At 49.7% G+C, this 569082-nt stretch overlaps 4 protein-coding genes and 2 long non-coding RNA genes across 16 annotated transcripts; 4 read left to right on the top strand and 2 right to left on the bottom strand.

The window, feature by feature from the left end:
* Positions 1–6332: 6332 nt before the first annotated feature.
* ILVBL (ilvB acetolactate synthase like) lies at positions 6333–37542 on the bottom strand. Of its 4 annotated transcripts, none has more exons than XM_044994732.1 (17): positions 37341–37542; positions 23486–23631; positions 22336–22496; positions 20134–20335; positions 17785–17912; positions 17196–17334; positions 15642–15753; positions 15468–15567; positions 14627–14724; positions 13674–13810; positions 12800–12934; positions 12199–12313; positions 11460–11629; positions 10941–11011; positions 10409–10480; positions 9868–9973; positions 6333–9323 (listed from the first exon to the last, which is right to left on the bottom strand). In XM_044994732.1, exons 2-17 carry the CDS (start codon positions 23517–23519, stop codon positions 9145–9147), a joined length of 1959 nt encoding a protein of 652 aa, XP_044850667.1. In that variant the 5' UTR covers positions 23520–23631; positions 37341–37542; the 3' UTR covers positions 6333–9144. The 4 variants fall into 4 exon arrangements, with proteins under 4 accessions (XP_044850667.1, XP_044850668.1, XP_044850670.1 ...); XM_044994733.1 differs by lacking the exon at positions 37341–37542 and adding an exon at positions 24581–24679; XM_044994735.1 differs by lacking the exon at positions 23486–23631.
* LOC123353555 lies at positions 37407–48224 on the top strand. The gene is made up of 4 exons (XR_006574532.1): positions 37407–37722; positions 41901–42036; positions 42245–42356; positions 48019–48224. It is a non-coding gene; the product is annotated as an uncharacterized LOC123353555 (long non-coding RNA).
* A 217-nt stretch (positions 48225–48441) lies between these two features.
* LOC123353797 (protein maestro-like) lies at positions 48442–51200 on the top strand. Its single transcript, XM_044995207.1, has 4 exons — positions 48442–49050; positions 49479–49753; positions 49883–49895; positions 50559–51200. Exons 1-4 carry the CDS (start codon positions 49027–49029, stop codon positions 50901–50903), a joined length of 657 nt encoding a protein of 218 aa, XP_044851142.1. The 5' UTR covers positions 48442–49026; the 3' UTR covers positions 50904–51200.
* A 120928-nt stretch (positions 51201–172128) lies between these two features.
* Positions 172129–432004, top strand: HDAC7 (histone deacetylase 7). Of its 8 annotated transcripts, none has more exons than XM_044994608.1 (26): positions 172129–172266; positions 287627–287689; positions 380875–381071; positions 383495–383585; positions 394927–395038; positions 397008–397123; positions 397425–397547; positions 398477–398586; positions 399096–399212; positions 399533–399731; positions 401370–401578; positions 406731–406940; positions 408717–408945; positions 410739–410872; positions 413974–414094; positions 415327–415376; positions 416751–416858; positions 417635–417690; positions 418224–418311; positions 420426–420545; positions 423124–423221; positions 425957–426075; positions 426701–426834; positions 427945–428029; positions 428553–428691; positions 429305–432000. In XM_044994608.1, exons 1-26 carry the CDS (start codon positions 172248–172250, stop codon positions 429348–429350), a joined length of 3093 nt encoding a protein of 1030 aa, XP_044850543.1. In that variant the 5' UTR covers positions 172129–172247; the 3' UTR covers positions 429351–432000. The 8 variants fall into 8 exon arrangements, with proteins under 8 accessions (XP_044850543.1, XP_044850546.1, XP_044850547.1 ...); XM_044994611.1 differs by lacking the exon at positions 172129–172266 and adding an exon at positions 253040–253057 and having other exon boundaries at positions 429305–431996; XM_044994612.1 differs by lacking the exon at positions 172129–172266 and adding an exon at positions 278755–278771 and having other exon boundaries at positions 429305–431996.
* Positions 432005–475514: 43510 nt separating this feature from the next.
* On the bottom strand, positions 475515–476000 carry LOC123353893 (twist-related protein 2-like). The gene has a single exon (XM_044995354.1). The coding sequence runs from the start codon at positions 475998–476000 to the stop codon at positions 475515–475517; it is 486 nt and encodes a 161-aa protein (XP_044851289.1).
* Positions 476001–490478: 14478 nt separating this feature from the next.
* On the top strand, positions 490479–546308 carry LOC123353894. The gene is made up of 3 exons (XR_006574586.1): positions 490479–490601; positions 543194–543297; positions 546031–546308. It is a non-coding gene; the product is annotated as an uncharacterized LOC123353894 (long non-coding RNA).
* The last annotated feature ends 22774 nt before the right edge of the window (positions 546309–569082 follow it).

Raw genomic sequence — 569082 nt, 5'->3', positions numbered from 1 at the left:
GTGAGGGGCACAAGGGCTCCTCTGCTCAATGTGCTGAGAAAGGCATGGAAAGGAGGGTGGGGGACTGTGGCTCCAGTTGTGTACAGCCCTTGGCCCAATTCTCCGCCTGCCCATGCTGGCAAGGCACTCCAGCAGGAGTGGCAGGTTAGGCCTGAGGCAGGGGCTGGAAGCCACGGCTCAGCTCTCGCTTGCTGACAGTAGGGACACCTGTACCAATACCACAGAATCACAGAAATGTAGGGCTGGATCTCAAGAGGTCACCACGTCCAGGCCCCTGCGCTGTGGCAGGACCATGTAAACGTAGACCATCCCTGACAGCTGTTTGTCCAACTTGTCCTTAAAAACTTCCAATGATGGGGATTCCACAATCTCCCTTGGAAGCCTGTTCCAGAGCTTAACTAATGTCAGCATGAGAAAGTTTGCTCCTAAGCGACCAGAGGAGCTAGCGAACAGGAGTTTTGCGAGGGAGTTCTCCAGCTGAAGGAAGAGCGATTACATGACCCTTTGGGTAAGTTTGTTGTGTGTGTGTTTGTGGTGTCCTTGCTGCTTGACTGAAATATACCATGTGGTCTGTTTGGGGAAACCATGTGCTGACCGGGTGTGTGCTAAGCCTAGGAGCTTGCTAGGCAAGGCTGAGAGTTTCTTAATGAGGCTTTGATTCCTAAGCCCTTTAGCACCCATCAACCCTCAACCTTTAAAAAGCCCGAAATGACCAGAGAAACTAGCAGGAGCAGCTAACGGGAGTTTTGCAAGGGAGTTCACCAGGGGAGTATGTGTGTGGGGGAGGGAGGGTGCTAGATACACCATTCTTTAAACGTAAACCCCCCTGATAAAAACAACCCTTAACAGGGGGAGAGGGATAGCTCAGTGGTTTGAGCATTGGCCTGCTAAACCCAGGATGGTGAGTTCAATCCTTGAGGGGGGCCACTTAGGAATCTGGGGCAAAAATCAGTACTTGGTCCTGCTAGTGAAGGCAGAGGGCTGGACTTGATGACCTTTCAGCTCCAGGAGATAGGTATATCTCCAATACATTTAACCCCCCTGTGGATCCCCTGGTCAAAACAAAGGAAGGAACTTCAGGAGTAAAAAAGAGAATGCAGGCAGAAGTCCAGCAACACAGTGGGAACTATACAGTTTATTGCACCCAATGCAGCATAAATTATTACCTGCCCTATGGGCAGGTGGCATATGTACACATTCAGTGCAAGGAGCTCCTGGTCCTCAGAGACCATGTGTGGGCATTGGAGACCAGAAAAGTTGAGCTGGAGGAGCTAAGAGAGACAGAGAGGTTCACAGATGAGACTTTTTGGGACACAGTACAATGGTCCCACCCCCAGGCTGAGAGCCTCTGTGCTGTTGAGGAGGATGGAAAGTATCAGGGAAGGAGAACACCCAACTGGAGTAGAAGGAAATGATCCCATAGTTGGGACCTTCCTTCCAGCTGATGTTGTGGTTTCCTCTCGCACTGAGGATACCTCTCCAGGGGAGGGAACTCCAATTAGGAAGAGATAGGAATTAGTAATGGGCAATCAATGGGACACAGTAATACCAGGGTACAAAATATATAGGAAGGACAGAACAGGTCGTGCTGGTTGGGGGAGTGGCACTATATGTGTAAAAAAGCATAGAATCAAATGAAGTAAAAAATCTTAAATGAATTGAATCACTCCGTACCATAGAATCTCTATGGATATTTCCATGCTCTAATAGTAATATAGCAGTAGGGAAACATTACTGACTAGCATGGTGATATGACTGTGAAATACTCAGGGAGATTAGAAAGACTATTAAAATAAAAAACTCAGTAATAATGGGGGATTTCAACTATCCCCATATTGACTGAGTACATGCCACCTCAGGATGGGCTGCAGAGATAAAGTTTCTTGACACATTAAATGACACCTCAATGTGCAGAAAAATTAGCAAATATGGCAGGCAACCAGCTTGACTCAACAGTGAAACCTTTGATGAACTTAAACACAAAAAAGAAGCTTACAAGTGGAAATTTGGACAGATGACTAGAGAAGAGTATAAAAATATTGCTCGAGCATGCAGGGGTGTAATCAGGAAGGCCAAAACACAATTGGAGTTGCAGCTAGCAAGGGATGTGAAGGGTAACAAGAAGGGTTTCTACAGGTATGTTAGCAACTAGAAAAAGGTCAGGGAAAGTGTGGGACACTTAGTGAATGGGGGAGGCAACCTAGTGACAGATGATGTGGAAAAAGCTGAAGTACTCTATGCTTTTTTTGCCTCAGTCTTCAGACAAGGTCAGCTCCCAGACTGCTGTCCTGGGCAACACAGTATGGGGAGGAGGTGAGTAGCCCTCAGTGGTGAAAGAACAGGTTAAGGACTATTTAGAAAAGCTGGACATGCACAACTCCATGGGTTCAGATCTAATGATTCCGAGGGTGCTGAGGGAATTGGCTGGTGTGATTGCAGAACCATTGGCACTATCTCTGAAAACTCATGGTGACTGGGGGAGGTCCCAGATGACTAGAAAAAGGCAAATATCGTGCCCATCTTTAAAAAAGGGAAGGAGAACCCAGGAAACTACAAACCCATCAGCCTCACCTCACTCCCTGGATAAATCGTGAAGCAGGTCCTCAAGTAAACCATTTTAATAGAATCATAGAATATTAGGGTTGGAAGAGACCTCAGGAGGTCATCTAGTCCAATCCTCTGCTCAAAGCAGGACGACCACCAATTAAATCATCCCAGCCAAGGCTTTGTCAAGCCGGCCTTAAAAACCTCTAGGGATGGAGATTCCACCACCTTCCCAGGTAACCCATTTCACTGCTTCACCACCCTCCTAGTGAAATAGTGTTTCCCAATATCCAATAATATCCTAATATTTTGAAGCACTTGGAGGAGAGGAAGGTGATCAGGAGCAAGTCAATATGGCTTCACCAAGAGAAAGTCATGCTTCACCAACCTGATTGCCTTCTATGATGAGGTAACTGGCTCTGTGGATATGGGGAAAGCAGTGGATGTGATATATCTTGACTTTAGCAAAGCTTTTGATACAGTCTCCCACAGTATTCCTGCCAGCAAGTTAAAGAAGTATGGGCTGGATGAATGGACGGTAAGGTGGATAGAAAGCTGGCTAGATTGTTGGGCTCAATGGGTAGTGATCAATGGCTCAATGTCTAGTTGGCAGCCAGTATCAAGTGGAGTGCCCCAGGGGTCGGTCCTGGTTTTGTTCAACATCTTTATTAATGATCTGGATGATGGGATGGATTGCAGCCTCAGCAAGTTCCCAGACGACACTAAGCTGGGGGGAGAGGTAGATATGCTGGAGGGTAGGGATAGGGTCCAGAGTGACCTAGACAAATTGGAGGATTGGGCCAAAAGAAACTGGAAGAGGTTCAACAAGGACAAGTGCAGAGTCCTGCACTTAGGACGGAAGAATCCCATGCCCCGCTACAGGGGACTGACTGGCTAAGTAGCAGTTCCACAGAAAAGGACCTGGGGATTACAGTGGATGAGAAGCTGGATATGAGTCAGCAGTGTGCCCTTGTTGCCAAAAAGGCTAACGGCATATTGGGCTGCATTAATAGAAGCACTGCCAGCAGATCGAGGGAAGTGATTATTCCCCTCTATTCGGCACTGGTGAGGCCACATCTAGAGTATTGTGTCCAGTTTTGGGACCCCCACTACAGGAAGGATGTGGACAAATTGGAGAGAGTCCAGTGGAGGGCAACAAAAATGATCAGGGGGCTGGGGCACATGACTTACAAGGAGAGGCTGAGGGAACTGGGCTTGTTTAGTCTGCAGAAGAGCGAGGGGATATTTGATAACAGTCTTCAATGACCTAAAAAGGGGTTCCAAAGGGGATGGATCTAGATTGTTCTCAGTGGTACCATATGACAGAACAAGGAGTAATGGTCTCAAGTTGCAGTGGGGGAGGTCTAGGTTGGATATTAAGAAACACTATTTCACTAGGAGGGTGGTGAAGCAGTGAAATGGGTTACCTGGGAAGGTAGTGGAATCTCCATCCCTAGAGGTTTTTAAGCCCATCTTGACAAAGCCCTGGCTGGGATGATTTAGTTGGTGTTGGTCCTGCTTTGAGCAGGGGATTGGACTAGATGACGTCCTTAGATCTATTCCAACCCTAATCTTCTATGATTGCTTCTTGGAGCAGCTAGTCCTGCAGTCCACAAGAGGAGAGGCAATTCTTGATTTAGTCTGAAGTGGAACACAGCATCTGGTCCAAGAGGTGAAGATAGCTGGAGCTCTTGGTAACAATGATCATTATATAATTAAATTTAACATCCCTGTGGCGAGGAAAACACCACAGCAGCCCAACACTGTAGCATTTAAATTCAGAAAGGGGGACTACCCAGAAATGAGGAAGTTAGTGAAACAGAATTAAAAGGTACAGTGCCAAAAGTGAAATCCCTGCAAGCTGCATGGAAACTTTTTAAAGACATAATAATTGAGGTTCATCATATATATATATATATATCCCAAATTAAAGAAACACAGAAAGAGAACCAAAAAAGTGCCACTGTGGCTAAACAACAAAGTAAAAGAAGCGGTCAGAGGCAAAAAGTCATCCTTTAAATGGATGTACAAAAGTATTATTAGGAAAGCCAAAAAAGAAAGCAAAGAACAGCTAGCCAAAGACTCAAAAAGTAATAGCAAAAAATGTTTTCAGTACATCAGAAGCAGGAAGCCTGCTAAACAACTAGTGGGGCTACTGGATGATCAAGATGCTAAAGGAGCACTCAAAGAGGATAAGGCCATTGTGGAGAAACTAAATGAATTATTTGCATCGATCTTCATGACTGAGGATGTGAGGGAGATTCCCAAACCTGAGCCATTCTTTTTAGGTGACAAATCTGAGGAACTGTCCCAGATTGAGGTGTCATTAGAGGAGGTTTTGGAACAAATTGATAAACTAAACAGGAATAAGTCACCAGGACCAGATGGTATCACCCAAGAGTTCTGAAGGAACTCAGATATGAAATTGCAGAACTATTAACTGTAGTCTGTAACCTATCATTTAGATCAGCTTCTGTACCAAATGACGAGAGGATAGCTAATGTGATACCAATTTTTAAAAAGGGCTTCAGCGGTCATCCCGGCAATTACAGGCTGACTTCAGTACCAGGCAAACTCTAGTAAAAAATCCAAATTGTCAGACACATAGATGAACATAACTTGTTGGGGAAGTCATAGTTTTTGTAAAGGGAAATCATGCCTCATCAATTTACTAGAATTCTTTGAGGGGGTCAACATGTGGACAAGGGAGATCCAGTGGATATAATGTACTTAGATTTTCAGAAAGCCTTTGACAAGGTCTCTCACCAAAGGCTCTTAAGTAAGCTGTCATGGGATAAGAGGGATGGGCCTCTCATGGATTGGTAACTGGTTAAAAGATAGGAAACAAAGTGTAGGAATAAATGGTCAGTTTTCAAAATGGAGAGAGTGGTGTTCCCCAGGGATCTGTACTAGGCCCAGTCCTATTCAACATAGTCATAAATGATATGAAAAAGGGGTAAACAGCGAGGTGCAAAATTTTCAGATGATACAAAACTACTCAAGATAGTTAAGTCCCAGGCAGACTGCAAAGAACTACAAAAGGATCTCTCAAAACCAGGTGACTGGGCAATAAAATGACAAATGAAATTTAATGTTGATAAATGCAAAGTAATGCACACTGGAAAACATAATCCCAACTATACATATAAAATGATGGGGTTTAAATTAGCTGTTACCATTCAAGAAAGAGAGTCACTGTGGATAGTTCTCTGAAAACATATACTCAATGTGCAGCGGCAGTCAAAAAGTGAGCAGAATGGACTCATTAGGAAAGGGATAGATAATAAGACAGAAAATATCATATTGCCTCCATATAAATCCATGGAATGCCCACATTTTGAATACTGTGTGCAGATGTGATTGCCGCATCTCAAACAAGATATATTGGATTGGAAAAAGTTCAGGAAAGGGCAACAAAAATGATTAAGGGTATGGAACGGCTTCCGTATGAGGGGAGATTAATAAGACTGGGACTTTTCAGCTTGGGGGAATATGACTGAGGTCTATAAAATCATGACTGGTGTGGAGAAAGTAAATAAGGAAGTGTTATTTACTCTCACAACACAAGAACTAGGGGTCACCAAATGAAATTCATAGTCAGCAGGTTTAAAACAAACAAAAGGAAGTATTTCTTCACACAACACAGTCAACCTGTGGCACTCTTTGCCAGAGGATGTTGTGAAGGCCAAACTATAACAGGGTTCAGAAAAGAACTAGATAAATTCATGGAGGATAGGTCCATCAATGGCTATTAGCCAGGATGGACAGGGATGGTGTTTGCCAAAAGCTGGGAATGAGCGACAGGGAATGGATCACTTGATTACCTGTTCTGTTCATTCCCTCTGGGGCACCTGGCACTGGCCACTGTCAGAAGATAGGATACTGGGCTAGACAGACCTTTGGTCTGACCCATCATGGCCGTTCTAATGTTCTAACATCCCTTGGTGCAGATTAAGCCCATTACTACTTCTCCTGCCTTCAATGGTCATGGAGAACCATTGATCACAGGCATTTTTAAAAACAGCTCTTAACACGTTTGAAGACTGGTAACAGGTTCCCCCTCAGTCTTCTTTTCCCAAGACTCAATATGCTCAGTTTTTTAATCTTTCCTCACAGGTCCGGTTTTCTAAACCTTTTATCATCTGTTTATCTCTGGACTCTCTCCAGTTTGTCCACATCTTCCCTAACGTGTGTCAGCCTGAATTGCATATAGTACTCCAGCTGAGGCCTCACCAGTGCTGAGTAGAGCAGGACAATGACCTCCCATGTCTTACATATGACATTCCTCTTCATACACCTCAGAATGATATTAGACTTTTTCCACAGTTGCACCACATTGTTGGCTCATATTCAGTTTGTGATACATTATAACCTCCCAGGTCCTTTGCAGCAGTATTATCTCTAGCTAGTCATCCCCATTTTGTAGGTTTGTATTTGATTTTTACTTCCTTAATGAACTACTTGGCACTGGTCTTTATTTAATCTCATCTTGCTAATTTCAGACCAATTCTCCAAATTGTTTTGAATTCTAATCCTGTCCTGCAACGTGCTTGCAACCCCTTCCAGCTTGGTGTCAGCTGCAAATTTTATAAGCATGCTCTCCTCTCTATTATCCAAGTCAAATACTGAATAGTACCACACGCAGGACTGACCCTGCAGGACCCCACTTATTATGCCCTCCGAGTTTAACAGCAAACCATTGATAACTACTCTTTGAGGTACTGTCTTTCAGTCAGTTGTGAACCCAACTTACAGTAAGTTCAGCTAGATGACATTTCCCCAGTTTTTGTATGAGACTGTCCTGTGGGACAGTATCAAAAGACACATCACATCTACAGCTTCCCCTTTATCCTCTAGACCAGAGATGGGCAAACTACAGCCCGTGGGTCATATCTGGCTTGCGGGACCATCCTACCTGGCCCCTGAGCTCCCAGCTGGGAAGGCTAGCCCCTAGCCTGTCCCCTTCTGTCCCCCCTCCCCCACAGCCTCAGCTCACCGTGCTGCCAGTGCTCTGGGTGGCAGGGCTACAAGCTCCTGCCAGGCTGCACAACTGCATGGGCCACCGGGTGTACTGTATTAAATTGCTCCCCATAAGAATGTGCTACTTACAGAGCACCAGAACTTGCAGCTGTACGTAGAACACTGTAAGTAGCACATTCTTACGGGGAGCAATTTAATACACTACACCAAGGTAGGGAACCCTGTGCCACCCCAAACAGCCTGGCCCCTGCCTTCATCCACCGCCTCCCACTTCCCGCTCCCTAACTGCCACCCCGGGACCCCACCTCCTATCCAACCCCCCCACTCCCCGCCCCATGCGGCTTAGAGCACCAGGACTGGCAGCCTAAGTAGCACATTCCTATGGGGAGCAATTTAATACACTGCACCAAGCACTCCACAGTTTCAGAACTGTATGTGGCCCTCAGGCCAAAAACTTTGCCCACCCCTGCTCTAGGCCACCAATCCTATCAAATCACCATGTTAATCATTAGATGGTGCCCTTCCCACAGAGCAGCTATAGAGCCACATTTGGCCTGGTGCCATCATTCTCTTTATTGTTGGGGGAAACCCCGTGGGTGGAGTGCATGTGCTTGGAGAGAGAGAGGGAACCAGTCTGTTAACATCCCCGTTAACCGCGTACCACCTCACACTATGGCAATGGAGAGCTTGGCACCTGGGGCTGGGAGCAGCAGCACGCATGGCCCTGCCTGTGCCCTTTGAACATGCAGGCCCTCCCTAGGCTCCTAGGTGTGGCAGTGGCTGTAGCCCGTCAGGGAAGTGGCAGTGCAATGGCAGCTCCTGGTGCTGGCTATGGGACTGGAGAGCATGGCGGTGACGGGCCTTGCCCAAAGCTATTCAGGAAATGCATTTCTGCATGACGGGGCTCTGGGGCAGCAGGGTCCCTGGGCTAGTCAGCCAGGGAGATGCCCTCATAGCACATTGTAGGGTGTTGGGGGAATCACAGCCCTGGTGGATCTTGAGTGAATCCTGCCAGATTTCCCTCAACCAAGTTTCTCAGCAGGGCTCAGCAGCTCCACTTCGTCCAAACGTTAGGCCTAGGCCAAGCTCCTGCCCCAGAGAGAGTCACCAGCCAACGGCCCTGGCTTGCAGAGCTGGGCAATGAGCCCCCCGACTCCCACCCCTCAGTGCCGAGCCCCTCAGAAATCCAGCCCCAGTGCCCAGCCCTAGGCTGCTCAGTTGGAAAGCAAGACCCCCTCCTGTCACCAGAACAAGATCCCTGCAGCTGCTCTCACTACTGGCAGGAGCTTGCCAAAGCACAATGCCCATCTGCCACAGAAGTAGGTACCTGCCCAGTGTTGAACTGAGAGAAGCTTCCTTGTCCCTGCTGCCCTGGGGCTCTCTTCAGGTTGACCCCTACTGGCCAGTGTCCTGGCACTGGTTACCCATTGAGGGGCTTGGGTTAGGACCCCAGTCCCTGGTAGGGGTGGCTGTGTCAGTCTGCAGCAGCTCTGGGGCCAGAACGAGGAGGAGGATCAACTAAACGCCGAAGGGGGTACTGTGCGGGTGTCTGTAGGGGGCCCAAGGCAGGCTGCTGCACCCTGGCATGGGCAGGGAGCACTGCCAGGCCTGGCCCCAGCCCTACACAGAGATGGATCCCTCCCGGAAGCTGGTTCTGCCGATCAGGGCATTGATCAGGGTGGGGTGTCCCTCCCTGCAGGCCTCCTGCGCCGCCTGGATGATGTTGTCCATGCAGGCTTCGTCCTGGCGGCTGAGTAGGAAACCTTTCCCTCCCAAGCCTTCTGCCACCAGGTGGTAATCTGCGCAGGGAGGAGACCGGCTGTTAGCAAAGCTGCTGCAGCGGGGCCTGGGCATGGCAGTGACAGCCCACATAGGCCACTAAGCAGGCAGAGCTGGTTCCAGGAAGGTGGCCGCAACGGGCACACCAGGTGTGAGTGGCAGGCAGCAGGGAGGGATGGCAGGCATGCTGGGGTCTGCAGCTTCCAGGAATGCAGAGGAGAACACTGGCAGGGAAGGAATCCCCCAGCTCATAGGGACCAACCGCAAAAGTTCCCTTCCTCCGGGGAGCCCTGCTTGAGTGGGCAGAGCAGGCATCAGTTCTGGGCTATGAACCCAGAGGTGTGATGGGACTTGCACCAATTTTGGAAACTTCCCGCTTTCCGTCCCTCAATGGGAGTAACCTGCAGGAAGCAGCACACAATGTCTGCCCGCCTGGGGACAGGCTGCACAGGCAACACGATCCGGAGGTACCCAGGGCCCATGCTGAGCATGCTGCTGCCATCACTGCACAGCATCTTGGAGTAATGTTCCCAGGGCAGCCAGCTAATGGGGACCAAGACTCACCCACATAGGCCAGGCCGCAGGCCACATTGCTGCCCAGCAAGGGGACCTGCTCACGGGAGATCTGACTCCAGCAGGCGTCGTTCCCCACCAGCGCGATGATGGGCGTCTGAAAAAGCAAGGAAAGTGCTGCTCCTCAGGCACCAGAAGGGAGGGGCGAAGTCCCAGTGCCCCTCCACCTCCAGTGTCCTGTCCTCTCTGCCCTAGGGCCCTGCCCTGCCCCCTCCCACTACATTGAGTCCATGCCAGCTCCTGTTGCCTTGGAAAAGGAACAGCAATGAAGGGGAGGCTGTGAAGGGGCCTGGTCACAGGTGCTGCCTGGACTAACTACAGGACCCCAAAATCATTTGCAGCGCCTCCAGGGCTGTGGCCACTCCCACATGTGTAGGCCCCTTCAGTCCTCACTTTGTGTATGAATTTGGGGCAATGTGGGGTAGCTGGGCCCGGCCCCCAGGGGTCACTGCAAGCAGGGACTCCATGGGCACGGTGTAGCTGAGACCGGCCCCCCAGGGTCCCCATTGGCACAGGGGGAGGGGGAGGTTACCTTGTGACGGACGAAGGTGTCAAACTCCATGATGCTGTAGCCAAGGGAGCCGTCTCCGTAGAGGATCCAGACCTGAGGGCAGGGGAGGGAAGTGAGGTTCCCCTGGCAGAGCCCTTGGAGGGGTGAACACTTCCCCCCACATTAACTGGCACAGAAGGTGTGAGTGCTGGCGCCTGCCTCCCAAAGGGCTGGGTATTAGTGTGGGCAGGCAGGCAGTGTCGGGGGTCCCAGCGGCTCAGAGAGAGGCCTCTGGAAGTAAGCAGGCAAAGTGAGGAAAGCAGGAGGGAGTCTGGGGCCAGAAGAGCCAATGGGGGATTCAGGAGACAGATCAGAAAGCCTGAGAATGTGGCATCCCCTATACCGGAGACCCTCACCAGAGCCTTGGGATACCTTGCCTCCATGGCAAGCCTGGTTAAAGCCCCCCATCAGGGTGAGGGGGGTACTTGCCCTGCCCACGGCACCTGTTAGAGCCCCCCCGGCAGGCCATGGGGGCACCCCATTAGAGCCCTCCTCTGGCTGGCTGGTTACTGACCTCAGAATCCGGCCGGCAGAGTTTGGCGCCGAGAGCAAATCCTCCCCCGACACCCAGTGTCCCGAAAGCTCCTGGGGAGAGAGGACAATGCAGAGGGGATGCTTGGCCCCGCCTGGGCATGCCAGGGAAAGCAAGGGCATGAAACCAACCCCTGTCCCTTCCTGAACCCAGCCCTCACTGAGCAGAGGGACTGCTGAGTGGATCAGTGTCTCCTCACCTGCTCCCATGGGCTCCCGTCACCAGCGGGGAAAAACAGGGTCAGCTCAGGGCAGCCTCAGGCTTTGCCCTCCAGTGAGGCCGCCCAACTGCCCCCTCAGGCATTGTCCTTCTTGGCCCAGGGCTGCAGGCTCCACATCCATGGGGCAGGAGACCACCTCTGGGGACTGCCAGCCCCAGCTCAGAGCTGTGGGAGTGGGGCTCTGGGCTCAGCTGCGCTGCAGAAGCCTTACAAGAGATCTGCCACCGTCAGCCCCCATGACAGATGGTGAGCAGTGCCAGCTCCAGAGACCCCCCCAGTACCTGGGTCCAGCCAGTGCAGGGGCCCCCGGGGCCGCACAATGTAGGCAGCGCTCCCCACAAAGTCGCCCCCGTCTGACACCAGCAGGCAGTTCTCGGGCAGCAAGTTGTCCACATGGTGTAGGAGCTTGAGTGGGTTCAGGTGCTGCTCCGTGGGCTCTTCTGACTTCTCTCTGTGCACATAGGAGGGCAGTCACTGGCATGCTCAGGAGCCCGGCCAGCCCCTCACAGCATGACCAGGACAGCGAGTGCCTGGGAGTACACACAGGTTCAGCTCCCCAGATAAACCCATGCACCACACTTCTGCGGCCCAGCATGGGGCTAAGCCTCCAGACCCTTGCTAGGTGACACTGCCCCCTGCCGACCAGTACAGGCCTGATCCCTACGGCCCTTCCCTCGGTGACACTGCCCACTGCCGCCCGGCAGAGGCCTGAGCCCTACGGCCCTTCCCTGGGCCACCCGGTACAGGCCTGATCCCTATGGCCCTTCCCTGGGCGACACTGCCCCCTGCTGCCCGGCACAGGCCTGAGCCCTACAGCCCTTCCCTGGGTGACACTGCCCCCTGCCGCCCGGCAGAAGCCTGAGCCCTACGGCCCTTCCCTGGGCCACCCGGTACAGGCCTGATCCCTATGGCCCTTCCCTGGGCAACACTGCCCCCTCCTGCCTGGCACAGGGCTGAGCCTATGGCCCCTCCTGGGGTGGCACTATAGGAACAGTGCCACCCTATCAGCTCTACACCTACCGGTTTGCTTTCTCCTTCCTTTGGTCGCCATCCTTCAGACTTGTTCCCCAGTCCTGAGGTGGTGAGTAACTCTTGAGGCCTTGGGAAAGGCTCAGGAGGAAGGAGCCAGCATCTCCTGTGGAGAGAGTGGGCAGCATGAGATTTTGACAGGCCAACCTGAGCAGGAGCTGGTCCCATGGGCCCCAAGTAGCACCAGTATCGGAGCAGAGCCAGCCTGTGGAGGCACAGCTGAAGAGCTGGGTTACGTACCCCAACCTATTGCCAACAGCATGGTGGGCTGGCTCAGACGACAGGAGGGTGCTGGGAGGAGCAGGGCAGGGCGTGGCTGAAGCACGCACCTACTTTCCAACGTGGGTCTGCTGCCCATATGAACCACTTACTCAGCAGGGTCTGTTCCCATCATCTCTAGTTGTGATTCTGTCATTCCATCTCCTGTGCCTGCTCTGCTCCCAGCAGGAGGGTGCGCAGGCTGATCTCTGAGCCTGGGCAGCAGTCTAGGCACTCGCTGAGACATGGTGTGGGCAGGAGCAGGGGAAGGCCACCAGTGGCAGGATGGGAGCCGATTCTGAGGCAAAGTGCCGAGCGCCCGCCTGCCCCTCACCTTGGATGGCCATGCGGGGCTTCCAGAAGATGTCCGAATTGCGCAGCATCTGGGCACGGTCCCGGTTGATGGCAATGACTGTGCTGCGCCGGCTCAGCACGCGGCCATAGGACAAACGGAAATCACACACCGTGCCTGCCGGGGGCAACACAGGGGTGAGGGTTAGGTCAGCTCCCCCACCCCAGAAGCTACCCCCAGCCCCATAATGCCTTGAGCTTGACCCCCCTCCCATTGCCCAGTCTATCACACCCAACATCAGGCTCCTGCACCCCACCCCACAACCCCCCAGCATTAGTCCCCCCAACTGCCACTGCCCAGCCCCACCACACCCCAACATCAGGCTCCCCCATCCCACACCCTCTACACAACCCCCCAGCATTACCTGCCCAGCCCCACCAAACTCCCACATGAGGCCGTCCCCCCACACAACGCCACTGCTCAGCACTACCACACCCAACATCAGGCTCCCCCACCCCACAACCCCTCAAGCATTACCCACCCCCCACTACTGCCGAGCCACAACACACCCAGACTCCCCCACCCCACAACCCCTGCAGCCCCATAACCCCTTGAGCCTTATCTCCCCGCCACTGCCCAACCCCCCCAGCATTACCTCCCCCAACTGCCACTGCCCAGCCTCACCACACCCCCACAAAAGGCTCCTCCACCCCACAACTCCCCAGCCCCACAACCCTTTGAGCATTACCCCATGTCACTGATAACCCTCAGCCCCACAACACCCCATCACTCACCCCCAGCCCTGCCCCACAACCCACTCCACTGATGTGCCATCCCAGCTCCCTGTCACTCCCAAGTCCAATGGCCCCAAGGTGCGACACCCTCCAGACCAGTTCCCATGCTGCATTCCACAGACCTGCCAGAATGACCAGGTCAGCCTCCTTCAGCACCTCTCGGCGGTTTTGGCGGATATGTAGTGGGCTGTCCCTTCCCAGCATGCCCCGGGCCATCCCACCCAGGAAGCAAGGGATGCCGAGAGCCTCCAGGGCTTCCCTGCAGGGCACAGGGAAGGGTTAGCTCTTAGCAGCTGAGTCACCTCATGGCAAAGGGACACTTCACATTACTATGAACATGGGCGCTACCAGCGCAGCTCGCATGTGCGCTCAGACAGCTGAGCAAGTGGAAGAGTGCGTGAGAAGGGTGCGCGCGGCAGGGTGCAGCAGCATGCCTGAGGAGGGAATGCACGGCAGTGGAGGGCATGCATGGCAGGGTGCGTCAGTGCATGAGTAGGGTGCATGGCAGCCAATGAGCAAGGTTGTGTGTGTGTGTGTGTGTGTGTGTGTGTGTGTGTGTGTGTGTGTTTGTGAGAAAGAGTGTGCGTGAGAGAGAGAGCGCGCACGAGTGTGTGAGAGTGCGGGGAGCATGCATGGCGGGAGGACATGCCACATGCTTGTTTCTTGGACGGGAAGACACACTTTTGGTTAATTAAAGGACAGCCCCTTGATACCACAGGAAGCAGGTGCCAAAGATGGCTCTGCCAGTGAGCCTTACCCTTGCCGTGCAGACCCTGTGCCATCTGGCTCTGCTGATGCCCCTCAATCCCAACCTGCAGCCCTCTACTATTCTAGCTCTGCCGATGTCCCTCTGTCCGGTCTGACAGCCTCAGGTCTCTTTCGGTCAGGCCAGGACAGATAGTGGCTCTCACCCTGTGTACACATGGCCACTGGGGGAAGCCACGGCCACCAGCCTGCAGATGGGCAGAGCTGAAAAAGCTGGGTAAGAGCCCCGAGGGCTGGCCAGCAGCGCCCCTGCCCCCACAGAACCGAGGGCAGGGCAGAGAGTGGACTCTGCATGGAGCCAACTCTTCACCTGAGCTTCTCCACAGGCGTCGGGGGCAGGGTCACCTGGCTGCCCAGGAGTATAACAGGCTTCTTGGCACGGCTGACCAGCTCCACACACTGCTGCACCTGCACGCAAATGGGAAGCACCATCAGAGCCTGGCAGGGTCAGCAGTCACTGGGGCCAGTGCAGTTGTTGGGTGCACCCTGGCGAGACCAGGAGTTATTGGGGTCAATGCAGCAGTTGGGCAGAGCCTGGCAGGGTTGGGGGCAGTGCAGTGGCTAGGTGGCGCCTGGCAGAGCCGGGGGGCACTGCTAGTGACTGGGCAGGGTGGTCAGTGGTTGGGCGGGGCCAGGCGGTCAGCGGGGTCAATGCCAGTGGCTGAGCAGCTGTCACATGGCCCCTGGAGCTGCTCCTGGGCAGAGTTTAGCCAGTGGCATGAGGATGAGGAAGGAATTGGCAGGGAAGCTAGAATTGGGGATCTAGCAGGAACCACAGAGGGATGAGGCAGGGGAGGGCAGGAAAGAGGCTGTGCCCGGCTCTGAGGACATGACAGCACCAGCGCCAAGGGAGGTGGCAGGCAGAGAGAGGTGAAGGGCTGGCGGAAGGGGCTGGGGCTGGCACCAAAAGGTTGTAGGGTGACGAGGACCCCAGGTACCCCCTGCCCTGCCACAGTGCAGCAATGCTCCTCCCCGCCTCCCTTCTCCTTCTGAGGGCAGGGTCCAACAGGGCACAGGCTTGCCGTGTGGGGGAGGGCAGTGTGCTAATGAGGAGCTCTGGGGGGGAAGCTCCCCGGGGGGGAAGGGGGGGGCGTAGATGTGCTCCCTGAAGGGAGGGAGCACCAGGCCCCAGGCAATCCAGGGGCTCTCACCTGCTCTGCTGTGGCCTGTGGCACCTGCACCGGAAGGGGGGAAAAGTCCCTTGTCTCCCAGGCCCCTGCATACAGGTTCCTGAGGTGGTTGCCCAGGTACCTGCGGGCGAGGTGGAGGGACAGCTGTTAGCTCTCAGCTCAGCACTGCCCTTGGCAGGACAGGGCTGTACTCACCAGTTGATGACTCCACCCAGCAGCCCCCGCGGGGTCTCTTTGAAGCCCAGCTCCTTCTCCACCAAGTAGTATGGGTAGAGCACATCGATTGGGAACTCCACAAACACAGGGCCTGTAGCACAAAGAGCTATGGTCAGCCAGCCATGGCCCCACAGGACACAGGCAGTTCAGGCTCTGGCCTTGCCCAGTACCAATGCCCCGCAGGGCATGGACAACCCAGGCTCCTGCCCTGCCCAATGCCACCGCCCCACAGGGCATGGACAATCCAGGTACCATCCCTGCCCTGCAGGACACGGGCAACAGAGGCTCCCACCCTCTCCAATGCCAATGCCCCAAATTATCACCCTGCAGTACATGGGCGGGGCTGGATCCTGGTTTGCCTAACACTGATATCCCAAATTGTCACCCCATAAGGCATGGGCAACCCTGCCCCTGCTCAACGCTAACGCCCCACAGAACTTGGGCCCTGCCCAATGCTGATGCCAATGCCCTACACCATCGCCCAGCAGGGTCAGGGCAGCCCAGACACAAGCTATTGCAATACAGAGGAAAGATACAAAGAGCCACAGGAGAGGGATCAGGGAAGAGCCCCGCGAATGATAAAAGGTTTGGAAAACATGCCTTATAGTGTTAGACAAAAGGAGCTGAATTTAATTAGCTTAACAAAAAGATTAAAGGATGACTTGATTGCAGTTCTTAAGTACCTACTGAGGAACACAAAATTGATACTGGTCTCTTCAGCAGAGAAAGGTATAAAACGATCGAAGGGCTGGAAGTTGGAGCTAGGCAAATTCAGACTAGAAATAAGGTGCAATATTTTAAATAGTGAGAGTAATTATCCACTGGAACAATTTACCAAGGGTGGATTCTCCATCACTGTCAGTTTTACAATCAAGATGGGAAGTATTTCTGAGAGAAGTGCTCTAGTTCTAACACAACTACTGGACTGGGAGCAGGAATTGTTTCGGTGAAGTTCTCTGGCCTGTGCTATGCAGGGATCAGATGAAATGATTACAATGGTCCCTTCTGTGAATATATGCAGGGCAAGGTAACTCACAGTGTGGACAGGGAGCTGTGCAGCCTGCAAAACCCCAGTCAGGTGGCAAAGAGAAGTGGGTCTCCGTCCAAGAGAGGTGATAGCTGGGAAGGGGTTGGAATGGGGGCAGGGAAGGGGTGGGAAGAGGCGGGGCAGGGGCGGAGCCTCATGGAAGAGGTGCAGTGGGGCCAGGGCAGCGGGGTGGGATGGGGTGTCAGTGATGCAGCCCTTGGGCCAATGTGCTAGTCCTCATGTGGCCCTTGTGGTCATTTGAGTTTGAGACCCCTGATTTAGTTTGTGTTGGCCCTGCTTTGAGTATGGGATTGAACTAGATGACCTCCTGAGGTCTCTTCCAACCCTGATATTTTATGATTCTATGACCTACATTCAAGAGAGTTTGATCTGACAGCAGGAGTAAGAGTAGTGGGACGGGCCTAGTGAGACCTGGGTAGGAAAACCTCCCAGCCCATTAATCCTTTGCTGCATAGAAGGATAAGCCCCAGGAGAAAGGCTTTTACCTGGGGTGCCAGACTGTGCTGCTGCGATGGCCCTTCGCAGTGTGGGGACGATATCCCGCACAGTCCTCACTGACGCACAAAACTTGCAGAGTGGCTTGAAAAGGCACAGCTGGTCAATGTCCTGGAGAGCACCCCGGCCCTGCGCAGATAGACAGAACTGCAATCCATGCACCGATGGCCATGTAAAACCCACCGCCTGAGGATGCCCCCAGCCAGGCTGCTTCCTCCCCAGTGACCAAGCACAATGGGTGATAGGGACATGCCCCTTGGAGTGTCTGTCTGGCAATGGGGCAGCAGAGATCATTGGGCTGGGAGGAATGAGACCTCACAGCCAACAGGGACGTGGTATGGACCCTGGGTAGGGGTGAGGAATGCAAGTGGGGCTGGCTGTCCCTCTTCCCCAGCAGCATGGTCTAAGTTAGACTACTCCTGCTCCACACACTGGCGCCAATTGGCCCTTCTGTTTGGACAGCTCCAGCTGCCTGAGACTGGGGCAGGAAAAGTTTTCCTGCTGTGGTGTGGCAGCACTGGGCACCCGCCTGCCACGACATGGCAGCAACCTCTGCTATCGGCAGCACCACAGACTCACCTTCTGCAGTGTGGCAGCTGCCCCTCCAATCAGCAGCACCGGGGATTCGGCCATCTGGGCATTCTTTACAGCCGTCACGGTGTTGGTTACCCCAGGTCCCGCTGTTACTGCGGCAACTCCGACTGTCCCTGCAATGCAGAGCAGCCAGCCCACAGCAGGGCAGATGTGATGAACTGCACCCTTAGCACAGACAGATGGGCAGGCCAGGCAGCGGGGGGACAGGAAACAGTTTAGGGCAGGTGGCGGGAAGCCAGATTGCATGCACCAGCAAGCCTGTGCCTTGTTCCCCAAGCCAGAACAAGAACTCAGGCAATGATCTGCCCATTGCTTGGCTGAGCTGGTCACTGCCCCCGTTGCGCATGGCCGTTGCTGGGGAGAGCTGGTTACTGTCTCATTGCCCATGGCCACGCCCCTGCCCATGACAGGGGTGACCTGGTCACTGCCCCCTGCTACCCATGGCCATGCCCCTCCCACTTCTGGGGTGACCTGGTCACTGCCCCATTGCCCATGGCCATGGTCCGCTCATTGCTGGGGTGAGCTGGTCACTGCCCCTTTGCCCATAGCCATGCCCCTGCCTACAGTAGTATGGCAGACACAGCCTTAGGAGGAAGGTCCCACAGTGAGTCCCACTGCACCCAGCTGAGGACAGAGCATGGAGTCAGTCAGTCTGCCTCCCCAGCTCCCTTTTCCCTCTGTGCCTCCCTGTAGTGAGGTGGATTGACCGCCCACAGCCCCAGAGCAGGGGTGGGGCAAGTGGGGCAATTTGCCCCAGGCCCCGCAGGGGCCCCCAGAGAATGTCGGAGGCTCCCCCCCACCTCCGCCTTCCCCCGGCGCCTCAGTGTGCCGCATCCAGGAGCGGCCCTGGACAGAGTTAAAAGGGCACGGCTTGGTCGGGGCCTGAGCGCCTCCCGCTCGGAGCCACATGGTAAGGGGGCAGGGCTGCGAGCTCAGGTCCCGACGAAGCCAGGCTGCTGCAGCGCTGTCCAAGGGGCAGGGCAGCTCCTGGACGCGGCACGCGCTGAGGCTCCAGGAGAGGGGAGAGGCAGGAGTAAGCAGCATGGTAAGCCCCTCTGAGCTGGACGCTCTCCTGACCCCCCCAGCCCTGACCCCCAGCTCCGAGCCCAGCCCCTTTGAGCCGGACACCCTCCTGACTCCCCCAGCCCTGACCCCCAGCTCCGAGCCCAGCCCCTCTGAGCCGGACACCCTCCTGACTCCCCCAGCCCTGACCCCCAGCTCCGAGCCCAGCCCCTCTGAGCTGGGCAACCCCCGACCACATCCCCTCCTGACACCCCTCAGGCCTGACCCCCAACTCTGAGCCCAGCCCCTCTGAGCCGGACACCCTCCTGACCCCTCGCCAGCCCTGACCCCCAGCTCTGAGCCCAGCCCCTCTGAGCCAGACACCTCCCAACCCCATTCCCCCACAGCCTGACCTCCAGCTCTGAGCACAGTCCCTCTGAGCCAGGCACCCCCCAACCCAGAGCCCAGCTCCCCACCCAGCCCTGGGCAACAGCAGTGCCACCCCCAGGCAGCGACAGCCCATTGGCACTAACCATCACCAAGCGACAGCCCATTATGTAATTGCAAATGTATACATACCACTAAAGCATTTAATGTTTTAAAATCGTGTATTTCGTGTACACCTCTATCCTGATATAATGCGACCCAATAGAACACAAATTCGGATATAACACAGTAAAGCAGTGCTCGGGGGGGGGGGGGGGGGGGTGTGCACTCCGGTGGATCAAAGAAAGTTCAGTATAATGTGGTTTCACCTATAATGTGGTAAGACTTTTTGGCTCCTGAGGACAGCATTATATCGAGGTAGAGGTGTATTTTCAAATTATTAAAAATTAATTTTTAAATGTATTTCACTGGTTATTTTTTACATTTCCAAATACATGATACTATAGTATTGCAACTTTTTTTTTTTTTTTTTTTTTTAAATGGAAGGGGCCCCCGAAATTGCTTTGCCCCAGGCCTCCTAAATCCTCTGGGCAGCCCTGACCCAGAGAGGGAGGAGCCTCTCATTGAACCCTGGTGGGCGGAGCCACGCCATGCTCAACCCTCGGACCAGAAGTTAGTGGATGGTACCGGAGGGGGAAGGTGCCACTCCCCTCAAACAGACTTCACTCCCACATGGGGGCCAGCCTGTCACAGTATGTTCCTGCCAGCAGAGAATGACAGGTGAGCTGGGCACAGATGAACTGGGTGTGGGGAGGGCAGAGCCCATGCCCCTGGGAGACATGACTCTGCTGAGGACCTGCCTGCAGGGGGCACCCCAGGCAATGTTCTTGTGCTCAGGGAGCCCCCAACCCAGACCCTGGGCAGGTCTCCTTGTGTGGTGGGTACCTGAGAGCCTGGCGACTGCATCGGCAGCAAACACAGCTGTGGCCTCGTGTCTTGTGTCCACCACGCGGATGCCCAACTTCTCGCTGGCCACCAGGATGGGCGAGATGTGGCCTCCTACCAGCGTGAACAAATAACGCACCCCATGGGCTTTCAAGACCTCTGCAACAAGCTCCCCACCATGCCGGGTACTCTTCGGCTCTGCCTGAGAAGGATAGGGACCATCAGAGCCCTGGCCCATCAGCACAGAATGTGTGGGCGGGGCAGGATACAGACCAGCAGAGCACTGGCCTGGCAGAGCAGGAGGCAGGGGCCAGGTCAGAATGCAGACCAGCAGAGTGTCAGCCTGACAGGGCAGGAGCTGGGTCAGGACGCAGACAGGCAGAGTGCTGGCCCGGCAGGGCAGGGCAGGGCAGGACGCAGACCATCAGAGTGCCAGCCTGGCAAGGCAGAAGGTAGGGGATGGGTCAGGATGCAGACTGGCAGAGTGCTGTCCTGGCAGAGCAGGGCACTGGGTCTGGGTCAGGATGCCGGGCCTGGGTCAGGACGCTGACTGGCAGAGTATCGGCCCAGCAGGGCAGGACGCAGACCGGCACAGCACCAGTCTGACACGCCAAGAGGTGGGGTCAGACGCAGACCAGCAGAGTGCCAGCCCAGCGGGGCAGTGTCTGGATGGCTCCCCATGGATGCTGTGAGGGGACATTAGCACCATCCCTGCTCTGCTCAATGGCCAGAGGCGTGCAGCTCCAGCACACACTGGGACCCAGGGATAACCAGCTAGTGACCTGGTTGGCTCTGAACATGCTGTGTGCCCATCCCCCATCTGATTAGGAACCCTGGCAGCTCATGGTGAGTTGTCATGCCAGGAGTCTAGGTTGGCACTATATCCAATCTGGCACCATGTGACTCTGCAGGGCAAATGGGACCCCCAGACATGCCTGTGTAAGCAGATTGGCTGGCTCCTCCTTCCAGCCAGCTCTATGGGCAGTAGGGTACCCCAGAGAGCTGCTGGGGCAGCTCAGAGTGCCCAGAGCACGTGTAGACATGCTCTGATTAAGAGAGGATTGAACAGCAGCCTAGACTTCCCCAGAACGAATTGCCACAAGGCATGGACATGCCCCAGCTGTGATTGCAGGGACCAGTGAGGTAGGAGCATCCTAGGTCCCTATTGTGTGGGCAGCGTGTGATGCTTCCTAGGGCTCTTCTCACGGGTAGGGCCATAGCACATTCTCTGCCATGAAAAACGCATCACAGATGGTGAAATATGATCTCCCCTGTGAAATCTGGCACCCAGCTGGGGACTCCTTGGGATTGAGACTTTCTCTTCCCCTGCAGGGGCTGCTCCCTGGGCCAGTCAGACCCACCTCTGGGATCTTTCTTGGTTGCTGGAAGCTCCACAGCTCCAGCTGTCACATCCTTACGCTGGGGTGGGAGACTGCTGGAAAACCAAACCTATGGTAATCTACCCTCCATACCCTGTGACCCTCACTTCGGCACTGCTGCTGCTGGCAGCAGCATTGGCTTTAGAGCTGGATGTCCAGCCAGCTGCGTTCCGCTCTGGCTGCTGAGCTCTGAAGGCAGTGCCTCTGCCAGCAGCAGGGCAGAAGTAAAGGTGGCGATCCCATGACCCCCGCCCCCCCCACAATAGCCTTGTGACCTGTGTTTTGGGTCAGGTCCCTGATGTTTATTTGTAAATATCTGAAAATATGAAATTGACTAATTTAAAAAAACCCTGGCCGTGAAATTAACCAAAATGGACCGTGAATTTGGTAGGGCCCTACTCAAGGGACTTGAACGCAGAGAAACCCTTTGATATCCCTCTCCCCTGGGAGGTAACCAGTGCAGGTGCCAGGTTGCCTGAGAACCAGCATGTGAATATTGGGACATCTCGAGCACAAACACCCCCTGGACAGGGAGGCTTTTCCACCAAACCCACAGGAACTCCCATCACCTTAGCTATGGAATCAGGACAGCAGCCCAGGGCCCTGAGAGCTCGTGCTGGGGGGCAGCCCCACCATGTGCACTTTTGCCCTTAGCGGCCTCATCAGCACATAGTTCTGGGTAGCCAACAGTGCAGTGAATCTGTCTCAGGATTTCAGTGCAGATGCTACCCAAGCTCCCCTCATGCACCTGCATCCCTTGCCATTCTTTCTAAGCCTTGTATGGCAGGAGTCTATATGAAACGGGGAGCTGTCTCAGCTTTACCTTATGCCAGAGCTGGTAGATCAGCCCCAGTCTGTGAGCTGCCCCAAGCAGAGCTGTCCCCAGCAGCACAAGAAGCCAGGCACTGGAGCAGCTGCTGCTGGGTGAGACAGAAGCAGGATCCATGGAGGCAACTTCAGTGGCAGAGTCACCAACACACACTCCTGTTGCAAAAGGCAAGCACAAAACATAACCAGTCCCTCCCCCATGTGCTGCCAGCCACTCCCGCTTGCCACAGTGGCCAGCCTCTGCCCTCCACCAGAATGGCTGGCTCCTTCCCCTGCTGCCAGAGTGGCAAGATCCTTTCCTGCTGTTAGAGTGGCCGGCCCTTCTTCCCACTTGCCAGAGCGGCCGCCTACTCTCCCCGCTGCCAGAGCGGCCAGCCCCTCTTCTCCCTCCCACCAGAACAGCCAGCTTCTCTTCTACTCCCTGCCCCTGGCCAGAACAGCCAGTCCCTCTTCCCCCACCACCAAAGCGGCTGGCCCTTCTTCTGCCCCTGGCCAGAACAGCCAGTCCCTCTTCCCTCCCCCTGCTGCCAGGGTGGCCAGACCCTTCCCCACCACCATCAGTGGCTGGCGAGTTCCTCTTCTGGTGCCAACTAAACCCTTCTGCTGCCTCTCGTGCCATATTTTTTACAGCCCGTGCATAACCCAGATGGTGCTGTGATGGAGACATGGCAACCAACTAGAGGTCAGAGCTATCTAGCAAGATCATCAGTCACCACCACAGGTGTCTAACCCTGATGTTAGGTGGGACATGGTGCTGTCACTGGCTCTTACATCTGCTGTTCTAGAGTGCCAGGACAGTGCCACACATGCCAGCAAAGCCCTTAGGCTCCACAGACTAGAGACCTGTGGATATGGGGTGCCCCCTTTACTAGGCTGTTCCACGGTGCTCCCAACTGTAGTGTGCCTCCCAGCCAGACATGAATTCACCTTCCCAACCCTATGGGAGGAGGTAAGGCACATCATCCCATATTAAAGATGGGGAATTAAGGCACAGCAGGATGAAATGACTTGTCCAAGGGCACCCACAGAGACAGTGGCAGAGAACAGTACCCAGAAGTCCTGGATCCCAGACCTTTTGGCCTAGATCCCCTCCTCCCACACTACAGTTAAAGTGCAGGCAGCATTTGGAAATGCAGGTTCCTGACCTGTAAGGAGTTCTTGGAGATGGACTGTGCACATTCACCCCTTCTGGAATGCGCCAGCTCCGCAAGCTAGTCTCTTCTCACAGTGGTGCTCATTGGAGTTCTCTTGTACCCCTCACATCACCGGCCCTGACCCTTAAGAGGTGAGGCTATAAAAGAAGGGGTTTGGTGTGCTGGTTGGCTCAGTTCCTTCACCACTTCCTCAAGTCTGACTGTAAGTAGGACTCTGAGCAAGAGGGAAGGTGGCCAGGGAGCATGGATGTGCAGGGTCTATCTTGGAGAACCATGGGTAGCAACCTTCATTTGTTCTGCCAGTGGCCTCTACACATACCCACTCCTGGGAGACTGGCAAGCAGCGCTCCTCCTGCAGTGGAGTGGGATGAGGAGACCTAGCTAGATAAGAACTGCATTGCTGCCTCACCAAACTCAGCAGCCAACGTAGCTGTAAAATCTAGGGAAAGCATAAGCTGAGCACTAGGTGGCAGTGCTGAAGCTCTCCAATACAGAAATATGCATAAGGCAGGCCATGGAAGCAGCCTTTGCAATAGTCAAGTGTGCCCTTGTGGAAGCGGAACACAGGTGTGTTTATAATGCTCCTCATTACAGTGTCTAAGCTATTTGGAAAGCCATTAGGATGTGAGTACCTGATTGTTTCTCTTTTCCCCCATGTGAGCTGCCTTCCCTGCCAGCTCGGGACCCCAGCACCCTGTCCCGCTGAGCCAGACATGCCCATCTGCTCCAACAAAGACCCAGGGTCTGAATTACTTGCCCCAAAAGCTGCAGGTTTACTTGAAAGCAGCTAACAGAAGTGTTCTTGTCTTTAACACCCAGATGCCCTACTTCCCAATGGGGTCTAAACACAAATAAATCCGTTGTTCACCCTCTATAACACTGATAGAGAGGTATGCATGGCTATTTGCTCCCCCAAGTATTAATTAACTTGGGTAATTAATAAGTAAAAAGTGATTTTATTAAATACAGAAAGTAGGATTTTAAGTGGTTTCAAGTAGTAACAGACAGAACAAAGTAAGTCACCAACTAAAATAAAATAAAACATGCAAGTCTATGTCTAATCAAACTGAATACAGATAATCTCACCCTTAATGATGTTTCAGTAAGTTTTTTCCTCAGACTGGACACCTTCCAGGCCTAGGCACAATTCCTTCCCCTGGTCCAGCTCAGGTAGTAGCTAGGGGATTCTTCATGATGGCTCCTTTCCTCCCTTCATTCTGTTCCACCCCTTTATATATCTTTTGCATAAGGTGGGAATCCTTTGTCCCTCTCTGGGTTCCCACCCCCTCCTTCTCAATGGAAAGACACCAGGTTAAAGATGGATTCCAGTTCAGGTGACATGATCACATGTCACTGCAAGACATCATTGCCCACTTGCCAGCACACAGGTATACAGGAAGACTTACAGGTAAAACACAGCCAGCTGCAAACAATTATCCTGGTTAATGGGAGTCATCAAGATTCCAAATCACCATTAATGGCCCACGCATAATTACAAATAATTATAATGGCCCTCAGAGTTATATTTCATATTTCTAGTTTCAGATACATTTATACAAATAGGATGATCACACTCAGTAGATTATAAACTTTGTAATGATACCTTACAAGAGACCTTTTGCATGAAGCATATTCCAGTTACATTATATTCACTCATTAGCATATTTTTATAAAATTATATAGACTGCAATGTCACAGGGGTGCCTGCCCCCCACTGGCCCTGAGAGGGTTAAAACCTGCCTAGGGAGGCTGATGGGCAAGCAGCCAAAGGAGGGGCTGCAGGGGAAACAGCCAATTAGGGCGGAGGCTGCAGACAATTAGGGCAGCAGCTGGCCCAGCCAATAAGGGCCCAGCTGGCCCATATAAAAAGAAGTTGCAGACCATCATGAGTGAGTCTGCTGCAGGGAGTCCTAAGGAGAAAATGGGCTTCCTAGAGGGTTCCTGGTGGTTTGCTAGGACTTACAGGCTTGAGGCCCTGTGAAGAGGGCAAAGGAGATGGAGCCAGAACCAGAGGCGGGAACAGAAGGAACTGAGGCTGTGGGGAAGTGGCCCAGGGAACAGAGACAGTGAGCTGAAAGGCAGAGGCAGCAGGAAGCTGCTGTTTGCAGGGTCCCAGGACCTGGAGTAGTGGGTGGGCCTGTCTCCCTCCCTCCCCTGCCAGCCACTGAACGAGTGGCCTGGCTGTGGACTGCCAAGCCACTGAGAGGAGTGGCTGAACTCTTAGATATTCATAGAATATCAGGGTTGGATGGGACCTCAGGAGGTCATCTAGTCCAACCCCCTGTTCAAAGCAGGGCCAATCTCCAGACAGATTTTTTGCCCCAGATCCCTAAATGGCCCCCTCAAGGATTGAACTGACTTCCCCAAAAGGGGGGAACTGGATGGTGATATGGCCAGAGGGCTGTGCCATGAAGCAGATGCCGAGAGGAAAGGAGCCATAACAGGTCTGCAGGTGTAAGCGAAGATGGGAGAGCCACCCCCCCCCCCCACGGTGCACCTACTGGGACTGAGCTAATTCCCAAAATGCCCAACAGGAGGCATCAGTGTGGTGAGTGACCCCATAAGAGACAGAGTATAGATCCTTAGACCTATTCTAATAGAAAGCTAAATGACTTCTTAGCATCCAAGGTGAGCAGCTCAGCTGAGGGAAAGCAAGGTCTAGGGGAAAATATTGGCAAGTTGGACTGGTTAAGATGGAATTTTGTGCCCAGCTTGGGGAACAATGCTGGATGTGGCTGGAGAACAGACACTCTATTTTTGTGAATGACCATATAAGGCAACTATGAGAGCCTGCACCTCACTCAGTCTTCATAGGGCTGGTCTACACTGGGGTGGGGTGGGGTGGGGTGGGGGGGGGGGGGAATCGATCTAAGATACGCAACTTCAGCTACGTGAATAGCGTAGCTGAAGTCGAAGTATCTTAGATCGATTTACCTCTTGTCCTCACGGCACAGAATCGATGTCCGCAGCTCCTCTTGTCGACTCCGCTACCGCCGTTCACACTGGTGGAGTTCCGGAGTCGATGGGAGCGCTTTCGGGAATCGCTATATCGCGTCTAGATGAGACGCGATATTGAACCCCGAGAAATCGATCACTACCTGCCGATACGGCAGGTAGTCTAGACATACCCATAGTTTCTTAACTGAAAAATGAAAGACTCAGGAGAGCACCAGGGGCTGTATGTCTCTGGCAGGAACTGAGTCAGTACTAGACTGAGGTCCCACATCAGTGTGGGCTCTCTAATCAGAGGGCAGACATTCATTAACCTCTTCAGAAACCTCTTAACTAAATTGTGGCTGAACAGTCCTTTGTCCAACCAATGCACAATGAGCAGCAAGGGCTCCAAGATGCTACTAACTGTAGGGAGAGATTTCAAATGGTGCAAGCACTCCAACGTGGATTGAAGAGAAGCTGAATCTGGGTTTGTTATTGCTAGTTGCCCACAAGGAGACTTTTTTCTACTTATGATCCCAACACCATCAAGCTGAATGTTTCCTGGAGTTCAGTGGAACCTCCTGCGCCTCTTGAAGTATGGATTGGATGAATGGAATATAAGGTGGATAGAAAGGTCGGTCCTGGGGCTGGTTTTGTTCAACATCTTCATTAACAATCTGGATGATGGGATGGTTTGCACCCTCACCAAGTTCGTGGATGACATTAAGCTGGGGGGAGAGGTCGATATGCTGCAGGGTAGGGATAGGGTCCAGAGTGACCTAGACAAATCGGATGAGGTTCAACAAGGACCAAAGAAGCTCAGGCACTGCTACAGGCTGGGGACACACTGGCTAAGTGGCAATTCTGCAGAAAAGGACCTGGGGATTAAAGTGGATGAGAAGCTGGATATGAGTCAACAGTGTGTCCTTGTTGCCAAGAAGGCTAATGGCATATTGCAAGGGTCTCAAATACGTGGGACACATGTGGCCTGCGGGGCTATTTCCTGCGGCCCACGCCTGGCCTACCTCCAGGCCAGGGGTGGACAAACTACAGCCGCAGGACTACCCCCCTCGAGCCCCACGCCGCTCCCTGAAGCGGGGAACCGTGGCCAATGGGAGCTTTGGGGGAGGTACCTGGAGGCCCAGCAAGCAATGCGCGGAGCCCTGCGTCTCCCCTCCCCCAGGGGCCGCAGGGACATGGTTCCAGCTACTTCCTGGAGCGGGGCTGGGGCAGGCAGCCTGCCCTGGCCCCGGTGTGCACCCTGCACCTCGACCCCCAGTGGAGGGCAATGAAAACAATTAGGAAGGCTGGGGGCACATGACTTATGAAGAGAGGCTGAGGGAACTGGACTTATTTAGTCCATGGAAGAGAAAAGTGAGGGGGGATTTGATAACAGGCTTCAACTACGTGAAGGGGGCGGGCATGATGTTGCACTCCATATGATTTTATAAAAATATGCTAATGTGTGAATATAATGTAACTGGAATATACTTCATGCAAAGTCTCTTATAAGGTATCATTACAAAGCTTATAATCTGAGTGTGATCATCCTATTTGTACAAATGTATCACTCTCGTATCTGAAACTAGAAATATGAAATAACTCTGAGCTCCTATTTTAATTATGCAAAGTGGGGGCCATTAATGGTGGTTTGGAATCTTGATGGCCCCCATCAGCTAGGACAATTGGTTGTAAATGGCTCTGTTTACTTGCAAGCCTTCCTGTCAGTCAGGCCAGGAAGAATGAAGGCTTGGGGTCCCACAGGACATGTGAGCATGTTACCTGGTACTGGAATCCATCTTAAACCTGGTGCTTTTCCATTGAGAAGGAGGGGTGGGAACCCAGAGACACAAATGATTCCCGCCTTGTGCCAAAGCTATAACGGGGTGGAACAGAACAAAGGAGGTTCCAGTCATGAGACACCCCTAGTTATCACCTGAGCTGGAGCTAACAAGAACTGTACTGGGGAAAGGATTGGGTCCAGTCTGTGAAAGAAGCTTATTGGAACATCTGAGGGTGAGATTTTATCTAATCTGTTGCCTAATGTATTAGGCTTAGACTGGCGTGCTTTTTTTTATTTTGCTCGGTAACGTACTTTGTTCTGTCATTACTTGGAACAACTTAAATCCTAATTTTTGTACTTAATAAAATCACTTTTGCTTATTAATTAACCCAGAGTAAGTAAATTGTGGCCCCCCCCCCCCAGGTATATTTTTTATCACCGTATTAGAGGATGGACAATTTATGATCTTACCCTGAATAAGCTTTATACAGAGTAAAACTGATTCATTTGGGGTTTGGATCCCATTGGGAGCTGGGTGCTGGAGACAGGAGCACTTCTTAAGACGTTTTCAGTTAAGTCTGCAGCTTTGGGGCATGTGGTTCAGACTCTGGGTCTGTGTTAGACCAGACTGGTGTGTCTGGCTCAACAAGGCAGGGTTCTGGAGGCCCAAACTGGCAGAGAAAACTGGCTCAGAGGTAGTCTCAGCACATCAGGTGACAGTCTCAAAGGGGTTTCTGTGATCAAACCCGTCACAGGGGGTTCCAAAGAGGATGGAGCTGGGCTGTTCTCAGTGATGGCAGATGACAGAACAAGAAGCAATGGTCTCAAGTTGCAGTGGTGGAGGTGTAGGATGGATATTAGGAAAAACTATTTCTCTAGGAGGATAGTGAAATCTCCATCCTTAGGGGTTTAAGGCCCAGCTTGACAAAGCCCTGGCTGGGATGATGTAGTTGGGGTTGGTCCTACTTTGAGCAGGGGATTGGACTAGATGGCCTCCTGAGGCCCCTTCCAATCCTAATCTGCTATGATTCTTATGAACAGGAGAGTTCCAGATGTGTCAAAGTCCAATGAGCCATGCTGTCAAGAGGAGAAAATATGAATCTAGATGGCAAATCCAACCTCTCTGCTGGGTCAATAAGTCTGGAATTACTGGGAGAGACCAGTCCTGGGTTTACAGTGGCTCCATGGAGCCGGGCCCATGATCAGAAGGGGCCCCGACCTGCTCTACTTGCATTGTGCCCTGAGACCCCTCTGGCTCCCACCACTTGCTCCTCTTGGCCGGCCAGCCTGATGAGGCAGGGGGATGCCTCATCAGCCCCATCCCCCTGCTCCTCTCTGCCCCCTGGCCAGACCCCAGCACAGCTCTGGCTTTGGGCAGTCTCTGCTTCCCACCACCTGTGGGGCCCCACCTGTCTCCCTGGAGCTGAGCCACCTGGGACTGGTGCAGAAGCCTGGCCATTCTCGGCCAGGGTTGGGAGGGTGGGGGAAGGGGACAGTGTGGGAAGCTTGGCTGGGCCCCTCCAGGGGAAGAGAGTCTTAAGGGAGCTGGGCCGGGGCAGGCCCTGGCCTAGCTGATCACACCACTCCCAAGGGACTGGAGTGATTTCCCCGCCCCAGGACCAGCTCTCACTGCACTGCTGTCTCAGCCTGGCAGACACAGCTGCCTCCCAGCAGGGCCAGTGAGTATGGCCGGGAGGCAGAGCTTGAAGAAGTGGGTTTCTTGCAGGGGGTGGAGGGTGCTGGGCTATGAGGGGGGGCAGGGAAGATGTGTATGTTGAGGCACTAAGGGGTAGGGGTTCTGTGGAGGGTGCTGGGCAGTTGTGGTGGGGCTGTGGGCAGGGGGCCGCTGGGCAGGGATGGTGTTGTGCAGGGTGCTGTGCATTTGTGTGGAGGGGGCTGGGGGGACACTGGGCATAGTGGGTTGGGGGGGGGCTCTGGCCATAGGGAGTCAGGAGGATGTTGGATGGGGGGGCTGTGTGGCACATCATAGGCCTGACCGCCGAGGAGAAGGGGCATGCTGGCAGCATAGGGCCAGGTGGGACCGTGTGTGTCTGGCAACTGCAGGTTTGTAAATAGTGCCTTCGCGCTGGGCTGGGCGGAGCTGGGCTGCCCCTGCCATGCCATGCCCCATTGCCCCTGGCTGGCCCCTTGCTCTGGGGACTGACCTCCATGGGGGCCCACAAAAGGTTAATTACCAGCCTCTCCCAGGGCCGAAACTGCTGCAGTTGATCTGAAAACCACTGTTATCTTGCCAGGGCAATCAGAATAATTATGGCTTTGTCTTGTGTGTGGGGGGGTTCCCCCTCAAGAACTCTCGACTGGAGGAACTGGGAGTGGGAAATGCACAGAGGAGACCTACTGTCCAGTCTAGAAGGAATGCATCCAAGACAAACTGACCGTCTGCTCCTGAGCTGGAGCAAAACCGAGATTTGGAGTTGTCTTGTTGCAAATAGGTACATGTTTGGATACCTCCAGCAGAAGATATTGCTTGCTGTTGAGTCCTTGAGAGGCCACTCAGGCTAATCATGTAAGTGTCCACTCAGCTGATCTGCAACATGGAGTCGTGTAGGACAAATTTGGTCTACTAAGCACCTCTCCCACAGAGCCACAGCCTCCTTTGCACAGATGGCTGACACTGGTTCCTCTTTGCTTGGTCACATGAAACATCACTGCAACATTGCTGGTAACTACTCTGTCCCTGAACTGAGTTAGTGCTTCAGGAACCTTTGCAATCCTTGAATGCTATAATCCTAATTGTGTAAATACAAAGTGTCTCTCTAATCTGTAAACATGGCACTTTAACTATCATCTCCCACTGACTTCAGAGCAAGGTTGCTCACCTCACAAGTAAAAAAATTGTTTTCTGACCTGCTGCCCCCAGAGGTTGGAGAATCAAACTGAGCTTTTTCTTTTTCATGTACCATCACTAGTAACAGGCTGGGCAGGCAAAATTCAGCCCTCACAGACACCTGTGCAGCCTATTCACCTTCAGTGGGTTTGCACAGTTACCACAGAGGGCTACAAAAGTGAAGAGAGAACTTGGCCTGTGGGGCCTTTATGACTAAGGCTGATTCATGTGAAGGAAAGAAGGTCCTAAGGAATGGAAGGTGACGGGTGGTCAAATGAACCCAGTAGACCACCAGGAAGCCTTGGTAGTTTGTGAGACATTAAACCTGAAAGTTATTCTGGCTACATTCATGCCTTTCCCTACCACTGCAGTTCCCCCTTCACTCTGGTAACTAGTATCAGGAGGACTGAGAAAGCTAAAGCAAGTGCTGTATTTTGGGGGGGGGGGGGGAAATGGAATCCTAGCCTTGAAATGGGACTCTACATTCATCTCTAACTTAGATTCATAGAGTTTAAGGCCAGAAGGGACATTAGATCAGCTAGTCTGACCTTCTGATAGCACAGGACAGAGAATTCAACCCAGTAACCCAAGTGTAAGCCTAGTAACTAGTGTTGGGCATCAAGACTTGGAGAATCCACCACTTCCTGTGATAGTTTGTTCTAATGCTTAATCACCTGCACTGTGAAAAATTTCTTCCTCATTTCTAATTTGAACTTGTCTGGCTTTACCTTCCGGCCACTAGATCAGTGGTGGACAACCTGTGGCCCGTCAAGGTAATCTGCTGGTGGGCCATGAGACAGTTTGTTTATATCAACCATCTGCAGCTCCCAGTGGCCGTGGTTCACCATTCCTGGCCACTGGGAGCTGTGGCAACTGTGCCTGCAGACTGTCAATGTAAACAAACTGTCTCGCGGCCTGCCAGCGGATTATCCTGACTGGCTGCAGGCTGCCCACCACTTGTTCTGCCTTTCTCTGCTAGATTAAAGTGACCTTTAGTATATGGTATTTTTTCCTCATGCAGGTACTTGTACAATGTCATCAAGTAACCTCTTGATCCTCTCTTTTGATCAGTTAAACAGATCGAGCTCTTAAAGTCTCACACCATAAAGGAATTTCCTTCAGTCTTTTGAATCACTTTTGTGGCTCTTTTCGGTATCCTCTCCAATTTTTTTAAACATCCTTTTTAAAAATGAAAATACAGAATTGGACACAATATTCCACTATCAGTCTCACCAGTGCCTATGCAGAAGGCAAATCACCTCCCTGCTCCTACCCACTGTTCTCCTGATTATACATCCAAAGACTGCACTAACTCTTTTGGCACTGGGAGCTCACATTCAGATGCTTGTCCACTGGGATCCCTACACTCTTTTCAGAATCCCTGCTTTCCAGGATAATGTAAGTATGGCCTACATTCTATGTTCTTCCGTGTATGACCTTGCATTTTGTTGCATTAAAATATGTTTTGTTTGACTGCGCCCAGCTTTCCAAGCAACCCAAATTACTCTGTAAGAGTATCCTATCCTCACTGTTATTTACCACTCTGCCAATCTTTGGGTCATCTACAAATTTTATCAGCAGTGATTTACTTTCAGCTCATTGATTAAAAATATTGAATAGTGTCAGGCCTAGAACCAATCCTTGTGGAATTCCCTGAAAAGACTCCCATTCAGTGATTTCCCCATTGACAACTACTTTTTGAGAACTGTCAGGCTGTTCCCGAATCCAATGAATGTGTGCTCTATTGATATTAGTGTGGATTTTTTATTCTGAATGCTTTATAGTATTAAGTTAAATGACTTACAAAAGTCTAAGTATGTTACAACTATGTGGTTACCTTTATGAACCACACTTGTAATCTCAAAAAAAAAAAATCAGGTTTGTTTGACAAGACCTATTTTCTTTATTAAAAAAAAAAAGCATGTTGACAGGCATTAATGATGTTCCTGTCCTTTAAAAGTCTGACTGAATTCTATATCAGCTTGTTCATTATTTTGCCTGGGGCTGATGTTCAACTAGCCAGACTATATTTACTTGGACAATTATGCTCACCCTCTGTGAATGTTGGCACACTGACACTCTTCCAGCCTTCTGGAATTTCCCCAGTATTTCAAGATTTATTAAAAATTAATATCAGTGGGCCATCATCCTTGGCCAAATCTTTTAGGACTCTTGGGTGTAAGTTATCCAGACCTATTGATTTAAAAATGATTATTCCTAGCAGATGCTATTTAACATTGTCCTTACTAATGGACAGGAAAGTACTTCATCATCCTTTTGTGATATTAGTACATCATCCTGCTTCTCTTCAAATACAGAACATATTTATTGAACACTTCTGCCTTTTCTGCATCATTATTAATTTTATCATATCCATCTAGTAATAGGCCTATACCATTGTTAGGATTTCTTTTGTTCCTTATATACTTAGAATACCTTCTTGTTGACCTCAGCCCTACCAAGCCATGGAACTTTCCCTGATGTCTTTAGCTTTCCTTATTAATTTTCTACACTTCATAATTTCTACTTTATATTGTTTGCTATCTATTACCTTTTTTCCCATTTGTTAATGTACATAAATTACTGCCTGCACTTTCCCTCTTAACCAAGGTGATCTTTTAACCAAAATTACCCTCTCTCTGTTATGCAATTGTGCCTTTTGAGCCATCTTGTAAATTCTCCTTAAACAAACCCAAATTTTCATTCAGTTTTCTGTCCAAATTTTTCCTCTCAGTTAATTTTGCTTGTCATATTCCTCTGCTGTAGGAATCAGCTCTTCTGAAGCAACAACTATATATTATTGATTTGGACTCTCTTCTCTTTGCCCATAATGAACGATCACTTGTCCCTATAGCCTAGTATGGAAGACAGTATGGGTTACAGTCTCAAAGTTACTGCCTCTTTAGGTGCTTAAGTCCACCATGTAGGCACCAATGACATTCTCAAAGCCAACACTCAGCTGCCACCTAACCCTATAGGCCTCTAAATTTCCACCAGTAGGCAGGTGCAAAGCGGCCTACACCCTGATGCCACCCCACAGCTAATAAGCTGCTCAGAGCCCTCACTGAAACCAAAGCCCTGGTGACCTCTTTGACAGCAGGGCCAAATCCCAAAGGTGTTCACAGAGCGTGCCTAAGACCTGTTATGTTACAAAAGACAGATAGGGACAAACATGATTTGGAGCAGAGACTTAAACCCAGGTCTCCCACAACCCAGTTAGGTGCCCTAGTCACCATGGTATTTGGAGCCAGAGGGCTCAATCTCTCCTGTTGAAGCTGTTCCTCTTTGTATAAATAAATAAATATTCAGTGGGCCTGAAACAGAGACTGACTCTACAGCTCAGTGGGTCAAGGTGTTCACTGGGGATGTGGGAGGCCCAGGGTCAAGTCCTCACTCCAATGAATATTTAATTAGTTGTACCAAGCGTAAGAGCTCCAGTACGCGAGACTGAAAGAGACCACCCCAGCCTGGTGGTGAGGGCACTCACCTCTGTCAAATGAGGCAGAGCAGGATCCTGAAAACAGGTCTCCCATGTTCCAGGTGAGTACCCTAACACAAGGCTATTATCTATGATGGGTTAGCTCTCTCTACTAACCCTAAGGAGAAAGGCCTAGGATTTGACTGCCAAGGCGGAGACTACTAAAGCAGATGACCTTGTGTAGGTACCATGTAACTTCAGGAGAGGGCTTATGGCTGAGACTGAGTGGAGGGAGGCATGTCCCTCCAGCCTGTCAGTCAGGCCCCTAGAGACCCAGACCAACAGGAGATGGGTGAGGGCCTAAATCCTTTCTTCTGCATTTCACTCTGGTCTAACTTACGCAGCTCCCCACTCAGCTTGCTGGCTTCTGTGAAGCCCTTCCTTAGGTGCCCAACTCTCCCCATGCATTGTATGGAGAGCCTGGCCACCTAATTTAGGACTCCATTCCACAAGGTGGCAGGGGTGCCTAGGGATTAAGCATTGCAAGGCCTAGGTACCTGTTGGATTTAGTCCTGTTGGATTTTACCTGGTTTCATATTATGCTGTCATGCAGTTCCAGGGGCCTAGGCCGGGCCAAGGGAGGGGCTTCTCTCCCGCCGTTGCAGCAAGTCCAGGGCAGGTCCACGCTGCTAGGATGACCAGATGTCCCAATTTTATAGGGACAATCCTAATTTTTGGGTATTTTTCTTAAATAGGCTCCTATTACCCCCCACTCCCGTCCCCATTTTTCACACTTTCTGTCTGGTCACTCTAGGCCCGGCGGAGATAGCCACCTCTCCCCCTGGCCATGGAAAGTCCGGGGCAGGTCCACGCTGGGGGAGAGGCATCTCTCCCCATCACAGCCCTGAGCCCCTGTGCGGGGCTTAATAGGCAGCTGCGTGGCCATGCAGCTTAGAGGGAATTTAGGCTGTGGGGGCTGTGGCTGGGCTCTGAGGGGGAGGGGTTGTGGGTATATGGCCTGCCAGCTGGGCTTGAGGGGTAAGGGGCAGAGAAACAGGAACTGGGTTGTCATAGGGGTTTCTTTAACACTCTACTCCTGGGGGAGTGTGTGTGTCTGTCTGTTTGTATTGTTACAGACATACTTGCAGACAGGTATTTTGAAGAAATTACAAAATTAATTGAAACTGGCATGATTATATAGTGATATTAAAAAATAAAATTTGCAGATTTAAAAAATATTGTGTGCAGAATTTTTAATGTTTTGGCACAGCATACCCCGAGGAGTATTATATGCATTAATGCTCAGCAACTTGAGATTTAAGGTCCAACACTAAATGCCTTGCCAGAGCGGGCATTTAGGTAATTGGGCCAGACTGGTAATTGGAGAGGAATACTTACAATCACTCAGTTCAAGCACCCTAGTATCACTGTCCACCCATCGACTTTCACCATGGCTGCCCAGTCACAGCACGCACCCACCTCCAATACCAGCATTACCAACCATCCCCTAACTCCCAGCACACACCCACCTATGATGCCAGCACCCCAGCCTGCATGCCTACCTGTTTGCACTCCCAGCATCCCCTCCTGCACTCCCACGTACACTAGACACATTCACCCAACTTTCTCCTTTAACCAAGCCAGTGGGGTGGGGGATGGTGTGCAGTAGGGACCAGAGCTGTCCACTGTGGCCTGCACTGGCATCTTGGACTGTGACCCTTATCAGCCTGCCCCAGCAAGCAGCAACATTCTGGCATCACTGAGACAGACAGTGGATGGGAGAGGCCCCATTGCTTGTGCTGTTTAGCTGGGCATAGTTTACTTGAATGTAAAGCTGGGCACTGCCATTGGCCCTCAACCCAGTGCTTGCCTCTCCTATCCCTGTCCCCTCCATCCTGGCCACAACCATTCCTCCTCACCCCCTGCCACTCTGCTTCTTGTCCCTTCCCATCCCCAACTGATTATTTCTTTCCTTCCCCACCCAGTGATGGATGCCACAGGCCACACTCCCTCCTCCTCTTGGCTCCCTTTCTAGGTACATACCCATCCCTGGCAGGTGTTTGTCTAACCTGCTCTTAAAAATCTCCAGTGATGGAGATTCCACAACCTCCCTATGCAATTTATTCCAGCGCTTAACCACCCTGACAAGAAGTCCAGCTCAAACTGTCATTGCTGCAATTTAAGCCTATTGCTTCTTGTTCTCCTTAACTTCTGAGGATAGGACAACTTTTCTCCCTACTCCTTGTAACAACCTTTTTAAATATGACCTCCTCCCATATGGGCCCACTCTGCATTGCTGCCCTGCACCCTCATTCTAGGTTGTAACCCAGCAGTCCCCAAACTTTTGAGGGTCACACCGCTTACCCCTGTCCAGGTCCCCGCAGTTCCAGGGGGGGGGGAATGGACAGAGGTAAGGGGGCCGAGGCTTGGGCCGGGTCTGAGGTCAGGAGCGGGGCCGAGGCTGGGAGCAGAGTCACGGCTGGGATGCAGTGGGGGCCGGCAGTCAGGCCTGCGGCCAGGCGCGGCTCTGCTCCTGTCCTCCCCCCACCGGCCTCGGCCCCGGGCTGAGAACAGAGCCGCGGACCAGGCCGCGGGCTGGCACGGGGCCGTGAGGCAGGGACTGGACCGAAGCAGAGCTAGGGGTCTCTCCCTCCTTCCCTTCCGCCCCCGCGGGGGCTGGCCCAGGCTCGCCACACCTCCCCAGCCGTTCCCTTTGGGGCGCCTCTGCTCTGGCCCTAGACCCTCCTGCTCCCATTTCCCCTAAGGCCGTTGGGGAAGTTAGTACCCAGCCCTCAGCCTTTGGTGTTCTGGCCCCGCCCCCGCGAGCTGGCGACCCCCGCCCCTCACCGGCCGCTACACATACCGGGCCCGCAGCTAACGGAAATGGGAGGATCTCGGCTCCCGGCGACGCCGGAACGCCTCTTCTCACGTGACCTCCGCTTCCGACCCTCCGGGGCTAAGGTCCTGGGGTCACGTGGCTAAGATGCGTGGGTGCCTAGGGCAGCGGCCCTGCGCAAGCACGGTGGAAACGCGTGGAGTCCGACTGCGCGTGGTAGACCCAGGGGCGGAGTCAGTGACCCGTTACCAGTCCCAGGGCGTTGCCTTGGCGACAGTGTCAGTTACTGGGTGCTCCCCTCCCCTTCCCCGGCAATGAGGTCGGTGACTGGGTCCCTCTCTCCTCCTCTGCCCCACCGACGGGGTCAGTGACTGGGGCCCTCTCTGCCCCTCCCCCACAGACGTGGCAGGTTTGTATAATTTTTGACGATGCCCAGAATGGGTCCAAGTCCCGCCCCCTCTCCCCCCTTCCTAAGGCTCCGGGAGGGAGTTTGGGTGCGGTCTCTGGGCTGGGGCAGGGGGTTGGGGTGCAGGAGGGGGTGTGGGTGCTGGGAGGGGAGTTGGGGTCAGGGCTTGGGGGTGCAGGCTTTGGACTGTGGCTGGGGATGAAGGGTTTGGGATGCAGGAAGGGGTTCCCGGTTTGGCGGGACTCAGGGCTGGGGCAGGGGGTGTGGGTGCTGGGAGGGGAGTTGGGGGTCAGGGCTCTGGGCTGGGGGTGCAGGCTTTGGGATGCAGGAAGGGGTTCCTGGTTTGGCTGGGGCAGGGAATTGGGGTGCAGACTTACCTCCAGCGGTTCCTGGTCAGCAGCACAGCCAGGGTGCAGAGGCAGGCTTCCTGCCTGTCCTGGCACCGCGGACCTCGCTGAGCCCTGGAAGTGGCCAGCAGCAGGTCTGGATCCTAGGCAGAGGTGTGCAAGCCTTACCTGACTTTTGCTCTCAGGCACCACCCCCTCGCAGTTCACATTGGCTGGGATTGCAGAGCCAGTGCTTGGGGTGGTAGCAGCATGCAGAGCTCCATGGCCCCCCTGCCTAGAAGCCAGACCCACTGCTGGCCACTTCCAGGGCGCAGCGTCGAAACAGGTAGGCACTAGCTTGCATTAGTTGAGCAGCACCACTGATGGGACTTTTAATATCCCGGTCAGTGGTGCTGACCAGAGTGACCCAGTGCCTGACATGCCACGACCCAGTACTGGATTGCAACCCGAACTTTGAAAAATGCTGAGTTACAGGGTCCCTCTCTCCTCCCCACCCAGCCGATAGTGTCAGTTACTGGGTGCCTCCCTTCCGCCCCACCGAGGGTGTGAGTTACTGGGTCCTCCTCCCGGCAATGGGGTCAGTGACTGGGTGCTCCTTTTCTCCCTGCCCTGCGGGAGCTGTCCCAGCAATGAGGTCGGTGACTGGGTGGCTCCTGCCTCATGGGTGCCACCCTGGCAACCAGGTCGGTGACTGGGTGCCCCCTCCAGGCGCCACCCTGACACTACTGCTCGGTGTTCTGGAGGTTTTGCACCTCTCATCAGAGCCAGTGTTAACACACACTCCACCTGGCACTCATGCCAGCCTCCTTAGGGGCCCCTGCAGGCAGTACTAAGCAGATGGGAAGCGCACTGATGAGCAGCTCCGGGTGTCACAGACAGGCCCCACCAGGTGCCTAAGTTTTGTCCACAAAACTTGAATTTGTTCCCATGGATGGGTACTTAGCTATGTGATTGCTGGCACTGCAGACACAAGTGTATATTCTGCTCATGCGGTTGGCCATTGTGCAGGCCCATTTTAGGTACCTATATGTGAGGGGTGGTATGCTGTGCCCTGGCTTCTTCCATGAACACAGACTGCTCTTAGTCCCTCCAAAGTGTTCTAGGGATGCCTGCTCCTGAGATCCTGGTGGTAAGGGCTCTGATGACTGTTTGGCCCCAATGGATGATCTTAAGTCACCTTTACTCTTGACCTTTGTTTTCTTTCTCCTCCCTCTTGTCTCTCAGGGGACTTCTCCATCCTCACCTTCTCTGTGGCTTGTACTTTCGTGTCTAGGTTCCTCCAGCCCCTTTACATATATTTCCTCTTTACCTGGCCCTGCAGGTTTTATTTCCACCCTCCTGGGCCTCCATACATGCCTTGGTGTCCCTGTTAGAAAGGGATCCCAGTCCATGCCCGGTAGAAGGCAGTGGGGGAATCCATCACTACCCCTACATGTTTCTGCCTAAACTTCCCCTTTATTTCCAGAGTCACCTCTGCCATTGGGCAGAATTTATTGTCCCCATGTATATATTCAGTTTTGATCCTACCTCTGGGAAGTATCCAGTGGGGTTTCACTAACTTCTGCCTGATTAGCAAACAGAATGAAGCTGTGTCCATTAGTCCCTTTGGTGGCTCCTCCCTACCCATACCAATATGGTAGGTACTTTCTTTTTTCTTCCCTGCCTGGGAGTCTTGTCCCAAACACACAACTGTGCAAACCCACAGTCCATTTTTAGCTGTCCTTCACGTCCATGTCAGAAGCACACTGTAGGACAAGCTCCCACTACAGTTCCTTGAGGCTCCTCCCTCTTCTTGCTGCCCTTCCCAGCTGGAGGCACTCTGGTCCTTCTCAAATCTAGTCCCTTAAACCACTGACTCACTCTGGGAATGTCCGCCTCTGCAAATTCCTCTGTAACTTTAACTGTGGGGTCCAGATTAACTGGCTGACACCACGTAACCCATACTCCAGTATGCTCAGGGTGACTCTGAAGAAACTTCCGGAATCATGCAGTCCACAGTTTGAGTATCTGGCCTTACCAGTGAGTGGCCCAATCTTTTAATTTCTGTCCAAATGCACAGAGGCCTAATCCCTCAATCCATCTTTCAACTCTCCATTTCTGGCAGTACTTTTCTGTGGACAGGCCCCACCTAGTCCAGCATGGCTGCCTTAATCACGTCCTAATCTCTTGCCCGCTAATCACTAAGAGCTATATATGTGCTTCCCTGGTTAAATAGGGTGTCAGTTGAAGGGCCCACATTGTTCTGTCCCTATGAGGTCTCACTGCTGCTCCTTTAACAGTAACCAAAAATACATCAGGGTTGTTCGCAGGTCCCATTTTACAGAGTCTGATCTCCTGTGCCTGGTTTCCATTTCCTGTCACAGGACTCGCCAGACTTTGGAGGAGTTGTTGTCAGACCTGGGCTTGCTCCCGTATAAATTCCTGAAGGCTCTTTTGCTGTTTAACCTACCAGGCAAGCAAAGGCTGTTTTTCTGCCTGGTGGGGTCTTCTACACCAGCAGTTCTCAACCGGGCCGGTTTTAGAGGGTCTGCCAAGCAGGGCTGGCATTAGACTAGCTGGGGCTCAGGGCAGAAAGCTGAAGCTCTGAGCCCAGCTGGGCTGGAGCCCTGAGGCCCAGCACCTGCACTAAAGCCCCAAGCCCCTGCACCCCATGAGGTTAAAAACCAGAGCCAGGAGCCCCAAACTCTGATGCCTGGCAGGGCAGAGGCCTGGAACTGGGCCATGGAGTTTTTATAGCATGTTGGGGGTGGGGGGACGCTCAGAAACAGAAAGGTTGAGAACCCCTGTTCTACACTTCTCTTTGCTGCTTCACCACCCGTTTCAGTGTGTTCCCTCCATCACCTGGACTGCCAAACCTCTACACCAGCTTCTCCAGCAGGCTCTCCATTTGCACAGATAACAAGGAAATCCCTGATGAGCCCCCAGCTGTGACAGAGAGGGGTGTTGCACTCCCACATCTTCCACAAACACAGACCAAGTTGAGACTTTCTTGCTTGTAAGCACCAACATGTAGTCTATTTAATCCCCCTACCAATACATAGTACCATTATATCATATTTCAACTTTCTAAACTCGTCTCCAAAAGTGGGGGGTAAGGTGTTTCCACTCAGAGACCTCACTTTGTCAGGCTCACCTAGCTTTTTATCTTTCTGTTTCTCTTAGGGTGACAAGACAGCAAGTGTGGAAAATCAGGACAGGGGGTGGGGGGTAATAGGAACCTGTATAAGATAAAGCCCCAAATATTGGGACATCTGGTCACCCAAGTTTCTTTCTCTGTTTGTTCTCCTCAAAGGGCTCCTGCCCATGTCCTTTTATACAGTTTCCCTGTTAATGGAATGATTGGTTCCTTGACTCACTAGCCCCAATCTGACCTTGTAATCAGGTACACCTCTATCCGATTAGGCCTTCTGTGAGGAACCAAATTAGTACTAATAGTGACCGGAGTGCTGACTCAAGTGCAAACCCTCAGCACTCTGTCACATCATATCTGGAGATATGACCCCAAAATATCCACTAGTGATCACCACACTCTATGCCCCCAGTTTTTGGGTCCTGATCATGTATCTTTTCTATATCCTTGTACTCTGCTAGTGCCCATACTCCTTGCGGAATGACTGCAAAATTTTGTCCCTAGGAAAACTAATCATATGAGATGTATGAGACTGAAACTTATCTCCCAGCATGAAGTCCTGCCAGGGACACTGGTGTCCAGGATATTGCCAATGGATGAACTGTCAATGAACAGCAGACCTAACAAGTAACGGGGGCTTCCTGATTCAATTCAGGCTGCACCTTCCTACTGATTGCTGCAGTTCTGTGCCTCTCTTTCCCCAGGCTTTCCATCGAAGCATTAGAGTCTGTGCTTTTCAAGGGTGGGAATGAGACTGGTGAGAGTGCTCAGGTAGCAGAGAACATGGAGTCTTTTTGAAAACCCCCAGACTCACCACGAGGGAGTGTGTCTGCTGGTGAGGTAAGAGATCTAGGAGGTATCATTTTATCCTTGGGAATCAGTAGCAAATAGAGTCGCTGAGAGGGAACCTCCAATTTATAGCTTTGTGGGAGGTACCCTGGGTGGAAACACATAGCGCTCACTCAGAGATATCAGAGCTGTATGCTCAGAGCAGCTGAGTTTTTGAAGTGTGCAATCGACCCCATAAGCGGTTTCTTTTGCCTTCCAGTGTTCTGCTAAGATCTGGACTAATAACACCTGAGATCATACAGCGCCTCCTCCCCTGGGTGAATTCCCCAACAGAAAACCGCTGAGTCACTAGCACAGCTTTCCTTGTCCAGGTAAGACACAGGGCTCTGAAGAGCAGTTTCACCATTAGACTGTTGTCTGCCTTTCGTTCGGGAGTTGTACAGTTCAGTTCATAGGAGTAATTGTCATTTTAGATAGTAGAATGGGTCCTCCTTTACATGGAAACCTGACAAGGAACTTCATTATACCTTTCTGAGTCATTCTCTCTCTGATATTTTTATTGCTGTCATTGCCTATACTAGCTACACAACCACTGGTGCTGGCTGATAGAGATACAGACAGAGTTTGAATTCCTGGACCTCTTCTGCCAAGTCCTAGTGCTGATACTAACCAACAGCTCCTGATTTTGGTTTAGCTCAGCAGATCTTCTGAATGAACCTAGTGTCCTAATACTATAAAACAGGGGTCTCAAACTCAAATGACCCCGAGGGCCGCATGAGGACTAATGCATTGGCCCGAGGGCCGCATCACTGACACGCCCCCTTGCTGCCCCTGGCCCCACCCCCAATCCACCCCTTCCATGAGACCCCGCCCCTGCCCTGTCTCTTCTCCACCTCCTCCCCTAAGCGCGCGGCTCCCTGCTCCTCCCCCCTCCCTCCTGGAAAGTGCTAAGCGCCACCAACAGCTGTTTGGTGGCTTGGCGGCGGGAAGCGCCTGGAGGTAGGCAGAAAAAAAAAAGAAGAGTAATATAGTAGTATAGTATTAAAATATAGTATGCTATTAAAAGTCAATTTATTAACTTTTTTATTAACTTCTTTAACTGTAATGTGAAACGTCAGTGCTAATTTTGACAGTCATTTCATTTTTGGCCACTTAGCTGGCAGCGTTTTGCATCAACCAGAGCATCAATATTAGGTTTGATATCCTGAGACGAAACCAATCTCAGTGTTGCTTGCAAATGTTCATCAGTGAGCCTTGACCTTAACACAGATTTGTTAATCTTCATGGAAGAGAAAAACTGTTCACATATATATGTACTTCCAAACATTGCCATTATCCTTGCAGAAGCAGAGAATAACATGGGAAATCTTTCTTGTGAAAGAAACCTGTAGAATTCTGGAATTCCAACATCTGTATACTTCTGCTTCAAAATCGTGTCACACTGAAGCTCCACTAACTCCATCTGCATTTCCTCTGCAACATTGTCAATTTCAACAGCAAATGGTGTGGAAAAAAGTTGAAAATGTGGTTCAAGTGCCTTGAAATCTTTAAACCGCACATCAAACTGTTGGTGTAAGTTAGAAATGATCTCTGCATATTCTTTCAAGGATTTGGGTTCAACTTTTCCTAAGGAATTCAGAGTTGAGAAATGGACCAAATTGCCAGCAGTCAGCTGTTTCCCCCATAAAGTAAGCTTGACTTTGAATGACTTAATACTGTCATACATCTGTGTTATCACCTGTTTTCTACCCTGAAGTTTCAAGTTCAGTGCATTCAGGTGATCAGTTACATCTGTTAGAAAAGCAAGGTTGCAGATAAAAGTGGAATCAGCAAGCTGTGGAACCTCCTTGTTTTTCATTTTCATGAAGGAATCAATCTCCTCTTTAAGTGCAAAAAAACGCTTCAAAACATTTCCACGACTCAGCCATCTAACTTGAGTGTGATACAGAAGTTCCCCATATTCACTGTCCATACTTGCTAGAAAAGAAGTGAACTGTCTGTGATTCAGCCCTCGTGCACGTATAAAATTAACAGTTTTAACAACTACATCCATAACTTCTTTCATTTGTAGACTTTTACTACACAGGGCTTCTTGGTGCAAAATACAATGTATACTGGTGAAGCTAATTCCTGGTATATTGAGGCTGTTCAGTTTGGTCTTCAGTAATCCAACCACACCAATGTTTTCAGAGCACATTGATGGCGCACCGTCCGTAGCCAAAGATACGAGTTTGTTCCATGGCAGCGCAGCTTTTTCAATGCACTCTTCCAGTCCTTGAAATATGTCACGTCCCGTTGTGGTACCCTTCAGTGGCATTAAGTCTAGCAATTCTTCAGTTATATTCAAATTGCAGTCCACACCTCTAATGAACACTGCACACTGTGCGGTATCTGATATATCTGTACTCTCATCAAGAGCAATTGAAAATGCTTCAAAGTCTTTTGCCATTTGAATCAATTGTTTTTCCACATTATCAGCTAAATCCGTTATCCTGCAGGCAACTGTATTTGCAGACAAGCTTATGCCTTCAAAAACTTTCTTCCTATCAGGACATAAAATTTCACTGGCCTTCATAAGACATTCTTTTATGAATAAGCCTTCTGTAAAAGGTCGCGATGATTTAGCTATCATTTCGCTTATCACAAAACTTGCTCTTACTGAATCTTCGCTAGACTTGTTAATCCCTGAAAATAAATTTCTTTGCTTGGCAAATGCTGCTTTAAGTTGCTGAACTTTTTCCTCTCGGATTTTTCCGGTGAATGCATCATATTTTTCACGGTGCATCGTGTCATAGTGCCGACGCACGTTATACTCCTTGGGAACAGCAATCGTTTGCTGACAAATAAGGCATTGAATTTTATCTTTTACCTCTGTGAAAAAATATAAATTCTCCCATTTGTCTTGGAAAACTCTCTTTTCTTCCATGAGTGTTCTTTTTTTTGACGAAGTCATTTCCAAGCTGTTTTAATAAATATATACACTCAGTAATGCACCTCACTCAAAGGACAAAACACGCACTTAGATTTACTGCCTAAGGCTCTGGGAGGGAGTTTGGGTGGGGGAGGGGGTTTGGAGTACAGGCCCTGGGCTGGAGTTTGGGTGGGGGAGGGGGTCTGGAGTGCAGGCTCTGTGCTCGGTGCAGGCTCCAGGCTGCGGCAGGGGATGGGGATGCAGGCTTTGGGACGGAGTTTGGGGATAGGAGGGGGTGCAGGGGTGAGGGCTGTGGGGCTGAGGGTGAGGGGTTTGAGGCATTGGAGAGGCTCGGGGCATTGGAGAGTCTCAGGACTAGGGGAAGGGCAGCCTGCCCTGGCCCTAGTGCAGGGGGGCGCTAGCCCCCCCTAGGGCGCTAGACAGCAGGTGATGCCGGAAGCCGGCATAGCAGAGGAGTGGAGTCAGCGTGAGCTCCCGGGCAGGCTACCGGGCGGTGAGGGGGCAGCAAGTGGGGGCTGGTAGACACTGGGGGGAGGCGCGTGGGGGCGGCAGGTGGGGCCAGGGGAGAGACCCGGCCCCAAACATTGGGGAGCAGCGCGCGGGGAGCTTAGGCACAGAAAATAACTCGGGGAGGGGGGCGGGGGTGAGGGGAGTTTGGCGGTGACAGGAAGTAACTGGGGGAGCTCCAGGGCCACCCAGAGGATTCCGGGGGCCCGGGGTCTTCGGCGGCGGGGGGCCCTTCCGTTCCGGGACCCGCCGCCAAAGTGCCCCGAAGACCTGTGGCGGGGGGGGTCCCCGCCGCGGGTCTTTGGGGCACTTAGGCGGCGGGTCCCGGAACGGAAGGGGCCCCCCGCCGCCGAAGACCGGGCTGCGCTTCGGCGGCGGCGGTCCCTCTTTTCCCCACCCCGGCCGGTCCCGCTTCCCACCCCGGCCCCGGCCGGGCTCGCTTCCCCCCCCCCCCCCCCGCCCGGCCCGGCCCCGGCGGGTCTCACTTCCCTTCACCCGCCCCCCCCGGCCCGGCCCGGCCCGGCCCTGGCGGGTCCCGCTTCCCTTCCCCCGGCCCGGCCCCGGCGGGTCCCGCTTCCCTCCCCCACCCCCCGGCCCGGCCCCGGCCCCGGTGGCTCCCGCTTCCCACCCAGGCCCCGGCCCGGCCCCGGCGGCTCCCGCTTTCCCGAGCGCGTCTCCGTCCGAGCGCCTGAGCTTCGTCCCGCTCAGAGCCGCGTGGTGAGGGGGCGGGGCTGTGAGCTCCACGCCAAGCGCAGCGCTCAGCCCAGAGCTCCCAGCCCCGCCCCCTCCCCACGCGGCTCGGATCGGGGCGGGGCTCAGGCGCTCAGACGGAGACGCGCTCGGGTAAGGGGGGGGGAGAAGCGGGAGCCGCCGGGGCCGGCTCGGACGGAGACGCGCTCGCGGGGGGGGGGGAGAAGCGGGAGCCGCCGGGGGCGGCTCGGACGGAGACACGCTCGGGTGGGGGGGGGGAGAAGCGGGAGCCGCCGGGGGCGGCTCGGACGGAGACGCGCTCGGGTGGGGGGGGGGAGAAGCGGGAGCCGCCGGGGCCGGCTCGGACGGAGACGCGCTCGGGTAAGGGGGGGGGGGGGGAGAGAGAAGCGGGAGCCGCCGGGGCCGGCTCAGGCGCTCGGACGGAGCTCCAGGAGAGGGGCGGAGGCGGGAGCCTCCGCTTTTCTCTTGGAGGCCCGGGGCAAATTGCCCCCCCCTCTGGGCGGCCCTGGGGAGCTCCGCGGGCCGCAGGGAAGAGCTCCGCGGGCCGCATGTTTGAGACCCCTGCTATAAAACAAGCAACATACAAATACATTCACATCTATCTTAGGTTCTCATGACTGTAGTATCTGAGTACCTCAAAACTCATTTATGTATGTATGTATCCCCACAACACTCCTGGGAGGTAGGGAAGCACTGTTATTCCTATTTTACAGGCAGGGAACTGATGCACAGAAGGGCTAAGTGACTTGCCCAAGGTCACACAGGAGGTCTTTGAAGGAGCAGGAAATCGAACCTGGGTCTCCTAAGTCCTAGGCTACTGTGATAACTGCTGAACCATCCTCCCTTTCCACTTCCTTCCTCTAACATCTGCATCATATTTCCCACTTAACGCTAAGGAACTATCTATGGGGTTCATCTAGTTCTAAGAAAAGCAATCGATCTGTGCCTGTGATGGGCTGTACCTGGGCTTTGAGGCTCCTTACTATACTCTGCCCCAGGAAAAGAGCCACAAATCTGGGTCTGTCTAGAGAGGCCTCATGAAAGCATCCAATCAGAGCCCATCAGGCTCAGCTAAAAGGAGCTGCAGGGCCTTAGCAGGTCAGTTCGTGGCAGGAACTGGAGGGGCAAGAAAGAGTGCTGCTGTCTGGCCACAGACATTCAGGGGATTGCCAGAGTTTGATTCTGGCAGCATTTGCTTAAGTTGGGTTTGCAGGAAGAGAGTCCCTAAGAACTGTAACCCTGAGATGAGGGTGAAGCTAAAAGTGGCCGGTAGGAAGAAGCCCAGAGAAGAAGCAACAATGAACTGAAATCAAGCAGTACCTAGCTACTGTTTGCAGGGTCCATGGTTTGGAACCCAGAGTTATGGGCAGGCCCAGGTTCCCCTACCATCTACAGTTGCATAAGCCCCACAAAGGGGACAATGCTTATGGAGAGCTTGAACAAAGGGCAGAATTTAAAGGACCCAGAGTTGGGGCTGGAGACCCTAGTGAGGGCAATGGGACTGTTCTTGACTACCCCAGAAGGGGTTCATTTAGACTTTAGGACTCAGGCAGAGACCTGCGCCACAGAAGACTCACTGAGGTTGGCTGGCAGGGTGTACTGGGGTGAGAAAAGGACTAAGGACTAAGAGGCTCTCAAGAGGTGTGTGGATCCCTATTATAGTGCCCAAAAGTTTTTAAGACATTTCTCATTTGTGTGGAATAATAAAGTTACAGTGTATTATGTGCCAAGTATCAGAGGGGTAGCCATATTAGTCTGTATCCACAAGACTGTGGCTGTAGGAGGACTCCTTGTTGTTTTTAGTGTATTACATGTCTGCTCAAATTATATTCACAATCTTAATGATCATATTGGGGCTAATGGACATGTTGATTTTATTTCAGCTAATGAGTGATCCCATGCTCAGGGAGAAGAAGTTCCTTAAGTCTGTCTTACACATCTTGGAAGGAAGGTCACATGATAGGAACAGCATTATAGACTCATAGACTTTAAGGTCAGAAGGGACCATTATGGTCATCTAGTCTGACCTCCTGCAATGCAGGCCACAGAATCTCACCCACCCACTCCTGTAACAAACCCCTAACCTATGTCTGAGTTATTGAAATCCTCAAATTGTGGTTTGAAGACCTCAAGCTGCAGAGAATCCTCCAGCAAGTGACCCGTGCCCCATGCTGCAGAGGAAGGTGAAAAACCTCCAAGGCCTCTGCCAATCTGCCCTGGAGGAAAATTCCTTCCTGACCCCAAATACGGCGATCAGTTAAACCCTGATCATGTGGGCAAGACTCACCAGCCAGCACCCAGGAAAGAATTCTCTGTAGTAACTCAGATCCCACCCCCATCTAACATCTCATCACAGACCACTGGGCATACCTGCTGATAATCAAATGTATACATCTGGGAACAAAAAATGCAGCCCATACTTGCAGGATGGGAGAGACTATCCCAGGAAGCAATGATGCTGAAAAAAACTTGAGTCATGGCAGATAATCAGTTGAACATAAGCTCTCAATGCGAAGTTGTGCCCAAAAGGGCTGAAATGATCCTTGGAGGCATAAACAGAGGAATCTTGAATAAGAGTAAAGAAGTTATTTTTCCTCTGAATATGGCACTCATGTGAGCACTCCTGGAATACTGTGTCCAGATCAGGTGTCCACAATTCAAGAAGGATGCTGATAAACTAGAGAGGATTCAGAGAAGAGTCACAAGAATTATCAAAGGATTGGAACATATACCTTTAGTGATAGACTCAAGGAGCTCAATCTATTTAGCTTTACAAAGAAGGTTAAGGAATGACTTGAGGACAGTCTATAACTACTCACATGGGGAACAAATTTTGATAATGGGTTCTTCACATTAGCAAACAAAGGTATAACAAGATTCAATGAGGAAAAATGAAGCTAGACTCATTCAGACTGGTAAGAAGGCATCCATTTTTAATGGTAATTTTAATTAACCATTGGAACAATTTACCAAGGGTTGTGGTGGATTCTCTGTCACTAGCAATTTTAAAATCAAGATTGGATGTTTTTCTAAAAGATACACTCTAGTTCAAACAGAGACTGTTTCGGGGAAGTTCTATGTTATGCAGGAGGTCAGACCGGATAATCACAATGGTCCCTTTTGGCCTTGGAATCTAAGTAAGTAGGAATCTAACAATAGGATTACACAGGTGTATTATGGCACCGAGTTTGGCTCATTGTAACTAGCACCTGGTCTGAAATATAGCTACAGGTCTCTAGGGGGAGAGGGGGTTGATGAAATTCCCACAGCTTCATAACTGCTAAAGAAAACTTATTAGAAGTGTGATCAGTGATAAGTGTTCTTTAATGTTATGTTTGTACAGGTGAAAAAGCACAAGAAATTTCTTCTGGACATACTGATCAGGGCCTTAAATGACACTTCCAGTTCTGAAGTCATTGGCGAGAGCATGAAAGCACTGGCCAAAGTCCTGAAGGAGCTGAAAGAGAAGGACATCGGTTCTTCCTTCAGAGACCTTACCCAACAGATCTGGACCTACTTTGACAGTGTATATGAACAGAACTCTCCAACCCCAGTTCAACCAATCTTGATTAGACTCCATTTACAATGCATGATGTGGACTCCCTGGGCATTGCTCATGTCAGAGTGAAGAGATTTTAGGCCCCAGGGAAGAGAGGTGTTTTATGGAGGAGGAGAACATTAGGAGGATGGGGATGACATCCCTGCTCCCACAGTCTCACCCTTCTGTTCTTCTTTATTGCCACTGAGAACCTCAAAGAAAGTCTGATTAGTTAGCTAGATAACCATGAAAAGGGGGTTACAGAGTACAATAGAGAGTGTTGGGCCTGCTCTATACCATTTTTATGTGAGAGGGTTGGGATGATAATTTCATTTTGCAGAGAATTTTGAATTTCAAATTTTGGTTTGGTTCCTATTTGTGGGAATCCCCTCCCCAGACTTCAAAACTCTTTGTGAAACAGAATTACTATTCTCAACCTAGCTCTGTTGGAAGCCTTGGCCCAGCGCAGTCTGCTCTGACTATCCTGGAGCTCGGAACCCAGGAAACTCTGGGCACTAGAGGTGCCAGGGAGTTGCAAATTTGAGAGCCAGGACTTCCAGGGTCCCAGAAGCTGGAGGCCTAGAAGCTCACGATCCCAGTCAGCCTGCTAGATCAGCTGCCAAGGAGCTGGATGAGTGCACTGGCAAGACACCAGGCAGGTTTCTAAGGACCCCTGTCTGGCTTCTGGAAGAATTTCATCAAAATTGAACTGTCTCTAAAATATTTTGATGAATCAGCAAATTCAAACAAAAAATTGGTTAATTTAGGTTTTTCTGAGTAGCTGTAGTTGGAATCACTCTACTTTAGCATAGAAGAGACAGCTGTGTGAGGTGCATGATGTGATTGTCTCTTAGTTACCAACTTGCGGGGCTTTCTTGGCTGTAGAAGGATGATGCTCTTTGTTCATTGGCCTTTGTCCTATTTGGCATCCTGGCCCGCTTGACAAAGAGAAAATGGAAGGCCTATTTCGCCGACCAGGTTAGACAGAGCTGGGTCACACTTCTGCTGCACCTGCAAGACCCAAACCCCGAGGTTTCAATGGTAAGACCAACAGTGACTTATTTACTAAGCAAAAGGAATCTTCCTCCCAATGCCAGGGGAGCTCTGCTATTCCTGCCTGCTGTGGAGGCCCAAATTCTCCCCTCAGTTCATTGCCCTCCTGCCGAGTCAGTTCCAGCCAGGTTGGTTCATGGCTGCCTCACCAGAATCCAGGATAGGTTATGGGTCTGACCCCGACAGGTCTCTATTCCTGACTGTCTCTACACCCCAGGCCCCTGCCTCCCCAGAACAGAGGAGAGACCACAGCTATGTCTGGTGAAGCAGCTTTCATAGGTATATCTGTTCCAAAAAGACATTGATGCTACCTCCAGGTTTCAGTGGAAGCTCTCCCCTCTATTAGTCATTCCTGCATGCAGGGCCGGTGCAACCATTTAGACGACCTAGGCGGTTGCCTAGGGCACTAGGATTTGGGGGGCACCATTTTCTTCGGCAGCGACCGCGGCCCAGTCGCCGCCGGCATTTAGGCGGAGGGAGCTGGAGCAGGGGGGGCACGGGGAGGGCCGCCTGCAGGAAGTGGGGGAGGGGTGGCACACAGGGGAACTCCCTGCCCCAGCTCACCCCTGCCCCGCCTCCTCCCCGAGCACGTCATGGCTGCTTCACTTCTCCTGCCTCCCAGGCTTGTGGCGCCAATCAGCTTAGGTGCCGCAAGCCAGGGAAGCGGTAGAATTGAAGCAGTGACGGAGTGCTCGTGGTGCTCGTGTGCGGAGCAGGGGTGAGCTGGGGCGAGGGGGGGTGCCTCAGGGCGGAGTGTGGGGGATGGGGAGCTGCCACAGGGGGGGCGCCTCAGGGCAGGGGCTCGGGGACGGGAGAGGGTGCAAGGTGGAAGTTTTGCCTAGGGCGCGAAACATCTTTGCACTGGCCCTGCCTGCATGGTTTCTGCCAATTACATCCAGATGAATCCCTTTTTATCCTGGAATAGATGAGAAGTCAAGCAGATGAGTTCCCTTTGAATGAATATAGCACTCGATAGGGAACAATTAAATGGTGTGACGCTCTTTTTCAGGAATGCAGAGCTACGTTTCACCTCTGTGCCCCGCTTACTTATCCACTTTCTCAACATCACTCATGATTGTATATACCTCTATCATATCCCCCCTTAGTCTCCTCTTTTCCAAGCTGAAGAGTCCTAGCCTCTTTAATCTTTCCTCGTATGGGACCCGCTCCAAACCCCTAATAATTTTAGTTGCCCTTTTCTGAACCTTTTCTAGTGCCAGAATATCTTTTTTGAGGTGAGGAGACCACATCTGTACACAGTATTCGAGATGTGGGCGTACCATGGATTTATATAAGGTCAATAATATATTCTCAGTCTTATTCTCTATCCCCTTTTTAATGATTCCTAACATCCTGTTTGCTTTTTTGACCACCTCTGCACACTGCATGGACATCTTCAGAGAACTATCCACGATGACTCCAAGATCTTTTTCCTGACTCGTTGTAGCTAAATTAGCCCCCATCATATTGTATGTATAGTTGGGGTTATTTTTTCCAATGTGCATTACTTTACATTTATCCACATTAAATTTCATTTGCCATTTTGTTGCCCAATCACTTAGTTTTGTGAGATCTTTTTGAAGTTCTTCACAATCTGCTTTGGTCTTAACTATCTTGAGCAGTTTAGTATCATCTGCAAACTTTGCCACCTCACTGTTTACCCCTTTCTCCAGATCATTTATGAATAAATTGAATAGGATTTTATTTACTTATTCCCATAATACAAGAACTAGGGGTCACCAAATGAAATTGATAGGCAGCAGGTTTAAAACAAATAAAAGGAAGTTCTTCTTCACGCAGCGCACAGTCAACTTGTGGAACTCCTTACCTGAGGAGGTTGTGAAGGCTAGGACTATAACAATGTTTAAAAGGGAACTGGATAAATTCATGGTGGCTAAGTCCATAAATGGCTATTAGCCAGGATGGGTAAAGAATGGTGTCCCTAGCCTCTGTTCGGCAGAGGATGGAGATGGATGGCAGGAGAGAGATCACTTGATCATTGCCTGTTAGGTTCACTCCCTCTGGGGCACCTGGCATTGGCCACTGTCGGTAGACAGATACTGGGCTAGGTGGACCTTTGGTCTGACCCGGTACGGCCATTCTTATGTTGTTATGTTCTTAACATGCAATTGCTTTGGAAGATATCCATGTAGCAATAGCTTTACTGATACCTGCAACATGCTCTATTTGACTTGTTGAATCCAAATCTGTTGGAAATTAAGTGCTATAGAAACAGCGTCCTCATCACTTTAATACCATACAATTTTCTTTCTACTAAATTCCTGGTTGGTGAATGCCCCTTCTGAATGCCCCTTAGGTTTTTTGGCTATAAACATTACTTGTTGGGCTGGTTAGAAAATGGGAAATTTTTTTTGACAAAGTATTTAATTTTCATCAACATTTTCCAACCAAAAATGATTATCTCAATTCTCTGGGCTTGTGATAGATCTGTTATAACAATTATCAAAAAGTTTAATGTTTTCTCTAGTGACTTGGTAACATATTTTGCCACCAATATAAATATAGAATAATTCTAATGAATTACCACAGATTTACATTGGTGTGTGATGGGGCAGACTGACCCCGCACTAAGGCCTGGTCTACACTACAAGTTTATATCGAATTTAGCATCGTTAAATCGCATTAACCCTGCACCCGTCCACACAATGAAGCCCTTTATATCGATATAAAGGGATCTTAATACCAATATCTGTACTCCTCCCCGACGAGGGGAGTAGCGCTGAAATCGGTATTGCCATTTCGGATTAGGGTTAGTGTGGCCGCAATTCGACGGTATTGGCCTCCGGGCGCTATCCCACAGTGCACCATTGTGACCGCTCTGGACAGCAATCTGCACTCGGATGCACTGGCCAGGTAGATAGGAAAAGCCCCACAAACTTTTGAATTTCATTTCCTGTTTGCCCAGTGTGGAGAGCTCATCAGCACAGGTAACCATGCAGTCTGAGAATCGAAAAAGAGCTCCAGCATGGACCATACGGGAGGTACTGGATCTGATCGCTATATGGGGAGATGATTGCATGCTAGCAGAACTCCGTTCCAAAAGACGAAATGAAAAAACATTTGAAAAAGTCTCCAAGGCCATGATGGAGAGAGGCCACACTAGGGACTCAGTACAGTGCCATGTGAAAGTTAAGGAGCTCAGACAAGTCTACCATAAAACCAAAGAAGCAAACGGAAGGTCCGGGGCAGGGCTGCAAACATGCCGCTTCTACACTGAGCTGGAATTCTAGGGGGCTCCGCCACCACTACCTCACCCCTGACCGTGGATTCCAAGGAAGGGGTAATCTCAGCCATGCCTGAGGATTCTGCGGACAGGGAAGATGAGGAGGACGAGCTTGCGGAGAGCACCCAGCACTCCATTCTCCCCAACAGCCAGGACCTTTTTCTCAGCCTGACAGAAGTACCCTCCCAGCCCTCCCAAGGCGGTATCCCAGACAATAAAGCCATGGAAGGGACCTCTGGTGAGTGTACCTTTGTAAATATAAAACATGGTTTCAAAGCAAGCGTTTTTTAATGATTAATTTGCCCTGAGGACTTGGGATGCATTCGCGGCCAGTACAGCTACTGGAAAAGTCTGTTAACGTGTCTGGGGATGGAGCGGAAATCCTCCAGGGACATCTCCATGAAGCTCTCCTGGAGGTACTCCAAAAGCCTTTGCAGAAGGTTTCTGGACAGTGCAGCCTTATTCCGTCCTCCATGGTAGGACACTTGACCACGCCATGCTAGTAGCAAGTAATCTGGTATCATTGCATGACAAAGCCTGGCAGCGTATGGTCCCGGTGTTTGCTGGCATTCAACCAACATCCGTTCTTTATCTCACTGTGTTATCCTCAGGAGAGTGATATCGTTCATGGTAACCTGGTTGAAATACGGGAATTTAATTAAGGGGACAGAGGTGGCCATTCCTACTGGGCTGTTTGCCTGTGGCTGAAAAGAAATCCTTCCCTGCAGTTAGCCGAGTGGGGGGAGGAAGGGGGGTGATTGGCGCTGAGCTTTTTCACGTTTGACTAGCAGGGATCTTCCCTGATACCAGCCATGCGGTGTGTGGGGTGGCTAGCAGGGATCTTCCATGATACCAGCCACGCGGTAGGGGGAGGGGTAAAGTGATCATCCCAGAGAATTGGATGGGGGGGGAGTTTGGTTTCTGCTGCTGCATGTTAACAGGAAAGCCACAGAACTCAATGGGCTTTGCTTGGCATGTGGGAAAGGAGGGCGCTGGATATATGAAGGCTGCAGAAGCCAAAAGACAATGGCTTACCATGGCCGCATGCAAGCCGAATTCTGTTGTCCGGACTTGCATCTGTGATCTCTAACACCAAAGCCTCAATATTAAGATGCAAAATGCAACCTTGTACTGAAATCACATGTGCTGTGTAATGTGAATAGTGTTGTTCACCGTGAAAGAGTATAAGCATTGTTCTGTACAATGTATCTTTTAAAATACTTCTCTCCCTTTTTTTCCCTCCCTCCCTCCCTCCCTCAGCTGTAAATTTTTCAAGCCTCCCTCCTCCGTCCTGAAGGCTATCTCAGATAAGGCGGCGGAAAAAAAGGACACAAGACGAAATGTTCACTGAAATCATGGAATCGTCCCGCAATGAAAGAGCTCATCTGACTGAGTGGAAGGACGCGGTATCAAAGTACAGGAAAGATGCCAGTGAACGTGAGGACAGGAAGGACCAACGTGAGGACAGACACTCGAGATGAGAAGTGTTGGCAGGAAGATCAGCAGTGGCGGGATACAACGCTGGGGCTGCTGCGTGATCAAACTGACATGCTCCGGTGTCTGGTGGAGCTTCAGGAAAGGCAGCATGTTCCATAGCCTCCTCACCCAAACATGTAAGAACGTGTGGGGGGAGGCTCTGTGCACCTGCCCACTCCACCCCAGTGGACAGCCCAAGCAAAAAGATGTCATTATTTTTAACTTTTTTAGTGGCCTTTTCCTTCCCTCCTATCCTCCTCCCAAACCCCACCTGGGCTACCTTGTTAGTTCTCTCCCTCTTTTTATAATCAATTAATAAAGAATACATGATATAAATGATAGTGACTTTATTTCCTTAGAAAGCAAGCTGTGATCGAAGGGGGAGGGTGGGTTGCTCACAGGGAATGAGTCAATCAAGGGGGCGGGTTTTCATCAAGGAGAAACAAACACAACAGTCACACCGTACCCTGGCCAGTGATGAAACTCGTTTTCAAAGCTTCTCTGATGCGCACCGCTTCCTGGTGTGCTCTTCTAATCGCCCTGGTGTCTGGCTGCGCGTAATCAGCGGCCAGGTGATTTGTCTCAGCCTCCCACCCTGCCATAAAGGTCTCCCCTTTACTCTCACAGAGATTGTGGAGCACACAGCAAGCAGCAATAACAATGGGGATATTGGTTTGTCTGAGGTCTGAGCGAGTCAGTAATGTGCGCCAGCGTCCCTTTAAACGACCAAATGCACATTCTACCACCATTCTGCACTTGCTCAGCCTATAGTTGAACAGCTCCTGACTACTGTCCAGGCTGCCTGTGTATGGCTTCATGAGCCATGGCATTAAGGGGTAGACTGGGTCCCCAAGGATAACTATAGGCATTTCAATATCCCCAACTGTTGTTTTCTGGTCTGGGAAGTAATTCCCTTGCGGCAGCCATTTAAACAGATTCGTGTTCCTGAAGACGCGAGCATCATGAACCCTTCCCGGCCATCCCACGCTGATGTTGGTGAAACATCCCTTGTGATCCACCAGTGCTTGCAGCACCATTGAAAAGTACCCCTTGCGGTTTACGTACTGGGTGCTCTGGTGCTCCAGTGCCAAGATAGGGATATGGGTTCCATCTATCGCCCCACCACAGTTAGGGAATCCCATTGCAGCAAAGCCATCCACTATGACCTGCACATTTCCCAGAGTCACTACCTTTCGTAGCAGCAGCTTAGTGATTGCTTTGGCTACTTGCATCACAGCAGCCCCCATAGTAGATTTGCCCACTCCAAATTGATTCCTGACTGACCGGTAGCTGTCTGGCATTGCAAGCTTCCAGAGGGCTATCGCCACTCGCTTCTCAACTGTGAGGGCTGCTCTCATCTTGGTATTCTGGCGTTTCAGGGCAGGGGAAAGCAAGACAAAGTTCCATGAAAGTGCCCTTACGCATGCGAAAGTTTCGCAGCCACTGGGAATCATCCCACACCTGCAACACTATGCGGTCCCACCAGTCTGTGCTTGTTTCCTGGGCCCCAAATCGGTGTTCAGTGGCTAGAACCTGCCCCATTACCAGCATGATCTCCAAAGCGCTGGGGCCCGTGGTTTGAGAGAATTCTGTGTCCATGTCCTCATCACTCTTGTCGCCGCGCTGCCGTAGCTGCCTCCTCCTCGCCTGGTTTTTCAGGTCCTGGTTCAGCTTAAACTTCACGAGAATGCGCGAGGTGTTTACAATGTCCATGACTGCTGTCTTGAGCTGAGCAGGCTCCATGCTTGCTGTGGTATGGCGTCTGCACAGTTCACCCAGGAAAAAAGGCGTGAAACAGTTGTCTGCCATTGCTTTCATGGAGGGAGGGGTGAGGCTGTACCCAGAACCACCAGCGACAATGTTTTTTGCCCCATCAGGCACTGGGATCTCAACCCAGAATTCCAATGGGTGGGGGAGACTGCGGGAACTATGGGATAGCTAAGGGATAGCTACCCACATTGCAACGCTCCGGAAATCGACGCTAGCCTCGGTACATGGACGCACACCGCTGAATTAATGTGCTTAGTGTGGTCGCGTGCACTCGACTTTATACAATCTGTTTCCAAATATCGGTTTCTTTAAAATTGGAATAATCCCATAGTGTAGACATACCTTAAGACTGAGAGGGTTAACCCTTCCTTCCTAGCAGAGCAAAGCCCGCCCCTGCAGCTCTGCTGGGCATGCTCCAACTGGAAGTCAGGTATAAAAGCCTGCAGAGCTGCTCCGTCAGGGCTTGTGGCCAAGGAGGAAGGATGCTCAGTGGAGGCTCCGGCCCAGGAGCTGTTACAGCCCTTACCAGGGAGAACTGAAGAACCAGGACCCTGGACCGGAGGCCCGCAGCTATCGGAACCCCAGGAAGCATCTGGTGCTGAGAGCCCTGGAGACCCTGACACCACAGAGACTACGGCGACTGGAGAACTGGTAGGAAGAGACCCAGGGAAGGTAAGGGAGTGGTACCTCCCGCCACTATGAGGTCAGCATGTTTCGGTTGGATGCCCTGCTGACCCCTGGGAGGATCACTCCACCCCTGACAGGGCCCTGGGTCAGAGCCTACTCGTGGTCACTGCCCCCCCCCCTTTATGGAAACGACACAATTCCCCGACCCCTCACTTGCCTCAGAGGATTTAAAGGGACTCTGGCCATTGGGCCACACTGCTCTAGGAGTGTACCATATGCGGGACTCTGGCTATTGGGCCACACTGCCCTAGGAGCGTGCTATATGCGGGACTCTGGCCATTGGGCTGAACTGCTCTAGGAGCATACTATATAGACTCTGGCCACTGGGCCGCCCAATCCCACTAGGGAGAGAGAGTTTAGGGGGACTCTGGCCATTGGGCCATACTGCTCTAGGAGTGTACTATATGGACTCTGGTCACTGGGCTGCGTTATCCCACCAAGGGGAGAGAGTTTAGAGGGACTCTTGCCATTGAGACACACTGTACGGACTACTGGAAGGGTAGCAGAACAGACGTAGGCGCAAAAAGGCAGGGTTACCCCTTGCCCCCACCACCTTGAACAAAGGGGTGGACAAGGTACCAACCCTGCCACATGGTGTATCTGAAATTATGCATTCAGTATCCTGTTTCAGGTTCGTAAAAATAAAAGAATGCTGTAGGTTTTGTGGAAGTGTTCAAGATACAGATTTATAAAAACAACATGAAAATAGGTAGTTATGCTGGGGAAAGGGGAAGCCTTATTGAAGCTGGTGGGTGTACTAGTTGTCCTTTATTCAGGATAAATGTAAAAACAATCAAGCTCTTTTGTGGAATAGATGGCTGACATCATAGAAGCCACCATCAAGTAAAGCTGGAATAGGAGTTGAGCCATACAGTCAAAGAGGCTTTCACTGGGATCTGAATGCAAATGCAGGGGGATAGGGATGGAGATGGGGTTGGGGTTGGGGGGGGGAGAGGGAGTGTGACACCACAGAAGCACAAAGGATCCCCAGAGAAGTATTTGTAGTGTGATCTCAGAAAAAGCTGAGAGAGAGCGAGAGAGCGAGAGAGAGAGCGCTTTTGGATAGACTGCTGGATAGAAAGAGGCTAGGAATTGTGAGCCAAGAAACTATTCCTGCTGTTGTTACGGAAATAGAACCTTGTGTACATTCTTTGTAAACAGGATTGCATCAAAAAAAACCTGACTCCATCATCCATTTCTCCCCCTAGTGGAAACAATTCACAAGACCCAAAATATTCACTAATTGCTCAGGTCAAAGGGATAACAATATTATGACTTCTTTTGTTTTCATGTTCTTGGATAAAGAACAGACCTGCTTCAGTAAAGAACCATAAACGCTGAAAATACTGTTTTGTTGGCTCAGGCTAGCTATCAGTAGCTCTAGAAAATAAGAGTGTTTGTTGTTACACAATACTTAAATTCAATTATTTGCACAAATCATTTAAATTTTTCTCTGATTAGGAATTAAAAATAAGCAATTAGATATTCTGTAAAGTGCTTAGGAAACCTGTATGATTAAAATCAGCATGTACTCTGTATATACGGCTTCATCATATATGCAACCTCACATCTACACTTGTAAGAGGACCCCATTTCCTGAAGCAGTTTCAAACCACTTCAAGCTAGGACAGTTTTAAGCTACTCTGTGTTTCAAATGTGAATGGTGTCCAGCTGTGTCAATTAATTTTTTTAAATTATGACCATGATCTAAGATCCAAATTTTAAGAACTTGCTTACATCATTCTTATGCTATGATGAATAGGGCTGCTTTCCTGAATTGTGGTCCATATTTGGAACTATATAGTTTTGACTCAACCACCCTTCTTAAACAGTTTTAACATATCTGGGCCTGCAAGTACGTTAACTTGAACCAGTTAATCTTTGTTAAACACATTTAAACTTGAAATGATTTGACATCAGATTTTAAACCATTTGAGGAAACATGATTCCCTATAAATATAGAAGAGGATTAATTAGTATTAAACTGCAACGATCAGATTCTCGGGTGGGGTAAATTGGCAAAGTTTCCTTGACTTTAATGAAATGATATAACTTACATTAGCTGAGGGTTTGGCCCTGATAACAAATATAAAATTATCATAGAGCAAGCCAAAGTCAAGGATGAACAATACTATTGACTTGTACCACCATCTGCTGGAAGACACAGAAAATAAAAACAATTGGAAGTTGTTCTATACTCCCTCGGGACCAGATTTACTCTTCTTTACACAGATTTGGGCCCTAGTCAGGGGCCGACATACTCATGTAACCGAGGAGCAGAATTTGACCCTAATATGTGCACGTGCATTTTGACACAGTCTTTAGTTACACAATTGTACTATTTTTTTCCACAGGCCCCCTCATTCAGTGGTAATTGAAGTTTTGTTTGTTGTTTGCCTTCAGACACTGTGCACCTGTGTACATACTTCTGTAATATGAACGTATCAAGTCAGGTTCCAGGTCTCAGTCCTTCTCTTCAAGGTGCTCAATGGCCAGGGCGCAGTATATCTAAAATATCTGGTAAATCCCTGGGATTAGGCCTGTGGCTGAGAGGTCCTATTTCTCAGGCACCAGGGAGTTTTCTACTATAAGGATGAGGTTTGTCTGTGCAGGAGATAGAGCTTTCTCAGGGGACAGTCTGTGACAGTGGAACAAACTCCCAAAGGAACTAAAGGACCATCACAAACCTTCCCACCTTTCCCAGTGCAATGTGCGTATCTTCAACTTGGCTTCTCTAATATAAATACAGAGCAATGTGTACACATAACCTCACCCCCAAACAAACCAAAAATCAAAGCCTTACCAAAACAAAACTGCACACACAATTCTCCCCATGAGAAGAGGATGAGAGAGAATGAACTGGACATGACAAATGTTATTTGCAACCGTGTTATAGCCATGTCATTCCCAGGATATTAGAAAAACAAGGTGGATGAGGTATAGGGTGACTAGATAGTAAGTATGAAAAATCGTGATGGGGGTGGGGTGGGGTTGATAGGCACCTAAACCCTGAATATCTGGACTGTCCCTATAAAATTAGGACATCTGGTCACCATAGCTCTTCTGTTGGACCAACTTCTGTTGGTGAAAGAAATAATCTTTGAAGGACCTGAAGAAGAAAGAACTCTGTGCAGTTCTTTCACCAACAGAAGTTAGTCCAATAAAAGTTATTACCATGACAGATGTTAGTCATGTTATTAAGGTACTATGGGAAGCTGCTCAGATACTGCATTGGTGAGAACAAGTTAAAAACCTATATAGATTAAAGTGAAGGAGAAAGAGAGAGCCTCTTTCTGAGATTATCCTTTTCCTTCTCCCTAGTGATCCTATTTGCTAACAAATATATACATTCTTAGTGCTGTTGTGGCTTTGTGCAGAAGTGTGAATTGTCTCAGTAGATTCTGATATATTTTATCCTTTAGGCAAAGATATCTAAAAAAGGGAATATAAATAACACGTTATGCAGACCCGCACCACTAGGTGGAAGCAGATATTTTGAGTTGTCATTTATTGAGAAACTATTTCAAAAAGCGCAGTAATGTTCTTGGAATTCTGCTTTAAGCCATAAGGCACACAGCTAAGCAGAGTCATTTATAGAGTGCTGGATCTTTAATTTTTTTTTCTATTCAAGAACCTGCTTAAAATCCCTTTAATAAATTGTAAAAGCAGCAAAGAGTCCTGTGGCACCTTATAGACTAACAGACATATTGGAGCATGAGCTTTCGTGGGTGAATACATGCATCCGACGAAGTGGGTATTCACCCACAAAAGCTCATGCTCCAATACGTCTGTTAGTCTATAAGGTGCCACAAGACTCTTTGCTGCTTTTACAGATCCAGACTAACACGGCTACCCCTCTGATACTTAATACATTGTGTTATCTTCACTCTCCTATTTGTCTGTGCTGTGATGGAAAAATATAATTGTCTGTTAATAATGGCTTTTATTTGAAGCAGAGAGTTAGAAAACATGTTTGTAAAATGCTTTGAAGAAGAAACTCTCTCTAGAAATGCAAATAATTACTATGGTTGTTACAGGGTCAAATTCTACAGTCCTTGCTCAGATCCTAAGAGGTATTTAGGCTCCTAGCTCCCATTGATTTCAGTGGAAGTTAGGAGTCTAAATACCTTTGAGGATCTGGGCCTCATACCCTACTCAGACAAAACTTTGACTTTAATTCAACCTAGCACTGAGTTGGGTTAAGCCCGGTATCTTATTGTACATTGTACAGAAGCTTCTTGCTAGCAGGAGTCAATCTGCTTGTATTTTTGCAGTAATGCATTTTCTGTATTTACCACCTTTGTTTTCTTGCATCCTCAGACATTTTGGGCCTTGTACATAATGTGTATAAATGGAATATTTATCATCCTCTCTGACTGTAATGTGTTTTAAGTGATGGTGTCTTGAAAAGCTGCATTCAGTATGGGTTGATCTGTTGATCCACATTAGTGAGAGAAGTGTATGAATTACAAGCCAAGACCTGCTATGGGCAGGATCCCACTGCTCATTGCTGCAGCTCAACTTGCACTGCTGCAGCTCAACTTGCACTGCTGCAGAACACTATTTGTGTGTGTGTACTAGGCTTGTGTTGTGAAAACCTTGTCCCCTGTAAATACACTCAATGTCAGCCTATGATCCAGCTCTTGTAAAATGCAGCCAATTACCACCACAGTGACCATGGGTGAAAAGCTGTGGCCTCCTTTTGAGGGTCTACTATTGCCCAAGATCTAAGTCAAGCGGAGGCAGTGTTTGGGTGATGATGTGCTAATTTATGAGCTCCTTGATGCCTGCACAGTGTTTGTCATGGCTTTGCCACACATAATGTTGTTCTGTTATTGATCTTAATTTGTTCTGCGGCATTACATAGTTCACAGTGTTACTTGTCACATGCACAAACACTCTTCCTATCACTGATCCATCCGTAGTGGACCTATATGTGGATGCCTTGCCCTGATGTTAACAGCTGCAATGGACAAGCATTATTACAATTACCTGTGCTCCTACATGATGCTGCATTTTTGAAAGGCCCGACTTTATGGATCCAGGTGTAGACAGTGAGGGGTGCATAACACCAGCACAGAGACAGGCAAACTGTGTGTGCGCTGACCATGCCCGTAGCTTCTTGCAGAGTGGCCTCCTGTTTGTGTACTAAAAATGGAGTAGGCCTCAACTGTGTGCCGCTGTATACTTTCCATCTTGTGCAATTATACAAGTCCCCAGTTTACACAGTGGTATGGAACAGGGGCTTAGTCACATCAGACCCTGAATCAGGGAGAAAGTTCCCTAAATATGTAGCATTCTATTAGTTATATGCTGGTACCTGATCAAAGGGGGCTTTTTTGCTTGCTTTATTATCCTCTTGTCTGTTTGTTGTGCTGTTAATATGTGTTAATTAATGACAGTTAAGGACCATCTTGTTCTTTGTTTGTACAGGTCCTAGCACAATGGGATCCTGGTCTGTGACTGGGACGATGAGGCAGTACTGCAATACAAATAATCAGATGCTGATCTAAAGAAATACTTTTCTACCGTGGCCATCCCCACTGGCTTAAGAGATTAGTCCCTGAAAATGGAAGTATGTGAACTTGACATCTGCAGTTTAACTCAGTCCCCTCGTCTCCTGCACTGAGTGTTCTTTCTGCTCAATACACCCTGTCTGAACGCACAAGAGAACCATGATGGATGATGACAAAGGTAAGTGTTGTTTCTTCTCCTTCTCTTTACAGATGAGGCTGCAGATAAGACCTGTGACCCATGACCATCCCTGGCTGCCACTCAGATGGCCAGCCCCGAGCAGTGCTTCTGTATCATGATGCCAACTTTTCCCAACCTAGTGCTAAAAATTCCCCAAATCTGGTGAAAAATTTGCAATAAAGTTTTTTATTTCAAAATCTCAAGGGAATGTAATATGTGTGTTTTTAATAACTATATAATATATATTATCCAAATTATTCTTACTCGTTTGAGATATTTCACATTTATTATAATTTTATACATATAGACATGTTTTTCAATTTTAAATTTGTTACTAATACAATAAATAAAATATTTAACACAAGGAGTAGGATTGAAATTATAGAAAAACAAACAATGTATTGCACACAAATTTCACTAAAGTATTACAATACAAAAGTATTAATAAGTACAGCATGTGCCTTGCAGTGTACTATGTATTGTACATCAAAGTTACTTGGAAAAAATAAAAAGTAAACATATGATTATAAAAAAAGCGAACAAAGAACAAAGAACACTCTTATATAATTTTCCTTATTATTATAATTTGAGTTTTACTCTGTCGGGGGTGCTATCCCATTGTTTTTTTTCGACATGGACCGATCTTTGTCTACTCCTGCAGTCCTCTTCTCACCAGCCTTACCTGTCTTGTTGTTCATTTTTTACATCAGATTGTAGACGGGCCGGACTCACCCCTGCGGTGCCTCCTGCTGGTGACTTCCGGGAATTAGCTTGATTCAGCTCTGGAGCGCCCTCTGCAGGCTGGTGATCTGCCTGTCCTCTGGCCCCCGTGTCCCTCCCTGGACCCGGTGCCCTTTTACATGGGGTGCTGCCCCCTGGCAGTAACCCCTTTCTCTCAGGGTCTCCCCTCCCCAGGGAACCCCCACCCTCTATCCCCACCTTGCCTCAGTATATGGCTACTGTCAGTCATTGTCTAGCCCCACACCCTGGGGCAGACTGCAATATCAGCCTACTCATCACTGGCAAGGAGGGTTTGGACCGGCTGCCTTGGCCTACCCCTGGGCTGCCCTCTGCAACCCCCAGTACCTATTAGCCCAATGCTAGGCCGCAGCCTGGGGCTTTCCAGGCTAGAGCTCCCCAGCTCCTCTGCCTTTCCCCAGCCCTGCTTCACTCAGGTACCTTATGTCCAGCTCCCTGCAGCCAGACCCATCTCCCTCTATAGCTAGAGAGAGACTGTTTTGGGCTTCTGGCTCACAGCCTCTTATAGGGGCCAGCTAGGCCTGATTGGAGCATGGCCACAGCTGAGCCTACTTTCCCCAATCAGCCCAGGTTTCTTGCCCCAGCCTAAAGGCTGCTTTCTCCAGCCACAGCCCCTTCCCAGGGCTGTTTTTAACCCCTTCAGGGCAGGAGCAGGGGTCCACCCTGCTACACAGATAAAAAATGGAAAGAGATCTCTGAAATAATTGAATCGATAATTCGTATAATGCATATTTCAATTTATATTTAAATCAAAGAAGGGAACATATTATATATTATTACCTAATACAGTAGGTGAAGATATTTAATATTTGCCTGGAGGAAGGTGCTGTTACAAATTTATGAACAGCCGAATGCTCTGGTCCACATTCTCTGTGGAACTGCAAGCACGAAAGACAAAATTTTAGAGATTTAATGATAGATCAAGAAACTAATCATAATCAGTAAGTATTGCAATATATTTAATTATTGGAAGAAACCCTACCTAGAAGATAAATTTGATAACCATCTTCTCATTACCCGCCAGCCAGCTGTTGCTGAGGTTGGTTTGTTGTGAGTGCATGTGCGCACTTGTCACTTCACTTGTGCCGTCATGATATAGTACGTTGAAGCACCACCAATAGGAGAGCAGCACAGCCCAATTATGAAAATCACATGACAAATATTCACCAATGGAAGAACGCATTTCAAGGGAAATTTAAAAGAAGCGCAAATATTTTACTTTTTATGAAAACTTCCCAGGATTTTTTATATTTGGAATGTCTTTTACTTTTTATGAAATTTTCCCAGGATTATTTAGGTTTTGAATGAAAATTCCCAATTTCCCAAGTTGAAACATTTTATTCAAAAATGCCCAGATTTTGGGAAATTTCCCAGGATATAGAAGCACTGGCCCCAAGGCTGTGTCCAGGGCAGCCTTTTATACGCTTGCCCAGGAAACCCCTTAGAAAAGGCGGGAAGCCCTTCTGGGAAACCTCTTAGGAAAACTGGTTCTGACTGGAACTTGTTTACAACTTCCAGGAGATCTGTTCAATGTGAGTGAGAGCAGAGGGACCCAGTCCTATGAACTAATGTCTGCAGTCCTTAGTTAAGCAGAATAGAAGTCAGAAGGAATTTACCTGAATGAGGATTGAAGGGTCTGTCCTGCATTCATAGATTCATAGACTCTAGGACTGGAAGGGACCTTGAGAAGTCATTGAGTCCAGTCCCCTGCCCTCATGGCAGGACCAAATACTGTCTAGACCATCCCTGATAGACATTTATCTAACCTACTCTTAAATATCTCCAGAGATGGAGATTCCACAACCTCCCTAGGCAGTTTATTCCAATGTTTAACCACCCGGACAGTTACGAACTTTTTCCTAATGTCCAACCTAAACCTCCCTTGCTGCAGTTTAAGCCCATTGCTTCTTGTTCTATCCTTAGAGGCTAAGATGAACAAGTTTTCTCCCACCTCCTTATGAAACCCTTTTAGATACCTGAAAACTGCTATCATGTCCCCTCTCAGTCTTCTCTTTTCCAAACTAAACAAACCCAATTCTTTCAGCCTTCCTTCATAGGTCATGTTCTCAAGACCTTTAATCATTCTTGTTGCTCTTCTCTGGACCCTCTCCAATTTCTCCACATCTTTCCTGAAATGCGGTGCCCAGAACTGGACACAATACTCCAGCTGAGGCCTGACCAGCGCAGAGTAGAGCGGAAGAATGACTTCTCGTATCTTGCTCACAACACACCTGTTAATGCATCTCAGAATCACGTTTGCTTTTTTTGCAACAGCATCACACTGGTGGCTCATATTTAGCTTGTGGTCCACTATAACCCCTAGATCCCTTTCTGCCATACTCCTTCCTAGACAGTCTCTTCCCATTCTGTATGTGTGAAACTGATTGTTCCTTCCTAAGTGGAGCACTTTGCATTTGTCTTTATTAAACTTCATCCTCAGACCATTTCTCTAATTTGTCCAGATCATTTTGAATTTTGACCCTATCCTCTAAAGCAGTTGCAATCCCTCCCAGTTTGGTATCATCTGCAAACTTAATAAGCATACTTTCTATGCCAATATCTAAGTCGTTTATGAAGATATTGAACAGAGCCGGTCCCAAAACAGACCTCTGCGGAACCCCACTCGTTATACCTTTCCAGCAGGATTGGGAACCATTAATAACTACTCTGAGTATGGTTATCCAGCCAGTTATGCACCTACCTTATAGTAGCCCCATCTAAGTTGTATTTGCCTAGTTTATCGATAAGAATATCATGCGAGACCGTATCAAATGCCTTACTAAAGTCTTAGGTATACCACATCCACCGCTTCTCCCTTATCCACAAGACTCGTTATCCTATCAAAGAAAGCTATCAGATTAGTTTGACATGATTTGTTCTTTACAAATCCATGCTGGCTATTCCCTACCACCTTTCCACCTTCCAAGTGTTTGCAGATGATTTCCTTAATTACTTGCTCCATTATCTTCCCTGGCACGGAAGTTCAACTAACTGGTCTGTAGTTTACTGGGTTGTTTTTATTTCCCTTTTTGTAGATAGTCACTATGTTTGCCCTTTTCCAGTCTTCTGGAATCTCTCCTGTCTCCCATGATTTCCCAAAGATAATAGCTAGAGGCTCAGATACCTCCTCTGTTAGCTCCTTGTACCCTTTGGTATCTTCAAAACTTGCTCCGCTCCAGTTGGCATTTGGTTGTGTCAGAACACAGCCTGAGCCCAGAGAGAGAGCTGCAGTATGTGGCTTTGTGAAGAAAAAGGAGAGTAAGTCACAGTAGTAATAAATCTCTGAGGGCTGGTCTTGTGTTGAGGGTGGCATGCACTTGACAATGTCTACTGACGTGATCATGAAATGCCATATTTCATCAGAGACGTTATTAAATTAAATCCCAAATCTAACCTCACTGGGGCAAGATGTTGATTGATGTTACAGATAGAGATTGGCTGCTGCACATCACAGAAGTGCTAATAACTATTTTATGCCTCCCAGATGGACTTTTTAGAGTGTTGTTTACAATAAAGGTTCTCAATCTTTTTCTTTTGAAGCCCCCCGCCCCCAACATGCTATAGAAACTCCATGACCCAGCGAGGGAGGGCCCTCCAGGATTCAGATTGGGTGGGGAGGGCTCTGGGCTTCAGCCGTGGGCAGGATTCTGCCCTATGGGGCTGGGAGTGGGGGGCTCGGGAGCTCCACGGGATGTGGGGGGCTCAAGACTTGCCCCGCAGAGCAGGGGGATCGGGGTCCAGTGGGCTGTGGGCCTGCAGTTGAGAACGGTTGATTTACAACACAGCACTAAAATAACGAGAGAGAGCGATTAATCCAAAGAGACAGATAGTTTGTTTGAACGTGGGTGTAACTAGCTGCAATTTACATATAAAACAATGTCGATTACAACAGTGTTCCAGCATCTACACTGGCATGGGAGGCAGCTATACTGCCATCACCAGCCATATACCTGTGGTGATTCCCTTATACAGGAGGAATTCTCTAACATCAAGCTGCAGCTGGTTTAAGTTCACTGAGTGCTACTTACATGGTGCAAAATGAACTTGGTGGGCCAGAGAATACAGCCCTCTGAGCTCACAAGCCACAACTCTGAGTAGCTGTCTATTAACATTTATTAAAGAGACAATGTGGGTGAGATCATCGCTTTTATTGGACCAACTTGGAAGTGGGAAGTTTGGAAGTAACTTGAAAGTTAGTCAAATAAAAAAATATTACCTTACGCACCTTATCTTTCTAATCTCCTGGGTTCAACTCAGCTATGACAACACTGCATATTAACATTTATGTCCTGCACTTTCCTTGCATGTAGGATGGTGAATTATGCCAACAAACTGAGGCATGAGGAAGTGGACCAAGCAGTAGAGATGACTGTAAATGTCTGGAGTGATATCACACCGCTAAATTTTGTGACAGTAGACAATGGCAATGCTAATACCATGATTACATTTGCTTCTAAAAGCTGCCTGGTTTCTTTGATGGTGCTTCCTTAAAGAGTATTTCCAAAAGACATTTTGAAGTGCTAAGGAAAGTAAACAACATGAATTTCAGTGCTGCCTATCTTCTCATATCAAGTCCCAGGCTACTCCTCCTATTGATGTGCAGTATCTGGCCCCCATTCCCATAATATCTGAGCAGCTTACAGTCAGAAATGGACTTTGTCCTCACAGGGCCCCACGAGGTAGAGAAACATTATTCCTATTTTATAGAGCGGGAACTGAGGCCCGGGGTAGATTAAATGATTAATTCAAGGTCACACACTGGAAGTCCCGGAGTTAAGCCAGGAATTGATCCCAGATTCCATCTATCCTAGGGTTTTATACAGCTGACCATTACTGTAGTGTTGGAGCACAACTGAATCTCAGTCTAGTGCATCAGCCACTAGACCATCCTTCCTATTTGGTGACTATTACAAGCCAGGGTAAGCTGAGCTGCCTTAAGGCTGCTCTATTTTATGGCAGCCCAGGAGATGGGGAGAATATAAAGGTGGTGTACAGATACTTTTCTCTGTTCCTGTCATGTCCGGCACAGAGTGCAGCTCAGCAGAAAGCACAGATTGGAGACTCTGAGTATAAGGCCTGATTCTTCCCTCAGATACACATTAAACTTCCATTGAATGCAATGGGAATAGCATGGCTGTAACTAAGGGCAGAATTTAGGCTTTAAAAGGAATTACTGCTCAAAAGATTTCAGGATTGGGGCCATAGTGCAAATCTACCCTGTACGGAAGATATCAGTCTCTTCATAAAATTGATTACTTTAATAGGGATCATTTAAATTTGTTAAGAAAAATCTGGGAACTCACACAGAAACAGTTTTTAATATTTAGAAATACATGTGTGCAGGACAGATCTGAAAGAAATATTCACAATGTTGAAATTGGATGGCCCAGATCCTTACTTCCTTGTATGTCCCCTTTGAGCCACTGCATTGGCTCAGAGGGCAAAAAGGGAACTAAATGTTGCTTTAAAGTGGCAGCTGAAGATTCCCCTGTAAATACTAGGAGGCATCCTGGGGCAGGCTAAGGACCAGGAGGGGGCATGGCAAAGGTATGAGAGGTGGGACTGGAGCATGATGCGCTCTTGCAATCTTGGCCAGCAGCATCTTGGGAGTAGCTACCTGGCACAGAAAGTTAGAACTTGGCCCCTGGCAGCTGAAGAGATTGGCTGGGTCAGTAGAAAGGTGTCTTGAACCTACCTGTGATCCTCTATTTCCCCAGAACGTGAAGCAGAGCTCTTGAAAATCTGGGGGTCTAGCTCTATGAGTTGTTGACCTAACACATGCCTGTGTGGTTTGAAACATTAGCAACAAAGAGAAGTTAAGTGAGATGGAAAGTTTGAGGACCATGTTTTTATCTTTGCTCAAATTATGGTTGTTTGAAGTTGAGTTGATTATTTGGTTCCATCAACTGTCAGCTAAAACCTTTATGTACTTTGCCAGAGCCTGGAGACTTTTTCCCCATTTGAGGGTCTTGTGGTGTGCTGGGTCATGTATATGGACCTGGAGAAGGAAGAGGAGGTGACATTCATTTTGATGAAGAGGAATTTTGGACAATGGATTATGTCTGGAAAGGCAGGTGTTCTGTTTCACTGATCAGCTCTCCCCCCCAAAGTGCAGTGAAGCAACAAGCATTAGCTTCAGACTCTTGCGGCAACTTTATGTATAGTGAATTTCATTGCATATGTCCCGCTTGCTGATGCCACCATGGAAATAGGTAACACATGAATACAAGCCAAGTTTGATTAAAATAAAAAAAAGATTGCCTCAGGTTAGGCTGTTGAGTTCATATCTAGGTCCCCAAATAAATGGCTTGACTTGTACTAGCACTGAGTGCTAAGAAATTCCCAATAGGTACTCATTTTTAAAAACAATATTGGGCAAAGTCCACTGGGAATGTGAAGCAGTTTTGCTCCAGCAAACAGGCTGCTTTCAATTATCTTTGCACTATACCCATTACTGGAGCATGACTTTAGTCTAAGTCTAACTTTTCTATCCTATTTCAATGATCCTTAGATAGTGTTCCAGCTGTGCGGGTATTGTATTTCCACTAACCCTACTTCCCAGGCACCCAATAGATCCAAGGGCTTAATTAGCTGTATTGTAAAGTTTGAGCTGACATTTTGGGGGAAAAAACCCACAGCTGGCGTTGCTGGGCAAAGTAATGTAAAACCTGCTGTCGCTCATTTCTCTCTCTCTTCCTCTCTCTCTTTGCAGGAGGAATCGTTTTCATTCGCCTCTAAATGTCACAGAGTTGAGAAGATTTGACCCAGCTGTTAAACTTATCGGCCCTTTCAACTACCTGCTTTCAACTACCTGAAAGGGGGTTCCAAAGAGGATGGATCTAGACTGTTCTCAGTGGTAGAAGATGACAGAACAAGGAGTAATGGTCTCAAGTTGCAGAGGGGGAGGTTTAGGTTGGATATTAGGAAAAACTTTTTCACTAGTAGGGTGGTGAAGAACTGGAATGGGTTACCTAGGGAGGTGGTGGAATCTCCTTCCTTAGAGGTTTTTAAGGTCAGGCTTGACAAAGCCCTGGCTGGGATGATTTAGTTGGGTTTGGTCCTGCTTTGAGCAGGGGGTTGGACTAGATGACCTCCTGAGGTCCCTTCCAACCCTGAGATTCTATGATTCTATGGCCCACCCTGACCATTTCACCAGTAGCTGCTTTTTTCTCCCTTTTCCTTTCTCGACTGGAACTTTTTCAATCCTGTCTTGTTTGAGGTTTAAACAAAGTCCTAAGTTCTCACAGAGGTGGTGAAGGACTCCATCTTTCCTCTCAGTGTTTCCATGATTTCTAAAACATGCATTCTTGGAACAAAATGGCTTCTTCCACATGGTGCTGGGACTTCTGGGGGTGATGCTGCACTTCAATGTGTAGAGGGCGATGGAGGAGCTCTTAGAGGGGTCACACGACCCTCTTCTATGTGGGTCATCCTGCCCCAGAACTCCCTTCCCCCCCGTTTGGTCAAATCCACTCTTGAGAAGGTCCTCTGTGGCTGAAACCCATCCTGATTGGCAGAGGACGATGGGAGGAGGTCTTAGAGGGGTCACATGACCCTCTTCTGGCCCAATCACTCCACCCCGGAACACCCCCCAGATTGGTCAAATCTCCTCTCCGGGTGGTCCTATGGGGGGGGGTAAAACTCATCCTGATTGGTAGAGGGTGGTCGGAGGAGTTCTTAGAGGGGTCATATGACACCCTTTACTTCTGGTCATGTGTCCGTCTTGACCCTGAAAATAGTACCCCTGGGTCAGAGATGTCAGGTTGGAACTGGCCAACCCACTGGGTAGAATGTGCATCTAGGGCTGCATTTGGTGAAGAGAGCCCCCACTTGCTGCTGTGCAGTGGGAATCCACATGAAGTTTCCTTAGGATCATTTTCCTAGCCAACAAAGGAGGAATTGTGAGCTGTGTCAGGTCAGCTAATCAAGTGGGAAGGAGCTGGTACAGTCCAGAAAGTGAATCAGTCCTGTCTGGGAAATCAGACCCATGTTGATAAACACTGTGGTTGGAGGTTTTTCCCTGGGAGACTATGAGTATTCAGTTAATCTCTTTCCTTCTTAGCCAGCATGAACACAGAGCTATAAATAGAAATGCAAAGGAGTGAAGTGATCTACCTGCTGAATACATGCATTCCAGTGATAGCCCTGGTTGGGGGGAGCTCTTACTGGGGCCAGTGATACCATCTCCTAGGGTCTGTGCTGGCTGGAGGAGATTATGGACAAGGACCACTGCCATTGTCCAGACAGGTGCTCAGACACCATGATGATACATGCAGTGTAAACCCCAGACAGACATTAAATAGACAGAAATTGTGGCTCACATGCTGCCAACCACTCGTTCTTTGCCCTTTCAGAGTGTGTTCCTCAGTTATCAGCATCCTTTCAGCCTAAGGTTGTGTAACGTTTGCCTAGATTAAGAAAGAAGTTGAGGTCCCATGCTAATACTAACCTTGTTTCCTAATCTAGACAAACCTAAAACTAGAACAGGTGGAGTTGGCAGAGTCCAATAAGTGTATGTCATGGGGTATTGGGGTGATAGCAACGCAGCCTGGGAAAGGCTTGTAAATACCCTAGGCAGACCAGCAGGTTCAGGATATGCATAGAAAGTATATTGTTTGTTTTCATCCTCTGAGTACTGTCACGGATCCACAGGGTTTGGTCTATGCCCCAGCAGCAGGGCCGGCTCTAGGTTTTTTGCTGCCGCAAGCAAAAAAAATTTTGGCTGGCCCCCCCGCCAGCTTTTTTTTTGCTTTTACACGTTTGAACTTTGCAGTTTTGTTTTGACTGTTTAAAATTTAAAAAAAAATGAAAACAGAGAATTTGTAGTTAGTGAAATAAAACCATTTCCTACTAGTGTAATTTTAACATTTAATTTTAACAACACCCTCCCGCCTGGCCCAGCTCTTACCGTGCTGTGGATCTGGCCCGAGGCGGATTCAGCTCCCATCACCACCGCTCCCAGGGCCAGGGGTTGGGGCTGCTGCTGGATCCCAACCCCTCTCATCCTTGGTCTTCGCCTTGGCCCTGGCACGAGCTGGGCTCAGCCCGGGCGGTCGCTCTGCTCTCCTCTCCCCTCCCCTCGCAGGAGGCGGCGCAGAGGGGAGGAGGAGTAAGAGTCAGAGGCAGGGACAAGCCAAGGAGGAGCGGCCCGCCTGGGCACCATGTCCCCCCCGTCCTCTACAGCCGGAGCAGGGCCGCGCTACCAGCTCCCGCCTGGGGGATGGGGGTGGTCGCTGACCGCGGGAGAGCGGCGGGGACAAGCCGAGGAGGAGTGGCCTGTCCTCTGCTGCCGGGGAAGGGCCACGCTACCAGCTCCCACCGCTCTTCCGCGGTCAGGGGCCACCCCCATCCCCCAGGTGGAGCCGGCTGCAGAGGATGGGCTGCTCCTCAGCTTGTTTGTGCCGCTCTCCCGCGGTCAGCAGCCACCCCTCACCCCCCAGCGGGAGCCAGTAGCGCAGCCCTGCCTGGCTGCAGAGGACAGGCCACTCCTCAGCTTGCAGCGGCGTGAACAAGCCGAGGAGGAGCAGCCTGTCCTCTGCAGCTGGGCAGGGCCGCGCTACCGGCTCCCGCCGCTCTTCCACGGTCAGGGGCCACCCCTCTCCCCCAAGCGGAGCTGGTAGCGCAGCCCTGCCCCAGCTGCAGAGGATGGGCTGCTCCTCCTCGGCTTGTTCGCGTGGTCAGTGGCCACCCCCCACCCTCCTAAGCGGGAGCCAGTAGCGTGGCCCTGCCCCGGCTGCAGAGGACGGGCTGCTCCTTGGCTTGCAGCGGCGGGGACAAGCCGAGGAGGAGCGGCCTGTCCTCTGCAGCCAGGGAAGGGCTGTGCTACCGAGTCCTGCCTTAGGGGTCGGGGGTGGCCACTGCCTGCGGGAGAGCGGCACACGTTCCCCACTTAGCCGGCTCCCTGCCCTGCTGCACCCGGCAGCAGAACAACAGGCTGGTTACCGCCCGTTGGGGCGGTCAGGATCCAGCCCGGGATGCCGCTTCAGGTATGAGCTGGGGCCCCAGCATTATGCCGCCCCATATATTTTGCCGCCCTAGGCATCTGCTTGTTTAGCTGGTGCCTAGAGCCGCCCCTGCCCAGCAGTCCCTTGGGAGTGACCCCTTCAGTGTAACAGTCCCCAAAGACCCTCACAGTTACACAAGGGCAGGTCTGCAGCCTCCAAGACTCTGAAACTGGGCCTTCAGGCCCCAGCAAACCCTGTCTCTCTCCATTGCTCCCCACAGTGAACACAGCCAGTCAGACTCCTGTGGCAGGTTTGTTCTACAGCCCTTCAGGGAGGGCGCAATGCTCTCAGAGAGTATTTGCAGTGACACAGGCAGTCTTTCCAAAACAAGGTAACAATTTATTAGTCACCTGGCCTAAAGAATCTGAAAGTCTTTAGGTTAACAAAGAAAAGCAAAGGTTAAGATAGAGTTCAGCCTGGCAACCCTAGGCCTGGGCTCCCTAGTGCTAAGTGTGTGTGAGTGTCTCTCCAAAGGCCAGCTCTTAACCCCGCCACCTTACACCTTTCCTCTTGTTCTCTAGCTGGAGCCTTTGTTCTGAGTACCTGTAGGGAGGTGGGGGAAATCTCCTTGTTGTTGGTTGCTAGATGGGAACGTCCCACCCACTGTGGTTCCCGTTGTCTTTCCAGATGCTCCATTGATACGGGGCAGTTTCAGCCAATGCTTAACTACCTCTACCACCCCAGACAGATATGTGACACAATGCCTCAAGTCCCCTCCTGCCTCAGGAGCAGATTTTTAACCCTTTATGTTCCATGCATAGCAATTCAAAGCACAGAGGGAAAATGAGGCATGCGTAAGAATCATAAACATATTACCAAAATTCCCACTTTGTCATATTTACAACCTCAGGGAGGCAAACTGAGACCCTGTGAGGGGAGAGCCCACACCTCACTGGGCTGATACAGGGGATGGATTCAGTCCTTCTCTTGTTTTTTGCCTTCAGACAGTTCATCGTTTGGCCAATTTAGCCCAGGTGCTTCCTTCTGGAAAAACCTAGAGATATTTTACTTTTCCTTGTATTAAGCTTATTTATTACCATGGGCCAGAAACTGCATGCAACTCCAAGGGGGGAGATTATCACAGCTCCTCCAAGAAGCAAAAATAGGGGGGGCATTTAAGGTGAATCACTCAGTTTGTCAACATCTCCAAAGAGGTGCCACCCCGGGGGCGGTTGTATATACTGGCTTGAACTTGGTTTCCCAGAAACCAACAGACAAAGAAAAAGATTTTTATATAAAAAAGCTGGGTTTAAACTGACTCAGGGCTGTCTTCTGCCCACGAGGGGCCTCAGCCCTTGTGGAAAGTTTGGAAAGACTTTGGCCCATAAGACTAATTGGTGATTTCTGTGAGTTTCTAGTGTTTAAATCTGTTTATTATTTTTATTATGGTTTCTCTGTAATGCTTTTATCTTAAAAATAAATGTGCTTGCTTAGAAGGAGCTTTGTGATAATGTGTAACTGCTGGCAGTACACAGTTCCTAGCCCTTGGAGAGAAAGCAAAGCACGGGGGGCCGCTAGGCAGATTGGTTTGCTGGGAATATCACAGTGCAGGAAGCTGTGCAGCCTTAAATTCCCTGGTGAAAAGGAAGTTGGACAAGGGTCCTTGCCAAGAGGCAAGTGACTGCAGGAGAGCTGAAACCTGACTGAGCATTCCTGGAGTGTACCACAAAGGGGGCAGACAGAAACAGGTGCAGTTACCCTGAAACTGTGACAACCATGCACCTGGGGATGGGTTAGATAGGACAACAGAGTTTTTTCCCCAGGTGATGTCCCACTGTTGTGGTGTCCCACTGTTCCATGTATACATCCTTCCTGGGCACAACTGGTCTTCCTGGGGATCCTTTGGCAAGACATATCTAACCCTTAGATTTTTGGCTAATGTTGGCTTTTTGTATTCATCCCATTTTGTTGTCTGAGTTTCACTACATAAAAGAACGGTTCATCTGAAAAGTAATCTTGTTCTTCAGAGACAAAACCAAGCAGGTGCAGAACTAGCAATATAAGGCTGAGTTGCTGCTTTCACAGGTTAGACAAGGTGGGGTGAACAATTTAGCCACAAGCTCACCACGCAGGCTGCACCTTGGTTGGAAGCTCTTTTCTTTACAGATGAATACCTTGATCGTAGCTCTCTCCCTTGTCTCTTCATCACCTCAGCAGCCCTGTGTGGTCTCTCAAGAACTGCACACCTGACTCTGGGGTGCTGAGTGCTATCAGCTGCTGAAACCACAGCTTGAACCAAGAAAGCCTTTGCTCTCACTCACTCAAGATAGATTTGTATCTAATGAAAAGAAAAATGAACCAGACTGTTCTCAGTCTTTCTCTTTAAAATGAATGTTTAGCTCAGTAGGCAGGAAGTTATAGGCATGACTGTGACAACCAATTCACTGGCCAGACTGTAACACCGACAGACTCCAGTCATCAGTGGGTGGGATTGAACCTGGGACCTCTGGAGCTAAATGCATGAGCCTCTACTGCATGAACTAAAAGCAACATAGCACTAAGCTGAGGCTGTAACACACTCATTAATTGCTAAGTCAGGGGTTCTTAAACTGGGGGTTGAGACTCCCTCAGGGAGTTATTAGGTTATTATGTGGGGGGTTGTGAGCTGTTAGCCTCCACCCCAAACCCCGCTTTGCCGCCAGCATTTATAATGGTGTTAAATATATAAATAGGTGTTTTTAATTTATTAGAGGCACTAATAAAAGTGAATTTATTAATTCACTTAGAGGCTTGCTACGTGAAAGGGGTCACCCGTACACAATTCTCATAACTTCACATGCATTAATGATATACATATATGGATAGAGAAATGACTTTCAGCAGATTGTAACCTCTCCTCCATTACCTTACAAAGTGTGCTTTATATGTAAGACCACGATCATATACAAATGAGGAATATGGAGGTTCCAGGATGCTCTCCCAAGGTATAGAATGGGATACATACCTATATTTAAGAAAAGGGGGAAATGTGATTTGGGCAGTTACAGACCTTTTAGTGTGACCTCAGTAGCATGCAAGGTTTTAGAACAAATTGTGAAGGAAAGACTAATTAAATTAATAGAGGTACATGGTAAAGGGGATGTATTTCAGCATGGGTTTACCAAAGGTAGATCATGCCACATACCCTAACCTGATTTCCTTCTTTGAGAAAATACCTGATTTTTTAGATAAGGGAAGTGCAGTAGAGAAAGGAAGGCCACAGGTTGTGCTGAAAGTTGAATTACTAGACTGGCGAGAGGTTACTAGTGGAATTCCTCAAGGACCAGTCTTGGTACCAATCTTATTCAATATTTTTATTTATGACCTTGGCTCAAAAAGCAGGAATGTGCTAATGAAATTTGCTGATGGCACAAGGTTGCGATGCATCATCAATATGGAGGAGGATCAGAATATTATACAGGAAGACCTGGATGACTTTAAAGACTGGAGTGACAGAAACTGGATGAAATTCAATAATACAAAGTACATTTAGAGTCTAATAAGGAGAATTTCTGCTACCAGTTGGAGGTTCATCAGCTGGAAGTGCTACAGGAGGAGAGAAACCTGGGTGTGTGGGTCGATCATAGGATGACTATGAGTCATCGTTTGTGATGCAGCTGTGAGAAAGGCAAATGTGATCCTAGGATGGGTCAGGCGAGGCATTTCCAGTAGAGATAAAGTATTAATGCCATTGTACAAGGCACTGGTAAAACCTCATTTGGAATAGTGTGTACAATTCTGGTGACCCATATTCAAGAAAGATTATTTTAAACTGGAACAGATACAAAGAACAGCTACTAGGCTGAGCAGCAGAATGGAGGGCCTGTCTTATGAGAGGAGACTGGAAGAGTTTGGCTTGTTTAGTCTCGCAAAAAAGAAGGCTGAGAGGGGATATGATTGCTCTCTGTAAATACATTAGGGGGATAAACACCAGGGAGAGTGAAGAGCAACTTAAGCTAAAAGACAATCTTGGTACAAGAACAAATGGCTATAAACTGGCCATGAATAAATTCAGGCTGGAAATTAGAAGAAAGTTTCTAACCATCAGGTGGATAAGGTTCCGGAACAACCTCCCAATAGGAGTTGTAGGGACAAAAAACTTCATTAGTTTTTAGAGAGAGCTGGATACATGTATGAGTGCAATTGAATGATGAGGTTGCTTGTGATGGAAGGGGGAAGGGCTCAACAGCTTCTTCTTCGAGTGCTGTCCCTGTGGGTGCTCCACTGTAGGTGATGGTGCATCCTGGCGCCGTTGATCAGAGATTTTCGGTAGCAGTGCCTGGTCGGGACGCACGCACTCAGTTGGTATCTCCCGTCTTGTTGGAATCTTCCTGAGCGCGTGCATCCCGCACCCTCCTCAGTTCCTTCTCAACCGCCCTCGGCCGAAGACGGGACTCGGAGCAGTGCTGATCCTCTTCCCTGGTTTTTGAATGAAACAATTACATAGAAATAGTTAGTTAGTAATATCCTAGTTGTTTCCCTTCCTTTAGAATAGTTACTTAGTTTAAAAAAAAAAAATTTCCCTCAGGTTTGTCTCTCACTGAGACTCTCTCCCCTGGCATTACTAGTTCAATAATGCCAGGGGCTTCAGGATTCAAGGAATGTGCTTCCTGTCAGGACTTTATGTCAATGTCCAATGGGCACTCACGATGTGTGAAGTGCCTTGGCGAGACACATGTCCCTGCCAAGTGTGTCCACTGCACGAGCCTCAAAACCAGGGCTCGTCCTGACAGGAACCTGCCGATGAAACTGCTTCTCATGCAGAAATCCCTGCAGCCGCCTCTGGAGACAGGTAATGGCAAACCCTCTCCCTCACGCTCCCCTGCCAAGGCGGAACCGACTGGGAGCATGGTTTCACCCTCTCTGGAGCAGAGTCAAGAAGCATTGCAGCTGCCTATGGAGCAGGGAAGTAAACCCTCTCCCTCACGCTCCCCTGCCAAGGCAGAACTGACCGGGAACCCGGCTTCACCCTCTCTGGAGCAGAGGCAAGAAGCATTGCAGCTGCCTATGGAGCAGGGAAGTAAACCCTCTCCCTCACGCTCCCCTGCCAGGTCAGAACCGACCGGGAGCCCGGCTTCACCCTCTCATGTGAGGAGGCAGGAAGCCCTAATGTCTCCTCTCAGAGACACTCAAGAGGGTAACTGATCTCCTGCAGAGTCTTTACCCTTGGTGCTGTGAGCGCCGAGAGCAGGCAACTCTGACCACCCCTGCACTTTACAAGCAACTCTCAAGGGGCTCTAAAGCAGGGACCCAACTTCCCGCAGCAGGAAGCTCTCCTCAGCACCGGTTTCTCCGGCACCGACAATGGACCCGGTGCCAACAACGAGTTCCACTTCCGGCACCGAGCCTGCCTGCTACCCCCAGCAGATTCAGACCCTCTGCGAGGCTCTCACAAACAGCTCTCGGCTCCTGCCAAAGTGAAACTAAAAGCACTCCGGGCTGCCGCTCAGACTTCATGCTCTGCAGCACACCAGCCTATGGAGCAGCAATAATTCCTGCATCAGCAGGATATCTCTGTGGCCCCTAGGCCTGACTCTCCGCTCCGGGACAGGGATCACTCATTGTTTGAACAGCAGCTCTCCCCATGTGACCTGGATACTTTCACTGATAGTGAGAACGGCACACAGCAGCAGGCAGGGTTCTCCCTACCTGAGTCTTCCCCCCCCCCACCGGAGCCATATATACCCCAAGACATGGGGCATCATAAGAATCAGCCTCAGTTTCCCTACTTTGTCCCCCAGTGGCTGGGACCCATTTTTTTTCCTACCCGATGCCCTAGCCTCAGTGGTACCCGTGGTCGGCTCCTGCCACTGCTTCTCCTTGCGCTCCTTCTACCAGACCGCAAGCTCATCCTATGCCTATATCCCCAGCTCTATCAACATCTAGAGCTCTTGAACCCCCTCCTGAAGATGTGGGCTATGACCCATTCCCTGTTTTACTGGCTCCTGCCTCGCCATCAGCTGCAGAAGTCGCCCTTATGCCTCCACAAAACATGGACGGCTTTATGCAATTCCACGAACTTAGGACATCCCTTTGGAGGAAGTCCAGGAGACACAACATAGGCTTCTCAAAATCCTCCAACCCTCTGCACCTTCAAAGATAGCACTACCCATAGAGAAAGCTCTCCTAGAACCAGCTGGTACTCTCTCGCAGACCCCGCCTCCATTCACCAACATGCAAGAAAGCTCAACATAAATACTACATGCCTGTGAGGGACATTGATTTCTTATTTTCCCACCCACAACCCAATTCTATTGTGGTTGATGCAGCAACACACAGAACAAAGCAGCCACGCTACTGGCCCACTCTGCAGGACAAGGACCTCAAACGTCTTGACCTCCTGGACTGCAAGGTTTATACTCTTCTACTTTGCAATTTAGAATTGCAAATTTATTCTACGCTCCTTGTAAGCTATGACCATGACAACTACAACAAGTTCTTTGATTTGCCTCCCATATACTGAAGGACAGGAGAGCAGACTTCCAGTTAGTTCTCGTCGAAGGTCAATTGGTGTCTAGCATGGCACTATAAGCATCCCTGGATGTGTCTGATCCAGCAGCCTGCACCCCTGCAGTGGTGATGTGCTGGTCTTCTTGGCTCTCGGCATCCGATATCCCCAAAGATTTGCAGTCCAAAGTGGAGAGTCTCTCCTTTGACAAAGATAACCTCTTTTCCCACAAACAAACAAACACAAACAAACAAACTCAATATGAAATCTTTCACACTATGAAAGACTCTAGAGCCACTTTCTGCACATTGGGCACTTACCCGTCCCTTCCCAGGAGACAAGGGTATCAACCTTACCAAACGCCTAGCGCAGAACAATATCACCAACCCCAATCTACACCGTATGACACTGGTAAAAACCGCAACAGACCTCTTAGGTGCAGGCAAACCCAGGCACAACCAACTACTTCCCACCATTGGGTAACAAACAATTTTGAAGTGATGGTTGGGGGTACATGCAACCACCCCTTGACTCCACCGCCTATTTGCCCATTTGGCTACCGCCTCCAGACTTTCCACCATGTCTGGCAACAGATCACGCAGGACCGCTGGGTCCTGGAAATAGCTCAGTCAGGTTACTCCATCCCTTTCCTATTTTCCCTGCCTATCCTTTCTCCTTCTCTGTCCCTCTTAGGGACCCCTCTCACGAGCACCTTCTCTGTGTGGAAGTGGCTCATCTTCTCCACCTAGATGCAGTCAAACATGTGCTGATGCAACGTCGAGTCCTCCTGCACAGTAGAAGGGACTCCACTCCTAAGACTTACCTGCAAAAGTGGAAATGCTTCTCCATCTGGTGCTTCCACAGATGCTTAATACCCCAAACTGCAACCCTCCCTGACATCTTAGACCATCTTTTCAAACTTAAACAGGACACGTTTTCACTCAGTTTTATCACAGTACGTCTCGCGGCCCTTACCACCTTCCATGACACTCTGGACGGCTATTCACTTTCACATGCCCCACCATGAAACGCTTCCTCACGGGCCTGCAAAACCTCTACCCTGAGATTCATTCACTAGTAGTCTCCTAGAGTCTCAACCTAGTTCTCTGCGCTCTTATGAAACCTCTTTTCAAGCCCCTGGCCACTTCATCCCTGCTCCACATGTCCAGGAAAGTGGCTTTCTTGGTTGCCATAATGTCAACAAGAAGGGTTGGTGAAATAAGCGCCCTGATGGCCTACCCTCCCTACACCATTTTCTCTAAACACAAGCTTACCATACAAACCTGGCCCAAATTCCTCTCCAAGGTGGTGTCTACCTTCCACCTTAACCAGTCAATACACTTGCATGTATTCTATCCCAACCCTCACATGACTCCACACAAAGCTGCATCACATACCCTCGATGTCCGACGGGCTCGTGCATTCTGTCTTGACAGAACTGAACCATTTCATGAATCCCCTAGGCTTTTGTTTCTACTACCAAGAGATCAAAGGGTGATGCTATCTTTAAGCAAAGACTCTCCAAGTGGATCTCCACCTGCATCAGATCTTGCTATCAGACCCAGAATATTCAATCACCAGAGGGTGTTAGGACTCATTTTACTAGAGCAATGTCAACATCCATTGCCTTCCTCCACAGCGTACCTGTTACAGATGTATGCAAGGTGGCCATGTGGACATTTGACCACACATTTGCCAAACATTATGCTATCGCATGGGATACTACAGCAGACACCATAGTCGGCCATATGGTACTTTCTACCTTTGTTCCTCACACAACTCCAAAATCCCACCAACCATAGTGGGTACTGCTTTACATTCACCTACAGTGGAGCACCCACAGGGACAGCACTCGAAGAAGAAGAGAAAGTTACTCACCTTGCAGTAACTGAGGTTCTTCGAGATGCGTGTCCCTGTGGGTGCTCCACTCCCTACCCTCCTCTCTACTTTGGAGTATTAATATGATTTCTCCATGGTAGAGAAGGAACTGAGGAGGGTGCGGGACGCACGCGCTCAGGAAGATTCCAACGAGACGGGAGATACCAACTGAGTGCGTGCGTCCCGACCAGGCACTGCTACCGAAAATCTCTGATCAACGGCGCCAGGACGCACCGTCACCTACAGTGGAGCACCCACAGGGACACACATCTCGAAGAACCTCAGTTACTGCAAGGTGAGTAACTTTCTCTTGCTTCTGGTTTATGTCTTCTGTTCCTAAAGCTCATGTTCCATTTTCAGCTGGCCACCAGCAGGGACCAGGAAGGGATTATTTCCCCACCAGTGTATTCTGGTTTTTTTTTATCTCCTTCCTCTGAAGCTTATGGGATGGCCACAGTTGGAGATGGGACATTGGACGGAGCAGGTCAGGACTCTGAGTTGGCACTGAACATTCTCTCTCAGGTACTTGGCTGGCTGGTTCTTGCTCACATGCTCAGGGTCTAAGTGATCGCCAGTATGGGGTTGGGAAGAATTTTTCCCCAGGTCAGATTGGCGGTGACTTTGGGACTTTTTCACCTTCCTCTCCAGTGTGTGGGTATAGGTCACTTGCAAAGATTAGCTGAGTGTATCTCACTTAATTATTCTCCTGCCACTTCAGGGGCCTCAGGCATGGGTGCACTTCACTCCCTCCTGTTTTCTGCCTGTTGCACATAATAAGCTAGTCTCCTGAGGGTCTCATTTACTTTGGTCTTATTTCTGTTGTTGTGTTTAATGTATTGTGCCGGGTGGTGTTGGTGGCCTGTAATATACTGGAGGTCAGACTAGATGATGTAGGGGTCTCCTCTGGCCTTAACCTCTGTGACTCTTTTCCTCATCTGGACCCTGGAGAAGAATTTGGTGTTTGCTTTTCCCTCTCTGTACTTTCCACCTTAGTGATCTGTCAGATGAGACGTTAAACTGACATGCCACCTGCTGCAGCAGTGGTTGCTCAGGTGCAGTTACAATTTCCCTCAGCTGCTGTTAGAGCCATGGAGAAAAAGAAGACGAAGGGCTGAGAGGTATGGCACTGAGATTAGAGGCCAAGCCAGCACCTTCTCTAAAACAAAAAAGGGCAGGTTGGTGGGAAATGGCTGGTATAGATATTAGTCAAGTCTCCTAGACATGGAAGTGGACAAGGCAGAAAATATGAAGCCTCCTACTTCCTCCAGTAGGTCCTGTTTCCTATTTACCCTGGTTTTGACCAAGATCATTTGTCTCTGGATACTTTCCCTGCAGCCCCACAAAGGTGCCTTGCAACAACACACATAGTACAGGAAATATCAACTCCGGTATCTTGGCCTCCTGCTGGAGTGGTAAGGGCTGGGCCTTAAAGGAGCACTCCACCTTTGGCCCTGACAATAAGAGTTACTAGGTATCTGTCTCCAAGTATCACAAGAGTGTAAATATCCCATGGGGGCGGGGAGTGCTATAAGGGACAGTGTAACTAGGGGGAATAAAATTGGGATAAAATTGTGTTTTGAAAAAATTGGCTGAAAATGAAGGGAAACTGCACTTCAGTGAGCTGCATTTGGTTATGAAATGATCTCCTCAAGGGAAGGGGTTGGAGAAAAATTATACCAGCTTCAATAAATCTGTTTTAAACCACTCCAGTTAAACTGGTGCAAATCCCTAAATAATACACATTTAAACCAGCTTACCACTTACTTAATTCACTTTAGTTTTTGTTGGTAAATTACCTACAGCCACTGTCTAGTGGGAACAACCCCTCACTGACAACTCCTTGGACCCTGATTCTGAAGGTTCAGGCTGAGAGATGATGCTGGACAACAGCAGAAGCTTCCCACAGTTCATTCCCGACAGCGCACAAAAACATTTCTTTTTAGTTGTTGGGTAATTGTTCAGGGCTCATTGGCTGGTTAAAGACAGGCTTTGGGTGTGCACTTCTGTGCAATCTCTGCTCATGCAACGTACTCCTGAGCAGTATCGCCACCTGCCCAGCACCACTCCTGCCAGTTTTGCCAATGGATCGCAATCATGAATGGTAGTATTCTCTGCTAGTCCAGCTCAGTGAGGAGCAATGGTTATGCATCAGTGCAGTAAAATGCTACCAAATGAGAACACTCCAGTTGCTCACACTGGCAGCAGCATTTTACCTCCTCTTTGCCCTCACTTTGTATTACTGAGTATTCAGGGTGTAGGGCAACAATGAATCAGTCTCTCGCTCTGTAAAATACTCTTTTTGCAGCACGTTCCCACTTTTTGCCTAGAAAGTAGGTGCTGGAACAAGGGGTGCTGGAGGTGCTGCCGCACCCTCTGGCTTGAAGTGGTTTCCATCACATACAGAGTTTACAGTTTGGTTCAATGGCTCTCAGCACCCCCACTATACAAATTGTTCCAGCACCCCTAACCTAGGGTCATTACAATTAAAGGTGTGCACAGAAAACAAGCAGGGAGAACTAGAAGTCCTGGCACAGTCAAGGAATTATGATGTAATTGGAATAACAGAGACTTGGTGGGATAACTCACATGATTGGAGTACTGTCATGGATGGATATAAACTGTTCAGGAAGGACAGGCAGGGCAGAAAAGGTGGGGGAGTTGCGTTGTATGTAAGAGAGCAGTATGACTGCTCAGAGCTCCAGTATGAAACTGCAGAAAAACCTGAGAGTCTCTGGATTAAATTTAGAAGTATGAACAACAAGGGTGATGTCGTGGTGGGAGTCTGCTACAGACCACCAGACCAGGGGGATGAGGTGGACGAGGCTTTCTTCCAGCAACTAACAGAAGTTGCTAGATCACAGGCCCTGGTTCTCATGGGTGACTTTAATCACCCCGATATCTGCTGGGAGAGCAATACAGCAGTGCACAGACAATCCAGGAAGTTTCTGGAAAGTGTAGGGAACAATTTCCTGTTGCAAGTGCTGGAGGAACCAACTAGGGGAAAAGCTCTTCTTGACCTGCTGCTCACAAACAGGGAAGAAATAGTAAAGGAAGCAATAGTGGATGGGAACCTGGGAGGCAGTGACCATAAGATGGTCGAGTTCAGGATCCTGATACAAGGAAGAAAGGAGAGAAGTAGAACAGAGACCCTGGACTTCAGAAAAGCAGACTTTGACTCCCTCAATGAACTGATGGGCAAGGTCCCCTGGGAGAATAACATGACGGGGAAAGGAGTCGAGGAAAGCTGGCTGTATTTTAAAGAATCCTTATTGAGGTTGCAGGAACAAACCATCCCGATGTGTAGGAAGAAAAGTAAATATGGCAGGCGACCAGCTTGGCTTAACAGTGAAATCCTTGCTCGTCTTAAACACAAAAAAACAGCTTACAAGAAGTGGAAGACTGGACAAATAACCAGGGAGGAGTATAAAAGTATTGCTCAGGCATGCAGGAGTGCAATTAGGAAGGCCAAATCACACTTGGAGTTGCAGCTAGCCGGAGATGTTAGAGGAGTAACAAGAAGGGTTTCTTCAGGTATGTTAGCAACAAGAAGAAAGTCAAGGAAAGTGTGGGCCCCTTGCTGAATGAGGGAGGGAACCTAGTGACAGAGGATGTGGAGAAAGCTAGTGTACTCAATGCTTTTTTTGCCTCTGTCTTCACAGACAAGGTCAGCTCCCAGACAGTTGCACTCTGCAGCATGGTATGGGGAGTTGGTGACCAGCTCTCTGTAGAGAAAGAAGTAGTTCAGGACTATTTAGAAAAGCTGGATGAGCACAAGTCCATGGGGCCGGATGCACTGCATCCAAGGGTGCTAAAGGAGTTGGCCGATGAGATTGCAGAGCCATTGGCCATTATCTTTGAAAAATCATGGCGATCGGGGGAGGTCCCGGATGACTGGAAAAAAGCTAATGTAGTGCCCATCTTTAAAAAAGGGAAGAAGGAAGATCCAGGGAACTACAGGCCAGTCAGTCTCACCTCAGTCCCTGGAAAAATCATGGAACAGGTCCTCAAGGAATCAATTCTGAACCACTTAAAGGAGGGGAAAGTGATCAGGAACAGTCAGCATGGATTCACCAAGGGCAAGTCATGCCTGACTAACCTAATTGCCTTCTATGATGAGATAACCTGCTCTGTGGATGAGGGGAAAGCAGTGGATGTGCTATTTCTGGACTTTAGCAAAGCTTTTGATACAGTCTCCCACCGTATTCTTGCCAGCAAGTTAAAGAAGTATGGGCTGGATGAATGGACGGTAAGGTGGATAGAAAACTGGCTAGATGGTCGGGCTCAATGGGTAGTGATCAATGGTTCCATGTCTAGTTGGCAGCCGGTATCAAGTGGAGTGCCCCAAGGGTCGGTGCTGGGGCCGGTTTTGTTCAATATCTTCATTAACGATCTGGAGGATGGTGTGGACTGCACCCTTAGCAAGTTTGCAGATGACACTAAACTGGGAGGAGTGGTTGATACGCTGGAGGGTAGGGCTAGGATACAGAGGGACCTAGACAAATTAGAGGATTGGGCCAAAAGAAATATGATGAGGTTCAACAAGGACAAGTGCAGAGTCCTGCATTTAGGACGGAAGAATCCCATGCACTGCTATAGACTAGGGACCGAATGGCTGGGCAGCAGTTCTGCAGAAAGGGACCTAGGGGTTACGGTGGACGAAAAGCTGAATATGAGTCAACAGTGTGCCCTTGTTGCCAAGAAGGCTAATGGCATTTTGGGTTGTATAAGTAGGGGCATTTCCAGCAGATCGAGGCATGTGATCATTCCCCTCTATTCAGCACTGATGAGGCCTCATTTGGAGTACTGTGTCCAGTTTTGGGCCCCACACTACAAGAAGGATGTGGATAAATTGGAGAGAGTCCAGCGGAGGGCAACAAAAATGATTAGGGGGCTGGAGCACATGACCTACAAGGAGAGGCTGAGGGAACTGAGATTGTTTAGCCTGCAGAAGAGAAGAATGAGGGGGGATTTGATAGCTGATTTCAACTACCTGAAAGGGGGTTCCAAAGAGGATGGATCTAGACTGTTCTCAGTGGTAGAAGATGACAGAACAAGGAGTAATGGTCTCAAGTTGCAGAGGGGGAGGTTTAGGTTGGACATTAGGAAAAACTTTTTCACTAGTAGGGTGGTGAAGCACTGGAATGGGTTACCTAGGGAGGTAGTGGAATTTCCTTCCTTAGAGGTTTTTAAGGTCAGGTTTGACAAAGCCCTGGCTGGGATGATTTAGTTGGGTTTGATCCTGCTTTGAGCAAGGGGTTGGACTAGATGACCTCCTGAGGTCCCTTCCAACCCTGAGATTCTATGATTCTATGAGTCTATGAAAACAGAGTCATAGCCACATAGACTGGATTTTGCACCAGCACCTGACTGGTATCTCATCTAGTTAGGCACCTAGCACCAGGGCCGAGTGTTAAAGTTTGGGTTCCAATATATGAGGGCATCTAACCAGTGACCTGAGAGACCTTGCCATGCCATAAGCCAACTCTCAGCCCATCCTGTGGAAGCGACTCAGGAATGGGCTCAGAGAGCATCATCCTGACTCTCTGGTTTTGGCTGCTGTTAGCTTTCAGTTCCCTCTGAGTCCTGCCCTGAGCAGATGGGGGGCACTAGAACAGTTTGGGTTTTGGGGTCTTTGCACCTGCAGAGAGAGGAAATGTGGTTTCTTTAATGATCTGATAGATGCCATCCCATGAGCACAGAACGGAAGGGAAGGTGTGTTCAGCCCTTCGTGCTTTCTTGCACGTTATATTTCCTGCTTTGTTTTTTTTCCTTTAACCCCCAGGACTCTGAGACCACAAAGGCTCAGCCACCTCTCCCTCTCCCTCTCCCAGTCATGCCCAATGGACACCCCACCTTCCACTTTCCCCAAGTCCCTCACACCTTCTTAACTTTCCTAGCCCAGTTCCAGTCTCATCTCATTTATATAGGCCCCATTACCATTGTGTCAGGGCACCTCTCAGGTACTGTGGATTTATTCTCAGAACACCTCTGGGAGCTAGGTCAGTATTAATGGATGAGGAAACTGAAGCACAGAGAAGTGATCAGCACCCAGACACTCTGATTGTGAACCCCCACACTCATGGGCGATGGGTATTATAAGCTGGGGAAGGCTGTGCCTCCCCAAACAGCCAGACCCTGCCCATGCTCCACCCCCAGGTCCCCTCCTGCTTCCCACCGTGGCCCATTCTTCCTAGTTCACCCATGCAATGGCTTGGGCTTGGGCTGGGGCTCTGGGTGCAGCCCACCTGCCTGGTGCTCCAGGGCTGGTGAGGATGTGGCCATACCACCCACCCCCCTGGCACTTCAGGGCTGAGGGGGCTAGGACTGCTCTGGGGATAGGGGCGCAAGCCTGAGATGGGGGTCAGCAGCCATGGTGGGGGGCACAGGATTGTGGTGGGTGGGGGGTGTGGAAGGTGTTAGGATATAGATATTCAGGCCTGTCTGTAAAAGCCTATACTTTAAGAATTTAGGTATATGCTTATTATTTAGCTAGTTATAGAGATATAAAAGAAAGACTCCGTGTAAGGGTCTTCTCTCACAGTGACAGTCTGATGCCCGGTTCTTAGGCCAATGCCTTTGGCTAAGCAGCAGAGGCAGCCATAAGCTGGGAAGCCTACGGTCACATCCTCCCATTCCAAAACAGTCATATTGAAATAAGGCAATCTGGGGCTGTTAGAAAGGGGATCTGATCTATCACCTCCAGAGAAAGGGAAGAGCCTAGAAGATGTAAAAGGAAATTTAGTTTGATAGTTTTCTGTTTGGTAAGAACTCACTTATCAATAGACACAGCTGGGAAACCCTTATGTCTTTATAGATGTAGTTGTGAAACCCTCGCTTCTGCATTGTTTTGTCATTATAGGTCCCACTTTGCTATTGTTTATTGCATGGTCTCTGTCTGGTTCTGTGATTGTTTCTGTCTGCTGTACAATTAATTTTGCTGGGTATAAACTAATTAAGGTGGTGGGATACAATTGGTTAGCTAATCATGTTACAATATGTTAGGGTTGGTTAGGTAAATTTCAGTAGAATGATTGGTTAGCTAAGAATATTATTATATAAATTAGGGGCAAACAGGAAGTAAGTTGGGATTCGAAAATAAGGAAAAAGGAACTTGGATTTAAGCTTGCTGGAAGTTCACCCCAATAAACATTGAATTGTTTGCGCCTTCAGACTTTGGGTATTGTTGCTCTCTGTTCATGTGAGAAGGACCATGGAAGTGGGAGAGTGAAGGAATAAGCTCTCTAACATCTTGGTGCCATGACTCAGAAGGGGCGAGGCCTTGGCCAGAAGGGGCAGGGCTGGGGGGAGCCTCCCCCAGCTTGCGGTCCATTTGCCTCTGATGCTCACACTCCCCTCATGGAGGCTGCTTAGTGCTGAATACTTTTGAGAATTTGGTCCCACATGATTTGCCCAGTATCACAGATGGAGTTTGTGGCAGAGCCAGGAACAGACCCCAGACTTCCTGAGTCTCAGTCCTGAGCTGTCAGCACAAGAGCAATCCTCTTGGAGGCAGCTCCTTGTTTCCCTTCTGACAGAGCGGGGTCACACTGCCCAACCTCTCTCCAAGTCTGTTAGCAGCAAATGAAGTTTCATTTTTTAGTTACACATTGACTCCTTGACTTGAAGTAAATACCAAAAAGGATAAGCGACTGTACAGACAAGCTGATCACAAAATGAGGGTATGTCTGCACTACAAACCTATATTAGGTCAACTTACAGCCACCGCAGTAATTACTGTGGTGGTGCATGTCCACACTACCCTCCTTGGGGTGGGGTGTGCATCCTTGCCAGGAGCGCTTCCACCAACTTAAGAGGGGCAGTGTGAGGAACTGAGATCCTGGTATTTCAGCTCTGCTGGCAACTCCCTGACCAGAGCCTGGCTACCCCACATGCTCCTGGGCTCCCAGATGGATGCCCCCCACTTCCCATTCCCTTCAGGGAGTGGGGGGAAGCAAGCTGCCCCAGGCTTCTACCCCCCCATTCACCACCGTGAGTAGGGGAAGCCACCTCTGTTCCCAACTGGGAGCAGGGGGAAGCTGCCCCAGGCTTCCCACCCCCCTGTCCCCTGCCAGGAGTGGGGGGAAGCTGCCCAGGGCTTCTTGTGCCGAAGGAGCAGGGTCCAGTTGCACCAGCTTCTTGAGGCACCCCTTGGCTGCTCCCACCAGGAACTGAGCAGCCTTGTCAATTTACACAGCTCACTGAGCTGTGAAATTGACACGGCTGACTGGCTCCCAGCAGGGAGTGGGCGGAGGGTCACCTTGGCTTCTTGCCCCAGCTCTCAGATGGGAGCAGGAGGAAGCCCCTTGGGGCTTCTCACCCTGGCTACTAGCCGGGAGCAGGATCCAGCTGCCCAACTCTCCAAAGGACAGACACTGTGCCACCCTAACTACACCAACATAAGCCTTACGCCTCTCGTGGAGGTGGAGTTATGATGTCACTGTAGTAGAGCACTTACATCAGCAGGAGGAAGACTGTAGTGTAGACACTGGTATAATTAGGATGACATAAGCTGCCTTATGTTGACCTAGCTGTGTAGTTTAGATCAGCCCTGCCCTTTGCAGGGGCCAGTCAGAGACAGCTGAGTCCATGAAGTGGAGAGAAGGTAGTGTAGTGCACACGTGGAAGGGGCATAAACCTGGAGTCCAGCCTGGAGGTGCAGCACAGAAAGTGCAGCCATGGGGAAGGAGATGTCACCTTTGTGTCCTCCATGTTATGGGCTGTTCCAAGTCCATTCTGAGCTGCAGCACAGCACAGAATCCCTGAAGCACCATGTGCTACTGTACCCATCTGCCCCAGAACTCCTACACAAGGGCTTGTGATGGTGGCTGCTTAGGGCCACTATTTGCACTGGAGGAATTCTCCCTTGGCTGCTGTGACACATTAACAGCCCCTGTGTGCCACTGGAATGGGGATTAGAATCTGTCCCCTGCTTTCCTGCATCCTGCTACTCTCTGAGGCCTGGAAAGGAGTGAGCCTATTTCAGCCTTTCACTGCAGGGATTTCTGCTCATCCTAGTCAGGATTTGTTGACAACTAAGTTCCCTGTAAGCTGCGTGGCCATGCAGCCATGCGGCAGACTATTTATCACCACACAGGAGACCAGGGAACCTGATCAGGGAATTACTGTGGCTGGGGGAGGGCTGTCCTCCCCCAGCCCCCAACCTGCGACAGCCGGGGCATCCAGACCCAGCCGTGGCCAGGGCGCTGGAGCCAGAGTGGTCTGGTCCCAGCCACAGCTGGGGCAGCCCGGGCCAGCCCCAAGCACGGCCAGAGCAGCTTGGGTAGTACAGCCCAGCCCGGCCCCAGGGGCGGCACTCCCCCCGCCTGGATATGCTGGGGCTGGGGGAGGGGCACCTATCCTGCAGCCTCAACCTCAGAGCTACCACCTCTTCCCCCAAGTCCAGGTGCTGCTGTAGGGAGAGAGAGCTGGGGGAGTCCTCTCTCCCTGCCGTAGCCCCAGAACCCCCTCCTGCACCCCAAACACCTCATCCCCTGCACCCAATCCTCTGCCCCAGCCCTGAGCCCCTCATCCCCAGCCCCACCCCAGAGCTCACACCACAAGCCGGAGCCCTCACCCCCTGCATCCAACCCTCTGCCTCAGCCCGGAGTGCCTCATCTGTAGCTCCATTCCACAGCCCACACCTGCAGCTGGAGCCCTCCCACCCCTGCACCCCAACCCTTTGTCTCAGCCCTGAGCCCCCTCCCACACTCCAAACCCCTCAGCCCCACCCCCGCACACAGGTGGGAAAAATGAGAGGGAACAGTGGTTGACCGCATGAAATACCTTAAGAAGGAATGTTCCGGCAGTGTTTTTAAGTGACAGTGGCTCCCCCTCCACACTCACCATGTGACTGTCATCTCTTTGGACCCATTACTAATGAAAACATGAGCCTGGCTACAAAGGGCACAGATCAGAGAGAACTAGTTATGAAACACTCCATTCCAGTGGAGTTTGTGGAGCTAAGCTTATCCCCTTGCAGGGGCTTCAACTGAAACCACTCAGCTGCCTCATAAACTCTTTGTCTTCTCATCTTTCTTTCTTTAAGGCAGCAAATCCATGCTGTCCACTTACTGCTGAGCCCCTGTTCCATTCATTGGTGCTGGCCTATAGCCTTTGATGAGCAGTTTGGTGTAACAGCTCAGGAGTCGGTGGGGGTTGTAATATGGGTGGAATAATAAAAAAGCGTATTGGAAAAGTGGTTGTGAAATCTCTCATACATTTCCTGTGAGTTTGAAGTCAGGTCTCCCTGTATGACATTTCATTCCTTCTCTCCTGCAGCTGTTCCTCATTTCCCAGCCATAGAGTCTTCCTATTTTGCTGGAACATTTGAATGTACCCTTGGGGTTTGGGGGAGGGGGACATCTGCACATGCTTCTCCCCAGTACAATCCCACCCTCTCCCATCCCCTTTGCTGTTTGGTGCAGCTATATATAGCTTCAGACAGACCAGAACAATGGAGCAGGTCTGGAGTTAGTAATAAGAAAATGGAGATCAGCTGTGGCTGCCTCTGAGTTGCGCTGTGATTTGATGGGACTGAGGCCAGATGGGTTCCTCATCACACCCCAGCAGCACAGCAGCCCACAGAGGACAGGACTTTGCAGGAGAAAAATTATTTGAAATACAAACACAGAAACAACTGAAACAATTCAAACAGGTCCCTATCCATACTGTCAGACAGGCTTTCAGTTTGGGCGATGGGATGATATAGGGTGATGCCGTAGACAGGGAGATTGTAACAATGACTAGAATCTTGAACCCTGTCCCAGCATTCACTGGACACATGTGTAGTGGGGCAGTTGCCCCGCTCCTGTAAAAAGGTAAGTTTATTGGGTGTGGCTGCAGCTGTGGCCACTTTGCCAATCAGGCCACAGCTGGCCCTGATAAAAGGGCTGAGCTGGGTCAGGTCTCTCTCTCCCTCGCCTGCCTGCCTGTCTGAAGGAGGTACAGCCTGGGAATAGGCAGAGGTAGCTAGTCCTGACCCCTTGCCAATGATGAATGGCCATTATGGACTGCAGTCTGGCTCTGGATAAAGGGGCTAGAGGATGCTTGGCAGTAAACACTGAGGCAAGCTGGGGATAGAAGGTTGGAGGGTTCCCTGGGGAGGGGAGACTCAGAGCAGGGGTACTGTGGAGGGCAGAACTCTGAGGTAAATGGCACTGGGGTCCAGGAGGGACATGGGGGCCCTAAGGCAGGCTGGACAAGAGCTAATTCCCAAGACAACCAGCAGGAGGTGCCACACCAGTGAGTCTCACTCTGCTACAACAGGTACAACATCTGGGATGGATTCTGGCTTCATAGAGCCAGATTTTCAAATATTCAGCACCCATGCTTAGGGGTACAGCTTCAAAAGATCTCCTGATTTTCAGAATTTAAGATTTTACATAGCAGGTTTTTCTCCTACAGAGTCTTGCACTTCAGATGTTCATCTGTGCCAAAACAGATCAGTGCTAGGAGCTACCAACCTTTACTGTGAGAACAGAACAAACCCTGGAACACACAAGTGTGACACAAATAGCTTGTGACATATGCCCTATTGGCACCATAGAATCATAGAATCTCAGGGTTGGAAGGGACCTCAGGAGGTCATCTAGTCCAACCCCCTGCTCAAAGCAGGACCAAACCCAACTAAATCATCCCAGCCAGGGCTTTGTCAAGCCTGACCTTAAAAACCTCTAAGGAAGGAGATTCCACTACCTCCCTAGGTAACCCATTCCAGTTCTTCACCACCCTACTAGTGAAATTTTTTTTCCTAATATCCAACCTAAACCTCCCCCTCTGCAACTTGAGACCATTACTCCTTGTTCTGTCATCTTCTACCACTGAGAACAGTCTAGATCCATCCTCTTTGGAACCCCCTTTCAGGTAGTTGAAAGCAGCTATCAAATCTCCCCTCATTCTTCTCTTCTGCAGACTAAACAATCCCAGTTCCCTCAGCCTCTCCTCATAAGTCATGTGCTCCAGCCCCCTAATCATTTTTGTTGCCCTCCGCTGGACTCTCTCCAATTTATCCACATCCTTCTTGTAGTGTGGGGCCCAAAACTGGACACAGTACTCCAAATGAGGCCTCACCAGTGCTGAGTAGAGGGGAATGATCACATCCCTCGATCTGCTGGAAATGCCCCTACTTATACAACCCAAAATGCCATTAGCCTTCTTGGCAACAAGGGCACACTGTTGACTCATATTGAGCTTTTCGTCCACCGTAACCCCTAGGTCCTTTTCTGCAGAACTGCTGCCCAGCCATTCGGTCCCTAGTCTGTAGCAGTGCATGGGATTCTTCCGTCCTAAATGCAGGACTCTGCACTTGTCCTTGTTGAACCTCATCATATTTCTTTTGGCCCAATCCTCTAAATTGTCTAGATCCCTCTGTATCCTAGCCCTACCCTCCAGCGTATCAACCACTCCTCCCAGTTTAGTGTCATCTGCAAACTTGCTAAGGGTGCAGTCCACACCATCCTCCAGATCGTTAATGAAGATATTGAATAAAACCGGCCCCAGCACCGACCCTTGGGGCACTCCACTTGATACCGGCTGCCAACTAGACATGGAACCATTGATCACTACCCGTTGAGCCCGACCATATAGCCAGTTTTCTATCCACCTTACCGTCCATTCATCCAGCCCATACTTCTTTAACTTGCTGGCAAGAATACGGTGGGAGACTGTATCAAAAGCTTTGCTAAAGTCCAGAAATAGTACATCCACTGCTTTCCCCTCATCCACAGAGCCGGTTATCTCGTCATAGAAGGCAATTAGGTTAGTCAGGCATGACTTGCCCTTGGTGAATCCATGCTGACTGTTCCTGATCACTTTCCCCTCCTTTAAGTGGTTCAGGATTGATTCCTTGAGGACCTGTTCCATGATTTTTCCAGGGACTGAGGTGAGACTGACTGGCCTGTAGTTCCCTGGATCTTCCTTCTTCTCTTTTTTAAAGATGGACACTACATTAGCTTTTTTCCAGTCATCCAGGACCTCCCCCGATCACCATGATTTTTCAGAGATAATGGCCAATGGCTCTGCAATCTCATCGGCCAACTCCTTTAGCACCCTCGGATGCAGCGCATCCGGCCCCATGGACTTGTGCTCGTCCAGCTTTCCTAAATAGCCCCAAACTACTTCTTTCTCCACAGAGAGCTGGTCACCTCCTCCCCATACCGTGCTGCAGAGTGCAGCTGTCTGGGAGCTGACCTTGTCTGTGAAGACAGAGGCAAAAAAAGCATTGAGTACACTAGCTTTCTCCACATCCTCTGTCACTAGGTTCCCTCCCTCATTCAGCAAGGGGCACACACTTTCCTTGACTTTCTTCCTGTTGCTAACATACCTAAAGAAACCCTTCTTGTTACTCCTAACATCTCCGGCTAGCTGCAACTCCAAGTGTGATTTGGCCTTCCTGATTTCACACCTGCATGCCTGAGCAATACTTTTATACTCCTCCCCGGTTATTTGTCCAATCTTCCACTTCTTGTAAGCTGTTCTTTTGTGTTTAAGACGAGCAAGGATTTCACTGTTAAGCCAAGCTGGTTGCCTGCCATATTTACTTTTCTTCCTACACATCGGGATGGTTTGTTCCTGCAACCTCAATAAGGATTCTTTGAAATACAGCCAGCTTTCCTCGACTCCTTTCCCCATCATGTTATTCTCCCAGGGGACCTTGCCCATCAGTTCCCTGATGGAGTCGAAGTCTGCTTTTCTGAAGTCCAGGGTCTCTGTTCTACTGCTTTCTTTTTTCCCTTGTGTCAGGATCCTGAACTAGACCATCTCATGCTCACTGCCTCCCAGGTTCCATCCACTATTGCTTCCTCTACTATTTCTTCCCTGTTTGTGAGCAGCAGGTCAAGAAGAGCTTTTCCCCTAGTTGGTTCCTCCAGCACTTGCACCAGGAAATTGTCCCCTACACTTTCCAGAAACTTCCTAGGATTGTCTGTGCACTGCTGTATTGCTCTCCCAGCAGATATCGGGGTGATTAAAGTCACCCATGAGAACCAGGGCCTGTGATCTAGCAACTTCTGTTAGTTGCTGGAAGAAAGCCTCGTCCACCTCATCCCCCTGGTCTGGTGGTCTGTAGCAGACTCCCACCACGACATTACCCTTGTTGTTCATACTTCTAAATTTAATCCAGAGACACTCAGGTTTTTCTGCAGTTTCATACTGGAGCTCTGAGCAGTCATACTGCTCTCTTACGTACAACGCAACTCCCCCACCTTTTCTGCCCTGCCTGTCCTTCCTGAACAGTTTATATCCATCCATGACAGTACTCCAATCATGTGAGTTATCCCACCAAGTCTCTGTTATTCCAATTACATCATAATTCCCTGACTGTGCCAGGACTTCTAGTTCTCCCTGCTTGTTCCCCAGGCTTCTTGCATTTGTGAATAAGCACTTAACATAACTCGCTGATTGTCCCGCTTTCTCGGTCTGAGACAGGAGTCCTCCCCTCTTGCAGTCTCCTGCTTGTGCTTCCTCCCGGTATCCCACTTCCCCACTTACCTCGGGGCTTTGGTCTCCTTCCCCCGGTGAACCTAGTTTAAAGCCCTCCTCACTAGGTTAGCCAGCCTGCTTGCAAAGATGCTCTTCCCTCTCTTCGTGAGGTGGAGCCCATCTCTGCCTAGCAATCCTTCTTCTTGGAAGACCATCCCATTGTCAAAGAATCCAAACCCTTCTCTCCGACACCATCTGTGTAGCCATTAGTTGATTTCCACGATTCGACGGTCTCTACCCTGGCCTTTTCCTGCCACAGGGAGGATAGACGAACACCACTTGCGCCTCAAACTCCTTTATCCTTCTTCCCAGAGCCACGTAGTCTGCAGTGATACGCTCAAGGTCATTCTTGGCAGTATCATTGGTGCCCACGTGGAGAAGCAGGAAGGGGTAGCGATCCGAGGGCTTGATGAGTCTCGGCAGTCTCTCCATCACATCGTGAATCCTAGCCCCTGGCAAGCAGCACACCTCTCGGTTTTCCCGGTCAGGGCGGCAGATAGATGACTCAGTCCCCCTGAGGAGAGAGTCCCCGACCACCACCACCCTCCTCCTCCACCCTCGTGGAACCTCCATCCCTAGGACAGTGCATCTCATGCCTTCCAATCAGTGGAGTCTCCTTCTGCTCTGTTCCCTCAGATATATCATCCACTCCACTCTCTGCGCTAGTACCTGCGGGGAGAACATGAAAACGGTTGCTCACCTGTATCTGTGTTACTGGTACATGGACATTTCTGGTACTCTTTCCTCTTCTGGAAGTCACATGCCGCCAATTATCCTCGCTGGCCTTCTGTCCCCGCTGCATAGCCTGCTCTGAATCTTCAGAACATTGTGGCCGCTGAAGCTGATCCTGACGTCTATCCAGGAAATCCTCATTTTCTTTTATGGTTGTTATTCGTTTCTCCAGACCTTGAATCTTCTCTTCCAAGATGGAGATAAGCTTGCTCTTTGTACAGACAAAGTCGCTTCTATCCTGTGGAAGGAAGACAAACATGGCGCATCCTGTGCAGGTCACAACGGCGGATTGCTCAGCATCCATGGTCTCTTCCTTCTAAGAGCTCTCTCCGGGTGAACTCCCAGGCAAACTCCTTCTGTTTGCCTCTCTGCTGTTCGCTGCTCAGCTGGTTCGCAGCTGACTGCCTTTTTATAACAGTCAGGCCCAGCTGGAACAAAGCATTCCCAAATCAAACTGGTCAAACAAGCAATCAAACAATCAAGCACACAGTCAAACTGCCCCCCCAACAGACACTCAGATACTCACCATCTTCCAATGCACTCAGAATCCAAAGTCAGGCCAAGCCAAAATACCTCAATGTGGCTCCATTTCCCTGGCAGAGTTTGCAGTCTTCTGTACAAAATGTTTTAAGAGGAGACTATGAATGAGTTTAAAGCCAGCCAAAGAGAGTGGTCCCCAGTGTTAGGGAGGACTTGGTCCAAGATTATTGATTCCTAAGGCCGAAAGGGACCAGTGTGATCATCAACCAGCTGAGCGGCGAACAGCAGAGGCTAACAGAGGGAGTTTGCCTGGGATCTGTCTGAGATGAGGTACGCTAAGTGCTGCATTATGGGGGCTGTGTTGGTGAGTATCTGAGTGTCTGTTGCAGGGGACAGTTTGTCAGTTGGACGGTGTGGCTGATTGTTTGAACAGTGTGAATTGGGAGTGCTTTGTTCCAGGTGGGCCTTGAGTGGGCCTGACTGCTATAAAAGGGCAGTCAGCAGCGAACCAGCTGAGTGGCGAAGAGCAGAGGCTAACAGAGGGAGTTTGCCTGGGGAGAGCCCACTGAGGCTTTCATCTCACGGACTTCTGGGAGTTGCTGCAACAGCTGAGGAAGCTTTTAGAAGGAAGAGATTATGGAAGGTGAGCATTCAGCTGTTGTAACCTGCACAGATTGTGCCACGTTTGTCTTTCTTCCACAGGACAGAAGTGACTTTGTCTGTACAAAGTGCAAGCTGGTCTCCATATTGGAAGAGAAGGTTTGAGGTCTGGAGCAACAAGTATCGACCCTGCATTGCATAAGAGAAAATGAAGATTTCCTGGACAGACGTCAGGATATGCTTCTACCGGCACAACGTCCTGAAGAATTGGAGCAGGCTGTGCATGGGGGAGAGAGGGATGGTGAAGAAATTTGGCAGCATGGACGCTCCTCTTTCTTCTTCTGGAGGTCACATGTACCAGCAACGGAGATACAGATGAGCAACCATTTTCATGTTCTTTCCACAGGTACTAATGCGGAGAGTGGACTTGATGGTACATCTGAGAGAAAGGAGAGCAGAAGGAGACTCCACTGATTAGAAGGCATGAGATGCACTGTCCTAGGGATGGGGGTTCCACAACCACCACTCCCAAGAGAAGGAGGGTGGTGGTGATGGTTGGGGACTCCCTCCTCACGGGGACTGAGTCATCTATCTGCCGCCCCGACCGAGAAAACTGAGAGGTCTGCTGCTTGCCAGGAGCTAGGATTCACGATGTGATGGAGAGACTGCTGAGACTCATCAAGCCCTCAGATCGCTACCCCTTCCTGCTTCTCCACGTGAGCACCAATGATACTGCCAAGAATGATCTTGAGCGTATCACTACAGACTACGTGGCTCTGGGAAGAAGGATAAAGGAATTTGAGGCGCAAGTGGCGTTCTCGTCCATCCTCCCTGTGCAGGGAAAAGGCCTGGGTAGGGAGTGTCGAATTGTGGAAGTCAACGAATGGCTACGCAGGTGGTGTCGGAGAGAAGGCTTTGGATTCTTCGACCATGGGATGGTATTTCAAGAAGGAGGAGTGCTAGGCAGAGACGGGGTCCACCTAACGAAGAGAGGGAAGAACATCTTTGCAAGCAGGCTGGCTAACCTAGTGAGGAGGGCTTTAAACTAGGTTCACCGGGGGAAGGAGACCAAAGCCCTGAGGTAAGTGGGGAAATGGGATACCCGGAGGAAGCACGAGCAGGAGAGTGCAAGAGGGGAGGACTCCTGTCTCAGACTGAGAAAGCGGGACAATCAGCGAGTTATCTTAAGAGCCTATACACAAATGCAAGAAGCATGGGAAACAAGCAGGGAGAACTAGAAGTCCTGGCACAGTCAAGGAATTATGATGTAATTGGAATAACAGAGACTTGGTGGGATAACTCACATGATTGGAGTACTGTCATGGATGGATATAAACTGTTCAGGAAGGATAGGCAGGGCAGAAAAGGTGGGGGAGTTGCCTTGTATGTAAGGGAGCAGTATGACTGCTCAGAGCTCTGGTATGAAACTGCAGAAAAACCTGAGTGTCTCTGGATTAAATTTAGAAGTATGAACAACAAGGGTGATGTCGTCGTGGGAGTCTGCTACAGACCACCAGACCAGGGAGATGAAGTGGACGAGGCTTTCTTCCAGCAACTAACAGAAGTTGCTAGATCACAGGCCCTGGTTCTCATGGGTGACTTTAATCACCCCGATATCTGCTGGGAGAGCAATACAGCAGTGCACAGACAATCCAGGAAGTTTCTGGAAAGTGTAGGGGACAATTTCCTGGTGCAAGTGCTGGAGGAACCAACTAGGGGAAAAGCTCTTCTTGACCTGCTGCTCACAAACAGGGAAGAAATAGTAGAGGAAGCAATAGTGGATTGGAACCTGGGAGTTAGTGACCATGAGATGGTCGAGTTCAGGATCCTGATACAAGGAAGAAAGGAGAACAGTAGAACAGAGACCCTGGACTTCAGAAAAGCAGACTTCGACTCCCTCAGGGAACTGATGGGCAAGGTCCCCTGGGAGAATAACATAACGGGGAAAGGAGTCGAGGAAGTTGGCTGTATTTTAAAGAATCCTTATTGAGGTTGCAGGAACAAACCATCCCGATGTGTAGGAAGAAAAGTAAATATGGCAGGCGACCAGCTTGGCTTTACAATGAAATCCTTGCTGATCTTAAATGCAAAAAAGAAGCTTACAAGAAGTGGAAGATTGGACAAATGACCAGGGAGGAGTATAAAAATATTGCTCAGGCATTCAGGAGTGAAATCAGAAAGGCCAAATCACACTTGTAGTTGCAGCTAGCAAGAGATGTTAAGAGTAACAAGAAGGGTTTCTACGGGTATGCTAGTAACAAGAAGAAAGTCAAGGAAAGTGTGGGCCCCTTACTGAATGGGGGAGGCAACCTAGTGACAGAGGATGTGGAAAAAGCTAATGTACTCAATGATTTTTTTGCCTCTGTCTTCACAAACAAGGTCAGCTCCCAAACTGGGCAGCACAGTATGGGGAGGTGACCAGCCCTCTGTGGAGAAAGAAGTGGTTCGGGACTATTTAGAAAAATTGGATGAGCAGAAGTCCATGGGGCCGGATTTGGTGCATCCGAGGGTGCTAAAGGAGTTGGCGGATGTGATTGCAGAGCCATTGGCCATTATCTTTGAAAACTCATGGCAAACCGGGGAGGTCCCGGATGACTGGAAAAAAGGTTAATGTAGTGCCCATCTTTAAAAAAGGGAAGAAGGAGGATCCGGGGAACTACAGGCCAGTCAGCCTCACCTCAGTCCCTGGAAAAATCATGGAGCAGGTCCTCTAGAAATCAATTCTGAAGCACTTAGAGGCAGGGCTGGCTCTGGCTTTTTTGCCACCCCAAGCAAAAAAAACAAAAAACCTGTGCGCCCTAAGCACCAGCTTGCTCGGCTGTGCCTGCAGCCGGCCCTGCTTAGAGGAGAGGAAAGTGATCAGGAACAGTCAGCATGGATTCACCAAGGGCAAGTCATGCCTGACTAACCTAATTGCCTTCTGTGAGGAGATAACTGGCTCTGTGGGTGAGGGGAAAGCAGCGGATGTGTTATTCCTTGACTTTAGCAAAGCTTTTGTCTCCCACAGTATTCTTGCCAGCAAGTTAAAGACGTATGGGTTGGATGATTGGACTATAAAGTGGATAGAAAGCTGGCTAGATTGTCAGGCTCAACGGGTAGTGATCAACGTCTCCATGTCTAGTTGGCAGCCAGTTTCAAGCAGAGTGCCCCAAGGGTCGGTCCTGGGGCCGGTTTTGTTCAATATCTTCATTAATGATCTGGAGGATGGCGTGGACTGCACTCTCAGCAAGTTTGCAGATGACACTAAACTGGGAGGAGTAGTAGATACGCTGGAGGGTAGGGATAGGATACAGAGGGACCTAGACAAATTAGAGGACTGGGCCAAAAGAAACCTGATGAGGTTCAACAAGGACAAGTGCAGAGTCCTGCACTTAGGACGGAAGAATCCCATTCACTGCTACAGACTAGGGACCGAATGGCTAGGAAGCAGTTCTGCAGAAAGGGACCTAGGGGTTATGGTGGATGAAAAGCTGGATATGAGTCAATAGTGTGCCCTTGTTGCCAAGCAGATCGAGGGATGTGATCATTCCCCTGTATTTGACATTGGTGAGGCCTCATCTGGAGTACTGTGTCCAGTTTTGGGCCCCACACTACAAGAAGGATGTGGAAAAATTGGAAAGAGTCCAGCGGAGGGCAACAAAAATGATTAGGGGGCTGGAGCACATGACTTATGAGGAGAGGCTGAGGGAACTGGGATTGTTTAGTCTGCAGAAGAGAAGAATGAGGGGGGATTTGATAGCTGCTTTCAACTACCTGAAAGGGGGTTCCAAAGAGGATGGATCTAGACTGTTCTCAGTGGTAGCAGATGACAGAACAAGGAGTAGTGGTCTCAAGTTGCAGTGGGGGAGGTTTAGGTTGGATATTAGGAAAAACGTTTTCACTCAGAGAGTGGTGAAGTACTGAAATGGGTTACCTAGGGAGGTGGTGGAATCTCCTTCCTTAGAGGTTTTTAAGGTCAGGCTTACCAAAGCCCTGGCTGAGGTGATTTAGTTGGGAATTGGTCCTGCTTTGAGCAGGGGGTTGGACTAGATGACCTCCTGAGGTCCCTTCCAACCCTGATATTCTATGATTCTATGATCTAGTCTGACCTCCTGTATAGTACAGTCCCCCTCCCCGAAATAGAGAACTTCCCCCCAAATAATTCCTTTTGAACTAGAGCATGTCTTGATTTTAAAATTTCCAATGTTGGAGAATCCACCACAATCTTGGCAAATTGTTCCAAATGGCTAATGGTTAAACATTTGTCTCTGAATTTCTTTCATTTCAATTCCCAGCCATGGGCTATTGTTACACCTTTGTCTTCTCCCATTCAGGACCGGCTCCAGACCCAGCGCACCAAGCGCGCGCTTGGGGCGGCGTGCCGCGGGGGAGGGGCGGCAGGCGGCTCCGGTGGACCTCCCGCAGGCATGCCTGCGGGAGGTCCACCGGAGCCGCGGGACCAGCGGACCCTCCGCAGGCACATCTGCGGTAGGTCCACCACAGCCGCGGGACCAGCGACCGCCAGAGCGCCCCCCGTGGCGTGTCGCCGTGCTTGGGGCAGCGGAAATCCTAGAGCCGCCCCTGCTCCCATTGTCAAATATTTGTTCCCCATGGAAGTACAGACTGTAATGAAGTCACTCCTTAACTTTCTCTTTGTTAAGCTAAGCCCATGTTTACATGTACAGTGCTGCAGCTGTATCGATATAGCTGTACTGCTGCAGCGCATGTGGTGAAGACGCTCTATGCCTACGAGAGAGAGCTCTCCAGTCAGCATAAAAAACCACCCCTGTGAGCGGCATAAGCTATGTTGATGGGAGAAGGTCTCCTGCCAACATAGTGCTGTGCACTCTAGCACTTTTGTTGGTGAAACTTATGTTGCTCAGGGAGGTGGAATAGTCACACCCTTGAGTGACTTAAGTTTTCCTGGCATAAGTGGTAGTGTAGACATAGCCTAAATAGGCTGAGTTCCTTGAGTCTAGCCATACAAGGCATCTTTTATCATTCTCATGGCTCTTCTCTGAACCCTCTCCAATTTATCAACATCCTTCTTGAATTGTGGACACCAGAACTGGATGAACCAGTGCCAAATACAGAGGTACAATAACCTCTCTACCCCTACTCAATATTCCCCTGTTTATGCAGCCCCTCTTTATGAAGCACCCATGTATGCATTCAGAAGTCTACCCAGGGATTTCTGAGGCCACTGGTGTGGGGTGGGCCTGTCTGCCCAATCACAGAATTTTATTGACCTGAAAAAAACATTTTAATAAGATTCCTCTAGAACTTCTCTTGGGAGAATTTTCATACTATATGCAAAGAGGCAGGACATTGTCTCCCCCACAGGGTAATTTCAACGTGCACTGCCTCCCCCACCAGGTACACTGAATGGGTATTGCTTCCCATATAGGGAACTGTGAATGGATGCAGCCTCCCACACTCAGTACCCTGCATGAATTCTTCCTCCCCCACCAGTTACTCTGAATGGGCACTGCCTCTCCAGCTGGGTGTCCTGATCCAGCACTGTCTTCTCCACTGTGAGTCCTTATTTGTTGCAGCCTTCCTTACCATGAGCCCTGAATTGTTGCTGCCTTCTTATGTTCTTCCTCACTGGGCACCCTGAATGGGTGCTGCCTCTCTCACCTTGAACCCTAAATTGGTGCTGCCAGTGCCTCCCTCACTGGGCATCCTGAATGGGTACTGCCTCCCCCACTGGGAAACCAGAATGGGTACTCCCCTGCCCCCTGCGAGTAACCTGCATGGGCAATGCCTCCCATCCCCGCCTCACCAGGTACATGAATCAGCATTGACTCCCCTACTGGGAATTGTGAAGCAATGCTATCTCCTCTACTGGGTTTCCTGATTGGTGCTGCCTCCACCACTGGGTACTCTAAATAGGCAATGCATCCCAACTGGGATCCCAGAATGGGCACTGACTCCCTTACTAAGAACTCCCCATCTCACCTCAATAGCCCTTAACCTCAGGTACTGGAGTGGAGCCACCTCCCCTTTCCACCTAGGGGTGCTCTGAGTGCAGAGGTGACATGTGAGGGACATAATTCTAGTTTCTCAATCAAAATGTTGTGTGGCACCAAGTCAAATGCCTTACAGAAGAAATAGTGTCATAGAGTTGTATATTAATGTCATGCTGTTGGGAGTGTCTCACAAACAGGGCCGGTGCAAGGATGTTTCGCGCCCTAGGTGAAACTTCCACCTTGCGCCCTCCCCCGTCCCCGAGCCCCTGCCTTGAGGCGCCCCCCCCACAGCAGCTCCCCCCACGGCAGCTCCCCATCCTCCACCCTGAGGTGCCCCCCACCCCAACTCACCCCTGCTCCGTTCACGAGCACCCCAAGTACGCCGTGGCTGCTTCACTTCTCCCGCCTCCCAGGCTTGCGGCGCCAATCAGCTTAGGCGCCGCAAGCCTGGGAGGCGGGAGATGTGAAGCAGCCACGGTATGCTCGGGGAGGAGGCGGGGCGGGGGTGAGCTGGGGCGGGGAGTTCCCCTGTGTGCCGCCCCCCCCCCACTTACTGCAGGAGGCCCTCCCCGTGTCCCCCTGCCCCAGCTCCCTCCGCCTAAATGTCGGCGGCGACTGGGCCGTGGTCGCTGCCAAAGAAAATGGTGCCCCCCAAATCCTAGCGCCCTAGGCAACCGCCTAGTTTGCCTAAATGGTTGCACCGGCCGTGCTCACAACTGATTGCCTACCTCAGGGCAGACTGTTAGAAGCAGGCCAGATACCCCAAGCTGGTGGTGTGGTAATTAGATTTCACCAAGCCAGTAATAAATATGAACTTCTGGATTGCTGTAACAGCCTTTCCATGGAGTCCCAGAAAATCCAGCCAAAGTGAAAATATTTAGACTTCTTCCAGGAAATCTGTCCTCTTCCCTTACCAAACTTATCTTAACCAAAGTGATTTGTGATGCAGTGTCTCTCCACCCTGTACATTCAATGAAATTCACTCTCGCACTCTTAATAAACTCTTCAGTACCTGACCAAGACTCAGTCCTAATATAGTGTATGGGCCATTCTCCTCCACAATTTCCTCTGGAATAAAGGTGGTAGCATCAGCATGCAAAGTAGTAGAATGGGCACTCACTGTGGGGGTTGTGAGTGCAGATTGTGGGGTGACCTTAATGTTTGGGCAATTTGGTTTTATATGGCCAGGAGCCCCACAGTGATGACAGACTGTCTCCTTTCCCTTAGGGTAAGAAGTTTTAAAATCTGGCTTCCCTTGAAGTTTTTTAAATAAAGTTGGGGTTAGATTTATTCTTGGACACCACATCCCTTTTAACCTGGGGAGCAGAGGGATTACCCTTCCCCTGGGATTTAGGTCCCTCACGAGACCTTGACTCAATATATTCATCAGCAATTTCTGCTGCCTCCAAAACTGTGGAAGTTTTTTTTGTCACAGATGGTAGCTTTTACCTTATCAGTGACTGTCCGCAATAGTTACTCTTGTGCCACCAAATCAAACAGCTTCACCCCCTGCCTATTTTTTCATGTAATGACACATCTTATGCAAATATTCCACATGAATGATATTGTCAAACATTTCACGATTTTTATACTTCAATTGATAGGCCTCAGAAGTGATCTTAAATCATTTCAATACATTTTCTTTACATTTCTTATACACCATAACATCACACACCTCCATATCATTAAAAACTTTTGTGGCTTTCCCAGTCATCCTGGTTAAGAGGATGGGCACTCATTTATCCTCTGGAATCATATGGATCCCACATAATCTCTCAAAGGTGGATAGGAACCCTTCAATGCAATCAGTCTCTTGATAAATTGGGCAGGCTTTCTCCCACTCCCTGCTGTTGAGAGGTGATGTACTCACAGGCTGTGGCAGATCCTTTTGCTGTTCCAGGACTTTGAGCTGAAGTGCATGAACTCTCTCCTCAGCTGATAGCTTCTCCATGTGTCTTTGGTGATGTAATTAACTCTGCGGGCCATAGAGGGCTCCTGGTGTCCTTTTGCTTCCCTTATCAATTTACCATAATTCCCAGCTGCTTATATTACTATTAACTTCCCCTTTTTGGGGGATGTGATGCAGCATTGGGGTAAGGGGATGCAGCACAGAGGGAAATGTTGCAGTACTGAGGGGGAGAGGATACTGCATTGAGTGGGAAGGGATGCAACATTGAGGGGGAGAGGTGCTGCACTGGGGGAAGGGGATGCAGCATTGGGAGAATAGGATGCAGCATTAGGGGGTGGGGGATGCATCATTGGGGCAAAGGACGCATGTAACTGAGGGAGACGGATGCAGCATTGAGAAAGAAAGGGGATGCAGCATTGGAGGGGATGCAACATGGACCCTGGGTATTTATAACGGCATTAGGCAGCTTCCCACAGTGATCACTCTGGCCACCTCTCCCTTGTGCTGATTGGCTGTCCATTCCAATCCTCTCCTGCACAGTATTTTCACCTCATCCTAGATCCATCTGCCATGCATACCTTCCTCCTTCCCCTTCTTACTCCCCTCCCACCTTCTCCTGCACTATCCCACATTGTCCTTTCACAGCTCCTCTCCCTTCCCTTGTTTCTCCATTTAACAATTCCCCAACCAGCAAAGCCCCACCCAAACTTGATGGCATTAAGGTACCCATGCAGAGTGAGCAAGGGCATCCTAGCCCTCTCTCCAGCCTGCATCTGCCTGTCTATTAGACTGTAAGCTCTTTGGGGCAGGGGCTGTCTCCAACTCTGGTTACATGCAACTTCTGGCACAAGGGGGCCACCAGAGCCACAGGACCAGCGAGCGGCAGAGCACCCCCCGAGGCATGACGCCATGCTTGGGGCGGCGAAATGTCTACAGCCGCCCCTGGGCACAGGGTCATGTTTACTCCTCCTGGTCATTCACTTCCCCCTCCCCTCCTGGTCTGTTAGTTGGGCTAAGGCTGCTTACAAAGGCCTTACAGTTGCTTTCAGCACTCTGCTAAATAATTTGTATTGCAGCTGTGGGCAGTGATTTAGGCATGTTACTAGGTTAACAATTTTTTTCCTTACGATTATATCCCCCCCTTTAAGTTCTATATTACTATCATATACAAGTTTTACACTATCATGCTATCTTTGAAGTTCAGTACATGTCAGTCTAAGTGTCTCTGAATTGTACTGTATTTCTAATTACATGACCCGAACACATAGCATTAATTGCAATGACTAACTGTGGTTTGTTTGGAATCCTTGAGGAGTCGTCTTCTTGTTCTGCATCTGTCATCTGTAGAGTTTGCTCTATCGATCGTTCTTTCTGAGGCCTGGTCTACACTAGGAGGTTATGTCGAATTTAGCAGCGTTAAATCGAATTAACCATGCACCCGTCCACACAACGAAGCTATTTAGTTCGACATACAGGTCTCTTTAGTTCGATTTCTGTACTCCTCCCCGACGAGGGGAGTAGCGCTAAATTCGACATGGCCATGTCGAATTAGGGTAGGTGTGGATGGAATTTGACGGTAATAGCTCCGGGAGCTATCCCACTGTGCATCACTCTGTTGACGCTCTGGACAGCAGTCCGAGCTCGGATGCTCTGACCAGCCACACAGGAAAAGCCCTGGGAAAATTTGAATTCCTTTTCCTGTCTGGCCAGTTTGAATCTCATTTCCTGTTTGGACATTGTGGCGAGCTCAGCAGCACTGGCAGCGATGCAGAGCTCTCCAGCAGAGGTGTCCATGCAATCTCAGAATAGAAAGAGGGCCCCAGCATGGACTGACCGGGAAGTCTTGGATCTGATCGGTGTGTGGGGCGATGAGTCTGTGCTTTCGGAGCTGCGCTCCAAAAAACGGAATGCGAAGATCTACGAGAAGATCTCCAAAGCCATGACAGAGAGAGGATACAGCCGGGATGCAACGCAGTGCCGCATGAAAATCAAGGAGCTGAGACAAGGCTACCAGAAGACCAAAGCGGCAAACGGACGCTCCGGAGCCCAGCCCCAGACATGCCGCTTCTACGAGGCACTGCATGCCATTCTAGGTGCGGCCACCACCACTACCCCACCACTGACCGTGGACTCTGAGGATGGGATAGTGTCGACGGACGGTTCGTCGGAGATGTTCGTGGATGGGGAAGATGAGGAAGGAGATGAGGAGGGCGAGGCAGTCGACAGCGCTTACAACGCTGATTTCCCCGACAGCCAGGATCTCTTCATCACCCTCACAGAGATCCCCTACCAACCCTCCCCGGCCGTTAACCCGGACCCTGAATCAGGGGAAAGATCAGTCGGTAAGTGCTTTAAACGTGTAAACATTTATTTTTAACAGAACAGGAATATTAACTATCTGAAAAGACGGTCAATATGAACGGGGATAAAACAGAAAGCCTCTTGAGAGATCTCCACGAAGGTCTCCTGGAGGTAATCGAAAAGCCTCCGCACAAGGTTCCTGGGGAGAGCGGCCTTATTGTGCTACCACGGAGGACGCACTTTTCCGCGCCAGGCTATCCTCAGGTACTGTGGTATCATTGCCTCGCAGAGCATGGCGGCATAGGGCCCTGGTTTTTGCTGGCTTTCACGCAGCATGCAGTCTTTATCTGTGTCACTGATCCTCAGCAGGGTGATCTCGCTCATGGTGATCTGCTTTGAATTAGGGGAATGTTAGTATTGGGACTGCTTGCCTGTTCCTTTACATAACTGTAACCGGCGGTTTACAGCCACGTGGTGGAGGCGGGACAGGGGTAGCATACAGGGATCTTTCCCGGGGACAGCCGCGAGGGGGTGGGACAGGGGCAGAGTTCATGCTTTCCGGATTGCCGGCAGCAGGAACTGGCCAACGCTAGGAGCATTGCTTTGACCGTGAAAGGAGGGCACTGCTATAAATTAAGTTTTAAGCAGCCAAAAGTCTACGGCTTACCATGTCTGCCTGCTACACGAATTCTGCTGTCCTGCCCCGCTTGTCTGATCTCCACTGCAAGACCCCAGGCACTGAATGCGAAGGCCGAAAATTCAAACTTGTCCTGAGTGCGCATGAGATAGGTGCTGTGCATGGTCTTGTTCACAGAGACAGACTAGACTATGTTCATTGTTCGCAAAAATGTATCTTTGTAAGGAATTCACTCCCTTTTTCCCATTACACAGCTGCGACTGTCTCCCGACCTACCCCGGCATCCCCCTCACAGAGGCTGGCGCAGATTAGGCGGCGAAAGAAAAGGACATGGGACGAGATGTTCTCGGAACTTATGGGCTGCTCCTGAGCCAAGGCAGCCCAGCAGACCCAGTGGAGGGAGAACATGTCGCAGTACCAGCGCTCACACAGCGAACGGGAGGACAGGTGGCGGCAGGAAGACCAGCAGGCCACTCAAACGCTGCTTGGACTAATGAGGGAGCAAACGGACACGCTCCGGCGCCTTGTGGATGTTCTGCAGGACCGGAGGCAGGAGGACAGAGCCCCACTGCAGTCTATGTCTAACCGCCCTCCCCCGCCACAAAGTCCCATACCCCCCTCACCCAAAGTACCAAGAAGGAGGGGCGGCAGGGGCCGTGAAAACTGTCACTCCACCCCTGCACAGTGCTCAATTACAGGAAGGCTGTCATTCCCAAAATTTTGATAAGTCCTTTCCTTCCCGCCTCACCCAAGCCCCCATCCCAGTTTCATCCCCTAACTGTCTAGTTGATAATAAAAAATACTTTTCTGTTAATTACTGTTTCCGTCATGTTCTTTTAGAGGAGACTGTGTTTGAAGGGGGGGAAGGGGGTTGGTAATTGGACAGGACAGTCACCTTTACCAGGGTACAGACACGGGGGCAGGTTCAGCAGCAGGTCACACACAGTGCAGTCACTAGGCACCCTGGTCAGTCTGGGAGGTGGTTTTCATGTTCTGTGGGGGGGGGGGAGCTATGTGACTTTGTGGCGGGGGAAGGCGGTTAGAGATCTTATGCAGCGGTCCTTATCCTGGATCACAGAGCCACGCAGCAGGGGATCTGTAACCGGCCTCCCCCGCCACAAAGTCACATAGCCCCCACACACAGAGTCCCGAAAAGGAGGGGTGGCAGGCTCCGTTGAAACAACCAGTCCGCCTCTGCGGACCGCTCTAGGAGCAGGAGCCTGTCATTCCTCGAGTTTAGAAGCGGTCTTTACATCACTACACACCCTACCCACCACAGTCTGCGTCCCAGTTTCAACCCTTTACCGCGAAATCAGTAATAAAGAAAACGGTGTTAATTAACAAAGTTCCATGTATTTTATTTTTAAGCATGCGTTGGAAGGGGGGTGAACGGGGTGAACAGGGTATGTAACTGCAGAGGATAGTCAACATTAGCTGGGTAAAGAAACGGGGGCAGGTTCAGCTTCTCTGTAAACAAACTTAATAGTCACAGGTTACCCTGCTCCCTGAGGAACCTAGCTTTCAAAGCCTCCTGGATGCACAGCGCTTCCCGCTGGGCTCTTCTAATCGCACGGCTGTCTGGCTGGGCGTAATCTCTCTGACTTCATGTCCTCACCGCGCTGCCATAGCCTCCACGCCCGATTTCTCAGCATCTGACTGTGAAAAAGGTGGACGATAAGGTGCGAGGAGTTGACAACGGCCATAACTGCAGCGATGATCGCAGCGGGCTCCATGCTCGCAGTGCTGTGGTGTCTGCGCTGTCACTCACCAGAAAAGTGCGTGAACTGATTGCCCGCCGGCGGGAGTGATGGTTGAATGACGACAGTTACCCAAAACCACCCTCGACACATTTTTTCCCCCAGCAGGCATTGGGGGCTCTACCCAGAATTCCAATGCGGGAACTGTGGGATAGCTGCCCATAGTGCACCGCTTCCAATGTCGACGCTTGCCCCGTTAGTGTGGACTCACAAAGTCGAATTACTGTCCTTAGTGTGGATATACACGTTCGACTTTGTAATATCAGTTCCACAAATTCGATTTAAGTAGAATTGAACTACTCTGGTAGTGTAGACATACCCTGAGGAACAAACTGTAGATGTTGACTGTTTCTATTGGACTCTCCACTGTCTGTCTTGATCACATATGATCTGGGTGCTGAATTCTTTTCCTTTATGACAGCTGGAGTTGTCCATCCTTTTTCTTCATCCAGTTTGACACAAACATGGTTACCAGCTTCTAGACTTGGCAGTTCTCTAACCGAGTGACTGTTGTAAAAGTATTCATAAGCCCATTTAACCATTTTATCTGATTTGGCTATTCTCTTCATGTTTGGCCACTTTGGAGATAGATTATTCTCCAGATTTGGAGCAGTAGTTCTGACTTGTCTTTCCATCAGGAGTTGTGCTTGACTATATCCAGAATATATAACTATTGGTGTTGATCTGTAACTCAAAAGACCAAGGAGTGAATCATCCTGCTGTAGGATTTTCTTGGCTATCGGTACAGCAATCATAGAACTAGAAGGGACCTTGAAAGGTCATCTAGTCCAGTCCCCTGCACTCATTGCAGGACTAATTATCTAGACCATTCCTCATAGGTGTTTGTCTAACCTGCTCTTAAAAATCTCCAATGATGGAGATTCCACAACCTCCCTAGGTAATTTATTCCAGTGCTTAACCACCCTGACAGTTAGGAAGTTTTTCCTAATGTCCAACCTAAACTGCCCTTGCTGCAATTTAAGTCCTTTGCTTATTGTCCTATCCTCAGAGATTAAGAAAAACAATTTTTCTTCCTCCTCCTTGTAACAACCTTTTACATACTTGAAAACTGTTATCATGTCCCCTCTCAGTCTTCTCTTTTTCAGACTAAACAAACCCAATTTTTTCAATCTTTCCTCATAGCTCATGTTTTCTAGACCTTTAATCATTTTTGTCGCCCTTCTCTGGACTCTCTCAAATTTGTCCACATCCTTCCTGAAATGTGGCGCCCCGAAGTGGACACAATACTCCAGATGAGGCCTAATCAGAGCAGATTAGAGCGGAAGAATTACTTCTTGTGTCTTGCTTCAACACTCCTGCTCATACATCCCAGAATGATGTTTGCTTTTTTTGCAACAGTGTTACACCGTTGACTCATATTTAACTTGTGGTCCACTATGACCTCCAGATCCCTTTCCGCAGTACTCCTTCCTAGGTAGTCATTTCCCATTTTGTATGTGCGCAACTGATTGTTCCTTCCTAAAGGGAGTACTTTCAGGGCCGGTGCAACCATTTAGGTGACCTAGGCGGTCGCCTAGGGCTCTGGGATTTGGGAGGTGCTATTTTCTTCGGCAGCGACCGCGGCGGCCGGATCTTCGGCCGCCCTGGTCACCGCTGGCATTTAGGCAGAGGGAGCTGGGAAGGGGAGCACTGGGAGGGCCGCCTGCAGCAAGTAAGGCGGGGGGGGGTGCCACGCAGGGGAACTCCCCACCCAGCTCACCCTTGCCCCGCCTCCTCCCCAAGCACACCATGGCCGCTTCACTTCTCCCGCCTCCTAGGCTTGCAGCGCCTAAGCTGATTGGCGCCGCAAGCCTGGGAGGCAGGAGAAGTAAAGCGGCCACGACATGCTCGGGGTGCTCGTGCCCGTGTGCAGAGCAGGGGTGAGCTGGGGCGGGGGGGGGGTGCTGACAGTGCCCCTTTATAGTAGTACTGTTCTCTTAGCACCTCGAGGTCCCAGCCCAGACTGCTGCCCAGGTATGCAGGGCACTGTAGAAATAGTAAGAGACATTCCCTGCCCCAAAGAGCTACATTCTACATAGACCAGGTAGACAAGAGGAGCGGGAGGGGAGGAAGGATTGTCATCCCCATGTTACAGACGGGGACCTGAGTCCAGAGAGATGAAATGACTTGCCCAAAGTCAGGGCCCGAAATTAAATCCAAATTACTGAGTCTCATTCTAGTCCTTAATCATGCAATCATTCTTCCTCTCTCTATGATGCCTCTATCTCTAAGGCAATGTATTCTATCCTGCTGAGCACTAATGCAAACATATTGCACAATATAATCACAATAGAACATATGGATTTCTTTGGAAAATATTTATTTTTACTAGAAACTAAGTAAAACTGTGAGGAAAGTCAATGCTTTGAACATGTTGCTCTGTTATTTCTCAGCTGTTCTTGTTAAGCTCTTCCTTTATCTCCTGTTTGCTTTGAGATATAACACTTAGGCCTTGTCTACACTGCATAGTTTTGTTGACAAAAGTCTCATCGACTCATAGACTTTAAGATCAGAAGGGACCATTATGATCATCTAGTCTGACCTCCTGCACAATGCAGGCCATACAATCTCACCCATCCACTTCTATAACAAACCCTTAACCTATGTCTGAGTTATTGAAGTCCTCAAATTGTGGTTTGAAGACCTCAAGCTGCAGAGGATCCTCCAGCAAGTGACCCGTGCCCCATGCTGCAAAGGAAGGCGAAAAACCTCCAGGGCCTCTGCCAATCTGCCCTGGAGGAAAATTCCTTCCCGACCCCAAATATGGCGATCAGTTAAACCCTGAGCATGTGGGCAAGACTCACCAGCCAGCACCCAGGAAAGAATTCTCTGTAGTAACTCAGATCCCACCCCATCTAACATCCCATCACAGACCACTGGGCATACTTACCTGCTGATAATTTGGCAATTGATCTTAGCCTAATTTTGGCAATTAATCAATCTCATCATACCATCCCCTCCATAAATTTATCAAGCTTAGTCTTAAAGCCAGATATATCTTTTGCCCCCACTACTCCCCTTGGAAGGCTGTTCCAGAACTTCACTCCTCTGATGGTTAGAAACCTTTGTCTAATTTCAAGTCTAAACTTCCTAGTGTCCAGTTTATATCCATTTGTTCTTGTGTCCACATTGGTACTAAGCTTAAATAATTCCTCTCCCTCCCTAATATTAATCCCTCTGATATATTTATAAAGAGCCATCATATCCCCCCTCAGCCTTCTTTTGGTTAGGCTAAACAAGCCAAGCTCTTTGAGTCTCCTTTCATAAGACAGGTTTTCCATTCCTCGGATCATCCTAGTAGCCCTTCTCTGAACCTGTTCCACTTTGAATTCATCCTTCTTAAACATGGGAGACCAGAACTGCACACAGTATTCCAGATGAGGTCTCACCAGTGCCTTGTATAATGGTACTAACACCTCCTTATCTTTGCTGGAAATACCTCGCCTGATGCATCCTAAAACTACATTAGCTTTTTTAACGGCCATATCATATTGGCGGCTCATAGTTATCCTGTGATCAACCAATACTCCGAGGTCCTTCTCATCCTCTGTTACTTCCAACTAATGTGTCCCCAATTTATAACTAAAATTCTTGTTATTAATCCCTAAATGCATGACCTTGCACTTTTCACTATTAAATTTCATCCTATTACTATTACTCCAGTTTACAGGGTCATCCAGATCTTCCTGTATGATATCCTGGTCCTTCTCTGTGTTAGCAATACCTCCCAGCTTTGTATCATCCACAAACTTTATTAGCACATTCCCACTTTTTGTGCCAAGGTCAGTAATAAAAAGGTTAAATAAGATTGGCCCCAAAACCGATCACTGAGGAACTCCACTAGTAACCTCCTTCCAGCCTGACAGTTCACCTTTCAGTACAACCCGTTGTAGTCTCCCCTTTAACCAGTTCCTTATCCACCTTTCAATTTTCATATTGATCCCCGTCTTTTCCAATTTAACTAATAATTCCCCATGTGGAACTGTGTCAAATGCCTTACTGAAACTGAGGTAAATTAGATCCACTGCGTTTCCTTTGTCTAGAAAATCTGTTACCTTCTCAAAGAAGGAGATCAGGTTGGTTTGGCACGATCTACCTTTTGTAAAACCATGTATTTTGTCCCAATTACCATTGACCTCAATGTCCTTAACTACTTTCTCCTTCAAAATTTTTTCCAAGACCTTACATACTACAGATGTCAAACTAACAGGCCTATAGTTACTCGGATTACCTTTTTTCCCTTTCTTAAAAATAGGAACTATGTTAGCAATTCTCCAGTTGTATGGTACAACCCCTGAGTTTACTGATTCATTAAAAATTCTTGCTAATGGGCTTGCAATTTCATGTGCCAGTTCCTTAATATTCTTGGATGAAGATTATCTGGGCCCTCCGATTTTGTCCCATTAAACTGTTCGAGTTTGGCTTCTACCTCGGATGTGGTAATATCTACCCACATATCCTCATTCCCATTTGTCATCCTACCATTATCCCTAAGCTCCTCATTAGCCTTATTAAAGACTGAGGCAAAGTATTTATTTAGATATTGGGCCATGCCTAGATTATCCTTAACCTCCATTCCATCCTCAGTGTTTAGCGGTCCCACTTCTTCTTTCTTTGTTTTCTCCTTATTTATATGGCTATAGAACCTTTTACTATTGGTTTTAATTCCCTTTGCAAGGTCCAACTCTACATGGCTTTTAGCCCTTCTCACTTCATCTCTACATGTTCTGACCTCAATAAGGTAGCTTTCCTTGCTAATTCCGCCCATCTTCCACTCCTTGTAGGCTTTCTGCTTTTTCTTAATCACCTCTCTGAGATGCTTGCTCATCCAGCTTGGTCTACAATTCCTGCCTATGATTTTTTTCCCTTTTCTTGGGATGCAGGCTTCTGAAAGTTTCTGCAGCTTTGACCTGAAGTAATTCCAGGCCTCCTCTGCCTTTAGATCCATGAGTTCTTCAGTCCAAAGTCAGCTTCTCCCACTGATTTAACTCCCCTGCTATGGCAACATAATAAAACCACCTCTACGAGCAGCATAGAGATTTTTGTGACGTAGTTAGAGCAATGCAGCATCAGTATAGACACCTCGTTTGGTTATCTTGCCCTAATTGGCCTCCAGGAGGTGTCCCACAGTGCACATCATGACCACTCTGGTCAGCAGTTTGAACTCTGCTGCCCTGAAGGTACACTGATATTTGCCCCTCCCCCATTTAAAGGCCCTGGAATTTTGGAAATTTCTTTTCCTGTTTGCTCAGTGTGCACAGTTCACACAGCATCTTCCCAGCTGACCATACCAGATTCCCACATGGAGCACACCAGAACTCTTAGATAAGCTGAACATGTTGGGAGAGAAGGTTGTGCAGTCACAGCTTCACACCAGCCATAGGAATTTCTGTCCCTATGGGTTGATTGTTAGTGGCGTGTATGAGAAGGGGCATGAGAGGGACATGCAACAGTGTCATGCTAAATCAAGAAGCTGAGGCAGGTGTACAAGAAGTCAAGAGCGCACAAACATCATTCTGGTGAGCAGGGCCGGCTCTAGACCCCAGCGCGCCATGCGCGCGCTTGGGGCGGCATGCTGCTGAGAGGGCGGCAGGCGGCTCCGGTGGACCTCCCGCAGGCGTGCCTGCGGATGCTCCACCGGAGCCGCGGGACCAGCGGACCCTCCACAGGCACGTCTGCAGAAGGTCCACCGGAGCCGCGGGACTGGCGACCGCCAGAGTGCCCCCCGCGGCGTGCCGCCCTGCTTGGGGTGGCGCAATTGCTAGAGCCACCCCTGCCGGTGAGGCATGAAAGACATGCCTCTTTTATAAGGAGCTGCACACCATCCTTGGCACCGACCCCACCTCCACTGCCAAAAACCCTGTGGATACTGGGGGAGTGGCATGAGGAAGTAGTGGATGAGGAAGTGGAGCTGGAGAATGATGTGGAGCACACAGTAGGGTCATCAGGTGGCATGGCAAGTCAGGACCTCTTTTCCACTTTGGAGGGGTCTAGCCAGTCCCAGTCCCCTGTTGTGCAGGATACAGGAGAGAGGAGTTCTGATAAGTGCTTATTTTGCTTTGATACTGCACGGTAAGAGGAGATTGAGCTCTCACGTACTTTGTTATATGGTAGAAGAGGAATAAGGGACAGAAATTAACAACAGAGCCTGTCCATCTACGTGGTAGGGCCATGGTGGAAAAGTTTGTTAATGTACACAGTGATGTCCCGGGAATCCTCCATAGTGATCTCTAGGAAACTTTCCTGTAGGTATTCTGCAATACTCTGCTGAAGATTCCTTGGGAGAGTTGCCTTGTTTCTCCCCCTGCTGTAGGCGAGCAGCATACAGATCCAGTCTGAAGTCACACTCATGCAGGAGATGCACTCTTGCATCCTGGGTTACTCTTAGGAGTGAGATATTGGGTTCAATTACACTAGCCTGTGGAAAAGGTTCAGAATAGGCTCCATAGCCGCTTATGGTAACCCCCTTTGCAAGCCACCCTTTGTCTCTTCTTGCCCATTTCCCCTTGCCCATCACTCCTCCCTGCAAACTCATCATATGTGCCAGCCTGTGTGCTAGCCAAGGGACAGTGAGAAAGAAGTATGTGTAACTTTTGTGATTCACAGCTGTGAGTGCAGTCTCAATACTGTCTCTGTTCATTGTTTCTTTGGCTTCTGCAGATGTGCCCTTGAGAACCACTCCTCCATATCGGTGAAACGCCTCCATCAGATAAGGCAGCAGTCCAGGAAGAGTAAGCATGATGTTTCCTGAAGTGATGCAGTCAACAGATGCATCACATGATGAAACAAGAGCATGGATGGAGAAAAGCAACGAAAGACTCAGGTTGGATAACCAGGAAAGGATACAGGCAGGAGCTCATGATAAAGCTTGTGGAGGGCCAGACAGAGATGTTGAAGTCCCTCATTACTCTGCAATCTGAGCACATCCATGCCCCCTCCAGCCACTACAGAACTGCAGTCCCTACCCTACCTAAACTCCCCACCACATTCCTCACGTATTCCTGCTCCCTCACAGTACACCGTGCACTCCACGCCGAGGAACTGTAGTGAGGCGGCATGGCTTCCCTCAGAGAGTGAGAGGGAGGAACCACAACACATTCCCTGGTGGGAAGAACCAGGATAGCATATCTGCCCTACTGGAAGCGGAAGGGTGGGACAGGAAGTACAAATGGTGGGCCCTGCAGCTCAGTTAGGTGAGTGCCCCCATGGGAGACAGACGCATCCCACTTGCTGCTGGAACATGCAGAGGAGCTGCCGGCGTTGCCTCCTGAGGACTGGCCACAGCTCTCAGGGCTGCTGGCCAACCGAGACATCAATGAGCTGCTGGGGCTGCCACTGGCCACCTACCCTGGGGGAGATGGAGGACAACTACATTGTAGAGGTACCAAACCCTGCGGATTTAGGAAGTAGCTCAGGGAAACTAGACAACATTCTGGTTGAGTGTTGGCCTGATCCGAGGTCAGTGTGTTGCTCACGGATCCTCGCTGACTCAGTGGCGGAGTGGTCCGCCACTGTCAGGGCCTGGAGCTGGGACACAGTAGAGTCAGGAGGGCCCGCATCCCCCTAACACCACACTCTTGGGGTGGCAGCACCCCCATCTTAGGCTAGGCGGTCTGTGGTACCCTACTGTCCACCAAGCTAGGATGCTAGGGTGCTCATCCCTGCCTGAGCCCCTAGACTGTGCTGGTGCTCACCCTTACCTGGGACTCAGACTGCTTAACCGTTCTGCCCTGATTGCAGGTCAGCGCCTACTAAGTGTTTGCTGCCCTGCCCTGACCAAGGGTTGGAGCTCATAGTCTGCTGTATTGTTTTGCCTGGCTGTAGAGCTGGAGCACTAAATGCAGCTAATTCCGCCCTTTGAGCTCACCTTTACAGGCAGGGCCGGCTTTAGGAAGTGCGGGGCCCAATTCGAACATTTTTGGCGGGGCCCTGGCAGGGATGACTAAAAAAAAAAAGCCTTTCATTTCTTCCTTGTATTATTTACTTTCCATAACTATATAAATAATAAAATTATATATTATGTACATTGATTCATATATGCTGTTGATTGGTGGAGGAGGGATAGCTCAGTGGTTTGAGCACTGGCCTGCTGAACCCAGGGTTGTGAGTTCAATCCTTGAGGAGGCCACTTAGGGATCTGGGGCAAAAAATTGGTCCTGCTAGTGAAGGCAGGGGGCTGGACTCAATGACCTTTCAAGGTCCCTTCCAGTTCTAGGAGATTGGTATATCTCCAATTATTACCTTTTATTACCTGGTTATTAATGACCGCCGTTTCACATGTGTGGGTCACCGCCAATCCCTGGGGGTGTGCACATGTCTGGGTCCCAGCTGCTGCCTGCCCTCCCTCATTGAAGCAGGTGTGCAGGGTTACTGCCCTGGGAACTGCAGGGCAGCAGTGGACATGGGGCTGGTTGGAGGCAGGGCAGGGGCTGACTGGAGGTAGGGTCTGGCTGCAGGCAAGGCAAGGGGTGTGGGGCTGGCTGGAGACGGGGGTGTGGGGTGGGCTGGCTGGCTTCAGGCAGGGCCACAGGGGAGTGCAGCAGGGGTTGGCAGGGCTGGAGACAGAGGATTGTGGGACTGGCTGGCTTCAGGCAGGGGGGGTGCAGCAGGGGTTGGCTGGAGACAAAGCAGGGGATGCAGGGCTGGGTGCGGGCAGGGCCACAGGGGTGTGTGGCAGGGGTTGGCTGGAGACAGGGCAGGGGGTTTGGCAGGGGCTGGCTGTGGGCACGGGGTGCAGAGCTGGCTGCAGGCATGGGGGGGCAGAGCTGGTGCAGGCAGGGCAAGGCAAGGGCTGCAGCAGAGGCAGCTGGAGCCCTGGCCCTTTAAATAGCCCCCAAGACCCCCGCTATCCCAGGCCTCTGGGGGCTATTTAAAGGGCCCAGGGCTCCCCTGCTTCTACCCTGCCTCAGACCTTTTAAATAGCCGCGGGAGCCCTGATGAATGCATAGGGGGGCAACGGGGCTCTGGCAGCTATTTAAAGGACCAGGGTGGCAGAGGCAGCTGGAGCCCCAGCCCTTTAAATAGTCCCCGGAGCCCCCCGCTACCCCAGGGCGCCAACTGGGAGAGCGGGACTGCAGGGTAGGGCTTGCCGCACTCTGTCCGGAGCTCCAGCTGGGGCCGTGGGGCTTGCCGCACTCCGGCCGGAGCTGCAGCCGGGGCCGCAGGGCTTGCCGCGCTCCGGCCGGAGCTGCAGCTGGGAGAGCGGGGCCGCGGGGCTTGCCGCACTCCAGACGGAGCTCCAGCCGGGGCCGTGGGGCTTGCCGCGCTCCGGCCGGAGCTGCAGCTGGGAGAGCGGGGCCGCGGGGCTTGCCGTGCTCCGGCCGGAGCTGCAGCCAGGGCCGCGGGGCTTGCCGCGCTCCGGCTGGAGCTGCAGCTGGGAGAGCGGGGCCGCGGGGCTTGCCGCGCTCCGGCCGGAGCTCCAGCTGGGAGAGCGGGGCTGTGGGGCAGCCGCGCTCCTGCCTGCGCTTTGGTCAGGGGAGCGGGGCCACAGAAGACCCCGGAGCAGGGAGACGGCAGCCGAAGTAAGTAAAAAAAATAAATTAAAAAGGCGCCAAAGGTGCGGGGCCCTCTTAGGCGTGGGGCCCGATTCCCAGGAATCGGGCGAATCGGCCTAAAGCCGGCCCTGTTTACAGGTACACAACAGTGAGAAGGTGTGGCCTCCCTTAGAGAGTGACAGGGAGGGATGGCCACTCAGCCTACAATGACATACATACATACATGACTCAGTGCTAACATTCAAACACAGTGGCTATAGGTAGGAATAGTTGCTCCTTGAAATTAACCCTCAGGAAACAAGCACTACAGAGGTAATTCAAGGTGGCAAGTAAACATTGCCTGGCTGAATGCATCACATAAAGATACATTACTAGGAATAATTGTCAAAATGCCCCTTCAAAACCTCTCTGATTCTAATAGCCTCCTGGTGTGCCCTTCTAATTGTCCTTGTATCTGGCTGTTCAAAATAACAAGCTAGTCAATCAGCCTCAGCAGCCCATCCCTGGGGAAACTTGTCCCTCTTCAATTCGCAAATATTATGCGGAGTTTGCAGGCCGCAATGACCATTGGAATATTTTCCTCACTGAGGCCTAACTGGCCAAAAAGACAGCACCAGCAACCTTTTAATCAGCCAAAGGCACATTCCACAGTAATTCAGCACCTACCAAGCCCGTTGTTGAAGTGCTCCTTTCTGCTCTCTAGGTTCCTGGTGTAAGGCTTCATGAGCCACAGGACCTAGAGGTAGGCAGGGTCTCCCAGAATCACTATGGGCATTCGCACATCCTCTAATGGAATCTTCTGGTCTGGAGAGAGAGTCCCAGCATGCAGCTTTCTATACAGTCCAGTGTTCTATTGATGCATGCATTATGAACTGCCCCTGACTACCCCTCATTCATGTCAGTGAAACGGCCCTAGTGATCCACCAGCACCTTCAAGATCATGGAGAAGTAGCCATTTCAGTTGACGTACTCCACTGCAAGATGGTCAGGGGCCAAAATTGAGATATGTGTTCCATCTATCACCCTGACGCAGTTAGGGAATCCCATTGCTGCAGAGCCATCTATTATTTCCTGCACATTCACAGTCCTTTGTAGCAGGAGGCACTTAATGGCTCTGAACACTTGCATCACCGCAGTCCCCACTGTAGACTTTCCAACCTCAAACTGATTCATGACTCGCTGTTCCACTGTGAGGGAAGCTCTCATTCTGGTGTCCTTCTGCTGCAGGGCAGGGATGAAATCCTCTCACTGTTCCAGGAAGGTGGCTTTGCATATCCAAAAGTTTTGCAGCCACTGCTCATCATCCCATACATGCATTACTATGTGATCCCACCATTCAGTGCTTGTTTCTCGAGCCCAATACCGACCGTCCACCATGTGCAGCTGCTCCATGAATGCCAGCAACAATCTCAAATTGTTTCCTTCCATTGCAAACAGCAGGGCAGGCACCACAGATTCACGTCTGTTTCCCAGCTCATGAAATACTGCAGGACAAGCCGCAATATGTTCATAACGCTCATCACCAGAATGATCAGCAGCTCAGGATCCATGCTTTGAGGCAGAGATGGGCAAACAGTTGCAAAACAGCATAAAATGAAGTAGGAAGCATCATGGGATGGTGAGCATTTCCCCATGATGCACTGTGATCTGTTCCCAGTGGCAGTGGGTGACAGAGGATGGTGAGTTGCACAGTGGGATAGCTACCCATGATGCAATGCTCTCTCTGATGCAAGAGCAACAACTCTGGATGTGCTTAGCCGACACAAGGAGTGTTGTGTGGACATGTTCAACCAAAGTTATTAAAGTGACTTATGATCATTGACATAACTTAAGTTGACTTAAATGTGTAGTGTAGACATGGCCTTAATTGTAAAAAAACCATGACCTTGTCAGGGCTTTGTCTGAACCCCTGCTCTCTCTTCATCCTTTCTTAGGCACCCTCAGATCACTGAAGAGCTCCTCATCCCTATGTAAACTTGGCATGGTCAGGGCTCAGAGTGGGCTGCCGGTACATGGTGGTCCAGCACACCAGTGTCTCTTTCTTGCTGTCTTCTTGTTCTCCAGAATCAAAGCTTTCATTTGAAAAAAGAAATTGGTGGCCGAGAAACACTCAGTTCGTGTTTTTGAGGCTAACTGATGCAATGTGGTCTGGCTATTCTTTACAGATCCCAGTGCAAGAGCTCTGTGACCTGCCCTGTTCTTTTCAATAGAAGCTAACCTGGGCCTTGCCTACACAAAGTTTATACCAATCAGTAGAAAAAACTATGCAGGTAAATCAGCAAAAGTCTCTAGTGTGCATGCAATTATACCAATGTAAAGGCATCCATATTCAAATAGCTTGTTTTGACAAATGTACTGAAACAATAGAGACCATCACACTAATATAACTGCATCCCCTCTAGGGCTTAAATCAATTTAACTAAATACTTTTTATTCCCTACCATTTTAGTTAAATCATTGCAAAAACTATGTGTATCAACAAGGCTTCAGATACCAATAATTAAATGTTAAATGACAGGGGGTAAGACTAGCTCAGTGGTTTGTGCATTAGCCTGCTTAAACCCAGGGTTGTGAGTTCAATCCTTGAGGGGGCCATTTAGGGATCTGGGGCAAAAATCAGTACTTGGTCCTGCTAGTGAAGGCAGGGGGCTGGACTTGATGACCTTGCAAGGTCCCTTCCAGTTGTAGGAGATAAGTATATCTCTAATAATTAAAATTAAATTAACTGTGACAGGGTCAGACCAGATGACTACAAGAGAGTGGTCAAAGGTAGATACATTAGCTCCAGGTTAAGCAGGTCCCTTTTCCCTGGGTAAGAAAACAGAGACTATTCCAGAACACTCAGGAAGTTACTAGAATTAATTAAGGCTAATCAGGACACCTAGTATAAAAAGTATCAGAGGGGTAGCCGTGTTAGTCTGGTTCTGTAGAAGCAGCAAAGAATCCTGTGGCACCTTATAGACTAACAGACGTTTTGCAGCATGAGCTTTCGTGGGTGAATACCCACTTCTTCAGATGCATCTGAAGAAGTGGGTATTCACCCACGAAAGCTCATGCTGCAAAACGTCTGTTAGTCTATAAGGTGCCACAGGATTCTTTGCTGCTAGTATAAAAAGGCTCTCACTGCAGTTAGTTGTGTGTGCGTAAGGAGCTGGGAGTGAGAGGATGTGCTGCTGCAGGAGTATAAGTGTTAACAGACATCAGGAGGAAGGTCCTGTGGTGAGGACAAAGAAGGTGGTGGGAGGCCATGGGGAAGTAGCCCAGGGAATTGTAGCTGTTCCAGAAGGCACTCTAGACAGCTGTGATCCACAGGGCCCTGGGCTGGAACCCGGGGTAGAGGGCGGGTCCAGCTTCCTCCCAACTCCTGATCCAACACAGGAAGATCTCTGAAGCTAGCAAATCTGCCAATAAGCACTGGACCCACCAAGGTAGAGGAGGAACTTTATCACACAACACAGTTATCTGTTTCACTGCTCAACAAAGTGAGTGGGAAAGATTAATAAATTAATAAGATTAATAAATTCTAAGGCCAGAATTGTGATCATCCAGTATGACCTCCTGTATAATACCGGTAAGAGATTTTCTCCAAAATAATTCCTAGGGCAGATCTTTTAGAAAAAAACCCACAATCTTGATTTAACAATTGTAAGTGATGAAGAATCTGCCATGACACTTAGTGATTTGTTCTCATGGTTAATTACTCTCACTATTAAAAATGTATGCCTTATTTCTGGTCTGAATGTCTAGCTTCAGCTTCCAGACATTGGATCGTATTATACCTATCTCTGCTAGATTGAAGAGCCCATTATCAAATATTTGTTTCCCATGCAGGCATGTATACACTGTAATCAAGCCACCCCTTAACCTTCTCTTTGTTAAACCAATTGATTGTGCTCTTTGAGTATATTACTAGAAGGCATGTTCACTATTTGTTTTATTGTTGTTGTGGCTCTTCTCTGAACCCTATCAGGAATGAGGGCCTGCAGCTGGGCCTGTGATCAGCTAGCTAACTGTAGCTGAACCGCATAATCAGCCAGATTGCCTGACTGGCTGAGCGGCATCGTCAAGACAGACTTTAAGCCCAGCAGTAGCACTTGGCCAGTGGCTGCTCAGTGCTTATGCTGGCAGCTGTGATCACTCTGTGTCTGCCTTGCTCCTGCCCTGAGCCAGTCCTCTCCAGCCCTGCTCCTCTGCTTGGTTTCTGACTCCTTTTTCCTGACCCTGGCTCTGATCCTTTGCTCTGGCTCCAGACCCTGACTTTGACCACTAGTCTTGACCATCTACATACCAATACACAACAACCCTTTCTAATCCACATGTTTCTTGAACTGTGGGCACTAGCACTGTAGTCCAGTAGGGATCGCACCAGTGCCAAGCACAGAGGTAAAATAACTGCTCTACTCCTACTTGAGATTCCCCTCTTTATGCATCTCAAGATCACATTAGCCCTTTTGGCCACAGTGTCACAGTGGGAGCTCATGTTCAGCTGATTACCCACTGCAACCCCCAAGACTTTTTCAGAGTCACTGCTTTCCATGATAGAATTCCCCCCCATCCTCTAAGTATGTCCTACAGTCCTTGTTCCTGGATGTATACATCTACATTTAGCCATGTTAAAACACATATTGTTTGCTTGAGCCCAGCTTACCAAACGATTCAGATCATTTTGTATCAATGACCAGTCCTCTTCATTATTTACCACTTCCTAATTTTGGGTAATCTGCAAACTTTATCAGTGATGATTATATGTTTTCTTCTAGGTTATTAATAAAAAATGTTAACTAGTTAACTGGCCAAGAACCAGTCCCTTGCAGGACTCTACAAGAAACACACCCTTTCCATGATGATTCCCCATATACAATTACATTTTGAGACCTATCGGTTAGCCACCTTATAATCCATTCAATGTGTGCCACCTTAATTTTATATTTTTCTATTTAAATCAAAATGTTATGCAGTACCTAGTGAAATGCCTTACAAAAGTCTGTCTGTTACATCAACACTATTACCTTTATCAAACAACTTATCAAGTTAGTTTGATAGGATCTGTTTTCAATAAACTCATGTAGATTTACATTAATTATGTTACTCTCTTTCATTCCTTATTAATCAAGTCCTGTATCAGCCATTCCATTATTTTAGCCCAGATTGATGGCAGACTGACAGACTTATAATTACCCAGATCATCTTATTTACTTTTTAAAATATTGGCACAACATTAGCTTTCTTTGGAATTTCCCTGGTGTTCCGTGGCATTGGAAATCAACATTACTGATTCCACAAACTCCTCAGCCAGCTCTTTTAAAACTCTTGGATGCAAATTATGCTGACCTGCTAATTTAAAAATGTCTTACTGTAGCAGAGCGAAGACTCACTGGCGTGGCGCCTCCTGCTGGTTGTCTTGGAAATTAGCTCAACTCCAGCTCTGGAGCATCCTCTGCTGGCTGGTGTCTTGCCTGCCTCAGGCCCCGTGTCCCTCCTGGACCCCGGTGCCCCCTTACCCAAGTAGTACCCCCACTCTCTGGGTCTCCCCTCCCAAGGGAACCCCCACCCCTGTATCCCCATCTTGCCTCAGTGGCTACTGCCAGTCATCATCCAGCCCCCTTTCACTGGGGCAGACTGCAGTCTGTAATGGCCACTCATCATTGGCAAGGGGGTTGGACCAGCTGCCTCTGCTAACCCTGGGCTACACCTCTTTAGCCATAGTATCTGCCTTTGGGCCTTTAAGAAGGCCTGCAGCCTGAGGACTTGCCAGGCTGAAGCTCCCCAGCTCCTGTTGCCTTTCCCAGGGCTAAAGTGAGACTCCTCCCAGCTCCTGGCTCCCAACCCTCTTATCGGGGCCAGCTGGTCCCTGATTGAGCAGGCCATACCTGTGGTCAGCCACTCCCTGAGCTGCTTTCACTCCTTTTCCCAGCCGCAACCCTCCTCTGAGTGGCATGGAGTTCATTTGGCAGGGGAGGAGAAAATGGCAGAACTATCCCAAGCCCAACTCTTGGTGCCAAAATGAGCTGTCAGTTACAGTGGAATGTGCAGATCTTCAAATATTGCTCTACCGTCCCCTTTCCTCTGCCAGCCAAATCATCAGGGAGGAAGAATTTGATCAGAAAAATGTGAATGATAATTTGAAATTATTTACGAAAACTTTACTAGATGCTCCAAAAGCCACAATCCCACAATTATGGAAGAAGGCTGTTTTGGTTAACAAAACAGTCTAGTTTAGAGGGAAATTGAAGGCAGCTATAAAAAAATTAAATATTAATTGGAGTTGTGTGTGCTTGTGTGTGAGAGAGAAGCTGCAAGAAACCACAGTAGCAGAGAGAAAAAGATCAGAAAGCCAAAGAGACGGAAAGGGGAAGTGATCATAATACTTATAGCACTTTGGATCCTAGCTTGGTTCTTATTATTTCATCCTCCTGGTCCAATAAAGGAGCTCAATTGCTTTTTACATTTTTCCTGCATGAAAGGAGGCTGGTACATCCACCAGTTTCAGGAGGGTTTAACCCAGCCCAGCCCATTACTATACGGAGTCCAGGCTTTTGGAACCCTTCTGACTTTCAGAGTGACCAAACGGTGCAGATACAGAAGGCTTCAAAGCCCACCCAGACCAAGGGGATAATTACCTGTAGAAAACCCTGTGAACACACCCTGGAGCCATACTTGAGAATGGTCCCTGCCAATTGGAATTGTGTCGGAATGTAGCCTATTAACTTCTCAGGCCCAATGGCCCTGTGAGGTAGGAAGAATTATTGTTCCAACAGACTGCAGAGGTCTGCTTATGCTCCCACACTGCATCCTGGATATGAGTCAGCAATGTGCTCTTGTTGCCAAGAAGGCTAACGGCATTTTGGGCTGTATAAGTAGGGGCATTGCCAGCAGATCGAGGGAGAACAGCCTACCTCCATCCTCTTTGGAACCCCCTTTCAGATAGTTGAAAGCAGCTATCAAATCCCCCCTCATTCGTCTCTTCTGCAGACTAAACAATCCCAGTTCCCTCAGCCTCTCCTCATAAGTCATGTGCTCCAGCCCCCTAATAATTTTTGTTGCCCTCTGCTGGACTCTTTCCAATTTTTCCACATTCTTCTTGTAGTGTGTGGCCCAAAACTGGACACAGTACTCCAGATGAGGTCTCACCAATGTCGAATAGAGGGGAATGATCACATCCCTCGATCTGCTGGCTATGCTCCTACTTAAACAGCCCAAAATGTTATTAGCCTTCTTGACAACAAGGGCACACTGTCAACTCATATCCAGCTTCTGGTCCACTGTAACCCCTAGGTCCTTTTCTGCAGAACTGCTGCCTAGCCATTCAGTCCCTAGTCTGTAGCAGTGCATGGGATTCTTCTGTCCTAAGTGCAGGACTCTGCACTTCAGCAGTGGCTCCAGGCACCAGCACAGCAAGCACATGCCTGGGGCGGCAAGCCGCGGAGGGCAGCCTGCGAGGGCAGCAGTCAGGCAGCCTTTGGCAGCTTGCCTGGGGGAGATCCGCTGGTCCCGCGGATTTGGTGGCAATTCAGAGGCGGGTATGCTGAAGCTGCAGGACCGGCGGACCTCCTGCAGGCAAGCCGCCGAATCCATTGGACCGAGGACCTCCTGCAGGCAAGCTGCCGAAGGCTGCCTCACTGCCGTGCTTGGGGTGGTAAAAAAGCTAGAGCTGCCCCTGCTGCACTTGTCCCTGTTGAACCTCATCAGGTTTCTTTTGGCCCAATCCTCTAATTTGTCTAGGTCCCTCTGTATCCTATCGCTACCCTCCAGTGTATCTACCACTCCTCCCAGTTTAGTGTCATCTGCAAACTTGCTGAGAATGCAGTCCACACCATCCTCCAGATCATTAATGAAGATATTGAAGAAAACCAGCCCCAGGACCGACCCTTTGGGCACTCCGCTTGATACCGTCTGCCAACTAGACATGGAGCCATTGATCACTACCCATTGAGCCTGACGATCTAGCCAGCTTTCTATCCACCTTATAGTCCAATCATCCAGCCCATACTTCTTTAACTTGCTAGCAAGAATACTGTGGGAGACTGTATCAAAAGCTTTGCTAAAGTAAAGGAATAACAGGTCCACTGCTTTCCCCTCATCCACAGACCCAGTTATCTTCTCATAGAAGGCAATTAGGTTAGTCAGGCATGACTTGCCCTTGGTGAATCCATGCTGACTGTTCCCGATCACTTTCCTCTCCTCTAAGTGCTTCAGAATTGATTCCTTGAGAACCAGCTCCATGATTTTTCCAGGGACTGAGGTGAGGATGACTGGCCTGTAGTTCCTGGGATGCTCCTTCTCCCCTTTTTTAAAGATGGGCACTACATTAGCCTTTTTCCAGTCATCTGGTTCCTCCCCCAATCGCCATGAGTTTTCAAAGATAAAGGACAATGGCTCTGCAATCACATCCGCCAATTCCTTTAGCGCCCTTGGATGCAGCGCATCCGGCCCCATGGATTTGTGCTCATCCAGCTTTTCTAAATAGTCCCAAACCACTTCTTTCTCCACAGAGAGCTGGTCACCTCCTCCCATGTTGTGCTTCGCAGTGCAGTAGTCTGGGAGCTGACCTTGTTCGTGAAGACAGAGGCAAAAAAAGCACTGAGTACATTATCTTTTTCCACATGCCTCCCTCATTCAGTAAGGGGCCCACACTTTCCTTGACTTTCTTCTTGTTGCTAACATACCTGAAGAAACCCTTCTTGTTACTCTTAACATCTCTTGCTAGCTGCAACTTCAAGTGCAATTTGTCCTGCCTGATTTCACTCCTGCATGCCTGAGCAATATTTTTATACTCGTCCCTGATCATTTGTCCAATCTTCCACTTCTTGTAAGCTTCTTTTTTTGTGTTTAAGATCAGCAAGGATTTCACTGTTAAGCCAAGTTGATTGCCTGCCATATTTACTATTCTTTCTATTCCTGCAACCTCAATAAGGATTCTTTAAAATACAGCCAGCTCTTCTGGACTCCTTTGCCCCTCATGTTATTCTCCCAGTGGATCCTGCCCATCAGTTCCCTGAGGGAGTCAAAGTCTGCTTTTCTGAAGTCCAGGGTCCATATTCTGCTGCTCTCCTTTCTTCCTGATAAGTCTTGCCCCAGGAAGCCTCCGTCATCCATTGATGGATGTGATTGATGACACTTGGATAAATGCTGCATTCATTGCTCCATGAGTATTTGGGACATTGGTGACCTCGCCACTTCTGCCTACTGTCTCATGGGGCAAATCCTAGCCATATTACAGTTAAAACTGAACAAAGCTTTCTGTCTAGATATGATTTTTCAAGGGCTCTAAAACCACATGCATAGTCACCTTGAACTGAAAATTGCTATACCAATTGAGGGTCTCAGTGGTGCAAATCTGAGGTTCTTTGGTGAAGGGGTCCCAAGGTACAGTCCCACTCAAACAACCTGCTTTTAAAAAGTTCAGATTCTTGTAACTTTATTTGTGCAAAGCTAGGGAAAATCTCTGGCCCTGATTCACTTCAAATCTATATAATCTGACTGTCCTTGAGCTCGTATAGTTAATAGTACAAAGAACCAGTTTGGAAACCCAATATTTCAAAAGTGATTGAACTTTCATACTGGTTCTATGGAATGGTACTTTGGACTGATGTGACAGCAGCTGCCTTAGAGAGGAAGCACCTTTGTTTACAGACAGTTCACCTTCTGTGAACTATTAATTCCTTACCATTGCCTCTGTGACTAAGGCTTGCTCTACACTACAGTTAGGTTGACATAAAAACTGCTTTGCATCGACCTAGCTGTGCAAGTGTCTTCACTTAAATTTGGCTCCCATTGACATAAGTGCCTGTCTACACCAATTTATTAACACCATCTACCTGAGTGGCGTAGAGTCATGGTCTATGCAATTAGGCTGATGCAGTGTCAGTGTAGACACTGCATTGCTTACATTGACTGTTACAGGCTTTCAGAAGCCATCCCACAATGCCCACTTGACAATATATAATTGATACATGTGCTCCTGTTGAGGATTCACACCACCAACACAAGGATCCAAGAGTGCACACACACAAGCAATTTAATAACTGGTGACTGTATGCCAATATAAATTAGGTCAACATAATTTGTAGTGTAGACATGTCCTTACACTCTGAGGCCTGGTATACACACATCAGTGTGTCTAAAGGTGTGATGATGCACTGATTTAGTTAAACCAGTGCAACTTTGTGTGTGGACACTCTATCACTCATATCAGTTTAAACATGGCCAGAGCTTGCAATAGTTAGTGCAGTCACAGGATATGCTATGCCCATTCTATGCACAGTAAACCTTTCAAAGTGGGTTTCTTTTCTATGTGCTGTAAAATTCATATATAGAGTCATATCCACCTAAAAACTGGTATGTCCCATGAAGGCCCAGGATTGAGTATGTGGTACACATTTGAGGTCATGTAGTCAAGGGGGACCCAAGATACTACCCCCCCACCACACACACACAAGTATGACCTGCTTTTAATTTTCCCAGTGCTATAAACTAGACCTACAAAGTCAGTTGTCTTGAGAGTTGGAATGCCAGTTGAGGCCTGTGTCACAATGTGAGGGGAAATATGGGCTCCCAGGTTCCTTCCTCCTGCAGCTCCTTCTGAGTAAACACATGACATTGGAACAGCTCCAAGGAATGAGGAAGGCCACTCTTTGGAGAGGTTCAATATTGATTTCCGGGGTAAACATCCAGGACACTGCATCCTGGCCTTTTCAAAGTGGTCAAACTGCACACTTGGAGAAATGCCCCATATCCTGGTGCCATTGCCCCCTATTCCCCACCCTCTTAGAAAGTGCAGATCAGGGCACTGAGTCCTTAGCAGGGTGACCAGATGTCCCGATTTTATAGGGACAGTCACGATTTTTGGGTCTTTTTCTTATATGGGCTCCTATTACTCCCCACCCCCGTCCCAATTTTTCACATTTGCAGTCTGGTCACCCTAGTCCTTAGACAGCTTTCTGTCCTCAGCTTATGTTTTTGCTGTGACAGAGATGAAATGGGCCTTTGTTTCCCCTCCTTGATGTCAGACTACACAGGACATTGGCACATGGTTTAAAAAGAAATTCCTCCCCAGTAGTGAAGAACACATTTCTCTGAAGGCTTCTGTACCTCATCTTCCTCTCTCTGACACTGTTGACCACAGTGGAGTTATTTCTGAATTTCCTTGATATAAGTGAGAGGAGAATCAGGACTTCTAAGTTGTCTACAAGTTTCTCTTTTGTAACGGTGTCCTTTACCTGGGAGGAGAACATTGGCTACTTACTGATTCCCAGCTGTTGCTGTGTATGAGGCAGAGAGAGCAATCCCAGTCCAACAGTGAGGACAGTCTGCACTCTGCTGAAACTTGCTAAGAAGTCCTTAGCTGCTCTCATCTCCAAGTATCCAGTTCAGCAGAGCAGGAGCCTGTAGGATCTCTTAATTCCAAAAAAGACACCCAGAGGAAAGCAGTACATACTGACTTTCATGGATTATGCCACCCGATAGATGGAAGCAGTAGCTCTAAGCAACACCAGAGCTAAAAGTGTGTGTTAGGCATTAACACACATTTTTCCCAGGGTAGGTTGGCCCTCCGACATCCTTAAGTATTTGGGAACTAATTTCCTGGCAGGGACCATGAAAAGCCTTTGGGAAGTTCATGGGGTGAACCACTTGGTTGCCACCCTTTACCACCATCAAACAAATGGCCTTGTGGAGAAATTTAATGGAACTTTGGGGACCATTGTGATGGGTTGGATCACAGAACCCCCCCGGGATCTGCCAACTGATGTGCCAAGACTACCTCTGCTTGACCTCCCCCCCTTCCCTTACAGTGGAAAGTTACAAGAAGTCCCAGGTAATGTTTTAGTATCAGGTGATAAGACCACCTGACTCTGTAGGATTACAGTGTCCATGAGTCAGGGACAGTATGGAGCATCCACAGGAAGGCCAAGCTTTTCACAGTCCATTTTCCTTGCTGATGGGCCATCCGCCCTGTCTGGCTTTTCCATTGTTGTACCTAAAGTGTTCGCAGTGGGCGTCACCCAAAGTGGCATAGTTGAAATACAGATACATAGTCAATATTCCTAATTTCAGTTACAGAAATGATACATGCATACAAATAGGATAATCACATTCAGTAAATCATAACCTTTCCAGTGATACCTTACATGAGTCATCTTGCATAAAGTATGTCTCAGTTATGTCATATTCTTATCATAAGAATATTTTCATAAAGAACATGGAATGACATGTCACAGAGTCATCTCCTTATAATCCATTTTTTCCTTCCTTGAGCAATCCAGATTCTAAAGCTGCCCCTATGGTGCCTGTCCCTGTGGAGCCTATTGTGACATTGTGCAGTCTATATGGTTTTATAAAAATATGATAATGAGTGAATATAACGTAACTGGAATATGCTTCATGCAAAAGGTCTCTTGTAAGGTATCATTACAAAGCTTATAATCTACTGAGTATGATCATCCTATTTGTATAAATGTAACACTCTTGTATCTGAAACTAGAAATATGAAATATAACTCTGAGGGCCTATTGTAATTATGCAAAGTGTAGGCCATTAACGGTGGTTTGGAATCTTGATGACTCCCATTAACCAAGACCATTGTCTGCAGATGTGTTTTACCTGTGAGTCTTCCTGTATATGTGTGTGCTGGCAAGTGGGTAATGAAGTCTTGCAGTGACATGTGATCATGTCACCTGAACTGGAATCCATCTTTAACCTGGTGCTTTTCCAGTGAGGTGGGGGTGAAAACCCAGAGGGACAAAGGGTTCCCGCCTTATGCAAAAGATATATAAAGGAGTGGAAACAGAAGAAAGTGGAGAGGGAGAGGAGCCATCATGAAGAATCCCCTAGCTACCACCTAAGCTGGAATAAGAGCTGTACCAGGGGAAAGAATTGTGCCCAGGCCTGGAAGGTGTCCGGTCTGAGGAAAAAACTTACTGAAGCATCTCTGACGGTGGGACTATCTGTATTCAGTTTGATTAGACATAGATTTGCGCATTTCTGTCTCTGCAAAACTTGTTCTGTCTGTTACTACTTGGAACCACCTTTTCATGTTCTCTGTATGTATAAATATCTCCTGTCTGTGTGTTCCATTCTATGCATCCAAAGAAGTGGGATGTAGCTCATGAAAGCTCATGCTGAAATAAATTTGTTAGTCTCTAAGGTGCCACAAGTACTCCTGTTCTTTTTGCGGATACAGACTAACACAGCTGCTACTTAAACTTAAATCCTACTTTCTGTATTTAATAAAATCACTTTTTACTTATTAATTAACTCAGAGTATGTATTAATACCTGGGGGAGCAAACAACTGTGCATATCTCTCTATCAGTGTTATAGAGGGCGAACAATTTATGCTTTATACAGGGTAAAACGGATTTATTTGGGTTTAGACTCCATTGAGAGTTGGGCATCTGAGTGCTAAAGACAAGCACACTTCTGTGAGTTGTTTTCAGGTAAACCTGCAGTTTTGGGGCAAGTAATTCAGACCCAGGGAAAACAGGAGCAGAGGTAGTCCTGGCACATCAGTTGGCAGCTCCCAAGGGTGTTTCTGTGATCCAACCCGTCACACCTATAATCAAGTCCACAGCCCAAAACAATCAGTGTAGTACACTTAGAGCAGTAGGGTGACCATACCTCCTGTTTTGGTCAGGACAGTCTCTGTTTTAGGCAAAACTGGGCATTTGTCCCATTTGCTTTTACCCTGGGGGGGAGGGGGGAAGGAGGCATGGAGCAAGAGGAAATGGGACAAATGCCCAGTTTTGCCAAAAAGGTTGTGACATCTGTGATGACGACACCAGGCAGCTTGGGCTAGCCCCACACGGCAGGTCTCAGGCAAGCGGCAATGCCAGGCAGTTCAGGTCAGCGCTGCACTTGGTGTCACTGCTTACTGTGTGTCCCATTTTCACTTTAGGGAAATATGATCACCCTGTACATAGGTGAAGGTTAAAGATCTTTCACCAGAGGAGATATCACACATAATGAAAGAAATGGGTCTTTGTCCCAGAAGCAGGGGCATAGAGGAAGTGTTAAAGTGGCTTATAAAAACTAAAGAGCAGGTTGAATTTTGTGATCTGACTAGAAAAGAATTTTGAAGAAGGGAGTCAGCTTTGGAGACTGGCTACATATTCCACAGGGCTATAGAGGTCAGGGACAGTGGCAGTTCCTGTGTTCAGAGATTATCCAAATTTATTTGAGTCTGATGAAGTAATCACCATTGTCAATGCTGTTAAGCAGAAACCTAAGCCCCCTGCAGAATATGAAGAGTAACTTTTTTTTTGCTTATTCTCTGGTTATGAATAATCCAGCCCATGATGATCCAGGTTACCCACAACTTGTTATAGAAGTGTTACTTCCAGAGGTGAGAGAGGCAGGCAAAATGGTGTTGGATAGGGGTCACACTAATGTTCAGAATTTGATTGAAAAAGCAGTCTGTACTTTTCTCTATGTCCTGGAGGGTAAGAACAGAGACCCATTGGATGAGGCCAGAACATAGAGGGTTGAAAGTGCCCAAGAACCCAATTCTCAAAGTAGTACAGGCACCCCTGGGTATTGCAGTGGGTGTGGCCAAAGGCAAGGGAGAAAGAGAAGCATAATGAGGAACTGGAGGGGGTGGTGCAGAGGCTTGAAAAGCTGACCTTGGGGATAAGGAGTGGTCCACCAGCTGCATCCGCTTCCTTCACTCCCAATAGGGATACTGAGCCTCATCCTACTCACCCAAGATTCTTACCCACATTACCTTGGATGAGTGGGGACATCCCATTTTCTCATCAGTTATAGGAGGCATTTGTAAGCAAGCTTTGCTTGTTAGTGGGGCATCTGTTTCTGTAACATCTAGAATTCAGGCAGGGGATGTCACTGTGACACTGGTAGACCAGGTGCCAGCTCTTGTCAAGGCTGTAGGTGTCAGCTGAGCATTGACAAATTGATACCTGGAAACCAGACCAGCTCACATGTATGTTCAACATAGGTGTTAGACTTGTAAAGGTGTGATTAGTGTTTAGACTCTATGGAATTCTTATAAATTGCTGCATACATAAATTTTACTTGTAATGTCTGTATCCCATGCTATAAAGTAATATGTAAGTTGCTTTATAACTGTAAAAATTCCTGCTCTGAATTTGTGAACCCATTTGGGAGGAGTGGTTTCCCCTGTCCCTCAAGTAGAATTATCAAAAGTGGGCCATTGTGGAACATCACAATACAAAGATTGAGCTAATGATGCTGTCACATCTGTAAAGATGCTGCATACAAGGATGCTTGTCCCATCAGCTTGAATTCTGGAAGAAGGAAATAAAGACAGTTGACATGAAAATTCTTCATCTCTTTGCTGTTTGAATTCTTACGGGGCTGGAGCTAGGAAACAAAAGCAGTGACCTGGTCAACCTGGGTTAGCCCTAAAAGACATTCAGTGGACAGATAACTACAACTCTTTTCACCTTTTGGAACCATAGACTGTAACTCATTTGTGTATATATGGTACCTGCTTTAACCTGTAAATAACTCTCTCATTTCTTTTTCCTAGTTAATAAACCCTAAGTTAGTTTACTACAGGATTGGCTACAAGCATTGTCTTTGGTGTAAGAACCGAGGTACAAATTGACTGGGGGTAAGTGACTGGTTTCTTGGGACTGGAAGCAACCTGAATCTTTTATGATCTTTGGTATATGACAACCAGCTATCACGAATCCAGTTTGCCTATGTGGCGAGATAGACTGGAATGTGCGGGAGTACTGTATGTGACTCCCTGGTAAGACTGCTATAGTGCTTCAGGAGTTTACATTTGTTACTGGCATGGGCAGCGGGTGAAGCTTCCCCTTGGGGAGGCTAGCCCCCTGCCCTGCCTCTTCGGGCCAATTCCACGTCCCCGCTCGGTGCTCTCAGCCCCCTGTGGCCCTAGCTGGGGTGGGGAGGGGCTGGGAGCTCGGTCGGGGCCACAGGTGGAGGGGCTGAGAGCTCGGACTGCCCCCACTCGCTCTTTTCCCCCTCACCTCCACTGCAGCCCCAAGACCAGAAAAGCTCTGTGCCCCCCGCCCCATGGGGGCTCCTCCAGTGGGGAGAGATTTTTCCAGGGGCCCCAAATCCACCACTGCCCCCTGCTCCTCAGTGGCATGAAGAGGCTTAGCCTCCCCCAGCCTCCATTACACACTGCCCATGGTTACTGGGTTGGTGAAATCTAATAATAGAACATACAACCAGTTTGGGGTGTCTACCTTGCTTTTTGACAGCTGCCCTGAGATTGTCGCTTAGAGTCGTGAACCACTGCAGTCAGTATGACAGGCACACAGTGTATTACCATGAGTGGAGTGACAGGGTAAGGTGCCACACTTGCTGACTTACTAATGCCTTAGATGTCACTGTAGGCAGCTTTTCTGTTACTCATGTTTTCGTGGCCCATGATTCTTGGGATATTGCAGACACAGCTACAAAGTATGCTAAGCTGAAAAAATGAGCATAGAAGGTAAGATGATAAGTTTAAAGCTTCTGAGTACATTGGCTGAAAACTGTGACACGCTGGGTGAAAAACCCAGTAAGGTCTTGGGCAATGTCCTATTTCGCAATGAAAGGTTGAAGCTGAGTGATTTAAGGAAAAGGAATGTGAAGTTAAAAGGAGTTTTGCACAGATTCTAAGAACACTGCAGAGCTTGGAAGGGATAGTGCAAGTGTTAAAAAGTGTAAGTGCTAAAGAGAATGTTAAAGAGTTGAAAAAAAGGGTGGGGGAGGAAATACCTAGGAAGCTGAAGAAGAAAAAATTGACTAGTACTATAGCTAACACTGCCTGTCAGAAGAACAGTTTAACTGTAACAGCAGAGGTACTAATATCTAATTTGGCTCAGACTCAGAAAAGTATAAAGAAATCAAAGCAGCAGTAAAATAGAACTTTGCTAAAATACAGAGGTTAACAGAGCCCAAATCAGAAAAAATATACTCACCTGTGAAAAACATGTTCAAAGCTGAAATATATACCAAAAAAATGGCAGTTTAGAAATGTGAACTGCTTAATTTAGGGGATGTGCAATGGAAAAAATATTTTGATAGCCAAAAAAACAATGCAGAGTCCGGTGGCACCTTAAAGATTAACAGATTTATTTGGGCATAAGCTTTCATGGGTAAAAAACCCCACTTCTTCAGATGCATGGAGTGAAAATTACAGATACGGACATAAATATATATTTATAAATACATATAAATACGGTTTGATAGCCAAGTTTCTGGCAAGGCATATGAAGTGGAAGATTAGGTACTTGTGCAGTATGTTTCAGATAAAAAGCCCTTTCCAAAAGTCAGTGGAGAGGATCCTTACTATGTAACGGGCAAGGCTAATATCTGGTTCAGCTAAAAAATGAAAAAGTGAATCGATGGTGCATGCTATGCAGCTGAAACCATATAGAGAACAGGACAGAGGGAAATCTACTGGTGTAAAAAAGAGGGAAGTAAGAACAACTGTTTTCTTTTTTAGGTGTTGATCACCAGGGAGACATAAAATGCATTGTGCTGGGGTCCGTGGAATTCAGGAGATAGCAGAGGAACAAGATGGTGACATTGCACAAGGGGGAGAATGCTCCCTATGGCTCCCAGGTAATCATGCAGGAAAGTCTTCAGTGTTCTGGTCATTGTTGTTGGCTATCCCTTGATATGAGGATGGTGTCTGCCACGGGGGAAAGTCATTGATGAGACTTTAGATGGCTGAGGAGTCCAATTCATGCTCTACAGGTTTTTCCACATATGTGACAGGTGGCTATTTGGAGAGAGCACAACTGCTGATCGGGATGCTGTACCTTTCCTTCCTCCTCTGCCATTTCTCAGTCATAGAATCACAGAATCATAGAAGATTAGGGTTGGAAGAGACCTCAGGAGGTCATCTAGTCCAACCCTCTGCTCAAATCAGAGCAAGGCAATTTTCTTCAAAACGGGCTGAGGCGTATGTATGATGTATGATGTGACTCCATTGCAGTCTATTGCCATCCAGGTCTTCCCAATTAGTGGGGTCAATGCCTCCATACTTAAGATAAACTTTCAGGGTGTCCTTGTAGAGTTTCCTCTGTCCCACACTGGTCCTCTTCCCATGACTAAGTTCAGAAAAGAGGACTTCTCTTTGGAAAAGAAGTATCAGCCATCCACAGACAATGACCAGCCCAGAAAATTTGATCTTTCATAATCTTCGCCTCAACGCTGGTGATGTTAGCTGCAGAGAGAACACTGGTATTGGTGCGATGTCCTCCCATCTGATATGGAGAATCTTCCTAAGGCAGTGCTCTTGTTACCACTCCAGATGCTTAAGAAGGCTTCAATATGTCACTCATGTCTCACATCCATAAAAAAGAGTGTGGATGACTACTGCATTGTAGACCAAGATCTTAGTTTCCATCCACACACCTCTGTCAATAAAGACACAATGGAACAACTTTCTGAAGGATATGCTGGCACAACAGATCCTATGTTCGATCTCCACATCAAGATTGGCTGTCTGGAAGAGATGATTAGCAACATAGGGAAACGCTCAACGTTGTCCAGGAGTTCATCACTGATGACAATTTGTGGGAAAAGTGGTGGCAACTTGTCCTGGGGCAGGCTGGTGGAGGACCTTAGTCTTCCCAATGCTAAGGAAAAGTCCCAGGTTATGATAGACGTCTGAGAAATGATCTAGGGTTGCCAGTTAGTCTCAGTGTGCACAAAGATAGCACAGTCGTCATCATACTGAAGGACATAGAATCATAGAATATTAGGGTTGGAAGACACCTCAGGAAGTCATCTAGTCCAATCCTCTGCTCAAAGCAGGACCAACACCAACTAAATCATCCCAGCCAGGGCTTTGTCAAGCTGGGCGTTAAAAACCTCTAAGGGTGGAGATTCCACCATCTCCCTAGGTAACCCATTCCAGTGCTTCACCACCTTCCTAGTGAAATAGTGTTTCCCAATATCCAACCTAGACCTCCCCCACTGCAACTTGAGACCACTGCTTCTTGTTCTGTCATCTGCCACCACTGATAACAGCCCAGCTCCATCCTCTTTGGAACCCCACTTCAGGTAGTTGAAGGCTGCTATCAAATCCCGCCCCACTCTTCTCTTCAACAGACTAAATAAGCCCAGTTCCCTCAGCCTCTCCTCTCAATGTGCCCCAGCCCCCTAATCATTTTCATTGCCTTCCGCTGGACTCTCTCCAATCTGTCCACATCCCTTCTGTAGTGGGGGGACCAAAACTGGACACAACACTCCAGGTGTGGCCTCACCAGTGCCAAATAGAGGGAAATAATCACTTCCCTCGATCTGCTGGCAATGCTCCTACTAACACAACCCAATATGCCATTGGCCTTCTTGGCAACAAGGGCACACTGCTGACTCATATCCAGCTTCTCGTTGGTAATAATAGTCCTGGCGTTTAGTTTTAGAATGAAGATACCACATTTTGAAGAGCTGGCCATTCATGCGATACTCAGTCCATATTACAGAAGAAAGGTGGTCACAAATAAGAATGAAGATTACAGCAAGATAGATGGAAAAAATGATTGGGACAATAATACAGCCCTGCTTAACACCAGTACAAATGGTGGAACAGGTCCATCTCCAACGCATAACAGAGGATGGTGGTGGTCATCCCATCTTTAAGTAGCCCGAAAACACAAATGAACTTCAATGAACGACCAAACCTAGACAGCATCTTCCACAATGCTTCACATCCAATAGAATCAAAGGCCTTAGTTAGGTCAATAAATGCCATAAATAAGGCTGCAAGTCTTTCATGGAGGTCACAGAAATCATGGATTCTGTGACTTTCCAGGATCTCCGTGACTTCTGCAGTGGCCAGTGTGGCTGACCCCAGGGCCAGCCGCACCGGCTGCTGCTCGGGCAGCCCCAGGCAGCTGGTCTCAGGCGCCTCTCCCCAGCAGCAGCAGTGGGGCCTTGGGCCTCCCCTCACCTGGAGAAGCAGCAGCGGTGGGGCCCTGGGCTTCCCCCCCTCCAGCAGCAGCAGTGGTGAGGCCCCAGGTCACATGCACTTTGAGTGGCAGCATCAGCAGGGCCCTGGGCCTCCCCCCCACCCACAGCAGCAGAATCGGTGGGGCCTCGGGTCACCCCACCCCCAGCAGCAGCATTGGTGGGGTTCTGGAGTGCTACCCCCACCAAGAGCAGCAGTGTTCCTCAGAGCAGCGCCCCCCACAGCAGTAGCATCCCCCAGAGCACCCCACTAAACACCTAAGATTTAGTTAGGGGATTTTTAGTAAAAGTCACGGACAGGTCATGGGTCGTGACTTTTTGTTTATTGCCTATGCCCTGTCCATGACTTTTACTAAAAATACCTGTGACTAAATCATTACCACAGCCATAACAATGGCTGGTATTGTTCTCTACACTTCTCTTGGATCTGTCATGCAACAAAAATGGAGGTGACTATACCTTCTTTTGAAAAGGAAAGCCGTCAGAAGAGAGGTTTATTCATGGGCTTGATTTGCCCTCAAGAACAAGATTGCTAGCCAGGTTTTAGAACTCCCTAAGAGCATTAACAAATGTCTCATGATTCTTCGTTTTAAGATTAGTAATGATGAGTATGCCACGGTCATCAGTGCATATGCTCCCATACTTGACAATGACAAAGACAATAAGGAGCAGTTCTACTGTGCTTTTGATGCAGTTCTCTTTGCCACAGCCAAGGAAGACAAGCTTATTGTCATAAACAGTTAGTTAAGGGTTAAGGTTTGTTTTTTACCTGTAAAGGGTTAACAAGCAGTACCTGTGAACACCTGACCAGAGGACCAATCAGGGACAAGATAATTTAAAATCCCTGTGGAGGGAAGTTTTTTTTCCTGTATCCTTTGTTTGAGTGACTCGCTAGTTGGAATTAAAGGAGTCCAGACGTCTTAATCAAGTCCTCTCAGAGTTCTGCAATAATTTCTTCTATTCAAGCTAGTGAGTATTAGAAAGGGAACTAGTATTTTTATATTGTTATTTCTGTATTTGCAATTGTGTGTTTTGCTATAGAATTTCTTTAATTCTGTACTGTTATTGCTTTTACTGAGAAAGAAAGGAGGGGGGATTCTCTCCAGAGATTGATAAGTTTAGACCCTGTGTATTGTTCCATCTTGGTATTACAGAGACAGTTTACTTTCTTTTTATTCTTTAATAAATCTTTTCTGTTAAGGACTTGGTTGATCTTTCCTTGGGTGAATTCTCAGGGAAAGGGGAGGAGGGAGGAGGAAGGCATCCCTCTGTAGTTGAATCCCAGTATCTCTCCTAGGAGAAGGGAGGGGGGAGGAAGCAGGGGAGAATGGTTTACTTCTCCTAGGTGTAAGAACTCCATGGATTTGGGGCTCTTGGGATCCCCAAGGATTTTGGGGAAGGACTGTGTCCCAATACACGTACATTATTGGGTGGTGGCAGCTTTTACCAGATCTAAACTAGGATTTTAGTTTAGGGGAGTCCATGCAGGTCCCCATCTTGGAACCCAACAGCTCTAAGTGGGGGTGAAACCTATGACACTTATCCTCGTGGGTGACTTCAGTGCCAGGGTTGGGCGACATCCCAAACTCTGGAGAGGCACCACTGGGAAAGAAGGGGTGGGGAAAGTTAACTCTAACAGCATTTTTCTTCTCAGCAAATGTGTGGAGGTTGCTTTTCTTATAACAAATACGATATTGAGACAGAGGGACAAATATAAGACCACTTGGAAACACCCATGTTCCAAACTCTGGCATCTTCCTGACTATGTCATCGTCAGAGCCCGTGATCATACTGATGGCCATATTACATGCGGCTTGCAACACAACACCTTAAACAACTGAAATGAATGCACTTCAAAATCACTATAGTCATGAGATTCTTCAGCAACGCTTCATTGAGAGGCTCTCTGACCTACCTGATAACATCAATGACATCCAAATACACTGGGAGGAGTTCAAGACCACTGTTCACAAGGCATGTGTTGAATCGACTGGATATTCCACTCACCACCATCAGGATTGGTTTGATGAGAACAACAAGGAAAACCTAGCACTTATTCATCAGAAGAGAAGCACATTTTGCACTTGGCAGAATGAACCCTCTAACCAGCAAAACCAAGATACTTATCACTGTCTTAAAGCTGTAGTTCAAAGGACGTTGCATGACATTAAGAATCAGTGGTGGCAAGCAAAGGCCATGGAGATCCAGAGCTTCGCTAATCAACATGACATGAGAAGCTTTTTTCAAGCAATGAAAGCCATCTATGGGCCAAGTTCAAACAGCACAAGCCCTCTGTGATTTCAGGACAGTTCCACCCTTCTTACGGACAATGTAACCCTCAAGCAACATTGGAAGGATAATGTCAAGACTCTATTGAACTGCAAATCTGAAGTCTCAGCTGCCACCATCGAGTCCATTCCTCAATATCCAGTAATAGAACCTCTTGATGATCCCTCCTCTTCTGAGAAGTTTGGCATGCCATCACTCAGACTAGAAACAACAAGGCACCAGGCCCAGATGGCATCCCATTGAGGTCTTCAAAGCTGGTGGAATAGCACTTGTGCAAAAACTTCATCAGCTTCTTGTTAGAATTTGGGTTAATGAGGAAATTCCACCAAACCTAAAGAATGCCAATATTATGACCATTTTTAAGAAACGGGACAAGTCAATGTGCGGGAATTACCGAGGTATTGACCTCCTCTCCATTGCCGGGAAGATCCTTGCTTGCATCCTTTTGAACTGTCTCCTCCTTCTTGCCGAAGACGTCCTTAAGGAATCCCATGTGATTTAAGACCATCTTGGGGCACCACCAACAGTGTTCTGGTTGTTGTTGTTCGTCCTTTGGATTCAAAGATGACCACGACATCACTGATTGGTTTGATTTCTGTGAACAAGTAAGTGACTGATGAGGCCAGTTTAAGCTTTGAACTGTCTGTGGCATACTGAACAAGAAATGCCGCTATGAGATACTTGATTAACAGCAGACATGTTGCTGTTGCGAGATTTACGCTGCTAGCATTTCTGCTCTGCCTCAGTAGTTCTCCTCTGTTCATAGACTGTAGCTCTGGTATGGATAAGACTTCACCAGGTAGAAGAATCATAAGAGAGATCTTCCAAAAACTCTTAGTGTTGAAATGCCTCAAGGAAAACTTGAGGGAGTCCCTGAAACATTTCTTCTGGTCTTCCTGAGAGCGCTTTCCCTCCTTTAGCTCACCATAAAAGATCTTTGGCAGTCACTCATCTGACATTCTGGTGACATGGCCTGGCCATCTCATCTGTGATTTCATCAACAAAATATGGATGCTTGGAATACGTTCCATAAGTGCCGTCTCCGTGGGTGCTCTGGGTCTGGCTCACCCACGGTAAAAAATAGTGGGTTCTCCACACCCACCGGTGGCCCTGCCAATCAGCTCCTCCCCCTTCCTCACAGCACCTCCCTCCTACTGTGATCAGCTGTTCAGCGGTGGACAGGAGGTGCTGGGGTGAGGGGGCGGAGTGAGGGCGGGGTGTGCTCAGGGGAGGGGGCTGAATGGGGCAGGAAAAGGCAGGGTGGGAGTGGACCGGGGATGGGAAGAGATGGGGTGGAGATGGGGTGGGGCCTTGGGGAAAGGGGTGGAGTGGGGGCAGGGCCTGAGATGGAGCGGGGGTCTCACCCCCTGTGCCCATATGAGAACCTCAGTATCTGAAACCTTGTCTTGCCATCTTATCCCCATCAGTTTCCTCAGACAGCCCATATGAAAGTGATTCAGCTTCATAACATGGCATCTATACTCCATCCAGGTTTCGCATGCAAACATCAAAGTTGGTAACACAATGGTTTTGTAGACAATCAGTTTTGTTTGTTGACTAATGCCACTGTGTTCCCACACATTTGCACATAGTCTGCAAGGGCCACACTTGCTTTAGCAATTCTAGCATTGGTTTCATCATCAATATGAATGGCATGTGACGGTGTACTGCTGAGGTAGTTAAACTTCTCCACTGCCTGGAGGGTTTGGCCATTCACTGTGACACTAGGGTCTATGGAGGGCTTTCCAGGTGCAGGCTAGTACATCATTTCTGACTTCTTGATGTTGATTTTGAGACCAAAATTGTCACAAGCTGAAGAGAAATAGTCCATACTGCACTGCATGTGAGACTCAAATTTAGCATTCAGGGAACAGTCATCAGCAAACAGAAGATCATGAACAAGCACTTCCTGGACCTTCATCTTTGCCTGTAGTCTCCTCAGATTGAAATGCGTGCCATCAATCTCGGTGTCAGTCATGAAAGGCATCTGTAAGCATGGCATCATACTGAAGAGGGTTGGAGCCAACACACAGGCCTACTTGACTCCATTGGTGACTGGGAATGGTTCAGATGACTCACTGTCATCCCTAACACGAATGAACATGCCATCATGGAATTGCTGAACCATTGCTATGAATTTCTCTGGGCAACTGAATTTTGCCATGATCTTCCAAAGGCCCTCCCAATTGACTGTATCAAATACTTTTGTCAGATCAATGAAAGTCATATAAAGGTTGGAGTTCTGTTCCTGTCATTTGTCCTGAAGTTGACAAGCTGCAAACACCATGTCTATGGTCCTGCGTGCCTTCCTGAAGCAACACTGACTGTCAGGTAGGAGCCCTTGTTCAGTATTTTGCATAAGGCAATTCAGCAGAATTCTGGTGAGACAACAAGGAGATGCCTGGATAGTTGTTGCAGGATTCATAGAATCATAGAATATCAGGGTTGGAAAGGACCTCAGGAGGTCATCTAGTCCAACCCCCTGCTCAAAGCAGGACCAATTCCCAACTAAATCATCCGAGCCAGGGCTTTGTCAAGCCTGACCTTAAAAACCTCTAAGGAAGGAGATTCCACCACCTCCTAGGTAACCCATTCCAGTACTTCACCACTCTCTGAGTGAAAAAGTTTTTCCTAATATCCAACCTAAACCTCCCCCACTGCAACTTGAGACCATTACTCCTTGTTCTGTCATCAGGTATCCACCCTCTTTGGAACCCCTTTCAGGTAGTTGAAAGCAGCTATCAAATCCTCCCTCATTCTTCTCTTCTGCAGACTAAACAATCCCAGTTCCCTCAGCCTCTCCTCATAAGTCATGTGCTCCAGCCCCCTAATCATTTTTGTTGCCCTTCGCTAGACTCTTTCCAATTTTTCCACATCCTTCTTGTAGTGTGGGGCCCAAAACTGGACACAGTACTCCAGATGAGGCCTCACCAATGTCGAATAGAGGGGAATGATCACATCCCTTGATCTGCTGGCAATGCTGTTAGCCTTCTTGGCAACAAGGGCACACTCATATCCAGCTTCTTGTCCACTGTAACCGCTAGGTCCTTTTCTGCAGAACTGCTTCCTAGCCATTCAGTCCCTAGTCTGTAACAGTGAATGGGATTCTTCCGTCCTAAGTGCAGGACTCTGCACTTGTCCTTGTTGAACTTCATCAGGTTTCTTTTGGCCCAGTCCTCTAATTCGTCTAGGTCCCTCTGTATCCTATCCCTACTCTCCAGTGTATCTACCACTCCTTCCAGTTTAGTGTCATCTACAAACTTGCTGAGAGTGCAGTCCACGTCATCCTCCAAATCATTAATGAAGGTATTTAACAAAACCGGCCCCAGGACCGACCCTTGGGGCACTCCACTTGAAACCGGCTGCCAACTAGACATGGAGCCGTTGATCACTACCTGTTGAGCCCGACGATCTAGCCAGCTTTTTATCCACCTTATAGTCCAATCATCCAGCCCATACTTCTTTAACTTGCTGGCAAGAATACAAGTCAGAAATACAATTAGGATAGTCAGGCATGACTTGCCCTTGGTGAATCCATGCTGACTGTTCCTGATCACTTTCCTCTCCTCTAAGTGCTTCAAAATTGATTTCTAGAGGACCTGCTCCATGATTTTTCCAGGGACTGAGGTGAGGCTGATTGGCCTGTAGTTCCCTGGATCCTCCTTCTTCCCTTTTTTAAAGATGGGCACTACAGTAGCCTTTTTCCAGTCATCTGGGACCTCCCCCAATCACCATGATTTTTCAAAGATAATGGCCAATGGCTCTGCAATCACATCTGCTAACTCCTTTAGCACCCTTGGATGCAGCACATCTGGCCCCATGGACTTGTGCTCGTCCAGTTTTTCTAAATAGTCCCGAACCACTTATTTCTCCACAGATGGCTGGTCACTTCCTCCCCATACTGTGCTGGATGTTAATACATGACTGGCAGGTGTCACACCCGTTTATCAAGGAGAAGAATTACACATTCATTCCTGGCCAATAAGCACACTCTCGAGCTCATCTAAGACAGTTGTCAATGCCCAGATGTGAGGTATGTATTTTTTGCATGATATTCTTATGTAATGAAATGGGGACAAGAGCTCTTTGTCCTAGAAATATAAATCCATCCTGCACATTCAGATCATCTTTAATTTAAAATATGGTTCTACTCCTACTGGCTTTTGTCTTCTGGCCACAATGCTAGAATCACTTTAAGAATCATAGAATCATAGAATCATAGAATTCAAGATCAGAAGGGACCATTATGATCATCTAGTCTGACCTCCTGCAAGATGCAGGCCACATTAGCCGATCTACCCACTCTTTTAGCAAGCGACCCCTGCCCCATGCTTCGGAGGAAGGCGAAAAACCTCCAGGGACACTGCCAATCTGCCCTGGAGGAAAATTCCTTCCCGACCCCAAATATGGCGGTCAGCTGAACCCCGAGCATGCGGGCAAGACTCTCCAGCCATACCCTCTGAAAGAGGTTAAGAATATCATATCATTGACCCATTTTGACCCAATTAAGTACCAGTTTGGCACTTAATTGACCTATTGACTAAGCCCATTATCCTATTATACCATCTCCTCCATAAACTTATCTAGCTTGATCTTAAAGTCATGGAGGTCCTTCGCCCCTACTGTTTCCCTCGGTAGGCTGTTCCAGTATTGCACTCCCCTGATGGTTAGAAACCTTCGTCTAATTTCAAGCCTAAATTTCCTGACTGACAATTTATATCCGTTTGTCCTCGTGTCTACATTAGCACTGAGCTGAAATAATTCCTCTCCTTCCCTGGTATTTATCCCTCTGATATATTTAAAGAGTGCAATCATATCTCCCCTTATCCTTCTTTTGGTTAAGGAAAACAAACCGAGCTCCTCAAGTCTCCTGTCATACGACAGGCCTTCCATTCCTCGGATCATTCTAGTGGCCCTTCTTTGTACCCGTTCCAGTTTTAACTCATCCTTCTTAAACATGGGAGACCAAAACTGCACACAATACTCCAAATGAGGTCTCACCAACGCCTTATATAACGGGACTAGCACTTCCTTATCCCTACTAGAAATACCCCGCCTAATGCAACCCAAGACCGCATTAGCTTTTTTAACGGCCACATCACATTGCCTACTCATAGTCATCCTACGATCAACCAGGACTCCCAGGTCCTTCTCCTCCTCCGTTACTTCCAACTGGTGCGTCCCTAGCTTATAACTAAAATTCTTGTTAGTCATCCCTAAATGCATAACCTTACACTTCTCACTATTGAATTTCATCCTGTTACTAATACTCCAGTTTACAAGGTCATCCAAATCTCCCTGGAGGATATCCCGATCCTTCTCCGAATTGGCAATACCTCCCAACTTGGTGTCGTCCGCAAACTTTATCAGCCCACTCCTACTCTTGGTTCCCAGGTCAGCAATAAATAGATTGAATAAAATAGGACCCAAAACCGAACCTTGAGGAACTCCACTGGTAACCCCCCTCCAACCCGACAGTTCCCCTTTCAGTACTACCCTCTGCAGTCTCCCCTTTAACCAACTCCTTATCCACCTCTGGATTTTCATTTCGATCCCCATCTTTTCCAATTTAACCAATAATTCCTCATGCGGTACCGTATCAAACGCCTTACTGAAATCCAGATATATTAGATCCACCGCATTTCCCTTGTCTAAAAAATCTGTTACTTTCTCAAAGAAGGAGATCAGATTGGTTTGGCACGATCTACCTTTCGTAAATCCATGCTGTAATCTATCCCAGTTGTCATCGGCCTCCTGCTCCTTAACCACTCTCTCTTTCAAAATTTTTTCCATTACTTTGCATACTACAGATGTTAAACTAACAGGCCTGTAGTTACCCGGGTCACGTTTTTTCCCCTTCTTGAATATAGGAACTACATTAGCTAATCTCCAGTCCAACGGTACAATCCCCGAATTTAGAGATTTATTAAAAATCATCGCTAACGGGCTAGCAATATCACTCGCCAATTCCCTTAATATTCTAGGATGAAGATTATCCGGGCCCCCCGATTTACTTCCGTTAAGATGTTCAAGTTTGGCCTCCACCTCAGATACCGTAATGTCTACCCCCATATCTTCATTCCCATCGGTCCCTCTATCACTATTCCTTAGCCCTTCATTAGCCTCATTAAAGACCGTGGCAAAATATTCATTCAGATATTGTGCCATTCCAAGATTATCCCTAATCTCCACTCCGTTTAAAGTTTTAAGCGGTCCCACTTCTTCCTTCTTGGTTTTCTTCCTATTTATATGGCTAAAAAACCTTTTGCTATTGGTTTTAATCCCCTTCGCTAGGTCCATCTCCACCCGTCGCTTTGCCTTTCTCACTGCATCCCTACACCCTCTGACCTCAATAAGGTAGGTTTCTTTGCTGATCCCTCCCATTTTCCACTCCCGGTACGCTTTCTGTTTTTTCTTAATGACCCCTCTAAGACGCTTGGTCATCCAGCTCGGTCTAAAACTGCTACCTACGAGCCGTTTTCCCTTTCTCGGGATACATGCCTCTGACAACTCCTGCAATTTCATCCTGAAGTAACCCCAGGCGTCATCTACCTTTAGATTCCTAAATATGTTGGTCCAGTCCACTTCCCTAACTAGTCGTCTTAATTTAGTAAAGTTAGCCCTTTTGAAATCGTAAACCCTAGTCTCAGATGCAATATTGATTATTCTCTCATTAATTTTGAAACGAATTAGCTCGTGATCACTCGAGCCAAGGTTGTCCCCTACAACTATTTCCTCAACAAGGTCCTCATTACTCACCAAAATCAGATCTAAAATGGCATCCCCCCTCGTCGGTTCAGCAACCACTTGATGGAGGAATTCATCAGCTATCACGTCTAGGAAAAGCTGAGCCCTATTGGAAAAGCTGAGCCCTATTGCCCTTTCTTGACTTCCTGTAGTTGGATGTCTTTTTGTGTAACCTCTTTGATTTCTATCAGCTTCGCTGTTGAAACTGGAAGATAGTACAGCATGTTAATGGATTCAATGTCCTGATCCCCTTCCCACAAATTGCTTATGCTAGGTATATATGCCTTGCTCAGGATGTCAGCCATGGGCATAGGTGGCGAGTTATATGGGCCCGTGGTGCCCATGCTCCATCAATATTCAGGAATGTGGGCCCAGCTTCACCAATGTTTGGGCTTATATTTTCAGAGCCATCTCGTCCATAGGACTGACCGGGGCAACCACCCTGGGCCCCATGCTTAGGGGGTCCCTGTGCTTGAGGAGTATGTGGAGCCCTGCCCCTGCCTCATTCTCATTCCACCCCTGCCCAGCCCCCACTCCATCCCAAGCCCCTTTCCCACCTCTTTCCGGCTTCTGCCCCCTCCCCCGAGCGACGTTGGGCGAGGGGGGCAGGCTGGGGCTGGGTCGCTCGCTGCTGCTGGCGCCAGGCCCCCCGCTAGCCTCCCAGGCCACCCTGGACCCCGCATCCCCCTGAAGCACAGGGCCCCCCAAAACGCGGGGTCTGGGGTGGTTGCCCTGGTCTGTCCTGTGGATGGGACGGCTCTGCTTGGACCCGTTCTGGGCACCACCAAAAATTATACAAACCTGGCGTCCATAGGCAGTGGGTGAAGCCTCACTCTGGGGAGGCTAGCCCCCAGCTCCGCCCCTTCCGCCCATGCCCTCCCCACAGCCATAACCCCGAGACCCCCTGTGCCCTCCCACGGTCAGAGCCACAAGTTCCCCCTGCTGCCCAGAGGAGCCCCAGCCAGGCTGACCGAAGCCCTGAGCCGAGCCTCCCCCCGGCCCGGAGGAGCCCAGGGCTGGCCACAGCTGCACCGTGCTTCCCCTCCCCAGACCCAACCAGCCCACTGCCCAGGGGAAAAGCTTCTGTTAGAAGATGCTTTTGATATGCCCGATGCAGGTTCCAGGGCAGCTGAGGAGGCGGTTTGTGCCTCCTCAGCCACCCTGGAACCAGCATGGGGCATAATAAAAGCAAAAACTTCGCCGCCAAACCCCGCAACTGGGGTTCCGGCATCCGCAGCAGCACCAGGGGAGGCAGAGCCTCCCCAGGCCTATTATTCCCAGTGCCCAGGGTGTCGGCTAACACCAGTAATCATCCTGGACAATATCTGACCTCCACCTGGTAGTGTTTGAGTTGTATCAGCATAGACTGCAATCTTTTTGGAGCACTAAAAAGGGCCTTTGCTATGATTTTCTCTATGAATTTGTGATCTGATTGCAGTATTACTGCGTAGCCATAGATGTACTGATGGAATCACTTCACTCCAAATACCGCAGACAGAAACTCTTTCTATTTGTGCATACTCCTGTTCAGTCTCTGACAGGGCTCTGCAATCATAAGTAATCAGTTGCTCCTGCAAAAGAGCCACCCCAATCCTTTCTTCATTACATCACACTGGTGTGTCAGTGTCTCTCCTGGCCGGTAGTACTTCAGGACAGGGGTACTCAGTACTATTTTTTTCAGCATGTCAAATACTTCCTGTTGGTAACTTGCCCAGTCCCACTGAACATCCTTCCTTGTGAGCTGATGTGTGGTTCTGCTACTGTAGCCAAGTGTGGACAAAATTTGGACAGAAAATTTATCATTCCTTTATCCCTTTCACATCCGCTGGAGCTGGCATGTCTCTGACTACTTTGATCTCACTGGGACCTGCATTCAGGCCCTCTGCTGTGAACAGATATGCAATGTATATCACCTCATGCTGTTTGCATCACATTTTTTCTGGGTTGAGTTTTATGTTCTTGTCTCTGCATTGCTGTAGAAATCTTGTAGATCTTCGAGTGATTGTTCACGTCCATTACACATTAGGTGTGCGCGCGCCGTGTGCACGGACGTTGGAAACTTTTCCCCTTAGCGGCTACCATCGGGCTGGCAGGGGGGCCTCGCCAGAGCGGCGTCCCGCTCTGGTGCATATATACCCCTGCCGGCCCGACCCTCCCTCAGTTTCTTCTTAACGTCCGTGGCGGCGTTGGAACAACTCCTGTCTCTCGACTGAGAGTGTGTCCCTTAGCATTGTTAGCAGTTATCAGTGTTGGTTGTTAGTAGTTAACAGTTTCTTAGTAGATAGTTAAGCTTCCTTTGTTCTGGGTGTGGATAAATTCTGGCACTGGCCCTGGGCGGTGGGGCATGCCGCACACCCAAGGCTTCAAGGCTTGTGCCACGTGCCACAAGCCTATGCCGATTAGCGATCCCCACGACTCGTGTCTCCATTGCCTGGGGGAATTGCATCAGACAGAGCTCTGCAAAAATCTGTAAGGCCTTCAAGCCAAGAACTAAAAAAGAAAGAGACTTTCGACTGAAGCAGCTGCTCATGGAGGCTGCGTTACAGTCCTCAACTTCGGACCGTCCCACGGCTCCGGCGGCCTCGGTGCGGAGTGCCCCGGCATTGGTTTGTGACCCGGCCCTGGGGGGCACCCTAAGCCTATGGAACCGAGACAACACGACCAGCTCTGGCACCGGTCGACCTCACTGACCGGTTCGAAGGGCCTACCCAAGGCCCGAGGGCGCTTCCCACATAAGAGAGCAGCGCCCATGAAGGACTCGAGTGCGCAAAAAGGTAGTGCTGCCCCAGGACAGACCCCGGTACCGATGGCTCTGGCACCGAAAGGTCCGTCGAGCCCCGGGGTAAGCGCCTCGAGTGAGGAGGAAGGGCTCGAGGAGCTCCCAGAACAACCCTCCACGCTGGACACATTTGAAGAGGCAAAGGACCTCATTGAATTGTCCGTGACGAGCCCCCTCCTGACCAAGGAGAAGCCTTTGGCACCGAGACTGGCCTCCAGAGGCAAACCGGCACTGGTGCACCCACTGAGGTCACCATCCTGGCACCGCTCCTGGCGTTGGTCCCGGTCAAGCTCTGCCTCAGTAGACTCCCGGCTGCCCTTGACTCAGTGGGCCTCGAAGGCGTCTGGTCCCAGCCCACGCTTGGCACCAGCCCCACCACCCCAGCATTCCCCGGCTCCTTCTCCAAGCGGACACCGGGACATTTCAAGTCCAGGCCAGACCGCTGGCCGTCATTCCCGGTCTCCAGGGTATCGGTACCGATCCCGGTCCCGGTCGGCAAGGCGCCACTCCCGATCCTGGTCCCGGTCAATACGATATCACTCTCCAGTCCCTGACTGGCACTGTTCCTCAGCACCGCCATGGCCCTTGAGGTCACCGTCCGTGGACTCCGAGGGAGACTCAGGCCGCTCTCCCTATGCCCGCAGGGTACCAGCCAGCAGAGAACAGCAACCCTCATGATACCTGCAGTGGGGCCTGCCATCATGGGCCTACCACCAGCAACAAGGGCCCCTCCAGAACCTCGAGGTCCGGCTTCTCAGGACATCGATCCCGCTCCCCACATTGGGGCCTCTCCTCTCACAAGGAGGCCACGGTTTCCAGACTGCCGGATGCATCACAGCACGGAAGGGCCGGGACGGCACTGAGCCTGGTGCCGTCTCAAACACGCTCAGTTGGGCAAACCCTGGAGGAGCCCCTAGCCTGTGAAGAGTCACAGGAAGGGCTGTAGGATGAAGTGCAAAAGGCTTTAACTTCTTTGTCCTCCCCAGATGAAGCCATGGCGGGTACAGCGGTTTCAGGGCCTCCCCCAATTGATCACAGGGCACACCAAGAGCTGCTCCACAGGGTAGCCCAAAATTTGGGCTTACAGGAGGAGGAGACGGTAGAGCAGGAGGATCCCATGGTGACCATCCTAAGCCCTGAAGGCCCATCCAGAATCGCGCTCCCACTCATAAAATCAAAACAGTTCAATTATGAGACAGTATGGCAAATACCAGCCTCCAGTGCGCCAACAGCAAAGGACATAGAGAGGAAGTACTTCTCTCCTTCCAGGGGGTTTGATTTCCTCTTCTGTCACCCACCACCCTGTTCACCACCCTGACTGTCGTATCTGCAGTCAACGAATGGGAACGGCGTGGACAACAAGCCCTGGCCCCTAAGGCCAAGGAGGCGAAGCGGTTGGACTTATTTGGTAGAAAGAGCTATTCATCTGGGGGCCTACAGTTGAGGATCGCAAATCAGCAGGTGATCCTAAACAGACACAATTTTAATTCATGGGCAGCAGTTTCCAAGTTCAAGGACTCTTTGGCCCATGGCTCACAGCCCGAGTTCATGGCCATCGTGGACAAAGGGAAGGCAGTAGCCAAAACCTCCCTGCAGGCCTCGCTTGATTTGGCAGATGCAGCTGCTAGGACAATAGCGTCGAGTGGTGATGAGACGCTTGGCGTGGCTGCAGCCTTCAGGCCTTCCAGCAGAGGTCCAAAACACCCTCCAAGTCCTCCCGTTTGAAGGGTCCGGCATCCTCGCCCCAGGCAGGAACCTTACCGCAGAAGGGGCAGAGATAATAGGTGTAGCCGGAACAACACGCCTAGCCAAGGCCAGGGCCAGGGCAAGCCACAACCTGGCAACAAGCAGGGATTTTGAAGGTGCGCTCAAGGACAGCACACCAAGCCTCTCACCGGATCCTCCCCTTCAGCCTGGCGACAGCCCCATGGGTGTTCACGAAATGTATGTCAGTGGCAGCATTTCTTCAAAAAAGGAAAATGCGGGTGTATCCGTATATGGACGATTGGCTTCTCGCAGGCCGGTCCGAGGACGAGGTCTGTTCCCACGTGACGTTGGCACTAGACTTGTTCCACAAGCTAGGTCTCCTAGTCAATGTCCTTGCTGATACCTACACAAAGACTGGACTTCATAGGGGCACTCCTGGACTCAGTACAGGCACGAGCAAGCCTACTGGTTCCCAGGTTCCTAGCCATCCAGCGAACTGTAATCTCTATGCAACGGTTCCCCACAACTACAGTCAGATGCTGCATGCAGCTTCTGGGGCACATGGCAGCGTGCACCCATGTAGTCAAACATGCCTGGCTGAGACACAGACCTATGCAACTGTGGCTAGCCCAAATGTATCGCCCTGGCAGAGACCCCTTGGACCTTGTAGTGACAATCCTAGCTCGAGTCTCGGACTCCTTCCGCTGGTGGCTCGATCAGCAGCTAGTTTGTGAAGGAGTCCCCTTCGCTACACCGTAACCCAACTTGATGCTGGTAATAGACGCATCAGACTTAGGCTGGAAAGCACACCTGGGGGAGCTGCAAATGCAGGGGTTGTGGTCCAGGAAGGAAATGTCGCTCCACATCAATGTGAAGTAGCTATGGGCGGTTCGCCTTGCCTGCCAGACCGTTCACGCTACCATAGTAGGCCACAGCATGACAGTTCTGACTGACAACACTACCGCCATGTTCTACATAAACAAGCAAGGTAGTGCCTGTTCCTCTCCCCTCTGCCATGAGGTACTTTTGTATAGCCCACTTTTGTATAGCCCACTCAGTCCAATTAGTGGCATCATACCTTCTGGGGATGCAAAACAAGCTGGCAGACCGCCTCAGCAGATTGTATCAAGTGCACAAATGGACGTTAAGAGCGGACATCCTGAGATCAATCTTCCAGAGTTGGTGATTTCCCCAAATAGATCTCTTTGCCACCAAGGACAACAGCCAATGCCCTTGGTTTTGTTCCTTCCCGAACCTCAGCCCAGGCTCGGTGGCAGATGCCTTTGTGATTCTGTGGGGCAGGAGTCTGAAGTATGCCTTCTCGCCACTCTCACTCATCCACAGGGTCCTGCTCAAGGTCCGCAGGGACAAAGCGGTGATGATTCTCATCGCACCGGCCTGGTTTACGACCCTGCTGGAACTGTCAGTGACTTCCCCGATTACCCTGTCCCTGCACCGAGATCTCATCACGCAGGACAAAGGTCACCTGCTCCATCCGAACCTGCAGTCTCTACATCTCACGGTGTGGAATCTCTGTGGCTAAACGCTGTGGAGAGTAGGTGCTCCAGCCAGGTCCAACAAATTCTCCTTGGTAGCAGAAAACCTTCCACAAGGGCGGCATACTTCGCCAAACGGAAGAGGTTCTCCTACTGGTGTGAACCTAAGCTCATACAGCCTCTTCGGGCCTCCGTCCCATCTATACTAGAATACCTTCTGCACCTCAAACATCAGGGTCTCGCTTCCTCCTCAATCAGAGTACATCTGGCCGCCATATCAGCGTTCCACCCTGGGGAGTCTGGGCATTCCGTGTTTTCCAACCCCACAGTAGTCTGATTTCTCAGGGGGCTGGAGAGGGTGTTTCCCTACTCACGCCCACCGGTTCCCCCATGGAATCTTAACCTGGTCTTAACTAAGCTCAAAACCCCTAGCCTCTTGCTCTCTCACGCACCTCTCATGGAAGGTGGCTTTTTTGGTGGCCATTATGTCAACTGAGCTGAGTGCCCTCACTTTGGAACCCCCATATACAGTTTTTTATAAGGACAAGGTGCAGCTGAGGCCACACCCTAAATTCCTCCCTAAAGTGCTCTCACAGTTTCACATGGGTCAGGTCATTTGTTTACCAGTATTCTTTCCCAAACCACACATGGACCCGAGTCACCTCAGCCTGCATACCCTAGATGTCCGTAGGGCCCTGGCGTTCTACCCAGAACGAACCGGGCCTTTCTGCAGGTCGACACAGTTGTTCATCGCCATTGTGGAGAGAATGAAGGGCCTCCCTATCTCGGTGCAACGGATATCATTGTGCAGCATGGACTGCATCTGCGCATGCTATGAGCTCGCCAAAGTGCCAGCCCTGATGATCACGGCTCAGTCGACTAGGGCTCAAGCGTCCTCGACGGCTTTCCTGGCACAGGTTCCACTCCAGGAGATCTGTAAAGCATCCACCTGGTCATCGGTACACACATTCACAGCCCACTACGCAGTCCACCATCAGGCCAGAGAGGATGCGGCAGTCGGCAGGGCTGTGCTTCAATCAATTGTTCTTTGACTCCTACCCTCCTCCTATGGTAAGCTTGTGAGTCACCTAATGTGTAATGGACGTGAACAACCACTCAAAGAAGAAAAAACAGTTACCTACCTTTTCGTAACTGTTGTTCTTCGAGCTGTGTTGTTCACGTCCATTACACTTCCCACTCTCCTTCCCCTCTGTTGGAGTCTCCAGCAAGAAGGAACTGAGGGAGGGTTGGGCCGGCAGGGGTATATATGCACCAGAGTGGGATGCCGCTCTAGCGGGGTCTCCCTGCCGGCCCGACGGGAGCCGCTAAGGGAAAAAGTTTCCAACGTCCGTGCATGTGGTGCGCACACACCTAATGTGTAATGGACATGAACAACACATCTCGAAGAACAACAGTTACAAAAAGGTAACTAAAGTGCTCTCACAGTTTCACAGGCCCGTTTTTTTTCTGTCATGGTCTCATTCACCTTCTGTATTATTGCTCCTTTCATCTATCATGAGGATATCATCTGCAATTATTTCCTTCAAGAATTTGGGGGAGTCATCTCTGGAATATGTCTGGTGCTGGGCTTATGCCTATCAATATGAGCAAACGTATGTAATGATGAAATGGTGTTGCAAAGTTTTCAGCGGGCTGGACTCTTTATGCAGGCTTATGTGCCAAAACCCGTTCCACACATCACAAACTATCAAGATTCTGGCTTTGGAAATTTCTGGCAAGAGGTCATCAACTGTGGACACTGGATGGTCATCATCATCATCACTCCCATAACCACATTGGTCGTTGGGGCACAATAATTGATGAGCAATCAACCAATTGTCTCCACCCCTGACGATTGTGTGTCAGTGCTTGAGTCTCCGCGAAGTCCATTCCTGTCCACTCTTTTATGTTGTCAATCCATCTCTTCTTCTGTCTACCTCTTCTTCTCTTCCCCTGTACTATCCCTTGGAGGATGATCTTGGATAGGCCAGATGATCTTGTTACATGGCCGTACCACTTCAGCTTGTGCTTCTTCACGGTCATCAGGAGATTTTCATATGACCCAGCGCATTGGGTGATAATGTTGCAGACCTCTTCATTAGTGACGTAGTCAAAGTAGGAGATACCCAGGATTTTATGGAAGCATCTCATCTCTACTACCTGTATTTTCCTTTCAAGTTCTGCCGTAAGGGTCCATATCTCGCACGCATACAAAAAATGTGGCTTGTGGCTTCAATCTGTTCAATATGACTTTCAACATCACTTTGCTGGGATGGCTAATTAAGCAGGTTGCCTTTCTTTGGCAGAGTGATGATTAGTGACTGTGTCCACGTGGAGGGCCACTCACCGGTCTGCCAGATTTTGTTGCATATCTTAATGAGTACATCTATTACTATTTCTCTTCTGAATTTCCATCAGTTCGGCTGGGATGTTGTCAATACCTGTAGTCTTTCTGTTCTTGAGTGATTTCACAGTTGTCTCCACTTCTTCACGTAGTATTGGAAAGTCATCCTCCTCTGTTGAATCTGGGCTGTCTAAGACACTAGGATCTCCATTTGTCTGGTGGTTGTACAGATCAGAGCAGTAGTTTGTCCACCTATTGATGATGTCCCTTTCTTCTGTAAGACTGTTCCCTTTTTGTCTTGAATTATGTTCACTTTGGTCCATCTTTCCTTTGTCAGATCTTTTACAACCTGGAAAGCTCGTTTGCTATTTTTATTATTGATACACTCTTCAATTTTAGAGCTTTGTTTTTCAGTCCACATCTCCTTGGTCACCTTCATTCCTTTCTTGATCTTTCTGCCAATCGCTCTCTATTTATCAGCTCCCTCAGTGTTGTTCTTGTCTCTCTTAAGTTCTCTTCTAATGTCACACATTTGTAGTATTTAATTTGTGACCCATGGTTTTGTCTTCTTATGATGCTTCCCAAGGATGTCCACTGCAGCCTCATTCATTACAGTGTTGAAATTGTTGGTCATTGTTTCTAAGTCTTCCTCTAGAGCAAGCAGCGGGACAAATTTTCCGCTGATCATTGCTTGAAATGACTCTGCAATGTTTCGGTCTCTGAGTCTTCCTAAGTCAAACTTGGTTCTGATGAACTTTGGCCTGATGATTTTTCTTAGCTGCAGCCAAAAATTTAGCATCACAAGGTCATGATCACTTCCAATATCAGCACTGGGGAAGCTCCTTGTTTTAGCTCTGTTAATCCCAGAATGAACTTGGTTTTGCACCATGATGTAGTTGATCTGGCTGTGATGTAGACCATTAGGTGTGTGCCATGTTGATCGTCTGGATGCTTTATGTGCTCCTAATGTGTTGCAAGAACTCATTGTGGGTCTGGGGAGAGAATAGGCCCACTGCTCTTCCTGCATGTCATAAGAGGTGATTAATGAGGGGGGATTTGAGGTGAGAAGAATGAGGGGGGATTTGATAGCTGGTTAATGAGGTGAGAAGAATGAGGGGGGATTTGATAGCTGCTTTCAACTACCTGAAAGGGGGTTCCAAAGAGGATGGATCTAGACTGTTCTCAGTGGTAGAAGATGACAGAACAAAGAGTAATGGTCTCAAGTTGCAGAGGGGGAAGTTTAGGTTGGACATTAGGAAAAACTTTTTCACTAGTAGGGTGGTGAAGAACTGGAATGGGTTACCTAGGGAGGTGGTGGAATCGCCTTCCTTAGAGGTTTTTAAGGTCAGGCTTGACAAAGCCCTGGCTGGGATGATTTAGTTGGGTTTGGTCCTGCTTTGAGCAGGGGGTTGGACTAGATGACCTCCTGAGGTCCCTTCCAACCCTGAGATTCTATGATTCTATGAAAAGGGGCTGCCTGGAGAGAGATGGGCTCTGCCAGGTTAGAAATCTGCCCAAGACACACCATGCGATGAGCAAGTCAACGATGTCCATACTGGATTGATCACAGCCCAGGTTAATAATGACCGCTCCATCCATCTCCCACCAGGGCAGACACAACAAGCATATTACTGGTGTAACACCAACAAAGAGGATCCGTGGAAGAGATAACATCACCATAGCCACAGTGGCATAGCCAGGTTCTAACATCCGGGGGAGCGAACATATAAAAAAAGGTGCCATTCCAACGCCTTCCCCAAATCCCCAGCCTCACCTCCTCCCTGGGCGTGCTGCATTTCCCCTTCACCCCCCCTCCCTCCCTCCCTCCCAGGCTTTCATGCAGCAAGCCTGCGGGGGAGGAGGGAGTGGCAGCACACTCAGGGGTGGACGAGATGGTCATAGATGCTGACTTTTGGTTTTGCTGGTGGGTGCCCCACCTGGCCCTGCCCCTTCCCTGAGGCCCCACCCCACCCTGCCCAAGGCCCCATCCCTACTCTGCCTCTCTCTGCTCCCCCTCCTGGTGGCTCAGTCTAGCACCTGACTCCACCCACTCACTCAAAGTGACACAGGAGGTTCCCCTCCTCAGGGTAGGAAAGGTTGCATACTGGTTAAAGCACAGGCCTGGGACTCAGGTGTTCTGAGTTTGATTCTCTGCTCTGCTACAGACTCCCTGCTTAGTTTCAGGAAAGTCACTTGTGGGGAGGGATAGCTAAGTGGTTTGAGCATTGGCCTGCTAAACCCAGGGTTGTGAGTTCAATCCTTGAGGAGGCCACTTAAGGATCTGGGGCAAAAATTGGTCCTGCTAGTGAAGGCAGGGAGCTGGATTCAATGACCTTTTGAGGTCCCTTCCAGTTCTAGAAGATTGGTATGTCTCTAATTATTACCTTATTTCTCAGTGCCCTTCCAAATGGGGCTAATGATTCCCTGCCTCCTAGGCTAAATCCATTCATGCCTGTGTGATGATGGGGGCAATGGAGGTATCAAGGTTTTGACATTCACAGCATCTCTTGGCAATGAGTTCCACGGGTTGACTATGTATTGTGGGAAGAAATACTTCCTTTTGTTTGTTTCCTACCAGCTTTAAGACGCCTGAGGGTGTATTTCCAGTAGATACAAATGTTATCATCTTTTTCCAATGGCAGTGTGCTTTCTTTTCCTATTAAGTTACTCAGCAATTAGAAATAAAGTCTTAAGACCATTGTAATCTATTTATACAATGCATTTGATATTTCTCCAGCACAAATGAAAACACACTCCAGTTCAAGATATTAAAAGGTATAAAGATTCAAAACATAAAAACAAATTTAAAAATTGAACTTGCATTTACAAATGACTGATCTAAAAGCCTGTTTTAGCTCTGGAAACAGTTCAGTTTTACAATGTAATAAGAAATCCTGGGTATGTATCTACAGTGACTGAACTGGATGATTCTTAACTGTGTCTAAATGAAAATACAATATGACACTATATGTCTTAAATGTTAAGAAAATTTGCCCTCTAAATAAGGGATAATCAAGGGATAATCAAATGTTAAGGAAGTTACTAAAGAGACCTGTTCAAAGGCTGTAACAACCAGATAAAATTAAGAGCACTCCAGGAGGGGTTTTTATTATTATTATTATTTTATTATTTATTAACAAAAGTCCCCAGGACCATTGACTATTTCAAGAAAAAAGATTGAGAAGCAGAGGTATGTACAATAATACTTCCTCTAATTTCCATCAAGAGCAATTGAAATGTCTCAGGGAAGCACTGACTGTGACACTGAAAATAAAACCGATCAGCTTTGTAGGAGAGACTTGAGATCAGCGCTCACCAGGTCCCTTCTCTTGGCCAAGGCTAGCCAGACACTGCTGTCTCCTGGGTCTCATCCTATCAGCTGGGGGAACTATTTACCCACATGAAGTGCTTTGAGTGCAGCTCTGGCCCAGGGGCTCCTAGCACTGGTGCTGGCTGGGGTGGGGTGGGGTGGGGTGGGGTGGGGTGGGGGGGTGATGGTTTTCTAACTTGCACAGGCTTTCAGCAGCTCAGCCTGAGGGGGCATTTGAGAAACTCATTAAAGAGTGCGACTGGGATGGGGCAGACAAAAGCAATCCAGACAGCTCTCCTGCTCCCAGCCTCGGATCAGCAGCAGCCCACACAATGGGGAATTTACATTGCCCACAGCCCAGAGCCCAGAGGAGAGAGGAGCTGCTGATCCAGCTCCTCCGGGACAGCCGTATCAACTTCTTGCTCAGGGAGAAGTAAAAGCCTGCTCTGCCTTGGAAACGGACCACTTTTACCTGCCGGGGGAGCCGGTTAGAAACTGCAGCCACACGCTCCTCATCTCAGCCCCGGAGCCAGCGAGCGAGCAGGGCTGGGGAGGGCGGTGCGGAGCTGAGAGCAAGTTGGTGGCCGCATGCAAAACCCGGCTCCGGACTCCGAGTCCGGAGCCCAGTGATGGCTGCGCAGAAAGGTGCCACTTTCGGAAAATGTGCTGAGGGGAAGCGGCTGCTTCCCCTGCACCCCCCTAGCTACGCTGCTGCATAGCCACATGGAATGTAAGGACATTGAGACAAATAGGGAGGTTGAAAGAATTCACATACAAAATGGAACAATACATCTGGCACCTCATAGGAATCTCTGAGGTCAGATGGAAGAACTTTGGAGATGTACGAACAGAAGAGGGCCATGTGCTCTATTACAGTGGAGAGTACAAACATGTCAATGGCGTAGGATTTCTTGTGCCTAAAGATATCAAGAATTCATTATTAGAATGCCACTCAATGTCCAGCAGGCTTATTTCCATACGTCTAAAGGCAGTACCATTTAATATCACAGTGGTACAAGTCTACGCCCCTACAACAGACTCTGATGATGAGCAAATTGAGACTTTTACAATCAGCTCCAAGACATCATCAATAAGGTACACAAGAAAGATATCCAGATTGTACAAGAGATTGGAATGCTAAAGTGGGTACTGATGCATAGGCAGATTGGTGAGACTATTGTGGCCCTTTCTGTAATGCGGTAAACAATGAGAGAGGATTGAGACTTTTGAAGTTTGCCAGCTATAACAATCTGGTTCTTGCAAACATTGGATGGTAGCATCTTTTTAATGCCAGGTTTAATGGCTTTGGGTCTATGGAGATATGTAATTTTCCTGATTGCTTCCTTTTTACCACCACGTTGCTTACCTAACTTGTAGTGGCCTCTGCAGGTGCTATGAACACCCCTGTTCTGAAAACTTTGAGCTACTTGTATGCTGGATTATGTAGTGCCACTGGAATTTTTCTTCCTGGTAAATACACAGGTTCCACTGTGGGGGTCTACTTCCAGTTGCAGCTTTCTTTCAAGGCACTCATCACCTTTGAAAACATCCCTATATACTTTTAAAATTGTCTCCACTGTCCATAGGATTCCCCCTTGTGCTTCTTGCACTGCACTACAAAATTCTGGTGCTGCCCAGCGATCAGTTCCATGGTTTGTATGGCTGTATTCCCCAAGAGGGATCTGTTGTGTTTACCATCCACCATCACAATCTTCAGTTGATACTGTCTGTTGTTTTTTGAGCTAGTTAATATGAGCTCACATTTTCCTAACATTGTATTATCCTCTCATTGTACATTATTAGATCGTGCCTGCTTTTTGTAATGGTTGTGTTCGAATATAATTCACCCCAAGGTATCACATCGCAGTAGGCCCAGCTATCCATCTGAAATTGCACAGGGCATATCCCTATTAACCTTGTTGCATGCACAGAGGTTAAGAACATAAGACCATAGAATGGCCCTATCCATCTATCCCAGTATACTGTCTTCCGACAGTGGCCAGTGCCAGGTGCCCCAGAGGGAATGAACAGAACAGGTAATCATCAACTGATCCATCCTCTGTTGCTCAGTCCCAGCTTCTGGCAAACAGAGGCTATGGACACCATTCCTGCCCATCCTGGCTAATAGCCATTGATGGACCTATCCTCCATGAATTTATCTAGTTCTTTTTTTAACCCTGTTATGGTCTTGGGTTTCACAACATCCTCTGGCAAGGAGTTCTACAGGTTGACTGTGCATTGGGTGAAGAAATACTTCCTTTTATTTGTTTTAAACCTGCTACCTATTAATTTCATTTGGTGACCCTAGTTCTTGTGTTATGAGAAGTAGTAAACAACACTTCCGTATCTACTTTGTCTACACCAATCATGATTTTATAGACCTCAATCATATTTCCCCTTAGCTGTCACTTTTCCAAGCTGAAAAGTCCCAGTCTTATTAATCTCTTCTCATATAGAAGCCGTTCCATACCCCTAATCATTTTTGTTGCCCTTTTCTGAACCTTTCCCAATTCCAATATCTTTTTTGAGATGGGGTGACCACATCTGCACACAGTATTCAAGATGTGGGAGTACCATGGATTTATATAAAGGCAACATGATATTTTCTGTCCTATTATCTATCCCTTTCTTAATTATTCCCAGCATTCTGTTTGCTTTTTTGACTGTCACTGCACATTAAGTGGATGTTTTCAGAGAACTAATCCACAATGACTCCAAGATCTCTTTCTTGAGTGGTAACAGCTAATTTAGACCCCATCATTTTATATGTATAGTTGTGATTATGCTTTCCAATGTGCATTACTTTGCATTTATCAATATTAAATTTCATCTGACATTTTGTTGCTCAGTCACCCAGTTCTGAGAGATCCTTTTGTAGCTCTTCGCAGTCTGCCTGGGTCTTAACTATCTTTAGTAATTTTGTATCATCTGCAAATTTTGCCACCTCACTGTTTACCCCTTTTTCCAGATTATTTATGAATATATTGAGTAGGACTGGTCCCAGAACAGACCCCTGGGGGGCACCACTATTTACCTCTCTCCATTCTGAAAACTGACCATTTATACCTACCCTTTGTTTCCTATCTTTTAACCAGTTACCAATCCACAAGAGCACCTTCTCTCTTATCCCATGGCAGCTTACCTTGCATAAGAGCCTTTGGGATCTTGTCAAAGGCTTTCTGAAAATCTAAGTACACTATATCCACTGGATCCCCTTGGTCCACATGCTTGTTGACCCCCTCAAAGAATTCTAGTAGATTGGTGAGGCATGATTTCCCTTTACAAAAACCATGTTGACTCTTCCTCAACAAATTATGTTTATCTATATGTCTGACAATATTGTTCTTTATTATAGTTTCAACCAGTCTGCCCAGTACTGAAGTCAGATTTACAGGCCTGTAATTGCCAGGATCACCTCTAGAGCCCTTTTAAAAAATTGGCATCATTTGATTTCCTTCAGAACTCTTGGGTGAATACCATCTGGTCCTGGTGACTTATTGCTGTTTAATTTATCAATTTGTTCCAAAACTTCCTCTAATGATACCTCAATCTGGGACAGTTCCTCAGATCTGTCACCTAAAAAGAATGGCTCAGGTTTGGGAATCTCCCTCACATCCTCAGCCGTGAAGTGTTCGTTATTGTCCTTGAGTGCTCCTTTAGCACCTTGATTGTCCAGTGACCCCACTGGTTGTTTGGCAGGCTTCCTGCTTCTGATGACTTAAAAAAAATTGCTATTACTTTTGAGTCTTGGCTAATTGTTCCTCAAATTCTTTTTTGGCCTTCCTAATTGTATTTTTACACTTCATTTGCCAGTGTTTATGCTCCTCTCTATTTTCCTCACTAGGATTTAACTTCCACTTTTTAAAGTATGCCTTTTTGCCATTCACTGCTTCCTTTACTTTGTTGTTTAGCCACGGTGGCTCTTTTCTGGTTCTCTTACTATGTTTTTTAATGTGGGGTATACATTTAAGTTGAGCCTCTATAATGATGTCTTTAAAAAGTATTGTTTCTTGTTGCATTCCTGTCCCAACAGCCTGAACCTGATATGCTCTCATACTCAAGGAGAGAATTATGAAGTGTGATGTGCCATCCCCATCTTGTACAAGTCTAAATGAATCTTTCTGAGACCTTCCTCTGGTCTTGCATACACTGTTCAAATGGTTTAACCTGTCAGATTCATTGCAATGCTGTCCTATTGTGGGACACTACTCCCACTCTTTACCCTACCATGCTGTCTTCTACAGTAAATGCAATTCACTATCGGTATGGAACCTGGCCACCTATTCTCCTTTGCCGTTGTCTCACTGCACTTAAGGCTTTCATCCTTTCCCTTAAGGCTTTTGCTGCACACCGATGTCTAAGCATCAGCTCATACAAGTGCCACATCACCTTCCCGGAGCAGCCGCTCCCACAGGTGGTCATCCCTGATGACACAGACTATCCTGTCCCTAATCAGGGAGTCTAACAAATCTGTCAAAAATTGCATGTAACAGCCAGTGTGTGTAAGACAATAGCATAGGGGTCTATCCCTTTCTATTAAAAAGTATCTTCTTTCCCTCTCAGTCCTTCTGGTTAGGTGCCAACCAGGTTATCTGAGCTTCTTAACCCTTTACAGGTAAGGAGGGATTTTATGCTACCCTTAGCTGTATGTTTATGACAATGAGTGAAGCTGAATACAGGTTAATCTGAACAAGTGGAACTTTATTAAAACTGTGCCCTGCTCTGCCCATGTGGCTGAGTCTCTTCCAGCCTGACTCCACCTGTTCCCTATTCACCTGGTGTCCGCTGAAAAACAGCCCCTCAAGGGAACATGGGCCTTCAGACTCCATTTCCACTGACCATGATACACATACCTTTGTCCATCAGAAGAACACTGCTGAAGAAACCTCCAACAGGTGACTGTGGCCCATCCCCAGAGAAGTGGGGGTGGGCAAAAAAGGAATGAGGATAATCTAACTATGGGGAAACTGCTTAAGAAGGGCAGGATGGGAGCAAGGTCAAAGATTTAGTAAAAGGGCACCAGAAGGAAACACTAAGCAGAAAACTCCAGATAGCATGCATCCAATGTACACCACCCAGTGAACTCTGCCTGAATTGAGGAGGCTAAGGAGAGCAACCCCATAGCCACAGACAGCCTCTCTGGGGACAAAAGGCATCAGCTTGAAAATCCTGGAAAATGAAGCCATCTGTTTATTTACAGGGCAACAGCAGGGCAAGTTTCACACACACACACTGCCCTGCCAGCCTGATCTGTGACAGGGGACTTCTTCTAGGGGCCATGCTATTTAGTGCAAAGGCTGTTGTTGGGTTTGTTATAAGTGAGCTGGAACCGAGACCCACCAAACTCAGCTCATACAAGTGCCACTAAACTTACATTTGATGGGAGTAACTTTCAATCCCCTCTGAGCTGAGATGGATTCAAACTAGTGACCTGCAGCGGAAAGGTTCATTAACAGTGATCTGTGGCATGTGCTCCCCATATGTGCTAACATTCCACCCGACTTTCTGGAAAGATCAACTTGTTATATCAATTTCTGACCTTTTAGGTGCTGACACAGGCAGGGTCTCCCATCCTCTGGACACACAGGCAATATCTCCCACACATTGAGGTCAGATTCTTTCAGATACACTCTGCAATCAAGTTAAAAGAGCAATTTTCATTATCAAATTTCAAATAATAAAAATATAACACCCAAATTCACTTTGCAATATAAACTCATTTTAACAATTACAGTTATCTCAGGGTCCTGCCTTAGAGGAGGTCCTAGAGATATATTACTGGTATTATTATTGTTATTTATTTATTTATTTTTGTATTCCAGTAGCATGTCGGGGTATTAGCCCATGTTTAGGGCCCCATTGTACAGGGCACACTACAAACACAGAACAATGAGACAGCTCTGGCCCTGAAAAGCTGATAATCTACGTAAAGGAAGAGAGGCGACAGACAGATGGAGGGAGAACAAGATAAAAAGGAAAAAATATTTTAATAAGCTATATTAAAAGACTACTAAAGACAGAAAGTCAAACACCCAACAGTTTGGGAGCACAGTAAGGGTTAATAACTAGACATGGCATAGGTTAATTCTGAGCTGGTTGGGAATTTTTTGATAGAATGTTTTTTTCGCTGGAAAATGACTTCATCAGAACTAAAACTTTGTGCAGGAAAGGTTCAGAGTCAAGATATATTGCAACTTGAACATTTTTGAAAAAATGTTTTGAGATTGTTGAAATGTTTCATTTTATTACATGCAATTGTCTGATTGTTGATATAACAATAAGCTAATGATAGGAATAAAGTAATTATAGTTTAAAAAACAAAAGAATATTTAAAAAGGTTAACATCAATTGACCTGAACCAAAAAAAAAAAGAAAAAAAAGGGAGTGGGGGTTGGTTCTTGAAAATGTTCAGTGGTTTTTTTTTTTTTAATCCCAGTTTAGATAATTTTGTCTGAAATCCCAAATTGTTTTATGGGATGGAAAAACTGTTTCCTCTTCCAGCTCTGCCTAATATATAATATATATGCAGTGTTGTTGTGGCGCTGTCAGTCCCAGGGTACCAGAGAGACAAGGTGGGTGAGGTAATATCTTTAATTGGAACAACTTCGGTTGGTGAGAGAGACAAGGTAGAGCTCTGTGTAAGCTCAGAAGCTGGTCTTTCTCACCAACAGAAGTTGCTCCAAGAAAAGATATTACCTCACCCACCTTGTCTCTCTAATATATAATTTAACACATCCCTTCTGAAAGGCAGTGTGGCAAATTGAAAGAGACTCAAGAGAATTTGTAACATTTCAAAAGCTCCTAACTAATTTAGGAGCCTAAAGCCTACTGTCAAAATTGATTTAGGCACTTGGGGACAGATTTTTAAAGGTATTTAGGTGCCTAAAGAGGCAGTTAGTTCCTTAATGGGATTCTTAAAAGCACTTAAGTGCCTAATTCACAGTTAAATCAATGTCTATTTGTTACTAGCAGTTTTGGGAAGGCTCCCGGGCTATTTATTTTCATTGCTGCCAAACGTCACCAACAAGCAAGTTCTCTACATGTCTCTGGGAATGCTGTTTGCATGTAAGCATATAGTTTTGATGCATGAATGGATGTAAATTAACTGGTTAAAATGTTCTGATGTAACAATTTCCATCAGAAGATGCTGATTTGACTAACTTGAAATGTTTCACAGGAACATATCAATTTAATCAAAATGTTCATAGAGAAATTATTAAAATATTTAATTAAGATAAAAAATATTTAGTTTTGACTTTATTGTTTATAATATAATAAGTCAAAATCTTATTATATTACACTAAACAATAAAGCTGAAACAAAATATTTCAATATGGTTGAAATTACATATTTCAAAATACTTTTTTTTGTGAAAAATTCCAAGACTTCAGCTTTTTGTCTTGCTTTGGGGGGGTATTATAAAGCTCTTTTCCAGAGAAAGGCAGAACAAGATTCAGTGTCTGGAAGTTAAACCCAGACAAATTCAAATCAGAAGTAAGGCACAATTTTTTTAACAGTAGGAGTGATTAACCATTGGAACTACCTGCTAAGGAAAGCTGTGGATACTTTGTCCCCTGGTGGCATTATAGTCAGATTGGATGCCTTTCTGTTAGATATTCTTTAGCAAACACAATTTATCAGGCTCAATACAGGGGTAAATGGGCAAGATTGTCTGGCCTGTGTTATACAGGTCAGACTAGATGATCATAGAATATCAGGGTTGGAAGGGACCTCAGGAGGTCATCTAGTCCAACCCCCTGCTCAAAGCAGGACTCATTCCCAGACAGATTTTCACCCCAGTTCCCTAAATGGCCCCCTCAAGGATTGAACTAGCAGGCCAATGCTCAAACCACTGAGTTATCCCTCCCTCACAATCACCCTTTCTGGCTCTACAGTCTTTGAATCTTGTGAATCATAGAATCATAGGAGATTAGGGTTGGAAGAGACCTCAGGGGGTCATCTAGTCCAACCCCCTGCTCAAAGCAGGACCAACCCCAACTAAATCATCCCAGCCAGGGCTTTGTCAAGCCGGGCCTTAAAAACATCTAAGGATAGAGATTCTACCACCTCCCTAGGGAACCCATTCCAGTGCTTCACCATCGTCCTAGTGAAATAGTTGTGATGTTGCACCCCATAATGTTTTATAGAAATATGCTTATGAATGTACATATGACATAACTGGAATACGTTTTATGCTACATTACATATGCCATGTAACATATCTTTGCAAAGGTTATGTTCTACTGAATGTATTCATCCTATTTGTATGCATGTATCATTTTTATATCTGAAGTTATGAGTGTTGGCTTTATGCTTATATTTAAAGTGTTTGCTGTAGGAAGCACATAAGACAGATTTGGTCAACATAGCGTGAAGGGGTTATTCAAGTAATTGGGAGTACTTAACTAACAATGAACATTGAAAGACGCCAATCCACATCTGAGCTTTCCTGGGAATGTTCAAACTAACATGTAACAATGGCATCAGCCTGTAAAGAACTGAGTCATGCATGGACATGTGACTTGCCCATGTGACTCCAAAACGCCATCTTGTAGCTATGATTCTGCACAGGAGAAAGACTATATAAGGCCCTGGGAAACCCCTCCATTTTGTCTTCAGCTGACTTAAGAGATAGCCTCTCCACCCCCAAGAGATGCCTGAAAGAAACTGGAACAAAGGACAGTAACTACGGTGGTGTGAGTGATTGCTGGACCCAGACTAGGAAGGAGAAAGACTAGTCTGTCAAAGAAGCTTATTGGAACACCTCTGAGTGTGAGATTTACCTGCATTTAGTTTTCTGCTGTATTAGGCTTAGACTTGCGTATTTTTGTTTTATTTTGCTTGGTAATTCACTTTTTTCTGCCTGTTATTACTTGGAACCACTTTAATCCTACTTTTTATATTTAATAAAATCACTTTTTACTCATTAATTAACCCAGAGCAAGTATTAATACCTGGGGGAGCAAACAGCTGTGCATATCTCTCTATCGGTGTTATAGAGGGCGAACAACTTATGAATTTACCCTGTATAAGCTTTATACAGAGTAAAACGGATTTATTTGGGGTTTGGATCCCATTGAGAATGGGGTGTTGGAGACAGGAGCATTTAAGCTGTTTTCAATTAGCCTGCAGCTTTTGTTGGACGTGGTTCAGATCTGGGTCTGTGTTTGTAGCAGGCTAGTGTGTCTGGCACAACCAGACCAAGTACTGAAGTCCCAAGCTGCCAGGGGAAATAGGCTTAGAGGTAGTCTCAGCACATCAGGTGGCAGTCCCAAGGGGATTTCTGTGACCCAACCCGTCACAATAGTTTTTCCTAATATCCAACCTAGACCTCCCCCACTGCAACTTGAGATCATTAATCCTTGTTCTGTCATCTGCCACCATGAGAACAGCCTAGCTCCATCCTCTTTGGAACCCTCCTTCAGGTAGTTGAAGGCTGCTATCAAATCTCCCCCTCACTCTTCTCTTCTGCAGATTAAATAAGCCCAGTTCCCTCAGCCTCTCCTCATAAGTCATGTGCCCCAGCCCCCTCATCATTTTCATTGCCCTCCACTGGACTCTCTCCAATTTGTCCACATCCTTTCTGTAGTGGGAGGCCAAAAACTGGATGCAATACTTCAGATGTGGCCTCACCACTGCTGAATAGAAGGGAATAATCACTTCCCTCGATCTGCTGGCAATGCTCCTACTAATGCAGCCCAATATACCGTTAGCCTTCTTGGCACCAAGGGCACACTGCTGACTCATATCTAGCTTCTCGATCACTATGAAGGCCTGGATCTCACAAGCTCTGGGTTCAAACCTGGCTGAGCTCTGGATTTCCTGTATCATCTTGGGCAAGTCACTTGAGCTCTCTGGGCCTCAGTTTCCCCCATCTGTAATATAAGGATAATAACCCTTCCTCTCTGTCTTAATAATAATAAAAAATTATGTGACCTCCCCTTGTGTTTCATGCAGAGAATGGTGGGTTAACTCCAAATCAGTATAATGTCAGCTTTACATGTTAGTTAACCCTACCCAAAGAAGATATTGGACTCTTCCTTCCCCCCCTTCAAAAAAGAGAGAAAATGCTCTCTGATGACAACTTTCCCCCAGCCCACAAACACAAATTTTATTAGCTAAACCCTCTCAGATGCTGCATACCAGATTAGTAACATTTCGGTAACACATTGCTAACATTTGACTCATAGAAACTTGGAAGGCTGGAGTCGGGGGAGGAGGGGAGCACTTTGGATTCCAATTCCTTTTTGTTTTTTAAATGCCAAAACTTCTCTTTGCTTAATCAAAAAATGCTTTGCCTCTGACAGTTTCCATCATCTTGCATTGTGCCTGTGTTATGAGGGGTTGGTGGGGAGTGGGGCTATGTGTGGCCAAGAGAGGCACCCAGAACAGCTTAGCTAACTTTTCTTCTTCAAGCCTTTTTTTTTCTGCGTTCCCAGGGCCCGGTTGGCCAGGCTTTCTAGGTTTGATAAAGCATTTCCTTCCATTGTCATTCTATACGGCCTCTGGGCCCTTCTCTCAGTCCCTCCCCTTCTGCCTTCCTCTCTCTCTCTCTTACTGAACCTCAGTGAATCTTGTGATATAAAGAAAGCAACTGCCTCCCTTAAGAAACAGCTTGAACAATGAGACCTCATCTTCAAGGGCTTTAATTCCTTTGGATGCAAGGACTAAATCAGGGTGAGTAGTCTCCCTATTGTCCTGTTGGTTGCTGGATCTTCTGCAATTATGACTGTGTTTCTGCCTGCAGTGAAGTAACTGTGAACATGGTAGGTGTTTTTTCCCCACTGTGGGTAGGTCCTGGGCTCCTCTCCTATTTCTCTTGTGTGGAGGAAGGGCAGAAGCTAAAGTTTCTAAGCATGTGAAAAACACTGAGCACTGTTTGTGATTGTGTTGAACTTTGGATGTATGTGAAAGAGTAAAATGTCCCTGTCAGATACAGTGGACAAGATTCTGCTCTCAGTTACACCTCTGTAAATTCGGAGTCACTCCATTGGCTTGCTGAACAGGCCCACCTGTGCAACTGAGCAGACTCTGGATTTTCAGCAGGGCAGGAGGGATTCTTACCTCCTCAAAGTCTCAGAAAAGAAAAACAAATATTGTGCAATACAGCTCGGAGTGTGCTCCTGAGCTGGGCTCTGGAAGGAAATCTTTCTCATTAGTATTGACAAGGTGTAATCCCAGATGCAGTGTTTTAAAGGACCCCAAAAAGAGATGCACCTGCGATGGAAACCCCAGGATCATGTCTGACAGAAAGACCTGGTAATCTGTGGAACTTAATATTCTGATTTTAAGAGACAAGAAGTTCAAGGGGAAGATGAGTTGTCTGGGCACAGCAGCCTTCTTCTGCTGACACGCATATCATGTCTGTTACCTGCCTTTAACAAACTATTTTCCATTCTGGCTTCATGTAAATTTGACCTATTTTGTATGTAACCTATTATGACTGATTTTGTATGTGAGATAGAATGAAAGGGAAGTATAAGGGAGGCAGACTGAGACGCAGGGGAGGTTTTCAGTGACCTGAAGCTTAGCTGTGTTAGTATGGAAAGAAGACATGGTTTGCTATCAATGTTTGGGGAATGATCAACTTCACCCATTGCCACAAGAAACACTAGGGCTCAACATCTGTGGCATCTCATGGTGCTAAATACTATTTCATGTGGCTCATAATCCACCAAACAGCAGATTTTGGAGACAGCTAGGTCAGCTGGGGGATATGGAGGGCAAATTCAAGGAGGATTCATAGACATTAGGGGCCATTATAGATAATATAGGTCAGCCCAGCTCCCCCAGATGTATTTTAGCTGCAGACTGCCATTGCTGCCTTCTAAGATGCCTGTTGTTGCTTTTGCCACATCTCTTGTTCGGAGTAAGGGACTGCGGAGTTCATCATCCTACTGGAGTGGAGCTTGTTGAACCAGCAAGATAGGGGAAGGGAGGAGTTGGAAAGTTTACAAAATATGATTTTCCGCAATGTGATGACTTGTAAAGACCCCACAATTTTCTCTGGAAACTTCCTTTATGTCCCTGGCTTTCTACCACCTAAACCGGGCCCATTTCTAGGGAAGAGAAGAATGGGATGGGATACAGGAAGTTATGAGTCAAACACCAGCTCCTTCAGTTGTCCAAAATTCCCATCATTGCTCCTGGAGGCTAATCCTTATCCTGCCTGCAATGTCTGAAGGATGGTGAACACAGACAGAAAAGTGTGTGCTGGGAGGTTCCCCTCTTAGACATAACGGCATGTCTTTTGATCTTTACAGAAGAAACCACACAGGCAGAGTTGAGTCCCAAATGATTGTGTTTACTAAATACACACACAACATGCTGCCCTAGCTATATACACACACTGCTGCTCTGACTGATTTCTGGTGATTTGTAACACAGAGAACACAGTGAGCACCACTAGAGGGCTCACAAACTATTTAATGGGATACTACCCAAATCCTGTACACTACCCATCTATTGTCCCAGATTCCTGTCCCCTTGCCTTGGGGTGGTGAACCCTTCTATTATTTAGGGAGGCAGGAGTCACTACAGCACGCAGAGATCTAACATTTTTATTGGCCTCCTCTGTGGTATGGATAGACTCTTAGTGTCATTGAAAGGAACAATCAGTGACTTGCATGTGAGATTAAGTCCCCACAGCAAATCTACAGTGAGAGCACAAAACCATAAACTGGTCATGGATTAAAAACTGGCTAACTGATAAGTCTCAAAATGTAATTATAAACAGAGACACATCATTGAGAGGGTGTGTATCAATGGGTGTCCTGCAGGGATCAGTTTTTGGCTCTACAGTGTTTAACATTTTTATCAATCACTAGGAAAAAAACATAAAATCATCATTGATAAAGTTTGCAGATGACACAAAGTTTGAATGAGCAATACATAAGGTAGAGGACAGGACACTGATATAGAGCAATCTGGATTGCTTGGTAAACTGGGCACAAACATGCATTTCAATGTGGCCAAATGTAAACTCATATATCTAGGAACAAAGATGCAATTGCCACTGACAGTAATAGTCAGATATGAGATACTGACAATAAAATGGCTGCACCTAATTGGGTGAGGAATCTGGGCAAAGCCAAGCAGAAACAACTAACATGTCTGAACACCAATGCAAGGAGCCTGAGTAACAAAATAGAGGAACTAGAACTACCGGTGCAGGAAGTGAAACCAGATATTATAAGGATAACAGAAACATGGGGGGAATAGTAGCCATGACTGAAATACAGGTACTGAAGAGTATGTAGTATTAAAGATAAAGGTGGTGGAGTAGCACTGTATATTAATGATGAAGTAGATTGTAAAGAAGTTAGAAGTGATGGAATGGATAAAATGGAATCCATTGGAGAAGAAAGGTAACAGAGGTTCCAGTAGGATAGTACTTGGTGACTGTAACAGACCCCCCCAGGATTCAATTTGGATATGGATAGAGACCTCGTTAATGTTTTTAAGGACATGAATACTACTGGGAATTGTGTGATTATGGGATACTTTAATTTCCTGGATAAATATGCTACTAATAGCTGACAGATTTCTTCACCAAACTGACAAGAGATGTTGCCACTTTAGATTTAATATTGGACCTCAGAGAAGAACTGGTTATGGAGGACAACTTTTGAGTGATCATGAGTTTATTTAATTTAAACTAAATAAAAAAATAAACAAAACCAGTCTGCAACTAGGGTCCTTGATTACAAAAGGGCAAACTTTAAAACAGGGCCGCCCAGAGGATTCCGGGGGTCCGGGGTCTTCGGCGGCGGGGGGGCCCTTCCGTTCCGGGACCCGCCGCCAAAGTGCCCCGAAGACCCGCGGCGGGAGCCCCCCGCCGCCGAATTACCGCCGAAGCGGGACCGCCGCCGAAGCGCAGCCCGGTCTTCGGCGGTAATTCGGTGGCGGGGGGGGTGTCCCCGCCGCGGGCCTTCCGGGCACTTAGGCGGTGGGTCCCGGAACAGAAGGGGCCCCCCGCCGCCGAAGACCGGGCTGCGCTTCAGCGGCGGCGGCGCCGGGTCCCGCTTCCCTGCCCCCGGTCCCGACGGTCCTGCTCCTCCCCCCCGCCCCCGGCCCCGGCCCCAGCCCCAGCCCCAGCCTCTTACCGAGCGCGTCCCCGGCGGGGCCTGAGCTCCGTCCCGCTCAGAGCCGCGTGGTGAGGGGGCGGGGCTGGGAGCTCCACGCCCAGCGGAGGCAGCTGCCCCGCCCCCTCCCCACGCCGCTCTGAGCGGGGCGGGGCTCAGGCCCCGTTGGAGCTCCCGGCCCCGCCCCCTCACCACGCGGCTCTGAGCGGGACGGAGCTCAGGCCCCGCCAGAGACGTGCTCGGTAAGAGGCTGGGGCCGGGGGCGGGGCCGGGGGCGGGGGCGGGACCGTCTCTGAGCGGGGCGGGGCTCAAGGGCCCCGCCGGAGACGCTGAGGCTCCAGGAGAGGGGCGGAGGCGGGAGCCTCCGCTCTTCTCTTGGGGGCCCCTGCGGAGCCAGGGGCCCGGGGCAAATTGCCCCCTTTGCCCCCCCCTCTGGGCGGCCCTGCTTTAAAAAATGAAGGGAAGTAGTCAGGGAAGTGGACTGATGAACTCAAGGATCTGAATGTGGAAGAGGCTTGGAATTACCTTAAGTTAAAGTTGCAGAAACTGTCTAAAGCCTGCATCCCACGCAAAGAGACAAAAAATCATTGGGAAGGATTGCAGACCAAACTGGATGAACAAACAACTCAAACGGTGATTAAGAGAAAGGAGAAAGCCTACAAGGAATGGAAGATGGGATAGATTAGCAAGAAAAGCTACCTCTTGGAGGTCAAAATGTGTAAAGAAAAAGTGAGAACTGACAAAAGCCAAGCACAGTTGGACCTTACAAAGTACACTAAAATCAATTAGTAAATGGTTCTTCAGCTATATAAATAAAAATAAAACAAGGAAAGAAGAAGTGGGACTGCTAAACAGTAAGGATGGTGGTAGAGATTAAAAATAATCTAGGCATGGCTCAACACCTAAATGAATATTTTGCCTTTGTTATTAATAAGGATAATGAAGAGCTTGGGAGCAGTGTCAGGGAGGCTACTGGGAACGATGATATGGAAATAGAAATTACCATACCCAATGTGGAAGCCAAACTCAAACAGTCAAACTGAGGGGCCCAGATAATCTCCATCCAAGAATATTAAAGAAACTGGCACATGAAATTGCAAACCCAATAGCTAGGATTTTTAATGAAGCTGTAAACTCGGGGGTTGTACCTTATGAGTGGAGAATTGCTAATATAGTTCCCTGTATTTAATAAAGGGGGGAAAAGTGATCTGGATAATTACAGGCCCGTTAGTTTGACCTCACTTGTATGCAAGGTTTTAGAACAAATTTTGAAAGAGGAAGTAGTTAAGCACATAGAGGTAAATGGTAATTGGGATAAAATATAACACAGTTTTACAAAAGGTAGATTGTGTCAGACTAACCTGATCTCTTTCTTTGAGAAGAGACCTGATTTTCTAGACAAAAGAAATGCAGTAGATCTAATCAAGGTGGATTTCAGTAAAGCAGTGGTCGCCAATCTTTTTATGCAAAAGATCACTTTTTGAATTTAATATCAACCCAGGATCTACCCCACCCCTTCCCTGAGGCTCCATCCCTTCCATGAGGCCCTGCCCCACTCACTCCATTCCCCCCCTCCCTCTGTCGCTCACCCTCACTCACTTTCACCGGACTAGGGTGGGGAGCTGGGGAGCAGGACTGAGGGGTGCAAGCTCCGGGAGGGAGTTTGGGTGCCAGAGTCTTATGGTCACACTGCATCTAATCTCATAGAATCCACTGGACATTTCATGAGTTTTACTTTTTATTAATGTCATTTGTGGTTTATAGATCCAAAATCCTTCAGGGATTGTCACTAATCAATGTAACATTCTTAACTGTGGGGGGTTGTCACGAGTTACCAGGATGATGCTATGGAACTACTCCCTACAAAGCCAGTCAGGACTCTGGGGGAGCCTCCTCTCTCTGAGCATAGAGTCTCCAGGGCAACAAACTTACACAGCTTCGACCTTCTTGGGTCTGACCTCAGAGCATTCAGCATCCCCTTCCACACCATGCGCTTCCTGCAGCGAGTCCGCCCAGGGGAAGCCAGAGGGCCCTGTACCCCAACTCTGCAGTCAGACGTGACTCTCAGCCAGCTGATAAAACAGAAGGTTTATTAGTCAACAGGATCACAGCGTAGGACAGAACTTATTAGCACAGAAATCAGTGACTTTCAGCCAAGCCCACCTTGTGGGGAGGGAAGCCAGGGCTCTGGTCCTCCCCCTGGGCCCCAAGCCAGCTGAGACTGACTTGCTTCCAGCTGCCTGGCCTCTGCCCTGCCCGTTGCTCCTCCTCCAGCCTTTGTCTCGCTTCCCAGGCCAAGAGTCACCTGGTTGCATCCCACTCCTGGGTCTCAGGTTACGAAGGGGTGACCATAGCATTGGTGCAGGCAGCTGGAGCAACCCCCACAAAAGTCACACATGCTTAGTCCCACCACTTACGTATTGGTGCAATACACAGGGAAACTGAGTCATACACAGCATTCATGCAAAACAGTAAGACTCACATAGGCTCACGTACAATATAACAAGAGAAAATCCCCAATTCATCACAGGTGTGCAGGAATGAGGGGTGCAGGCTCTGGGAGGGAGTTGGAGTGCAGGAGGGGGCTCCAGACTGGGGCAGCGTGTTGGGGTGCAAGAGAGAGTGAGGGATGCGGGCTCTGGGAGGGAGTTTTGTGCAGGAGCGGGCTCCAGGCTGGTGCAGGGGGTTGGGGTGCAGTAGAGGGTGAGGGGTGCAGGCTCTGGGAGGGAGTTTGGGTGCAGGAGGAGGCTCCGGGCTGGACAGAGTGTTGGGGTGCAGTAGAGGGTGAGGGGTGCAGGCTCTGGGAGAGAGTTTGGGTGCAGGAGGTAGCTCCGGGCTGGGACAGCGGGTTGGGATGCAGGAGGGAGTGCGAGGTGCAGGCTCCAGCTGGGAGGTGCTTACCACAGGTGGCTCCTGGTCAGCGGTACAGCGGGGTTCAGGCAGGCTGCTTGCCTGCTGTGGCCCAACGCCGCTCCCGGAAGCAGCTGACTGCTGGCATGTATCTGCAGCCCCTACGGGGGAGGCGAGCAGTGGGTCTCCGTGTGCTGCCCGCCCCCGCAAGCATCGTCCCCGCAGCTTCCACTGAGGATGGTGCTGGGAGTGGGAGGCAGCACACGGAGCCGCCTTCCTCCCCCCACCCCGGGGCCGCAGAGACATGCCAGCAGCCAGCTGCTTCCAAGAGCGGCATGGGGACACAGCAAGCTGCGCCGCCAGACTTTTAGCGGCCCAGAGATCAAAATTGACTGGCAGAAACTCCAGGATGGACCAATTGATCATGACTGATGGGTTGGTGACCACTGCAGTAAAGCATTTGATACATTTCTACATGGAAAAAGACCAGGAGTACTTGTGGCACCTTGGAGACTAACAAATTGATTAGAGCATAAGCTTTCGTGGGCTACAGCTCACTTCTTCGGATGCATAGAATGGAACACACAGAAAGAAGATATTTATACATACAGAGAACATGAAAAGGTGGAAGTAGCCATACCAACTGTAAGAGGCCAATCAACTGAGATGAGTTATCATCAGCAGGAGAAAAAAAAAACCTTTGAAGTGATAATCGAGATGACCCATAGAAGGTGTGAGGAGAACTTAACATAGGGACATAGATTCAATTAGTGTAATGACCCAACCATTCCCAGTCTCTGTTTAAACCTACGTTAATTGTATCTAATTTGCATATTAATTCAAGTTCAGCAGTCTCTCTTTGGAGTCTGTTTTTGAAGTTTTTTTGTTGCAAAATTGCCACCTTCAAGTCTGTCACTGAGTGGTTAGAGAGGTTGAAGTGTTCTCCCACTGGTTTTTGAATGTTATGATTCCTGATGTCAGATTTGTGTCCATTTATTCTTTTGCGTAGAGATTGTCCGGTTTGGCCAATGTACATGGCAGAGGGGCATTGCTGGCACATGATGGCATATATCACGTTGGTAGATGTGCAGGTGAATGAGCCCCTGATGACGTGGCTGATGTGATTAGGTCCTATGATGGTGTCACTTGAATAGATATGTGGACAGAGTTGGCATCAGGCTTTGTTGCAAGGATAGGTTCCTGGGTTAGTGTTTATGTTGTATGGTGTGAGGTTGCTGGTGAGTATTTGCTTCAGGTTGGGAGGCTGTCTGTAAGCGAGGACTGGCCTGTCTCCCAAGATCTGTGAGAGTGAGGGATCATCTTTCAGGATAGGTTGTAGATCTTTGATGATGCGTTGGAGAGGTTTTAGTTGGGGGCTGAAGGTGATGGCTAGTGGCGTTCTGTTATTTTCTACATGGGAAATTATTAGTTAAATTGGAGAAAATGGGGGTTAATATGAGTCAATACTGCGATGCTGTTGCAAAAAAAGTAAATGCAGTTTTGGTTTAGCTTATCAGAGGCATAGCATGCAAGTCACGGGAGGTGATAGTACTGCTCTGTTTAGCCCTGGCTAGTCCTCAGCTGGAGTGCTGTGTTCAATTTTGGCCACCGCTGTATAGAAAGGATGTAGAGAAACTGGAAAGGAGAGCGACAAAGATGATCAAATGCAAGCCATCTGAGCAAAAGGCTGAAGGAACTGGGTATATTTAGTTTGGAAAAGAGAAGATTAAGCGGGGACATGATAGCAGTTGTCAAATACTTGAAAGGCTGCCATAAAAAGATGGAGAAAATTGTTCTCTCTTGCCACAGAGGACAGGACAAGAGGCAATAGGTTCATACTACAGCATAGCAGCTTTAGAGTAAATCTCAGGAAAAACTTCCTAACTGTAAGAACAGAAGGACAATGGAACAAACTACCTAGGGAAGTCACGGAAGCTCCTTCACTGGAGGTTTTCAAACAGAGGCTGGATAGCCATCTGTCTGAGATGGTTTAGACACAACAAATCCTGCATCTTGATAGGGGGTTAGACTAGATGACACTTGTCGTCCCATCTAACCCTATGGTTCTATGATTCTATGAGTCTATGAGAATTGAAAGGTGAGTAAGAAACTAGTTAAAAAGGGGAGACTACAACAGTCCATGCTGAATAGTGAACTATCAGGCTGGAGGAAGGTTACTAGTGAAGTTCCTAAAGGATCAGTCTTGGGACAAATCTTATTAAACATTTTCATTAATGACCTTGGCACAAAACATGGGTGTGCACTAATAAAATTTGATGATGACACAAATTTGGGAGGTACTGCCAATAGAGAGAGAACGACCAGAACAGCACACAAGAAGATTTGGATGACCTTGAAAACTGGAGTAATTGAAATGGAAGGAAATTTAATAGTGCAAAGTGCAAGGTCCTGCACTTAAGGACTAACAACAAATGTTTTTGCTATAAACTGGGGACGTATCAGCTGGAAGCAACAGATGAAGAGAAAGGCCTGGGTGTATAAGTCTATCTCAGGATTACTATGCGCTGCCAATGTGATGATGCTGTGAAAAAGGCTAATGCAGTCCTAGGATACATCAGGCAAGGTATTTCCAGTAGAGATAGGGAAGTGTTATTACAAGGTACTTGTGAGACCTCACCTGGAACACTGTGAGCAATTCTGGTCTCCCATGTTTAACAAAGATGAATTCAGACTGGAACAGGTGCAGAGAAGAGCAACTAGGATCATCTGAGGAATGAAGAACCGACCTTATGGGAGGAGACTTCAGGAGTTTGGCTCGTTTAGCCTAACAAAAGGAAGACTGAGGGGAGATACGATTGCGCTCTATAAATACACCAGAGGAATAAACACCAGGGAGGGAGAGGAGTTATTTAAGTTAAAGGCCAATGCTGGCACAAGAACAAATGGATCTAAAGTTGAGGCTTGAAATTAGGTGAAGGTTTCTAACCATTAGAGGAGTGAAGTTCTGGAACAGCCTCCCAAGGGAGCAGTGGGGCAAAAAAACCAAACTTGTTTTAAAACTGAGCTTGATAAGTTTACACAGGGGATATATTGATACCCTACACACTGTTGTAACAATTTTTGTACAAAATATGCTTGTGTGGTAGCATTTGAAAACTAATGATTATTCCTATTCCTTAATAGTCATCAACACTAATTGATCATTAATAATGATCGTCACTGATGATTAATATTCTTGTGTGGTGTATGCATATGATGTGTATTAAGAGTTGTGAATATATGCTGGAATTATGACTAAAGGGTATGTAACCCAGGTATGTCAAGGGGAGTTATTTAACAGGTCTATTCTAAACAAAGGAATGTGTGTTTACCTCAATTTACATATACATTGTAAATAGGACCATCAAAACAGCAGGGATGGCAGGAAACAGAACAATTTGCTTTTCAGCAAACACAAGTTGGGAAAGAAAGAGCAGGGAGTGTCCTTCACCATCTAACTCCATGTCACCTTCTTCACAGCATGAATAAACTTTCCTTTGAGAGGTAACCCTCAGAAGAATCCATTTCAAAGGTTTACGGGTCTATAAAGAGGGACTGAACCTCAAGTGAGAAACAATTGAATCAACTGATTGTATACAATATGACTGTATTATAAAAGTATATAGTGAGGTCTTTTATGAAAGCCTATGACACAGTAGTGATTCATATCACTGTAAAATATATGTATTAACACTGTATAAAGAATTATGGGTACTTAATAATATTATGCTTTACAGCCTGTGTCCAAACAAAGGGACAGACAGGTTCCCCTCCAGACAGGAGAGAAGGCAGATATCTCTTGTGTCCAGTGAAATTAAGCAAGGTGTGACCAGAAACAATGGAAGCTCCATTTACATAGAAATCAGCAGGGGAATGGGAAGCCCTCAGGAAGGGAAGAGCAGCATGAGGTCATTCTGCCCACTGAAACAATGTCTTTGAACTTTGGGAGATATAAGCAAAGACAGAAGTCATCTTTGGTATCCATCACTAAACAGGCACAAGAGGCCAGAGCTTTTGCAAGCTGAGAAAGATATGTCATGTGACCAAAGGAGTGAGGGGGAAGCTTGAAGTCTGAGGAAACTGAATATAGGTGAGAACCCATCTTGAGCCAAGCTTGTATAATCTTCCTAGATTAAGTTTTAGACTTTTACATGTGTGTTTTCACTTTTATGTCCTTTCAAACTTTATTCCTTTTACTTGGCATCACTTAACCTATGTTCTATTATCAATAAAATTGTTTTACTATTAATCTAAACCTCAGTGCTGTGTTTGAACTAAACTCCAGTTAATGTGGCAAGCTGGTGGGTTTTTGTGTCTTTAGAGGAACAAATGAACCTTATTGTTTCTTTGAACTGTCCAGGAGGGGGCTGGACATTGCAGAGCACATAGTTTTGGGGAAATTCAGGACTTGCAGTGTGTTGGAGTCACCCTCCTGTTTGTAACCAAGGCTGGTGGAAGCCAGAGAGAGGGTGTGGGGCCATAGACAGGCTGCTGGGGTCAGAGTTGCTGAACCAAGTCTGTCTAGCGGCAGGACCGGCTCTACTGTTTTTGCCGCCCTAAGCAGCACGCCGAATTGCCGCCGCAGACGGTGGGGGCAGTCCGTGTGCCGTAGGGCGGCATGCGTGTTTCCGCAGCAGCGGCAATTTGGTGGCAGCTTCTGTCTTCAGCCGGAAGACAGAAGCTGCGCTGCCACGGACAGCTGAACATAGAAGCTGCCACCGAATTGCCACCGCCGAAACGCACATGCCGTCCTAACGGCACATGGACTGCCACCACCGTCTGCTGGGGCAATTCGGCATGCTGCTTGGGGGCAAAAACACACAGACTGCTGCCCCTTGTAGAGTGCCGCCCCAAGCACCTGCTTGGAATGCTGGTGCCTGGAGCCGGCCCAGTCTAGCAGACAGATGCTCAGGGTGTGACGTACATGCTTGTTGCTGACTCTAAGCATTCCAGGCAGACAGGTACAGAGGCAAAGCATTATGAGTAAGGCTACATTTTATTCATGGGTATTTTTAGTAAAAGTCATGGACAGGTCACAGGCAGTAAATAAAAATTCAGGGCCCGTGACCTGTCCATGACTTCTACTATATACCCCTGACTAAATCTTGGGGGGAGGGGTCTGCCCAGGGGCACTGCGGGTGCTGGGGGTGTGGTGGGCAGCAGTGCATGGCCTGGGACCCCCACTGGTGCTGGGGGGAAGGGGATTGGCAGGGCTGTCAGGCCTACCTGGCTCCGCGCCTCCCCCTCAGCAGCAGCAGAATTTGGATGTGGGAGGGGCCAGGGGGTTGGGGCATGGGACGGGAGGCTGTGTGTGGAGGCTGTGCTGAAGGCCAAACTTTCCACTGTAAGGCATGCAAAGCACAAGGCAGCCATTGTCAATGCATAGCCTGGCTCTAGGACAAAGTAGCTATTTAAAAATCATTCCCCTTATTACACTGAAGTGCAAGCCAGAACATAATCAGTATCCCTAGCTAGTCAATGAGCCAGTTTGCTGTTCCTGCCATGGTGAGTGTGGCCCAGCTGCATGAGCAATTTGTGGGCAACCCACTTTGGGAGCACAGGTGGGCGGGTGGACAATGCCCCACCCCAGCAACATGGACAGTGTTTGGAGACCAGGGACCAGCATTAAGCCTCCTTAAATCTGGTCTTTGTCTAAGGTGGCTCTGGGGAGAGGTGTGTGTTGCGGCCATGAGAGACCACAGGAAACCCAGCTCTCCACCCTCACCCCCGTCCCTTAACTCTGCTGATAGCAGTTGTCCTGGGCTTGCAGATTCTGAGTTCAATGCCAATTCCTGCACCCAAACCACTGGCATGTTAGGGACACCTTGGTTGAGAGACCCGGAAATCACCATGGGTGGGAGATCATATGCTCTATTGTTTGCGGTACAAGTACTTGTAATGAAAACTTCCACCGTCTCCTCTAGGCGACCCTATGTGATATGAGTCTGTTGAGGGTAACGGAGGCAGCAAGAGAGCCAATGCTGCAAGCATCTGGGTACGGACCTCGTCCATATGCTGCTATGCTGCATACCACAATGGTACTAGCAGAGTTAATGCTGGAGTGGGATGAGAAAATGTCCTACCATGGTGGAAGAAATAAGGCAGTCCTCCCCAGAAATCTTCTGCAAAGGATTGCAGAGTATCTCCATGAAAGTTTCCTGGAGATCTCCATGGAGGAATCCTGAGCCATCACTGTGCACATAAACAGTCTTTTCTAGGGGACACCCTCTGCACCTCATTGTTTTCTCATATTAAACATAAACTATAAGAGCATGTAACCCCTATAGTGTGCTTGCAATGCTGTACTCACCAGAGGTGCCTTCCCCAGCATCACACTCAGATACGATGCTGTCCTGCATCTGGCTGGACTGCTCTGGGGTTAAAAATAGCTCCTGGCTCTCAGGGAGCATGGATCCCCTACTTGCCTGTCTCCCACTTTCCTCCTCCTCCAGAATATCCTCCTCGATGTTGCCTGAGGTAGACAAGGACTCAGACTCCTGTGAGGTACCCATGCTGCATTTGGGGTAGTGGTGGGGTCACTGCTGAGAATCAAATGGAGCTCATTGTAGAAGCAGCATGTTTGCGGTGCAGAACCAGAATGACGGTTCGCCTCCCTTGTCTTCTGGTACGCCTGCTGCAGTTCTGTGATTTTCACATGGCACTGCTGCGTGTCCCTGGTGTAGCCCTTCTCCTCCAAACCCCGCAAGGCCGTCCTTACCCATATGCAAAGCACGCAGCTGCGTAGGGTGCCCTGCACAGCTGCATGCTGCTCCAGTCCCTGCTCCGTCTCTTCCCCAGGGCCCTCATCCCTGCTCCACCCTGCCCTTCCCACCCCTTCCCCAGCCCCGCCCCCATTCCCCTGAGCTCACCAGCGATGGGAAGTGCAGAGACCTGGCCCCAGCCACGCTGCCAGTGAGTGCTGGGAGGTGGTTTCCCCCCTGCCCCCCCAAGCCAGCACTGCCCCTCCCGTGGAGGCCTGGGGCCTGCCCCCCCATCTGGGGGGCTCTGTAGGGCCCCAGAATAGCTAGGGATGGCCCTGAAACCCTGTGTGATTTTTTCGTAGATGTTAGCGTTTCTATGTCTGGATAGGAGCTGTGCCTGCACAGACTCTTCTCCCCACAGACAGACCAATAAGATTCTCCACCTCCTAAGGTGGCGGGATAGCTCAGGGGGGGAGGGATAGCTCAGTGGTTTGAGCATTGGCCTGCTAAACCCAGGGTTGTGAGTTCAGTCCTTGAGGAGGCCACTTAGGGATCTGGGGCAAAAATTGGTCCTGCTAGTGAAGGCAGGGGGCTGGACTCAATGACCTTTCAAGGTCCCTTCCAGTTCTAGGAGATTGGTATATCTCCAATTATTACCATTATTTTATTACCATTACGGCAGCCTGGAGTGCATTTGGGGCATTGAGTCACCATGATCAACTGGGCTGCCGAGCTCGCCACGCTGATCAAACAGTAAATGGGAAGTCAAAAGTTCCTGGGGCTGTAAGAAGGGAGGGGATGTTTCCTGTGTACCTGGCTGCTGTGCAGTGGAGTTGAAAACAATCTCCAGAGCGGTCACAGTGGGACACTTTCTGGAAGCTAATTGTGTCAATTTACACAATGGTGCATCTACATTGCCTCTCTGTCGACCCAGCAAGATTGAATTAAGCACTACACCGCTCATGGAGGTAGAGTAATTAACTTGATGTAACAGGCAACTTACATCAGCGGAAGGGACCTGGTCTGTCGACCTAAGTTTGTAGCATAGACTGCTTCAATTGCCCCTTCAACTTCACTCTTTTAGTCTTTATGCGTCCATCTATCCAGTGTCCTCCCCTGAGGTTGGATCTCTGCCAGACTGGCTGTAGCTGTGCTCTTTGACTGCTCCCTGGACAGGTCCCTCCACCCAGACTTGAGTCAGAGCCTGCAGTGGCACTTCCTTGCAGCCCAGCTCTGCACTCACCTTCCATCAAACCAATCACCTGTTCATTAAGGAGACACTTGCCCCCCTCTGAACAGAGTTCAGCTTCCCTTTTGAGCAGGTTATTATGCCAGCTCTGTAGACAGTTGGGACTCTTGGGGCAGAGAGGACAGTTTCTCCTGCCTGCCTGCATCCTAATCTATCAGGGCTGTGGGGGCGTGGGAATCAGGACTACCCCCTCAGAGCACTGACGCTAGCGTGTGGAATGAGGCGCCATAGAAAGCAGGACTGTGGACTAGAAGCAGCACAGTCTTCAGCCAGAGCACTAACTCAGAGTCAGGAAACTTGGGCAATATTCCCAACTGTTCTTCCTTTGTACAGTGCTTCAATACAGGTTCAGTATATAGGGCTTTCGTTTCAACAATACAACACAAAACCATCTCAAGCCCCCACCCAGTGACCTGGGACAATTGCACACCACCCTCTGGGTGCCTCTAAGAGGCAATACTTCTCCTCTCGCAAGCACAGAATCTGAACGTAGCAAAAAAAGTTTAATAAAAGGATTAAATTGGGAAAACACTGCAAACAGGGTTCATAAACAAACCATGAGCAAAAGACCCACTTCCAAGTAAGTTGGGCAGTGTCCTTTTCCCTCAGGTTCTTATGTCCAGCAACCAAAAGTCCCTTTAACGTGTCCGTCCCTTCTCTGTACCTCACTAACAGTTGTTGTCCTTGGTCAGGGCAGACCCAGAGTTCAGAGGTGCATCTGCAGAGTTCACCTCCCACCCTGTGTGGAGGGTAAGAAGGCACCTTATTCACTCCACTGCCCTGGCACTTACTCACCATTCCTTTTTGCCGGCTGCCCTGCCGACCAATCACCACACTTCTCTGCAGGGCTCCTCTCCTCCCCTTACCAACCAATCACCACGCCTCTCTACTGGCCACTCTGCCAGCCGATCACTGGGATGTGTTCAGGTCTCAACACCTAACAAAGCTCTCAATGATTTCAGCTGTTAGTGAGGGGAGCATCAATGCTGGTAAACCCTGGGCAGTCTCTTGCATCAGAGACACTGTCCCAAGCAATGTTTAACACTTAGACCTAGATATCTGTGGTGTGTAACAAGACTCTCAATTGAGTCTTAATCAGCTGTTATTACACAGAAGCAAGAGGAAGGGTCAAATAGTATCTAGGACTCACCCCCACCATCCCAAGCTTTGGAACCCATGTCCCCTGCCTAGCGAGTGCCGTTTGGTTGAGGGTAAGTCCCTCAATCAGGGTATGCCAAGCACAGTTCTGCTGCCTTTGATTACCACAACAAGGATAACAACCCTTAATTACTCCTGCCCCAATAACAAGGGGACTGGGGATCCAACACCAGCCAAAAGTGATCATTTGGACAAGCAATCCCATTATGCTGAGCACCTAGGCAGGGTTGGTGTGCCCATGCAAATGAGGTCGGCGCCTTAAGTCCTCTTCCACAGATCATCATTGTATGTCAATGGAGGGGGGGGAGCATTGGCCTGCTAAACCCAGGGTTGTGAGTTCAATCCTTGAGGGGGCCATTTAGGGAACTAGGGTAAAAATCTGTCTGGGGATTGGTCTTGCTTTGAGCAGAGGGGTGGAGTAGATGACCTCCTGAGGTCTCTTCCAACCCTGATATTCTATGATTCAGACTCTGCTTACAATTAGATGGGCTAGTAGGCAATCAATGTAGTTAGATTAATGCAGTGAGAGTTCAGGCACTGCATTACTTAAGCCAACCGTTTCTGCCTCCATCATCTGTCCCAAAATGCCCCACTCTGGTCACTGCTGTGAACTCTGCTGCCTAGGGATCAGGTAGACAGGAAACCCCCCCAACTCCTTGAAAGCCTTGGGAATTTTTAAAATTCATTTCCTGGCTGCCTGGCTTGGTGAGCACACCTAGCAGCTCTCCATTGTTGAGTGTAACTGCACCAGCTGATCATGCTGGCTACATGGTCTAAATGTGCTCCTGCCTGGAATAGAAAGGAGATATTAGATCTTGTGTGCTTTTGGGAAGAAGAGGCTGTGCAGGCACAGCTCCAATCCAGCTGTAAAAACATTGACATCTACAAGCAGATTGCATGGGGGATGCAGGAGAAGGGCTATGACAGGGACCAACAGCAGTGCCATGTGAAAGCCAAGAAGCTGCAGCAGGTGTACCAGAAGGCCAAGGAGGCCAACAATCAGTCCAGTGCCAAGCCACAGATCTGCCAAGAGCTGCATGCCATCCTCAGTCAGTGGAGACCTCACTTCCACCCCCCAAGAGCCCCATGGATGCTTCCAAGGAGCCCAAGTGACAGGCCCCTGTCATGAACAGGGAGGAGGAGGACAAGAAAGAGGAGGAGGAGTATGGGGGCAGGAGATTGGGGCATCCTGCTGTGCAGCAAGCCAGGACCTGTTTTTGACTCCACTGCAATCCAACCAGTCCCACCAGTCAAGCATGGGTGAGCCCAATGCAGGGGTTGGAACCTCAGGTAAGTGTGCAATTTACTTTGATATTACAGGGATGGCACCTCCAGAGTAGCAGGACACATCTTTTGATTTACTCATTTTTACGTGTGCTAGAAAAGCTAGTGGAACAACCAAAAGAGAGAGAGTTGCTATTTGCTTTTCATTTCCCTCTAGAATTAGGCAGTGGGGGCTATGTGGAACAGTCTGTTTAAATGCAACAGGATGGCCTGTGAATCCTCCATAAAGATCTCAATGACATTTTCATGGAGGGACTCTGCAATCCTTGGCCGAAGGGGAACTTCTCCCATTGGCATAGGTACTCCACGTCCCTGAGAGGCAGTAGCTATGTTGATAGGAGAAGCCCTTCCATTGACATAGTGCTGCCTACACTGTGGGTTAGGTCGGCATAACTGCATTTTTCACACCCCTGAGAGACGTAGTCACACCGACATAAGTTGCCAGTGTAGACCAGTCTATTCCTTTGGCTATGTCTACATTACCATTTAAAGCGCAAAAAGTCCCTTTTTTGCGCTAAAACCGTGGGAGCGTCTACACTTGTTAATGACTTTTTGCAGTGAAACTCAGAAGTTTCACCGCAAAAAGAAAACCACCTTCATGAGAGGAATATAGCTCTTACCACTGTTCTTTTTGCACTGTTGTGAAAGTGAAGACATGTTCTACCAGCGTAAACACCTTTTGGCCTCCAAAGGATATCCCACAGTTCCAAAAGTGACCATTCTGGCCAGCATCTCCGCTGCTCTGATGCCAAATAAATGGATGTCCACCCCTCCCTCTGTAAGCCCCGGAAAGTTTGAAACTCCCTTTCCCTTAGCTTATAGATATGGCAGGGAAAGCAGCCAGACAGCCGGGGGGGGGGGGGGCATTAAAAAATACCACGAAAGAAACAAGGAAGTAATGGGGCTGCTGGGACATGAAGCAGGGCAGCACAGAGCACTGAGCAGGGACCCAGAATGCCTTCCGCTCACCTCCCGCTTTCCACAAGACCTATCGAGAGAGCGGTACCATGGGATAGCTGCTCTACAGCGCTGCTCTCATCAGTGATGGTGATGGAAGTGCTGGTAGTGTAAACACTTTCTGACACCTGAGGAATTGAGTGAGTACACAAACCAGTGCTTTACTTTCACCAATTCCCTATCACTGGTGAAATTTACAGTGCAAAAACTCTGTAAGTGTAGACATACCCTTAGAAATATCAGGAATATGAAGTCTTGTCTTCTCTGCTTTTTTTGGTCAGTCACTTTGGAAGATTTGACAACTGAATTGTGAGTTTATTGTCAACCCTTAACTGATGGGATGGGTGTGTTGTTTTTTTAACAAGGAAAGCGCGCTCCATCTCTTTGTCAGGTGCTTCAGTTTGTTATTTATAACAACAAAGGTTTTTAAACAGACTGACTAAAAATCACTCTTCTCAAGTATTCAGGTTTCACTTCCGTGATTCCAGTGGTGTCATAATCCCAGTAGTCCTCCAGTCACCCATAGTCTTCCAGGAAAAACAAGTTAGACAAGACAGAGCTAAATTTCTAAGGTAAAAAATAATCAGGAACAAGAAAAATATTAAAGACCACATAGTAATATTCTTTCTCACATGGAGTCTCAGAGTCTTACTGCATAAATAGTCCCACTGAACATATGATGCAGGAATCAGCATCTTATTCAGCATCTACAAGGGGATAACAGTCTGGCCCTTAACTAAACACTTTCAGGCCTTCTGCATAAATCATAATGGAAGGGGTGGGAGGAGGAAAGGGGAGAGGCATAAATCCCAATAAAGTTTCCCCTGCAGCTCATTTTTAATTCATTTTGCCTTCCTGTGGTTTTGGCTGGGACCACAGCAGGTATGGAAAAAAAGGTGGTGGGGGTAAAAAAAATCAACATTTCAAATTTTTGAAAAATTTTGATCAGCTCTGATTTCAAATCCTATGAGGAAGTTAATCTTCCTAGATTTCCAGCCCAATTCAAAGCAAAGAGAACCAAACCCTCCTCCATCCCAGTGCTTCTGAATTTGTACATTTCACCCATCGCTAGCAGTCCTTACACATGAGACATGCGACTGCTCCTGAATCCAGCAGCAACAAACTGCCTCTGGCTTAGCTGAAAATGTACATGCAGGCTTATGGACGTTAGCAATGGACACTAGACCAGGTAGAGGTCAATATGAGCCATGGCTGCTCCATACCACAGGGTTCTAATAAAATACGAGGAGCTGGTACATTCTCACATTAACAATCTCACAATCACATTAACTAGACAAAGGGGTTTAGATAAAAAATGTGCATCCGTGACATGTTATTACACAAATGACCCTATAATTTGAGTGGACAATCCAATGGAGCATTGTCCTGCTGTCCTTGTCAGACTTTTCTTGGGCAGCAGCTGGGGTGATGGTGGTGGGGAAGGCAGTTCAACAAATGCAGAGAAAACCTTCAGACCTGGGGGAAAGATTTCCAAAGGCACAGGCAGGCCTCCAGGTCCCATTGACTTTCAATGGGAATTTGGCACTTAACTTCCATTTGTGCCTTGGAAAATCTTCCTCCAGAACCTTTGTGGATCCACGTGTGTGAAAAAGCCCTGTTTTCCCTTTGTATCAGCCCCCTGCATTCTAGAAGCCCATGCCTTCTCTTGGCATTTACCCAATGTGGACATTGGCCAGGTTTTCAATGGATAGATTTTTTCAGGGACATTGCATGCATCCTCCTGGAGAATGACACAGCAGCAGCAGGCACTGTCTATCTGCCAGGCCAGGGCTGTGATCAGGGCCGGTGCAAGGATGTTTTGCGCACTAGGCGAAACTTCCACCTTGCGCCCGCCCCCCCCCCGCCCCCCCGCCCTGAGGCGCCCCCCCACGGCAGCTCCCCCCCTCCGCCCTGAGGCCCCCCCCACGGCAGCTCACCACCCTCCGCCCTGAGGTCCCCCCCCGCAGCAGTTTCCCATCCCCCACCCTCTGCCCTGAGGCACCCCCCCCCGCTCCAGCTCACCCCTGCTCCGCGCACGAGCATGAGCACCCCGAGCACGCCGTCATTGCTTCACTTCTCCCGCCTCCCAGGCTTGCGGTGCCTAAGCTGATTGGCGCCGCAAGCCTGGGAGGCGGGAGAAGTAAAACAGCCACGGTATGCTCGGGGAAGAGGTGGGGCAGGGGTGAGCTGGGGCAGGGAGTTCCCCTGCGTGCCACCCCCCCCCTTACTTGCTGCAGGCGGCCCTCCCCGTGCTCCCCTGCCCAGCTCCCTCTGCCTAAATGCCGGCGGTGACCGGGGCGGCCGAAGATCCGGCCGCCACGGTTGCTGCCGAAGAAAATGGCACCCCCCAAATCCTAGTGCCCTAGGCGACCCCCTAGGTCACCTAAATGGTTGCACCGGCCCTGGCTGTGACTCTACTTTGGGAGGGACAAGTGGTCAGTCCATGACTAGACTGGGCGCTCTCAAAGCTATAATGGCCAGAGTGAACCATTACTTCAGAAAGGGAGCATCACCGGTATCCCTCAGCATTTGCCTCGAGCATTGGCTGGGGGAGAGGAATCCTCGCCAACAGGTGATGGAAAGGCACAGAGTCTGCTATGTGGATCCTAGTCCAGCGTGAAGTAGCCTCCATATCTCTCACCATCTTTTTGTGGTGGGAAGTTCAGGATGATCATAGCAACTTCCTCCTCACCCTCCAAGTAGCTGACTCCACCACTATCTCTGCCCTCTGTGAACCTGTGCTCTGTGGCACTCAGGTAGGAGGTTATACCCCTAGCATCCTGAACATACATACCCCCCTTCACTCTAAAGACAGAGGTTTCCCTGTGTTGGGACCCCACTCACTACTAGTGGGAGAAGGGAAATTTGGACCTATGTGACTAGAAATAGCAGCTGGTAGAGGGGGGCGCACTACAGGGACTCTAAAAAACAAAAAAGAAGGTTCAGCTAATTTTTCACTGGGGCCTTTAATTTTTCCTTGCAGGGGAAACTGATTCTGTTTATTTCCCTTTCTAGCAGAGGAAACCCTACTCAGCTATTTCAGTGCATTCTGCCTCCCTTCACCCACGCCATCTAATTATTGATTTAACCATCTGTCAGAAATATTACAAGGAGAAACCTAAGATGCTCTTGGTAAGGATGAGGTTACACAACAATAAAGGCCAGTGGCCTTAGGCCTTTTCACTGTCAGAGCTGCATCCATTAATATCTTAATATCCCCAAGGTCCTGATGGGCTCATCTCTCCTGATGGTGCCATCATCTCTGTGCACGTAGGCATTTTGGAAGGAATTGTAATAGTAGAATATCTGCTTCTGCAAGAAACCAGCTGGGTCTCTCATGTATCTGGCATGGATCTCCCATTCTTATCAGATTTGTATTACAGTGATGGTTGTCATCAGGGTTTCTCTGCTGTTCTTAGAGCTCTGTCAGGATCTTGGGGTATTTTTCACAAGGGAATGTGCAGTTATCACTGAAAATGTAGTTCCCTGGTACAACTGCACTGATTTCAGTGGAGTCACTCCAGAGACTGATTTGGGCATTGATTCTAAAGCCTATTGGGATCTGGGATCTACATTTTTCTCACATAATTTATTGCTGTAAATAACCTCTTTCCCCTCTCCCAGCATCCCCAATGTAGTGTATTGAAAACTGTTAAAATTACAAGCTATCACTTTAAGTTTGTAAGATGTTTCCTGGGCCTTCTTGCAATCTGTAGAGGGCACTGTAGGGAAACGTGCTCAGCAGTCAGTCTGCTGAGAGCCAGCCTCTAGCAAGGAGGGTGGGTGAATTGTTCTTCTCTGTTTTAGAGAGCAGCCTGCTTTGTCTCTGTGTTTTTAGCTCTTTCTGTGTTAAGGTTCTGGACTTTAAAAAATACCGTAGTGTTACATTGCAACCTTCCAGCAAGAATCTTTATGCTTTTTATCTAACTTCTCTGTGGCTACACTGTGAACATCAGCTGAAACCTCTTGGGGCTTGTCTTCGTTACAAACACAGATGTGTTTTTAACATGTTACCTAACAAATGTTAAAATCCTAGTGTAGACAAGGCAAGTTGTAGTTTTGACATATGTTAGCTGGTCATGTTGTAGCCTTCCCCTGGGGCTGATCTTGAGTAGCTCACATGGGTTAAAACAACAAGTGTCTTGTCTACACTAGGGTTTCACACGTGTTTGCTAGCAGGTGTTAAAATACACTCCCCATCACCATCAACATGGATATGGAATTAGAGATATAATTTTGCCTGTTTAGACCAGAGCAGGATTTGGCTGTGGCTTGGCAAGTATGCAGGCAGTTGTAAAGCATAAGAGGCAAGCCCAGCAAGCAAAGGTGGAGGAAGGAAGGTGTGAAATGTGAGGTATCTGGTTGAGGACAAGGTGATCATGTCAACTGGAGTCCACCATTTCTCTGCCTTTCACTAGCCACTGCCCCCAGCAGCTCTTTGCAGTCTCCCTGAGGAGGGACCCTGTGCTCTGCAGTGTGGATATGGGCAGGAGGCCAGGTGATGCGGAATGACAATACTTAGCATTTGTAGAGCACTTGTCAATCTGAAACATTAACTAAAGACTCCGCTGTTATCAATCAGCTCCTGAGAGGTGCTGATCCCTCACAGATCCCATTCAAGTCACCGTTGGTACAACTACACTGCAAAAAAATATGCACGGCAGTGAGCTTCAGAGTCCACATCTACAGACTCAGCTTGTGGTGCTCATGCTATGGCACTAAAAATATCAGTGTAGACATTCCCACGTGGGCTGGAGCTCGGCTCCGAGACCCTCCCCCGTCACCGGGTTTCAGAGCTTGAGGCTTGGAGGTTGGGACCTGGGGACTCCAGTGGCCTAACCTCAGCTTCTCTGGGAATGGAGAATGGAGAAGCTTGATCCCTCACCCCACTGGGGTGGCCTTTTGCTCTCCCCACACTGAGTCAAGGTGAGCAGCAGTTCTTCCCCTACCCAGCTCAGGGTCCTGTACATTTTCACAGACCATCAGGCCGTTGCTGCTGGGGGGAGAAGTTCCCCTCTCCTTCCTGTCTGCAGTTACCTTAGTCATCTCCCAAGCAGCTGTTGTGCACTTTACTTGAGCATTTCCCACCTGTGGGTGAGTGTCATAGATTGGGCTGTGCCCTGCAGCTGCCTCAGTGTCCCCACTTTTGTCTGGAGACAGCGCCATCACCATGCTGCTTCCTGCCTCTGGTTCCTTGGTAAGGAGAGGCCAAGAGCTTATTTCTCTGGCCTGGGCTTCAGGACTTGGAATTTCCCTTCAAGTCAGTAGGTCTAGTCACTTCCCTAGAAAAGGAGGTGATCTCCCCTCCACTCCCCAGGCATCTGTCTGCATACACTGCAAAGGTAATTTGATTCCTCTTGGATATTGGCAGGGGAAATTCTGACACTTTTCAGGGTTACCCAGGTTTCTGAGGTGAATTACTACCATCTTCTTGCAGTGTGAGAGAGCCTGGTCTGCACAAGGGGATACCGCCAGCCCCCACAACTCCCAGCTGCTGGCAACAGAAGTGCTCCACTCCGGGCTCCACAAGCCCCATTCTTTCCTTATGCAGGCTATCAGTTTACACATCCGACCTTGTTACACTCAAGCACCCAGTCCCTTATCCTCTGGACACCCACAAGGTACTCCAATCCACTGCCTCCATGAAAGGAGTGCACCCTGGTTCACCAGTTTCACCTCAGTTCAACACTCTTCTTAGCACAAGGTACTTAGATTTATCTATAGTAAAACCAAACTGAAGTTGATTTAATATAATTTGAGACACAGATTCAAATAAAAGCAAGTACATGGGTTTGGAAACATAAGTTTACACCTAAAAGAAAAACAAAACATAATTGATAGCCTATACTTATTAACAAGTTACTTTCTCTTGTCCAGGAAGGTATTTCTCACCCAATGGTCAGTTCTTACAGTGCTTGTCCAGACTGGAAAGCTGAGATTCACCTTTCAACAGATACCCCCACAGGCAGCATGTCTCCTCTGTAATCTGGTGCCATCTCCTCTTATACAGTTATAGACTAGTGTCTCTTACCAGAAGAGGTCCCCTATTCAGAGAATTTCCTTTGGGTTTTTTTGTCTTTGTAAATCCTCAGGCCTGCACTTGGTCTCCACAGTAAACACAGGGCTGGCTCTGGATGTCCATTGTTCTCAGTGTTGATTGAGTTAGTCCTGAGACTCACTTCACCTCAGGTGACAAGTTTCACTTCAACAGTTTTAAAGCCTAATATTCTATATTGTATATCTCTCTCAAACTGTTTTCCATATAATCATATTGCAATAACCAAGACCGTCAGCTTGACCTTAGTTTTCATCAGAGACCACACACAAGCTCCTTTGGTGAAATATTGGGTAGGTGGCCAGACACACAGGCAGTACACTTGTCTGAGCATGTCTGTGCCCATCTCCCTGAAACATTGATGCAGTAGGATTGTCATAGATTCATAGATTCCAATGCCAGAAGGCGCCATTGTGATCATCTAATCAATATGTCATGTGTTTCCAAATCAAATGCCTTACAGAAGTGTATTTTATGTCAATACTATTTCCTTTATCAACCAAACTCGTAATCTCATTTTAAAAAGGGGTAGTGCTACAACACAACACAATGGAGCTGATAAAAAAAATTCCTGGGATTGTTTTTTAATCTTTGCTGAGAACTTTTGAAATGAAATAAAACAAAAATTTTCCCATAGGGTACAATTTGGTTTTCAAGTCCTTTCCCCCATTTCCCCTTCTTTTTCAATCCCCCCTCCCCGTCCTTTTTTCTACTATTAAAAGGTGGGAAAGGGGATAAAAACCTGAGGAAATGGGGGAAAACCCATTTTCTCTCACTTTTTTTATTTTTTCAACAGGAAAAGTGTAGAAAAAGTACAAAAATGTTTTAAAAGTGAGAAGAAATATCTATTTAATTTTTAAAAAACTATTTCCATGCTTTTCTAGGTGAAAAAAAGTTTTTAAATGTGCTAGAAAGCATTTTTCCTTAGTTTAGCATACCGTACTTTTAAAAAAAAATTCCCATCTTTTTCTAATGGGGAAAGTAACCAAAAATGGAGAAAAAGCCAATAAAAAACAAAAAATAAAAATCAAAATGTTTCAATTTTGGAAAACTGAATCTAACCAATGAATGTAGCTGAAAACAAAATGAAACAATTTTTTTTGTTTCATCTCAAAATTTCCCATTGAAAATTTTTTAAAAAATGGAATCTAAAAATGACATTTTCCACCAAAAAAAGTTTTTTGGGCTTTTTTTTTTGGTGAAAAATGTTTTTAGTTGAAAATTTTTGACCATCTCTACTGCAAACTGAAGAAGAAGAAGAAGAAGAAATGGAGGGTTAAAGTCCTGGTTCACACACAACACCTTAATTGTGCTCTTGGGGCAATGGCATTAGGAAATGATAATATAACAGAATCTTGCCCCTCCCTAACCAAGCCTGCCATTTTTCTCTGTGCCCAACACAAGTCAAAGCCAACTATCCTATTCATACAGTTCAACAGACCTTTCTGCTTTTTACAGCCCCATTGATCTGAGACGTACTGGCTGCTGGTTGGCAGAAAACACCTGTGCTTCACAGGAAAGCTGAGTGAGGGTGAAGGTTGCTGGGATTTCCCTGAATGTTTCCTTTAGGAAGGGATCAGAGGGGCCAGAGTTAAGGTTGTGAGTCTGTGTTATGTGAGAAGCTTCACCTTAAGTCTGCATTTCTCGCTTTTCTTCAGTTTTTTAGTTTTTGGATTGTTTTTTCTTGTAACCCTAACAATCTTTTTCCATGGCTCAGACAGGTAACAGCTTCATTTTTCTCATGACAACCTTGCAACAGCACCAATGCTCTCATGAGGTTGTTGCAGTTCCCTCCCAGCAGGGTTTTCTGGTCACGTGGGGTTAGGGTGACCACATAGCAAGCGTGACAAATCAGAACACTTTTTTCGGGGAAGGGGGAATGGGGGGAGAAATAGTTGTGTATTTAAGACAAAGCCTTGGTCTCGCGAAGGTCCTGATAATATCAAGACATCTGGTCACCCTATTTGGGGTATGTCTATAATGCAATGTAAGCCCTGGGTTAGTAGAACTTGAATTAACAGACCCAGGGTTTATTAATTTAGGATTTGAGCATCTAGACTCATTTGTAAGCCTAGGTTAGGAATTGTTTAACCCTGGGTCCCAACCTGGCAGGCTCCAGCATCTACAGTGTGTGATGTTGGCCTGAGTCCAACCACGCATATCTCAAACTTCCTACCATCTTCCCAAAATGTGACTGGTCTAGCCCTTTGTTTTGTGGTGCAGTGTGGGAAAACTTGACTAACCACCAAACTTGACTATCCAAAGGACAAAGCAAGTCGGCCCATGAGATTATGGGATACTTTTGGTGGACTCCCAGAGCATGAGTCCGGTGGGGATGCATCTACACTGCAAAGCAATAGGGCTTTAACCTGGGTCCTGGCTTGACTCAGACTCGGACCCATTGGCCCGTGGGGTCCTGGGACCCTGTGTCTGAGCTCTCAGTTAGCATAATCTGTGTGTAGACAGAATGGTGGTTAGGCATGAGCCTGACTTCAAGCCCTGGACTTACGTTGCAGTATAGACATGGGAGCTTTGTCAGAACACAGCAGCACAACTATTCACTGATTCAAGCAAGCACAATCATAACTCTCTTCTCCCCTGTATCCTAGAGGCTGATAAATAAACTTGATTTTAAACAGGCCTTATTGATGGGTAGAATCCTAGTGATGTAGCCTCTAGCTAAAAGCATAAGTGCAGGAACTAGGGGTGCTGGGGGTGCAGCCACACTCCCTACCTTGAAGTGGTTTCCATCATATACAGGGTTTACATTTTGATTCAATGTCTCTCAGCACCCACACTATAAAAATTGTTCCAGGGCCACTGGCTATAAGGAGCTCCTTTGTCAGCCTCATCCAGCCTAGGGTGACCAGATGTCCCAATTTTATAGGGACAGTCTCAATTTTGAGGGCTGTCTCTTATATAGGCACCTATTACCTCTCATCCCCTGCCCTGATTTTTTACACATGCTATCTGGTCACCCTACATCCAGCCTCATCTGTTCTCTGACACAGGCCAACTAATAATTTTCACACATCTCATCTTAGGTCAGCAGGAGAATACTTTGTGCCTCTGGTTTTATATCAAACTGTTTGTAGCATGTGTTTATTCAATGATTGGATCATGGCAAATTCTCTGCCCAAACTATGGAATGATCACCCATGCCACATGGTATTGTTTCTGTTCCCTGATTGAATGTCTCAACCTTTTCTAAACTAATTCAACCCAAAACAATTTCAATTTGTTCACAAAGCAAATTTTGATTCTTGATTAAACAAATCATGTCCATGGGCCTGAACAATGGTTTGTTCAAACATTCATGCAAACAAAACTGTAGTGTGAGAACATGAAGAGCCACACCACAAAAACTTCACCTGCACAAATGTTCAGGAAATTAAACAAATTAAAAAAAGATGAATCAAAATACAATTCAGAAATGACAAAAAGTCTGAATTTTTGCACAGTGGTCACCTGGCTCTCACCGTGTCACCCGAGGTTTGGAACCTCACAGCCTCCCTTTTTTCATGGTTAGGATTCCCAGGTGTGTGTTTTGTAGTTTTATGGTGATGTGTTTGAAATATGTATTAGTAGCCAAAAGCCTGTACTGTCGCACTGGTGTAATTAGTAAAATCGTGGGTGTAAAACAGCCAAAAATGGAGGCTTCTGTTTCCATGTGCAATGGAGCTGTTGTACATGTTCCCCCAAGCCATGTGTGTAAAAAGTTGCACACAGGTAGGGGACAATCTTGGCTTTTGATTATATAGATTTATTGGAGTATGTCTGTGTAGCACTATGACTGTGGGTTAGAGGATTAATGCTTTATACAATTTTCAGTGTTGGTGCTTTTTAAAAAAGAACCATCTTCTAACGCCAGGGTCCAGGTCTGCATTTCCTCTTTCAGTAGAACAGGTCTAATATCCTAGGCTGTGTGTAAGCTATTGCTTTGTGTCTCATAAACTCATAGACTTAAGGTCAGAAGGGAGGTGGAGTACGGACAGCGCTGGGAGAGCTCTCTCCCAGCGCTGGCGCTTTGACTACACTTAGCGCTTCAAAGCGCTGCCGCGGCAGCGCTTTGAAGTGCAAGTGTAGCCATAGCCTCTGTCTTATCCATTCCATCACTTCTTATTTCTTTACAGTTAACCTCATCATTGATATACAACGCTACTCCACCACCTTTGCCTTTATTTCTGTCTTTCCTAAACAGCACATAGCATTCAATACCTGTACTCCAGTCATGACTACTATTCCACCATGTTTCTGTTATCCCTATAATATCTGGTTTCACTTCCTGCACCAGTAGCTCTAGTTCCTCCATTTTGTTACCTAGGCTCCTCGCATTAGTGTACAAACATCTTAATTTTTGCCATTTGGCTTCACTGACATTTTTTACCCAATTAGGCACAGACATTCTACCACCAGTATCACCTATTAGATCGGTATCTACACTATCCTTCCTCCTTATGTCCATTCTCCTACCCACGGCTGTATCCTTTCTTACTTTGTTTTCTTCCCTCTCAATATTAAATTCCAGCGTGGAGATTACCTGGACATCTCTCAACCATCTCCCCCAAATTCGTAGTTTAAAGCTCTCTTAATCAGTTGTGCCAGCCTTCATCCTAGAAGTCTATTTCCCTCCTTACTCAGGTGAAGTCCATCCCGAGAGAACAGTCCTCTGTCCACGAATGCTTCCCAGTGGCCGTACATCCCAAAGCCCTCCTTATAGCACCAGTGCCTGAGCCATTTGTTGATCGCCATAATCTTGTCACACCTTTGTTGCCCTTCTCTAGGAACAGGCAGAATCCCACTGAAGATCACCTGAGCTTCGATTTCCTTAAGCGTCTTCCCCAGTCTGGCATAGTCTCCCTTGATACGTTCCAGCGAGAATCTAGCAGTATTATTCGTTCCCACAGGAAGGACAATCAGTGGATTCTTTCCCGTTCCTGTTAGGGATTGTTGGTCCATTTGCCTGCACTGGTCTCTAAATCACTGCTGCTTAAAGGGCTTTGGCATCTTCCAAATGCAAAATGAACTAGAGAAGAAGCCATTCTATTCTCCTGTGTGCAATATTGGGCAGATATGTGTGAGCATGTGTAAAACCCATTTGGAACTACATAGCACTGGAATAAACCTACAGCACAGCCTCCATGTCAAAAATGCAGGGAAGCTTACAGCTCAATAGCAGAAACACATCTTCAGTATTTTGGTTAAGATCTGATGCAAAGGGCAGACTGAGGAAGCTATTTGCCATGCACAAGTTTTATTGGTCCTGCAAAACCCAGGAATATGCTACATATTTTGAGTGCCATCTCTGGCACTTTATCTATTCACTAATTATTTACATATATGCAGAGAGAGCATTCCTGTCACCATTTCTCTTGGACTCCAGCTACACTTGGACCTAGGTGTGGGTGTGACTCCCAGCTCAAGTAGATACTCACACTAGCTCTCATTGAGTAGTGTAGCAGTGGTAGCATGGTCAGTGGCACATGGTGGCATGGGCTAGCTGCCCCAAGAACAAACCTGCCTGAACCCCGTGGGTACATATTTGAGGTGGCTAGCCCATGCCACTGCTCACTGCTGCCCATGCTACCACAGTTACACGACTATTTTTAGTGCATTGACTCAATGAAAGCTAGCACAAGTATTTGTATGTGAGATGGGAATCACACCCCCAGTTCCAAGTGTAGACACAGCCTTAATCACTGAATCTTGCCATTCACCATATATCACCTCCTATAAATCCATCACAGCCCCTGAGTGGCAGTAGATGGTACCTGCAAAACTTTACAAACAGTGAAAGCATCAGCAAAGAAGCTGCTTTTGCACATATGTTTCTCCTGCCCTTGCCCCATGGGGGATGTTCTGGGCCTGGTCATGTTCCTCTGCAGGGACTATTTTGGGTAGCTGTGGTTTGATGCATGGTATTGTGAAGCCCTGGGTACAGTGACAACAAAACTGACAAGCTAGCTGCTTCTTGTCCTTCAATCAGCTCTCTTTGCATTTTCAGTTTGGTTTTCATTGCGGAAAACAGCATTTTTAATGGTTAGAGCACAGGACTCCTAGCTCTGCTGTTGACGCAGGTTCTGACTCAGACATACTTAAGCATGTGCGTACCTTCTAGCACATGAGTAACCCCATTGACTTCAATGAGGGTAATTAACCACTGGAACAATTTAGCAAGAGCTGTGGTACATTCTCCATCACCAGTACTTTTAAAATCAAGATTGGATGTTCTCCTAAAACAGCTGCTGTAGTTCAAACAAACCTTCAGGACAGTTCTGTGGCTTGTGTTATGCAGGAGGTCAGAAAGGGGTCAATTATTTTTTGTCAAGATCAAAATTTCTTGGTCAAGGTACAGTCAAGGTCCAGAGAAAATAATAGAAAAATAACAGTAATGGTAATAATAAGTAAAAAAAAAGATTTTGGGGGTCCGTTCAAAAGCATCTGGTGGTCTGGATTTGGCCCACAATCTGCCTATTGACTACTCCTGGATGATCACAATAATCTTTTCTGACCTTGGAATCTATTAATCTACTTGCAAAACTTCAGTTATGCACATACGTAAGCACCTTGCAAAACTAGACCTCAGGCAAATCATGTGACTTCTGTGCCTCCATTTCCTCTTCTGTAATATGGGGGCAATGATAACTTCTCAGAAGGTGATTGTGAGGCCTTCAATTAATAAATTAATGTTCTTAATGTCTGTGACCCTCTCAAACAAAAGGTGCTGCCAAAGTCATTATTATATTGTAAGGTATTTGGGTCCAGGACCATCTTTGAGTTTTGTGTTAATACAGCACATTACAGTGCTGGTCCATGACTAGGGTACTAGGTGCTACTACAATACAATGGTTGTTATTATTATTAATTATTATTATTGTTATTGTTGTTGTTAACCTTTCCCCAAGTTGGCCACAGGAGAAGCAATGATCTGGATTTTCCTTTTTGGGACATTTTAAAAAGATTTATTTTTTATTAATGCAACATGTCGTAAACCAGCAGCATAAACCACCCATCTGCTTCTCTCCAGGCAAGAGAAATATTAATACTAACACCTGACATTTATCAGGTGGCTATTTTCCACAAAGCAATAGGGTTGCCACTGATGCATACCCAGAATACCTGACATTCCGGTACTTCTAAAACAGCCTGGGCCCCATCCCCACCTGCATGACCCTGGCCCCAGAAGTGTGAACTCGCTCACATGGTGGATGTGAGGTCAAGCCACATGGAGGACACCATTTTGCAGAGCATGCTGCCCCACCTCCACCAGCATGACTTTGCATGCACATAGGGAGAGGCAATGATACCAGATAAAACCAGGTCTGATACTGGACAGGGCCAAACCATTCCAAAAACAGGACTGTCCAGCTTACCACTGGACAAATGGCCTGCCTGCAATAAATGAATAAAAGAAGTCTAAGCCCACTGACCAATTAACATAAGAACATAAGAACGGCCGTACCGGGTCAGACCAAAGGTCCATCTAGCCCAGTATCTGTCTACCGACAGTGGCCAATGCCAGGTGCCCCAGAGGGAGTGAACCTAACAGGCAATGATCAAGTGATCTCTCTCCTGCCATCCATCTCCATCCTCTGACGAACAGAGGCTAGGGACACCATTCTTACCCATCCTGGCTAATAGCCATTTATGGACTTAGCCACCATGAATTTATCCAGTCCCCTTTTAAACATTGTTATAGTCCTAGCCTTCACAACCTCCTCAGGTAAGGAGTTCCACAAGTTGACTGTGCGCTGTGTGAAGAAGAACTTCCTTTTATTTGTTTTAAACCTGCTGCCTATTAATTTCATTTGGTGACCCCTAGTTCTTGTATTATGGGAATAAGTAAATAACTTTTCCTTATCCACTTTCTCAACATCACTCATGATTTTATATACCTCTATCATGTCCCCCCTTAGTCTTCTCTTTTCCAAGCTGAAGAGTCCTAGCCTCTTTAATCTTTCCTCGTATGGGACCCGCTCCAAACCCCTAATCATTTTAGTTGCCCTTTTCTGAACCTTTTTTAGTGCTAGAATATCTTTTTTGAGGTGAGGAGACCACATCTGTACACAGTATTCGAGATGTGGGCGTACCATGGATTTATATAAGGGCAATAATATATTCTCAGTCTTATTCTCTATCCCCTTTTTAATGATTCCTAACATCCTGTTTGCTTTTTTGACCGCCTCTGCACACTGCGTGGACATCTTCAGAGAACTATCCACGATGACGCCAAGATCTTTTTCCTGACTCGTTGTAGCTAAATTAGCCCCCATCATGTTGTATGTATAGTTGGGGTTATTTTTTCCAATGTGCATTACTTTACATTTATCCACATTAAATTTCATTTGCCATTTTGTTGCCCAATCACTTAGTTTTGTGAGATCTTTTTGAAGTTCTTCACAATCTGCTTTGGTCTTAACTATCTTGAGCAGTTTAGTATCATCTGCAAACTTTGCCACCTCACTGTTTACTCATTTCTCCAGATCATTTATGAATAAATTGAATAGGATTGGTCCGAGGACTGACCCTTGGGGAACACCACTAGTTACCCCTCTCCATTCTGAGAATTTACCATTAATTCCTACCCTTTGTTCCCTGTCCTTTAACCAGTTCTCAGTCCATGAAAGGACCTTCCCTTTTATCCCATGACAGCTTAATTTACGTAAGAGCCTTTGGTGAGGGACCTTATCAAATGCTTTCTGGAAATCTAAGTACACTATGTCCACCGGATCCCCCTTGTCCACATGTTTGTTGACCCCTTCAAAGAATTCTAATAGATTAGTAAGACACGATTTCCCTTTACAGAAACCATGTTGACTATTGCTCAAGAGTTTATGTTTTTCTATGTGTCTGACAATTTTATTCTTTACTATTGTTTCAACTAATTTGCCCGGTACCGACGTTAGACTTACCGGTCTGTAATTGCCGGGATCACCCCTAGAGCCCTTTTTAAATATTGGCGTTACATTAGCTAACTTCCAGTCATTGGGTACCGAAGCCGATTTAAAGGACAGGTTACAAACCTTAGTTAATAGTTCCGCAACTTCACATTTGAGTTCTTTCAGAACTCTTGGGTGAATGCCATCTGGTCCCGGTGACTTGTTAATGTTGAGTTTATCAATTAATTCCAAAACCTCCTCTAGTGACACTTCAATCTGTGACAGTTCCTCAGATTTGTCACCTACAAAAGCCAGCTCAGGTTTGGGAATCTCCCTAACATCCTCAGCCGTGAAGACTGAAGCAAAGAATCCATTTAGTTTCTCCGCAATGACTTTATCGTCTTTAAGCGCTCCTTTTGTATTTTGATCATCAAGGGGCCCCACTGGTTGTTTAGCAGGCTTCCTGCTTCTGATGTACTTAAAAAACATTTTGTTATTACCTTTGGAGTTTTTGGCTAGCCGTTCTTCAAACTCCTCTTTGGCTTTTCTTATTACACTCTTGCACTTAAGTTGGCAGTGTTTGTGCTCCTTTCTATTTGCCTCACTAGGATTTGACTTCCACTTCTTAAAGGAAGTCTTTTTATCTCTCACTGCTTCTTTTACATGGTTGTTAAGCCACGGTGGCTCTTTTTTAGTTCTTTTCCTGTTTTTCTTAATTTGGGGTATACATTGAAGTTGGGCCTCTATTATGGTGTCTTTAAAAAGGGCCCATGCAACTTGCAGGGATTTCACTTTAGTCACTGTACCTTTTAACTTTTGTCTAACTAACCCCCTCATTTTTGTATAGTTCCCCCTTGTGAAATTAAATGCCACAGTGTTGGGCAGTTGAGGTGTTCTTCCCACCACAGGGATGTTGAATGCTATTGTATTATGGTCACTATTTCCAAGCGGTCCTGCTATAGTTACCTCTTGGACCAGCTCCTGTGCTCCACTCAGGATTAAATCTAGAGTTGCCTCTCCCCTTGTGGGTTCCCGTACCAGCTGCTCCATAAAGCAGTCATTTAAAGTATCGAGAAATTTTATCTCTGCATTTCGTCCTGAAGTGAAATGTTCCCAGTCAATATGGGGATAATTGAAATCCCCCACTATTATTGGGTTCTTAATTTCGATAGCCTCTCTAATTTCCCTTAGCATTTCATCATCACTATTACTGTCCTGGTCAGGTGGTCGATAATAGATCCCTAATGTTATATTTTTACTAGAGCATGAAATTTCTATCCATAGAGACTCTATGGAACATGTGGATTCGCTTAAGAGTTTTACTTCATTTGAATCTACACTTTCTTTAACATATAGTGCCACTCCTCCCCCTGCACGACCTGTTCTGTCCTTCCGATATATTTTGTACCCCGGAATGATTGTGTCCCATTGATTGGTGTCAGTCCACCAGGTTTCTGTGATGCCTATTATATCTATATCCTCCTTTATCACAAGGCACTCTAGTTCACCCATCTTATTATTTAGACTTCTAGCATTTGTGTACAAGCACTTTAAAAACTTGTCCCTGTTTATTAGCCTGCCTTTTTCTGATGTGCCAGATTCTTTTTTATGTGACTGTTTATCATCTGATCTGGCCCTTACATTATACTTTTCAGTCCTCTGCTCCTGACTATAACCTGGAGATTCTCTATCATCAGACTCTCTCCTAAGAGAAGTCTGTGTCCGATCCACATGCTCCTCTGCAGCAGTCGGCTTTCTCCCATCTCCTAGTTTAAAAACTGCTCTACAACCTTTTTAATGTTTAGTGCCAGCAGTCTGGTTCCACTTTGGTTTAGGTGGAGCCCATCTCTCCTGTATAGGCTCCTCCCATCCCAGAAGTTTCCCCAGTTCCTAATGAACGTGAACCCCTCCTCTCTACACCATCGTCTCATCCACGCATTGAGACTCTGAAGCTCTGCCTGCTTACCTGGCCCTGCGCGTGGAACTGGGAGCATTTCTGAAAATGCCACCATAGAGGTCCTGGATTTCAGTTTCTTCCCTAGCAGCCTAAATTTGGCTTCCAGGACATCTCTCCTACCCTTCCCTATGTCATTGGTACCTACATGTACCACGACCACCGGCTCCTCCCCAGCACTACACATAAGTCTATCTAGGTGCCTCGAGAGATCCGCAACCTTCGCACCAGGCAGGCAAGTCACCATACGGTTCTCCCGGTCATCACAGACCCAGCTATCTACATTTCTAATAATTGAATCTCCCATTACTAACACCTGCCTTTTCCTAGAAACTGGAGTTCCCTCCCCTGGAGAGGCAACCTCAGTGCGAGAGGCAACCCCAGCACCATCTGGAAGGAGGGTCCCAACTATGGGAAGGTTTCCCTCTGCTCCCATTGACTGCTCTACTTCCCTGGGCCGTTCTTCCTCCTCAACAGCGCAGGGGCTGTCTGAGCGGAGGTGGGACAATTCTACAGTGTCCCGGAAAGCCTCATCAACATACCTCTCTGCCTCTCTTAGCTCCTCCAGTTCCGCCACCCTGGCCTCCAAAGTCCGTACATGGTCTCTGACGGCCAGGAGCTCCTTGCACCGACTGCACACATACGCCACCCGCCCACAGGGCAGGTAATCATACATGCTACACTCAGTACAATTCCATTTCCTTCCCAGGGATCTCTATTCTAGGAACAGGAAAAGGAGACAAACTTTGAGTTAGATCTTTGGCCCCCATCGTGGCCAAAGTGTACTGCGCTCTGGTGATCCTGGGCTGAGGCGGTAGCCCCTAGGGCAGGGATCGGCAACCTATGGCATGCGTGCCAAAGACAGCATGCAAGCCAATTTTTAATGGCACGCTGCTGCCTGCCAGAGTCCCAGCCGCAGGCCCTTCTCAGCCTGCTGGTGGCCGAGGTGAACAGAACCCCAGACCAGCAGCGGGCTGAGCAGGCTGGCGGCGTAAGATCAACATTTTAATTTAATTTTAAATGAAGCGTCTTAAACATTTTGAAAACCTTGTTTATTTTACAATACAACAATAGTTTAGTTATATAATATATAGACTTATAGAGAGAGACCTTCTAAAAAACATTAAAATGTATTGTGAAGCCCTGGGTACAGTGACAACAAAACTGACAAAACCTTATGCGAAACCTTAAATTAAAGTGAATAAATGAAGACTTGGCACACCAGTTCTGAAAGGTTGCTGACCTCTGCTGTATATATTCTGTGGCTAAAGGCATTCAGTCTCCGGGGCTGGGCAGCGGGGCAGTGCCCTTCCCCAGTATGAAACCAACTGCAATAAAAAGGAAATGAAAAGGCAGAGCAGTCCTGGGCCTGTGTTTGAAATGAGCTAACTTTCTCCATCTCTCTGCACTGATGCTTTAATTCCTGTTAAAGAGAATGAATTCCAGACATGTACATTCCATTGAGCAGGTCCCAGGGCCTGTCAACACACTCTATAAATGCTGCAGCAGGCTGCCTCTTTGTTCACTTGTTTTCTAGCTCCAATTACTGACCTGGGCTTTGACGATACACCCAGTAAAGGAAAACCTTTTATTTGCACCTGGGGTACCTGCCTCTCAAGTCCTGCTGATTGCTTGGTAATTAAAATCAATTTTAAGGTCAGGCTTGACGAAGCCCTGGCTGGGATGGTTTAGGGCTTGGCTACACTTACAAATTTGCAGCGCTGCAGCAGGGTGTGAAAACACACCCTCTGCAGCGCTGCAAATTGCGGCGCTACAAAGCGCCAGTGTAGTCAAAGCCCCAGCGCTGGGAGCCGCGCTCCCAGCGCTGTCCGTTATTCCCCACAGGGAAGTGGAGTACGGACAGCGCTGGGAGAGTTTTCTCCCAGCGCTGGTGCTTTGATTACACTTAGCGCTTCAAAGCACTGCCGCGGCAGCGCTGCCGCGGCAGCGCTTTGAAATGCAAGTGTAGCCAAAGCCTTAGTTGGGGTTGGTCCTGCTTTGAGCAGGGGTTTGGACTAGATGACCTCCTGAGGTGCCTTGCAATTTATGATTCTATGAATTTGCTTTCTTCTGTTTTACTAGAGAAAGGATTGTCTCCAGTTCTGCTGGAGAAACATTGTGAGGAATATCACAGCTCCCAGCATCTTATGAAAATTCAGCGGAGGCTCTGAAAGGCTCTGAAAGGCTCAAGATCAAACTCAGATTAGGAGACTCTCAGCAGAGATGCACTCACTACAGGTGCTAACAGTTCTGTCTGAGAGCTCCTCCTTCACTTAGAGGCAGAAACTCTGGCCCAGCTTCCCAGAAGGCAGACTCCCTTTGTTCAAGATATGATCTCTGTTTGTGTTTCCTAAAATCTGTTTTATAACTGAGACAGGTCAATCTGCTTTAGAAATAAGCTACTTGCAGACAGATGGGGGACAGATAACACAGAATACGATCCTGAATCCCAGAGCAAAACTTGGAGGGGGTGGGGAGACACTCTAGACAGCATGGTTGCTGAGAGTTGGGGCAAAATTTGCTTTCAAGAAAATGTAACCACTTTTCTTTTCTGTATCTGAGACTGAGAGGCCTTGTCTACTTTATAAATCTGGGTATTTACAACCATTTATTTCAGTTTAAATCCTTTCTCTCCACTGTTTAATAAAATTTATTTTATCGTAAGAGCTGCTGTGTGCGTGGAACTTTCACATTGCTCTATTATTGGGGAGAAAAGCAGCAAGACAACTTTGTTGAGCAGGGCCTACAGGTGAAAGAATTTCTGGAACCCATGGTATGTCTACACTGCAGCTGCAAGGTGTAATTCCCCAGTGCAGGTAGACAGACTTGTTCTAGCCCAGCTCAAGGGACATGTTAGAAATAGCATTGTGGGCTTTTCAGTACAGGCAGAAGCTCAGACTAGCCAACCGAGCTTGGACCCGGGGGTCAGGCAGGGTTGAATGTGGATGTGAATGGCTAGCTCATGCTGCCACCAGTGCCACAATAGCCACACTGCTATTTTTAGCATGCTAGCTCAAGCTGAGCAAGTGCAAGTCTATCCATGTGGAGAATCATTCCCCCTCCCCACCCTGTTGCATTCTAGACATACCCCTGGAGAATGATTAAAGGTCTAGACAACATGACCTATGAAGGAAGGCTGAAAGAATTGGGTTTGTTTAGTTTGGAAAAGAGAAGACTGAGAGGGGACATGATAGCAGTTTTCAGGTATCTAAAAGGGTGTCATAAGGAGGTGGGAAAAAACTTGTTCACCTTAGCCTCTAAGGCCTGGTCTACACTAGGACTTTAATTCGAATTTAGCAGCGTTAATTCGAACTAACCGCTCAACCGTCCACACCAGGAAGCCATTTAATTCGAACTAGAGGGCTCTTTAGTTCGAATTTGGTACTCCGCCCCGACAGGTGGAGTAACACTAAATTCGACATGGCTAGCTCGAATTAGGCTAGGTGTGGATGCAAATCGAACTTAGTAGCTCTGGGAGCTATCCCACAGTGCACCACTCTGTTGACGCTCTGGACAGCAGTCGGAGCTTGGATTCTCTGACCAGCCACACAGGAAATGACCCGGGAAAATTTGAATTCATTTTCCTGTCTGGGCACTTTGAATCTGACGTCCTGGCTGGACATCGGGGCGAGCTCCGCAGCACCTGCAACGATGCAGAGCTCTCCAGCAGAGGAGTCCGGCCAATCCAAGAATAGAAAGAGGTCCCCAGCATGGACTGACCGGGAAGTCATGGATCTGATCGATGTGTGGGGCGAGGAGTCTGTGCTGTCGGAGCTGCGCTCCAGCAAGCGGAATGCAAAGACCTTCGAGAAGGTCTCCAAAGCAATGATAGAGAAAGGATACAGCCGGGATGCAATGCAGTGCCGCGTGAAAATCAAGGACCTGAGACAAGGCTACCAAAAAGTCAGAGCGGCAAACGGACGCTCCGGAGCCCTGCCGCAGACATGCCGCTTCTACGAGGCACTGCATGCCATTCTAGGTGGGTCTGCCACCACTGCCCCACCAGTGACCGTGGACTCAGTGGATGGCATAGTGAACCTGGACAGTTCCTCCTCGATGTTCGCCGATGTGGAAGATGAGGAACGATCTGTGGAGGACGGCGCAGGCGACAGCGAACACAATACCGCTTTCCCTGACAGCCAGGATCTCTTCATCACCCTCACAGAGATCCCCTACCAACCCTCCCCGGCCGTTAACCTGGACTCTGAATCAGGGGAAGGATCAGGCGGTAAGTGCTATAAACATGTAAACATTTATTTTTTATAAAACAGGTATAAAAAAATAGAAATACTATATATAAAATTTTCAATGAAAAACTATATGAAAAGTAGGTCCACACATATAGGGATTGAACAATAATCCTCCAGGGACAATTCAAGAAAGGTCTCATTTAGGTCCTCGAAAAGCTGAAACCTCCGCAGGAGGTTCCTGGGGAGAGGTGCCTTGTTGGGTGCTCCATGGAAGCACACTCTTCCGCGCCAGGACATCCTTATGTAGATGGGAATCATCGCCTCCACAAGCATGGCCGCATATGGTCCTGGTCTCTGCAGGGCTTCCCTTAGCATCCGCTCTTTGTGACTCCGAGGGACCCGCATCAGGGTGATCTCGTTCATGAAATGCTGCATCTAATTAGGGCAATTAGTGTATTGTTACTGTTGTGAATGGTTGACTTTTACTTTGCATAACAATGACCGTCGCTTAACAGCCACGTGTTGTAGGCCACATAGGAAAAGCATACATTGATCTTTCCCGTGCACTGGCGGGAGTGGCTGGAAAAGGGTCAGAGTATATGATTTCCAGATTGCCTTTAGCGGGAGGGCACAGCTATCCATTAACTGATAAGCAGAATGTACTGTAAGGCTTACCAGGACTGTCTGCTAGATGGATTCAGCTGTCTCTCCCCACTTGTCCGCTCTCCTGTGCAATGCCGCAGCCAATGAGACCGTATTCCGAAATCTCGAACTTGTCCTGAGATCTCGTGAGACTTGTTGCCCTGTATGGTCTTGTTCAGAGAAACTGACTAGACTGTGTTCACTGTTCGCAAACATGTATCTGTTCAAGGAAATCAGTTACTTTTCCCATCACACAGCTTCGGCTCTTTCCCGGACTGCCCCGGCATCCCCCTCGCAGAGGCTGGCGCAGATTAGGCGGCGAAAGAAAAAGACTAGGGACGAGATGTTCGCGGAACTGATGGCTTGCTCCAGAGCCGAGGCGGCAGAGCAGAGACAGTGGAGGGAGACCCTATGTCAACAGCATCGCACACACATCGAACGGGAGGACAGGTGGTGGCAGGAAGACCAGCAGGCGACTCAAACGCTGCTTGGGCTAATGAGGGAGCAAACGGACACGCTCCGGCGCCTTGTTGATGTTATGCAGGACCGCAGGCAGGAGGACAGAGCCCCCCTGCAGTGTATCTGCAACCGCCCTCCCCCGCCAAGAAGTCCTGCCCCCCCCACCCAAAAGTACAAGACGGCGGGGCAGTAGGGGCCGTGAGAACTGTCACTGCACCACTGCATAGCGCTAATGTACCACACACCTCTCACGCTATAAATTTGTAGAAGTGCTTCCCTTACAGGCTCACCCAGTCCCAAATCCAAGTTTCATCCCCCCAGTGTGTATTAGATTATTAAAAGCTGTTTGCTGTTATTCACTGTTTCGGTCACGTCTTTCGTGTCAGAGGATTTTTTTGTGTATGGGGGGGGAGGGGATTTATAATTGCACGGTATAGCCTACATTACCAGGGTACAGACTTGGGGCCATGATCAATTGCAGGGCACACACACACTGCAGTCAGTAGGCACCAGGGTCACTCTGTGTGGTGTATGCTGCCCCGGGTCATTCTGTGATGTGTATGCTTGTCCAGGGTCCTAGCGCCTGCCACCCCCTTAATGTTAAGGCACGCTGCCCTTACCATGCACTTCCACCGTAGCAACGAGCCTCTCCGCTGCCCTGAGCCCCAACAAGAGCCCTCATCCACGGACAGATACTCACCCTTCCCCCACACCCCTCACCCCTTCCTACGCCCAAACCCGCAGCCCACTGCCGTCATCCAAACCCCTATCCAAAGAAGGCACCACTCACCCCTTCCTGCAAACCCACCCCTTCCTGCAATCCCTCCCCTTCATGCACAACCACTTGCAACTGTCCCCCACCCCAGAGACCTATGTAGGAGCAGGAGGATGTCATTCCTCTATGGAACAAGCGGTCTGTACATCAGTGCACACCGTGCCCAGCACAGTATGCGTCCATGTTTCAACACCTGAACAGAAATGCAAAGTAAAACAAAGATTTATTAATAATGAGTCTTACAATTAATTTGCTTTAAAACGTGCTTTGGAAGTGGGGGAAACTTGGAGAACGGGGTATGTAACCGCAGATCGAAATCGACACATACAGACACAGGCCCAGGGTCAGTTTCTCTTGAAAGCAAGTGGAGAGTCATAGGTTACCCCGTTCTCTGAGGAAACTTGCTTTCAAAGCCTCCCGGATACACAGCGCTTCCCGCTGGGATATTCTCTCGGCACGGGTGTCTGGCTGAGCGTAAACTGCAGCCAGGCGATTTGCCTCAACCTCCCATCCGGACAAAAAGGTCTCGCCCTTGCTCTCACAGAGATTGTGTAGCACACAGCAAGCAGCAATAACTACGGGGATATTCTTTTCGCTGATGTCCAAGCGAGTCAGTAAGCTCCGCCATCTCCCCTTGAGACGTCCGAAAGCACACTCCACCACCATTCTGCACTTGCTTAGCCGGTAGTTGAAGAGTTCCTTCTCTCTGTCCAAGGCGCCTGTATAGGGCTTCATGAGCCAGGGCATTAGCGGGTAGGCTGGGTCCCCGAGGATCACTGTAGGCATCTGCACATCCCCAACCGTTATTTTGTGGTCCGGGAAGAAAGTACCTGCCTGGAGGCGTTTAAACAGACCAGAGTTCCTGAACACACGCGCGTCATGAACCTTGCCCGCCCACCCAACGAAGATGTTGGTAAAACGTCCCCTATGGTCTACCAGTGCTTGCAGCACCATTGAAAAGTAGCCCTTTCGGTTAATGTACTCGCTGGCCTGGTGGGCTGGTGCCAGGATAGGGATGTGAGTCCCATCTATAGCCCCACCGCAGTTTGGGAATCCCATCGCGGCGAAGCCATCTATGATGTCCTGGACGTTTCCGAGAGTCACTACCTTTGAGAGAAGTTGCTCAACGATTGCGTGGGCTACTTCAATCACAGCAACCCCCACGGTAGATTTGCCCACGCCAAAGTGGTTCGCTACTGACCGGTAGCTGTCTGGCGTTGCAAGTTTCCAGAGGGCTATGGCCGCTCGCTTCTGCACACTCAGGGCTGCTCGCATCCGGGTGTCCTGGCGCTTCAGGGCAGGGGACAGCAAGTCACAGAGTTCAAGGAAAGTGCCCTTACGCATCCTGAAGTTTCGCAGCCACTGTGATTCATCCCAGACCTGCAGCACTATGCGGTCCCACCAGTCCGTGCTTGTTTCCCGGGCCCAGAATCGCCGTTCCACACCATGAACTTGACCCATTGCCACCATGATCTCCACTGCGCGGCGTAACCTGCTTTGTGAGAGGTCTGCGCCACTCTGTGAATTCCTGTCCTCACCGCGCTGCCGGAGCCTCCTCGCCCGATTTCTCAGCAGCTGACTGTGGAAGAGGTGGACGATAAGGTGCGAGGAGTTGACAACGGCCATAAGTGCAGCGATGATCGCAGCGGGCTCCATGCTCGCAGTGCTGTGGCGTATGCGCTGTAACCGACAAGAGAAGGGCGCGAACAGATTTCCCGCTGGAGCTTTCAGGGAGGGAGGGCGTGATTGACGGTTCAATGACAACAGTTACCCAAAAGCACCCTCGACACATTTTTCCCCCAGGAGGCATTGGGAGCTCTACCCAGCATTCCAATGGGCAGCGGGGACTGCGGGAACTGTGGGATAGCTTCCCACAGTGCACCGCTTCCAAAGTCGACGCCAGCCCCGTTACTGTGGACTCAGAAATTCGAATTAGTGTATTTACTGTGGATACACAAATTCGACTTCATAAGGTCGAATCCACAAATTCGACTTAAGTAGATTCGAAATAGTCTTGTAGTGTAGACAAGGCCTAAGGATAGAACAAGAAGCAATGGGCTTAAACTGCAGCAAGGGAGGTTTAGGCTGGACATTAGGAAAAAGTTCCTAACTGTCAGGGTGGTTAAACACTGGAATAAATTGCCTAGGGAGGTTGTGGAATCTCTATCTCTGGAGATATTTAAGAGTAGGCTAGATAAATGTCTACCAGGGATGGTCTAGACAGTATTTGGTCCTGCCATGAGGGCAGGGGACTGGACTCGATGACCTCTCGAGGTCCCTTCCAGTCCTAGAGTCTATGAATCTATGAATCTCCCAGGGAAGTGAGTTGCAAAAGGTGAAAGTCGGTAACTTATAAGTGGAGATGGTGAGGCCAAACAGGCTAGAGAGGTGAAGGTGGCTTATTGGCAAGAGCAGGCCAATGCATTCATTTTATGTTCTACCTTTGTCGCAAGATTAAAGGGTATTCTAGTATCAGAAACCTTCTCAGCATGTAGATACTTATAGCCCCTTTTCAAATCACCTCTTAAACTTATTTCAGATAAACAATATACCTGAGCTTCTTTAGTATCTGCCAGTCATGCAGATTTTCTAGACCAAGAATCATTCTTGTAGCTCTTCACGGACCCTTTACCAGTTAGTCAACATCCTTCTTAAAGTCTGAACATCAGAACTGGCCATAGAATCCAGTAATAGTCTCACTAATGCTGTATAGACCGGTAATAACACTTCCTTACTGCTGTTTGGTATTACCCTGTTTATATATTCAAGGCTCATGCTGCCCTCTTAGCCACCACAGCATGGCAGTGGGAGCACATGTTCAGCTGGGTTTTCATCCAGGGCTTTGGAGCAGAGCCCGGAGCTGGAGTGCGGAGCAGCTCCGGAGCAGTGGAGCTGCCGATTTTTGCCTGGAGCTGGATCAGACCCGGAGCGCAGCTCCAAAGCCCTGTTTTCACCATGACCTCTAATCCCTCTTCAGAGCCACTGTTTCCAGGATATAGTTCCCCATCCTATAATTATGACCTACATTCTTTGTTCCCAGCTCTATGACCTTGCATTTGGAAGCTGTTCAACTAAATCCAGTTTACAAGGTAATCCTGATCTCTCTGTAGAATTAACTTCTCCTTATCATTATTTTCTACTCCATCAGTTTTTATGTCACCTGCAAGCTTTACCAGCAGTGAATTTCTGTTTTATTCCAGATCATTGGTAAAGATGTTGAATAGCGATGGGCCAAAAACAGATCCCTGTGGGACCCCATTGGATTATGATTCCCCATTTACAAGTACTTCAGTTAACAAGTTTTTATCTACTTAATATGTTCTGCATTGATTTTTGTGTACTGATACCTTGTTTTTATCTAAATGTCATGCAGGACTAAGTCAGAAGTCTAAGTATATTCTGCCAGCACAGTTACCTCAATCAACCATCCATGTAATCTCATCAAAATACATTGAGGTTATTTGACAAGACCTTTTGTCCTATAAAATCATGATTGGCATTAATTATGCTTCCATCCATTAACTCTTTTCTGATTGCATCCTGAAACCGCCTTTCGATGATTTTACCTGTGATCAATGTCAGGCTAACCAGCCCATAGTTACCCAGGTCATCCCATTTACTCTTTTTTTTAAATATTGGCAAGACATTCATTTTTCTCCGGTGTTCCGAGATTTGTTAAATATCAATGGATCCGACTGCTCCTTGATTAACTCCTGGGTGCAAGTTATCCAGTGCTACAGAGTGGAAGGGGCAGTTGCATTGGTTGGGGTGGCAGTAAGGGATTTCCCAGTGGCTGAGGTATACCAGGCAGCTTCAGGGGGTTGGAGGTGGCAGCAGACGGGCCAGCTGCAGCCTTCTGCTTCTGATACACACAGAGACCTCTGCTGGGCTGGTGTGGCAGGGGCTGGGCACAGAGCAGTGAGTCTTGGAATTAATATCCCATTGAGATTCAGAGGGCAGGTCACACCTCATAGAGCTACTTCTCCTTCAGGCTGTTTGCACTCAGTCTGGCAGACCTCCCTGCATTAGTTATGCTCATCATGTTTTCAAGCTTTTCTTCACAGCCAGAGCCACGAGGGCTAGAATAGAAACTGACTTTTTTAAAAATGAAAGCTGAGATTCTGGCCTCATCAGGTGACTCCAGAAGCTGTGGCCCATGGGTAGTCAATAGGCGGACCATGGGCCAAATCCAGATTGCCAGATTCTTTTGAACAGACCCCCGAAATCTTTTTATTTACTTATTATTACCGTTAGTGTGTTTTTTATTAGTAGTATTTTTCTCTGGACCCTGACCAAAAAAATGTAACCTTGACAAAAAATAATTGACTAGCTCTGCCCTATAGGGCTGATACCTAAATCCAGCTCTGATTGCAAGCAGTGGGGTTTTCCCCCACCTCCATGCGCCTTCTATTGTTTAAATCGGGAATAACACTGTGGGTCAGTGCTCCAGCCAGTGTGAATTGGTGTATTTAGCTTCAGTGTTGTCCTGGAGACAGAGCACTGACCTCATGAACGTGAAAAACAAGGCTGCCCTGACTCCTCTTGGTTTTGGGCATTTGCAGTGGAAGGAATAGCAGTGTGAAGGGAACAGGATAAGGGCCTTTTACAAGGTTACAAGCTTTTTATTTTTGGACTCATTTCCCTAACACTGGAGCTGACCCAAGCCTTAGTGCTGTTAAAGATTTGGGCCCTCTGTTTGTTTAATTGAAGTGCTGTTTGTTTTTTATCAGAGGCACTAGATAGGGCACTTCCTCTGCAGGCAGGAAGCAGTGATTTCCTGTTAACTCGCAGGCCAACTCTCACTATGCAGGAAGCTCAGCTCTGCTGAGTGTTCACTTTTCATGAAACATTTTTGGAAAGATTTTTCTGGTAGTGTTTTGTTTTCTCTTTTGTCCCCTGCTAATGGGGTTTGTATTGTTGGGATCCCCATGGGATATTTAGTGACCGCACTGAATCAACATTAGGAAATGTGCTGCCATTCCCACGACTTCCAAACCTGCCTCTACCCAGTGAGTGTGCCATTCACAGTTAAATGAGAATTTCTCTCTGTTAAAACAATCTAAAATCTGTCATTAAGGTTGCAAAGTTGAGCATTCAAGAATTAGGAAATGTCGGAATTAAGCATGCAAACTTAATTAGGATTGCCAACTTTCTGACTGCAGAAAATCAAACACATTTGTCCGCCTGCCCTGCCCTGCCCTGAGGTCCCACCCTTGCCCCGCCTCTTCTCCAAGTCCCAGCGCCCACTCACGCCATCCCCCACTCTCGCTCACTTGTGCATTTTCACCGGGCTGGGGAAGTGGGTTTGGGTGCAGGATGAGGTGAGAGTGAGATCTCTGGCTGGGAGTTTGGGCTTTGGGGTGTGGACAGGGTTTTGGGGTGTGGGAGGGGTTGAGGGCTCCAGCTGGGGGTGTAGGCTCTGAAGTGAGGCAAGAAATGAGGGGTTCAGGGTGCAGGAGGGGGCTCTGTGCTGGGGCAAGGGATTGGGGTGTGGGATGGGGTGAGGACTCAGACTGGTAGTGCAGACTCGGGGGGGAGCCAGGGATGAGAGGTTTCGGGTGCAGGCGGGGGCTCCGGGCTGGCGCCAAGGGGTTCGGAGTGTGGGAGAGGTCTCAGGGCTGGTGCAGGCTCTGGGTGGGGGGGGGACTCTGGGCTGGGGCAGAGGGTTGGGGTGCAGGAGGGGGATCTAGGCTGGGGGTTTGGAGTGCAGGAGGGGGCTTAGGGCTGGTGCAGGTTCTGGGAAGGAGTTTGGGTGAGGGAGGGATCAGGGCTCGGGCAGGAGGTTGGGGTATGGGAGGAGGTGTGGGGTGTGGGCTCGGATGCCGTTTACTTCCCAGCCAATGGAAGCTGCAGAGCTGGCGCTCAGCGCACAGGCAGCGCACAGAGCCCCCATGGCTGCCCCTGCACCTAGGAGCCAGAGAGACATGCCTGCCACTTCCGGGACAGATGCGGAGCCGAGCAGGCAGCCTTCCTGCCCTGCTGTGGGCAGCCAATCAGACTTTTAATGGCCCGGTCAGCAGTGCAAACCAGAGCCACCAGGGTCCTTTTTTGACTAGGCAGTCTGATCGAAAACCAGATCCCTGGCAACCCCCTTATGTGTGTGGATTATTATTGTGTACAATTTTCAAAAGCTCCTAAGTGACATAGGCTCCTCAGTTCCTAAGTCTCTTTGGCTTTTAGTTAGACTTGTGCTCCTCAGGGCCAGACATATTATACAAAGGTATTTAGCAGGGGCGGCTCCAGGCCTCAGCATGCCAAGTGCGTGCTTGGGGCGGCAAGCCACTGGAGGCGCTCTGCCGGTCGCCGCGAGGGTCCGCTGGTCCCGTGGCTTCGGAGGACCTCCCGCAGGCTTCAGAGGCTCGCAGGACCAGCGGACCCTCCGCAGGCAAGCCGCCGAAGGCAGCCTGCCTGCCGTGCTTGGGGCGGCAAAATGCCTAGAGCCGCCCCTGGTATTTAGGTGTCTAAAGATCCAGCTAGGTGCCTAATGGGATTTTCAAAAGCACCTAGCTGGATCTTTAGGCACCTAAATACCTTTCTAAGTCTGGACCACAGTATTCCATGATCATGTAATATTCCCTTCCCCCTCAAGAGTCCTGCCTCAGTTGGTGCACAGCATGAATTCCCTGTGCTCATGGAATGAATTAGAATTGTGTAGTGAGTGAGGTTGTTGCCTGCAGGACACCAGCCGCTTTGCTGTAGGGCCTACCAGTTGGAAGGTATGTACAGAATGAGGTAAAGGACTGTGAGAAGTAAGAGGATAGTAAAAACAATTGAATGCTTTCTGGGAGAACTTGGTTTCGTCCCTGGGTCTCATGCTGATTTCCTGTGTGATTCTGGGCATATCACTTAAATCAGATCTTTCAACAGGGACCCTAACTGTGTGTTTCTCTTTTTCTGGGTGCCCAGAATTAGATATCTGGGGCCTGAGTTTCAGGATTGCTGAGCAGTAACAACTACAAACAAAGTCAATGGGAGCTTCTGACAGTGTGGTCTGGTGGAGTAAGCACAGGTTTGGGTATCTAAAGTTCCTGAGTCCTCATCTTGGCTCTGCCACTGACTCAGTTGTAACCTTGGTCAAGTCACTTTCTCGGAGTGTTTCCTATTGCAAAATGAGAATGATAATATGAATCTATTTATCTCACAGGGGTGTTGTGAGGACAAATTACTTAACATCTGTACAATGCTTTGAACTTATAAAGTGCTGCAAACAGCTAAATACTCTGAAAAAAGGAGACCCTAGGTCTCTCAAATTGGGTTCCCGGGAGTGGAGGATCCTAAAATTATGGGACATTTTGCAAATGTTGGTCTTAACTTCTCTGTGTTTTAGTTCCTCATTGTGAAATGTGGATAATGGTACTTTCCTATTTCACAAGGAATTTGTGAGAATAAACTTGTTAATATTTGAAAGATGGTCAAATATTAATGGCGTGTGCCATAGCAAATCCCATAAGGCAATTAATAACCCTGTATTCAGTGCAGGGTTTGCATGGTGCCTAAACAAAACAACAGGCCATACAATGACTGATGAGGACAGAAAGAATTATTGAACAGCTACCCCATTTCCTGTGCTCCAGCCATCCTATGCACCAGATGAGGAAGGGGTTGTAACAGGTCATCCCTTTAAGGGCTGGAGGTAGCCAACCCTGATTACAGAATGAGACACACCTGGGAGAGATCCGGATGATCCCCTTATAAAGGCTGCAATGAAGAGGGTAGCTCTTACTGCCATAACAGTGGGAGTTGGATTTTAAAGAAGTCCTGTGCAGGGTTCTAGGGTGGGGGCAAGGTGAGTCTGGTCTGCCCTGCTGGGCTGAGAGTGTGAGTGAAAGGTCCCTTCAGGGAAGACTTAGGGTATGTCTACACTACCCGCCGGATCGGCATGTAGTGATTGATCTATCGGGGATCAATTTATCGTGTCTAGTGTAGATGCGATAAAATTGATCCCCGATCGTTCTGCCGTCGACTCTGGAACTCCACCACAGCAAGAGGCAGAAGTGGCGTTGACGGGGGAGCGGCAGCAGTCGACTCACTGCCGTCCTCATGGCCAGGTAAATCGACCTAAGATACGCCGACTTCAGCTACCGTATTTGCGTAGCTGAAGTTGCGTATCTTAGGTCAACCCCCCCAGTGTAGACCTAGCCCCAGAGATGTGCCAAAGAGGAGCTGCAGTGAGCAGGAGGCTCCTGCCAGAGACCCTGACTGGCCTAGAAGCCAGAATGAGAGGCAGGCTGAGCCCAGCTCCTGCTAGAGACCTGACTGGGAGAAGGGCCTGGAAGCCAGAGGACTGAAAGCCTGAGCTCCAGCCAGGTAAAGCCTGAAACTTTGAACTAGGACCTAGCTCTGGGAAGAAGGGCTTGGAACTCCCTACCTACTGGTGGGGGCTGGGGGAGATGACTGAACTGGGGTTGAGCCCTGGAGGGCCTGTCTGTAGGACTCAATAAGTGGGAGCCCAGGAGGGGAATGGTCTAATTCCTGTGGACTGTGAGTTATGGGGCTTTAGAGATGGATAAACTGGTAGCAGGGAACCTCAGACTGACCACGATGGGTGCTTAGTAAGTGGCCACCTGTAATTAAAGACCATCATAATGCATATGCACACAAGAGGACTAAATTAATGTGGTCTGTGCAACCTTAAATCTTGCATCCCCCACTTATGAGTGTTTAACTTTGCAACCTTAACATTATTTCACTGTCCTATTAATACAAGAACAAGGGACACAAAATTGAACGATAAGGTGGCAAATGCATAGCTAATCACTTTTTCCACACATTGACAATTAGCCTGTAGAACTCACTGCTACAAGGTGACACTGAGGAAAAGAGCTTAGCAAAGTTCAATAGAATTCATCATTTACATGGACAATGAGGCTATCCAGTATTAGAACAGGAAATATTAAAATAAATAGAGCATTACAAAGGATAGATAACCTCTATTTTGTGGCATGAGCTGACCTCTAGCTAATGAATTTTGTCAACTGTTGGGAATGGGCCACATCCACCCTAATTGAATTGGTCTCGTTAGCACTGACCCCCAAGCTTGGTAAGGCAACACCCATCTTTTCATGTGCTGTATATTTATACCTGCCTACTGAATTTTTCACTCCCTGCATCTGATGAAGTGGGTTATAGCCCATGAAAGCTTATGCCCAAATAAATTTGTTAGTCTCTAAGATGCCACAAGGACTCCTCGTTGTTTTTGCCAGAGACAGAATACTAGCCTAGATGGACCCTGGTCTGATCTAGGTTGGCAGTTCTCATTGTCCTATGCTTTTCTGATGGTATATCATGAACTCAGTGTTTTTATAGCAAGCGAATTTTAGCACTGCTTGGATACATTTGTCAGCTTCTGTTGCTAGTGGTTATTATCGGATGGCTAATTGCTTGCAGTATTCAGCCAGCTCAGGGGAAAGTGATTGTGTTGTTTCCTAGCCAGTTTGCATAACACAGTCTGGCAGCTTTGAGTCAGAGCTGACTAAATAATATATAATAGATCACTTTATTTGGCAGCCATCACCTTTGTTTCTGTTTTTGATTTGCCAGCAGGTGGATCACAAGTTCCTCTGACTGGTTCATTATCCAAGATGATTTGATGAATCACTAAATAATCCGTGGTGCAAGGATTGGATATTTTAAATCTAAGTTGTTCTGACTAAACATGCATGTCACAGGGTACCATACTGTAGAACACAAGCTAGTCATCTCTGGTCTCCCCCATGCTCTTCCTGCTCCTGTGTTCCCTCCTTGACACAAAACTATGTCCAATCCTGTTTTTTGTGAAGCATTAGAAAGCAGTTAGGATCTGGTTTTGTTCTGATGATCCAGCACTGAGTGTAACCTTTGTTCTTGGAAGCAGAAAGCTGCCTGCATCATACAAAGTACAAATAATTTGTAGGAGATTTGACATCTCCAAACACAGCTAGGTTTATTTCTTTGTATTTACTTGTTTAGTTCAGTAGAGCCTAGGGGCCAACTGAGACCAGGGCCACATTGTTCTAGGTGCTGTACAAACACAGCACCTGTCCTAAAGAGCTCACAGTCTAACAGGCAGGACATCCTGGGAGAGGGATAGGACACACACCCAGAGAGAACAGCATTGTACTGCCAATATGGATTTTTGGTTGTGTTTGGGGCGGGGCTCTGTTGGGAGAGGATTTGCTAAATAGCAAGATGAGGGAAGGGAGAGAGGCTACAATTCTGAGTTCAGGGGGTGAAGGAAAGGAAAATTGTGTGTGGGGGGGGGGTTTACAACATATTTTGACCCAGTGTCATGGTGGTGAATGGTGCTGGATTGAGGCTTTGCAGGGTATCACAGTGGTGGGTAAAGTAGGAAGGACTAAGCAAGTGGCATGAATAGAGGGAGAGGTGGAAGATAGGTGAATAGGTGCAGCTCAGGTAGCACCAGCACAGACTCCCACACTGCTAATATGCCACACCACTGACCTGATGGGACCTCACCTCGAAGGGCAAGAAGGCAGCCCATTCAGTCCCTGACCCTCTCCTGGAGCAGCCAGCAGGGGAGATCAGTTGGTTCTGAATGTCCTGGGAGTCTCTGCAAGCTGAACCTTCCTCCCTGGGAGGAGAGAGTTTGAGCCACATTCTCAGAAGCTGGGCACTGAAGTTACCAGCTGAGGATCTGCCCCCTGGGGTTATACATCCTGTAGAACTTATTTCCAGAGCCCACAGTAGTGGGTTCCCGACAGAGCCAGCACTAAGTAGGATTTTATCTCCCCTGTATGGCTCAGCTGAGGTTCACATCCAGGCTGTCCAAGGAAAACATTCCCTGTGCTGTTTTCACACGCGCACTGGCCTTAGAAAAACACGGCCAATGCTGTTGCACAGCCTTCTTTCCCTGCCTTGTTCCTGAACATCTTTCTGTTTCCCAGGCCCCTTCCGATCATTTCACTTTGGTGACATCACCGCTGGTTGCTATGGAGAAGCCAGGTTGTCAAAAACATGAACCCGTGGCCTCATCCCATGAGTGTCAGGAAATGAAGGTTTTATAGGAGATCTTTGGAATGGAGCCGAAACAGCCGGAGCAGGAAATGGAGCCCAGGGACACACAAACAACTCGCCCTCCATCTCTGGCCTTCTCAAGGCCTCCTGGCATGTGGCCTCTCTGACAGGGGAAGTGGGGAGAAGGGGGTGGCTAGGGACTGATTTATGTCTCCTGAGCTATTTCTGGGCTGCTGAGCCTGCAGTTTTTTGGCCTTTGGAGAACCTTAGACTGTGGAGCCTGGGGAAAGGCAGATTGAGGGTTGAACTTGTTCCTTAGTGACCAGTCAGTAAAACTAGCCACTTAAAGCAAATGTGACAGAGACTCTGCTAACTGGAGCAGGGGTACGTTGTAATCCACTCCCTGTACCTCAGGAGGGGAGTAGGTCTGACAGATGGGGTTGGCTGGACCCAGCTGGTTTGGAGAAAGGCCTGCCACTTTCCCAGTAAGCTTGCTCTGTAGCTGACTCTGCCAATGTAATTAGTCCCCACAAAAGAGGTCGTCATGTAATTAGCCCCCCACAAGGGGTTGTTCACTAAACCTAGCCTGAGCCAACTGCTGAACTTCCCCCCAAACCCAGCCCAAATCTGAACCCCAAAGCTTTCCCAAAGACCTCAATTTGAACCTGAAGCGTCTTTGTGTTTGAAAGTGCTCCCACACACCTGCTCTTTCTGCTTTTAGTCAGGCCAGGAAATGGAAATGCTGCTTCTCTTGGTATTTCCAACCCAGAAGGACTGAAAGTCTCATGAGAGACAGTTTGAGATTCCCAGAGCCAACTGGTCTAGAGATGCTTGGTCTGATGTTTCACCATTTCATGCTGGTACGGCGCACAAGTGTCTTAGTGGTGCCAGTGTCTGAGCTCAGAGAATGCATTGAGAGGGTCAGGCACATGCATGTGTGCAAGTGTATTTTGGAGTGTCTGTCTGCATGTGTATGTTTGGGTGTCTGTCTGTGCATGTGAATACTTGTTAGTAGGACAGCAGATACCTTCACCAGACAATTCATCTAGAGTCCTGAGTCATGGTGGATGTAAATGACTAGGCTCTGGAGCAAACTTGCAGACCTGGGGAAGGTTTGGATCTGGTTTGCTCTATACAGATTGGGCCAATCTGTAGATTGGAGACTTCTTCCTTTGGATCCCAGTCTTTCCTTCCAAGAAGGAAGCCTCTCTGAGAACTAGCTACTCAATCCCCTTATGGTGCAAAGGGTGTAGTGGATGTAAGAGGGGGGCACCTAGTTCAGGGATGTGCAGGAACATTGAAATGCAGGAGCCTCATACACCATCTGGTGGCACAATGCAAAGTCAGAGCATGCAAAGTGCAAGTGTGCAGATATCAACAGTCTTGTTTTGGTCTCACTTTGCTTGAGAGGTTGCCAATCCCATCGTCAGATTACCCTGGTAACTAGCAGTTTAGCCGGCTCAGACTCAAAACTGGCCTTTGCAATGACACACACTCAAGATAACAGCAAGATAGACAGCCCACTGTGCTGTGTCTCTTGGAGTGGGTGTGGAAGGGTTAAAAATAGACTCCAGATTTCAGTTAGTAAATGCGGAGGCAGGGAGGAGAGAACTGTTTATCATCCCTAGTGTTTCCCCTGAGACACAGAAATGAGTCAGATAAGATACCCGCACAATGTGCACATGCCCTAGTTCACTAGCAACTGCAACGCTGCTCCCAGCATGACTCATTTCGGGTAACATTTGAAGATGTCTAGGTGACTTAGGAGCCAAAGTCTTATTGACTTTCAGTGTTTTCCTAAATGTATTGGAGCAGGTCCTCAGCTCATTTAATTGGAGGAGTGATACTGTTTTACACTAGCTGCACTAGTTATGTAAACAGAAAATCCCGAAACCTGTGTATGCAGCAGGGACAGTGGTGTTACCTTTAGTGACAAGAACTTTAATAATCCAATGGAGTGAGGTGCGAGTATAAAGATTGACATCTATTTATTCCAGAGGTGGAAAATGCCTAGGGCGCTTCAGAGTTTGAAGACAAATAGTGAAAAACAATTGCTGAAGGATTTGATTGTCACCATTTGCCTCTTTCGGCTGATTTCTTCAGGGAACACAAAGGCCCACATCCACAAAGGAACTCCTGAGCCTAAAAAACGTCTGGAACACTTGTGTGTTGCACAAAGCCTGAGTAAGATTTATAAAAGTAGTTAGGTGCCTTGTGGGATTTTCAAAAGCTTATATGTGTCCAACACCCAGTGAAATCAGTGAGTTGTGGGCACCCAGGTGCTTCTGAAAATCTCACTAGGCACCTACATACCTTTAAAAATCTGGCCCTAGCTCTGTATATTATGCATGAGGAGAGAGAGGCACCTAAGAATGCAGTCCAGCAAAGCCAGCAGTCTAAGTGGCTCCCTGACTAAACTAGCTAATAGAAGATGACTACAAGAGGAGTGTGTCCTAAGCCAGCTACCTTTCACGGAGGTAGGCTCCTAAGTCTGGGCTACAGGGAGTCACCTGTCTCTGTTAGTGATACACAACTGGGAACCCCTCTCCTGGAATCAGGTAGCTTAAATGCCTAACTAGTTTCTTATTGGATCTGTTCCACTATGTATAAATACTTGTGGAGTCATTCAGCCAGAGAGACAGTGAGTGTAAGAATGACTCTACAGCCTGGTGGTTAGGGCATATGCTGTCCGCAGGGTCCAGTCACCCTGCTACAGTGATTGTTTGTTTATTTATCCAAAGTGAAGCAGTTTCACCAGGAGGGTGTGTCCCACATCAGAATATCCCATAGCTAAGGCTACGATTATGTTACGGAAGTCATGGAATCCGTGACTTCCTTTGACCTCTGTGACATTTTCTGTCCGGGAGCTCCCAGCCAGCCCCCCTCCAGCTCTCAGCCCCTACCCTGGTGGGGCCCCCTGCAGCTGTGCAGCAGGGGAACCCCTGCAGCTGCCCAGCTGCAGCGACTGGCTGGCAGACCCTGAAGCTGCTGCCCAGCCACGATGGGGGGATCCCCTGCAGCTGCCTGTCAGGTGGTGGGGGAGCCACCCAGCTGCGGCAGGTGGCTGGGGGACCCTGCAGCTCCCAGCCATGCTGGGGGACCCCCCTGAGTTCCCAGCCTCCCCAAGGAGCAGGGGGACCATGCAGCAGCCCAGCCCCTGTGAACAGGAGGACCGTGGAGCTCCCACTCCCTGCAGCAGCGGGGAACCTAGGAGCCCCAGCAAGAGTGGGTGCTAAACTCGCCTCCCCATTTTGTCAGGGATATTTTTAGTGAAAATCCAGGACCGGTCACGGGCTTCTGTGAATTTTTGTTTATTGCCTGTGACCTGTCCATGACTTTTACTAAAAATATCTGTGACAAAAGCTTAGCCTTACCCATAGCTCCGCGGATAGAGCACTTGCCTGAGCAATGGGAAAGCCTTGTCAAATTCTTTCTCTCCATCAAGCAGAGGAGGGAATTGAACCTCGCTCTCCTACATCCCAAGTAAGTGCACTAACCCTTGGGCTAAAAGTTATAAGTTTGGCAGCAGCAGCACCTCCTCCTGGTTACCTTGAGACACCATGCTCTCCCTGTGACACAGCTGAGATCAGACAGGCCTTCTCTCTGGAGCTCTCTCAATGTGAATGAGAGGGAGCTGCTGGCAGGGCACTCTCTGGGGGCTGCCCAGCTTCCCTGAGCCCAGGATTATCACTTTCCAGGCACATCAAAAAGTCTGTCTTTCTTGCTCTTGGGCAAGGCTGTTGAGGAGCATGTTGCTGAAGGGAGGCGTTGCTTTGGTGGTCAGTCCTTTGTTTGGGTTTACTGTGTGATCTGTAGTTGATGGGACTGATGCCCAGATATTGGTTGGCACTTAGTGATGAGTTTTAAAATGCAAAGAAATAACTAACTAATAATAGAGATCAGAGCCAGCGCTAGGCATAAGCAGACTAAGCAATTGCTTAGGGCCCTGAGCAGCTCAAGGGGGCCCATTATTCAATTTTTATTATGAGAACTTGCCTGATTTAGTATTGGGAGGGGGCAAAATTATTCCTGTTGAGGGCCCCCAATGGGTTAGCATGGCCTCCGATAGAGATTGATGAAAAGTATTGAAATCTGAGAAGAGCCCAGGCAGGAGGGAGAAGCAGAGGCAACAGAATCTCCTCTAGGGAAAGGCAGGCTCAGTGGCAGGCTCTGTGGAAGGTCGGCATGTCCGCCTGGAGGTGCGGAGGGTGTTAAGAGAGCTCAGCAGGATTTAGTGAAGAAGCCATGGGCTGCACTCCCTGCTTCGAGCACAGGGTGTTATGAAGACACCTCTAGGCAGTGAGCATTGAACTGTTCATGCACACTGCCCTGAAAACTAACCCTGAGAAGTAGCCATGTCCAGCCAGATGGATGGGACTCTACCCAGGTTTAGAGAGGCAAGGTGGGTGAGGTAATAGCTTTTATTGGACCAACTTCTGTCAGGGAGAGAGACAAGCTTTCATGCTTACAGAGGGCTTTTCTTCAGGTCTGAGAATCTACCCAGGTTTGTCCATCCTCCAGCATAGAATATCAGGGTTGGAAGGGACCTCAGGAGGTCATCTAGTCCAACCCCCTGCTCAAAGCAGGACCAATCCCCAACTAAATCATCCCAGCCAGGGCTTTGTCAAGCCTGACCTTAAAAACCTCTAAGGAAGGAGATTCCACCACCTCCCTAGGTAACCCATTCCAGTTCTTCACCACCCTCCTAGTGAAATAGTTTTTCCTAATATCCAACCTAAATCTCCCCCACTGCAACTTGAGACCATAACTCTTTGTTCTGTCATCAGGTACCACTGAGAACAGTCTAGATCCATCCTCTTTGAAACCCCCTTTCAGGTAGTTAAAAGCAGCTGTCAAATCCCCCTTCATTCTTCTCTTCTGCAGACTAAACAATCCCAGTTCCCTCAGTCTCTCCTCATAAGTCACGTGCTCCAGCCCCCAATCATTTTTGTTGCCCTCCGCTGGACTCTTTCCAGTTTTTCCACATCCTTCTTGTAGTGTGGGGCCCAAAGCTGGACACAGTATTCCAGATGAGGCCTCACCAATGTTGAATAGAGGGGAATGATCACGTCTCTCGATCTGCTGGCAAGGCCCCTACTTATACAGCCCAAAATACCGTTAGCCTTCTTGGCAACAAGGGCATACTGTCAACTCATATCCAGCTTCTCGTCCACTGTAACCCCTAGGTCCTTTTCTATAGAACTGCTGCTTAGCCATTCAGTTCCTAGTCTGTAGCAGTGCATGGGATTCTTCTGTCCTAAGTGCAGGACTCTGCACTTGTCCTTGTTGAACCTCATCAGATTTCTTTTGGCCCAATCCTCTAATTGTCTAGGTCGCTCTGTATCCTATTCCTACCCTCTAGGGTATCTACCACTCCTCCCATTTTAATATCATCTGCAAACTTGCTGAGGGTGCAGTCCATGCCATCCTCCAGATCATTAATGAAGTTGTTGGGGGAAAAAAACAGCCCCAGGACCTACCTTTGGGGCACTCCGCTTGAAACCGGCTGCCAAGTAGACATGGAACCATTGATCACTACCTATTGAGCCCGAAGATCTAGCCAGCTTTCTAGCCACCTTAGAGTCCATTCATCCAACTCATACTTCTTTAACTTGCTGGCAAGAATACTGTGGGAGACCATATAAAAAACTTTGCTAAAGTCAAGGAATAACACATCCACTGCTTTCCCCTCATCCACAGAGCCAGTTATCTCCTTATAGAAAGCAATTAGGTTAGTCAGGCATGATTTGCCCTTGGTGAATCCATGCTGACTGTTCCTGATCACTTTCCTCTCCTCAAAGTGCTTCAAAATTGATTCCTTAAGGACCTGCTCCATGATTTTTCCAGGAACTGAGGTGAGGCTGACTAGCCTGTACTTCCCCAGATCCTCCTTCTTCCCTCTTTTAAAGATGGGCACTACATTAGCCTTTTTCCAGTCATCTGGTTCTAACATACCCAGGCTCCCTATATGCATCTGCCTCAAGATTTGCAAATCATGATGTGTTCCTGTGAGGATTTTTCTAGGCACCCAAAATTTAGACATTGCAACATTCAGCATCAAAACAGTCCCCTTGTGAATCCAGGCCAAAGTTAATTTCTTCCAGAATAGGTTTCAGAGTGGTAGCCCTGTTAGTCTGTATCAGTAAAAATAACGAGGAGTCCTTGTGACACCTTAGAGGCTAACAAATTTAAGGTGCTACAAGGACTCCTCGCTGTTTTTTCTTCCAGAATAATTACTCCACTCACAAAGCAAAGTAATTAGTCTGGTACAAAAGTGACTTCTATCCTGAATAGTGTTCACACAGAGAGCTGTTCCGCACTAGCTGTTCCACAATAACTATGTGGGTCCATTTCACTATGTACACAAGGCTTATGGGGTGACTTGATCCTGGTCTGTAAGTACCTACACGGGGAAAAGATTTCTGATATTAGAGGGCTCTTTAACATAGCAGACAGAGGACAGAATTTTCAAAACCACCTAAGTCCCATTCCAAAGTGAGTGACTTTGAATGAGATTTAGGCTCTTAAGGGCCAGATTTAGAAAGGTATTTAGGTGCCTAAAGATGCAGATAAGTGCCTAGTGGGATTTTCAAAAGTGCCTAAGCAGGTTAGATGCCTACCTTCCATTGAAATCAACAGCCATGAATGCCCTGTAACAAATCATTTGTGAGCATTGTTTGCTTTAACTCAGCTTTGTTTAGCGGTGAGAGCTGCTGGATTTGTTTTACTGAATTAAGTGAGACCATTTTTTCCTCTGATAATACCAGCTTAAGGAAGCCTGTCTCTGCTGCCGCAAGTGGCTTCCTGTTTGACTCACACCTGATAACCCTGCTGAATAAAACAGGCCTTGCACTCTCACAGCAACTGAATGGGCTGTTTACAATTAGAGCGCATGGGATTCCCAGAAAGAGGCTCAGACCGGACATCCTGAAGCGAAATACCCTGGGTGTCACTGGCTAAAAATAACTGTAGCAGAACAGTCACCAAACAAACAGCAAGAGCAAGCTGCCAGCCTGCTGCTTACAGCTCACAGAACTCCTGGTGCACACAGGGTGACAAACAAGAGGCCCACAAGTGACCGCTCTTTATGTCTCTGCTCCAGTCATTGGATGTGGTTCAGAGTTATAGCCTGGTGCATGGCAGAGGCCAGTGGTCCCTGTTTCACCTTCCCCTACTTTTTTAGAATCAAAGCAAATAAAACATAAAATCAGCGAAAACCAAGAGCCACAAGCCAATCCAGTTAATGAAACACACCACAGGAGATGTCTAAAATGGGAGGCAGTGTAAGCGACTGGACCCCATTGAGAGGTGAGGACTGTTCTATCAGCCATCTGCCCATAGCTACTATCTATGGAGGGAGGGATAGCTCAGTGGTTTGAGCATTGGCTTGCTAAACTCAGGGTTGTGAGCTCAGTCCTTGAGGGGGCCATTTAGGGAACTGGGGTAAAAAAAATCTGTTGGGGGATTGGTCCTGCTTTGAGCAGGAGGTTGGACTAGATGAGGTCCCTTCTAACCCTGATATTCTATGATCTCTCAACTCCAAGGGCTTTCTGATTACAGATGTTGCTTGCTCTCAAAACTGCTCCTTCACCAGGGCCTATTTGGCCCTTGAAGTGAAGGAGCCAGCTGCAGCTAGTGTTTGCCACTCCTTATGGGTCCAAAAGTGGCCACACGATGAAGTGAAAGCCAGAGGTGAACAACAGGTGAGGAGAGCATGTGATGTGGAAAAGCCTTATCCTGATCACTTAGCTGATGGGTCTTGTTCCAGCATGTACAAGAAAGTAATATAGACATCTGATAGCCCTGAGATGCAGGAACCTCCCCAACCCCATTAGCTTAATTAGCAGAGGAGCTGGCTGAATGTGACTAATATAAACAATTTATGGTGCCATAAAATGGAACCTAATATCAAGTTCTTTGTCAGCCTCAGTGATGCCCAGGAATACCCTGAGCAGGGAGAGAGAGCCAGTGACCAGCAGCTGGATGGACAGATCCCAACAGACAAAGGCCCATGATTCCCCTTTTATTTAAAAGCAGTGCGGTCACTAATGGATGCACTCTCTGGTGCCAGCAGCATTGCATGCTGTAATGTTATCTGGTGTCTATGATAGATGGGGGCTCCACTGCTCATTCATCTCAGGCTGGAGCAACTTGTGGACTCATGTGTTTGAGCAGTTTGAGCTAGAGATGAGAGCTAGTCACAGAATTCACATCCAGATCCAATTTCCCAAAGTTCAGAGGTGGTTGGCTTTAAGTCCCCTGCACTTTATACAATGGGCTGGGCAGTGTCTTTATGTTAACTTCAGCTGGAGTTTGCCTGGCAGATACTGTATTTGCAATGGAGTGCTATGTAATTGTATAATGCAGAAGAGAGGAAGTGCTGAATGAGGACTGGGATAGTAGGAAAAGTGGGGTACTGCTACACAACTGTTATGCCCTGCACTCTTAAATTTCAAAGGAATCTATGCCCTGGTCTACACTACACACCTAAGTCAGTATAACTATTTGTTCAGGGGCATAGTAAATTCACACTGCTGCGAGACGTAGTTATAGTGACCTACCCCCTGTGTAGACAGCACTATGTCAGCAGGAGACCGTCTCCCATTGACATAGCTACAGCCTCTTGAGAAGGTGGAGTATCTGTGCTGCTGCAGCACTGTAAGTACCTAGCTACAGGGGCAGCTGCCATTTTGTGAGGCAGAGTTGACACAGACTGTTACAGAGAAGATGCACACAGTGCTCTCTCATGGAAACTTTACTGGTTCTTTCTTGTTTTGTTGTTTTCCCTTAACCTAAAATAAAATTTCCTCTGACTGAAAGCACACAGTAGCTCTTTGTGTATAGTGAGCCAATTATAAGGAGCCAATTATTTTTGCAAGCACATTGGGCAAAATACTTTTCATTGAATTGTTTGAACAGTGCTGCCTCTTTGAGCAGTAAGAGCTGATCCAAATTCCCCACATTTAGATATTTCAAATGAAATGTATGTGAATTTTCTTGTTTCTTACCCAGCTCACAGAGCCCTGACAGGCTGTTTCAATGCTATGGCTGGAAGAATACCTCAACAGTTTTCTCTTTCAGCAGCCACTCAAGTAAAGAGATGCATTTGCTCTGTGGGGGTTCAGCCTTCTTATGGGGCTGCTTTCTATTGACTGACATACTGGTGGAGAAATGTACTGGCAGGAATGTTCATGGAAAGTCAATTTGAAGCATATATTAGAGAATATTACACAAATGCAGAAAGCTACCAACTGAAAGGAAGGGTGGGCTCACAGTCAAAGGTGCTGAGTTCAGACTCAGGCGAGCTGGGTTCAATTCCTGGCTCTGCTGCAGCATTCCTGTATGAGTGTGAGCAAGTCACTGAATGCATCTGAGCCTCAGCTCCTGTTTGTGAAATGTGAATAATAATGTTTCCTTCCTCAGTCTTGGTAACTGGGACTTAAAGGAATTGGGTGCCATTGACTTGTGTAGATGCTTTAGAAATCTCAGCTCTAGACTGTTAGCTTGTTAGAGCAGAGGCTCTTTTTCACTGTGTGTACATGAAGCAGCCAGCACAATACACTCCAAGTGCTGCTATAATACATATTATAAAAGCACCTTCATTACCCCCCATAAAAACAGTCACTTGGCTAAAAAAGCTAAATCCGCTTTGGCTGTGTCTGGTCACCTTGAATTCACACTCCTTGAATATTCTAGTGACCAAAAGTGCTGGCAGGAACGTTATGGAACGAGGCCATTCTCAGTGACTCTGAGAATATCTGCAGAAAGACAGTGCAGACCCAGCATTCTCTGGCAGTTTTGTTTTATTTTTGAAACCTGTTGGTCCCCAGCCGGGTGAGAGCATAAAACAAAAGGATGCGAGATAAACCCACTCGTGCTAGAGAGCGAGCCAGTGACTGAGGCGGCACAGGGTCAGGTGCCGTCATTCTGAAACCGATCATGGAAATTACACGAGAAGAAAAAAGGTAGAGAGCAGGGCTCAGGCTCCTCGCAGCTCAGCGTGCAGACCACACTAAAGGGCTGCCGTAACTGAGCAGTGTGAGATGCACACAGGGGAGAGAGAGACAGAAAGTCAAAGGGGGACAAGCCGGCACAGTCTTCCGCTCTAGCCGGACAGATGAGCACGGGCAACAAAGGTAATGGCAAAATACTCTTCTCAACTCACCTTCTGTGTATAATTGTACCAAGGTGACTGCTTCCCTCCCCCAACACTTTCCCAACTGTCTCTCTCTTAGATGTGTTTCTATAGTGACTGTCACTGTGGTATCTAAGCATGGAGGCCTTTAGCAATAACCTGATGCAAGTTGTTAGGAAGCACCAGGTGAACTGGCTGTGATGTGGTATGGATGGTGGTCTTCATGCTGTTTCTTTGGGTTTAAAACATTTAATTTGCATCCTTCTTTCTTATTATTGATCCAGACCCTGATGTGTGAGAGGCTGCTCATAAACTCTACAAAAAAGCTATGGCGTAGTGTCCTGGAGTGGGTAGGGCTCTGGGATGAAGCTAGGTTCAGCGCATATTGCATAGTCTGCTTATATCTCTGTCATCTTAGAAGTGCATTAACAGCCTCAGTCAATGGTTATTGACTACTGTGAGTTATGGATCTGTCCTTGAGCCAAAGAGACTTAAGGGCCTATGCTGGCAGATAAGCTGATCCCTCCTCCTGACAGCATTAAACTCAGAGCTCGGAGCACTAAGCCGGTAGCTGGGGTACTTGATTAGCTGTCTCAGGGGACCTGAATTCTCTGAGCCTCAGTTTTCCCATCTATAAAATAGGGATAATGACCCTCCTTGGAGAGGAAAAGGACTAAGTACCATTTTTATCCTGGTGTCCTCCCCTGTCCCTCCTCCCCAGTGGTTATAAAGAACAGTGATAGATCTGGCAGCACACCAGGGTTCATGTTACTTTGCATCACATATTCAGGGCAAGGCTGGGCTTTTCACCCCCAGAATCAGGAAATTGAGAGGCATGGTTGCTCTGACAACTTTTACTCTGCCCCCTTGTGTGCTGGCATTTCAATGCCACCTGAGCCCATAGCACTGTTGGGCAAATAATGTCTGGACAAACACAGATTAACTCCAGGACAAAAACCAGGACCTGTGCTGACTGCAGCACAATATCAGGTTTCACGGGTTCCTAGAACAGTGAGTATTAACCTTTTGCAACCCTGGCCTATATCAGGTGGTTTGGCCAGGAAATTAAGACCATTTCCCCACTACTCCTCCAGTGAGTCTATCATTCCATTTCAGATGTGCCTGCTCTCTTCCCCACTTTCTTCACATCCCCTAGTACTGTCTCACTCCTCCAGCTTCCTCCTAAGATCCCCTTACCCTCAAAGCCCCCTCTTCCAATTCCCTCTCCCACTCCTTCCCCATGATTTCTTCACTGGGTAGCATGCTGATTTCCTCCCACAGCCCAGGCTCCAGGCTGTGCTCTGGACTCCTTCACCCTGAGACTACTTCCCTCCTGGGACCACCCAGGCAATGAGTGAGCAAAGGGAGCCTGAGGAACCTCCATGTCTTGTATACGTGGGATTGTAGGCTAGCTAAGATTGTCAGCTGTACCAGTACAGTTCTATCACCATTAATATTCATAGGAATATAGGACTTGCTAGACTAGAAGCCATGAATAATCTAGCCCAATATTCAGTTTCAAACCGTGGCCAGTACCATCTGCTTCAGATGAAGGTGCAGAAAAACCCACAGCAGGCAAAACCATCTTGCAACCCTTATAAAAAATACTCCACTGTTCTTCAAACCTCAGCAGTATCATTAGAGTATTTGTTAGATTTTTACTGTAGGATACTGCAGTACATTTTCTACAAGAAGAACCATCTAAGGCTGTGTCTACACTGCAGTTTCATCAGTGAAGCTTTTATTGGTCAGGGGTGTGAAAAAACACACTCTGACCAACAAAAGGTTTACTGAAGAAAAGCGCCGGTGTGGACAGCACTTTGTTAGTGGGAGATGCTTTCCCACTGACAAAACTATTACCCCGTGTTAGGGGTGGTTTTATTTTGTCAGCAGAAGAGCTCTCCTGCCAATAAAGAGCAGCTACACTGCATACCTTACAACAACACTGCTGTAGTACAGCTATGCCGCTGTAAGATACGCAGTGTAGACATAGCCTAAGATCCATGTTCTCACTCAATGTGGCATCCATGACTTCTGAGTAAGGAACACAGGCTAGCAGCTATCTCAATGTAATAACATGCAGTGTGAGAAAGAAAAGCAGCTGTTTTCACAAGCTAACTCCAAAGACACTGCCAGTTTCTTCCAAACTTCCCGAAAAACAGCCCTTTGGGCTGATCCTACCTAGGGGTTGAAAACATGGTTGTAGCAGCTCCTGTATCCTTAACTATGGAGTGCAAGCAAAGCCTAAAACCCAAAGTAACTCCATCTGCACATTAGAACCAGGAGCGGTAAGGTCCAGATTTTTAAAGGTATTTAGGCGTTGCAGCACTTGATGTTGCAAAGCCTAACTAATTTAGGAGACTAAATATTATTTTTAAAGGGATTTAGGTGCTTAGGAGCACGTGGGCATTGTGGTGTTCAGCACTGCAACACATAAATACCTCTAGAAATCTGGCCATAACTGCACTGTTATGGTCTGAGCCGGCAATCCTTTACTCACAGGCTTAGACCCACCTTACAAAGCAGTCGTCTTGCTTTTGATGGGATTCCCTGCATGAATCAGAATTACACATCAGCAATCTTTGGTTACTAGTGTATGTATTAGTGCAGTGAATGTGTAGGTATCTGTTCGTATGTGTGTATCTGCATAGACATGGACATGCAGGAGAAGTCCACCTGCTTGGATTTGCATGCATGCGGGATTCTGTGTGCACACGTTTGTGTGTCAGAGCTCAAAGGCTGTGTGGATGAGTGATTAGCCATACCTATTCTGCCTTATTAACAATGAACTAACAATCTCTGTTTGTGCAGTGTTGTCAATTTGCATATTCTTGGCTTTTCTTAAAGCTTCAGCTCTTGGAGTCATGGGATTTTGTGAGAATTTCAACTTTTGTGAAAAAATTAACTTCTAGTTCTTTGGACTTCAGAGAACAGCTTGAAAACATGACCCAGGTACCCCCTCAGTACTCAGGAACCAGAAGGCAAATGGAAAGAGCCCAACATATTTGGAGTCTCATGATTTTTAAGCTAGTTTTGGAGGCCTAAGTGTTTTGGGTGCTTGGTGTTGTCAATACAGTGGGTGAACATACGTCCTGAGCATCCCCATTCTGGGGGGAGGGGTGCTCCTCTATGCAGAGGCTGCCCTTAGGGTTTGAGCCCCAAGTCCTTTCCCTCTAGCATGTGCCTTTTGTATCCGCTCAGTCAGTCACTGCTCATTGCCGGGCCTGGAGGGCTCTGCAGTCCATTCCATTAGCTCACCAAGAGAGTATGTTTCACTGAGGATTGATTTATACAAAAAGAACACAGACCCTAGCAGGAGATGAGTGACTCAGTAGCTGGGACTGCCAACAAAGCAGAGGGTGCCCTAGGACAGACACAGCTCACTGAGCAGGGAGTTGGACTAGATGACCTCCTGAGGTCTCTTCCAACCCTGATCTTCTATGATTCTATGAGTGGAGATCAGGGTGAAGTTGGGAAGGAGCTCAGCCCAGAGTGGTAGATGCAAGTGCTGCCATGCAGGAGCTCAGGACCACTGGATTTCTACACCTGACTTCAGACCAAGCAAATGACTATCCCACCTGTGAGAGATGCTCTCTGCAGCCTAGGGATCCAGCGGGACTGGACAAACAGCATCCCACATAGGAGCTGCTGTGACGTACACAGCTGCAGCTGAGCCACCGAATTGCTAAACTCTCCCAGAAATGTGAAGCCAGCAAACCAAGTTCAGAGAGGAGGGAAGCCTAGGGAATTCTGCCAGCTGTGTGGTAAATGGAGCTGAGTGAATAATTGATTTTTCAGTTTGATGACTGAACTAAACTATCCCCCCCCCCCCCCGCTCCCTGCCCCACAAAATCATTCAGTGTTGAACAAAATGTTTCATTTGACGCAAAACATTTTCTGTTGTGTTTTCACATGGTTTATACCCTTTTAAGTGTTTAAATAAATCTAGCCAAATTTTGAAATGAAACGTTTCAAAACAAAAAGTTGAATTTTTTTCAGTTAGTTTGGCTGGAACTATTCGCTGTCTTCTACCCAATTTCACAAATAAACTATTTGTCAAAAAAAAATTCACTCAGCTGCAGTGATAGCACAATCTCCACCCCCATCTAGGCCCTGGCCCATCCACAGCCCCCAGCCACAGCATGCTCACATCTCATCTTGTTCCCTTGTCTGATTCACCTCTTGGCCTGGTCCCAGTTCTCTTTTCCTTGTTGTTTTACATGGTTTCCTTTGTTTCATGAAAAGCCTGTTTTAAAACCAGACTAGAGTCTAAGGGCTGGTCTCCGCCAGTGGTTCTCAACCAGGGGTATGTGTATCCCCAGGGGGTATATCAACTCATCTAAATATTTGTCTAGTTTTACAATGGGCTACATAAAAAGCGCTAGCGAAGTCAGTACATACTAAATTTCATACAAACAATGGATTGTTTATACACAAGTACAATATTTATGTTCCAATTTATTTATTTTATAATTATATGATAAAAATGAGAACGTAAGCAATTTTTCAGTACTAGTGTGCTGTGACACTTTTGTATTTTTATGTCTGATTTTGTAAGCAAGTAAATTTGAAGTGAAGTGAAACTTGGGGGTACGCAAGACAAATCAGATTCCTGAAAGGGTACAGTAGTCTGGAAAGGTTGAGAGCCACTGGTCTACACTATATAGTTAGGTCAACATAAGGCAGCTTATGTCGACCTAATTATGTCAGTGTCTACACAACAGCCTTCCTCCCACCAATGTAAGTGCTTCCTGCTGATGTAAGTGCCCTTCTATGCCAACATAATAATGCCACCTCCATGAGAGGTGTAAGACTTACGTCAGTATATCTAGGGCGATGCAATGTCTGTGTAGACAATGTGACCCTTACATCACCTGTCTTGTCAATTTCATGGCAGGAGCTGTGAAATTGACAAGAAAGCCAGGCAGCTAGATTCCAGCTGCCTGCTGCTCCCTGGAGAGCTGCTCCCGGCTGGGAGTCAGGTCGAGAAACCTGAATGGGAGCCTCCCTGCCCACTCCCCATCAGGAGCCAGGCAGCCTTGTCAATTAGGGGCGAGAGGCTGAGCCCAGCTTGGAATCCATGACCTAAGGGGCTATTAAAGAGCTGGAGGTGTCATCAGGGATCTGCCACAAACCATGTCACTGGGTGAGAAACTCCCTGGCACACTGTAAAATGGCTAGTAGGTTTTCAAAAGCTGAGAATTGTGATCACTGGCTCAAGAGCACTTTATGTAACCAGAATGTCATGCTTCTCTGTACTAGATGTGAACTGGTGACAAAGCTTGCTTATACACCCCAGATGTGTTGATCACAGTATCCTTCAGTGGTCTGCCAGGTATGGCTGAAGTCTATTTATATACGGTATTTTACACACAGTGCCATCTAATGGCTGAGTAATATAATACAATTTAGCATTCTATTACATCTCCCACTTTATGTCCTACATTCCTGCCTTTTACAATATTTACACTATCACAGCTGTGTAAAGTTCAGTATGTATCACTCTGTTAAGTGTCTCTGGATTGTACTGGTTTTCTACTTACACAACCCAAACACATAACAACTTGCTTATCTGGCTGTCCATTAGTTGCAATGACTGACTGTGGTTAGTTTGGAATCCTTGAGTCTACTTCTTGTTCTGCATCTGCCATCTATAGCATTTAATCTGTTAATTGTTTTTTCTGAGGAACAAACTGTAGATTTCAATGGTTTCTGTTGAACTCTCCACCATCGGTCTCAACCACATATGATCTGGATGCTGAATTCCTTTTCCTTACAACAGCTGGGGTTGTCCATCCTTTTTCTCCATCCAATTTGACATGAACATGGTCACCAGGTTCTAGACTTGGCAGTTCTCTACATGACAGCTGTTGTAAAAGTGTGCATAAGCTCTTTTAGCCTTTTTTTCAGATTTGGCTACTCTCTTCATGTCTGGCCACTTTGGAGATAGTATCTGTTCCAAAGATGGAACAATAGTTCTGAGTTTTCTTCTCCATATGGAGTTGTGCTGGGACGTATCCAATACTTGCTATTGGTGTTGATCTGTAACTCAGAAGAGCAAGGAATGGATCTTCTTGCAGTAGGACTTTCTTGTCTGTCTGTACAGCTCTCTCAGCCTCTCCATTCATTTGTGGGTAATGTGGGTTGCTAATAATATGATCAAAATCATATTTTGTTTGGAATGACTTAAATTCTGCTACCATGAATTATGGTCTACTGTCCGTGACTAGTTGTTCTAGAATACCAAAATAAGTGAAATGCAGTTCAGTTTCTTGGTAACACTGCAACATGTTATGTCTTTCAAATTCATTGTTTCTGTATACCTGGGAAAATAGTCCATAATGATTAGGTAGTGATGTTCTCTGAATTTGCATAAATCTGCACCTAGTCTCTTCCAAGGTCTATCTGGTAGGGGTGTTTTTATACTCTATGGTTCAGTATTGTCGCTTACGTTGATTTCTACTGAATCTCTTTTCAAAAGTCCAATATCATCAAACCCTTCATTAAGCTCTTCAACTTTTCTCCTTAGGCTGCCACATTGCAGCGGAAAAGGGTCTTGGTCTTTGATCCTTTGATCACATGCATTCTGAATGCAAAGCTGTAGTTTTTGTAATTTGTTTCTCTGGTGAACAGGCCCATGCAGTTCAGTATACCTCCAGGTCTAGTCAGAGCTGGGTCAGGTAACTTCAGCTCCAGGAGGGGTTGAAAGTTACTTTAAGTCCCTTCTGAGATGACTGTGATGTCATCTCCAGAGTCAAGTTTCAAGGCCATGGTCTTGCCATGAATATTGAGTTTCACACTCCAGGCAGGTTCTACGTCATCACAAGTGATCAATCCCAGAAACAATGGCTCTTGATTGTTTGTAATATGAGTCTACTCCCTGAGTGCTTTGGTGCAGCAAACTGATACAAAATGTCCATATTTCATGCAATTATTATACTATGCACCTCTAGCTGGACATACATCATCTCTTGGGATATGACTTTTTTCCACACTTTGTGTGTCTAGGCTGGAATTTGTCCCTCTTAGTCTGGGAGTTCTCTTTCCTTGCCTAGGGGGTTTTATGATGACTTTTAACAATCAATGTCTGTTTATAGCTTCTACGCTAGTTTCAGGTTTCTCAAGTTGCTCCTGCCTGCTGTTTGACTAATTCTAACTGCTTTGCTATCTGTTTAGCTGTAAATAGCTTAAATAGTAGCCACAGTGAAAAGTTTTTATCTGTTAACCCAATAACCAGCCTGTCTCTGATATTTTAATGTTTTGCATTCCCCAAATCAGTTTTCAGCCAATGTAGTCAGAGCTCTTATATAACACTTAATATTTTCCCCTGGTTCTTGAATTCTCTGGTGAAAATATGCTCTTTCATAAACCACATTTCTCTGAGGTGTAAAGTATGCATCAACATAGTCAGAACCCTTTTATAGTCATCTTTGTGACTGTCCTCAGTAAAATCAAAGAATTTAAAGATATGCTCTGCCTGCTTCTGCATAGTATAAATTAAAGAAGATACCTCTGTATCTTCAGTTTCTTAATGAAGTTTGTTTGCAATGCAAAATTTTGCAAAATATTCTCTGTCCATTTTGAAAGTTTGTCAAAGCTAAAGTTTTCTGGTCACTGAATGGCATGCAAATGAGATCCTACAACCTTTATAGTTTTGTTCTTTCTGTCTGCAACCTTTTGCTGTTTATTCTGTTTCTCTTAGTTTACTCCTGACACCATGTCATGCTCCTTTGTACCAGATATGGACTGGTTATAGAATTTGCTTACACTCAGCAGATGTATTCATCATATGATCCTTTAATGCTCTGCCAGCTATGGCTGAGGTTAATTTACATTACATATTTTACACACAGTACCACCTAGTGGCTGAACAGTATAGTACAGTTCAGCATGCCATTAGCCAGAGATCACCAAGCTACCCACTCAACCCTCTGGGCTTCAGAGTAGGGTGACCAGACGTCCTGATAAAATCAGGACCATCCCCCATCCCGATATTTAGGCATTTGTCTCGATATTTCGTGGTACTCCTTTTTTTTTTTTTTTTGCTCCGCTGGCAGCACTTGGCACTTTTTTTTTCTCCACCGGCGACCCCCCCCTTCCCCCACATGTGTCCCAATATTTTCTTCCTCTCGTCTGGTCACCCTACTTCAGAGCCAGAACTCCAGCATGACCCACAATGTTCACACTGCTATTTTTAGCATGCTACCTTGAACTCTGCTAGTGCAAGTCTGTCTACCTGTGCTGAGAAGTTCGCGCCAAGCTGCAATGTCGACATCACCCTAGAGACCCCAGAGCTTGTGTCTCAGCTCAAAATTGTTACCTCAAACTGCAGCTGCTCCTCCAGCTCTAACCCTTGCACCTGAAGCTCTGCTCTCTGTGAACCACTTTGAGTGGCACCATGACAGGAGAGTAACATTTGGGGGGCATGACCCCACATCCTGCCCAGTGGTTGCACTGAGGAGGACCAATCTCGGGAGGGAAGTGGGGCAAACAGGGTCAGTGCTGAATCTTGGGGGCTGAGATCTAGAAGAGGAAGTGAGGATTTCATTCCCATTCTGAGCAGCAGTGACATTAGCCCTGGAGCAGGATATCTTGTTTCCAATCTGCTTGTACTGGACTCTTATAGGAGTGAAGTCAGGCCTGGCACAGGGTGGTATGTCACTTCCAAAGTTTCCTTCTCTTGCGTGGGGGCTAGAAACTGAAGCCATCAGAGCTTTCAAGTGTGAAATGGAAAAACTAGATCAGTTTGACAAAGAGCAAAACCCCCCTCCTCTTTGAGCACTAGCCACAAGCCCTCCCTGCTACAGGGCAGCTGCTGCTTTTACTTCTCTGTGTTGGAGGCTGATCATGGAAATCATAGAATCATAGAATCTCAGGGTTGGAAGGGACCTCAAGAGGTCATCTAGTCCAACCCCCTGCTCAAAGCAGGGCCAATCCCCAACTAAATCATCCCAGCCAGGGCTTTGTCAAGCCTAACCTTAAAAACCTCTAAGGAAGAAGATTCCACCACCTCCCTAGGTAACCCAAATAGGCCATTCGTTTGCACTCAAAGGTGCAGCAAGAGTGTTTGACCAAGGCGGGTATTTGTTCCAACCAGTTACGTGCAGGGGAGCCTGTTACATGATGGGCTGTGTTGGAGCTGGCATCTTTAGTAGGCTAAGGAGATACATGTTTTGCCAAAGACTAAATTAATGCTGAGGAGGCTAGTTCATGCAGAAAGCTGCTCTCCTTATTCAAAATCACACCCAGTAGGTCTATAGCACTTTGCAGCCCTTTAACATGTGTGGGCAGTGGGAGAATATATCAGCCGTTTTTCCAGATATGGAAAGTGAGACACAGAGTGATTTTTCCCAAGCAGCAGAACTGAGATTTGAACTCAGGAGTTCCAGGTGTGTACATCTTCTCCCCATAGCTGTCTTATAGGGGTAGGGACAAGCTTGCAACAACAAACTGATTCTTAGCCTATCCCTGAGCTTGTTTGGGAAGCTTGGAACAGGACCATTGCAAGCTTTGTCATGGGGAGATCTGAGCAGAAAAAAAAAAGGGCCTCTGGAGCTGACCTGCTTGCTGAGGACTGTTTCTTTATGGGTGGGGTATGTCAGTCCAATGGCACTTGGGCTTGTCCTTGGGCAGGTTGTGTGATCATCTCTCCTGCTGTCCTTTGGATTTGACTGATTGGCTCTTTTCCTTAGGCCCAACTTTTCCAAGTGTCCACTAATAATGGGTGTCACAGTCTTTGGGAGCCCAACCTGGGATACCGTGGGCCTGTTTTCCAGAGATGCTGAATTCCCCTAGCTCCCACTAACTTCAATTGGAGTTATGGCTATTCAGCACTGGACCTAAAAATGAAAATGAAGCCCCAAAGTCAGCAGCCACTTGTTGGCATTGGAGCCCCTAGTGTTCTGTATTTGGGTTTATAGTAAGATGCATCCTGAAGTCCCTAGGAATACCTTTGGGATGGATTCCATTACAAGTGCATATAAAAGAAATGGAATGTTTCAAAGATAGCCATGGATGTTACAAGCGAGCCAGGAATTCCACAGTCCTTCCCCCTGAGCAGCTCTGAGGAGGAGATGGAGACACCGGTGACCTTGGGTATCTTTCTCTCTGTGGCCATGGACACTGCCAGTGTCCCTCCATCCATGATGGCACCTTGAGTCTTGTCTGCCACTGCAATTTCACCCCAGTTCTGCTTCTGAAATGTAGAGTTTCTGAGAGTCATGTGAGACAAGCTCAGCCAATCGACAGTCCAGTGCTGTGATGTCATTCTGAGCTTGGGTTATTTGTGAGAGGAGGAGTTGGTGCCCAAACTGACCTCATTTGGAGGATTAGGCATGCGAGTGTAACCTATCTGGTCAGTGGGTTATATGTCCCTCTTTAGCAGCTGGACACTGAGACGATGAGTCTGCTACTGCCCCAGTTACTGGGACAACTCTTTTAACTCAAGCAATAGCAACACCTGCTGCTTGTGCTGAAGGTCTCAGTGAGTTCAGACTACTGACAACTTTGCAGAGGCTAGCTGCACCAGGACTGGCAAATCAGGACCCTCTGTTGTTTCTCTCTCCCATGCTCATTTTAAAGTAAACGCTGTGGGCTGATCTGTACATACAGGCCCTGGACACCCTCCCTGGTATTTGTTTAGTGCCTCTGGGCAGAAGCTGGCATCTGAGACTTCCTGATGCTTTCATCAAGTTGCATAGGGTGTTTCTGCTAACTGCTGCTGTGGCCAAGGCTGTTCTGCTTAGCCACATGTTTTCTTTCAGGTCTCCAGATACAGATTTCCAACCATGTTGCCAGTTACATAGGTCTCTGATGACTGGTTTTTAAGGCAAGTCTAAGCAGATTGGAAGCTATAATATTGGTAAATGCAGATCTACAAGCAACTGCGTGCAGCCCAGTAAGCTCGAGAAAAGCTTAGTAAGAAGCATCCTGGAGGTAATGGATCCGGATTTATGGCAGGTTTCTCTTGCTGTCAGCCAAAGAGTTGTGTTAGGGGCAGCAACTGCTAACAACATTAGCATTAGGTGCATTTTAGCAGGTAGATCCTACTCCAGAATACTTTGTCCTGGACTAGGATGGGAAGAATTTACTAGGGTGTGGGAGGGTAAACCATCCTTTGTTGTGGGTGTGGGAGAGCACATGGTGTGAAAGATCTGGCCTGGGAGTCAGGACTCCTGGGTTCATTTTGCATATCTGGGAACTGAGTGATGGTGATCCAGGACAAGTCGTTTCCCACTTGGTGACACACCCACTTTTGGGTGATAGTTGTCTGAATGTGTGTCCATGTATGCAACTCTGGGGAGCGGGTGTCTACATTGGGGTGTATATCTCTGAGTTTGTGTCTGTTGTGCATGTGTGCTCTTGTTAGGGTGATGATCCTGACCCATTCTATGTAATATTGTAACTGGGTCACACTCACCTCTTGCGAGCTCCCCCTGGCCCAGTGTGTGTGCCTGCACTCTCTTTCAGTTTGTGGTGGGTCTTCGGTGACTCCGCCCTCCAGCCAAGTCATACACAATCTGCCTGATTGGTGGGGTGGGATAGCTCAGTGGGTTGAGCATTAGCCTGCTAAACCTAGGGTTGTGAGTTCAATCCTGGAGGGGGTCATTTGGGGATTGGTCCTGCTTCAAGCAGGGGGTTAGATTAGATGATCTCCTGAGGTCCCTTCCAACCCTAATAATCTATGATAAAAGCAATGCAAACCCCTTTTGGGGTACAAGTCCAACAGGGGCCTCTCTTGGTGCCCTCTGTGATGCCTCTCTCAGTTTGTCCCTGCTCCAGAATAGAGCAGTGCCTTTCTGGCCCCAGCTCTTCAGCTGGGCCACTATAGTTTAGTTCCCCTTCTGAGGTGCCTTAAAGTCCAGGCCACTTTCCCAGTGGCTGGTGGGGGGAACTTGGGCCCACTCTCTACTCCGGGTCCCAGCCCAGGGACCTTATAGATAGCAGACATCCACAATGTCCCTTTAAATAAACTGTGGTGCTGCTATAATTGCCTGGCCACTGGCCCATGGCTCCCACAAATTTTTCACTCTTACCTCAGGGCCTTGTCCTTGTGGAGTCCCAGCAGCCAGCCTGGAGCACCATCCACTCTCCTTCAGCTCTAGCAAGCAACTGAGTTCACTCTGGCCCTGCAGCTCTTCTTATACTGACCTGCTGGGTCCTGATTAGCTGCTTCCCACACAGCCACTCTAGGCAGCTTGGGGACCTCTCTACTGCCCTTTTCTGGGGCAGGGTGTGGCAGGACCAGAAGGCCTCCAGCAGGGGATCTCAGGGCCTAGTCCACCCTGTCACAAATATATAACAAATGGAAGAATGGGGAGCGTGGTAATAATGAATATAAATCAGAAGTTAGGAACTGTAGTAAATTGATAAAGGAATCAAAAGGACACAAGACAACATCTATGATCAGCAGAGCTAAGGACAATAAGAAGGAGTTTTAATGGTATTCATATATTATTAGATGAAAATGGTAGAATTTTCAGTAATAATGCAGAAAAGGCAGAAATGTTCAATAAATATTTCTGTTCTGTACTTGGGGGAAAAACACATGATGCAGTCTCATCATATGGGAATCACAAAACTCTTTCCATTTCACTAGCATCTCTGAAGGATACTGAACAGAATCTACTACAGTTAGACATTTTTGAATCAGCAGGTCCAGATAACTTGCATCCAAGAGTTTTTAAAAAGCTGGCTGAGGGGCTCACTGGACCATTACTGTAGGACTAGTCTACACTACTGCAGTAAATCGATCTAACTTATGCAACTGTGAATAACATAACTGAAGTTGACGTAGTTAGATCCACTTGCCACAGTGGCTACACTGCGCTCTGTCAATGGGAGAATGTCTCCTATCGACTTCCCTTACACTTCTCTGGGAGTTGGAGTACACAAATTGATGGGAGAGTGCTCTCCCATTGATTTAGCATGTCTTCACCAGACCCGCTAAATCGACACTCGCTGCATCGATTGCAGCACTGTTGATCTACCGGTAAGTATAGACATGCCCTAAGTCTTGAAAGTCTAGGGAAGCTCCAGAAGACTGGAAGAAAGCTAATATTCCAGTTTTTTAAAAGGGTAAATGGGATGACTCAGATAATTAGAGGCTTGCCATCCTGCCATCGATCCAGGACAAGATAATGGAGCTGCTGATACGGGACTCTATTGATAAGAATTAAAGGAAGGTAATGTAATTAATGCAAATCAACATGGATTTATAGAAAATAGATCTCATCTTTATTTTTATGAGATTATAAATTTGGTTGATAGCATAATAGTGTTGACATAATAGACAGACTTCTGTGAGGCATTTGACTCAGTATTGAACAACATATTGATTTAAAAAACTATAAAAAGATATATATTTAACATGGCACACATTAATGGATTAAGAACTAGCTAACTGTTAGGTCTCAAAAAGTAATTGTAAATGGGGAATCATCATGCAGCGGGTGAGTTTCTAGTGGGATTCACAGGGATGGTTCTTGCCGCTACATATTTTGCATTTTTATCACAGATCTGGAAGAAGACATAAAATCATCACTGATAAAGTTTGCAGATAACACAGAAATTGGGAAAGTGGTAAATAATGAAGAAGACAGATCACTAATTCAGAATGATCTGGATCGTTTGGTAAGCTGGGCTCAGGGCCAGCTCCAGGCACCAGCTGAGCAAGCTCCTGCTTGGGGTGGCAGATTCTACAAGGCGGCATTGTGCCCAAACCTAGGGCGGCACAGACGCTTTTTTTTTTTGCTTCTCCAGCCGCCCTGTAGGGGTTTTTTGTTTTGTTTTTCCCCTGCTTTGCCGGCTGCGCTGTTGTTCCCCCCCCCGCACACACGTTGCTGCTCCTTGCGGTTTTTGTGTTGTCCTCCCCCCCCTTTGCCACTCAAGCCGCGCCGTGTGTTCCCCCCCCCCCCCCCGCTTTTCTGCTCCGGTGGACCCGCCCCTTTTGCTTGGGGCGGCAAAAAAGCCAGAGCCGGCCCTGGCTGGGCTCAAGCAAACAATATGCATTTTAATATGGCTAAATGTAAATGTATACGGCTAAGAACAAAGAATGTATGTCCTGTACTGCCCAGCCCTCTCTTGGACAATACAAGTTATATTAAGTCTGTTATTTCTTTAAAAGGAACACTATGAACACAACTTGTCACCCAAAATGGAGTTTCCTAGATACTTCAGTTTAAACACGCTGAATTAGATAAAACATTAAAACAAGCTTATTAACTAGAAAGAGAGAGATTTTAAGCAAATACAGAAATGATTACAAGAAAAATAAGGCTAAAATGCAACTGGTGCCTAACTTAAACTGTTAAATTCAAAGCAAAGTTTTCTCACCATGTGCTTTCAGCAGCCTTACTGACCAAACTTCTTAGGTCAGCACCCCTTCTCCCACAATCCCATTAATGCTTCCTTTATCTCTTCAGGTGCCAGGAGAGAGAGGGTTGCTGTGGTGTGTTTGCCTCTCCTTTTTATAGTTTTAGTCCCCCTCTCGAAAAACATTTGCAGCTGGGTACCAGGAGACAAAATGTCTATGTGGAAGGATGTTCTCTGATGCTTTTTCCGCACCTATTTGAACTTCCTTTGTTTCCCTTCCTGCTTGATGACTCTGTTTACTGCTTATATGCAAATTAAGTGGAGCAAACATTCCTTTGTTTGAGACAGACCTGTTTGCTAACTTTTCTTTGGGCAGGGCTGTGGGATTTGGGACATGTGTCAATAACATACAGAGGTATCTTATCATTTCATATACAATGTGGCCACACACATTTTATTAGGGCAATGGCGACTAGCAAATGATGAGTTTTCAAATGATACCTCACAAGGCATACTTTGAACAAACTAATAATTTTTGTAGAGTATGAATACTGGGTGCAATCTGTCACAGGAACAAATATTTAATAATGGGCTCTTCAGTTTAACAGAGAAAGTTCTAACTATCCAAGGGCTGGAAGCCAAAGCTAGAAAAATTTAGCCTGGAAGGTTTGAGCATTGCGCCTGCTAAACCCAGGGTTGTGAGTTCAATCCTTGAAGCGGCCACTTAGGGATCCGGGGCAAAAATTGGTCCTGCCTAGTGAAGGCAGGGGGCTGGACTCAATGACCTTTTGAGGTCCCTTCCAGTTCTAGGAGATTGGTATATCTCCAATTATTACCTTTTAACTACTGAAACAATTTACCAAGGGTTCTGGTGGATTCTCCATCACTGACCCTTTTTAAATCCAGTTTGGAGTTTCCCTAAAAGATCTGCTCTAGGGATTATTTTGGGGAAGTTCTCTGGCTTGTATTATATAGGAGGTCCAACTAGATTATCACAATTGTCCCTTTTGTCCCTGAACTCTATAAATTGTACAGTACTGTGAGATCCCCAGGTGAAATAATACTATGTAATGCTATGGTAGCAGCAACCATAGGCGCCGACTTATATGGGGCTCTGGGGCTTTAGCCCCATGAATAAATCCCAAGCAGGGGCTCTGCCCCACCAATGTTTTTTCTCCCCTGCTTGGAGCGCCGCCCCCCCCCGCCGCTGCCGCCGCCGCCGCCAGGGCTGCCCAGAGCCCTTTAAATCCCAGCCGCCGCCGGGAATCAGAGGGCTCTGGGCTGCCTGCAACCGCGGGGAGCACAGAGCTTTTAAAATCCCAGCCGCGGCCGGGAATCAGAGGGCTCTGGGCTTCCCGCTGCAGCAGGCAGCCCAGAGCCCTCTGATTCCCGGCCGCGGCTGGGATTTAAAGGGCTCTGGGCTGCCTGCAACCGCGGGGAGCCCAGAGCCTTTTAAATCCGAGCCGCGGCCGGGAATCAGAGGGCTCTGGGCTCCCCGCCGCGGCGGGCAGCCCAGAGCCTTTTAAATCCCAGCCGTGGCCGGGAATCAGAGGGCTCTGGGCTGCCTGCTGCGGCGGGGAGCCCAGAGCCCTCTGATTCCCGGCCGCGGCTGGGATTTTAAAAGCTCTGTGCTCCCCGCGGGTGCAGGCAGCCCAGAGCCCTTTAAATCCCAGCCGCGGCTGAGATTTAAAGGGCTCTGGGCTCCCCGCCGCAGCGGGCAGCGCAGAGCCCTCTGATTCCCGGCTGCGGCTGGGATTTAAAAGGGTCTCAGCTCCCCCCGGTTGCAGGCAGCCCAGAGCCCTTTAAATCCCAGCAGCGGCTGAGATTTAAAGGGTTCTGGGCTCCCCGCCGCAGCGGGCAGCCCAGAGCCCTCTGATTCCCGGCCCCGGCTGGGATTTAAAAGGCTCTGGGCTCCCTGCGGTTGCAGGCAGCCCAGAGTCCTCTGACTCCCAGCCGGGGCTGGGATTCAAAGGGCTCTGGGATCCCCGCGGCTGCCAGCAGCCCAGAGCCCTTTGAATCCCAGCCTCTGTCCGCTGATTGCCCCCTCCCCAGACCCCTGCCCCAACTGCCCCCCAGAACCTCCACCCCCTATATAAGCCCCACTGGTCCTTGTTCCCCAATTACCCCCTCCCGAGACCCCTGCCCCTAACTGCCCCTTGGGACCTCAGCCCCTATCTAAGCCTCCCTTCTCCTTTTCCCCAACTGCCCCCTCCTGAGACCCCACCCAACTTCCCCCCCCCAGGACCGCACCCCCTACCTGTCCCCTGATAAACCTCTTAGACTCCCATGCCTATCCAATTGCTGCCTGTCCCCTGACTGCCCCTTCGAACCTCTGCCCCATCCAACTCCCCCTGCTCCTTGTCCCTTGACTGCCCCCCGGAACTCCCTACCTCTTCTCCAACCCCCAAACTGCTTACTGTGCCACTCAGACCAGCGTATCTGGCTCCATGCAGCTCCAGACAGTTGCTGCCATGCTCCCCCATGGAGCCCACAGCCCTCTCCCACCCCCAGCACCTGCCTTCCAGATTTGAACACCTCAAAATTCAGGAGTGCTCAAGCTCGGTTTGGGCAGCTTTTACTTCATTTCTCCCAAATCAGTTTCCCCTGCAAGGTGCCAACTGAAGGTGTTGGAGAACAGAGAGATCAGGTGGCCTCCTAATGCCTGGAAAAGAGACAAAGGCCGGAGGAGGGAGTGTCAGTGCCTGTGCGGACTTCTGGGAAGTGCACGGTGTGGAAGGGGATGCTGTGATGCTTTGGAACATCTCCATACAAAGCCAGTCAGGACTCTGGGGGAGCCTCCTCTCTCGGAGCATACTGTCTCCAGGGCAAGAAGCTTACACCTTCCTGGGTCTGACCTCGGAGCATTCAGCATGCCCTTCCACGTCATGCACTTTCCAAAGTGAGTCTGCCCAGGCTGGTCCTGGGGCAACCAGAGGTCGCTGCACCCCAACTCTGCAGTCAGATGTGACTCTCAGCCAGACAGTAAAACAGAAGGTTTATTAGATGACGGGAACACAGTTTAAACAGAGCTTGTTGGTACAGAAAACAGAACCCCTCTGTCAGGTCCATCTTTGGGGGTGGGGAGCCCAGAACCAAGTTCTGGGTCTCTCCCAATTTCTCCAGCCAGCTCCAAACTGACACTCCCTCCTCTGGCCTCTGTGTCTCTTCTGGACAAGGAGGCCACCTGATCTCTTTGTCCCCAACACCTTCAGTTGGCATCTTGCAGGGGAAACTGAGGCACCCACACAGTATTCAGAGAAAATATTAAGAACATTCCCACTTCATCACAACAGATGCAACAAAATATAATACCGTATATTGAAGTAGGCAAGTGCTGCTTCTGACTTTCCACTTTTAATTGACCCTTGTAATCTTGTGGCGCTGACGCGTTGTAGCTTCATTTTATATCGGCTTACAGGGCGGGAGCGGGGGGGCACCACCATTTTGGGCCCCACCAAAAATTATACAAACCTGCCGCCTATGGCAGCAACTGATATCTGGCAGCACCCTGGTTGTGCCACAAGCTCACAGGAAGTGATTTCAGGCTTCCAGTGCTGGTCTCTGCAGGCTCTAGCCCCCAGACAGTCACACACTGTGTAAACCTGAGGATTCCTTCATGGGGTCTCACCATAAAAGTGTGAGGGACTGGTGAGTGTATTTTATAGGGGCCCCCTCTGTGCTGACATATAGATTATGAGTCTGTTACAGCCCCAGCTTGCGAGCCTGGTTCTTTAGTTCATGTTGTAGCAGCTCATGCTTTTAACTCTGGAGATTCCTGGTTCAATCCAGGCTGTCAGCCATCACACAGATAGGCACATGTGCTGTAACTGCTACAGCCAAATAAGAGACAACGTGCAGTTCCCAGCCCAGCCCCAGGCTGTGAAGGTACCGGAGACCCAATATAGCCCTATTATCCTTCCGGGATGCTACACCTCTGTGCCGTCTTGCTGCAGCTACTGCTGGCCCCTGCCAGTAGCAGGGCAACTTTCTCTCAGGCTCTCCAGCTGGAGATCCAGGCTGTGGCCTCTGGCCTGCAGCTCCTGCCACTGAGAGGCCTCTGGCCTCAGTAAGTACTTCCCTTTCTTGTGCTGGAGGCATTATGGAGCCCTGTACCAGCAAGATGCTGAAGCGGGTGGTAGCAGTGATAATCATTGTCAGTGTTTTATAGAAGACAATCATCCTCAAACTCCAAGAGATTGCTGATGGTATCAGTGAGCCAGCAGGTTCCCTACAGCATGGCTGAGGGATCTCTCAAAATGCCTCTCCCAGAGGGCAAGGCCCCAATGGGCAGCAGCATCACTACAATGGTGGCTGCAGTTTTCTGGAGTCTGCCAGGCTGAGAACAGCAGAGAGCCGGAGAAAGGCATTAAGCCTCTCCAGGCTTCCAGGCCTACTTTGGTGCCTCTCCTAAGAGCAGCTGTAACTGAAAATGAAGCGTCTGGGACTGAGGTGTCCATTTTCCAAGTCTGTCTCAGTGAGTTCTTGACATAACATAATTCCTTCCGCACCACCAGCCTTCGCTGGTGATTGTCACTGGGAGCTGAGTGTTAACACACAGGCCTTGGCCCTAGCCCCAGTCTGCTGGGATGGGGTGGGGACTGACATCCGAGCTGTCTTGGTGGAAAGATTTACCAACGCAATAATTTCTGATGTGTTTTCTGTGTCTCTTTTAAAGAGAAGGGAAAGAATCCAGCTTTTGTCAGGGCAGCCTGGCTCTTCTGGGGGATGGTGCTCCTGGAGCCAGACAGGCAGGCTGGCACCCCACCCAGGTGCACCCACTCGGCACAGGGAGTACTTTGCTTTGCTGAGCTGAGTGTATATACTATGAAGGTGAGAACCAGCGCGTGGGTTTTCCCAGCACAGAGGGAGCCTCTAGAGCTGGAAAATTATCTCTTGGGAACACATCTTGTGGGTGTATTTTTGTGTGTGTGTGTTGGGTCCTTTTTGTGTGCATGGACCTCTCTGAGCAGGTGTACACTGCTCTGTGTATTTCTGCTTCTATGTGCATGCATCCACACGTACCTGTCCATGTGTGTGGTTAACATGTTGGTCCATGTGGCTGCATATGTGTCAGTGTGAGGTGTCTCTGAGTGTGTGCATCTGTGTTCTTGAGGAGGGGCTATCTGTGTCATTGTATGTTCATCCATAGGTTCAAACCCCACAACTGGAGCAGGGTTGGGGCATGACAGCTGTATACTGACGTTGTTTTGGAACGCAAAGTTTTGTGTGGATAAAGGGTATGTCTGCCCTGCATGTGCAGGTGTGATTGTAATGAGGGTAGCTGTACTAACTTTAATCTAGCTCGCATGGGTAAAAAGTGGTGAAGACGTGGCAGTGTGGGCTTCAGTGCAGGCCAGCCACCTCAGTACAAGTTCACTAGGGACCCTGTGTAGCTACTGGGGCAGCTGGCCTGTGCTGAAGTTCATGCCACCACATCTTCACTACTCTTGATACCAGTGCTAGCTAGATTAAAGTTAGCGTGGATATGTCTACCCCCGCTACAATCACACCTTCACTCGCAGTGTAGACATACCCAAAGGAAGCATAGTGCATCTGCCTGTGTACACACGTGTGTGCATGACTGTGCCTGTGCATGCCAGAACTTATGTATAGTGCTTTGTGTTCTTCCTATGGTAGCCCACAGCTTTGTCCACATGTTGTAATCTGTATTCAGTACGCTGTGTCCAGCCATCTCCCCAATACTCCCTGTCCCTCTGCCCCAATCTATGTCTGTCTATTCCAGGCTCTGTGTCCCCCTTTACGTTCCTTTTGGTTTGTTTGTTTTCTATCTATCTGTCTATCTAGAGATGTGTTAAAAGACCATTGTTTGCAAAATCAAGCATTCCAAAATTAGGAAATGCCAGAATTAATCAAAGATTTACAGATTTAAGGCCACAAGGGACCATTATGAACTTCTTATCTGACCTCTTGCACAATCCAGGCTAGAGAACCTCACCCACTAATTTCTGCATCAAAACCATGACATCTGATTGAGCTAGAGCATAGCTTTTAAAAAGACATCCACTCTTGATTCAAAGACACCAAGAGATGGAGAATCCACCACACTCCTAGATAAGTTGTTCCAATGGTCAGTTACCCATATTGTTAAAAACAGGTGTCCTATTTCTCGTCTGAATTTGTCTGGAAGTTGAAGCCAGACATTGAGCCCTCTGCAGTCAGAAATCTTCTCCCTGTGTAGGTATTTATAGACCACGATCAAATCTATCCTGCTCTTGGATAAACTACATAGACTGAGCTATTTTAATCCCTCTCTGGGAGGCAGGTTTTCTAGACTTTGACTTGTTCTTGTAGCCCTTCTCGGATCCCTTTCCAGTTTGTCAACACACCAGACCTGGATGCAGTATACCGGCTGTCAAGCTGTCTGGAGTGGCTCACGACTGTGAGTGCTAACCTCAAGGCAGACTGTCTAGGAACAGGGCACAAACTCCAAACTGGTTGTATGTTCTATAATTAGATTTCACCAACCAAGTAACAAGTATGAACTCCTAAAACTCTGTAACAGCCTTAACATGGTATCACAGACAGTTCCCTTGGTCACTCCGATCTATCTTGCCACCTAAGCAAGGTTATCTTTATGATAGATGGTCCCTTACACCAAAAATCTCAACAATATTTTGTTTACTCTCAGTCCCAAAGGACCAGTCACTTACCCCAGGTCAACTACTTCAGATCTCAAACCAAAGACAATGTTTGTAGCCAATCCTATAATAAACTATCTAAAGATTTATTAACTAGGAAAAAGAAGTGAGTTACGGTAGAAGAACAGAGTTATAAATACCAGAGTTACGAACTGACCAGTCAACCACACACCTCATTTGGAACTGGAAGTATTCAATCAGGCAGCAGCAGAGAGAGAGAGAAAAAAGCAAATACAGTACAATACTGTGATAAATATAAACTATTTAAAAAAAAGGGAAAGCAGCATTTGTCTTCTGCATAGTAAAGTTTCAAAGCTGTCTTAAGTCAATGTTCAGTTGTAAACTTTTTAAAGAACAGCCATCACGTTTTGTTCAGTGTTACGAACATTTCAGAGTTATGAACAACCTCCGTTCCTGAGGTGTTTGTAACTCTGAGGTTCTACTGTGTTTACAAGGTTAAACCAGGTAAACATACACACACAAATGAGATACAGCCTTAGGTTTCAAAAAGTGATAGAAACTTCTATAGTAAGCAAAATTCCATATGTTCTTTAGGGATAACCTAGGCAAAACAGCAGGGGGTGAGGGGGGTGTCTTTTGATTATGCTTAGTGATTCTTGCCCCTTTAGAGTCCAAGCAGCAAAAAGAATCTAGTTTGTCCTTGTCGTGGATTTTCATACCCTTCTCCCCAGAGTCCAAGCTGATGGGACAAGTTCATGCACAGGTCTCCTCTTCCTGGACAGGAAGAGGAATGCAATTAACAAAGTCTTTGTTCTTTGATGTCTCTCAATGACTTATTTGGTTTCAAAGGCCTTCTCTTTGGCCAGGACCTAACATCTTCTGTAGGAAGCCAGTATTTGTATTAGAGAAGGCATCGCTCCTGTTTGATTTGTTGCACAGGTTTACACTGCAAACACTCAATATAACTTTATACAATGGGCTACAGAGGTTTATAAGTGAGATCAATACATTCATAGAATCATAGAATCTCAGGGTTGGAAGGGACCTCAGGAGGTCATTTAGTCCAACCTCCTGCTCAAAGCAGGACCAAACCCAACTAAATCATCCCAGCCAGGGCTTTGTCAAGCCTGACCTTAAAAACCTCTAAGGAAGGAGATTCCACCACCTCCCTAGGTAACCCATTCCAGTTCTTAACCCATTCAGTGTCCTACAAGTATTTCATCAATCTAAATACTAAAAAAACTTCTCAACTTAACATCTATTCTAATAATGCTAACACACATGTAAGCCTGCCTGGTTTCCAGCTATGCATTTGTCAGTGTTCAGTGAGGTCTGGGCCTTGGCATGAGCTGGTACCGTGTCTGCCAGCATCACAAATGCATGGTCTCGCTAGTACTATATGCAGAAGTAATACCCATGCTATGCTTGATATTCCTGTTTATACATCCAAGTATTGCATTTGCTCTCCTAGGCACATCATTGCACTAGGAGCATATGTTATCCACCATGATACTTTACTGCAGCCACCTTCTGTGGATGCATTGTGATGTAGCTTTTAATTACATGATCACAGACTATTTTACTCCTGCAAGGATCATCATCATCAGGATCTGAACCCATATCCATAGTACAAACCTCAACCACGTGAGACAAAGACATAAGTAGGCTGTTAGCCTCTCTGTGCCCAACCCACTGGAATGGGACATGATACACACTTTGCCAGCAGCAGAGTGTTGGGTGTCAGGAGTCCTGGGTTCTATTCCCAGTTCTGCAATAGGACTATGGTTAAGGATTTGACTGCGCTATAAAGTTGTACTGTGTTACCCATTTCAGTATAACCACTTGAGAGTGGATGCAGTTATATCAGTATGAAGGTGTTTTATATTGAGATAGCTGTTCCTATACAGAAAGGGGAATAACATATCAGTATAAGGCATATTTGTCTTGGTATAACTGCGTCTGCACAAGGGTTGTACCACTATAACTATTCTGGTAAAAAAGCTATGCCCCTAACCAACATAATTTTACCACTAAACATTTTACATGTAGGCCTTAGTGTTGACAGCAGTGACTATAGACAGGACAAGCAAGTTTTTGGAGTTTTGGAGAACTAGGTGTGATTTTTATACCAATTAAATTGAATTGGAACTGGTGCAACCTCATGTGTGGACATACATTGCTTTAAGCATGGCTCATCTTGGCTTAGCTTGTGCCAATTTAAGCTAAACCGATACCATTAATTTTAAATTGATATAAGAGAGTCCATGCACAAAAGTTGCATCAGTTTAACTAAACTGATATGTTAAAACAGAGCAACTTCTGTGTGCAGACACGCCCCGAAGGGCTGAGGAGGTGCATTTGCCATATTAAAGTTCCGAGTTCTAGTGTCTGCTCTGCCTTACCTGTAAAAGAGGGGATTAATGCTTGCCCATCTCATAGGGAGGGATATGAAGTCCTGTTCAGTAAGAAGGGTTGGCATGTGTGCAGAAATATCAATGGTAGAAGAGGTGAGAATCAAATTCATGGTTTCATATATCTCACCTCAGTGTACTATTCCCCCAGGACATTCTGTGGGTCTCTCTCTTGCAGACCTTTTGCCCAACAGACTCTTGAAAAATTAGGACTTTTGCTGCCCCAGAGATCAGCAGGCTAGGACCATCTGAGTGTAGGGACTGCAGGACAACTGTAATGTCAGCACTGGGCTTTCTGTGCCCTCCCAGTTCTCTTACCCTTCTCTGCCTCCCACCAGGAGGAGGAAGCACTTGGCTTCCCCTTCTTCTGCAGGACCCATAGGGACAGCAATCCAGGAGCAGGAACAGAGAAGGGTTTGCTCCAGGAGGCAGTTTCTGAATTGTTTTCATGCCAGTGTGACAGCACAAGGAGAGAGTGCTGAAGGCAAAACAATCCCCACAGTTTGGCCCCTGGAGTGTGGTGGGTTCGAGTGGCACCCGTACCCACATGGTAGATGTTAATAGGAGAAATACCTTAAGCAGCTAACCTCTGATGTCCTGCCCAATCCGACTTTTTTTAAAGGAATTATTTACAGAAGTTGCTTAAAGCTGAGCAGCATGTTGCTGATCTTCTTAGCGTATTGACAATGTGCCTCAGGTGGCACATGACCAGGATTCATCACCGAATTTGGTCTGCTGGTTGGATCATTAGCTTTCCTGGCTTGGGCCAGTACTGATGGGGAGTGCGACATGAACGAGAGCTGTTTTATTTGCTGCAGAGAATGACAGCTCCTCTGGGATGATTCCACTGCAGCTTGGGCTCAGGACCCAGTTGTAGACATTGGAATGTTGCAGGCCAGAGGAATCAGCCTGTGAGGGGAGGATTTATAGCACTGCAGACGCCACGCTGCCTGGCAGTTCCCAGTGGTAGGAGCACACAATCCCCAGCGGCTGCCAGAGGCTTTTGTTCCTCTCAGGTTTGTTTTTGTTTATGAAAAAAATTGCCGGCAATTATTTCTTTATCTGGACGCAAACCCTGTTGGTATTTTCAAAGGAAATAAACAATTTCCAGTCACTCAGGTGGTGACATTTGCAAAATATCCTGTGGTCCTGCACAGAGTCTTTCCAGGAAGTCATTCCATCTGAGTTTCTGTGATTAGAGTAGCAAGCAGCGGGTTTGTGGAGGACAATAGGCATGTGTGTCATTGAAGGCTTTCAGCACAGATTCTCCATGTCAGAGCTGCTATTCTGAGTGTACAGTGTTCATTATTAAATGGCTTTTGATGATAAATGCTCAAGAATCCACAGAAATGCCCCATTTAAAATGATTTATGGCCTGATGAGAAAATCATATTGGTAAGGAGCTCACTCCATAGTCACTGAAATCACAAATCTCGCTGTTACTTGTGGCTTCAGGCAGTCCAGAGGGTTTGCTAGTGGCAACTGGGGCTGTAGGTTCAGGATGCAGAACCCAGCTAAGCATTGGAGATGGTGGTTTCTACAACTGCTTCTGCAGTCAGCAGGGGGAGCTCAGCTTAGGCATCTAGAGATGGCCTATTAAAGAGGCAAGCAGCCAATTTTCAACTTGCAGCCAAGTCAGTTTCAAAAGCTGAGCTCAGCCTCAGAGCAGCTCCATGTCTTTCCCCAGCCCATTGTTGTGGTTTTACAATCACATTTTCCTGTTTTTAAAACAAATGTTTTTCTCTCCCTTGTGGCTGTGTGAAAGACCCACACAAGCTAGACGGGAAGCTGTCTCTAGAAGGGAAAGAGTGAGACTGACTCCGCCCAGGGGCTGCCAAGCATGCAGTAAACAGACTGACAAAAATATTCCTTTCCTCTAATTGGTTTTGGGGTTGTGCAGTCTGAGGGCTTGCTTCTAAGAATAATAGGTTAAAATATTTCAGACAGAAGTGTGATTTTTTTTTAACTTGATGGTTCCTCTTTAATGTAACCACAGCTGCAGGGTGAGCAAAGGGACTGACAGGTATTTTTGTAGGTCCTATTAAAATACTGGTTATTTAAAAAATATTCTGTGCTCTTGAGTGGCATTTAATTTAAAAAAACACAACCACAAGTAATTTGGGCTCTTGGGAAAATACTCTGGCTGATCCTAGTTAATGTTGCTGACATTTTGGAGCTATGAATCTTAAGCTCCAGTGTTGCAGTTGAATCCACACAGAGGATTGTGCCCACACACAGTGCAGGATCAAGGTCCTGGGAAGATGAGATAGAAAGTTCTATTATGAGAGAATCCATCTAGCTCATCTGTGCAAGATTGGTCCTTATATTCTGTTGCCTAGTGTAGTTCCAAGGGTCTCAGTCTGAATTCTGAATGGCTTTTACTTAAGTGTTTAATTTTACGTGTGTGTGTGTGTGTGTGTGTTTTAGTGTTTTAACAGACAACAGTTGGCTGGAGGTGCTTTCACAGCTCTGGGGCCATACCCTTAACTCTACCACTAACACATCACAGTTCACCATCATTGTTTTTTTTGTTCTAATAAATCAAAGAGACTGGTTCCTATTTTGATACATTTTTATGCTTTATAACTGAAAAATAAATGTGGCAATATTTTGGTCCACAATGACCAAAAATCTGCTGCTCTGATGTTTGCTGTTCAGTAAAAACCAGCCTCTGGCTGCTACTCCACCAAACAGGATCATCTAGCATCTACCTTGTTTCCTATCTCAACAGTTACATGGACCCCAATGGCTGCACTATCTGAGCCTGGTGAGTTTATTAAAAGAAAAGTCACAATGGACCTTGCTCCCATTTAACTTGGACGTCAGCCACATAGTGATAAGTAGAATGGAAGCCTCTACTTGTTCCAACTGAATTTAGCTATTGCTGTGGCTGGATGGCACCATCTGCTGAGCTGACATTAGCTCTCCCAGATTATGGAGAGTCAGACTGGTTAACCTGCCAAGAAGAATTCTGAGTGCTGCAGGAATTAGCCTGAGGATCTCAGTAGGGGGTGGGTTCTCTTCTAAGTCAGTGCTGGCCCTAGTGCTCCAACATGTCTCTAGGGGGCACTGTGCTGCAGGAACTGGTGGGAATCTTCTGTAAAGCACTGGTTCTCAACCTGTGGTCCCTGGACCCACTATGTCTAAGGCAGTGGTTCTCAATCAGAGACACGTACCTCTGGGGGTACACAGAAGTCTTCCAAGGGGTACATCAACTCATCTAGATATTTGCCTTGTTTTACAACAGTCTACATGAAAAACACTAGCGAAGCTAGGACAAACGAAAAGTTTATACTGATCTATATACCAAAATGTAAGTACAATATTTATATTCCAGTTTATTTATTTTATAATTATATGGTAAAAATGAGAAAGCAAGCAATTTTTCAGTACTAGTGTGCTGTGACACTTTGGTATTTTTATGTCTGATTTTGTAAGCAAGCAGTTTTTAAGTGAGGTGAAACTTGGGGTACGCAAGACAAATCAGTAGTCTGGAAAGGTTCAGAGCCATTGGTCTAAGGGGTCTGAAAAAGACTAGACTGAAAACTGAGTGAACAGGATTCCACTATATATACACAGTCGATTTCCAAAGGTTCTGCACCTCCATTTGAAAGTGTTTAGGGGTCCGCAAATGAAAAAAGGTTGAGAACCACTGCTGCAGAGAGTGCTTTCCCTTCAGACTCAGTGCTAGCCCTAATGCCCAGGGCCGGCTCCAGGCACCAGCTCAGCAATCAGGTGCTTGGGGCAGCCAAGGAGAAGGGGCAGCACGTCGGGCTCTTCGGCAGCAATTCGGTGGCAGCTCCCTTGGCCCCTCTCGGAGGGAAGAGCCTGCCGCCGAATTGCCGCTGAAAAAGAAAGTGGCGCGGTGGAGCAGCCGCTGATCGCAATTGTGGCCTTTTTTCTTTTTCTTTTTTTTTGCTGCTTGGGGTGGCAAAACCCCTGGAGCCGGCCCTGCTAATGCCCCAATATGATGCTAGAGGAGCTGTGCTGAAGGTAGGGGGCTGGGGCTCAGTGGAGAGCACGGTCTTCTCACAGTCAGTGCTGATCCCAGTACTCCAGCGCAATGCTAGGAGAGCTGGTATAATCTGTGGAATGAGATTAAAAACGTGAAAGCCTGGACTGGGCTTCTGTAGCCTCTAGAGCTGCCTGTTCCCATGGTCCCCTAATGCCCATTAACTCTGTGTGCCAGGGGTAGTTGTCTCCATTGTCCGAATGCTGCTGTCACAGAGAGTGCTGCCCTGAATCCCTGCTCTGAGGCAAGAGAGCAACTTTCCCAGCCCAGCTGGCTGAGCATTGCCCAATGCAGGGTGTGATTCGCTGCTCCGGATTTTCCCATATCACACATCAGCAATAAAATGCATAAAACACTTCTGTGCCCATGTCACAACTCACCCTGCCGCCCACCTGTCTGGTAGATGAGCCAGCCCAGCCGCTGCCTGGGAAAAGTAACCATGTCTTGGGAATGGATCGTAGGCCACCCCAGAAACCTGACCCGAATGTGGGCTGCACCATCCAAAACATCCAATCCTATCTACAGAGAAAAAGGGGAGCCCTCTGCTCCCTAAGAGAAAAGGGGGCCGTCTTCCCCTTGCAATAGGGGGAGCTCTCTGACCCCCAAGAGAAAGGGGGCCCTCTTCCCCTGGGGAAAAGGGGGAGCTCTCTGGCTCCCAAGAGAAAGAGGGAGATGACTCCTGAGGGAATTATATGAACTGAGTTAACTTCTCCAATTCCTGACTGTGCTCCCTGCTGCCACCCTGGGTGACAACTGTGCTGTATCTCACTGTGTGTGTAATGGCCCTGCCTGCCACAAGGGGTAGGGTGCTGTGCATGCCTCCTTGTCAGGGGATGGGAACAGATTTGGTTCCCGAACAGTCCAAATTACAGCCTGTTTTGTGAAAATAATTTACAAAAGCACATACTGAGGAGGAGATCGTGCATGTCTCCTCTGAGCCCAGTTGCACTGGCTTGTGGTCTTCCAAGGCTCCAGGCCTCTCAGACCTAGCAGGGATCAAACATGGGGGTGCACACGATTTTCCTTCTCTTACAAATAACTGACTGAGTGGCCAGCAGCAAACATTGAGTGGGCCCCCAGGTATCTCTATCACATCCTGTTGAGTTCAGTGACTCCCATAGACATGATGCTAGAGTTTGGGGCAGACAAAAGCCACAGATACTGAACAAGAGCAGATCATTCTGACAGGAGCAGAGGACATGAATCAGGATCCCCTCTTGATTGCAGTGCCTCAAATGTCCATCAGAAGAGAGACTTGCCATCTTGGTTATTTTCACGTGTCTGGTTCCACTGTGCTGTGATTTTATATTGCAGTCTAACAGCTGCTGTGAGGAGCAGCATTCTTCTCCCTTGTGGCCAAGTCTTGTCCAGATGTTAAGTTGTGTGTGCATGATGCAGGGTGCTAATGGGGGCATGCTCAGTCCAGAGGGAATGTTCAGCTTTAGTCACAAGCCTCTAGCAAGCTATGCTGAACAGAAGCAAAAAATGGTTTTCAGCAGTTCGTAATACAGCCAAATCTGAACAGATTTCCATGAGGACAATAAAAGGACAATCCCTCTGACCTCAGAACTATCCCACTGGCAGATTTAAAGTTCTTGCTGCAAACCATGGAGGGGCTAGAGCACCTCAAAAACTGCCAGGCCATATTTTAGAATAAGAAATGAGACAACTTGAATATTTGTATTATTTATTGTTTGCGTTACAGTAGCACCTAGAGATCCCAATTGAGATTAGGACCCTGTTATGCCGAGCACCACACAGATCCTCCCACAGGGTACGGCTACGCTGCAGTTGGGAGGTGAATTCCCAGCTCAGGTAGATACACGCGCCAGCTCTGCTCCAGCTAGTGTGCTAAAAATAGCCGTGTAGTACGGCATGGGCTAGCCGCCCCCGCTCCATACCTAGGCTCTCCACTGGGGTAGCACTAAGGGCATCTAGCCCAAGCTGTAGTCAGTGCTGCCGCGGCCACAGTGTTCTGTTCAGCCTGCCTGCTGAAGCAGAGCTAGGTGTGTTCATCTGCCCGAGCTGGTAACTACATCTCTCAGCTGTAGTGAAGACATGACCACAGAGTGAGGGTTTGTCTGCACTTGAAATGCTACAGCTGCACCGTTGTAGCGCTTCAGCGCAGATCCAACCTATGCCAATGGGAGGGGTTCGCTAGTTGGTGTAAGTAACCCACCTCCTCATGAGGCAGTAGCTAGATTGATGGAAGAATTCTTCTACACTGGGGGTTAGGTCAACTTAACTATGCTGCTCAGGGGTGTGTATTTTTCACACCACTGAGCAATGTAGTAAAGCCAACTTAATTTTCTAATGTAGACCAGGCCTGAGAGAGATACTCCCAGTCTGGAAGAGTTTACAGTCTAAGAGGCCATCTACACTGCAGCTGGAGGTGGGATTGCAGCTGTAATCTACCTGGGCCTGGCCTACCCTCGGAAATTAGGTTGGTGTATATGTCGCTTAGGGGTGTGAAAAATCCACACCTCTGAGCAACACAGTTAAACCAACCTAATCCTCGGTGTTGACAGTGCTAAGTTGATGGGAGAATTCTCCTCTCAACACAGCCACTGCCTCTCAGGGAGGTGGAGTACCTAAACCGATCGGAGAACCCTTCCCCTCGGCGTAGGTACTGTCTTCACTGGAGTGCTACCGCAGTGCCATTGCAGCATTGTAAGTGCAGACAAGCCCCTGAGGTGTCTAAAACTGGAGTAAAGGAGCAGCATGGACCCTGGCTGGTACAGGTCCAGGGTTCCAAGCAGCTTGTACAGCCATGCTGATGTCCGTGCCATGGCATCTTCATTGCGATTTTTACCTACACTAGCTAGATTAAAGCTACCGTGGATATCTCTATCAGAGCTGCAATCCTATCTCTGAGTGCAGTGCAGACATCCCCTAAAACCACCCAGACTGAGGCTGGGAGGGAGGGATAAGACCCCCACCCAGAGTGAGCGAACATTGTCTTCATGTCACCATGTTTCTCAGAATGTCTTTGTTGTTTGTTTGTGAGGTTTATGGAAGGGGATTGCAAACCAGGCAGGAGGGAGCAGTGACACTTAAGGGAGGAAGCAAAGGGGAGAGGGGACAGGGAGGAGTAGGGCAGTGGAGTGAGGTTGCAATGAAGACCGACGGGGGCTGGAGTGAACAGCCAGTCAGCACAAGGAAGAGCATGATCAGCGTGAACAGGAGTCAGTACAGAATCATCACTGTAGAAGGTCCCTGCTACTGCTGCATATGCTCTGCCCGCTGTAGTGTGCGCTCTTGCTCACTGGCTCTCACTCGCTCTCTGTGTTGCACACTCCTGCAGTGCCTAAGCACCATCTATTATAGATGCTGTGTGCCAGGACATTGCCATTGTGGGTGCCGCTTGCCTGATGCTCCCAACGTGGTGCTAGCCCCTTACTCAGAGCACCCAGTTCTTGCTGTGTGGGTCACAGAGTCCCAGGTATGAGACCAGACACTGTGATGGGGCCCAGGTTGCCTGGCTCCCTGGTGCACCAAGTAGAACACAGCTCTCAGTTGTGCCCCAGGGCACCCCATGCCCAGCAGCAGCACTGAGGCTGCTCAGACCTTCTAGGCACAGTGCCATGAACGATGCTGGGGATATTTCCCTTCCCAAGGCATTGCCACTGAGTACAGATTAGGAAAGGCCTGTCGTGGGAAGGCTGGCAGAGCCCCAGCGGCAGAGGCCCCTGCCAAGTGCAGCTCTATAAAACAGGGTGGGCGCAGGTGTCATGAGATGCTGTCCCCTGGGGAACAGCTCTCCTCTGACTGAATCTGCCCCTGGGGAGCAGGGGAAACACCCCACGCCCTTGCTGTACAGTCACCTCCCATTCTGGGCTTTGCCTTTCCTGCCTCTCACACTGGCAAGTGGGTGAGGAGGCTCCTGGGAGCTGCAGCATGAGTGTGAGTCAGAGCAGGGCCCTGAATCAGCCCCACATGTGCTCTTGGCAGAGTGGAGGGTTTGGCAGCTGGGGGGCAAAGAATGAAGAAGGGTGTGTGGGGACCAGGCTGCTGGTCTCTGTGAATGCTCCAAGCTGAGGGGCGCAGAGGATATATGGCACTGCCAGGAGGTGGTGCTGAGAGAATGGGGTCCCTAGTCACACCAAACCCTGCAGTGCGGACCTGGATCCATTATCTGTATTTCAGGGGCAGCTGAGCTCCCCTCTTTGACACCTCAGGGTCTCTTCACCATCACTGTGCCCTGGGCTCACTCCCCAAGCTCTTGCACCTTGCGGCTGCATGTAATTGCCCAGTGTGCTCCTTCAGGCAACTGCTGTGTTCTGCTGCAGGCTACTGCAGAATGTGCAAGTTCCAGCTCCAGAGCAGCTGCATTTCAGAAGTGGGCAATGGATCCTGCCAATCAGGGGTGCCTGAGAGCACCCTATGGTTAGGGTTGCCAACTCTGACTGAAGCTATTCCAGGAGATTTTTTCCCCCGACATGACAATGTCATTTTCTGAAAATATCCTATTAAAATCTCCCAGATTGCTTTCAATAGTTACTGGGAGATTGATGCTGATTCTGGGAAACTCCAGGCCAATCCTGGAGGGTTGTCAACCCTACCCAGGGATGACTCCAGGCACCAGCACGCCAAGTGCGTGCCTGGGGTGGCAAGCCAGGGGGCGCTCTGCCGGTCGCCGCGAGGGCGGCAGGCAGGTTGCCTTCAGCGGCATGCCTGCGAAGGGTCCGCTGGTCCCGCAACTTCGGCAGACCTCCTGCAGGCATGCCGCCGAATCCGCGGGACCGGGGACCTCCCGCAAGCAAGCTGCCGAAGACAGCCTGCCTGCTGTGCTTGGGGTGGCAAAATACCTAGAGCCGCCCCTGACCCTACCTATAGTGCAGAAGGCTAAACTACAGCCCTCTGCACTGGAATGACAGTGGGTGCCCTTAGCCTTATTCCCACCTTTACTGGATGCCTTTGGCTCACTGTGCTGCCTTTGGAAAGCCATATGAGTGGGCTCTGGCTGAGCCCTCTGCTGCCTGAACATCCTGCTGCTCAGTCAAGACTTGGGTGGGGAATCCCAGTCCTGTGGGCTGGTGTCTCCTCAGACTAACTACCAAACAAGACCTTAATCCCCTTTCCCTCCTTCAGCTTCAGCTCCAATTTCCCCTGAACTTCTGGGCTGGCTGTAGAAATGCTGCAGGGAGCACCCTTGCTGGGTTAATCGTGGGGAGTTTGGACCAGCCAAGCCAGCTCTGGCTTTTCTTTCTTCCTGTGTTTGCAGCCTGGTGATTGCACAACATGCCGGGGTGAATCAGGTTCATCTCCCCAGATCAAAATAGAACATTTCTTTCACAACTAAGCCATGAGTATTCTACACTCAGTGCCCAAGCCTGGTCTCTGCAATAAATAGTCTGTGGGGTCTAGCAATGACCGTAAATGCAGAGAATCCTTTTATCTTGGCTTGAGGAACTGGTGCATTCTGAAATCAATGCTGGATTCAACTGGCTTGGCTTCCAGAAGCATTTGAATGGCTTGGCTCATCTAATGGAGGGTGGATCTGAGTGGAACCTTCCCACCTCCTCCATGAGTCTTTAGATGCCAGATCTTAGCTGTGTGGCTATCAGCAGATCAGGATTACTGGCAGAGAAGGAGGTGCTCAGATACTGCTGTCATGAGCAAGGCATAGATAGATTAGATAGATAGATAGGTGTTTTAGAGAGAGAATGGGAGGGAGAGGTATGTTGGTGAGGAACCATTATCCTTGAGCATTGCTGCCCAGCTTTGCCCCTAGGCTGCAAGGTGATTCGCTTTTCAGGAAACATGTTTCTGAGCCCCACATTCATCCCCCTGAAATGGACAGAATGCCATCAGCGTTGAATTTGCCACTTGGATCTGGACTTGCCCTTCCCACTCTGGCCCCTCATTTTACCTTTAAATGCACAAGTATTTTGCTCTTGATGGAATGTCTCAGCCATGAATGCTGTGCAGAGAGGGAATAAAGTCTGGTCTTTATTGCCCTGCTGCTGGGATGTGTTTGGGGCTCACCTGACAAGCCCTTGGGTATCTGGCAGGAGAGCAGACATGCCACGTGTTCTGAGAACTCCAAGATTCTGACCAGAGTTGGCTGGAATATTTTGGATTTTCATAATGTCAAAAAAATCACTACAAATTTCAAAATCCTTCACCAAATTGTCACAATTTTCCAACCGGCTCCAATTCCGTCATTGTCTATCAAGCCACCAGGCTGCAAGACTGACACTGGCTTCCTCTGAGATACAACCTTAGGTTAGAGTATGTTCTACTTCTAGGAGAATATGAGTTCCCCTATGTATGCTTCTTGTTGTGCCAACTCCAGAAATGTTCCACACACTGGGGGATTGGATCCTGTGTCACTTCCACAAGCATGAGGAGTTTGGTGGAGGCACGCTCTTTGGGAGCTGGGGATGATGCTTCAGATTCGGGTGGAGCTCCCCATTCTGGATCCACCACCAAACTGGATCCTTTCATGACATTTTTCAGGGAATGACTGCCCAGAAGGAAGTAGCCTTGCTGAGAAACTGGAGGAATTTACAGCAGCTTTGATTGGCATCTGAGGGTCCCCCAAGGTGCCTTCTGAAATTTAACATAAGACTATGAGGCCTGCAGCTGTCTGAAAGATTTGGGTGGGCAGGTTGGAGGAGGACAGAAGGACAGATTGAGGGAACTTAAGCGGGGTGAAAAAATTAAGGCATTCCCCCCCCCCCCATCCCCAACCACATACACAAAAACATCCCAATGGAGACATGACCTGCCTTTGATCTGCTCCACCTTAGTAATATGCAAGTTCTGCTTGGAAAGGGGTCTGCTGGGACTTACATTGTGTAGTTATTGACTGGTCTCAGAAGGAGCTGTTGGTCATAAAAATGTTACCAGGGTGATTTTTCTGTTGTTTGGGGCTCAGGGAGTGAGTTAACATTACCATCAGTGAAAAAGTAGGTCAGGAGAACTAATTGCTCCAGACAGACTCAGCTCCTCAAGGCAACTGCTAGTTCCCATGGCTGAGGAAAGGTCTGACTGAAAATACAAACCAAGCAACTGTGCTAACTGTAGCCCAGGTAATTCCCAGTACCCTGCCTTACAACTCTTTGTGCATATCCCATTCAGGTTACTGTGAGAATGGGCTCATGCATTAACCAACCAGGTCAAGGCAGGTCATCCTGCCTTCAGAATGTTGTTTTATTTTCCCATTGTTTGCCCTCCCCCAGAAATGACTCAGAGGCCTCTCTGACCCTTCTCTCGCACACTAGCCTGGTCCCACTGTAGCAATTGCATTTGAGGGCGTTACTGTAACTCTTATCAGGCAATGGGACAGGATTCACTTGCAACCACTGTAAATGAGTAGGAGTTCTAGTTGTGTTAGGTCCCAAATCAGCAAAGCATTTCAGCACATGCTTCATAACTGTAAATTAGCAAAGAAAACTTGTTTTCAAGTTCAGCCAAAACCTCAGACTGTATTGCTAACCTGTGCTGATCTGGATCCCTAACCAGCACCACAGTGAAAAGGCCCCCTCTACCAATGCCCCTTCCATAAGACTTTCTGCCAGGGATGTGAAAAAAGGAATTGTGGGTAAAGGAATTCTTGGGAGTCTGAAAAAAAAATAGAGTGGGCAGAAGGATCTGATTGACCCAGGAGAAGGATGGGGCATACGAGAGGGAGAAGGGAGACTGCATAAGGATTGGATTAATGTCTGCAGTTTCAGCCAGTGCTGTTAGATGAGTATAAACAATGCCAAACCATTCTTCCGCAGGTTGCTGAAAGTAGTTGTCTGGTAAATGGGGTTTGAAGACGTATCCATGTGTGTGGGGGTATATGTATGTGGGGATGTCTACACTGCAATCAGGTCAAGTGATTGCAGCACATTAAGACATATTCCACTAGCTTTGATAGAGCCAGTTCACTAAAAATAGCAATGAAGCTACAGTGTCACAGGCAGCGGCTTGGGCCAGCGTCTGCAGTACATACTCAGGGTCCCGGAGAGGATTGTACTTAGGCAGCTAGCTCATGTCACTGCCCGTGCTGCCAGGGCAACACTGCTATTTTTAATGTGCTGGCTGAATCAAAGCTAGAGAGGGTATGTCTACATGTGCTGCAGTCACACCTCCATTGCATTCTCAGCCTACCGTGTGTGTGGGTCCGTGCATGCACTTGTAGCTTCCCATATTCTGCTCTTACTGTAGGAAGGAGCTCACAGAATAATCATCAGTAAAGTCGAAGCAGTTAGACTTGTTGCCAGCCTTGCTGCAAGCAGGAATGGAGGATATTGCAGCAAAGGGTGAAAGGCAGTATTGGCCAAGCGCGCTCTGGCGCAGAGCTTTGTTCTGTGTCTTAAAATGTTTTCTTCTTAGGAAAGGAGAAGTGTGACTGAGTGGCTACAGAAACCCCCTGGCTTGGGTTTCCTGGAAATGCAGCTGTTTGAATGTAAAGAGGAGCCACTCTCAGTAAATGTCAATCAGGATTGTTAACTGTACACTCAGAGAGATCTAGCAGGGAGTTTTAGACACATTGACGGGGAGATTTTTATCCTTTTGTTGTCCGGCCACACCCTATATCAGTGTATTTATTTATTTTACATCTCAAGGTCCCAGTCTTGTATTGGGAGCTGCTATCACGGACCCCTGCATCCATTAAGACTCTAATTGACTTCAGGAAAAGCTGAGGTGCTTGTGATTTTTGCCCTTACCAAAAATGGCATAGTTTTAAATGGGCTTGAAGCCAGAGTACGCTCAGCTATGATGGTCACTCTGTATTTATCATCTGTGGCCCTAGTAGGAGAAAGTGAGGGATGGATGAATAAAGATGTACAGTGAATGAAACTAGGGGTTAGGGGAAAATCGTGAGGGCAGGCTGGGAGACTGTGGGTGTAGAGAAATGTGGTGATCGCCAGAGAGATGGAAATCAATGTTGACAAATGCAAAGTAATGTATACTGATCCAGGGAGAGAATAACTTGAACTATTCATACATCCAACTGGATTCTAAACTAGCTGTAGCAATCAGCACAAAGACCTGGCCATCACTGTAGACAGTCCCTGGAGAGCACTGCTCAATGTGCAGCTATGATCTGAAAATCAAACAAGATTTTAGGATGCATAAGTCATGGGACAGAGAATAATTCTGGGAATATTATAGTGTCTCTGTATAAATCAATGGGATGCCCACACCTTGATGCTGTGCAGTTCTGATCACATAACACAAGTACAAGGGGAAATTCAAGGGAATTAAAAGTGAGTAAATATAAAAAGAATCTAAGGAAATACTTCTACTGTGCCCAGTTTGTCTATGGTACTCACTGACATAAGGTATCACTGAGGCCAAGAGGTTGGCAGGATTTTAAAAAGGATTGGCCATTGATACAAGAAGAACATCCAGATTATAATGCTGTAGTAAGGCAGTGGTACCAACCAGGGCCGCCCAGAGGGGGGGGGCAAGTGGGGCAATTTACCCCAGACCCCGGACCCAGCAGGGGCCCCCACGAGAGTTTTTTGGAGCCCCTGGAGTGGGGTCCTTCACTCGCTCCGGGGGCCCCGGAAAACTCTCGCGGGGCCCGGGCCCCCGAAGCTTCTTCGCTCCCGGTCTTCGCTGGTGGGGGGTCCTTCCTCTCCGGGATAGAAGGACCCCCCCACCGCTGAATTACAGCCGAAGGGGGACCCGCCGCTGGAGTGCAGCTGGGTCTTCGGCGGTAATTCGGCGGTGGGGGGGGTCCTTCCGTTCCGGGACCCGCCGCTGAAGTGCCCCGAAGACCCGCGGTAGGGGCTGCACTTCGGTGGCGGGTCCCACTTTGGTGGTAATTCAGCGGAGGGGGGTCCCCGCCGTGGGTCTTTGTGGCACTTTGGCAGCGGGTCCCGGAACAGAAGGACCCCCCGCCACCGACTTACCGCCGAAGCGGGGCCCCCCGCTGCCGAAGACCCTGGGCCCCCGGAATCCTCTGGGCGGCCCTGGTACCAACTCACAATTTCATCACACCTCATGATATTTGGGGTGTTTTTTGTAAAGCCCCAGCTTCCAGAGTCATGGGTTTACATGAGAATCCCGGTTTTAGGTTTTTTAAAGTAAATTTTTGGCCCTAAAATAGGAACCCTAGAGGCACAAAAAACAATCGGTAAATTAAAAGAACCCCAAATGTATTTTTTTTTAATCTCATGATTTTAAAACCAACCTTATGATTTTTTGGGGCCTCACTCTTGATTGCACGTGGGATTGTCAACACCGGTAAAGGATTAAAAAGAAAAGCAAGGGCTTGGGAAGGGAGATAAATCCTCCTGAGTCAGGGCATAAGCCAACCTCCGACCAGTGGAAGACTTTTCTTTGTGAGTGAGCAGGGCTTCTTACACTTCCCTCCAAAGTTGGTGGTGCCAGCTGCTGCAGGGAGACATGCTATCAAATCAAATGGATCACCAGTCTGCAACTCCTGTCTTCATAGGAGGGGCTGGAAGGGAAAGGAATGAGACAGGACACTGAAGGGAAGGGAGGAATGTAGGGAATGTTGTGGGATAGGGAGGGAGAGGGGGCAGGAGATGGACAAGATAGGCTGGAACAAGGGAGCGGCTTCAGGGAGACAGAAGAGTGTTTGAGATGAGGATGGGGAGGGATAAAATGGCAATTCCTCTATCAGGGATTAGGAGGCAACCCATGGGGAGACCTGCATTTCTGTGGGGGATCTGAAGAAACTGGATGTGATCACACATAAATTGGGAGTGGTGGCCATAGGTGCTGGAACTAGGGTCTCTGGAGGCGCTGCTGCACCCTCTGGCTTGAAATGGTTTCAATTATATACAGGATTTACAGTTTGGTTCAGCACCCCCACTATAAAAATTGTTCCAGCACCCCCATGGCAGCTTCCCCCAAGGGTTAACAACAAACAGGAGGCACCAAAAACCAGCTAGATTGTTCTTCTCTGGGGTTCCAAGCTGGGGCTGGAACAGCACTTGCCATACCAAGTCTCTGTCAATTTCACTCCCCTGGCTAGGTTTGTATCTCTGCCCTCTATCTCGATCCCTGCTTGAGCTAGCCATGGGATGCTATGCTATGGAAGTTTCCCAGGTGGCCCCTTGTGACTTGGGTTCTTTGTACAGAAACCCCAAACAGATGGATTTTCAATGTGCAATACCCACATCATTGTGGACTTAATAACCCATTAATAGCATAAAAAAGACCAATCTATCTAAGGCACTTCATAACCATGGATCTGAGCACCTCTCAATCAATTACACTTTTATCCTTACAACACCACTGTGAGGCAGGGAAGTGTTAATATCCCCATTTTACAGATGAGGAACTGAGAGACTAAAGGGATGTCTACATTACAGCATCACAGCTATGGCATTGCAGCTGTGGAGGCTGTAGCGTAGATGTTTCCTACATTGACAAAAGAGGTTTTTTCCTTTAATGTAGGTAATTCATTTCTGTGCGAGGCAGTACATGGGTTGATGCAGGAATTCTTCTGTTGACCTAACTGCATCTATAGCAGGGATTAGGTTAACCTAACTACTTTGCACAGGGTGTGCAATTTTTCCCATCCCTGAGCAATGTAGCCAGGTCAGCCATGTTTAGATGGAGACCAGGTCTCAGTAACTCATTCAAAGTCACAAGACATTTGTGATACAGTAGGAAATTGAACCCACATCTCCTGAGTGCTGGACTAGTACCCTAACCACTGATCTAATACCCCGTCTGACAGAAAACAATGAGAGATGCGTCAAAGGACAATGCTTATGTTACCAATAATGCAATTGACTAGTTTACAGTAGGAATTTATATAAGCATAGCTACATCTCTCAGGGGTGTGAAAAATCCACATCCCTGAAAGATGTAGCTCTACCAACTTAAGCCCCAGTGTAGACATTGCCAGGTCAACCCAAGAATTCTTCTGTTGACTTAGGTAATCCACCTCCTGAGAGGTAGTAGCTATGTCAACAAGAGAACCTCTCTCGTTGGCATAGGTAGAGTCTACACTGGAGTTGTGCCACTGTAGTGTTTCAAGGGTAGCCAAACCCTAAGTAATATCATCCCATGTCCTTACTCTAGTTTGCGATCAGGTTATGCCTTGAAGCATGAGCGTAGACTTGCCAACATTATATTTCAGAAATAAGGGACTGTTTTCTTAGAACCCCACTCCACCACGCCTTTGTGGCAGGGGTGGGATGGGGTGTCAGAACCTTGACACTCTCAAGTTCACACACCCATCTCTCTGTGGGCAGATGGCTGCAGCCTAATGGCCTCCTTCCACACAATCACCCCTTGGTCAGGGTAGTGGACCTAGTGGCTAGAGTCCGGATAACTCAGCCCAAACAGCTGGGCAGGGTAGACCAATGGCCAGGGTCCATATACATCGCTTCCCGCGTTGGAGCAGTGCGGCCTAATGGCCAGAGTCCATACAATCCCCATGGGGGGGGAGTGGTAGGGGGACCTAGGCTCATCCTTTCCACTGGGCCCCGAGCCAGGGCCCTGGTAGGCAAGTTCCCCTTGCCACCAGCTCGGCGGGGATCCACCTGCAACACGCCAAGTGTCTGTGTGGCTCTAACGCCGTTTGCCTCTAAAGTTCCCCTGGGTCACTTCCTGCCATAAATGCTGGGTTCTCCGCTTCAGGGGGTCCTCCAGTCTGTTCCCCTCCTGTGATGTACTCAGTCTGGGCATCAGGGTGTGTCTCAGCTTGGCTGGCCTCCAGATCCTGGAGCGCAGGCTGTCCCTCCTCGGGAGCTGGCAGCATACCTCCTTCCCCTCCAGCAGTCAGCCCGACTGAGCAGCTCTGCAGGCTTTTATACCTGCTCTCCAGTTGGAGCATGCCCAGCAGAGCTTCCGGGGCGGGGCTTCCTCTGCTAGGAAGGAAGGGTTAATCCCAGTGGTACCAGCGCAGGGCAACTCTGCCCCATCACAGTAGGATTCACCTACATTCACCAGGAGCGTTTCTTGCTGCTTTTTGCAACCCTCAGCAACTCCTGATCTTGTCGTACAGAGATGAAAAATAAGGGGATGTCCCTTGTAATAAGGAACTGTTGGCAATGCTACGTGACAGTCCTTGAAATCCCATCCTGCCAGTGCCATTCTTATTCATATTCACAGCCAAAATCTTTATTAACATAGAGCTAAGGTTGTCTTGTGCAGCCTTGTGCTCTTCTGGAATCAGGAGGCTAAACTTAAACCTCTGCAAATCAGCAAATAAAGAGTTAATATATATCCCATATAACATTAACTCTGCCCCCTAGAGCTGGCAATAGGTCCAGGAGCCAAACAAAACCTGACCTATCCCTAATGACATTTGCCATTTTCGGTGCTGTGTTGTGTCCAGCACAATGCTATACATCCCGATGTGCAGAAAGAATAGCAAATATGCCAGGTGACCAGCTTGGCTTAACAGAGAAGTCTTCGATGAGCTTAAACACAAAAAGGAAGCTTACAAGAAGTGGAAACTTGGAAAGATGACTAGGGAGAAGTATAAAATATTGCTTGAGCATGCAGGGGTGTAATCAGGAAGGCTAAAGCACAATTGGGGTTGCGGCTAGCAAGGGATGTGGAGGGTAAAAAGAAGGGTTTCTACAGGTATGTTAGCAACAAGAAAGTGGTCAGGGAAAGTGTGGGCCCCTTACTGAGTGGGGGAGGCAACCTAGTGACAGATGATGTGGGATAAGCTGAAGTACTCAATGCTTTTTTTGTCTGTCTTCACAGACAAGGTCAGCTCCCAGACTGCTGCACTGGGCAGCATTGTATGGGGAGGAGGTGAGCAGCCCTCAGTGGTGAAAGAACAGGATAAGGGCTATTTAAAAAAGCTGGATATGCACAAGGTGCTGAGGGAGTTGACTGATGTGATTGCAGAGCCATTGGCCATTATCTTTGAAAACTCGTGGCAATCAGGGCAGGTTGACTGGAAAAAGGCAAATATAGTCCCCAGAAAAATCATGGAGCAGGTCCTCAAGGAATCCATTTTGAAGCACTTGGAGGAGAGGAAGGTGATCAGAAACAGTCAACATGGATTCACCAAGGGCAAGTCATGCCTGACCAACCTGATTGCCTTCTATGATGAGATAACTGGCTCTGTGGATATGGGGAAAGTGGTGGACATGATACCTTGACTTTAGCAAAGCTTTTGATATGGTGTCCCACAGTATTCTTGCCAGCAAGTTAAAGAAATATGGATTGGATTAATGTACTATAAGGTGGATAGAAAGCTGGCTAGATCATCGAGCTCAAGGGGTAGTGATGAATGGCTCCATGTCTAGCTGACAGCCGGTATCAAGCGGAGTGCCCCAGGGGTTGATCCTGGAGCCAGTTTTGTTCAACATCAGCAAGTTTGCGGATGATACTAAGCTGCGGGGGAGAGGTAGATATGCTGGAGGGTAGGGATAGGGTCCAGAGTGACCTAGACAAATTGGAGGATTAGGCCAAAAGAATTCTGATGAGGTTCAACAAGGACAAGTGTAGAGTCCTGTACTTAGGACGGAAGAACCCCATGCACCGCTACAGGCTGGGGACCGACTGGCTAAGCAGCAGTTCTACAGAAAAGGACCTGGGGATTACAGTGGGCAAGAAGCTGGATATGAGTCAACAAGTGTGCCCTTGTTGCCAATAAGGCTAATGGCATATCGGGCTGCATTAGTAGGAGCATTGCCAGCAGATCGAGGGAAGTGATTATTCCCCTCTATTCAGCACTGGTGAGGCAACATCTGGAGTATTGCATTCAGTTTTGGGCTCCCCCGCTAGAGAAGTGATGTGGACAGATTGGAGAGAGTCCAGGGGAGGGCAATGAAAATGATTAGGGGGCTGGGGCACATGACTTATGAGGAGAGGCTGAGGGAACTGGGCTTATTTAGTCTGCAGAAGAGAAGAGTGAGGGGGGATTTGATAGCAGCCTTCAACTACCTGAAGGGGAGTCCCAAAGAGGATGGATCTAGGCTGGTCTCAGTGGTGACAGATGACAGAACAAGGAGCAATGGTCTTGAGTTGCAGTGGGGGAGGTCTAGGTTGGATACAGTAACTCCTCACTTAGCATTGTCCCAGTTAACGTTGTTTCGTTGCTGATCTATTAGGGAACAAGCTTGTTTAAAGTTGTGTCGTGCTCCCTTATAATGTCGTTTGGCAGATGCCTGCTTTGTCCACTGCTTGCAGAATTCTCTGGAAGAGCAGCCCCTCCTTGTGTGGATTAGAACCAGGGGGGGGCCTGCAACCCCTCCCCCCCATCAGCTCCCCTAAATTCCCTGTAAGGTATGTGGCTCGGCAGCTGCCCAGCAGCAGTTCAGCTGTCCCTCCCACCACTTCCCTGCTTCTCCTGCCCTGCCCTCTGCCTTGGAGCTGCTCCTGGGAGCATCCTGCTTGCTGGGGGAGAGGGGTGCTGATATCAGGATGTCCCCCTGCTCCGTACCTCGTCTCCACAAAGCGGAGGAGGAGGACAGGGCTCAAAGACAGAAAGGAGGGAGCTTGCTGGAAGCTGTTACTTCCTGTCTGAACTGGGTGATCTGCTTAAAAGGGCAACATACTTGAAGTGGCATCAGTGTACTTAAAGGGGCAATGCACATCTCTTTCTCTCACTCATGCATGCACCCCCCCCCCAGCACTTTGGAAAATCAGCACTGTGTAGCCATGCATGTGCTGTCAGAAGGAGGGAGTGGGGCGCTCCAGCTGTAGAGCGTGGGCTCATCATCATGTTCAGTTTTTGCAGGGAAGTGTTTGCAGCCACTGCCCTGCATCTATTGTGTTTCCTCCCTCCTGCCTCAATCCATGATGCCTTGTAGAGTGTGAGGCTACATTAACAGCATATTAACCTTTGAGGGCTCAGCCAAGTGCTAGTTCATCATTTAGCAGCAAGGCACTCCCTGGGAAATAGTACACTCTCTTACTCCACTACCTCAACCAAGTTTCATAATCATTCATTGCTGTGTACAATATTAAACTGTTTGTTTAAAATTGTATATAATGTCTTTTGTCTGGTGAAAAAAATTCTCTGGAACTTAACCTTCCCATTTACATTAATTCTTATGGGTAAATTGGATTCACTTAACATTGTTTCACATAAAGTCGCATTTTTCAGGAATATAACTACAATGTTAAGTGAGGAGTTACTGTATTAGGAAAAACTGTTTCACTATGAGGGTGGTGAAGCACTGGAATGGGTTACCTAGGGAGGTAGTGGAATCTCCATCCTTAGAGGTTTTTAAGGCCCAGCTTGACAAAGCCCTGGCTGGGATGATTTAGTTGGGGTAGGTCCTGCTTTGAGCAGGGGATTGGACTAGATGACCTCCTGAGGTCTCTTCCAATCCTAATATTCTCTGATTCTCACTGTGTTAGGTGTAGCTGTATGGAACCAGGCATTCATTCCAGCGAGCTGTCATCTGAGAAGAGGTTCAGCTGTAGCTACAGGATACCTGCTTTCTGTGCTGTGTTAGGCAGGAAGTCCATATTGTAGAGGATTCCACTGGGCCCCCTTTGCTCTGAAATCTAAGAATGTATGAATGTGTTGTAAAATGTTTGAATGGCTGCAACTGTCCCTCCAGATGCTGCCATTCCACTAGGGGAACAGATGTCTGCTTCACCCAGTTCTAACGCTCTCTTGAATAGTGTTGAAAGCTCTCAGATTTTATGGTGGATCTTGCAATATTTGTTTTTTTCTTACAGCCACTTGGAGGCACATGAGAATTTCAATTTTCCTTTTTAAACAGTTGTGGCAAATTGCCGGCACTACTATGATGGGTCTTGCACTCTCTCTTCTTGGGGTTGTGGGTTTCAGGGCACTGTTGCTTGCCCCAGAACTGGGATATTAACTACCCCACTAGTGTCCTAGAGGAGAAGAGTGGGGAGGGACCCGGGCCCACCCTCTACTCTGGGTCCCAGCCCAGGGGCCCTAGGATACTGGTAAACCACTTGAACTAGTGGTTCCTTCCCCTGGGCTACTTCCCTCTCCTGCGCTTCAGCTTGTGGGGCTTCCTGCCCTCATTCTGCACAAGCCAGGTGTCCCTTTACCTGGGGTCTTGGTCTTCTTAGCCCACCACAGCACTTCTGCAAACTTTCCTCTGCTTCCCTCCAAACAGCTCTTTGCTCCAACACCCATCCACTCTGCTTCAGCTCCTTTCCCTTGTCTGATTGAAGCAGGGGTTTTTTATCAGGTGACTGACTTCAGGTGCTCTAATTGGCTTCAGGTGCTTTAATTAATCTATAGCAAACTTTCTTCCCTCTACTGGGAATAAGGCTCCCTTCTAACACTCTCCTGCTGCTCTCTGGCTATGCTGTATCACACAGTATAATTTCTAGCCCTTGTAGTTGCAGAGGAAAACTTGAACTGTAGCCTGAATGAACTGTAAATGCTCAGAAACCAGGAGGCAAATAAAACCAACCAACATTTATGAGGTTTTAATCTCATGATTTTGGGGGCCAGACTCCTGATTTGTGAATGGTTGGGATTGGCAACACATTCTCAGTGCCCAGCAGAACTTTGAAATGTACAGTTACGGTTGCCCAGCACTGGCATGTGCCCTTCCAGAACATGGAGGGTGGCTAAATTCAGACCTCTGAAAACCAGGAAATAAAGAGTTCAGGTAATGTGTCCTACAAGAGGCTCCCACAACCTTAATTCTCCCCTCTTTGAGTGATGCCCCAGCCTGAAGGTTTGGGGCAATGAATTTGCCTTGGTTTTTTGAGGAAGCGGTGATAGTGAGAGGTGCAAGATTAAGGGATCCCTATGGGGGCTCCTGGATATACCTCACTGCCCCACAGCTACTGTCCTCTTCCTGGATCCTCCATGCCCCCAGTAGGGCTAGAGGGGCCATGGGGAGAAGATGTGTAGGCGATGGGCTCTGGGGAGTGCATCTACCAACTGGATGCAGGAAAGGGGAAGGGCAGAGAGACCCAAGCCAGATCTACATTAGGAGCCCTTTGCCAGTAACTACACCTTTATGGTATGCTGGCAAAGCACTCCTAGAAACTGGAAAGGCTGCAGAGGTGAGCGACAAAGATGATGAAAGGGATGGAACACAAGTCATATGAGCAAAGGCTGAAGGAACTGGGTATATTTCGTTTGGAAAAGAGGAGATAAGGGGGGACATGATAGTGGTCTTCAAATATTTGAAAGGCTAACATAAAAAAGATGGAGAAAAGTTGTTTTCTCTTGCCACAGAGGGCAGGACAGGAGGCAATGGGCTCAAACTACAGCATAGCAGATTTAAATTAAATCTCAGGAAAAGCTTCCTAACTGTAAGAACCGTAGGACAATGGAACAAACTGCCTCAGGATGTCATGGAAGTTCCTTCACTGGAGGTTTTCCAATAGAGGCTGGATAGCCATTGCTTTTGGATGGTTTAGACCAGGGTGGCAAACTTTTGGGCCTGAGGGCCACATCTGGGAATAGAAATTGTATGGTAGGTCATGAATGCTCACAACATTTGGGTTGGGGTGCAGGGGGGGAGGTGAGGGCTCCGACTGGGGGTGCGGGCTCTGGGGTGGGGCTGGACATGAGGGATTTGGGGTGCAGGAGGGTGCTTCGGGCTGGGATCAAGGGGTTTGGAGGGCAGAAGGGGGATCAGGGCTGGGGCACGAGGTTGGGGCATGGGGAGAGGCTCAGGGGTCCAGGCTCCAGGCGGCACGTACCTCAAGCAGCTCCCAGAAGCAGCGGCATGTCCCTCCTCCAGCTCCTATGTGGGGGCGCGGACAGGCAGCTCTGCCTGCTGCTCTGTCCGCAGGCACCACCCCTGTAGCTCCCATTGGAGCACCGGAGGGGGCCATTAGAGCGGGGCCATTAAAGCACATTAGGAGCTGGAGGGGAGCCATGCCGTGGTTTCTGGGAGCCGCGTGGAGTGGCCTCCGACAATGTGCCCCAGCTGGAGTGCCGGAGCGGGTCAAGCCCCAGATCCCACTCCCCAGTGGGAGCTCGAGGGCTGGCTTAAAACGGTTGGTGGGCCGGATCCAGCTGCGGGCCATAGTTTGCCCACCCCTGGTTTAGACACAACAAATCCTGCATATTGGCAAAGGGTTAGACTAGATTACTCTTGTGGTCCCGTCTAACCCTATAATTCTATGATTCTACATGGGGAACAAATATTTGATAATGCCCTCTTCAGTCTAGTAGAGTAGGATATAACACGATCCAAAGGCTGGAAGTTGAAGCTAAACAAATTCAGATTGGAAATAAGGTACAGTAGAAGTTTTTAACTGTGAGGGTAATTAACCACTGGAACAATTTACCAAGGTGTTATGGTACATTGTCCTTCTTTGGCAAATTTGAAATCAGGCTTGGATGTTTTTCTAAAAGATCTACTCTAGTTCAAACAGGACTTAATTCAGGGAAGTCCTCTGGCCTATGCTATGCTGGAAATGTAGGATAATAGATAATCACAGTGGTCCCTTCTGGCCTTGAAATCCATAAATCTATGTATCTATGACCATTTTTAAAGCAGCTAATTATTGAGGGGGAGCTGTATTTCATGGCTCATTTGACTAAATGACCCTAACTTTGCACCACAGTATACCCCAGCTACTGATGTGGTACACATCACTATTAAAGACAATTTCCCTATGCAGGTGGATTTTAAAGCACTTTCAAACATTGGCTCTGGTGTGTCTCCACTTTGCCTGCACTTTGGGCAAACCTTCCCTGATGTCAGGCAGAAGCAATAATGTGCATGCCACACACTCTCAGAAAATCCATGTTGTGCAGGAGTGGAAATCACAGTCTTTGGGTCCTGCTTGGATTCAAAGATTACTGCATGGTCCCCAGCTGCAACATGAATTGAACTCCTCCTCAGGTAGTCACCACACAGCACTGCTCCCAGGCACACTGATCTTGTGGCACATGTGCAAATAACTTTTATTGGTGCACATCCCTGAGAAGTGAGACAGACCCTCTAATCATTTTTTAAGTATTGCTTCCCATACCTGGAACTGGGTGCCTGATGGTCACTAAGGTCAAATCTGATGGGTTAGGACACTGTGGGGCAGGTCAATGCCATAGTTTCAGCTAAAGATGTGTGCAATAAAGCATAAAAGACTGTGAGAATAGAGTGACAGGTCCTTTTTTCCAGGGTATCTCTGGAACCCCTTACCCAAATGACCCCAAATTTGGCACCAATAACTCAAAACTGAGCCCCAATAAGGCATGCCAGTTTTCAGGACAAATGGAATATACATGTGGATTTTAGAACACTTTGAAATACTGGCTCTTAACATGAGAGCTTGGGTCAAACCTTAACTTTGAAGACACTAGCACTCTTGTATTATAAATGTCTAAACCTTTTATAAAGCGACAGAGTCCTGTGGCATCTTACAGACTAACAGATGTCCGACGAAGTGGGTATTCACCCACGAAAGCTCATGCTCCAATACGTCTGTTAGTCTATAACAGGGGTAGGCAACCTATGGCACAGGTGCCGAAGGCGGCACACAAGCGGATTTTCAGTGGCACTCACACTGCCCGGGGTCCTGGCCACTGGTCCAGGGGGGCTCTGCATTTTAATTTAATTTTAAATGAAGCTTCTTAAACATTTTAAAAACCTTATTTACTTTACATACAACAGTAATTTAGTTATATATTATAGACTTATAGAAAGAGACCTTCTAAAAATGTTAAAATGTATTACTGGCACGCAAAACCTTAAATTAGAGTGAATAAATGAAGACTCAGCACACCACTCGTGAAAGGTTGCTGACCCCTGGTCTATAAGGTGCCACAGGACTCTTTGTCGCTCTTTACAGATCCAGACTAACACGGCTACCCCTCTGATACTAAACCTTTTATGCATTTATGCTAAGCTATTTTGACTCAATAATATCATGTGTGAGTTCCACTTGTTAATTCTATTTTGTATAAAAAACTGTTTGCTCCAATTTTGTTGGATTTTAATTCCAACGTGTTTCTTTTATTCTGGTATAATTAGATATGGTAAAGAACAGTATTCAAATGGCCTCCTCTGGTTCCAGGTCACTATTTTATGTAGCTGCTACTTTTCATGCTGCGTCTCCTCCTTTTCTTCTCCTTTCTGAGAGAGCTGGTGTGGTAACTCTGCCCAGGACCCTTAAAGACAGATGTTCACAGCAGCCTGTAATCCCATGAATATCCTTTATTAACATTATTATATTTATAAACATAGTACACTTGGGAGCTTAATATACATAGTAATAGATGAGGTTGGCTGTGCTAATTGTATGGCTCCATCCTGCTTTGTGTCTCAGTCAGTAGCTTCCCTTGGTTTCCAAGCAAGGTGTACCAAATACCAATTATGTGACCATTTGAAAGGAAGTGTCACTGGTAACTGAGTCCCCAGGGCTGTATGCAGGAAATGGCAGCAATCTGCCAATGGCAACCTCATCCTTTCAGTGTGTGTGTCTCTCTTCCCATCAAAAGGCCTAATCCTGCACCACTGAAGTCAATGGGAATTCAGGGGAGCAGAACTGAAGCGAATGGCCTTAACAGAGCAGATGGAGCCTTGACGACTAAGGGCTAGTCTACTCTTACGAGCCGGGTCGACGCGGTGAGTTCGACTTCTCGGAGTTCGAACTATCGCGTCTAATCTGGACGCGATAGTTCGAACTCCGGAAGCGCCGCGGTCGACTCTGGTACTCCACCACTGCAAATGGCGGTGGCGGAGTCGACCTTGGAGCCACGGACTTCGATTCCGCGGCATCTGGACGGGTGAGTAGTTCGAACTAGGGTACTTCGAATTCAGCTACGCTATTCACGTAGCTGAATTTGCGTACCCTAGTTCGACCCCGCTTCTTAGTGTGGACCAGCCCTAAGTGTCTCTGCTGACTGAGGGCCCTAAGCACAAAGGCTCCTGGAAATGAACCATTGGTCCTCACGTCAGCTTCATAGGGCTTTGAATGAGGTCTCAACAGACAAACTTTTTTCTATGTATCATATCGCTCCTGACATTTGAGCTGGCAGGTGGACTGTGGTGAATTGAGGAATGGGCAATGGATGAGCATCTCTGAAATGCCACCCGCTTTAAAAACCAGCAGCAAAACTGCAATTCACAGTTCTTGTCTTTAAACTCAACTTGTGACTCAGGTCCCCATGATGAACTCTCTCTAGAAAGCATATCATTGCACTGTTTTATTGTGAGCAGGGCAGCGCAGGGAGGCGGGGTTGGGAAAGAAGGTAAAAAGCTGCAAAGCATTGCTGCAACAGGCCATTTTCTTAAGTTCCTACATCTAACCAACCTTACCCTGAAATTTTCTTCACCCCCTTGGCTCTGGGATCTATGACAAGCTGTAATAACCTCATACATGCAAGGACATGTACACTCTGGTTAAAAAGTTCACATTACCGGTCAAAAAGAATGCTGCAGCCATGCACATGCTGGAAGTTTGTCAAACATCAGCAAGATGGACAACTGCTTGTGGTAGCGAACGTTCTAGGACTCAGTCCTTCTCCCATGAAGACCAATAGCAAATTCTCCATTGACTTCTCTGGGAGCAGGAACAGGATCAAGATTGGAATTTTTTAAAAGATCTGCTCTAGGAATTATTTTGGGGAAGTTCTATGGCCTATACTATATACAAGATCAGATTAGATAATCACAATGGTTCCTTCTAACTTTAGAATCTATGGATGAGGCCCCTGGTGAACAAAACTGTTTGCTGCCCCGTCCCTCCCACGGCATTTCTGTCCTCTGTATTCATGCAGAAAGTACAGTATGGGCAGTGGTAGCAGAAACTTCCCCTACGCAATACCCCCAGCCAATATGGCTCAGCCCTGACTATGAGAGACATCTCTGTGGGCAAGAGAGGGGTACTATCTTCAGAGCTTGGTCCCTCTATTGAGGCTACCAACATGAGCCAATTAGTGCCAACCATAATGGTTTTTTGTGCTGTGAACTCTGCTCCATTGAGACGTGGACTGAGTCCCAGAAACCTAGTGTCACACATGGCACGGAACACTAGACCGTGTCTGTTTAATTATTTCCACTAAGAAAGAATTGCTATGTGCAAAAAGTGTCATGTGGCTGATTTTCTTAACTCCCCTCTGGGTAAGTGTAAGAAAGAAGCTTGAGATGATGCAGACTATAGGTCACATTCCTGACTGGGGGGAGTCATATTTCCGATGACCAGTCAGAGCCTCTTCAGTGGTCACATATGTTTATTAATTCAATGAGTTTAAAATGTATTATTTCAACTGACAATGGGGGAACCTCCAAACATGTGGAGATTTAGTTCAATAAGTGTCTGATTCTTCACATACAATGAGCCAAATGTCCTTTCAGTCACGTGACTTATTTTAGATTAAGGAAAACAACAACAGGAAAGAACAGTATGTGCATTTGCTACAGATTATGAACAAACTGTGGCTACTGACAAGCAGAGTTCCCAAGTGTAAAGGTGCAGAGTGCACAGGAAACAGCCATGGTAGGTTGAAGTGATAGAGACCATAGAAGACTTCTCATATGTTTGGCCTTCTGCAGGTTCAGCATTATGGTGATAGGTGTTAGAAAAAATCCTAAAATAGTTTATTTCAGCTTTTACTTCTGGAAGAAACCAGGATGTGCATAGAGGTAGCAAGATTGTGGAATATATCAGAAATATTTGTCACCAGAAATTATTTTTAGTTCATTTCAGTTCATTTGATGAGATGCTTGAGATGTTCTTATTTTTTCCAGCGTGGTTGGCCCATCCCTTGATACAGTCTGTCAACCCTACCTCGGCCATTCCTCCATCTCTGCTTGCCTGCATTTAAACACCCGCTCTCCAAAACTTCCCCTTGAGTTGCCCCTTTGTCTCCCTCCCCTTCTTTCATCTCCATGCTGCTCTTATACTCCCTCACTTTGTCCATGCTTCTCCCTCTCCTTCAGATCCCTCCTGCAAAGCCTTTTAAGCATGATTCATGCACCTCAGTGAGCATGGTGTGTATGTGTGTGCATGTGCTGTACTGGCTGTGTCTGAGATATTCTTTACAGCACAAAGCCTGTCTCATTAGATTTCTGTTGCTCAGAACACCAGTTGGTGCTCAGTAAATAATAATAGTTGAGAGAAGACCCTCTCACTCATGGGGATGGAGTGACTTTGGGAACACATAGTAGTGCCTTCTAATAGTTCTGCCCAGATTTCCCCAGTTCCTGCAACTAGTGCCTGAGTGGCTCATTTTCTATGGTATCTGGGAGAAAGGTTACTAATCTTCCAGGTTGCTCTTTGGCTGTAGTGATTCAATACTGCAAGTTTTTAGAGCTCAAAAGTTATGATGAGTTGGGCCTCCAAAAATTCAAAATAAACATGTTGGGTTATTTTATTTGCCTTCTAGAGGTTGAACCTTTAGGACAGGTGTAGGCAACCTATGGCATACGTGCCGAAGGCGACACACAAGCTGATTTTCAGCGGCACTCACACTGCCCAGGTCCTGCCCACTGGTCCGGGGGGGGGGGGGGGCTCTGCATTTTAATCTAATTTTTAATTAAACTTCTTAAACATTTTAAAAACCTTATTTATTTTACATACAACCATAGTTTAGTTACATATTATAGACTTATAGAAAGAGACCTTCTAAAAACGTTAAAATGTATTACTGGCACGCGAAACTTTAAATTAGAGTGAATAAATGAAGACTTGGCACAGCACTTCTGAAAGGTTGCCAACAATTTAGGAACTCGTGTTTTTAAGCTTTGCTGTGCAATCATGACCAACAGAAAGTTACTTTACACACACACTCACACACATACACCAAGCAGCAGGGTGGAGAGGCCAGGTAATCACCTAATTCCAGGAGCTGAGGTTTTCAGAAAACACCAGCTAACCTGAGACTTGCCATACCATTGTGAGACTTGCCAGGCCTGGGAAGCACAGCTGCCTGCTCAGAGCTAGATCCTGACCTGCTGTTCCCCTCTGAGTGTCCCACTGGTCCTGTGGGCCACGCTGTGCACCCAGGAGCAGAGCACTACCCAGGGCCGGTGCAAGGACGTTTTGCGCCCTAGGCGAAACTTCCACCTTGCGCCCTCCCCCCCGCGCCCCGCCCTGAGGCATACCCGCCCCCCTGCAGCAGCTCCCCACCCTCCGCCCTGAGGCGACCCCCCTGCGGCAGCTCCTCATCCCCCACCCTCTGCCCTGAGGCGCCCCCCCACCCCAGCTCTGCGCACGAGCATGAGCACCCCGAGCACGCCATCGCTGCTTCACTTCTCCCGCCTCCCAGGCTTGCGGTGCCTAAGCTGATTGGCGCCACAAGCCTGGGAGGCGGGAGAAGTAAAGCAGCCACGGCGTGCTAGGGGAAGAGGTGGGGCAGGGGTGAGCTGGGGCAGGGCACTCCCCTGCGTGCCGCACCCCCCTTACTTGCTGCAGGCGGCCCTCCCCACGCTCCCCTGCCCCAGCTCCCTCCGCCTAAATGCCGGCAGAGACCGTGGCGTCCGAAGATCCAGCCGCCGCAGTCACTGCCGAAGAAAATGGCGCCCCCCCCAAATCCTAGCACCCTGGTTGCATTGGCCCTGGCACTACCTACATCCTGCTATTGGGAGGGGGTCAAATTGGCACCCCCAAATGACACTTAAGGGTGGCTGCCACTGGATGAGGGCCAGAGTCGGAGCTCATCTCTGGTGCCTGTCGCCGGGTCACCAGAATTATTCCGGATGTACCCCGGCCCCGCTGCGTGAGCGCCCTTCGCACCCCGCAGCTCCTCGGGGGATGTTGCATCAGAGCCGCGCCTGTCTTGCACAATGTGGATGCGGAGTACGAGCCCTGCCAGGCGGGCGGGGGCCATCTCGCTGCAGCCCCCTCCAAAGAGCCAGCGCGAGCCGCGGCGAGGGGGCTGCTGCGGAGCGAGCCTTCCTGAGCCCCGGCCGGGCAGGTGGGAGCGAGCTCGGCGGCCCGGCCCGGCCCGGCCCGAGCGCTCTCTGCGGATGGAGCTCGCTCGACTTCAATTGCAAACTTTCCTGGCTCGATTGCCATTGGCTGCGGCCCGGCCAATCACGAGCGCCCTTCGCAAACAATGCAACTTTTTCCGTGCCCCGCTCGGAGCCCGGCTCCTGCGCTCGGGCTATTTCGGGGCCAGCCCCTCCCCGAGCTATTTCTGCGCCTGGCCCGGGCTGGGGAGGCCGCCGCAGGTGTATCGGCCACGGAGAGCCCGGAGCGGAGCGGGCAGGCTGCAGCCGGGGCGCGGAGCGCACGGGGATGGGCGGCGCTCAGCTTCTCGCTGGCTCCTGAGAGCTGCCGCGGGCCGCCTGAGTGGCGGGGCTGAGATCATGGCACCGAGGGAAGCCCCTGCGCCCTGCCCCTCCTCCAGCTGAAGGAGCAGCCGGCAGGAAGCAGCTGCCTGGATGCGAGAGCGGCCGAGCCCGGCTCTGACGCCCGCTGCCTTGGCTGGAGATGGCTGAGTGGCCCCTCTGCCCCCGCTGACCCCCGGCCTGGGCTCCGGCAGCAGGCTCCATGCCAGGGCTACATCAGATGCTCAACACCATTTACGAGTCGGATTCTGTTTTCTCCCCAGATGGAATTAAAGGAGGAGACGCGAGTGTGAGCTTGGCCCAAGGGAGCGGCGCCTCCAGCCAGAGTAAGTGATCCCCGCCTGTTCCTCGGGCAGGGCCGGGTGCAGAGAAGCCTTGTGGCACCTAGCTCGGGGTCAGAGCTCGCTGCGCCAGCAGAGCGGGGAGGGCTGCGCCCTGGCTTGGGATGCAGAGAAAAGGGAAATGAGAGAGGCGATTGAGCTATTTTTGCATCTGCCCACATGACTAGGCCCTGCGACATGCAATGGACTTAGTGAACCAGCCGCAGGGATTTCCTCCTCACGCCTCCTCTTTCCCCCTTCGGCTTGAGAGGGAGGTCTTAAGCAGCTGAGAGGTGGGATTCCCTGGGTCCCATGTTCAGAGACGGAGCAGCTGGGTGCTCATGGAAATGGGGCAAGCTTTCTCTTCCCAAGAGCAGTCTGTCTGGTTGGGGTGTGTACCCTGCCATGACTCTCAGGGCTGCTGGTGTAATGGCAAGCCCAGTGCCTTACATGGATAGAAGTGATGGTTCCCCTAGGGAGGATGAGTCCTCTGCTTTGCCTGCACAGAGCAGGAGTTCTCCAAGCCATGGCAACAGGAGGTCCCTTCTCAGGTGGCTGTCGAGGGAGGTGCAGGCATCAAGTCTCTGCAAAGCAAAACATTGGGGTGTAATTTGAGGAATCCAGTCTAAGGCAAGCAGGATGTTTAACCCATCTGGAAATGAAGGACCAGGCCTTGTGGAGATTAGTTAGCTCTGCTTATGTCCTCCAGAGCAGGGGTCCCCAACCCCCGGTCCGCGGCCCAGTACCGGTCCGCAGACTCTTACAAACTGGGCCGCGAACCGACCCAGTGGATGTCCCGCAGGCGTGCCTGCGGGAGGTCTACCCGAGCCGCGGGACGAGCGCTCCCTCCGCAGTCATGCCTGCGGGAGGTCCGCTGCTCTCGGGGCTCCGGTGGACCTCCCGCAGGCACGCCTGCGGGCGGTCCAGCTGAGGCGCGGGACGAGCGCTCCCGACCGGTCCCTGGTCCTGAAAAGGTTGGGGACCCCTGCTCCAGAGCACTAACACCATGCAAGGCCTGTGTCTTCCTCAGGTGAACTTGGTCGGTATCTTATGTAGGCTACTGCAGAATCATCCAGTCCCATCCTGCATGATGCTAGTGTGAGTTTAAGTCTGGGGGTCTTGTTGACAGTGTGTGGTGAGTGTCATGTCCACTCTCTGGTTCTGTGGTAGACTGTTGCATTGCTATCTTGGTGTTAGATATGTGCTGGGGATTGTGTGTGTGATGGCATCTCATGGTGTTCAAACAAGACCCTTATGCCATTAACAGGAGGGTGGTGTTCGTAGTCCTGGCAGGAAGCTGCATTAGACATAGATGTAAGGGGATGTCCAGGTTAAGGAGTATCTAAGTGAGCCCAGTTCATCTCTATCACCCTCCTGGATATTCTGGATCTAGAGAGTGGATAACACCAAGGCTTGTCTATACAGGACACTCAGGAAAGTTAAGACAAATTAAGCTTGGAATCAAGAGTAGATGTTAAAGATCTGCTCTAGGAATTATTTTGGGGAAGTTCTATGGCCTGTGTTATCCAGGAGGTGAGACTAGAGATCACAATGGGCCCTTCTGGCCTTAGAATCTATGAACCTATAAGCTGTGATGTTAAAGTGAATTAAACCTCTGGCTAATGCTGCAGTGAACTAACACCACTTCTGAATGAGAACATCCACACAGGAGTTAATGTGCTTTAACTTCACAGCTTTAGTTAATTCATTTTAACTTTCCTGAGTGTCCCCATGTAGCCAAGCCTTAGTGCAGTTCACTAACTGCACAAATATTGCCAACCCAAATATTCAAAAACCATGACTAAGGGCCCACCCAAATCAAGAGTACCTTAAAAATCATTATTTAAAAAAATAATAAACTTCGGTCTCTTTATTTGCCGTCTTTTTTTTTTTTTTTAAGCCTGCAGGAATCATATTTTCAAGTGTTTCTACAACAACTATGAGGGCTAGAAACTTGCACTTTTTTTTTTAAATGAAAGCTGAGATTCTCACCTAATTGTTTGACTACCAGAGCTTTAAGGACAAACATGAGCTCTCGTGCAGCTCACCATAAAATTGCAAGAGTGGGCAACGCTGCAAAATTGTATGTTACCTTCCTTGGAGGCTTTGGCTGAGATGCTGCTGTGATATTTTGTATAAAAAGGGACATAAGCAGTATACAGTACCTCAAAGCCTCCATAAATGGCCATTTGTAGCCATGCTTGAATCTTGTTGAGGTACCAGGCTGGGTCCTTATGGCTGTTTGGAGCTGACTAGTGGGCAGTATTGGTGTTACCCTTACCATAGGAGGTGTGTTTGGCTCTGCCTTGGGAACAGAAATGTCACTGTAGTGCCCTGGACATCCAGATCTTGCTCTACTTGACACTGCTGATGCTCCAGAAAAACAGAGCTTCCAGCACTTCCCACGTTAGCATGGCTTTAATATGCAGAATGGGGGATTTGGATAGATACTCTGCCCAGCCCTGTAACTAGGCTATATTCAGGGACTTTGGCAGAAGTGGTGATGCTGTGCCATCTGGGCGAGGTTTGTGCTGGGCAAAAATAGGGGCCACTTTATTTAGAGATCTAAATCTGCCCGTGTGCTTGGCGGAGAGGAAGGAAGGGACTAGAGCTAGCACTAGGCACCCCCTGGGCATCAGTGTAATGTGTTACTGTTAAGAGCTCGCACCTTAGCACATGCAGCATCTTCTCTGAGAGCTGAAACCCCAATGCCATGTGCTAAAGTCAGAGGCACTGGCTGCATGGGACGGAAAGGGCATCATCCCAAGAGGGAGCAGTGCTTCTTCGGACCTCCCACCCAGTCACCAATCTGGGGATTTAGAAATATCTGAAATTAACATCACTGCATGTGTGCCCTTCTCTGCGTTTGGGAGAACCAGAGACCCTGCCGTCCCAAGCATCTAGGGGATGTGGCAGCACTGGGCAACTGAACATACTGTAGGTAGATTTCTTCCTGACTATCCTACTGTATAAAGCGCACAGTGACTGCCCTTCAGGTGTGCTTTCCCTCTAGTCCCAGCTGTGTACTTTATTTCTGGGCCTGGGCAGGGAAGGGTGGGGCTCAAGCTCTGTGGAGATAAAAATGCGATGCTTATGACCAGATGTGTGCAGAGCTCTTCGGCCTGGAAACCGCAGGCTTTCTTGGAAGATCTCCAGTACTTCCTGATTTGGGCTGAGCCACTCCTGGGATTTCAGCATTTCCTATTCAGCTGCCTGATGTGAGTAGGAAGCAAGAGAGAGTGAAAACAAAACAGCAGTCAGATAGTTTGCATGTCAGAAAAGGTTTGGGGCTTCGGTTTGAATCTGGGGAAACGGGTCAGGGCAGTTTAGATCTTATCAGCAGGGATTTCTGACCTTGTTAATATCTCCTGTTGGTTAATATCTTACAAGCTTCAACTGTGAAAAAGGCACAAAGCCATTCCATGGAGCCACATGTTCCTGGCTTTCTTATCGTTGGGTGGGGTTGCGGGCCATGCATGTGCATGCGTGTGCACACTCTTTCCGCTTGTTTCTTACACCAGCTTGTTGCATCTTGCTTGACTTTAGACTGGAAGCTCTCCACGGCAGGGACTGTCTCTTACTGTGTGCTTGCACAGTGCCCAGCAGAGTGGAGTCCTGATCTGCTCTGGAGCCTTTCAGTGGTTCTGAAATACAGATACTACATAATAATATCCGAACTAGTATCCAGACCTAGACTTGGTCTGCACTATCAAATTATGTCAGTATAACTATGTCACTCAGGAGTTTGGAACTCAACACCCCTGAGCGACACAGTTATACTGACCTAACCCCAAGTGTAGACAGTGTTTTGTCAGTGACATAACTGATGTCTTTTGGGGAGGTGGAGTACCTATGCTTGGTATTTAGGTAGCATCTTCACTAAGCACTACGGCAGCACAACTGCAGTGCTGTAAGTGTAGATAAGCCCTTAATAATGAGTCTTCTCTGCTCACATGAGCTTGTGGATCTGGATTTGTATTTCACTTTTTGTGGAGACTGGGAATTCAGATCAGATTTGTTGCTTGGATTTTTGGCTCTCAATTGTATATTTACATTTCAGAAAGTCTGTGGCTTAAAATAAAACCCTATATTTGTGTCTGATTTGGGGAGCTTGGTCTTGTCTCCGTCAAGGAGCTGAAGTTGTTCTAGTCAAAGCCATTTGGTGCTGGATGACTCAAGTCCGGTGTTTGTGGTAATGTCTGTGGGGATGTGAATGGCACTGCTAATTGCTTATTGGTTAGTTGGCATGAGTGAAAGCTGGGGTAATTTACACCCTTGGGGGTGGAGCACAAAGAGGGTCTCACAGGAGGATGTGATCACCATCCCAAGAATTCACACATTAGTCAGGCTCCAAAAATCATGAGATTTTTTTAAAATACTGGAACCTTTGGGGTGCATGCTGTGTAGCCAGGAGGGCTAGAAACACTTTTTTTTTTTTTTTAAATGAAAGTTGAGATTCCCATGTAACCCCATGAATCCAGCATAGGGCTTTAGGAGGAACTCCATAACCCACGAGTCTTATGAATAAAATCACGAGTTGGCAGCACTGCAGAGTGCAAGATAAAGCAGCTCCATACATCATGTCAGTCTGGTTACCTCCTGTTGGTTGCCTTCCCTGCTACCCCCTCAGCCTCCCACCACTGTGGAATGTACATTCCAGCAGCTTTCACTCACTCACACACTACCATTTGTGTCCCCTTGTTCTGCTCTGTGTAGAGGGCAGGGAATGCGTCTCCCCTCTGATCCAGTGCAGATTGGGCCATGAGGTGAGACATGTTCAGCTTGGTGAGAGCTGGATTTTTGCCCAAACTCTGATGTGAGATGCTGTACTGATGCTATCCCCTCTCGGGGAGCAAGAGCCTACCCTTGCAGTGGGGTCAGTCTTGGCCACTTAAGACTCGTCTCATTTCTAGCTCCTGCGATCCCTTTCTGTGCTCCCCTACCTCCCTGACTCTCAGCATGCAGGGCCTGGAATTGTCCACTCCACTTGTCCCAAGACTTGTTTTTCTGATCTGATTTTTTTACCCATTTCTTTCTCCAGCCTGGACAGGGCTCCTCTGCCTCTGGCAATCCGGCTGGTCTCTGTTCTGAGCTCTGCCACCCCATCACTGTGTAGTGTTCAGTCCAGCTCCAGCCTCAGGGGATAAGAAGGGGAGCCAGCCAGTGCAGAATGGGTAGGTGAGTCAGTCCTGTGAGCAGTTGTGTTCAGAGCACTTCCCAGTGTCTGTGTTTCATTATCTTGCTGTACTCCCTGAAGTCCTGAGCCAAGATGCCTCTTTTCCTGTCACAGGCCTTGTTTGTTGTGTGCATATTAACCCCATCGTTGCTGTGTTTCTCATGCAGTCGGTTACCATGGGAAAGTGAGCAAAAGCTGAATGAGAATTTCATGGCCTGGCTGAGTCTGAAAAGCCTCATCACAGCTGGGTGGCCCTGCCTCAGAATGTGCGGCTGCCTTTGACTGAAGAATCAAAGGGGTTCAGAGCCACCATGTTACATCCAGTTCTGCATTTTCAGCTTTCCTCACAATGGGTTTGACTGGCCTCCTGGACGGAAGGAGCACAGGGCAGCTCAGTGCCCGTCTCACTTATAGTCCCATCCAAAACAATAAAGAGGAGCCAGAAGCTAAGCTGTTGGATGTGTCATATACAGTTGGCAGCCATGGCATTAGAGTGCCAAAGCCCTCTAAAACTACAGGACACAAGGTAAAAGTGGTGGTTCCACCCTGGTGCTGCTCTTGAGCTGCCGCGACATTAGCTGTGGGTGCAGGGATATTCTATGACTTGAATGCTGTTGGAATGGGGTGGAAAATCAGCAACGACAATGAAAAAGTGCTGGATGAATCTGCTGCTAATAGGTAGGAGGTCCAGTGGCAGTTGGGCTCGGAGTCGGAGTCTACTGAGTGTGTCGGTTCTCTGTCACTCTAGGAAGGCTATAGTTTGTATGTGTATTGTTTGAGGTAGTGGGGAGGGAAACCACCCTGGGGACATGCAGCCCTCAGAGGAAGTGTCAAGGACACTAGCTGGGTGCAGTGTCTGTGAATGTCTCCTGTGATTCTAATGCAGGGGTCGGCAACCTTTCACAAGTGCTGTGCCGAGTTTTCATTTATTCACTCTAATGTAAGGTTTCATGTCCCAGTAATACATTGTAACGTTTTTAGAAGGTCTCTTTCTATAAGTCTGTAATGTATAACTAAATTACTGTTGTATGTAAAGTAAATAAGGTTTTAAAAAATGTTTAAGAAGCTTCATTTAAAATTAAATTAAAATGCAGAGCACTCTGAACCTGTGGCCAGGACCCGGGCAGTGTGAGTGCCACTGAAAATCAGCTCACGTGCCACCTTCGGCACATGTGCCATAGGTTGCCTACCCCTGCTCTAATACTTAGGGGAAAGAGCTTAGCATTTTGTTTTTAACTACAAACTTCTTTTCTGTTCAACAAAGTGCAGAGAAATGGGATAGGATCCTGCCTATTTAATAGTTATATAGTGGTAGCACCTAGAGGCTAGCCAGTTTAGGACCCATTGTGCTACGCACCGTATAAACCTTTAGCAAACAATAATCCCTTCCTAGAAGAGCTTAAACTCATGGGCAGGTCTACGCTTAAAATGCTGCAGTGGGGTCGCTGTAGCGCTTCAGTGAAGATACTATCTATTCTACACTGATGGGAGAGCGTCTTCCATTGGCATAGTTAATCCACTTTCCCGCAAGGCGGTAGCTATGTTGATGGGAGAATTCTCCTGTCAGTTTAGTGCTGTCTACACAGGGGGTTAGGTCGGTTTAATGAGTTGCTCAGGGGGGTGGATTTTTCACCCTCCTGAGCGACGTAGTTACACCGACCTAATTTCCTAGTGTAGACCTGGTGGAAAAGACAAGACCTAGCAGGTGAGTGAGAAAAACAGTTCCTTCGTGGGAATGCAGAGGCAGAAATGAGAGCCCATGGGGGAGAGCAGAGCCGAGTCCCCTGGGGTAGGTTGGGGCTGGCTGCTGTGTCACTATTTCTGCCTTTAACTGAGAGCATACACTCCTCTGGGGACTGGTCTCCCAGACTTCCCAGCAGTGCCTTCTCTAACAGTTGCTAGCCCCACAGTGAAGGTGCATTGGGAGCACTCGAGTCCACTGTTTACTAAGCAGGACACAACATCTGAGGTTCAAGTTTAGCCATAACAAATGGACCTGGTATGCTTGGGTGGCTCCTTGTTCCATTATTCATGTTATAAATAGTAGCTGGAACCCAGGTGGAAAGCTGTTAATTGGCCTTGGAAAATTCCTAAGCACATCTAGGAGGGTTGGTGCTGACTATGAGCAAGTTAACCCTTTGCAGATTGGGTTTGGAGACAGCATCCGCTCTGGCTGTTCTGTTCTGCTCTGGTGAGGCAGAAGTACCAGTAAATAAGTCACTGAGAGGATGGAAGTGCAGTGCCATGTGTTGCACTTGTGCTGCCCCTGCTGTGCACTGCCCTCTGACACCAAGCCATAGTCCTGCAGATTCTTTCTCCCCGAATTCTCCTCCCCATGGGTGTTGGGATCCAACACCAGATGCTCCTAAGCAGTGTTATCACTGGAGAGCCTGGTCTGGTGCTAGTTGTTAGAAGGGGGAGAGGCAGGACTGATGCAATTGGATGATTAGTGATGAAGCCTCACAACTTCTCCAGCTGGTTTCTGATCTGTCCTTAATCCTTGCTTGTTAAGGGGGTTAGGGAGGCTGGGCAGCATCATTTATCCACAAGCACAATTATCTCTCTCTCTCCCTCCTTTGTGAACTGATTGTGTCTCTCTCATGCTGCCTATGGATCACCTGGCACAGTGGGACACCGATCTCGGCTGGAGCCTCTAGATGCTACTGTAATGCAAATTCATATTAATAAAAATGCTATCCAAGGGGCTCTTTTTCTTTTCCTGTATATTGCTGTTATTATGGGACCCCAGTAGTGTCTAGGGACTCCCTGTGTGCTGGGTGCTGCACAGACATACACTACAAAATAGGTACGGCTTTACTTGATGCAGCTTCCCACAGAGATGGACTCTGTAGAGAACATTTGTACCTGGAGCAACAGACATGTCAAACTTGAGCCCCCTGCTCCTCCACATAATGTTTAAAGTAAAACTTATCACTATCCTGCAAATCAATTGCATTGCACAGTTATACTGAGATGTTTTCAGATACCTAATGAGCACTAAGAACAATACAAAGTGTGCAGTCACCTTTGGGATGAGGTGCTCTGACTTGGTGGTGTCTTGCACCCAATCTGCAGTTGCTTTGCACTGGTGTAAATGATCGCACATGGTGTAGGATAAGAGCAAATCAGGCCCAGAGACTTTTGAGGGAAAGGGTATGAATTCTAGGAGGAGATGAGGGAGCTGGGGAAAAAAGGGAGAGATTGAATGAATGGGTGGGGCTGGGGAGGACACTGAGTGGGTGTCATGCAGTTGGGAGTCTGTGTTTACAATGTTTTAGAAAGAGTAACTATCCAGGGGCCTGATGGCTCTCATGAGAGTAACTCCTATTGGATGCAGTCATGGGAGCTGTACATACTTGTAGAGGGGGAGTTGGGCATTTGCACTGGTTTCAAAATTCCAAGAGATTTTGTTATTTATTTCATCAGAGAAGGTGAAGATTAACACACCTCAGTATTTTGGGAGCACTGGGCTCCCAGCAAAAGCTGCTTTATTTGAGGAGCTGATGTGATGTGGCTTTTAGTTTTCAAACTTTTGGCCATCCAGCACTTATTGGTTGTAGCTATTCAGCACCACGTGTTTGCACTGGCACTTCACAAACATGGTCCTAGCCCTGAAGAGCGTACAAAGTGTGGCTCCTATCCTGGCAGAATCCCAGTGGATCTGGTTGCAAGATCAGAGTAGAATAATTTCCTCATCCTAGTGTTTAACATGGAAATGAGTTGTTAGAATCAGTGCTGGATGGTTTGTGGAATCTTCCAGCTGTGAGGAACCTCTGGCTGGCTCTGCTTTACTGTGCTGGGCTAGTCACCTATCTCTCTCTCTCTGACTAGAAGGGAACTTGGATGTGGAGTGTGTCCTCTAGTGGTGTTTCGAGGAGGGATATTTACAGACCTGTCAACAAATTGGTTATTTCCAAGTGGTACCCCCATAATGACTGTTTCTGCCATTGGACCTTTCTTCTAGCTTTAATTGTCTTAAGTGGCCATTCAAAGGGCCAATGAAAATCAGTTGCCTCATGGAGGGATCTCTTGTAATGGATGTAGAGCAGGAGTACGCACAATTGTTTGGAGAGGTCTCATGAGGCAGGGGGATGGCCAGTAAAGATGGCCTCTTGGGCAGGTGTCAGCGGGGTTGTACAGCAGGGCAGGTTGTGGATGCTGTAGCACCCTGGAGTCTGTTTGGGCACATTGCATTGCCCTGTGTCTGTTTTGGCATCTCCGCTCAGGAACTGTAAAGGCAGGAGCTCTGTCCATTGCCCCACAAACTGGACAGAGTTGATGCCATCTACGACCTAATGGGCTCCTTCTGAAGGTCTTGCAAGTTCTGAGCTGAGCAGAGTTCATTTTGGGTGAACCACAGTTGCATGGTGCAGTTCCTGCATTCTTCATGCTAGGGTGGAGCCAATAAGAGGGCCAGTCTTGGCTTGTAAAACTCGTCAGTTCCAGCTCTCTGCTGTGGCCTCCAGCTCTCCATGCAGGTTCCTTCTGCCTGAGGGATTGTTTGCTAAAACCATCTGAATTACAGTTTAAAACAAAACAATCCGTCCTCTCCCCTTCTGTGGAGCGGACTAAAGAGCAGCTTGTTGTCCTTTAACCTGACTCCCAGCTCTAGCCTTCCCCTGAGAAGCCATGTTCCCCAGCTACTGCGGCCTCTGTCATCAAATTCCATCCAAACCAAACAGGACCTAATTTTTGCCCAGAAGTGCTGTCCTTTGGGGTGCACTTGGGTCAGGTCTTTACTTTTGTGTCTAGGTGAAGGGGATATTTCTCAAGTTAATGAGCCACCAGTGGCTTTAGGAACTGGCTCAGTGACCCATCTGAGTAATAGTGAGTGATTTACTACTGGGCCCAGTTCTAGGTGATATGTCCAGTCCAACCATCCCCTTTCCAAATTTTCTGATTGAATATTATGTATAGGGTGAGATACTCATCCCTTCAACAACCGCTGGCAAGGGAATTTCAGCTACGTGCTGCTGCCATAATTCTCATGCAGTGCTCTCTGCTCCCTGATCCATCAAATTCCCTATTCCTGCCATCAGTGTGGAAGCTCCTCATATAGGGAGTGGGAGGGACAGACAGACCACGCTCTCTGGGTCAGGAACTCTTTTCTGTGTTCATACAGCATCTGGCACAGTGGGTCCCTATCCATGACAAGGGCTGCTAGCTGCTACTGTAATACAGATAATAAATAACTTAATCAGTTCTATTTTCTTCTGCCACTAAAACCTGTTATTGGCAGAACTGTCTAGAATTATGTGCATGTGTGTGTAATTCCACATGGTTATGGAGTTAAATCAGATGTGTCCACTCATGTGCTTAGTGCACACATGACAAAGGTGTGTGCAGGTGGCAGTGTCTGTGTACTTGTGTTTGTTATTCACTGGTTCTTTTAATACTTCAAGGAGTAAGTGAAATAAAGAGATCCAGTCTTGTTATGGACTTTCAGTTCCTAGGTGTTGGGAATGCCATAGGAAAACCAGAGACCACATTATTTCAGGCTACCTGAGGCAAAGGACCCTTAAAATCATAGACACAAGTGTGAATCCCAAGATAGTTGGGTTTATTTGGGGTGCTGCAGGAGTCTGAGCAGTGCATCTCACAGCGCTGATCAAGCCTGTGAAAGGGCCCACTGAAGTCAATGTTGAACGTTAAGCATGCGCACCTCCCCGCTCTGCCTTGGCTCCCCCTGGGGCTGGGGTGGGGTTGGCACTGGTGCTTCCCCTGCACTTGCACCTTTGGTTCTGGAAAGCTGTGCCCTCCAAAGAGGGCTGGAAAGGCAGTGGGAAGCTCCCAGCTAGCTCTGCCCCTTCAGTGGGAAAGAGTCCTCTGAGGGGCTAGAGGCTGCCAGTCCAGCATATCCTTAGCTGTCCCTCCCCAGACTGCACTGTGGGGCTGCTGCACTGAACATGCTGCGGACCTGATGTGTCTAACTCGTTCTGTGGGGAGGATTGTATGGCCTTTCCTCTGAGCTGGGGAACAAAGAGCTGGCAAGAGGCTAACGGTGTGGGCTTGTCCTGCTGCAGCCAGGTTCTCGTGGTTAAAGATGCTGTGAGTAAATGTCTGTAAGATCCCTCTCTTAATAATAATAGGAGATATACCAATCCCTCATTTCCTTACACAGGGGACAGCAGGAGCCCAAGTCTGCAGGCTCAGTGGTGGCAGGGAGGCGGGGGTGCTGGGGCAGAGCTGGGTGACTGAAGCGTGGCTACTTGACAGCTAGCAGGGGATGGGGCTCAGTGGCCTCCACGCAGAGCCATAAAGGCTGTGGGTTGGGTCCCTTGGAAACTCATGGGATGAGTTCGGGGTTGGAAGGAAGGGCCTTGGGGCTGGATCAAGCCTGAAGGCCCTGTGTTTGGTATCCTGCTATGGGCACGGCTATCCCCTTCCTGTCCTGAGTGCATGTTGTGGTGCTGCCTTGAAGAGCTATAGTTTCCCTTCCCCGGCCCCCACCCATTTCCCCCCTGCACCTCCTGCTGCTTTTATCCATTGTGCTGTGGGAGAAAAGGGTTTGCTAGAAGGGTGCTGTGTGTGTCTAATGCAGTAATGGAGAGTCTCTCGTTGGTGGGACTTAGCCCCTGTGCCCTTCACTGATTGCTCCTGTGCCTGGAATCCAGTGCAGGATCTTTCCCTGAAATCAACCAGGCTCAGGCCTGGTCTACACTTAACATTTCGGTCGACATAGCTATGGCACTCAGGGGTGTGAAAAATCCTGGCGTGTCCAGGTGTAGACACAGCTAGGTAGATGGAAGAATGCTTTTGTTGACCTAGCTATCATCGCTTGGGAAGGTGGTGTTTCTGCAGTGATGGAAAATCCCCTTCCATTGCTGTAGGTTGTGTCTAGGATGGACGGTTATGTTGGCATAGCTACAGCACTGTAGCTGTGCTGGTTTAGTTCCTGTAGCGTAGACATGGCCTCAGATCCAGGCCATGGTTCCCTCCTATAGGAAGGACTGGTCCTATGGTGACAGGCTGTCACAGCACATCCCAGACCCAGTCCCTGCAATGCTTCTGTGTCTGAGGAGCACACACAGTGGCAACAGCTCCACCTAAGTGCCTAAGCCTATCCATGGCTCTTAGTGAGGTTACAGATGTGTCACATACTGCTTCCTCCTTATGTCCTGTTATGTCATTCTGTCCCACCAGCCAAATGTGCCTGAAATAGCTGCCAATCCTGGCAGGTTTTGTTTCATAGCTAGCTTCTATTCTTAGCTCACTGGTTAGTTGAGCAAGCCACATTGCCCAATAGTCTGTGCCCCATACAACATTTTTGCTTACATTTCATAGCAACTCTAAATTGAAATATGTGCATATCCCTGCCAAGCAATCTCAATCTTGCAGACATTGTGCTCCTTCAGCTAGGGAGCCACAAACACACAAGTGTGAAATAAGAGCCCTGGAGGTTGGCGTGTAGCCTCAGCCAGACACAGATAAAATGACCCAAGAGGATGTGACACTCTTTGCTGAATGGTCTGTCACTTTTGAGCCAGCTTTTCCTATCAGACGTGGTTGTGCTGCTGGAGCGATGACTGGATGTGTACATGGCATTATGTGAGCCATAATGGATGTAGGGGATGAAAGACAGGTTCCCAGGAGTGAGACCAAGTGCATGTTATTCAGTGTAGGATTTTGCAGCAAGGCTCAGGATATTTGCCTCATTAGTGATATTTGTCACTTACTGGAAGTTTATTCCTGGATGGTTAGCATTTGTGACTTCCCTTATCTGGCATTGCTGTGTATCCCACAGGGCTAGTCACAATTGACCTGCTTGAAAGTACTCCTTTGGGCTTTGATATATGCAAGGAGGCATTCTGTGCACAGGAGACTAAATTAAGGTGCAGGGATAGAAGTCATATTTGTGAGCCATAATAACTTCTGGCACAGGAAGTTTGACATCGACCTCCTGTTGGGTTTGTGCAGATGATCTGTGCTAACTGATGTCACTGAATGCAGGACCATTGATGAACCACTGCTGGTTCAAAGTGATCCATATCTTTCCTTGGAAGTCTGACTCTGGCTCTGAGGCGGGTGATGAGGATGTTGGAGAAGGACTAGGGTGACCAGACAGCAAGTGTGAAAAATCGGGACAGGAGGTGGGGGGTAATAGGAGCCTATATAAGAAAAAGACCCAAAAATCGGGACTGTCCCTATAAAATCGGGACATCTGGTCACCCTAAGAAGGACGCTTGCCAGGAGAGATTGGAGCCAATCTGTTTTGCTAACAGTTGATTAACCTGTTTCACACAAATGTGTTGTAAAATCTGTTCTTTGGCACTGCTCTGGCATTGTTGCTCTACTATGGACCAGATTTTTCAAGAGCTCAGCAACTGTGAATGGGCTCTCTTGAAAATCTAACCACTTATTTTGGTGCCTAAATGGGAATTGAGCTCTTCTGAAAATGTGGCCCTAACTGGTTTATCAGGTAGATCCACAAATGAGATTTTTGCTATAAACTCAAAGGTACAAAACCTCTTTCTAAGGGTATGTCTTCACTAGCAACGTTAAAGCACTGCCACAGTGTCTACACTGCCACTTTACAGCACTGAAACTTGCAGCGCTCAGCAGGTTGTTTTTTCATACCCCGAGCGAGAAGGTTGCAGCGCTGTAAAGTGGCAGTGTAGACAAGGCCTAAGTGTTCCCTTGTGGCTGGTGAGAGGGATCCCACAGACTGTGCTTCTGAAGGATCTGGACAGTGAATCTCTGAGTATTTGATAAGATCAAGGGAGTCCAGCACTCACAGCAGGATTTAAATGCACAGTTTACTGCAGTTGAAATTCTTTCACTGGATGCTTGAGAGTTTTTGGAGGCCATCAGAGATCAAAGCCACCAAACGGCAGTGTCAAAGGTCATCTGTCAAAGGTCATCTGTCAAAGGTCATCTTTGAAGGTGTTCCCTGCCTATTTCCTCCCAAATGCCTTGGACTCTGTTTCTCAATACAGAACTGCTTCTTCTGGAGTCTTGTATTTGCTCCCGTGGCAAGTGGGAAGAGATAAAAGGGGCTTTCTTTCCAGTGCAGCGCAGCAGAGCAGGGAGGCAGAGTGCAGTTCTGAAGGGGCTGTGGGAAGAGGCTCCATTGTTCAAACTTCTTTTAACACATTTCCTTCCAGTAACAAAAGTGCAAACTGGCTGGAGTAAACTCCACTCCCTCTTTCAGACTGTTACAGTACTGGGCTTACAGTGGGGACTTCTGTACACACACTCTGGCCTGTTCTATTTGTAGGCGGAAAGCTGTTTTTTCTACAGGTGGAATCCACACCGGAGGGGCTTTTCAGCAGATGGCGAGTTGTTTTCTATCTTGGAGCTAGCACTTGTGTGAAACCCTTATATGATAAAGGTATTTCTTTAATCTTATTTGTATTTCTGTAGCAGCGAGAGTGTCACAACTGAGATTGGAGCCCCATTATGCTAGGCACTGCACAGAACATGGTAGGAGACAGTCACTTTATAGTCAAGTCAGGTTTCCGGGGAAGTTGTTTCCTGGTGAGAGGCTTAGTGTTTCTATTGCACAGGTTTTTTTCAGGGTGTGTGAAAATGGGAGCCGTGAAAAATCCTTTTGGCAAATTCCCTAGTGGATTTTAGGTGTCATCGCCAATGCAGACTAGCTGCATTGAAAGGCTTGCTGAGGTTCACTAGCCTTTTCCAGTGAGCGGGGGCCCAGTTCTGTGTGATTCTGAGGCCATTTGACTGCTTTGGCATGCGTATTGGGGCTTGCTGGTTTCAGTGCAGATCCTGGTGGAGCTCTGTGGTGCTGACTTGGCTGTGCTTTGAGTCTTAGGGGTTCATTACTCAGTCAGCAGTGAAGCCTTTCCTTGGGGTGGGCAGCCCTCTAGCATCCCCAGCTCCCAGAGTGCAAATTGGGGTGCACTGCTGTACCAGGTCAGGGGGAGAAGAGGCTATTTATCTCTCTGTCACTACTCTCTCCTCGTGCCAGTCTTCCCTCTAGCTCTTATCTCACCATCTCTCCCCCACTCTCTACCAACTCCCCTGCCCCTCCTTCCTTCACCAATTAACTCCCGTTCCCCTCTGCACTCAATCCTGCCAACCTCACCCATCCTCCCAGCTCAAACATATCAGGTCTCCTGAGCTCCCTCCAACCCAACCTGCAGCTACTGAGAAATACCACCCCTCCCCCACATCCTTCTCCTCCTTCCTCTTCCTACCTGACCTCTCTGCAGCTCAAAAACCACCTCCCTCAGCACTGCCCTGTCTCCCCTGACACACCCAGGCTCAGAATCACCCTCAGCTGTCAGCCACCCAAGGTCAGAAAACCAGCCCTCCCCACCCCCCTGCTCAGAATCCTCCCCTGCTTACCCGACACCCACCACTGCCTGGCTTCCCCCCGCCTCCCCTCCCCCCTCCCTTTTTTTTTTTAAATCCACAAAAAATGCAAGCAGCAGAGAACTCCCCCACCTACACTATGTGAATGCAGATCGGGATAGTGCAGAGATAAAAAATATTCCTTGCTCTGGGCCTTTTCCCAGGAGCACAGCCTGAATTTCCCTAAGAAGGGGGCCCAGAGCTCTTCCCCTCTCCTGCCCTGCACCCTGCCCTGACCGCTCCCCCTGCCATTCCCCCACACCCAGGCCTGCGCTCTCATGCTGCCACCCCACAGCATCTTCCAATTATCCCTGCCCTGCACCCAGCTCTGAGCTCTTCCCACACATTGCCCTGCGCCTTCTCTGCCCCACACTCTGCCCCGCCACTCAGCTTCCAGTTCGCCCAGCCCCATGTTCTTCCCCCAACGTTGCCCCGTGTTCTCCCTACCCCATGTTCCTCCTGCTCCACACCCAACCCTGAGCTCTTCCCCCCACGTGGTCCCACCACCGCTCTGAGTTTACCCCACACCCAGCCCCATGCTCTTTCCCCCCTACCCTCCACATTGCCCTGCACCCAGTTCTGAACTCTTCCCATCTCACACTTGTCCGTCTCTTACCCAGAGAAGCGGTCAGGCTGAAGAGCACCATCCCCACCAGGGGCACGGCAGTTTTGGGAGTCCCATACCCCACCCTCCTCCCACATCTTCACTTCCCCAGGAAGCACCAGCAGTCTCGGGATGCCTGGTGCCCCTGACTTGTCCGTGGAGGTCTGGGGGTGCCCAGTGCCTGTGGATGCCAAGCAGGCGCACAGGGTTGCAATGCCACTTGTGTTTGGGTGGCTGCACCTTTGTCATTCCTGCAGGGCAGGGGCTCCACCATTAGACCACCCAGCTCTGGTCAGGAACCAAGGGGGTGGCCTGGGCTCCCCTTCTAGTGGACCTCTGTCTGCTCCCCTCTGTCTCCTCTGCTGCTTGGAGTTTATGCAGGGTCACTTATTGGCAGCCTCCAGGATCTGGAGCAGCCCCAGCAGGAGCTGCCTTGTGGCAGCAGGCAGTACCACACTCAGAAGCACATCAGCCGCCCTGCATGTTTGTGATGCCCATTGCTGGGATTTTAGCTTCTAATGACTCTAGGGACTTAAGCAACGCTGAGTCTAAGGCTATGTCTACACTACCGTGGTGAGCCGACCTATGCTGCGCAACTCCAGCTACATGGATAACGTGGCTGGAGTCGACGTACCTTAGGTTGAGTTACCGCGGGGTCTGCGCCCTGAAGGGTCAACGGGAGAAACTCTCCCGTCGACTTACCTTACTGTTCCCATCGGGGATAGAGTACAGGGGTCGACTGGAGAGCAATCTGCTGTTGATTTGGTGGGTCTTCACTCTCAGAGCGTCGATCTTGGCTGTAGTGTAGACATAGCCTAACTTTTAGATGCCCTGCTGTTGGTGAATGTCCAGACCACTGGGCTATATAGACGCTCGCTCTCTGGCACAATGCATTGCTTTGAGATCAGCACCAGTGCAGCTATACCAATTGCTGCATAAGTCTCTCAATTGCAGAATCCTTCTTCCTGACCCAGTACCACCCTGCTTTTGTGTTGCTGTGCTGTGCATCATCTGAGTGACTTCCTCTGGGCAGAAATGCTGGGCTGTATTCTGATCTCAGTCACACAGTGTAAATCTGGAATAACTCCATTAACTTGAATAGAGTTACTCCAGATTTCTGTGTAAGTGAGAGCAGAATTTGGTCCATTCTTGTGAAGTACCTTGTACACCTAAGACATTCCATCCATTTATTATTATTTCATATTTATAGAAGGCTTCAAGGCTAAGACAACTGAGGGGCTAGTTTTTGAAGAAGAGCAGTCAGGTAATTTAGCTGGAGGCAAGTGGGGGAATCTCCCAAATACCACCCACTTGTGGCACAAAATGAGAAGTCCACAGTAAATTGTGTAGATCTGTAAGACCCCCCCCCCCTCGCATGCACTCACTGGCCCTCTCCTTTCTCATGAGAGCAGAGTAATAGCTAAGCATTTTGATATTTAAATGATCATTACTGGATGTCTGAATTAATACCTCACTGAGATGAATGGCGTCGTTCATCCCTCAGAGCTATTGGTCCAGGCTCCCAGCAGATTAGACAGCTCTGCATTGGTTGTACTCTGCTCACGTTTTATTCACAGCCATAAGTGCAGAGACTGCATGAAAACCAAGATTCTGGAGAAGAATCTAGTGGCTGGGCGATGCACAGGCACACTGTGCCACTGTGTAGTGCCCAGTCCGAGCCCTTCTGCCAACTCCATACCACGTGTTCACCACCAACTGAGCAAGCAGGAACGGCCGCACTTGGGCTTCACAGTGGACAGGAACAAGAAGCTGGCTTGCGCGTGACCAATTTGAAAGCAAACTAATTATGACCTATAGCAATTTCCGTTTGTTCAGAGAATAACTAGACAGAGCTTGTCAGTTCTCAGGTACCATCTCCAGAGCTTTCAGTTGGAACAGCGGGGTCTTATATGGCCAATTAAAGCTCTCATATACTACAATGCAGGGGGCCATAGAGGTATCCACAAATTTATCTCAGACTGTATAATGATGGCACAGATTTTGGTAATTAAGTCTCCTTCACACATGTGTATCCTTAAATTACTACTTGGAGCCAAGAGTAGAAGCCAGGTGTCCAGGTTGCCTCTACCTTACCATAACCATTAGACCACACTCTGTTTACTGAGACCAAAAGGGGTTTGCCAGGGGAGCCTCTTGTCCCATCAGACGAACTAATAAATGTGCTTTGTGCAGCTTCCCGCCCGTGGGAAAATGCCACCTCTCATTCAGTCAAGTGCAGCATGTTGGAATGAACAGACTCAGGGGACCCGTGTTGCACACGAACAGGAATGGGTTCTAGAGATGGAATGGCTTTCTACCCCTCACCCATATTTGATTGTGGCGCTGTGACTGGCAGGATCATGCTGGTGCCTGGATACAGGCTTGGCAGGCAGGGAGCTTAGAAACCTTTCCTCAGAGAAATTAGATTGTAGCATGGGGTCAGGTTCAGGGGCTCTTGCTGCTTCATTCAGGATACTTTGTTACCATGATTCTGTACACAGGCTTTTGTGGCCCTCCAGCAGGGGGTGAATAGTAATCCCTGAAATGGCACAAGTGTTTCTACTATGGACTTGGCTTCATTGCAGTGTTAGCTCAAGGAATAACTTGAGTTTTGCCCCTAACCAAACTCCCGTCCACACACCGTCTAGCTGGAGTAAAGTGGTGCTTTAAGCTTGAGTCAACTGTCTTATTAGGGGAGGGTGGGTTGAAGGTCAAGTGCTGCTGATGCTCCAGCTAGGAATGCAATGAAGATGCAGCGACTCATAGAGTTTAATGTCAGAAGGGATCATCACGATCATCTAGTCTGACTTCCTGCATGTTTCAGGCTACAGAACCTCACCTACCCACTCCTGTAACAGACCCCTAATCTCTGGCTGAGTTACTGAAGTCTCAAATAATGATTTAAAGACTTAGTTACAGAGAATTCACCATTTATGCTAATTTAAACCTACAAATGACATGTGCCCCATTCTTCAGAGGAAGTGAAAACCCCCTATCGTCTCTGACAATCTGACCCAATGGAAAATGCCTTCCTGACCCCAAATATGGCGATCAGTTAGATGTGGTCAAGACAGGGTACAACAAATCATCAGCTGCTAATCCTATCACTCTGCAGCTAATCTGATCACTTGTGTGGCTCCAGTACTGTTTCCATGTGTGGTCACTCTCACAGGCAGGTCTACACTACCGCTGCTGGTCGATCTCAGCTGCGCGATTTGAGGTACATTAGTAGCGTAACTCAAGTTGACGTAGCTTAGATCTACTTACTGCGGGGTCCACTCTATGCTGTGTCGATGGGAGATGCTCTCATTGAGGTGGAGTACAGAAATCGATGGAGAGCGCTCACCCATTGATTGAGTGTGTCTTAGACCCACTAAACTGATGCCTCTGCACCGGTTGCAGCAGTGCCGATTTAGCCCCGTAGTTGCCTTCTTGTTGCCAAGAAGGCTAATGGCATTTTGGGTTGTATAAGTAGGGGCATTTCCAGCAGATCGAGGGATGTGATCATTCCCCTCTACTCAGCACTGGTGAGGCCTCATTTGGAGTACTGTGTCCAGTTTTGGGCCCCACACTACAAGAAGGATGTGGATAAATTGGAGAGAGTCCAGCGGAGGGCAACAAAAATGATTAGGGGGCTGGAGCACATGACTTATGAGGAGCGGCTGAGGGAACTGGGATTGTTTAGTCTGCAGAAGAGAAGAATGAGGGGGGGATTTGATAGCTGCTTTCAACTACCTGAAAGGGGGTTCCAAAGAGGATGGATCTAGACTGTTCTCAGTGGTAGAAGATGACAGAACAAGGAGAACAAGTTGCAGAGGGGGAGGTTTAGGTTGGACATTAGGAAAAACTTTTTCACTAGTAGGGTGGTGAAGAACTGGAATGGGTTACCTAGGGAGGTAGTGGAATCTCCTTCCTTAGAGGTTTTTACGGTCAGGCTTGACAAAGCCCTGGCTGGGATGATTTAGTTGGGTTTGGTCCTGCTTTGAGCAGGGGGTTGGACTAGATGACCTCCTGAGGTCCCTTCCAACCCTGAGATTCTATGATTCTATGATTCTATGAAGACAAGCCCTCAGAGTATGTCCACACTGGAGATGATGATGTAATTTCCAGCTCAAATAGATAATACCTGTGCGAGCTCAAATCTAGAACTACTAACATCTGATGCAGAAATACTAAAAATAACAGTGTAGCTGCCATAGCACAAGCGGTGGGATGGGTTAGCCACTCTGAGTACGAGCCGTTCAGAAACACTTGGCATATACCCGGACCAGCTAGCCCATCCTGCTCCTTGTGCCACCATGGCTACACTTCTGTTTGTAGTGTTCTAGCTAGATTAGAGCTAGTGTGGCTATGTCTGCCCAAGCTGGAAATTACACCTCCAGCTCCAGTGTAGTCATACTGGCAAGCTAGTTCAAGTGGAGAGACTCAAGATAACTGCTGCAGCATAGGCGCGGGAAGTAGGGGCATGGGGGGTGCTGCAGCACCCCCAGATTTTGCATCTGGCGTCTTGGCCCCGCACCTCTGCCACCCGGGGTCCGGGATGCGCCTGGGGGCTCCACTGCCAGCCCTGGGTCCCAGCCACTGGGTTTGAGGTCCCGGCTGCCGGCCCTACACCCGGGGCTCCATACCCGCCTCTAGCTTTGGCCCCAGCCTCCACTGTCTTACCCCTGTCTGCATCCCCACCTCCTGGAGCCATGACCCTGTTCCCATCCCCAGCTCTAGGGGGCAGTGAGGGGCACGGACAGAGGTAAGAGGGGTGCAGCTTAGCACCCCCACTCCAAAAATTGTTTCAGCGCCACTGTGCTGCAGTGAAGACATGATTTTAGAATGCACTGTGAGCAAAGGGCAGGCTGACTCGGGCTATGGGGCTTTAAGTATTGCCATTCAGGCTTGGTCCCAGAGGCTGGGGTCCAGCCCAGCACGAATGGCTACACTGAAGTTTTATAGCCCTGAGAGAGCCCCAGTCAGCTGCCACAGGCCAGCCACAGGAGTGTTATTGCAGGGTAGACATACCCTGAGGGGCTCTCAGGGCATTTGCAGCTGCCAAAGCATGTTACTTGCTGCAAAAGGAGAGACTGAGCGAACAGGACCTTTTGTTGTGCTCCTCTCTCAGTAACTTTAATGGTGGCACCAGAACGTGGCTGTGTTTTCTGAGCTGGATGGATACGTGTGTGTCTCCAGTATTTCATATGGAAATCTACTGGCCCCTCAAAGAGCAATAGACCCCTTGCGCGCTTAGAACTTGCAGCGACTTGATCGCACTTATGAGAGCAGGCCAGATGGAAGAGACACTCCGGGCTCTCTGCACTGCAGTGAACGGATGGGACACTGGGCCTTGTCCACCTCTCAATTCTGTGCTTAAGCTTCCCTAAAAGGCTGCTGCCCACGGCAGACTCATAAGCACGGAGTCCTTCACTGCAAGCCTGTGGCTTTCCTTCCATGCTGTTGCAGAACTATGCATCAGTGTGAGTTTGTAGTTTGGGTGTGAAGACATGTGTGGCGTCTGGTCTTACCAATCAGAGGCCTGGTGTTGTTATCTGACCAAGAGTCATTGTCCTGGAAGCTCCCACTTGAAGAGTAGAGGTGGGGGAGGGGAGAGGAGAGGGAGGGAGGCAGAGATCACCATGGCAATAATAGCAGACAAAGGAAACTTGAGTGCAGCTTCCTCTCTGTAAACACCACAGGAAGAGTCATGAGAAGGTTTCATTTTGAGCTCCAGGACGGGGGTATAGGGAAGAAGCTGCACCTGAAAGTGGGCAGCTGGGAGGAACAGAGCATGAATGTGCTACAAAGCCCATCAGCCATGTAAAAGATCAAACAGACTTATCAGGAATTTCAAATTGAGGTTATGAGGCAGCAACAACGGCTCTATAGTTAAAGTTGCAGTTCAGTGGCTGTTTAAAGCTGAATTTTGCATCCTCTCTGAAAGCAGGATTCTGAAAACTGGGTTGTTAGCAGCAGGGCCAGAGAAGAGTTTGTGGTGGAAAGTTTCAGTTCATTTGCCCAAAGGGCTTCTGAGATGCAGCCCTTGCCCTCATCCCAAATGATGTTTTATAACTTCATTATTTTAATAATAATGAATATAACTGTCCCTTCTGTACTCATCTCACCCTTCATTGTTAACCAAGCGCTTATATGCCTACTCTAGGAATGGGGAAATCAGGCATTTCTGCCAGTTTTAGTGATCAGATAATTTACTTCCGCCAGAACTAGGACTAGAACTCTTATCTCTGATATGGTAGAGACCCAATTCTCCACATCACAACAGTGCCTTTAAAGCATTTATGTTAACTATATGGGCTTGGCTATCCTGGCTGTAGCCCCTGGTGTAACTACTAGGCAACACTCCCTTCCAGAGCCAGGCATAGAACACAAGACGATTCCCAACATTCTAATATCTTGTCTAGCAAATAGCTGTGGCTCCCATTGGCAAAGCAGGTTGTGCTGTGGCTCTGAAGTCCCTTGTTTGCTCCCTGCAGCTGATACATACCCATGGGTGGGGAGGGTGGATTATGGTTCTGCATGATGGAAGAACTGCGTTGCTAGTTTAGGTTGCAGCACCTTAACTATATTTCCTGGTTTTCGTAAGTCTGTGGTTTGCTTTTTCGTAGCACTAGCATTTCTTCAGGAGATGTGGGGAGACCTTAACTGAACATTTCCCTGTTCTCGAACGCTTGAGGTTGGGGTTTTTGAAGACCTGCTTTCTAGAACATTGCAGGGTGCAGAAGGCCCTGTTCGGTGGCACCCGAACAATGTGTTTTTAGTGAGAATCTGGTGCTGATGAAAGGCACTGAATTGGCAGGGACAGCCTGGGCTATGGCAGAGACAGCCTGGGCTATGGCAGAGCAGGCTTCCCTCCTGACACCCACTGCTGCCCTTAGGGGTGCAGCAGACTGCGGTGCATGAAGGGGGAGGAGAGGGTGCCAGCACAAATGATGGAACATTGTGCTGTTTTCTCTCAGTCTATCTGGACTGGCGAGAACTGAAGTGCTGATGTTGTGGGGACAGAAGCAGGACTGAGCTCAGGAGGTCTGTGGGCTGGTGGATAGGACACTGTATTGGAAGGCCAGGCTTTGCTCCTGGCCTGCTGTGGGACTCTGAGTGGCTCATTTCCTCATCTGTGCCTCTGTTTCCCTTCCCACCCTCTCTGACTTGTTCCTTCAGCTTGTGAGCCCTTCAGGGTAGGTCTGGTTTCAGGGTGTCTGTGCCCACACAATGGGGCCTATGTTTTGCCTGAGGTGCTGCCATAATATTTCTATTCTAGCTTCCACTCCAGACGCAGGATGTAGCAGCCTCCATTTGATGCAGGTTTGGAACAGTGATGTAATGGCTTTTGGGGATTGGGGCCAGCAGGGATGAACGAAGGGATCCAGCCTGACTTCTGGGTGCTGGCTGTCAGATGTATCATGCCAGCTAAGGAGCAAGAAGATCAGTGTGTGAGAACGAGTTGAGGGAATGCTCTGCTCTGGGAGGCAACCGGCCCCTAAAGGAGCAGGTCTTTGGGAGCTGGCAATGCAGGGCCAGGCAGACAAGGCCTTGCATTTCAAAGACATTGATTTTAGGACTTGGTCCCTGGGTGGCCTCCTCTTTCTCAGAAAGAGAGCAGCATGACAGCCGGAATGGCCTGGTTGTTCCCAATTTCTGGGAACCCAAAGCACTGGCTTTGAAGCTACCAGAAGTGGCAGGCTGCTTACCCAGGAGCTCAGGCTTCCATCTTCCTGCAAAAGAATGGGGGTCTTTATGCCACAGAAGGGGGGTATGAGAAGAACTGCAGGCAGAGTGTGACCTTTGTTTCTTGACCTGTTGAAGGTCAACTTGGCTCTCTTGGGGGAAGCTGCAAAGAATCCTGTGGCACCTTATAGACTAACAGACGTTTTGGAGCATGAGCTTTTGTGGGTGAATACCCACTTCGTCGGATGCAAGTAGTGGAAATTTCCAGGGGCAGGTATATATATGCAAGCAAGAAGCAAGCTAGAGATAACGAGGTTAGTTCAATCAGGGAGGATGAGGCCCTGTTCAAGCATTTGAGGTGTGAAAACCAAGGGAGGAGAAACTGGTTCTGTAGTTGGCAAGCCATTCAACTACAGAACCAGTTTCTCCTCCCTTGGTTTTCACACCTCAACTGCTAGAACAGGGCCTCATCCTCCCTGATTGAACTAACCTCGTTATCTCTAGCTTGCTTCTTGCTTGCATATATATACCTGCCCCTGGAAATTTCCACTACTTGCATCCGACGAAGTGGGTATTCACCCACGAAAGCTCATGCTCCAAAACGTCTGTTAGTCTATAAGGTGCCACAGGATTCTTTGCTGCTTTTACAGATCCAGACTAACATGGCTACCCCTCTGATACTTGGGGGAAGCTGTTTTCTTTGCTGAGGCCTCTGCACCCAGGCAGCCACCCTCCATCAGCCTGGTTTGAATGGGTCATGCTCCAAGCACTGAAGGAAGCTGTATTAGGTCAATGGGCTGCCTGTGCCTTCCAGAACAGCACAGAAGAGGCCAGTTAGAATCACTTTGGGTGGGAGATGGAAAGAGAGCTGCAAACTCAGCTCCAAGTAGGGTGACCAGATGTCCCGATTTTATAGGGACACTCCCGATATTTGGGGCTTTTTCTTATATAGGCTCCTATTACCCACCTCCTGTCCCGATTTTTCACACTTGCTATCTGGTCACCCTAGCTCCAAGCCACATTAGACAATGCCTTTAGGAGAAGATGAACAGTCTAGCTATAATCCCAAGGTGTGTCAGTTTCATACTCCCAAGTCCCTGCTTCTAACAGCCCTGTGCTTCTCCGCCTCCATGCGACAGAAACTCTTCTTCAAAGCCCAGTTTTCATCTCCAATCTTGAGCCTGTTGTAAGAAATACTTCCTTTAAGGGAGCAAAAGGTTTTCCTTAAAAGACTCTGGTGCTTGAATGAACATTTCTTCTGCCTTAACTCTGAGACTTGGGAGTGAATTTTCTGCTCATGAACATAACCAGTTGTTAATGCTAAATCCAGCACCTCAGTTCTGACCTGAAACCCTGCTCCCCATTTTTCCAGCCCTGGACTCCCCAGTCACAGCTTGGCCAATGAAAGCTGCTTTGTGATCTGCAGCCCTCAGCTTTTCCAGCCCTGCATTTCATTGGCAGAGGGAGATGCTTGATAATGTACCATGATGGGCTGGTGCGCTGCAGCTTCTTCCTGGATGTGGGTGTGTGGGCAGAAAGATACCCAGTGCACTCAGCCTTTGATGGGCTGGATGTTGGATCTTCTGGCTGTAGGCTGGGGCCTGACAAGTTTGAGAGCTGCCCCCTCCATGTATTCGGGTTGGCAGCGAGATGCTGGTATGTGAGATGTAAACTCAGTACTGAAGTTTAGATTAAAGTCCTGCAAAAAACATCAGCTCTCCCTAAATGGAGCCCAGATGGTGGCAGAAAGCCATGCAAACCATGGACTAGGAGCTGCTGAGGCCCTGTGAGCAATGGGGTTGGGGCTGCAGGAGAGGGATATTGGGTTACAGCTCACATAGGCTGCACCATCCAGCCTGCTGGCCATGGCTGTCTGCACCAAGGATCAATTCCTAAGCCGGGCTGGCTAAGATGCTACTTCCCCTTAAAACAGCTAATGTTCCCTTGAGTTGCGTCATCATTTAAAACGCTGCATTTCCCAAGCTGAGGTTCCCCATAGCCATAACAACTGAATTCGTGTGCATAAGGGGTCAGCGTTCTTGGGCAAACTGCAGGAGACAGAGTGGATCTGAGGCAACGAGCATCCAAACTGTCATAAATTGGGAACCATGCCCAGACTCCCAAGAACATATTTTCTTCAATTCCCAGTTTAGAGAGGTTCAGAAGGGCTGAGAGCTGGGAAGAGTGTCAGCCTGGGACTTGCATGGGTCTTGGAGGCAGAGTTCTGCTGTAGCTATGGCTGGCTGTATCAGACAGGCAGCGGAGGCTGTCACCTGTGGCAGCAAACCTGTTGGTATGGGTGACCCCAGGCTGATGGGGATACTTGTCAGTTTGCTGTTCCTGGCACAGAGGGAGGACAGTTGGTGCTAGTGTTGCCATTTGGAATTCCCTTGAATCTGGGTCTTTTTCCTGAATATTAGGCCTGGGTGACTTGTAAATGGTTGGCTCCCCAAACCAACCCGGACAGGGCAGGACAGGAATCTGGTTGTTGTCTATGCTGGAAAGGGAGACTTGTCCCAGATACCTCAGGGAAGTGGGCCGGAAGGCTGGCAAGACAGCTGCAGGCCTTAAAGGCGGCGGGAAAGGGGGCAGGGGAGAGAGAGGCAAAAGCTAGAACTGTTTCTGAGAGACCCAGAGAGAGAGCCTACCACCCTTACTGCACCCAGGCCCAACTCTCTCCCTTATGAGCGTTATCACTCTTCCCCCTGGCCTGCGCCCCACCCCACAGGGCCTTGCGTCACACAAAAAGCCCTCCCCCACCAGGTTTCCTGTGGTCACTTGCTTTAGTCACCCTTGTATCAATCATGTACGTAGACAGAAAGTGGCTGGAACTGGGGAGCTACCAGACCACCTGCCATGGTGAGGCACAGTCCCCTCCTTGCTGCCAGGGCTTTGGAGTGGAGCCCGGAGCTGGAGCATGGACCAGTAGGTTTTTGCCTGGAGTGGAGCCGGAGCAGAGCAATTCAAAAATTTGATTGCTCCAAATCCCTGCTTGCTGCCATGATTGGGAGAGCACCAAATCCAGCCCTGGTGAGCCCTGCAGATGCTGGTGGTAGTGTAGCAGGATGGGATCCCAGTGAGCCAGGCAGTGAGTGGGTTGGTTATTTATCTCCATGTTACTGGAGCCTATAATGTTTTTTTTTTTTTTCAGGTTTGAGGTAGCTGACACTGGCCAAGGGAAGGCAGGGGCACATGACAGGGGGGTTGGGTTGGGGACTGGCCAGTGGGATGCTGGTCCGTGGATGAGGGTGAGGGAGGCACTGTCCCTGAGAGATCCAGAAAGGAAGCTTGGGAGCATAATCCATCCCCAAAATGTGTTAATGAGCAAAGTGACAACGTGTGTGTTTATGTATTGTGAGTGCAGAGCTAGTGCACATGCAAAAACAGACAACATAGCTCTTCAGGCGCACAAAGCTAAATGCACAGAGAGCCAGGGAAACGCCAACAGACCTCAAGATGAATGCGCACATGCAGCCACATTCCCAGGGAGACATGCAAACACCCTTAAAGATAAACACACAGCCAGAGAAATGCACACTAAGTGTTCACACAGACTCAACCAAAAGACAGACACAGACACACACACACACACACACACAGAAAGACAGTCAGTTACAAAAGCAAATGCATTCACACCTGCTCTGAGATATGCACTCCTATTCCCCTCTGCCCCCTTATATGCTCACACTGTGCACAAGCAGAAACACAATCTTTTCAGCATTGCTTCAAAGACACACGAGCCATCCTGACCGATATTATGGCCAGAGTCTGATGGGGTCTTGGGCACAGCCTCAAACTAAACATTAAAAGCAGATGATGGCATGTGCTGTGCCCCTGGACATGGGCAGATCCAGAGTTTGCTCAGGAAGAGGGGACTGACCCAATATGTTTCTCTTTAAAGATGGAGTCTTGTTGGCTGTATTTTGCCAGGATGCCAAATGCAACTCTGCACCAAGGGTGGTGTCTCAATAGGGCCCCCACTTCTTTCACTCCCACTCTTATTGGGCTGTTGCTGCTATGACAGGATGGGGCAAACCCCTCTTCTGCACCAAGCCTTCCCTTAAGGAGTGATGTAGCTTTTGCTCAGGGAGTAGGGAGGGAGTCTGGAGTGCTGGCTAAAGATAGGTGATTATACCTGGCTTTTTGAGTGACCTTGAAGCAGATTCCTTCCCCTCCCTTTTCTTCAGTTTCCCCAAGGGTAAAACTGGGTTAAGACTGACCTTTTAGCAATGGGAGATATAGGGTTTAATTTATGAAAGGGGTCCTACATCCGTCTTGACATTCAAATTTCTGATAGAGCTGGTTTTAAAAGTTCCGAATCTTTAAAAAAAAAAAAAAAAAGGTAATTTGTATAAGGGTTAAAATTTTACTTTTCAGAAATATTGTGGAATTTTGGCAGGGTTTTGTTTGCATTAATACATTTGGGCCAGGTCTGCACCAGGAGTCCTTTGCCGGTGTGGCTGTAGTGGTAAACTGTATTGGTATAATTTACTGATATACTACACTGGCAAAGCACTCCAGTGTGGATACATCTTGTACTGGCAAAACTGCTCTTTTGCTAGTAGAGCTTATTCCGTGCACCTAACCCTTCCCTCTCCCCTCCCAATGAAATAAGCTACACCAGGAAATCACTTCTACCAGTATAACTGCTCTGCACCAGGGCCTATGGCCCGCACAGCTCTGTCCATAGACACCGACTCCGTGGGTGCTCTGGGGCTGGAGCACTCACGGGGAAAAAATGGTGGATGCTGAGCTGCCCCCTTCCCCCCAGTGCCTCCCGCCCACCAGTGGGTCCCTCAGGTCAGTGCCTTCCCCTCCCTCCTTGCGCCTCCCGCCCATCACGATCAGCTGTTTTGTGGCATGCAGGAGGCCGGGCAGGAAGAGGCGGAGCGGGGGTGGGGCGAGAAGAGGTGTCGGGGGGGATGGCATTGAGGGAAGAGGTGGCATGGGGGCAGGGCCTGGGGCAGAGCTGGGGGTCAAGCACCCCCCACCACATTGAAAAGTTGGCACCTGTGACTCTGTCAATCAGCGATCACACCACTTCACCCCCAACCGACAGACCTGAGCCAGCAAATTAGAGTGTAGAGTTGGCCTACAATACAAAGAATGTCTGTCATTCACTTCCAGGATGGGGAGTGTACCCTGGAGACAGGGACTCTGAAAGTGGTTTTGGGGTCACAGTGGCAACTAACTGAATGTGAACTCCCAGTTCAACATGACGACTAAGGGCTAATGCAATCCTCTGATCTATACATGGGGGGGATATCAAGTAAGAGTAAGGAGGTGGTGTTACAGCATTAGTGAGACCAGGGGCGGCTCTAGGAATTTCGCCGCCCCAAGCACGGCGGCACGCTGCGGGGGGCGCTCTGGCGGTCGCCGGTCCCGCGGCTCCCGTGGACCTCCTGCAGATGTGCCTGCGGAGGGTCCGCTGGTCCCACGGCTCCGGTGGAGCATCCGCAGGCATGTCTGCGGGAGGTCCACCGGAGCCGCGGGACCAGCGGACCCTCCGCATGCACGCCTGTGGGAGGTCCATCAGAGCCGCCTGCTGCCCTCCTGGCGACAGGCAGAGCGCCCCCCGCGGCATGCCGCCCCAAGCACGCGCTTGGCGCGCTGGGGTCTGGAGCCGGCCCTGAGTGAGACCATTACTGAGATATTGCATTCAGTTCTGGTGTCCGCACTTCAAAAAGGACAGGGTTCGGAGAAGAGCTACAAGAATGATTTCAGGTCTGGAAAACCTGCCTGACAGAAGGAGATTGAGCTTCTCTAATCTATTTAGCTTAGCAAAGAGAAGGCTAAGAGGTGACTTGGTCAAGGTCTATAAAGTACCTATATGGGGAGATTTCTAATAGAGGGTTCTTCAGCCTAGCAGACAATGGAATAAGGCTGAAAACTGATACCTGACAAATACAAACTGGAAATTATCTGTCTTAGGGTTTTAACTGTTGCCCATCCCTGTATCTGAATGCCCTCCCTGTAAAATCAGTTAGCAACAGTGAAGTCCCTAGTGGGTTTCTTAGAGTCTCTGGCTCTCCTCCCCATTTGGGACACAAAAGCTTTGATTGTAGGAGTGTTCTATTGATTTTGCAGGTTGGTTTCTTTTGCTGTTTTTCGAGGTGCAGATTTTTAGCAGTGAAAGTAATTAACCTTTGGAACTAGAGCTGGGCAAAGATTTTCAACAAACATTTTTCAGAAAAACATGAAGATTCAGTGACACTGAAGCACTTCACGAATTCATGTTGAGTTCACTGACTTGTTCATTTAGAAGAATAGCAAAAAATCTTAACATTTGGGCAGTTTTGAAACATTTCAATTTTTCTGTTAAAAAAACCTTTTCATTTTGAAATGTCTTTTAATGAAAAAAGAAAAGAAATTAAGTGCTTGAAATCTAAACGTTACACTTCAGTCAGTCTGACAATTATTTTTCATGTTTCAGAATTGCCAGTGAACCAAAAAAAAATCCACAATTTCCCTGCTCTAATTGGAGCCACCCACCTAGGGATTCATAGATTGATAAATTCCGAGGCTAGAAGGGACCGTTGTGATCATCTAGTCTGAGCTCCTGTGTAACACAGGCTAGAGACCTGCCCCAAAATAATTCCTTTAGAATTAGAGCATATATTAAAAAATGAAATCAAATCTGGATTTAAAAATTGCCAGTGATGGAGAATCCACCACAACCCTTAGTAAGCTGTTTAAATGGCTAATTACCCTCACTGTTAACAATTATGCCTTATTTACAGTCTGAATTTCTTTATCTTTTTCCAGCCTCTGGATCTTGTTCGACCTTAGTCTGCTATATTGAAGAGCCCATCATCAAATAATTGTTCCCCATATAGGCACTTACAGACTGGGATCAAGTCACCCCTTAGACTCAAAGAGCTCAGTCTATTTAGCTTATCACTATAAAGCATATTGTGGTGAGTTATCAGTTACTTGGATTCAGAAAATCAAGATTGGATGTCTTGAGCTCAGCCACCTGTTATTGGGATCAATGCAGAATTTGCTGGGTGAAGCTCTCTGACCTCTGCTATGCAAGAACTCAGGCTAAATGCTCAGAATGGTTCTTTCCGGCCTTAAACTCGAGTCTGTGAAAGAGGTGGAGCTTAGCTGTTCTGTGGCAGGGGAGAGAGCAGGAGATCTGAGAGGCTCTTCCAGGTATATGGGCTTGAAAGGATCTGAAAAGTGAGGCATGAGCAAAGGAGATGGATGGCAGGTTAGGAGAGAAGCTTGGGTGGGCTGCAGGGCATGGGATGGAATGCAGGCACACGTGGAGGTGGGATGGAGATGGGGAGTGAGGAGAAGTTTGGAGAAAGGATTTGTGGATTGGGTTTGTTTGAGCTTTGAGCCTTCTCTGTCTCTGTAGATTTTCGCTCCTTCCCCTCTGTTGGCTTAGAGTGACGGAGGGCTCTCCTCTTTGCTGGACTCCAGTGGAGGGGCTCTCCGATTCCTTGCAAAACTGTACAGTTTTCACTTGTCTTGGCAGCTGGGTAGCGCTCTATCCCAGGAATCTGAGATGGGAAAGACTTGCTAGGGTCGCACTCCATTGGTTACTGCTCAAATACTCCACTGAAGGGTGCCCTATGTATATCTGAGCTTAGAGCCCAAGGGCCAGAATCCATTCCTATACACAGTCCATGTGTATTGCCCTGCATGCTCCAAGCAGCACCAGTGGGCAGGATGCCATGTCAGTGTTCATATCTCAGCCCCGTAACTGAACTGCAATAACAGGATGTTTCCACAGCTAATATCTGATGTCCGGAAAGGCCCTTGGGACAACCAGAAGGAATTTGCACACAGCTGAGCTGTCTCACAGGCTTCCTGTTCCCCGCTAGACCCCAAAGCAGCAGCACTCTCACCAACCGGAGCTGCAGCAAAGCAGTTTCAAAGGGCTCCTCAACTGAGCAAAGCCAAGAGTTGGCAGCTGGGGCTGAGTGAGGGCTGCCTGCAGCAGGGGTTACCAGGTGCAGCAGATTATATCTGGGGATGGGGCACAGAAGGGCTGCGGATGGTGGACTGAGACATAGAGGGATTCCAAAAGTAGGGAGCCAGAGGCAGGCATGTGCTGTCATTGCTTTCTCCAGAACAGCTTCCTGAGCCGAGGTAAATTCAAAGGAGGGTATGTGTGAGCAGGAGGAATGTGACTAGATGACAGCTGGTCAGTAAGGAGCTGAGTGGTCTGCTTCCAGAGTTATCTGTGAATTCTGGACACTGGGACTTGTATGATCCTGTAACATCTCATGAAGCAAAGGGAAAACCTTGCAGAGTCCACAGAGGATTGATCTAGGCAGTGACCCAGGTGAACTAAACCACACAGACAGCACACAACCTGGCCTTTCCCTCTGCTAAGTATCGGTCTGGGAATCTGGAATCCAGGCTGATAAGGTGGAGCTAGACTGTTCTATTCCAAACAGAACAAACAGCTTTCAGATCTGATGTGCTGCCAGTCACTCTTGCCTGCTCACTTAGCATCAGCACAACGAATCTCCCAGTTGGAGAGAGAAGGAGCTCTCAGTAACCCAAATATTTCTTCCAGGCTGAAGCAAAATCCTAATTACATCTAATTATAAAACCTGGTTGCTTTATTTTGATAGAATCACAAAATTAGGAGGACTGTAGATAAGCTTGGTGTTGAAGATAAGGGAGTTACACTGCACCTGACTACCCTAGTGTATCTTGATTTTAGGAAAGCATTTGATGCAGAGGCTCTAGGAATCTTAATTGAAAATTTATTTCAAATTGGCTGAGATGGGAACTCTGCCATGTGGAGTGAAAACTGGCTCAGATTAACGGCAAAGTATGGCTAGAGATTGGTGCTGTTTAATATACGAAATGACCTGGAAGAGGGAGAAAAATAATACCTTGATGAAACTGACAGATAATCCTAAATGCAGAGGAGCTGGGAATGTCAGAAACAGACAAATAATCCTGGGGAGACTAGAAAAATAGGCAGAATTCAACATAATGAGATTTGGCTTGGAAAAATGCATCTTATAGATCTAGGGAAAACTCCAAAAGGCAGAGAGAAACCTTGGGAAGCAGCAGAGCGGTATGAGACCCAGTGCCTCATTGCCTTAAACTAGTACTAACTAAATCAGTGCCAAGTGCCCCCCACTAGGATGGTGGTGTTTTGTACAAGGTGCACGGCAGTGATGAACTGCGTTTGAAATGTGATACGGTTGCAGAACAGGCTAGTGCAGTTCACGGCAGCATGTGCCAAGGTATCTCCTCCCAGAACAGGGTGGTGATATAACCTCCACAGCGTGTCCATAATGGGGATCCAGGCACCTGAGTGAGAGTGGCCAAAGGGCCAGGATCTGGGTTGAGAGTAACAGAAAAGATCAGGGGCTAGATGGGATTGATTTTTTTTTCTGCCTAGCTCGTGGGGTGCCCCTGGTTGGTAATTCTAAGTCCCTACCCTTTGGGGGAGACCCCTCCTACAGCACTGACCCAGACATTACTCCTTCATCTCTGTCATCAGCAGACCCAACCACCCTGATCACAGGCCTCCTCTCTAGACTCTGGCTGCTCCTCAGATGCAGGAGGCACCTAGGGGCCACATGCCCAAGCTGTGCCCTGAGCCTGTCTCCTAAACTCTTTTTTGCTGTACTCCTGGAGCACACAGTAGAGCTGGCAGCTGTGAGGACCCATGGGGCTAGAAGCTGGGTCTGGTGGTCCCTGAGTGACTGCTGCCTCTATGCTGCCACCCAACAGTCCTAGCAGAGCAGTGATCATGGGACTGTGAGCTTGGGGGTCCAAGCACCACAGGTTGTGCCACCCACAGGGCCTGACTGGCAGTGCTCCCCAGGGTCCCTGTGTGGTCCAGGCACTTGCACCAGGAAGTTGTCTGTGCAGCTAGGTGGATCCCAGCTGGAAGCTACAACAGGCCCTGCTCGTTCACCTTGCTTCCATTCCTGGCTTCTGACTCCGGCTCTGATCTTCAGCCCTGATTCCTACCTGCCAAATCTGGCTCTGACTCTTGGCTCCAGCCCTACCCACTAGACCTGACCACCCACGGCCCAGCTGTGGCAGCTACAGGAGGAAGGGGCAGGATTTTCTGCCAGTTCTCCAGCCCCAAGGTTCTCCTGTTCAGCTCCTTCCTGGTCACTCAAGGCTCCAGGGACAGATCCAGCCTTCAATGCTCTGCTGCTGGCCAGTGGGATGGGGCTGCTAAGGGGGATGTACTCTTCTGGGAGGACTGGAGTGAAGTGGAAGATTTAGGGGAAGTAGCCATCTCACTGACTGGTATCAGCTGTGGAATCGTTACTCCTGTGGAGGAGGGAACCCCATTGATGGGGACATCTACAGTTCAGCTGAACAAAGCAGTAGAAGAAGGGGAGCATCATGTGACCAGGATGTGAGCAGCCAGCTGTAGTGGTTGGAGCAAGAGTTGGTAGCTAGGAAGCATACCAGGGCTTGGTCCAAGGCAGTAGCAGGACTGGAGCAAAGCTGGGAACAGGAGCTATCAAAGCCATGGGCAAGTGTTATGAGCGGCTGCTGGCTTGCTGCTGGGTTTAAGAGCCATTGCTGAGTCTTCCCACAAATCAGCTGGTGTAGCCAACTGGGCAGCCTCCTACAGGCCAGCTGCCATGGTTAGGTTGCCCAGAGACTGGCTCTGCTGTAGGCCCTGTTTCCTGACAGCTGGCTGATCTCATGGGGAGTTCCCATGGCCAACCTCTGGAGTTCATATCAAAACCTTCCACGTGAACATCAATTTCCTCTTCCCCCCAGTGCCTGTCTGACCAATGGGCTGGGTCCGTCTGCCTGGTAATGTCCCGAGCAGACCCTGGAGCAGCATATGCAGAGAGCACTCCACAATAGCCACTTGGCTAGAGGAAGCTTTTATCTCCCTAAAAATTCCCACTGTTGTAAGCCTGGTTCTGCCCTGCTATCAGCAGTGGGAGCCCCAGAGCAGGACAGTGCCAGTGTCTGAGCCACACAGTCTCTAGACCCACTCTGAGCACTGTGCCTGCATCATGCCACCCCCGGTGGGAACAACAGCAGGGCATCCTAGACATCTGGTGGTGTCGGAGAAGATAAACCCTCTGAGCTCTGGCCTTGCTGACTATAGGGTGTGTGAGTCGGTTCTCATATGTCCTGTTGGATTCTCACAATTGTGTCACTTGGGACCTGGATTCTAAAAAATATAGAAAGGGGTCTTGCCTTCTAACCCCTGAGGCAGGGATACAGTGTTCTCCCCTTTCCCGGATGGGAAGATAGAGGCACACAGACTTTAAGGGGCAGGTTAATCCCTGTGCTGGCCTAGGGTCCCAAAGGGAGCCTGCAGCAGAGCTGAATATTGATCTTCTGAGCCCAAGACCAGTTTTGTGTCTGGCCTAGGGCAATGTCGCACTGCGGGGGGCTCCAGCCCTCAGATTCCCTGGCTGCATAAGCTCAGCTGAAATGAAATGTTGACGAAAATGGGAAGGCTCTTGTAAAACATTTTCCAACTTTTCCACCCAGTTGTGGCTGCAAGTCAGGAATGCCTGCAGCAGCAGTACCTCCTCTGCTGATGCAAGCTGTCCTGCATCAGTCCCAGCTGCGGTGCGCTGGGTCTGGCCTGTGAAATCCCTACAGTGCTGCTGGGAGAGATGAATCTCTCCTCTGGCTGCGCTCTTACCGGAGAGAGGGGTGAACTAGAGCAAGAAGAATGTGCCCTTCCATTTGGGTAACTGCTTCCAGTTTAAGATGAAAACATTTGCTCCTGCAGTTGGAGTCATTGTGTGATTGCAACACCCAGGCTGTGTTTCCAATTAATCTGCTGAAATCATCATATGTTTTCAAGTGCACTAGCTCAGCACAGAGGTATCTGGCATCGAATTCACAATGACATGCCAGCTGAGACGCACACAGGGCTGGCTGAGAAGAATCCATGGAAGAGAAAATGGTCTTAACATGCTGGATTTCCAGAAGCTGGCAGTGTTTAATAGGATGCACCATTGCCATAACACCCATGGGGAAGGGGCTCAGCAGCTCGGGCAGTGCTCATGGGTGAATGTGCCAAGGGGCACATAGGAAATGATAAAGCCTGAGACTGTCACCGGAGCATAGGAGACCCTGGAAATGCTGCAGCCACATCCTCTGTGGTGCTTTTCCAGGACCCCCTTGAACTCAGGTGACTACATAGATGCATCTGAATTATTGCAGTTCTTTTCCTTGCTTTTTTCAGGGTACGTCTACACTACGGGACTATTCCGAATTTGCATAAACCGTTTTTGTAAAACAGATTGTATAAAATCGAGTGCGCGCGGCCACACTAAACACATTAAATCGGTGGTGTGCGTCCATGGTCCGAGGCTAGCATCGACTTCTGGAGCGTTGCACTGTGGGTAGCTATCCCGTAGCTATCCCATAGTTCCCGCAGCCTCCCCCGCCCCTTGGAATTTCCGGGTTGGGATCCCAGTGCCTGATGGGGCAAAAATCATTGTCGCGGGTGGTTCTGGGTAAATGTCGTCAGTCACTCCTTCCTCTGGGAAAGCAACGGCAGACAAGCATTTCACGCCTTTTTTCCCTGGATTGCCCTGGCAGATGCCATAGCATGGCAATCATGGAGCCTGTTTTGCCTTTTGTGACTGTCACCGTATGTGTACTAGATGCCGCTGACAGAGGCGATTCAGCAGCGCTACACAGCAGCTTGCTTTTGCTTTTGCATGACAGTAGAGATGGTTACCAGCCATACTGCACCATCTACCAATCCATAAATTGGTAAAAAGATGATCATGGCTACCAGTCGTTTTGCACCATTTGCTGCTGTCATAAGTGCCCCTGGCTGCTCTTAGCCAGGGGCGCAAAAGCCAAAATTGGGAATGACTCCCTGAGTCAAACCCTCCTTTTTGGTATCTAAAAATAGAATCAGTCCTGCCTAGAATATGGGCAAGTGTACTAGAGAACCACTGTATCAGAGAGCACAGCTGCTCTGTGTCAGATCCTGCAGAAATTATGAGCTGTATGTTATTCACAGGGGGTGCTCCTGCAACAACCCCACCTGTTGATTCCGTTCTTCCCCCAGCCTTCCTGGGCTACTGTAGCATTGTCCCCCCACTTGTGTGATGAAGTAATAAAGAATGCAGGAATAAGACACACTGACTTGTTAGTGAGAAATGAGTGGAAGGCAGCCTCCAGCTGCTATGATAGTCCAGACAGGACAGTAAGGAGTGTGGAGGAGAGGAGCCCAGCATCCCTCTGCTAGTCCAGGGGCAATTGAATCTTTTTTTTACACATGAAGGGTGGGGGCTGACAGAGCTCAGCCCCCTGTTGCTATGACGACGATGGTTATCAGCCATACTGCACCATCTACCAGGAAAAATTAGGGCCAGGCGCCCTTGATCGACCTGACGGATGCTAGTCAGCATGGTTACCAGCCCTTTTGCACTGCCCCATGTGCCAATAGGCTGATGATGAGGACGGGTACCAGTCGTTTTGCACCATCAGCCACCCATGGTGGGGGGGGGGGGGAGCAAGGATGTTGGTGTTCAGTGCTGCAGCATCGTGTCTATCTGCAGCATTCAGTAAAGATAGGGTGACATGTAAAAGAGTCAAGAGAGGATTGTTTTCCCTTTCACTTCTGGGGGTGGGTGGGGAGGTGCGTAAATTGCCGAGCTATGCCCTGACCCACCGCGGACACTGTGTTTGACCCTAGAAGCATTTGGAGCTCAGCCAAGAATGCAAATGCTTTTCAGAGAGACTGCAGGAACTGTGGGATAGCTTGAGTCCTCCAGTCCATGAGCGTTCATTTGATTCCTTGGCTTTCCGTTACGCTTGTCACGCAGCAGTGTGCTGAGTCCCTGTCTGGAGATTTTTTAAAAATGTTTTTTAATTCGTCTTCTGTAACGGAGCGCTGATAGAACAGATTTGCCTGCCCTTACAGCGATCACGTCCGCATGGTCCATGCGGGAGCTCTTTCTTTATTTTGATTTTTAACTGCATCGCCACACGTGCTGATCGGAGCTCCACGCTGGGCAAACAGGAAATATTCAAAAGTTCATGGGGCTTTTCCTGTCTACCTGGCCACTGCATCCGAGTTCAGATTGCTGTCCAGAGCGGTCAGTGGTGCACTGTGGGATACCGCTCGGGGGCCAATACCATTGATCTGCGGCCACACTAACCCTAATCCGATATGGTAATACCGATATTAGCGCTACTCCTCTCGTTAGGGAGGAGTACAGAAACCGGTTTAAAGAGCCCTTTATACCGATATAAAGGGCCTCTTAGTGTGGACGGGTGTGGTGTTAAATCGGTTTAACGCTCCTAAAACCGGTTTAAACGCTTAGTGTAGACCAGGCTTCATTATTTTGTGGGTGTGGTTCTTCGCTCAGCTCTGTGCTGCCTGTGTGTCTGTCAGGTGTATCTGTACATATGTATATTCACACATATATTTCCTACCAATAGTCAGCAGAAAGTTTGTTGTGCAGGGTGGCCAAGTGAATCTGGTGGACGAGAGTCAGTGGCATTTCTTGTGGTGCACACTTGCTTTGTTCAAAAATCTGAACCCCAAGTGTCTGACTGTCTTCACCCTTCATCATTGGCTGGTCAGCAGTCACTTGATCAAATGCCTTGTGTGTCATGCATGAGTCTGTACTGAGGCAAAGAGGTGGGGACCTGACTTTGTTAGTGATCACTGGTAGAGACCCCTCAGTCCCCTGTCTCTCTGAGTGGGGGCATTGGCAGGTAAAGAACTCCCCTGCTCCATTCCCTGTTCAGTTTTCCCCCTTAGGGCTGGGAATTGTGGAAGCCATGTTCTGACCTGGAGCTGGAAAAGCAACCTGCTGCATTCCTTTTGTTTCCCATGCTATTTTCTGAGAAAACAAAGTGAAATTGGATCTAGATGAACATTCCAGCTGGGTGGGGAGCCAGTCTCCTGCTTTAGTGAGTGCAAATGCTTTCATGGAAAGACAGAGCTCACGCAGAAAGGTCCCCTTTCCAGGAACCACAGTCAGCCGGACCCCCGCCCTCCCTCTTGAGTCAGCAGGATGACGGAGACTGGATGGAGAAGGGGGAGTTTAGAAGTTCAGGCTGGGCTAGGCTGATGTCTGACTGCAGAGGTCACCAGTGGTTTTTCCATTTGGGGGTTTGTAAGGAAGGTGCAGCTAGATCTGGTGGGATCATTCACTTTTACCTGTTGGACACTTGCAGTAAATACTGAAGGCTGTGTGCTGTAGTGGCTAGGGCACTGCTTGGGAGTCAGGACGCCTGGATTCTATTCCAAGCTCTGCCACCGACTTGCTGAGGCCCTGCCTGTCTTTGGTCTCAGTTTCCTGAGCTGTGCTGTGGGGCAGATGATCCGCTCTCCTGTTCAGATCTTGCACACAATGCTGTCTGCAGGAGCAGCGGCCAGGGTAAGACAGTCTGTTGTTAATTAATGTGGAGGTGGAGGGCTTTCTCTGCAGTAGCCAAGGCAGGCTGATTCCTATGCTCTCACTAGCTCAGGGGTTTTCAACCTTTGATTTTCTGAGCCCCCCATGCTATAAAAACTCCAGGGCCCACTTGTTTCACAACTGTTCTTAATAATAATAGGTATATCTCCAATCTCCTAGAACTGGAAGGGACCTTGAAAGGTCATTGCGTCCAGCCCCCTGCCTTCACAAGCAGGACCAAGTACTGATTTTTGCCCCCAATCCCTAAATTGCCCCCCTTGTGGGCTGAACTCACAACCCTGGGTTTAGCAGCTACTGCTCAAACCACTGACCTATCCCTCCCCCGTAGATCCTTTTTCTGCATATAAAAGCCAGGGCTGGCATTAGGGGGTAGCAAGCATGCAATTGCCTGGGGCCCTGCACCACAGAGGTCCCTGCGAAGCTACATTGCTCAGGCTTTGGCTTCAGCCCTGGGTGGCAGGGCTCAAGGCCCCGGGCTTCAGTCCCATGCAGTTGGGCTTCGGCTTTCTGCCCTGGGCCCCAGCAAGTCTAATGCTGGCCCTGCTTGGTGGACCCCCTGAAACCTGCTCGTGGTCCCCCAGGGTACCCCGGACCCCTGGTTGAGGACCACTGCACTAGCATGCTCTGCTCCTTCTTCAATGGGGCCAGGCTGTGTGACTTTAGACACAGCAGGAGCCTTCCTTCAGAAAGGGGAGGTGTCACCAGTTGAGGTTACAGGTCATTACAAGGGTGCTAGAGAAGGATGCTGATCAGTGCCCTCTGTCCAGAGAGAGCCCAGTGGAACCCTGCCTGGAGACCTGCATGAGTGAGGGCTAAGGGCATAGCCCCACACGTGCAGAGAGTCTTCCCATGCTTGATCTCCTCAAAAGTTCTGATCTCCCCTGCTAAGGCAAACCTGGGGAGTCCCCTGCCCTGATGCTGTGCTGTGTATTTGCTGCTTTGACCAGTGTGATCAGGGATGAGTTTAACAGCATCAGAGATAGTGTAATGCAGGGCACAGCAGGGCCCCATGGCATCTGCCCCCAGCATGAACAGTTTGTGCTGCTCCAGGTACTTCAGGTTGGATGTGACCCAGTCTCTGGTGTTTGTACTGAGCTGGGATGGCTCTAGGAGCTGATGCTCCCAACGGTCACTGGTTGTGGGAAAGGTGACCGGGTGCTGTAGGAGTAGGAGATGGGTGTGTATGGATGGGTGTTTGCATGGGCCTGGACTGGTGCAGGCTCCGCATCTTCTGCTGACCCTGCTTGTGTGTCTGAGTCTGTCACCTTCTTCCAAGGGCTGATGTGCCCTCCAGCTGAGGTTGTTAAAGCAGGTAGCTGCCATGGCCATTCTTTCCAGAGGGGGCAGGGGGCCAGCTCTACTTTTGGTAGAAAGTTCCACTAAACGTTAGGAGTGGAGCAGTCAACCATGGTCCTTGTCCCCAAGCTTTCAGTTCTTTTAGGTTAATAGATTCCAAGGCCAGTGGGAACCATTGAGATCATCTGGTTGTACCTCCTGTATAGCACAGGCCAGATACCTGCCCCAGAATAATTCCCAGAGCAGAGCTGTTAGAAAAGCATCCAATCTGGATTGAACAATTGTCAGCGATGTAGAATCTACCACAACCCTTAGTGTTCCAGTGGTTAATTACTCTCACCATTAAAAAATATTTCTGTATTTCTAGTCTAAATTTGTCTAGTTTCAACTTCCAGCCATTGAATTGTCTTATGCCTTTCTCTGCTAGATTGAAGCACCCGTTGTTAAATATTTGTTCCCCATATAGCTACTTATACACCGTAATCATCACCGGAACCTTCACTTTAAGATAAATAGATGAGCTCTTTGAGTCTATCACTATGATGCAGGTTTTCTATTCCTTTAAGCATTCTTTTGGCTCTTCTCTGAATCCTTTCTAATTTATTAACATCCTTCTTGAGTTGTGGATATGAGAACTGGACACAATATTTCCATCAATGCAGGGCCGGTGCAAGGATGTTTCGCGCCCTAGGTGAAACTTCCACCTTGCACCCTCCCCCGTCCCCGAGTCCCCGCCCTAAGATGCCCCCCCCCCGTGGCAGCTCCCCACTCCCACCCTCCGCCCTGAGGCACCCCCCCCACCCCAGCTCATCCCTGCTCCGCCTCCACCCCGAGCATGCCATTGCTGCTTCACTTCTCCCGCCTCCCTGGCTTGCGGCGCCAATCAGCTTAGGTGCCGCAAGCCTGGGAGGCAGGAGAAGTGAAGCAGCCAAGGCGTGCTCGGGGAGGAGGCAGGGCAGGGGTGAGCTGGGGCGGGGAGTTCCCCTGCGTGCTGCCCCCACCCCCCTTACTTGCTGCAGGCAGCCCTCCCCACTCCCCCCTGCCCCAGCTCCCTCCGCCTAAATGCTGGTGGTGACCAGGGTGGCCGAAGATCCGTCCGTCGTGGTCGCTGCCGGAGAAAATGGTACCCCCCAAATCCTAGCGCCCTAGGCAACTGCCTAGATTGCCTAAATGGTTGCACTGGCCCTGCATCAATGCCAAATATAGAGGTAAAATTACCTCTCTACTACTACTTGAGATCCCCCTGTTCATGCATCACAGGATTGTATTAGCCCTTTTGACCACAGTGTGACACTGGGAGCTCATGTTCAGCTGATTATCCACCACGACCCCCACATCTTTTTCAGAATCCCTGCTTCTCAGGATAGAGTCCCCCATCATGTAAATAAAGCCGACATTCTTTGTTTCTAGATGTACACGATTACATTTAGCCGTATTAAAATGCATATTCTTTGCTTGTGGCCGGTTTTCCAGGTGATCCAGATGCCTCTGTATGTGTCAGTGACCTGTCCTCTTCATTATTTAGCACTCCCTCAATTTTTGTGTCATCTGCAAACTTGATCAGTTTATGTTTGTCATTATTTAAAATGTTAAATAGCATGGGGCCAAGAACTGATCCTGCAGAACCCCGCTAGAAACACACCCACTTATTGATGATTCCCTGTGTACAGTTACATTTTGAGACCTATCAGTCAGCCAGTTTTTAATCCATGTAATGAATGTCATTTTACAGGATCTGTTTGCTATAAGCCCATATTGGTTTGCATTAATTACATCATCCTTCTGTAATTCTTTATTAATCGAGTCCTATATCAGCTGCTCCATTATCCTGCCCAGAATCAATATCAGGCTGACATAGGCCTATAATTACCTGGGTCATCCCATTCACCCTTTTTAAAAACTGGTACAACATTAACTTTCTTCCTGTTTTCTGGAACTTCCCTTGTGCTCCAAGACTATTGAAAATCAACATTAATGGTCCAGTGAGTGCCTCAGCCAGCTTTTTTAAAACTCTTGAATGCAGTTATCTGGACCTGTCGATTTAAAAATGTCTGAGGTTGCAGGAACAAACCATCCCAATGTGTAGGAAGAAAAGAAAAGTAAATATGGCAGGCGACCAGCTTGGCTTAACAGTGAAATCCTTGCTCGTCTTAAACACAAAAAAACAGCTTACAAGAAGTGGAAGATTGGACAAATAACCAGGGAGGAGTATAAAAGTATTGCTCAGGCATGCAGGAGTGAAATTAGGAAGGCCAAATCACGCTTGGAGTTGCAGCTAGCCGCAGGGCCGCCCAGAGGGGGGGGCAAAGGGGGCAATTTGCCACGGGCTCCGCAGGGGCCCCCAAGAGAACAACTGAGGCTCCCGCCTCCGCCCCTCTCCTGGAGCCCTAGCACATCAAGCGCTGTCCTCAGACAGCGCCGCAGCGTGTCTCCGCCAGGGCCCCTGAGCCCCGCCCCGCTCAGAGCCGCGTGGTCAGGGGGTGGGGCTGCGAGCTCCGGGCTGAGCTCAGCTCCCTCCGCTCGGCGTGGAGCTCGCAGCCCCGCCCCCTCACCACGCGGCTCTGAGCGGGACGGAGCTCAGGCCCCGCCGGACACACGCTGCGGCTATCGGGCGAGGCGCTGAGACTCGGGGTGAGGAGGGAGCCGGGGGTAAGAGGCTGGGGCTGGGGCCGGGGGGGTTGGCTAAGGGGCAGGGAGTCCTGGGGACAGGGCACAGGGAGGGGGCAGAGGTTGGGGAAGCGGTCAGGGAGCAGGGAATGGGGGGGTTTGGATTCTGGGTGTTCTGGGGGGGGTGGATAGGGTCAGGGCCGCCCAGAGGGGGCGGGGCAAGAGGGCGCAGGAGCTTCTTCGCTCCCGGTCTTCGCTGGCGGGGGCGGAAGGACCCCCCAGTGGCGAATTACTGCCGAAGTGGGACCCGCCGCCAACGTGCAGCCCGGTCTTCGGCGGTAATTTGGCGGCGGGGGGGCCCTTCCGTTCCGGGACCCGCCGCCGAAGTGCCCCAAAGACCCGTGGCGGGGACACCCCCCACCCCCCCGCCGCCGAATTACCGCCGAAGACCGGACTGCACTTCGGCGGCGGGTCCCGCTTCGGCGGTAATTTGGCGGCGGGGGGCTCCCGCCGCGGGTCTTCAGGGCACTTCGGCGGCGGGTCCCGGAATGGAAGGGCCCCCCGCCGCCAAAGACCCCGGGCCCCCGGAATCCTCTGGGCGGCCCTGGCTAGCCGGAGATGTTAGGAGTAACAAGAAGGGTTTCTTCAGGTATGTTAGCAACAAGAAGAAAGTCAAGGAAAGTGTGGGCCCCTTGCTGAATGAGGGAGGGAACCTAGTGACAGAGGATGTGGAGAAAGCTAGTGTACTCAATGCTTTTTTTGCCTCTGTCTTCACAGACAAGGTCAGCTCCCAGATAGCTGCACTCTGCAGCACGGTATGGGGAGGAGGTGACCAGCTCTCTGTGGAGAAAGAAGTAGTTCGGGACTATTTAGAAAAGCTGGACGAGCACAAGTCCATGGGGCCGGATGCGCTGCATCCGAGGGTGCTAAAGGAGTTGGCCGATGAGATTGCAGAGCCATTGGCCATTATCTTTGAAAAATCATGGCGATCGGGGGAGGTCCCGGATGACTGGAAAAAAGCTAATGTAGTGCCCATCTTTAAAAAAGGGAAGAAGGAAGATCCAGGGAACTACAGGCCAGTCAGTCTCACCTCAGTCCCTGGAAAAATCATGGAACAGGTCCTCAAGGAATCAATTCTGAACCACTTAAAGGAGGGGAAAGTGATCAGGAACAGTCAGCATGGATTCACCAAGGGCAAGTCATGCCTGACTAACCTAATTGCCTTCTATGATGAGATAACCGGCTCTGTGGATGAGGGGAAAGCAGTGGATGTGCTATTTCTGGACTTTAGCAAAGCTTTTGATACAGTCTCCCACAGTATGCTTGCCAGCAAGTTAAAGAAGTATGGGCTGGATGAATGGACAGTAAGGTGGATAGAAAACTGGCTAGATGGTCGGGCTCAACGGGTAGTGATCAATGGTTCCATGTCTAGTTGGCAGCCGGTATCAAGTGGAGTGCCCCAAGGGTCGGTGCTGGGGCCGGTTTTGGTCAATATCTTCATTAACGATCTGGAGGATGGTGTGGACTGCACCCTTAGCAAGTTTGCAGATGACACTAAACTGGGAGGAGTGGTTGATACGCTGGAGGGTAGGGATAGGATACAGAGGGACCTAGACAAATTAGAGGATTGGGCCAAAAGAAATATGATGAGGTTCAACACGGACAAGTGCAGAGTCCTGCACTTAGGATGGAAGAATCCCATGCACTGCTACAGACTAGGGACCGAATGGCTGGGCAGCAGTTCTGCAGAAAAGGACCTAGGGGTTACGGTGGACGAAAAGCTGAATATGAGTCAGTGTGCCCTTGTTGCCAAGAAGGTTAATGGCATTTTGGGTTGTATAAGTAGGGGCATTTCCAGCAGATCGAGGGATGTGATCATTCCCCTCTACTCAGCACTGGTGAGGCCTCATTTGGAGTACTGTGTCCAGTTTTGGGCCCCACACTTCAAGAAGGATGTGGATAAATTGGAGAGAGTCCAGCGGAGGGCAACAAAAACGATTAGGGGGCTGGAGCACATGACTTATGAAGAGAGGCTGAGGGAACTGGGATTGTTTAGCCTGCAGAAGAGAAGATTGAGGGGGGATTTGATAGCTGCTTTCAACTACCTGAAAGGGGGTTCCAAAGAGGATGGATCTAGACTGTTCTCAGTGGTAGAAGATGACAGAACAAGGAGTAATGGTCTCAAGTTGCAGAGGGGGAGCTTTAGGTTGGACATTAGGAAAAACTTTTTCACTAGTAGGGTGGTGAAGCACTGGAATGGGTTACCTAGGGAGGTGGTGGAATCTCCTTCCTTAGAGGTTTTTAAGGTCAGGCTTGACAAAGCCCTGGTTGGGATGATTTAGTTGGGTTTGGTCCTGCTTTGAGCAGGGGGTTGGACTAGATGACCTCCTGAGGTCCCTTCCAACCCTGAGATTCTATGATTCAATGACTGTAGTAGCTTCTGTATCATATCCTCCAGAGATTCCTCTGGAATGGAAAGAGTGTTATCATGACCATATGATGAGACTGCATCAGCTGTTTTCCCCCCACCAAATACAGAACATAAATATTTGTTGAATATTTCTGCCTTTTCTGCATTATTATTAATTCTCCCATTTCCATCTGGTAATGGACCAATACCATTGTCAGAATTCTTCTTGTTCCAAATATATTTAAAAAATGCCGTATTGTCCTTAACTCTGCTGGCCAGAGTTTTCTATATGTTCCAGTCTATGCATCCAATGTAGTGGGCTGAAAGCTTAGGCTCAAATAAATTTGTTAGTCTCTAAGGTGCTATAAGTACAGGGGGTGGAGGGATAGCTCAGTGGTTTGAGCATTGGTCTGTTAAACCCAGAGTTGTGAGTTCAATTCTTGAGAGAGCCATTTGGGGGAACTGGGGTAAAAATCCAGGGATTGGTTCTGCTTTGAGCAGGGGGTTGTATTAGATGACTTCCTGAGGTCCCTTCCAGCCCTAATATTCTAAGTACTCCTGTTCTTTTTGCGGATACAGACTAACACAGCTGCTACTCTGAAAGATTTCTCCTTGTGTTCCCTGATCAGTTTTCTACAAATAGATACCCTTGGCCCCAGCCATGAAAAGCCTTGAGATCAGGACTGAGGCCTTGAATTTGACTCTCTATTGTATGGGATGCTAACATAGGGATCAGAGGACTGGTGTGATGTGCTCACGGTATCCTGTGTTGCTGAGGCACTGCACTGCAGCATTCTCTACTAGATGGAGTTTCCTAAGGGCTGATGCCTTCCTGCCAAAGTCTGTCACATTGCTGCAGTCCAGACAGGAGATGACAAAGGAGTGTGTAACCAAGGCCAGGTCATTGTCTGCCAGGATGGCACAGAGTGTCCTAGCCAAGTGGAGATGGAGTGGAGATTCCTCACAGTTGCTGCTGCATGAGAGCTCAGTGTTGGCAAGGATTCCAGGAGCCTCCTAAACTACAGACTGAATTGACCAATTGTGGGTGTGGGTCTTCGACCAAAGGAGACTGCACCATGGCTGCAAACAACTCAAAGTGCTTTCCTCTGCCCAGCAATATCACCTCTGGCTGGGTCAGCTTCAGCCAGCAGTTCTTCGTGCATGAGCTGATCTTGTCCAGGCAATGGCCCATCTGGGTGGTGGGGAGGAGGTCATATGTGGTGAAGGATAGGTAGAGCTGAGTCATCTGTATATGTGAGTCCATGTCATCTGCCAGGTTCTACTATGGCTGTGTGTAGATGTTGAATAGAACTGGAGAGAGAACTTATCATTGTGGGATTCCACCACTGAGGGGGTCCAGTGCTCAAAGTAATAGTAATAATTGGAGAGATACCAATCTACTAGAATTGGAAGGGACCTTGAAAGGTCATTGTGTCCAGCCCTCTGCCTACACTAGCAGGACCAACTTTTTTTGCCCTAGATCCCTAAGTGGGCCCCTCAAGGATTAAACTCACAACCCTGGGTTTAGCAGGCCAATGCTCAAACCACTGAACCATCCCTCCTCCCTGCTCTTTGCATGTGTCCCCTGCAGGAAGGACTTCAGCAATGATAGTGCATTCCACCAGGCCCACCACCTCTTAGGCGGGACAGCAGGGTTGGGATTGGCCATATTGTGTTCCGAACTGAGCAGGGAGCATGAGGAGGCAATTCTGAGCCATGATTCTCAGCTTAAGTCAGCCTGTAAATTCTGGGGAAGACACCAGCTTTGGCCATAAGCCACATGGGGAGCACAGTGGCCAGAGGGAGCTACTGAGGGGGTTTGTCCAGGGCCAGCCTTTGAATGGAGCCCTGGGCTTTGCAGTCTGGCTGTCCCACCTGCCTTCATTGCAGAGCTGGGGCAGTGGCAGGAAGGGCTGGATCTGGGTCAGTAGCAGCCCCTGCTATTCTCGGCATGAACCGAGGCAGCCTGCCCCCACTCCCTTGCTGCTTCCAGTTCATTGTGTGTAGGAGAGGAAGGATGTTTCCAGCTTTCTCCCTTCTGCCTCAAAGAAAGGCCCTGGGGCGGGTGGGGGAGAGAGGCAAACTGTGCAAGCCCTGGCTGGCTCCACCCAGGTCATTGGGCCTGTCTTTGTTGGGCTGGGAGCCCTCTGAGGCCTCCCCCTCCCTTACTCAATACAGACATAGAGGGAAGAGCTGCCAAGTTCTGGCAGCAATAGTGCAGCTCGTTCTTATGTCCCCCAGGGAGCCCATGATCTCAAACTCTTATGAGTAAGAACATCAGGCACCGACTGGCCTGTGTTGTCAGGCGCAGCAATGTCCTGATCAGTGAAGGCTCCTCCGTAAGAGGGAGCATGGCGAAGTGGCTAAACATAGGGCAAGAATGTGTGTTGCTGCTGCTGCCACTGACCCCCTGTGGCCTCTTTCCCACCTGGGTAAAGGGTGAGAGCACCTCCCCCAGATGGAAGGTACTGTGGAAGGCAAAGTGTGACCATAACAGTATTAGCTGGTGTGACGAAGCGGGAGTGTTCTTGCTGTGTTATGTGAATGCTGAGTGGGAAGTATGGAGCTGGGAAGGTTGCAGGGGAGTTGGGCTGGGACGTGCCTTGGGGAAGGGAGCATACCTGAGCATGTAACCTGAGAACCCAGGAGGGGGGTTGAAGGCCAGGTGACACCTCTGCCCCGGAAACTGGAAAAAGGACAAAGGCTGGGGGAGAAGCTGAGGGAGAGGCTGGAGGCAGTTTCAGTTTGGAACTGGCTGGGAAATGGAGAGGGGCGCCTTGATGGGGCTTCGGCTTCCCAACGGGGCTGTGGCCTCCCTGGGTGGGCCCAGATGGACCTAACTACAGGGGGTCCTGTTGTCTGTACCGGCAAGACCTGTTTTGGACTGTGTTCAAGTCATCTAAATAAACCTCTGTTTTACTGGCTGGCTAAGAGTCACGTCTGACTGTGAAGTAGGGGTTCAGGACCCTCTGGCTTCCCCAGGACCCTACCTGGGCGGATTCGCTGTGGGAAGCTCACGGAGGGGCATATGCTGACTGCTCCAAGGAGAGACCCAGGAGGTAAAGCCATGTGAGCTTCTTGCCCTGAAGACAGTCTGCTCCAAGGGAGAGGAGGCTCTCCAGCATCCTGACTGGCTGTGTGGGGAGCAGTTCCAGAACATGGCCTGGGGACTCCATGACAGCTGGAAAAGCTACAAGAACCCTGGATTAGAAGAACCCTCCCTGGTGTCTCCAGCGGAGATGCGTGATGGCAGCACAGTGGGTGTGCTGGGGGAGGATGAATTTCCCTTGGTGCAGGTCTGGCCACAGTAGCTCAGATCTGCAGATAATCCTCTCTGGAATTCTTAAAGGAGACCTGCACAAGGGAAAGCACATGGGTTTGAGCTCTCATTTTGGCTTCTCTGTGATGGAGAACTCAAGGCAATGCTGGGTCGGGCTTTCTCTGCTTAGCTGGAGAAAACGCAAGGCTCACAAGGCAAAGGGAGTAAATATAGGATGAATTGCAATGGCTAGTGATTTTTATTCAGACTGGTTTAACACCAATAAAACGATAACACTTAGGAGCAAAGCTCTCTTTGTTAAAGCTTATACAAATAAGGGCTGAGAACTCATCCACTACATACATCCCAGGGCTGGTCTACATGGGGAAGGTTTAGCAGTTCTGCCCAGATAGTTAGAATTTCTTCCCGGAAAATTGCTAAAGGCCCTTCTCATGTTGGAATAAAAATGCCTACGTGGGGGCTCTACCAGTGGACCTGGTTCAGTGTAGTCACACCTTATCTTGTAGGAGCCAGGCCATCTTCCAGTAGAAAGGGAAGACCATGTGGGGAGGGCTAGCTAAGTGGTTTGAGCATTGGCCTGCTAAACCCAGGGTTGTGAGTTCAATCCTTGAGGGGGCCATTTAGGGATCAGGGGGGAAAAATCTGTCTGGGCATTGGTCCTGCTTTGAGCAGGGGGTTGGACTAGATGACCTTCTGAGGTCCCTTCCAACCCTGATATTCTATGATGATGGAGACTTGACAGTCCTGATATTTCTAAAGGGGGGGAGGACAAGCAGAAATATTTAAAAACCCTTTCTGACCTCCTGTCTTTCCTCTTTTGTCAGACACAAATCCTGGTGAAAGGGGCTGTCTGTGTGCCAATGGAAATGGAGCTTCTGCTTTGCACTGTGAGAGAGGCAGCTGTGAGCATTAACAGAAAATGTGAACAAATTGTCCTCCGTGCCCCCAGGGAATAACCCCATCTCCGTGTCCTAGCTGGCCCACCCTCCTCGTTCCTTGAGAATAGCTGTCTAAATGTCCCTTCTTGCGGGGCTTGCAAGGCAGCTCCCTGTAGGGGAAAATCTAGGCTTTTCTCCTTTCTTCCCCTCCTGCTGATTGTCTCCCCCCTCCCCCTGTTGCGGGGCTTGTCTGCACACGCAAGTTTCACTGGTTTAGCTACAGCCAAACTAGGTTTAAACCGCTCTAGGTTGTCCGCACAGAACACTGCACTGGCTTGACTAACTCAGTGTAACATCATCCCTTTAGTTAAACTGGTGCCCTTTGGTGTGTAGACCCAGCCACAGCATCATCTTAATGCAGCACATGAATGCAAGCAGCAATGTGCTGTGCTAGCAAAGCAGAGGCAAAGATGCTCCAGTAGGTTTCCTACGTTATTTTTTCCACTGGCTTCTCCAGCTTCTCTTTTGGCCAAGAGCATGCAGATGGGTGTAGGGAGGCAAGGTCTGTGTCTGAATTGCAAGTGTGTGAGACAAGTGGTAGATTCCCCTGCTGCGGGAGCTGGAACAACTGTTGGGCTCTACTGTTGGTTCATGCACCCTTTGGCTTCTCTGTATGGGAACCTGGAGTACCTACCTGCTTAGTGCACTTGGCTCGAGTACCAGCCACCTGCATGCTGCCCACGCAAAGACTGTTTGTTTTGTCTAAAAGCAACATCCCAGGAAGAAAGGGCAAAAATCGTGCTTTAATTTAATTGCATTGAATGAGGCTGAGTGGGCTCCTTGCCAATAGAGGCTAACGTTTTTGCTAAATTCTGTAATTGCCTGTGAGAACTGCAAGGGTGTGGTGAGCACACAACAGCGGCTCTTGCCACGCCTGGCCCTGCAAATATTAGAAGATCCGAAAATCCGCTGGCACTAGTGCTTTCTCTCATGGGCTGGGGGTTGTTACCAGCCAGGTTCTGTTGCAGGGTCTGTCTAGAGGGGTAATCCAGCTCCCTCGGCACAGGAGCGCACAGGATCCTTGCACAGTCTATGGGGAACTACTCCCAGACAAAACTCTTTCTGATCTGCTGTTGTTTTAATGGATAATATATTTTAAAGTGGAACTGGCAGACTCAATGTAAAGAATGGAACCTGAGCCTTTCACATCTAGGGCTTTGGTTTTAAGCTGGCCCTAGGTGGGTGAACTGACTGGTTTATGGGAGCTAGGGGCTGGGATCCTGAATCTTTTACCTTTAGGGTACTAGTTCCAATCCACCTCAGTGCAACAGTGCTGGAAAGAGGTTGCTGTCTGGATGTTTGAGTTCAGCGTGAAATGAGTTTGGGGGGTCACAGTCCAGAGCCTGGTGGGACAGCATATTGCACCTAGCACTACTTGTGGGCATGGGTATTGTCAACAGAGGAAGCAATTGCAGATGAGCCAGTGGAGATTGGCACGCCTCTCTCAGCCCTAGAGATTTTCCCTCAAGCCAGCAAGCTCACCGCCACCCTTGCCCTACTGCTGCTGCCCCTGGCTTATGGAAGAGCAGTGGTTTCCATTCTACGGAGCTGTCATTCTCCCACTTTGAAGAGCATTGGAATCCACAGCATTCTTTGGAGGGGAGGGGTCAGGGAAGGTGGAGGAATTGTCTTAAATACAGTAACCAACACTCAGAACTCCTCTCCCCCGAGTGACTGACCTGGGACCTGAATTAACATGGAAGGGGTCCAGCTGGGGCCACTGCAGACCATGTAAGGAGCTACGCACTATGAAGAGGGTCAGCATAAAGGGGATAAGTTGCTCAGAAAGACTGTCATAGAATTATTGAATCTCAGGGTTGGAAGAGACCTCAGGAGATCATCTAGTCCAACCCCCTGCTCAAAGCAGGACCAAACCCAACTAAATCATCCTAGCCAAGGCTTTGTCAAGCTGGGCCTTAAAAACCTCTAAGGATGGAGATTCCACCACCTCCCTAAGTAACCCATTCCAGTGCTTCACCACTCTCCTAGTGAAATAGTGTTTCCTAATATCCAACCTAGATCTCCCCTACTGCAACTTGAGACCATTGCTTCTTGTTCTGTCATCTGCCACAACTGAGAACAGCCTAGCTCCATCCTCTTTGGTAGTTGAAGGCTGCTATTAAATCCCCCCTCACTCTTCTCTTCTGCAGACTAAATAATCCCAGTTCCCTCAGCCTCTCCTCATAAGTCATGTGCCCCAGCCCCCTAATCATTTTCATTGCCCTCCGCTGGACTCTCTCCAATTTGTCCACATCCTTCCTGTAGTGGGGGGACCAAAACTGGACGCAATACCCAGATGTGGCCTCACCAGTGCCGAATAGAGGGGAATAATCACTTCCCTCCATCTGCTGGCAATGCTCCTACTAATACAGCCCAATATGCCATTGGCCTTCTTGGCAACGAGGGCACACTGCTGATTCATATCCAGCTTCTTGTCCACTGTAATCCTTAGGGTCCTTTTCTGCAGAACTGCTGCTTAGCCAGTTGGTCCCCAGCCTGTAGCAGTGCATGGGATTCTTCCTTCCTAAGTGCAGGACTCTGCACTTGTCCATGTTGAACCTCATCAGATTTCTTTTGGCCCAATCCTCCAATTTGTCTAGGTCACTCTGGACCCTATCCTTACCCTCCAGCATATCTACCTCTCCTGCCAGTTTAGTGTCATTTGCGAGCTTGCTGAGGGTGCAATTAATCCCATCATCCAGATCATTGATAAAGATGTGGAACAAAACTGGCCCCAGGACCGACCCCTGGGGCACTCCGCTTGATACCGACTGCCAACTAGACATCGAACCATTGATCACTACCCGATCACTGTCCCCTGGTTGACAGGTCACTACTCACTGGCTGTGTCAAGTTTCCTTCCCCACTCTGAACTCTAGGGTACAGATGTGGGGACCTGCATGAAAACCTTTAAGCTTAACTACCAGCTTAGATCTGGTTTTGCTGCCACCACCCAAATTATTTATGAGTAATTTGGGAAACTCTGTCTACCCCCCAGCCAGAATATCTCCTCCCAAGTACTATAACCCTTCCCTGGGTTGTCTTGAGAGACTTTTCCACCAATTCCCTGGTGAACACTGATCCAAACCCTTGGATCTTAAAACAAGGAGAAATTAACCATTCCCCCTGCTTTCCCCCCGCCCCCCCACCAATTCCTGGTGAGTCCAGACCCCCTTGGATCTTAAAACAAGGAAAAATCAATCAGGTTCTTAAAAAGAAGACTTTTAATTAAAGAAAGAAAGGTAAAAATCATCTCTGTAAAATCAGGATAGAAGATAACTTTACAGGGTAATCAGATTCAGATTGCCCAGAGGAACCGCCTCTAGCCTTAGGTTCAAAGTTACAGCAAACAGAGGTAAAGGTAAACCCCTTAGCAAAAGGAACATTTACAAGTTGAGGAAACAAAGATAAAAACTAACACGCCTTGCCTGGCTGTTACTTATAAGTTTGAAATATGAGAGACTTGTTCAGAAAGATTTGGAGAGCCTGGATTGATGTCCGGTCCCTCTTAGTCCCAAGAGCGAACAATCCCCAAAACAAAGAGCACACAAACAAAAGCCTCCCCGCACCAAGATTTGAAAGTATCTTGTCCTCTTATTGGTCCTTTGGGTCAGGTGTCAGCCAGGTTACCTGAGCTTTTTAACCCTTTACAGGTAAAAGGATTTTGGTGTGTCTGGCCGGGAGGGATTTTATAGTATTGTACACAGGAGGGCCGTTACCCTTTCCTTTATAGTTATGACAGGCTGCCTATCCATTTCAGACCTACTGGGGGCTGTGTGCAGTGTGGATTCAGGCCTTGTCTATACTACAAAGTTTTGTTGGCAAAAATTATGCCACTTTAATTAAAGTGCTTTAGTTAAAACTGCTAATACATGTCCACACTAGCTCCTTGTGTTGGCAGAGTGCATCCACACTAACAATTCTTGCATTGACACAGAGCTCTGTGGGTTGCTATCCCACTGTGCAACTGGCTGCAGGGTGCTTTGGGAAGGGTTTGCAGTGCCTCATGGGGCAGGTACAGCATCACATGATGTAGTTTTCTCAATCCCATCTTCCAGCCGCATCCTAGTAGATTGTCAGCTGCTTTTTCAACTGGTGTGTGTGGGAGGGAGGGAGCAGGGCTGTCAGGTGGTCGTTGATACATACTTTTAGAACAGGGGTCAGCAACCTTTGGGAGGTGCTGTGCCAAGTCTTCATTAATTTAAGGTTTCGAGTGCCAGTGAAAGGTTTCGTGTGCCAGACCGGCAGCACAGGTGGCAGACGGAACCCCAGACTGGCAGTGGGCTGAACGGCTCATCCCGCTGCCGGTCTGGGTTCCCAGCTGCCGGCGTTGCTCTGCCGGCCCGGGTTCTGTCCATCCAGGCCGGCAGCAAGCTGAGTGGCGCATCCCGCAGCTGGTCTGGGGTTCCATAATTGAGGCCTGCAGCGGGCTGAGCAGGGCCGGCAGCCAGGACCCCGGCTGGCAGCAGTGTGCCACTAAAAATCATCCCACGTGCCGCAGGTTGCTAACCCCTGCTTTAGAGGGAGAGGAGAGTGGTGTGTCTGGAGTGGAGGAGAGAGACCCCCCCCCCAACATCAGCCACTGGCTCTGCTCGGCACAGCAGTCTCTCCCCAAGCACAAGCAGCCCGCTCTGCCTGCCTATGGTTCTGTGATTCCCTCTGAGAGCAGCTCTGTGAGCTCTCCGTGCTGAGGAGTGTCAAAGCAGCACAGCAGTTCCCCGCTCCCGGCAGCAGGAGTCTGCCTGTGTTCCTAGTGCAGGGCAGAACAGGAGCATTCCACATAAATTTGCTCTTTGTTCCCCAAATGAGGCAGCACGCTCAGCTGTCAGATACTTCCCTGGAGCTTTGAAAGGGGAGGGGCATATGCCTGCAGAGCAGCAGAGATCAAACCAGTGAGCAGAGCAGTCATGCAGGGCATTGTGGGATACTGGTGGAAGCCAATTCTGTAGACAAAACAAGCAGCAGTATCATCTACATTGATGCTTTGTCCTTTAATTTTGCTGCAAAAAGCTTTATGCCTCTTGTTGTGGTGGTTTTATTTTGTCGGCAAAATGGCAGAGTTTTGCTGCCAAAAGTCGCTTTGTAGCGTGTACACCTCCCCTGTTTAGTCGGCAAAAGGCAGCTTTTGCCAACAAAACTTTGTAGTGTTGACAGGGCCACAGTTGGCGGGGCATTCTCAATAGACATCCCTCAGTCATACAGTTCCTGGCTGTCTGAGACTGTGTCCCTTCACCATTGTGGCACAATGTGAGACTCCTCCCGCCCGCCCTGCTCAGACCTTTGTGCTATAACAGTGGCTGCAGAATCGTCAGATAGAGGCACTGAGATGGACTCCACTGTATAAAACCAGAGGTGCTGGGAAGGCTGTTTCTATTTTTGGGTGGATATGATGCTATTCAGAACCATATGCAAGGACATGGCTGGGCTCGTTGATGGGCACAGGTAGATGATGGAGATGGACATGAGTGTCTGGTATAGTCCCAGTCTCCTTGAAGCATCGCTGCCCTGTGTTGGGGAGTGTTTGCAGGTATTTAGTAGGATTCGGTGGCCCCTAGGTGGTGTGGCTTTGTCTAACAATGCATCCTAGAATACTCAAGGAGCTAATAGAGGAGGTATCTGAGCCTCTAGCTATTATCTTTGGAAAATCATGGGAGACGGGAGAGATTCCAGAAGACTGGAAAAGGGCAAATATAGTGCCCATCTATAAAAAGGGAAATAAAAACAACCCAGGAAACTACAGACCAGTTAATTTAACTTCTGTGCCAGGGAAGATAATGGAGCAAGTAATTAAGGAAATCATCTGCAAACACTTGGAAGGTGGTAAGGTGATAGGGAATAGCCAGCATGGATTTGTAAAGAACAAATCATGTCAAACCAATCTGATAGCTTTCTTTGATAGGATAACGAGTCTTGTGGATAAGGGAGAAGCAGTGGATGTGGTATACCTAGACTTTAGTAAGGCATTCAATACAGTCTCGCATGATATTCTTATCGATAAACTAGCAAATACAATTTAGATGGGGCTACTATAAGGTGGGTGCATAACTGGCTGGATAACCGTACTCAGAGAGTAGTTATTAATGGTTTCCAATCCTGCTGGAAAGGTATAACAAGTGGGGTTCCGCAGGGGTCTGTTTTGGGACCGGCTCTGTTCAGTATCTTCATCAACGACTTAGATGTTGGCATAGAAAGTACGCTTATTAAGTTTGCAGATGATACCAAACTGGGAGGGATTGCAACTGCTTTGGAGGACAGGGTCATAATTCAAAATGATCTGGACAAATTAGAGAAATGGTCTGAGGTAAACAGGATGAAGTTTAACAAAGACAAATGCAAAGTGCTCCACTTACGAAGGAAAAATCAGTTTCAGACATACAAAATGGGAAGAAATTGTCTAGGAAGGAGTACGGCAGAAAGGGATCTGGGGTTATAGTGGACCACAAGCTAAATATGAGTCACCAGTGTGATGCTATTGCAAAAAAAGCAAACGTGATTCTGAGATGCATTAACAGGTGTGTTGTGAGCAAGACACGAGAAGTCATTCTTCTGCTCTACTCTGCGCTGGTTAGGCCTCAACTGGAGTATTGTGTCCAGTTCTGGGCACCGGATTTCAAGAAAGATGTGGAGAAATTGGAGTGGGTCCAGAGAAGAGCAACAAGAATGATTAAAGGTCTAGAGACCTTTGAAGGAAGGCTGAAAGAATTGGGTTTGTTTAGTTTGGAAAAGAGAAGACTGAGAGGGGACATGATAGCAGTTTTCAGGTATCTAAAAGGGTGTCATAAGGAGTGGAAGAAAACTTGTTCATCTTAGCCTGTAATGATAGAACAAGAAGCAATGGGCTTAAACTACAGCAAGGGAGGTTTAGGTTGGACATTAGGAAAAAGTTCGTAACTGTCAGGGTGGTTAAACATTGGAATAAACTGCCTAGGGAGGTTGTGGAATCTCCATCTCTGGAGATATTTAAGAGTAGGTTAGATAAATGTCTATCAGGGATGGTCTAGACAGTATTTGGTCCTGCCATGAGGGCAGGGGACTGGACTCAATGACCTCTCGAGGTCCCTTCCAGTCCTTGAATCTATGAATCTCTAAGCAAGCCAGCTGGGATTCCATGATCAGTCCCTTGACCTTGTTATGACATGGCTAGAAAGCATAGTGTGGTTGTGACCCAGCAACCATTCCAGTTGTGGATGAATCCTGCTGCCAGCAGATGGGAGAGCAGCACCCCAGTGACTTGACTAGAACACTGGTTCTCAACCAGGGATACGTGTGCCCCTGGGGGTACACAGAGGTCTTCCAGGGAGTACATCAAGTCATCTAGATATTTGCCCAGTTTTACAACAGGCTGCATAAAAAGTGCTAGCGAAGTCAGTGCAAACTAAAATTTCACACAGACAATGACTTGTTTATACTGCTGAAATGTAAGTACCATATTTATATTACAATTGATTGATTTTATAATTATATGGTAAAATGAGAAAGTAAGCCATTTTTCAGTACTAGTGTGTTGCGACACATTTGTGTTTTTATGTCTGATTTTGTAAAGGCTGCGGCTCTGAGGGCCTGTTATTTCTGGGAGCAGAAGTCTGGTTAATTGTGGTTTTCCGGCATTGACACTGGGGGGCCGATCCTGTGAAAATCTGCGAGTCCTCAAGTTCCAGTGAAGCCCTATGAGCCTAACTCTCCACTGCACTTCTCTTTGGACAGGTTTCTTTTCTTTCTGGGCTTGAGCTGTCAGTGACTCTAGAGCAGCTCCTTTCTGTGGCTTCTCTGTCCCTGCTTGCTGGGCTGAACTACCTGGGGCTCTGGGGTATTGCCGCATGGCCATTCTCCGCGCTTACACACACCCTGCCACACCCCCTCTGTTCCTTCTCCAGGGTTGGTTTTGCTACTGGTCACACCTGTTCTGCTTTACTTATCTGCACTCCACTCTGTGTGTGACTCCTGCGAGGGCCTGGCTCCAAAGCTCCCTCCCTGAAGATTATGTACATCCATCCTCCTGGCTTCGCTCAGCCCCAGCGGGATCCAGCTGTGCGTAGGGTGTGTGGCTCATCAGATACCCCTCCCAGTGCATTCAGAAGAATGAGACGCAACAGGGACATGGGTTCCCGCAGGAAGACTGCAGGGGATAGCCTTCTGACTGGATCCGCCAGAAGAGCTGAGAATAGCACCCAAGAGTCCTGTCTTCCCACCGCTGCTGCCTGTTCTTTTGGTGTTCAGTGATCCCTAGCTGCCTGCCGACTCTCCTTTCTCCTAGAAGTGCTGGGCTGTGGACTGCCCTGCTGCACCTCTGCCCTTCCGCTCTTGGCATGCGGCTGTCAGATTCACTGGTAGAACCTGACTGGTTGAGAGCTAGAAAGACCTCTGACAAGCTGAAAACAGCCCCAGACAGTGTGAGCCATGCAGCCCGCTGGTGAGCTGAGCCCTCTCAGTGGGCCCCCTTTCTCTGAAGGTGAATGAGTCTTTAATCCTTCACAGTATCCACTTGCTTTCAAGGGCTCTTCCCCTTGCACAGAGCTGGCACTGCATGTGGGTCAGAGGCTCAGAATAGCCCCAAACACCCCATAACCATGCCTAATGAAGGAACTACTGCGATGCTGCATGGTTGCCTTGTGGTGGCAGCTTCCAAAGACCGGAGGACTGGCAATTCCATGCCGGGCTCAGGTCTTCTCCATACTGCGGATTGGTCCCAATTTCATTAATCTGTGGCCTGCAGCCAACATAGATATGCAAGTGCAGACCATCAGGCAAAGCCGTGCATTACCCCAGCTGCCTCTCAAGGGTCCAGACACAGGAGATGCTGTGTGACAAAGACCCACAATGAGGGACACCAAAAAATTATTCATGCAGGAAACTGAAAATGCTATGGGCTTCCTTCCTCTGGCATAAATAGCTCTCTCGCTCCAGCACCTGAGTCTGCGCTGGGTGTTAGCAATCAACATTAGCTCGGAGGCAACACTGAACTCAGACAGACTATCTGTAACGTTGGGACTAACATGAGGGATTCCCTTGAAATGGGGAATATCAAAGAGGCACATACCTGGGGTATTAAGCTGGGGTAGGCGCCGCCAGTGTAAGGCCTGGGTTACACTAGTGGGGGGGGGGGGGTTCGAACTAAGATACGCAACTAAGTCGAAGTATCTTAGTTTGACTTACCTGGCCATCCTCACGGCAGTGAGTCGACCGCCGCGACTCCCCCGTTGACTCCGCTTACTCCTGCTGCCGAGGTGGAGTACGGGGGTCGATTCAGGGATCGATTTATCATGTCTAGACGAGATGCGATAAATTGATCCCCAATACATCGAACACTACCCGCTGATCCAGCCGGTAGTATAGACGTACCCTAAGTCACTACTCTCCTTGAGGATGGAAAATAGAAGCACACCTCAAGCCTGGAACCGTCAGATGCTAAAACCCCCTCGGGGTGGTGGGGGGGGAACAGCACCCACAGCCTTAGCTTTCCTGGGAGACAGACAGCTTGGCCAAGGCTGGTCAGCTCAGCATGGGGAGCCTTGTGCATTTGAAGGGTTTCAGAGGGAGAGAGGGGAGGTGTACAGAGGGCATTGGCTGGCTCTGCTTGAAGTTATGTGCTTGTTAGGGCCCAGTGTCTCAACAGTGAGACTCCAAATAACACAATGGCACAAGGGTGTCATCCTGCTCCTGTTCACATAATTCCCATTCACTTCACTGGGAGAAAGATTTGGCCCCAGAGGAGTTATGGTCATGAGTACTATAGTGAAGCTGCTAAACTGAGGACGATTGGTTCCAGCCTGGTGCAGAGTCTGCACAGGACTTGGGGTTTGACTTCCAGGGAAAGTTAGGAGGCTCCGAAAATATTGGCCTGAGGCTGGGGATGCTCAAGTTTGCCTGGTTTAGCCCAAGTTTCTGTACAGCTGGGTGTGCCCAAAACAGTGTCTATGGGTCAGATTTTCACCTGCTCAGAGCCCACAACGGGTCAGATTTCCTAAGGTGCTTGAAACCCAGCGCTCTTTGGAAAATCTGGCCATTTATTTCAGCACCTGAAGGTAAGCTGAACTCTTCTGCAAGTCTTTCCCCAAATTTGCAAAGGCTGGAACCAGTGTGGGTATGCGACATCTCTGTCCACACTGATCTGAATGGAGTGGGTCAGTAAGGCCCCTGCTACTGCAACATCTGGAGGGGTCATTAACGCAGCAGAGAAATCCCGTTGCTGGTGGGTTGGAATTTGTCTGGTTAATGTAAAATAGTGAGGAGTCTGGTGGCACTTTAAAGACTAACAGATTTATTTAGGCATAAGCTTTTGTGGGTAAAAACCCCCACTTCTTCAGATGCATGGAGTGAAAATTACAGATGCAGGCCTGTATTTATGTATTTATGCCTGCATCTGTAATTTTCACTCCATGCATCTGAAGAAGTCAGTTTTTTTCCCCCACGAAAGCTTATGTCCTAATAAATCTGTTAGTCTTTAAGGTGCCACCAGACTCCTCATTGTTTTTGTGGATACTGACTAACACGGCACCCCTCTGATACTTGTCAGATAGTGGGGACTTTTAGGTAGAGGTGGTCCAAATATGAAACAATAGCAACGGTGCTGGCTGGCCAGGGCAATAGCAGCAGTGTTGGGAGGCTGGGGCTGTGGTGGTGGTGCTGGGCGAGCCAGGACACAGGTGGAACTCAAGACATTTTTGGTAATAATAGTAACCAATAAGAAGTTGAGCCAGGCCCCTCTATGGCTTCACTCTGCACTGCAGCTCCTGTAACAAATAGTGTGGGAAGTCCTGCATGCCTGCCTATTGCAACCTGTCTGCCTATCTAACTAATCCTAATCTGTGTTTCTGTAAGGTTGCCAATAACCCTGGTATCTGAGTGCCAGCTCACCGAGACATGCTGTAAATTTCAAAGGAGACTCAAACTGTGCCTGTCTTTTCCTGGGAGGGTATCTCCTATGCTGGTGTTCAGTCCCTTCCTGTCTGCCTAGCTCCATTTCAGTTCATTTTCCATGCTACTGTCAGCATTCTGCTATCTCTGCCTTCTGGCCCAGCCTTTGCACCCTATGCACTGGAAGGGGTTCCTTTCCCACAACATTCATAAAGTCTGCTGTTAAAAGGCAGGTCCAGCTTGAGGAGTCACTCACTGCAAGTGGCATCATGGGACTCAATGACTATTGTCTTTCAGTAACTCCAGATCAATTACAGTGCCACTTTTGAATCCTGCGCTTTCCCCCTGGGATCTGAGAGTCAAGCTGGGTTCTTGCTATATTGTGCGTGGTAATAAAGATATGCAGGCTGAATTATGACCTTGGTGACACCAGTGCAGCCAGTGGTGGCAAGTGGGTCTGCGTAGGTGTCATGGATGTAACTTAAATTTATCCTTTGGATTATTATGCACAAGAAATAGAGTCCAACCCCCTCTGTCTGGACTGTTTTGGGACTGGCAGGGCAAATAGGAGCAAGAAGCTTTAGCATGCAAGTTGGAGTATGTAGCAGCGCATGCATGGGGCTCTGTGTGGTAAGAACAGTGTGGGGTGGAGTGTGCGCACAGCACTCTGTGTGATGACACTTGGGCATGGCGGGGGCAGAGTGTGTTCCGATGCATGCACAACCCTCTGCAGTGGCACCTAGAGGAGTTGCAGGCCAGAGCACAGCACAGTGTGAATGTGCTGACTGGCCCATTAACATTCCATCCAAACCGGTTTGGAATGTTCTCTTCCGCTTATGCAAAGAGTTGTTAATTGAGGAGAGGCTCTTATTTTCCTTTGATCTTTGTTCTGCTTCCCTTGGCACTGGGGCTGCATCCTCCTGCACTGATGTAATCAATCTGGTGTCAGAACACAGCATCCTGCATGGGGAAGGTGCTGTCTCCTTTCCCAGGAGCACTTGGCTGCATTTTAAAGCTGCTGGAGCAGTTACAGGTCTATTTACTCTTCAAGCCAGAGGGCACACCCTGCAGGAAGCTTCTGCAGTGGGTGCTGCCATGGACTGTATGTATTTGGGAAGGCCCATTTGTGATTGTCACTCATACAGATGAAGTTTGATCCCCTGAATCAGGATGCTCTTGCTCTTTTATGGGAAGCTTCTCCTGTGCTGTAACATGCGTGTGGCATGGATTGCTTGCTCAGTTAATGACCCTCGCAGGGCAGTTTTATATCCTTGTCTGCTTGGCAGTCAGGCAGCTGTAGTGCTGCCTATCATGTCTGAGCTTTACCTCTACATCTCTGCTGGCTAGACCCTTGTGGCAGTAGAATGCATCAGTGAGGACTAGGGGCAGTGATGGCACAGCCCCAGACTGATACCCCTTCCCTAGACACTTTAATTTTGAGGAAGTAACTGATTTTTTAGTTAAGGGAAGTGCAGTAGAGCTAATAGGTTTGGACTTCAGTAAACCATAGTATCATATGGGAAATTATTAGTTAAATTAGAGAATCAGTACAAGCATTGTAAGGTAGATATGTAATCAGCCAACAGGGAGAAGGCAACAGTTTGTGCTGAAAGGTGAATGATCAGACTGGAGAGAAGTTACTAGTGACTTTCTCAAGGATCAGTCTTAGGACCAATTTCATTCAATATTTCTATTGATGACCTTGGCACAAAAAGTAAGAGTGTGCAACATCAGCAAATTTCATTAGCAAAGTTGGGAGGCATCATCAATACAGAGGAGGATCGGAATATTATACAGGAAGATCTGGATGATCTTGAAGACTGGAGTGATAGAAAGGGGATGAAATTCAGTAATACAAAGTACAAGATCATGAACTTAGGGTCTAATAATAAGAATTTCTGCTACAAGCTTGGGTCACATCAGTTGAAACAACAGAGGAGGAGAAAAACCTGGGTGTATGGGTCAATCACAGGATGACTATATGCCACAAGTGTGATACAGTTGTGAAAAAAGCAAATGCGATCTTAGGATGTATCAGGCGAGACATTTCCAGACGAATTAATGTTCTGTACAAGGTACTGGTAAGTGCTCATTTGGAACATTGGGTACAATTCTGGTCAGCCCATGTTCAAGAAAGATTAAACTGGAACAGATGCACAGAAGAGCTACTAGGCTGATCAGGGGAATGGAAGGGAGGAGACTGAAGAGCATGGCTTGTTTAACCTTACAAAAAGGAGGCTGAGGAGAGATCTGATGGCTCTCTGTAAATTCATTTGGGGGTAAATACCATGGAGGGTGAAGAGCTATTTAATCTAAAGGACACTGTTGTCACAAGAACAAATAGACATAAATTAGCCATGAACAAATTCAGGCTTCAATTAGAAGTTTTCTAATCATCAATAGATCAGAGAGATGAGGTTTTGGAACAGCCTCTCCATAGTAGTTGTGGGGGCAAATAACTTAAGAGGGATCTGGACACATTTGTGTGACAGGGTCGCTTGTGATGGTGGGGGAGGGGGGCAGGCTCAGCAGCCCTGAGAGTCGCTTCCACTTTATGTCTTATGTTCCTCAAACTCATGCTTCATGTTTCAACCGGCTACCAGCAGGGGTCAGGAAGGGATTATTTCCCCCCAATGTATTCTGGGAGGGTTTTTTTTATGTCCTTTCTCTAAAGCACCCGGGACGTGCACAGATGGAGATGGGACACTGGGCAGGGAGGACTAAGGCTCTGAGATAGCTCTGAGCACTCTCTCAGGTGCTTGGCTGGCTGGTTCTTGCTCACATGCCCAGGGTCTAACTGATCGCCATGTGTGGAGTCGGGGAGGAATTTCCCCCTTGGTCAGTTTGGCAGGGACCTTGGGTTTTTCTTCACCTTCCTCTGCATTGTGTAGGTGCAGGTCACTGGCAAGGATTACCTGGGTATATCTCACTTAATCATTCCCCTGCCACTGCAGGGGCCTAGGGCACTGGTGCACCTCAGTCTCTCCTATTCTCAGCCTGTAGCACATAATAGTCTAGTCTCCTGAGGGTCTCATTTGGTTGTTGGGGTTAGTGTGTGGGTGCTGGTGGCCTGTTGCATGCAGAGGTCAGACTAAATGATCTGGTGGTGCGGTCCCTTCTGGCCTTAACCTCTATGACATTGTGATGCTCCAGTTCAGTGTGAAGTTGCTGCCTGCAAGGAGAGGCTCTGGGCCAGTGCTCTGGAGGGCAGCAGTCACCATCTCAGTTCACTAACGGAGACCGTTGAGGGGGAGGTAAGGCTGCATGGTGCTGCCTCTGCCCTTCCAGAATGTAGATGGTGGCATCTAAAAATGGGAGCTTCTGAGACCCACAAACACAAGACAACCAGGAAAGTTTGACATCACACTCAACCCATCCTTACCTCTGCCCTGGGAACTTTGGAGAGCTCTGCCCATGCCTACCAACCACAGCTCCAGAGCGGAACACTAAGCTGGGCGAACTAACAATGGGCTCAGGAATCTCTTGACCAAATGATCGCAGATTTGTGCTCCAAAATCTCCCCCAGGATGTTGGTTGGCATACCATTTTCAAGCCAAGCTCTTGGCTCTATATGTGCATTTTAGAGTGCTTTGAAATTTTAAAAGTGAGTCTTGGGGGGCAGGGGAGCTGTATTTTTTTCCCCTGTAAAAACTGCTGACACCTCATTCCTGGAGCTTGGCAGTGTAGGGAATGCACAGTTTTGTATGCTTCAGGTGTGAGCCATGCACCCTGTTGTCAGGTGAGCCTTACGCTCTGTTCTCAGCAGGGGTGCACAGAGAGGCTGATTTTAAATTTGGGAAGGTGGGGTCTGCACTGGTGTTTTTTTTGCTGGCCCTGTGAAAATCCACCCAAATTTGGCCAAAGTTATAAGCCTCTGAAAATCTCACTTTGCACTTGCTTAGTAGAGACATGTTAGAATTTGGCAGCATAGGTTAGTCCGACTTCTGTGTTTGGGGAGCCAGGGGGCTATATATTGTTAATAATTGATATAGGTATAAATTCTGGATTTAGCGATTGTTAGTGGTACTTAAATTACAGTGTACTTGAAATCACAAATAGAGTTATGTTTGTTATTTAATCACCCTTAATTTTTTGTTTTAACTTAATTATTGGACATGTTTATCAGCTACCACTTAAAAATCAAATTTAGCATAAAAACAAATTCTTAAATAAACAGAACCAAGGACTTTCAGGTAACTATGAATCATGTCTCCCTAGTTTTAGAGATATATGAACATTGTCTTAATATAGCAATATTGTATTTACCTTAATGTAGATGCAATCATCTTTCACTTCAGTTAGTGTAAATGTCCACAGTGTTCTCTGGAATCAGCTTTGCAATTAAATCAGCTTCTATGTGAAGAAGAACCAGTGAAGAAAATCTTACTTCTCCCATGATTGAATGCAACCAGCTTTTATTGCAAAAAAGCTTTGTTCTACTATGGCAGCGTGAGAGCTAACTGACTTAGGCCTGGGCTACACTAGCGGGGGGGGCTCAAACTAAGAAGTATCTTAGTTCGACTTACCTGGCCGTCCTCACGGCGGTGAGTCGACTGCTGCGGCACCCCTGTCTACTGCGCTTACTCCTCCTGCTGAGGTGGAGTACGGGTGTTGATTAGCGGATCGATTTATCGCGTCCAGACGAGATGTGATAAATGGATCCCCGATACATCAAACACTACCCCCCGACTCGGCAGGTAGTATAGACGTACCCTGAGTTTGTAATAGTTTGGCTACATAATCTGGGACATTTCTTCTTGAAGTCTTTGAAAGGTAACTGGAGATTCTGTACTGGTGAAAATGTCCATTTCTTCAGCTGCAAGATGAAGATTTTATGTTGAGTGGGGCTGCATACTTCTGCAAGAGTGGCTGAGTGCCATTTTTGTTGCACCTTAACGCTGAGTCACATGCTTCAGCGTTGGTTCTTCTGAGAATCATCTCTCTGCCACTGCAGTTATGGCATCCAAAACAGGATGGGTACAATTGCTGATACTACATGTTTTTTCAGGTGCACTTACAGTCTTGGGTGTTCCATGTGCATTTGTTGTCTCATCCACGCACTCTCTTTGACTCAAAGTTATTGGGACAGTGAAGTCTGTAAGAGCAGCTGAGGATTTTACTATTCTTTTTATTTTGGTAAGTGACGTGTGTCTTCATCTGGCACTGCAATGTTACAGTCATGACAGAATTCTGCTACTTCTTTCCACGTGTCATTCTAGCCTTCTTCACTTCTGCATTTTCTCAAAGTGCACTTTCATTTTCTTTATGATAGAGGAAGCTTTTGCAAGCATGGTGCCGATGCCTTGAAGTCCTTTGTGAGTGAGATGAACAACTTTCATAATATGGTGAAAACACTGAATGAAACTCCAGTCATGTGATGATAAAGGCCGTTTGCTCCCACAGATCACCTTTCACCTTGTTCACTCAGATCTTTTAGGCCTGGTCTACACTAAGGGCGGGGGTCGAACTAGGGTACGCAAGTTCAGCTACGCGAATAGCGTAGCTGAACTCGAAGTACCCTAGTTCGACTTACTTACCCGTCCAGACGCGGCGGGGTCGAACTCTGCGGCTCCAAGGTCGACTCCGCCACCGCCGTTCACGGTGGTGGAGTTCCGGAGTCGACCGGAGCGCGCAGGGAGTTCAAACTATCGCGTCTTGATTAGACGCGATAGTTCGAACTCGGAGAAGTCGAACTCACCGCGTCGACCCGCGCGGTGAGTATGGACCTGCCCTTAGACACTGCATGATGGCAGTGTATTGCGTTTTTACTGCAAACACATTTCTCCACTTACATGCCCAATGCGTATTACTGGGCTGCAAGATCTCTTGATGCTTAAGACCTAAAGCTGTCTGCATGTTGAGAAAACTGATGCTTGGTTGGCTCTGCAAAGACTAGATACAATTTCTCCAGTACATTTAGAAAGCCCACAGCACTATGGCTTACTTTACAGCACTCCATGAGGACGAAGTTGAGTTTGTGTGTCATGCAATGTACATACATTGCAAATAGATTGTTTTCTTTCATTTGCTGCTGAATCCCAGCTACCTGTCCTGACCTCACAGAAACATCATCATAAGATTGAGCAACTATTGGCACATCTCCAACCTGTCTTTATGGCAGTATAAATGCCATTTCCCTCTGAAGCACCTGGCATTGGTCACTGTTGGAAGACAGAATACTGGGCTTGATGGAGCTTTGGTCTGACCCAGTATGGCCGTTCTTATGATGAGCAATTGATGAGGCACAGGAACCTTTCTTTAATCTCTAGGTTTTCTGCATATCTGATACAAACTGAAAGTGACTCTGCCTTAAATGACCTGGCCTCATCTGCAATTACAGCAAAAAAACAAAAAACAAAACCCAAACAACCCAGTCTTATTCCTTGCCTGTACAATTTCATTGCAAATCAAATCTGCACAAATCAGCAGCACTTCGGTTTGAAAGTCAGGGCTTGTGTAATTAAAATAATTTGCTTGTGTTTTCTTGAAAGTTTTGTCATACTTTGAAACGAAATCACAATGGGGGCGGGGCAGGGGGCGAGCACCCACCGGTGCTGGGAAAATTTGGCGCCTATGCACACTACTTAGTAAGGTAGTCCTGGTTTCTCTCAATGGTACTTTTATGACTTGCTAAAAGCTTCATTACTATTGATCCAGTTTCTTTTCTATGCTGGAAGCATTGATACTTTTCCATACATTTCACATGAACATAGGAAACAGCATGATTAGACAATTTTTCAGAGATTTTCTTCCAATGCTGCACGCTGCTTTTGAGAAATGAATCGTCCACATAGCTTGTTTCAGAGTGGAAGTGACAGCGGGGAAAGCAGAACACAGTGTCTTGTTGAACAAAATATTCAACCCAAGGAACTTTGTTGTAATGGAAAACTGGAAAAGAACAGTTATGTTTCCCAAACATTCTTGGGAAATCAGGCAGATGTGGTTGATTAGGCCCGTTGCTTCCCCCTCCCCCCCGCCCCCGAGATATATAGGAGCAGTTACACTTCTCACATCATCTTCAGTTGTATATATGCTTAGAGAACCCAGATTCACTGCACTCAAAGATTCAAGATCCTCTTGCTGTACTTACGATGAGAAGGAGTCCAGAGCCAAGGCAGGTGGAGGCAGGGCCTGGCCTAGAAATGTTGTAAAATCCCTGCAGTGAATCAGCCACCGACGGTTCAACAGTTGCTTTAAAATCATAAAATTATAGAACATCAGGGTTGAAAGGGACCTCAGGAGGTCATCTAGTCCAACCCCCTGCTCAAAGCAGGACCAACCCCAACTAAATCATCCCAGCCAGGGCTTTGTCAAGCCTGACCTTAAAAACCCCTAAGGAAGGAGATCCCACCTAGATCTCCTAGGTAACCCATTCCAGTGCTTCACCACCCTCCTAGTGAAAAAGTTTTTCCTAATATCCAACCTAAACCTCCCTGTAACGTTGCAATGATTCCCCTGCAGCGCCTCCTGCTGGTCATCCAGGGAATTAGGTCCCCAGCCTTTGGAGCACCTTCTGCAGGCCCGAGTCTCGCCCTGTGTTCCTCCCGGACCCCTTTCTCTTGGATGCTGCCCCCTGGCAGTACCCCTTCAACTGTCCGGGACTCCCCTCCCAGGGGAATCCCCAACCCCCTATCCCCACCTCACCTCAGTCTTGGCTACTGCCAGTCACCATCTAGCCCCCGCTCACTGGGGCAGACTGCAGTGTCAAAGCCACTCATCATAGGCTGCCTCTGCCTACCCTTGGGTTGCCCCGTTGCAACCCCAGTACCTTGTCTGGACCTTTAACAAGGCCTACAGCCTGGGGGTTTTCCAGGCCAGAGCTCCCCAGCTCTTTTGGCCTTTCCCCAGCCCTGCTCCACTGTAGGTAACCTGCTCAGCTCCCAGCAGCCAGGCCCTCCTCTCTCAGCAAGCTAGAGAGAGAGTCTGTCGGAGCCCCGGCTCACTGCCCTCTTATAAGGGTCAGCTGGGCCCTGACTGGCATCTGGCCCCAGCTGTGGCTGTTTTCCCTTTCAGCCCAGGCTTGCCGCTTACCCCAGCAGCAGTCCTCTTGCAGCCTCAGCCCCTTCCCCAGGATGGTTTAACCCCTTCAGGGCCAGAGCGGGGTGACTACCCCATTACACTCCCCCACTGCAACTTGAGACCATTACTCCTTGTTCTGTCTTCTGCTACCACTGAGAACAGTCTAGATCCATCCTTTTTGGAACCCCCTTTCAGGTAGTTGAAAGCAGCTATCAAACCCCCCCCCCCCATTCTTCTCTTCTGCAGACTAAACAATCCCAGTTCCCTCAGCCGCTCCTCATAAGTCATGTGCTCCAGCCCCCTAATCATTTTCGTTGCCCTCCGCTGGACTCTTTTTCCAATTTTTCCACATCCTTCTTGTAGTGTGGGGCCCAAAACTGGACACGGTACTCCAGATGAGACCTCACCAACGTCCCTTGATCTGCTGGCAATGCCCCTACTTATACAGCTCAAAGGCAATAAGGGCACACTGTTGACTCATATCCAGCTTCTCGTTCACTGTAACCCCTAGGTCCTTTTCTGCAGAACTGCTGCTTAGCCACTTGGTCCCTTGTCTGTAGCAGTGCATGGGATTCTTCCATTCTAAATGCAGGACGAAATTAGTTGAAACAATAGTTAAGAATAAAATTGTCAGACACATAGAAAAACATAAACATGAGCAATAGTCAACATGGTTTCTGTAAAGGGAAATCATGTCTTACTAATCTATTAGAGTTCTTTGAAGGGGTCAACAAACGTTTGGACAAGGGGGATCCAGTGGACATAGAAGACAAGGTCCCTCACCAAAGGCTGTTATGTAAATTAAGCTGTCATGGGATAAAAGGGAAGGTCCTTTCATGGATTGAGAACTGGTTAAAAGACAGGGAACAAAGGGTAGGAATTAATGGTAAATTCTCCGAATGGAGAGGGGTAACTAGTGGTGTTCCCCAAGGGTCAGTCCTAGGATCAATCCTATTCAATTTATTCATAAATGATCTGGAGAAAGGGGTAAACAGTGAGGTGGCTAAGTTTGCAGATGATACTAAACTGCTCAAGATAGTTAAGACCAAAGCATACTGTGAAGAACTTCAAAAAGATCTCACAAAGCTAAGTGATTGGGCAACAAAATGGCAAATGAAATTTAATGTGGATAAATGTAAAGTAATGCACATTGGAAAAAATAACCCCAACTATACATACAATATGATGGGGGCTAATTTAGCTACAACGAGTCAGGAAAAAGATCTTGGAGTCATCGTGGATAGTTCTCTGAAGATGTCCACGCAGTGTGCAGAGGCGGTCAAAAAAACAAACAGGATGTTAGGAATCATTAAAAAGGGGATAGAGAATAAGACTGAGAATATATAATTGCCCTTATATAAATCCATGGTACGCCCACATCTCAAATACTGTGTACAGATGTGGTCTCCTCACCTCAAAAAAGATATTCTAGCACTAGAAAAGGTTCAGAAAAGGGCAACTAAAATGATTAGGGGTTTAGAGAGGGTCCCATACAAGGAAAGATTAAAGAGGCTAGGACTCTTCAGCTTGGAAAAGAGGAGACTAAGGGGGGATATGATAGAGGTATATAAAATCATGAGTGATGTTGAGAAAGTGGATAAGGAAAAGTTATTTACTTATTCCCATAATACAAGAACTAGGGGTCACCAAATGAAATTAATAGGCTGCAGGTTTAAAACAAATAAAAGGAAGTTCTTCTTCACGCAGCGCACAGTCAACTTGTGGAACTACTTACCTGAGGAGGTTGTGAAGGCTAGGACTATAACAGCGTTTAAAAGAGAACTGGATAAATTCATGGTGGTTAAGTCCATAAATGGCTATTAGCCAGGATGGGTAAGGAATGGTGTCCCTAGCTTCTGTTTGTCAGAGGATGGAGATGGATGGCAGGAGAGAGATCACTTGATCATTGCCTGTTAGGTTCACTCCCTCTGGGGCACCTGGCATTGGCCACTGTCGGTAGACAGGATACTGGGCTAGATGGGCCTTTGGTCTGACCCGGTACGGCCGTACTTATGTTCTTATGACTCCGCACTTGTTGTTTGATTTCTTTTGGCCCAATCCTCTAATTTCACAAAAGACTTCCAAATATCCATTTTAGCTTTTCTCGGTTTTAGATAGGTCCATCCAATTATTTTACTCAAGTTAAAACTTTAAAAGCTTAATTTCAATATTTCATATTTAGTGTTCACTCACATGTAAGCAAATTGGAAATAGCTAAGTCTAAGGATGCAGGGAGGGAACTGTACTGAGCCTACAGTCTAGCTGTGTGTGGGAGTGAGATTTGAGCTTGGTACCTAGAGCCAGCTGTGTCCTTGGGGAGGGGGGAGGAGCCAGCTGTGCAGGGGAAGGTGGGGGACCGATATTGGTCACTGAGGGCTCGAGCAAAATGTGTGCTGGGGGAGGGGACAGGAGCCAACTGTGCCGGGGAGGCGAGTGAGTGAGAGGCGCTGTGGACACTACTGAGAGCAGGTGCAAGCACTGTCCACTCTGCAGCATGGCGAGGGAACCTGGCGCCCCATGGCAAAGTGCCCTGCCACCCAGGGGAATCTCTGTGGTGGTTTTTCCAAGCCCAGGTCTGTGTGAGGAGGGGAGAAGTTGGCAGCGAGTCTCATACAGCAGCCAGCCCCCAGCCATTGCCCTAGGGAGGAGTCAGGTGTCTCCAGCAGATATAAACCCTGGCAGAAATCGGGGGGGATCATGCATCGCCTCTGAGTTGCGTATTGTTGCATCACCTTCTGCGAGTACCACAATACCTGCTGTGAGGGGCAGAAATCAGAGAACCAGTTGGGTTCCAGCTGGCTTTGCCCTTCACATAGGAATTACGAGTGCGTAGAAAATTATTTTTTTTAAAATCTGAATCATAAACTACTGGAAAAAAATCAATGTATACAGTTTTGGGGGCAACACCCTTACATACCCTCCCCCCAATCTCCATGTTTTTTTTGGCAGCTTAGTTCTCCAAACATTCTTTTTGCAGGGCGCATGCTCCAGCCCTACAGAGCGACTAAGCATGCTCCATCCTGGGACTACAGCAGCTGTGCGGGACTTTCCCTGGAGTTATTCTTCTGGGGCTGCTGCCAGCTGCTGTGCTGACAGGCACAAGAACTGAGAGCTGGGAGGCTGCCTCTCCTTGTGCTCCCCTGCTGGCACCCAGGCAATGAGGAGGGGAAGGAGGAAGCTGCCTGACTTACTTGAAGTGTGTCTCATCCCTCCTCTAGTGACTGGTCCACATAGATGATAGCAGTTGTTCCTATTATCAGTTACTTTGTTAGCTCAAGTGGCAGAGGTCTGTACTGTGGAGCTGAAGGCTCCAGTCCTGCTGATGACTAATAATGAGGTTGAATATGATTCCATATGATGGAATTCCTGGTATTTTTCAGTTTGCTTTAAAAAAAAAAAAAACCTTAAGAAATGAGGCAGGAGTTCAGTGGTAAACAATAGTCTGTGATCATGTACCCTATATACTCGTTCATAAGCCAAATTTTGTTAGTAAAAACGGGAAGCACCACAGAAAGGGGTCAGCTTATGAAGGGGTATAGAGAGGGAGAGGTGGGACACAGCCTCTCCCCCCAACAGAGGGAGCAAGGAGAGGCAGCAGAGCCAGAAGGGAAGAGGCGGGGCCAGAGTGCTCAGCCTGTCGCAAGCTGATGCCAACAGGAGATCCACACAACTCCTGTCTTAAGTGCCTCTGGGAATCTCACCTGACAGATAAGTGTCGCATTTGCAAGTCCTTTAAGCCTAGAACAAAAAAGGAGCGGGACTCTCGGCTAAAACAGCTCCTCATGGAGGCGGCTCTTACCCCTCCATCTTCGGCACCGAGCGCTGGACAATCGGCGGGCAGAAGCGCCTCCTCGGTACCAGACCGCCCCGGTACTGCCAAGACTTCTTGGCACCGGCCGTCGCCGGCACCGAAGTCGACTAGACACCGCTCCCTCTCCCCGAGGTCGAGAAAGCCTAAGACTCCTGCTGCTTCCGTGCCACCTGCACCGCAGCCAGAGAGCTCGTCTAAGTCGGATCGCCCGGCACCGACACCTGTCAGCTCCCCGGCGCGAGCTGTGGTTGAGCTTACTATTCCATCCACGCCAGAGACATTCTCAACGGCGCGGGATCTGATTGCCATGACAGAGTCGATGCTGCCTTGTCCCCTGGCACTGCCGGTGTGGGTAATTCAGTCTATCGGCAAGCCTGCCTTGATACAACCATCCTCTGTTGGCACACCAGAGCGGCACCATTCCCGATCACGGTCCCACAGACGTTCTCGGTCCCATCGGCGCTCCCGCTCCCGACGCCGCTTGCAGTCCCGGCACCGTTCCCCTCACCGGTATCGGTCGTACTCGCGGCGTCATTCAGTATCCCGTTTGCCGGCCCACCACTCTCGGCACCACTCCAGCTCCAGGCACCGTGACTCCCGTATCTGCTCCCGACTTCAAGCCTCGAGATCTCGGTCGACCTCCCGGCACCGCTCCGGTCGCAGGTCCCGGTCTCGTTCCCGGTACCGGTCTGCCTCCCGGTACCGGTCCCCGATGCCGAGTAGAGCAAGGTCCGCTAGAGACAGAGACTCTGCCCAGGGCTTCTCAGCTCCTCCATGGCCGTCCAGACACGCATCAGGGTCCTCCCACGCGGACAGCTCTTATGAGCAGGACCATGACTCTGACGTACCCACCAGAGTCTTCCAAGAGACCCAGGCTCAGGACCAAGGCCCCCATCAGTGGTCATTCTGGACACCTTGGGCTTACCACCAGGCCCAGGGCGTACCAGTAGTGCCGTCCCGCTCTGTCCCATCAGAGCACAGAGTGCCAGAGGCGGCAGTTAGCCGTCCCCCTCCGACTGCTACGGAGGAAGCCCCAGTTCACCCACCGGACTCCCAGGTTCCACTGGAGCAGGAGCTTGCCCAAAAGCAAGAGGCCACACAGGACCCGCTCGTCCCCGGCATCTCCTCTTCCTCTTCTCCAGATGAGGTGGTGGCAGGAACATCCTCCTCGGGCCCCCCTCCAATAGACCTGAGAGCCCATCAGGACCTTCTCAGGAGGGTAGCGCTCAATATGAACCTCCAGGTGGAGGAGGTCCCAGAGGTAGAGGACCCGGTAGTGGACATACTGTCGGCGGATGCCCCCACTAGAGTGGCCTTACCGTTTATTAGGACCATCCAGGCCAATGCGGACACTATATGGCAGTCTCCAACCTCTATCCCTCCTGCGGCCAGGGGAGTCGAGCGTAAATATATGGTGCCCTCTAAAGGGTATGAGTACTTGTATATCCATCCTCCTCCCTGCTCACTGGTCGTCCAGTCTGTTAATGAGAGGAAATGCCATGGCCAGCAGGCGCCAGCCCCGAAATCGAAGGAGGCTAGGCGGATGGACTTACTCGGCCGCAAAGTTTACTCTGCAGGTGCCCTTACAGCTCCGGGTGGCAAATCAACAAGCCCTGCTTAGCCGCTATAATTATAACACCTGGGCAAGGGTGGGTAAGTTTACGGAGCTTCTCCCTCAAGACTCCCGCCAAGAGTTCGCTGCCCTCTTGGAGGAAGGGAAAAAGGTGGCCAGAACTTCCCTCCAGGCTTCGTTGGATGCAGCCCACTCAGCAGCCAGGACTCTGGCCTCGGGTGTTGCCATGAGGCGCATCTCATGGCTTCAGGCTTCAAGCCTCCCACCGGAGCTGCAGTATACCATCCAGGACTTGCCATTTGATGGTAAAGGCCTATTTTCGGAAAAGACTGACCCCAGGCTGCAAAGCCTGAAGGACAACAGGGTCATAATGCGTTCTCTGGGCATGCATACGCCGGTGACCCAACGTCGGCCTTTCCGTCCCCAGCCTCACCGCCCATTCCCTGCGCCTAGACAAAGACAGGACTTTGGCAGGCGGCATGGCTGAGGTGGTCGCAGGCAACCTTCAGGATCCCAAGTGGGCCAAAATCAAGGTCCCTCGAAACCACCACCGGGACCAAAGGCGAACTTTTGAAGGTGCGCCCGAGAGTGACATACCAGTTACAGGCCAGGATCCCTCTCCTCCCTTCTCCAACCGTCTCTCCTACTTCCTCCCAGCATGGTCCCAGTTAACTTCGGATCGCTGGGTCCTACGCATGGTGGAGTATGAGTACCACCTCCAATTTATTTCAACCCCGCCCTCCCACCCTCCAACCCCATCCCTCTTCAGGGACCCCTCTCACGAGCAATTCCTCTTACAATAGGTGCGGACGCTCCTCGCCATGGGAGCTATAGAGGAGGTACCAATGGATGAAAGGGGCAAGGGGTTTTATTCCCGTTTTCCTAATCCCCAAGTTGAAAGGAGGTCTCAGACCTATCCTAGACCTGCGAGGACTCAACCAGTTTATGATAAAGTTGAAGTTCCGCATGTATCCCTGGGGACCATTATCCCGTCCTTGGATCCTGGAGACTGGTATGCCGCCCTTAATATGAAGGACGCGTACTTTCACATCGCCATTTTTCCTCTGCACAGGAGATTCCTTCGCTTCGTAGCCAACCGTCAACACTTCCAGTTTACAGTCCTGCCGTTTGGCCTTTCTACAGCCCCAAGGGTATTTACAAAGTGTATGGCCGTAGTCGCCGCCTACCTCCGCCGACATCAGATACACGTTTTTCCGTATCTGGATGATTGGCTCATCCAAGGGGCCTCCGAGACACAAGTCACTCAGCATGTGGGCATCGTCAAGGACCTATTCACCCGCCTAGGCCTGATGATCAATGTAGAAAAATCCACTCTGGTTCTCACGCAGAGGTTAGATTTCATAGGAGCTATCCTGGACTCCAATCTAGCCAGAGCCTGTTTACCACAGCCACGCTTTCAGGCGATGGCAACAATCATCCGAGGTCTACAGAATTTCCCGACGACCTCAGCTCACACTTGTCTTGGTCTCCTGGGTCATATGGCTGCCTGCACGTTCGTAACCAAATACGCCAGGCTCCGCCTGCGCCCTCTGCAAGTTTGGCTCAACTCTGTATACCGCCCGGGCAGGGACCCAATAGACACGATAGTCACCATTCCCCCGAGCACCCTAGGCTCCCTAGACTGGTGGCTAACTCCCTCCCTGGTGTGTATAGGGCTGCCGTTCCATCCGCCCCAGCCCTCAATGTCCCTGACGACGGACGCGTCATCTCTAGGCTGGGATGCTCACCTCGGACACATTCGTATTCAAGGCCTCTGGTCACTTCAGGAGCTGACATTACACATAAATGTCCGAGAACTGAGAACAGTCTGCCTGGCTTGCCAGGCGTTCCAGCATCAGTTACAGGGCCGTTGTGTCTCAGTGTTTACAGACAACACAACGTCCATGTACTACATAAACAAACAGGGAGGGACACGATCCTCCCCCCTTTGTCAGGAGGCCATCCAACTCTGGGACTTTTGCATAGCCCACTCAATAGACCTGGTAGCGTCCTTTCTCCCAGGGGTTCGGAACACTCTGGCGGATCGACTCAGCAGGTCCTTCCTGTCTCACGAATGGTCGATCCGTCCAGACGTTATTCATCCTGTTTTCCAGAACTGGGGATTTCCCCACTTAGACCTGTTCGCTTCCCGTGCGAACAGGAAATGCCAGATGTTCTGCTCCTTCCAAGGTCTCTCCCCGGGATCGATCTCGGACGCTTTCCTGATGCCATGGAAGGGCCAGCTCCTTTATGCCTTCCCACCATTCCCGCTAGTTCACAGGGTCCTGCTAAAACTCCGCAGGGACAGAGCGCGCCTCATAATGATCGCTCCAGCGTGGCCCAGGCAGCACTGGTTCACCATGTTGCTCGACCTGTCGATAGCCAACCCAATTGCCCTGCCACTCCACCCAGACCTCATAACTCAGGACCACGGCAGACTTCGCCACCCGGACCTGCAGGCCCTTCACCTCACGGCGTGGCTGCTGCATGGCTAAACCAGTCAGAGTTGCGTTGCTCTGCATCCGTACGTCAAGTTCTCCTGGGTAGCAGAAAACCTTCCACGTATCTGGCCAAGTGGAAGCGTTTCTCCTGCTGGTGCAAAACGTATAATCTTACTCCCGCTGAGGTCTCGATCCCCTCTATTTTGGACTACCTCTGGTCTCTCAGACAGCAGGGCCTAGCAGTATCATCACTGGGGGTACACCTGGCAGCCATCTCTACCTTCCACCCAGGGGAAGGTGGCCGTTCCGTGTTTTCACACCCTATTGTTTTGAGGTTCCTCAAGGGCTTGGAGCGCTTGTACCCCCAAGTACACCGCCCAGCCCCGACCTGGGACCTCAACCTGGTCTTAACCAGACTTATGTCTCCCCCATTTGAGCCATTAGCAACCTGCTCGCTACTCTACCTGTCTTGGAAGACAGCTTTCCTTGTAGCCATTACATCGGCCAGACGAGTCTCCGAGCTTAGGGCTCTTACGGTAGACCCGCCGTACACTGTGTTCCACAAGGACAAGGTGCAGTTGCGACCACACCCGGCATTCCTCCCTAAGGTGGTTTCAGCCTTTCATGTTAACCAGGACATCTTTCTCCCGGTCTTCTTCCCGAAGCCACACTCAATGCGATGGGAGCAGCAATTGCACTCCCTGGATGTCCGTAGAGCGCTCGCTTTTTATATCGAGCGGACAAAATCCTTTCGGAAAACGCCCCAACTCTTTGTCGCGATAACAGACTGAATGAAAGGCCTACCTGTTTCCTCTCAGAGGATCTCATCTTGGGTGACGGCGTGCATCCGCACTTGCTATGATTTGGCTCCTATTTCTCCAAGCCACATCACCGCGCATTCTACCAGGGCTCAGGCTTCATCTGCCGCCTTCCTGGCTCGTGTACCTATCCAGGAGATATGTCGCACAGCTACCTGGCCTTTGGTCCACACCTTTGCATCACATTATGCTCTCATTCAACAGTCCAGAGATGATGCAGCCTTTGGCTCAGCAGTTTTGCATTCTGTAACATCTCACTCTGACCCCACTGCCTAGGTAAGGCTTGGGAATCAACTAATTGGAATCAATATGAGCAAGCACTCAAAGAAGAAAAGATGGTTACTCACCTTTGTAGCTGTTGTTCTTCGAGATGTGTTGCTCATATCCATTCCAAACCCGCCCTCCTTCCCCACTGTTGGAGTAACCGGCAAGAAGGAACTGAGGGGTGGTTGGGTCGGCAGGGGTATATATCCGGCGCCATGGCGGCGCCACTCCAGGGGGTGCCCAGCCGACTCACTGAGTGTTGCTAGGGTAAAAAATCTTCCGACAAACGTGCACGCGGCGCGCGCACACCTAATTGGAATGGATATGAGGAACACATCTCGAAGAAGAACAGTTACAAAGGTGAGTAACCGTCTTTTTTGCCAACATAAGTAGCAGTGTAGACCTGGCCTAGATATCAGAAATGGGGGAAGGAAAGGGGCTGTGAGGAGAACTGCAGCTCCTGTGACTTTTTGTAATTTTTGCTGCATTCTTTAACATTCTGCAAATTAAGATTTCTTGGTGTTTTCCCCCATCACAACAATAGAACTTTTGCACTGAGTTGCTACTGTGCTGTGTTCCAGATAAATCAGGAAATGCAAAAGCAAAGGTTTCTGTAGCTTGTGCTTTGGGCATCTGACGCTCCCTGGGAATGGTGTAGTGTCCATTCTGTTAGCTGAACAGCCCTATGATAAACTACACTTTAGCAACAAAAACAGTGTTAGAAAATATTCTGTAGATGCATAGAGATTGAAACTGAAAGATGGTAAATATAAAATTTAAAACTGCTAATGGAATCACTAGGCTGTGAAATGCTATGCCATCAGTTCTCATTGAGGACCTGAGCTGGGAGTTAAGAAAAAATTGGCCCAAAAGGCAGGATGTGGTCTCTAGCACTTTTTCTGAGGCTGCTGGTGCTGGGCACAGGACATGGGCTCGAAGGCCTGGTCGGAGCAGGCTAGCTGGCGGCACTTGTGTTTCTATGCTGCATGAACCTGAACTCTCCTGCTTTTTGATTTGATTGTCACTGCACAATTTTAACATTTACTTTGCATTGAGTGTCCCTGTCTCACTCCTTTCTCCCCACGCCATCTTTTGCCCGTACTGAGCTCTTTGGCTGTGGCTAGGCTTTGCCCAGGGTCAGTTGTATTCATGCCCAGTAATGCTGGAGAGGTCTGACTCATACCCCACCCCCTGGGCACTGCTAGTGCCCTCACTGTGGTCAAGGCACCAGTCCTCTGTAGCCACTTCCCAGGCCCTCTCCTCTCCTCTCCTCCCCTCCCCTCCCCCCGGGCAAGCAAAGAACATAATGTCTGCTGCTCTTTTCTCCGTGCAGCGCCAGGCTGAGGGATAGGCCAGGCACCCTGAGAGAGTGAGCAAGCTGGAAAATGTTTGTAAGCCATCTTGCCTCATTGAGCACAGAGTCTGCATTCTTGTCAGTGCTGCCAAAGGGCTTTCCCAGGGAAGGCCAGGAGCAACTCAGCACTGACACTTGGGCAGTGGGCGCTGTGTGGCAACCTTCCCTCCACACCGAAGCTGGGTTTGAGCAGAAGCAACTGCTGAGTGCAGAGGGCTGGAGTGCCTGCTCCCTGGCTGCCAGGTGCAGGGAGTTACATGGAGTTGGTTCGGCTCCTTAGGGAAATATCCATCTTCTCCCTGAAGCAGAGCTGTGTGGGCAGCACATCTGAGTAGTTTGGGGGTATAAACTGATCCTCCTCTGATCCCTCACTGTCCTGATAACTTAGTAAATAATAATGTATAACGTATCTCCATTGTACAGACCAGGGAAACTGAGGCACCGAGCGAAAATGGTTTTTCCAGGTGCATACAGCAAGTCTGGGGGAGAGATAGGTCTGGGCCCCAGGTCTCCTGAGGCCTAGTCTAGTCCGCTAACCAAAAGCTCAACCTCTCTCACTGCTAGACCCCCCCCAGAGAGCAGATGGGGCGGATGATTTGATTCTCTACCAGCCCAAGCCTCTGCTTTCCATTGGGATGCTCATGGCTAGAGCAGGGCAAGTCATCCAGGAACAGTTTATTCAGGGGATGTGGCCTATTCTGAGATTTGAGGATGATCTGCACCCAGAGCTGGATGTGCTCCTTGGTCATCCATACCCCGTGAATGTCAGTGGAGCTCAGGCCCCAAGGTACTAACAGGCAGTTTGCTTTGAGTTTCGCCATCCATCGTGCAGTGAGCAGTCACCCAAGTCATGTAATGTTCTGCTCCCTGCTTGGGTGGTGGCTGCTGAGGCATTTGCAGTGTGACTAGCTGTGTGAACACAGACTGGCATGAGTGCCCCCCAAGCCCCGCGCCCCATCAATGTTCTTGTGAACTAAATTTCATTGGCGGGAATGTTGTCGGAAAGCAAACAAGGAGGGGAGTTGCAGTTCCCCGCCTGGCAGCCTCCTGGCCCCAGTGCTCTCACAGCTGGATGCACTCTGCCTTCATAAAAACAGCAGACATTTTACTTGACCCATGCAGCTGGGCAAGTTGAATGGACTTCATGGCCCCAGGACGTGCTGGTGCCATTCTGTGGGGCCTGTCCAACCCTCAGAGCAGCTGCAACTTTATTCTGTTTGCCATGGATTTCCTCCGTGTTTTCTGCCTCAGTCAAGCCTAGATGGATGTGAGATCCTTCTGGGCTTGCTTTCTGTTACACGGCAGCCTGTGCTGAGGGCCCAGCAAAGCTAGGGGGGAGGGATAGCTCACTGGTTTGAGCACTGGCCTACTAAACCCAGGGTTGTGAGTTCAGTCCTTGAGAGGACCACTTAGGGATCTGGGGCAAAAAATTGGTCTTGCTAGTAAAGGCAGGGAGCTGGACTCAATAACCTTTCAAGGTCCCTTCCAGTTCTAGGAGATTGGTATATCTCCAGTTATTACCTTTAATAAAAAAAAAAATAATGGCCATGGGCCAGCAGACCCAGGGTGCAGGAACACCTTAGATCAGCATCAGCAGGCTAGGCCTGGGTTTGGAGAGATGAGGGGTTGCCTGATGCAGCCTCTTTGGAGCATTGCAGACCCCAGCAGGACAGCAGCAGCCTTGATGCTATTTTTGGAGGTGCTCCTTGCCCAGGCAGGGGAGGGAATCACATGTGCACACAAGGGGATGGGTGGGGGAAGAGAAGTTATTTACTGTACGTCTTGGTAGAGGACCCAGGTTTAAACCCCAAATCAATTCAAACTGCAGCAGGAGTCACAGCTGAAATAAACAGCTTCCTGGGCTGGAAGGGCCCATGCACGAACCCATCTCTGGCAAGCCCTGGCTGGAATGGTAGGGGGATTTCTGCTGCACTGAGGCAGGGCCATGGGTCCAGAAGATTACAGAGACATTGGCTTTGGTGTGGGTGGCCTGGTTTCCTTCCTAGTTCTCCCCCTGACTGGCCAGTGAGCTCTGAGCAGTCCTGCCCCTCCCCAGCACGGGGTGGAGGGTGGGACGTGGGGCAAGGCAACCCCTTATTTGTTAAATACTTTCAGACATGGCTGAAAAGTGCTCCCTCCAGCCACTGCCTCCCTGGTGTTTATGCCACACTGCCGGCCATTTCTCTTTACTTTGAAAGCTGCAGTCTTGGGCATCTCCTCGTCTGTCCACTGTGCTGTCTGCAGCCAAAGCAGCCTTGTCCTCCGAGTCCCTAGCCCCTGGGGAGCTCTCAAGATGCAGCACTGACTAGTGGTCTCAGACCTGCCTTTGTGTCGAAGGGCTCATTGAAGGGGAGTTGCTGTGCTAAGCCTACAAGCTCTGTGTAGAGGTGCCCATTGTAGCTGCCCAGGGTCACACGTGGAGCGGGAGCAAGTCCATTTCTCCATTCTCTGCTGCCTGAGCCCTGTTATGTCCCAATTACTGCTATGCTCCCTGTTACTCCTTGGGCTGGGGCCCAGCTTTGCGCTAACTGAGTTGCGAGTTTGGAGCCAGCTTCTCCACTGCCTGGTCCTCCTGGGGCCCAGGAGTGGAACCCTGCGGCTGTGGCCGGCGTAATCTCCAGGAGGGGAGATGACTGGCAAAGGCTCCTGCAGGGTTAACACACACCAAGAGTGACCAGCGGCTGGAGAGACTTTGCAAAGAGAACAGTCCTGCTGTCTAAGGCCTGGCCCAGCCCAGCCCAGCAACCACTTAGCAGCGGCTCGCTCCCCTGTAAACAGTGCCTCTTGGCTGCTTGGAGGAGGCTTTTTTCCTGGCTCAGGGCAAGCCGGGAAGGATTGCAGCTTGTTTGTCTGGACACTCACATCTGGCCACTCGCCTGTCCCCCCACCCCAACTCACATCTGGCCACTTGCCTGTTTCCTCTCTCCCCCTCTCTCCCTCCCCAACACACATACATGCTCCCTTTTGCTGGTTTCAGAGTTTGTTTTTAATGTGATTAAAGCTAATGAAAAAAGATTCATAAATATCCCGCAGATAAGCCTGCCCCTCCCCCAGATCCTCCTTTCCATTGCCCATCCCTATCACAGTACAAGGCATGTGCCTGTTCCCATCACACCACAGGGTGTAAGTCCCTCCCACCCCCACTTCTGCCATCATGCATCCCCATCACACAGTGGGCCATATGCCCCGTTCTGCCCCCTGCCATCTCCCCTCTCCTCACAAGGTGTATGTCCTTCCCCCTGCCAGAATGCAGCAACATCCTATTGTATAATACCCTACTTCAGCAGGACAAACTAAAATTGCAACTAGAAGACCAAAACTTTCAGATCCTAGCTAAATGGACTTTCAAGTGATCTCAGCAATCTGGTTTGGGCATTGGATTTTTCCTGAAAATCGTTCAGCTAAACACTGAAGGTCTCAGCTGCTAAAACACTCCATTCTCCAATCCCTAGCTTCCAAACATAACACAGATGTGGCTATGCTACATTGATGTTAGACCAGATCTTGCTGACCCAGACCCACTCCCATCTCATTCAGATGTCTGTGATACTGGAGAGTTGTCATTTCAGAGTAGTAAATGTTTCCAAGGCCACTATCTGACCCTAGGCCTATCCCAAATATTCTTCCTAAGCTCCTAAACTCCGCCATCTGCTTTGGAGATTTTAATGGCCCCTACTCGAGATGCAGAGAGTCAGATCAAAGTGGAGTTGATGTTTTGAACTGGGTCTTGCTCCAGGACCTTCACATCGTCCAGGATCGAAAATGATGGGGTACTTTTCATTCTGCCAGGCGACCTCATCTGGACCATCAGCACAGGCTTCAAGCTATAAGCAGTGTATTGAAAACCTTCCCAGATAGTCAACATCATCCAATCTGTACCAATGTTGGAGTAACCATACCTATTGTGAGTACCACGAACAACCCTCACTGGAACTACTGGAACGGAAACTGGCCCAGCTTTACACAATTCACCGCCTGGTACATCACTTGTATCCCTCATGACGTCTCTATTGAAGAAGCTGACATGTTGTCCACAAAAGCCATTTACAAAGTAGCCACGAGTCCATTCCAAGAGGTTGCAAGGAGACTCTACATTCCTTGCCTAGATGTGGAGTGTGCAGAATTCCTCAAGCGTTATGAAGAGCATGGCGATCCAGCCATTGCCACATATGTGTTAAAAGCTTAACTGCTTCTAGATGAGCAAAATGGGATCAGGCTGTCACTGAGCTAAACATGCCAAGATCCAGACGCAAAGCGTGGGCACTAATCAGAAGACTTGCTGTGGCTCAAAAGCCTCCAGCACAGCACCATACCCACACTCTCCAAAGAGTGCTACCCACCTGATACATGCTCAAAGGATAAGGATAAAAAATTTGAAGTAGGGAGGCCATTCCTCTGGGTTCCAGCCAGACAGTCCTGATTTTATAAAGTCCTGTCCATGTCTAGGAGCAATTTAGAGCTGGACGTGGCTTTGTCTGGCTGAAATTTGAAAATTGAGGAGACCGTGGAGTTGGTGGATGCCATTTTTCAGAGTGCACCCCACTCCCACCCCCATGGTGTGACCTTGCTGCATGCAAAGTCATGCCAGCGGGGGCAGGGCTGGCGCAGAGGGGGGCAGGCATGACACAGGTGGGCCTACGCAGGCGAGGGCAGGGCAGCACCATCATGCAGCATTCTGGCAGCCCGCAGCAGCTGCCCTTCCTTCTCATTGGCTGCTTGAGACTACAACCCAGGCAGCCAGGCAATACTTTGACAGGGCCAACAGCTGGGTAGACTGCTGCAGGGGACGCAGGCTGGCTTGTCCTGTAGCCTGTGAGGTGACAATACTCAAACTATGAACTGGTAAGCTTTTGGGACGGGAGCTTTTGCAGGGTGCACAGAATGAAAAAGATCAGATTTTAGCAACACCAGAGAGGAAAATACAGCCTGACGTGAGGGCACAGGAGAGAGAAGAATCAAAGACAACTCACAAGTTAATGGTCTGAGTGACTGACAGGGAAGATGATGGTGTTTCAACAGTGAAGGAAAATGCAGGACAGGCTGGAGAGGAAAGGAGTTCTGCTTTTTATCATGTTAAATTTAAGATGAAGGGAAGACAACCAGGAGGGGTTGTCAAAGAGAGTGAGGGGGCAAGGCTGAAATACAGGGTGGAGTGTATGGAGACAAATCAGAATTAGAAAGGTAACTTTGCGGATCAAGGCCAGGGTTCTAGTGGCTGAGGGGAGGCTGGCTAGTAGACTGTTAGAACTGAAGCTCTCTTAAGCCAAGGGCTTGATCCTGGAAGTAAACTCAGGCTCTAGCAGGAACCCATGTCTGTCTGTCCCTGGTGGTCCACCAATAAACGTGAGCAAAACGGTGATAGACAGTGCGCTTAAAGACTTACACCCAGACTCCAGAGCCGGAGTGCATGCTCTAAAAAAATCCAGAGGAGAAACATATAAGGCTTACAGCTGAATTCTGGTCTGGATAAGCACCTAACAATGAAACAGTCTCTCTGTAATGGTGCACTGGGGGCTGGTCTGAAAACAGTGGGAGAATCCCTTTGTAGCTGACTGCTCCACCTCATGTCAGCACTTGTGTGGCACCACTACCTCTGCAGCTAGGCAGAGCAATAATGGAAGCAGCACCTTATGGAACATGGCTGTATTTCAGAATAACACATGTACCTTAAATGTATATTACTGAGGCCATTCAAACCAGCTGGAATGTCTGGCTCATAAAATATCAGAGTTGGACGGGACCTCAAGAAATCATCTAATCCAACCCCCTGCTCAAAGCAGGACAAAATCCCCAGACAGATTTTTGCCCCAATCCCTAACTGGCCTCCTCAAGGATTGAACTCACAACCCTGGGTTTAGCAGGCCAATGCTCAAACCACTGAGCTATCCCTCCTCATATTTTGAGCATCTCAGTGGGCCCCACATGTAACTTCTTAATTGCAAAAAAGAGTAGCGATAGTAACATATCCAAAGGACTCAGGGATTCTAGGTTTGCTAACACCTGCTATTTCACTCAGAGCAGAGAGTCCAGTTCAGATCTGGTGTTAGTGTGAAGCTAGTATTTTGCGTACAAGCATCAAAAATAAACTTCTTCATTGTGCCCTGCTGTGGCTCTTGGTATTGCTCTGTTTAGGTTCTTATGCTGTCCCCACCTCCCCAGCACAGTATGGGAACACCTGTCAGTCTATCTGAACCCTGGGAAATCTCTGAGTCTTTATAAAATCTTGATCCCTGGTGGAAAATTAATAATCTCCATGATCAGGATGAATACACTACTGCTTGTACAGGTAGCTTGTTCCCTGAAACATGATTCACAATCAATTCTCTACTGTGGTCGATAAAGGCAACATTGTCTTGGAATTCGTTTATAGTCACCATGCTGAAACACAACGTCATTTAATCCTGAATGGCCAAAAGAATCTGAGTTCATTGCTAAAAGCAGGAAAGGAGAGCACCATGCATTCTGCAGCCTGTGTAGGTGTGATATAGATGTCAGCAATTGTGGAAATGAAGATTTGAATCAATGCATTTCTTCTGAAAAGTACAAACAGAACTTGCGGAGTACAGCTACTTCAATTAACATAGAAAATTTCTTCAAAGCTAGTGTGTTGCTTTGTGACGATAATGCGACTGCTGCCGAACTTTGCAAATTGTTCTATGCTGTTACGCGTCACCATTCTTCCTGAAGCATCGACTGTAGCATAAAAGCTGATAAAACTGTTTACCATAGCTTGTCTGTGGCTAAAGACTTGACTTGAGGAAATACCATGGCTAAAGCACTGAGCGAGAACATTTTAGTCCCATATTCAGTTTATTTTATATATATATATATAAAAGGCTAATGATCTATATTTCTCTTTGGTCACTGATGCTTCAAATAAGGGAGCAACAAAGTATTTTCCATTAATCTTAAGGTATTTCAGTTTTGAAAAAAAGGATTACATACTTTCTCTTGGGTTTTTACAGTGGAAGTCAGGAAACTGTTCTAGCCATTGCCACAGAAATATTTGGAAAACCGACGAAGTGGGTATTCACCCATGAAAGCTCATGCTCCAAAATGTCTGTTAGTCTATAAGGTGCCACAGGACTCTTTGCTGCTTTTACAGATCCAGACTAACACGGCTACCCCTCTGATACTGGAAACCTCAAGACTTTTGACCTCCGTTTGGAGAAGCTGTCAGCGTATGCAGCTGATAATGCCAGTGTAAATTACGGGAAGTATAACAGCATTTACCAGAAACTGAAAAATGTCAGAGGACATTATAGCAGCCCACTGCTTAGCACACATTCTTCATAACATAATAAAGTAGGCAGCAGTTAAACTTGATATTGACGTAGAACATTTAATTCTAAAGGTTTATTCCCACTTCAACATTTCTGCCACTAGAACAGAGCAATTAAAGGAGATTTGTGACTTTGTTGAAGTGGAAGAGTGCAATCTGTTCAAACACGTCGTTACCAGGTGGCTGTCTTTTTTTTTGCCAGCAATCAATAGGTTACTGAAGTGCTGGAAACCGCTAACGAGCTATTTCCAGAGTTTAGGAGAGTAAGAGTGTTCCAAAATAAATTGGAAATGCTGTGGGGACAAGGGCATTGCCAATGAGGTAGTTGAAAGATTTTTTTCTCTTTCTGAGCTGTGCTCTGAAGCTATTCAAGGACTGTAATGAGGCTTTAGAAGCCATGTGCTTTAGTGTTCTTTCAGTTACTGAGCTCTTGAGTGGATTGAATATGAAACTGGAGAGAAGGATTAGGGACAAGTTCTTTGGATACGCAGTGAATTCTAAGCTCGAGGAGATTACTGAAGATATTGCTGGAAGGTGTAAAAAAGACTTCATGGCCTTTTAATGAAAGAGAAAAGAAGTATCTGCATGACAGGTATGACTTCTCTGAAGACAGCCTTCACAGCAAAGTGTACAACTTAGCTCTTGAAAAATGCATCCGTTTTGAAGAATCTTTGGAAGCTGTTCACACTTGCAGCATGAAAGAAATGGCCATGGATGAGCTCTCTGAAGAACTTGGCATTGTAAAAGTGCCAAACTCTTCTGCGTTAAAGGATTGCGTAACTAGCGAGGAGAAGCAACAGAACATTTTCACCAAAGCACAGGGCAACGTCAAGAGCTTTAAGAAGATCAGATCTTACATCTTTTCAATACTGTGCAGCAGTGCTCACATGCAGAGGGTTTTCTCTCTGGTGACCACAGCTTGGAGAAATAAAGGGAATCGCCTGGATGTGGAGAGCATGAAAGCAGAGCTCCGGATATGCATCAGTTTAACAGGGGAATGCAGAAATATGTACGCTGAGTTCCTCAAGAAGAAAGAACTTCTGAAACTTCCCAAGGTGAGCAGAAGTACAGACACAGATGAATGGTTGTGGTACTTTGTGAATTAGACACATCAAACACTCTGCTTCTTGCTAGCAAGTCTAACTGTATCGATATTGTCACTTTGTTCACTACACACAAATAAACGTATTTTATTGAGAAAGTTCTGCATTGCATTGTAATTTTTATTCCATTTTGTGTAATCTTACATGGAATTGAATGTAGGTTGTTGCATTATTTAACTTGCCAGAAATTAGAATTAGTCTTTTACTAGACTACTTAGCAATGAGCTGGTCATTTTAAATGTGGCAATGTTTGGTACAGGTTTTATTAGCCATTGTTTCTGCATGTGGGGGTCACACACCGGGGGCAGGGATACCCTGTATTCTGAGTATGCATCAGTTGCCACCCTAGTTTGAAGGAGAGGTGAAGAAGAAATGACGATAGACCAACAGTGCATACCTGAAACTGAAGAAGACTTCCTGCCTTTCACTGCAAATGAAGTAGAACGAGTGATCAAAACATTGAAAATAGGTAAACCCTGTGAGCTTGATAACGCCCCCCCCCCCCCCAATTCTTGAAAAAACTGGGAAAACCTAGTAGATAACAGCTAGCCACTTTTCTACCTAGAGTCATCCAGGAGAATCAAATATCTAATATCTGGCACAGAGCAAAAGTAATAGCTGTGTCAAAACCTGAAAAAGACCACTAACATGCGAGTCTCTTTGCTATGGTGGGTGTACAAATTACTTGAAAGGCTTCAGAGGTGACTTGTTTACAGGCTATAAATACCTAGCTGGGGAACAGATATTTAATCCTGGGCTCTGCAGTCTAGCAGAGAAAGGTCTAACGTGATCCAATGGCTGGAAGTTGAAGGAAGACAAATTCAGACGCTTCCCTCTGCCATCATCTGTCCCTATCACACAATGAGGAGTGTACCCCTCCCTCCAACCCCTGCTATCACCTGTCCAGCAGGACATATTTCCATAACCCCAGCCCCTGCCATCATCACCCAGCCCCATCACACAGAATTGCACACATTGCTCACACTTCTGAAAGGAGCCCCAAGCAGGTAGCAGATTGAGAGTGTTAATGTGTGCAGCATGCAGACCTCCTGCAGAGAGGCTGCAAACTCAGGGGTTTGTGATGGAGGGGCAAAAGCTGCTCCCCTAAGCCACCATGTGAGAGCACAGCACCAGGTGTGTTTCTGAGGAAATAACTCAGAGGTGTGAACTGTTCACCAAGGTGCTAAAGTGTCTGTAGTGGAATAGTTTTAAAATATTTCTACCCTGGTCCTTAGTGCCATTGAATCGCTGAGCTCAGGGCAGTCAGGGCTGTACATTTTAGGAGGATCAGAGCCATATTTGTACCTTTAGTTCTGTACCAAAAAGGTGATAGAATCTGAAAATTTTAAAGGCAGTTCATTTTTGAGGCAGGGGGCTGTTTCTTGGGAACTCCCCAAATTTGCACCCGTAATTCTAACCTGGGGCTCAGTGAGGCATAACATTTTTCAGTCTGCTCATGCATGTGGATTTTAGAGCACTTTGGACCTGGACTCTTAATGGGGTTCAGCAAGAGACACCCCATAGAGTGAGGGTCACTGCCACCTCCCCCTGTGGAATGTTGGAAAGGGCAGGGCACAGGTTATATCTGTCATGTTCCACAAGGTCTAAAAGGTTGGCTGTAGTTTTTTTTTTGTTTTTTTTTTTTGATCTGACACCTGAGTCATTGCTCCATGGGTTTCCTTAGGTTGTATCCAACATTTCTGCCTTGTATTGTAGCAGTTTAGTCCCAGTCGCTGGATTTCATCACTGGCTGCAAAGTAAGCAAAGCCCTGGTTGCTAGGGGGTTTTAGGCTTGTTCTTAATCTCTGGAGGGTGAAGATGTGATTAGTGGCTCTGACACAGACTCTGTGGACTGAGGTTTTCAAAGGAGTCTGAGAAAGTCCTCACTTTCTCCTGACCTCTCTGGACCTAAGCTTCCCACCTTAAAATGCAGCTGATAATCCTCCTTGACTGCTCAAACCTCAAGGTCTTTGGGGCAGGGACTGGCCCTCATGCTGTGACTGTGCAGTGCCCAGCACAATGGGGCACAGGGTGGTGCCTTCACAGAACTGCCGCAATTGCAAACTTAGGAAAGCCCCGAATGCACAGTTACCTTGATTTAGTGCAGGGGTCGGCAACCTTTCAGAAGTGCTGTGCCGAGTCTTCATTTATTCACTCTAGTTTAAGGTTTCGCGTGCCAGTAATACGTTTTAACGTTTGTAGAAGGTCTCTTTCTATAAGTCTGTAGTATATAACTAAACTATTGTTGTATGTAAAGTAAATAAGGCTTTTAAAATGTTTAAGAAGCTTCATTTAAAATTAAATTAAAATGCAGAGCCCTCCTCCGGACTGGTGGCCAGGACCTGGGCAGTGTGAGTGCCACTGACCATTAGCTTGCGTGCTGCCTTCAGCAACCACGCCATGGGTTGCCTACCCCTGATGTAATGCAACTTAAGAGCTGGAATGAAGAAGGAGGAGCCAGCACCCTGGGCTAGCTCCCCAGCAAGTATCTCTTGGGCCCACTGGGAGAGCGGCTGTGATTCAGGGTATACTGCAGAACGCTTCTGCAGGTATTGCTGGTGACACACATGCTTCTGCACTTGCTTGGACAATGCTGCCAACCCCAAGCATTGAACAAGTCCCCTGTCCCATCCCCCCCATCATGAAATGGGCTTAAAAATCATGAGATTTTAATGACTTTGGGGTTCTGCTTATTTGCCTTCTAGTTTCTGAATCTTTAGGAGTCACTTTCTCAAGTTTTTCTCTATAATCACAAGACCTGGACACTTACCCTTTTTAAAAAAATGAAAGTTGTGATTCTGTCTCATGTGATCACCTGACTCCAGGAGCTGGGGCTTTAAGAAGAGCACCAAATGTCTTGATAACTGCAATAAAGGCATGAAAACTGGCAACACTGCATGCACTGGAGGAATTTATCCTTCAACACACATCTCAGGGGAGTGTTCTCCAGGTACACGCAGGACTGCTGGAACATCTCCAATCTGGGCCCTGGATTTAGGTTGCAGAGGAGTTTGTGCTGTTATGGGGACAGAAGTGTGTGCGTGGTGGGCAAGTGGATGGTTCAGGCTTGGGTAAGGAAGGGGCTCTAATGATGGTTTTTTTAGTAGGTTTCCATTATTAAGTGGGGTTATAGTTGCAGGAGAGTGATTCACAATGGCGCCGTCTTGCCCAGCAGTTCCTGTCACATGGCTCAGAGTCAGACCTGCTGAGTTTAGTGCCTGACCCCTTGTCTACACAAAGGAGCTGCATTGGCTTCACTTAAATTGGACCTTAGTTTGGTTTAAAACAGATTAATTTCAGTTTAACTTAAGTTGATTCCAGAGCTGCTAGAACAAAATCTGTTTAAAATTGTACCTTAGCTCAGCAGCTGTGACATGCTCTGGCAGAGATGCCTTTCAACGGTTTTAGCACTTTTGACTTCTCTCAGCCCTGCAGAAGACAGCCTGGCCGGATGCATGCGTATGGCTCATGCATTATCACTCAGTTCCAGGAGCAGGACCTTTGGGACAGAGAGGATAAGGAAAGAGCCCAGAGGGATTCTACGTTCCCAGGGAACTCTGCGCGTGTGTCTACACCGCAGTTAAACACCTGTGGCTGGCCTGTGCTGGCTGACTCGGGCTAAGGGGCTTGGGCTAAGTGGCTGTTTAATTGTGGTGTAAACATTTGGGCTTGGACTGCAGCCTGAGCTCTGGGACCCTCCCAACTCACAAGGTCCTAGAGCCCAGGTTCCAGCCCAAGTCTGAACATCTGTACCGCAAGCCCAAGTCAGCTGGCACGGGCCAGCCGTGGGTTTTTAATTGCAGTGTAGACATACTCTGTCAGGCCAGCAGGCAGAGAGCCAGCCCTAGCTAGCAGTGAGCCGAGCACGCTGGATTGGAGTCCACCAGAGGCCAGCTGCTAGGGCTCCAGAACTATTGATTGCAGAAGATGCTGTTGCTCTTGTGTAGGGTTTTCTCTTTTGAGTATTATGTACTGGGGATGGGCCGGGCCCAGACCTCTGGATCCAATCTCCCCACGCCTAACTGATCTTCATCCAGATCAGAACCTACGGGCTGTGGCCATCACAGGCACAAACCTGCACTGGGTGAGCAGCTTCCTTATGTTCCACTTCAACCCTTCTCACTGTAAACTCAGGGGTTGTGCCGTATGACTGGAGAATTGCTAACATAGTTCCTATCTTTAAGAAAGGAAAAAAATGTGATCCGGGCAACTACAGGCCTGTTAGTTTGACATCTGTAGTATGTAAGCTCTTGGAAAAAATTTTTGAAGGAGAAAGTAGTTAAGGACATTGAGGTCAATGGTAATTGGGACAAAATACAACACAGTTTTACAAAAGATAGATTGTGCCAAACCAACCTGATCTCCTTCTTTGAGAAGGTAACCGATCTTTTAGACAAAGGAAACGCAGTGGATCTAATTTACCTCAAGTTCAGTAAGACATTTGATACGGTTCCACATGTGGAATTATTAGCTAAATTGGAAAAGATGGGGATCAATATGAAAACTGAAAGGTGGATAAGGAACTGGTTAAAGGGATCATACTGAAAGGTGAACTGTCAGGCTGGAGGGAGGTTACTAGTGGAGTTCCTCAGGGATTGGTTTTGGGACCAATCCTATTTAATCTTTTTATTACTGACCTTGGCACAAAAAGTGGGAATGTGCTAATAAAGTTTGCGGATGACACAAAGCTGGGAGGTATTGCTAATACAGAGAAGGACCGGGATATCATATAGGAAGATCTGGATGACCTTGTAAACTGGAGTAATAGTAATAGGATGAAATTTAATAGTGAAAAGTGCAAGGTCATGAATTTAGGGATTAATAACAAGAATTGCGGTCTTGGGATGCATCAGGAGAGTTATTTCCAGTAGAGATAAGGAGGTGTTAGTACCATTATACAAGGCACTGGTGAGACCTCATCTGGAATTGTGTGTTTAAGAAGGATTAATTCAAACTGGAACAGGTTCAGAGACGGGCTACTAGGATGATCCGAGGAATGGAAAACCTGTCTTATGAAAGGAGACTCAAAGAGCTTGGCTTGTTTAGCCTAACCAAAAGAAGGCTGAGGGGAGATATGATTGTTCTCTATAAATATATCAGAAGGATAAATACCAGGGAGGGAGAGGAAGTATTTAAGCTACCAATGTGGACACAAGAACAAATGGATATAAACTGGCCATCCAGAGGTTTAGACTTGAAATTAGATGAAGGTTTCTAACCATCAGAGGAGTGAAGTTCTGGACCAGCCTTCCAAGGGGAGTAGTGGGGGCAAAAGACATATCTGGCTTCAAGACTAAGCTTGATAAGTTTGTGGAGGGGATGGCATAATGGGATAGCCTAATTTTGGCAATTAATTGGTCTTTGACTATTAGTGGTAAATATGCCCAATGACTTGTGATGGGATGTTAGATGGGGTGTGATCTGAGTTACTACAGAGAATTCTTTCCTGGGTGCTGGCTGGTGAGTCTTGCCCACATGCTCAGGATTTAGCTGATCCCCATATTTGGGGTCGGGAAGAAATTTTCCTCCAGGGCAGATTGGCAGAGGCCCTGGGGGGTTTTCACCTCCCTTTGTAGCATGGGGCACAAGTCACTTGCTGGAAGATTCTCTGCACCTTGAAGTCTTTAAACCATAATTTGAGGACTTCAGTCACTCAGACACAGGTTTGATACAGGAGTGGGTGGGTGAGATTCTGTGGCCTGCATTGTGCAGGAGGTCAGACTAGATGATCATAATGGTCCCTTCTGACCTTAAAGTCTATGATTCTATGATTGCCCCAGGAAAGAAACAGGTGCTGAAGTTCCCTCCGAAGGGGCTCCATGCCACTGCCCTGGTGGGGGGTGCCCTCCTTGTCCCCTGGGGTCAGGACAAGGGTCCCCATGATGGTGGTGAGGGCAGCCCTTTGGGGCCTGTGCTGGGGCTCTCCTCTCTCCAGCAGCCTGTGGGGACACATTGAGGTGCCAGACCAGGCAGTGACTGAACTCTCCCTGCTTCTTTCTTGCCAGCTGCTGTGAACCTGTGCGTCTCCCTGCGGGTGCCTCAGCCTGTCCCCATGGACCTGCGGATCGGACAGCGCTTCGTCAAGCCTGGCTCCGACACCGCCCTGCTGGCTCTCAAGCAGACCCAGCAGCTGCAGCACCAGCTGTTCTTGGCCAGCCTGCACCAGCAGCAGGTGGAGCAGTTCACCCACCAGCACATGCGGGTAGGAACACCCTCCCGGGCCTCTGGGGGGGCCACAGGGCCAAGCTCCAAATTGTGGGGACACATCGCACCAGCAGCCCTTGGGGTGGGTTGGGGAGGCACTTGCCTGCTGCAGACACACTGGGAGCCTGCTCCAGTCAGTCAGCAGAGGGGGAGTGGAGCTGGCAGCCACCCCCTGGCTCTGAGCACAGCTGTGCTGGGGAGCAGGAGGCACCCAGATCCCAGAAGGACCAAGCCGTTGTCAGTGATCAGAACTTGAGGGAGCTCAAGGAGCCCCAGTTATATCTGGCTTCCCAGGCAGTACCAATGGGATGGTGTTCCAGACAGTGGTCTGGGCAGATCCCTGTTTCCCCCGGCCTCTCATCAGAGTCAGCGTTTTTTCTCTTCTCTGAAACAGGAGCGAATCCCAATGAAATGGAGGGAGTTACAGGGCAAATGCTGGGCTACTTCTGCCAGCCTCTGGGTCTGAGCCATGCTGCCCAGTCCTGGCAACCTCTGCTCTCGAGCACCCTCCACCCTGTGTGACCCTCTCCCTTCTTACCCCTTGAGAGCCTTGGCTGTCCATTATCCTGGCAGGCGCAGAGGCATTTCCTGTCATTAGCTTTTTGTCCAGCCCTGAATACAGTGGCCCCAATGCCTCTTGTGTTCCATGTGTGCTCACATGGCTCAGTGCCGAGTCTGTGCAGCGTGGCCAGTGACGGTGAAAAGCAGGAAGTCACCTTCTGGTCTGGCTTTTCGCAGGGATCACGGGAGGCCACGGTTAGCAGTGCTTTCCCCTGTCAATGCCTGAGAAGTCTACAGTCCATGTCTATGTGAACACAGTTCTCCTGGTTACTGGGAACATAGGGATGGTCCAGCAGTGACCCCTCCCCTGTTTCTGGCAGTGGCAGCACAGCTGCTTGAGAACAGGGGGCAAGGAAACCTGGAATGGGCCCAGCGAAGGGCTGGGGGCTGGATCAGATGGTGCAGAGCCAAGAGTTCTGGCCAGAGCAGAGCCAAGCTGGCAAGCCAGATCAATTCCCCAGGCCATGGCAGAACCTCGACAGCAAAGGTTGTATCACCAGGTCTCTGCTCTGCGCCCTGGCCACGTCCTTGACCACAAAGGTCAGAACCTTCCAGACCCTACAGTAAATGTGGGGTATTGTAGGCAGGATCAGTCCATCCCTGGAGCCCCAGCACTGATCCCTCCATCTGACGCCAGGAAGAAGCCAAAGCCAGTGGCCCTGTTCTCAGAGGTCTCCGTTCCAGGCCGGTGGGACAGTTGCCAGTTCTGCAGCTCTCACTGCAGCAAAGGGACAGATGTTCCAGGGCTGCCTATGCTGACAGAAAGCCCAAGGGGTGCTCAGCAAGGGATACGGATTCCCCTTGTCTTGGTCTGGAGCCCAGCACAGCCCATAAATCCCACACTTGGGGAAGGGCCTAACTTGGACCCCAACAGTCTCATCTGGGTAACTGCAGCCCCCACAGGGGCTCAGTAGCAAATCTGCTTTCACTGCCCAGTCCCTGGGACCTGCCTTTCTCTCCTTCCCGAACGACAGCTCCACTGCACTCTGGCTACCAGTCCTGGCTTTCGTATCACCCCGGCCCGAGAGCAGCCCTAGGACTGGCAGGAGCTCCCCTGCAGGGGAAGGACCCATTGACTCCATTGTCATGGGATCCTGAAGCACCAGGATGGGCCCCTTTGTCTCTCGCCCTCCCTGTTTCAGGGGACAGGTACCAGACTGCTGGTGCTCCACCCGCCCCAGGGCCTACAATCAAGTGACTCCCGAGAGTCACTGTTGATAGAGCCCACAGGGCAACACTCTCCCTGCAGCCCCGTCACTCCATCGTGTCTCCAGACTCAGGGCTGAGGGGCTTGGCCTTTGCACCTGCACCTCCCAGAGTCACCTCTCCCCTGGTGCTGGTGTCCTGCTAAATAGACAGGCTCGTGGAGAATGAGCCACTCTGATGCCTGCACCCAACCTTCTCTGGGTGTCCTGGGTCTAAGGTCCCCTGGGGAGCCCCCTGGTGGACCTTTGGGAGAAGATCTGCTCTCCCCTTGCCTTCCCGGGGTCTTGCCCAGGGTGGAGCTCCTGCCTCTCCTCCCATCCGGGCCAGGGTGGGGCTCCCCTTCTGTCCCCCCAGGATGCTGGTTGGGGAAGGGCTCACCCCTCTCCTCCCCACAGGGATCTGGGGCAGGACTCCCCCCACCCCTCTCCACAGGGGCCAGACTGAGGCAGGGCTCCCCCCCCCCTCCTCCCCACAGGGCCCAGGCCAGGGTGGGGCACCCTCCTCCCCTGCAGGGCTCTGGCAGAGGCGGGGCTCCCCTTCGCTCCCTCAAGGACACTGTCCGGGGCAGGATTCCTCCCTCCCTTCCCCCACAGGGCACTGGCTGGGGCAGGGCTCTCTTGCTGCTATGCTGATGCTCTCGCTCCCCCCCTGCAGGTGAACATGGACTCCCCGCAGCGTGAGGCAGAGGCTGGGCAGCAGGAGCAGGAGCTGCGGCTACTCCTCAATAAGGACAAGAGCAAACGAAGTAAGAGCCCCTCCCTGTGTCCATCTATCTGTCTGTCTGCAATGCAATGGGTGCCATGGCTCTGCCTGGGAGTCTGTGAAGGGGGGGCTCAGGCCCCCTGCCCATTAGGTGGGGAGTGGATGGTTCCCACGTGGGTGCTCCCTGCCAGTGCTGGGACTCTGGGTTCCTGCTAAACACAGCTCTGCCTGCATCATGGCACTGTGCTGCTGGTTCAGGCCTTCCATGTTCCTGCGCAGGATGCTCCTGGCAAGGATTTGCTCTGGCTCTGCTTCTCCACTAAGGGCCTTTGCGAGCTGTGAAGGTCCTGCCTGGTGCCCACACCCTGCCCTCCTGCCAAGGACAGTTGCAGAGATTGAACCTGCTACTTGACAGGGCAGGAACTGGTGAATCAGAAAAGCAAAAGGGATCCCCTTGGCTAAGCCTAGGTGAGTGCCTGGCCCCGCCCACCGCCCCCACTCTGGGGGCTGCCAGAGCAGGTTGGGCCCCAGCCCGCTCCTGCTTTGCTCTTCAGGTGGCAGCAGCGCACACCAGGGTCACTCCTCGTGCAGAGCCACGGGCACTGGGATGGTCACAGAATGAACTGTTCAGTGTTTTGGGAGCCATTTCTACAGGAGACCAGTCCACTGAGAGGGGCAGGAATCCATCTCCAAGACTCTGTGACTCAGGATAGGAGCAGTGGTGCCACAGGCAGAGCTTGTGCAAACTTCCTTCCAGCTCTCCGCCATCCCAGCCCTTCTGTCTGCTGAGAGCAGCAGGAAGGACCTGGGACTGAAGCAGCCAATGGGCAAAGGTCCCAGGACAAAGCCAGTACCAGTCGGAAGGTGGCACCTCTGGACTTGATGTTGCTGTGAGCACTTTCATACATGAAGCCAGTGCCCCATCTAGTGCCTGTCCCAGCACAGAGCTCTCAAAACTGTGAACTTCTTGAGTTACCCATTCAGTGCATCACACCTTCCTGTACTCTAGAAACAGCTCCAAACTGCAGCCCCACCATGGCCCTTGTCAGGATCCCCTGCTGGTCCACGCAGGTACCCACCACACAGGCTGCAGAGAGCCCACTCTCTAGGAGTCTCAGAGAGCTCATTAACAGCCATTGTGCCTGATGTCTGGGAGCCCTCCATAGCCATCACCCTGGTCACCCATGAGCAACTCCTAACTCAGCTCCCGTCCACACAAACTCTCTGGCTTGTGTGTGGCAGTGCTCAGCCCTCAGGCTGGCTGAGGCTGTGGGCTAGAGCCCATGTGTTGCTGTCACTCAGGCTGTTAACCCGCCCACTTTGCAGTGGGATCACAGGCTAAACTACTTTCCCTCAAGCCCCCCAGGCGCCCAAAGGAGAATCAAGTTCTCCCACATAGAGTGGCTCAGCTCCCTGCAGCATTAAGAACCATGGGCTATGTCCCCAGAAGTCCTTGTGCCACACACCAGTAAATGCAGAGCCAGTGAGGACAAAGTTGACTAGACACACTGGAGTGTGGCTTTGCAGTGTCTCAGAACCGAGTGCCGATCGTCTGGGCTAACTCTACAGTGAAGACATCTGCTTGCAGGCTCAGGAGCTGAGCATGATGGGATAGGTGGAAGTGACATAACACCTTCCCAGAGCGTGGGAACTGCTGACACTGTGGAAACATGCAAACGATCAGGTGTGGCTGAGAACAGTGTGATGAATGCTTGGCCACGCAGGAGCTTTGGAAATCAGTTGTGGCTCTTCTAGCCAGCTAGGCTGCCTGCCAGAGCCGTCACTCCACAGAATGCCTTCTGTGCACTTTCATCCACCAGCTTCCTGCTGGGAGGAACCCCCAGCGAGCTCCCGACCTGTGATCTTTGCAGTGAGCTCTCCTTATGCAGCAGGTAGAAGCAGGCAGTGTGCACAGTTCTAGGGCAGTTTGGGGAGGACTGGCACTGACCAGGAATGAGGTCTCAGCTGCTTTGGTGTTTGCTTAATGGGTCAGTGCTGACCCCAGCAGGCATATGTCTGCACTGGAGTTGAAAGGTGTAATTCCCAGCTCAGATAGACATACATTAAAATAGCAGCGTAGCAGCCACAGCACAGGAGGTGGTATAGGCTAGTCAAGCAACTACAATCTGGATGCACTTGGGTCTCAGACTTGGGGTAGCTAGCCCCTCCTGCCACTCGAGCCACCATAGCTACACTTCTGTGTAGGGACAAAATTAGAAAGGCCAAGGCACAAAATGAGATCAAACTAGCTAGAGACTAAAGGGTAACAAGAAAACATTCTACAAATACATTAGAAGCAAGAGGAAGACCAAGGACAGTGTAGGCCCATTACTCAATGGGGTGGGGGGGGGACACAGTAACAGAAAATGTGGAAATGTCAGAGGTGCTTAATGACTTCTTTGTTCAAGGTAGGTGGCGATTGGATGTCTAACATATTGAATGGCAGTGAAAAGCAGGTAGTATCAGAGGCTAAAATAGGGAAAGTACAAGTTAAAAATTACTTAGACAAGTTAGATGTTTTCAAGTCACCAGGGCATGATGAAATTTGTCCTAGAATACTCAAGGAGCTGAGGAGATATCTGAACCATTGGCGATTATTTTTTAAAAGTCATGGAAGATGGGAGAGATTCCAGAAGATTGGAAAAGGGCAAATATAGTGCCAATCTATAGAAAGGAAAATAAGGACAACTTGGGGAATTACAGACCAGTCAGCTTAACTTCTGTACTTGGAAAGATAATGGAGCAAATAATTAAATAATCAATTTGCAAACATCTAGAAGATAATAAGGTGATAAGTAACAGTCAGTATGGATTTGTCAAGAATAAATCATGTCAAACCAACCTGATAGTTTTCTTTGACAGAGTAACAAGCCTTGTGGATGGGGGGAAGCGGTAGATGTGGTATATCTTGGCTTTAGTAATGCTTTTGATACTGTCTCACATGACCTTCTCATAAACAAACTAGGGAAATGCAACCTAGATGGAGCTACTATAAAGTGGGTGCATAACTGGTTGGAAAATCATTCCCAGAGAGTAGTTATCAGTGATTTACAGTCATGCTGGAAGGGCATAACGAGCGGGGTCCTGCAAGGATCAGTTCTGGATCCAGTTCTGTTCAATATCTTCATCAGTGATTTAGATAATGGCATACAGAGTACAGTTTGTGGATGATACCAAGCTGGGAGGGGTTGCAAGTGCTTTGGAGGATAGGTTTAAAATTCAAAATGATCTGGACAAACTGGAGAAATGGTCTGAAAAAAAACCAGGATGAAATTCAATAAGGACAAATGCAAAGTGTTCCACTTAGGAAGGGACAATCAGTTGCACACATACAAATTGGGTAATAACTGCCTAGGAAGGAGTAATGCGGAAAGGGATCTGGGGGTCAGAGTGGTCCACAAGCTAAATATGCGTCAAAAGCAAGGCCGTCCCTAGGTTTGTGCGGGGCCCAGGGCAGAAGTAATGTCACTTCTGGGACTGACCACGCCAAGGACGTGTAGGGGAGGCCAGGTGTGGCCCCCACTCCGCTTCAGCGGTGCTGCCGGGCTCCAGGGAGCTGCGGTCATGCCGTCTGCCTTTCTGGGGCTGGGGAGGCTGCAGTGGTGTCGCTGTGCACTCACTCTCCTGGCGCTCCGGGGCACATGTTCTCCCTCGGGTGGAAGGGGCGGGGTTGGGAGTAGCCTCCACAAGCCAGTGGTTCATCCGCTGCCCATGCCGTTCCGGCCAATTGTGCTGGCCCACGTGTCCCGCCAAAGCACGGGGCCTGGAGCGGTTGCCCCAGTTTGCCAGCTCCTAGGGACAGCTGTGGTCAACAGTGTAACACTGTTGCAAAAAAAGTGAACATCATTTTAGGATCATAGAATCATAGAATATTAGGGTTGGAATGGACCTCAGGAGGTCATCTAGTCCAACCCCCTGCTCAAAGCAGGACCAGTTCCCAACCAAATCATCCCAGCCAGGGCTTTGTAAAGCCTGACCTTAAAAACCTGTAAGGAAGGAGATTCTACCACCTTCCTAGATAACCCATTCCAGTGCTTCAACACCCTTCTAGTGAAAAAGATTTTCCTAATATCCAACCTAAACCTCACCCACTGCAACTTGAGACCATTACTCCTTGTTCTGTCATCTGCTACCACTGAGAACAGTCTAGATCCATCCACTTTGGAACCCCCTTTCAGGTAGTTGAAAGCAGCTATCAAATCCCCCCTCATTCTTCTCTTCTGCAGACTAAACAATCCCAGTTCCTTCAGCTTCTCGTCATAAGTCATGTGCTCCAACCTCCTAGTCATTTTTGTTTCCCGCCGCTGGACTCTCCAATTTCTCCATGTCCTTCTTGTAGTGTGGGGCCCAAAACTGGACACAGGACTCCAGATGAGGCCTCACCAATGTCGAATAGAGGGGAATGTTAGTCTCTAAGGTGCCACAAGTACTCCTGCTCTTTTTGCGAATACAGACTAACACAGTGGCTACTCTGAAATCTGTCACTTAACTTTCAAATGCCTGAACAGCAAATGTAATTTTTCTTGTCTGCATAGTAAACACTGGCATTTTTATCTGTTTGAATAATCAAATTGGTGCTTTCCGTGCCTTCTTGGTTGCAAAGATTTTAACTGCTTCTGCTTCCGGAAGGTCCACAGTCTGGGCCAGCTCATGCTCTGTTGAGATGGTTGCAAGGCCGACCAACCTCTCCTGTGTCATTATGGAGCGTAGATGTGTTTTTATTAACTTCAGCTTGGAGAAGCTGCATTCTCCACTGGCAACTGTTACAGGAAGTGTTAGAAGTATGCACAGAGCAACAAAAGCATTTGGAAAGAGGGTAGTCATCTTATTTGTGCACATATATTCCAGAACAGCCTTTGGAGTTGATCCTGCTGAAATGTATCTTGAAAGGGCTTTCAGTTCATCACCTGAATCACTTGCATCAATATCGCGCATGTCATCATGTGTAAACACTGTCTCTAGTGCCCTGCATTGCTGGTGTAGGTCTTTTTCAGGTATAGTGAGGAGTTTTGGAATATCATACAACATCCCAAATATACTGCTATGTTCCTTGAGGTGCATGAAACGTTCTTCAACTGACTGTATTGCACAATCTAGCACCTGGTTAAATAATTCAACTTTAAATTGGTGTTTGGGGTCTCTTATGGGATTATCCCGTGCCTCGTAATCAAAATGTCTTCTTCAGTGACTCTTGTATTCTTGAATGGGTGGGAAAATAGCTTCAGTGTGAAGTTCCTCTGCCAACTTCTGTGCACTCTTCAGAAAGTTTTGAAATCCCTTATCTGACTGGTAAGACTGTAGGTATGACTTCGCTTTCTGCAGTTGTTCCATTGCTCCAGATATATCAAGGTCAACACCTTGGAGTCTCTTGCTTACAACATTTATTTCGAACAGTATGTCATGCCACAACACTAAGAAATTTGAAGTTATGTATGTTTCTGGTAATTCCATTCCCTCTTCCCCTGTTCTCCCACAAACAGTTCCTGTCATAACATTATCCTCCATAATGGCAACTATGACATCATCTATCTTCACAATTTGGTGTGTGTTAGGCTTTATTGCCTCCACTCAACTTTCCCATCATGTGGCACTCAGTGGTTGCAGTGTCAGAGAGGATGTTCCCAGATATTGCTTCAAAATTTGCCATCGATGAGTTGATGCAGAGAAAAATACATAGATGCTTTGAATTACATTAAAAAATTCAGCAGCCTCACTAGAAGCTGAATGAATGAGAACTGCTTGGGACAAAAAAAGCTCAAGGGTTTAACTCTCGGATCCGTGTCTGCACTCCTCTGTTCTTTCCTGTCATGTTGGCACCATTATCGTAGCCCTGACCTCTCATGTCAGCTATCGCAATTCCCATGTCTTCCAGCTTTGTAAGAAGCACATTTGTCATACCAGCTCCTGTAGTATCATCAATGTCAATAAATTCTAGAAAATACTCTCTGACAGTCACCATTGCAGGAACATTTTCACTAGGTTCTGTTGTTGTTACAAAACGCACCATTAAAGTCATTTGTTCTGTATGGCTGATGTCAGGTGTGCAGTCCAGAATAATAGAGTAATATCTTGCTGACTTCAGATTTGCCACAAACTTTAGTTTGACTTTTGTTGTCAGTAACTGTATGATCTCATTTTGAATTGTTGTTCCAAGGTAGTGGTTTGTGTACATTTCTTGGGTGGTGAATCTTCTTAGATGCTCCTGGAGGACAGCATCAAACTCAGCCATCAGCTCCACAATTTTAAGGAAGTTTCCATTGTTTGGCACATACAGCTGATTTGAAGTGCCACGCAGTGCTAGGTTTTGGGTAGCAAGCATTCTCACAATGGCAATGAGCCTTTTCAGAACATTTTGCCAGTAAAGAGACTCTGATGCAATCTTCTCTTGATGCTGATCATCTGTGGTGGCCTTTAACCTTAGGCAGCGCTTTGAAGTGCTAAGTGTAGCCACAGCCTTAGTCTCATCTCAAGCTCTTTCCACCTATGGAATGCTCTCTGGTGATTTGCTGCCTTCTCATGGCATGCCAGATTTCTAGCCAGATTTTTCCAGTCCTTTGTTCCTGTAGAACCCAGTGTGGCTGGAACATTAGACTGGAAGAGTTTGCAACAAAAACAGTGTGCAGCATTCTGGGTTTTTGAGTACATAAGCCATGGTCTCTCCACTTTGTCACCATTGGGGATTTCACGCCAGTAATTTGTTGGATGGAAACTTCTATTTTCATTGTCTTTGGGGAACATGAAGTTTTTTACTTGCTGCGGCCCATGCAGTACAAGGAAGTCCCTCAGGCTACTGCTCAAGTGGATCCATGTCCTGGATCATCTAGACTTAAGGAACTAAACTCAGCCGCAGCTGTTTCTTGCACCTCCACCACACTCTTCTCTGATCTACACTTTTCTTCGGGAATGTGCATGGTTACATCCATTTGAGATGGAGATATGGATGCTACAGTAGCTCCCAAGTTCTGACTAACTGGAAGATCAGGCATCTCCTCACCACTCACATCCTCACTGGGGCCGGAAGGCTCACCGTGAACATTTGTGTCTATGTATCTCAGGAGAGCTCCTTCCTGCTTAGATAGAAATGCTTCCTTTGCTTTCTTTCTTTTTCAGAATGCTGCCCCAGAGGGGCGTTTTCTTCTTTCACTCATGACTGCTGTTCTGTGCCTGCTATAGTGGCTCTCAACACTCAATTGAAGGGGACAGATAAGCAGGTTGGTAGCAGGGCCTGAGTGAGGGAAGATGTCAGCGTCTTAAGGGCCTAACTGGTTCCTACTACTTCAGTTGACTGCCTGTTCTCCTCAAGTGGGTTCAGGGAAGCAGCAAGAAACAGGAAGCTCCCTGAGAAACTGGTGTTAATCAGTCCAGGCTCTTGGGGGTGCTAGAGAGGTACATAAGAGGCTCCTCCTCCTCTCTCTCTCCCTGCATCTCCTGCTGCTTTCTGTTATTCCCTCTCACCTTTTCTCCTGCCTGCCTGTTTTGTCTCTTGTGCCCTCCTTCCTCCAGCACAGCACTCCACCATCTCTGCATCTAGAGCAGAGAGAATACATATGCACCAGCAGCAGACACAATTTTCTACACTCTGGGTCCTAGTGGCGCCCCCACACAGTCTGGCACCTGAGGCGGCCGCCTCAGTTCGCCTCATGGTAAGGCTGGCCCTGATCACTACTCAGTGCAGACTATATGGTCATAGCAAAAGCCATCTTGCTGTGGCTGAAGTCCATGCTGGCATATGTGATCCTCCCTGACCAGACCTATGCTGTCCCAGGCTGGAGTTTATTTGATAATCTATATCTAGTCTGGGACCTTTTCTGTCTGGTATGTAGAGATGTTTTGTCTCTTACCTTCCTGTCCCTCAACCAGGAGAAGGCATTTGACAGGGTGGACCTCGAGTATCTCATGGGAACTGTGTGAGCAATCAGCTTCAGTCCCCAATTTGTGAGGTTCCTCCAGGTGCTGCACGCCTCTGCAGAGTGTATAGTCAAGTTCAACTGGGCCTTGATCAAACCAGTCATCTTTGGTCGGGGAGTGTGTCAGGGCTGCCCTTTGTCTGGCCAATTATATGCCATTGTCATCAAGGCCTTCCTTTGCAAGCGATAGATGGGGCTGGTGCTCCACAACCCAGCTCGGAGGGTGGTTCTGTCAGCGTATACCAACAATGTGCAACTTCTGGCCCAGAATCTGGAAGACATGGTTGGGATGGAGGCTTGCCAAACCACCTACTCAGTGGCCGCCTCTGCCTGGGTCAGCTGGGTCAAGAGCTCTGGCCTGTTGGTTCGCAGTGGGTGTCATGTAAGCTCCCTCCCACCTGCGCTTCATACCATCCAGTGGGGCACAGGTCTGCTACTCGGTCTGGGCTTCTATTGGCCACCGATCCCTCCCTACTAGAAAATAGGACTGACTTGGGGGGCCAGGGTGTCTGATGGGTTGTGGGCATGGACGGGGCTTCTCTGGTGCCTTTCCCTTCAGAGAAGGTCGCTGGTTTTTAACAAACTAGTCCTGTCCATGCTCTGGCACTGGTTTAATAGCCTGAGCCCGCTCTTGTGTACCCTGGCCAACCTCCCGGGGAAGGTCCTGGAGTTCTGGCCGCAAAAGCACTGAGTCTCTGCAGGAGTGCTGAGCCTCCCTCTGGAAGAGGGAAAGCAGGGCCTGATATGCATTCGCATACACTTTCCACACTTTCCATTTCCAGGCCCTGTAGAGGCTCCTTTATAATGCTTGTGGTCTGGCCTGGAGCCAGCTAGGGCACACCTTCCTCCACCTCCTCTGAGGGCTCTGACAGTGACTGGCAACTCTTTTATCTATATCCACGAAGTCTCCCTTGAGACCTTTCTGAGCTGCCGATCTTTTACCAGGATGTTCTCAGGACCTGGAGGTTGGTCTCAACAACCTGGTCTGTTACGGCCACTGAGGGTGTGAACCTCCTAGTTGAACCCCTGTTCCACGCCCACGTCTTATGACACACGTGGTGGAGGTCCTTTCAGTGCACTGGAGGTTGGTCCTGGCTGGTGTCACCAGAGACAGAGACCTCCTGGACCACGGTTGGTGGGATTGGGGTACCCTGGTACACTTGCTCAGTGAATGGGGTTACCCACCCTGCATGTCCCCTGCTGTGAGCTCCAGGAGGTAAAGGCTGCCCTGCCTCCAGCCTCTATAGCTTTCCTTGAGCAAGTCCTGCAGCAGGGTGTTCCTTTGCCTGCCCATTTGCCTGGCCTTCTTGAGCTTGAGGTCGGGCCCTGGCCCTGCGAGCCCCCCTGGCTGCTTCAAACTGCCCATATGAGCTGACTTAGTAGGATCCAGCCAGTCTGTTTCTGAGCCGCATCATGGGAACAGCTTGTGCCTCACATTGTTCATTTCTTCACCCTTGTGTCCTGCCCCGATACAAAATGGCGGGACCTGCTGCCATCTCTGGAGGGCAAGGAGCCCTGGTGGGCCAGCCTGTATTCCACCTTTGTACCACAGTCTGCTGGGGATATAAGTTAATGGCTGCCTCACGGGGCTGTGAGCACAGGAGAGGTATATGGTTTTCGGACTCCCCTGACACTTCTTCTTCTTGTGGTGAGAGGGAAACCCTGGCACGTGCATATTTACAGTGCACCAGGCCACAGCCCCTTTTCTGCCCCCTCCAGAACCTCTTGTTGAGGTTCTGGCTGCACTTTTCCTTGCACTCCCTATTCACGGCCCCACAAGGTTGTAGGACCATTTCATCAACCTCTTCCTCGCGTTGGCCGTATTGGCCATATATCAGTCAAGGAGGAGGGGGTTGGACGGGGGCTGCAACTGAGACTGTGGGGCTCAATTTTGTGCACTTGTCCATTCATGTCTCTGGGCAGAGTGCCTTTGGGTGGCATTCTTGGACTCTTTGGAGGAGCAGTGGGTTCTGTCCAGCATTCTCTGCTTGGTGTCCCCCTCTGGGACCCCATTTGTAAACCTGTGACTCTCACGTCCGTTCCTCTTTTTTCATTTGTTGTGTCCTAGAATCGTTGATCCCCTGTGTTTTTTCTGGTTATTCCCCTCTGAAGAGGCGGAGGACTTTTTGATTAACTAGAGGGCTCCATCATGTACATGGGAACCTCATAGGTCATTACAGGCCTGAGTCCTTACTTTTGTCTCCCAGCTGGGAATCCGAGCCAGTCATTAGCCACTTCTTGGCTGGATCTGCAGATTCCCAACACCTGCCTGCTGGGCTTCTCCTTAGGGCAGGGCTTAAAGGACAGACCCCCCTGCTTAGCTGACACTGCTGCAACATTGCCACTTGCCAGGCTGGACTCCCAGTGCTCTGCAAAGTTACACATTCTCTGGGTTCCTGCACTAAGGGAACTAGACCAAAGATGGACTGGGGCAGCCAGTGGAGAGGAGAAAGTGGTGCGGGATCTGCAAGGAGCAATGCAGCAGCACTGTGGCCTTGAGAAGCGAGTTGCCACTGTCGAAGCAAGAGGAGTGCATTTAAAGCATGGCCCTGTGGCCAGCACAGTGTGCCAAGGGAAGGACAGTGGATTACAGGCTGAGCTGGGGTCCAGGACAACACGGAAAAAGTGAAGTTAGGGTTGAGAGTTTGGTTCCTCACAGGATCAGGCCTTGTGATTCTGTGTGCCAGCCAGTTGCTACAGAGCTGGGAGTCTGCAGTGGAGACTAGAGCCTGCCTCCTGACTGGCTGCATCCAAGGAAGTGATCCTGGCCAAACTCTGCTCTGAAGCTGGGATTTGGCTTTGAAAGAATTTTCTCGTGGGACCGTGTGTGTGTGTGGTGTGTGTGTGTGTCCTCGCTTGGCAGAATGAGAGCCCGATCTGGGTACTCTGTGTATGTGTGTGTGTGTGCGTGCCCGTGCCCAGCACTGTGAGGCCCCAATCTCAGATATTGTCGCATGCATGCACAGCTCCTAGCACAAAAAGGCCCCAATCTCAGTCACTCTGTGGCAAGGCAGCTCCTGGCATAGTGGGGCCTCTAGGCAAAGCACTAATGCAGTAATAATAGAAATCAGGAAGGAGACTATGAAGCCTCGGGGCCTTTCTCAGAGTATGCAATGAGACCTGGGGATTATGTAGCACAGGGGTGGCACAAGGTTTCCATCCTGGGCCAAGTGTCCACAGCTGGCTGCCCGAGTGGGCAGTACAGAGCAGTAGGGGCTGATGGAGGTGGGGGATCGACTGAGAATCGAATAGCATCTGAGCAAGGCTTGGCAGGGATGTGCTAGAGGGGCCCAGCTCTTAGGCCTGTGGAGCCAAGCCACTGTGCTGTGGGCATTGGCCACTCGGGTATGTGCTACCTGCCTGCAGGTGCCCCAGGACAGGAAGTCAGTGGGGAGGCCGCCCATGTCATACTGGGAGCCCTGTAGGAGGCTCGTGTCCGTTCCCAACCCAGGATGCTCATTCCCCTTCTCCCTGCAGGTGCTGTGGCGAGCACGGTGGTGAAACAGAAGCTGGCCGAGGTCATCCTGAAGAAACAACAGGCAGCTTTGGAAAGGACCAGCAACCCCAGTGGCCCCCCCATGCCCTACAGGTGAGATAGAGACACCTAAGCATCCCTAACCCCTCTCCCAATGCTGTACATGTGAGATAGTCACCTGAGCATCCCCAAATCCCCCCATGCTGTGCAGGTGAGATAGAGACACCTGGGCATCCCCAGACCCCCTCCCCCCAAAAAAAAACTGTACAGGTGAGATCGAGACACCAGAGCTTCTCTTCCTCTCCCCACCCCCACCATATGGATGAGAGAGAGACACCTGAGCATCCCCAAGACACACCACCAGGCCATACAGGTGAGATAGAGATACTGGGCTTTCACTGGAGAGAGCCCGTCTCCTGATGGGAAGGCCTGCATCTGTCTGTGGGGCAGGGGCTCTCACAGCGTCTGTGTCTGTGGAGCACGGCAGTGGGTGCAGTGATCCTGTGGGGGACGCTCTGTTCACCTAGGTTCCTTAGGACTCCGCAGCTCTGGCAGCCCCTCTGAGCTGGATTTTTCTGTGGTTTGCAGCAACCAGGGAGCTCCCTCTAGTGTCCAGACCTGGTTTTACCTGCTCTCTGTGGGGACCTGGCAGGCACCCCCTGCTCACACCTCAACAGGCCATCTCTGGAACTGTAGCTAGAGCCCTGCAAATCTGCGAATAGCCACTTTAGATCCCCGGGCCATATTTGCGGATCACGGCTCAGATGTGGATCCAAATGTTGTATCTGTGCAGGGCTTTAACTGTAGCATCTCTGGAGTGTCCATGCCTTAGATCCGCACTCTGGGTGGAGGCACTTCCCATACAGACTGGGGGGGAAAACTTTGGACAGAGTGATGCACATGTGCACCTTTCCTAGGGGGACAGGCCAGGCTGGGGCAAACCCGGTACTACGGGAGGGGGCCTGTGCTGGACCAAGGGAATCTGGGCCAAGGGTGTCCCAGCACCAGGGGCGGGGGCTGCGCTGGGCTGAGGGTGTCTGGGGGCTGTCCCAGCACCAGGGGCGGGGGCTGTGCTGGACCGAGGGTGTCTGGGGGCTGTCCCAGCACCAGGGGCGGGGGCTGCGCTGGACCGAGGGTGTCTGGGGGCTGTCCCAGCACCAGGGGCGGGGGCTGCGCTGGACCGAGGGTGTCTGGGGGCTGTCCCAGCACCAGGGGCGGGGGCTGCGCTGGACCGAGGGTGTCTGGGGGCTGTCCCAGCACCAGGGGCGGGGGCTGCGCTGGACCGAGGGTGTCTGGGGGCTGTCCCAGCACCAGGGGCGGGGGCTGCGCTGGACCGAGGGTGTCTGGGGGCTGTCCCAGCACCAGGGGCGGGGGCTGCGCTGGACCGAGGGTGTCTGGGGGCTGTCCCAGCACCAGGGGCGGGGGCTGCGCTGGACCGAGGGTGTCTGGGGGCTGTCCCAGCACCAGGGGCGGGGGCTGCGCAGGGCTGAGGGTGTCTGGGGGCTGTCCCAGCACCAGGGGCGGGGGCTGCACAGGGCTGAGGGTGTCTGGGGGCTGTTCCAGCACCAGGGGCGGGGGCTGCGCAGGGCTGAGGGTGTCTGGGGGCTGTTCCAGCACCAGGGGCGGGGGCTGCGCAGGGCTGAGGGTGTCTGGGGGCTGTTCCAGCACCAGGGGCGGGGGCTGCGCAGGACTGAGGGTGTCTGGGGGCTGTTCCAGCACCAGGGGCGGGGGCTGCGCAGGGCTGAGGGTGTCTGGGGGCTGTCCCAGCACCAGGGGCGGGGGCTGCGCTGGACCGAGGCTGTCTGGGGGCTGTCCCAGCACCAGGGGCGGGGGCTGCGCTGGACCGAGGGTGTCTCAGCCCTCTCCCAGCACCAGGAACAGGGGCTGCTCTCGGATGAAGGTGTCTCGGGGCTGTCCCAGTACCAGGGGTGGGGATGCCCTTTGTTGAGCTGGTAGGGCAAACTCAGTGGCATGGTGGAGCCAGGCTGCACCAGGCTTTTCCAGGGGAATGCCAGTGCTGCAGGGCTGAGAAGAATCCTGGAGCCAAGGGCCGGTCTCTAACCATGCTGCTACTTCCCTGCAGATCGCTGGAGCCCCTGGATACTGAAGGCCCTGCCCCTCCTGTGCTCAGCCCCTTCCTGCCACAAGTCCCCAGCAGTTCCATAGACCCTCCGGAGCACTTTCCTCTGCGAAAAACAGGTAAGGCCATGCCATGCTGGCTTCGTGCCCATGGGTGCAGGCGTGACAGCAGGGTGGACTCAGCCCACCTTCCTGGCCTTCTCTTCCGCACAGATTAGGGCCTGTGTCCTGGCAGGGAGGTGAGACGGGCACTGGCTAGGGAGTGGGAGGGGGTTGGGCTGGCACAGAGGTGTGCAGGTCTGAAGGTGACTTTGTGACAGCCCCAAGGGTCATGCCTCAGCCCAAGAGGCCAGTGCGGCAGCACCTGTATCAATGCCATAGCGCAAGGACACCACTAACGAACAGCTTTGTCTGCTCGCAGCATCTGAGCCCAACCTGAAGGTGCGGTACAAGCCCAAGAAGTCGGTGGACCGGCGTAAGAACCCACTGACCCGCAAGGAGAGTGCACCCCCTTCCCTGAAGAGGAGGCCAGCAGAGGCCATTGGTGAGAGTCTCTTGGGGAACTTGGGGCTCCAGGAAGAGCAGCTGCTGCACACTAGGGCCCCGCATAAACCCTGCACCCGAGGCTCCGTGCAGGGGGTCACACATGCCAATGGAGCTGCAAGGGCGCTCAGTGCACAGGGTTGGTGCTGTCCCGTGGCAGCAATGCTCTTTAAGGGAGCCTCATGCCAGGTGTGATGTGCTAATAGCCAGGCAGGGCCAGGCCCAGCCAGTCGGGAGGGCAGTGCTGGAGCTGCGCTGGGCTGTTTCTCTGACCTGTCAGAGACTTGAGGGGTTAATGGGCCCAAAGCAGCCCCAGCAAAAGATGCCAACCCAGTCCGCTGGCCATGGCTGCTCAACCCCTGCTGGGAGCAGCAGGACATACCCATGTGTGGCGCTGGACCTGAGGACGAGCGCTCTTCCCACTAGCTCAGCTGGGCAGATGGTGGCAAACTCCAGGGACTGCCCCATGATGGCGCACCCTGCCCTGTCTCAGGGCTGGGTACAGCACCAGGTACAGTCCTTGCAGCAGTGCCAACTGCCTCTGCCTGGTGCAGTGCCATGAGTATATGCTCTCAGGGCATGAGCTGTCCTTGCCTGCCTACCTGGGCTCAGACAGCTGGTCAGGGAGAGTGCTATGTCCAGATGGCATCGAGTGTCGCCCAGCTGGCGAGGGCAGGGCAAGGGCACTGTGCAGGAGCCAAGAGGTCAGCAGCAGGCTGGTGTAGCTGGGAGGGGTGAAGTAGCCATGAGGGGAAGCAGCACATGTGAGGGGACTAGGGTGTGGCCCTGTGAAAGGAAGCTGGGGTACCTGATGAGAGGGAGGGTACAGAGAAGACAATGTGCATGCAGTGGTGAAGGTGCCCGGCCCCCTTGTGCCCTTGGGTCCGTTCATCCTGCCACTCTCCTGTCTGACTTCTCTTCCCTGTGCAGACTCATCCCCCAGCAGTAGTAGCACCCCTGTGTCTGGCTGCAGCTCCCCCAACGACAGCCTCCCAGCGGAACATGGAGTCCCCCCATCCGGGCCCAGCATGGCCCACGAGGTACGGAGCCTGCAGACCTGTCGAAGGAGCCAGGAGCCCAGGACGTGCTGCCTTGGGTGGGGTCACTGGGGCATGCTGTCCCTGGGGAGAGCATGGGCTAATGGATTCTGCAGTTCTGTCCCCTGATCTCTCATGGGCGCCGGGGCTTGGAGCCAGGACCAGGAAACTTCCCCTCCCAGAATTCCCACTTCCTTGAAAACTACCAGCTAAGAATTCGTCCCAGCTTTCTGGGCCCTGCAACCCTCCCTTCCCCCAGCAGCTGGTGGCACCCCACCCAACCCTATTGCTCCCTGGCTAGTCACCAGCCACTCCACTGCTGCCTTGATGCCCTCCAGGTCCCCCTGCTGCTCCCTGTCTTGCACTGTGTCCCTCTGTTGCCTTCTGGTTGGTGGTACTGTCTTCCCTGCTGGGGTCCTTGCTGCCACCCTTTGCTGGCACTGGCGCTGTAGCCCCTGCTGCCCCACAGAGCTGTACCGTGTCTGGAGATTAATGCATTGTGTTTGGTGCAGGCGCCACTCGCCCAGCGCCTGATGATGCAGGAGAGCTCGCTGGCCCAGTTTGCCCTGCAGAGCACGGCCTCCCTTCCGGCCATCTCGCTGGGACTGCCAGCTACTGCCAGTGCCAGGGTAGGTAGCTGGGTCACAAGGGACTCCGGAATCCTGCTGAGGGCTCATGCAGGGCAGAGGGAGCCCAACCCCCCTTCTGAAGGCCAGGATCGCAGCATGCGCGGGTCATTGAGCAGCAGTCCTGGATGTGATGCAGCACTTCATGGGTTTTCAGACCCACAGGGTCCCCCACACACCTTGGGACACAGAGCCAGAGGGTCCCTTTCCTCTAGACTGTGCCAGTGCCCCTGTCAGGCCCTAGGACCCCTCCCAGGCATCACCGTGTGCTCCTCTACCCCCGCCCTGGTACGCTGCTGATGGACTCCCTGTTCTCTCTGCAGGGCGATGCAGACCACCGCTCCCTCTCTGGCTTGGCACACCGGGTGCCAGTGCTGAACGGGCCCGTCCTCTCGGGCACCCACTCATCCATGTTCATACCAGCTGGCTTGGAGCAGCATGAGCCCGGAGGGCCTCTGTCCCCTCGGCTTCAGCCTGTCATTATTCTTGAGTCCTCGGTCACCCACGCGCCACTTGTGGCAAGTACGTATTGCTCCCACTTGACCAAGGGTCCTGGGGCTGAGGCTGCAGTCCCAGCGCCAAGTGCAGCTCAGAGCCCTGCTGGCATGTACCTGAAAGGGGCTCTGGGGTCTCAGCAGATTTCCTACAGTGCTGTATGAGACCCCCCGGTATCCCTGAGAACTGGACTGTGCTTAACAATCTCCCCTCTGACCAGCTGGCACATGAGCAGTAAGGTAGCTAATGCTGCTCTGGAATTCCACATTGTTAGGTTTCAGAGTTAACACTCATTGATATGCCTTGGGAAGCTGCTAGCTGTCAGGGGTTGCTTCAAGCAGCCTGCACGCTCAGGCAGATGCCCCTGCGTAGCTCAGCTCCAAACCCTGCTGGGATTTACTCAACTCTCCAACTGCAGCCAAGGGCAGAGCTGACTTGTCGTGAGGGAAGGGGGTGAGTCTTCCTCTACCGACTCCCAATCTCCTCCCTCTGGGCTTCCCTCTCTATGGCTCGCCCAACCCTTCTGCTCCAAGTGTGGAACAGAGGGGGAAAAGCAGGTGAGGGGCAGCCAGAGGTCTCCCCCAGCCACTGCAGGCTGCATAGTGGCAGGGCAGTGGGGGAGAGAAGTGTGGGAGCTGTGGCCAGCTGTAATGCAAATGCCCTTTGCTGCTCACCTCCCAGCCTGACACATGCTGCACTTGCGGCTGGCACCTGGCTGGATTTCCAGCTGGCCTACAGGTCAAGGCCTGCCCCTCTGCGCTCTGTGAGAACATGGAGCTCACCTCCCGCCCCCTCCCCCAGTGAGTCCCAGGGAGATTCCCCTCCCCCAGGGAACACCATGGAGATTTCCCCCTCAGCCCCCACTGAGAACCGTGCAGCTGCAGGTGCTGGGCATTAGCCAGCCTGTCCTTGGGAAAGGTTTGCCTATGGTGCCCCTGGAGCCAGTGGCGTAGCCAGGTGGAGGGAACAGGGGGAGCAATCTCCCAAAAAGGCGCCACCCACTGTGGCGCTTTTACTCACCCGGCGGCGCTTTTACCGACAGGGCAGCGCTCCGGGTCTTCAGCAGCACCTCGGCAGCGGGACCTTCACTCGCTCCGCGGGTCTTCGGTGGCATTTTGGCGGCAGGTCCTTCAGTGCTGCCAAAGACACCCGGAGCTAGTGAAGGGCCCGCCGCCGAAGTGCCGCAGAAGACCCGGAGCGCCGCCGGGTGAGTAAAAATTAAAAAGGCACCAAAATATTGAAAAGGTGCCAATTGTTCTCAGTGGGAGAGCGGCTGCTGCCCCTCTCCCCCCCAGCTACTCTACTGCCTGGAGCATGGGTTCTCAGGGCTGTAGTGTGCCCAGCAGGGAGCCCCAGAGCTGACAAGGTGAGAGAAAGGGGAACAACTGTACCAGCCGCCCTCCCCTCCCCAAAATTGTCTGTAAGGACTGTATAAATAAGTGTAATGGGAGGGGGTGAACCCCAGCAGACACAATGATTTCTGTCTGTGGGGCTGCATGGAGCCCCAAAGGGCAGTGGGGGGGCCTGAGCTGCAGCTCAGGGCAGGCCAGGGGTCACAGACCAGGTTAGGGGATGATAATGTCACACCCTAAGCCCACTGCCATTCCTCAGCGCCTGGTGCTGCACCCAGCTCCAGCCCTGCCTCACCAGTCTCTCTCCCTGCAGTGCCAGGCCTGGGGACGGTCCCGTTCCACTTTGCCCACTCACTCATCCCCACCGACCGGCTGTCGCTGGCAGGCCACCACAAACCGCTGGGGCGGACCCGCTCTGAGCCCCTGCCCCCCAACCCCAAGGCCATCCAGCAGCAGCTGGCATACCAGCAGCACCATGCTCAATTCCTGGAGAGACTCAAGCAGCAGACACACTTGGGCAAGGTAAGAGGCTAACGGGCATGCAGGCTGGGCAACACCACTGCCAGGGCAGGAGGGCGCCATGCTGGGCAGCACCTGGGGAGTGAGGGCACTTCAGGTGCATGGTGGAATGTGGCACTCAGCACCCAAGCTGCCAGGCCAGACAGACACAAGCAGCTGCTTTTCCCTCCCTCGGTCCCAGGACAGCATGTGAGCTCCCTGGCATCTGCTGCTGCTAGTACAGCTGCCAGCTTAGCAGTCTTGGAGCCCCCCAATCCGGGGTACCCACATGTCACAATGCTCCCGTCACCCCCTGCACAGAGCATCCCCCCCTCCAGGGGCGGCTCTAGGCACCAGCAAAGCAAGCACCTGCTTGGGGCAGCCCATTTGCAGGGGCGGCATGGGAGCTGAGAACCAACAGGGGGCTCTGGGAGCTGTAGTTCCTTGGTTAGCTCCCTGCCTATAGAGCCAGCCCTGGAGCAGGGAAAGAACTACATTTCCCAGCATTCCCTTGGCCACTACCAACTGGAAAGGAAGGAGGGGGACCTCATGCGGCAGTGTGCTGTGAGTGCTGTGAATGGTAGGGAGACCATATTTTAACATTCAAAAAACAGGACACTCCAGGGGGAGGGAAGCCCCCTCCCCTCCCCTCCCCCGCCACCATCCACTCCCTCCGACTGCCCCCCACAGAAACCCCAACCCATCCAACCCCCCCCCCCGCTCCCTGATCACCCCCTGCCAGGACCACTGCCCCCCAGGACCCCACCCCCTATCTAAGCCTCCCTTCTCCTTGTCCCCAACTGCCCCCTCCTGAGACACCCCCCCCACAGCTTCCCCCCAGGACCCCACCCCCTACCTGTCCCCTGACAAACCCCTGGGACTCCCATGCCTATCCAACCGCTGCCTGTCCCCTGACTGCTCCCCCCGAACCTCTGCCCCATCCAACCCCCCCTTCTCCCTGCTCCTGACTGCCCCCCCCCGGAACCGCCTACCCCTTCTCCAACCCCCTAGCCCCCTTACCGTGCCACTCAGACCAGCATGTCTGGCTCTGCACAGCGCCAGACACGCTGCTGCATACATGCTGCAGTGCTCCCCTGCGGAGCCCACAGCCCCCCCCCCCCCAACACACACCCAGCACCTGCCTTCCAGATTTGAACACCTCAAAATTCAGGAGTGCTCAAGCTCAGTTTGGGCAGCTGTTACTTCATTTCTCCCAAATCAAATATACTGATCCTTGCTGTAGAAAAAGTAGGATAAAATTGAGCAAGAAATGCTTCCTGTAGTAAGAGGAGGCCCTGAGATATAAACCTTGGTATCAGAGGCCCGGTATGAGGCCTAAGGCCTGAACTAAGGTAATGGTCAAGACTTTGCTAACATAAAGTGGTTATTAGGACTGGAATTGCTATTTTCAACAGCCATTGCCTTTTTGTTTGTTTGTTTGTTTGTTTGTTTGTTTGTTTGTTTAAAAGGAAGACAGTGATATTGCATTGGCAAATTCCCCATAGAAAGAAAGAGTGGAACAAAAGAATAATAAAGGCACCTCAACTTTTCCTCATTTATGGAGGACAGTCTTATAATATGCATCCAGATATCCTCTAATCACACAAACTGAAAATTGTTCCACTTTACTGAAGCTCTGTAACCATATGGGAACCAATCCTGTCAGTGTTTTGTGCACATCCAAAATTCCTGCTGAATGACCCACCCTGGGAGCGAGTTACCAGTGACCCAGAGAGCCCAGGGCTGGGGCAGCAGGGGGATACAGGGGGGAGCCCAGGGCTGGGACGGTGGGGGGGCAGCCAAATTTTTTTTTGCTTGGGGCAGCAAAAAACCTTGAGCTGGCCCTGCCCCCATCACCCAGGGTAACCTCAGCCCACCCATGCAACACTCTCCCTCATCATCAATCCTGCACAGAGCTTCCCCTGTTACCCCAGATGGCATGCAGGGAGGGGTATCTCACCCCGCCCCACAGAGTGCCTCACATCACCCCCTCCCCCCCATCACAGAGTTCCTCACATCAACCTCTGAACACAGCTGCCCCCACCTGGTGTTCTGCACCCCCGCACAGCTCCCCCCTCACTTCATCACACAGAGCTGCCCCCCATCTGAGGTTTCCCATCCCCACACAGCTCCCCCCTCACCCTGTCATACAGAGCTCCCACACACACACCTGGGGTTCCCCACCCCCGCACAGCTCCCCTATCACCCCACCACAAAGAGCTCCCCCCCACCTGAGTTCCCCCACCCCCACATAGCTCCCCCCACCTGGGGTTTCCCATCCCCACTCAGCTCCCCCCTCACCCTGTCATACAGAGCTCCCACACACACACCTGGGGTTCCCCACCCCCGCACAGCTCCCCAGTCACCCAGAGCTCCCCCCACCTGGGGTTCCCCACCCCCGCACAGCTACCCCCATCAAACCCTCAGAGCTCCCTGCCACCTGGGCTCTGCCACCCAGTCCCTCAGAGTTCTCTGGCCTCCCTTGTCCTATTCCCCATCTGGCTCCGTTGCTCACTCATAGACTTAAGACCAGAAGGGACCATCATGATCATCTAGTCTGACCACCTGCACATTGCAGGCCACAGAACCTCGCCCACCCACTCCTGGAATAGACCCCTAACCTCTGGCAGAGTTACTGACATCCTCAAATCCTGGTTTAAAGACTTCAAGTTACAGAGAAGCCACCATTTACACTAGCTGAAACCTGCACATGACATGTGCCCCATGCTGCAGTGGAAGGCGAAACTCCCCCAGGGTCTCTGCCAATCCGACCCGGGGAAAAATTCCTTCCCAACCCCAAATATGGCAGTCAGTGGGGCTGGGGCTGCAGGATAGGCACCCCTCGCCCGGCCCCAGCAGGTCTGGGTCAGGCCGGGCCACGCCGCCCCGGCTGCGTCTGGGTCCAGGCCGCTCCGGGGTTGGGCTGTGCCGCCCCAGCCACTCCTGGGCCACACCGGCCGCACCTGGGGCTGCTCTGGCCGCACTGCCCCAGCAGGTCCAGGCCACAGGTTGCATTGGGGCCGTGGGAGGGGCACCCTGGCCGCGCTGGGTTGGGGGCCGGGGAGGGGCAGAGCAAGTCCCTGGGTGGGTTCTCTGAGCCCCTATGCAGCACTAAATAGGCTGCTGCACGACTGCGCATCTTACAGGGAAATTAGGGTCTCACCAGTGCCTTGTATAACGGTACTAATACCTCCTTATCTCTACTGGAAATACCTTGCCTGATGCATCCCAAGACCGCGTTAGCTTTTTTCATGGCCATATCACATTGGTGGCTCATAGTCATCCTGTGATCAACCAATATGCCCAGGTCTTTCTCCTCCTCTGTTGCTTCCAACTGATACTTCCCCAGTTTATAGCAAAAATTCTTGTTGTTAGTCCATTAATGCATGACCTTGCACTTTGCACTATTAAATTTCACTCCAGTTTTCAAGGTCATCCAGATCTTCTTGTATAATATTCTGGTCCTCCTCCATATTGGCAATACCCCCCAGCTTTGTGTCATATGCAGATTTTATTAGCACACTCCCACTTTTTGTTCCAATGTCATTAATAAATTTTTTATAAGATTGGTTCCAAGACTCATCTTTAGGAACTCCACTAGTAACCTCCCTCCAGTCTGACAGTTCACTTTTCAGTATGACCCACTGTAGTCTCCCCTTTCACCAGTTCCTTATCCACCTTTCAGTTCTCATATTAATCCCATCTTCTCCAATTTAACTAATAATTTCTCATGTGGAACTGTATCAGATACCTCACTGAAATCCAGGTAGATTAGATCTATTTAATTTCCTTTGTCTAAAAAATCAGTTCTCTTCTCAAAGAAAGAGATCGGGTTGGTCTGGCACAATCTATTTTGTAAAACCATGTGGTATTTTATCTCAATTACCATTACCTTTAATTACTTCATCTTTCAAAATTTGTTCTAAGACCTTATTGAGGTGAAACTAATAGGCCTGTAGTTTCCTGGATCACTTTTTTCTCTTTCTTAAAAATAGGAACTATATTAACAATTCTCCAATCATAAGGTACAACCCCTGAGTTTACAGATTCATTAAAAATCAATGCTATTGGGCTTGCAATTTCATGTGCCAGTTCCTTTAATATTCTTGGATGGAGATTATCTGGGCCCCTCGATTTAGTTCCATTAAGTTTAAATTTGACTTCCACCTTGGATATGGTAATTTCTGTTTCCATATTGTCGTTCCCATTAGCCACCTTGTCACTGCCCCTAAGCTCCTCGTTACCCTTATTAAAATCGGAGGCAACGCATTCGTTTAGGCCTTGGGTCGTGCCTAGATTATCTTTAATCTCCAACCCATCCGCAGTGTTTAGCATCTCCACTTCTTCTTTCCTTGTTTTCTTTTTATTTATATGGCTATGGAACCTTTTCACTGTTGGTTTTAATTTCCTTTCCAAGGTCCAGCTCTGCTTGACTTTCAGCAGTTCTCACTTTCCCCCTACGCTTTCTGCCCTCCAAGAGGTCACTTGCCTTGCTGAACCTTCCCACCTTCCATTCCTTGTAGGCTTTCTGCTTTCTCTTAATCACCTGTTTCAAGTACTTGGACATCCAGCTTGGTCTTCAACCCATCCCCACAATTTCCCCCCCGTCCTTGTGATGCAGACTTCAGAGAGCTTCTGAACTTTGACTTAAAGTAATTCCAGATCTCCTCCACATTCAGATCCTTGAGTTCTTCAGTCCACCCTACTTCCCTAACTAATTCCTTTCATTTTTTAAAGTTTGCCCTTTTGAAATCAAGGCCCTTCGTTTCAGTCCTATTTTTGTTTATCTGTCCATTTAGTTTAAAGTGAATTAGCTCATGATCACTCAAATCACGGTTGTCTCCTGCAACCAGCTCTTCTATTCCCCTCACTACTCATCAATACCAAATCTAAAATGGCATCATCTCTTGTAGGCTCAGCGACTGTTGGGTGAAGAAATCTGTCAGCTATCACATCCAGGAAAGTCTGGGCCCTGCTGTTATTAGTAGCACTTGTCCTCCAACCTATCTCTGGGAAGTTAACGTCTCCCATCATCACACAATTCCCACTAGTATTTATTTCATTAAATAGATTAAAGAGGTCTCTGCCCATATCCAGATCACATGCTGGGGGTCTGTCTCAGGGGAGCCTCTGGTAGCTTTCTTCCTCAAAGTGATTTTGACCCATCCCCCTGCAGCTAATGACCAAGTCCAGTGAGAAGCCTCGTCTGCAGCAGATCCCCTCCTTGGAGGACATGGAGGCCAAGGGGGGGCTCCCGGAGGGAGTGAGCGAGCGCAGTGACCAGCCTAGGGGCCGAGTGGAGCTCACGCGGCCAGGGGTCAGCACAAAGGAGCCTGAGCGGAGCCCGAAGCTGATGCAGCCACAGGAGGAGCTCGTCTTGCAACAGGTACCTAAGGGCTGGCAGGGATCTGGGCACCAGGGGTGCTGGGCACAGCACCAGCCTGCAGCAGCCCTCACTTCGCTGGCCATGGGGAGTGTGGCTGCTCAGCCAACCCAGTGGCCAGGGCCGGCTCCAGACCCCAGCGCGCCAAGTGCGCGCTTGGGGCGGCATTTTGCCGGGAAGGTGGCAGGCGGCTCCAGCGGACCTCCCGCAGGCATGACTGCGGAGGGTCCGCTGGTCCCGCAGCTCCGGTGGAGCATCCGCAGGCATGCCTGCGGGAGATCCACCAGAGCCGCGGGACCAGCGGACCCTCCGCAGGCACGTCTGCAAGAGGTCCCCCGGAGCCACGGGACTGGCGACCGCCAGAGCGCGCCCCACGGCGTGCCGCCTTACTTGGGGCGGCGGAATTCCTAGAGCCGCCCCTGCCAGTGGCATCAGTGTCCCCTCCAAACCCGTGCCTGGGGTGGGGAGGGGCCTGTGTGGAGCCATCAGGACTCATCACCCCCGCCTGCATTGCTGTCTGGTTGCCAGCTCCTCCGTTCTGGAGGGCACAAAGCCCCGCTGGGCAAACGCCCTCCCGTGAGAGGACGGGGTGGTATTGAAGGGGGCGTGACTGGGGAGCACCTGTGGGCCTGCACGAGGGCTTCCTGGGCCCACCTCACTGCCCCTCAGCCAGCAGCTCCGGCCTGCTCCTGTTGCTCTGTGCCGCAACACGGGTGGAGGGGATCTGCTGAGGATTCCTAGATGTTAAGGCCAGAAGGACACAGCAGGAGCTAAGGCTGCCGGACACCCCCATCACAAACCCCTGTGTCTCCAGAGAAGGCTCGGAGTAGTGTGCAGGTAACGAGGCTGGGGCCACACAGTGAGCAGTGAGGAGAAAACCAAGTGCTGGCTGGCTGCTCCTTCAGTCAGCGCTGCCCACAGCAGGCACTGCAGGGCCAGGGGCTCTGGAAACCTGCTCTGTGATCGTGTCGTTAACGACTGTGGCTAAGCCCCCTGTGCCAGGGCTGGATGAGGGTCGCACGGGCAGCCTGAATTCTGGCATTTCTGAGCTTTGCAGCCCTAACATTTGTTTAGCAGAATCTCCTTGTGTGTCATTTCTGTATGAAAGGGGCCTGTATTGGGATGGCTTATTCCCCTTCCCATATGGGGTCGCCTATGCCACCATAAAGTACCTTTATACCCCTCCCACCCCAGGGTTTGCCAGCACTTTTACTGGGCCAGGCAAGCTCCTCCACAGGCCACCAAGAGTTCGGGGGTCCCCAACTGTACTGCCAAAGTAACGTGTGCAGGAGACCGGGCACTGTGTTGTTCGCCTTTTCCCCTAAGCTCAGTGGGTGGGTGGGGTAATGCCATGCAGAGCCACAAGAGGGCATCAGACACTGTGACTTGGCCAAGGCCCAGGCAGCAGAGCCTTGGTCCGTTGTGGAAGCTCTGGACTAGGGTTTCTAAGCCCTGGGTTGGGTTGGGAGCATCCCAGAGAGAACAGGCCCATTGCATAGTGAGCAGATCCTGATGTTCAGTGCAGAGATCCCCTCCCCCACACCCACCGTCATGCCTGGCATTGAAGAGCTGCCGAGATGCTGTGGGGAGCCACTGGCCCCGCTTGCTGCAGCACAGATTGGCCCTGGGGGGTGTTAGCACAGCCTCTACGCTCAGCTCACTGACAGATGTGGTCTTCCCCAGCCTAGAGAGTGGCATGTGCAACCTGGGCCCTCTGCAGAGTCCCCAGACCATCCCTGGCCCAGGGTGCCACACTCATCTGTCACACCCTCTCCCCAGCAGGCCTACCTGTGGGAGCATCACCAGCGCCTGCAGCACTCGCTCCTCAAGCGGCAGCCACCAACCGACTCCCTGATGGTCGCTACCACACACGGAGGGCACCGGCCTCTCTCCAGGGCCCAGTCATCTCCTGCCACTGCTACCATTGCCCTTCCTGCCCAGGACGCACCCGCCAAGGCACTCTCCCTGCCAGTGCAAGAGCCACCAGCCAAACCGCACTTCACAACAGGTAATGTGGGCTGCCTCCAGCAGAGGGCACTCCAGGAGGGCTGCAGGTATGTCATGGATCCACAGGAATGGTCTCTAGGAATCCCCTAGCTTTGGAATGGTCTCTAGGAGGAACCCCTTCAGTGCCAGAGTCCCTAGGGTCTTGTTCTTCCTCCAACACAAGCCACACAGCTTCACTGCCTCCTTAGAATGGACCTCTGGGCCTGCAACACTCCGTGAGCTCTGTTCAGTGAGTCCAACTGAGACAGACCCCGATGGAGACTTGTGTGCTCGTTAGGGCCTAATGCATCTCACACCATTAGCAGTGACACTCAGACAGCATTGTCAAAGTGGGAAGGTTTATTTATTAACTGGAACACAGCACAGGAAGTCCTTAGGGTAGCTTCCTGCAGAGAGATGGGGCAATCTGTGGTTGTTGGTTGTCAGGTGCAAATGTCCTGGTGACAAGATTTGCCATTGTCTTCTTGGTTGCTCCACTGATCTGAGGCCTAAGGCCCAGACAGCTAGAGGACACGCACATCTTTGTCCCTTAGCCTGCGCTGAGAGAAAACAGTCTTTTTCCACCCCACTGGGTAACAATGCAGCATATAGGGGAAACTGAGACACACAGGATTCAAAAGTATCACATCTTCCCACTTCCTCACACAGTAATTAAACCCCACAGCAGTAGATTAAGTGCAAGGTGAACTGAGGCAGAGAGCAGGGAGGGGATTTGCCCAAGGTCACATGCAGGTCAAAGTCAGGACTAAAACCCAGGAGTCATGACTCCCATTCCCCTGGTCTAAGCACCACACCACTCAGCCTCACTGCCCCAGTCACACTTTGTCACTAGGGTGAGTGCTCCCGTGGGGCTGGGGGGTGAGTGCCCCCATGGGGTTGGAGGGTGAGCACCTGTGGGGTTTGGGGGGTTGAGTGCTCCCATGCGGCTGGGGGGTGAATGCCCCTGTGGAGCTGGGTGGGGGGTGCCTCCATGGGGTTGGAGGGTGAGCACCTGTTGGGTTTGGGAGGGTGAGTGCCCCTGTTGGGTTTGGGAGGGTGAGTGCCCCTGTGGGGTTTGGGGGTGTGAATGCCTCTGTGGAGCTGGGGGGTGTATGCCCCCATGGGGTTGGAGGGTGAGCACCTGTGGGGTTTGGGGGGTGAATGCCCCTGTGGAGCTGGGGGTGTGTGCCCCCACGGGGTTGGAGGGTGAGCACCTGTGGGGTTTGGGGGGGTAAGTGCCCCTGTGGGGTTGGGGGGAGGGTAGGAGTGATTGTGTACAGTGGCATGTGCTGTATTCACTGATTTTTGGAGGTATAAGGGCACCTCCGTGTCGACACTGACCCCCTCGCTGGTCCATCCCCCCCATACCTCCCGGGGCAGTGGGGTCTAGAGCCAGCCCCCTGCCCCAAAGGGCTCTGGGCTGGGCTCCCCGATTGGACTGGTGTGTGGGAAGAGATGTCTCTGGGACCCAGCCACACAGAGCTGCCCCGGGATTGCCCCCTCCATGTGACAGCAGACAGGGCAGTGTGAGGAGCCGGGGCGACAGCCTGCAGCTAGGAGGCAGCTCCATACTGGGCCCCGTGCAACAACCCAGTCCTGGGGGCCATCACGCTCGGTCATGGACTCCCATTCAGACATGGACAGGAGGGAGCCTGTGCAGATGGTCAGGTGCCCAGGAGAGACCAGCAGCCTGGGCTGTGAGTGCAGCAGCATCGTGGAGCTGAGCCCGGCACTGCTCCGAACCCTGACACTGTGTGACAGAGATCGCAGCAGGGCAGGTGTCCCTTAATACCCCCAACTGCTGTTGTGTTTCAGGGCTCGTGTATGACTCTGTGATGCTCAAACACCAGTGCTCCTGCGGGGACAACAGCAACCATCCCGAGCATGCTGGGAGAATTCAGAGCATCTGGTCCCGCCTGCAGGAGCGGGGTCTGCGCAGCCAGTGCGAGGTAAGTGAGAGAGCGCGGGCTGAGCAGAGGAAGGCCTCAGACAGGATGGGCAGCTTACATCAGGAAGGCCCAGGTGGTCTCTGTGCAGAGGCGGGGGGCTCTGGGTCTGCCCCAGAGGAGCCAAGACTCACAACAATCATGAGTCCTGCCCGCCTTTGGAAGAGGAATTTGCAAGGGGTTTCACTCCTTTCTGGTGAGAAAGGCATGAAACACTTGGATCAAGTTCTCCAAGCACGGGTCAGTGCCCACTGATATCCAGGAGAGACATGGATGCTTCCCAGTCATGCACACTGCCCACAGAGCTCCTGGCTCTGCTTCTCTCCTCTGGCTCCTGGCCCTGCTGACCCTCCTCCTTCCCTACGCCTTGTACAGCTGGGACCTAGCGGAGAGCATGGACATTATGTATCATCACAGGTATCAGTGTTAGCCCCTGCTGAGGTGTTTCCCCTGTCTCAGACCCTGCAAACTCAGGCCTTGTCCGTATACAGCCTTGTCTATATTAGAAAGCTTGCAGCAGGTCTGGTCTGCACTACGTGGTTAGGTCAACATAAGCTGCCTGGCATCGACCTAGCTGTGGACTTGTTTTCACATAAATTTGGCTCCCCCCAACATGCGTGCCCCTCTTCACCAGTTTAGTAACACCCCCTCCCCGAGCGGTGCAGTCACAATCAATGTCATTAGGTCGATGCAAGGTCAGTGTAGACACTGCATTGCTTACGCCGACTGTTACTGGATCCAGGAGCTCACCCACAATGCCCCACGCTGACAGCACAATGGATACAAGTGCTCCTGGTGAGGACACTCACCGCCAACCCAAAGAGCCAAGCCATTTAATAGCTGCGGTGGCTGTATGCCGACGTAAACTAGGTGACATAATTCTGTAGTGTAGATGTGGCCTTAGTCTCATTAGACTGGGGTTTGCCTACACAGGAGAGTGTTACCTGGTGTCTCAGGGAGTGTCCATCCCTGCTTCCTAGCACAGCTAAACCGCATGTGCTCTCCCAGTGCCAGCCCCAGCTAGATTCCCGTTTACACGGGCGGCTTTCAGTTTGGTTTTAAAACACTTCCAAAATCACATAAGGTAAACTGCCAGAGGCCCCTCTGATCTTGGAAGGAGAGCGCTTCTGCTGGGAGAATGACTGTGCTGGACTTTCTTACCTGGCTGGGACTGCTCGGGGATGAGCCTTTGGTCTAGTTACACTGGGGCAAACGGCTGGGGTTGATGCGCTTAGCCCAAGTGAAGGCCTGCTCTGCACACTGCATGTGTCCTGATGGAGCCGTGGGGGTGGGGGGCAGGGTTTCTGCAGCAATTCTACGGGTACAGCCCCAGTGCAGACACAGTTATACTGGGATAAAGGTGCCCTCTCCCCACCCTGTCTGGGCTCACTGGACCCAGGTGAGCAGTAGACCTGCCAATGCACCAGCTCCCTCAATCTCCTCACTGCGGTACAGTTAAGTGCTACAGCCTTTGCATGTAGACAAGGCCTCAATCCCACTCAAAGCGGCAAGGCCAGGTCCTCACCTATTTAACTAACATCAGTTTTGAACTGGTGCAACTGCTGTGCAGACAGGGCCTTGCAATTGGTTTGAAAGAAAGCTGAGACCCTAAAGACCAAGCAAGTCCTTGAGAGAGGGGCTTGCACGCTGAGCCCCCCATGGGCTGGGAGGGCGGCTGAGAGGAGGGCTGGCACGCTGAGGCTGGGAGGGCGGCTGAGAGGAGGGCTGGCACACTGAGCCCCCGGGGGCTGGGAGGGCGGCTGAGAGGAGGGCTGGCACGCTGAGCCCCCATGGGCTGGGAGGGCAGCTGAGAGGAGGGCAGGCACGCTGAGCCTCCGGGGGCTGGGAGGGCAACTGAGAGGAGGGCTGGCACGCTGAGCCCCTGGGGCTGGGAGGGTGGCTGAGAGGAGGGCTGGCACGCTGAGCCCCCATGGGCTGGGAGGGCGGCTGAGAGGAGGGCTGGCACGCTGAGCCCCCGGGGGCTGGGAGGGCGGCTGAGAGGAGGGCTGGCACGCTAAGCCCCCGGGGGCTGGGAAGGCAGCTGAGAGGAGGGCTGGCACGCTGAGCCCCCGGGGGCTGGGAGGGCAGCTGAGAGGAGGGCTGGCACGCTGAGCCCCCATGGGCTGGGAGGGCGGCTGAGAGGAGGGCTGGCACGCTGAGCCCCCGGGGGCTGGGAGGGCGGCTGAGAGGAGGGCTGGCACGCTAAGCCCCCGGGGGCTGGGAAGGCAGCTGAGAGGAGGGCTGGCACGCTGAGACCACGGGGGGGGGGAGGGCAGCTGAGAGGAGGGCTGGCACGCTGAGCCCCCATGGGCTGGGAGGGCGGCTGAGAGGAGGGCTGGCAGGCTGAGCCCCCGGGGGCTGGGAGGGCGGCTGAGAGGAGGGCTGGCACGCTGAGCCCCTGGGGCTGGGAGGGCAGCTGAGAGGAGGGCTGGCACGCTGAGCCCCCGGGGGCTGGGAGGGCGGCTGAGACGAGGGCTGGCACGCTGAGCCCCCATGGGCTGGGAGGGCGGCTGAGAGGAGGGCTGGCACGCTGAGCCCCCGGGGGCTGGGAGGGCGGCTGAGAGGCGGGCTGGCACGCTGAGCCCCCGGGGGCTGGGAGGGCGGCTGAGAGGAGGGCTGGCACGCTGAGCCCCCGGGGGCTGGGAGGGCGGCTGAGAGGAGGGCTGGCACGCTGAGCCCCCGGGGGCTGGGAGGGCGGCTGAGAGGAGGGCTGGCACGCTGAGCCCCAGGGGCTGGGAGGGCGGCTGAGAGGAGGGCTGGCACGCTGAGCCCCTGGGGCTGGGAGGGCGGCTGAGACGAGGGCTGGCACGCTAAGGGCTGAGCCCCCGGGGGCTGAGAGGGGGCCTGGGTGTGAGGCTGGCACGCTGAGCCCCCAGGGACTCCCAGCACCCCAACAGATTCACCCCCAGGCCCTCCTTCCTGGTGCTTAGATGTTGGTCCCAGCCTGCAGCTCTCATTCAGGCCCGTTGTTTCTCCAGCTGAGGGCAGGGACTGGGATTTCTGCTGGCGGTGGCATGTGGGCACGCAGGGGAGTAATGCCCATCCCTGCCTCCTGTTCTTCCCTCCCGATGCTGCTAACTTGCACTGCTCCCATTTGTTGCCAGTGTCTGCGGGGGCGCAAGGCAACCCTGGAGGAGCTGCAGTCAGTGCACACTGAGCGCCACGTCTTCCTCTACGGCACCAACCCCCTCAATCGCCTCAAACTGGACAACGGGAAACTGGCAGGTAGGAGACAGGGCCACCCCTCCCCCCATAGAGGCCAGCAAGCTGCCTCCTGGGGGCACTGGTGGCCTCACTGCCCTGGACAGGTAACCATCTGGGGGCTGACCCTGGGGGCACTGGGCAACTTTAGCCCCATCTCCATTTCTCTGCACTGGAGCCCAACCCTCCCCCACAGACACCGATCCATGGGGTCCCCTAATGTGCTCTGCTCACTGTTTAGGGGCTAAGGGCCAGGTGAGAGAGGGAGCTGCTGGGAGTTGGCTACATTAGAAAATCTGGACCCAAGTGCAGCTGCGCTAGCTAAGCAGGTTGGCTTCCTAGGCTGCAGGGAGAATGCAGGCCCCAGAGCACACCAGGGCTGGTTCTCTGCTGCCTTGCACCTTGGCATTGCACTGGGCAAATGCCACCCCAGGTGCAGAGCTGGAGGCAGAATGTGGGGTGGACATGGCCAGGCCAAGCCCAGAGCACCATCACCCTGCGTGTCATGGCACTAGCCCCAGGGAGGTGGGGTGCTGGCTCATCACCGTGCCCTCATTGCAGGCAGCTTGGGGGTGCTCAGCCCAAGCCAAGAGGATGTGGGATAGCAGCTGGGCCAGGATGATGCTTCTAAACTCAACTACCCTCACCTGGTGGCGCAGATGGAACAGGCTCCTGAGGTCCCTGGCAGGAACCCTTCATAGGAGAGGGCTGGGGAGTAGCCTGATTGGGGTGCCCCGACTCCTGGGGAGAGCTAGGAGCAATACCCATAGGTGCTGCCCCCATGACGCTGCCAGACACATGCAGCTGTGACAGCTGGCCCCAATCCTGCCAGCATCCTCCTCTGCCCCAGCTCTCCAGACCCTCCCACTCCTGGACTCCGCACCGCACTCAGCACCCTGCATCTTCCCTGCCCAGTACACACCCCTGCACCGTGCCAGGCGCCTGCTGCTGCGGGCTCAGTCCAGCCCTGGCCATGCAGGGATGCTGAAAAGCAAAGCCAAACTCTCACCAAGCAGCCAGGCCAGGTGCCTCCTGCCCCCCATATCCCTCTCCTCCCAGGTGCCTCCTGTCCCCCTCCCACTCCAGGCACCTCCTACCCTCTTGCCCCCCAGCCCCCAGATGCCTCCTGCCACTCATCCCCAGCCCCCAGGTACCTCTTGCCCCCCAACCCCTAGCTGCTCCTGCTGCCTGCCTGTCAACCTACAGCGCCCCCAAGCCCTCCCACCCTGGTCCCTGACAGCCTCTCTCTCTTGCAGGGATCCTGTCGCAGAGGATGTTCGTCATGCTGCCCTGTGGGGGGGTGGGGGTAAGTGTCAGGCTCTGTCTTGGGGGGTTTGGGGGGGAAGACTTGCGGTGAGTGGCTCAAGGTGCTAGGCCCCTTGCCCAGGCTGGACAGAGCAGGAGCCCCCCTTCGCAAGGCAGAGACAGAGGCCTCGGCTCAGGAACACGGGCTCCCCTGCCCTCGCCCTGTGGGTGGGAGCAGGGCCTAGCCAGCCACGCTGACCCCAGGACTATGTGGCGTCTGAGGAAGCCATGGACTCTCTGGGCACGGACTAGCTCAAGGGACCATGGTCAGCTCCAGGCAATGGGATCCCAGGTCAGAGTTACACCCCCCCCCCCCCCATCAGCTGTTCAGTGCCCCATGACATGGCTGGGAGGGCTCAGCCAGGCCCTGGCAGCCTGGAGCCCCGATCACCAAAAGCATTTGGCTCGCAGAGGCCTGGGGTGGGGGTGGGGGCAGTGCAGGGATGGTCCCAGCCCAGGCAGGTCAGGGGAGCAGGGTGGGTCCCGAGTGGGGCAGCGTCAGAGGGGCAGAGCAGTATCACTGGGGCAGAGCAAACCAGCCACCCACCTTGCCCAATGCTCCAGACACCCCTGCTGCCTCTCTCCTTTCGCAGCTTGCTGCCCTGGTTTCTGTCCATTCACTGCACTCTCCTCTCCTCTCCTCTTCTCTCTCTGTCTCTCTCTCTTTCAGGAAGTGTCTCATTCTCTCCTCGCCTTCCCACTCCCTGCTCTGGCTCTCCTTCTCCCTGCCCTTGCTGCTGGGTCACTGGCTCCCTCCCTCCCATCTGCTCTCTCCCCTGCTCGGCCTCCGCTCCTCCCCTCTCGCCCATCCCGTCCCCCCAGGCAGAGCAGGAGAGCGAAGGCTCCTCGGCTGGACGCTGCCCCCTGTCTGTGGGCAGAGGGGGCGTTTGAGCCGCACACATGGACTTGATCAGAAGAGACTGAGGTTTCCGCTCTGGCTCGGCCCATGACGTGATCCTGATCAAACCAAGATGTTTGTTTAAACAGTAAAATAAAATAAAGAAGGTAAAATGCGTTTTCTCCATCCCTGCCCCAGCCCCAGGCGCAGGGGAGCTGCGCTGTGCAGAGCCTGCCACGGACTCCCCCCGCCTCTGGCCCTGCTCAGCTGGCGGCCTGGATAGCTGGCCCAGCCTGGGGACTCGACGTGCAGAGACCTGCCCGTCTGGCTTGGGAAGTGGCATTTGGGGGTTCGGTCACTTTCAGCCGCCGCCTGAGGACTGAGATTCAGCTGTTGGCACCAAGCAGCCAGCCAGTGCGCTGCTGCTGGAGCCAGCCCACATTTCATGCTTTGGTCCCTCTGTAGAGACTCCCCCATGCCCAGCTCTAGCAGGGGCGGCCTGCCCCACTCACTGCTTTTTTGTCCACTTGCTTCCAGGTGGATAGCGACACTATCTGGAACGAGTTGCACTCGTCCAACGCCGCCCGCTGGGCCGCTGGTAGCGTCACTGACCTGGCCTTCAAGGTGGCCACAAGGGAGCTCAAGGTAGGAGAAGGCCAGGAAATGAGCGCTGGCATCGTGCCAGTGTCTGGGGTGGGGATCCCTGGCAATTCCCCTGGCTGATGGGGACTCATGGGGGTTCTCTCACCCTCCTGTGTGGATCTCGGTGATGGCTCCAGGCCCTGGCATGTGCCCATCAGAGTCTGGGACCCTGGACAGCAGGCCCCAGGACACTTCCCTCTGGAAGCCAGAGGTACCTGGACTTCATCTGGGTGGGGCAGTGGGAAGCACTGGCAGGATCAGCAGCCTTGACATAGTGGTTAGAGGGCTCATGCTGGCAGCCAGCTCAGAAGCAGAGGCAGCAGGGCCTGGTGGCCCCTGGAAATGACAGACTTGCCCTCTGGCTCAGGCCAAGGGAGAGATGCTAATTCAGCATGGGAGTGAATGGCAGCCTGCCCTGCCCAGCGCCAGCACCAAGGGCCCGGCTGGGAGAGGGCCACTGACCGCAGGATCTGACGTGAGAGTGCAGGGGCAGGTTTCACACCCCTGAGTGCCACGACTGGAGCCATCGGGGGTCTAATGTTGATGTGCTCCATGCAGGGGCCCCAGGGCTGAGGAAGAGTCTCCTGGGGCTGTGGGGCAGGCAAGCCCAGGCACTTCTGCATGTGGGTGAGAGGGTCACCTCAGGGTCCTCCAGACTGCATTGGGGTTGGACAAAGCACCCCCTGACACCCTCAGGGCAAGCTTGGCCTGTGCCCCAGGGGTGGGGGAAGAGGTGGGCAATAACGGCCCCACAATCACGTTCTTTGTCTTGCCCCCAGAATGGTTTTGCTGTGGTGCGACCCCCAGGACACCATGCGGACCCTTCCACAGCCATGTAAGAGCCATCATCTGCCTCCTGACCCTGTCTGCTTCCCGCCCAAGGAGTCTGGGCAAGACCAGCTCACTGCCAGGCTCCTCCCACCAGGAGTAGGCTGGAAAGGACACAGATCCCATGTGTGGTAGTAGCTAATCATACAGGGCAGGAGCAGCTCAGGCTGGGAGTCCCTGCTGAGCTACCCGCCTCCAACCTTGGCTCCCCATTGTGTGGAGTGGGATTGACAAGCAGTGTCTGGGCAGGGGGGCGGGGAGAACCCACCCCATGGAGGCAGTGAGGGGAAGGGAAAACCCACCCCACCGAGAGGGCAGTGGTTGGAGGGGGGGAAGAACCCACCATGTCCATAGGGCACTGGGTGGAGAGGGGAGAACCCACCCCATCCAGAGGGTGGGGGAGAGGAGAACCCACCAGTCTGGAGGGGCGGGAGAACCCGCATGCACGGGCAGGGTAGTGGCTGTCTCGGAGGATGCAGTGGCAGGTTGGGGAGGGTGGTGTCTAGGCACTGACCAGCTCCTGCTTTTCCCTCCTTGCAGGGGTTTCTGCTTTTTCAACTCAGTGGCAATCGCTGCTAAGCAACTGCAGCAGAAAGGGAAGCTCAGCAAGATCCTCATTGTGGACTGGGTGAGTCTCCTCCAGCCCCACTGGCCCCTCGCCTTCTCCCTACTCTGTCCTCTCCTCAGGCTGGAGCTGTTCTCGATGGTTCCTCCCAGCTAGCTAGCTCCGGGCAGAGCCCAGTCAGCTGTATGTGATGCAACAAGCCACATGTCCCCAGTGATCTGTATGTACACTGATAGTACAGCATTGTCCCACCTTCGAGGCCAATGGCTTTGCAGATAGGGGTTGCGGGCTGGGATTGAGAGGCACTGGCAGAGTTGAGTGGGTGGTTAGTAGGCAGCCGTGGGTCGGGATTGAGGGGCACTGGCAGAGCTGTGGGTGGAGTGGGTTAGCAGGGGGCTGCAGGTTGGGATTGGAGGGCACTGGCAGAGCTGTGTGAGTGGGTGTGGCAGGATCCCCAGGGTGCAACCTGGAAATAGGATACCGCTGTGCCCCCTTAACTCTCCAGCCTGAGCTGTCTCACACAATGCTTTGCTAGTGACAAGCAGCAAACTCTTCCAGGTGCTGTTATCACTCAGCATAACAGCATGTGGAGCCCCACACCCAGCTAGATTGCACGAATGCTCCCAAAGCCACTCATGAATTACACAGAGAAATGCACCAGCCAGTTCCCCCCAGATCCCCAGCCTTACACCCCAGAACTGTACCGTCCTGCCCTGGTCAGAAGCCTCAATGTGCAAAGGACATGCACCAGCCTTTGTAAACTGAGCTGGGATTTCCCAAGCACTTCAAGCAAAATACACTGTTTTAGGTAAAGTATAAACAGTTTTATTAACTACAGAAAGCTAGATTTTAAGTCTGTCATAGGTTTATTCCCCACTTTGAACTTCAGCGTCCAAAAGATGGGGACCTGCATGGATCCTTCTAAACTTAAATCCTAGTTTAGATCTGGTACTGCTGCCACCAACCAAAAATATAGGGTTTTGGTACACTCCCTGTTCCCCCAAAACTTTCCCTGGGGAACACAGATCCAAACTCCTTGGATCTTAACACAAGGGGAACTTAACCATTCCCCCTCCTTTCCCCTCCCTGACTTTCCCCTCCCTGGGTTGCCTTGAGAGGCTCCACACTGATTCAAACTCCTTGAATCTAAAACAAAGAGGGATTCACCTTCCCCCTCCTCTTTCCCCCCCACCTATCCCTGGTGAGTCAGACTAATCCCCTGGGGTCTCAAACAAGGATAAAAATCAATCAGGTTCTTAAAAAGAAAAGCTTTAATTAAAGAAAGAAAAAGTAAAAACTATCTCTGTAAAATCAGGATGGAAATGCTTACAGGGTATACAGCTTATAAAAACTAAAGGGACTCTCCCCCCCCCCCCCTCCCCCCCCCCCCCCCCGCTTCTAGCATAAACACAAATAACAGCAAACAGAAATAAAATATTGTTCCAGCAAACACACATTTGCAAATACAGAAATCAATCAAAAGACTAATCCGCCTTTTCTAATACTCACTATATTGAATAGAAGAGAATATTTCAGCAAGCTTGGAGAGCCTGGATGTACGTCTGGCCTCTCTTAATCCCAAGAGAGAACACCCCCCAAAACAAAGAACACAAAACAAAGACTTCCCTCCACCAGATTTGAAAGTATCTTGTCCCCTTATTGGTCCTCTGGTCAGGTGTCAGCCAGGTCTACTGAGCTTGTTAACCCTTTACAGGTAAAAGAGACATTAACCCTTAACTATCTGTTTATGACAAAGTGATTATAAGTGACAGGCATAAAAGGACAGAGATAGTTACCAAAGAAAATAAAAGATAAGTGCACAGTCTAAATCTGAAACCTTATTACACTAGGCCGTATTTAGATCAAGCAATTTTCTCACCTCACTGGATGTTACAGTTTTTAACACACAGGCCTCTCCCTTAAGCCTGGACCAGTCTCCTCAGTTGAAGTCTTCATCTTCTCAGTGTTCTTGATGCTTCCAGTGTAGATGGGGGAGGAGAAAGGCCAAAGCATGGTGCCACTGCCCCTACTTTATATCCTTAGTCCATCTGCCTAGAAGACACTTGGCAGAGGTCTGGGCAGTCCCAGTGCTGCCTGGACTCTTCTGGGCTCCTGACTCTAGGGCCATCCCATGGACAGAGGGTGAGGAGCTCGCTCACAGCCTCTCTCTCACACAGGATGTTCACCATGGCAACGGCACCCAGCAAGTGTTCTACAAAGACCCAGACATTCTCTACATTTCGTTACATCGCCATGACGATGGCAACTTCTTCCCCGGCAGTGGGGCAGCCGACGAGGTGAGAGCATTAGCCTCTGAGCCGCTCCCAGGTTACCTCAGCTCCGCATCCTCTGGGAGACATGGGGATGGGGGCAGCACGTGAGGGGCAGAGCGTGGGGATGCCCAGGCTGGAGCGTGGCAGGAGCAGAGCTAGCCAGATGCCCTGTTGAATGGATTCAGTCTGACCCCTTTTGCACTCCTTTCTCGTGAGCACTTGTGCATCACGCATGGCTCATGTGGACGACTGCCGAGAGCCAGTGGTGCACTCGTGCTCCTGGCCAGGTGGAGCCTGACATGTTTAGGGCAGGTCTGCGCTCTAGAACCAAGAGCCCACACCTGGAGACGAATGGTGGCAAAAGGGACGTTCATAGAAAAGCTCCAGGAACCGTCCCAGCCCTGGCGACCCTGTGTGAGGGCTGAAGGAGTGGCAGATCCTTAGCTTAACAGAGAGCAGGGAAGAGTTGACCCACATGAAGCACGCACATGGGGAGGAGATTTCTGAGAGCAGGGAGCTCTTTAATCTTGCAGACAAAGGCTGAATGAAATCCAATTGCTGCAGCTGAAACCAGGCAAATTCAGACTGGAAACAGGGTGCGAATGTTTAAGCGGGGGGGTGAGGGGTGGGGGAGTTAGCCATCGGAACAGCTCCCCTAGGGATGAGGAGAGTTCTCCATTGCTCGGAGACTGGCTATCACTTTCTACAAGATCTGTTCTGGCTCAGCCAGATGTATTGGGCCAGAGGCAGGACACCCTCGGTGGATCCCATGGGCTGGGCATGTGATGCAGGGGCTCCGACCAGATGGTGATGATGGTCCCTTCTGGTCTTAACCTCTAGGAAATCGGGTGAGCACAGGGTGACCATGGCAGGGCCAGGGGATCGGGGGTTGGTCCTGTGTAGGGCAGGAAGCTGGGGAAGGTTGGAGGGGTCCCTGGGGTCATCAGGGGAAGGTCAGGTGGAGACAGGGGCAGGGATCGGGGAAGCTTGGACAAGAGATGGGCAAAGGGGAAGTTTGGTAAAGTCTTGGGTTGACTGGGGAAGCTTGGCAGAGCCACATGTCTCCTGTTGCTTGGGGAGGCTGGGTGAGGTCTGAGCAGGGGAGGCTGACCCGGGTGAGGGAGGCTGAGCAGGTCTGTTCTGCTTTGCTCACTCGAGAGCACCCAGCACCTCTCTGCTGTCCTCGGTTGAGCTCTGCTTAGTTCCTGCGGTAAAGAATTCCCCAGGCCACCCCCTCCCCCAGGGCTGGGTGCTCTGCACAGCTCCCCCAAGGCCGTCCTGCCCCCAACCCCCAGGGCTCTATGCTCTGCACAGCTCCCCCAAGGCCGTCCAGCCCCCCAAGGGCCGTGTGCTCTTCAAAGCCCCCAAGGCTGTGCTGCCCCTGACCTCAGGGCCGGGTACTCTGCACAGCTCCCCCAAGGCTGTGCTGCAGCAGCCCATACCCCAGCCGTGTTCTCCTGCAGTACCCTGGAGACCAGTGTGGCTCAGGGAGCATGGCTGAGGAGGGGGAAAGGCAGAACACGGATACCATCCAGTCCCTCATCCTTTTCAATGTACTTTCGAAGGGGCTTTGTGCTGAGCGGTGAGGCGGGTCGAGCTCCCGGCCCTCATCCAGGGGGATGGCAGAGCTGCTGAGGACGGTTTATGATGCTTAGCCAGTAGCTGTGGTTACTAAGCACGTTATGAGCTGTTTTCTCCTTCACATCTTCCTGCCTATGCCGGGCCCACAGTGTCACCTGGCAGCTGCTGATGGTGGTTGTCCCAGGAATGAGTGTCAGCTCCTCCCTCCGAACACACCCAGCTGTGCAGGAAAAGGCCTAGGGGGCTCCCCGTCTGGCCGAGAACACCATTTCAGCAGCAGACTGCACTGAGATTCACCACCGCCACCATGTCCATCAAGCCACCCCTCCCTGCCCTCACTGCCAGCCTCACCTTGTGCAGCCATCGCACAGGTGCAGAGCAACCCTGACGTGGGCCTCTGGGGCTTCCCCTGCAGGAATCCCACTGGGGATTATTATTTTAGGGATGTCAAGGCCTTGAGGCACCGTTCTGACTGCCCAGTCCCAGGCCAGAGGTTCCTCACAGTGACTCCTGCTCCCCAGCCCAGATCTTGCTGTCGAGCCAGCCTCAGTTAACAGGCTGTAAGGGACGGACAAATCCCCCACGCCCCTGGGGAATCAATTCCAATGGTCAATTCTAAACATCCCATAGATGAGCTTTGGCTGGCAACAGGATTTCCTGCCACTTCCTGTCCCAGAGTCCCCAAGCGCTGCTGAGCCCAGGTAAAGCAGCTGTCATGACCCACCCTGGCTTGCAGTGGAGAGTGTGCAAAGCACAGGGGGTGACATGCCATAGGGAAACACCACAACTCCTTACTGCTTTGACAATTCCTGTGAGGTGGAGCCATTGCCCTGGGCTGGAGCGTGAGCCCAGGGACAGGCTGTGGACTATGTGGGTCTCCAGTCTGGCACCGCTGGAGCTTGGGACTGGAGCCGATCCTGGCTGGGGAGGGTGTAGCTAAGAGCTTCCCTGGCGTGGCACGATGGGCCCTGCCATTGAACACCATGCCCTCTGCTGCAGCCTCTTCCTTTCTGTCTTCCAGGTTGGCACTGGCGCTGGCGAGGGATTTACTGTCAATGTGGCTTGGACTGGTGGGCTCGACCCACCCATGGGGGATCCGGAGTACTTAGCAGCTTTCAGGTAGCCTTCCTTTGGGTGGCTCTGTTCCGAGCCACGCCCGCCCCATCTCTTCCCAGCCACCCCCCTCCCTTCTGTCCCCAGCCGTGTCCCTCCTTGGCTGTCCCCAGCCACACCCCTCCCTGTCTCTTCCCAGCCATCCCCCTCCCCTTCTGTCCCCAGCCGTGTCCCTCCTTGTCTGTCCCCAGCCGCGTCCCTTCCCAGCCATCCCCCTCCCCTTCTGTCCCCAGCCGTGTCCCGTCCTGCCTGTCCCCCTCCCCATCCCTTCCCAGCCACCCTCCTCCCCTTCTGTCCCCAGCTGCACCTCTCCCTGTCTCTTCCCAGCCATCCCTCTCCCCTTCTGTCCCCAGCCGTGTCCCTCCTTCGCTGTCCCCAGCTGCGTCCCTTCCCAGCCATCCCCCTCCCCTTCTGTCCCCAGCCGTGTCCCTCCTTGGCTGTCCCCAGCTGCGTCCCTCCCTGTCTCTTCCCAGCCATCCCCCTCCCCTTCTGTCCCCAGCCGTGTCCCGTCCTGCCTGTCCCCCTCCCCATCCCTTCCCAGCCACCCTCCTCCCCTTCTGTCCCCAGCTGCACCTCTCCCTGTCTCTTCCCAGCCGTCCTCCTCCTTCTTTCCCCTTGCCGTGCCCCTCCCTGGCTGTCCCCCTCCCCTTCTGTCCCCAGCCGCACCCCTCCCCATCTCTACTCCAATGCCTCCCTCCCCTTCTGTCCCCAGCCGCACGCCTCCCCCTCTCTACCCCAATGCCTCCCTCCCTGACTGTCCCCAGCCACACCCCTTCCCATCTCTACCCCAACGCCCCCTCCCCTTCTGTCCCCAGCCACGCCCCTCCCTGGCTGTCCCCAGCCGCGCCCCTCCCCATCTCTACCCCAAAGCCCCCCTCCCTTTCTGTCCCAAGCCATGCCCATGGGGAAGGGTAGCCCCCAGCCCCACCCCTTCCTCCCCTCCTCTCTGCCGGAGCCCAGAGTCCCCCCACCGTGGCTACCGGCCCCCACCCCAGACCACCCCAGCCCTAGCCCTGGAGCACCAGACAGGCAGGCAGTGCGGCCCCAGCCCTGAAGTGCTAGGCGGGCGGGCAGCGCAGCTTGGGCACAGGTCCCCCGCAGTCCTATGTTGGCTCAGCTAAGCACCAGCTGGGAGCTGCAGGCACTGTGTGAGCCAGCCCAGCGCAATGGCCATGGGGTCATGGCAGTCATCCCCTCTGCTCCCACACCCCTGCTTTGCTTTTACTCAAAAGGCTCTATAAATAGCTCTCTGTTTACACAGCAATGCGATCTCCACTCACTCCCAGGCTCCCTGGCCTCGCCAGTGCTGGAGTCAGCCCACCCACGGCCACTCAGCGCTTCTGGCCAATGTGCTGTCCACAGACCTGCCTAGGTCCTGCCCTGCTTTTTCCAGGACTTCCTCCTTCCCAGAGCCCTAGGGCAGCCATGCCTCCTACAGCAGCAGGGCTGAAAGGGGAAGAGGGTCTGATCCAGCCCCAGAGTGCCTGTGAGCAGCAGCAGCCCCTCTGAGAGGCTGCATTTCCAGGGAGCCCATGGAATATCCTGCCCTTTGAACCAACAGCCTGGTCACTCCCCTTCTGTTCCCCACCTGCCTGCAGCTGAAACTGGCTCCTGGCTTCGCTTGCTGTCCCCAGGAGCATGGCCCTAGGATCCCAGCTGAGATCTGCTGGAAAGGGGCCAGCGCACAGACCCAGGGAATCTGGCTATGCTGGAGCTGCTCCTTTGAACGAACATTGTCTGTGTCTGGGATCCAGTGTTCCCGTGGTTTGCGCTCTATCCCTGTGGGATGTGCAGTGTCTGGCTGTGCTGTCCATAGTATATGTCTGTCTGTCTGTCTCTCTGTGAGAGGCATAGGCCCCCTGGCGGGGAGCCAGGATCCATGTAGATTTGTGCTCTGGGATGTACATGCGGGACCCTCAGCCCCCAGCGGAGCCCCATTATTGACAAGGGGGCCGTGCGACCTTCATGCACCAACTAGCCCAGACATTCTCTTCAGTCGCTCAGTAGGCCTCAGCCTTTTCTTCCCAAAACACCTCTTCCTTCCCCACCTCCAGGCCTGGCCATATGTTTCCTCACTTCCTTTCCTGGCGCGGATCCCAATTTCCTCCCTCTCCCTCCACCATCAGTGGCAAATGCCCAGTCCATTCACAACCCATCTGATAAAATGATCAGCAACGACTAGTTAGCCGTGACGTAGCAAGTGTAATCGTTACTCTTCAGAGTGAACACTCCATCTCTGAATGGGAGGGAGTTCACACCTCCCAGAGCCATTGTTTCAGACTGTCTGCAGGCTCCAGAAGACATCACTGCATTGGTACACAGGTTATGTTGAGAACGCCAGCTTCACTGCCCTGAGGACTGGAAAGCGTAGATCCTGCCAATACAGCGCATGTCACAGGGGCTCCATCGAGCAGGACAGTTCTGGCCTGTGGCCTGGAGTTTGACACCTGCTCTGGGGTACCTTTTGTGTGTTTGTCTTTAAAGTTCTAATCACAGAGTTTGTGCAGCACCTGTCACCACTGTGCCGTCCCAGAGGGGCTTTTTCCTGGGGCAGAGGTGTAAGCTGCAGTTTTGTTCAGAGATTCGTTGCATCACCCAGCTCTGTGGATGCTGCTCCCCCTGCAGTTCCCTGCTAATGCCACTGTAGCTGCGTCAGTGTCAGAGCTGGGACTGGAAGCTGGGCAGCCCAGCCCCTGCCGTGTGCTCAGCCCTTGCTGAATGTGTGTTTTCTTCCCTGACAGAACTGTCGTGATGCCGATCGCCCACGAGTTCTCCCCGGATGTGGTGCTGGTGTCTGCAGGATTCGACGCAGCCGATGGCCACCCGCCACCGCTGGGAGGCTACAAAGTCTCTGCCAAATGTAAGGAGCTGCAGTTGATGCTTGTGCACTGGCAGGTTAGAAAGCAAGCCAGGACTGGGTCTGCCCGGAACAGGACGGTTCAGGAGGCTACGGGAGGCGCGTAGGAGAGGAATGTGCTCCCAGTGTGGAAGTGCTCTGGGGAGGGGAGAGCTGCTCCCATGGCAGGCACTGGCCCAGAGGGGCTCTCCACGTAGCAAAGGCCAGGGCAGGAGGGGGCTGCTCCTGGGGGGTTATTGTAATAGCAGCACAGGCCTGTGCTCTGTGATGCAGCAGCCACCCCCATTTGCTCTCTGGCACTTTGGCATTAACCAGAGTCCTGAACTGAGTGGCTCAGCCCTGCTGGCTGCGTGCTCGTTAAGGCCTCTCAGCAGGATGGGGAAGCCATGGGGAAGCTGACCAGCCTCACCTGGCAGGTCAGCCTGTTGCTCCAGTCACTGGCACACATGGTCTCGGGGATGCAGAGTCCCCGAGGCTGATGGGCTGGGCTGGGGTCCAATGCCAGCTGCTTGCCCCTGTCAGCCCCGCTCCTGGTAGCCAGGGCAGTCTGCAAAGCAGGCATGGGCCGGGGCATGATCAGTGCAGCAGGGTGGCTGACATGCTGCCCCTTTGGCTTCTACCTCCTTAGGCTTCGGCTACATGACCCGACAGCTGATGAGTCTGGCAGGAGGAGCCATCGTCCTCGCCCTGGAAGGGGGCCATGACCTCACGGCCATCTGCGATGCCTCGGAGGCCTGCGTGTCCGCCCTGCTGGGCAATGAGGTGAGGCAGTGAGCTCTGGCGTGTGCTCCTCCCAGCCCCAGTGGTGAGGGCAGCAAAGCTGGAAGGCAGCCTGAGCTCCCTGGCCCTGCCCCAGTGGTTGCTGCCCTGTGGAACTGGCAAGAGGCAAGTGAGGCAAATCCCGGGGCTGGATCCCATGGAAGATAGGGGAGGTGCACTCACCCACAGGCGCCGACTCCATGGGTGCTCTGGGGCTGGAGCACCCACGGGGAAAAATTAGCGGGTGCTCTGCACCCACCGGTAGCCCAGCTCCTCCCCCATCGCCTCCTTCTCCACCCCCCGACCGCGCCGTGTCCCCACTCCTCCCCCTCCCCCCCACCCCCACTGCCTAACAGCTGTTTGGCAGCGCTTAGGACTTTCCGGGAGGGAGAGGGAGGAGCGAGGACGTGGTGCGCTCAGGGGAGGAGGCGGAGAAGAGAAGAGGCAGGGCAGAGGCGGGGACTTGGGGGAATGAGGGCGGGAAGGGGGCGGGGCTGGGGTTGGAAAAGCGGGGGTGGGATGGGGACTTTGGGGAAGGGGTAGAATGGGGGTGGGGCAAGGGCAGTGCAGGGGCAGGAAGAGGCAGGGCAAGGGCGGGGCCAGGAGCGGTGGGGATCGAGCACCCACCAGGCAGAGAGGAAGTCGGCGCCTATGTGTGACTCGCCCAGTTCCTGTCCACACAGCAGGGTACCCCCTTTGCCCACAGCCTGCCATCCTCTGCAGGGGCCTGCTGTCTTCTGCAGCATTGGGGGGCCCATGTGGGGGCAGGACAAGGCTGATCTGTTATGACAGGCCCTGTGGTCCCCACCAGTCTGCTCCTCTTCCACCTCCCTGAAGCAGGACACACTGTTCAGCATCCCTAAAGCCAGCCTGGTGCCTATCTGACAAGCCGTCCCCAAGTATCCCAGAACCTCCATGCAGGGCAGCAGGGCGTGGCTGCGACCCCGGCCGCCCCACAGCCCAGCGTTCCATCAGAGGGCCAGCCAAAGGTTGCAGTGTTTTCCGGCTGCGCTGCCCTCTGGGGCTGAGCGGGGGATTGCACAACTCTCTGCACTGAGCTCCCCTCCCGGCCGGAAGCAGCACTAACAGCCTGGCTGGCGTTTGTCCCTGCAGCTGGATCCCCTCCCAGAGGAGAGCATGAGGCAGAAGCCGAACCCCAATGCCGTGCGCTCCTTGGAAGCAGTGATCCGGGTCCAGAGTGAGTGTGCCTGGGAGGAGCTGACTCCAGGGGGGCCAGAAAAGGGATATGGGAGGGATCAGCCTCCAAGGCCCAGACCCCAGTCACACCCCCACTCCAGAGCAGGCTCCATCACTGGTACTCAGCACCCGCCTCAGCTGGGTCTTGAGAGCGTGGTGGGGCAGCTGGAGCTGTGTGGCTGCTTCATGCCTGGAGCTACAGGCGGAGATGCAGCCCCAGCACCAGAGGGCACGTCAGGGTTTCGTTTCCCAGAGAAGGCTGAGCCATGCCACTCACCCTAGAGAGCTTGGGAAAGCCCCTAGCGCAGAAAAACCCAGACAGCCAGAGGCTGGACAAGGCTAGGCCAGCCTCCCCCTTCCTCTCTGTGAGCAGCAAGCCCTCTGCCCCTCCTCCTCCTCTTCTCTGAGCGGGAAGACCCCTCCCTCTTCCTCCCCTGCTCTGAGAATGGGGAGGCCACCCCTCCCCCTGCCCCAATGTGCCCTCATGGGGGTGAGGGTCCCCCTAACCCCTGCCTCTCTTGCAGGTAAATACTGGGGCGCTGTGCAGCACTTTGCCTCCAAGGTGAGCTGCTCATTCCTGGAGGCGCAGCACCATGACCCAGAGGAGGTGGAGACGGTGACAGCCTTGGCCTCCTTGTCGGTGGCAGTGATGGTGGAGAAAAGGTGATGGTGCCATTCCCTGTAGCCCTGGGGTCGCCCGGAACCCCAGCACCGCTCTCTGGCCCTGAGCCTTTTGGCACCATGGCTCCAGTGTGCTGGGACCAGGGCATGGGCGAGCTGTGCGCACCTGTTGGGCCTAAACCCCTAACCAGCAATCCCCTGAGCCCAGCCTGCACCAGCTCTGTGAGTGCAGCACAGACAGCCCTCACGGGGCACTAGGATAGTGCCTGGGGATTCCCTCTTCTTAGGGTCTGCCCCATGGGATTGTAGGGCACCCACTAGGGCAAGCTCGGTCCAAAGGCATTTAGCGCCCAGGGCTTGCAACTGCAGTACCACATTTGCAAGTGCACCCCCATGAGTACGGGATGGCAGGGGGAGCAGCCCCCCTCTGACCATGGTGTGTGGGGAATTCCAGCTGCATCCTGGGAGATGGCAGGGGGGAGCAGCCCCCCTCTGGCCATGGTGTGTGGGGAATTCCAGCTGTTCCCCTAGGGGATGGCAGGGGGAGGAGGCCCCCATCTAGCTATGGTGTGTGAGGAATTCCAGTTGCTCCTCTGGGGGTTAGCAGGGGGAACAGGCCCCCTCTGACCATGCTGGCTGGTTTCCTCTACTATAGGCCACAGGATGAGCCGATGGAGGAAGAGGAGCCCATGAATCAGTGATGAGCGGTGCTGGTCTCTGAGTCGCCAGACGCAGGAAGGAGTCTGGACTCTCCCTAGCCTGTGACTCGCTCTCGACTGCCTGTTTGCCACGATGTCCTCTCTCCCTGAGTCACACCACGGAACGGACTGGCCCTCCAGCTGCGGCATCTGCAGGTCACCCGCAAAGGAGCCCACTGCTGTCTGGGAATCACCCTCCTGCCTGGGATCAGCCGAGGACCAGAAACTCCCTCTCAAAGGATCTGCCCTGCAGTGCTTGGCACCGCGCCTTCCACCTGCTCTCCCTTCAGGGCCTTGCAGGGGCATAAAGGGCCAACGGGGTGTGAGAAGGCCTCGGCCCTGCCCGGTTGGTGGAGAGCTGCTTTTCTCCAAGGGCTCATCTTGTGGCAGTGGGGAACTGGACAGGTGTTGGGATGGACAGTGGTGGCTGACGTGCAGTTCAGAGCCAACCTCAGGATTGTGCCTCTTCTCCAGACAGCCAAAGGTTCCACCAGGGACCCCCGCACTGCATGCTCCTGGGAGGGGGGACAGAACATTCTTTGTACCTTTGTCTAGGAGCGATCGGAGCCTCCTGCCAGGCACAAGGTGGGAGCTAGGGGTGATGATGACTTGGGGCTTGAGCCCGTTGTGAATGAGAAGAGGTTAGAAGATGATTGACGACATGCAAATCACAGGGAAGCCCTGGACTCCAGGGTCCCATGTGCCCAGAACTGCAAGCCTGGGACTTGGTCTCCTTAACCACTAACCAGAGCACGAGCCCTCGGGGACGGGGCCCCTCTGATTTGCACTATCTGCAGATTACACGTGCTAATGTGCACCTGACATACTCTTCTTTCCATGGGACTTTGGGGAACAAACTCCTCTGCAGATGGACGTTCACGAGGTGATCTGAGTCCTGGAACAACCAGCCAGGCCAGTGACCTGAGGATCCATGTCTAACGGGGCCCTTTGTCCGGCTCCAGGGGAGGGGGGCTTCTTCCAGAGTAGCTACTAAAGGCTCTCCCAGTGTCCTCGAGACAGCCCTCACTAGAGAGCCTGCCTTAGCCCCTAGCCCTGTTCCCTGCCCAATACCCCAGCTGTCGAGGAGAAACAGGGCATCTTAGGGCTAACATGGGCTCAGCACAACATGAGTCTGAATGCTGCTCAGTGCTCAGCTAGCCCAGGATGGACACATTAGAAACACTCCAGAGAGCCCCCAAGATCCAGCCAGAGACTCTCTGGAGTGAGCAGAAACCCCAGCCCAATTCCTGCTCCCCTAGAAGTCATGGGTGCTGTGCAGACTCTGCCCGAGCTCAGGACCCCATCATGCAAGGTGCTGCACAGACCCCCCTCCACTGCCCGACATTGAGGCCCTGTAAGCCTGGTGCTTCACACCCCAACCAAGATCAGGGCCCAGTCGTGCTAGCTGCTGCACAGACCCCAACCACGATCAAGGCCCTATCAAGCCAGGTGCTGCACAGACGCCAGCTGAGGCTGGGCCACTGTCAGGCCAGCACTACACAAGCACACAGTGACTGACAGCTCCTTTCCTCAACTTCAGTGGGACTAGGATCTGGGCTGATCTTGCAAAGTGTTTCCCCCTCCCTGGGTAGATCACATGGGTTCACACACACGCCCCTGTAGCCTTGGCTCCTTCCACTCACACAGCTGAGGGAGACCAGTGGTTCTGCTCCCCAGAAATGGCATTGGAGAGCCTGTGGCCTCCAGAATTGGCAGCTTTTACAACCCCCCACCTTACCCCGGCTTCATTGTTTGTATCATCTCACAGCGACATGGAAGAGCTAAAAACATTCTCCCCTCCCCTGCCCCCCCGCCCCGCCCTTAAACACTGAAACAGGTTTTGCAGAGGAACAGACCTGGGCCGGTTGGCAGCAGTTTCCTGGGAGAAGAACAGGTCCCCACAGAGCACCAGCCTCAGCCTGCGCTACAGGCCAACACTCCTGGGTTAATCTCATTCCACCTGGCTCCTGTCCAGGTGGGGTCGTCGTTTCCAGTCTCCTAGTGTAATGGGAGCGAGCCCTCCTCTGCCAGGGGCACCGGGGATCTGACCCCTCTCCGCTCCATGGCTGTGTCCTCCAGGACAATCTCACCATTTCTTCTGAGAGGGGCCTGGCCCAGAAGCTGATGTGACGTGCAGCAATGGGAGCAGTTGGGCCATTATCTGGGGCCTGTGTGATGGCCACAAGCACTTCCTGGGGTTCTGAGGGGCACACCCCTTGGCTGAACTGAGTTTCTCCTTGGGTCCATGCCAATGTCCAAAACAGAAGCAGACAGGAAGTGTGGAGACATGCATTTCAGTGGGGCAGAGCACAGGGCCTGGGATATCTGGCCAGGGTCTGGAGGTGTGGGGTAGGCACGCAGGGCTGGATGTCTGGCGAGGCACTGTCTGCAAGGAGAGGGATGAGTCTGTTTGTAAAAATATAACAAAGAGAAAAAAAGACCTTGGAAGAATAAATATTTCTTTGCCTTAGAACTGCACAAGCTGTGTGCGGGGATATGGCTACATCGCCGACCTGGGGCTCACACACACAGGGCACAGCTCAGACTGCACCATGGCCTGCGCCATTCACGTACTCTCCTGGATGTGGCTTCCCCCCCCAAGCCCCATGGACACGTTCCCCCCCAGAGCCCAACGCCCCAGTGGGTCTGTTGTCCCCCCCCAGTGCCCCATGGATATGTCCCCCCCCGAGCCTAATGCCCCTGTTGGTCAGTTGTCCCCTCCCCAGTGCTCCATGGATACGTTCCCCCTAGAGCCTAATGCCCCTGTGGGTCTATTGTCCCCTCCAGAGGCCAATGCCCCTGTGGGTCTGTTGTCCCCCGCATGGGTGTGTCTCCTCCCCCCAAGACTTGTTGCCTTCTGGAAGAGATGATAGCCAGCCATGTTACTGGGCTCAGTGCATGTGGCCCTAGGTGAAGTTTTCTGGCCTGTGCTGGCCAGGACGTCAGAAGAACTGAGCTTCAGGGCTTAAGCTCTAGGAAACTACAACTCCTCCGAGAAGAGAGTTGCTGCCCTCTTTGGGCCTGGCTTTTGGTGATGCGCTCTGGCCTGGCAGCAGCATAGGATTGCCAGGTCTCCGGTTTTCAATTGGAACCCCCGGTCAAAAAGGGACCCCGGCGGCTCCAGTTAGCACCGCCAACTGGGCCATTAAAAGTCTGGTCAGCAGTGCTGCAGGTCTTAGGCAGGCTAGTCCCTACCTGTCCTGGCACCGTGCTGTGCCCCGGAAGCAACCAGCAAGTCCAGCTCCTAGGTGGGGGACCACAGGGATCCGTGCGCTGCCCCTGCCATGAGCACCAGCTCCATACTCCCATTGGCTGGGAACAGTGACCAATGGGAGCTGGGGGAGGGGTGCCTGATGGCGAGAGCAGCATACAGAGCCTCTTGCACCCCCCCCTCCCCCCAGGAGCTGGACCTGCTGGCTGCTTCTAAGGTGTAGCACAGAGCCAGGACAGGCAGGGCGCCCACCCCGCCACTTAGTCCACTGTGCCACTGACTGGGAGCCACCTGAGGTAAGCCTGAGCCCCAACCTCCTGCCCCAGCCCTGAGCCCCCTCCTGCACCCCAAACCCCTCATCTTCAGCCCCACCCCAGAGCATTCACCCCCTCCCGCATCCCAACTCCCTTTCCCAACCCAGACCCCCTCCTGCACCCCAAACCCCTCATCTTCAGCCCCCCCCAGAGTCCACACCCCCAGCCCAGAGCATTCACCCCCCTCCCGCATCCCAACTCCCTGTCCCAGCCCGGAGCCCCGTCCCACACCCTGAACCCCTCATTTCTGGCCCCACCCCAGAGCCTGCACTCCCTCCCAACCCCCTGCCCCAGCCTAGTGAAAGTGAGTGAGGATGGGGAAGAGTGAGTCACCGAGGGAGAGGGAATGTGGTGAGTAGAGGTTGGGCCTCAGGGAATGGGTGGGGGTAGAGTTTTTGGTTTTGTGTTCTTAGAAAGTTGGCAACCGTAAGCAAGCAGTGTGTTATGGTGCTGCTCAGACATGGGTTCAAATCCTGGCTTTGGTCCTGCCAGGATCTAGGCTGTGCAGCAGCAGTTGCTGCTGCCTAAAAAATGGGGATGGAGACAAGGCAATGAGATTTCTCCTCCCTTTCCCCCCCACCTCTGGAACAATTATTGCTGACACCCCCACATCCTATTCAATTTCCCCAAAATATCAATCATCTGCACAGGGGCTCTCTCCCCCTCCCAGTAGCTCCCTGCTGTAACTCCCACCTCTGCTCACCTCCTGCAATGAGTAGGCAGTGCCCACTCACTCCCAGGGTGCTCCTTTTCTCCACCATCACAACCCCCTCCCAGGGGCCTTCTGACAATCTCAGGCTGGCCAGCCCGTCCCTGTCCCCACTCTGCCTTGGCTCCCCTTGGGACTGGGGCAGGGTTTGGCACTGGTGGTGATGCTGCACTCTGCACCTTTGGAGGCCAAAGCTCTCCAGTCCCAAAGGCAGGGACTGGGCAGGGCTCAGCTTGGCTCTGCCCTTTCAATGGGGAAGGTGCTCTTTGAGGGGCTGGAGGCCGCCAGATCTGCAAGCCCCTTGCCAGGGGTCTGCGCTGTCTTGGCTTAGCAAAGGAAGGGCCCTCTGCCATGCTGCTGCCCTGCAGTGTCGCTATGGCCTCGGATTGCAAAGGCTGCTGTTGTGCTGAGGCCTGAGCTTTGAGGTTTCCAAGGTAACAAAAAGCCCACTCAACCTGAAAGTCAGCAGAAGCAGGCGCCCACTGACCTGGCACAGACAGGATGGTTGGAGTGAAATGCACTGTGCAGAGGGGGCTGCAAGGCTCTTGGTTAAGCCACTGCTGGCATGGCAACGAGCTAAACCTAGAAGTGGGAGGGAATGTTTACTATTGGAATCACCACAATGTGCTTTAATTGGTGAATGTTAATGAGCTGAGGCAGTCGCACCTTCATGGACAGTATTGGGGGGATGGTGGGTGTCAAGCAATGGGAGCAAGGAGATCATTGGTCTGGAAGGCACCAGCTTTACCAGCATAGCTGCTACTCCTGCTTTCCTCTGGGACTCCAGGAGTCACCATGATCCTAAAGGTGGTGTGGCCTGCAAGAGAGAGGGACCTGAGATGGCCTCATTACAAGAGCTGGACAGATAATTGATTTTTTGGTTCATGCAATTCCTCCTCCCCCCCCCGCCAAAAAGGTTAATTGCAGGTTGAATTGAAAATCACTTTTTTCAAAAAAATTTGAAGTCAAAAATCCCAAACTCAGTGCCAAACAAAACCCCGAGCGAATGATTTGAGTTCTAGTGGAGCACAAATTGAACAAGCATCAAAATGTGATGTGGTTGTGAAAAAGGCTAATATCATTGTGGGGGCTATTAACAGGAGTGTCAGACACAGGAGCTAATTGTCCCACTCTGCTCGGCACTCTTGAGGCCTTCTGGGTGCTGCACTTTAAGAACAAGGTGAACAAACTGGAGAAGGTCCAGAGGAGAGCAACAAAAATGATCACAGGTTTAAAAACCTGACCTCTGAGGCAAGGTTAAAAAAGGGAATATTTACTCTTGAGAAAAGAAGACTGATGGGGGAATCTGATTTCAGTCTTCAACTATGTTAAGGGTGTTATAAAGAGTACTGTAATCAATTGTTCTCCATATCCACTGGAGGTAAGACAAGAAGTAATGGGCTTGATCTCCCGCAAGCCAGCACCGAAGCTGGTGGAAGCTCAGTGTTGCTGCCGGCCAGAGGCCAGTGGGCCAATGCTGGGGGTGGCCCAGCGCTGTGGGTGGCCAACTCGAGCAGGTGCTGAGGCTAGCCAGTGACCTGGTGCTCAGGTCAGCCAGTAGCCCAGCGCTAGGGCTGATGCTGAAGCTGGACTGCAGCCCGGTGCTGGGGGTGGCCCGGGATAGTTTGGCTGGGGCTCCTCTGCCCGAGGGGAGTCAAGGGTGGGCGCTCAGGGCCCTGGTGGATGAAGGGAGGGCGGCCACTGGGGACTCCCGCAGACGGGGGGCGGTAGGGGCTGGGCCTTGGGTGGAAGGGGCAGGGCCGAGTGGCTAGCCATCCCAAAGGGGGGGCTCCCGTGCTGCCCATGATCTGCAGCAAGGGAGATTTAGGTTAGATATTAGGAAAAGCTTTCCAACTATAAGGCTAGTGAAGCTCTGGAATATGCTTCCAATGGATGTTGTGGAATCCCTGTCACTGGAGGTTTTTCAGAAAAGGCTGGTCAAACGCCTGTCAGACCTTGGTCATCGGTGGTCAGGATTGAACCTGAGCCCTCTAGAGCTAAATGTATGAGCGTCACATGGCTCTTAGCTAAGGCTATAGAGCAGACTCATTAATCGCTAAGTGGTCTGGGTGCCACTAGATGGGACATCGCACCACACCCAGGAGGTGTGTGGGTTACACTAGCACACGGGGCCTTGATGACTTCTTGAGGTTCTGTTCCACCCCTGCATTTCTATATTATGGATTGCCCCCGGGGATGTCACTGAGCCAGGGAAAGGCAATGAGAATGACTCTACAGCCTGGTGGTCAGGGTGCTTGCCTAGGATTTGGGAGTTTCCAATGATTATGCAATTATTGATTTAAAGTGGAACAGCTCCGAGAGGTGAGCCTGAGAAAGTGCCATGTCAGAGTGCCTATAACCCAGTGAATATGGCACTTTCTGCTAATGTGAGAGACTCACATTCAAATCCCTGCTCCATGTCAGACAAAAGGGAACTGAACCTTGTTCTTCCCACATGAGTACCTTGCCACTGGGGTAAAGCTTAGAAGTGCAGCAGCAGCACCATCTGCTCCAGCTGTGTTGTGAATCTAGTCCCCCTTCCTTTGCTTTAGTCAAAAATGCCTGAAATTGAAGCAAAAATTTTTGAGTTGGGGTGAAACAAAATGTACCCTTTTGACATTACCAAAAGGATTTTTTGGGGGGAGGGGGAGGTTCAGTCAAAACTATTTTGCAATCTTGACAAGAATTTTGCAGTTTTTGGCAAATAAACTATTTGCTAGAATTTTTTTGCCCAGCTCTAATTGCTGCCTCCCGTGTCTTTGGCTAAATCCTGAGATGTGAGACTTAGATTTCTTGCTGTCACCCCCTCTCCATCATGTGTCATTTCCTTTCCTCTCGGTTTGACTCCTCTTTTCTCTTTCTCACCTTTTATGTTCTGTGTAACAAGTCTGGCTGAGCCACCGAGACAAGCCCCCCTTTTTGAGCAGAGAAGCAGCATCAAGCAATGCGTTGAATAGCTCAATGCCGGTCCAAATTTGCCAGGTCTTGCAGTGCCTGATCCCACACTATCCTGGGTGTATGTTTCTCCAGCAGTGAAGCTGCAAGTGCAGCACAAGGGAGAGAAGCTGCATGATCTATCTTTGCTGTTCTTTTCTCTCCCTATTCATGTGTGACTGTCTTCTTTGTTTTAAAGGAAACGGGATGAGATTCCACCAGCAGCAACAACAGCTCCAGACCATGCTAAACTAACCTTTTCTCCCCCCTGCCAAAGCACAGTTAATACCATCTTTAAGGCAATCTAAAATACTGCATGGAGTGTTGATGTAGCTGTGTTGGTCCCAGGACATTAGAGAGACAAGATGGGGGAGGTCATATCTTTCATTGAACCAACTGCTGTTGGTGAGCTAGACAAGCTTTCAAGCTACACAGCACACTTCTTCAGGTCCGGGAAAGGTACTCAGAGGGCTTGTCTACACTTTAAACACTGCAGCTGTGCCACCTGGAGCACCTCAGTGAAGATGCTATTTACACCTATGGGAGGGCTTCTCTAACTAGCGCTATCTACACCTGGGGTTAGATGCGTTTAACTGCATTGCTTGGGAAGTGGATTTTTCACTCTCCTGAGCAATGTAGTTATACTGACCTATTTTCCAAGGCCTGGTCTACACTACAGAGTTAGGTCGACACAAGGCAGCTTATGGTGCTCTAACTATGTAAGTGTCTACACTAAAATTTTGTTCCCGCTGGCGAAATTGCCCCGCCACACTGACTGAATAACTCCATCTTCACGAGAGGCGTAGAGTCCAGTTATGTCTACACTAGAGACCTTACAGCGGCACAGGTGAACCAATACAGCTATGCCACTGTAAGATCTCTCATGTAGCTGCTCTATGCCAACAGGAGAGAGTGCTCCTGTCAACATAATTACACCTCTCCCAACAAGCAGCGGTAGCTATGCCGGAGAGAGAAGCTCTCCTGCTGACATAATGCTGTGCACACTGCCACTTGTGCCGCTGAAATTTATGTTGCTCAGGCAAGTTTTTTTCACACCCCTGAGCAACACAACTTTTACCGACATAAGTGGTAGTGTAGACATGGCCTCAGTGTGGATGTAGTTAGGTCAATGCAGCATTAATATAGACATTGCTTATATCGACTGTTACTGGCTTTCAGAAGCCACCCCATAATGGCCCATGCGACAATACAACACAAGCGCTCCTGCTGAGGGTGCACACTGCTGACACAAGCAGCAAAATGTAGACATCACAATCGATGTAATTACTGTGGTGTCTGTATGGGGACCTAAGTTAGATTGACTTAATTGTGTCGTGTAGACATTCCCCTAGTGTAGGCCAGGCCAGAGTGTTATAGCTAAATACAAGATAGACTGAATTGTGAGCATAAGTAGTTAACACATATTTCACCGACCATTCAAGGTGAGGTGGCCCTTTAACACCCTTCCAGTCATAACGGGGGAAGGAGGGGAAAAAGAACTGGCGGGGAGGTGGGGGGAGGTTTGTTGGTAGGTTATAGATTCTTGTAATAAGCCATAAATCAAGTGTCCCTGTTCAGTTCATGACTTTTTGTGCCTAGCAAAGTTATGAATTTAAGCTCCCAAGCTTGTCTTTTGAAGATGTGCAGGTTTCCTTTGAGGATGAGGGCTGAGAAGTCAGATACGGAGTATTCGCTTTGTGAGAAGTGTTCACTCACAGGTAATAATGTGTTTTTGTCTTTTATCATTTTTTCTGTGTGAATTCATTTGAGAGCACTGTGATTGTCTCGTTTCACCCACATAGTTGTTGTTGGGGCATTTAGTGCATAAAAATGAGGTACACCACATGTTGTGATAGGCATGTGTAGGACTGATGGATTTTGCAAGATGTGTTGCGGGGCACGGGGGTGTTGATTGTCGTAGTAGATTGTCTGCAAGTTTTGCCTCTGTTGTTCTGACAGGGTCTGGTGTCGCTTTGAGTTGGTATCCTGGTCTAAAAGATTGTCAAACAGGCATTTTCCCCTATAAAACGCTCTGGCCAGTCAAAGAGAAAGGGAAAACTATATTGTCAAAATAGAAGATTTGCTTAATACTTACATTTAAAAAGTTTTAACTATTTTTCTGTCAATAATTGCTGTTATAAGAATTTGAAAACTTTTTTTTCCCTTTGGATTAATATTTCTAGATATTCTAAGTAATATGGTATTGTGCTTTTTTAATTAATCTCAACAGGACATTACGTTTTTAAAGCAGATTTTAAACTATTTTTCTTTAAATTTTTATCTTTTCTATTCTTTGATTAATGCTTGACAAGTTTAATTTAAAGGAGGATTTTACGGCAATTTATACTTACAAAAATGGCTGTGGCTTTATTTCAGATGCACCTTGGCTCTTAGCAATAAATGAAGACAAACTAAATCATATTTTAATATGATTTTTATTTATTTTAATAAACAATTAGATAGTTTGAAAACTGCTATCAGCTCATGAGGGTAAAGCATCCACCAGTTGTAATATGTAAAAAGTAAGGATTACATAGGGAAAAACACATTTAACCTGGAAAATTCTTCCCAGACTTTCCGGTGGCTGGCAGCTAAAACTGAATGGCTGGAGCCTGCAAAGAAATACACACATGCACTCATGTGAGTAATTCCATATGTTGCAACAGGACAATGCATGTGAATAAAATTTCATGTGCATAAGTATTAATGAATTAATGTAATTAATATATTAATAGCCATTAATGTATTAATGGATACTTTTCTGCCGTCTTAGTTCAACCAATGGAATTGCAGTATGCAAATGAGGCTAGGCAGGGCAATGATTGGTTGAGTTACCTCTGATGTCACAATAAGGTTTGACTATCTTGGGTGTTTTTTGCGTTGGTGCAGCTACAAGGGTGCAATCCCATGGTGCTGAAGCAGTATAAAAAGTGACTTGCACTGCTGTGGCTGACCTCAGTTTGCTCTCCTGTCACTTGGGAACAGAATGGGGCTTGTGACACAGTATTGCACAGTTGTGTTTCCATATAGAGGCAGGAGATTGTATGGGTGCACACACACACACACACAATTAATTATGATAAGATCTGTGGCAAGAGAGGGAGAGGAAGAGTGTGTTTGAAGAATACAGATTTTGTCATTTTTATCATTTATAGTCAAACAGGAACCAGAGGCTGCCTGCACTCCCGGCTGCTGGAAGGAGAACAACAGTTCCCCCCCTTTTCAGCAGCCAGTTTGGTTTGCTGATGGTGGGGAAGATGTGGAGGCATTTGTCTTTTTTCATTATTGCTTGTACTCTGGGTTTGCACCTGAATGTGAGGAAACTGCCTGTTGTGTCTGGAGAATCAGGAGAAACAACCAGAGTCGTGCTGCAGCAGGAGATCCGGGTGGGGTTGGTTCCAGATATCCCAGGCTTCAAAGAGCTAAGATCCAGTTAGCTCCCCAGGATAGTAGTCTGTGCTGCTGCATTGCAACTGCAGCACATTCTAGTACCAACAGGTGGGTTATGACACCTGGAGGGTAGACAGAGGCTTTGGAGCAGTTTTCAACATTTGCACAGCTCTTGCCTTGGAGGGCAGAACTATTGTGCACAGAACATTGCCCAGAGAAAAGCTCATCAGTGTGAGAAATTAAGTGCTGGGACCCTCCATAGCAATCTGTCATTAGCTTAGTAAGTGTCCATGTGGAAATGCCCACACCTTTGCTATGTATCCTTCAGCCAAAGCGTTCACACTTGGGTGCCTAAAGAAATGGGCTGATTTTCAGAGGTGCTGAGACCTTTTGCTTCAGTAGCACACCAGATTTAGATGTGTAAATATGGATTTAGGTGCTGTGGCCTTGCTGCACAGCTGGTCCCTACTAGACTGGGAAAGGACCAGTGCAGAGGAGCCTTATCAGTTAATTTGAAAAGCAAAACCCTGGGGACCAGCATGGTTGTGATGCTGCAAATTCACTTGCTGGGTGTTGAATCCCTTCACCATCTTCTGTGGCTGTGAATGGTCTCTGAGCCTCACCTGGGAGCTGAAGGAGCTTGGAGAGGTCACTCCTAACCTGATCTTAGTCTTGCCTAGTATCAGAGCTGGGCAAAAATTTCAATTTAAAATATCAATAAACTCTCTAATTCTGATGGGAAAACCCCAGGAATTTGAATGTGTGATTTTTCTGCTCTTGATTTTCAATCAGCCAAGCTAGCGGAATCTACTGGCTCCAACCAACAAGATTGAAGTGGCAGGTCTCTGAGAAGTTTCTGATACAAATTCTTATATGCTTAAGGGTTTGAATCTCTAAATCCCTGTTGGGGGGTTAGTGGGGAGGAGTGTAGTAGGAGCTGCCACAAACCTCCAGCATCCTGTTGCACCAGGGCTTTGCACTACACTCTGGGAGAGGGGAACATGTGGTATGACATCAGCCAGGCTAGCACCACCCACAACAAAGCACCTTATGTAGCACTCTGCGTGCCAGGCAGGGGCACAAATCATGATTTTATTTTCATGCAGTTTTGTTCAGAGAGCAGAGTCCTTACAGTGACATCATAACAGATGTTAAACACAGACAGGCCAAGGCTCCTCCTCAGTTATTAGACAAAGCCATGGATGCTGTGTTTTTGCATTCCCAAAACTAGAAACTCTAAAGCAATGAGGACTGGATAGACATGGAAGTTCTCATCTCTCCTCTTTGCCCTCTGGAGTTGTCATTTTACCCACTATATGAATTGCCTTTCTAAGCAGCACTAAAGCAAGAAGAAAACCATCTGCAAATGTGCCTGGACTGAGCCGTCATCCAGAAAATTGGCACATGCCAGTCCCAATGAGGAGCATGTGGTCTGTCCGCCAGCACTCGCTCTGCCCTTCATTGGCTCCACTCATTCACTCCCAGGAGAGCTGTGCTGGTAACTTACAAGGGGCGGAGACTAGATGAGGAAATATGTCCAGGAAGAAGGTGCTTGATGCTATAGACAAGGGAACAGTTTAAGGTTCTAATAAGCATCTGGGTACATTTCTGGGGATGCCTGCACTGCCAAATAGTCCTCTAGTCTAGACGAAGCAGCCAGCAGGCTTCAGCTACTGGAAGTTGGGATAATAAACTCCTCATTGGCAATTCCAGCACAGCTCACCGAAACCAGGAAATCAGTTTGACTTCTTTCTATGGCTTCAAGTATCTGACAAAATGGGAGGTGAGAAAAACGGGGGCTGCAGAGTGGCACAAACTGAGCCCTCTTATCTGGGCAGTTGTTGATGGCAAATGGGAGAGACTCCCAAGGGAATCCTGGCTGCTGGGAGAGTTCAGCTAAGGGCAGATTACTTCCAGGAGATTCTATTCTTGTGTTATCCAGTCCTGCTGCAGGATGTATGGATGAGACATGTCAGGGCTGATCCCATCAGCAGGCCAAGCACTGGGCACAAATGGGAGTGAATGGATCCTTTGGATCCTTTCTGGTGGGTACCCAGGGCACTTGCAAAGCAGAAAGCTAGTATCAACAGAGAATTTGTTTTCTGCTATTCAAAATAAATTATCTTCCAAAAGAGTTTTATACACATTATCCGGCAAGCTTGTTACAAGCCAAATGGTCCGGGCCTGGCTTGGATTTCTACCTCTTCTAGAGACCCAGTTTTCTCCAGGGTCTTTGTCAAAGGACTGAGGAATTGAGAATGGTTCCTGTGCTGAGAAGTCATTGTTGTACCAAAGGGGGTGCCTGCTCTCCTCCCCTCACCGGGAGGCTGCTCAGGAGAATAGCATTTGTTGGCTTTGGGTGCTTTTTCTGGCTTAGTTGATGTTTTGTTTTGTTTGAGGCAGAAGCATGACGCTTGTTCATTCCTCATCCCAGGAGCACCTAAGGAGAGAGATCCAGAGTCAGTCACAGCCAGGCAACCACCTGCAACAGCAATCACTTCACTCTCAAACAGGGACTTGGTGAGTGGGTTTGAAAAGTGCTCAATGTTCAGCACTTCTCACTGAGGACAATAGAGAATCCCCTCCCCCCCCCCCCGAGAATCCCCCCTCTTCCCATGTAGAACTCCCTTTCCCCCATGGAGTATCCCCCTGCCCCCAATGGATAATCCCCTTCTCCCCATGGAAAATCCCCCCACCCCCAATGGAGAATCCCTCTCCCTCCACAGAGCATCCACTGTCCCCAGTGGAGAACCCCTCCCCCCAAGGAAAATCCCCCTTCTTCCCATGGACAATCCTCCCCACAGAAAACTCCCGATGCCCCCAATGGAGAATCCCCCTCCCTCACTGAATGAGAAGTGGGGTCAAAAGACATATCTGGCTTCAAGACTAAGCTTGATAAGTTTATGGAGGGGATGGTATGATGGGATAGTCTAATTTTGGCAATTAATTGATCTTTGATTCTTAGCGGTAAATATGCCCAGTGGTCTGTGATGGGATGTTAGATGGGGTGGGATCTGAGTTACTACAGAGAATTCTTTCCTGGGTGCTGGCTGGTGAGTCTTGCCCACATGCTCAGGGTTTAGCTGATCGCCATATTTGGGGTCGGGAAGGAATTTTCCTCCTGGGCAGATTGGCAGATAGCCCTCCATGCCAGCACACCCTGTCTGCCCAGAGGCTGGGAACGGGGCAGATGGCAGCATTACAGAGCAGCGTTGGAACCACAGTGTGGTGTTGGAAGCCTGCTGACTGCGCTGCCCATTCAGTGCCTATTCTGGGACTGGAGGCTCTGGTCTGTAGGGCTGTCAAATAGCCCCTCTCCCCAGCTGCTCAGCACAGCAGCATAACCCCAGTGATCCAGTGACCTCGGGGACTGTCAGCCCCCCACAGCATGGAACAGGGAGCTGCTGTCAGATGGCCTCCCCAGAGGAAGTGTGGCACTGCAGTGACCGGGTGTCAGCCTTTGCTAATTGGCTGCAATGGTACCAGTGCTCCATGTCTGTCCACACTGCCTGTTTGTCCACACTGGTTCCTCACTCATTTGGGGAGGTCCTGTTTCCCTCAGCCTTGTGGGGGACTGTGCCAAAAGTGCTGGGACTCACAGTGCTTGTGTGGTGACCTCACTAGGCCAGGAGATGCTAACTGAGGAGAGGCAGGGCAGGGGCAAACCAAGCCACTAGGCCAGGCGATGCTAACTGAGGAGAGGCAGGGCAAACCAAGACAAAAGGGATAATTTTAACTATTTAGAACTTAAGAAGGCAAAACCTCCCAAATTGTACCAGGAGCACAAATATTACCAAAGACTCACTACTTACAATAATAAACTACAGATTACCAACTCATTCACCTTGTGAGCGTGTAGCTGCTGTGCAGTTAATGCCAGCAGAACAAGAGATTACTCCCGTATAGTGTGCGCCACATCAGAGAAGAATAAACTTTTCCTCGCCTTGGCTATAAGTCCAGCTCCACTCTTGCTGGCCCATTCTTTACTTCTCTTCACCTTGAAGTGCTCCTTAGATTCACAGTTCCTGTGGCTGTCCCTCTTTTCACCAAGTTTATCCACCTAGTGGGCCCTCATCTGTCATTAGGCATCTTTGCACTGTATTCCATCAATAGATGTTCAGACAGTCCCTCTCTCTGGTCATGTACGTTAGGCTCTTTGTGAGTGGACTTCTTGTTTATCATTTCCAGGATCTGTTTGCACCTAACCCAGTTTTTTGATCAATTCCCTTGTTCACCAATTATATTTCCTTTCCATTTTTTTCCCTTGATACTCACGCTCTGGTAAGTCTGAGGATTTTTTCTCCCGATATTTCCCTTCTCTAACAGTGCCTGCTCACATACCCAGGTCTGGTTGGTTGGTTGGTTGTTTTTTTGTTTGTTTGTTAGGTTTTTTTTGCTTCTCCTGACCTGAAATCTTCTTTCCTCCTTCTTGCTTCCCAGTCTCCCACTTTTATTCTCCTGTTTTCCTTTTGTTTTATCACTTCACCTCCTTCCCCAGCTCCGGTTCACCAGCTAACGCAGCATCTCAATCCTTCTCCTTCTCTAACAGCTTTTTCCATCTGCCTCTTCACGGGGATTCCAAGTCCTCTCCCCAGCTCGAGCTGCCCATGAATTGGCCATGTCTCTCCCCAGGACAGTAGTCTGTGCTGCTGCATTGCAACTGCAGCACATTCTAGTGCCACCGGGTGAGTTATGACACCTGGAGAGTAGACAGAGACACTGGACTGCCATGCCTCTTCCTGTGCCTCTCATATACACACGTTTGCACTAAGGGCTCACTGGGCCCCTGTGTTAACCTGGCTGCATTCCCAGTTTCTGTTCTTTGGCTTCACCCTCAAAGATTAGAAAGAAGAAAGCTCTGAGTGAGTCCTGCTGTCCTCTGCCTGCCACAATGAATGCATGGAAAGGGCACCCCCTGCCACCTATCGCAGAGAGTCACTGGGCATCCCACAGCATGTACTGCACCTGCTGTTCCATACATCGTAGACCAGTACACAGAGCCTGCCCTAATACAGTGAGGAGGCCGTGTCCTCATTCCAACTGCAGGGCAACACATGACACCCACTGTACCTCCAGTATAGCTCCATGGCACCTGCTATACCAACAGTGCACCCACTACATCTCCATGGCACCTGCTATACCTCCATTGCATTCACTACATCTCCATGGCACCCGCTATCATAGAATCATAGAATATCAGGGTTGGAAGGGACCTCAGGAGGTCATCTAGTCCAACCCCCTGCTCAAAGCAGGACCAATTCCCAACTAAATCATCCCAGCCAGGGCTTTGTCAAGCCTGACTTTAAAAACCTCTAAGGAAGGAGATTCCACCACCTCCCTAGATAACCCATTCCAGTGTTTCACCACCCTACTAGTGAAAAAGTTTTTCCTAATATCCAACCTAAACCTCCCCCACTGCAACTTGAGACCATTACTCCTTGTTCTGTCATCTTCTACCACCGAGAACAGTCTAGATCCATCCTCTTTGGAACCCCCTTTCAGGTAGTTGAAAGCAGCTATCAAATCCCCCCTCATTCTTCTCTTCTGCTTGCTATAGTCAGGTGCATGGTACCCTGATGCCACCAACTTCAGAAGGTGCAAGAGAGCCCAGCTGGCACCTGCTGCAAAAGGGTGCATGCCCCCACACGCTGCCTTCCACAGATGGCACATTAGCAACCTGTATAACACCTGCCACGAAATGGCACAGGACACCCACAGAGTACCTTCTGCAGTAGGGAGCATTGTATCTGATTTAATTGGGGATTGGTCCTGCTTTGAGCAGGGAGTTGGATTAGATACCTCCTGAGGTCCCTCCCAACCCTAATATTCTATGATTCTATCTATATACCCTCTGCTTCAGCTGAGCACCTGCCTGTGAGGCCCATAAATCTACAAGGCAACCCTTCTGGGTCTTGGTGAAGGGACCCCAGGGCACAATGCTGGGCCCTGGCTCACTTCTTTACCATGATACCAGGCTTTCCTTGCACCTCACGCTGTGCCACTAGGAACACTCACACCCACTCTATTTAGTGTGGAGCAGTAAAAATTCAAATAAATCAGTAACAGTGAAAGTATAGCATCCACTAGCACCAGCTCCAGCACTCTCCACCCCCTTCCAATCTGTGGGTTCTACAATAAGGCACAAGTCTTGCTCTCAAAAATGTACTTTCCTGAGGGCAGGGCTAGGCTTAAAATGCTGCATTGGTGCAGCTGCACCGATGCCACTGTGCCACTGTGCGACATTCTCCTGGTGTTATCTGGACCGGTGATCTGCTAAGTCACTCCAGTCCTCGACTCTGGGAGCCAGCCTTACCCTGCTCTGCTGTGAGAACCCCCACTCCTGGGCTGTTCACGCACAGCCTCTAGCATGTAAGCTTCTTGGATTGTGCAACCAAATGACACTAGCCAATATCTGGTCCCAGACCCAACCCTAGGAACTTCCATCTTGCAGTGTCCAGTTATGCCTGCTGGACGCTGCAAGCTCTGTCAGGTTAAGAAAGAAATTGATATGTACCAGGCTGCTTATCCCAAAGGGAGTCTCTGACACACTTCAAACCAAACACACAGCTTCAGGTAGAATGAACAAACACATTTATTAACTACAAAGATAGATTTTAAGTCATAGCACAACAAGTCAGATTTGGTTAAATGAGATAAAGGCAAAATGCTTTCTAAGCTGAGCTTAACACTTTCAATGCCCTTACAAACTTAGATGCTTCTCACCACTGGCTGGCTGGTTGCTGTTCAGCCAGGCTCTCCCCTTAGAGCAGCGCTTCAGTCGCTGGGTGGTGATGTCCGTAGATGAAGGTGGAAGAGAGAGGAAAAGCATAGCAAACGTCTCTCCCTTTGATCATGTTCCTTCTTCCCTCTTGGCTTTGTGCCCCCCTCCCCCTTCAGGGTCAGGTGGGCATTACCTCATTATAGTCCCTGCTGACCAAAGGAAGTGGGGTGACTCACTGGAGAGTCCAAGAGACTCTTTGTTGCTACCTAGGCCATTGTCCTTTGTCCCTGTGAGGCTGGGCTGGGTTTGTCCCATACATGCCCTGATGAGGTGTGAACTACCCCTCTGCTCTTGAAGAGTTTTGCCTGGGCCTGTTTTAAGCCATGAGGACACATTTTCAGCCCCATAACTATATACATGAAACTACAACCTATAACATTACTACAACATTACTGTAACAACAATTACTAGAACAATGCTCAGTGCATCATGAGCCTTCCAAAGACACCCATGACAAACTTTGCATTGGATACCACACAATCATTTTATAAAGATGAACGTGGGGTGTAGGGTGTTCCCATGAGGTACAGAACATCACACACTGTAGCAGTTAAGTGAAGACATTCCTATGCCAGAAGGAGAGCTCCTCCCATAGGCATAGTTAATTCACCTACCCGTGAGGAGATAGCTATATCAAGGGGAGAAGGTCTCTTGCTGACAGAGTTAGGTCGGGGTGTGGATTTTTCACACCCCTGAGCGACATAGATTTACCAATATAAGTCTATAGTCTAGGCCTGGCTGTCAATGATAACTTGGAAGAAAATTATCTTGAATGCTTATGGATCAATGTCTTAACAGATAAAGCACAAGATGGTTTATTAGTTGGTGTCTGCTACAGACCACCAAATCACAGTAGGGAACAGGATGACCATCTTCTTATGCACCCATCTATAATATGTAGGGGGGGAAAGCTGCATGATCATGGGGCACTTCAATTTGAGTGACACATCCTGGAGGTCTCATGCTGCCGGTACTAAAACATCCTTGGAATTTCTAAACATTATAGATAATTTCCTAAATCAAAAAGTGTTGCATCCAACAGAGGAGAATTCTATAGTAGACCTTGTCTTAAAAGATAGAGAGTAACTGATCACAGAACTAAAAATTAAAGGTAGCCTTAAAAGGGCCAATTTTCCAAAGCTGAAAACAATTATGAGCCAAATCAGCTGGGAGGAAGAATTTAATCATAAAAATGTGAATGATGATTGGAAATTACAAACACTTTACTGGATGCCTAAAAAGCCACAATCCCACAATGAGGAAGAAGGACATATTGATTAAAATAAAACTGACCTGGTTTAGAGAGGAAGTGAAGGCAGCTATAAAATATAGCATATAAGAAATGAAAGAAAGGGGAAGTTGATAGTAATGAATATAAAAGTAGCTGGAAATGTCAAAAAAGTATAAGGGAAGCAAAGGAATACAAGGAAAAATCTGTGGTCAGCAGAGTTAAAGATAATGAAAAGCATTTTTTAAAGTATATTAGGAACAAAAATAAACCAAACAATGGTATTCCTCCATTACTAAACGGATATGGTAGTGTTATCAATAATGATGCAGAAAAGGTAGAAAGGTCTGTAAATACTTCTGTTCTGTATTTGGAAAAATATGATGTAGTTCTATCATAGGATGGTGATAACACTCTTCATTACACTTGTATCTCAGGAGGATGTTAAACAGCAACTACCAAAGTTAGTCATTTTTAAGTCAGCAGGTCCAGGTAACTTGCATCCAAGAGTTTGAAAGAGAAGGCTAAGGAGTTTACTGAACCATTAATGTTGATTTTCAAGAAGACTTGGAGCACTGAGGAAGTTCCGAAAGAAAGCTAATGTTGTGCCAATATTTTAAAAGGGTAAAAGAAATGATTCAGGTAATTATAGTCCTGGGAGCATGACATTGATTCTGGGCAAGATAATGGAGCGGCTGATATGGGACTTGATTAATAAAGAATTAAAGAAAGGTTATTTAATTAATGCCAATCAACATGGGTTTTATGGAAAATAGATTCTGTCAAGCAAACTTTGTGTCTTTTTCTGATGAGATTACAAGCATGGCTTTATTACAAGTAAAGGTAATATTGTCGATGTAATATACTTAGACTTCTGTAAGCCATTTGCTTACTTGAGACCATTACTCCTTGTTCTGTCATCTGCTACCACTGAGAACAGACTTTGGAACCCCCTCATTCTTCTCTTCTGCAGACTCAATAATCTCAGTTCCCTCAGCCTCTCCTCATAAGTCATGTGCTCCAGCCCCCTAATCATTTTAGTTGCCCTCTGCTGGACTCTTTCCAATTTCCCCCCATCCTTCTTGTAGTGTGGGGCCCAAAACTGGACACAGTACTCCAGATGAGGCCTCACCAATGCTGAATAGAGGGGAATGATCACATCCCTTGGTCTACTGGCAATGCTCCTACTTATACAGCCTAAAATGCTGTTAGCCTTCTTGACAACAAGGGCACACTGTTGACTCATATCCAGCTTCTCCTCCACTGTAACCCCTAGGTCCTTTTCTGCAGAACTGCTGCCTAGCCCTAGTTTGTAGCAGTCCCTGGGATTCTTCCGTCCTAAGTGCTGGACTCTGCACTTGTCCTTGTTGAACGTCATCAGATTTCTTTTGGCCCAATCCTCTGATTTGTCTAGGTCCCTCTCTATCCTATCACTACCCTCCAGCATATCTACCACTCCTCCCAGTTTAGTGTCATCTGCAAACTTGCTGACGGTGCCGTCCACGCCATCCTCCAGATCATTAATGAAGCTATTGAACAAAACCAGCCCCAGGACCAACCCTTGGGGCACTCCGCTTGATACCGGCTGCCAACTAGACATGGAGCCATTGATCACTATCCATTGAGCCTGATGATCTAGCCAGCTTTCTATCGACCTTATAGTCCATTCATCTAGCCATACTTCTTTAACTTGCTGGCAAGAATACTGTGGGAGACTGTATCAAAAGCTTTGCTTTGAGAATATGAGCCTGGTGAGTTCACATTCTCAGGCTTTTCCCCATCACCAGGATTGCTAGAAACAAATATTTTTTGTAAGTGAATGCAGATATTCCCACATAATCACCTGACTTCAGGTGTCAGGTATTTCTTATACATGGTTGGTTACAGGGCTGCTACTAGTAGGTCAAGCATCTGTACCAGATATAGACTGACTACAGAGCTTCCTTCTCAGAGAGATACACACCAAATGTGTTCTCTCTAAGATGCTTTAGTTGTTCTGCCAGGTATGGCTGAGGTTAGTTTAAATAAATATGTTACACACCTAGTGGCTGAACAGTATAATGCAGTTTAGCACTCAATTACATCGCCCCCTTTAAGTGCTACATTCCTACCATTTACAAAGTTTACGCTATCATGCTGTCTTTAAAGTTCAGTACGGACCAGTCTGATTTCAGAGTGGTAGCCGTGTTAGTCTGTATCAGCAAAAAGACCCATCCACTCCCAGTCTTTAGTCAAGCCTAATTTAATGGTGTCCAGTCTGCAAATTAATTCCAATTCTGCAGTTTCTCGTTGGAGTCTGGTTTTGAAGTTTTGAAGTCTGTTAAACATCTCTGACTCATACAGGTTTTCTAATTACATGACCAGAACACATAACAACTTGGTCATCTGGCTGTAGCTGGTTTGGAATCCTTGTGTCTTCTTCTTGTTCTGAATCCACCATCTGAGGAATGAATTAGATGGCAACAGTTCCTGTTGAACTCTCCACTGTCAGTTTCCATTACATATGATCTGGGTGCTGAATTCTTTTTCTTTATGGCAGCTGGAGGTGTCCATCCTTTTTCTCCATTCAATTTGACATGAACATGGTCATCATGTTCCAGACATGGCAGTATCTGAGTGGCATCTGTTGTAAAAGTGTTTGTAAACTCTTTTTGCCTTTTTATCTAGGCCTTTTTATCTAATTTGGCTACTCTCTTCATGTCTGCCCACTTTGGAAATATATTATTTTCCAAAGTTGGAACAGTAGTTCTGATTTGTCTTCCTATCAGGAGCTGTGCTGGACTATATCCAGTACTTGTGTTGGTGTTGATCTGTAGCACTGAAGAGCAAGGAATGGATTTTCCTGCTGTTGGATTTTCTTGACTGACTGTAGAGCTCTCTCAGCCTCTCCATTTGCTTGTGCGTAATATGGGCTGCTAGTAATATGATCAAAATCATAGTTCATTCAAAATGACTTAAATTCTGCTGCAGTTAAGTGTTACATTTGCTTGTGGTCCATTGCCAATCACTAGTTGTTCTAGAATACCAACATGAGCAAAAGTGCACTTCAGTTTCTTGATAATTCTGTGATGTTATCTTTTTCAAGTACATTTTTTCTACATATTTGAAAAAAATAGTCCACTACAACCAGGTAATGATGTCCTCTGAATTTGTATAAATCTGCAGCTAGTCTCTTCCAAGGTCTCTCTGGTAGAGGTGTTTGTACACTGTATGGTTCAGCATTGTCTCTTAAGTTGATTTGTACTGGATGTCCTTTCAAAAGTCCAATAGCATCAAATACGCCATCAAATTCTTCCACCTCCCTCACTAGGTCCATCATGGCTGCCATGCTGCGGCTGAGAAGGTTCTTGGTCTTTGATTGTTTGATCACATTCACTCTGAATGCAAAGCTTTTGTCTTTGTAAGTTGTTTCTGTTGTGAACTGGCTCATGCGGTTCAGAATACCTCCAGGGTTAGTCAGGACTGTGTCAGGTGACTTCAGCTCTGGAAGGGGCTGACGGTTATTGTAAGTCCCTTCTGAGATGACTGTGACGTCTGCTCCTGAGTCAATTTAAAGTCAATAGTCTTGCCATGAATATTCAGTTTCACTCTCTAGGCAGGTTTTGTGTCATCACATGTGAAAGATCCCAGAAACAATGGCTCTTGATCGTCTGTAGTATAAGTCAGCTCCCTGACTGCTTTGGTGTGGCAAACAGCTGCAAAATGCCTATATTTTGTGCATTTATTACACCTTGTGCCTTTGGCTGGCCATGCATCATATCTTGGGATATAAAATCTTCCACATCTTGTGCATTCTAATTTAGGCTGTTGGGCTTTGGTGTGTGACTGGAATTAGCCAGGGAGTTCGCTCTCCTTGCCTCAGATGTCTGATGATAATGATGTGTATCATGCTGCATATTTTAACACTTCTAAGCTAGTTTCTTGTTTTTCAAGTTTGGCAAGTTGCTCTTTGTTTTCCTGTCTCATCAGCCCACAATGCTTTGCTAGCTGAATAGCTGTGCGCAGGGTTAAATCTGTTTTTAATTGTAGCTGTTGTGGAAGATTTTTATCTGTTAACGCAATAACCAGCTTGTCTCTGATATTTTCATGTTCTGCAGTTTCAAAATCACAGTTTTCAGCCAATGTATGCAGAGCCCTTATAAAACATCCAACATTTTCCCTTGGTCCTTGAATTCTCTGGTGAAAACATGCTCTTTCATAAACCACATAGCCAGAACCCTTTTATAGTCATCTTTGGGACTGTCTTCAGTAAAGGCAAAGGATTTAAAAATATGCTCTGCCTGCTTCTGCATAGCATAAATTTAAGAGCATCCCTGTGTATCTTTAGTTTCCTTATGGAATTTTGTAGCCATTCAAAACTTGCAAAATCCAGTGGGTCCATTTTGAAGGTTAGTCAAAGCTGAAGTTCTCTGGGGCACTGAAGAGTGGCATGTGCATGAGATTGATCCTGCAACCTCATTGCTTTACTCCTCCTGTCTGATTACTTCGTTGCTGCTTTCCTTCTATTTCTGTTCCCCTCTGCAACTAGTTTACTCCTGACACCATGTCAGGTGTTTCTTGTACACGGTAGGTTGCAGAGCTGCTATTAGCAGCTCAGGCGTCTGTACGAGATATGGACTAAGTAGAGAGCTTCCTTCTCAGAGAGCTACAGACCAGATGTGTTCACTCAAAGATCCTTTAATGCTCTGCCATAGCTTAAATATGTTCTGCTACACACAGCGCCACCTCGTGGCTGATCAGTAGAATAAGTTTAGCATTCTATTACACTAGGAGCTGCGGCTTTAAGAAAAACACCAAATGTCTGGAAAACCAGGATAAAATCAAAAGCATTGGAAGTGCGGTGCTCTATCCCCTCCTGTATTGGTACTGGTTTGGCAGGGGTTCCCTGCCCTTGGAGTCCAGATATCGAGGGGCACTAGGTGGACAGGGAAATAGCTTAATCTCTGTTTTCCCAAGTATCACTTGGCAGGTGAGACTTGTAGACTGAGGATCACTAAAGGTCTTGCCTGTGCAGGGCACACATTTCCCTCCTGACCCCCCATGACATGGGGTCAGGAGCACAGTTACCAGCTTGCTCACCCCAATGGGGAGATGAATGCTGCAGTAGGGCCTGATTCTGAGCCACAGGCTGCCTGCGTGCTGCGTCCTGGGGGAGCGGGACTGAGCGCCCCGTGTGATCCCAGCCAGCTATACTTTAAAACATATGGCAGTGAAATGCACAAAGGTGGGAGGAGCTGAGTGCGGCATAATGTGGGACTGATTGAATGCAGCCGGCCCTGGGCTGAGGCCGCTTCTCTTTCATCTCTGCAAACATCTGTCCCAGGGAGAGGAAGAAGGAGTGAGGAAGAAGATGATGATGGTGTGACTTGCTTAAAAAAGCAGGGTCCTGGCTTCTTCCTTATTTATTATGAAGTTACCAAGACCAGACTGGGCCAAGCTTTGAGCCCATGGTTCAATCCCAGACTCCTGGGTACCCAGCAGATCTGGGCAGTGAGAAGGTAAAGGGGACAGGACCAGGAATCTCCCTGGATCCAGACACATCCCCTGCTCCAAAGAGCTTGTAATCTAAGGGTCGATCCTGATCCACTGAAGTCAGCGGCGAACCTGCCAGTGGCCTCCCCGGGAGCAGGATCGCAGCCCAGGTTTGACGGTTTAGAGAATAGTCACCCTGGGGTCATGCCCCTTTCGCCCTCACAGGCAAGGGGCAGTGTTGTTCAGTGCAGAGAGTAGCTGAGTGCCCAGTCACTGTGCTGGCTGCATAAACTGCCTTGGGAACCTCATGAGAGTGGATAGAGCAAGAGGGAGAACCCAGCACTGCCAGGGTGGTTCGACCTAACTGGAGAAGAAAGTCAGTGTGGCTAAAATAAATAAACAATATGTGCTGCTGTGTCCCATCCCTGCTACACCCCAACCCACTGCATCGCTTTCCCCACTGTAGCCCCTCCAACGCAGCCCCTCCACACTGCACCCCCTACCTACTGCACCTCCCCCCAGCTGCACCCCTCCATTGAACCTCACTGAACCCCCCCACTGTATCCCTGACCCACTTCAATCCCCTTCCCCACTGTTCACCCTCCTCTACTGAATCCCCATCCCACTCCACCCCCTCTCCACCACTTTGCTGCACTGACTTTTCACCCATCTCAGGGACAAAAGGACAGTTCAGCCAAACTCCCATCTTGCCCCAGTCTCCTAGGCCCTGCCTCCCATTGCTGCATACACTGTCTGCAACATGCCCCTTCCTTGAAGCCTGGAGCTAATAAACTGCCACATTAGATCATATTCCTGGAATAGCTGGGCTCTGTAGCCTAGGCTCCCCTGGGTTTGCCGGCTTTACGAGTAGCGTGTGTGGATATGAAAGGAAGGAGGCTGCCCTTTGAAGTCAGGCAGGGTGAGGAAGACAAGGAATTCAGTGGGGCAGGCCCTGAGGAGGCTGCAAATCAGAACCAGAGGGCTCAGCACTTGCATCAGAAGGGAAGGAGGGTGAGCAGCCCCTTGCGATATGGGATGCAGATGGCTCCGCGATGGGGCTCTGTCCAGAGGCCAGGCACATTCTCAGGGCCTGCTCCACTCTGCCACACCCAAGCCAAGGAAGCCTCTGGGCTGGGACAGAGAAATCAATATAGCAGTGAGGCAGGTCTTCTATCCCACTGGCTGGGGTCGTGGCATCTAGTGCTGGTTCCGAATGCCAAAGGCTGTGCAGCCATGGCCCTGCCACATTCCCAGCAGTGGCTGCCTGTAATGCTGTGAGCATGGCCCACCTCACTGCTGGCGGTGGGCCCAAACTGCAGTCACAAGGGTCCACTACTGGCTAGTCACAAACTAGCTGAAGAGGGGGAGAATAGTCAAGTGGTTAAAATACTGGGGTAGGTCTCAGGAATCCTGGGTTCCCTTCCCAGCTCCTGTACTGATGCTATGTGTGACCTTGGGTATGTCACAGCCCTGCTCTTTGCCTCAGTTTCCCCTTCTGCATAATGGAATGAGGAAAAGTCCATTAGCATGCTAGCCATTCAGATGCTGTGGTTTGGGTTATACCATATTTCAGGTTCCCAAAAAGAGGACACTGCCGGAGCGGGGGAGGAGGAGCTGGGAGGGAGTGGTAGCTGGAGTGTGGGTACAGTTGGGGGTGCTGCAGGGGGTACCTGTGGCAGGGATACTTACTGGAAGTGGGGAGCAGTGTTGCTCTCTGTAATGGTGGCAGGGCGGCTGGCTTATGCCCAAGACACCGCGACAGCCGTCAGTCAGCGCCTCCCTGCGGGATCCCCTTCCCCAGGGCTAGTAGCCTGGGCCTGGGCAGGTGGGATCTGGAAGCTATGGCTTGCAGGGGAATTGACCAATCAGATGCAGATCCGGGGTAGGACCAATCAGGAAGCGGACCAATCAGGGCTTTTTCTGAGTTGTGGCTTGTCTGCGCTGCAAAAATCCTGGACATTTCCTGTTATCTGAAAATCCCCCGGTCAGAGAAAGAAGACTCAGGAAGGAGGCAATGTCCGGGAAAGCCCAGACATATGGTAACCCTAGCTGTGGTGAAGGAGGCCTTGGAAAGGAGAATGAAAATGCAACTCCTGAACGTTGATCCAGACATACAATGTTATTCCCAGTCAGGGAGCACAAAGAAGACATGTGAAGTCTTAGCTGACCAGCCACACAAACACACACAGACCCTTCACACTACACTAGACATGTTGGCTGCTATAGTAATGTCAGCTGGGGGGCAGGGTGGGTTATCTTTTACAATGTTTCTATGCTGGCAAAAGCCCCCTTGTACGCTCGGTGATACTGGCATACAAGTGCTGTTGCTAGGGTCACTTGTTTCTCTCATGCAACCATTACAAGCGGCTAGTATAAGTCGTGTCTCCACAAGCGGGGGCTGACAGCTTAGGATAGCTCTATGAACCATTTCTAGAGTAGACATAGTCTGTAAAGAGCAGCCTCCAGACACTGAGAAGTGGAACTGTCAAGCGATTAAAAAAAATTATCCTGATTAATTGTGCAATTAAAAAAAATCATGATTAATTGCGCGATTAATCACACTGTTAATAATAGAATACCATTTATTTAAATATTTTGGATGTTTTCTTCATTTTCAGATATATTGATTTCAACTACAACACAACACAAAGTGTACAGTGCTCAATCTATATTGATTTTTATAACAAATGTGTGTTGTAAAAAACAAAAGAAATAGTATTTTTCAATTCACCTCAGACAAGTACTGTAGTGCAATCTCTTTATTATGAAAGTTGAACTTACAAATGTAGAATTATTTACAAAAAATAACTGTATTCAAAAATAAAACAATGTAAAATTTTAGAACCTACAAGTCCACCCAGTCCTACTTCTTGTTCAGACAATTGCTCAAACAAGTTGTTTATGTTTGCAGGAGATAATGCTGCCCATTTCTTGTTTACAATGTCAAACTGAAAGTGAGAACAGGCATTCGCATGACATTGTGGTAGCCGACATCACAAGACATGCCAGGTGCACTAAAGATTCATATGTCCCTTCATGCTTCAACCACCATTTCAGAGGACATGCATCCATGCTGATGAGGGGTTCTGCTCGATAATGGTCCAGAGAAGTGCATACCAACGCATGTTCGCTTTCATCATCTGAGTCAGATGCCACCAGCAGAAGGTTGGTTTTCTTTTTCGGTGGTTTGAGTTCTGTAGTTTCCATGTTGGAGTGTTGCTCTTTTACGACTTCTGAAAGCATGCTCTGCACCCCGTCCCTCTCAGATTTGGAAGGCACTTCAGATTCTTAAACCTTGGATCGAGTGCTGTAGCTATCTTTAGAAATCTTACATTGGTACCTTTTTTCATTTTGTCAAATTTGCAGTGAAAGTATTCTTAAAATGAACATGTGCTGGGTCATCATCCAAGACTGCTATAACATAAAATATATGGCAGAATGTGGGTAAAACGGAGCAGGAGACATATTATTCTTCCCCAAGGAGTTCAGTCAAAAATGGTGACAGAATGGTGACAGAAGCATGAAGGAGCATACAAATGTTTAGCCTATCTGGCACATAAATACCTTGCAATGCTGGCTACAAAAGTGCTATGCGAACGCCTGTTCTCACTTTTGATTGTGACATTGTAAAAAAGAAGTGGGCAGCGTTATCTTTTGCAAATGTAAACAAACTTGTTTATCTTAGTGATTGGCTGAACAAGCAGTAGGACTGTGTGGACTTGTAAGCTCTAAAGTTTTACATTGTTTTGTTTTTCAGTGCAGTTATGTAACAAAAAAAATCTACATTTGTAAGTTGCACTTTCACGATAAAGCGATTCCATCATGGTATTTGTATGAGATGAATTGAAAAATACTATTTCTTTTGTTTATCATTTTTACAATGCAAATATTTGTAATAAAAACAATATAAAATGAGCACTGTACACTTTGTATTCCGTGTTATAATTGAAAGCAATATATTTGAAAATGTAGAAAAACATCCAAAAATATTTAATACATTTCAGTTGGTATTCTATTGTTTAACAGTGCAATTAAAACTGTGATTAATCTTGATTAATTTTTTAAATCATGATTAATTTTTATGAGTTAATCGCATGAGTTAACTGCAATTATTCGACAGCCCTATTTTTTACCCAGCAATTTTCCTGCTGAAAAATGAGTGGGGGGTTGATCAAAGATGATTTTTTTGTGGCAAAATATTTTTATTGTTTCAATTTTGTTTCAAATTGAAATTTTCATTTCAATTTTTGAAAACAAAAAACAATTGTTTTGAATTTTTTCCCCTTTTTCCTTTTTTTTTTTGGTCATAGCAGGAACAACAGCTGGGGTTTCTTTTACAGTGTTTCCTTTTGTCTTTGTACGTTTTCAAAACTTCTCCAGCTTTGGCAAAGCCCTAGAGAGGCCAAAGGAGAAATGAAACTGACTTCAAAGCTTGGTCACTAGCCTAGAGTTGGAGAAATCTGGAAAAGCTACAGTATGGAAAAAGCAAACCTAACCTGGACATTCATAATTGTATTGCACTCATGGCAAAGAAGGAGACATAGGGAATAGGAGAGAAAAGAGGAAAATGCAAATAAAGTAAAAAATTAGGAAATTTGGATATATTTCACAAAACATTTCACTAAAAATTTGGATGAAACGAGCAGATTCCAGTCAGAGCGCCATGAAATAGAATCAAATTCAAAACCTAAGAATTTTTTACAAACATATTTTCCCATTTTTTTAACCAGCTCTGTAATGAACAGAGCAGGGGTCGGGATCAGGGTCAAGGCCAGAGTGATTTGCTAGCCAGGAAAGGGGCTACAATTCATAGCCAGCATGATTGGTAACAAAGAGCTCAGCAGAGAGAAGTTTTTTTAGGGTGATCGCTGGGGTGAAGATAGGGTTGCCAACTGTCTCATCACACAAACCCAAACACCCTTGCCCCGGTGTGACATTCCCCTCTGGTGTTATCTGACCGGTGATCTGCTAGGTCACTCCAATCCTTGACTCTGGGAGCCAGCCTCACCCTGCTTTGCTGTGAGAACCCTCACTCTTGGGCTGTTCACACACAGCCTCTGGCATGTAAGCTGCTTCCAGCTACTTGCAACCGAATGACACTAGCCAATATCTCCGGTCCCAGACATAACCCTAGGAACCTCCGTCTTGCAGTGTCCAGTTATGCCTGCTAGACACTGCAAGCTTATAGGAGCTCGTCAGTTTTGATATGTACCAGGTTTGTTATCCCAAGGAGAGTCTCTGACATGCTTCAAACCAAACGCACTGCTTCAGGTAGTATAAACAAACAGATTTATTAACTATGAAAGACAGATTTTAAGTGATTATAAGTCAAAGCACAACAAGTCAGTTTTGTTCAAATGAAATAAAGGCAAAACACATTCTAAGCTGATCTTAGCACTTTCAGTGCCTTTAAAAATGTAGATGCGTCTCACCACAGGCTGGCTGGTTGCTCTTCAGCCAGGCTCTCCCCTTTTATCAGTGCTTCAGTCGCTTGGTGTGGTGTCTGTCGAAGTAGGTGGAAGAGAGAGGAAGAACAGGCAAATGTGTCTCTCTCTTTTATCATGTCCTTTCCTCCCTCTTGGCTTTGCCCCCCACCTTTCAGAGTCAGGTGAGCATTACCTCATCGCAGTCCCAAACTGATCAAAGGAAGGAGGGATGACTCCCTCCAGAGTCTAACAGATTTTTTTGTTGCTGCCTAGCCAGCACCCTTTGTTCCTGTGAGCCTGGGCTGGGTTTGTCCCATACGTGACCTGATGAGGTGTGAACTGCTTCTCTGCTCTTGGAGAGTTTTTGCCTGGGCTTATTTTAAGCCATGAGGACACATTTCAGCCTCGTAACTACATACATGAAATTATAACCTATAACATTACTATGGGATGGGAAGCAGGCTCTGGGCTTGGGGGGGTGGAACCAAGGGGTTTGAAGTGTGGGAGGGGGCTCTGGGCTGAGCCTGGGGCAGAGGGTTGGGCTGAGGGAGCGGGTTTGGGATGTGGGCTCTGAGAGGGAGTTTGGGTGAGGGAGTGGGCTGGATGCAGTGGGTTGGGGTGCAGGAGGGGGTTCGGGATGCAGGTTCTGGCCAGGTGGTTCCGGAAGTGGCAGCATGTCCGGCAGTGGCTCCTAGGCTCACAGGTGGCCAGATGGCTCTGCACGCTGCCACTACCTGCAAGCATCACCCCCGCAGCTCCCATTGGCTGTTGTTTCCCGTTCCCATCCAATGGGAGTTGTGGAGTCAGCATTCTGGGCGGGGACAGCGCGCAGAGACCCCCCTGGCCGTGCCTCCTCCTAGGAGCCACTGCCGGATATGCCAGGCACTTCCGGGAGCGGCATGGAACCAGGAGATCGAGCTCAATTCCAGGAGACTCCTGGCCAAACCGAGAGGGTTGGCAACCCGTGCAGAGTTACATCCTTTACCACTTAACAAAATAAAGAACACTCTGGGGTTTCAGTATTTCATGATATGCATGTTGTTTATGGGCTACCCATTATTATTGCAGTTGCATTTTAATTGTGCAGCCCCGTGAGAGCTGCGAAGGCCCTAGGGTCTCTCTGTTTCTCTCTCCATTTTAATTTCTGTCTCTCATAGCAGAATGTGAGATCTTACATTCTCAAGAGGCGATGAGACCGCACTGCATAAGGAGAGAGAGAAATAAAACACTAGAGAGATTCAGCACGCTTAAAACTTTCGGGGGCCAGCGCCAGGCCTGTCTGACAGTCTCCTTCTCTTGGAGTGAGGTCCAGCAGCCCCATCCAATCCCTGCACCTGTCGCCTCGCAAATGAGCTCTATGCACACACGAGCTCGCACAGCGGCAGAGCCCATGGTTCCCTCTGAATCTGCAGCTGGAAACGAGACGTCAGATGCTAGGGCTGCCCAGCCAAAGAGACAGCACCCTCCTTTGCTTCCTGGGTGCTGAATGACCTCCGGCCAGTGCATACCTTTCCATCTCCCTGCCAAGCACCCAGTGTGTACAGAATTACCACGTAAACGGCTGGCGCCTTCTGCCCTACCCCATGTGACACAGCTTGGCTGGCACAGGCACTCATTCATCTGGCAGGTCTGTCCCACATTCCCCCAGCTCAGCTACAAGGTAGAGTTACTCCCCCCCACAGCTAGTGAGCTGCCTGTAGCTTAATGAAAGGCTCCTGGGCCACCCATCGGCAGGCGTGACTCTCATTTGACAGTAAGATAACAGAGGTTAGGCAGGTCACTTCAAACAGAGCTGGGAGCAGAACCCCGGCCTTACGCACCTTGTCACACCATCCTGCCGAAGAAATGGCAGAACTGAGTGCTTGGCTCTGCTGTCTCTACTACTAGCTCCCGTGCTGCTCTCATAGCCAGGAACCCTCAGACCCAACCCTCCTCCAGTGCTCGCTCCCAAAGAGCTGCGTGTTTCCACTCCCGCTGCTGGCTGCTCCACAGCCACACGAACAGCAGGATGAAGGAGCCCCGTGCTGTGGATCAGACAGATGGAGAGTCACACCCTGTTGATGACCCATGCGGATGACTGCAAGGTCCTCAGACGAATTTAAATGAATGTGCACACAAAAATCCAGTACACATATACAATCATTTCTGAACCGAACAAGAGTACCCAGGTGTGACTGCTGCAATGGTTTTGTATTGCTACTGGTGTATGGAGGAGTGGGCTGGGTGTTGCACTCATTGTTTGTTGCATTGCTAGCACTCCCACGTTGGGTGATGGGAGCTTTACAAACAGGGCACCTACCTGCAGTGTGTACCTGAGTCTGAGCACAGGGTGTGGGATGTTGCCTAGGTCCAGAGAATGGAGACCCTGCCTGAGTCAGCACCCAAGTCAGAAGTCGATGTAACAAAAGGATATTTCCAGAAACAAGGTGGAACATCAGCACATACGGGGAGCAGATGCCTCCGGTCACGGCTACCGAGCTACCACTTGCAGTATGAATCCATCCCAGTTCAGTAGGGGCGGAAGGTTACTCCCATTGAATGGAAATTTAGTGGCCTTGTATGAGCTGAACTGAACTGGGTCGCAGTTCCAGATTACTTGTCAAAAGCCCAACATCAGCCTTTTCACTAACTGGTAGAATCAGCAGAGGCCCGACCAGCCAGTGGTGAGCTCCAGCTGGTTCGCAGCGTTTCGCGCAAACCGGTTGTTAAATTTAGAAGCCTTTTTAGAACCGGTTGTTCCAGGACAGCCAGGTTCTAAAAAGTTTTTAAATTTAACAAAGCTCGGGCAGCTGTCCACCCGGCCCCCAGCCCACCTCCCCCTCTCCCCTGAATGCTCCGCCCTCCTTCTCCTCCCCCTCCCCTGCTTCCCGCAAATCAGATGTTCGCGGGAAGCCTGAAATGAGGAGCAGGCAGGTAAGCCGGGCGGGATGCCCGGCTCGCGTGGCCCAGTCCAGCTCAACTTTGAGCGGCTCCCCCTGGCCCCGGCCAAGCTCCCCAGCCAGCTGAGCGGCTCCGACCCGGCCCAGCTCGGGACCCGCGGCATCGGCTCCGGTGCCAGAGGAGCGGCTCCAGCCCGGCCCGGCCCGGGGAGTTGGGTCCCGCGGCTCGGGCCGAGCGGCTCGGCCCCGGTGCCGGCCCGGAGAGTCGGGTCCCGCGGCTGTGGCCGAGCGGCTTGGCCCCGGTGCCGGCCCGGAGAGTCGGGTCCCGCGGCTCCAGCCGAGCAGCTCGGCCCCGGTGCCGGCCCAGGGAGTCGGGCCGAGCGGCTCCGGCCGAGCGGCGCCGGCCCGGGGAGTCGGGCCGAGCGGCTCCGGCCGAGCGGCGCCGGCCCAGGGAGTCAGGCCGAGCTCGGGGAGTTGGGCCCCGCGGTGCCGGTCGTGGTCCTGGCGGAGTGGACCCGGTCCCAGCCCCAGGTAGTGTGGTAAGGGGGCAGGGAGGGGGTGGGTTGTGGGGGGGTGGATAGGGGTCAGGGCGGTCAGAGGGCAGGGAACAGGGTGAATGAATGGGGGCAAGGGTACCGGGGAGCAGTCAGGAAAGAGCAGGGTTGGATGAGGTGGTGGGGTACTCAGGGACAGAGAGAAGGGGTGGTTGGATGGGGTAGGGGTCTTGGTGGGCCATCGAGAATGAGAGGAGGGGTTGGGTGGGGCGACAAGGGGCAGTCAGGGGACAGGGAAGGGGGGGATGGGTCAGGGGTCCCGGGGGTGGTGTCAAGGAACATGAGGGGTTGGATGGGGCACGACCCCTCCCCCCCCCCCGGGGAGGGGGAGGAGGGAACCGGTTGTTAATATTTTGGCAGCTCATCACTGCGACCAGCCTTCCTAGAACAGTGGTTCCCAAACTCTTCAGCGTCATGCCGCCCCTAATCCCACCTGCACCTCTTCCCTGCCTCCCCCCGCAAGCCAGGAGCGGGGCCACAGCCCCGGGTGGGGGCAGACAAGGGAAGGAGGCTGAGACTGAAGCTATGACTGTGGGCAGGGCTGGGGCTTGGGTTTGGTGCAGAGCTGGGGCCAGGTGGGGCCGGAGCAGAGCTGGATGCAGAGCAGGGCTGGGTGGTGCTCTCTCCCTACCCTCTGTGGGGCCCCACTGCACCCCCATGAACATTCCTCCATGCCCCCCTACGGGGGCGCGCCCCACAGTTTGAGGACCTCTGCCCTAGAGGAAGCCACTGGTCACAGATCAGACTGGCGGGGCAGTGGTGAGTAGGAAATAGATACTTAACAATCTGTTTCACCTGTGACACTCTGAGAACCTTTCCCAGCCCGGAAGAAGCGCTCTGTATTGCTCGAAAGCTTGTCTCTTGCATCAACACATGTTGGTCCAATAAAAGATATTACCGCCCCCACCTTCTTGCTCTAGGAAATAGACAGACAAAAGGCTCCATTATTTACCCAGGCTGTCAAGCCCTATGCTTTTCACAAGTACTAAATATGCACAGCTGCTTTTATAAGCTGAGGCGTATAGTCACATGTACCTTTTTTGCAAATATTCAAACTAGCTCAGTACATAATTTGCAGGAAATGTCACTGATGGTGCTGCATAAAACGTGGACCCCTTGCTCTGTAGCTGTGTGTGCACCATGTCTCTGTCTGATGGGATGGGCGGTGCCCTCACAGCTCACATGCGGCTGAAGTGGCACTCATGGCTTGGCCAGTGAATTGCACCCGCACAGGTTGTCTCTCTGGCTCCAACCCTACATGGACCCTTCAGCATGGACCCTTCAGCAGCGTATGATTGCCTGGTGCTGCTTTGCAGGGCTCTCAGCCCTGGCAGCCTGCAGTAAGATTCTGGAGCAGAGGCCCATCCCCTGGAGTCCATGAGGGACTAACTGGAACTAAGGAGATGCCAAGTTGGCTTCAGCACTCAGGTGATTTTTAGTCTTTATTTCATGCAGTGAGCAATTGCATCTCTTAGGAAAAGTGACCACGTATAAATACTGAGGTCAATATCCTTACCCTTCGTTTGTGCGGTGCCCAGCCCCTGCTTGGGGCCTGCAAGCACTAACCCTACACACAACTCAGGAAGAATAACAGTCTTGCCCCCCCTCCCCCAAAAGCAGCCTGACCTTCAGAGAGATTGAGCACCCACAGCCTCTATCGGTGAGAAGTCAGTGTGGGCTGCCAGGCCAAATGCCGGTGTCCATGCCAAGGTGAGGGTTGTACTTGGGCGGCTCTCTTTCACAACTGTGGCTTGTCCAGCTTCCGGGGCAGAATCCCAGCATTCAGTCTCCAAGAACACACATGCCTGGAGGCAGAGGAGGCCGATTCCCAGCACATGATACCAGCTGCTCCCAAGGTGGGGCGCGGGGGGAGAGGGGGTGCTTTCTCCTAGTTTCCTGTGTGGGTTCATGCGAGGTTGCACCAAGGCTCACTAGAGTGGGATGCATGAAGGGCCAGGATTCTGCAAGATGCTGGGGGAGCAGAGCACCTTCCCCTCCCACTGATTCTAGCTGGGAGCTGTGGAGACCCAGTGCCTCCAAAAATCAATGTGGAGTCACTGCAAGCACCCAAATTGAAGAAAGGACTCCTGGGGGCTATTGGACTGGTGACAGCAGGGCTCACTGAGCATTGGCCTGGGACTCGGATGTGGGTTCAGTTCCTGGCTCTGTCATGGCTCCGTGGGTGACCTTGAGCCAATCACTTTACCTGGAGTCTCTGGACCTCAGCTCCCCATCTGTGACTAGGGATAACAATCCACAAGTACTCCTAATCCTTGCCTTGTTTGACTCACCTATTTAGACCAAATTTTCAGGCATGGGACAACCCCACTGATGTGGCTAGAGAATGCCCAGCCCAATGGACCCTCTAGGAGCTATTGCAGTGCCAACCGTAAACACCCATTCATGATGCTAGTCAAAAATGAACCGGATGCAAAGCGACAGTGTTAGATGCTGGGTGTGACTAGAGAGCTATTAAAGGTAACACCTCCTGCAGATAAGAGGGACTGGCTAACAGTCACCCCACAATTATTCAGACATGTTAATGCCTCATTCAACATTTTTTGCTTCTCACCCCCCTACTTTTTAAAAGGAAATTAAATGCAAAAATCTTTATTAATGGAGCTCAGTCACTCTCTGTCAGATCCCAGGGCCCTTTCCATGCCATTCAGATATGAAACACTGACTAGTTTCAAAGACATTCCTTTGGGTTTAAATGAATGCAGCTGAAATCCTAAGAGCCAGATTCCTTGCAGGGATCATAAACCAGTGGATACTTTATTGATCACTAGGGCAAGGCTGTGTAATTTTATCTGTGTTTTAACTTTAATCCTGACCAGTGTTAAGTACTTGCCTTCCTGCTCTGTATTGAAGCTTCCCTCTCTGCCACCCAGCCCCCACCCCTCACCCCCACCCCGTGGGGACAGCTCAGAGTTAAATGCTGTGCACTTTACTAAAAAGATAAAAGATGTCACTGAACCTATTGGCTGGAACTCCCATAGAGGGACCAGGGAAGGCCATTTCTTTCAGCGAAATTAGCCAAGCCCTGAAAAACCTGCCTCTAGACCCTTTGATGCCCTCGAATCCCCAAAGCCTCCTCGAGCTGGGAACATGGAGGGTCAGAGGGGAGTACGCTGGCAATAATGGTTGGAGAGGCCATGCTGCTCCAGGATGAGAATCACAAGCAGTGGCATCTCCCAGTTTTCCCAGCACCTGGCCAAGATCAGTGCAGGGTACAGTGTAGCTGGCCTAAGAATGAGGCGATGCTGGTAGGAAGGGAAAAGCGCTTTGGAAACTGGCCACAGTTATAGGCACCTCTGTTGATGACAACAACAGCCCTCAGTTTGTTAAGCTACTCCACAGCCGTGGGGGGCCTTCTGAACTCCTCTCTGCCCAACTAACCATGGCAGCAAAACGCATCCACTTCCTTCTGCTGCTGGCTGGAAGGTTGTGGCCCAGCCTGTCAGACCACAGACCATGTGTGATCTGCACATTCATGGCTCGAGGCTTCAGGATTGCAAGTCATTACAGCTAGGAAGGAAGGCACATGCCCTGAAAAAGCTCCAGCTGGTACAAAGTGCAAATAAAGGCCCCGGGGGGGGGGGGTAGAGGAAGGAGGGGTGCACTGCTCTCCCCACTGAATACAGCGTATTCACAGCCCTCCCTGGGGCTGGCCCCAGCTTCCCGAGAGCTGCCTCCACAACAGGACTGTGGCACCAGAGCAATGGAATTTTCCATCACTAGGGTCACTTTGCATTTCTACAGCCCCTTCCACTCAGAGACCTCAATGCACTTTGCTCATGAGCGCAGAAGGAAACCCCCCCCAGGCTTGGACAGGCACCATGGAACTCGCAGCTAGAGCTGGGCCACATTTTTTGGACAATGTCTCCAGAGGCCTCATTCCCGAGTGTTTGCAAAGTGCTTTGAAGGGAAGGGGCTGCAGAAATGACACTTGTTATTAATTATCGGCAGTGATTGGTTACTAATCAGCCTGCTCCTCAAAAGTGTACTAGTGTTGTTGTAATATACTTAGACATCCATAAGGCATTTGACTTGGTGCCGCACAACATTTGGATTAAAAAACTAGAAAGCTATAAAATGAACAAGGCCCACATTAAATGGATTAAAACTGACTAACAAATAGGTCTCAAAATGTAATTGTAAATGGGGGATCTTCAAGCGGATACGGTTCCAGCAAAGTCCTGCAGGAATTGGTTATGGCCCTAAGCTACGTAACACTTTTATCAATGACCTGGAAGAAAACATAAAATCATCACTGATAAAGTTTGCAGGTGACACAAAAATTGAGGGCATGGTAACTAATGAAGAGGACAGGTCACTGATCTAAATAGTGCACTTGCAAACAATATGTGTTCAATACAGCTAAATGTAAATGTATGCGTCTGGGACCAAAGACTGCAGGCCGTATTTATAAGATGGAGGCCTCTATCTTGGGACGCAGTGACTCTGAAAAAGATTTGGATGGTGGATAATCAGCTGAAAATGAGTTCCCAGTGCAACGCTGTGGCAAAAAGAGCTAATGCGATCCTGGGATGCATAAACAAGGGAAACTCGAATAAAAGTAGAGAGGTTATTTTACCTCTGTATTTGGCACTGGCACTGCGGGAAGATTGTGTCCAATTCTGGTGCCCAAAATTCAGGACGAATGTTGATGAATTGGAGGGTTCAGAGAAGAGCCATACGATGATTAAAGGATTAGAAAACCTGCCTTATAATGATAGACTCAAAGAGCTCAATCTATTTAGCTTGACAAAGAGAAGGTTAAGGGGTGATGTGATTAGTTCTACAGCACGTATCTACATGGAGAACAAATATTTGTTAATGGGCTCTTCAATCTAGCAGGGAAAGGTCTAACGTGATCCAGTAACTGGAAGTTGAAGGCAGACAAATTCAGATTCGAAATAAGGCGTACATTTTTAACAGCGAGAGTAATTAACCATTGGAGCAACTTCCCAAGGGTCATGGTGGAGTCTCCATCACTGAAAAATTTTAAATCCAAATTGGAAGTTTTTCTAAAAGCTGCTCTAGGGATTATCTGGGGGCAGGTCTCTGGCCTGTGTGAACAGCAAGTCAGACTAGATGATCACAATGATCCCTTCTGCCCTTAGAACCTATGAATCCACACGCGCACACATGCAGTGCAGTGATTGCTCCCTATTCCCCTCCCTCACACAACTCGGGATGTGCCCTGCCTCTCCAGTACCTCTTACCCAGCTGGAAAAAATGATGCAATGCCAAATGAATTGTCCCAGCTCAGAGCTCCCTGGTGCCTCCCAGAAGAGCTCCGTTCTCTCAGGCCCAGATCCCTTTGATCCCCGTTGGCTGTGTATTTATAATCCATCAAGAGGATGGGAATGAAGTGCAGGGGCCAGAATGAGGGGACACACGCACCCCCACACTTGGCTGAAGTCAGATCCATTCCCTAGGGGAGAGAAGTTGGCTCCAGCTTGTAGGTGACTCTGCTGCGTTTTCCTAGCAGGGACGTTGGGGTCGGCTCCCTCTGCCGAGGGCCCTGAGGATCAGAGGGACTGTGGTGGAGACTCCAGTGGCTCATAAGAACTTGGCTGCTCCCCAGCTCTGGACACAGAGCCATTCCCACGTGGTGCTTTGCAGGGTATTTGGCTGGTCACTGGCCATGCAGCATGGGGATGGGGGTAGGGTGGGTACGTCAGGAAGGGGGCAGGAAGCGACACCCAGGAAGGCAGAGAGTAAGTGTGAACACTGCAGGAATGCCCCACAAGGCCACAGGGCTCTTCCCTGCTCTTCTCTACCCACCAGGACACAGGAGCCCCCTGAGCCACTCCAACAGTCACTGAACCCCCATTGTGGGAGCATTCCCCCCAAGCCTTTTGTCCAGTCAGATGGTCTAAAGCAACCCAGCAGCCATGCTGGAAATCCTTGACATGTTGGTCTCCCTCCGGGGGCCCTACTGCTGGTTGGTGCCGATGCTGGGTTAGGCCTAGGTGCCAGGGCTACTGCAGTCACAGCCCCCCTAGACCTAGAGACACAGCAGGGGCCATGCCATAGGCCTTTTCTTCCAAGGTAGATGTACCCTGCGAGGACCCGTTCGGGGCAGAGGCAGACGCAGCAGTAGTCACACACCACTGCCACCGAACTGAGCAGGCTAAGGTGAAAGCATCAGTGCCCTGCATGAGAGCAAGGGGCCACCACGCTTGTCAAGGGAGGAAGCCGTCACCGGTTAGGAGAGCCTCCTGCCACTAAACCTACTGCGCTCTTCCTCACAGCGAGCGCAGGGAGCAGAGCAGTCCCCTCGCAGCAGGGACTGCATGAAACAGCACCTGCCCCAGCCCTCCTTCCACCTGCCATGGGTAACAAAGCAGCTGAGGTATCTCCGGTGCCTGGTGCAGGAGGCTCTGCTGAAAACCCCAGCTGGGGCCCTGGACAGTTAGGAAAACTTGCCCAGCGATGGTTTCTTACTGCCCCAATGATAGGAGACAGCTTTGAGACAGGCAATGCTCCGTGCCCGCACCCAAGCCTTGGGTTGGCTAGTGCTGCCTGGGTTGGCGCTGCCAGCCACTCAATGCACCTGGGCAATGCTCAGGCTGAAGTTGCCCATGAATCAGATTACACATGTAGTTGCAAAACCCAAGGGCAGAGGGAAAACCGAGCTAGGTAGTGAAAAGCACTGCACAGGCGCAGACCCAGGTCTGGACCCAGCACAGCCAACTGAGGAAAACAACAGCTGGTGTAAATTGTCATCGCTCCACTGAAGTCAAGGAAGCACTGATGATTAACAGCAGTCAAGGCTCTACACCTTGATATACTTAGATAACACTTAGTCCTGCCATGAGTCGCCTAGATGCCCTCTCAAGGTCCCTTCCAGTCTTATGATTCGATATTTAACATGCACCCTACAGGGCCAGCACTGTAGAAAGCAAAAGACGTAGCAGAATAGAACACAAAGAAATTCTGTTCTAATATTTCTGCAGCAATAAGACTGAAACATCGCTACAGAAGGAATCTGCTATCAACAGACCCCTCTCTGCTACCTCCTGTGGCCTAGTGAGCTTGTTAAAAGTGCAGAGAAATGCAGCACCATGGTGATGGGCAGCCTTGTAAAAACAGCAAGGTAGACAGACAGCTATGGACCCACAGGACACTGCTTGCCTGCCTGGAGAGTTCTGCTCTGGCCCAGCCAGAGAAAAAGGCCCTTATTAATGTCTGACTGTTACTGAAGGTTAGAGCCATGCAAAGAAAAATCCCCCATGGATCCTCTGGGGCAGTGAGGGCTTAGCAGAATCCTCCGCAGGAGCCAAGCCAGGCCAGTCTGGGCCTGGGGAGTCACATAAACTCCCAGCACAGCTGGGGACATAACAGAAGGGAGAATCCTAGGGCAGAACGGCAAACAACACAGGCTTGACACTAGAGCCCCAGCTCGACTTTCCACTTCTCTTCCCCTGTGGCTGCCCGATTAACCCCATCCCAGATGCCCCCTCTCACATGGGGAAGAGCCTGTGGAGCATTTAATTTTCATACTTAAGAACAAAGTGTATGAGGGGCTCTCACTTCCAGCAGTGTAATCGCAATGGTTTACCCCTGGATAGCATTACACTGTTGCCACAATTCTCTTTCTTTCTTTCTTTCTTTCTTTCTTTCTTTCTTTCTTTCTTTCTTTCTTTCTTTCTTTCTGTTATAATTGTGATGTACCCAACCGGACCAATCGGACAGGACTCTGTTTCCCTGATCCATAGCACGATTTTCATTGGCAGGATCTCACTGCCTTTTCCTGAGCCCAAATCGCCTGCACAAGCAGGCGTGGATCTGGAGGAGCTTATCTTCCTCTTTGTTGCCTGATGCTTTAGCATTATGTTGTAGCACCTAGTTATAAAATAGGGGGAAAGGAAATAACTATCCTACGGAGCAGACTCCAATTAAGGGCACCAGTCCTCAAAAGGCAAGTGCTGAATTCCATCAGAGGCTTTTCAGACTGGATAACTGTGTAAGGGCATTGTAAAAATACACGGAATCCAGGGAGCCAATTTAAAGTCAGTCAAAGAATATCACCCTTAACAGCTCCAGAAATGTTTTCCCTGGAGATTTTAAGTGATACCTTCATTTTCTCCCCATTCATCAGGAAGAGGAACAAGGCATCAGTTTGAATACAAGATTGGTTTTTTTTCCTGAAAATTGCGAGCTCGGTGGATTTCAAACATTAACTTTTCTTGCCAAGGGGCTCCCTCCTCATCCCTAGTGATGTCTCCTGGTTCACAAGCGTATATGCACACTCAGCTGTTCCAGCGGCCTTTGATATTTAATAGGCGAGGTTCCAGTGGAGACAAGTATGCTGCAAACTCAGTAGGCATTAGCTGCTTTGCATCATGAAATGACAGCCCCATTGCAAACACTGCATTCACGAACTGCCTGGCGAGACAGATGCAGCCTTTGTAACTAAAGAGCATTTCCCTGAGTGCTGCTGCCTCTTCCTTTTGCCCTCTACCTTGGAAGTTCCACTGCCCATTATTTCCCTGCCTAACTTGGAGCTGTCAGTTGGCATCATTGTGGCAGGAATGCACAGTACGAACAATCATCCATTTTGGAGACCAATGTATCACAAAAAGACCAGGGTTTCTAGCAAGCATTTTGGAGCCATCTGGGGTGAATATGAAACAGGACTATTAAGAACACCAATAGCTCTGTACTTACAGGACTGGGGGGATATTTACAAGAATTATTTCACCGAAGGGGCTTTCACTCATCCGTTTATCATAGGAACGAAACCCCTGCCAAACACAGACCAGTTTAACTACATGCACACGCAGTCACAGAACCAGATGCAGACTTGCACATCTTAGCAAGCCCGACACCCACGTTCACGCTGACACGTGGCTCAGCATTTGCAAAAAGTGGCCATTGATGCCAGGGACTTTCATGCTCAGATGTCCGGCTGAGGCACACAGCATGGGAAAGCACTCCATCTCTAGAGACAACCCAAAGCACGCAGGGCATTAGTGGCTTGATCCAAAGCCCAGTGAAGTCATAGAGTGTCTTTGCATTGACTCAAATGGCCTTTCGCTCAAGCCGTAGATGACTGAGACTGAGCTAGCTTTCTGCGAACCCACCACCAATAAATGTTCTGCTACACTGGCCAGTTGGAGCAATAACAGATCTGTCCGTATTAACGTCACAGGAGCAAAACTCGCCTTCTGGCTTCTCTGGCTGAGTGTTTAAACTGCTGCCTCCAGCAGCCACACTTACTGCTGGACCATCCTCACCCTGGTGTTACATTAGCAGAGTCACTTTCAGCACTGACTTCACTGGGATTGCACAGTAAATCAGTGCTAATTAGGCCTAATAGTTAATGACCCTATAAAGGACACTTAAAAAAACACCATCAACTTAAAAGCCACATCCTGCCATCTGACTGTATTTCACCCACTGTAGTTGCGTGGGCTCCCACACCTCACAATGACAGGCACAAGAGGCAAACTCTAGTTTTCAGTGTATTGCCGTGTCCATTTAGCGGCATTCTGTGCTGAGACAGGTTGTTTCCATGCTTCCCCGCTTGTTTGAGTGCATCACAGCGACATGACAGAGACAAACATCTTTAAACAACAGGGAAACACCATTGTAAAATAACAAAGATTGGTCTGAGGTGAAGGGCAGGTGCCAGGGTGTGTGTGTGCGTGTGCACGCGCCCGTGTGAGTGAGCGGCTAGAGCAGGGGCTGGGTGGTAGACATAAAACCTGAAAATACTTTTGACTTCTCGTTTGGATTGTTTAGATTTTATAACAATGGTGCCTTTACAGTGTGTGACCCGAGGAGGTTTCTCTTTCCATGAATCCTGATTAAAGGCCCAACAGTGATTGCATCTGCCGCCTGAGCATGCAGTGAAGCCATGACCCTGCTGCGGTGGAAGGAACTGGCGCAGGACTAGGAGCAAATATAATGCTGTGGTGATTTGCAAGACCCCAGTGCATAGGAGGGGTGATAAATCCCCACTGGAATCCCGCTAACTGCACTGCTATCCAGAGCAAACAGAGGAGGGTCCTACAGAAATGGAGCCAAGGAGCACCCAGACACTGGGCAAGTACAGCGCAGAGACTGGCAGCGATTGAGGTCAGGGATGGAGCTCAGGGGATTTCCACAGCAAAAGGGAGCAGCGAGCTTTTGGGCATCACATTGGCAGGACCAGCACAGCAAGCAGGTGCCTGGGGTGGCCAATGGGAAGGGGCGGCACGTTCGGCTCTTCGGCGGCAATTCAGCGTCGGGTCCCTCAGTCCCTCTTGGAGGGAAGGACCTGCCGCCAAAGTGCTGCCGATCGCGATCGCGGCTTCCATCCCCTGCTGCTTGGGGCGGCAAAAACCCTGGAGCCAGCCCTGCACATTGGAACAGACCAATAAATACTCAATTAAATAATAAATGTTCAGAAGTTGCCTGTGATTCTTGGTGCCGAGTTTTTCACTGGTGCCCATCATGAGACACCTCACCCCAGGTTTGCAAAAAGAGCAGTTGAAATGGGGTGCCAAAGGCCACATTTCAGGTGCTGTTTCTGAGCTGCTAGGCCCTGCTGATTTGCAGAGTGACTGGCACCTCCGGGTGAGGCAGTAAGGAGCCGTGTCTCATGTTGGGCCCCAAAATTGCTTTCAGTGGGAGTTCAGCAGCGAACGTGCTTAGGTGTTTTTGTAGAGCCCACGAGGTGCCAATCTGCTTCTTTGGGCACCTAAAGACCTTTGAAATTCTGGCCCTAACAGCCAAAGCCATTAAGTAATGAATGGTCCCTGTAGCAATGACTGAGAACCCAGCAGGTGCAGAGGTAACTGGTCAGAGGGGTGCTTTATGGAACGGCCGAGAGTTCCGGTCTCTGCTGCATAAGCCTCAGATTACTGATACCCCTTCCCAGGAATCACCCGGGATTCGTTTCAATTCAGAAAGTAAAACTCTGGCTCCAACTCCTGCCTTTGGGGAGCCCAGTCCAGGATCAGATGAGACTGACAATGGGGGGAGAGGGGAGGGACATGGCACCCGACCTTCCAGTGGGTCAAGAGAGAAAGAGGTTTTGGGCGTCAGGCTTCCCCATCTCCTGGCATAGCCGAGAGGGTGAGCAAGCCATGGGCCATTAACCAAAGGCCATACTCCCAGCTCCCTGCTAGTCCCTTCAGAACTGAGCTCTTCCCTTTCACCTCACATTTTAGATCTCTCTGTGTACAAAGCCTGTTGTCCGAGGAAGGATAATTGCTTGATCGTGGTGTTTGGGTTTCATACACACTGGAGCAGGCACAGATTCCATTGGGCGGATCTGATACTTTGATGTTTGTTTAACAAAAAGGGTCTGTAGCTTCATATTTAAACTGAAACCAGTGAAGGGCCTGATCCCACCCACACTCACCGTTATGGTCCTGATTCTGAGCTAACTACTCCATTGAATTCAGCGGATTTACTCCTAATTGAAAGTGGTGCATTGAGAGGGCAATCCGGCCCCCAAGACATGTATTTGAGTAAGGAGACATGCTGGATCGGGTCCTAATAAGAGAATTAATATCTAGAAATAAAAATCAAAGGAGAAGGGTCTTTTGCATGTTGAGGAAGTTTGGTTGCATCTCCCGGGGGGAGCAGAAATAACACTGACATGTTCCTCATGAGCTCAGCCTCAGCCTAGACCAGTGTGTGCCATAGGAGCCGGACTGACACAAGCCGGAGCGGCCAGTTGCTGATTAACCAGGTGTTCCACTCTCCTGTCTGTCAGTATCCAAGGAAAGCCAGACATATTGATCCCAGCATGAGGCCCACAGCAATGAGGGTGGGAGTCCAGGAAAGAGAACCTGGGCCGATCCACAGGGATGGGCTTCAGTGAGCTGGATGCGCGTCCATTTGGGGGATTGGAAAAAGGGACTGGTCATTTCTCTGGATAATGAGAATGTCCAGAGCTCCTGTCATTAATGCTACCCAACATCTGGGAAGGGTTTTGGGGCTTCAGCCGATAGCTAATTATTAGAGACCACATCTGCTCCAGCAGGCGCATCTGGTGCTGGGCACGTCGGAGTCAGGACACTGGGCTAGATGGACTTTGGGTTGAATCCAGTCTGGCAGTGCCCATGGGCCTGTGTTCTAGAGAGGTTTATATCCTAGGAGATGACTGCTGCTGCCCTTCCCAGACGACTGCAGTTGGCGCTTTGCCTGAGGAAGGCCAGAAGTCGGCTTTAATTATTCTTACTATTTCTCAGTTATCTCGGCTATCCAGGGATGGCAAGGGGTTGGGATGGGTCTGTGGATGCTGTGCTGTCACCCTTCCTTGCCCTGGCCTCCCCATGTCCCTTTGTCCATTTCACAGGACTCTCTCTGCCCCCACAGCAGCTCCCGGCTGCCAGAAATAAATCACTGATAGGTCTTTTCTCTCCTGGCTGAGAGGAGCAGAGCCAGTGGGAGAGCCTGAAGCCCAGAGAGTGCTTGGATGGCATTTGCGTGAGGCTGGAATGCATATAATATCCAGACTCAGTGCAATGTTTGCAGCAATATGTGTATGAAACTCCATGTCTCCCGCATCCTCCCCGGTGTACGTTATTCCTGGCATATTACAGCTGGGCTGAGCTCCCATCAGATCAGAGGATGTTACTGCTCTCTACCCTTTTAAACAGTGCTCCAGGAGAGTAACAGGGCAGCCTCTGCAGGCATGGCCCCTGTGCAACTCCATTGACTTCAGTGGAGTCACTCCTGATTTACACCAGTGCAATGAGACCAGAATCAGGGTCTGCATCTTACAAGAATGCTGCATTTGGGGTGATCAGTGCAGTAGCTGGGCCTGATTCAGCTCTCTTACACTGGTGTATTGATTTCAGTAAAGCTGCTCCTGATTTAAACCACACTCTTAGGCTACAACCGGAGGATAAATCTGATTTTAAACTCTCATTTTAATCCTTTCATTAACTGGCCCTTAGAAACAACCCCCCATTGTCGCTGGTAAATTAAATTAGTTGCTCTAGGGCTCTGCTGCTCAGATCCCTCCAAGGTCCCATTAACGTGAGTGGCGGCTTGGCAATGAACGCTATCCTGTTCGCTTCGGGGTCAGCTACCTCGCCTGAGCACCGGGCTCGTCGCACGTCTGGGGTTTGTTCAAAGACACTGCACATGGCGGGGTGGGGGGAGAGATGACATTTATTTTCCCTGGAGAAGCTACAAATACAGCCGGGGAGGTACCCTGAGAAGGCAGGAGGGAGGGATGCAAAGACAATGCTCTCAGTGGAGCTGGGCAGCAGAAAGCTTGTTATACATACCTGTTGGCTGGATCCTGCAGGCTCAGTGAGATGCTGACATGGACCAAGCCCCTTCCATCCTCCAGACGGAGAAGGCGTAGCTGAGCCTCTCGTGGGCCAGGTAGTTGCAGCTGGTGATCTTGTGGTCCAGCTCATCACTCTGCAGCACCTGGTACAAGAAGTCTATGTAGCGGGCGGCCAGCTTGAGGGTCTGGATCTTGCTGAGCTTGTCGGAGGGCAGTGTGGGGATGATCTTCCGCAACTCGGCAAAGGCATCGTTGAGTGACTGGGTGCGCTGCCTCTCCCGTACATTGGCGATCACCCGCTGAGTGTGCACGTCCTCGAAGGACTGGGGAACGGGGCTGCGCTTGCTGCGCTTGCCCTGCGGAGAATGCGAGCCACAATCCTCCATGGGTTTGCCCAGCTGGCCGCGCTTGCGGAGGCATTTCTTGTGAAGCCGTTCGCCCTCCTCCTCACTAGTGACCAGGCTGCCTTCGGGGGAGTCTGGGCACATGCTCTCCTCTTTCATCTTCTCAGAACTGATCCCCTTCAGCCCAGGAGTCTCTCCCACCTGGCAGGCACTGGGGCCTTGGACCTCACAGGATGGAGGGCCTGCAAAGGCCACAGTGCATCTGGAGAGGCAGCCTGGAAAGCAGACAAAGCCAGCTCAGGGAATGCAGCCCTGACGTGTCCACTGGCCAGACTTCCCAAACTTCCTCAAGTCTCGGAGCCTCCCCAACCTTCAAGGAGCTGGGTGGTTTTTTTGGGTTTTTTGTTTTTTTGGGGGGGAGGGCTAAGGAGAGGAGGGACATTTGAATAACTTTGTGGATGTCCTTTGCTGATAGGGCAGGGAAGGCTGGGGGAGGGGCCAAGCACAGACCAATACAACAGTGCAAGGTAATGCAAACATCAGTGAAGCTTATGGGTTCCAGATTTCCTTCCTCCCTTCCCCCGCAACACACCCCAAGCCCTTAGGCACAGATGCTCCTGCCTGCTGCCCGGATGTCAGAGGAAGTTCCTTCTGCTAACCTGAGCAACAGGAACTGCAGTGAAAAAGTTTTTTAACAGCCCCCCCTCAGCCCGTTAAAGTCAGTCACAAACATTTATTTCTATGCCTGATCCCTGATTTTTAATCAAAGCCTTTTATCTGTGACAGAGTCAGCTGGAAATATGGAAAGACATGCTGTGAAATGGCATGTTTTGGACAGAGCAAGCCGGCACATTCACAACATCCAAGAGAAGATGCAGTAGCTCATCCATACTCTTCTTAGGAAGCAGGGGAATTCTGAACAACCTGCATGAAGCTGGAGTTGCATCTATCTATCTATCTATCTATCTATTATGGTAGCTAGCTACCATAATATGCAGCAGACACAGATAAACCCCAACCCTCTCCTGAGAGCAGTGTTAACAAAACAGTTGACAAGAACCAATAAACTAAAAAAACCCAAAAGCATTAAAATCATGAAACTAACCAGAGGTGTGTCTCACATTACCACTCAGTCACTGGCTTATGGATGTTTCTTGTGCCCCATCCTTCATCTGTACAATGTCTAGAATATTTGACTCAATCCTGCATCTGGATCAGCTAGCATGCACCCTTTTGTCTGCACAGAGACTCATTGGACTCTTCACCTACTTAAGTGCAACCTACTCTTAGGGGTGAATTTCACCCAGGGAGAGGTCTTTGTCCAACATTAGTGACTCAGTTAGTGACATTTGCTAGTATACATTCAACCACCAAACTTTGAATATATGTTAACTTCATAGTTAATGGCCTCATCCCTTGAACTACACCCTAAGAAAGACTAATAACTGTACTTCTGCTGGCACAAGAAAATATGTATTTCATGAGTGCTATAGAGAGAAAAGACCTTTTCATCTCAAAAGTTTAGGGGAAATTTTTCCAAAACACCTAAGTGACTAAAGAGCTTCAGTCCTATTGACTTGCAATAACACTTAGGGCCTATGTGCCGACGTCACTTTCCAAAAATGGAACGTAGGCTCCTCAGTGATTTGGGTCCTTTAAAAATGTTTACCCTAAAATCAGTAAAGAAAAACTGGCCTATTCTGAGAATAAAATTGGTATAAGAAAACAAAGAGAGATGTGCAACATGGGAGGTCGTAGAAAGGAAACTGTCTGTTGTTTTAGAAGTAGTATATGATAAGTGCTCATATACTACAGTGGTGAGGGTCATATAAGTAACTAGACAGACAGACAGACAGAATCTGTATCATGATGTTCCAGACACACAAAAGGGCAGAGTTAACGTCCACATTTCCTGATTCATAAGTGAAAAGCGGTGTTAATATTGTGCATGGTGCTAATATACTCTTAAAATAGGTTATCGTAGGGAATAAATATATTGGACAAGACAGGTCCTGGGACTGCTCCTAGGAACTTCTCACTAACTATCCCCATCCACACCCTTCTATCTTTTGTTCTAGTGTCCATCACCGTAGTATCTGAGCACCTCTTGGATTAATTAGGTTGGCCTGGTGAAGGCCCTAGTGCATTTAATGGAGACTTTGGGCCAGTTTTTCAGCTGATGTGAATAGGTGGAGCTGCACTGACTTCAGTGAAGCTGCACCAATTACACCAGCTGAGGATTTGGGTCTCTGGCTGTTCTTTTTTCAATGTACAATTAAGGGGAGGACTTTTCCCCCAACCCTGCAGGTACTGGGTTTTCCTCTATAGCCTCTGGTGGGGGCTTTGCGATGCCACTTTGAAAGCCTAACGTGGTCACTGGCTTTGTTGGAGTGAACAGCGGATCAGCCAGTCTACACCTGAACACACACACAGTGCACACCCAACCCAAACCACTGGTAAAACTCCCTCCCTCAGCCAAGCTCTTCTGTCAAAGCCTGGGGTCGCTGATAAACCTGAAGCTGCACGGTCAATGAAGTCAGGCTCCAGCACACTGAGAGGACCAGATTGGATTCCACAGAAAGCTCCCTGCTCCCAGCCCCTTTCTCGTTAAACCAGGAGCCAGTAGAGGTCACAGATGCCCTCAAGCCCCACCCTCCCATTACCTCTGCATACTCTGCCCCTGCCTTTCCCTCCTCAAGCCTCGTCCCATTCCCTCTGCAAACCTCAAACCCCACCTCTACTGTTCCCTCCTCACTCCACACCCCTGTTCACTCTGCAAACCCCACCTGCTCCTACTCCCCTCTGTCACTGACAGAGACTCCCGCCTGCTCTCCCTTCAGCCCCTCTCACGCTCTTCAACCTCTCACCCCATCAGGTTCCACTCCACCCACAGGGTTCCCCCTGAAACAAATCCACTGTTGGCCCAGGCTCTCCCTCAGACCACTGCCCAGTCTCGCTTCTCCCTTCATCCCCAGGCTCGCTCACTCTCCATGGCTGCTCTGCCCACGAGTCCCTTCCTGACCCTGTCCAATCTGGCTCTGCTCTCTACACTCCACTGAAACTGCACTCACTTCCTGGCTAAGTCTCCGGGCCTCTTCTCCATCCTCCTCAGCCTCTGAGTGGCTTTCAGAACCACTGGCTTTCATGATTCTGTCCTCTCCACTTGCCCATCTCGTTAGGTGAATCACCCATCTCCCCTCGTCCTTTCTGTTGGGGTCCCACAAGGCTCTGTCCTTGGCCTCCCCCTCTTTACCCTCTCTAGGTACACTTAGCTGTAAGAATAGCCTTCGTGCCATCTTTCTCCTGATGATGCACAAACCTACCTCTCTGCTGATGAGTAATCACCCACCACCTCTTCACCGATGTCATCTTAAACCCAACACGGCCAAAACTGAGCTCCTCCTTTCCCCGCATCCCTCCCCTCTCCCACTTCTGCAGCCACCACCACCATCCCCTAGGCTTTCAGGCCCCTTCCTGGGTGCCATCTTTCACTCGGTCCTCACAATAGACCCTCCTTTTCAGGCCATTTCTAAGATTTGCCACTTGTCCTACCACAACAGCTCTAAATTCTGGCCTTTCCTCTCCCACACACAGCCCAGACCCTACCCAAGGCCTCATCACTTCCCACACCCTCCGCTGGCCTCCTCCACTCCTGCAGAAGGCTGCTGCTAAGCTTGTCTTTTCCACTCGTATCTCTGACCACAGCAGGCTACTATCTGAGCCCTTGGCTAGCCCTGCACCTTCACATCAAACACAAGCATTTTGTCTTTACTGTTAAGGCGCCTTCGTAATGTAACCCCCAGCCCATTTACTCCCCACCATTCCCAGTCTCAGACCCCTCTGGGCTGTCTCCATGCTGCCCCTCTGAGTATAGGGAAAATGCCTGGACAAAATCCAAACAGCTGTTGTCTTCTCTTCCTCCAGGTGCCCAGGATCACCTCAGCTCTGGTGCCCACAAAGCTGGCCTGCTGAGCACGCACTGTGACTACTCTTCTTTCGCTTCTTGCCCTCCCCCTTGCACACCTCTATCACACTCAAAAATACAGCTACACTCCATGGGCCAGTCCCCCACTCTCCGCCCGCTCACTGGCCTGTGCGCTCTATCTGATCCCTGCCATGCTCCATTGCTGTCTTTAGATCATTGTCCGGCGAGGGCTGGGGTAGGCTGTTACTGTGTTTGTGCAGCGCCCAGCAAGGGGTCCTGAAGCCAACCGGGGCCTTTGGACATTTGGGTACATGGCAGAGACAAGGCTGGGAGGGACACTGGAAGGACAGGGTGCAGCCTCCTAGCCAAGAGCTGATGGGATAAAGCAATGACTGGCCCCATCTGCTCTCTGGACAGTTCAGGACCCAACCTGGAAAAATGGCCAGGCGAATTCCTTCACATAGGGAAGTATTCTACAGTCCCCTCTCTTCCTCCTCTTGCACCCTGTCCCACTCTGCTCCTTCACCCCAGCCTGCTCATGTCCCCACTCTTTCCACTCCCAGCCTGTCCCATCCCCCTTTGCTCCTCCCCACCATTCCACCCATGTTCCCTGTGCTCCTACTCCCCAGCAAGTCCCTGCACTCCTACTCCCCAGCATGCCACCTCCCCTCTGCTCCTTCCTCATCTGCCCTATCTCCCACTGCTCCCTCTGCATGTCCCGCTGCTCCTAACCCCAGTGTACTCCATCCCCCCTGCTCCTTCCCCATCTGCCCTATCTCCCACTGCTCCCTCTGCATGTCCTGCTGCTCCTAACCCTCTGCATGTCCCGCTGCTCCTAACCCCAGTGTACTCCATCCCCCCTGCTCCTTCCCCATCTGCCCTATCTCCCACTGCTCCCTCTGCATGTCCTGCTGCTCCTAACCCCAGTGTACTCCATCCCCTCTGCTCCTTCCCCATCTGCCCTATCTCCCGCTGCTCCCTCTGCATGTCCCTCTGCTCCTAACCCCAGTGCACTCCCATCTGCCCTATCTCTCTCTGCTCCTGTTCCTACACCAGCACTGTACTCCTGCCCCTCCCCAGTGTTCCCCAGTCCCCTCTGTTCTTGCCCCCTCAGCCTGTCCCTATACCCCACCTCCCGTATGGGTGCCAGCAAGGAGGCCATCCAGAGATCAGGAGAGTCTCTCTGCTCTCAGTTCTAGTGCTCAGAGCCACAGCATCCCGTGGCAGCCAGGAGGAGCACATTCATGGAAAGTCTAGCTCAGCCTCTGAAGCCCTGGGCTGGAGCATGCTCAGTCAATCTGGGAGATGATGCATGAGGTCAGGTCCTAACTGCAAAAATACAAGGAAAAGCAGAGAGGAACAATTTCTAATAACTCCCACGACTGGAGGCAAGAAGCAGTTGTATGTTCACATGCTACAGTCTCAGCCCTACCTTTGGATGCACAGACTGTAGACCTGGGGATGTCCTTTCACTGTCTCACAGCCTTGCGTCACAGACTCCTACCTGCTACCTTCAGCAACCAGAGCTGGTCTAGCTTCTCTCCAGGGCCAGACAAAGGATCACCAGCATGCCAGGGGCAATCTCAGTCCCCACAGCCCAGGGCAGGCTGAGATTGGGGCCCCATTGTTGTAGATGCAGCAAACACAGACAGCCCCGCCCTGAGGCCCTGGTCCTGCAAAGGTTTTCACACATGCCTCACTTTCTGCACTGTCCTCAGTGGGTCGCCAGCACATTGACCAACTGGCTGAGGCGATAAGACAGGCATGGTGGGAGAATGGAAGGGCTAATATCCCCAGGTTGGACAGGGGTGTAGCAGGCCAAGAGGGTTCAGTGACTTGTCCTGAATAATTCAGGCTAATGCTGGCAGAACCAGGAACTGAAGCCAGCTTTCCTGAGATACACCACACAGAGTCTTCGTCAAGCCAATCCTCCTAAACTTCTTTGCAGCCCTTTGAAGCGCTAATGTTGCATGCTTCAGTATAGTCTGTATTGAATGTATACGCATTCACATACACAAACGTTACCGTGCACTCACTCCATCAAATGTACATACACGGCTACAGTGCACTCTCTGTCAAATACATACTCACCCCATATGTTAATGTTACCGTGCACTCAGTCCATCAAATGTACATACACATGTACACTGCTGCAGTGCACTCTCTGTCGAACACACACCCATCCACATACACAAATGTTACCGTGCACTCACTCCATCAAATGTACACACACACCTACACTGCTACAGTGCACTATCAAATGTATACACCCTCACATGAAAACATTTCAATTTTTAAAAAAATTGTGGAAAATGTTAATGCAAAATTTTAGTGAAAAAATGTCACTCATCCATTTATCATCAAACTGTTTTTCAGTGTTTGTGTTTCTCATTTTCCAGTTTATAGATTTTTTTCCCCCAGGGCTCATTTTGATTGGTTATCTGGTGAAAATTTCAGATTTTAAAAACAAATTGTTTTTAATTTCAATCTGAAGAATTTTTGCAACAAATTTGGAAAATAAAATAAAAATCAGATTGTTCGATTGACTGAAACACCACAGCATGGATACATTTGAATTTACTGAAATTACCACAGCCTTTTTTTGGTTTGTTTTTTTTCCTGTTTTGACGAGTTCTGATGTCAAACTAGGGAAGACTCAGGTATCAGAGGGGTAGCCATGTTAGTCTGGATCTGTAAAAGCAGCAAAGAGTCCTGTGGCACCTTATAGGCTAACAGACGTATTGGAGCATGAGCTTTCGTGGGTGAATACCCACTTCGTCAGATGCATGTCATTCACCCACAAAAGCTCATGCTCCAATACGTCTGGAAGACTCAGGGTCACTCTTCATAGCCCTGGAGTGACCCCAACTGGAAGCCTGGGCCTGATTCTGAGCTAAATTACACAATGTAAACCAGAAGTAAATTTGCTGGAGCCAACAGGGACATGACAGTGTAATAGCCAGATAACTGGGATCCAAATGGCGACCATTGTGTGCAGTTCTGGTCCTCACAGCTTTGGAAAGGGGAGAAAAAGAAAGAAAGGAAGCAAAGAAGATCCAAAAGCAAACACACGAGGGGAGATGGAGGGAACTGAACATACAGTATCTAGAAATGAGCAGACTCAGGAGGCAGGGGCACTGGAACAATTTGTATAGTGGGGTTGCTGAAAACCATTGAATCAAACTGTAAACCCTGCATAGGGTGGGAACCGCTTCAAGCCAGGGGGCGCAGCAGCACCCTCAGCACCCCTAGTTCCAGCACCTAGGTCAGGAGTGGGGCAGGCTCAGGGCCTATAAGTAACTTCAAAGAGCCAATAGGGAATCAAGAAAGGGAATTCTTCACCGTCTGTGGAGATGGATGGACAAGAAGCACCAGCCTGAAGCAAAGGAAGGAAAAGTTTAGGCTGGGTATTAAGTAAGAGCTCATAACAGTAAATGGAGCAGACTCAGGAGGGAGGTGCCTGAGGCACCAACAAATGCAAGAAAAGACCTTCATGGGAATGAGACGTCCTGCAGACTGAGCCAGGGAGGGTGAAAGAGGCACTGACCCAAGCAAACTTCTGGCTCTACCCTCTCCCAGCCAAATGCACCCCTATGCAGTTATGTCTGCCTAGAGAGGTCTTGGGCTGGCCCCTCTGCACAGCATCCGATGAACTTTGGGCTAAGCTAAGGCCTGCACTAGAAACTGAAGCAGTACACTGAACAGGAGCAATGTCACCAAAGCAGGCGTGACCTGGAGGGGGCTGTTCTCTCTCTGTAGGTGAGATGCTGATGTTTTTATCATAGACTTCCTAAATACAGGCTTAACCACCCAGGAAGTTCCCCCCTTTGCAGCAGGGTGAAGATGGTGGGTCCCTTCTTCCCTCCCTGAAGCTAGGGTTCCTCCTCATTTGTCATGCTCAGAGTTTGAAGGGAGCTTGAGCCAGGTCCATCCAGGCAGTGGTTGATGCCTCTGCTTTCTGCACAGCCTCTAGGCTGGGATGGCACTGCCAGGTCACCTGTGTTGATCTCTGACTGGTCTCAGAGCCTGAGCAGGGGTGGCTGGGAAGAGATGTGCGGCATCACGGAGACCGAGCTAAACCCCAGGTTCTTCCCTTTGCAACATTTGCACTTGGAAAGAATCACTTGTAGCAGATGCATCAGAGGATCTGCCAGCCTTACAGGGTCTGCGTTGGCCAGTGATATAACTAAAGTGTTCAGTCCCCTGGCTTCAGGAGATACCAGCTAGTGTCCCATGTCTTCCCTGGAGGAAGAGGAGGCAGCTGCCCACAAAGCTTTTGCAGCAAGAAAATAATCCAAACTGTAGATGATTGAGAATAACAAATACCCAGGACACTGAAAGTGCTTGTGTCCAGGACACCCTCTGGGAAGACCCAGGAACCACAGAACCACTCCAACCTCTGGCAGAACAAGCATTTCGCTCTGTAATGCCATGTCCCTCACCTCTTCTGAACTGGAAGTTGTGTGCATGCAGACTCATCCACCCCATGAGGGGCCAATGCGTTGGGGCTCACATGTCATGGGAGGAGGTGGCTGCCTTCCAGAGGCTGCTTTCACACACGGGTCAGTAGGGGAAAGCAGAAGAGGAGCCCACAGGGCAAGAGGTGGGATCAGGAGCTTACTACAAACCAAAGGAGAGCTGTTTGGGGAGCTAAGGCCTAGCCTTTGTGTGCTCGGTGTGTTTGTGGGGAGTGCTATGGGATGGGTAGGAGGGAGAATTGGGGTATCATATGCACAGGGCCGGCTCCAGACCCCAGCGCGCCAAGTGCGCGCTTGAGGTGGCGTGCCGCGGGAGGGCGGCAGGCGGCTCCGGTGGACCTCCCGCAGCCATGCCTGCGGAGGGTCCGCTGGTCCCGCGGCTCCGGTGGAGCATCCGCAGGCATGCCTGCGGGAGGTCCACTGGAGCCGCGGGACCAGCGGACCCTCCGCAGGCACGTCTCCGGGAGGTCCACCCCAGCCGCGGGACCGGCGACTGCCAGAGCGCCCCCCGTGGCACGCCACCCTACTTGGGGCGGCTCAAATCCTAGAGCCGCCCCTGCATACTCAGGACTCTTGGGATTTTCTTATTCAATCCCTTGAGCCTCATCACATCTGTAATGTCAGCATGGAGGCAGTTTTTTTTATGCAAACAGTGTAGGCAGGCAATCTCTGGCCCTTGGCCTTTGGAGCGGCGACATGATCCAGGGATCGAGGATGAGTCAGGAGAGCTGTAGTCCGGGCTGCTTCTGTCTCTGCTACTGGCCTGTTGTGTCACTTTGGGAAATCTTGCCTCCCGCTTCATGCCCAGTGTCCAACCCAGTGAAATGGGGACAGTGATGCTGCCCCACCTTTGCTAAGTGCTTTGGGATCTGCAGGTACAAAGTGCTCAGTGTGCAATAGCACCACTTGAAAGGCTGAAGACCCGATTGCACCTGCAAATAATCCTGGACACCAGATCAGAGGTGAGCGTTTGTTCTGGGCTCTTTGTCAGCTCCTTTTCTTTGGGAAGGGGACAAAAATCATCTCTGTTTTATCCTGTGTGAAAAAAGGAGGCTAATACTAATCAATGGGGAACATGAAAGGGAGCCGGGAATAGCGGCTGCCCCTGAAGGCTGGGGGAAGCAGCTTTGGTTTCACAGGTTTTTCTAGTTATTTCAGTGCTAGAGTGGAAACATGTGTGGTGCGAATAAAAATGCTAAGCATCCACTGTAGCGTGCTGTTGCTCCGGCAACCGCAGGGAATATGGAAGAGCGGGATCATGGAGAGCCCTGGCTGTAAAGCGCTCAGGAGGCCTTTGATCTGTGCGCCTGCAGTTCTGATTGATGGCCTTGCAATTCATTTCCTTGTCAAAATGACATAATGTTCTTGGAACTTTCTGAACTTTTTAAGAACTAAAAGATGTTCCATGGAACTCCCCTCCCCCCAGCCCCCAAAGGAGAGGCAGAAGCACGGGGATCGGGCATGTTACCCTGCCTCCTGCCTGGGGCAGGGGAGGCCCAAATGCAATCACTTACATGGCATTTGAGCAGAGTGTGCAGAGTGGGAGAAGCATCAGTCCCCCACACCCAGGCCAGAAGTAGCCAGAGAAACGCTTCTGCATCCACTGCCCTAGGGATGCCACCTTCTTCCCCATGAGCTAGAGCATGCTGGGTACAGAAGGTTGATGGAAAGGGGACCGCATGTCACCGTGAAGGAGATGCAGCACAGATGTTAGTGCTGCCCCAGCACCCGGTGCACAGACGCCAACCATTATCCATTGGCATAGACACAAGCACTAGCTGCCATGTTGTTTCCAGTTAATTTTCTTTCCTGGAGTCCTACATGTGAAAGTTTTTTTCCATCTGGCCATCAAAACAGAAAGCACCATGTTCTGGTGTCTACTGCTGAGAGCGCCTCAACCCTCCACACATGCCTAATCATTCCTTCTGCAGGGCTATGGGCTCCAGCCCTGTCGCTAACCTAAGCAGTGCTCAGTGTAGGCTGCTGCATGTGACAGAGGCTCAGACCCAGGTATACAAGATGATGAGACTTACTAATCAATTAATATTATTAATAAGAGTAACGGTGTAACCTTGGTTTGATGGCTGAAGGCTGCCCTGAATTGAGGACCCACTCTGCCTCTTTTAATGTACATATTAGCCTGGTTGGAGGCAGGAATTTACAGTCATGGTGAATGTCATTTAATTACATTGGACCCATTTCATTCCCCACTGCTCTGCACCTTGTACAGTTACTTCCATCTGTGCAAACCAGATGTGCAGTGGGTGTAAAAAATTCCTGTTCTGATTTGGCAGCGATAAAGGCAGTGGAGAATCAGGCCCATTACTGGCAATAAAATAGTAGTTAATATAGCTCAGTCATACTTTTTATTCCTATATCATCTTCATGCTCTGAGGGATCCCAAACTGCTTTACAAAACATGCACAGCAACAATGAAATGCAGCTGTCTCTGGGGTGGGGCACAATAGCCAAACTGGTACATGGGATGTAGAGATCATGGCAGCTAACTTACTGAACATGAGTTCCATGGTTATGTGGTGGCTAAGGGAGCAGACACAGCCTTGAATGCATATGGAGTGTAATATCCAGTAGCAATATGGAAGTGTCCTTACCACTGTGCATGGCATTAGAGAGACTGCTCCTCAATACTGTGTCCACTTCTGGGGCAATGGGGGGGGGCACACATTAAAAGGACATTAACAAACTGGAAAAGGATCGGAGAAGAGCTACCAGAGTGGTCTGAGGGTTGGAGAACCTGCCTGACAGAGAGACTGAAGAAGCTCAATCTATATAACTTAACAAAGAGCAAGCTAAGAGATGACTTGATCACAGTCTGTAAGTACATGGAGAGAAGGTTTCTCATAGCAGAGGGCTCTTTAACAGCTGACCAAGTCCAATGGCTGGAAGCTGACGTTAGATGAATTCAGACTGGCAGATGGCATGTTTTTACAGCATGTGTAATTAGCCAGTGGAACAACTCACCTAGGGCTGTGCTGGGTTCTCTGTCATTTGGAGTCTCTAACTCAAAATTGGGCACCTCTCTCTGAAAAGTCCAGTCTAGCGTGACCAGCAATAATGGGCTCAGTGACAGAATCACTCAGTGAAATCTTCTGCCCTGGGTTCTGCAGGAGTTCAGACTAGATGATAAAAATCTATGAATCTATAGCTCAAGAGCAGAGGAGAAGACTTAGCCAAAGCCCTGATCTTATGAAAGCTGCCCGAGGATCCATCTTAATGTCTACACAGAAACTCAGATGGCTTCGTTTGAAAGAGCCTCATACACTGTCATGCCTGGAAGTCCGTTTTTCTACCTGCTCAATAGGAAGGGCTGATTGACACCGTTGGAAGTGCTGCAGAGGGAAAGCCATCTCATCCTTGCCCTAACAGGCTTCAGTGGTACCCACCAGCCATTGATCCCAGCTCCAGCTGACTCCGTTCTTAGGATCCGGGGGTTAGACTAGATGCCCCTTGCAGTCCCTGATGCCCCTGTGGGTCTATGCTGAACGTGGGGGAAATGTCAATATTTAGCCAGATTTAAAGTCAAATCAGTCTCCATGGGGAGGAACTGAGGAACATGGTGGCTGAATCACTTCAATGAGCAGTGCTGTGAAAGGAGGCTCCCTTTCTGTCTCCCCACACTAAATTCACAGGGGTCTACCTGGGACGTGTAGTCCAGGCAGGGCACTCGGCCTGCAAAGGAGAAGAGGGGAGTGAGGCATCTGAACTACACCTGCTGGGGATGCCATGGCAGCATTTCCAAACAGTAAGGGTTTTTGAAGGGGGAAAAACCAAAATATTTTTTTGCTAAAAGTTTTCAAGTTTTGATTTTTTTTGATGAAAAGTTGAATTTTTCCGTGGAAATTTTTGACAAAAACTTTTTTTTTAATTTGCTTCAAAATTGCCAGAAATCCTTATTTTCCGCCTGTCTTCGGTCACTAACCTTTCACACATGAGAGTTCTGTTTTGCTAAGTGTATTTCTAAATTCTGCAAAGTGTTTCCAGCTGGAATGTTCACATTCTGGAAGGAGATGAGCCAGCACCAGAAAACCTTCACTCCCTTAGACAAGTTCTTTGCTGGTATATTTTGATTTAGTTAAAGGCCTTGTTGGTGAGCAAGTTGGTTTAATGAAAAGTGTGATTTTAAACCAATTTATTGAAACCACTGCCAAAGGCTGTGAGTATACAGTGTTGTGATCTGAAGAAGACCTCTGTGTAATTTGAAAGCTTGTCTCTCTCACCAACAGAAGTTGGTCCAGTAAAAGCTACTACCTCACCAACCCTTAATCGCTAAAGGCTGTGTGGATCCTCTGATTTTGGTAAACCAGGCTTATTTCTTAAAATCATAGAATATCAGGGTTGGAAGGGACCTCAGGAGGTCATCTAGTCCAACCCCCTGCTCAAAGCAGGACCAACACCAACTACATCATCCCAGCCAGGGCTTTGTCAAGCCAGGCCTTAAAAACCTCTAAGGATGGAGATTCCATCACCTCCCTAGGTAACCCATTCCAGTGTTTCACCACCCTCCTAGTGAAATAGTGTTTCCTAATATCGAATCTAGACCTCCCCCACTGCAACTTGAGACCATTGCTTCTTGTTCTGTCATCTGCCACCACTGAGAACAGCTGAGCTCCATCCTCTTTGGAATCCTCCTTCAGGCTACTACCAAATCCCCCCTCACTCTTCTCTTCTGCAGACTAAATAATCCCAGTTCCCTCAGCCTCTCCTTATAAGTCATGTTCCCCAGCCCCCTAATAATTTTTTTTGCCCTCTGCTGGACTCTCTCCAATTTGTCCACAAATTTCAGTTCAGCTTAAGTTAACTAAGGAGCTGGTTTAAACTAATCCAAAATAAGGGACTTTTAAACCAAAATGGGTCTATACATAAAATAATGAAAGATCTGAATTAAAACTGATGGTTACACTGGTAAAAGGGCAATGGGGCACATATTTAGCTAGCCTAGTGCAGCTTTGTGTATGGACATTCTATAGGGGTTTAAACCTGGCATATATCGGTTTAGCTTGTCCCTGTTATTTAACAGGTTTACCTAAATCAAATTTTTTAATAGGGCAACATCACATCTTTACTTAACCTGGTGCAACTTCTGTGTGTAGACCAGTGCGGCTGTCCGTATTTCAGTGTGTGTAGACAAGCTCTCCTATGTCACTCACAAAGGCATCCCTGAGGAAACAATAGCTTGCAGAGGTGCGAACCCTCTGTAAACAGAGGTGTCAAAGCCTTTGTCTCATTGGGTCTTTCTAAGGGTCTGTCTACACAGCACATGAAGAGGTGATTGCATTGTGGGTAGGTAACAACAGCAGCACAGACATGGCAGCACAGACTTCTGCAAAAGTTTGTTTTAAACACCCAAGCAAAACTTGGATGTTTAAAGTTAGCCTTTAAAATCAATACTTTGGCCCCTGAACCAACATGGACGTATAGTCTCTCCTTAGGAACCCACGGTTGAAATGTTGGCCTTGCTGCTCCTTGCCTCAGTTTCGCTGTCTCTAAAGGGGGGATAACAATACTAAACCGCCTTTGAGAGGCTATAGGAGGCAGATTATTATCACCATTGAAAGGACTGTGGAAGAAAAGCCCCTACTGTCCCCTCCCTTATCCCTCCTGCCAATTTTATTGCTCAGGGTTTAAAAGCCAAGCGAAGCAGCAGCCCGGCCAGGAAGGAGCACACCCATGTCTGCTCATCACTGCTTCTCCAGCGTGTGGACTCAGCTGTTAAACCATTTACTAGGGTTGGCTGTGTACTCCTACTGACCCAGCCCAGAGCAAATACACCCCTGGCTCTGTGCAAACACATCCCTGCCCTTCTGCCCTGCTACTGCCACTGACTTCCTCCCCACACAGCTGGAACCAGCTGCTCATGGTTCAGTAGCAACAGAATTCAGGTGTTAGCTGATGGGCACTTGGGCTTTCTCTAACTCCAGCCACAGAGACTTGTGCTTTGGAGAATGAGGTCCTGTCACCTTTGTATGGCTTAATGGGGGCACGAAGGTGTCACAGGTTTGAGAGGACATCCCATGTGAGAGAGGGGGATGGCGCCAGGTATTGGCATAAACCAGGGAGTAGGGGGGCATCAGGAGAGCTCCATCATGTCAGAACACTTCTCAAGCATTCCAGTTAGTCCTGCATTTGAACCAGTCACCAGAGGTCCGAGGTCAGTTACCGGCGGGAGTAGCAGAATTCCTGGCAGTTGTTGCTGGGTTATTGGGAAATGTGCTTTCGTCACTGTGTGCAGTGATTCAGCCAGTCATCATCAGCTGGGAGACATAACACAACTGACCTCTCCCATTCTTTCGGCTGGGAGCTTAGGGTGCAGCGGGCCTTTCTGTGCATGGGGATCACGTGAGTCTCTGTCACCCAGATGTGTACATGTTGTTGTGCAACTACAGGGAATGTCACTTCCCCTCTGGGGAGAAATGTCATGGAGGTCTCTGGGAATCACGGAATCCATGACTTCACAACGTAATCTTATCCTTTAATTATTAATTATTATTATTATTATTACATAACTCTATTGAGGGGACTCCCTTTGCTCCGTCCTCTCCACTCTGGGTTCATCCACGTGGGGAGTGGGCTCTGAATGCAACCTGGTGTTGTTCCTTAAGATCTGTCATTTGGGACAGATTTTCCTGTGTCTCTGTTGGGCCCGGTCTCTCAGTAGAGTTTTCGGGCAGCCCAGTTAGATCACTTGGGACTCCACTGTTTGAGAAGCTCCTGGGGCTGTACAAGCATCTGTCTAACTCTGCCCCCCATCTCTGTAGTGTCTGAGAACAACAGAGGGTGCTCCTGGGAGACTCCACCCCCTACCTATCTTCTCTAATGTGAATCTTAGCTTCAGGTTTCTGGTGCCACCTGCCAGCTCTGCTGAACATCACAGGGCCTAACTTTTAGGCACCTAGAAAATCCCAGGAACAGAGTGTGATTCACAAAGCCTGAGTTCAGTTTCTGGCATAGGCACCGACTCTGTGGGTGCTCCGGGGCTGGAGCACCAATGGAAAAAAAACAGTGGTTGCTCAGCACCCACCAGACACCCGCCAATCAGCTGTTTAGCAGTGGGCAGGAGGCACTGGGGGGTGGGGTGGGGCAGGGAGAGGCAGAGTGAGGGCAGGGAGCGCTCAGGGGAGGCGGTGGAGCAGGGTCAGGAAGAGGTGGAACCAGGGAGGGGGTTTGGGGGAAGGGATGGAGTGATGGAAAATGCACTAGCTGTCCCCGGTGTGCCCGGTGCCATGTTCAACACAAAGCTGTGAGGGACATTTTTGCAGCACTTGGCCCAGAGTTTTCTGGGAACTTGGGGTCAAGTTCTCAGAATGCCACTTTCTCCATCCCATAGTACTTATTCCATCCCATAATTTTCATGCTGTTTTTAAAACTCCCACGTGCCACTTTTCAGTCTCTGGCATCGCTCTAGCATAGTAGTTCTCAGCTCACCCAATCAGCACAAAGCTGTGACCCACGTGACATCCTCAGGGCTGTAAACAGTGAGGTGTCAAAATTTGTAGATGATAAAAAACTACTCAAGATAGTTAAGTCCAAGGCTGACTGTGAAGAGCTACAAAGGGATCTCACCAAACTGTGTGACTGGGCAACCAAATGGCAGATGAAATTCAATGTTGATAAAGGCAAAGTAATGCACACTGGAAAGCATAATCCCAGCTATACATATAAAATGATGGGAACTAAATTAGCTGTTACCACTCAAGAAAGAGATCTTGGAGTCGTTGTGGCTACTTCTGTGAAAACATCCACCCAATGTGCAGAGGCAGTCAACAAAGTGAACAGAATGTTGGGAATCATTAAGGCCTGGTGCCTGGTCTACACTAAGAAGGGGGGGTCGAACTAGGGTACGCAAATTCAGCTACGTGAATAGCGTAGCTGAATTCGAAGTACCCTAGTTCGACCTACTCACCCGTCCAGACGCGGCGGGGTCGAACTCCGCGGCTCCCCCGTCGACTCCCCCACCGCCGTTTGCAGTGGTGGAGTACCGGAGTCGACCGCAGCGCTTCCAGAGTTCGAACTATCGCGTCTAGATCAGACGCGATAGTTCGAACTCCGAGAAGTCGAACTCACCGCGTCGACCCGGAAGGTAAGTGTAAACCTACCCCAAGAAAGGAATAGATGAGACAGAAAATATTATATTGCCTCTACATAAATCTATGATATGCCCACATCTTGAATACTGTGTGCAGATGTGGTCACCCCATCTCAAAAAAGATATACTGGAATTGGAAAAGGTTCTGAAAAGGGCAACAAAAATTATTAGGGGTACGGAACAGCTTCCATATGAGGCGATATTAATAAGACTGGGACTTTTCAGCTTGGAAAAGAGACGACTAAGGGGGGGATATGATAGAGGTAGGGTTACCAGATAGCAACTGTGAAAAAACAGGACAGGGGTGGGGGATAATAGGTGCCTATATAAGACAAAGTCCAAAAAAATGGGACTGTCCCTTTAAAAATGGGACATCTGGTCACCCTAGATAGAGATCTATAAAATCATGACTGGTGTGGAGAAAGTAAATAAGGACGTGTTATTTACTCTTTCTCATAACACAAGAACTAGGGGGTCACCACATGAAATTAATAGGCAGCAGGTTTACAACAAACAAAAGGAAGTATTTCTTCACACAACACAGTCAATCTGTGGAACTCTTTGCCAGAGGATGTTGTGAAGGCCAAGACTATAACAGGGTTCAGAAAAGAACTAGATACATTTGTGGAGGACAGGTCCATCAATAGTTATTAGCCAAGCTGGGCAGGGATGGTGTCCCTACCCTCTGTTTGCCAGAAGCTGGGAATGGGCAACAGGGGATGGACACGTGAGGATTACCTGTTCTGTTCATTCCCTCTGGGGCACCTGGTATAGGCCAATGTTGGAAGACAGGATACTGACCCAATATGACCCTTTGGTCTGACCCAATATGGCTGTTTTTATGTTCTGTAACTATGGTGGGGCAGAAGGGGCACCTGCCCCGGGTACAGAGCTGGCAGGAGGGGTACAAAAATGGGGCGGTGCAGGATCAGGCCCAGCGTCAGTCTCCCCCCCAAGATCAGGACCAGCGACGTCAGCCCTCTCCCTCCGGCAGGATCGGGTCCAGCAGCATTGGCAGGAGGCCACGGTGCTCAACGGCTCCCAACCCCACAGGATTGTGGGACCAGTGACCCCGGCTTGAGCAGGCTTCCCAGGACTAGGACTACAGCTGTTGGTGGGCAAGGCGGGCTGCACGGCTGAAGTACCTGCAGCCAAAGTAGGGGGGCCAGCAGGGGGCTAGGGCTGCAGGGGGGCTCACAGGGAGAGGGTGCAGCTGGTGCATGGGGGACAGACTCAAGGTGTGAGGCAATGTGGGTGAAGCAGTCTCTGGATGGGGGGCTACATACTAGGGCACAAACTCTGGGTGGGTGGGCTGAGTGTGGGCGGTAGTCCTTGGGGGGGATGCATGTGGGGGTAGTTGCTGGGGGGCAGTCCCTACCTGGGGGGCTGGGTGCATGGGGGGCAGTCCCTGAGTGGGGAACTGGATGCTGAAGGGGGCAGTCCCTGCGGAAGCTGTTCTCCCCTGGACAGGACACAGTGTCTCTGCAGGGAGGGCACATGTGCCAGCCCAGGATTGGGGGCTGGGGGCGGGGGCTGGATGCTGGGGGTAGGGTTGCCAGGTGTCCAGTTTTTGACCGGAAAGTCTGGTCGAAAAGGGGACCTGATAGTGTCTGGTCAGTACCACTGACTGGACACCAAAGTCCAGTTACCATCTGCAATCGGCTTCCATTCCGCTGCCGGGAGGGTGGGAAGAGCAGTTGGTGCTGGAGCTGGAGGAGCACTCAGGAACTGCTCAGCTCTGGCAGAGAGAGGTACTGGCAGCCAGCGCCAGGGGGAGGGCTCAGTGCCAGGTTTACAATAGTGCCAGTGGCTCCATGAGCCGGGCCCATGCTCAGAAGGGGCCCTGGTCTACTCCACTTGCACTGTGCCCCGAGACCCTGCTCCTCCCTCCGCCCACCACTTGCTCCTCTGGGCCTGCCTGCCGGCTGGCCAAGGGCTCCTCTCTGCCCCCTGACCCCACCCCCCTGCTCCTCTCTGCCCCCTGGCCCCACCCCCCTGCTCCTCTCTGCCCCCTGGCCCCACCCCACTGCTCCTTTCTGCCCCCTGGCCCCACCCCCTGCTCCTCTCTGCCCCCTGGCCCCACCCCACTGCTCCTCTCTGCTCCCTGGCAGCACCTCTGGCTCCAAGCTTGTGGGGTCCCGCCTGTCTCCCCGGAGCTGAGCCGCCTGGGACTGGTGCAGAAGCCTGGCCAGTCTCAGCCTGGGGAGGGCAGAGGAGACAGTGTGGGGGACTTGGCTGGGCCCCTCCAGGCAAGTGCGTCTCGAGGGACAGAGCAATTCTTGGCCCTGGGACCAGCCCTGGCTGCGCTGCCGGCTCAGCCCAGCAGACCCAGTCCCCTCCCAGCAGGGCCGGTGAGTGTGGCGGAGGTAGGGCGTGGGGAAGTTGGTCTCTGGGGAGTCTGGGGGTTGGGGTGCTGGCTGTGAGGGGGTGGGGAAGATGTATGTGTTGGGGCAATAGGGAGTGGGGGTTCTGTGGGGGGTGCTGGGCAGTTGTGGTGGGGCTGTGGGCAGGGGAGTGCTGTTTATACTGCTTTATAGACTATACACTGAAATGTAAGTACAATATTTATATTCCAACTGATTTATTGTATATGGTAAAAATGAGAAAATAAGCAATTTTTCAGTACTAGTGTGTTGTGACACTTTTGTATTTTTATGTCTGATTTTGTAAGCAAGTGGTTTTTAAGTGAGATGAAACTTGGGGGTAAGCAAGACAACAAAGACTCCTGAAAGGGGTACTGTAGTCTTGAAAGGTTGAGAGCCATTGCTTTAAATTGTGCTGCCTCTACAACTATCCACAGTTATGCGTTGTCTCTGATCTGTGAGGCAAAGGGCGAAAGGGTACCAGCCAGGTGTGTCCAGTTCTGGGCACCACACTTTGGAAAAGATGTGGACAAATTGGAAAAAGTCCAGAAGAGCAACAAAAATGATTAAAGATCTAGAAAACGTGACCTATGAGGGAAGACTGAAAAAGTTGGGTTTGTTTAGTCTGGAGAAGAGAAGACTGATGAGGGCCAGGATAACAGTATTCAAGTACGTAAAAGGTTGGTTTAAGAGGAGGATGATAAATTGTTTTCCTTAACCACTGAGGACAGGATGCGAAGCAACGGGCTTAAGTATCAGCCAGGGAGTTTTAGGTTAGCCATTAGGAAAAACTTCCTAACCTTCAGGGTAGTTAAGCTTTGGAACAAATTACCTAGTGAGGTTGTGGAATCTCCATCACTGGAGGTTTTTAAGAGCAGGTTAGACAAACACATGCCAGGGATGGTGTGGATCAGCGGTTCTCAAACTTCATTGCACCCTGATCCCTTTCTAAGAACAAAAATTGCTACATGCCCCCAAGGTGGGGAATCAAAGCCTGAGCCTGCCTGAGCCTCACCGCCCCAGGTGTGGAGCCAAAGCAGAAACCCAAGGAATTCAGCCCCGGGCAGGGGGCCTGTAACCTGAGTCTCACCACCCAGGGCTGAAGCCGAAGCCCAAGCCCCACCGCCTGGGGCTTTGGCCCTGGGCCCCAGCAAGTCTAATTCGAGCCCTGGTGACCCCATTAAAATGGAGAACCACTGGTGTAGATAATACTTAGTCCTGCCTAAGTGCAGGGGACTGGACTAGATGACATATTGACGTCCCTTTCAGTCCGACATTTCTGTGATTTCTATGTGGCATATTTGCTTGGTGTAAAATAATAAATATAGTCTTGAGCTTCAAAATATAGAACTCTGTTGAGTGCAAATCAACAGGAAAAAAGTTAAAGTGCAAATACACAAGTTAAAACATTATCAGCATTGTAGAGGGTGACCTATACTTATAAAAACATACATGTTTATATATTCAAAACATATTACAATGTTTCATTCATGTTACAAAATATGTCATGTACTGTGGTTGGTGGCCAGTTATCACAGGTCAGTGAGGTGTTTTCCCCTGGCATGATGCGGCATGGGTAAGGGATGGCCAGGCTGCCACCGTATAGCGAGCAGCGACCATGGAGTTTGCCATGGATTGGAAAAGCTTTTCTGTCTGGGGTCTTTGAGCATTATTCCTGAGAGTATTTATAGAATATCAGGGTTGGAAGGGACCTCAGGAGGTCATCTAGTCCAACCCCCTGCTCAAAGCAGGACCAATCCCCAACTGCGTGTGTGTGGAATTCATGTCCCCCGGAGATTACTTTGCTTCCCCGCAGAAAAATGACTTTCTGACAGGGAAGCAAAGGGAGGCTGCAAGAGCAGTCACACACCACTCCTTAGCTGCACAGGTACATCGTTTCAGGCACCTGGAGCAGCTGGTAGAGAGGTAAATCACCACAGTGGTTACTACCCTGAGCCAGGATCAGCTGCTAGTCCCGGCTGGGCTGGAGAAAGAAGAGGATGGGAATTCCTCTCTCTTCCCCTGCAAGGAGTGACTGGGGCTGTGTCAGACCCACCCCCAGAACCCACCCCCCAGAGCTGCAGGAAGCTCAGCATCCTCCTCTGCTTCCTGCCTCCATCACTCCTCAGATGTGGGGGGAAGGGTTACTGTATGGGAAGTTGCTCCCCTATCTGCCCAACCCCCATGCATCTGGACCTCCCATGCCCAGACACCCTTGCCAAGCCTTACCTGATACATCCAGAACCCCCCTAGCCCACCATACCCAAACCCCACCCCACTGAACCTCAACCCCTGCATCTGGAGCCCCCCTTCACCCAGATCCCCTGCCTCTGGACCCCCACCCATGCACCCAGACCCCCACTGAGCTCCCTGCACTCAAATCCCCACCCTGATGAGCCTCACCCCCTGAACCACCCTGAGGCCCCACATCCAGACCCCCATGCCATTGACCCCCAACTAGCTGCACCCAGACCCCACCCCACCAAGCCCCACTTCCCCACCCCCTGTGCTAAGACCTCCACACCCAGACCCCACCGCTGAGCCCCCATCACTTTCAGCTGGCAGCCCCTGCAGAGTCCCATTGCCCCTGCACCTGGAACCCCCCTGTGAGCCTCTGTGCATCCAGATCCCCCCATACCTAGATCCCCCACTGGGCTGCCTGCACCCATATTGTCTCACACAGAACCCTCTCATCCCACACTGAGCCCCTCCACACTTGGATCCTGCCTCGTTGGGCCTGCCTGCCCCACACCTGGTGCGCCTGGCGCAGAGGGGCAGGGCCCCAGGGTGTTTCTGGGACAGGCCCAGTCTTGTGCTGTGTCAGGGTCAGGTGCAGCCTCAACACTGAGTCCATGTCCCGGGGCTTGGGGGTGAGGAGGCTGCAGGGTGATCTCCCGCCGTTGTACAACCAGTGGCCTGTGCTCCCCACTGCCATGCTGGAGCCTCTGCATTTATTTATTGACAATAAAACTTGCAGAATTTTGCAGAATTTTAAACTATTGTGAGCAGAATTTTTAATTTTTTGGCACAGAATGCCCCCGGGAGCAGAGTATGCAGCTTAATAACGTTTGTTGCCTGAGCAAAGCTGTAATGTCCCAGTGCACCTCTCTGTCCCTTTGCCTACCTTTCTGTAACTGATCTCTCCATTCCTGATCCTTCACCCTGGTCTCGGCCATTTGGCCCCTCCAGCCCCTGTGTTCATAGTCAGCAGCTGTAGTGGACTAGAGAATCTCGCAGAATATATCCTCCCTGGTCTGTTTCTTTCTTCGCCTAATCTGGGTCAAGTGTTCAGCAGGCGGGTTGAGGCACCTCTTGAGGCCACCACACCAGAGGCAGCTGATTAAAACAGACAGATACAGCATTAGATTTACAGTGGCAATGGAAATGGGAAGACATATCTCAAGTCTCCTTTACATTATTCCCCTAAAACCCTTTAATAAGAAATGCACATTGTCACTTTTCCTTTGGAGCACTTCATTACAGTTCCGCTCTGCAGCTCAAGCCATGATGAGTACGGACTATTTGGTGGTGGGGGCTATTGCTGATGGGCGCCTTGGGTATGAGTATAGGGAAAGTGCAGCGAATATTGCCACTATTTTCGCAGGCCGTGGTGATTCTGGCTGACATCTCACTCCCGAGGGTGACAAAGGCTCAGAGAACACAGGTGCTGCCAGTTTCCCAAAGCCACCCAGGCCCATGTGCTCCTAGCCCGTTTATTGCAATAGCGCCAGTGGAACTCACTGCAGAGTGGTGTGGAAATGCCTCCTATCACCAGGACAGAAACAAGGCCGCCATCCCTAGAAATATTCGGGAGAGGCTTGCAGCGTATCTCCATGAATGTTTCATCGAGACAGCTGAAAGGTGACACTTGGGAGGGTCAATGCTCCTCCCCAGACGCACATGCATGCATGCTCTTACCAAACTCTCGCCAAGTGCCCACAGTCACATGCGGCGTGCGGGTGGGGTCCCCACCAAGTATGACACGCAGTTTGCTGTAGAAGCAGCAGGTTTGGAGGGTGGCTCCACATTTGTTGTTGCCCTCCCTTGCCTTCTGAAATGCCTGCCCATGTTCCTTTCCCCCAGCACTGCTATTCATCCTTGGCATGCCCCAGTTTTAGCATCCCTTGTGCACTCTGTAGATACCCGGTAGATGTCTATAGTTCTTTGACTGCTCCTTAGTGGGGCTTGCACAGCCTCTCTTCCCAGGCCAAGGATCCAAGACTCCTTTCCTGCTCCTAGTAACTCTGAGGGCAGGTGGAGCTGGCATGGGCGGATGCTTGCAAAGTGGGGCTGGTAGTTATGCTCACCATGGCAGGCAATCCCACCAGGGGTTAAAGGGAGGGGCAGACTGCCAGTGGCTGTGACCCCTGTGCAGTGCAGTTCAAAACTGTAACCACAGCAACCACTGTTGTTGACGGAGCATTGTGGGACAGCTGCTGGAGCATACTTAGAGTCAAAACAGGCAATGCAGTGTCTACACTTTTGCTATGTCGATGGAAGTAGGTTGGCTGGGGCTCTGCATTGCTTGGGGAGGCGGTGTTATAGTGTCACTGTAAAAGGGACGTTCCATCAGCACCATCCTCTGTGCACAGAAATAGGTTCTCTTGGACCTGCTCTCTTAAAGGAATTGGGTTGAGCAGAACATGCATTTCTTAGCACTCCGTTATCCCTCTCTGCACATCCCCAAAAGAATACTGTGTCTTCTAGCCATCCCTGGTTCCCTGGCTGCCAGCACACAGTATCAAAGCAATGCCTGCGGGCATGCACGCCCACACACCACAGTAGCCTTCATAGAGAAACATGCAGTCAAAGTGAACAATGCCAGGAAAATGTGTCCAAATATCTGTGGGGGAGAGGGAGGCTCACAAACTTCAAAAACTTGTTAGCAGTGGAGAAGAGATCCTGGGAATGTTCTTTCTCTGCAAGAGAAGCAACTCTTCTGATGGTGTATCTGTGGCTCTGCTAGGCCAGAGAGTGGAGCTGGTCTGGAGGGAGGACATAGTCTGCAAACATCTCCCCATGGAGGAGCTGAGCACCAGAATTTTCACCTGCACCTGGCATTGACCAGAGACACTGCTCCTTTTACACACAAATCCCTCCTTTTTTCCTCCAAACTTACTGTGTCTAATATGCATCTCTGGACAGTACGAGCACCAGACATGGCGAGTCAGGAGAACACACTGTCGGAAACATGGCACAGCCAAACCCAAAAAGGAAGAGGGGCTTGAGGCTGAGGTGAGGAATGCCCTGGGCTCAGTTCCTGGCTCTGCTGCACAGTCCTTAAAAACATCACTTTGGAAATTCTGGCCTAAGAGCTCAGCACCCAGCAACTCCCTCTGAGAAAGATGAATTCTTCCCCCCACAAGTGAAAGCAATAGCTGCTGCATGCTGAGTGCTCTGGAAAATCTGTTCCTTCACCAGTCTGTCCCACAGCACCCCTGCTATCAAACAGGGGTGACAATCCAGCCTTATTGCCAGCTTCTGTCCTTCGGAGCCAGAGCTGACTGACTGTATTTGCTGTGCCCAGCACAATGGGCCCTGAGCTATGCAAATAATAAATGAGTAGTGTAATACAAGACAAGCAGCCATGTCCCCACACTTTGTAGCACAGTTTAGCTAGAGACCCATCTCTGCTAAGCAATCAGCTATTTTTGGTGCCTCGCGTGGTTTAGGGCAGGTGTGCCTGTACCTGTTCCTCAGGAATGGAAGTGCATTTCAAGCAGAAACTGTGAGGGGTTGAGAGTGGCAGGGGAAGCTGTATCTCCTCCACTGACATTGCAATAGAAGCTATGTCAGACACACACCAGGTAGGGTGACCACCCATCCCTAAATGGGCAGGACAGTCCCAAAATGTACATTTCAAGGCCCGGTCCTGGGCTGAACGACTCCGTGACGCTCTGCGTCTGCCTGAGGCTCAGGGGCAATGCCAGCCTCTTCCCGGTGGCCACAAGGCCTTGCCCCCTGTTCCTCCTCTTTCCCTCGAGGCTCTGCCCCCAGCCAGGACCAAAGCTGGGCCATGGTAAGAGCTGCCCTGGGAGGGTCCAGGGCTCCGCACAGCAGCCCGGCTCCCTGGGTGGCTCTTACCACAGACCAGCTCCCACTTCTGGCCTGGCCAGGGGGCGGGGCCTTGGGGGAAGAGGAGGAGCAAGGGGCGGGGGCAGGGCTCCTGCATGTGTCCCATTTTTGCATTTTGAAAAGGTGGTCACCAGTTGGAAGTAACGGAAGAGGAGAAGGACCTCGGAATCCTGGTTGATCGCAGGATGACTATGAGTCGGCAATGTGATGTGGGCGTTAAAAAAGCTAATGCTTGGGATGCATTAGGCGAGGTATTTCTAGTAGAGATAAGGAGGTGCTAGTCCCGTTATACAAGGCGTTGGTGAGACCTCATTTGGAGTACTGTGTGCAGTTTTGGTCTCTCATGTTTAAGAAGGATGAATTCAAACTGGAACGGGTACAAAGAAGGGCCACTAGAATGATCCGAGGAATGGAAAGCCTGTCGTATGAAAAGAGACTTGAGGAGCTCGGTTTGTTTTCCTTAACCAAAAGAAGGTTGAGAGGAGATATGATTGCTCTCTTTAAATATATCAGAGGGATAAATACCAGGGAGGGAGAGGAATTATTTCAGCTCAGTACTAATGTGGACACGAGAACAAATGGATATAAATTGGTAGTCGGGAAGTTTAGGCTTGAAATTAGACGAAGGTTTCTAACCATCAGGGGAGTGAAATTCTGGAACAGCCTACCGAGGGAAACAGTGGGGGCGAAGGACCTCTCTGGCTTTAAGATTAAGCTTGATAAATTTATGGAGGAAATGGTTTGATAGGATAACGTGATTTAGTCAATAGGTCAATAACGTGCCGCCACTAGTAATTAGTACCGAGGGTCAATGTTGGGATATTGAAAGTCTTTTTCCCGAGTGTCTGGCTGGAGAGTCTTGCCCGCATGCTCGGGGTTCAGCTGATCGCCATATTTGGGATCGGGAAGGAATTTTCCTCCAGGGTAGATTGGCAGTGGCCCTGGAGGTTTTTCGCCTTCCTCCACAGCATGGGGCAGGGGTCGCTTGCTGGAGGATTATCTGCTACTTGAAGTCTTTAAATCAGGATTTGGGGACTTCAACAGCTGAGTAAAGGGAGAGAATTATTTCAGGAGTGGGTGGGTCAGCTTTTGTGGCCTGCATTTTGCGGGAGGTCAGACTAGATGATCATAATGGTCCCTTCTGATCTTAAGTTCTATGATTCTATGATAAGCATTAGGGGGGGAGAAGGGATAGCTCAGTGGTTTGAGCATTGGCCTGTTAAACCCAGGGTTGTGAAATCAATCCTTGAGGGGGCCATTTAGGGATCTGGGGCAAAAATCAGTACAAGGTCCCTTCCAGTTCTAGGAGATAGGTATATCTCCTATTATTATAACACCAGGGACTTTGGGAGTTAACAGATCACAGTTGCCAAGAGTTCCAAATTGTTTTCCATTGGCTGCTCCCTAACAATCCAAGGGCCTCAGAGACCAGGGTAATGAGAGCTGTATAGATAGACATATGTACCTTCTGAGAAATGGTAGGTTGCTTTTATATGAACAGCTTCATTACCAGGGATTCAAAACTGACACAAGGTTCAAGCTCTTGTGGGTGAGCCCCACTTCCTCAAACCCAACGTTCAAATGGGAGTTTTGTTTATTTAAGGCAAGTAGAAGAATGTTCCCTATGGGATGATGATGCATCACAAGTGGAGCTGGCTGACTAGCGGACAAAGTAAACTAGTCACCAATGAAGGGGAAACGTGTATAATTTCTTTCTGTTGTATCCGAGTTTTTGTCATGATTTCTGAGCAGGCGCATTAAGCAATGTGGCCAACACCTGTCACATACTGGATGAATGGAGCTGGCAGCATAACGGGGAAAAATAGTAAAATTTGTCAAATGGTTTGAGATTTGGTTGGCTAGAAGGTGCCAAAGAAATGCAAGATAAAAGTATATAATAATAACAACATAATAATAGTAAACACTTAGCTGTTACCTAGTGCTTTGCGTTAGCAGATCTCAAAGCACTCTACTAAGGAGGTCACTGTCTCTACCCCCATTTTACAGATGAGGAAACTGAGGCATGGAGAGGGGAAGGGTCACCCAGGAGGCCAGGGGCAGAGCCAGAAATAGAACCCAGCTCTCCTGAGTCCCAGCCCAGTGCTGTATCCATTATGTACAATAATGAATGAATAAATTCAATTAAACTAAATGATGGGAAATTCAAAACTGATCAATGGAAGCACTTTTCACACAGTCTGTAATTAGCCTGTGGAACTCCATGCCACAGGAAGTCACTGAGATAAAAAAACTTGACAAGATTCAAAAGGGATTAGACATTTGTGGGTGACTAACCTGCAGTGTTTACATTACAGAAACCCTCTGGTCCCTCCCGTCTATGCCCGCAGCCAGGCCCTGGTGTGGTGCTGCCCCCAGACAGGGTGCCATATTTACACCAGTTTAGACTCCCAAATATGCAGCAAGGACACTGGGACACTGGACTCTCAACAACCCATCATCATAGAGACCTAAGGCAGTGTAAAACAACCAGAGCCCACAATGGATGCAGCATGGACCCCACCCCACTATACACACCAGTGCCACAAGCCTGTGCTCTTTGGTTTTATAAGTGCCCCTCTAAGCTCCTCACTGCTCCGTGAAGCAGCCCTGCCCCCGGCCTGCTGTGAAGTGCTCCTGTGGTGCAGGCCTGTGTGGGGGCCCAGCCCCAGGATGTGGAATTGATGTGGTGCCTAGCCCAGCCCAGGGTGAATTCCAGCAGTATGCCCAGTATGCCCATGGAGGCCGCAGCCCAGAGGCAGCTGGCTTATCGAACCCACACACACACTTTGCACCCCTCCGACCCACCCACTGCCTGTCTCACTGTCACTTTCGTGGCAGTTTGCATGAGGCCCAGCCACCCTGGGGTTATCCCTCGCTGGCTGCCTGCACCCACCCCTCCATGGGGCAGGGAGCCTGGCTCGGGGAGCAAGTCTGCACAGGCTGAGGGGATCACTTCACTTCAACCCCCCAATCACTTCCCCACACATTGTGCGCTGCCCATTTCAATGTCCCTGCTCTTCTGGGGATGGGATTGTTCTCTCCTGGGCTGCTTTCCATGCCCGCCCCCCCCCACCAGTCCCAGAGCAGGCACTGCCCCCACCCCCAGCAACACATGTAGGAGGGCCCGGCAAGCCTTCAAAGCCCTGTCTGGGAAGAGACGAAAGGTCGGTTAAACTCCTGGCTGAGGATGAAAGGAAACAATCCCCTCCACGGCTGGAATGAGTTGCTGGTGCTTTGGAGTCGGGTTTGAGGCCCATTTCCTGAGCGCCATAGCAGGATCTTTCATGTGCTGCGGAACTTTGCTAACTAGCCATGGATTGCTGGGCTGTAGCAAGCCGAAGTGCCTGACTCAGCCATGCCACTCCAGAGACAGTGTCACCAGCCTGGACATTTCACATGCGACATGTCATAAAACCCACCCAGTCAGTGGCACCCTGCGGGGGTGGGGAAGCCTGGAGATCACTGCAATTAAAAACCCTTGGTTGACCCAGGCCAGCTGACTCAGGCTGTGTAGATTATTTAATTGCAGATCCTGTGAAGTACGATTACACCGCAATTAAACAGCCCCTTAGCCTGAGCCGTCTACGGGTTTTTAATTGCAGTGATGACAAACCCTGAGAGGCTGAGGCTCCTTTCACTCACACCAATGCAATGCCACCAACCTCAGGGGAGTCATTCCAGATTTCAGTGCAGTGAGAGGAGAATTGGGCCCTTGGTTGCAAACCTGAGGTCTGTGCTGGGAAGGGCGGTAGGGACAATGGGACTCAGGGCAAAGCCCCCAGATAATTGTGTCACAACCACAGCCCCTTTTCCCCACCCAGAAATATGGAGAATGAAACTTCTGAGCAAACTCCAAGTGGGGAGCCCACGGTGGGGAGCTGCTGGCTGGCGGATGTGAGCCACAGATTTTACTCATTTTCTCAGAGGAAATTCTATTCCGATTAAAGCCTGTTTGATCTCAGAGAAGAAGGGGGCAGAGCGGGGAGAGGTATTGGGTTTCTCTCCAATTGTTGGGCTTTATTGGGCTAATGTATCAGCTAAAAGCTTCCAAATAAGATTTAAAGGGGGGAAGGCAGGGGCATGAGCTGCTAAATCTGGAGATGACTGCAACAGACTTATTAAAAAGGGAATGTGTCTCAGAGCGTGCAGCAGGAAGGACATACAGAAAATCTCTCAGCACATACTCATATGCACACACATTTTACATGCACCTCCCTGATATATGCTCCTCATACACATACTCACAAATGAACTCACACCCCTAGCATGCAGATGATGAGTGTATGCACATCATAGAATATCAGGGTTAGAAGGTCATCTAGTCCAACACCCTGCTCAAAGCAGGACCAATCCCCAGACAGATTTTTGCCCCAGATCCCTAAATGCCCCACTCAAGGATTGAGCTCACAACCCTAGGTTTAGCAGGACAATGCACTAACCACTCAGTTATCCCAGGTTTACAACTGAGAAGTAGACAGGAAATTCCCCCCAGGCAAATTTGTCAGGGACCTCAGGTTTGTTTGTTTTGCCTTTGGGATTGTTTGCCTGCTAGAATTATTTGGGCATATCCCACCTAATCAATTCCCTGCCACTGCAGGGGCCTCAGGGATTGGTGGCACCTCAGTCTCACCTGTTCTCTGCTTGTGACTCACAACAGTTTAGTCTCCCAAGGACTAAAATACTTTAGTCTAACTAAAGTCTTTGTTCTCAATACAGGGATAACTGGGTGGAATGTAAGGGCCTGTGCTACCCAGAAGGTCTGGCTAGGTGATCTAACGGTCCCTTTTACCCTTAAACTCTCTGCATTTGATTTAGACTTTCAAAAAGCCTTTGTCAAGGTCCCCCACAAGAGGCTACTAAAGAAGCCAAATCATCAGGGGATGAGAGTATTGTCATAGATCAGATATTGGCTAAGAGACAGAAAACAACGTAGGAATAAATGGCGAATTTTCATCATGGCAAAAGATGAACCATGGGGGATCAAGTCTCTGCGCTACGCCTCATGCTGTTTATGGCATTTGTTAAGGACCTGGAGAAGGGGAGGAGCAAAATTTGTAGTGATACAAAATTATTGATGTGAGACAAGTCCAGGGAAGACTGTGAAGAACTTCAGGAGATCACAGCAAGCCAGGGGCATTGGCAAAACAATTAAAGATAAAATTCAGTGTTGACAAATGCAAAGTGATGCACATTGGAGAGACTAACGGACTATTCATACAAGTGACTGGGTTCAAAACTAGCTGTAGTAAACAGCATAAAGACTTGGCCATCTCTGTGGACAGCTCCACGGAGAGCTCTGCTCAATGTGCAGCCGAGGTCAGCAAAGCAAACGAGATGTTAGGATGCAAAGGGAAAGGGACAGAGAATAATACAGGGAATGTTATCGTGCCTCTATATAAATCAATGGGACACCCTCACCCAGATCTGGGTGCAGTTCTGGTCACCCCTTCTCAGAAAGGGTCAGCATCAGGTGACAAGGGTCACTCAAGACAGAAAACTTCCATCACATTGCTCATCCTGAATAACTGCTCATACCCCTTCTCCAGTCCTGCGTCTTGCCGGTCTATTTAGATGGCAAGCTCTCTGAATCAGAGACTCCAAGACCAGAAAGGCACACTGTGATCATCTCATCTGACACAGGCCATAGAACTTCCCCCAAATAATTCCTGGTTCAATTAGAGAAGATCTTTTAGGAAAACAGGGACCATCTACTACTCTGTGTTTGTGCAGTGCCTAGAACAATGGGACATCACTCTTGGTAGGCTCTTCGGCACTACCATAGTAAATATGATTATTAATAAGATAAAATATATGAAAGAATGACTTGCCTAGAGAAGAGTGATCCAACAGCTTCTGTTCTCCTCAACTCATACACAGGAACAAGGGACATTCAATGAAACTTAACGGTCACAGATTCAAAGCTGACAAAAAGAAATATTTTTTCCACACATAACACATTTTGCTTGTGGAACACACTGCTACAGGATGTCTTTGAGGCCAAGAGATCAGCCAGATTCAGCAGGATTTGACATTTACATGGACATCAAGACCATCCAGCATTAGAATGGGAAATATTAAAAGACTATCTAGGAGCTGTGGCAGGATGAGAAATCCTCCTGCTTCAGGGCATGAGCTGATCTCTGACTATCAGGGGTTGGGAGGGAACTTCCCAGGGCAGATTTTCCCATAATACCCTGCTGCAGGGGCTCTACCACCTTTCTCTGAACCAGCTGGTTCTGGCCACTGTTGGATCCTGGTCCGATCTGATGTCCTATACCCTTACATGTCCTCACACGCATACAGCTACACACACATTATATATGCTCACACATCCACACATAAACACACTGTTTCCATCATACTTGTGTCCATACACACTCATAAACAAACTCCACACTGACACTCATGGGCAGGTTCTCACCCACTCACACACCTGCATATACATCCTCCCATCACACAACCTTGCCTGTACACACATGTACCTATCAATCACAAACAGGCCTGAACACAAACACCACACACACACTCCTGCATACACATCCTCCCACCACACACACATGCCTGCACACACACACCAACACAGGGCAGGTCTACAATCAAAATTGTCCCAGTTTAACTAAACCTTAACTTCACCAAATTAGCTAAACCGGAGCAGCTGTATGTGCACACACTCATGTTGCTTTACCACAAGATTCAATTGGTGTAGCTTGTATCTGTAAAGAAATAGTGCACAGCTGAACTAATATAACCTGGTTTAAGCTGATATAAGAATGCCCACAGAGATTTGCACTCATTTAACTGGACCAGCCGAACAAAAGTGGTGAGTCTGTGTGTAGCCAGCCCCACGCAGACTGTTCTGAACCAGGAGCAGCCCTAGTGCGGACACTCAGGATATCACTTCCAACCTTGTTTCTCTCAGCTTAGTCTGGGCCTGAAGGCCTCACCTGCACCAAAAGCAACATTACTTCCACTTCAGTCCAGTTTGATAATAATTTAGCAAAGTGGTGCAAACCCCTGGTGGAGTTGGGTTTCAGACCATCTTATTGCTGTTTAAGTTAAACTGATTCCTAATTGACTTATACTAACCCAAAATCAGCCTATGGTTTAACCAGAATCAGAGCATCCACACAGCCTATTGCACTGGGCTAACTAAGGTGGGTTAAATTCACACTGTTAGTTAAACCAGAGTACATTAGTGTGCAGATTTGCTCATAGTCACATACATGACACCTCCGTGCACACAGGGACACCCGCATGCACACACAGAGGGACGTGGACATATGCCCACACACACATGCCTGATATAGACACACACACGTGCACCCACACACAGGGACACATGCACACAGGCATACCCTCACACGCAAGGATCCACACACGTGGGTTGGGATTTTCAGTGTATAATGGAGTTAGTCACTCAGACCTCCTTGGGTTTCATTGATCACTTTAATTGATAATCTCAGGCAAGAGTCTCTCCCTCTCACTTGCATGCACATACACACACATAGTCATGCACAGCCATATGTTCCCACAGAGTCTCACATGCACAGTCACACCCAGCCACAACCCTTCCAAAGCAGAGCTCCCCATTGCTTGACTAATGTTAGCTCACATCTGGCCCTCATCACTGAACTCGGTGCATCACTTCCTGCTGGGCCATGAGGGCTCATAGGTTATCAGAGTTTATCAGCCAGGCTGGCAGCAGGGGCCAACAGGACCAGGGCAGGCTGGTAGGACATTACAAGTCCAGTCAGCAGTGCTAAGGCAGGCTAGTCCATACCTGTCCTGGCACTGTGCTGCACCCCAGAAGCAGCCAGCAGGTCCAGCTCTTAGGCGGGAGGACCATGGGGCTCCACGTGCTGCCCCCAGCCCGAGCACCGGCTCCGGACTCCCAGGAATCATGGCCAATGGGAGCTGGGGGACGGTGCCTGTGGGTGAGAGCAGCGCGTGGAGCATTCTGGCCCCCCTGCTGGCCGCTTCTGGGGTGCAGTGCGGTGCCAAGGCAGGCAGGGAGCCTGCTTTAGCCCTGCTGTGCTGCTGACCGGGAGCTGCCCGTGGTAAGCCCACGCCCCAACCCCAAACCCCAACTCCCGTCCCATCCCTGAGCCTCCCACAACCCACAGCCCCCTCCTGCACCCCAAACCCCTCATCATGGCCCCACCCCAGAGCCTGCATCCCAAGCCAGAGCCCTCACCCCTCTTGCACTCCAACCCCCTGCCCCAGCCCAGAGTCCCCTCCCACACTCTGAACCCCTTGGCCCCACCCCAGAGCCCGCACCCCAGCCCCCTGCCTCAACATGGAGCCCCCTCCTGCACCCCAAACCCCTCATCCCCCACCCCAGCCCAGAGCCTGCACCCCCAGCTGGAGCCCTCACCCCCTCCCACACCCCAACTCCCTGTGCCAGCCTGGAGCATCCTGAACCCCTCATTTCTGGCCCCACCCTGGAGCCCACACCCCCAGTTAGAGCCCTCACCCCCTCCCACACTCCAACCCCCTGCCGCAGCCCAGCGAAAGTGAGTGAGGATGAGGAAGAGTGAGCCACCAACGACGGGGGAATGTAGCGAGTGGAGGGGCGGGGGGCTCAGGGAAGAGGCCTCAGGAAGGGGTGGGACTAAGAGGCCTCAGGAAGAGGTGCGATTAGAAAGTTGGTGACCTTACAGGCTAGACAGGGCTCAGCCACCGCTACTCCAAACTGCCACTGCTGAAGGAACGTTCAAGCTCTCTCCAAAGATCCTAAGACAAGGCCCTGCTGTCCTCAAACACCTTAGCAGCCCCCAGAATCACACATGCCATAAAGCGATTTTTGCCGGCAGGGAATGGAGGCTGTCAGAGCCTGGACAGTACTTGGGAGGTCTGGCACAGAGCATCCACCCAATGGGCAGCCCCACAACTCTCAGCAACAAGCATCCTATGTGGGGCCCGAGGTCAGGCAGCCACAAGCCTGGGAGAGTGGGTAAGGGAGCCCTGGCTTCTCCACCAACTTGTGACATCCCCCCTGAACTAAATGGCACCCCAGCCCTGACTCTCACACTGTCGCTTGCTGTCCTGGCACAGCCACAGCAGACTCTGCTTTTGACACAAATCAAAGCTGAAGCAAAGGTCAGTGGCCCCTCTGAGAGCAGCTCCCTTTCCAGCTACATGCCCCAAGCAAGCCGCAAGGGGCTGCTGTTTGCTGACATGGTCTTGCATTTTATATGAGGTGCTGGCTTGGGTGGAAGTCTCGCATGCTGTAGTGGCTCCTTACCTGGGGCATGGTCCTTTTCTGCAGCCTTTCTTTTGCCTACAGACACAGCAGGTAAATGGCAGAGGAAGAGATGCTGTGCATGGCTGCTGAGTCACTAAGTTTCCTCCTCAAACCCAACGCTCACTCTGTTGGCCCAGCATGGCTTCCTGCTGCATGCCAGGGCCCCTGCACAGAACCTTGGGCAACTACTAATAGGTGGGAACAGCAGTGGCTGGCTGGGTACCACAGCTACCTTCTAGCCCTCTCCAAGGGGCAGCCCCCCCTTCAGCCAGTCACAGCCCCTAATTCCTCAGCATTCCACCCCTCTCACCTGAGAAGGAGACACTAGAACAGTCCAACTCCCGCCCCCCAGGTAGGACACAAGGCACAGATGTCTGGTAGTGCAGGATCCCATACAGCATCTGGTGAGGTAGCATCTCGGGGGGGCTGGAGCCACAGCATAGGTGAGGGAGGAAGTGTTTGTGGGGGGTATATTTACTGCTGCCTGATGTGTCCCTGCACAGATCATCAATTGGTCACTCTCCTTTGCTGCTGCCTCTTTGGTGATCACTGCTGCAGCCTCCTGCATGCAGTGAAGAAGCTCCCAGCAGGGACTCTTGAGCCATGACTCCCCCCGCCTCGAGGCTTTAAAGTCTCCAAGGGAAAAAACACACACTGTGTGCAAAAGAGGCTCCTTTTCCCTAATGAGCTGGCCTGGCCGCCTGCTCTGCTCTGATGCCAGGAAGGAAGTAATTGAACCAACTGCCTTCATTTGGCTGCCCAATTACTGGAGCCGGGAGTGGGGAAGCTGAGTCAGTGCACAGGGCCCCTGTGCGCTCGGGCACTCCCGCTGGTGCGGTTTGCGGAGGATGAAGCTTGTGCAGGGGATGAGGAGACATGCTGGGGTGTGCAAGACGCTGCATTTCATATGGAAGCGTTTAAGGACAGAGAGAGGTGACTGTGTAATTAGGGACAGGGTAGCATTTTCAGAAGCACCGAGGTCTGCTGTAAGTCAAAGGAACCTCGGGCTCTCATGTGATGTAAGTGTAGCCTTTGAGTGGGCTAGAGTTCACTTCATTGCTCTTCTCCAGTGCCCGCACCAAACCAAACTCCCATAGAAAAGCAGCGGGAGATCCAGAATTCAGTTTCTAAGGATTTTCAGCAATGACTGCACAGGGTCAACCTCCCCACATTCAAGTCCCAAAAAGAATAAACTTAAGTACCAACTTTATAAAAATCTTATGATAAAGAAAAATAAAATAATAATTTAACATTTACTACATAACACGGCTACTTTATAATCCCACCTCCTTCTCCTTCCCTGAGCGTGCCACATCCCCGCTCCTCCCCCTCCCTCCTAGTGTTTCCTGCCCCACTCCGCCTATCAGCTGTTTAGCGGCGCTTAGGACTTTCCAGGAGGAAGGGGGAGGAGCGGGGATGCGGCCTGCTCAGGGATGGAGGTGGAGAAGAGGCAGGGCAGGGGCGGGGACTTGGGGGAAGGGAGTAGAAGGGGGGTGGGAACTTTGAGAAAGGGGTGGAATGGGGGCAAGGTGAGGGCGGTGCAGGGGTGGAAAGAGGTGGAGGGAGGAGTCAAGCAGCCACCGGGCAGAAGAGAAGTCGGCGCCTATGGCTGGGGCAACAGCTGGGGGTGGGGATGGGCGTGAGGCAGGTGGCCAGGGCCCTGGGTGTGGGGCCAGGAACAAAGATGGGTTGCACTCCCTCCTTGCCCCACATGGGGGCTGGCCCAGGCCCCAGCCGTGCCTCCCCAAATGTTCCTCCACTCTCCCCTGGGGGCCACACCCCACAGGGTGGGAACCTCTGACCTACAGGAAAACTGTTGAGCATGCCCAAAACTACCACACCCAATTCCAGAAGCTTCTGGCTATGGAGTGCTAATTGTGCATCTGCCTAGTAACAATAACCCAGACACAACTCACTCCTACCCTCCCCCTCAGTAGATCTTTTAAACAGAGGTCCCCAGACTCCCCACAATGTGGAGCATGCCTGGAGGACTGTGAGGGGGGAGCGTGGCTGGGGCCCAGGCCAGCCTCCACAGGGGCAGGGACAGTACACCACCCAGTTCCACTCTTGACCCCAGCCCCGGCTGCCAGCCCCACACCTATCTCCAGTCTCGGCTCCTTACCCTGTCCATGTCCTCCGCTACCAGTGGCCAGGAGAGCACGGATAGGGGTAAGCGGGGGGTGCAAGGTAAAAAGTTTGGGGACCACTGTCTTAAGGAGATATCTCCCTATTAGGCATGTGGGTTACACCTGCTCCAGGTGTGTAGGAACCTTCCAGTCCTTTGGAACCCGGTCCCAGAAATGAAATGTTATAACTCATCTTCACTGACCTTGCATGCCAGGAAGATCATAGAATAATAGAGTTGGAAGGGACCGCAGGAAGTCATCTAGTCCAACTCCCTGCTCAAAGAAGGACCAATCCTCAACTAAATCATCCCAGCCAGGGCTTTGTCAAGCCTGACCTTAAAAACCTCTAAGGAAGGAGATTCCACCACCTCCCTAGGTAACCCATTCCAGTGCTTCACCACCCTTCTAGTGAAAAAGTTTTTCCTAATATCCAACCTAGACCTCCCCTACTGCAACTTGAGACCGTTACTCCTTGTTCTGTCATCTGGTACCACTGAGAACAGTCTAGATCCATCCTCTTTGGAACCCCCTTTCAGGTACTTGAAAGCAGCTTTCAAATCCCCCCTCATTCTTCTCTTCTGCAGACTAAACAATCCCAGTTCCCTCAGCCTCTCCTCATAAGTCATGTGCTCCAGCCCCCTAATCATTTTAGTTGCCCTCCGCTGGACTCTTTCCAATTTTTCCACATCCTTCTTGTAGTGAGGGGCCCACAACTGGACACAGTACTCCAAATGAGGCCTCACCAATGTCGAATAGAGGGGAATGATCACATCCCTCGATCTGCTGGCAATGCCCCTACTTATACAGCCCAAAATGCCGTTAGCCTTCTTGGCAACAAGGGCACACTGTTGACTCATATCAAGCTTCTCATCCACTGTAACCCCTAGGTCCTTTTCTGCAGAACTGCTGCCTAGCCACTCGGTCCCTAGTCTGTAGCAGTGCATGGGATTCTTCCGTCCTAAGTGCAAGACTCTGCACTTGTCCTTGTTGAACTTCACCAGATTTCTTTTGGCCCAATCCTCTAATTTGTCTAGGTCCCTCTGTATCCTATCCCTACCCTCCAGCGTATCTACCACTCCTCCCAGTTTAGTGTCATCTGCAAACTTGCTGAGTGTGCAGTCCATGCCATCCTCCAGATCATTAATGAAGATATTGAACAAAACCGGCCCCAGGACCAACCCTTGGGGCACTCCGCTTGATACCGGTTGCCAACTAGACATGGAACCATTGATCACTACCCATTGAGCCCGATGATCTAGCCAGCTTTCTATCCACCTTATAGTCCATTCATCCAGCCCATATTTCTTTAACTTGTTGGCAAGAATACTGTGGGAGACCGTATCAAAAGCTTTGCTAAAGTCAAGGAATAACATAATGATGTGACACCTTGCAAACTGACCTCTCTTTCCTACAAGTTCCCTGGCTCCTTAAAAAGCTTTATAGTCCTTTCCACTCCCACCAGATGGCTCTCCCATGTTTTATGGAAACAAATGAAGACCTCTAAGTATGTGAGAGTGTTTTCAATTCTCAGAACTTGGGTAAGATCATTTACCATCCTCTGAAACATCCTGGATACATTCATGAGTGAAAAAGCCATTCTGCAGAATTGAGAAAGTCCAGGGGGGATCCCAAAGGGAGTTTTTCTTGACGCTCAGGTGCCACTTTAACCTGATGGTTTCCAGATACCAAACCAAAACTATTTTGCTCCTGACATTTTATTCAGAGTGTCTGCCATGTGGGTGTCACGGTCTGGGGTGCAATCCAGACAGGTGAAAAGTTGTGTCACCTCTTACCCTGAGTGCCTTACAATGCCTTGCTACTGTAGCTCTCTTCCTAGGATGCCCAGCAACAAGCATGCACTCTATGTCTATATACTGGGCAGCCCTTGTTCAATGCTGTGGATCCTGGAGCCTGACAGCAATGCCACAGACTTCCACAGGTCTCCACCGGGCTTGGTTAGCAACTAGTAAGGTGATTCCAGCAGCCCCAAATTTCACCAGAAACATGTTCTGAAATGTTCAACCCTGGCCTGGTGTAACCCATCTGCCAGGTGGAGTCAGCAGCAACCAGGGCCGGGTTCAATGTCTAGGAGAACACAGAACTGGCTTGAGCCCCCACCCAGGGATACAGAATGATGGGGGAGGGTATTGCAGGTGTCAAGGCTGATTCCCCACTCTGGCACTTCGAGTGCAGAAGGTGGGGGCCCGCAAGGATTTTAAAAATTAATACTGGCCACTCCAGGCTTGTATTAAACTCACAAGGTCACACCTTCTCTCTGACCTTACATGGGTAGATGCTGCTACCACCCAAGTGCAACCCCCACCCCCCGTTTTGAGAACCCAGGAAGGAACATTTGGGAATTCTTTCCTGTGGGGTACCCTCAAGCCCTTCCACCCCCTTCCCAGGAAGAGCTGAGAAGAAAACAAAGGAATTCAGCTGTTGCCATCAGCTAATTAAACAACATAGAATCATAGAATCATAGAATCTCAGGGTTGGAAGGGACCTCAGGAGGTCATCTAGTCCAACCCCCTGCTCAAAGCAGGACCAAACCCAACTAAATCATCCCAGCCAGGGCTTTGTCAAGCCTGACCTTAAAAACCTCTAAGGAAGGAGATTCCACCACCTCCCTAGGTAACCCATTCCAGTTCTTCACCACCCTACTAGTGAAAAAGTTTTTCCTAATATCCAACCTAAACCTCCCCCTCTGCAACTTGAGACCATTACTCCTTGTTCTGTCATCTTCTACCACTGAGAACAGTCTAGATCCATCCTCTTTGGAACCCCCTTTCAGGTAGTTGAAAGCAGCTATCAAATCCCCCCTCATTCTTCTCTTCTGCAGACTAAACAATCCCAGTTCCCTCAGCCTCTCCTCATAAGTCATGTGCTCCAACCCCCTAATCATTTTTGTTGCCCTCCGCTGGACTCTCTCCAATTTATCCACATCCTTCTTGTAGTGTGGGGCCCAAAACTGGACACAGTACTCCAAATGAGGCCTCACCAGTGCTGAGTAGAGGGGGATGATCACATCCCTTGATCTGCTGGAAATGCCCCTACTTATACAACCCAAAATGCCATTAGCCTTCTTGGCAACAAGGGCACACTGTTGACTCATATTCAGCTTTTCGTCCACCGTAACCCCTAGGTCCTTTTCTGCAGAACTGCTACCCAGCCATTCGGTCCCTAGTCTGTAGCAGTGCATGGGATTCTTCCGTCCTAAGTGCAGGACTCTGCACTTGTCCTTGTTGAACATATGCACAAACCTCGTAGGGACACAAAAATCCAATCCTGTTCTTAAAAAAGGTATATTTTATGAAACCCAAAAAGAAAGGAAATACATTTGGAATGTAGGCTTTTTGCTAGATCTTAAAAGAAACAATTACAAAAATTAAGCATCAAGATAGCTCTCTTGAGGTTCAGCTTAAAGGTTACAAGCAAAACAAAAACATCTGAGGTTAGCACAGAGTCGTCCACAAGCTAATAAGAAATAAAAGAAATAACCCTAATCGTGTCTTCCTAGACATTCCCTGATAACTTACATATTTGGAGTTTCAGGTAAGTAGGACTGAGGTATGACAGGGACAAATGCAGAATCCTGCACTTAGGAAGGAAGAATCCCATGCACCGTTACAGGCTAGGCAGAAGTTCTGCAGAAAAGGACCTGGAGGTTACAGTGGATGAGAAGCTGGATATGAGTCAGCAGTGTGCCCTTGTTGCCAAGAAGGCCAACGGCATATTGCGCTGTATTAGTAGGAGCATTGCCAGCAGATCGAGGGAAGTGATTATTCCCCTCTATTCGGCACTGGTGAGGCCACATCAGGAGTGTTGTGTCCAATTTTGGTCCCTCCACTACAGAAGGGATGTGAACGAATTGGAGAGAGTCCAGTGGAGGGCAACGAAAATGATTAGGGGGTTGGGACACATGACTTACGAGGAGAGGCTGAGGGAACTGGGATTATTTAGTCTGCAGAAGAGAAGAGTGAAGGGGATTTGATAACAGCCTCAACTACCTGAAGGGGGTTTCCAGAGAGGATGGAGCTTGGCTATTCTCAGTGATGATAGATGACAGAACAAGAAGCAATGGTCTCAAGTTGCAGTGAGAGAGGTCTAGATTGGATATTAGGGAACACTATTTCACTAGGAGGGTGGTGAAGCACTGGAATGGGTTCCATAGGGAGGTGGTGCAATCTCCATCCTTATAGGTTTTTAAGGCCCAGCTTGACAAAGCCCTGGCTGGGATGATTTAGTTGGTGTTGGTCCTGCTTTGAGCAGGGGATTGGACTAGATGACCTCCTGAGGTCTCTTCCAACCCTAATCTATGGTTCTATGATTTGATGCTTTTTCATACCTGGTTTTAAAGCTTCTCACAGTGTAACTGCTTCCCTGTCCCCCTCTTTCCCAGAGAATAACAACAGACACAAAGGGAAAGCTTTTTCCCCCACTTTAAAAAGTTCTAGTCCTCCCATTGGCTCTTTTGGCCAGGTGCCCACTCCTTTCCTTTTACCGTGGGCTTGTTAACCCTTTACAGGTAAAGCAAGTAGAGAACAGCTACTAAGAGGAGTTTTATAGCTAACTGGCTGGCTGGGTGTCCATAAAGGGGAGCTACTGCCTCCCCCTTCATTTATCACAGCAGGTCTTGTGAATTATGTCATAGAAGAAAGACCTGTAGGACCCCAAAAGGTTCCTCTCCACCCCTTGCCTGTGATACAAGAGGCATTTTATAGAGTAGCAATGGATGCTGTGGGTACTATGCCGCGTCCTCCCCAAAGGGGAAAGAAATCTATCCTGGTGGTAGTGGATTGTGCCCCTAGACAACCCAAAGCAGTTGCTCTAACTAAAAAGGCTGATTCTGTGTCAAAAGCCCTTTTCACTATTTTTAGCAGAGTGGGTTTCCCTCCAGAGATTTTATCTGATGGTGAGTCGAATTTCATGCCTCAGCTAGTCAGTAAATTATGGAAGTTGTGTGGGTGAAACAACTAAAAGCTTCCCCATTTCATCCAAAGACAAGTGGGCTGGTAGAGAGGTTCAGTGGAACTCTAAAATCTGTCCTGGGGTCTGAGGTGCTGAACCAGGACTGTCCAGCACATGGACACTCAGGGTGTGACCAGGAGCGGCACCAGGGCCGCCCAGGGGAGGGCAAGAGGGGCAATTTGCCCCGGGCCCCACAGGGGCCCCCATGAGAGTTTTTCGGGGCCCCTGGAGCGGGGTCCTTCACTCGCTCCGGGGGGCCCGGAAAACTCTTGCAGGGCCGGGCCCAGGAGCTTCTTCGGCTCCTGGTCTTCGCAGGCGGGGGGTCCTTTTGCTCCGGGGCGGAAGGACCCCCCACTGGCGAATTACCGCTGAAGTGGGACCTGCCGCCGAAGTTCAGCTCGGTCTTTGGCGGTAATGCGGCAGCGGGGGGCCCTTCCGTTCCAGGACCCGCCGCCGAAGTGCCCCGAAGACCCACGGTGGGGGCCCTCCGCCGCCAAATTACCGCACTTTGGCGGTGGGCCCCGGAATGGAAGGGCCCCCCGCTGCCGAAGACCCCAGGCCCCCGGAATCCTCTGGGCGGCCCTGAGCGGCGCCAGGGTTTTTGGCGCCCTAGGCGGGGGTCCTTCCACGCTCCCGGTCGTTGGCGGCAATTCTGCGGCGGGGGGGGGTCCTTCTGCACTCCCGGTCTTCGGGGCACTTCGGCGGCGGGTCCCGGAGCGAGTGAAGGACCCGCCGCAGAATTGCTGCCGAAGACCCGGAGAGCGGAAAGACCCCCCGCCACCGAATTGCTGCCGAGGGTGGCAAAATGCCGCCCCCTCCAAATCCTGGTGCCCTGTCGCCTAAATGGAAGCGCCGGCCCTGGGTGTGACCTGCATGCTGGCTGTAAGCGTCCCAGGTTGGGAGCCACAGCAGCAAAGCATCGTGCGCCCAGGGTTGCAGGGTTAGTGGTGACAAAACCCCTCCCTAGTCTGGATTACACCCCAAACCTTCTCACAGTAGGGGAGTGGGCAGCTATCTTGGACTGTGTGTATATTAAGTCTCCTGTAGTCAACATATATCCCTCAGTCTCTGTTGGGCTTTTCACAATTACAACTGGGGAAGTCCAAGGTGATACAGATTGCTCACACAGGCCATCGTCATGCCTACGATTTAGCTTCTCTTTCACTCCTTCCAGATACGCCAGGGGAGTCCACAACGGGGGCTGCCTCACTGGAACACTCCCTATCTTAAGTGTAACACTGACAGACCCGGTTGTCGACAGGGGGATCAAACCTCTGGAGCTTAGTGCATGAGACTCTACCGCATGAGCTAAAAGCCACATGGCTCTTAGCTAAGGCTGTAGAGCAGACTCATTCATCTCAATCTCTCTAGGTGGTCTCAGTGCCAGTAGATGGGACAGAGCACCACACTCAGGAGGTGTGTGGGTTACATAAGCACTATCCAACGTTGCACCCAATGGTATCTCCCAGGCTCTTCATTGTTCCTGGAGAACACACAAGCATATCCTAAGAGCAGCTGTTCTAGCTGCTTCTGTAGAGTCAGCCCCTAGTTCTGTTACTGACTGGGCTGCCTTGCAGCTCTCTATCTCTGCCCTTGTGAGAGGCCCTGGGACACCAGCTACACTGGATGCTGCCCCCAGGGTCTGATTTTTCACTAGCTGCATCTCCTGGTCAGTCACGTTAATTGCTCTTTCCCAGAACTCACCCTTCAGTCCACTTTGAAACAGAGTTCTGCAAAACACAGCCCTGACAGGATACTGGTAGCTTCAAACACTCCTACGAGTTCACTACAGCAGTCATTTACCTTTAGGGGTATTATTGCAGCATTATTCTGAGCCACCCCAGGGAGCAGCTCGTCTCCATCACTGTGTAGGCATAGTACTCTAAAGTAGGCACTCTAAAGCCCCAAGAGATGTCCCAAAGTGTCAGTTACTGGGACATGAGTGGTCATGCCTAGTGGTTAGAGCAGGAGTCACTAGTCAGGAATTGAAGCCAAGGATCAGAGCTGGAGTCAGAAGTCAGGAATCAGAACCAGAGTCAGACACCAGATGCCAGTGCGTCAGGAAGCAGAGCCATGGCCAGGGTTGGGTTTCCTGAAGTCAGGAAAGGCAGGTGTAAGGTTAGGGTAAGGCTGGGTCCAAGGCAAGAGGCAGGGCTGGAGCAAGGCTGGGAGCAAGAAGACACAGGCACTATCACAGCCATGGGAAAATGCTTTGCACAGCCACTAAACTGTTTGGCATAAGTGCAGGTCTCCTGACTCTTCCAACCAATCAGGGATGTAGCCAATCAGGCAGCCTACTACACCCCTGCTGCGCTCGGTAGGTAGGTAGCCCGGAGACTGGCTCTGCTGCAGGACTGACTTCCAGACTGGCTTTGCTGCAGGCCCTGGTTCCTGACACCAGCGTCCACACTTCCTACTCACATCCAGCAGGGCTATCTGAATATTGTCCAGGGACAAGTGTGTTCTGTTAACACCCCAGGAGTTCAAAGCTGAAAACAATTATGAGCCAAATCAGCTGGGAGGAAGAACTTAATCAGAAAAATGTGGATGAAAACTAGGAATTGTTTAAGAACACTTCAGTAGATGCCCCAAAAGCCACAATTGAGGAAGAAGGCATAACTGGTTAAAAATCTGACCTGGCTTAGTGGGGAAGTGAAGGCATCTATACAAAATTATATATAATATAACAAATGAATATAAATCAGAAGCTATGAAGTATAAATATTGATAAGGGAAACAAAGGGACACAAAGAGAAATCTGTAGCCAGCAGAGTAAAGGACGATAAGAAGGAGTTTTTAAAGTTTATTAGGAACAAAAAGAATCCTAATACTGGTATTCAGCAATGACCAGATGGAAATGGTAGAATTATCAATAATAATGCAGAAAAAGCAAATGTGTTTAATAAATATTTCTGTTTGATATTTTGAAAAAAAACTCCAGATGTAATCATATCAGACGATGATAACATTCTTTGCATTCCATTATCTCAGGAGGACTTTAAGCAGCAGCTAATAAAGTCAGCCATTTTAAAATAAGCAGGTCTGGATAACTTGCATCCAAGAGTTTTAAAAGATGAGCTCCCTGGACCATTAATGTTGATTTTCAATAAGTCTTCAAACTTGGAATTTCCAGAAGACTGAATGTTGTGCCAATATTTACATAAGGATGTATATGTAAATAGGATGACCTGGGTAATTATAGGTCTACCAGCCTGACACTGATCCCAGGCAAGATATTGGAACGGGTGATACTTGACTAATAAAATAGTTAAAGGAGGGTAATATAATTAATGCCAATCAATATGGGTTTATGGAAAATAGATCCTGTCAGATGACCTTGATATCTTTTTTGATGAGATTACAAGTTTGGTTGTGAAGGTAATAGACTTCTGTAAGGCATTTGACTTAGTACCTCATGACATGTTGATTAAAAAAATAGAACAACATAGACTGAATATAGCACACATTGACGGGATTAAAAGCTGGCTAACTGACAGGTCTCAACGTGTAATTGTAAACTGGGACTCATCGTGTGTTTCCACTGAGGTCCCACAGGGATCAGTTCTTGACTCTGCACTATTTAACATTTTATTAATGACCTAGGAGAAAAGATAAAATCATCACTGTTAAAGTTTGCACATGACACAAAAATAGGGGAAAGGTAAATAATGAAGAGGGCAGGTCACTGATACAGAGAGATCTGGAGTTCTTGGTAAGCAGGGCTCAAGCAAACAATATACATTTTAGTACAGCTAAATGTAAATGTAAATATCTAGGAATACAGATACTTACATGATGGGGATTTGATCCTGGGAAGCAGGGACTCTGAATAAGATGTGGGTGGATAATTAACTGAGCATGAGCTCCCAGTGTGACGCTGTGGCCAAAAGGACTAATGGGATCCTTGGATACATAGAAAGGGGAATGTTGAGTAGTGAGGCTGTTGTATCTCTGTATTTGACACTGGTGTGACCACTGCTGGACTCCTGTGTCCAGTTCTGGTGCCCACAACTCAAGAAGGATGTTGATAAAAGGGAGAGAGTTCAGAAAAGACACAGGAGAATGGTTAAAAAATTAGAAAACCTGCCTTATAGTGAGAGACTCAAGGAGCTCAATCTATTGGTTTAATATAAGGATAAGGGGTGACATGATTATAGTTTATAAATACCTGTTTGGGGAACAAATATTTGATAATGGGCTCTTCAACCTAGCAAAGAAAGGAAAAACACAATTTGATGGCAGGAAGTTGAAGCTAGACAAATTCAGGTGGAAATAAGGTGTAAGTTTTCAACAGTGAGGGTAATTAGCCCTTGGAACTCTTCCTTAAGGGCTGTGGTGGAGTCTCCATTACTGGCGATTTTAAAATCAAGACTGGATGTTTTTCTAAAAGCTCTTTTCTAGGAATTATTCTGGGGAGTTGTCTGGCTTATGCTATGCAGGAGGTCAGATGAGATGATCACAGTGGTCCTTTCTGACCTTGGAATCTATGAATCTTGTGATACCGCTGATGAAATCCACTCCCAGTAAGACAGCAACTAGAAATATTGGCCACCACAACAACAATCCATTTAGTATGCAGAGAGCCCAAGTTCAGAGGAAGCTGGATTTCTCCTGTTGTCTGCAGCGGCTGATGATTAAACTCCTACAGCACATTTTTTTCCCCTTTAAGCAGTGGGTGCCCGCCATAGATGAGACATTTCAGATCCTGAGTCCAACAGCACTGTGGTTTTCTATTGATGTCCCCGTACATAGTAACAGGTATCTGAGCAGCTTGTCACATGGGCTGTGCTAGCACTATTGCATCAGCAACTTCTAATTTCCTTGACATTGCTTCCCTCTGCTTGGGCAATTCTGTCTCCAATAGCCTTTGCCTCTGCATCACCTGCAAATCTGGCCTGGGACCCCCTTGGGATGAGAGAGACTTCATCTCACTCATAGGATGCCTGTGAATAGCTGCAGCTGGGCTTCCTCCAATTTTTTAGCCACTTCCCTAGCAATCATTTCTTGAAGTGCTTCATCTGTTATAAAGGAGTCACTCTGAGGCTGGGAATTAAGAGCATATCCCTTTAAGGAAACCCCAATTTCTGCTTCTACGATTGGAGCTCTGTATATACTCTGGTCCATAGGTTTATCCCAGAGGTGGGCAAACTTTTTGGCCCAAGGGCCACATCTGGGAATAGAAATTGTATGGTGGGCCATGAATGCTCAGAAAATTGGGGTTGGGGTGAGTTCAGGGTGTGGGAGGGGGCTCCAGGCTGGGGGGGTGCAGTGCAAGGGAGGGATGAGGGCTCCAGCTGGGGGTGCGGGCTCTGGGGTGGGGCTGGGGATGAGGAGTATGGGGTGTAGGATGGTGCTCTGGGCTGGGACCGAGGGGTTCGGAGGGCGGGAGGGAGATCAGAGCTGGGGCAGAGGGTTGAGGTGCAGAAAGGGGTGCAGGCTCTGGCTGGGGGTGTGGACTCTCAGATGGGGCTGGGGATGAGGGGTTTGGGGTGCAGGAGGGTACTCCAGAATGGGATCGAGGGGTTTGGAGGATACGAGGGGGATCAGGGCTGGGGCAGGGGTTTGGGGCATGGGGAGAGGCTTGGGGTGCAGGCTGTGGGCGACGCTTGCCACTGTTTCCGGGAACCGCTTGAAGTATGTCCCTTTTCCGGCTCCTATACGGAGGTGCGGTCAGGCGGCTCTGCATGTTGCCCTGTTCACAGGCACCGCCCCTGCAGCTCCCATTGGAGTGCTGGAGGGGGGCCATGCCATTGCTTCCAGGAGCCACGTGGAGTGGCCCCTGACCCTGCACCCCGGCTTGAGCGCTGGAGTGGGGCAAGCCCCAGACCCTGCACCCTAGCGGGAGTTCAAGGGCCAGCTTAAAACAGTTGGCGGGCCAGATTCGGCCTGCGGGCCATAGTTTGCCCACTCCTGGTTTATCTAGTATGTTATCTTTCACCAACAAGCCATTAAGTTCTCTTGTTAAACCATTCATAAACTGACTTTTCAGCCAGGATTCTCTCATGGCTTCCCATGCATTGCCAGCTGCAGATTTAGTATAACAGGTTCTGTCTCACTGGAGCATCCCCCAGCCAGTGTGGTGCAGGGAAAGCCCTGTCAAACAGTCTCTGCAATGCACACAAACAACTATACAGGGGTTCCCCTTCCTGCTGACCCCTTGGTTGTCATTCCTTCCAGAACTTCAGAAGGGCCAATCTCCGTCATAGTGGTCATATAGGTGTTTGTGTAATTGTCTGTAAAAACCACAATCCACATTGGGAAGCTGCTGTAAAATGCTTTGGTACTGCGCTGCTTTCTAATCAGATCACTGTTCACTGAGAGCAACAGTTCAAAGTCTGTCAAGTGCTCACAGATTCCACTCTCATCCACATGACCTGTACATTTCTTCTCAGACATAAGTGCTTTTGCCATTTGAAAATTGCTGCCCCTAGTTGTTTATAGAATAAAAGGATTTATTGGGACACTTCAAGTATCAACTCCAGCATACACAGGCAGGACTTAACCTCCTCCTAGCCCTGCCATCTGAACCCAGACAACAACGCAACATCAAAACAAGATAGCAACTTAACAGTAGATAAAGATACAGAACCAGCTATTGGTGGAAGTGCTGTCTGCACTGATCATTACAGTACAAGGGCCAGGGGCTCCCTTGGTATGAGGGCTGGTTTGGGGATTCTTGGAGACGAAAGGTGCTCCCTCTGGTCCATCATGGATCTGTCCTGCAAGGCCTCATGGGAAAGCCAGTGACTCAGGTTGCAGATCACACCTCAGATATGTGCAGAGCAGAGAGAACGCACTGAGGCTGCAGTGCGAATGCTTCCTTTCCCCTCCCCCACCCCCTTTCCCTCACTAGTCATTGCCAGATGAGAGTCTTGGCATGTGCTTCACTCTACTGAAATTTGGGCTCAGACCAAAGGAAATTGTCTGGGAACTGCCAAAGCCCTGATGAGGAGCTCTCCCTGTGGGTTCCACAGCTAAAGGGGGCTGGGGCTTCAGAAAGACTCATCCCGGGGGCAGCTGGGAGCATTTCCCTGAGAGAGGGGGAAGGGATACAAAAAGGACCAGAGAAGCCAAGCCTTACACTAGACCTAAGAGGCCTTCAAGGCTGGCTCTGTGTTTCCCAGGCAGCTATGGTAATTCAGGCTGATGTTTGTAAAAGAGCCTAATGGAGTCAGTGGGATTGGGCACCTAAATCCCTTGGGTCCCCTTGAAAAGCCCCGCCTTGGGTCCTTCTCCCACAAACCTCTTAGACTTTTTAAAATCTCCCATAAGCCACTTCTTCGGGAGGCTGTTGTCACACACTGGGGTGTGGGTGATGCAACTAGTGGTCAGAACAGGAATCTGGCCTAGTGGTTGGAGCAGACTCAGAGGGCAGAACTGGCAGCATAGTCAAGGGACAAGTTAATGGTCAGAGTCAGGAGCTAGAAGAAAACCAAAGGGCAGAGCCAGAGTTGTGGACCAGAGACCAGTCAGTGTTTGGAGCCGGGAACCAGGAGTTCTGAGGAAGGTAGGGACGAGGGCTAGAGCAGAACAGGCACAGGCTGGAAGAAGGGCTGGTGCAGGAAGCAGGGCTGGTGCAGCGGTGGGGCATGGAACGCACTGAGCAGCCACGGTGTTGCTGTTGCTACAAGGCTTAAATGGTGAGCTGTTGGCTCTGCTCTCCAGTCAGAGAGCACAGACACTTGGTGGGGGTTATTGGGCCCAGCCAAGCTCATTGGGTTGCTAGATAACTGCAATAGCTGTCTAGAGTTTGCACGTGGATGCAGGACAGGACTACTCCCAAAACACCACGACTGCTATGCCCTGCTAGTTACCTGCTGTTGCAGGGCTGCCTCATTCCGTTATCTACTGAGGGTGCAGCCAGTGTGACAATTTGACACTCATCAGACATCAAGGACAGGGTCTAGTCAAGCTGACGTTCATAGATACCAAGGGCAGAAGGGACCATTGTGATCATCTCGTCTGACCCCCTGCAGAACAAAGGCCAGAGACCTGCCCCACAATAATTTCTAGAGCAGATCTAGAAAAACATCCAACCTTGTTTTTAAAATTGTCAGTGATGGAGAATGCACCACAACCCTGTGATTAATTACTCTCACTGTTAAAAATTTACACCTTATTCCCAGTCTGATTTTGTCTAGCTTCAACTTCCAGCCATTGGATTGTGTTAGACCTTTCTCTGGCAGATTGAAGAGCCCATTATTAAATATTTGTTCCCCAAGTAGGTACACCTCTACCTCGATATAACGCAACCCGATATAACACGAATTCGGATATAACACGGTAAAGCAGTGCCCTGTGGGGGCGGGGCTGCACACTCCGGTGGATCAAAGCAAGCTCGAGATAACGCTGTTTCACCTATAACACGGTAAGATTTTTTGGCTCCTGAGGACAGCGTTATATCATGGTAGAGATGTACTTACAGACTGTAATCAAGTCACCCTGTAACCTTCTCTTTGTTAAACTAAATAAATTAAGCTTCTTGGGTCTCTCACTATAAGCCATGTTGTCTAATCTTAATCAGTCTCTTGGTTCTTCTCTGAATCGTCTCCAATTTATCAGCATCCTTCTTGAACTGTGGGCACCAGAACTGGAAACAGGATTCCAGCAGCAGTCAGACCAGTGCCAAATACAGAGGTACAATAACCTCTATATTCCTAGTCAACATACCCTTTTGTATGTATTCAAGGATTGCATTAGTGCTTTTGGCCACAGTATCACACTGGGAGCTCATGCTCAGCTAATTATCCACCACAATACCCAACTCTTTTTCAGACTCACTGCTTCCCAGGGTTGAGTCCCCTATCGTGTAAGTATGGCCGACATTCTTTGATCCTAGATGTATACGTTAATATTTAGCTATATGAAAATGCATAGTGTTTGCTTATATCCAGTTTAACAAGTGATCCAGATCACTCTGTATCAGTGACCTGCCCAGTTCATTATTTATCACTCCCCCAATTTTTGTGTCATCTGCAAACTTTATCAGTGATGATTTTATCTTTTCTCCCAAGTCATTAATAAAAACATTAAATAATGTAGTGCCAAGAACTGATCCCTGAGGAACCCCACTAGAAACACAACTCTTCTATGATGATTCCTTATTTACAATTATGTTTGGAGACCTATCCATTTAATGGATGCCATGTTAAATTTTTTAATCAACATGTCATGCAGTACCAAGTCAAATCCCTTACAGAAAACTAAGTATAGTTCATGAGCACTTTATCAACCAGACTTGGAATCTCTTTAAAAAAGCTATCAAGTTAATTTGACAGGATCTATTTTCCATAAGCTCATATTGATTGGCATTGAGTATATTCAGGGCCGGTGCAAGGATGTTTCGCACCCTAGGCGAAATTTCCACCTTGCGCCCCCCGCCGCCCCCGCCCTGAGGCACCCCCCTCCACCGCAGCAGCTTCCACTCTGAGGTGCCCCCCTTGCGGCAGCTCCCCAGCCCCCACCCTCTGCCCTGAGGCCCCACCTCCACCCCAGCTAACCCCTGCTCCGCGCACGAGCACCCCGAGCACGCCGTCACTGCTTCACTTCTCCCGCCTCTCAGGCTTGCGGCACCTAAGCTGATTGGCGCCGCAAGCCTGGGAGGTGGGAGAAGTGAAGCGGCAATGGCATGCTCAGGGAGGAGGTGGGGCAGGAGTGAGCTGGGGAGGGGAGTTCGCCTGCGTGCCGCGCCCCCCCCATTACTTGCTGCAGGAGGCCCTCCCCGCGCTCCCCTGCCCCAGCTCCCTCCGCCTAAATGCCAGCGGCGACTGGGGCGGCCGAAGATCCAGCCACCGCGGTCGCTGCCAAAGAAAATGGCACCCCCCAAATCCTAACGCCCTGGGCAACCGCCTAGGTCGCCTAAATGGTTGCACCGGTCCTGATTATATTATCTTCCTTTTAATTCTTTATAAATCAAATCCTGTATCAGTCACACTGTTATCTTGCCCAGGATCAATGTCAGGCTGACAGGCCTATAATTTTCCAGGTCTTCCCATTTACCTTTTTAAAATATTGGTACATTAGCTTTCTCTTCTGGAATTCTCACAGTGTTCTAAGAGTTATTGAAAATCAACATTAACCTTCCAGGGAGCTCCTCAGCCAACTCTTTTAAAACTCTTGGGTGCAAGTTGTCTGGACCTGCTTATTTAAAAATGTCTAACTTTAGTAGCTGCTGTTTAGCATCCTCCTCAGATATTAATGGAATGGAAAAAGCATTATCACACAATATGACTATATCATCTGTTTTTTTCCCAAGCATAGAAAAGAAATATTTATTGAACACATCTGCCTTTTCTGCATTATTATTGATAATTCTACCATTTCCATCTAGTAATGGACCAAGACCATTGTCAGGATTCTTTTTGTTCCTAATATACTTTTAAAACCTCCTTCTTATTGTCCTTAAGTCATATTTAAATTATAACTGCCTTCACTTCTCTGCTAAACCAGGTTAGTTTTTTTAACCAATATGGCCTTTTTCCTTTATTGTGGGATTGTGGCTTTTGGGGTATCTAATGAAGTGTTCCTAAACAATTCCAATTATTATTCACATTTTTCTAATTAAATTCTTTGTCCCAGCTGATTTGGCTCATAATTGTTTTCAGCTTGTGAAACTGGCCCTTTTAAAACACCAAGCATATATATCACTGGTTTGGACTTTATTTCAAGGATGCTTTAGTACTTTCAGCATGTGACCTCCAGGATATGGCACTCAAATTGAAGTCCCCCATGAAGATGCAGCTTTTTCCTGACACATTATAGATAGTGTATCAGGAGGTGGCCATCCTATTCCCTAGTGTAATTTGGTGTCTGTCACCAAATATCACCCCCCTTTTGCCCACTTCATCCTTCCTAAATTGGTTTTAACATTCCAGTCATGGGAATCCTCCCACCGGATTTCAGTAATACCAACTAAATCATATGTATGTTCATAAATGAGTAATTCCAATTCTTCTCATTTGTTGCCCAGGCTCCTAGCACTGGTGTATAGGCAATTCAAGAATTTCTTTTATTCGTGTTCTTTGCTTCCTTGATTAATTTTGTTCTCAACATTTTGATTTTGTGCTGAATACTCATTATCTTCCCTGATTTGGAGTTAGTTTAGTGCCCTCCTGACAGTCTACCCAGCATGACTGTCCCTGAGAAGATTGGTCCCTCTTCTACTGAGGTGAAGACCATCCAAACTATACAGCCCCCTATCGGCATAGCACGTTGGCCAACGTTCCACATAAAAATCCCCTTACCTAGCCAGCAGTTCACTTCCAGAATCTTCTGCCCTCTGTCTTCCTTTGCTCATGGGACAGGAAGGATCTCAGAGACAATCGCTTGGATATTTGTTGTCTTCAACACGCTTCCCATCTACTATCTGTAAGATATCAAATGACGCAGTGTCATTAGAGTCAATATCACCAGTGGATAGTTTCCCATTGACTTCAGAAATCTGTCCAATTTTAGGGTGATGTCTCTTGTCTTGGCTGCAGGAAGGCAGCACAACACCTACACTCAGGCTGTGGCAATAGTGTTACACACAGTCACATCACATTAGTTATTGTCCCACAGTTTAAAAAATATGAATTAGCCAAAGACTGGATAACATGAGAGGCTTTGTCAAACTACTGTAATTGAGGTCAGAATCTGAGCCACTGTGCATGATAAGTAAATAACAAATCTATCTATCTAATCCCAGATAAAATCTACCTTAAACTGGACCTGAGGTTGAATTCATATCAGAAACCCAAGGCTGAAAATATTAAAAGGCTGTTGTACAAAGAACAAACTTTACAAACCCAGGAAATTCTGAATAAGGTTAAAGTTAAAAAAAATTCCAATGTGTTCAGGAATGGAAATACAGAGTTAAGGTTTCCAGATGACCTTAACTCTGCCCTATAGGGACACCACGCATTAAACACAGACTTATGGTTGATGCATAACAGTGTTTGCAGTCTCCTAACTGATTTTTAAAGACGCATCCAAATGTGTTCAGACCAGGGCAGCACAGAGACAGCTCTCACAGCACTAACAGATAACCTGCTCCTGGTCATGGACAAAGGCAAGATCTCGATCCTCACACTGCTGGGCCTCTCTGCAGTCTTTGGCACAGTGGACCACAAGGCACTGCAGTCCCACCTACATGATGCAGCAGCAGTAGATGGCCCAGCGTGAGAGTGGCACCAATCATTCCTTTCTAGCAGAACTCAGAGAGCAGGGATGGGTGACTGCTCCTCTTCTCCAAAGGAGAAGGGTACCACCAGGATCCACACTATCCCTGCTTCTCTTCAATACCTACAAGAGTCCACTGGGAGGTGCTGACTGATGGCTTGCACCAGCCACCCTGCCACTTTGACAGGGAGGCCCTGGCAATGGTTTCTTAGCGCACCTTCTGGGACGATGCCCCCCATGGTCACGCAGAGCTGGCTTCAAATGTAAAATTTAACTCAACTTAACTATGGAACCCTGAGTTGTGCATCTATCTAACTGTGTGGCCCTTAGCACCAGAGTGCCTAAGTGCGAAATTGAATTTCTTTGTCTTTTTTGGTTTTCAACTCTCCATATAATTTGGAGATGCATTGAGGCTGCTGGGATAGTGCTAGAGGAGTTACTAGGGGTGACTTGGAGGAACCAATAGTATTGTTAGGAGGGCAGTTGGTCCATGGTGCCTCTAATGTTCTCAGAATGGACCTAACATCTTGAAACATCCAGCTTTTCTCTACCTCTGGAAATACTTTTAATCACCCACCACCACACTCCATAGCATTACAACACCCAGTTCCTCTTTGAAATCTCCTACTGCCCATGTCAGCCATTCGCATGAGATTCCACCCTCCCTCGGACCCAGGAATAAGACAGTTACCTTTTCCGTAGTTCTTCGAGGTGTGGTGCTCATGTCTATTCCACAATAGGTGTGTGTGCTCGCCACGTGCACCGGTGCTGGAAGTTTTTCCCCTAGCAGTACCCGTAGGGGAGCACCCATAGCGACCCCTGGAGTGGTGCCTCCATGGCGGTATAAGGGGCTCTGCGCGCTCCCCCCACCCTCAGTTCCTTCTTGCCAGACAGCTCCAACAGAGGGGAAGGAGGGCGGGATGTGGAATGGACACGAGCAACACATCTCGAAGAACACCAGTTATGGAAAAGGTAACTGTCTTTTCTTCTTCGAGTGATTGCTCATGTGTGTTCCACAATAGGTGATTCCAAGCTAGATCTGTTGGAGGTGGGTAGGAGTTCACAAATTCTCAGGATGGAGCACAGCCCTGCCGAACCCAGCGTCCTTCCTGGTCTGGGAGACGATTGCATAATGCGAGATGAATGTGTGAACTGGAGATCATGTGGCAGCCCTGCAAATGTCCTAAATGGGGACATGGGCTAAAAAGGCAGCCTACAAGGCTTGCGCCCTAGTCGAGTGCCCTCACAATTGACAGCGAAGGGATTCCCACCAGGTCAGAATAGGTACAGATGCACGAAGTGATCCCTTTGGAGAGCCGCTGAGTGGAGATCAGCCAACCCCTCATGCATTCGGCCAAGGTGATGAACAGCTGTGAAGACTTCCTGAACGGCTTAGTCCAGTCCAGGTAAAAGGCCAGAGCCCGCCTCACATCCAGTGTGTGGAGGTGCCGCTCCTTGCTGGATGCATGTGGCTTGGGACACAGGATTGGCAGGAAAATGTCCTGACCCATGTGGTAGGCAGAGACCATTGGGAGGAATGAAGGATGTGGGTGGAGCTGGACCTTATCCTTATGGAACATTGTGTACGGGGGCTCGGAGGCCAGAGCCCTGAGTTCCAAGACCCATTTAGCTGATGTGATCGCTACCAGGAAGGCTGCCTTCCATGAGAAATGCGACCAGGAACAAGTAGCTTGCGGCTCAAAGGGGGGACCCGTCAACCGGGCCAGCACCAAGTTCAGGTCCCACTGCGGGACTGGGGGTCTAACGTTCGGGAAGAGACGTTCCAACCCTTTAAGGAATTGGCCAGTCAAAGCATGGGAGAATACCGTGTGCCCCTGCACTGGCGGGTGGAAGGCCGATATGGCCGCCAAGTGCACCTTGATGGACGAGGGCACCAGGCCTTGGGCTCTAAGGTGAAAGAGGTAGTTCAAAATGAGCTGGATCGGGACAGCCATGGGGGAAATGCCTCGCTCAGCCGTCCACTGGGAAAACCGAGACCACTTTGCCAAGTAGGCTTGACATGTGGAGGGTCGCCTGCTTTCCAAGAGGACGCACTGAACCCCTTCCGAGTATGTTCTCTCCTCCTGGCCTAACCAATGAGCAGCCACATCGTGAGGTGGAAAGCCACTAGGTTGGGGTGGAGGAGGTGGCCCTGGTCCTGGGAGGGCAGGTCTGGGTGGGATGGCAACAGCCACGGAGGGGTGACCACCAGGCTTGTGAGGGTCCCATACCAATGTTGCCTGGGCCATGCTGGGGTGATCAGGAGGACCCTGACCCTTTCTGTCTTTATCTTTTCCTTGATGATCAGCAGTAACTGGGGGAAAGCATAGAGAAGCTAGCCTGACCAGGATAGGAGGACGGCATCAGAGATAGCACTCACTCCCAGCCCCCCCTCCCATCCTGAGCAGAACCGGGGCACCAGTGATTCTGCCGAGTTGCGAACAGGTCCACCTGGGGAGTTCCCCACTCTTGGAAAAACCTGTGCACCATCTCTGGGTGTAGAAATCACTCATGCTGAGAGGAGAAGTCTCGCCTCAGGCGATCCACCCCCGAGTTCTGGGCGCCTGGTAGGTGGTAGGCCTGTAGGCAAATGTCGTGGGCTATACAGAAGGGCTATACAGAAGGCTATACAGCCTAAGGGCTTCCTGGCAGAGGGCAGAGGAACGGGCCCCGCTTTGCCTGTTGATATAAAACATTGAGGCTGTGTAGTCTGTGAGAACCCTGACCACTCTGCCCTTCAGGTGTCAGCAGAAGGCCATGCACACCAGCTGAACCGCCCTGAGTTCCTTGATGTTTATATGCAGGGCAAGGTTCTGTGTGGACCACAGATATTGGGTCTGAACGTCCTCCACATGCGCTCCCCACCCCAGGTCCAATGTGTCGGACACCAGCTCCACCGACAGGGGCTTGCCCCTGAACGGGACTTTGTGGAGCATGTTCCCTGGAGAGGACCACCATTGTAAGAAGGTGAGCACCGGCTTGGGCACCATGAGGACCTTGTCCATCCTGTCCCTTGCCTAGGAGAACACCCAGGCCAACCTGAGCTAGAGGGGCCTCATCCTGAGTCTGGCGTGGTGAACCACATATGTGCACGCCAACATATGAGCCAGGAGCTGGAGACACGCTCTGGCTGTCATCATGGGAAACCTTGTGACTGTGTTAATGAGTCCTTTCAGGGACTCGAATCTGTCTGGTGGGAGGGAGGCTCTGGCTGATGTTGCGTCCAGGACTGCCCCGATAAACTCTATGCGCTATACCAGGACTAGCGTGGACTTGGTGCCATTTAACAACAGGCCCAGGGTGGTGCACAGGAGGAGCACCATGTTATCCTGCACCTGCGACCGGGAACTGCCCTTGACCAGCCGGTCGTCCAGATAGGGGAAGATCTGGACCCCACGACGTCTAAGGTAGGCTGCCACCACAGACATGCACTTTGCGAATACCCTGGGAGCAGCGGACAGAACAAATGGGAGGACTGTAAATTGGTAGTACTCCTGCCCAACCATGAAACGGAGGAAGCACCTGTGCCCCTCAAATATATAAATGTGGAAGTACGCGTCCTGCAGATCGAGGGTGGTGTACCAGTCCCTGGGATCCAGGAAGGGGATGATAGAGGCCAGAGAGACCATGCGAAACTTGAGCTTTACCATGTACTGGTTCAGGCCTCATAGGTCCAAGATGGGCCTGAGCCCCCCTTTGGCCTTCGGGATAAGGAAATAGTGGGAGTAGTACCCCTTGAGATTGAACTCCACTGGCACCACTTCCACTGCTCCTAAGCCAAGGAGCCGCTCCACCTCCTGCTCGAGCAGGGCCTCGTGAGAAGGGTCCCCCAGGAGGGATGGGGGCGGAGGGTGGTTGGGTGGGGTAGAGGTAAACTGGAGGGTGTAGCCCTGGGAGACAGTGTTGAGGACCCAACGGTCTGAAAAGTCAGCCATGACCGCTCTAGGAGAAAAGCACACAACCGGATGGAGAAGCACTGAAGGAACAAGAGTTCTGGAGCAGACCAGTTATAAAGCACCTTCATTGGTGGCAAGAAGGAACTGAGTGTGGGGGGAGCATGCAGCGCCCCTTATATCGCACCATGGAGGCGCCACTCGAGGAGTTGCTAGGGGTGTTCCCCTATGGGTACTGCTAGGGGAAAAACTTCCGGCACCGGTGCATGTGGCGAACACGCACACCTATTGTGGAATACACAAGCGCAATCACTTGAAGAAGAACAGTCATTTCTGGTTGACTGGGGGTTTAGAGACTTTGATAGATACAAAACTGTCATGCCAGCCAGCCAGCACGAGGACAGAAGGGACCCAAGGGCTGGCAAGCACAGCATGCGGGAGGTGATAGGGCTGTAATGTGGGTCTTTCTCAGAGTTCATTGGAAAATTGTGTCACAAACTATATTGCCCTGGTAAATTGCCTAGCTGTGAATCTGTGGCCTCAGCTATGGGGCATTCAGGGCCTCATTGTTCTCTTACTGACTGAGATGTGAGTCAGGAGAAAGGCCATGCTATAGTTACTGCATCTGTGAGGAGAACGGACCCCATTGTGTTCTGTGTGCTGCAGGTATTACTGGGGAGCTCAGAGAAGAGAAGAGGTTGGTAAAAAATCCTCCCAGGAAGGCATGGAGCCTGAGAGCCCCGACCTCTGGCCTTTCACCTCCCCATCAGGTGGTCATGGGAAACAACCTTGATTCACTAGCCATGTTGGGGTTGCAGTGGCCCATGGCAACATGAGCCAAGAAGTCACGTTTGTACAGCTGAATTCTGGGTGAGAGGGCACATTCAAAGCAAACTGCTGTCTGCTTCCAAGGAGTCTGCGGAGCTTAACCATCCTCCGGCTGAACGGATCTTCCCTTTATGGCAACTGAGAAGACAGAAAAGCAAGAGGTTTGATTTAAAAAGTAACAGAGGCATGTAACTCCCCAGGGACTCGGCAATCTAGCAGAGAATGCAACTGCTGCAGTTCAGCTGCAGGAAGGTTAACCAAAACTGGACACAATCAGTGAGGCATCAAAAGGATGGCAGCATAATTAATGCCAATCCACATGGTGTTATGGAAAATAGGGGTGGTCAAACAAACTTGCTATTGGTTCTTGATGAGATTACAAGTTTGGTTGACTAAGTAACAGTATTGGCAGAATATACTTAGACTCTATATAGCATTTGACTTAGTCCCGCACAACATTCTGATGAAAAAATTAGAACTTTACAAAATCAGTGCAGCCCATGTTAAGTGGAACAAAAATGATTAACTGATAGATCTGTCATTGTAAATGGAGAATTGTCATCCAAGAGGGGTGTTTCTAGTGCAGTCCCGCAGGGTCTTGTCCCATTACTATTCAATAGCTTTATCAATGATCTGGAAGAAAACAGAAAATCATTGCTGGTAAAGTTTGCACCTGACACAAAATTGATGGCATGGTAAATAATATAAAGGACAGACTAGGTCTCCATGGTATACTCCTGAGGGCATCCTGCACCAGAAAATTAAAAATTCTGTGCCAAAAAATTAAAAATTCTGCGCACAATATTTTAAAATTCTGCAAGTTTTATTTGTCAATAAATAAATGCAGAGGCTCCAGCATGGCAGTGAGGAGCACAGGCCACTGGCTGCAAGAAGGTGGAAGATCACCCTGCAGTCCTCCCACTCCCCACCCCCCAGGATATGGACTCAGTGGTGAGGTTGCACCTGACTCCAAGATAGCACAAGGCCTGGGCCTGCCCCAGAAACACCCTGGGGCCCTGCTTCCCTGCACCAGGTACACCAGGTGGGGGGCAGGCAGGCTCAACCAGGCAGGATCCAAGTGCGGAGAGGCTCAGTGTGGGGGGATCCAGGTGTGGGGTAAGAGGATTCTGTGTGGGACAATCTGGGTGCAGGCAGCTCAGTGGGGGGGTCTAGGTGTGGGTGATCTGGATACTCAGAGGCTCATTAGGGGGCAGTTCCAGTGCAGGGGCAATTGACTCTGCAGGGGCTTCTAGGTGAAGGTTGTTGGGGCTCAGCGGAGGGTTCTGGGTGTTGGGTCTCAGCGGTGAGGGGGTCTGGGTGCTGGAGGAGTGGGGCTTGGTGGGGTGGGGGTCTGGGTGCAGCTAGTTAGTGGTCAGTGGCATGGGGGTCTGGATGTGGGGGCTCAGAGTGGTGCAGAGGGTGGGGCATCAGGATTGGGGTTTGAGTGCAGGGAGTTCAGTGGGGGGGTGGTCTGGATGCAGGGGTGGGTGTCCAGAGGCAGGGGGTCTTCCTGCAGGGGGGCTCCAGATGCAGGGGTTGAGGTTCAGTGGGGTGGGGTTTGGGTATGGCGCAATGGAGGGCTAGGGTGATTCTGGATGTACCGGATGAGGCTTGGCAGGGGTGTCTGGGTATGGGAGGTCCAGATGCACAGGGGTTGGGTGGATGGGGGAGCAGCTCCCCGTACAGTGACCCTTCCCCCCACAGCTTAGGAATGATGGGGGCAGGAAGCAGAAGAGGATGCTGAGCCTCCTGCAGCTGTGGAGGGTGGGTTCTGGGGGTGGGTCTGACACAGCCCCAGCCAGTCCTTGCAGGGGAAGAGGAAGTCCCGTCCTCTCCTGCCTCCAGCCCAGCCAGGACTAGCAGCTGATCCTGACTCAGGGTAGGAGCCACTGCTTGGGGTGTCCCCAGCCGCACAGTGATTTACCTCTCTGCCAGGTGCTCTGGGTGCCTGAAACGTTGTACCTGTGCTGCTGGGAGTGGTGCATGACTGCTCTTGCAGCTTCCCTTTGCTTCCCTGTCAGAAAGTCATTTTTCTGCAGGGAAGCAAAGAAATCTGCAGGGGACATGAATTCTGTGCACATGTAGTGGTGCAGAATTCCCCCAGGAGGAACGGTAATCGAGTCACTTGGTAAACTGGACTCTTGGGAAAAACATGTATTTTAATACAGCCACACACAGCTTGGAATAAAGAATGTAGGTCACATCCACAGGACGGGAGCATATCCTGGAAGCAGGACTCTGTTTTAGGAGTCATGGCGGACACGAACTGAACACAAGCTCCCAGTGGCATGGTGTGGCTTAGGGTATGTATACACTACAGCTGGGAGGTGTGAGTCCCAGCCCAGGATGACAGATTTACGCTAGCTCTGTTCCAGCTAGTGTGCTAAAAATAGCAGTTTGGACACTGCAGCACTGTTGGTGGCTCACACTAGCCACTTATATCCAAGCCTGCCCAACCCCCTGGGTCTGAGCTCAGATGGCTAGTCCATGCTGCTCCCTGTGCCACAAGAGCCACACTACTATTTTTAGCGCGCTAGCTTGAGCTGAGTTAGCATTGGTCTGTCTACTTGCCCTGGGAATCACTCCTCCCAGCTGCAGTGTAGACATATCTTTAGGGGCTAACATGATCCTTGGATGAGTAAATGGAGACTATCCAGTAGGGCCAGGTGTTACCTCTGGATACAGTGTCCAGTTCTGGTGTCAACATCTTGGAGAGGATGTTGACAAATTAAAAAGGGTTCGTAGAAGAGCTAGAAGGATGATCTGAGGTCTAGAAAATCTGCTTGACAGGGAGAGGCTGAAGGAGCTCTATCTCTTTAGCTTAGCAAGAAGCAGGGGAAGAGGTGACTTGACCCAGGTCTATAAGAACCTACAGGAGGTCTCTCTAATCTCTCAAAGGTCTAATGATCCAATGGTGGGAGCTGAATCCAGACAAATTCAGACTGGAAGTGAGGTGAAGGGGAGGGGAATTAACCTTAGGAATCGCTTAGCAAGGGAGGGGTCGATTTTCTATCCTGGGTAATAGCTGTGCTCTGTCAGTGCTGGGCTGCAGGCAGGAGTCACTGGGTGGTGCAGGAGCCCCAACTGGATGGTCACAGTGGTCCCTTCTGACCTTAACCACCATCCATGAACGATCCAGGGGTTGCCAGGGCCAGGACACATGCCAGATGGGCCAGAGAAGACAGCAAGTGACCAGCTCAGGTGGGGCCCTGAACAGGCATTAAAAAAATAGGAGGAGGAGTGTGTCCTGCAGGGCCAGAACTGAGGAAACGGAAATGCAAAAGTTTGGTTCTTATGGTAGAAAACACAATGTGTGTGTATATGTGTGTGCATGTGTGTATGTGCGAAAGTATGATACTATGAAAGTGCGATACATAGAATCATAGAATATCAGGGTTGGAAGGGACCTCAGGAGGTCATCTAGTCCAACCCCCTGCTCAAAGCAGGACCAATCCCCAACTAGATCATCCCAGCCTGGGCTTTGTCAAGCCTGACCTTAAAAACCTCTAAGGATGGTGATTCCACCACCTCCCTAGGGAACCCATTCCAGTGCTTCACCACCCTCCTAGTGAAATAGTGTTTCCTAATATCCAATCTAAACCTCCCCCACTGCAACTTGAGACCATTGCTCCTTGTTCTGTCATCTGGTACCACTGAGAACAGTCTAGATCCATCCTCTTTGGAACCCCCTTTCAGGTAGTTGAAAGCAGCTATCAAATCCCCCCTCATTCTTCTCTTCTGCAGGCTAAACAATCCCAGTTCCCTCAGCCTCTCCTCATAAGTCATGTGCTCCAGCCCCCTAATCATTTTTGTTGCCCTCCGCTGGACTCCTTCCAATTTTTCCACATCCTTCTTGTAGTGTGGGGCCCAAAACTGGACACAGTACTCCAGATGAGGCCTCACCAGTGCTGAGTAGAGGGGAATGATCACATCCCTCGATCTGCTGGCAATGCCCCTACTTATACAGCCCAAAATGCCGTTAGCCTTCTTGGCAACAAGGGCACATGTGCTTGTGAATCTCTGTGTCTGTATGTGAGAGTATACGTGTATGCATGTGTCAGTGTTGGCCTTACAGCTGTTGTGTACAACTGTGGGTGGATGCATGTGTGTACATGATTTGTGTCAGCTGTACTGACTGAGGGGTGTGCACTGGTGCCAGTTGTACTGGCCCTATGGGTGTGCACTGGTTCAACTTAGTGGATAGATTGAATCCCAGTGTGGACAAGGCCGTGTCAGAGAAGCATGGTGGTTCCTGCCTGCACATTCCACAGTGGCACGGCTGAGTGGGACAGAATGCAGCTCCCAGACCTCATGCCTGAGGCCACTGGATGATGGGGCGTGATTGTCCTGCCCCCAAGCCCTACACCCAGGGTGAAATGGGGAGGAAATTGCAGGGAGTTTCACCATGGAGTTTTCTCCCAAACAGATCTGGTGGGTGTAGCCTGCCAGTCCTGTATGTGCCCAGCACTCTTTGCAATGAGCCGGGGGAACATGCCATCACAGAGGAAACTGCCCCTCCTTGCCATGTGAGTCCTCTCCATGCCCAGATCCACAGGACATGGCCAGGCCCTTTGTTAGTATTATAAGGGGTGATAATAGTGGGTGTTGAACCCTTTCCTTTATAAAGGAGATCTGCTTCCTGTTTTTGAGAAACTCTGATACATCTGTTGTTTGAAACTGGGCAGAGAGGAGCCTTGGGCTAGAGAATTGCCTTTCTTTGTCCCAAGAAATTCTGTTCACGTTTGGCAAATATATAAATTCCTGAAAATCACCATTTCCCTCTGATGCTCAGATTCCTCAGGACAATATTAACAGCAGCCAAAGTAATAACATGAATATTCTTAAGAGCCAAGGCTCCTCACTGCAAGCCCTGGGAGCAGATAGCTCTTCCCACCCACAGTTCTGCCCAATGCCCAGGACATGGCCCCAGGACATGGCCCCAAGCCTTCAGGAGAAAGGTGAGTGTCAGTGCTGAGCTTCGGCCCTCTGTTCTCTGGGCATCTCTCCCTTTCCTGAAAGGAAACGGGCTTCAATCTGTCACAGGATCATAATCCTAACCAGCTGCTTCCCTGTCGCTCAGCACCATGGAAGCAGCCTGAGCTTTTCCGGAGAGGTAGGGAGCCAATGGGAGGGCCCATATCCTCAGGCTGTTCAGGTCAGGTTCACCCAGGGGGAGTTGGGGAAGTCCAGGAGGGCAGGACCAGGTGTTGAGGAACAGGTCAAGAAGCCAAGTCGGGACTAGAGAAGAAAGAAGCAGAACAGACTCAACAGGAGACAAGCCAAGAACCCAAAGGCCTTGGCAAAGATCACAAGAATGAAGGGAACGAAAAGGGGGGAAAACCAGAACAAGAGTTTGTAGAGAAAGCAGGCAAAATTGTATGTGAAAAGGTCAAGGGCCAGCGTGCTCCAGAGCCAGGACAGCCATGTATTGAAATGCAGGGTAACCTGGGGGAGATATTAAAATGGGGGAGAAGCCCAGTAATCTAAAAGGGCCCCCTGGTTTGAAGATGGGGGGGGCAGAAACAGAGATGCCAGGGTTACCTCTTCTGTCAGGGAGCAACTTTTGCTGGGTTAGGCTGGAGAAGGTTCCTATGGTCGTTGTAGAGTGCCAGTTTAAAGAGACCTTGCTCCTGGAGTGGAGGGCAGCCCGCAGAGCCCTGGGAAGGAGAGAAAAGGCCCCAAATGGGGAAGGGGGCCAGTGCGGGACAGTGGGTGAGTAGCATAGGGCTGACTCATCACTCCTGTGCATTTTACAAGCCTCCCCATATGGGCCAAACTGAGGAGCTAATTGGTTAAAGGCAGGATGATTAAACAGCTAGCAAGGTGATTCAGCTCAGCAGCAGGGACAGTTAAAAGAGAGACAGGAAGGACAAAGTGGAAGGGGAAGGCTGGGCCAGAGAAGCTCAGGCTTGCAGAGAGATGAACCCCCCGCCCTGTGTCTGGGGAGAAAGTAAAGGCGTATGTTGTGGGGGACAAGCACTGGTCTAGCCCTGGGACACTGCCACAGGCTGAATTTTTTTTGGAAAACTCTCAGCAGAAATGGTTGAGCTGCTTTTCAGAACGAGGTTGGGAAAAACTATGTTGGGTTGTTCATGCTAAAAAATTCTCTCGACTGTTTCACTGAGACAATCTAGCACCTCTGCGCTTTGGAGTAGTTCCTCAGGAGTAGGGACTTTTAAACTGACAGAGGTGAGCTTGGGGTCGGGAAGGTGCCTTTTGTCATTCCCGTGAATATCCACCCCCATTTGGCCATGGCATGAACCTCTGAGAATCTCAGTTTGCACGTATTCGATAAAGACTCATTAGGGGCTGGCTGCTGAGTTCTCTGAAGATTCTGCCTGCAGTGAGCATGCTCTATCCCCACAGAAAGACCATGCTCCATCCCAGGGCTGTGGGGGGCTGCTGGGCACTGCAACTGAAAGCAGGGAGACCATCTCTCCTGTGCTCTCAGTGCCCTCACTGAGAGTACCCAGGCAGCATGGAGGAGTAGGAGAAGCCTGAATGGAACACAGAGGGGTGAGGAGCCAGGCCAGAGGGATTGGCAACGGGGGAGACTGGGATGAAGTGCCAGTGGAACAAGGATCCAGGGAGAGTGGGGAACTGGGATGAGTGTAGGTGTGTGTGTGAGGAAGACAGATTGGGATAAAGAACTGGGGGAGGGGAGAGACTGGGATGAGGAACTAGAGAGGGGGCTGTGTGGGAGACTGGGACAGGGACAAAAACATGGGCAGGGTAGGAGTGGAGGACATGGAGCTGCAGAGGGACAGGGATGTGGAGCTCATAGGGAATGGTGGGGACACTGGGAGAAGGGCAGGCTGGAAGATTCAGGGGCAGAAAGGTCCGTAACCATTATTCTGGGGGAGCTTATTAACATTCCTTATGGGCATTCCTCTAATGTCTGCAAATAGCTGTGGAACCCACTGGTGAAGTATATAGCTCATCCCTCCTCTGGTGCCTGGTCCGCATAGAGAATAACAGCCTATTGCTGCTCCCAGTTACTCTGTTAGCTCAAGGGGCAGAGGGCTGTGTACTAAGGTTCTAACCCTGCCAATGACCTAAATGGGAGTCAGTATGATTCCACAGGGTAGAATTTGCTGGGGGGAGTTTCAGTTTGCCTTGTTATAAATCTAGGAAATTACATGCAAAAACCTATATTAAAAGAATGTGAATGTTGCAAAAGTTAGGAAATGACAGAATTAAGGTTGTCTGTGCATGATATGTGACACAGTCTTCAACTACATGATCACATACTATTTTTTCCACAGTACCCCTGCATCATTCAGTGTACAGGCTGGACCCTGCTTTGGGATGAATCAGGTTGTGTAGTGAAGGACTCATAGACTCATAGACTTTAAGGTCAGAAGGGACCATTATGATCATCTAGTCCGACCTCCTGCACAACACAGGCCACAGAATCTCACCCATCCACTCCTATAACAAACCCCTAGCCTATGTCTGAGTTATTGAAGTCCCCAAATTGCGGTTTGAAGACCTCAAGCTGCAGAGAATCCTCCAGCAAGCGACCCGTGCCCCATGCTGCAGAGGAAGGCGAAAAACCTCCAGGGCCTCTGCCAGTCTGCCCTGGAGGAAAATTCCTTCCCGACCCCAAATATGGCGATCAGTTAAACCCTGAGCATGTGGGCAAGACTCACCAGCCAGCACCCAGGAAAGAATTCTCTGTAGTAACTCAGATCCCAAACCATCTAACATCCCATCACAGACCACTGGGCATACTTACCTGCTGATAATCAAAGATCAATTGCCAAATTAATTGCCAAAATTTGGCTATCCCATCATACCATCCCCTCCATAAATTTATCAAGCTTAGTCTTAAAGCCAGATATGTCTTTTGCCCCCACTACTCCCCTTGGAAGGCTGTTCCAGAACTTCACTCCTCTAATGGTTAGAAACCTTCATCTAATTTCAAGTTTAAACTTCCTAGTGTCCAGTTTATATCCATTTGTTCTTGTGTCCACATTGTTACTAAGCTTAAATAATTCCTCTCCCTCCCTAATATTAATCCCTCTGATATATTTATAAAGAGCAATCATATCCCACCTCAACCTTCTTTTGGTTAGGCTAAACAAGCCAAGCTCTTTCAGTCTCCTTTCATAAGACAGGTTTTCCATTCCTCGGATCATCCTGTTCCAGTTTGAATTCATCCTTCTTAAACATGGGAGACCAGAACTGCACACAGTATTCCAAATGAGGTCTCACCCGTGCCTTATATAACGGTACTAACACCTCCTTATCTTTGCTGGAAATTCCTCGCCTGATGCATCCTAAAACCACATTAGCTTTCTTAACAGCCATATCACATTGGTGGCTCATAGTCATCCTGTGATCAACCAATACTCCGAGGTCCTTCTCCTCCTCTGTTACTTCCAACTGATGTGTCCCCAATTTATAACTAAAATTCTTGTTATTAATCCCTAAATGCATGACCTTGCACTTTTCACTATTAAATTTCATTCTATTACTATTACTCCAGTTTACAAGGTCATCCAGATCTTCCTGTATGATATCCCGGTCCTTCTCTGTGTTAGCAATACCTCCCAGCTTTGTGTCATCCACAAACTTTATTAGCACATTCCCACTTTTTGTGCCAAGGTCAGTAATAAAAAGGTTAAATAAAATTGGTCCCAAAACTGATCCCTGAGGAACTCCCCTAGTAACCTTCCAGCCTGACAGTTCACCTTTCAGTACAACCCGTTGTAGTCTCCCCTTTAACCAGTTCCTTATCCACCTTTCAATTTTCATATTTACCCCCATCTTTTCCAATTTAACTAATAATTCCCCATGTGGAACCGTGTCAAATGCCTTACTGAAATCGAGGTAAATTAGATCCACTGCATTTCCTTTGTCTAAAAAATCTGTTACTTTCTCAAAGAAGGAGATCATGTTGGTTTGGCACGATATACCTTTTGTGAAGCCATGTTGTATTTTGTCCCAATTACCATTGACCTCAATGTCCTTAACTACCCTCTCCTTCAAATTTTTTTCCAAGACCTTACATACTACAGATGTCAAACTAACAGGCCTATAGTTACTCGGATCACTTTTTTTTCCTTTCTTAAAAATAGGAACTATGTTAGCAATTCTCCAGTCGTACAGTACAACCCCTGAGTTTACCGATTCATTAAAAACAGGACACTGTTGTCGGTAAGACCCTTGCTTCATTTGTTGCAGGAGTTGGAAGGCGTAGTGTGAACAAGGCAGGGGACTGCAGGAAAAGAAAGGATGGTCTCATGGTTAAGGCGCTGGAGAATTGGATTCTATTCCTTGTTGGGCAGGTCAGCGAAACTCAACTGTTCACAGGTGGCCACTAATTAATTGTATGTTCCTCATTTTCTGGGGTGCTGTAGCGGGGTGGCTTCCCGCTCCTGCCCTTTGGAGCTTTAAAATAGCCCTGGGAAGGGGCTTTTGGCTGGGCTGATTGGGGAAGTGGCTGCAGCTGGGGGCCACGCCCCAAACTGAGCCCAGGGCCTTATAAAAGGCCAGGGAAGGCAGAAGCACAGACAGTCTCTCTCTGCCTGTAGAGAGAGATGGGCCTGGCTGCAGGGAGCTAGACCAAGTACCTGAGGGAAGCTGGGCTGGGGACAGGCTAAGGAGCTGGGGAGCTCTGGCCTGGAAAGCCCCAGGCTGCGGCCTAGCAGAGGGCTAAAAGGTACTGGGGGGTTGCAAGGGGCAACCCAGGGGTAGGCCAAGGCAGCAGGTCCAAACCTCCTTTGCCTGTGATGAGCAGGCTGATACTGCAGTCTGCCCCAGGACGTGGGGCTAGAGAATGACTGGCAGTGGCCAATTCTGAGGCAAAGTGGGGATAGTGGGGTGGGGGTTCCCCTGGGAGGGGGAGACCCAGTCAAAGGGGCACCGGGGTCCTGGGAGGGACACGGAGCCAATAGTAAACAGGTGGATCACTGGCCTGCAGAGGGCGCTCTGGGCTGGAACAGAGCTAATTCCCAGAGTCACCAGCAGGAGGCGCCGCAGGGGTGAGTCTGACCCTGTTACAGGTGCCCAGTCTGAGAAACGGGGTATGATTTACAGGAATGCTAACTGAGGTCAATGAGAGCAGTGATGTGAACATATAACGTGCTACAAATCTGATAAATTCTCTGAAAAAATCAGGTCCTAGGCAGCTCAGATTGGGCACCCAAAATGAATGGACATCTCTGGACTTAATCTCTCTGTGCCTCAGTTCTCTATCTGTAAAATGGGGATAAGAGGGTTGTGCGGGCAGCCTTATTGTGGCATTTCCTAAGTTTTGAGTGCTTGACTTAGCAACGGTCTCACAGGATACGGTCTCGCATGATATTCTTATCGAAAAACTAGGCAAATACAATTTAGATGGGGCTACTATAAGGTGAGTGCATAACTGGCTGGATAACTGTACTCAGAGAGTAGTTATTAATGGTTCCCAATCCTGCTGAAAAGGTATAACAAGTGGGGTTCCGCAGGGGTCTGTTTTGGGACCAGCTCTGTTCAATATCTTCATCAACGACTTAGATGTTGGCATAGAAAGTACGCTTATTAAGTTTGCAGATGATACCAAACTGGGAGGGATTGCAACTGCTTTGGAGGACAGGGTCATAATTCAAAATGATCTGGACAAATTGGAGAAATGGTCTGAGGTAAACAGGATGAAGTTTAACAAAGACAAATGCAAAGTGCTCCACTTAGGGGAAGAGACTGTCTAGGAAGGAGTACGGCAGAAAGGGATCTAGGAGTTATAGTGGACCACAAGCTAAATATGAGTCACCAGTGTGATGCTGTTGCAAAAAAAGCAAACGTGATTCTGAGATGCATTAACAGGTGTGTTGTGAGTAAGACACGAGACGTCATTCTTCCGCTCTATTCTGCGCTGGTTAGGCCTCAACTGGAGTATTGTGTCCAGTTCTGGGCACCACATTTCAAGAAAGATGTGGAGAAATTGGAGAGGGTCCAGAGAAGAGCAACAAGAATGATTAAAGGTCTAGAGAACATGACCTATGAAGGAAGGCTGAAAGAATTGGGTTTGTTTAGTTTGGAAAAGAGAAGACTGAGAGGGGACATGATAACAGTTTTCAGGTATCTAAAAGGGTGTCATAAGGAGGAGGGAGAAAACTTGTTCACCTTAGCCTCTAAGGATAGAACAAGAAGCAATGGGCTTAAACTGCAGCAAGGGAGGTTTAGACTGGACATTAGGAAAAAGTTCCTAACTGTCAGGGTGGTTAAACACTGGAATAAACTGCCTAGGGAGATTGAAGACTCTCAAACTCTGGAGATATTTAAGAGTAGGTTAGATAAATGTCTATCAGGGATGGTCTAGACAGTATTTGGTCCTGCCATGAGGGCAGGGGACTGGACTCGATGACCTCTCGAGGTCCTTTCCAGTCCTAGAATCTATGAATAACCCTTATAATGTTTTTTTAATATTTGTTTTTGGATGTCAGTACTTACAGATAGTGAAATTCTCCCCTGTGCAGAGGTCCAGCATATGGCCTCCAAATCACATAAGTCCTAAATTAATGGGTAATAGGTCCATCAATGGCTATTAGCCAAGATGGTCAGGGACACAACCCCATGCTCTGGGTGTCTCTAAACCTCCAATTGCCAGAAGATGGGATTGGATGACAGGATGAATCACTCAAAATGGTTCTGTTCATTCCCGGTTCTGTTCATTCACTCTGAAGCACCTGGCATTGGCCACTGCCAGAAGACAGGATACTGGGCTGGATGGCCCATTGGTCTGCTCTAGTATGGCCATTCTTATGTTAAGGTCGTAAATGGAGCACAGGCATCAGGCTGGCTCCCTGCAAGGGGCACATTTCACGCAGAGTGCTCCAAAGCATGTCAGGTGCTTTTCAGACATATAATAAACAGGACCCTGCACTGCAGAGCTCACCATCTAAGGAGTGGGGGTAGGAAAGCCCAGTTGTTCATCTCTGTGTTTTCAGTTCTCTTTTACCCTTCTCTGATTATATTAGCTTTGTTCTTGTTTTAGCCCTCTCCTTTTTTCATTTCTCTCCCACCCCACTCCCCCATTCCAGGTTTTAGGAGAAAGACAGAAACACATGGAAATTACCACCGTGGAGTGCCCCAGTGGCCCCTGCACCCAGCAGCCTGACCCCGTCAGAGGAAACCCGTGTGTCACAATAGACAAGAGCTAGCTGCAGAACCAGTCAATATGGAAAGGCGATGGGCTTTGTGTGATGGCTCCCCTTCCGCATAGCCTCCCTTCCAAGTACACTGCAATCTCCAGCGGGGCCCTGACAGCTCTCCAGAAATACCATCACAAATGCTTTTCCTAATATAGACGTTCAGCTTACAGGCTGGGAGGTTCAGCCTTTCTTTGAAACTATTGGAACCATATCTGCTTGGGGGGGAGGGGGGGGACTGTTGTTTTGTTTACTCACTTGGTCTTTTTCCAGAATTGAAAGTTGTCCTAAAAATAGCTGTTACCAGCTCAGTACATGATCCACATCAGCTCTGGCTGTACCCCAGCCTAGGCGGGGCTTTGGCTAGTCAGGCCTTCTCCCAACACCAGCTGCTGGGCAGAAGTAGCCCAGTTTGCCATTGCCATGCCATTTCTAATCCTGCAGCCTCTAAACCCTCAGCTTGGGGGGTCCCAGCTCGGCCCAGGCTCTCGCTTCAGCCAGGCTTGACAGGCAGGGTATTGAGCCGACCAGGTTTTCACATCCTGTCCCAGGACCTTTGTTCCGCACAGGGCCGGCTCCAGACCCCAGCACGCCAAGCAGGCGCGTGGGGCGGCATTGTCCTGGCAGGGCGGCATTTGGCTCTGGCGGACCTTCCGCAGTCATGCCTGCGGGAGGTCCACCGGAGCCCCGGGACGAGCGGACCTGCCGCAGGCATGACTGCAGAGTGTCCCCTCTTCCCGCGGCTCCGCTTGAGCTCCCACAGGCATGACTGCGGTGGGTGCGCTGGTCCTGCGGCTCGGACGGAGCTCCCACAGGCATGCCTGCGGATGCTCCACCAGAGCCGCGGGACCACGGGACGGTCCGCAGGCACTTCTGCCCCGGCCGCGGGACCAGGGAAGGGCAGCGCGAGCGGCGCACCACGCCGCCCTGCTTGGGGTGGCGGAATTTCTAGAGCCGCCCCTGGTTCCGCAGCCCTGAAACCTCCATTATTCCCTGGGCATTTGCCATGTTTGCGGACTGAGGGGCGTTTGCACTGTGTGAACAGGAGTGGAGGGTGGGCGCTCGGTCGTTTGGAGCACTGCTCTCTGCCGCTTGGAGGGAGTGCTAGCGAGACGGAGACTCTCGCTCAGCCCCTGAGTTACTGGAGAAAACCCAGGCAGTGCCCTGTGCGATTCCCCAGGTGACTGGGGGTGAGGCCCGTGGCAGTGACACCCCCACAGAGGAGAGCACTGTGGGACAGGTCTGTTGGGGGGTGGGGGAAGGAGGCCGAGGCAGCCCTGGGGTGAGTGGGAGGTGGGAGGGGTGTGCACCTTTGGAGTACACCTACACTGCAGCTGGGAGGCACTACAATTAGCAGCATGGACATGGCAGCTCTGGCAGAGGCTCGGGCTAGCTGCCCCTGCCAAGCCCCCCAACGCCCGGAGTCCGAGCTCATGTGCCACAGTGTCCACACTGCTATTTTTAGGTGCTAGCTTGAACTGTACCCCTGGGTTGGGCCGTGTCCCCACATGGCAACATGGGTCTGGGGGCCATGGCCCATTTGGAGCAGTGCTTGTGGGAGCCAGGGAGCAGGGAGGGGAGGCATGTCAGAGTGGAGCTGGGATTGTCCAAGCAGCTGATGGGAGTCTGTGGCCCAGCCCCATCTCCAGCTAGCAGACTAGGGGCTCTTTGGGGTAGCTGGGCTAGTCCACCCTGAGCTGCCACGGTGCCATGTTAAGCCTCTATTGACCTGGCTGGCCCACCAGGGCACTGCTGCCTCCTGATTCCTTGCCCTCTGCTGCCCTGCCCAGGGGCTCTGGCCTGGAGAGCACTCAGTCAGGGGTTTCCTCAGCCTGCCCCAGGCCAGAGGGCTGGTCCTAGCTGAGTGCCCCAGAAGCCCTTCGCCATGTGTGCCCCTGGGCTTCAGGATCCATTGGTTGTAATGAAACTGATTCTGCTCCCCGCCATCTTGCAAGATGGTAACGCAGCCCCAGCCCCTCTCTGGGTGCTCCCTCTGGGAAGGCAGCAGCCACCCAGGAGGTGTGCTGGGGTGTGGGAGCAGACATGATCGCTGGATACAGGGCTGGGCAGGAGCCCTGCAGCCAGGGACTGAACAGAGGCTCCCAAGGGCACAGAGCCAGTAGCCAGCCCAGGTCAGTGCAGACAAGTGGCTCACTCCCAGGTTACACTCTGGCTGGGGGCTGGAGATGAGAGGAGAAGGCACGGCCTTGCAAAGGGCCCTCTGTACAGCAGGGCTGGGGGGCCTCGGAGCTGGATCCCCAACAGCAGCTGCAGCAGTGCACTGGCTGGAGCCCTGCAGGGTACAAAGCCGCAGCCAGGGGACAATGCAGAGGGGACATCGTGGGCTGCTCATGGCCAGGAAACCGTCAGGGGCCTGTTGATGCCTGCCAGGGCTGGGCTGGAGCGGGCACCTGGGCTCTAGTGCAGAGAAGTCCAACCCTGCTGTGGAACGCCCCAGGGGCCAAGCGAGAAGCTGCTGCATTTTATTGGGACTGAGGGGATTACAGCCTTCCCTCTCCTACCACCCCTTTGCTCAAGCCGTGGGGCCCCCCAGACTAGTATCTGGAGGGTGTGGTGGCAAGGCGATGTCAGGGCCTGCCCCCGAGTCACAGTGCACCTGGTGCCCCCAAGTCCCTACGAGCTCCCAGCACCAACAGCCGCATTGACTCCTCTGCAGCCCCTCCCCCTCGGGCCGGGACGTGGCGTGTGAGGCCTGCCTGACACTATTAAAATGCTATTTGGGGGATTTTTACAAGCACCAGCCAGTAAACAGCAACTATGTGCTGACTCGGCACTGTGCTCCCCGGCGGGCCAGCCCCAGTGCTGCAGAGCTTAGGGCAGCACCTCCAACAAACGAACGAACGCACTAGGCCTGTGTACTCGCCCAGCTTTGCTGTACCGAGCCAGAAACTGAACCGTCCACAGCCACTTGCTCGGACCGATGGAGGGGTGCAGGGGCCTCTGCCTTTGGAGCAGACGTGAGCCCCTTCTGTGGGACACCCCCACCCCCTCGGGCGGGGCTTCTCCATGTTGCCCCGTGCACATGTGCCCTACATGGGAGAGTGTGTGCAGAGCATGTTGGCTCGCCTTTGAACAGCTAGATGCCCGAGCCCAGCACCAGACAGACCGGCCTGTGCCCCCCCATGCTGGGAGAGGTCTGGGCATCCAAGCCAAGCACTGGACAGACTGGCCTGCACTGCTCCATGCTGGGAGAGGTCTGGGTTAGGGGGTAGGGCATGCACATGAGCAGTGTGCAAGGAGGCTGGTTCACATGCTGCTCCTTCATACAGACCCCTACCATTAGTCTGTGGTATTCATTTGCCTTCCATCACCATAGTGTCTGGGCACCTCACGCTGGGAAGCAGGGCCAGGCTGTTTTCCTCACTGTACAGATGGGGGACTGGGGAGCTGCTTCTGCCTGCTCTGCTTTGCACTGTGGCTGCCACATCCCCTCATGTGGCACAGCCGTGGCCTGAAGACAACAGCCTCCACCATCCCCACAGCATCACTAGTATTGCTTAGGTGAGTGGATTTGGGTCTGTTGGGAGGTGGGGCCCTGGGGGCGGGAGTCCTTGCTGCCTCTCCAGCACAGGCTCAGGGTGAGCTGCAGTAATGGCAAAACCTACTTCCCACAGTGGTGCTGCCCCAGGGGTAGGAGGACAGTCCAGTTTGCTGGGCACCTCCTGCCAGTCAGTCACCATGGGGCCATAAACATAGCCATGAGGAGCTGGACAGAGACTCGCCACGTCTCCTCAAAGACAGATCAATGACAGTTTGGGGTCAGCAGAGATTCCCCGCCCCCCCCAAGCAACCGCCTGCCTCCAGTCTCATGCTGGCTGTATTCACTTCTCTAATGAGCCACTGCAGCTGCAGGACGTGACAGGAGAGGCCTCTGTCTCTGTCAGGGCTACACTGCTCCAGAGCTTGGAAAAGTTGCGTCTGGCTTCCACACATCTTGAAAGCAGATTGCTGAAATGCAAAAATCTCTCTTGTTTTTGTTAACACAGATTTGACTATTTACAGGAATTGTTCATGCCAGGAGAATGAACCAGGAGCAGCCGATCTGGTGTAGCCTGCAAGCTGCCAATCTCCCCTCTCTCAGCCAACCTGGTAAGAGAGGGGAGAACCCACCTGGTGTGGACTGGGGCAGCCAATGGCCACTCTGAGCCCACCTGGTGTGGACTGGGGCAGCCAATGGCCACTCTCTGAGCCCACCTGGTGTGGACTGGGGCAGCCAATAGCCACTCTCTGAGCCAAGCTGGCATAGACTGGGACAGCCAATGGCTGCTCTCTGCGCTAGCTGCTAATCCACTGATTGGAATTCAAACTGTTGTTATCTGGATTGTTATGGGTCTATTTTGGGGGCAGGGTGCACATGTTCAAGGCTTTAAAATGGCTTAAAAATGGTTTGTGTTCTCTTTTTTATCTCCACAATACCCCGGGCATTGGGACCAGACAAGCGCCTGCTGCCTCAGACATGCATTGATCCACTGCACCTGAGATCTTTATGCAACCGAGTGCACCACGAATGTGAATGCAACTGCACGCACATTATGTAAAAACCTCATCCTAAATGCCCAGTCATGAGGCAGAGGTCGGCCATGTCTGCATCGGGGGGAAGCGCCTTCAAATTTGGCTTCCGAGTGCAATACACTCGTATCAATAACTGACTGAAGATCAAGCCCCACAAGGTCTTGGATAAGGGTAACAGTTGACAAGCTTTCTGCAGCGTGAGGAGCCCCTCAAGAGCCATTGCCCCCTGCTTCCCCCATCACAAGTCTTGCACAAGATTTATAAGAGATGGCATCACTGCAAAGGGAAATGCACCAACAGGCTGCGGGGGAAGGGTGTGTCACCAAAAACTGCAAAATCCCACCGCCACCATCACAGAATGGTCCAGACCCTGCAACCCTGCCGACCCCATCTGCCCCGAGTCCCTAGCCAGCCTTCAGCAGCTGTACCAGCCGCCCTAAGCCCCTGGCCCAAGAACCAGCCCAATCCCCAGGCCGCCATCTGGCCCAAGCACTAGCCAACCTGGGCCACTGGCCCAGTCCCTGGGCCAGCCTGAGGAGCCCTGGGCCACTGGTTGGCCCAAGCTGCCCTTGGCCACCCTGGCCCCTGGCCGCCAGCCCAAACCCCGGGCCACCGGCTGAAGCTGAGTCCCCCCTGGCTTAGGGGAGGGGGGTGTGAGGGCGGGGCCTCAGGATGGAGCATGGGCGGGGCCACGGCCTGGGTTAGGGGAGGTTTAGCCTCCCCTGGCCCATGATACTGGCTGCCCATGCCCAGCATTAACCCTGCTCCTCAGCCTGGCACTTGGGGCCAGTGGGGCCAGCACTCAGGAGACTAGAGCCCTGTTCCCAGCTGTGCCACACACCTGGGTGACTTGGGGCCTGTCCCATTGCATCTGTTTCTATAACTGTGGCTAGTGGCATCACCTGCCTCCCTGTCATTTGTAAAGTGCTTTGAGATCCAGGGAATTTAGTCTTCAGAGGTTGCACGGAGCCTGATCCCAGCACCCGGCCCTGCCACAGTGGTGGTGAGGCCTGGCCTATGCCAGAGCAATTAGCACTCCAACTCCAGCACACCTGTCCAGCCTGCAGCTGCACTGGCAAAGCTGGGAGCTAGAGTCCCTCCCTTCAGCTTCAGCAGCGAGAGGAAGGCCGCCCTTGTGGCCAGAATCCTGGGCTGGGACCCCCTAGCTCTGCCCTGGGTGAGGCGCTCAGTCCTTCTGAGCCCCTGCTCCCATCTGTGACATGGGGACACAAATCTCGCCCCTGCCCCTTGTCTGGTGTGTGCATTTGGCCTGTGAGCTCTCTGGGGAAGTGACTGCCCCTCACTGTATGCACTGCTCCTCACAATGGGGCCTGATCACAGCCAGGGCCTCTGGGTGCTCCCATCCTAACACAGCCTGCGGCATGGAGTAGGCCAGGCCAGAGGCCTTTAATGCCCTGCTTGGAGCATGGTTGAAGCTAGAGAGTCCCAATGCCCACAGGCTCAGCTCACAGCCTGGAGCTGTGGCAGAGGTGGCAGCCCATCCCTGCCCTGGGAGAGCTCTGAGGAAGCAGGACAAGGAAGGCTGGGAAGAGCCTATGTGCTGCTCCAGTGTTCTCAGCCCCAGTCCCATGAGCCTTGGCTGAGCAATGCCACCTGGGAGCTCAGGCATGAATTCTGCGGGACTCGTGCCAAGAGCCTAACTCCCATACCAGGAGTGACTGGGCTGGGAGCACCGAGAGCTGACACATTCATTCAGGCTAATGACCCTCCTCAAGCAGGCAGCTCCATTATCTCTGAATGCTGGTGTCTGGCCCAGCGGGCTGTGTGCGCATGGAGCCGCCTTTGTATCTCACTTCACAGCAGATAATGAGAAGATTCCATTGAGGGGAGACAGTCACTGCTCGGGAAAGGGCAGGAGCCATTAGAACAACAGAGAGACATAGGGTGAGGGATTAGAGGGGAAGGATGGTCCAGTGGTTACTGCACTGACCTAGCAGGAGGGAGACCCAGGTTTAAGTCCCTGTGCTGTCACAGCCTCCTTGGTAGAGTCTCTCTGAGCCTTGGTTCCTCATCTGTGCAATGAGGATCAGAGACCTGCCTTGCCTCACAGGGGTGGGGTAGGAGGGTAAATACCTTAATGACCTGGATCCTGTGGTGATGGAGGCCAGATAAAGGCCTTAGATCTCCTCCCCACTAGTCTGCTAGTACTTCTGCCTGCAGCCTCCTCTGTTATTCAGTCCACCCAGCTCTGCCCTGCCCTGCCCCCAACGGCTCATCTGACCACCCTTCCCCAAGCTCCGCCACTACCAGAACCCTCTGGCTATTTCAGTCCTGGGCCGCGATAGGCAGGGGCTCTGAGCCCAGAAAGAAAAATCTCCCAGGGGAGGAGTGTCTTGTACCAGTGCTGGAGCCAGCCCTGAGCCCAGCCTCTACTGGGGGGAACCCTAGCAGCTAAACTCTGCAGCTGCCCTGCCTCTACAATGGGGTGAACCCAACCCCAGGTCCGGACACCCCTAAAGGTTGTGAAAACCCACCTTGTCCCCCTCCAAGGGCAGAGCAAGGCAGGAGCTGGCTGGGAGGGACACCGAGTCCCCCACCCACCCTCAAGGGGGATAACGGGAATTTCACCACAGACTGTGCAGGAAGGGGACATGCCCATGTTTTGTGGGTGCTGCCCCCAGCAGGGTGCTGCCCTGCTACCCATTAGGGTTGGGGTGACTGGAGCCTCCAGTAATCTAGAGTGCAAACCAGACCCCCGTGGTTGGGCCCTACTCCCATCCCATCTGCTCTGCCCATCTGTCCTGCAGGCCTCACCACAAGCCCGGGGCCCTTCAAACTGTGCTTCTATGGGCTCAAAGTCACTGCTGTCCTCTAGCGGCTACACAGGACGCACACACCCTGAAGGGCCAGGTTACCACAGTTCCCTGGGCAGATTGTCCAATAAGCCCAGCTCCTACCATGCTGACCACCTGCCCAAGGGAGCGCCCAGAGAGCCCTGCTCGAGTGCCAGCTGCACTGGGAGGGGCTGAGCAGTGCTGTGCTGAGCAGGGGGTTCTCAGCCTGCGCTCCCTGATTGCAGCTCTACAGCCTTCCCCTTTCGGCCCCCAGGCAACAGTGGGTCTCACTGAGACGGAGCCAGTGAGGAGGGAGCGTCTCCCAGGGGCTTTGCCCCCGGTATCAACTCTTCCGCTTTTTATAAAGGACGGACATAGTTTTACTGCACTGGAGGAGACTAGTAAAGCCTGTTAGACATTCTGTTACTTCCCTGCACAGTTCTGCCAGTGCCCCTCAGTTCTGACCTACATCCCCCTGCTCCCCCAGCCCTGGGCTCCCTACACACAGAGTTCTACTAATGCCCATTAATCCTGACCCATAAGACCCCTGCTAATTCAATCCTGGGCCTCTTCAGAGAAGGCTGCCAGTTGTGCTGCATTGTGCAGTGTTTTTGATGCAAGGTGGTGACCCCTGTGGATTCGGCTGAGCCCACCAAACTCATTTCATTTGTAATTGGAGCCAGATTGCAGCTCAATGCTGCAAAAATGCGGGCTGGTGCCTTTAACCGCAGCATTACAGAACCTTGGACTCTTTCCTGCTGCAGGAACGGCATCAAAGCGCAGACACCGTTCCAATGCGTTCCCCTCCAATGTATTCCAAATGTTCTAATTACCCCGGCCTCCCACCAGCATTTACACTCTGGCTCTGATACCAAAAACAGATGAAGAGACATAAACATGAGGGGACCTCCCCTCCTCCTGGAACGTGCCAACCCACAGGAGTCAGCCCTGAGCAGGGATTTCGCCAAACAACACCTCGCCCCCCTTCTCTGCCTCCCTGTGTTGGGAAGCAAAGCCCCAGAGGGTGAGCCTGGCTGCGGGGTCCGGATGGGCCTGTGCTACAGGGTGGATGCATGGCCTGGCTGGCAGAGATGGGAGGGGAATGGTCACATAACCCAGCGCAATCATTTGGAGCCAAGTCTAGGCTAGAGAGAGGCCCCATCTCCCCAGGTTAGGGGGCTGTAAGTGGGGTGCAGGCCGTGCTGGCCTTTGGCACAGGGGTGACACATTCCCCCAGGTTTCTGAGCCTTGTCACACGTGCTACTAACCTGGAGCCATTTCTGCCCCGGGTATTTGTTTTATTCAGAGGCTGCATCAGGTGCTTTGAGGATTTGGGACAGTCGGGTCCTTCTCCTGACTCTGCAACTGCCAGGCCTGGGTTCAAATTCCCTGGGCCACCTTCCTGTGAGATCTAGGGCAAGTCCCTGTGGGGCATTGTGCCTCAGTTTCCCCTAATGCAACATGGGGATCATGTAAAACACTGAGGCCTGGTCTTCACTAGGAAATTAGGTCAGTATAACTACGTTGCTCAGACGAGTGAAAAATCCACCCCCCTGAACAATGCAGTTAAACTGGCCTAACCCCCCAGATAGCACTGGGTCAACAGGAGAATTCTCCTGTCAACTTTGCTACTGCCTCTCAGGGAAGTGAGTAGCTAGGCCCACAGGAGAAGCTCTCCCGTGGGTGTAGTGTAGGTGGTGTCTTCTCTGAAGCACGGCAGTGGTGCAGGTGCATGCAACATTTTAAGTGCAGACAAGGCCTCAGAGAGGGGCCAATCAAAGGGGCAGGTGCATGCACAATGTGAATGTAAACTCAGCCCTGGACTCCCACCCACAGATGTTCCTCTTTACCACTTCTCAGACAAAGCTCTCGATTTGCACCAGAACAAAGGCAGCAGTTGCAGCCTCCCGCAGCTTTCGCTTTCTTTATATTCCATTAACAAAACCTTTGTTATAAAGGGCTCCAAGCTGGGTAAGGGAGATGTCCCCAGCACAGGGAACTGTGGAGTCAGGAACCATCTCTGAAATTCCCCAGGCACCCAGCCAGCATGTTCCACTGACTGACAGACTCTGCATTGTCCAATGAACAACTTCCATGTGCCTCCACCAGATCAGGATATGCACTGCACACAGAACAACACACCCACACCTGAACACCACCCTGTGCATGCTCCATACGCCTGCCCCACACACCCACACCCTGAAAATCCTGAAAAACCAAAACTAAATAAATGAAAATAAAAAAATTTCTAAAACAAATATTTTCAATTAAATTTTTGCAAAAGGTTTGGAATAGAAAAAGTTGTTCAGGCTTTTGACTTTAAAGGTGCCAGGATTGCACCCTTGGTCTGTATTATCACAGAGCCCAAGTTGCAGCCACACTCCCAACAATCTGTCCATTCTAGGTGCTTGGCTGCATTTTCTGTAGTTGCTGCTTAAACCACTAGACCATCATTGCCTTCACACAGCCAGGAGAAAACCTAAGGATTCCTGACTCCCAACTCCCGCCCAACTCTAATCATTGACCCTACTCTGCTCCCAGAATCAAAACAGAACCCAGGAGTCCTGATTCCCAGCCTCCACCCCCTGCGCTATCCCAGTAGACCTCACTCTGTCTCCTCCCAGAGCTGGGAATAGAACCCAGGAGTCCTGATTCCCAGCATTACACTGCAAATAGTTGTGTAACCCATTGGGAAAGCATAAGTGTTTCTGACCCTTTTGGGGGCTGCTCCATATTGGAGTAACAGATACTGCTGCGACTCATCCCAGCAGTCAGGAGGTCATGACTTGCTGGTCCCCACGGGAGGGGTCATTAGTCCTGTCCATGATCTCAGTGCGAGTTGTCCATTTTTTTTTCAAAAACACCTCCTCTTTCATTTAATTCCCACAGAGAGAAAATAGCCTGAGGCTGTGAGCTGCGGCCGGCCTGTTGCAGGCAATATATATTTTATCTACCCGAGACACCGATCTGCCCCCTCATTGTAGTGTGTGAGCCTCACAATCTTTAATCATTATCCTCTCTCCCCCTTTCCAGGCGCTAGGGCAGTGCTCTTCCCCCACACAGCTGGGAAACAGAGCAACAGCAGTGAGCCTAAGGCCAGCTACACAAAGGTGCATAGCTAACCCGCTGTGAGCTCACCTCCTGCCCCATAATATCCACAGCCTGCCTGTAGGAGGCATGGGGAACACGAGCGCCTCAGAATGGGCCCCACACATGGCAGCCGGTGGGGAGATGCTGACAGGAGCTCAGCGCTCAGCCCCAGCCTGCTCAGGGAGTTAGGCACCGAGGCAGTGCACACCTAACGCCATACAAAAAGGGGTTGGGGGAGGAGGCGGTGGCCTTCTTTATGCCCTTTAGGCTGGGGATTACATCACTCACCTGGTTCGATTGACCCCTGCACCATAGTCATTCCCATGCTCTCTCTGGCCTGATGCACATTTAATTATTGACACAAAATGGAAACAGCTTCAACAAGACAGATTGAGAGTCCCCTCAGAGCATCCCCTAGCCCCGTAGCTAGGCACTCAGCTGAGAGGTGGGGAAGCCCTGCTCAAAACCCTTCTCAGCAGGTGGCAGTAGAACTGGGGTCTCCCATGCCCTGGGGGAGTGCCCTAACTGCTGGGCCAAAGGGGGACTTGTGCCTCCTCCCGCTAGCTGTTAGGTGTGCTTTGAGACTGTGTATCTGAGCAGGCACTGCCAGCAAGATAGGCAGGACAGCACTTACCTTCCCCTGGCTTGAGGAGCACGTTGGGGCACAGGTGTGAACTAGGCCTCCAGATACCCAGAGTGAGGCTTTGTGCACACAAAATTAGGCTCCTAGGGAGCTTTTACAGCAAACATGTAGGTGCAGAGGGATTTGGGGAACCTTCAGCCTCAGACAGCAGCTGCCTGGGGGTTCTGAGGCTCTCACTGGCACCTAAGTGACTTCCTGAGGCTGCGCACGGAGCTGCGGCAGAGCAGGGGAGAAATGGTTACTTGGTTCTTTGAGATGTGCTGCAGGGTGTATGCCATGTAGGTGTGTGTGTGCCCAGTCCCCGGAACTGGAGAATTGTGCCAAGCAGTACCCGTAGCGGCAGCGCTCGGCCTTGTGCTCATAGCCCCTCCTCTGGCTCTATGTCGTGACGCTGCCCTGGTCGCACTGAACGCCCAGGGAGCAGACTTCAGTACAAGGCGATGGAGGGTGGTTGTGGCATAGGGGTTCTTAGGACAATTTTTTTTATGCCCTCAGAGTGTGGCTATCCACTCTTGCTGGTGGCCGCTCTCAAACTTTTTCCTAAAATACTTAATTAGCTTTAGGAAAACCAAATAAATGTGCACATAGACACACCGGATCATTGTAATTTATTTATTGCTAGCTAGCAAGTCTATTGTGAAATGTGCCATTAACAAACATACAAGTATGACTTTTCACAGCAGACTTATTCAGCCCTGGCAAACTGGGGACAAATTAAGCCCTGGATGGAGGGTTGGGGGAAGCAGCAGGGGCCAGGGGTGACGGGGGTGGGTTGGGAGGCAGCGGGGGGCTGGAGCCTGAAGCCCCACGGCCAGAGCCCGAAGCCCTGCGACCAGAGGAATGCGGCCCAGGGAAGGAGCCAGAAGCCATGTGGCCAGAGCATGGGGCTGACGTGCAAAGCCTGAGCCCCACCGGCTGCCTGCTCCTCCAGCATCGTGCCTCAGGTGTCTCCAGAGGAGGCAGGGCCCAACCCCTGCTGGTAGCCACAGCAACCAACACCAAGTTCATCTAGAAGCAGCAAGGAGGGGGAAGGGCCACAGCTTTGCCCCTTCTCCCCCCATCACAGCCCAGGAGGCTGTGGCCATGAGAAAAGCCCCTGGTGGCCACATTTGAGAAACGCTGCTCGACCACTTAACGGTAAGTAACTGTTTCTTCTTCAAGAAGAATTCACAGCCACATATTCCACTGAGGTGACTCACAAGCAGTACCCCACCCCCCAGGAGGCAGCCCCACCCTACCAAAACTTGCATCCATCCTGGAAGATGCGATACAAACATTTACGAACCATCACCGCATCTATGACCATATAGCAGCCCTGCAAATGTCCGGTATTGAGATGTCACTGAGGAATGCTATTGACGTTGCTGCACTCTCAGAGAATGAGCTCACACTGCTGAGGTGTAGCCAGAGCTATTTCAAAGCTCCCCCTCCTGTCCCTGACACCTCAACTGTCCCCCTCTCTGCATGCAGAGCACCCGCCCCACTTCCCTCTTATCATAGAATCAAAGGGACTGCAAAAGACATCTAGTCTAACCCCCTGCCAAGATGCAGGATTTGTTGTGTCTAAACCATCCCAGACAGATGTCTATCCAGCCTTCTTTTGAAAACCTCCAGTGAAGAAGCTCCCACAACCTCCCTAGGCGTCTGTTCCATTAGCCTATGTTCTAAGTTGGGACGCTTTTTCTGAGAGTTAATCTAAATCTGCTGTGCTATCGTTTGAGCCCATTGCCTCTTGTCTTGCTCTCTGTGCCAAGAGAGAACAACTTTTCTCCATCTTTTTTAGGGCAGTCTTTCAAGACTGCTATCATATCCCCCCTTAATCTCCTTGTGACACATGGCTAGAAAGGGTTAAACATCCTGCAAAATAAATACCCGGCAAAAGCCATGTGGGGAGATAATGTTTGTATTTTTGTGTATTTATATATGTATGAGTACTAGTAGGGTCCATAATGTAATCAACAATCCCTGTCTATGCTGTATTCTGATATCATTTAAATGAATTTTAAACACGGGATATCTTGGTATTCATCTCTCTTTGAAATGTATTGTGAATGGTGGAGGAAAAAGAAAATGGCTTTATGTTAATTTGTATAGCTAAGGACCTCCTTCAAAGTCATCCTAATTACCTTTTGTTCCCCGAGGAAACCCCAACTTGTCAAAGAGAACATGAAATTGTATAAAAGATCGTTGGGTCCTGATTCTGTCATCCCAGATCTGCTTAGGCTTCATCAGGGGAAGTTTGAGTCACAAGACTGAGGTCCCAGTTATGCGAGTACGCCCTGAATATGAGATTTGGACATTAGACCACAACCTATGATAATGTTCCTCATTGCAAGGCCCGCGAGCCAGTGGCTGCTCCCATCGACCCTAAATGTGGCTCCCTAAGTTCCCTCTAAGCTGCGCAGCCGCACAGCAGGCTATAAATAGCCGCGCAGCAGCTCTGAAGGGCCACGTAGCAGGGACCTGGAGAGGAGAGAGGTAGGGGATGGGCGGGAACTGGGGAGGAGAGCAAGTCGGGCCTTACAGGGCTGCTGTGGGCCTCTCCCCCGGCCCCAGAGCTCCCTGCTGTCGGCAGGGAGAAGAGAGGGCCCCCGCCCCCGAAGCTCCTGTAGTGCCTGCCAGCAGGGAGAGGGCTGGGGGGAGTCCTCTGGCTTCAGCCCTGGGGCAGCCTGCCTCCACCCCAAACTCCTCATCCCCGGCCCTACCCCAGAGCCTGGACCCCCAGACATAGCCCTCACCCCCCCACACACACCCCAACCCTCTGCCCCAGCCCTGAGCCCCCTCCTGCACCCCAAACTCCTCATCCCTGGCTCCACCCCAGAGCCTGCACCCCCAGACAGAGCCCTCACCCCCCCACACCCCAACCCTCTGCCCCAGCCCTGAGCCTCCTCCTGCACCCTGAACCACTCACCCCTGCATCCCAGCCCTCATCCCCAGCCAGAGCTCTCACTACTGCACCCCACCCTCTGCCCTACCCTGGACCATCTCCCACACTCTGAACCCCTCGGCCCCACCCCATGCGGCTCTCACATTGAAGGCTTTTTGCCAAAGTGGCTCCCACTTCAAAAATAATGAAGAGCACTGACCTATGAACTGTTTTTGAAAGAACTTTTTGCATCTACAAAGCTCTCCATCTCTGCTATGAATCTGAACCTCAATGAATTGATCTCATGTCTGTATGTATATTGATCTTTTAACCATACTCTCTCTCTCTTCTTTTTTAATACATTTTAGTTTAAGTTAATAAGAATTGGCTGTAGCGTATATTTGGGTAAAATCTGAAACATTCATTAATCTGGGAGGTAATGTGTTTGATCCCTTGGGATTGGTAGCACCTTTTCTTTTATAAGATGAAATAAGATCTACAGAAATTTTCATCATATTTAATGTAGGTACCTGGATGGAGGCCTGAGGCTGGATAACTTTAAGGGAACTGTGTTGTTTGAACTTCTGAATAACCAGTAAGTTAATCATAGAATCACAGAATATCGGGGTTGGAAGGGACCTCAGGAGGTCATCTAGCCAACCCCCTGCTCAAAGCAGGACCAATCCCCAACAAAATCATCCCAGCCTGGGCTTTGTCAAGCCTGACCTTAAAAACCTATTAGGAAGGAGATTCCGCCACCTCCCTAGATAACCCATACCAGTGCTGCACCACCCTCCTAGTGAAAAAGCTTTTCCTAATATCCAACCTAAACTTCCCCCACTGCAACTTGAGACCATTACTCCTTGTTCTGTCATCTGGTACCACTGAGAACAGTCTAGATCCATCTTCTTTGGAACCTCCTTTCAGGTAGGTGTAAGCAGCTATCAACTGCAGACTAAACAATCCCAGTTCCCTCAGCCTTTCCTCATAAGTCATGTGCTCCAGCCCCCTAATCATTTTTGTTTCCCTCCACTGGACTCTTTCCAATTTTTCCACATCCTTCTCGTAGTGTGGGGCCCAAAACTGGACACAGTACTCCAGATGAGGCCTCACCAACGTCCCTCGATCTGCTGGCAATGCCCCTACTTATACAGCCCAAAATGCCATTAGCCTTCTTGGCAACAAGGGCACACTGTTGACTCATATCCAGCTTCTCCTCCACTGTAACCTCTAGGTCCTTTTCTGCAGAACTGCTGCCTAGCCACTCGGTCCCTAGTCTGTAGCAGTGCATGGGATTCTTCCTTCCTAAGTGCAGGACTCTGCACTTGTCCTTGTTGAACCTCATCATATTTCTTTTGGCCCAATCCCCTAATTTGTCTAGGTCCCTCTGTATCCTATCCCTACCCCCCAGCGTATCTACCACTCCTCCCAGTTTAGTGTCATCTGCAAACTTGCTGAGGGTGCAGTCCATGCCATCCTCCAGATCGTTAATGAAGATATTAAACAAAACCAGCCCCAGGACCGACCTTTGGTGCACTCCGCTTGATACCTGCTGCCAACTAGACATGGAGCCATTGATCACTACCCGTTGAGCCTGATGATCTAGCCAGCTTTCTATCCACCTTACAGTCCATTCATCCAGCCCATACTTTAACTTGCTGGCAAGAATACTGTGGGAGACCATATCAAAAGCTTTGCTAAAGTTAAGGAATAACACGTCCACTGCTTTCCCCTCATCCACAGAGAAGGCAATTAGGTTAGTCAGGCATGACTTGCCCTTGGTGAATCCATGCTGACTGTTCCTGATCACTTTTCTCTCCTCTAACAGCTTCAGAATTGATTCCTTGAAGACCTGCTGCATGATTTTTCCAGGGACTGAGTTGAGGCTGACTGGCCTGTAGTTCCCTGGATCCTCCTCCTTCCCTTTTTTAAAGATGGGCACTACATTAGCCTTTTTCCAGTCATCCGGGACCTCCCCCGATCGCCATGATTTTTCAAAGATAATGGCCAATGGCTCTGGAATCACATCCACCAACTCCTTTAGCAACCTCAGATGCAGCGCATCCGGCCCCATGGACTTGTGCTCATCCAGCTTTTCTAAATAGTCCTGAACAACTTCTTTCTCCACAGAGTGCTGGTCACTTCCTCCCCATGCTGTGCTGTCCAGTACAGTAGTCTGGGAGCTGACCATGTTCGTGAAGACAGAGGCAAAAAAAGCATTGAGTACATTAGCTTTTTCCACACCCTCTGTCACTAGGTTGCCTCCCCCATTCAGTAAGGGGCCCACACTTTCCTTGACTTTCTTCTTGTTACTAGCATACCCTTAGAAACCCTTCTTGTTACTCTTAACATCTCTTGCTAGCTGCAACTCCAAGCGTGATTTGGCCTTCCTGATTTCACTCCTGTATTCCTGAGCAATATTTTTATACTCCTCCCTGGTCATTTGTCCAATCTTCCACTTCTTGTAAGCTTCTTTTTTGTGTTTAAGATCAGCAAGGATTTCACTGTTAAGCCAAGCTGGTCGCCTGCCATATTTACTGTTCTTTCTATACATCGGGATGGTTTGTTCCTGCAACCTCAATAAGGCTTCTTTAAAATACAGCCAGTTCTCCTGGACTACTTTGCCCCTCATGTTATTCTCCCAGGTAATCAAGAAGCTGTTTTGTGCTGGTTTGGTGAATCTAAGTATTGGAATATCCATCAGCTTTTTGGGGATTGTCTGCCCATTCTTTGCAGTTCACCCTAATTGAGTGACCACAGCTGGCTCCCCACTAAGACCCCAGTCTCATTTCTCTTTTCCAAACTAAATATACCCAGTTCTTTCAGCCTTTGTTCATATGGCTGGCATCCCAGCCCTTTGATTATCTTTGTCGCTCACCTCTGGATCCTTTCCAATTTCGCTACACCCTTTCTATACATTGGTGAGCAAAATTGGACACAGTACTCCAGCTGAGGCTAACCAGCGCTGAATAGAGCGGTACTCTCACCTCCCATGACTTGCATGCTATTCCTCTGTTAATGAAACCTAAAATTGCATTTGTTTTTTTTCGAACAGCATTGGATTGCTGATTCACGTTGAGGTTGTGATCCACCACTACTCCCTGATCCTTCTCAGCAGTGCTACTGCCAAGCCAGTTATCCCCCATTCTGTATTTCTGCATCGGGTTTTGCTTCCCTAAGTGTAGCATCTTACATTTGTCTTTGATACATTTCATTTTGTTGTCTATAGCCCTGTTCTCCAATTTATCAAGATCCTCTGAATTTTAGATCTATCCTCCTAAGTATTGGCACACCTTCCCTCCCCCCCCCAGCCTTGTATCATCTGCACATTTGATCAGTATGCTCTCTATTCCTACATCCAGGTCATTAATAAAGATGTTAAACAACACTGGACCCAGAACAGCCCCCAGTGGAACCCCACTTGAGACCTCCCTCCAATTTGACATCATTCCATTAATAGCGTCTCTTTGTTTGCAGTTGTTTAACCAGTTCTGTATCCACTTAATGGTAGTTCCACCAAGCCTGTATTTCTCCAGCTTATTTATCAGAATGTTAAGTGAGACTGTGTCAAAAGCCTTATTAAAGTCTACATATCAGACGCCGACTCCGATGGTGCTCCGGGGCTGGAGCACCCACAGCGAAAAATTGGTGGGTGCAGCTCCCTGCCCCGTCCCCCTGCCTCAGCTCACCTCTGCCTCCGCTCCGCCTCCTCCCCTGAGCGCGCCGCGTGCCTGCTTTTCCCACCTAGCTCCCAGTGCTTGCGACGCGAAACAGTTGTTTCGTGCAGCAAGTGCTGGGAGGGATGGGGGAGGAGGGGGAACATGGTGCGCTCAGGGAAGAGGTGGGGCCAGGGCAGGGATTTGGAGACAGGGTCCAATAGGGGCAGGGAGAGGGCGGGGACTTTGAGGAAGGGGTTGGAATGGGGGCAGGGGTGGGGAAAGGGTGGAGTTGGGGTGGGGCTTCATAAGCACCCACCGGCACTGGGAAAAGTTGGCGCCTATGCTACATATATTATGTCCACCGCATTCCACCTATCCACCAAACCAGTTACCCTGTTAAGAAGGAAATCAATCTGGTTTGGCATGATTTGTTCTTGGTAAATCCATGCTGGCTGCTAGTGATCACCCCTTCATCCTCCAGGTATTCGCAAACTGAATGTTTTATACATTCCTCTAGTAGCTTCCCAGATATCGAGGTCAGGCTGACTGGTCTGAAGTTCCCTGGCTCTTCCTTTTCCCCAATAATCCTTCTCCAGTCTTCTGGGACCTCTCCTGTCCTCGCAAATATTATTGGCAGTAGTCTGAGATTTCTTCAGCTAATTCCTTCAGTACCCTTGGCTGAATAGCATCTGGCCCCATTGATTTGAATTCATTCAGATTAGTCAGAAGATCTCTGATGTGTTCTTCACTTATCCTGAGCCGCATCCCTTCCCCTTTATCGTCTATGGGAACTTTGCTAGTGATCAGGTCACATGCTATTTTTTGTGAGAAAACTGAAGCAAAATAGGCATTGAGCAGCTGTGCCTTCCTATCATCTTCTGTTACCAGCTCACCTTCTCCAGTGCGCAACAGACCACAACAACCATTATCTTTCTTTTTTGCCTGACGCATTTGTAGAACCCCATCTTGTTGTCTCTACCGTTCCTTGCCAGCTGTAACTCATTCTTTGCCTTGGCTTTCCTGATTTTGTCCCTACACCTTGTGCTATTCCCATGGATACTTCACTTGGTGAGACGCCCCTCTTTCCATTTCCTTTTGGTTTTTAGATTGCTAAAAAGATCCTTGTGCAGCCACACTGGCCTCCTGTGGCTCTTCTTCTCTTTCCTCTGTGTCAGAAGGGCCGGCTCTAGGTTTTTTACCGCCCCAAGCAAAAATTTTTTTGGCTGCTCCACGTCCCAGCCCTGGGCTCCCCCCCGCACCCCCTGCTGCCCCAGCCCTGGGCTCTCCCCCCCCCCACACCCCCTGCCACCCCAGCGCTGGGCTTCTCCCTTTCCCCCTGACCAGTGCTCTCCCCCCACCCCCCTGCCACCCCAGCCCTGGGTTCCCCCCTTCCCGCCCCCACCAGTGCCCCACCCACACACCTCCTGCCGCCCCAGCCCTGGGCTCTCCCCACACACACACACCTGCACCCTCCTTCCGCCACAGCCCTGGGTCACTGGTAACTGACTCTCAGGGCGGGTCATTCAGCAGGAATTTTGGATGTGCACAAAACACAGACAGGACTGGTTCCCATATGGTTACAGAGCTGCAGTAAAGTGGAACAATTTTCAGCTTGTGTGATTGGAGGATATCTGGATGCATATTATAAGACTGTCCTACATAAATAGGGAAAAGTTGAGAGTGCCTTTATTATTCTTTTGTTCCACTCTTTCTTTCTACGGGGAATTTGCCAATGCAATATCACTATCTTCTTTTTAAACAAAACAAAACAAACAAACGACAATGACTGTTGAATATAGCAATTCCAGTCCTAATAACCACTGGGAAGCATTTCTTGCTCAATTTTATCCTACTTTTTCTACAGCGAGTTACAGTGGATCAGTATATTTGATTTGGGAGAAATGAAGTAACAGCTGCCCAAACTGAGCTTGAGCACTCCTGAATTTTGAGGTGTTCAAATCTGGAAGGCAGGTGCTGGGTGTGTGTGTGGGGGTGGGCTGTGGGCTCCACGGGGAGCATGGCAGCATGTATGCAGCAGCGTGTCTGGCGCTGCGCGGAGCCAGACACACTGGTCTGAGTGGCACGGTAAGGGGGCTGGGGGGTTGGAGAAGGGGGTTCCGGGGGGGGCAGTCAAGGGACAGGGAGTGGGGGGTTGGATGGGGAGGAGGTTTGGGGGGGCAGTCAGGGACAGGGAGAAGGGGGGTTAGATGGGTCAGGGGTTCGGGGGGGAGCAGTCAGGGGACAGGCAGCGGTTGGATAGGCATGGGAGTCCCAGGGGTTTGTCAGGGGACAGGTGGGGGGGGGTCTCAGGAGGGGGCAGTTGGGGACAAGGAGAAGGGAGGCTTAGATAGGAGGTGGGGTCCCAAGGGGCAGTTGGGGCAGGGGTCCCGGGAGGGGGCAATCAGGGGACAAGGAGCAGCGGCACTTAGATAGGGGGTGGGATCCTGGGGGGCAGTTAGGGGCAGGGGGTCACCAGAGGGGGTGATCAGGGGACAGGGAGTGGGGGGGTTGGATGGGTTGGGGTCTCTGTGGGGGACAGTCGGAGGGAGTGGATGGTGGCAGGGTGGGGCTACCCTCCCTCCTCGTGGTGTTTTTTTAATGTTAAAATATGGTCTCCTTACCATTCACAGTCCAACTCTCCACTCACAGCAGGCTGCTGCATGAGGTCCCTCTCCTTCCTTTCCACTTGGTAGTGGCCAAGGGAATGCTGGGAAATGTAGTTCTTTCCCTGCTCCAGGGCTGGCTCTATAGGCAGGAAGCTAACCAAGGAACTACAGCTCCCAGAGCCCCCTGTTGGTTCTCAGCTGCCATGCTGGATCCCTGCCACCCATGCAAATGGGCTGCCCCAAGCAGGTGCTTGCTTTGCTGGTGGCTAGAGCCGCCCGTGTGTGTCAGAATAGATTGATGCTGAGCCTCTATATTACATCTTATAGGAACTACCAGCCCCCTTCGACTCCTTTTCTTAATTGGTCTTTCTATGGGACCTTGCCTACTATTTCTCTGGGGTGGTTGAAAGCTGCCTTTCTGAAGACGTGTCCTTGTTTTGCTGTTTTCATGTCCTCCTTTCCTTAGGATCTTGAATTCTATCAGATCATGGTCACTTCCTCTCAAGCTCCTGACCACCTTCAGGTTCTCAACTAATTCATCCTGGTGGTCAACACCAGATCCAAAATGGATGACCCCCTAGTTGCTGCCTCATTCAGAAAGTTGTCCCCTAAACATGCTAAGAACTTGCAGGACATATTACACTTTGCTGTAATGGTCTTTCAACAGATATCAGGGAAGTTAAAATACCCCATTAATACTAGCTCATCCCTGACACCCCAGTATTCTCTGCTCTCCACATGGAGCACCAACCTCTCTCTTCCCCCATCTCTGACACCCAGACTGTCCCCAATCCCCTCTTATCACTGACACCCAAGACCTCCACCTGCTGTCACTGACTCACCTGGCTCCTCATGCTGAGCACGCACCCCTGCATTCCCACTCTGCCCCCCCTGCCCATGTATGGTGTGCCAAAGGATTTTAGTGGAGTTTGTGCCCCTCTGCTACCTTAACGTTGCCCATCCCTGTGCTAAGTAATAGATTTAGTTGAAAATCCCTAGAAAATTCACTCTTTACCCACAGATTATTTGCTCTAAATTGAGGGAAGATTCTTTCCTTAAAACAAAGATAGTTAATTCCCATTTTAAGTGAAAATCTGACCCAACCTAAATTCCAAAGGGGCTCTCACAAACAAGCAAAGGGAATTCAACACAAATACTGGTGAAGCTGTAAAGTACTGTCAGCATTAGGATAGGAGGCTATGCAACCGGCCGGGACTGAGGGGCTGTGCGTGCATGCGGAACACAGGGGGGTTGAGGGTCAAGATTGAGGGATATCAGCAGAACTGGGGCAGCCCAGCGCTGGGATAGCAGGGAGCTGTGGGTCAGGATTGAGATGCATCAACAGAGCTGTCCCTATAGGAAGCCCAGGACTGTCTGTCAGGCTTTCAAGGATCACTTGAGAGGTGCATGAATTGAACTGGGGAGGATAGAGATGCGGGGAGCTGCCCACAAGCTTCCCCCGGGCACTTCTCAGGGCAAGGGTCATGATGCTCAAGGGAAACTAGAAACAAGAACTGCCCAGGCTATCAGGAGCCACAGACACGGGTTAAAAAAGGCTGACAGCAGGTTCTGGCCAAGCTGATGAGAGGGAAAAGGGCCTAGAAGGGGATAAAAGTGTCTTAGGGCAGTTTCAGGTCCCAGAAAGCCAGGGAGGATCAGAGCAGGGACTATTTAGCCCAGTGCTGTCTCCAAGAGGTCAGCATTTGGTGTTGCACAGGAAGCTGTAACCTCCCACTAGACCATCTTACTGCACCAAGCCAATGGAAGACAGCACTCCGCTAATAGCCTGAAGCACCGCTTCTCTTACACATTTCATCCTGTCTAACATAACTGGATGGTCTCATGAGCCAGAGAAGCGCCTCATCCTCTAGGAATCCTGCTGAGCTCTTTGCTGTGAGGCCTTTCTGCTGCCTAGAGTTCCAGGGGCTAGTGATGCAGTGTGTGCAATAGTGCAAGAGTCTATCCTATGAGATCATGCACTACTGCCATGAGGCCTTGTCTAAGAAAGCAACAGCAGCTGCACTGCTCCCAGATGAGTATCCAGGGGGCATTATTGTGGGTCTCCTTCCAAAGAGGGACACTTTGTGGCAGTGGATTTGTCACCCTCTCAAAGGCTCTGGGAGCGTGGGGTGGATTTAAACATTCAGTGACGAGAGCTGAATGGCTTGCTGTGCTTTGGATTCTGCAGACAATAGACTGACTGCCAGACTGTATAGAGGGGTAGCAGTGACAGTAGCGTGGAATCCAGCATAAGCAACAAATTGGCCCAGCCTGTTACTTTCTTAACCACGATTGTCCCTTCCCCATGCAAAGCTGCAGTTATAACGAGATGAAAGCTCTACAACTCCTCTAGTTTAAATGGAAGGGGGCTGCTGGCAACATGTCTGAGGTGAGGGAGCCTTGATGCTGGGATACCCTCCCCATGGTATACGAGAGTCAGGGCATGCTGCACCTTTGCTCTGTGGGCACTTGGGGGAGGGGCAGGTTAAGCCTGGGGTGCATGCAGCATTACTGCTGTTGGGCACAGTGCTGTAACTGATGTGCTGTTTGCTGAGGCTTTAGAGACTGGGCTACATGCCGAGGAAACAGTAGCAGCCGAACATGCACACCTAAAAGCAGTGGCCCAGCCCTGAACTAACAGACATGGCAATGCAGCCTCACGGGTGGAGGGTGTGAATCACACATGGGGCAGCTTACCCTCACCCATGCTAAACGCAATTTGTCTCACACCCTCCTCAAACATCTGACACAT

The sequence above is a fragment of the Mauremys mutica genome, chromosome 20, assembly GCF_020497125.1.
Source record: "Mauremys mutica isolate MM-2020 ecotype Southern chromosome 20, ASM2049712v1, whole genome shotgun sequence".
Classification (NCBI taxonomy): Eukaryota; Metazoa; Chordata; order Testudines; family Geoemydidae; genus Mauremys; species Mauremys mutica.
This window is presented reverse-complemented; position numbering and strand designations above follow the sequence as displayed.

Bases quoted from the DNA above. Each gene is read 5' to 3' on its own strand.
- ILVBL (XM_044994732.1), bottom strand. From the start codon at position 23,519: ATGTGCACAGTCCATCTCCAAGAACTCCTTACAG. The intron at 17,335-17,784 runs GTGAGTCTGTGG...CTATCTGCGCAG, and splicing joins CAGCTGCCACACTGCAGAAG to GGCCGGGGTGCTCTCCAGGA. The intron at 9,324-9,867 runs GTGAGTCTTGGT...CTCCCTGCGCAG, and splicing joins CTGCGGCCTGGCCTATGTGG to ATTACCACCTGGTGGCAGAA.
- LOC123353797 (XM_044995207.1), top strand. From the start codon at position 49,027: ATGAAGCTAGACTCATTCAGACTG. The intron at 49,051-49,478 runs GTAAGAAGGCAT...ATGTTTGTACAG, and splicing joins AGCTAGACTCATTCAGACTG to GTGAAAAAGCACAAGAAATT.
- HDAC7 (XM_044994606.1), top strand. From the start codon at position 287,566: ATGCCAGGGCTACATCAGATGCTCAACACCATTTACGAGTCGGATTCT. The intron at 410,873-413,973 runs GTAAGTGAGAGA...ATTTGTTGCCAG, and splicing joins GTCTGCGCAGCCAGTGCGAG to TGTCTGCGGGGGCGCAAGGC. The intron at 423,222-425,956 runs GTAGCCTTCCTT...CTTCCCTGACAG, and splicing joins GAGTACTTAGCAGCTTTCAG to AACTGTCGTGATGCCGATCG.
- LOC123353893 (XM_044995354.1), bottom strand. From the start codon at position 476,000: ATGAAAGAGGAGAGCATGTGCCCAGACTCCCCCGAAGGCAGCCTGGTC.